This window comes from Dermochelys coriacea, chromosome 5, assembly GCF_009764565.3.
Source record: "Dermochelys coriacea isolate rDerCor1 chromosome 5, rDerCor1.pri.v4, whole genome shotgun sequence".
Classification (NCBI taxonomy): domain Eukaryota; kingdom Metazoa; phylum Chordata; order Testudines; family Dermochelyidae; genus Dermochelys; species Dermochelys coriacea.
The window spans coordinates 27,989,759-28,566,474 of NC_050072.1; the positions used below are offsets into that span (position 1 = coordinate 27,989,759).

At 41.6% G+C, this 576,716-nt stretch overlaps 5 protein-coding genes across 16 annotated transcripts; 1 reads left to right on the forward strand and 4 right to left on the reverse strand.

The window, feature by feature from the left end:
• Positions 1 to 28,937: 28,937 nt before the first annotated feature.
• Positions 28,938 to 100,786, forward strand: OSMR (oncostatin M receptor). 5 transcript variants are annotated; one of them, XM_038403993.2, is made up of 18 exons: positions 28,938 to 29,149; positions 47,534 to 47,620; positions 65,139 to 65,302; positions 75,100 to 75,268; positions 80,813 to 81,100; positions 82,775 to 82,904; positions 84,489 to 84,652; positions 86,108 to 86,253; positions 88,854 to 89,016; positions 89,896 to 89,972; positions 90,659 to 90,881; positions 91,639 to 91,839; positions 92,385 to 92,486; positions 92,996 to 93,175; positions 94,978 to 95,142; positions 97,142 to 97,220; positions 97,511 to 97,583; positions 99,190 to 100,786. In XM_038403993.2, the coding sequence occupies exons 2-18, from the start codon at positions 47,551 to 47,553 to the stop codon at positions 99,796 to 99,798; spliced, it is 3,003 nt and encodes a 1,000-aa protein (XP_038259921.1). In that variant the 5' UTR covers positions 28,938 to 29,149; positions 47,534 to 47,550; the 3' UTR covers positions 99,799 to 100,786. The 5 variants fall into 5 exon arrangements, with proteins under 5 accessions (XP_038259921.1, XP_043370900.1, XP_038259920.1 ...); XM_043514965.1 differs by having other exon boundaries at positions 28,946 to 29,041; XM_038403992.2 differs by lacking the exon at positions 28,938 to 29,149 and adding an exon at positions 39,387 to 39,626.
• Positions 100,787 to 111,783: 10,997 nt separating this feature from the next.
• RICTOR (RPTOR independent companion of MTOR complex 2) lies at positions 111,784 to 290,792 on the reverse strand. Of its 4 annotated transcripts, XM_038403987.2 has the most exons (39): positions 290,470 to 290,545; positions 290,313 to 290,360; positions 262,161 to 262,251; positions 252,034 to 252,131; positions 225,682 to 225,746; positions 217,690 to 217,821; positions 216,614 to 216,677; positions 192,799 to 192,925; positions 190,879 to 191,048; positions 189,909 to 189,976; positions 185,334 to 185,401; positions 179,715 to 179,797; positions 171,952 to 172,039; positions 169,998 to 170,088; positions 169,788 to 169,854; positions 169,605 to 169,685; positions 168,392 to 168,492; positions 165,273 to 165,435; positions 164,330 to 164,431; positions 162,380 to 162,426; positions 159,700 to 159,835; positions 158,878 to 159,077; positions 156,632 to 156,758; positions 153,807 to 153,971; positions 153,340 to 153,416; positions 153,145 to 153,223; positions 151,970 to 152,079; positions 151,774 to 151,861; positions 140,393 to 140,485; positions 138,650 to 138,756; positions 136,808 to 137,037; positions 134,386 to 135,415; positions 129,441 to 129,618; positions 127,079 to 127,163; positions 125,453 to 125,686; positions 120,512 to 120,670; positions 118,363 to 118,486; positions 117,262 to 117,400; positions 111,784 to 116,661 (listed from the first exon to the last, which is right to left on the reverse strand). In XM_038403987.2, exons 3-39 carry the CDS (start codon positions 262,225 to 262,227, stop codon positions 116,587 to 116,589), a joined length of 5,118 nt encoding a protein of 1,705 aa, XP_038259915.1. In that variant the 5' UTR covers positions 262,228 to 262,251; positions 290,313 to 290,360; positions 290,470 to 290,545; the 3' UTR covers positions 111,784 to 116,586. The 4 variants fall into 4 exon arrangements, with proteins under 4 accessions (XP_038259915.1, XP_038259914.1, XP_038259916.1 ...); XM_038403986.2 differs by lacking the exon at positions 262,161 to 262,251 and having other exon boundaries at positions 290,470 to 290,792; XM_038403988.2 differs by lacking the exons at positions 290,313 to 290,360; positions 290,470 to 290,545 and adding an exon at positions 262,735 to 262,855.
• Positions 290,793 to 306,656: 15,864 nt separating this feature from the next.
• FYB1 (FYN binding protein 1) lies at positions 306,657 to 432,156 on the reverse strand. Of its 3 annotated transcripts, none has more exons than XM_038403472.2 (19): positions 432,028 to 432,156; positions 382,932 to 384,099; positions 350,406 to 350,586; positions 348,909 to 348,958; positions 347,784 to 347,803; positions 346,833 to 346,879; positions 345,292 to 345,412; positions 343,441 to 343,600; positions 341,035 to 341,179; positions 335,534 to 335,559; positions 333,666 to 333,735; positions 332,413 to 332,553; positions 331,106 to 331,137; positions 328,756 to 328,825; positions 326,840 to 326,954; positions 322,151 to 322,313; positions 308,730 to 308,763; positions 307,494 to 307,525; positions 306,657 to 307,361 (listed from the first exon to the last, which is right to left on the reverse strand). In XM_038403472.2, exons 1-19 carry the CDS (start codon positions 432,028 to 432,030, stop codon positions 307,339 to 307,341), a joined length of 2,601 nt encoding a protein of 866 aa, XP_038259400.1. In that variant the 5' UTR covers positions 432,031 to 432,156; the 3' UTR covers positions 306,657 to 307,338. The 3 variants fall into 3 exon arrangements, with proteins under 3 accessions (XP_038259400.1, XP_043370276.1, XP_043370277.1); XM_043514341.1 differs by lacking the exon at positions 432,028 to 432,156 and adding an exon at positions 412,371 to 412,492; XM_043514342.1 differs by lacking the exon at positions 332,413 to 332,553.
• Positions 432,157 to 434,645: 2,489 nt separating this feature from the next.
• Positions 434,646 to 468,484, reverse strand: C9 (complement C9). Its single transcript, XM_043514343.1, has 12 exons — positions 467,847 to 468,484; positions 460,795 to 460,912; positions 456,149 to 456,296; positions 453,746 to 453,893; positions 450,181 to 450,319; positions 446,636 to 446,854; positions 442,218 to 442,458; positions 440,554 to 440,682; positions 439,681 to 439,859; positions 438,761 to 438,989; positions 436,679 to 436,862; positions 434,646 to 434,861 (listed from the first exon to the last, which is right to left on the reverse strand). The coding sequence occupies exons 1-11, from the start codon at positions 467,996 to 467,998 to the stop codon at positions 436,696 to 436,698; spliced, it is 1,869 nt and encodes a 622-aa protein (XP_043370278.1). The 5' UTR covers positions 467,999 to 468,484; the 3' UTR covers positions 434,646 to 434,861; positions 436,679 to 436,695.
• Positions 468,485 to 471,397: 2,913 nt separating this feature from the next.
• DAB2 (DAB adaptor protein 2) lies at positions 471,398 to 514,094 on the reverse strand. Of its 3 annotated transcripts, XM_038402982.2 has the most exons (15): positions 513,876 to 514,076; positions 493,151 to 493,338; positions 489,351 to 489,490; positions 488,200 to 488,298; positions 487,561 to 487,692; positions 484,415 to 484,498; positions 483,824 to 483,850; positions 483,472 to 483,516; positions 483,158 to 483,220; positions 481,203 to 481,838; positions 479,830 to 479,986; positions 476,084 to 476,716; positions 475,497 to 475,606; positions 474,587 to 474,657; positions 471,398 to 473,151 (listed from the first exon to the last, which is right to left on the reverse strand). In XM_038402982.2, the coding sequence occupies exons 2-14, from the start codon at positions 493,242 to 493,244 to the stop codon at positions 474,592 to 474,594; spliced, it is 2,286 nt and encodes a 761-aa protein (XP_038258910.1). In that variant the 5' UTR covers positions 493,245 to 493,338; positions 513,876 to 514,076; the 3' UTR covers positions 471,398 to 473,151; positions 474,587 to 474,591. The 3 variants fall into 3 exon arrangements, with proteins under 3 accessions (XP_038258910.1, XP_038258911.1, XP_043370279.1); XM_038402983.2 differs by lacking the exon at positions 483,824 to 483,850 and having other exon boundaries at positions 513,876 to 514,094; XM_043514344.1 differs by lacking the exon at positions 481,203 to 481,838.
• Between the last annotated feature and the right edge of the window lie 62,622 nt (positions 514,095 to 576,716).

The window sequence follows — 576,716 nt, forward strand, 5'->3', positions numbered from 1 at the left end:
GAGTTGGCCTCCCTGGCTTGCAGTGGTTCTGCCATCTATGCTTTGAGAAGTCAAATCTAAGATTCAAGATTGTGGTGGAAGTGCTGGTAATGGTAACCCCATTAAGGAGACAAAGTATGTACAACAAATTAGGAATCAGTTGGAGCTTGAGAAATATTATTTGAAATTATCTGAATTTTTAGCCCATGTTCCTTTAAAAGCTAGATTTGAAAGCTTCTCATTTACACTAAGGCTCCTTCTTCTTTACCTTCTGACACCCTATGAAATATGAGTTAATTTGCAGAGTACAGGAGAAAAATGCAAAAAAACCTCTCAAACCATTGGTTGGCTGCTGATTTACAGCTCTGTTATGCCTTGCTGGGTGAATAGCACTAGAAGTTGGGGTAAGTACCTAATCACTTCCCCAGCTTTCTGGTCATTCAGCTCAGACTTTCTCGAAGGGATCCGTATTGAGAGATAGAAGAGATTGTTTATGGATCTACGCTGATGTATCTAGCTTTCATTGTTTCTTTCTCCTTCACTTGTGCTTTTATATTACCTTTTGTGAAGATGGACAGAACTGCTTTTCCTTGAAATTAGCCCTACTTGCATAGATATTAGTATACTCTCAGAGTGCTTATGAAAGGTTATTTTACCAAGAAGCTACGTATAGATTGCATTTTTATTAAATCACTTACAGTAATTTTGTTCCAAAATCCTGACTGTCACAAAAGATCTTGAAGCAACTTAAAAGAAACTGAAGCATATCAGTTTTGCTCACGTCTAAATGAGTTGCTGATGCAAGTCCTCTCTGAATGTAAGATTAAAGGGTTTTATAAGTATTAGGTAAAGGTTTTGCTATTTTCATAGGAGGCAGATGACCAGCTCTGGCCACAAAGAACAGCTACATTTCTTTTTGTATTAAAGTTCACAACTTGGAAAGTCTACCGCCTTCTACCAAGTGGTCAAGAAAAATCAGGAAATATGCTACCATGTGAAAAAGTTTGTACAGATCTAGCTTACTGTAAAGCAAAAAGCGCAAGCATAAAATGGCAAGATTGTCAGCAGCAAGTAGTTCCATTAAGGATGGACTTTTTTTGTTTATCTTCTGCCACGTGGAACCAGCAGCAACGAGGGCCAAGTTCAATACCTAGGGGTTCCTTTCCATTGATACAACACAGAACCGGCTTGAACCCTGACCCAGTAATCTCGGAAATTTACGCACCACCCCTGGGCATCTCTGAGAGGCAATACTTCCCCACTCACAAGTACAGAGTCTGAGTGTAGAAAATAAGCTTTTAATAAAAGGAGGGAAATAACTGGGTGTTATTTTGGGAAAACACAACAGAGTTCATAAACATAAACCATGAGTAAAAGATCCACCCCCCCAAGTAGGTTGGGCAGTGTTCCTTTCCCCTCAGGTTCTTAAGTCCAGCAACCCAAAAGTCCCTTTCACCTATCTGACCCTTCTCTGCACCCCACTCACAGTTGCTGTCCTGAGTCAGTGCAGACCCAGAGCTCAGAAGTGTATTTGCAGAGTTCACCTCTCCCCTGGGTGGGGTAGAGAGGTTCCTTATGCACTTACTCACTCACTGCCCCTCTCCAGCCATCCTACTGGCCGCTCCTACTCGCTACTTCCACCGGCCACTTGCTCACCGCTCTCGCCACGCCTCTCCACCAGCCGCTCTGCTGGTCACATGTCACGGCTCTCCACCGCTTCAGTCACTTGTTCATCAGCTGACTATCAGTCGCGTTCTGCTGCAACCTGCCTCTTTGCTGTGACCTCTGCACATCAGTCTGTCAGTAATTTTCAGTTCTTTGCAGGCTGGGCAGAAACACTGCCCCATCTCAAGTGATTTCAGCTCTCAGTGATTTTTCAGCTCTGGACAGAAACACAGTCCCCCCACCACCAGGTGATTTCAACTCTGATTGGACAATTTAAAAAACAAAAGAGGCTCCTAATGAAGCCTATTTAGCTCTATTCTTTGAACAGTGTGTGTATGTGTGTGTGGGGGGGGGGGGGGTAAACCAGCCTAGGGAGGACCCTTGAAGGGGTACAGCCTCCTGACTTCTATTCCTGCCCCCACACCTCTTACTTTCACAGGGCTCTGACATTCAAGCCCCTGCTTAATGAGGTTCTTTCAACTGAGAGTGACCCCCCTCACTTGAGAGAGGTTAAGCACAGTCCTGCTTTCTTGTATTCCTACAATAATTACAACATTGGTAACCATATTTCACTACCCTTGCATTCAGTACTAAGGTCATTTGTACCCAACACCAGCCAAAGTTGATTGTTTAACGCATCTGATAAATATGTAAACTAAGTAGGAGCAAACTGTATTTACATAAACACACCCATAGTCTCTTTCCCTCTCAGATAGCTGTCACGGAAGCATTTATTCAGACTCTATTTACACAAGTAAGCTGGGGAAATGTGGAGTAGTGCTGCATTGCCAAAACAAATAGCACCGTTGTAGAAGTATTGTGTTGTATTGTGCTTGATGGTTCTGCAAGAGACGTCAACCACTATGAGACATGTTAACCCTGGTTCTCCTCAGAAAAGAGACCATGTGGTCTTTTGGTATGAGGAAAGGCCTGGAAACAGGGAGAATGCTAGCTGAGCAACCAGTTCTCTAATCTCTGGGAAGCCCCTTAATGTTTCTATTCCAGTTAACCTGACTTGAAAAGTTGAATAAAAGAACTTCCAAATTCAGAATATTTCTGAAAACCAGTGCTACAGTGTAGTTGAGCTGAGGTTTCCTAGACATAAGCTGAATGTTAGTTTGCAAATTGTTGGGTTTTTTGATTCAAACAAATGAGTCATGAGCAAAAGGGTATTCATCAAGGCAAAATAAACATTCCCTATGTTGAGAAGGGCATGATTAAATCTTCATGCCTCACAGAAAAAGACTGTGGGAATAAATACTATTTAAATTTAGCTTGCCTATATAGCTATTTATTACCAGATCAGTCAGATTTGAGCTAAACACTTACTTGCAGGTCTACAACCAGCCTTACATTCCAGATTCATCAGACACCTGGTATTCTTACTAACAGTAGTATATTATACTCTGAAGACACTAACTGAGATCAGGGTTCCTCTGTCGGTTAGGAATAAATGTAACAGTATTAGACTTGTCAAGGGATGGCCTGGGAACTAGGAGACCACACAGTGTCTGTGCAAGATTCTGAATTTGAGGACAAAGCAATGGAGGAGCAGGAATGATTTGTTAATAGTGGTGCATCAGGAGTTCTCCAGACAATCAGAAAAACGTGTGGAGTTGAAGGAGAAGCAAAAGATGAATGGGAAGGAGGCTGAGGAGAAGAGAAGGAAGGAAGAGAAGGAGCTGTTGGCGGAGTATGTCTGCCATGATTGTGAGATGAGGGAGTGAGACATGGAGTTTCTCTCAAACATGAAGGACAAGTTTGAGAGTCTATTCAAGGTCATGAGCCAGAGGGACGAGCCCCCATGAATCATGGAGCCCCATGGAATTGCCTTAAAGTTACTATATAGTACAAAATATGCAGAACAATTCCTGAGAGAGACAGACACTGAGCCACAGACCACTACACCATCAGCAGTATCAAATTCACTCCACAACTGATCCTGTGTGCCAGAAAGAGAAGATTTCAGAGTAGCAGCCGTGTTAGTCTGTATTCGCAAAAAGAAAAGGAGTACCCGTGGCACCTTAGAGACTAACAAATTTATTAGAGCATAAGCTTTCGTGAGCTACAGCTCACTTCATCGGATGCATTGAAGTGAGCTGTAGCTCACGAAAGCTTATGCTCTAATAAATTTGTTAGTCTCTAAGGTGCCACGGGTACTCCTTTTCTTTTTAGAAAGAGAAGAGATACACTAGTGAGCCCACAGTTCTTATGAGTGACAAGGTTTTGTCTAGAGTCTTATGTTTGCACATACTTTCACCAAGCTAGGGCTGCTGATATGCCCATTTTTTAGTCTCAAGTGAATTTCAATAAATATAGATCCCTTTCTTTTCTCTTGTATTTAATGCCTGAAGAAACACATTTGAATACCAGTCAAGAGCATCAGTGTACCATAAAACAACCCCAGTGTGTCAAGCAACCCCATTATTTAGCCCCAGTGTACTTGTCATGCAGTTCCAATATATTATCACAAATGAAATGGCATCCCATACAGCCTTTCCTTTAGCAGATCCTATGGCGGTAAAAAGCTAATTTATTAGTTATCTGTAACTGCACCCCAATTCATAATTGTGAATTCATACCATCCCAAAGTATTCCCTGTGATCCTCACATATACAAAATACGCCCCAGTCACATGTATGGCATTAAAGATGCTATAATCCAACCGAATTAGTAAGCAATGCCATCTTGTCTTTAGTTAACTAAAGGCACATTCCCCCACCATCCTGCACTTGCTCAGTCTGTAGCTGAACTGTCTTTTATCCTGTTGGTGCAGATCATGATAAGACTTTATCATCCAAGGCAGTGTGGAAACTGGTCACCTACAATGACAGCTGGCCCAGACACCCCGCTGATGATGACTGAGTTGTTAGGGAGGAACAATGTACCATCTTGCCCACACTGAAACAGGCCAGATCGCCACAGCATCCTTGCATCATGCACCCTGCCAGTGCATACAATATAGATGTCCATGAATATGCCATTGTTGTCCACAAGGGCCTGCTTAAAGAGGGAATATGATCCTTTCTTGATAATGTACTTGCTTGCTTGAAATGGCAGGCATAGGATAGGTGTATGCGTCCCATCAGTTGCACTTGTGCAATTCAGGAACCCATCTGTTCAAATCCCTCAAATATTACAGTATTACAATATTTCTAGTTTTTACAATCCTGGGGGACAGCACAGCATTAGTTGTCTTGCAAACCCCCGTGTGCCAGCCATAGATTTGCCAACCCCAAATTGATGGCCAAGATCCATAGCAGTCTAGGGTTCCAAATTTCCTCAAGGTGATAGCATCATGCTTTTGGACCATTGTTGGCTCTCTCTCATCTGGGTGCTCTGCCACTCAAGTGCTGGGGCAAGCTCCGCACACAGGTCCATGTATGGGCCCACTGCTGGTCATCCCATGTTTCCATCACAATGTGTGGCCTTGGCCCAGAAGCAACAGTCTACACAGAGGTAATCTGCCATTAAAAACAGCATCAGCTTGGTCCATGCCAAAAATTTCTAAAAGATAAATAGAAGAGGGAATTGGATTTTTCTTGTTTTCCATCACTGAGTGAATGCTAATGGCCTTATCCTGCCAGTTGCTAAGAACCTCCTGAAAGGAAATGAGTTCCTTCAGTTCCAATTATTTTAATGTAATTTGGATTCACTCAGTGCCTCACTGAGGCTGGCACTCAACACCTCACAGAAATAGATGCTAAATTAACTGTCAGGATTAAACCCACCTATTCCCCAGCTGAGGTATTTAAAATTTCTCAGCTGCAACAATTTTCGTACATGCAGCTGCCTGAGTAATGATAACTTCTGTGTGGTGATCTCTTCTAGAGAATATAAATAAATTATTAGTTGCCATACTGTTATCTCCTGCACATAACGATATATGGGATGCACTCTTATATTTGGCCTCATGTAAACTTAACAAAATCATGTCTTTGACTGACAAATTGGCTTCACGCAAAATGCTAATTTAGTAATAAAGATGTGCTAGATCTAATCTTAGTTCATGAAGCTTTGCAAAACTATCCATTTTGGTTTTGTGATTTTTCCTCATTTAAAAATAGCAGCTTTTCACCTCCAGAAATCAACTCCTGTTTTCATGGAAAAAAGCAAAATATTTATAAGAAACCATAATTGTACATTTTGGCGTACTCTATAAACCTGAGATTTTCCCTAAAAAGCTAGTAGTGAGGCCTAATTAACTAATGTTTGCTAAGTACTTGGGGAACATTCTAACAAAGTTGATGCAAAGGTGTGTTATTGTTATGTCATGAGAGTCTGCACATGGCTTTTCTAAGTGGACTTTAATTTAACAACCAGTATGAAAAGTTCCCATTCATTAAAGCCACAAGGAGGAGTGTGCTGCTTCCATATTTATTAATGCTTCGCTGTGTCAATAAACATGTGACTCTGTGGAAATTTACAGGATTTTAGGGATTAAATTTTTCTGGATATTTTATAATGTATTAATCTACTGCGCCACCTAGCGGCCACTAGTGGGTATTTTCTCTTAGGCCTTGTCTACACAGGAAAGGTTTCAGAGTAGCAGCCGTGTTAGTCTGTATTCGCAAAAAGAAAAGGAGTACTTGTGGCACCTTAGCATCCGATGAAGTGAGCTGTAGCTCACGAAAGCTTATGCTCTAATAAATTTGTTAGTCTCTAAGGTGCCACAAGTACTCCTTTTCTTTTTACACAGGAAAGGTATTCGTACAAGTCAGTGGTTCCCAAACTGGGCTTCGCAGAATGTTACAGGGGGTTCGCCAGAAAAATTTCACTAATGGCGGACAGAGGACCCCAGGCATTGGAGGCAGCAGGTGGGACCCGGTTGCAGGGCAGACAGCCTGAGCCCAAGGAAGAGTTGGGGCTGGCAGCCCAAGCCCTGCCCGTCAGTGGGGGAGCCAGCAGCCCGAACCCCAGTGCTCCACGGAGGGCTGACAACCCGAGCCCCAGCAAAAGCAGGGCTGGGTACTTTGGGCTGGCAGCCCGAGCCCTGCCTCATCAGTGGGGGAGCCGGTAGCCCAAACCCCAGCGCTCCGTGTAGGGCTGGCAGCCCGAGCCTCAGGGAGAGTGGGGCTGGGCAGCTGGGGCTGGCAGCCCGAGCCCTGGTGGTCAGCTGGACTTGCAGCCCAAGCTCAGTGGAGCTCAGTTGACCGGGGAGGTCAACGGGGTCCAGCAGCAGGAACCCCACAGTGTGCAGAGCCGGGAGCCTAGACCCTGGTGCAGGCCAGTAGTCTGAGTCCTGTGGTGGGCAGGGAGGAAGCTGAGACCTCAGGCTTGCAGGTTGCAGCTCGGACCCCTGTCCTTGTCAGAAAGGGGAAGTTGGCATCGAGGGCAGAGTGAGCAGGGGCCACACTGTACATGGGGGGGTGGTCCAAGCTAATTTGTCCCTCGCAGGGCACCTCATAGGGATAGACCTTGTGGCCAAAGAAAAGTTGTTTACGACCCAAACCAGCTGGAAGCATGTTGTAGCCAGTGTAGCAGTGTTAAGGTGCCTCAGTAATTGTCATTCTCTCTGGAGTGTTGTTTTGCTTCAGTGAGACTTGAGTGAATATTCTCATTTTCTAGTTTGTTGGTTGTTAGCAGTCTCTCTGTTATTTTTATTAGAACTTTTGTACTCAAGTTCAATGGATAAGTGGCTGAAAAAGGAAAATGTAAAGACACAAGGATCAGCTAGTGTTTCCTCAAGTCCACACTGGAAAATCTAAGTCTAATGATCATGATGGACCTGGAAAGTCACTTACAAAGAAAAGAAAATATGACGATGATTATATAAAATATGGCTTTACATGCATTGCTGATCAAGAACGTCCAAATCACTGTGTGTGATTTGTGGTGATGTTCTAGCAAACAGCAGCCTCAAACCTTCTCTACTTTGGCGCCATTTAGAAACTAGGCATCCTGCACAACTCGACAAGCTTGTTGATTTTTTCAATTGAAAATCAGCTGAGAGGAAAAGTGACATTACCAGTTTTATATCCAAAGCAAGTACTGATAATGAAAATGCACTTGAAGGGTCATCCCACATGAGCTACCGAGTAGCGAAACATCAGAAGCCCATACCATAGCAGAGAACTTGATTGATTCATGTATAAAAGACGTAGTTCATATGCTTGGAGAAAAGGCTGCAAAAAGGACTGACATGGTACCTTTGTCCAATAATATGTTGTCACGAAGAATTAATGACATGTCAAATAATGTAAAGTCCACAATTGTAAATAGAATGAAAAATAGTTCATATTATGCTATACAGTTGAATCAACTGACTTAGCTAATCTAGCTATTTTGCTACTATTTGTACGTTATGTGAATGAAGGTATGGTTGAAGAATACTTGTGGTTTTGCCGACCATTGGAAGAATGTACAACTGGAGAAGATATCTTCAATCTGACTAATGCATATTTTCAAGAAAAGGAAATAGATTGTTTTTGTTGCCTAGGCATTTGCACTAATGGGGCCACATCAATGATGGGGAAGTATACTGGATTTGTAGCTCGAACAAAAGAGGTTGCATCAAAAGCCTCTTGGACTCATTGCAGCATCCATAGACAAGCCTTTGCAATGAAATGCATGGCTGAGGGACTGAAGGAAGTGCTGGACAATGCAGTGAAAATGGTGAATTTCATAAAATCATGGCCAACAAATTTCAGAATACTTCACGTACTTTGTGAAGAAATGGGTAGTATACACAATTGTCTGTTGACCCATACTGAAGTTAGATGGCTCTCACAGGGCAAAATCCTTGTGCGCTTGTTTGAGCTTAAAATGGAAATCCTAGTTTTTTTCAACAGCCACCTTTTCCACCTTGCCAGCTGTATGTAAAATAATGTCTGGCTCCAGAGCCTAGCTTATTTAGCAGATATTTTCTCAAGAATTAATTACCTAAATTTATCTCTTCAAGGCCTCAGTATAACAGTTTTCAATGTACAAGAGCAAGTTGAATCCATGATAAAGAAGTTGCAGTTCTGGGAAAGTTGTTTGAAAAACAGTTAAACTGAGCATTTCAGTACTCTTCATGACTTCCTGGCAGAACATAAACTTCAGTTGGATGAGTGCACTAAAACCAATATAATTGTATGCCTAAAAGGACTTTGCACAACTTTCAGGGAATACTTTCCAGCTATGTCAGGCAATAATGACTGGATTCACAACCCTTTTGATGATACCACTATCTCAACACAGATATTGAATACTGAGTAAAAAGAGAAATTGATTGAGATCTCCTGTGATTACAAACTGAAAAGGAGTTTCAGAAATCTGTCATTGATCAACTTTTGGCTGAGTTTAAGAAATGAGTACCCCCTTCTGGCAGAAAAAGCTGCTGCAGTTTTGTTACCATTTTCGACAACATACTTATGTGAGAAAGTGTTTTCCTCGTATGGACATCTGAAAACCAAATACAGGAACAGACTTGATGCCGAACCAGACCTGAGACAATCTTTCTCCAGTGGTTCTGGAATTTCAAGAGCTATGCAGAGCAAAAAAAGTGCATCCATCTCACTGAGGAAATTTAAACTTAAATCCCTGGAAATATTCATTTTTAGAAGGGGGTTCACGAGATTTCTCAATTTAGTGAAAGGGGTTTGCAAGCTGTTAAAGTTTGGGAACCATTGGTATAAGTGAAGGTGTGAAATTAAACAGATATAGTTATATCAATATACCTCCCCGTATGAAAAAAAATAACATCCCTAACTAACACGGCCAGCAAAAATATCCCTTTGCCGACATAGCTCATTTCGCTTTGTGAACTGGCATAAGCTATCTGGGAAAAAGAGTTCTTTCATCTCCATTATGGGTGTTTGTTAGTATAGCTCTAATGGTACATCTATGACAGCAAACCCTTTTAAGTGTAGACAAGGCCTACAAGCATACACACACGGAGTTATCACTGCATTGGTTTAACTCTACCATTATGATTGGTAAAACGCGTTCCCTGGTAGACAAGCCTTTAATTTTTGTGACTGTGTAACAGTGTGGCCTAGTCTACACTTAAAAATTTGATCAACCTACCTTGCCTGAAGCCAATTTGTGAAACACTGAAGGGGGGAGGGGGTAAAATGGGGCCCAGGTGGGGCTACCCCTCCCTCCCCAGCATGTTCCCCCTGGAACCTGAAACTGTGCAGGGGAGACATCCCCCTCCCCCAGGGAAACAAGATGACATCTCCCCACCCCCTACTACAGAGAGGAACTACCAGAGACTCCAGGCAGTAAGAGCAGCTGCAGAAGTAGCCTCAGACATTCAGAGAACTATCTACAGTTTTGACAGGACGTTCTCTGCCCTGTGCTGATTGACTGTTTGCTCCAATCCTCTTGCCCTACTTCCTTCAGTCTCTTCACCTCAGCTTCACTCTACACCTGCCCCCTTATCTTCCTCTCCCCTAACCTGTCCCTCTCACTTCCCTTCCATGTTCCCATCCCTTCACCTTTCTTTCCATTTAGCTGATCTCCCTCTAAATAACACTCCCCCCCGCAAATCATGAAACTAATTAATCATGTTTGCTACCAACACATAGCTCACTCTGCTTGTTGTGTTCTATCCCCTTCCTGCACCCTGCGTCCGTCTCATCTGTTTACATTCTAAAGTCTTCAGGGCAAAGACCATCTACTACTCTGTCTTTGTACAGTGCCAACCATAAAGGGGCCCCATTCTTGGCTGATCTTTGGGCTCTACCATAATACTAATATTAATAAATAATAATAATGGTGGCTGTTTCTTCTTGCACCAGAGTGAATATACTTTCTTTATGAGATGTCTGCTGGAAGTTTTGAGTTGACAATTGGAAGTTTAGTTTTAAGTTATGTGGTTTGTAATGAAGAAATTACTGTTGCAGTGTTGCCAACTCTCAGTGAGGAGGGAAAGATGACAACAGAAAATGCAGAAATGGCTAAAGTGTTAAATGCCTCTTGTGTTTCAGTTTTCACCAAAAAGGTTAGCAGTGATCGGACAATGAACATAGTGAACATCAGTGTACATGGGTAGTATCTGGCAGCAACTTAAAGAAGTATGGGCTGGATGAATGGACTATAAGGTGGATAAAAAGGTGGCTAGATCATTGGGCTCAACAGGTAGTGATCAATGTCTCCATGTCTAGTTGGCAGCTGGTATCAAGCGGAGTGCTCTAAGGGTCGGTCCTGGGGCCGGTTTTGTTCAATATCTTCATTAATGATCTGGAGGATGGCATGGATTGCACCCTCAGCAAGTTTGCAGATGACACTAAACTGGGAGGAGTGGTAGATACTTTGGAAGGTAGGGATAGGATACAGAGGGACCTAGACAAATTAGAGGATTGGGCCAAAAGAAATCTGAGGAGCTTCAACAAGGACAAGTGCAGAGTCCTGCACTTAGGATGGAAGAATCCCATGCACTGCTACAGACTAGGGACTGAGTGGCTAGGCAACAGTTCTGCAGAAAAGGACCTCGGGGTTACACTGCACGAGAAGCTGGATATGAGTCAACAGTGTGCCCTTGTTGCCAAGAAGGCTAATGGCATTTTGGGCTGTATAAGTAGGAGCAGCATTGCCAGCAGATTGAGGGACATGACCATTCCCCTCTATTCGGAACTGATGAGGCCTCATCTAGAATACTGAGTCCAGTTTTGGGCCACACACAAAAAGAAGGATGTGGAAAAATTGGAAAGAGTCCAGCGAAGGGCAACAAGAATGATTAGGAGGCTGGAGCACATGATTTATGAGGAGTGGCTGAGGGAACTGGGATTATTTAGTCTGCAGAAGAGAAGAATGAGGGGGGATTTGATAGCTGCTTTCAACTATCTGAAAGGGGGTTCCAAAGAGGATGGATCTAGACTGTTCTCAGTGGTACCAGATGACAGAACGAGGAGTAATGGTCTCAAGTTGCAGTGGGGGAGGTTTAGGTTGGATATTAGGAAAAACTTTTTCACTAGGAGGGTGGTGAAGCTCTGGAATGGGTTACCTAGGGAAGTGGTGGAATCTCCTTCCTTAGAGGTTTTTATAGCCAGGCTTGACAAAGCCCTGGCTGGGATGATTTAATTGGGGATTAGACTACATGACCTCCTGAAATCCCTTCCAACCCTGGTAGTCTATGATTCTATGATCTGAGGCTAAAATAGGGAAAAAAGTTAAGAATTACTTAGACAAGTTAGATATCCTCAAGTTAGCATGGCCTGATAAAATACATCCTAGAACTCTTAAAGAACTGGCAGAAGAGACCTAAGCCGTTAGAAATTATCTTTGAAAACTCTTAGAGGACAGAAGAGATCCCAGAGAACTGGAAAAAGAGCAAATACAGTACCTATCTATAAAAAGAGGAATAAGGACAACCAAGGCAATTATAGACCAGTCATCTTAATTTGCTACTGGAAAGATAGTGGAGCAAATAAATCAAATAATCAATTTGTAAGCACCTAGGAGATAATAAGGTGATAAGCAACAGTCAACAAGGATTTGTCAAGAACAAATCATGCCAAACCAACATAATATCCTTCTTTGACAGGATAACAAGCTTTGTGAATGGGGGGAAGCAGTAGATGTGGTGTATCTTGACTGTAGTAAGTCTTTTGATATTGTGTCACATGACCTGCTCATAAGCAAACTAGGAAAATATAGCCTATGAGATGGATGTACAACTGGTTGGAAAGTTGTACTCAGAGTAGTTATCAATGGTCCACAGTCAAACTGGAAGGGCATAATAAGGGGGTCCAGCAGGAATCTATCCTAAGTCTGGTTCTATTAAATATTTTCATAAGTGATTTGTATAATGACAGAGAATACATTTATAAAGTTGATGGACAATAACAGGGTTGCAGGGAGGGTTGCAAGCTCTTTGGAGGACAGGATTAGAATTCAAGATGATCTTGACAAATTGAAGAAATGGTCTGAAATAAACAGAATGAAATTCAGTAAGGATAAATGCAAAGTACTATGCTTCGGAAGGAATAATCAATTGCACAAATACAAAATGAGAGATGATTGCCTAGGAAGGAGTACTGCAGAAAAGGATCTGGGGGTTATAGTGGATCACAAACTAAATATGAGTCAGCAATGTAACACTATTGCAAAAAGGGTGAACATCATGCTGGAATGTATCAGCAGGATTGTTGTAAGCAGGACACGAGAAGTAATTCTTTCACTCTACCCAGCACTGATAAGGCCTCAACTGGAGTATTGTGCCCAGCATAGGCAACTTGTAACTGCTGATAGTGGGTGGTTACAATGGCAGGCCACTTCCCCTCACCACCACAGTAATGGTCAACTTCCTGGTGACTGCCACGGCACTCTCCAGCAACATCCTCTTGACCACGGTGCCCCCCAGACCATGACAGGTGAATCTTGCCCATATGCTCAGCTGATCGCCATATTTGAGGTCGGGAAGGAATTTTCCTCCAGGGCAGATTGGAAGAGGCCCTGGAGGTTTTTCGCCTTCCTCTGTAGCATGGGGCCTGGGTCACTTGCTGGAGGATTCTCTGCTCCTTGAAGTTTTTAAACCACGATTTGAGGACTTCAATAGCTCAGACATAGGTGAGAGGTTTTTCACAGGAGTGGGTGGGTGAGATTCTGTGGCCTGCGTTGTGCAGGAGGTCAGACTAGATGATCATAATGGTCCCTTCTGACCTTAGTATCTATGAATCTATGACACACTGGGAGGTCACCCATATCGTCCACCCTTAAGGCTGGTCCTGCCAAGGTCAGCCTTAGGGAAAATGGTACCCTGGCCCCTACTGCCTCCCGGCTCCACTGGACTCCCACCTCTCCTCACTGCCTCCCTGGTCCCCCAATCCCCTCTGGCCCCCACTGCCTCCCTGGGCTTCCCTCCCCACTATCGCTCCTGGCCTCCACTGCCTCCCCTGAACACTGCCTATCCTGTGCGCCGAATGAGGCAGGGGTCCTCTGGAAAAGATAGGATGTGATCATGTAATTAAAGTATGTATCACAATGGATAGGTACAAGGGGGCTGAATTAGGTTTGTAATTTTAATTTGTCATTTCCTAACTTTTTAGTGCTTGACTTTGGAACCTGAAATTTTTTTAAAAAGTGTGTGTGTAATTGTTTTCCTTAAATAATGGCATATGACCCTGAGTATTTTTTCTGATAATGATCTTGTTACTGTTATTTATGGTATTAAATTTTCATTCTTGTACAAACCTAAGCATTCTCTTACATGTTATAATAAATGTAGTCATACTGAGCCAATCAGATATACGCTCTCTTGATATAACACTTTTCTGCATCACCATGCTACTATGTACTAAAGTTGTTACCCAATCAGTGATACAACTTATGAATTCAGACTTTTAAAGAAGAAATTGATGCCAGGGCAGTACAAGGCTGTGGTACAGTCAGCATATGCTCAGATATTTCTCTCGACAACTCTCCTCCTCGGCTACTGCAATAGTGAAGCTCATTTGTTCAGTAAATTTTATTTTTCTCAGGGGTTGGTCAAAGATTGAAACTCCCACAGGAACGAAGATCTGCCATAAACCTCGCCATCTTATGGTCCGAACAAATAGTACACTTTATCTTCCCAAACACCATCACATATCACGTCAGCTAACAACTAAAGTGGTTTCTCACTCCAATGCTGCACCTTTTATATGTACTAACTCCTTTTTAAAATCCATTTTGGTTAGAAATAAAATCTTGTGGGAGGAATCTGCCCACAGAGAAAGAAAAGGGTTGCTATTACTTTTTTGTCAACTGCTCCCATATATTATTTTCCATTTAAAAGGGCTTTAGATTTTTTTCATACAAGTTAGTTGGCTTTTAAAAGAGGCTCCACATATGGAGTGAGCTGCCCAGAGTATCCCATGGGATGCTCACAATGAATTCCTGAAGACTGTTTTCAAGAAACAACAGACAGTCATAAAATACAGAAAAAGATATTTCTTGATAATGTGTTACTGGAAGGTCTTCCATTGCCCTGGTCTTTTGTGAAACATTTCACAAGCCTGTTACTCTTATTCTGTGGAGTCTCTGAATCCGTGCCTGCCATATGCAGTTCTTTTTCATATATACTGTTTCCACCATGGATACTGTATATATTTTTCCCTTTTCTTTAGAAGAATCACTGTGAATGTAGGTAGCATTGTTCCAATGGCTTCATTCCATCCCAAACAATTGAAAAACCTGCAAGTTATTCATAAGGGGCATATTTACCACATTGTAAAAGTCAGTACTCAGTAAAAATAATTGGCATGCCAAAGTAAACAGAATACTTACTCTGTATTTAAAGAGAGATGAAAGAAAATGAGGGTAAAGCTGTAAGTGCTTTTGTGAAATATAGACCTTACCAGAAAAGAGCTGGGTTTAGATGCTCAGATGCTATCGTAATTGAGTTTAATGTGTAAATGTATACACATCATCTTCAGTTTTAAGTATAGATAGCGCAACAAAAGTGAAAGGTTTATTGTTCATATTAAGATCTATTAAAACATTAGATTTAAACTGACAAAAGTAAGGTTGATATTCAAATCTAAGGCTAAAATCAGCACCTGATTTATCATCTTATGTAGCTAGTTAATACACCTTTTCCATTTCCAGAAACATTATTTTATAGTGGTGCCTAAAAGCTCCAGCTGGGATTGGGGTCCTTTTGTGTTAGGTGTTGAACAGACAATAGAAAGAGACAATCCGTGCCCTGATGAATTTACAGTATACATGGACAAGACAGAAAGGAAGTATTATCCCCAATTCCCAGTTGGGGAACTGAGTCAGAAGAAGTTAAGTGACTTTCAAGGTTACATTTCAAGTCAGAAACTGAACCCAGATCTCCTGGTGTCCACCACAAGACAATCCTTCTGTAGATCTGATTCCTCTCTCTGTTTGAACAGATCACAATCATCTTGGATTTATTCATTGTTCAAAATGATGCAACCACATTTTCCCTAATTTGTTTATTCTACGGTTTTTTATTGAAAATTCAAAACATGGACTGTATTGCGAATTTGTGACTGTTCACATAAATCACATGATGCTGTTTCTGTTTCCTAATTGGAAACTCATTTAAAATTAGCATGAGCTCAAAAGTAATTTTCCTTGAGCATCCCTACTGGTAAAACTAATTTACATGAATATTTGCAGAAAGTGAATACAAAAGGGACACAAACGTAACTACATGAAATGCATGTAGCAGTCTAACAAATATTTGCAATAAGCTTTTCTATATTTATGTGTCTAGGTGCAACAGCAAGAATGACCCCAGCTGATCACAGCTGCCAGAAAGAGCTGCTCTCTCAAATAACATGCTCCCAGATCATGCAGTGTCATTTCAGACATAACCATACCTTGAATTCTACCAGTAGGCAGATAGGTAGCCAGTGCAGACCATAACGCTGTGGTGTATTCAAAGGATGAGCTGCTACATTCTGCATTAGCCAACTTACAGAGATTTTTGAAGGGTTGCTGCAAGCAGAGCTTCTTGTAGTTTGGAAAAGCTACATCAGAGAAGTCTCAGCCCCTATAAGCCAGCCACAAAATTTGGGAAAAAGCCATTTTCTGACCACCCAGGAGCAGAGATAAATGTAATGTGATCCAGAAACTATTAATACCTAGCTCCTACGCAGCACTTTTCATCAGCAGATCTCAAAGCGAAGGCAGTCAGGATCATTACTGGGGATGTATTAGCAGGAATGTTGAAAGCAAGACACGAGAAGTAATTCTTCCGCTCTACTCCATGCTGATTAGGTCTCAACTGGAGTATTGTGTCCAGTTCTGACCGCCACATTTCAGGAAAGATATGAACAAATTGTAGAAAGTTCGGAGAAGAGCAACAAAAACGATTAAAGATCTAGAAAACATGACCTATGAGGGAAGATCGAAAACACTGGGTATGTTTAGTCTGGAGAAGAGAAGACTGAGAGGGGACATGACAACACTTTTCAAGTACATAAAAGGTTGTCTAAAAGGAGGATGGCGAAAAATTGTTCTCCTTAACCTCTGAGGATAGTACAAGAAGCAATGGGGCTTAAATTGCAGCAAGAGCGGTGTACTTTGGACGTTAGTGAAAACTTTCCGTCAGGGTAGTTAAGCACTGGAATAAATTGCATAGGGAGATCGTGGAATCTCCATCACTGAAGATTTTTAAGAGCAGGTTAGGCAAACAGCTGTCTGGGATGGTCAAGAAAATAGTTAGTCCTGCCATGACTGCAGGGGACTGGACTAGATGGTGTCAAGGTCCCTTGCAGTCCTATGATTACCCTCATTTTAGAAATAGGGATACGAGTGAGGTGACTTACCAGGTCACCCAGCAGGCCAATGGCAGCACCAGAAACACACCCCAGATCTCCTGAATCCCCATCCAGTACTCCATGCACTAGTCTATAAGGACTTAACAGCACCTCCAATAGAACGTGCCCTCAACCTTCAAAGCAATCTTCTGCCTCCCTCCACCCCCACCCCCGGCTTATCAACTCCGCTTCCATTTTATCAGGGCTGAGCCTAAGCTAGGTGCTCCCAGCTGTGTCTATAGCTTTCTGACCCTGTGGGGAAAACAGAGTCTGCAGTAGGTGGGTCTCTTGATAAGTGCATTCCAGATATACATATCTTGTTCATGTATTACTTGATCAGTGCTACTAGCGTGCTCTGCCCTGCGCGAGTTTCTTCCTTGAGGAATTTATAATCCAAGGTCCCAGTCCTGCAACAGACAAGATGGGAATATTACTCCTGGGGGAATTCTGCACTACTGCGTTTGTGCAAGATTAATGAGCCATGCATCTTTTAATTTTTTTGCACAGAAAAAAGCTTCTGCTAACATGTTGCTACAGTTCCACCTTTTGCCCACCAGAGGGTGCTGTAGCATGAAAACTGCAGCAGCTCTCAGCCAGCTAGGGAAGAGAAAGAGCCAGCCTTTTTTGCAGCATCTGTCAGGCCAGGTCAGGAGATAGGGACTCTGGGGAGACAGACAGTGTGGAGTTGAGGGGGGGGGGTCAGGCAGAGACTCATAAGGGCTAGTGGGGGAGGACAGACTGGGGTAGGGGCTGAGTGTTTGTCTCTGTCTGAGAAGTTGGAGCAAATGCAGTTGTATCGTGGAGCTTGGCTGTAGACAATGGATCGTGTGGTGTGGTCTGGATGAAAGCTGGAGGCATGTAGGTAAGTATAGTGCTCAGTAGGTTTCTAATAAGCGATGAAGCTAATAAGCGATGGTCACATAAACACCACCCTATACCGGAAACCTTCTGACCGCTATGCCTACCTACATGCCTCCAGCTTTCATCCAGACCACACCACACGATCCATTGTCTACAGCCAAGCTCTACGATACAACCGCATTTGCTCCATCCCCTCAGACAGAGACAAACACCTAAAAGATCTCTATCAAGCGTTCTTACAACTACAATACCCACCTGCTGAAGTGAAGAAACAGATGGACAGAGCCAGACGAGTACCCAGAAATTACCTAGTACAGGACAGGCCCAACAAAGAAAATAATAGAATGCCACTAGCCCTCACCTTCAGCCCCCAACTAAAACCTCTCCAATGCATCATCAAGGATCTACAACCTATCCTGAAGGACGAGCCATCACCCTCACAGATAATGGGAGACCGACCAGTCCTTGCTTACAGACAGCCCGCCAACCTGAAGCTAATACTCACCAGCAACCACACACCACACAACGAAAACACTAACCCAGGAACCTATCCTTGCAACAAAGCCCGTTGCCAATTCTGTCCACATATCTATTCAGGGGATACCATCATAGGGCCTAATCACATCAGCCACACTATCAGAGGCTGGTTCACCTGCACATCTACCAATGTGATATATGCCATCATGTGCCAGCAATGCCCCTCTGCCATGTACATTGGCCAAACTGGACAGTCTCTACGTAAAAGAATAAATGGACAAAAATCAATTGTCAAGAATTATAACATTCAAAAACCAGTTGGAGAACACTTCAATCTCTTTGGTCACTTGATTACAGACCTAAAAGTTGCAATTCTTCAACAAAAAAACTTCCAAAACAGACTCCAACGAGAGACTGCTGAATTGGAATTAATTTGCAAACTGGATACAATTAAATGAGGCTTGAATAAAGACTGGGAATGGATGTGTCATTACACAAAGTAAAACTATTTCCCCTTGTTTATTTCCCCTCCTACTGTTCTTATAAAGTGCTGGAAATGGCCCACCTTGATTATCACTACAAAAGGTCCCCCCCGCCCATCCAGCTCTCCTGCTGGTAATAGCTCACCTTTCCTGATCACTCTTGTTACAGTCTGTAATGTAACACCCGTTGTTTCATGTTCTCTGTGTATATAAAATCTCCCCACTATATTTTCCACTGAATGCATCCGATGAAATGAGCTGTAGCTCACGAAAGCTTATGCTCTAATAAATCTGTTAGTCGCTAAGGTGCCACAAGTACTCCTTTTCTTTTTATGGATACAGACTAACATGGCTGCTACTCTGAAACCTATGCCTAGTAAGGAATCTATTTGTCTAAAAAAATCTCCTGAAATTTTTTTTGTTGTCTGTATTGTTACATGCATACTTGCTGACAGGTATTTTGAAATAAATGACCAAAAATAATTGAAAATTGATTATATTGTGTTATTTTGACACGTAAAATACACAAAATTTTCCTGAATTTTAAAATATTATGCTCAGAATTTTTGGCGCAGAATTCCCCCAGGAGTAGAATACACATGGAAAAAACGGTTACTTACTTTCTCGTAACTGTTGTTCTTTGAGATGTGTTGTTCATGTTCATTCCACATTAGGTGTGCACGTGCTGTGTGCACAAGTGTTGGAAACGTTTTCCCTTAGCGGCTCTCGTCGGGCTGGCAGGGGCCCCCTGAGTGGCGCCACTGCGCCGTGCATATATAGCCCTGCCGGCCTGACCCCCTCCAGTTCCTTCTTGCCGGCAACTCTGACGGATGGGTAGGAGGGTGGGTGGTGGAATGGATGTGAACAACACATCTCGAAGAACAGCAGTTACAGTAACCGTTTTTTCTTCTTCGAAGACATGCTTGTTCATGTCCATTCCACATTAGGTGAATTACAAGCTTACCTCTGGAGGAGGGTAGGAGTCACGAAACAACTGCTCGGAGGACCGCTCTGCCAACCGCCGCGTTCTCTCTGGCCTGCTGGTTGACCGCGTAGTGGGTCATGAAGGTGTGCACTGAGGACCAGGTGGCTGCTCTGCAGATCTCCTGGATTGGGACCTGTGCCAGGAATGCCATGGAAGTCACTTGCGCCCTGGTTGAGTAGGCCATGACCGTCGAGGCTGGAACACCTGCGAGCTCATAGCACGTCTGGATGCAGTTTGTAATCAAGACGAAATTTGCTGCGCCGACACCAGGAGGCCTTTCATTCTCTCAGCTACAGCCACAAACAGCTGCGCGGATTTGCAAAAGGGCTTGGTGCGCTCCAAATAGAACACCAGCGCTCGACACACACCCAGGGTGTGCAAGCTGCGGTGACTTGGGTCCATATGGGGTTTCGGAAAGAACAGCGGCAGAAAAATGTCCTGGCCCAAATGGAATTGGGAGACTACTTTAGGGAGGAACTTGGGGTGCGGTTGGAGCTGCACCTTGTCCTTGTGAAATACTGTATACGGTGGCTCAGAGGTGAAGGCCCTCAGTTTAGACACCCTTCTGGCTGAGGTAATGGCAACCAGAAATGCCACCTTCCAGGAAAGGTGGAGGAGAAAACAGGAAGTGAGGGAATCGAAAGGGGGTCCCATGAGTTTAGACTGGACCAGGTTAAGGTTCCAAGGAGGAACAGGGGTGGCGTGAGTATGGAAACACCCTCTCCAACCCTTTAAGGAACTGTCCCATTAGGTGGGAAAACACCAAGCCCCCCAAGAACCCCGGATGGAAGGTGGAGATGGCTGCCAGGTGTGCTCTGAGTGAGGACGGGCTAGCCCTTGCTGCTTGAGTTGCAGGAGGTACTCCAGTATGCCTGCCCCGGGGCCTGGCACGGCCACACCTGTCGGGGTTCACACCAACATGAGAACCTTTTCCACTTGGCCATATAGGTTGCCCTGGTAGAGGGCTTTCTACTGCCAAGCAGAATCTGCTGCATGGGAAGAGAGCACTGGCTCTCCAGGGTGTTTAGCCACAGAGCCTCCAAGTCGTCAGGTGCAGTGTCTGCAGGTCAGGGTGGAGAAGCCGCCCGCTGTCCTGCGAAATGAGGTCCCGGTGTAGGGGCAGGACTACTGGGGCCTCCACCGACAGCTCTAGGAGTGATATGTACCAGTACTGGCGTGCCCAGGCTGGGGCGATGAGGATCACCGCTGCCCTGTCCCTGAGTACCTTGAATAGGACCTTGTGTACCAAGGTGAGCGGGGGGAAGGCATACATCAAGCCCCCTCTTCACGGGATCGCTGCGGCCCTGGAATGAGCAGAACTGCGGGCACTGGGCGTTGGCCCTGGTGGCAAACAGGTTTACCTGGGGAAACCCCCATTTGTGGAAGAGCGAAAGCACGATGTCTGCCCTGAGCGTCCACTCGTGCATGCGGTACAACCTACTGAGGGAGTTCGCCAGCTCGTTTCATATCCCTGGGAGATAGGACTCCTTGAGGTGAATTGCATGAGCTATGCAAAGGTCCCAGAGGAGGAGAGCTTCGTGACAGAGTGGCAAGGAACAAGCCCTGCCCTGCTTGTTTATATAAAACATGGCAGTAGTGTTGTCCGTCAGAACTGTCATGCTATGACCACTCAAAGTGGCGTAAAAGTTCTGGTGAGAACTGCCCCGAGCTCCTTCACATTAATATGGAGCAACCGCTCTGCTCCGGACCACAACCTCTGCGTCATGTGGTCCCCCAGGTCAGTCCCCTGTCCATGGTCTGACGCGTCAGGTCCAGCTGTGGGGCGGTGAAGGGGATGCCTTCGCAGACCACGGGCTGGGACTGCCACCACCGCAGGGAGCCCCTTGGGGCTGTGACTACCAAATCCAGGCGGTCCCTGCCTGGGCAGTACACCCGAGCGAGCCATGCCTGCAGAGTCCTGAGTCTCAGTCTGGCATGCCTGACCACGTGCGTGCATGGTGCCATGTGACCCAGCAGCCACAGGCAGCACCTGGCCGTTGTCATTGGAGACTGGTGTGGGGAGGTGACCGCTTGCTGGATAGCCTGGAATCGGGATACCGGAAGGCTTGCTCTGGCCTGCACCGCGTCCAGGACCACCCCTATGAATTCCACTCTCTGCGTAGGTATGAGCGTGGACTTGGGGACGTTGACCAGGAACCCCCAGCTCGTGGAACAAACTTAGGGCCACCTCCACATGGACCCGCACTTCCACCTCGGATTGACCCCCCAGGAGCCACTCATTGAGGTATGGGAACACCCGGATTCTCTGCCTCCGTAAGAAGGCTGCCACCACCACCGTGCACTTCGTGAACACCCATGGGGCCGCGGCTAGACCGAATGGGAGAACTGCAAACTGGTAATGTTCTTGGCCCATGGTGAAGCACAGGAACCACCGATGTGCTGGATATGAAAGTACGCATCCTTTATGTCGAGGGCAGCGGAACCAGCTCCCCGGATCCAGGGAAGGGATGATGGTGCCCAGAGAGACCATGTGGAACCAGGCCTTGATCAGGAACTCGTTGAGCTCGCGCAGGTCTAGGATGGGGCAAAGGCCCCCCTTTGGCTTTGAGGATGAGGAAGTACCAGCAGTAGAACCCTTTCCCCTTTAGGCTGTACGGCATCGCCGCTACCACCCCCGCCTCTAGCAGTGAGCAGGAGGAGATGCTCATGAGAGGAATCCCTGAAGAAGGACAGGGAAGGGGGGTGGGAGGAGAACTGCAGAGAGTACCCGTTCCACACCGTGCGTAAGACCCAACGGTCTGATGTAATGTTGAACCACACACAGGAGAAACGGGACAGACAGTTCAGGAAACAAGGGACGGATCGGTGACTGGTCTGGTATGCTGTCCTCGAGCGCACCTGGCTTAGTGCCCGGCTGGGGTTTGTGCTGGCCTTGGTTCTGGCCTGGCGCATTATTGTTACTGTTGTTGTTGCGCCGTCGTCTGGTATCCCTGCCTCACCTACGCTAAGGCTCATGCCTATTGCGAGGCTGGTACTGGCGTTGAGGGGGAAGCTGCTGCTTAAAGGACTTCCTCTGGATGCCGGGGTGTGCATACCCAGTGACTTAAGCGTAGCCTGCGAGTCCTTAAGATGTGCAGCCTTGTTTCTGTCTGGTCCGAGAAAGGTCCGGATCCTTCGAAGGGGAGGTCCTGGAGTGTATTCTGGAACTCGGGCAGCAGGCCTGACTCCTGGAGCCATGCCGAGTGCCTCATGACCACCCCTGATGCGATTGTTCTAGCTGCCACGTCTGCTGAATCCAGGGAGGCCTGGAGAGAGGTCTTGGCTACTGCCTTGCCGTGAACTCCTGTTGGGAACCTTACGGGAGGTTGTCCTTAAACTTCCCCACTGCCGACCAGGAGTTGAAATTATGCCTGTTGAGGATGGCCTGCTGGTTTGCAATCCTCAACTGAAGGCCCCCAGATGAGTACACCTTTCTGCCAAAAAGGTCCAGGCGTTTTGCCTCCTTGGCCTTAGGGGCCGGGGCCTGCTGTCCATGGTGCTCCCTTTCGTTTACCGCTGAAACCACTAGGGAGCATTGACTTGGGTGGCAGAACAGGAACTCATAGCCCTTAGATGGGGCAAAGTATTTATGCTCCACTCCTTTGGCCGTTGGAGCGCTGGAGGCCGGGGTCTGCCATATAGTCTTATAGTTGGACTGAATGGTCTTAATGAGCGAGAGTGTTATTCTGGATGGACCTTCGGTACTCAAAATGTCCACCATGGGGTCCTCCTGCTCAACCGTCTCTTCAGCCTGCAACCCCAAGTTCTGGACAACCCTGTGCAGCAACTCCTGATGGGCTCTATGGTCTATCAGTGGAGGGCTGGACACCGCTGTACCCGCCACCGCCTCTTCCAGGGATGACGAGGAGGTTAGCTGCTGCTCGATCCCCTCTGGCTGGTCCTCCTGCTCTCCTTCTCCCGTGGGAGGGGCCTCCAGCTTGGGCTGGGGTGGGAGTCCATGGGACGGCACCGGACTCGGTGCCGGTCTCTCCAGTTTATCCTGAGGGGATGCTGGAGGCCTGGATACTGTAGCCTCCGGCACTGTCTGGCATCGGTGCGGGGACCAGGAGTAACTTGCCCTGAACGGGGCCCCTTGGTGCTCCTAATAGGCCCAGAGGGTCCAGAAGGGCCAATGGCCTGGCAGCCCCCATTGTGGTTGCCAGCCCACTTGAGGGTCCCTGCTGTCCGGGGCCCAGTCCGGGTAGCTATAGCGGCTGGAGTTGGCGTCAGACTGCGGCGATGATGATCGCGAAGGCCACGGTGGTGCCTATGATCTGCGTCGGTGGGAGAATGAGCAGCTCCTGACTGAGCGGGAGCAGTACTGGTATCCCCAGGACCGGGACCAGGACCTGGACCAGGACTGGTGCCAGTGTTCCCTGGACCGGGACCGTCTGCGGGAGTCCTCTGGCGAGAGCTGTCTCAACCCCTCCCGGTGCCAGTCTCTGGGTGGTGCCGGAGAGCAATGTACCCTTTCCGGTGCTTCCTCACACCGACCCATTCTTTCTGGGCCGCTGGTAACTGTGAGTCCGAAGAGTTGGAGCTCAACCGGGACCAACTCCGGGAGTGGTGCCCACGTGGCACACCATTGCCAGCTTACCCCTCGAAGCACCCATGGCATGGGTCCTGGAGGATTCTTCCTATGCTGGAGGGGGCTCGCTGCTGATAGCTCGATGAGGTCCTTTGCAGCCTCAAACGTACCAGACCTGGAGGGCTGACCCGTTATGCCTTCGAGCTCATTGTCCACACTGAGCTCATTTAGGTCTGGGCTCGGTGCGGCTTGTGCTGCCGGGACCGCCTGTGTCAGTGCCAGTACCACGGCCTTCCCGCTCTTATCGGTGCTTGGGGCCTTGGGAGGCGCCGGCCTTCTCTGTGGGGAACGACCGCGCCTTCCTTTCGGCTGCATTGCACCGGAGAGGAACAGCAGTGCTGGGGCCTAGTCTGGCACTTTGGGTCTGACAGTTTACGGTGCTTAGCCGGTGCCGGGTCTCTCGATGGCTCCGGGACACTGTGCACTGAGGAAGCCTGAGCTGCGTCAGGCGCTCCAGGCCAGGTGGCTGCAATGCAGCCTCTATCAACAGCTGCTTTAAAAGAAAGTCTCTTTCTTTCCTTGTTCTTGGCTTAAACACCTTGCAAATCCTACACTGCTCAGTTTGATGTCCGTCCCACAGGCAATGTAGACTCGAGTCGTGGGGGTCACTAACTGCCATAGGTTTGCGACACATGGCGCAAGCCTTGAAGCCGTGGGCCTGCCGCATGCCCTGCGGCCTGGGGCGGGTGCTGGAAGCCTCCAAGCACCAAATCACTTAAGTGTCCACAATAAAGATATGTTAACTAACTGATAACAGCTACTCTGAAAAGGCTAGGACTGCTCTTCTGAGAGAGAGAGAGAGAGAGAGGTTGTTCCAGCGCCGCCATGGACGGTAAGAAGGAACTGGAGGGGTCTGGCCAACGGGGATATTTTTGCACAGCACAGTGGTGCCACTCGGGGGGGGGGCACCGGCCCAACGGGAGCCGCTATGGGAAAAAGTTTCCGACTCTCGTGCATGCGGTGAGTGCACACCTAATGTGGAACGGACGTGAACAAGCACTCGAAGAAGAAGAACCCTATTTAGGGGCGGCAGGGTTGTAGAAATTTTAGTGGTGCCCAAACTCTGGCCCCCCCAAACTTCACTCCCGACCTGCCCAAGGCTCTGGGAGGGAGTTTGGGTGGAGGGAGGAAGTCTGGGGTACAGGCCCTGGGCTGGGGCAGGGGATTGCAGTGCAGGCTCTGGGAGGGAGTTTGGGTGCAGAAGGGGTGAGAGGTTGTGCTCTGGGAGGGAATTTGGGTGGGGGAGGGGGTCTGGAGTGCAGGCTCTAGGATGGAGTTTGTGTGCTGGGTGCAGGCTCCAGGTTGGGGCAGCAGGTGGGAGTGCAGGAGGAGATGAGGGGTGCAGGCTCTGGGAGAGAGTTTGGGTGCAGGCTCCGGGCTGGGGCAGGGGGTGGGGGGGCAGGAAGGGGTGAGAGGTGCAGGCTCTGGGATGGAGTTTGGGTGCAGGCTTGGGGTGAGGAGGTCAGGCTCTGGGAGGGAGTTTGGGGATGGGAGGAGGTGCGGAGGGAGGGGGTGCAGGCTCTGGGAGGGAGTTCGGGAACGGGAGGAGGTGCAGAGGGAGGGGTGCAGGCTCTGGGCTGGGGCAGGGGTGCAGGAGCGGGTGGGGGTACAGACTTTGGGACAGAGTTTGGGTGCAGGCTCTAGGGTGGGGGTTCAGGCTTTGTAAGGGAGTTTGGGGGCGGGAGGGGGGTGTGGGAAAGGGGTGGGGGTGCAGGCTATGGGAGGAGGTGGGGGGTATGGACCTAACTGGGGGCTCCTAGGCAGGGCAGACTGGGGGGGCCTCCATGTGCTGCTAACCCCTGGCACTGCCCCCACAGCATCCTATTGGCCGCAGAGGCGCTTGGGGCGAGAGCAGCGTGGGTAGACACAGACCCGCCCTCCCCAGGGGCTGCAGGGAGGGGCCAGCTGCCATGTGTAGCAAGCTGGCAGGAAGCTGCTCAGCTCCGCTGCGCTGCCCGGTGATGGGTGGGGGCCCTGGGCTGTTTTAAATCGCCCGGGGGACACGCGGTGGGGGGAGCACCAAGGGGCGGAAAGGGGGGCCGAGGGAGAGACCCGGCCGCAAACATTGCTAGAGCTGGGCCCCGGGCCAGGAATATCCCTGGTGCTGAGGCACCAGGTGCTCATAGAACTCGCCATCCATGACCCTATTGATTTCAGCAATGTGGATGTAATTGCAGAAGCAGGGCCTAAAAGACAAATATTCAAATACAGACTAGGAAACTCAGAAGATGGACTTGGCTTCATATTGTGTCTTTAAAATAAGACCTCCACAACACTTTACATTAAGAAGATATTAAGGTTGCAAAGTCTCACTCAAAAGTTAGGAAATGCCAGAAGTAAGGTTGCCTGTGCAAACTTAATTCAGCCCCCTCGTTACATGCATTATGATACAGTCTTTAATTACTTGATCACACACTATTTTTCCAAGAGGAAAAATATACTCCGTGCCACGTTTATTATTCAAGCCATGCTCTGAACACAGAATAATTCATTTCCTCATAGGCTTTTCTGTGTTGCTCATCACAATGGTATCTGAAAAAAGAAAAGGAGTACTTGTGGCACCTTAGAGACTAACAAATTTATTAGAGCATAAGCTTTCGTGAGCTACAGCTCACTTCATCGAATGCATCCGATGAAGTGAGCTGTAGCTCACGAAAGCTTATGCTCTAATAAATTTGTTAGTCTCTAAGGTGCCACAAGTACTCCTTTTCTTTTTGCGAATACAGACTAACACGGCTGCTACTCTGAAACCAATGGTATCTGAGTGATTCATAAACATTAACTGATTTATTTTCATAGTATCCCTGTGAGGTGGGAGGGAACTGAGGCACAGAGAGATTAAAATCAAGTGTCCACTAATTTTGGTTGCCTAGGATCTGATTTTCAAGGTACTTAGCATTATATAGGATTGTACTGATTCAAAGCAGCACTCCCATCGACTTCAGTTGCAGCTGTGACTGCTGAGCCCCAGGGTTGCAAGTAGAGCCCTCAAAAAATGAGGAACATACAATGGCCATCTGAGAAAAGTTTGCTTTAAGTGACTCACCCAGAAACTTTGTGGAAGAGGCAGCAATGTAATCCACTTCTCCACGGCAGCATTCAACTGGCTTAACCATGAAACCACCCTTGCTCTACCTGCAATCCCCTACTTCAGTACATTCATTCACTACACACCTTCCAGCTTTTGCCCAAAATGAGACAGGGCACTTACAGACAACAGTCTCCTTCGCTACCCAACCCTGATTCAGTCACAGAACTTGGTCCATCCTGTGTACTGAATAAAGCAGGATTCTGTGGAAAAATAGCATGGGATCACATAATTAAAGACTGTCATAATGCATATGCAGAGGTAGCCTTAATACTGGTATTTCCTAATTTTTAACTGCTTGACTTTTCAATCTAGCATTCGTTTAACATAGCGTGTGTATAATATGTAATTTCCTAGGTTTCTCAAAAAAACCCAGACTTTAAAAACAGCATTTCAGTCATGCAGAATCATACTGGGTCATTAATAGGATTGGAACCTTTAGATCCACTGCACAGACCCCTTCCACTTCAGCTACCTGAGTAACAGATAACAGTACTTTGGTCCTCATCCACTATACTAGACAGAGGGAGATTTGAGATTCAGGGATGTTTGCGAAGAGCACAGGAACGGTGATGAGACTCAGGAGTCTTGGGTTCCGTTCCAGGTTTTGGAGGGAGCGTGTTCTAGTGATCAGCCTCTTCTGCTTCTTCGCCCTCTTCCCCCAGCCCCAGGTCGGCCCCTTTCTGTCCCCGCACCAACTCCTCCTTATACCCCCACAACAACTGCTCCTCCTCGTGTCGTGAGACCTGTCTCTTTGCTGTGTCCGTGCCCAGTCTCGCCCTGGAGGCTCCGCATTCAACCTCCAGTCTCCACCGCCCGCCCCGATCTCCTCACACCCCTACTCCGGCTGCACTTTGCCCCGGTCCTGTCCCTCTAGCAGTTGCAGTCGGACTCGCTCCGCCCCTCCCGCTCCCCTTCTCTCCCGCCCTGGGCCGTTCCCAGGGAGGTGCGGGGCCGAAAGGGCCCCGCCACACAATACCGGGGTTTTCTTTACGTAGGAAAAGCGGTCGAGTTGAGGCTGGGCTTAGGCCACGCTCTGGCTGGGTCACAGCCTGGAGGCAGGAGCCCAGAACACGACCGGCTACGGCCAGCGCGCGCAGGTCGGGGGTAGCTAACACGTGTTAGCGACCCCGGTGCTAGACTCAACGCCGGCCCCTCTCCGCACGCGGGACACCAGCAGCGCTCTCGGCCCCTCGCCTGCTTGTCGGACTAGCTCCCTGCACCCCGCCCTTGGCCTCAATTCAATCCTCCTCCTCCTCGGCCTGCCTCCCCAGCGGGCCCCGGGGGCGGGGGAAACGGGCCACGATAAAGCAAGTTCCAGCCTCCTCCGCCTGGGAAAACGGAGCCTCCAGCCCGCTGAACTGATTCAACTTCCCCGAGCTGGAGCAGCCGGCAGGGAAATTCCCACCGCATCATCGCGGCGGCCCGACGAGGAATGCGCTGGCTGCCCGCCCTGGCGGGGGTGAAGCGCCCGGCCCCCGCCTCTGGCACAGCGGCAGCTGCGCGGCCCCCCCCCCCCCCCGCGCCGCCATTCCCGACAGGGAGGCGGCCCAGCGCAGCCCCCTTCCCGCTCCAAGCCGCCGTTCCCGTACAGCCCGCTAGGGGCGGCTGGTTCATCGCGGGGGCAGCTGGCGAGCACGGAGTCGGGCCAGCCCCCCGCTGACCCCCACTGCCGCCCGGCCCAGCTGCTAAAACTCCCAGTTTCCCAATCCCCTGGTGGGCGAGCGGGGAAGGGGGGGCTCTGCATGCCGGTGCCTTCCCCTCGCCAGGCTGGACGCCTTCGTAGCGAGCCCGCGGCCACCCCGTCACAGACAGCCCCAGGCAGTGAGTACCCCGCTCCCCCACCCCCTCCTGCCAGCGCCCCTCCCCCGCTCTCTTTACCCCGTTTGTTTTCCAGGGGAGGACGATTCCTGGGCCCCCAACATGGGTGGTGATTTGAGGGACGGTGGTGTTCAAATTTAGCTCCCCCCCCCACACACACCATCCGTGGCCAACAAAAGCCCTCGTGGTTCCGCTGGTGGCGTTTGAACGTGGCCTTTTCTAGCACTAGCAAGTATTTATTGCAAAGGTCTCCTCTTTGAATTTCAAACCTCCTAGTGCTTGGTAAGGGTCTAATTAATTAACGCAGCCTGCAGTTTTGTTCTCCGACTCCTCTTGCAGTGACCCAGAGAGGAATGACGATTTAGTTAGATGGGCCAAAGAGGTTAACTGTAACCCAGGCACGGGCCAGCATTAATCAAGGTCCGGGTTTGATACGCGCAGAGCAAGCTTCCTTAAAAATCTTTTAACCCTTTTATTAAAGATACAGATAGAAGGAACAGTTGCAGCATTTGCAATGTAAAATATTAAGTAAGGCTTTCATTTTAACAACACCCTTTGTTCCCTTTAGCTGGAGGGAGATTTTAAAAAGGAAAAGATACCCTTATTTGACAGGTTTCAGAGTAGCAGCCCTGTTAGTCTGTATTCCCAAAAAGAAAAGGAGGACTTGTGGCCCCTTAGAGACTAACAAATTTATTTGAGCATAAGCTTGCATGAGCTACAGCTCACTTCATTGGCTGCATTCAGTGGAAAATACAGGGGGGAGATTTATATACACACACAGAGAGAACATGAAACAATGGGTTTTATCATACACACTGTAAGGAGAGTGATCACTTAAGATGAGCTATTACCAGCAGGAAGAGGGGGGAGGAAGAAAACCTTTTGTGGTGATAATCAAGATGGGCCATTTCCAGCAGTTGACAAAAACGTCTGAGGAACAGTGGGAGGTATGGGAGGGGGGAATAACATGGGGAAATAGTTCTACTTTGTGTAATGACCCGTCCACTCCCAGTCTCTATTCAAGCCTAAGTTAATTGTATCCAGTTTGCAAATTAATTCCAATTCAGCAGTCTCTGGTTGGAGTCTGTTTTTGAAGGTTTTGGTTGAAGAATAGCCACTCTCAGGTCTGTAATCAAGTGACCAGAGAGATTGAAGTGTTCTCCAACTGGTTTTTGAATGTTATAATTCCTGATGTCTGATTTGTGTCCATATATTCTTTTACATAGAGACTGTCCAGTTTGACCAATGTACACGGCAGAGGGGCATTGCTGGCACATGATGGCATATATCACATTAGTAGATGCAGAGATGAACGAGCCTCTGATAGTGTGGCTGATGTGATTAGGCCCTATGATGGTGTCCCCTGAATAGATATGTGGACAGAGTTGGCAACGGGCTTTGTTGCAAGGATAGGTTCCTGGGTTAGTGGTTCTGTTGTGTGGTTGCTGGTGAGTATTTGCTTCAGGTTGGGGAGCAGTCTGTAAGCAAGGACTGGCCTGTTTCCCAAGATCTGTGAATGATGGGTGATCCTTCAGAATAGGTTATAAATCCTTAGTCTCTTGGATAGTAATGACTGTCCTTTTAGGGAAAGGGAAGAAGTTCGTTAAGATGGACTGGAGCTGTTGTTGCTTCTACTTTAGTTAAAGCCCTGTCCCGTTCCATCCCAGATGGTGTTAGGGATTCAGCTGGAGCCAATAGAGGTGGCAATGTTTTTTGGGTCCCCCTCTCTGGCCTGATCAGGACATTTTAGGATTAGGATGAAGGAGATCTCAGGAGATGATGGGGATGGTAGCCATGGTGCTGAAACTTGCTTCAGTAGCCTGTCTGTTCTTTAAGGACCCAAAAAGGGAGTGATAGGAATAATAGCCTATCCTCATTATTTTGCCCACAAATTAGGCCTAATTAGGGCTGTCAAACAATTAAAAAAATTAACTGTGATTAATTGCACTGTTAAAGAATGATAGAATACCATTTATTTAAACATCTGTGGAAGTTTTCTACATTTTCAAATATATTGATTTCAATTATCTCACAGAATACAAAATGACCAGTGCTCACTTTATATTATTTTTATTACAAATATTTGTAAAAAACAAGAAATAGTATTTTTCAATTCACCTAATACAAATAATGTAGTGCAATCTCTATCATGAAAATTGAATTTACGAATGTAGAATTATGTACAAAAAATAACTGCATTCAACAATGTAAAACTTTAGAGCCTATAAGTCCACTCAGTCCTACTTCTTGTTCAGCCAGTCACTCAAACAAGTTAGTTTACATTTGCAGGAGATAATGCTGCTTGCTTCTTGTTTACAATGTCCACCTGAAAGTGAGAACAGGCGTTCGCATGGTGCTGTTGTAGTTGGCGTCACAAGATATTTACGTGCCAGATGCATCCATGCCGATGACATGTTCTGCTCGATTACTATGCAAAGCAGTGCATGTTCATTTTCAACATCTGAGTCTGATGTCACCAGCAGAAGGTTGATTTTCTTTTTTGGTGGTTCAGTTCTGTAGTTTCCGCATTGGAGTGTTGCTCTTTTAGACTTCTGAAAGCATGCTCCACACTTCATCCCTCTCAGATTTTGGAAGAGGCTTCAGATTCTTAAATGTTGGGTCGAGTGTAGCTATCTTTAGAAATCTTACATTGGTACCTTCTTTTGTCAAATCTGCAGCGAAAGTGTTCTTAAAACGAACAACACGTGCTGGTCATCATCCAAGATTCCAATTCTCCCCAAGGAGTTCAGTCACAAATTTAATTAATGCATTTTTTTTAACGAGCGTCATCAGCATGGAAGCATGTCCTCTGGAATGGTGGCTGAAGCATGAAGGGCATACTAATGTTTAGCATATCTGGCACGTGACTACCTTGCAATGCTGGCTACAAAAGTGCCATGCAAATGCCTTTTCTCACCTTCAGGTGACATTGTAAATAAGAAACAGGCAGCATTATCTCCCGTAAATGTAAACAAACATGTTTGACTGGCTGAACAAGAAGTAGGACTGAGTGGACTTGTAGGCGCTAAAGTTTTACATTGTTTTGTTTTTGGGTGCAGTTATTTTTTTTGTACATAATTCTACATTTTGTAAATTGAACTTTCATGATAAAGAGATTGCACTTCAGTACTTGTATTAGGTGAATTGAAAAATACTATTTCTTTGTTTATCATTTTTATAGTGCAAATGTTTGTAATAAAAAATAAAGTGAGCGCTGCACACTTTGTATTGTGTTGTAACAGAAATCAATATATTTGAAAATGTAGAAAAACATCCAAAAATATTTAATAAATTTCAATTGGTATTCAATTTTTTAACAGTGTGATTAAAAGTGCGATTAATTTTTTTGAGTTAATCTCATGAGTTAACTGTGATTAATTGACAGACCTAGGCCTATTATCTGACACAACAACTTTGGTTCATTTATCTTCCATTTTTACCAAGCATAGTCCTTAGTCATATCAGCATGGCCTTTACTGTTTGGAGTAATGTAGTCTCACTGTCTGGTTCTCTTGCACCTGTTTATAACATTTATTACTGAAAGCAAATTAACCTACTTTCCACCAACATTTTTTATTATACATTATATGAAAGTTCACAAGATGTAACAATACTTTTTACAAATGAGGTTACAACTAGGGTAAATTTGTAGCCTCAAATATTCCAACCGTGACCATAAAGTGGCTGGTATGTTGACTCTAGACACATTTGCCATAGAACTTAGAAAGAATGTTGGGAGGGGGAGTTAAAATCTGGATCCTGACACTCCTTGGTCTCAGTGCAACAATTTCTATTTCAGAAATAGAGATCAAATATCAATGCTCCTCTTCAGACACCCTGACCCTGATGCATCCTGGCCCAGCAATACAGTCAAATACCACATCTAGTATCTGCTGGAGCAACTAATACTTGGCCCCAATACTTTGTTTCATTGTTTAAATACATTGCTCCAACAACAACAACAAAAAGGTGAACACATCCCAACAACAATGCTGCAAATCCCGCTGCTAGATCCTGCCAGATTTTGGCTCCAGTTTCCAAGATGCCGCTACTTAAGAGAACATGTTTACCTGCTCCTAGTGCATCTCAGAAATCCAGACCTGGACGCATCTGATCACAATAGCACTGCAAAAACTCGGCTTTCTCATCTGGATCCTGTCAAATCATACCAAATTTTGGTCACAAATGCAAGTGTAAGTCAAAACAGAGGAAAGTAGTACTGTATTGCTTCCACTGTCTCTCTCTCCTCCTTCCCCTCCCCCACACTTAGTTCAGCAAACCTCGACTATCTGGGTGGACGCAAGCAGCAAAAACTTCAATAGATCACCTGTATCCTGCTGGATCAGGCTAATTTTTGGTTGCATGCCTCCCCCCCACCCCCTCCCCGCAACCCACATTGCCCCCCTTTTACCACCCTAATTTAGGGGATATGCAACTTCCCCTAGTCCAGAGTAAACCAAATCCCAACATCAGTGCACATAGCTGATGCCTGAAGTAGATCATGATACTAGCCCTCTTATTGCTGCAGAATCCCTTACTGATGGAATCAGTAGCCCAACGTATCAGTCACAGACCTGGACCCTGGCACTTTACAGACTGTGATATAGCACGTCTTCCTTGAGAGGTATGGGGAGTGCAAGGACTTCACATATTTAAAGAGACACATGAGCATGTAATGCTCTCTTTTTGGGGCGGGGGGGCGAGAATAAAAGCCTTCACAGGAGACTATTATTAATTACATAGTATCTTCCCTGTTTGGGTAATAATGCATGGGATTAGATTTCTAAAGAGCTTTGTATTTATCAGAGAAACAAGAGTAAGTAATGACTTAAGTACAACTTTATATGTCTAGCAGACCTGAATGGTATCCGTTCATTTCTTACATATGCATTTTTTTAGAAGCCTGTTATTTACCCATGAATCACAATAGCTCATGAGATGCTTTCTGTCTCTCTCTCATGAAGATATATATATTCAGAAAAAGACTGCATATGTACAAGAGATTGATACTTTGTAGAATTCAGCTATGTATTTTTTCAAAATACTAAGAGTTAGCAGGTCATATTATGGACTAGTCAATGCCATATTTAATTTCTTAAGGGGTCTATTCGGTCCCAGGCTGCCTCAGTGGATGCTACTCCTCAGAATCTCTGTGAGCCTCCAAATACGAATTAAGAACAAACAAAAGGAGTACTTGTGGCACCTTAGAGACTAACACATTTATTTGAGCATAAGCTTTCGTGAGCTAGAACTCACTTCATCGGATGCATTCAGTGGAAAATCCAGTGGGGAGATTTGTATACATAGAGAACATGAAACAATGGGTGTTACCATACACACTGTAACACGAGTGATCACTTAAGGTGAGCTATTACCAGCAGGAGAGTGGGGGGGGGGGCCTTTTGTAGTGATAATCAACGTGGGCCATTTCCAGCAGTTGACAAGAACTTCTGAGGAACAGTGGGGTGGCGGGGGGAGAGTAACATGAGGAAATAGTTTTACTTTGTGTAATGACCCATCCACTCCCAGTCTCTATTCAAGCCTAAGTTAATTGTATCCAGTTTGCAAATTAATTCCAATTCAGCAGTCTCTCGTTGGAGTCTGTTTTTGAAGCTTTTTGTTGAAGAATTGCAACTTTTAGGTCTGTAATCGAGTGACCAGAAAGATTGAAGTGTTCTCCGACTTGTTTTTGAATGTTATTATCCTTGACGTCTGATTTGCGTCCATTTATTCTTTTACGTAGAAACTGTCCAGTTTGACCAATGTACATGGCAGAGGGGCATTGCTGGCACATGATGTCATATATCACATTGGTAGATGTGCAGGTGAACGAGCCTCTGATAGTGTGCCTGATGTGATTAGGCCCTATGATGGTATCCCCTGAATAGATATGTGGACACAGTTGGCAACGGGTTTTGTTACAAGGATAAGTTCCTGGGTTAGTGGTTCTATTATGTGGTTGCTGGTGAGTATTTGCTTCAGGTTGGGGGGCTGTCTGTAAGCAAGGACTGTCCTGTCTCCCAAGATCTGTGAGAGTGATGGGTCATCCTTTAGGATAGGTTGTAGATCCTTGATGATGCGTTGGAGTAGTTTTAGTTGGGGGTTGAAAGTGATGGCTAGTGGCGGTCTGTTAGTTTCTTTGTTGGGGCTGTCCTGTAGTAGATGACTTCTGGGTACTCTTCTGGCTCTGTCAATCTGTTTCTTCACTTCAGCAGGTGGGTATTGTAGTTGTAGAGATCTTATAGGTGTTTGTCTCTGTCTGAGGGGTTGGAGCAAATATGGTTGTATTGTAGAGCTTGGCTGTAGACAGCTGATCATGTGGTGTGGTCTAGATGAAAGCTGGAGGCATGTAGGTAGGAATAGCGGACAGTAGGTTTCCGGTATAGGATGGTGTTTATGTGACCATTGCTTATTAGCACCGTAGTGTCCAGGAAGAGGATCTCTTGTGTGGACTGGTCCAGACTGATGTTGATGTTGGGATGGAAATTGTTGAAATCATGGTGGAATTCCTCAAGGGCTTCTTTTCCATGGGTCCAGATGATGAAGATGTCATCAATGTAGTGCAAGTAGAGAAGGGGCATTAGGGGATGAGAGCTGAGGAAGCGTTGTTCTAAGTGAGCCATAAAAACGTTGGCATACTGTGGGGCCATGCGGGTACCCATTGCAGTGCCGCTGATTTGAAAGTATACGTTGTCCCCAAATGTGAAATAGTTATGGGTGAGGACAAAGTCACGAAGTTCAGTTACCAGGTTTGCTGTGACATTATCGGGGATACTGTTCCTGATGGCTTGTAGTCCATCTTTGTGTGGAATGTTAGTGTAGCGGGCTTCTACATCCATAGTGTCTAGGAGGGTGTTTTCAGGAAGATCACCGATGGATTGTAGTTTCCTCAGGAAGTCAGTGGTGTCTCGAAGATACCTGGAAGTGCTGGTAGCATAGGGACTGAGGAGGGAGTCTACATAGACAATCCCGCTGTCAGGGTGCCAGTGCCTGAGATGATGGGGCATCCAGGATTTCCAGGTTTATGGATCTTGGGTAGCAGACAGAATACCCCAGGTTGGAGTTCCAGAGGTGTGTCTGTGCGGATTTGTTCTTGTGCTTTTTCAGGGAATTTCTTGAGCAAATGGTGTAGTTTCTTTTGGTAACCCTCATTGGGATCAGAGGGTAATGGCTTGTAGAAAGTGGTATTGGAGAACTGCCTAGTAGCCTCTTGTTCGTATTCCGACCTATTCATGATGACGACAGCACCTCCTTTGTCAGCCTTTTTGATTATGATGTCAGAGTTGTTTCTGAGGCTGTGGATGGCATTGTGTTCTGCACGGCTGAGGTTATGGGGCAAGTGATGCTGCTTTTCCACAATTTCAGTCCGTGCATGTTGGCAGAAGCACTCTATGTAGAAGTCCAGTCTGTTGTTTCGACCTTCAGGAGGAGTCCACCCAGAATCCTTCTTTTTGTAGTCTTGGTAGGAAGGTCTCTGTGGGTTAGTATGTTGTTCAGAGGTGTGTTGGAAATATTATTTGAGTGGGGGATGTCGAAAATAGGATTCTAGGTAACCACAGAACTGTATCGTGTTCATGGGGGTGCAGGGACAGAAGGAGAGGCCCCGAGATAGGACAGATTCTTCTGCTGGGCTAAGAGTATAGCTGGATAGATTAACAATATTGCTGGGTGGGTTAAGGGAACCACTGTTATGGCCCCTTGTGGCATGTAGTAGTTTAGATAGTTTAGTGTCCTTTTTCTTTTGTAGAGAAGCAAAGTGTGTGTTGTAAATGGCTTGTCACGTTTTTGTGTGGAAGGTTGTTTTTTTATGAGAGTATCCAGTTTTGAGAGCTCATTCTTTATCTTTCCCTGTTTGCTGTAGAGGATGTTGATCAGGTAGTTCCACAGTTTCTTTGAGAGTGTGTGGCACAAGCTGTCAGTATGGTATGTAGATTGTAATGTAATGGATTTCTTACCTTCAGTCCTTTTGGTATGAAGTCCATCTGTCTGCATTTGGAAAGGAAGATGATGTCTGTCTGTATCTGTACGAGTTTTTTCATGAAGTTGATAGATTTCCACTCCATACGGCTAAATTCAATGCCTTGCATAATGACAGGTTTCAGAGTAGCAGCTGTGTTAGTCTGAATCCGCAAAAAGAAAAGGAGTACTTGTGACACCTTAGAGACTAACAAATTTATTTGAGCATAATGAGATTCATGACAAAATCATGGGAGATGGCAACACTGCATTGGCTCCCTGCCAACCATTGCCGTCCTTAGGCATATGCATTATACGCAGCTGCGTTGGGCACCTGAAAATTTGGGGCACTACTGGGTTTTAGTAGCCACCCTCCCAGCTCTTCCTATCCCTGTTCTGACCCTTCCTACAGGCTCCCCTAGCTAGATGCTACAGCCTGGTGACTCTTACTTCAGAGGCGATCTAGTAACTTAAAAGTGAGAAAGACTTCCAGCCTGCCAGACCTATTAGCACAACATAGTAATGCATCCGATGAAGTGAGCTGTAGCTCACGAAAGCTTATGCTCTAATAAATTTGTTAGTCTCTAAGGTGCCACAAGTACTCCTTTTCTTTTAGCACAACATTGAAACTGTTAAAGAGTCATACAAGTGATAATTAAACCATTTAACAAGCATTTGCCAAACCCCAGGTATATTCCTGTCAATTTCTGAATTTACTGACAAAAGCAGGTGTGCATTACTGTAATATTTACTCAGAACATGTTAGTCTACCAGACCTTAGTTTAAAATTTGCTTTAAAAATATTTCATTAGTGAGTAGGTGAAGATTATAAAATCACATCTCTTAAAAAATCCTTGCACAGATTTTAGATGCACAATCATCTTTAGCCTTAAATGCTTGGATCTTCAGACGTACAGTTTTTTAAATAAATCCTTCAAAAGACCACCCTTATCTAAAATACACATTTTAATTTTAACTACTATAGTAAAAAAAAAAACTTGCTTCAAAAATCTTCCTGTCCTTTCAGTCCATCCCTTTCTCCCCCCTGCCCTGGATGAAGAGAGCTCTTAAAGGGACAACACCCCTATCCTTCCAGATAGCTGGACAAAGAGTTTCCCTTTCTTTACTTCTGACTATCTGATGAACTAGTTTTAAAAGAACCCTCCAGCAAAACTAGTACCTAGTAAGATATAAAATCCTTTATGCCATGCCTAAAATCCTTGGAAACTTATTTTTTAAAGTTGGTGAAATTTCATAAACATGTCTATTGTTATGGAGATCACACAAAGTAAAATAGTGTTCCCTTTTTCTAAGGGCAATGAACATTGTTATGAACACACAATCTCTGTGACTGATTATTTTAAAATAATGTCTTTGTTTCAGTGTGTTAAATATGTAGTGATCTGGAACGATTACTTTATGAAGGCTTAAGAGTACATTTAAAATATAAAATCAGCTTAGAAATACTGATTAAGAAAATGTAAAACAGAGAAGAGCTGCATCATGTATTCCATAATATTTAATGTTGAATTCAGCAAGACAGCTGACTCACCCTTACTACAAAGTTTTTGGAAATAAATCTGACAAACTTCAGGGCATATCAAAAAACCTGTGACTGACATTTTTTATTCACAAGTTTAGTGCTTTTAATTGGTACCTTCTGTATGTCCAGTCTTCACCATATGGCATGCAGTGGAAAACATGCTACATTTTCTTTAGAAAGAAATTGCAGAAGTGTGTTTTTTTCAAATGTCATTTGCTTCATTTGGGTTCATGGATTTGGCTGGAAGGAGGTGAGCAGGGTGAGGGAGGGAAGAGAGGAGGGAGACAGTGGGGAGGGGTGGGACCTGGGCAGAGTGGGGGCGAGGCCTGGGGCAGAGCAAGGGTCGAGTCTATGCGGGGCCACAGGCAGAAGAGGTGGGCTGGGGAGCTAGCCCCCGAAGTGGCAGCTTCACCCACTGCCCATGACAGCAGGGAAGAATGCGTTAGCTCCTGCACACCCAGCGCGCACTGCAGTCTCCTTAGGCAGGGGCCGTATTCACAAAGCCGAATACGTTGGCACCGCGCATTCTGTGTGAGGGAGAGGGTACGGGGGTTTCAGCGGGTATGGAGATGAGGCAGGCCAGGCGTCTTGGTATCCTTTGCTGCCTTCCTCCCTCCCCCCCCCCCAGGCTGCCGTCGGGGATAGGGGCACCAGTTTCATAATACTGCATAGGGCATGCTCCTGGTGGCAACATTCCATGTGATTCTCCCAACCCTCGCAACCCCTCTCACTGCACAGAGCAAAACCTACGTTGTCACAGAGCAGCATTAGATTACGGGAGTTTCCTTTGGCTGCTCTTCACGCATTTTCATGAGGAAAGAGAGTGAGAAGAGGAAAACAGGAAATAAGTGCAGTGTTGAGAGAGAGAGAGAGAGAGCGCGCAGAGTAAGCCAGGGAAAGGGAGAAAGGAATTAAAGTGGGACTGAAGGACAAGAAAATTGCAGAAGAAAGTCCTACAGGGAAAAACTCAGCTGAAACCTGGTAGGTATTCATGTTAGCATGTTGTTTTTAACAGTTTTCTTTGATTTGTTTTGAAAAGGACAGGCCTTTTAGAATAATATCCCGTACTTTGGACACTCTTTGTTATCATTTATCTTTTCTTTTTTTCCTCTTCAGCTGCAGTTGCTTTATTTCTGTAATCATCTGTCTCCCACGGTTGTTTTTTGTTTTTGTTTTTAATTCCTTCATTATCACACTCACTTTCATGCTTGACAGTTCTCAAGCCAGACCTGAAAAGGGATGGGAAGGATTGGTATAAGCAGTGTTGCTGTTAAAGGGCTCTTCCCACAGCCATTGCGGGGAAAGGGAAAGGTAACATGTTTGTCAGGACAGTTCTTGAAGGAATAAGATTGGTGGATAGCTAGGTGTGCCTGACATCAACTATCCGATGAAGTGAGCTGTAGCTCATGAAAGCTTATGCTCAAATAAATTTGTTAGTTAATTTCTAAGGTTCCACAAGTCCTCCTTTGACTTTTTATCTCCTCTACGAATCAAACCCGATCCTGCAAACCTTTCTTCATAAGCTGACCTCAGACACATGAATTGAGTTTGCATTATCAGGTTTTAAAAGTCACAAACTCAGGGTCCTTAAACTTAAGGAAACAGGCCAAACAGAGAGCAAACATTTTAAAGAATAGTGGAAACTTTGGATCCTTAGCTCGTGTAAAATGGCATACCTGTACTGCAACCAATTGAGCCACACTGATTTACACCAAATGAGGATCTGACTCAGGGTGTTGAAATGTCCAGAAGAAAAATGTACATTACTAAAGATAAGGGGAAAAAAATAGTTGGAAAGTAATCAGTTAGCCTTATGTGTATTTCTGATTTTAGTGCAGATGTGAAAAATACTTTTATACAAGCATGCAAATTCCACTGTTTATTGTACTATGGAAAATATTTTTTTAAAACCCACAATTTAGTAAAATAGTTTATTTATGGAATTAATTCCTTACTGGTAAAATTTAGGTATACAGGCATCTTTGCAGACACAAAATTAGCCAATAAATGTAATTTGAAACAGCACATTTTCTCTTCAAGCTAATGAAACTTGTAAATAAATCTAAAATTCGCAGTAAACTGTAAAATAAAAGACTTTGGAAACAAGGCCTGATTATAATTTATAGTCAAGGTATTTTATAGCACTCTGGCAATGGGTCTTAAAGTGGGTTTCATTTAACGTCCATTTAAAGTCCCATTATATTACTAGAGTGGTGTAAAGCGGTTTAGTGTAAATAAATCTACTCATATATAGCCTATTAAATCTACACATGTACAGCCTGGTCCTGTTGTGCCATACTCTAATATGGGACTGTATGTGCAGTTAGCACTACTCTGCATGAGTAAGGGTCACAGAATCCATCCCAAAATATGATGCCATCTTTTTAATCTAATCACTGAGTGATACTGGTATAAAATATTTGGTTGAACCATTGTAGTCAACTACCAAAGATTTGCTATTTCAAAATATGGAATTATTTTGATGACTCAAGTAAATGGCAAGGAAAAAGTATGAAAATTCCATGTCTACCTTATTTCGGCTACTTGAGTGAGAGTAAATCTTAAAATGACTATTCAAGAATTATGTTTTATTGAAATTTAATTTGCATTTTATTCCAAGGTTGCAATTCTTTTTGTCCTCATGATGATAGCTGTGCATGTGTGTTGCCTTCCAGTGTGTTGCTTCCTGATCCCTGTTCCTGTTCATTTTCTGACTCTCTAAACTCACTGTTCCAGTTCCTATTCCTGTGTATGTACATAGCATTGGGTATGTGGAGTTACCCAGGGCCTGCTGCTACAAATCTGCCATTTGGACTGTTATGTTTTGTTCACACTGTTGCTGACTTGCGTGGTTCATGGTTATTATATGTTTTGGTTTGATTGACCCCTTACTTGCTTGTCTTGCTTTGATTTCCTTGTGTTTTGGGATAACTGTTCTGGGGTTGACCAGAGAGTAACATTATGGTAACAAGTGCTTCTATTCTGCAACATATGCTGCCTGCACATCCTTTGGCTGTTGATTGGCAATACTTTATTTGGAATTTTCTGAACTATGTGCAGATTCTGAACTTTCTGATGCTGCTAGATTACCCTCGCTACAGAACTGCTTAGCCCATGATGCCATTGATATTTATGATGGACTCCCAGAGCCCAAGTCCTCCTTTGATGTGGCTGTGCAGCGCCTCAGTGACTATTTTGGGACTGGAGATTCTGTTTCGTTGGGAGGGAGGGTGAGGAGCGGGGACAGGCCAACAAAACCATATTCGAGTTTGCGTGTCATTTGTGGTGGTTGGCCCAAGACTGTGAATTTGGGAACATTATGATGACCATGCTTAGGGATATTTTTGTGACTAGCATAGCCAAGGACTGCCTGGGTGAACAGTTACTGGCTGAAGATGTTAGAGCTCTAACTTTTGATGTTTCAGTTGATGAGGCATTTGAGAGGGCTTGGGTTGAAAGGGGTCTGTGTCTCAGACTGCTGCTGTCTTTGTGTCTACCCTTAAACCATTAGCTGCTCCTACTTCCACCACCCAAAGAAAGTCATACAATGCTACCTACTCCTGCTCCACACCCTCACAGGAAAAGTTGCCAGCTTCTCACTGTTTCTGCTAAAAGAAAAGGAGTACTGGTGGCACCTTAGAGACTAACAAATTTATTAGAGCATAAGCTTTCGTGAGCTACAGCTCACTTTTATGCTCTAATAAATTTGTTAGTCTCTAAGGTGCCACCAGTACTCCTTTTCTTTTTGCGAATACAGACTAACACGGCTGCTACTCTGAAAACTGTTTCTGCTGTGGTAGTACGAGTCACTTGGTCAACTTTCCTGCCTGCCTGTATAGAACTGCTGTGTGCTGGGCTCGTGGGAGTGAAGAACACTTTAAAATACAGTACTGTTGTATACTGGTTCGCAATGATGGGAGGCCTGAAATGCATGCTGTAAACATGGAGCCATATGAGACCACTTTTATCAGGGACTCTGATGTTTCCTTTCATACGGCAAGGCACTGGGCACTGGTATCCCATATCAGATAAATTAATGATATACCTCTAAATGCATGGTGGATACAGGTGCTGAAGCTAACATTCTCCCCTCTGGATTAGTTCATAGTCTGGAAATTTGCCTGAATACAATGGTTATAAAAGGTTGGAATTTGTACGCTTTGCAGACAGTGGGTGAAGCTATATGCTCTGAACTCTACAAAGGCATAGCCTTGACTGCAATGTTTTATACTGTTAAAGACACTCTGTGAATGCTGCTCTGTTGCACCGTTTATAATGATTATTTTTATGAAATAAGTGATTGACAGTAATTGGTATTAATCATGGGGTAGTTTGTTTACTACAGATATTTGCAATTTGAAGCTTTTGTATAAATGAAGATTGAATGTTTATGGCTCTGTGGAAGACACTTGAGTCAAAGCATTAGCCATAACTATATATTTTACATATTAAGAATTCTGTTTCTTACCTAATTCCTAACCAAATGTTAGTTATTTAAATGTTTAATACATACTTTTTGGTTTTTACTGGGCTGTTATAGCCTTTCTCCTTGTTGTTTGGTTTAATTAACTACAATCACACACAAATATGATCAAAATATAGCATTATATTAGATCAGTGGTTATCAAACTTTAGCAACCCGAGGACCCCCATTTTGGTTTAACGTTCTTCACAGACCCCCAAACCCCCCACTTAGCCCCAGGCCCCACCCCACCTCTTCCCACTCCACTCCTGCTCCTTCTCGTCCCTGCCTCTTTCTGCCTTCTCTTCACCTCTGCCGCTCCTCTTCCTGCCCCCTCCCCTAGCATGCCCCGTCCCCGCTCCTCACCTTCCCTCCCGCATGCCGCTGAACAGCTGTTCCTCGGTGTGCAGGAGGCACTGGGAAGGAGGGGGAGGAGTTGAGCAGTGAGGTTGACAGACGCCCTGGAGTACCCTCGCAGATCCCAGTTTGAGAAATGTTAATTAGATCATTATAGTGTTGAATAGTGCTGCAGCTAGCTCAGGAATATATGTGATGCATAGAAAGGAATATAATATTGTACCAGCCATTCTTAATGTATAATAAGTAACAATACAATATCATAAATGAAATGCACTAAATCAATTGATGCTGCACATGGATGGAGTTAGGTAGTCACATTTGTATTCATTTTTAGAAAGTAGTTTAAAATTTTAGTTTAGATCAAACTTTTTTTTTTTTTAAATGAAAGTAGTTTAGGCAAAAGATCTGATGTTGCAGTTCTTACTCAGTCAAAATTCCCAATGAATTTAGAATCATAGAACCATAGGGTTAGAAGGGACCGCAAGGGTCATCTTGTCTAATCCCCTCCCAAGATGCAGGATTTGTTGTGTGTATACCATACAAGACAGATTGCTATCCAGCCTCTTTTTGAAAACCTCTAGTGAAAGAGATTCCATGACTTCCCTAGCAGTTTATTCCATTGTCCTACCATACTTACATAGTTAGGAAGTTTTTCTTAGCTGGTTACGTCTATGACATCAAAGTCAAAGAACAGAAGTGCACGCAAATGCAGATGGGCTCTCTCGCCTGCCCATGCTAGTTGAAAGTCGACCTGTAATAGAGACAGAATTTATCAGATTTGTCAACTTTTTTCACGTTAGGTGTGCCCCAGTGACTTGTTTAATGGAAAGTTAGCTTGCATGAGGATTACAGGATTGACCCCCCGGTTAGAGATAAAGACCAGATAATTTCTGCTTTCTCATTTCATTGTGTGTGTGTGTGTCGTGAGTGAGCTTGATCTTATAAATTGCTGAGTATGCTAGCGCCAATCTAGAACAGCACTTGCGTACGTATTTAATTTTAAGTTGCTAGGACTGCTGATGTGCTTAAAGTTAAACATGTACGTAAATGCTGTGCATAATGAGGGCCAGGGTATTCAGCATTTCACAATATCAAGCCCATAATGAGCAACAAATCAGAAAAAATAATTTGGGCTAAATCCTGCAAAACACTACAAGACATGACTCCTTTTGGGCTTAATTATCTCAAACTGATACTGGTGTAAACAGGGAATAATGCATCTGAAATAAACAGAGTTATACTGGCATGAAATTGGTGCAAGTGCAAACAGACTTAGCACCATTGACTTTAAATGATTTTTCTCCTAAATAAGGAGAGAAAGAGCTGTGTCCCTGTACTCCTTTGGTATAATTAATCGTAGGAGTGGGTGGGTGAGATTCTGTGGCCTGCGTTGTGCAGGAGGTCGGACTAGATGATCAGAATGGTCCCTTCTGTCCTTAGTATCTATGAATCTATGAATTGAAATAAAATCCATTAACTAGAATGTTGTCTGAGGTTTAATGTTACTTACTTTGAAATGATTCTGCTTAGTTGCATATTGCACTTACGCAGCAGAGACCATCCATTAGTCTTTCGGAAAGGGAAATTTAATGAAAAATTATTCATATGAGTTTTGCACAATCTCTCTTAAATTAGATCAGCTAAAAAAAAATTTCTAAACTTTTAACAGTGCAAATAACTGGTTTGCTATAGCTAGCTCTTGAAGCGGTCCTTTGATTATATGTAAATTCACTGAATATGAACATACTATATGTTATAAGTAGGGAGATCATGTATTTGGCCAAACAGTATAAAAATTCACTCCACATGACAAATTAATATATCCCTGAATCGGTAATATTTTAAACAAATAAAGTAGATATTTCCATTCTTTTGACCCCTCTTAACTGGCAGTCTCATATAACTAGATTCTGTGTTCACTTACTTCAGCATAAATGCAGGGAAACTCATTGAAGTCAGCGCTCATAGTACAGTACGTAAAATAATTGATGTTCAAGTTTGGGAGAGTCCACTGAATATGTTTGTACTTGTAAGAATTTTTTTACAGTGGGTAGGGGAGTGGTTTTTCTTGCTTCCCTAGCATAAGAAATTAAACCAAAATTGCTTCTGCTTGTGTCTTTAGAAAAGGAAAGATTGCGTAGTACTGTTCAAAGAGGGTCGAGAATAACCTGAATATCCTAATCAGCATTCTCTCTCTCAGTAAAACAAGTTCTAATGTCCAGCACTCTGTGGCCTATTGTAAGCATGCACTAGTTCCTCTCTTTGTCTACATTCAGTTATTACTGTAATTTATTATTTTGTAAAGTAACCCACATGGTTTCACATAGCGCTTTTCAGATTCTGTTCTACCTGCAAAGTGAGCCTGACAAAGCTATAGTTATCAGTTCCTTGAGTCTTGGACAGACATGAGAACAGTGGATTTATGTTGCGTGCATCCAGAAAGACATCTTATTAGCTTTCTTTAATCTTATAATATATGTATGTTAGAGTTTTTAGAGAAGTTTTCCATGCTGGCTATAATAGATCTATACACAGTATGGTTTAAACACAGATTTTACTTTTAAAGCCTTGTGCTAATACAGAAACAAATGTGGCTGCATTCTGTTTGCCTTTTGCCTTGAATGAAACAAGCAGCAGCATCAAATTAGATGAGCAACAGTTCAACTCCTGCTACTACGTGCAGCGCTTTGGGGCAGGGGTTCTGTGCTTCAACTTTGCCTAAACAGTAACATGAGATTGGAATGCCATAGCTGATTCATGCTTTGGGTATTTCCATTCCTCTAATCAGCATTTCTTTTACCATCAGGAATTGTCCTTTTCTTGTACTAGGTTAAGATTAACACCACAATTGTTTATTTCTCATGAGATGAGTAAACCCAGCTCCACCACAAATATCTTATAGTTGGCAGTTTTAGTTAGTGATAAATTGAGGAGATTTTGTCCTGGTTTTTGTAGTATGTATGTGTCAGATGATAGATTAAAACATCATTGACACAAAGAACAGATGGCACAAAAAACATCAACACCATGATTATCACAGGAACATGAGCATCAGCTCGTATTTCATGCTTTAAACAATTTTGAAGAAAGCAGAATGCAAATGGGAAGATCCTCTTGACTGAGTGGAAAAGAAAAACTTCAAAAGAGGAGGTTCGATTTTGCAAGTTTCTGAGCGCCCATTAAGCAATTCAAAGAGTCCTCAAGTAGAGTTGACTTAAATCAGGTCCATTAAGCATGGAGTACTTTTCACAACTGCCCAGGGATACTAAGTTGGAATAACTGTTTCCTGTGGAAAATATCTTCTGCAGCGACAGGGCAAGGTGTTGAGACTTTGATAGGAATTGAGGGTGCTATGTATCTCACAACATCAGACAATCAAACCATTAGGTTCCAATGTTGCAAGTCAAAGCAGAATTCCTACCTATTGCAATGTGAGTTCCAGAGAGCAACTCAGCCTGTAAATGGTTTAAACAAGGCTGTGGGTAATTTCCAGAAAGGCAGAGAACTGTACATTTATGTCACATTAAAGCAAAGTGCGAAAACAAAATGTTTTCATTTAATTTCAAGGAGCTGCTAAGGGTTTGATCCAAAGCACATTGATGTTCATGGGAGTCTTTCCATTGACTTCAGAGAGTTTTGGCTCAGAACCTGTGTAAGGCAGATTTTGGTCTTAGAGCCACACGGTATTTTACAATTTTGTTGTTATTCTCTCCTTGCTGAGGGGAATCTCTCTTTCACTTACATGGCAGACCCTTAGGATATGTGGAACTGAGGGCAAATATTCATGTTTATTGTTCAATTTAGTAAGATTTATTCCTTGAAAGGAAAACCCTCACAGCATTTTAAAGACTGATTGTTTTGTTAAATTAGCTTAATTTAATCTTTGATGGGATTTGTGGATGTTTCCACATAGTGTAACCAGATCCAAAAAGATAACTGTAATTTCTCTTTATGTCCTGTTTTCCTTTGTTCATGCTTCCTATATTTAAGTGATAGGAGGTTCAGTTTTCTAGCATGAAATTCAAACTAAAAGAAAGTTTATTCTTTCACAATTTGTCCTTTTCAGGAGAAGGTGGATAACTGATGGATAATTTTGTGCTTTGGACAATACTCCTCTACACGGCGTTGTGCTTCAATATATACCAAGGTCAAGGTAGAGATCTGAATGCATGCTTTTTACTTTGAAATGCATATACAACAAACAGAAATTTCTCTGAAGAAATTAGGGCTGACTCATTTCCAGCTCTGCTGTTATTAGGTAACCTATCATGCTAATAAATCAGTCTGTCTTCATTACAAAGCATGAGGGAGGGTCAAAAGCACCACAGTTCACCTTGTAAAATTACCTTTTGTTAAATCGATAACTCGCGTTGATATGAAATCAGACACATTTATCTATCTATCTATCTACTACTACTTTTCTCAGCCATTTTTGACCTGTATTTTTTTCTCTGGATTATTCATTTCCAATTTGCCCAGTTTTGTACTCCCCCAAGACTCCCTCATGTGACACAGAGGCCCATTGCTGCCAGCTTGCAAAGGGTTCATTGTTCTGTAACAGCAAATCCAAACAGACCTCACAAACTCATTACACCTAGTGCATCACTTTTAGAGTATTTATCCAAAAAGGAAAAGAGTACGTGTGGCACCAGTGGCAACTGAATGCAGCCCATGAAGTGAGCTGTAGCTCACGAAAGCTTATGCTCAAATAAATTAGTTAGTCTCTAAGGTGCCACAAGTACTCCTTTTCTTTTTGCGAATACAGACTAACACGGCTGCTACTCTGAAACCTATCCAGAAAGGGTTATTGAAGTCTCTAATCAGGCATTCTGATCCTCATAATTGTTGAGATGTATGTTCAGATAATATTAAGAATTTGTGTATATGTACTGAAAATATGCTTTAGGGCTATGTCTCAGGCAGGGTTGACATACAGATTTTGGCCAGACAAAGGATGTAGTCACATGTGTACTCTATTCATATGTTAAAAGAGCACTGAAGCCAACACAATGGAATCTGGTTTGCATACAATGTCAACATGAAGATGCAAGTCAACATGAAGCCAGCACACCAGGGAGTAAACCGCATGGGGTCATCCTGACTCTGGGGAGAAAACAATGACTTTGGGAAGTATAAGGAGAAGGCAGAAAGATATCCTTCATCCCTCACTGAAAAAACAAAAAGGACAGCAGTTTTTGCATTTATGAAAGGGGGATACACATCGTGTTGGTTGGAGATGCTGAGAGAGAAACTCTCTCACCTAAAATAAATTTAGACAACAGTTTAGCCTGTTAAAGTTAAGTTTAGATTGTAGAAAGCATGTTATACTTTTTGTTTTATATGTAATCATTTCTGTTTACACCATTATCCTTATTTACTATTTCTTAAATCTTAGCCTTTGATAATAAACTTACGATTGTTTTCACTGTAAATATATCTCAGTGCTGTGATGTTATATTGCATCTGATCCTCAGTTGAACCAAACAAGCTGATGTTTGTACTGTTCCTTTGGGGATAGCTTATCTGGTAATTTCTGGGAGTGTCCAGTGGTTAAGGGCTGGACACTACAGGGAAGTGCTTCAAGGGGATTCAGGGGTTGGGATGCACCTATTGCAAAGTAAGGGCTGGCAGAGCCCTGAGGAGATTATTTGTGTAGCCAACAAATGGGTGACGTCAGGGAGCTGACGCTCACTTAAACACAAGCAAGTCTCTCTCTCTCTCACTGAGGCAGGGGGATAACAAGGTGACTCACAGTTCTGGGCATCCCAAGGAAGCATCACACTTGTTGCATTTGTCTTGATTGTCTCATCCATGTAAATGTCAGGATTGATCCTCTGCCTTCTAGTCACACTTATCCAAATCTTAGGACTAAAGCCTCAAAATTTTGCACCAGAAATGCAGGTGCTATTTCCAGACACGAGCACATATGCATCTGCTTAGATGGCAAGGGAAATTGTATGGACACCTTTCACTAGACCTGTGTATATTTAAATGAACATGGCTTGTAACAATAGCTTTGGAACCATGCGCATGAATCCATAATTAAAGCATTGCCTAGGTTATTGTGTTACTGTATTTTCAGTGTTTATCATGAAAAGATAGCGGTTACCAAGGGCTGGTCTACACTAGAAAAGTTATACTGGTTTGACTATATTAGTTTGGTGGCTGGTTTTTTGCATAGTTATATACTCCTGGGGAAATTCTGCACCTAAAAATTCTGCGCACAATATTTTAAAAGTCTGCATATTTTATTTGTCAAAATAATGCAGTATAATCACTCTGGTTTCAACTATTTTGGCAATTTATTTAAACTACAATACAATGGATGGAGATTGGAAATGGAGAGCATTGGAGGAAATCCCCAAATCTCCTTGCTCAGTAGTAATGTAGATAGGTTTCACCCTTTATTTCTAGTTATTAGTCAACAAATATATGCAGCCATATGCTCAGTGTTAGATCATGGGCAACTGAAGAGCAAGTGAGGACTGGGCAATTAAATTCATAATTTATATTGGCTACTGACCATCTCCAGAAAAGGAAGTAGCAAACAGTTCATGGAGCACATTTCGATAGGAAATTTTTTCTGTCCAAAAAGTTAGATCAGTTCTAATTGCTAAAGCAACATATGCATTTATAAGGCCATACTGTCCTTTACACCGCTCTGGCAATGTAAAGGAGACTTAAAATTTTTACACCTGTTTTATGCTCCTGGGGGAATTCACAAAGACAATGGGAAAAATTCACTAAGCAGACAGGCTGCTATATTCTGCTCTCCTGAGGAGACAGAGCCTGTCCCACACCTACCTCCTCAGGAACACCCCGAAGCCCTGCCCCTCCACACCAGGCATGCTGCAATAGCGAGCGAGGGGGACAGAGTATCTCTTTCTCTAAGACAAATGACTTCCTAACCCCCTCCCTCCCCTCATCACTTCCAGTGATTTACATCTTTACTGGCTGCTCTGGGCACCTGAACCAACCTGTCTGCACTGCTGGGGAGGGGCATGTGACCGCTCTTGCAGCTTTCCTTTGCTTCCCCGTCAGAAGTCATTTTTCTGTAGGGAAGCAAAGAAATCTGTGGGGGACATCAATTCTGCGCATGTACAGTGATGCAGAATTCTCCCCTGAGTAAACAGTTATATCAGTATTAGCTCTAGTGTGGATGCAGTTATACTGGGAGAAGGGTGCTTATACAAGATCAGTATAATTAAAGCAGAAAAACATTCTAATGTAGACAAGCCATTATCTGAGATACCACAGTTATTTCCCTTTTCTAAAAATCTCCATCACAGAAGTGTGGTAGCTATTGGCAAATGATGATTTCTTAAAGGAATTTACTCTGTATGTGTAAGTGTAAATTAAAGGAGGAAAGCTTTTAATCCACTCATTGTAACTCAAATGTCTGTAGAGTCTTGAACTAGAAGATGAGCCCTTACGAGCACAAGAGTAGTGCTCAAAAATGCAGGCTGCAGCAGACCCATTAAGATCAGAAAACTGTGAGTGATCTGCAAGGTTTCTTGAAACATGCAAAGTTTGACCATGTTTTTGATGAACAATCCACAGATGTCAGAGTAGCAGCCGTGTTAGTCTGTATTCGCAAAAAGAAAAAGGTACTTGTGGCACCTTAGAGACTAACAAATTTATTAGAGCATAAGCTTTCGTGAGCTACAGCTCATTTGTTAGTCTCTAAGGTGCCACAAGTACTCCTTTTCTTTTTGCGAATCCACAGATGGTTCTGCAACTTGCACTTCTGAGCTTTTCTTAGTTAGCGAGGATGTTGATTTGGGTTTGTCAGACTTGTTGAATGTCCGAGTGTCTGATTCCAGCATGGAGTTTAGTGCTGAATTGTTGGGACCCAGAGTGTCTGATTCTGGGACAGAAAGTTGTCCATTAGTTGCTAGTGCAACTGTTATGGGCATGGATGCTGAAAGAGGTTCAACTAGTGAAAGCATGGGGCAGAATTTTGACTTTGACCAGGCAGATCTGGCTACTTGGCCACAGAAGATGAATTTTGTTCACTATTTTTTCATAGAAAACAGTCCTGTTGCTAATTTAGAACAAGACTTTTTGCCTAGCAAATGCAAATGAAGGCAAGTATTAAAATCATGGTTCTCAAAAGTTCTAATGGGAAGTTACACCAGTAATCTTGGTTGATGTACAGTCGGACTTTGCTTTGTTTGCTTTTCCAGCCACATTCTTCATCTTCTTTTGCGCACTGTCAAATTGGGTTCACTCTCTTTTTTCCATCTTAGTGAGCATGTATGCCAACATGAGCATTCAAAGGAACACATTGAGGCAATTGCTTATTGGATGGATCTGGTTGGAAAAGGGTCTCACAAAAGGCATGCAAACCTGCTGAAAGTTGTAGAAGGACGCGTGGAGCATTATTTTGCATCATCTCATAGGTATTTTGCTACACTTAATTGAGAGGTGTTTATCTTTGAGCGGTGCAGATGAGAAATTATACAAGCCTCATAATGGCAGTGTCATAAATATAAAGGGAAATACCTTTCTGTATACAGAACTATAAAATCCCTCCTGGCTAGAGGCAAAACCCTTTCAGCTATAAAGGGTTAAGAAGCTAAGATAACCTCTCTGGCACCTGACCCAAAATGACCAATGAGGAGACAAGATACTTTCAAAGCTGGAGGAGGGGAAAAGAAAGGGTCTGTCTGTGTGATGCTTTTGCCGGGAACAGATCAGGAATGCTCTTCATAACTCCTTAAGTTAGTAAGTAATCTAGCTAGAAATGCGTTAGATTTCCTTTTGTTTAATGGTTGATAAAATAGTTGTGCTGAATGGAATGTATATTCCTGTTTTCGTGTCTTTTTGTAACTTAAGGTTTTGCCTAGAGGGATTCTCTATGTTTTGAATCTGATTTACCATCCTGATTTTACAGAGGTAATTTTACTTTTTCTTTAATTAAAATTTTTCTTTTAAGATCCTGATTGCTTTTTCATTGTTCTTAAGATCCAAGGGTTTGGGTCTGTATTCACCTATGCAAATTGGTGAGGATTTTTATCAAGCCTTCCCCAGGAAAGGGGGTGTATGTCTTGGGGGGATATTTTGGGGGGGAAGAGGTCTCCAAGTGGGCTCTTTCCCTGTTCTTTGTTTAACACTCTTAACACACCTGACGTGGTGGCAGCATCAGGTTCAAGGACAAGACAAAGTTTGTACCTTGAGGAAGTTTTTAACCTGAGCTGGTAAGAATAAGCTTAGCAGGTCCCCACATCTGTACCCTAGAGTTCAGAATGGGGAAGGAACCTTGACAGGCAGTTTTTGGGTTTACTTGAATTGCTTGCAAGTTATGATAGTGTGTTGTAAGTGCTATGAAAGCGCCTATTGATCTCCTTAGCTACATTCACAAAAGGCCTTTAGCTGGGAGCTCCCAAATACAGAAACATCAGCACTGTGTATTTTTTTTGCTGTCTTTGTGTAACTGCAGATGCTTATGAAAGGTGTTTTAGCAATGTAAAATTAATTATGACTTAAGAACATAAATGATACAGAAAAGGTTAAGCGATCTCACAGTTTTTCTATAGAGAACTCAGAAACAAAGCGGATAGATTCAGAATATCTAATTACTGAGATTGCTTCAGGGAAGGCTAGGAAGGTTCCTTTGTAAAAGAACTTGATGGTGATAGCATTTTTGTGGGGTGGGAGGGCGATGGAAGGGCAGGATTTGAGTTTTCAGACTAGCACCAGAACACTCTTGGCCTGGCACTACAAGGAAGTCTAGCAAATCCCTACCAAACTCCATGTTCTTATAATTAAAAAAAATGAAGTAACCAGAAATTGGGTCTCTGTGACATTACCCAGGGTACAATCTGGACATCTGAACAGCAGTGTCCCCTCAACTCTCCAACCTGGGGTGCCTTTTACATTGTTTTGCTGTGAGAACAATCACTCCTGGCCTATTCACACACAGCCTCTTGCGTGCAAAATCACTCCCAGCTGGATTATATGAGTGCTCTAGCCAGTAACTCCTGAATTAATTGCAGAGCGACACCAGCAAATTCTCAGTCCTAGAATTCTTGTCCCCAGAAATGTGCTTCTTGTATTGTCCAGCACCCTCCTGGACAATACAAGCTCATAGAAAGTCTGTCATTTCATTAATAGAAAATGATATGTACAAATGCTGTTATCTCAAATGGAGGTTCCCAAACACTTCAATCCATGGAAACCTCCAGCTGCTCCATTGCCAATATGTAAGGTTCTTGCAAACCCCCTTCTTCCTGCCAAAGAATGTCCACTTAACTAGGTGATGGTCCACTTGATTTTCTTGATACCTGGTTGAGGTGTTGGCTAGCATTTCTGGGGAACTGGTCTGAAGCTATTTTTCTAAACTTGGGACATGTCTTAGCAATTTTGTACAGTAGTATCTTATAACTTTACATACAATGTTGACACACATTTTACCAGGACAATAATGTTCCGCAGATTATGAGTTTTCAAATGATACCTCACAAGGCATAATTTGTACAAAATTTATCATGGTCTTGTAAAAAGGATGAACATGGGGTACGGACTGTCTCCATGCCATATGTTGTCCATGTGGTGAATATAGTTCTTCAATCTTTGGAATGTTATAGTTGTCGCATGCTGAATTCCTAGAATGTACAGTCTTCTAGCTACTTCTATCTTAGTCCACATAAATGGACTTTTACCCAAGTTAAACTGATACAGGGTGGCTTCCTGGTCTCCTGGAGAACAGCCTCCCTGAATACACACACACCACCACCCATAAAGTTCAGGACATCTCTAGTTATGTTCAGATTCCTTTTAGGGGTCCCAAATACTAAGGACTGCATATGTTTGCCTGCGGCTTTTAGAATCTTAATTAGCATGACCCATTTCTGTTCCTTTTCTACCTGCATTGCTTTACTGATATTCCGTACATGGAGGCATCCTTGTCTCTCTCTTTGGGATGAACCGCTTCATCTCAGTCCTGTTCCGGTTGGGGCTCTGCACTGCAGTTCCTCTGATCGGTGAAAGGGCCTTTTTCACCTTCTCCTTTTCTAATTCTACTTCCTCTGTGTTCACATCAGGGTAGCACTTATCTTCCTCCAGCAGATGTACCTTTGAGGAGCCAGCCTCTCTCTTTGCATATGTCCAGTTCCCTTTGCAAGGCAGCCACTTCAGCCTCTAGGCTTTCTAGCTTTTATTCATCTCAGAATCAGATTTCAATCCTCCCTTCCTTTGAGGGTACATCTGCACTGGAATACATGGTATGGCCATGGCTGGCCTGGGTCAGCTGACTTGGGCTCACAGGGGTAAAATTGCTGTGTAGATTTTCAGGCTTGGGCTGAAGGTTGGGCTTTAGAACCCTTCCCCCTTGTCTACACAGCAGTTTTATAGGTCTGCAGCCCAAGCCTCATGAGCCCAAGTCACCTGACTAGGGCCAGCTCTGGGTATTTATTTTGCTGTGTAGATGTACCCTGAGGTTGATTCTGGAGCTTAATCAGCTCCTTATGTAGCAGTAAACACTACTTTTCCCTGGTCCCCTTTGAGGCAGGTCAGCTCCTGCTCTTGCTGTGTAGCCTGCACTAAGAGCCTTTCATGTGAAGCACTTGTCTCTTCCAGCTCCTGCAGGTATTTAGCAATGTGCGTCTGTTGTCCCATCAGCGGTAGCAGTCTTCTCTTCCAGCTTTCTCCAGTCCATTATTGTATGGGTATACTAGGTAACTGAGGGATCTATTGCAATTATCACAACTTCTGTTTTATGCCATCCTCAATGTTTGTGCCACAGAATACACAGTCCTTTGATGAACAACTAATTATCCTTTTTGGAAAGGCTTTCTGGAGGAGTGATGTCAGTCAGCTTCTCTGTATCAACACAGGCCTCCTGGTAATCCCCTCACATGCTCCAGCATCTTATCACACAACTTACCAACATTTCAATGCCTCAGCCCTGCATTTCTATGTAGTGCTGGTCCAGCTTTCTTGGCAACACAGCTTCTTCTGCCAGGGTGTGCAGTGCTACTGTTTCATTGACCAGTTCCTGGAGCTATCTGGTCTTAGTCTTCGGCTCCTTTTTCATCTAGTTCTCCAGGGAACACTTGACCTTCTCTAGCTCCAGCCTTTGTTTCAGAGCTTACTCCTCTGTTGAAGGAGAAGTTTGCTGTCTTGTGTTCCTGTACACTTCTATTTCCGTATGTTCCCACCTTTCAACAAGCAAGTCTTCTAACTTTTTCTGTCAGGACTTTATATTGGAAACTGCTTTTTTATGGTTCCTATTTATCTCTGCTTGTTCAGTTAGCTGCTTCTTCAGTCTTTCGTCTAAGCCTCCATCTGTTTCCTCTGTCCATCCACTCAAAGTCAAAAATATTAGCTGGACAACATCTATGTGCCCCAGGACCCCACAACTTGAACAGCTTGTCTCTGGATTCTCATCCTTCTTTGCCCCAAGTTGGGTCTTCACAGTCCTCTGTGGAGGCTTTGCAGTAGCTTGAGCTCCAGCACCTTTAAAGGCAGGGTACCTTTAACAGCCCAGTGTTCTATTCAATATATTTTATATAGTCATTGTCCATATGGGGCAAACCCATCTTACATGCCCCACTTGTGCACACAAATGGCCAAGCCTCTCACCGTTTTCCTTGTCATTATCCATGGCAGCTGAATTCTCCTGGTAATTGGACCTCTTTGACATGCTGCTGCTGCTGCTGGGGCTCTTCAAAACACTGGAGCTGACACTCCCATGGTTGTTGCTCCCCCTCTGTATGCCACCTGGGGTGGGGGAACATCTGCCTGCCAAAGAAGGTGTCCATGCTCTATCACTCAGTCATTCTTTCTTTATGGGAGGGCATTTTGGATCCTGTCAACTCACCAGTTGTGGATGGGTGCCGTCTCAGGGAACCCTCTCTTGTCTACCCCTGCAGGCATCCTGCCCTCAGTTTCATCTTAGTTCTTTATAATGACTTGCTCTCAGGTCAGAGTACTTAAACAAGGTTCCCCCCATGCAGTCTTATTTAGTTAGTCTTCTCCCAAAAACACAGCTCAGTGTCCACCCTTCTTCATTTAGGACTCCTACAACTCCTCAGGGGCCGCGTCTGTTCTGTTAGGCTTGCTGCAGCCTTATAACTAGCTTCTCCCCACCTGGCCTCCCTTTGTAATTTCTGGGCAGAGAGGGGTCAGGTTCCAAACTCTTAAAGATACAGTAACCTGGGTCTTCTCCAAGTATTCATCTGGGATAACCTTCCTCTCTCTTAACACCTGCCTCTGCCCTTCCCTAGGTCTTCATCACCTCCAGTAATCCCAAAGACCTTAAAGAGACATACCACAGAACAAGGGTTGACTGACATCTAGTCCCTACTACCTTTAAGGGTACAGTTACCCTGTTACAGGCAGCATGGGAAAAAGTACGAAGGTGCTTGTTTAACAAGTGGATGATGAAGACTGGCAGTATTGGCAGAGTGAAGGTTTGTGCCAACATTGTGATAGTGTGTGAGAGATAAGTAGCACTGGGAATAGGCCATGAAGGAGCTTGAATGCGAAGGCAAGTAGTTTGTGCTTGATGCTATGGAGTAGGGGGAGCCAGTGAAGGGATACAAAAGAGGGGTGACATGATTAAAGTGACAAGCTAAGATATAAGTGGGCCAAGACTGCATTTGTGAAGGCCAGAGAACAGGATGTTTCAGTAACTAAGATACAAGATAATGAGGGCCTGAATGAGAGGTCTAACTGTGTGGATGGATAGGAGAGGCCAGATCTTAGAGATATTATGCAGGAAGAATAAGCAAGATTTAGACATGGCCTGGATGTTAGGCTTTAGAGTGAGATCTGAGTTGAAGAGAGTGTCCAGGTTAGCAATGTTCCCTCTCATTTTTTCCATCCATGTATGGAATAAATTTTGTTATGTGCACCGAGCTATGTGAGGATGTGCGCCACCAGTAGAAACAAAAAACCTAGATATAATATATATTTTAAAAAAGTTAAATAGGGATAAGTACTCCAGTCAGTTAAGCATTTTAGAACTCACTACTCAAAGAATTAAATTTAAGTGTAAGAGAAATAAAAAATTATAAAATGCCTAGAGCAGTCAAAATACTAAAACAACACATTTTGAAAGAATTAAATTACAGAGAATATATGTGCATTGCAGGAAGTACCAAGAAGTAACAACAACAATAATACAAGTATGTGTTGGGAGGTGAGTGTGACACAGAGATTGATTGTGTGTGTGTGTGTGTGTGTGTGTGTGTGTGTGTGTGTGTGTGTGTGTGAGAGAGAGAGAGATGGTGTTTTTGTGTGTTTGACACAGTATGTCTGTGTGCATGATGGTGTGTGAGAGACACTGACACAGAGAGAGCATGTGTGACAGTGTGACACAGTGTATGACAGAGTTTGACTGTTACAATGTGTGTGACACAGTGTGTGACACGTGTGACGGATTGTGTATGTGTGACAGTGTGTGTGTTTGACAGAGACAGTGTGTGACACAGTGTGTGCATGTCACAGAGACAGCGTGTGTGCTGGCTGCTGGGAAAGTTTCTGAGAGACACGCTGCGCTGTCTCTTTAAGACACTCACTGAAAGCTCTCCTGCTCTGCCCTGAGCCGTGTTGTCTCCTCTCCCCTGCTCTGCAGAGATGGGGTACATAGGGAGGGAGAGAGAGAGACTGTGTGAGTGGCTGCTGGGGAAATCTCAGAAACAGTGTACTGTTTAAGAAAGGCACTCAGCCACTCAACCCTTCCCTGCAGCAGCTCTGAGTCCCAAGTCAAGCTGTCTCCCCTGCTCTGTGGAGATGAGGTGGGGGCGAGGGGGGGCACCCTGACATCAGCACCCTCCACCCCGCACAGCCAGGGGAGCAGCTGCAGGATGGAGCAACCTGGGGGGAGGGGTACCTGAACAGTGCTGCCAGCTGTGGGGGCTCTCCTAATCAGCTGGGTGGCACTTAAATCTCTCCTGGGCAGCCGCTCAAGTGCGCAGCTTACCGGGAGCACAGGCTGAGTGACAGAGAGGATGGTAACAAGGAGTCTGGTGGCACCTTAAAGACTAACAGATTTATTTGAGCATAAACTTTTGTAGATAAAAACCTCACTTCTTCAGATGCATCCAGAGAGGATGGTGGCACTGACCACAGTGACTGAGAAATGAGGTTAGAGGAGAAAGTATGGAAAGGGAGGGATTAAAAGCTCTGGTTTGGTCATGGTGGGCTTAGACATCCATGAGGAGATGTCAGACAGACAAGCTGAGATTTTTAGCTTGGACAGAAAAAGATAGATCTACCTCTGTGCTCCAAACCTGGGAGTCATTGGTTGAATTTGTGTTTGCAAATAATACTGCCCAGAGACAAGATGCAGAGGAAGAAGAGATGGGGGGAATAAGGATGATTCTTTATATGAAAAAACCTGAAGGAGAAAGTAGTGAGGTAGGAAACCTAACAAACTCAGCACTTTCTAGTCATTTAGAACTCTTTACAACCAGTCAGTACTAATATACTAATTGCTGGGCTGAAATACAGTGGCAATTCCCTCTCAGCTTTCACAGAGAATAAATGTTAGATAGATGCAATGACGCTTATAGATCATCCCCGTCTGTGGAGTTATTGTTTTTATTATGATAGTGCCTAAATGTCACAGGGTGCCACTGGCCCTTTATGAGGGAAGAAGCCAATGCACCTGTGTGGGGCCTGCTGACTCCTAATTAGGCTTAAAAGAGGGCACTTCCGTGACTTCAGGGGTTGGGCTATCTGTGTACCTCCCCTCCCCCCAGGTGGGTGGCAGGGCTCGGGCTCTCAGCCCTCCCATCCCAGGTAGGTGGTGGGGCTTGGGCTGTCAGTGCCCCCCTCTCAGGCGGGGATCGGGCTTCCATGAATTCTTGTTTATTGCCCATGATCTATCTGTGACTTTTACTAAAAATAACCATGACAAAAATCTTAAACTTATTCATTATCCACCTTCATATCTCTCCTTAAAAGTCTTCTGCCATGAAGCCTACGGAAAAACCTTAACAATTAGGTTTCTGGTGTGCTAAAACTATTGTCTGCCATGCTGAGCAATATTGTCACATTGTTTTCTTGTACTCCCCCATTGATGTCCTCCGTATCCATCTGCTGTCTCTTGTCTTATACTTTGAACAGAAGTTCTTTAGGAGGGGGACTGTCTATTTGTTTTGTGTTTGTACAGTACGTATTAGGCACAGGGTGGAGGAAAGAGATAGAACATCAGCATGAACAAACACTATGGTATCCAACAGCATTCTAGTTTCACATTTGTTTTTAAATTTATTATTTGCTGTTGCCCTGAAAGGAGGAGAACATCCGCATGCTTGAGGTTCAAGGGCTGTGAGGGGAGATGTGGCTGGGCCCAGGGATAGTCAATTAGATTAAAAGAGGGGTATGCTCTGAGGAGCTTGGTCGAGCTGCTAGGAGGAGTCAGACTTTCCATATGAGAAGGAAATCTTGGCTCAGTTTTGTCTTCATAAAGCTGTCCTTTTAAGTTCATTTTGAAATCAGGCTAAAGGAAGCTTTTTGAACTCCAGCTGTGGGAAGTGTTTTCACTTGTTGTGACTATTGCTCAGTTACGCAAGCTTGTTGGACTTGCCTGAGTTCTCACAATAAACAGATTATGGCATTTTGGATGTCCTGGTAGGAACAAATAGAAAGTTTAATATAGAAGTTGTACTTTGCCTGTAAATGGTGCAAGTTAAATCAACCATATCCATTTTAATGAAACTTGCACTGTGTCAAGATTTATAGATGCCATTTTAAGGAACAGCAGCCCAGTATATTTTTCTTTTTGAAAGATCAATAATATCAACGGCATGCTTTATTTAAGGGTAAAGCCTTGAAAATATCCATCAGTTGCAGGAGCTATAAAGACCAGCATTTCAAACGTGGTGCCTCAAGTCTGGGATCAAAAAACATATTTAGGAACCTGAGTAAGTGGGCTGGTTTTCAGAGCTGCTGAGCCTCTGCAGATGCGCTGAAATATCTGACTGCTTCTTCAGGTGCCTAAATATAAATTAGATGCCCAACAAAAGGCTCCCAAGCCTGAACATTTTGGCCATAGCTTTAACTCATAACTAGCTAAATATCTGGCATAAGCATTTAATACCTTAAAAACATCAGACAGCACATGATGGTAAAATGTCCTAGTTGGTAAGTACTGATCTAGCGATATCCCTAATATCAATCAGCCAAAATCTGCTTATTGTGGAGCCATCTGAAGGCACAATACCAGGACATCGGTTGTAAGAAAATTGATGTTTTGTTGGTATTTTATTTGTTTATATGTTAAACAAACATGTAATGGGGCACCCACAAGGTCCCACACTGTGTTGTTATCTAATGACGTGGCTTACTGCAGAATAGATTTTGGTTCTCAGCCTCTACCTAGCTATGCATCCAGGCATGTCTTATGTTTAACTATCTCTCTTGGGCATTTTCTGTGAACACTGTTCAGTTTCTGTTTCATTGACTGTCAAGGTCCAGGGTTTCTAATCTGTGCAGTACAGTTTTTAAAACAACGGAGTTCGAGGCTTTCATTTTTGCTGTACATTACCTCCGGTTAATCGCACAAAACTGTGTGGAGATTTAGCATGACCCTGATCTTGCAAACATTTGCTTTCCTACTGAGGACCTCACTCTTATCTTTCCTATGCTTGCCATTGAGGGATGCAGGAGGCCTCCACATAGATGGTCCTGGTATCCTGTGGATCTACAGGGATTGGGCTCATTTCATAAGGGCAAACAATTTTCTCCCCCCTTAATGGAGCCATTTGGAGCTGTACCCAACCCCGTGTTCCCAGCTGTGCTGGTGAAGTACACCCACATGGCACCATTCACATGCCTGTGATCTCTCGAGCACTAGTTATTGATGATCAGATCCTGCTTCTGTTGTTTTGATAGTCATAGTCGGTAAAATGTAATCCTTGACTGTGCTGAAAAGGCAGGGAGAGAAGGTGCTGGCTTGTCATGTCTTCATCAGTCTCTAAAATCTCAAGATCCTATAGTTAATTTTATGGCTCATTTCACTGGCTCAGACATTTGTTCCCTGTCATATCATCTTTGGTAATGAAGCTAACAATCATGCTAGTTTCACTTCCAGAAAGACCTAAAAATTGCTGCTCCCTCTCTCCATTTGGACAGGGAAGTTCACGCCCAGGCTTTACACCAGATAATTCTCTTGTAAACATGAAACATTTATAACTTGCCCTGGGTTTCTTTCACAGCAGCACAAAATTGATGGTCATTATTCTCATTATTCTTGAGTAGTTCCAAAATCATGGACAGGGTCCAGGCTGCTACGTTATAAAGGGTATGTTGTGGCCATGACTAGTGCAGACTTTTTTTCTTCTACAAAATCAATCATATTCACCACTTTCATTATAGGGACATTGTATACTCCTGTGTTACATAATCCCAGTTTTCTTCTCACACGTCAGTCTTGAATTTCAACATCTTGCTTTTCTTTGCCCGAGAGAGATTATGCGTGCATGTAAATATTTTTCTCCAAAACCTTTTACGTACCAGCAACCATTGCTGATACTGACTGTCCAGAGAAAGTCAGCCTGAATGCTCCCTGAAATACTTGCATCTTGAAAGCAGGCGTGCAAGAGCCCTTCATAAGGTAGCACCAAGCTTTCTTTTAATAAAACCTGGCTTCAGCAAATCCTTTTGCAGCAGTTTTCATGTTACTCACCCTTACAGAACCCTTTAAAAAAAAACGAAAAACCCCGAACAGTTTCTAGCAGAGTCACTGAAAGACATATTCTAGAAGACGTGATTGGTTCTAAATGATTGGTGCAAGTATGGAAATCCTCTTTCCATATTTACCTCCCTACAGGTTGGATCCTATGCCCCACCAGAATTGTTAATAAAAATCCCAGATGATCTAATACCTAAATCCTCATAAACTAAACTCATAATTGATATCTTCATCTGTAAAATATTCTTTGCCAGGAATCATCATAAGTGGTTCTTGCCTTTAGCCTTTAATTTCTCACAGCTAAGGTAATGGTCTCAATGCAGCCGTGCATAGAAGTTATTGCAAAACTAGGGACTAAGGCTGTTACCTGAGTGGGTTTATTACTCTAAAACAGATACCACATTTCAAACTTATCAGTGAAGCTAGATAGACTATGTCTATTCAGCAGCTTGCTTAACTTATCATAGAATCTCAGGGTTGGAAGGGACCTCAGCAGGTCATCTAGTCCAATCCCCTGCTCAAAGCAGGACCAATCCCCAACTAAATCATCCCAGCCAGGGCTTTGTCAAGCCTGACCTTAAAAACTTCTAAGGAAGGAGATTCCACCACTTCCCTAGGTAACGCGTTCCAGTGTTTCTTCACCCTCCTAGTGAAAAAGTTTTTCCTTATATCCAACCTAAACCTCCCCCACTGCAACCTGAGACCATTACTCCTTGTTCTGTCATCTGCTACCACTGAGAACAGTCTAGATCCATCCTCTTTGGAATCCCCTTTCAGGTAGTTGAAAGCAGCTATCAAATCCCCCCCTCATTCTTCTCTTCTGCAGACTAAATAATTCCAGTTCCCTCAGCCTCTCCTCATAAGTCATGTGTTCCAGTCCCCTAATCATTTTTGTTGCCCTCCGCTGGACTTTTTCCAATTTTTCCACATTCTTCTTGTAGTGCGGGGCCCAAAACTGAACATAGTACTCCAGATGAGGCCTCACCAATGTTGAATAGAGGGGAACGATTACGTCCCTCAATCTGCTGGCAATGCCCCTACTTATACATCCCAAAATGCCATTGGCCTTCTTGGCTACAAGGGCACACTGTTCACTCATATCCAGCTGCTCGTCCACTGTAACCCCTAGGTCCTTTTCTGCAGAACTGCTGCCTAGCCATTCGGTCCCTAGTCTGTAGCGGTGCATGGGATTTTTCCGTCCTAAGTGCAGGATTCTGCACTTGTCCTTGTTGAACCTCCTCAGATTTCCTTTGGCCCAGTCCTCTAATTTGTCTAGGTCTCTCTGTATCCTATCCCTACCCTCCAGCGTATTTACCTCTCCTCCCAGTTTAGTGTCATCTGCAAACTTGCTGAGGGTGCAGTCCACACCATCCTCCAGATCGTTTATGAAGATATTGAACAAAACTGGCCCGAGGACTGACCCTTTGGGCACTCCACTTCATACTGGCTGCCAACTAGACATGGAGCTATTGATCACTATCCGTTGAGCCCGACAATCGAGCCAACTTTCTATCCACCTTATAGTCCATTCATCCAGCCCATACTTCTTTAACTTGCTGGCAAGAATACTGTGGGAGACCATGTCAAAAGCTTTGCTAAAGTCAAGGAACAACATGTCCACTGCTTTCCCCTCATCCACAGAGCCATCTCTGTTCTGTAGCCAGAATGAAATTGCTTGAGAGCACCTTTCTATTTACTGTGCTACCCTAAGGATCTATTGTCACAAGGAGAGAGTAGAGTGCTGAGAAAATGGTCTTCAATGCTTCCAAGCCAAAACCAAATCTGGCCATAGGCCAGGCCTGAAAATTTTCAGGTGCTTTCTGTAAATATCCACCAAATCCTAACGTCCCTGTGGTAACAGAGCATTAAAAGTCCATCAAAATATCTACAAAGTCCTTCCAGAACTTTAAGTCTCCTTTTAACTCTGGTTTCCCTAGTGTAACGATGCTGGGTTTTTTTCATCATACAGGTACTGAGTGCTCTTTCACTTAGGGTAGAGTGCTTGGTCTGGCCCTATGAAACTGAGCTGACTTAAAAATGCTTTATCTGTCAGAATGCAACTTTGTTCCTCTGCAGTGCCTCCTTGAGCTGAGTGAGGTAAAGCATACTGAATTCTAGCAGTGAATTGCGCTCTCTCTACCCCTGGAAGTGCTGGGGTGCAAACGGGCCACCTTCTTTATCAGAGTCTAGTCAGTAGCAACGTGTATGACCCTTAATTTAAAATAAACAGTTGTGGCATGTGATGAAATTTCAAAACTGTCAGTTTTTGTTGTCAGTATTTGGGCTTTTTCGATATTCCTCCCCTAATAAAATAAACAATCAACAAAAAACAAAAACCTGGGGCTGGTTGTTAGTCAGACAGTGCCCTGCTTGACCAGAGACTTGGGTCTTCCTAAGATAAGCAGTTAGGGGAAACATTCTACCATAATGTAATTCAAAAGGTGGTCTGTAGCTTCCAGCAAGCTTGGTGCCAGACTGCCTATGAACCTGTCCTTTGCTAAACAGCAAAAGTGATAAATCTGCATTATGGATTGCCTGAAGAATTTAATTTCTTTAAAAAAAACATGTTTTTTAAATATGCCTGTATTTTGCACATTAAAGCATCTGAACCCTACACAAACATTAATTTTTACAACATCCCTCTGTGATAAGCAAACAGTACAAGTGGGATTTTCGATAGCGCTTAGGTTGGGCCCAACTTTCCTGCCATTCATGGTAGTGGGGATGGACTTAATGTGTCATTAAGTCCCTTTGAAAATCCCAGCTTTAGCAGGCTGTATTATCGCCTTTCTTAAGGGAAGCAAAGGTTACATGACTGTGTGCGCACAACGAGTCAGTGTCAGAGCTGGCAGAATAATTCAGTAGTTCCTGAAAGCCAGCTACCCACTCTCAGGTTTGTGATGAAAATGTTGACAGGCCATTTCTCTAGTGGCCCCAGTATTACAGCCTGTCCTGGCTCAAACAAATTTGATGGAGTTAAACAGGCATCAGTGTTAATATTTTTAAACCATATTTATTCTTCCAGAAATCCAGGAATTTCCACCTACATTCCTTAAAGTTTCCAAGAATTTGCCTCTGCAGCGTTTGTTGGTGGAATGGGATGTTAGTGACTCAGCCCACAAGTTTGAACTAGAAATGGTTTTTGACATTCAAGTTAGTCAAACTGAAGAAATGAATGTTGTCTGGACAGTAAGTATCTTTTAAAAAATATACATTTCAAATGTCTTCATGTATCAATATGATCAAAATCAAACATTCTGATATGTAGAGGTAGCTTTGTCACATGGACATGTCCAAGGCTTCATAAGAAAGGTCTACATCAGGGATTGGCAACCTTTGGCATGCAGCCTGTCAGGGAAAGCAGCTGGCGGGCCAGGACGGTTTGTTTACCTGCAGCGTCTGCAGGTTCGGCCGATCGCGGCTTCCATTGGCTGTGGTTCGCCGTTCCAGGACAATGGGGGTACAGGAAGTGGCGTGGGACGAGGGATGTGCTGGCCGCCGCTTCCTGCAGCCCCCATTGGCCTGGAATGGCAAACCGCGGGCAGTAGGAGCTGTGATCGGCCGAACCTGCGGACGCTGCAGGTAAACAAACTATCCCTGCCCACCAGCAGATTTCCCCGACGGGCCATGTGCCAAAGGTTGCTGATCCCTGGTCTATATATTTTACTAGCGCTACACTCAGTTTAACATAGAAACGTTGTCTGATCATGGAAACAGAATATATTAAGATGGATCATTGAGTTCTAAGTCCATTACTAAGGTTCCCCCAAGTGCATGAGGTGCCTTGAGGACTCCTCCACACTGCTCTAAACGCCATACTAAGGGTCCCTTATTAGAACCTCTATCCTTCTCGCTGAGGAAGATAAGACATAATTTCCATTAGAGTTTCTTGTAGCTTCCCTCAAGAAACATGAGTCTAGTATGGGGAAACAAGCTTTGGTCTCCTGTTGTGTGAGCACACTACAGCTAGGTCATCAAGCCTGACTACTGATTTGTGAATTTTATTCCTGTTTTCTTCTACTCACCTACCTTAGATGGCTATTGCCCTTCTTGTTTTCCATGCCGAGGAAAGAGCAAGCATAGGCCTTAGCAGTTGAGCCACTGCTGCCTCTGAGGCATTACCTACCAGAATCCAGTGCATTGCATTGTTTGTATATTTTTCTGTGCCTTCCTGAGAATCAACACACACTGGGAATACATTTGTGATGGGATCCCCGGGATGCAGCCTAGCACTGTGGGACTGCTGTGCCCCCTTAACTCTCCAGTCTGGGCTGTCTCTCACAATGCTTTGCTAGTGACAAGCAGCAAACTCCTCCAGGCACTGTGATCACTCAGCACAACAGCATGTGGAGCTCCACACTCAGCTAGATTGCATGAATGCCCCCAGAGCCACTCATGAATCACATAGAGAAAGGCACCAGCCAAACCCCGCCAGCTCCCAGCCTTGTACCTCAGGAATATATTGTCTTGCACTGCTCAAGATGAGTTGTGCAAATTTATTAATTGGTTCACCACTTCATCAATGAAAAGTGGATACACATCAGCCTTTGTAAACCTGAGCAAACACCCTTACCAAACACTTCAGGCAAACTCATTTAACTGATTTAATTGATAAAACAGTTAAATAAATGTATTAACTACAAAAGATAGATTTTAAGTGAATATAAAAGTGATAAGCAAAAAGTCAGTTAGTTACCAAAATAAAATAAAACATAAGCACACAGTCTAAACTGTCAACCCTATTAGAGTGGGCAACATCCAAATTAAGCAGTTTTTCTCACCCCACTGGATATTGCAGTCCTTAATATACAGGTTTGTCCCTTAAACCTGGGCCAGTCTCCCCTGTTGGAGTCTTCAGTCTTCTGAGTGCCCTTGTTGCTTGCAGCATAGGTGGAGGAAGGGGAAAGGTGAAGCATGGGCCCCCTGTGTTCTATTTTATACCCTGCGTCCATGTGCTTGGAGAACACAAGTCCAGGCATGTCTGATGGGCATTACCGAGTAACAAGGTGAAGCAATCCCTGGGTGTGTCTCCTGTAAGAATTGAATTGTAATTCCTCTGCTGGACAATGGCTGGTGATGTCTGTTCAGCACTTACCCAGGCATTGGTTACCTCTTCCCTTTTCATTGTTTCTGGAGAGCTAGTATCTGGGCACTTCCCAAACCCACAACCATACAACACATTCTCATAACTTCATATGCATTAATGATATACACATTTAGATAAAAAAATAAGTTTCAGCAGATCATAACCTTTTCCTGATACCTCACATGGCCCGCTTTATATGCAATAGCACAATTATATACAGATGAGGAATATGGGGGTTACAGGACTCTCCCCCAAGGTATAGAATGTCACAACATAATCAAGAGGGAATCACCTAAAATTGCTGCTAAACTTATGCTCCAAGTCACTAAGTTAAATCGCCTAGTAAGCTGATGTGAAACAAATATGCTCCAGAAGTGCTTTAACAAAAGTAAAGGAGTACTTGTGGCACCTTAGAGACTAACAAATTTATTTGAGCAGAAACAACTCTGACATCATAATCAAAAAGGCTGACAAAGGGGGTGCTGTCATCATCATGAATAGCTCGGAATCTGAACAAGAGGCTGCTAGGCAGCTCTCCAACACCACTTTCTACAAGCCATTACCCTCTGATCCCAATGAGGGTTACCAAAAGAAACTACACCATCTGCTCTAGAAACTCCCTGAAAAAGCACAAGAACAAATCCGCACAGACACACCCGTAGAACCCCAACCTGAGGTATTTTATCTGCTACCCAAGATCCATAAACCTGGAAATCCTGGACGCCCCATCATCTCAGGCATTGGCACCCTGACAGCAGGATTGTCTGGCTATGTAGACTCCCTCCTCAGGCCCTATGCTATCAGCGCTCCCAGCTGTCTTCGACACACCACTGACTTCCTGAGGAAACTACAATCCATCGGTGATCTTCCTGAAAACACCATCCTGGCCACTATGGATATAGAAGCCCTCTACATCAACATTCCACACAAAGATGGACTACAAACCGTCAGGAACAGTATCCCCGATAATGTCACGGCAAACCTGGTAGCTGAACTTCGTGACTTTGTCCTCACCCATAACTATTTCACATTTGGGGACAATGTAGACCTTCAAATCAGTGGCACTGCTATGGATACCCGCATGGCCCCACAGTATGTCAACATTTTTATGGCTGACTTAGAACAATGCTTCCTCAGCTCTTGTCCCCTAATGCCCCTACTGTACTTGCACTACATAGATGACATCATCTGGACCCATGGAAAAGAAGCCCTTGAGGAATTCCACCAGGATTTCAACAATTTCCATCCCACCATCAACCTCAGCCTGGACCAGTCCACACAAGAGATCCACTTCCTGGACACTACGGTGCTAATACGTGATGGTCACATAAACACCACCCTATACCGGAAACCTACTGTCTACTATTCCTACCTACATGCCTCCAGTTTTCATCCAGACCACACCACACGATCCATTGTCTACAGCCAAACTCTACGATACAACCGCATTTGCTCCAACCCCTCAGACAGAGACAAACACCTAAAAGATCTCTATCAAGCGTTCTTACAACTACAATAACCACCTGCTGAAGTGAAGAAACAGATTGACAGAGCCAGAAGAGTACCCAGAAGTCACCTCAGCTTCCTCAGGACAGGCCCAACAAAGAAAATAACAGAATGCCACTAGCCATCACCTTCAGCCCCCAACTAAAACCTCTCCAACGCATCATCAAGGATCTACAAACTATCCTGAAGGACAACCCATCACTCTCACAGATCTTGGGAGACAGGACAGGTCCGGTCACTCGATTACAGACTTAAAAGTTGCAATTCTTCAACAAAAAAATCTTCCAAAACAGACTCCAACAAGAGAATGCTGAATTGGAATTAATTTGCAAATTGGATACAATTAACTTAGGCTTGAATAGAGACTGGGAATGGATGGGTCATTACACAAAGTAAAACTATTTCCCCATGTTATTTCTCACCCCACCCCACCCCCCACTGTTCCTCAGACGTTCTTGTTAACTGCTGGAAAAGGCCCACCTTGATTATCACTACAAAATGTTCCCCCCCGCTGCTCTCCTGCTGGTAATAGCTCACCTTAAGTGATCACTCTCCTTACAGTGGCACCTTAGAGACTAACAAATTTGTTAGTCTCTAAGGTGCCATAAGTATTCCTTTTCTTTTTGCGAATACAGACTAACACGGCTGCTACTCTGAAACCTCTCCTTACAGTGTGTATGGTAACACCATTGTTTCATGTTTTCTACGTATATAAATCTCCTCACTGTATTTTCCACTGAATGCATCCGATGAAGTGAGCTGTAGCTCATGAAAGCTTATGCTCAAATAAATTTGTTAGTCTCTAAGGTGATACAAGTACTCCTTTTCTTTTTGCAAATACAGACCTACACGGCTGCTACTCTGAAACCTTTAACCAAAGTGATATTTTTGAAATCTGCATTTGTAGGGCTTTTAAATATTTTTTTAAACCATCTGTTGATTGACATGTGGGAGAATATTAACCACAGATGTTAAAACCTAGAAAAATCTGAGGAATGTTCTAATTCTCAAGGCCAGTTTATTATACAAGAAAGCCACTACCCAGGGGAATAGACCGAAAGGATAGGATTTTTAGATCCATTCAATGTTGATTGAACTCTGCTTCTGTTGAAGTCAATGGGAGCAGAATTAGAACTTATGCTGAATACTTTTGAAAATCCCATCTGCTAGGACATCAAGAATGCAACATATAGAATCATGCCTGTTAAAAACTAGACTATACTAGAGGAAGGGAGGGTCCACACAGCTGAAAGCAAGAATTGCAAAACTCCCAGGAACTTCAATAGGGCCAGGATTTTGCCCGTTGTGTTTTAAGGAAGCAAAATGCCTCACAGGCTGAGTATGGTTCACAGTAAATTGCCATTTACACCTCTCTAATTTGTGTATGCAGCACAGAGGATGCTCCTTCCCAATGGAATGCTATCACTCTCATACGTAACACAAGCTAAACTGATGTTTGGGCCTTTTGTATCTAAGGGCATGGCTTCACTTGCAGATGTAGAGCGCCAGGAGTTAAACCATCCCTCGGGAGACAGCAGCAGGGAAAGTGCTGCCATGTGATTACACTGTCAGCTGCAAGCGCAGTAGCGCGGCCACATTAGCAGTTCTGCAACGCCATAGAGAGCAGTGCGTTGTGGTAGCTATCCCAGTGTGCAAGTGGCTGCAGTGTGCTTTTCAAATGGGGGTGGTGGTGGAGTGTGACAAGGAGTGTGTTGTGTGTATGGCGGGGGAGAGACTTTTGGAGGGCAGAGAGTATGTCAGCATGTTGTCTTGTAAGTTCAGACAGCAGCAGGGGGAAACCCCGCCATCAGCCCCCCCACCCCCACATACCTGCCTCAGCAGCAGCAGCAGCATTCCACAGTAATGGTTTGCTTTGTCCTGGAGCAGATAAGCAGGTCGGCTGTCAGACACGGAGCTTTGAAAGGGGATATCTGCATGCCTGCAGCCGGAGTTCAAAACAATGACAAGAGTGGCCACTTGACTTCAAGGGATTATGGGATGTTTCTGAAGGCCAGTCACAGCGCAGTAATGGAACACATCATCCACACTGGCACCCGGGCGTTTCAGCTGGGTCGCAGCAAGCTTTATGCTTCTTGTGGAGGTGGATTACCAGGAGCGCTCCAGCTGCAGAGTCCAGGCGCTCTAAGTGCCTTGCCAGTGTGGACACTTCAGGAGTTAGGGTTCCCAGGGTTGATTTAATGCGCTCTAACTTGCAAGTATAGCCAAGGCCTTAGGAAGAGAGAGTTTTGGCTTTAGATCCATTTTGGAAAAAAAAATGTGATTAATGCCTAGAGGACAAATAGGCTTGATTAAGAGAATAGCTAGTGATGGGAAACAGACATGGCGTCCCATTAGTCTAGCAATAAAGCTAATGTTTCAGTATAAAATAAATGGCCATTTGTGGCACCCTTACTTAGAGTAATAGACTCATTATAGTTATTTAGATTTATTTACCATTTAGGGAAGAATATGAGAGCTCATTAGTATTATCACTTCCCATAGAAATTGAAGTGATGGATTCAAAATCAACATGGTGTATGCTTGATTTGTCTTCCACTGAAAGACAGACAGTCTTGTAAATCCCAAGTCAGTAGGCTGAATTTATATGACTAGTATCCAATGCATAGGGTGAAAGCTTAACATACAAACTCCGTTTGGTCAGTTGTTGTGTGTCAGTACCAGCAGCTTATGTTCTTACTACTATTTTATTGTAAAGAATAAAGTACCATAATAATACAATGGATGAGTGATATAATTCATGTTGAAGCAAGTACAGTTTGCATACTATTCAGAACAGAAGCTAAAGGGTTCCCCTGTAATTAAAAAATAACATTAAATCATAAAATACCAGTGAAATCAATTGTAAAAGTCTGGGAGCAAAGCCGTTGAAGAAAGGCCAGGTGTTATGTTATGAACAGAGGTAGGTGAATTCTAATCCTAGTCAGAGCTGTCAGTGGAGCTATGCTGATTTACAGCAGCTGAGGATTGGACCCAGTTTCTTGTTTTTAAAAAGTAAGAAGCATTCTGGGCTGTACACTTGCAGCAGGCAATTCAATTACGAGTGTGTGTGTGTGGGGCGGGGGGTTGTTTTGTCGTGGCCTTGAACCATGCTCCTGCACTGGGGCTGTGCAGACTTGCAGCATGCTAAGAAAAATGCACTCCCTGCCCCTTCAGAAAACAGAGCAAGGTTTGCCTGCATGGCTAGTCTGGTCCTTGAATCAGTTTGAGTCATGACCACCAGGGGCTATTCCTGTGCACTATGTGCACTGGCAGGGATAGCCCCACATGGTCTCTGTGCTCAGGAGGGTGTCGGGAGCGAGATTGCAAGGAATCTTCCACCAGGCAGGAACCAGCCTCTGTCCGGCCCTTCATTAATTTTGCTAGTATGTTATCATTCCCTTTTATATATCATTCCCTTTTATCCCTTTTAACTATTGACTTGCTGTATAAATGATTTCCTAAGACCTCTTTGCTATCATCAATGTCTTTTCCATTGTATATTTTAGACAGTCACTATCCTCCTGGCTTTCATAGACAGATAAAAAGAAAAGGAGTACTAGGAAAAGGCACCTTAGAGACTAACAAATTTATTTGAGCATAAGCTTTCGTGAACTACAGCTCACTTCATCGGATGCATTTAGTGGAAAATATAGTGGGGAGACTTACATACATAGAGAACATGAAACAATGGGTGTTACCATACACACTGTAAGGAGAGTGATCACTTAAGGTGAGCTATTACCAGCAGGAGAGCGGGGGAGGAAAAACCTTTTGTAGTGATAATCAAGGTGGGCAATTTCCAGCAGTTGACAAGAACATCCCCTGAATAGATATGTGAACACAGTTGGCAACGGGCTTTGTTGCAAGGATAGGTTCCTGGGTTAGTGGTTCTGTTGTGTGGTATGTGGTTGCTGGTGAGTATTTGCTTCAGGTTGGGGGGCTGTCTGTAAGCAAGGACTGTCCTGTCTCCCAAGATCTGTGAGAGTGATGGGTCGTCCTTCAGGATAGGTTGTAGATCCTTCCACTAACCCAGGAACCTATCCTTGCAACAAAGCCCGTTGCCAAATGTGTCCACATATCTATTCAGGGGACACCATCATAGGGCCTAATCGCATCAGCCACACTATCAGAGGCTCGTTCACTTGCACATCTACCAATGTGATATATGCCATCATGTGCCAGCAATGCCCCTCTGCCATGTACATTGGTCAAACTGGACAGTCTCTACGTAAAAGAATAAATGGATACAAATCAGATGTCAAGAATTATAACATTCAAAAACCAGTCGGAGAACACTTCAGTCTCTTTGGTCATTCGATTACAGACCTAAAAGTGGCAATTCTTCAACAAAAAAAACTTCCAAAACAGACTCCAACGAGAGACTGCTGAATTGGAATTAATTTGCAAACTGGATACAATTAACTTTAGGCTTGAATAAAGATGGAATGGATGGGTCATTACACAAAGTAAAACTATTTCCCCATATTTATTCCCCCCCCCATTCCTCAGATGTTCTTGTCAACTGCTAGAAATGGCCCACCTTGATTATCACTACAAAAGGTTACCTTCCCGCCCCCCCCCCCGGCTCTCCTGCTGGTAATAACTCTTCTTAAGTGATCACTCTCCTTACAGTATGTATGGTAACACCCATTGTTTCATGTTCTCTATGTATATAAATCTCCCCACTGTATTTTCCACTGAATGAATGCAATGAAGTAGCTGTAGCTCCCGAAAGCTTATGCTCAAATAAATTTGTTAGTCTTCAAGGTGCCACTAGTACTCCTTTTCTTTTTGCGAATACAGACTAACACTGTTGCTACTCTGAAACCTGTCATAGATAAGTATTCCTTCAACAGTAGTATATTTTAAAATTATTTTTTGCAGATTACAAAGCCCCACCATATCTTTTAAACCAATTTCTACCATGCCTTTTGTTCCCCATCCCATTGTAGGACTTTCAGCTCTCTTTCAGCCTGAGGACTACAGTCAACTATAAAATTAATTCTCCACCAATACAGATTTATACAGTAGCAGTGTAGAGTGACGATGTACATTAGCCTCCAGATGATCAGAAAACTATCAAGTGTGTAGCTGTGCGTTGAATGGTGTGTGTGCAAATGAGCATAACTGCAAGCACAGTCAATCTGTTGGTCACCTGAAAGTGAAATTACTGCTTTTGAACATACAGGGCCTGATCCACCATTGCATGATTCTGATTTTATGCGGACATAGCTTAATTGATTTCAGTAGAATTGCACCAGCATAGAGTGGAAACAATATGATTGTGAATCAAGCCTGTAATCAAGCTAACTGCATGTGTAAATGAGGTCCATAGTTACACACAAATTTTTCTGAAAATCTGAGATGCAGGATTACAACTGGGATTTTCAAGGAGCTTTAGGGAGTTACACCACCAATGTTACCTGGGGTTTTCAGAACCCAAAAGAGTGGTGACTTACCTTTTTTTTCAGGCTGTATCAGAAATAAATTAATCGGAACACAGTGCTTCTGTCTGATAAATGATATAGGGAAGCATGCTCTTATTTAAAACTACTATTTATTAGATATTAAGCGCACACACACACACGGTTTAGGAAATTCCAGATATAGTTACCTACAATCTAAGATGGTTTTGAGTGATAAACAGCTGGGTTTCCAGGGCCCTTTTTCTATACAGCTGATGGGTAGTTTAGCTGTCAGCTCCTTGCCCGAAGAAAAGCTCCCTCAGACTGCTCTGAGCTATTTACTTTTGCCTAATTTTTATGGCAAACTTTAACAAAGCACATAACCTATAGTGACTCCTAGTCGGTTAGCATAACAACCTCTACTGGGTTACCAATTTTTAAAATTTTAATAAACTTATTTTAAATTTTTTTAAATATTTTTAGCTAACAACAACATGTCAGGGGCATCCAATGAAGTGAGCTGTAACTCACAAAGGCTTATGCTCAAATAAATTTGTTAGTCTCTAAGGTGCCACAAGTACTCCTTTTCTTTTTTGCGAATACAGACTAACAAGGCTGCTATTCTGAAACCTTCTAAACCCAGGTTGCGATTGACATACTTTTAATAATTTTTGTCCTATTTTATTATTCTGATTAACAAACTACAAGCATGCAGCTGTCTGACCTTGTGTCACAAAGGCCTAAGATTATTCCTAGCTATGTGATGTTTGGTTTTCAGCTGGCAGTGGCAGAACATACAAAAAGGCTGACTGTCGTACTGTGAAGTTCTGGGACACATGCAGGAATGTCAATTCCAGGGTAACAGCAACTCCAGCCGAGCCTATCTTATGTCGTAACAGCTAAACCTAATTCCAAACCAAGCATTCTACATGTGTCTTTGTTCACCATACTCCGCCTTAATAGCATGCTTACCTATTGTTTGTTTTTAGGAGTATTATAACACAACTCTCAGTAAATTGAAAAAAACTCTGCACTGGAGTTGGGATTCAGAATTACCTTTGGAATGCATGTCCCACTCTGTCAGAATCAGGAGCATGGTGAATGATGAAAGATTCTCTAAACTCTGGAGTCGTTGGAGTCAGTGGGAGACTGTGCTGGGTAAGCAAAGCAAGACTTTGGACTATTTCCTTGCTGATTTAATGCTGTGGTTTAATTTGCTAGTGTAAAGCCAGTAAAATATTGGAGTTCATGTCAGCAATGGCTATACAACATCAATGGACCATTTTAGAATATACTGCTAATACAGCAGAACCCCGTTTATCTGATCTAATTGGGACAGGTGGGCTAGATGAGAGAAGCAAAAATCCGGATAAACCAGAGAATGGGAAAATGTGATGCTGCAGCGCCTTCTAGTGGCCACAGGAGAGATCACCCGCTTCTGGCCTTGGCGTCCTGGTTTTTCGGTAAATGCAGTGAGCCAGTTAAGGGAGGGTCAGATAAATGGTGTTCTACTGTACTTATCTGTACGGTTTCATAGAACCATAGAAATGTGGGACTGGAAGGGCCCTCATGAGGTCTCTAGTCCTTCTCCGCCTTCCCTCTTGCCCCACCCCTCAGCACTGTGCTGGGGCAGGATTAAGTATATCAGCACATCCATGTAAAATGTTTGTCTAACCTGTTCTTAAAATCTCCATTGGCAAGGATTCCACAGCCTCCCTTGGTAACGTGTTCCAGTGCTTAACTATCCTTATAGTTTTGGTCTCACAATCAACATCAAGAAGACAGAAGTGCTGTACCAGCCTGTACCAAGAAAGCCTTATGTAGAGCCTATTATTACAGTGCATGGCCAAACCCTCCAGTCATTGGACAAGTTCACCTACCTCGGCAGTACACTGTCACATGCAGTTCACATTGATAATGAAACCAACACCAGAATTGCCAAAGCTAGTGTGGCCTATGTGCAAATGTGTGGGAGTGCACAGGGATTAGTCAGTCAACTAACAAAACTGAAAGTCTACAAAGCTATCATGTTTCCAACTTTGATATATGCATGCAAAACCTAGACGCCATGTTATGAAGCTGAATCACATGGGCTGTCTGAGGAAACTGATGAGGATAAGATGGCAAGACAAGGTTCCAGAGAGGGAGATTCTCATATGGGCAGGTATTCCAAGCATCCATACTCTGTTGATAAAATCACAGTTGAGATGGGTAGGCCATGTCACCAGAATGTCAGATGGGTGACTACCAAAGATCTTTTATGGTGAGCTAAAGCAGAGAAAGTGCTGTCAGGGACACCAGAAGAAATGTTTCAAAGACTCCCTGAAGTTGTCCTTGAGGCATTTCAACAGAGTTTTGGGAAGATCTTGCTCATGATCATTCTACCTGGTGAAGTCTCATCCATACTGGAGCACCAGTCTGAGCAGAGGAGAACTACTGAGGCAGAACAGAAGTGCCAGCAGCATAAATCTCACAACAGCAGCATGTCCACTGTTAATCAAGTAACCCATAGTGGCATCTCTTGTTCAGTATGCTACAGACAGTTCAAAGCTCAAATTGGCCTGATCAGACAATCGTGTGTTCACAGAAACCAAGTCAATCAGTAATGTCATGGTCATCTTCAAACTCGAAGGATGAACAACAACAACATCCTTATAGTTAGAAAGTTTTTCCTAATATCTAGCCTAAATCTTCCTTGTTACAAACTAGAATGTTTACTTCTTGTCCTTCCTTCAATGGATGTGGAGAACAATTGATCACTGTCCTCTTTATGACAGATTTGAAACCAGATATCAGGTTTCCCCTCAGCCTTCTCGTCACTAGAATAAACATGATCAGTTTTCAATTTTTCCTCATACATTTTCCAGCCCTTTTTCCATTTTTGTGGATGCACTCCAGTTTGACCGCATCTTTCTGAAAATGGTGCCCAGTACTGGACACAATACTGACCAGTGCTGGGACAGTTACCTCCTGTGCCTTACATTTGACACACTTGTATTCAATTTGTGATCCACTATCACCCCCAGATCCTTTTCCTCCTAAGTGAAGTATTTCACACTTGTCTTCATGGAATTTCATCTTGTTGATTTCAGACAATTCTTCAGTTTATCAAGATCATTTTGAATTCTAATCCTGTCTTCCGAAGTGCTTGCAACCCCTTCCATCTTGGTGCATCTGAACATTTTGTAAATATACTCTCTACTTCATTATCCAAATCATTAATGAAAATACTAAATGGCACTGGCCCCAGAACAGACCTTTGCAGGACCCCTCTTGATACATCCTCCCAGCTTAACAGCAAACCATTTCGAACTACTCTTTGAGTATATTTTTTCAGCTAGTTGTGCACACACTTTATAGTAATTTAATCTAGACCACCGTTCCTAGTTTGCTTCTGACAATGTCATGTAGGACTGTGCCAAAAACCTTCCTGAAATCCTGATATATTGTATCTATTGCTTCCCTGCTATTGAATAGGCCATAAACCTGTCAAAGAAGGAAATTAGATTGGTTTGGAATGATTTGTTTTTGACAAATTCACATTAGCTATTACTTATCACCCAAGTTTCCTCTAGGTTTGAACAATTGTTTCATTTAGTGCATTTTTTAAAATGTTTTTAATGTCCTAGAAAAATGATAGAACTTCCAAGTATTGTTTAATCTCATTAGAAAAACTGTAGTCAGCAAATTAAAACAACAGATAAGAGTATTACTGTATAAAAGCAGAGAAGAAAGATAGCTGCTGGGTAGAGCCAGGAACTCTTGCTTCTTTTCCTAGCTCTGTCACTGATTTGCTATGTGACCTTGGACAAATTGCTTCACCTTCCTGTGCTTCCCTTTACCCAGCTGTAGGATAGATAGAAGAAGGCTCAATTTCCTTATAGGAGATAATGAGGATTGATTACATTTTGTATAGTGCTTCGAGATCCTCAGATGAAAACTACAGTATAACTGCAAAGTATAAAGTATGAGACAGCCTGCTCACTAATACCAATTGTTGCATAAAAGTAGTAAAATTGTGAAAAGTAGTATAGATCTCATTAACTTTATTTAGAAAACAAACGTGTGTGCATGGAATTTCCTCTAAAGGGCTCAATCTTGCAGCCTTTGTCCACTGGGACTAGTCATATGCATAAGATCAGTGGGATTCTGATCACAATAAATGGAGTTAAATTTAAAATGGACTTTTATACGTTTTGAGTGTGTGGTTTTTATTATCAAAGAACAAAAGATTATAGGAGACGACAGTGTTATGTTTTTGGCACCTGGTTGAATGGCAGATTTCTTACCTGCATTCTTAATTTAAAGGTTTCTACTAAAGGAAATGAGAAATGTAAGTATTGAATTAGTTAATTAGCATGCTATATGATGTTTTTATTTTATAGGAAACTTTTAATGCTGTTAATCCAGATTATATTAAATCATGTATTTAAAATATGTTCAGTTTTAGTTTCAGTAAAGTTATATAAATTAAATTTTATATCTGGCTAGAAGGCAATTGAGTTGTACAACCCCAGGATCTCTTAGGCTACATCTACACTGCGTGCCTTACAGTGGCACAGCTGTGCCATTGTACGCGGTAGCCACTCTTTGTCTCCAGGAGAGAGCTCTTCTGATGACAAAATAAAACCACCCCCCAACGAGGGGAACTGTAGCTTTGTTGGTGGGAGAGCATCTTCCACTGATGAAGTGCTGTCCACACTGGCGCTTTACATCGTTAAAACTTTTGTCACTCAGAGGAGTAATTTTTTTCACACCCTTGAGCAAGAAAAGTTTTAACGATGAAAGTACAGTAATATCCTTACCACTGAAGTCTGACTTGTTCCTTTGATTAGGGCTCTTCTAGGAAGGCAATGTCTCTTCGGAAGCTGTTGCATAATAATTCTTGGACTCAGTGCAGAATCACTTCAACAATTTCAACTTTGTAACAGCATCATGTGTTCTGTGAATGTGGGGCATAAAATAACCACCTGCGATTCTTGCTTCACTGTCATCAGGCTGTAGTATTCATATAAACTAATACTGAGAACCAAGAATTATTAATGTTTCTCTGAAGTTTATATTTTACGCTTCTTTTTTCTAATGCAAGATTTTTGATTTGGCTCTGCATTCATGTACTAGTTTAATATGAATACACAGAAGTCTCTCTGTAGCTAAGGTTATAACAAGGTTTCAATTACAAGTCCTCTGGGACTTAGATCCACAATGGCTTAGGCTCCCTTGGTGAACTCTTGGCCACATGGCAGTCAATGGTAGAACTCCCATCTGCTTCACTAGGGCCAGGATTTCACCCCTTAATTCTGTATTTCAATATTTCCACATTTTTGAAAAAATGTAATTTTAATTTCGAATTTCTAGACATTTTTATAATTTAATTAGTGTGTGTGGGGGGGATGGGGAAGGGATGAGGTTGGGGTTAGGATTTCAACTACAGCTCTCTAGTAAGTTGTTTTTTCTTTTTTTTTTTTTCTTTTTTCTTTTTTCATGTTTTGATACAGACTTATAACCTTAACTAGTTTCTCACAGGTTTATGTCTGGCAATCATAATTAATATTAAGGACAAGAGACACTAGTAGTAAACCAACTACTTACGTCACTTCTGAATAAACTTCTGTGAACTGTATTTATAGAACCCAGGAAAAATTGGCTGAATACAAGGCAGCAATTAGCTCTTTCAGACTGACTGGAACAGCATTGTTCATGGTGAACTTAGATGATTTTTAAAAATGTGTTTTGAAACTAAACATTTCTTCCTTAATGACCAGGAAATGGTGTGTTTGATCCCTGTCCAATGTTAATTCATAAATGGATCCCTTATGGCTTCAGTCTAACAAGAATAAAAAGATTTCATCCATTAAAAGGTGAGTTTGAAAAGCTTGTTATTTGCTAAGTTTAGTTATCCGCACTGGTTCAGGTTTGCACAGGTTGTGCTTGGATTTAGATACTAGAAATGTTACCAAATGTAGCAGGGGAAGCACAGAGCCCTTAACTTGAGTCTTGGCAGATAACAAGCTTTTCAAACTCACCTTTTAATGGATGAAATATTTTTATTCTTGTTAATCTGAAGCCATAAGGGATCCATTTATGAATTAACATTGGACAGGAATCGAACACACCATTTCCTGGTCATTAAGGAAGAAATGTTCACACCTATCATCCCAGTTTGTCTTTGCAAAATCATGTATACAAATCCTGCGTTAGAGGCCAGATGTAAACCTCATTAAAGTTAATGGGGCAAAGAGTCCTGTGGCACCTTATAGACTAACAAACGTATTGGAGCATAAGCTTTCGTGGATGAATACCCACTTCGTTGGATGCATGCCAAGTTAATGAGAGTCTTTCCATTGACTTCGTTGGGTTCTGGATCAGGTCCTAGGGGGTGAAATTCACCACTGTACAAAGGCTCATGCACCACTTAAGTTTTATATCTTACGTGTTTAAGTAGGACTGAAGTGGGAGAACATCACAGGAGGGTATATAAATGGATGTTTGCATGTTGATAGTTGAGGTACAATTACCAGATGTGTGCAAATGCCCAGTTATGCATTCAAAGTCACAATCACCTATCTTGAGCACCCTTTGGAAAACTTGTCCGTAGTGCTTTCTCAGCTATCTAGTCATGGAGTAGACTGTTCACAAGAGACTCCACAGTGTAAAGAAAGAACATTCAAATTAAAAGATTTATTCTTTTGTATCTTGCAGGCCTAGATACTTCAGATGACAACACACCATACATCTTCCCAGAAGATAAAGTTGTAGAGGAAGGTTCAAATGTCACTTTTTGCTGCATTGGAGGCAAAGATAGCAGAATTGAGTATTTTTTGTTTAATTACACTGATTATTATTACCCAGACTCAAACACCAGCCAGCGAAACATGGTGATTACTATGAAGAAGGTGTTGCATGCAGAAGTGCCTGGCATTCCTGTCTTTTGTAAAATCTCTGGTAAAGAAAACAAAAAATACAGTGCAACGCTTCTCTTTGTGGGCAGTAAGTACACACTTTGCTTTGGGTCTCTTTTTCTGTTACTGAGGAGCGTGGGAGGGATTGCGCTCTACAAAAATCACTTGTAAAGTTCAAGGGGTCGGTTCTGAGTGGCTATAAATTGGCATTGCTCTGGTGGCCTCAGTGGAGCTATGCCTATTTACACCAGCTGAGGAACTGGCTCCAACAGCATGTCCTTACATTACGCATTCCAGAGAAGAAAAGTTTGTTTTCAAGTGTAAAGAGTACAAGTAGATTTTGACTAAAAGAGGTTCATGGATGAATCCCAAGACCTACTAATGCTTTAGCAAACAGATAAACGTGGGAGCTTAAATTAATAACTTTGGTAGATACTAAAAATCATGGACTGAATAAAGACACTGGATTTGTGGCGTATTACAGCAATCTACAACCCATTAACAACCCTCCCCTTTCCCCCCTGCAGCTGCCTTCCTTCCCCAACTGGAGGGGTGTTAACAGGCTACTTCACCTTGTACAGTCCCTTGAAATGTGCGTTAACTACTTAGCTAAACAATCTGTTCTACTTTGTTTTTCGCTGTGACATTCTGAATACATTTCCCAAGCTATGTCTCTACTACAAATTACTTCGGTAAAAGTTGCATCTCTCAGGGGTGTAAATAATCCACACCTGAGTGACGAAAGTTATACTGATCTAAACTCCGGTGTGGTCATACTTTGTCGGACATAGCTATCGCCTCTCGCTAAAGCAGGAGTTAAGCCGACAGAAGAGAGCTCTCTTGGTGCTGCATCAAAGCAGCTGCGCTGCTGTAGTGTAGACATACACATAGCTCTTCTTCAGGTCTGAGGCTAAGCTCAAAAGCTTGTCTCTCTCACCAACAGAAGTTGGTCCAGTAAAAGATTCATAGATACTAAGGTCAGAAGGGACCATTCTGATCATCTAGTCCGACCTCCTGCACAATGCAGGCCACAGAATCTCACCAACCTGCTCCTATGAAAAACCTCACCTATGTCTGAGCTATTGAAGTCCTCAAATCATGGTTTAAAGACTTCAAGGAGCAGAGAATCCTCCCTCAAGTGACCCGTGCCCCATGCTACAGAGGAAGGTGAAAAGCCTCCAGGGCCTCTTCCAATCTGCCCTGGAAGAAAATTCCTTCCAGACCCCAAATATGGCAATAAGCTAAACCCTGAGCATATGGGCAAGATTCACCAGCCAGATACTACAGAAAATTCAGATACCTCACCCACCTTGTCTCTCTAATATCCTGGGACTGACGCAGCTACAACAACACTGAATTAACAACCACAGAGAAGCTGGGTGAGGATCTTTTATTGAACAAGATTGGAGAGAGAGGGAGATTTCGAGCTTACACAGCTCTTCTTCTGGTCAAACACGGTCACCTAAGAATTCAGCCTGAATATGCATAATACTAGCATAGCATAAAATGTTTCCCCTCCAAGTATAGACTTAAGTTTTAAGTTGGGTGACACCCTAAACATTGGATAGATCTTTATTTTACATAAACAACATGTTTGGAGTGCAGTGATCTTTCAGAGTACAGTACATATTAGTTTGCTTTCTTCTCTGAGGCTGTCTTTGTATGAGTGCAATTGAAATAATAATGTCTGTAGTCAACCAGGCTTTGTACATGTTAATCGTTCGTTTGTCATGTTGCTCTTCTCCTTGGTTTTAATTACAAGAACCACCTCATGAGCCTGAAGATTTTTCCTGTGAAACTCGGGATATTATGACATTAACTTGTACTTGGAATACAGGAAAAAATACCTATCTTTATGGGGCTCATTCAACAAAATACCACTTGTTTGAAAGGTAAGTTTTCTCAACTGATTAAATTAGTTCTATGGCCTGTATTATACAGGAGGTCAGAGGAGATGATCTAATGGTCCCTTCTGCCCTTGGAATCTATTAATTACAATCTATTAAAGTATTTTTCTCTGTATGCTATAAGAAGTTGCACCCTTTTCCAGATCATTAAGCAATACAGTCAAACAACAAAGGTTTAACAGCCCAGGACTTTGGAGCACCCACCATTAACACTTTCTTATGTTGAAAACTGACCAACTAGCCTTACTCTTCATTTGGTCTCCTCACCAGTTTCTGATCCATCACACTAATAAATTACCTCTTTAACCAGGACTGACTAATTTTCTTTAATAGGTTCTTGTGAGAGCCTTTGTCAAAGCTTTTTGAGTGTCCAAGTGAGTCCTCGAAATATATTCTTCGTTACTCACTATTTTGTTGTCAAAAGGGCTGGATGGCTCATTCTGTTCCCACCACCTTGTGGTGGTCAGAGACAGCCCAGAAGCCCAGCTCTCTTCTCAGAGTGAGCCACGCTCATTTTCTCACTTCTAGCCCTGCCTAAGATTAGGCATTGCTAATGAATTTTTGTTAAGAGACTACACACATTTACTTGCACAAATTCATCCCAGCCCCTTTCCCCCCCACATCCCATCCCCACCATCCCCATAGGTATAGTTTGGGCAGCATTTCCCCCCAAACAGAGGTGAGGCATGTGGGGGCACCCAGGGTCACATGCAGCAGATGGTGCTCCCCCATTAAGCCGGTCCTTATCCCCCCCCAGCAATGGCAGCCCAGGTACCACTGCAGATGGGGGAAGAGCCAGTGAACCAGGGGAACTGGCTTCCGTGTGCACGTCGTACCTCCCCCACAAAATAGCAGTCAAACTATGCCTATGCCGTGCCCTCCTCCCCCCACCCTCCCACACACAGTTGTTGGACAGTCTGGAAAGCACCAGTGTTCTATGGCCTGGATCCTACAAACAGTTATAGACATGAGTAACTTCGTGCATGTGAGTTCAATCCATTCAATATAACAGCTTAACCTCTGCTGAAAAGCCAACAGTTCTGAAAATACTTATGGGCTGTACTGAACCATCTTGCACAAGGCCATTTTGGAATTGAATTGGTCAGTATTTTAGTATTTAACTCCCATGGAAGTTTTCTGTGGTCAACAGCAAGAACATGGGGAATTCATCCAATTCTCTATCCCCACAGTTCTCCTGCAGAATACTGAGTGGCATGAACAGTCAGCCCATGAAACAAGATAGAAGTATTAGATCACCCAAACAACCTCATTAGATAATCAGCCACAGTTACTTACCAACTTCTGAAAGCCTTTTGCTTTTCAAATAAATCATTCCTGGGTACCCTCCTCCTTTATACCACAGTTCTTTTAAAATATAGTAGAAATTACTATTTCTGTTACATTTTTTGATAGAGAATTATGCACATACATCAACTGTATTTTTATTTAAGTTTTAGTTCTGTTCTAGGTAGGCATCACAGTTTCTGAATCCATTATTGTGCTTCTGTAGCATCTATGATTTTAAACCAAAGAAAAGTAAACCAATGACTTTTTCCTCTCTCTTGAAAGGTTTTCCCAAAAAACATTTTGCTACCAAGAAACGGCACATTATCTAGAACCCATCCATTGTTCTTGGGCTATAGACCAGCAGACGATATACAACCTAACACTGACTGCCCAAAACCCTCTTGGAAAGAGAAGTGCTAATTTTGTCCTTGATGTAGCTCACAGAGGTAAGTGTTTTTCTGCTCCTTGTTGATGTTTTAAAGGGTCTTTTGGGTAGGCTAAAGATCACCACTATGAAACATTCTGGGGCCACCTGTCCTATTTCTCTATGAGGCAGTATTGTCTGAAAACCTCTCAGATTTAAAGAGAAATATGTTTGTTCCTTCCCAACTTGCCCTGATTCTCTGTGCCCACACTTGCCTGCTCCCTCTTCAGTTTCAGTTTTGCAGCTGCTGTTACTGATGATGAACACAGTCCGATCTCCAAGTTGAGAGGTAAGTGATCAAAATGATCCCTTTTGTGGCCTCAGAATCTGCCAACTGTCCAAATGAGGGGAGTGATGTGCAACAAAGGGCCTAAATGAGAGGCACAAAAAAAGGAGTCACTCAGGAAACGAAGTGCTGTGGGATCATTCCTTTGTCATACAGAACTTTGACACCACAGTTTCACAATTGCATGTTTCTGATGTAAATCTTCAAAAACCAAAAGAGAGAGGACACCAAATTTGTATGAGATGGACATAATTTTGGGACTAGAATGAATGATTCCCTCATAATGATTGGCATTTGAGTAGTAAACACATTATTACAGAGCCTGAGGGAGTGGGCACATGCCCCCCAGGAGCAGTGGATGATAGGAGTACCATCGTGCTAGTGCTTGAGACAAGAAGAGCAATTTACGTGAAGCAGAAAAATTGACTATACACAAAATGCTTTCAAATGCATAAAGGAAACACTGAAAACACAAGAAAATGAGTTTCTTTCTCCAACTGCTTTCAGTTCTAGGAATTGTGCGCGCTTCTTGTAACAATACTAGATGTCTCTTTCTGATAATATAGAGCTTGAGTGCTCTTCTAACCAGTCTTTTTAGGCAAGTCCTGCCATTTTTCTATTGCTACAGATATTTGCTGTAGATTTTTTGCTGATTTAAAAAACGTTAGCAAATAAAGCAAAACAAAATTTACACCCTATATTTCCAGCTCTGCAGTATCAATAATGGAAGCATTCAAGAGTCAGATCTGGACACCATCTAGCCTAATACTACTTATAGAGCACATATCATCTGAGGATCTCAAAGATTTTAACAAGGGAAGATGAATAGAAGTAGGCCCTTTTTATTGATGCAGAAGCTGAGTCACAGAAAGTTTAATTGATCTGCTCATATTCGGTCAATAGAAGAGTGGTGAATAGAACTGCAGGTCTTTGGTTCCAAGTCCAGTGAACTACTTCTGGGACGCAGAGCTCCAGTAGAGAAGTAGATTAAACAATAAAAGACTCAATTTCTAAAAGCATCACTTATTTTTACTAATACATATGTCTCTCTCCCTGGAATCCCACTGGGAGAGAATATAATGAGAAAATCCTAGACTAAGCCTTGTATTCACTTTCATTGCTCAATGAAGACATTTTGAAAGTGCTTGAATTCAAGTTTTTCAGAATCTAACTCATCTTTCCCTTTGGCAGTTCATCCATCTCCCCCCTCTGACCTTTCTGTAGAACATATGAAAGCCACAGAAGTCAGTTTATACTGGCGTATGCAGCCCAAGTACAAAGCAATTAAGCTGCTATGTCAGATTGAAAATCACCACCCGAGTGGGCAAGTGGAACTGGTAAGAAACTTAAGTTTCAGTCTAAACAAGCAACTGGTGTTTTGGGGTATGGAGTATAGTATATTTGTTTCATGGTTTTTAATACCATCCGTAGTGGGGGGTGAATCACTGGCCCTTAGTAGGTGGAATGCCAAAGTACACAAATGTGTGTGATCGAATCACATTATAGGAGAAATGTTCAGGTCTTTGAGGCTGCCAGTGTTTCATAGATACTAAGGTCAGAAGGGACCATTATGATAATCTAGTTTGACCTCCTGCACCAGTGTTGGTGGAGACCAGGTGAGAGACAAAGCTATTGTGAGAAGCAAGGTGGGTGAGATCATATATTTTATTAGATCAGCTTCTGTTGGTGGAAGGGACAAGTTTTCAGGCTTCACAGAGCTCTTCCTCGTGTCTAGAGAAGATAACCAGAGTATCACAGCACCAATAGATGTTACCTCCCCTGCCTTGTTTGTCTCATATCCTGCCACCAACATGGCTACACCACCACTGCAAAGGCCACTGAGAACATACAAATTATTGAGTCTCTGTGGGAGCAGCAAAAGAGATCTGACGAGAGATGAAATTCAAGAGCTAGGTTGGGACAGAGCCAATGGAGAGACTTTAGTAGTGAGTGATGTGGTCTGATCAGGTGAGGAAGGGAATCGTAGCAGTTGCATAAATTAATAGATATTTAAAGTCAAAATGGACCGCTGTTGTCATCTAGTCTGACCTTGTGCATAACACAGGCCATAGAATTTCACCCAATGATTTCTGCATCTAGCCCAACATGGTTAAACAAGAACAAAATTTGTAGAAAGACATCAGCGGGCAAGCTGTCCCAGTTGTTAATAATCCTCACTTAAAAATGGGCATTTGTTTCCAATTTGAACTTTCACTTTCTAGTCACTGTAAATCTTGGGAGAAGCAATAATCGAGGCTTCAGGTGAGGAAGGTGTATGTGTCTCGGTGGTGGGAAGGGAATCGGGTCATGGACAAGTGTTTTTAAAATGTTGTGGAAGAAATAGCAACAAGATTTAATGATAACCTGGTTGGATGAGGAGCAGGAAAGGAAGAAATCATAGATGCCCTCTAGCTTGTGACCCTGAGACACAGGAAAAAATTGGCTGTGTGAATAGCAATGGTGAAAGGAGAGAATGCAAAAAGCTTAGGAAGGAAAATAAATTGCTTAGGCTTGGCCATGTGAAAGCTTGAGGAGCTGAAAACCATCAGGATATGTCAGAGTCAGAGTCAACTCCATCAGAGTACTGCTGATGACTGTGATGTCACTGTGACCAAAGAACTGTTGCCGTTGGCATTAAGACTTCCCAGATATATTATGCAGACTATTCTGCATATACATTACTGCCTTCTATTGGATAGAATGCTAGACTTGCTGCAGTGTGTAAGAGCTTGCTACCATGTACTGGCAGGAGGCCTTATATAAGCTCTAATATTACTGGAGCTAATGGAGATTTCAGCTTCAGTTCCAGTGGTAGAGGCTATGTGCAGGGGGCAGAATGTCCTGAATTACAGCTTGGTGTCTGTGCAGCTGCAGCACGTAGTATAGCTGATGCCCGTAAAGACCTGTGTGAACATATAGCCTCCTGGAGGGGGAGGAAGGTTGCAGCAGAGTCCATAACCTTGTTCCACATACTTTAGTGAGAGTTCAGCTTGCCTGTTCCTCACAAGTTGATCTAGATTTCCCTGTGGTCCAGTCCACACGGGGCAGCTCAGCTTTAGAGTATTAAAGGACAAGTAAAGCTTGAAAGCTTGTCTCTCTCACCAAAGAGAAGTTGGTCCAATAAAAAAATATTACCTCACCCACCTTGCCTCTCTAAGTAAAGCACAAGCAGGAGTGCTACACTTTTGTAGGAAGTGTAGATGGACAGGCCTCCCTGGAGACCTCCTAGTGGATGTTCTGCCTCAAGTGTGCCAGCTGCAGGAGATCATCACAGATGATCGTTTGGGGGGGACTATACAAAACATGGGGTCACTACTACATATCCACTTTATCTTGGGCAGAGTTCATCCTAATCCTTTTGAGGGTGGTAGCAAGTTGTGGGGACACCCAAAGGGAGGGTCCAGTGTGGAACATTGGTATCCTAATATCCCAATGGTATGTACATGTCCAGAACAGCATCCTATTTACCTGATCCTAGTAAGGAGGTCCATATTTTAAATATTTTAAATTTAAGTTTTAGATACTTTAAATATATGATAAAAGAAAGGGGCATATGGACAACAATAGAAGCACCACAGGCAGAAGTGGGAGAAATAGGCCCACTAATTACACCTTTTTCAATCTACATAGATAAAAAATTAAGTAGCAATTTTGGCAGACCAACATGAAGGGATCCTATCAACAGCATTGGCCAAAGGGGTTAATAGAGTTGTCTGTGAGCCTCCCATATGTCCATGTATTTTGACCTACTCTGACTTTTCCAGCATGATTCCACATAATTTTCTGCATTGGGTCAAACTTGACAAGGCAGATGTAATAAACATGCTGTTGGTTGAAGCAGGGGACAGAATGACTTTCCGAATCTCAGTCAAAAACCTCTTTCTCATGAAAGATGTCTGAACCCTAACCACGTCACATTTCTCCTTTGCTTTTGCAGCACAATAGTTCAGCTGTTCAGTCAAATTCATATCCACACTTCACGCTAGGCGGCTTGCAGCCTTTCACCAATTATGCCGTTAGAATGCGCTGTGGTGCAGCTAGCCACTTCTGGAAATGGAGTGAATGGAGCAAAACCCTCAGAGTCAGAACAAATGAAGCAGGTGAGTGGGAAATGGGGGGGGGGAGGGAAGGAGGGGTTTGAGGCTGAAACTTGCTCTTCAAGTTGTTGTTTGCCATCTGCCAGACTGATGTCTGGAAATACCGGAAAGCTCCTTGTCTTTGGTGTATGGGGCTGCAAGCCTAAGAGCTGCAGATATTGGGTCAATACCATTTTAAAATATGTGCATACATGTGCACAGAACAGACTGATCGGTGAAACTCGAGCTTCGGGTGAAACCAGATAAGGTTTCAGAACTCCAGGTGCATTATCTGAACCTTGTGCCAAACTCAATCCCATCATTTTTTTCCCCTGATCAGTGAAGTGTGCTGGCCGGCTCTTCCTCTTCCCTCTGCCATTCCCAGCATATCTTCAGCTATCTTCTATGGTACCTCTGCCTTGAATTATACCATTGGCTCCCTCCTCCCTGAAATCCCCTCTTCCTATGCCTCCCCAGACTGTTGGCATGGAATCTATCACCCTCCTAGGTCTCCACCACTTTAAATCTGAAGTTCTGGTGCTTGATAGAGCCCAGAATGCATCAGATGAATCAGAATTGGTGAGATATGAAGTGGGTGCAGCTGGACCACTAAACGGGCATAGTAGTTGCTATGTGTTTTGGGTGTGGAGGCATCATTCAGTGGTGGGAACATCCATGTGTGTTGGGGAGGGAGGGGTCGTGGGGCTTGGCATGGAATGAGCCAGGAGTAGTTTTTGTAGTTTCAAGGGAGCTCCAGTTTTTGGTATGGAGGCACAGGGTCGGTGAGTTTTGGGGTCTAGCTGAGTTGCAGGTGGGATGGTCTCCTTAACAAATATTAGCAAAGGTTTGGACAGTTCACCCTTCCCAATATACAGCAGCTCTGTTTTATGTGATTGATCGTAGCTCCCTCAGGGAAACTTGATGTCTGGAGAGAAGTTACCCCAGTTTTGGGAGGACGGAATGTGACCTTATTCTGGAAGGTGAGTCTGGGCACAGAAATGGTTAAGAAAGTTTACAGAAATGACCGGCACAGTATCTGAGGTATTTTTCCTGGCAGGATGCAAGATCTCTCATATTTTAGTTTTCCTAAATGATAGTTTTCCTAAATTTCCCACATGATGATGTGCTGCTCTTGTGACAATGGAAACCATAATCATCACACTGTTTACACTGTGCTGAGAGAGTCTGGATTTTTGTTCAAGCCGTGGATTTGGACCATATGTTTTTTTTTGTTTTGTTTTGTTTTTTTTTTTAGTGGAACCCCCATTTCTCCCCAAGAAAATGTAGTTATGTTATGTTTGTGTGCCAAAATGATTTTTTTTAAAAGTGAATGGAAAGCCTATTTTTTTTAAATTGTCCATTCAGTAAGCACAAATAGGAAACAACATACACAAAACCTTCAGGTTGCCATATTTCAAAACTCCCAGTAATTTAAAAAAATATTTCTATATACCTATGGGTTAAGTAGAAATAATTCTGTCATTTGTTTAATGTCATCCATCAAGTGAAAACCAATTTTTTTTCTGTAAAATAGAATATCACAAGTACAGTATCCTTCATACCCTTAAAAGCTTCTACTATAAGAATCATGCAAATACAATTTGTAGTAGTGTAAATTTAGCTGCAGATTAAATAGGTCTTGAAATATTTTCCATTTTTTCCCCAGCCATTACCAGACTTTAGAGCTAATGGTGGAGATATTTCATTTGAGATAACCTGGGAAAAGTTAAAGAAAGCCTCTGAGCCTGAGCACATCTCCATTTCTGCATTACAAAACAGTACAACAATTTCCATCGATAACCATTCCTACAAAATCAGCGTGGCAGCAAGGAACAATATTAATTTTTCACTTCCTTCAGTGATGATCATCTCCCGAGTAACAGATAATGGTTTGTGTATCTTCAATCCAATTAAAATAACTTTTGTGGGTGCTTATCTTGTATAGTTATTTTACAGTCAGTAATATTTTATTTATCATCCCGGAATAATTAATCTAGTCTTGGAATTAAAATGACTGTTTGCCACTGATGTGTTTGAAAACTATTTCCTTCTATCAATGGAGATCACTTAGCTTGTAAGATAATAGCAGTATACATATCTTTATATATTCCCCATTCTCCACCCACCTGGATTTTTTCACAAATATAATATGGTACATTCATGGGGGTATCCGAGTGAGCAAAATACATATAGCTTTAACCAACAAGGTCCTCTATCCTGCATTTGCATATGGATGCAAGGATCCCACTCACATAGAACTCATTGCAGAATCAGGGTCTAGTGACCTACTGTTTCAGGCTCCAGTTTTGTGAGCCTGCAGTTCAGTTCCTGATGTTACAAATTTTAATGCAGTTAGCCAACTAGAAGGTATTTGAGGGATTAACCTCTTAGTGGTAGGGATCAACTTTCAGAGTCTTTTCCCTTTTGGGGATGAGTATTTCATAATGATGAAACATTATTGAAAAGACAAAATCTGCAGTTTTACCGGTATCCAGTCATCAGGTACAGTAATGGCAATACTAGCATAGTAATTCTACCAATCTTAATTAGACCTAAAGTATAGGTCTTCCTCCTAGAAAACATATATATTATAGATAGACGATAAATATACTATTTTGTGAAGTGCTTTAGTCCATTCTTTCCAAGGTGCTGAAGAAAAGGTTGATCGCACTGACCGTGAAGAAGAAAGAGTTAATGGCACAGTTGATGGCATTTATATTTCTTGGAAGGCCACAAATGCATTTGATGGATACATTGTCGATTGGTGCAACTTTCCGAGGTCCCAGCATTGTGACTTTCAGTGGAAGAGATTCGATTTCAACACCTCCAGTTGTCTTATCAACTCAGGTGAAAGGAGAACAATTCTTCATTAAGATGTTTATGCTGCAACTCTTTGTTAGGGCATTGGGTGGCATGCACCTGAATTTTAGGAAACAGATTCTGGGAACTCAATTATTAAAGTCTAACAACTGCCCAGTGTGTCAGTTTTCTTTCACAGAATCATAGACAGGTAGGGTTGGGCAAAGGACCTTGAGAGGTCATAAAGTCCAGCCCCCTGCACTGAGGCAGGACCAAGTAAAGACCATCGTTGACAGGGGTTTGCCCATCAGGACCATCTGTGGTATTGTTTTGTTTACTATTTTGATCAAACACCAGGAACAGACGGTCAACATTACTAGAGTTAGCTGGGATTCGGTTTCAACACCTCCAGTTGTCTTACCAGCACTAAGTAAGAGCTGTGTTTTCTAGGGCCTCCTTTTGGTAACTTCAGTGGTGCAAGATCAGGATTTTTAATGAATTATAGAGCTCCATATAAATCAAATGTGGTTCTGTTTTATTACCTAAAACTACTGAAGCTTAATCTTTTTAAAAACGGCTTTATTATTTTCTAGCTGCTTTCATGCCTGGGGTCAGATACAACTTGAGGGTTTATGGATCTCTAGCTAATGAAGATTTTTTCCTGGGGAAGAAGGTTGGGTACACCAAAGAACTGGGTAAGTTGAAAATATTTTACATGTGTACATATTTGCTAAATGGGACTCATGAAAATAGAGGGGAGTTCTGTAGCTGTACTGTCTTTTCTCTGCCTCCTTGTACTAACTACAAGCAATGTTTGACATACACAATGTTGCTTCCCCCATTCCCATTGCATATATTTAATAAAACACTACAAAATGGCCTCTGGTGACTGCTATGAGGCAGTTTGATTAGTACAGATGTCAGGAAAACAAGAGTCCACATCAGTCAGGGAAACTGAGCTTATAACTACATTAGCAATAACTATGATTAAACAGTTGTTTCTATGCATGATGTAGATGGGTCCACAGATGTTTTGTGGTACCAGGAGGCTTTCAGGAAGAACAGGCTTAGTTCAGTTTTTATTTGAAAATCAGTGATGTTCAGTTTATAAACAACGCAAATTTAACAAGACACAAATTTCACAAGATGGGAATTCAGGAGCAATGCCAAGTTAGGACATCTTTGTCAATTTCCTTCCTTCCAGCTCCTAGACTTAACCCTCAAGGGGAAATAGCTGAGATGACTTCCCATACTGTGACCGTAACTTGGGATTCTTATCCCGTAAATGAGTCACAGCCTGGATTCATAAGAGGTTATCATGTTTATGTGAAAACCATGGAAGAAGAATGCAGTTTGAAGGGATCCACAAAACATGCTCTTTCAGGTAATTGATTCTTTGAACCCAAAAATGTGTGAAAAGCTGTGGATTTTTTGCTCAGGAGATCAATAAATTGGAACCTCCTGAATAGTTCCTCACACGTACATGTTAGGCAGATAAATCAACACACTGGGGAAAAAATGGAATGATGTTGACCTCTAAAGTGAAGTAACTGTTTCCTTCTTTCCAAGGACTGAGTGTAGAGTGCTTTTAATTGACAGAAGCAGGACTCTACCAATATACAGAGGATTATTTAGGGCCCCATTTTGTAGGCCATTATGCAGGGAGCTTCCATTGACTTCAAAGTGCACTTCACAGGTGGAATGGCTGCAGTATCAGCTCCCTGTGCGGCATTGAGTTTCCATCTCTGATGAAATGAGCTCTAGCAGAGTTTTCAAAATTCCCACTCATTTTGTTTTTGGAAGACAGATAAAGAAGCTGCTATCAGTTTTATTATGACAGTGGGGATTTTTAGAGGTAGTTGGGTCCGATTTGTGTGCTGATGTTTTCATAACTTTAGGGTTGTGGCTCTGTGGAAATTCTCCGTTTATTCCATTAAATGAAGATGTGTGTAGCTCTGCTGTACACAGCCTGTTCGTCTAGTGGTGAAGCTGACCTGGGGACTGTGTTAAGCATTTGTGGCACGGAGCTACTTGGCATATCATCTCTGATTTTCCTGTCCCACATCTACTCGGGCTGACAAAATTTCAGTGCAGCCAAATTCTCAGACCCTCCCCCTGAATGCAAAAAAAATTGTTTATTCTTACCTGTTGATTTGTCTTCTCCAACATGGACTGTGTCCTGATTCACCACCAGTAGGTCCATTCCCCTCTTCTGAGGGGACTGGTGTCAGGTAAAGCTGTGTGTCTGTGAGAGCCTGGGCTGTCAGGGGCCTGTCAGAATAAGATTAACTGTGGAACAGTTGGCACTACTGTAACTGTACATACCTGCAAATATTCCCACGCAGGAAGGGTGTAAGAGCAAAGCCCAACCACCTCCCCATCTGAGATACTGATTGGGGGTGGGGCAGGGGGTTATCTCAGGCAGAACTGGTGCCGAGGCTGGAAAGGATGAAGGATGTGGCTAAGAAACACTTGAAGTGGGAACAGATTGCTAGCCCTAGTTTCTCAGTGTTCCTTGTAGTGAAGGCATCTCTGCCTCTCAGCTATCAGTAAAGTGTTGCGGGGTGGGGGATGGAGGGTGCAGAGAGAAGAAAGGGACAGAGGCAGACCAAGGAAACAAAACCTGCTGGAAAGCTACTAGCAAAAGGTAAGTGAATTGTGGAAGTGGAAACAGAGCTTGTAGCTTGGCAGAAGCAGAGACTTCTGACAGGAAGTTGGTGGCTGGTCCCCTACTGGATTGGCTCTCTGAGACACACTGCTGCTGCTATCTCCAGTCCAATCAGAAGAGGCACCACTCAACCCAGCAGTAATGAGTTAGAGCAGAGATTCTCAAAGGAATGTATTCTGTGGGGGCATGAGAAGCTGCTCTGCCTTCAAGCTGGGAGGCTTCCAGGGAGCAATGTGCCACCCTTACTTAGCACTGCCGCGAGCAGCAGCAGAGGCCTTCAGAGTTGTGTGCCTGGCCAGCAGCTACCACTCTCTGCTCTGCCTTCAGAGCTGGGCGGCAGCATGTGTACTTGTGTGGCAGGAGCTGGGAGGACATAAAGGACTACAGACACAAAGAAGGGGGACGCAATCAAATAAATCTGAGAACCACTGAGCTAAAGCACATCCCCCTTCCTGAAAGGCAATGCATATTAAAAAACAATTGAGAGTAATGGTTTGTAACATCTCCTTTGATTATAGATGGTTCAGTCCTATGTAAATACACTATAGAAAACCCAGAAGAAAAGAGATATGTGGTGAAACACCTGATGCCAGAAACAACATATGCACTGGCAGTTAAAGCTTACACTGGAGGAGGAGAGACCCCCATTGATGCCTATATAAACGTAGATACACTACATGACTGTGAGTTTAGAAAATGAAAATATGATTTGGAGGAGCCGGCAGAGGAGGGGGGCAAGAGGGGAAATTAGCACCTATCACTGCTGGCTTCTTTTCTAAAAAGAAAAAAAAAGTTTATTAGATTAGGTAGAGATGAATGGATTTGAGAAAGTTCCCAGTTAGAAGATTTATTAATGGATGCAGTCAAATAATACTAATTGCCAAATTAAATGTTTTAGTACTTGAATAGCTCCATTCACCCTAGAAACATTGATGCATATTTAAAGCATTTTACCATGTTATTTAAACCTCATAAGCCCCCTTATAAGCTACCTTATAAGGTAGCTAAGCAAATTTATACCCACTTTGCAGAAAGCAACACTGAGGCACGTTTACAGAATTAAACCAGTGACAGAGTTGAAACGAGAACCAGGAATACTGACTCCTGGTCCTCTTCTCCAAATATTAGAAAGGAATTTTATTTAGTTCCAGCTAATTTTATAAACTATAGAAGAATATAAAACTTTTCATATATTGGCTGTTGCTTTCATGACCAAGTAGCTAATTTATGTGCAAATAGGAGCTCTAGACTTCCTAACACTGGTTTGTATGAAAAACTGCTTACAAATTCACCAACTCTTGCATTCCATGCTAGATGTGACCAAAGAAGGGTTACTGCATTAGAATCATGCTCACTAACTGTGGCCATATTAGACATCCAGAAAAAAAAAAAGTAATTACTTACCTGTAATTCTGTTTGCTTGAAGATATCACACCAGAATCTCACTCCTGGGACTTGTGTTCCCAAGCTGAAACTCCCCAGCTTTGTCCTTAGAAGAAGTAGAGTGTTGATTAGTGCATGAAAGTCGTACATTTTACACTGAGCAGCATGCACTACCACTACACCTCAGTGCCTAGACCCTCCCAGACAGCTAGTGAATTGTATGTGAAACCAGTGAGAAGTAAAATAAAAATCCATAAACTAACACTTAATGTCCCAAGAGAAGCCATCCCTTCTGCCCCCCCCCCCCGGTTAATTTAATATCAAAACTCAATTTCCTTCTTTGTTACACCACTGCATGACTCCGTTGGTAACTGTTGTGGACACTTAAGCCCTGGGGACTCACTTCAGTTTGGTGCTGAGCTCCCTCAACTCCCTTGCTTTGGCACTTGGAACACTGTAGTATTGGGGCCTTTGGCCCCCATTAAGCAAAGCATTTAAGCATGTCCTTACGTCCTATTTACAGCAATTCTTTCTTGCACAGGGATAGATGGACTAGAGATGTTTAAGTGCTTTGCTAAGTAAGTGTCTTCAGTGCAACCCACCCCCCCACCCAAAAATGTATTTTTTACATTGATGTAACCATTTCAATGTAGCACCCTAGGGGAGACAGGGCACAGGTGGGTTTTGCTTTAGTGTAGCTGCTTGAGGTAACTCCCAGAGGGACATCGGGACTGAACTGGAGCAGTTACATTGAGGTCAGAACTACCCATGCTTTGTCTCTCTCTGCACTTTTTTTGGGGTTTTACTGCAAGATAGCAATCTCAGCATAAAAAAACACACCTTTTTTTTTGCTGTGAAGACATACCCAACGGGAGGGTATTTATTTACATAGCTACTCCTTGAAATCTTTGATACATTCATTTAAGTTAGCAAATCAACTCAGGTAAAATGATGGTGTCTGTAAGTAAAAGGCAATTAAAAAAAAAAAGGACTGGTAAAGCTGAAGTTTTGGCAATAAAAATAAATGCCAAAAAATACATGTGTTCGCTTATAGATTTGCAGGCCAGAAGGGACCATTATGATAATCTAGTATGACTTTCTGCATAACACCAGGCACAGAATTTCCAAGTGATTCCATTATCAACGCTAGTGACAGGTAGTTGATGTAGAGCAGATCTTTTAGAAAGAGATCCATGCTTGATTTAAAGATAATCTTTTATCCCAGAAACTCTAATTGTATTGATTCAAACAAAGGAAAGTTAGAAAACTGTTTTTTGAAATACTATTTTTCTTTCATAGCAAAGATTTACCTTCCAGTTCTGCTAGTGATCATTCCTTTTGTAGTAATAACTGCTGTGTGCTTCTGGAAAATCAAATGGTAAGTTCATTGCAATACATTTTCCTTCTGTAAATAGAGAAATGGTCTGTTTTAATTCAAAATGGAGCTGTAGTTTGTCCATTTAACCCCCCTTCATAATACCTCCTTCATTTCTCTCTTTGAGCGTCTTAGTAAGTGGATGCCCTGAATACTTGGCTTGCTGTGGTATATTGTACATGGCATCTCCATTTATTTCTATAAGAATCTTAGCCCTGCTGTACAGGTGAAGTGAGAATGAATGTTGACAAATGAAGAAAACAAAGTTTACTTGTTTGTCTGTGTTTTTCTAGGGTGAAGGATTGCTGTTATCCTGAAATTCCCAATCCTAACAAGAGCCAAGTCCTCTCATTTAATGGATTAAAGGTGAAGTAATTAGACAAATGCAATAATTTTAATTTTTCTACTCTCAAACTAAGGTCCAGCAAAACGTATTAGAAGAATTTTCTTTCTGTATTGACAATTATTATTTTTAATAATGATGCTCTTTTACAAATGAGCTTGTCTGATTAACTTTACTTTTGGTTGAAAAAAAGTCTCCATTTTTCCATCGACATGACTCTGTAGTGATTAGTTTACGCTTTGAAGTCTGTCTTTGCAAGGATAGGCTCTAGATAGTTACTTCAAAAGTTATAAAAGCTCTTTCCACACTCTCAGACCTGTCAGAGCAAAGTCCTTCATTAAGATGTTTATGCTGCAACTCTTTGATATCTTAGCTTTCAAAATTAGAGCTTAAATTTGACTATTCCTCTTTGAGACATGCACTACATCTTGACTATGGGAGTCCTGTAAACTATCCCTGATTGCTGCTCCCTCTCCTGATGTTTGCTACAGCAAGAAGTTAGACTTCTGGGAGAACTTAACCTGCCAATGTTTATGCTCCTTGTGGATTTTTAGCAGGACAAGCCCCCCAAACAGATTTAATACAGTCAGGATATGTCTACACTTAGAGTTTTTGCGCTGTAAGTTTCACCAGTGATAGGGAACTGGTGAAAGTAAAGCGCTGGTTTGTGTACTCACTCAATTCCTCAGGTGTCAGAGAGTAGTGCACTATCAGCACTTCCATCGCCAATGAGAGCAGCGCTGAAGGGCAGCTATCCCATAGTGCAGCTCTCTCAATAGGTCTTGTCGGAAGTGGGGTGGGGGGTGTGAACGGAAGGCATTCTGGGTCCCGTGCTGCCCTGCTTCATGTCCCAGCAGCCCCATTACTTGTTTCTTCCGTGGCATTTTTTAAAAAACCTCCTGCTGTCTGGCTGCTTTCTCCGCCACATCTACAAACTAAGGGAAAGGGAGCTTCAAACTTCCCAGGGCTTACAGGGGAAGGGGCAGATGTCTGTGTGTCAGAGCAGTGGAGATGCTGAACAGAATGGTCGCTTTTGGAACTGTGGGATATCTTTCGGAGGTCAAAAGGGGTTTACAATGGTAGAACATGTCTTCACTTTCACAGCAGTGCAAAAAGAACAGTGATAAGAGCTGTATGCCTCTCGTGAAGGTGGTTTTGTTTTTGCTGTGAAACTTCTGAGTTTCAACACAAAAAGTCATTAAGTGTAGATGCTCCTGCGGTTTTAGCGCAAAAAAAGGACTTTTTGCGCTTTAAATGGTAAGTGTAGACATACCCTCAGTTACAGTCTTAATTATGGTTTGCTGTGTTACATGATGGAAACTAATTTAAGAACTTGTACATCTGTTCGAAGGGGCATGGTCTCTCATTGCTCAGCAAATTTCCTCTGTTGAAATTACAAAAAGAGCTCTCCAAAACTGTCTTGTAATTAGATCCAGCTGCAGATCAAACTTCCAGTGAACTAGAATGATGTGTATGCCCTCCCCCTCTGATCCTATACATCTTGTAAAAATTCTGACTATATAGAATTTACTCTACATTTGTAAAAATGCTTAAAATAATCATTCCCTTTTCATCTAGTCAGTGTATTTTTCATTGTTCTAAAGTAACTGTCTTCTCATTGCTCTGCAGCTTAATTCTGAAGCAGTACTGAAGCTAAGTGACTGCATTCCTGATACTGTAGTATTGGAGAATACATCAGAAGCCAATACACTACAGCTGTCGAGCCATGGGACTATTTTAGAAAGTGAAAACAAAGTTATCAATCCTTCCTGGGTGTATTTTGTTCAAAATGAAGTGGGAGATTTGCTGTGCACACAGTCAGCTGTAGAAGCTTGCACTTCATTTGAAAACTTAGCCTATTCTTCCCAGACTGCACTTGGTTCCAGCCTCTATCAGAACCTGTGGATATCAGAAAAGAGTGAGTCACAATTGTCTATATTGTTGTACAAGCCACAGCATTACATTGAAATTCTGAGTAAAGACACTGTCACCTCATTAAGAGAAATCACTGAGAGAGAAGGTAGTTTGAGATATATTTCACAAATGGAAGTACCTTGTTCTGAGGCTAAGTTAAGTGATTTGCCCCATTCCACTGAGCCCATGGAACATTCAAGTTACAAAACACAAACAGTCTTGGGTTCAGAGCTGGTCACATCTACATCTGATGAAGGCATTCAGAGTCAGGACAGCTCTACTTCTAGCAACTCAAGTGTTATTGCTTCCAGGCCGGCATTATAAACTGACTGGCACATTTAAACAATCCGTATGCTGCAGTTCAATCAGAAATTAAGGGCATTAAGCAGAAATTACAGGGTGAGGTGGTATGGCCTGTAGTACGTACACATTTAGATCACAGCTGTTTCTTCTGGCCCTAAAATCTATGAATGCAAGAGATAAAATGCACCATGATTTGTGCAAGGTCACTAAACTACAACAGAGAACATTTTCATTCTCTGATCACAGTCAAGGGACACGCTTCACATGTATTATCCAGCAGGGACTTATTGCATTGCTGACGTTAACATAGAAGGCATGTATTGTGAAGCTCAGCATGGAACATTACTCCTAACTTTGAACTCCCTGGCTTTGGTTGGTTGGGGTCAGAATGTTAGTTAACTGTGTTTTTTATTTAATTTTCTACATAACAGTAATAAAAAAAATTGCCATGAAAGATCAGCTGAAGCCTTAATTCTGGGGGCTAAGTCCTTAAAGGAATTTATTGTGGTACACAGCACTAGCTGCACCTTTGACCCTTCTCTGGGCTCTCTGACTGCACCCCTTCTGGTGCTAGGCCCCAGGCCTTCACCACCTGCCTCTAGGGGGGAATCCCACGATTCTCTCATTCTAAGATTGAATCTCAGGCAACAGCCTTCCTTCCATGTACCAACCCTGATTGCCCAACTGGGCTCAGCCTTGCAAACCCTGCAGCAACTCGCATCAGAGGTGAATATCAGGACCCAGAATGGCCTTTTCAGAAACAAAAGATTGTTTCATTTCAACAGTCGAAACAAAGCATAACGAGCAAGGGTGTTTTAACACAAGAATTACATACATCTCAATCTTACCTAAGCTTAGGGCCCAGGCACCCTCACTTCTGACTGCTGCGTTCAGTCTGCAGCCCAGCCCTGGTCTACATTACGAGTTTAGGTCGAATTTAGCAGCGTTAGATCGATTTAACCCTGCACCCGTCCACACAACAAAGCCATTTTTGTCAACTTAATGGGCTCTTAAAGTCTATTTCTGTACTCCTCCCCGACGAGGGGATTAGCGCTGAAATTGACATCACCGAGTCAAATTTGGGGTAGTGTGGACGCAAGTCGACAGTATTGGCCTCCGGGAGTGCTCCATTGTGACCGCTCTGGACAGCACTTTCAACTCTGCTGCACTGGCCAGGTAGACAGGAAATGCCCTGCAAACTTTTGAATTTCATTTCCTGTTTGGCCACCATGGCAAGCTGAGCAGCAGAGGTGACCATGGAGTCCCAGAATCCCAAAAGAGCTCCAGCATGGACCAAACGTAGCAGAGCTATTGGATCTGATCTCTGTATGGGGAGACGAATCTGGGCTATCAGAACTCCATTCCAAAAGACGAAATGCCAAAATATTTTCAAAAATCGCCAAGGGCATGAAGGACAGTGGCTTTAACAAGGACCCGCAGCAGTGCCATGTGAAACTTAAGGAGCTCAGGCAAGCCTACCAAAAAATCAAAGAAGCAAACGCCCACTCGGGGTCAGAGCCCCAGACATGCTGCTTCTATGATGAGCTGCATTCAATTCTAGGGGGTGCCCCTACAACCACCCCACACCTGCAAGGGAGTCTCATGCAACAGGGATGAGGATTTTGGGGATGAGGAGGGGGAGGTTGAGGATAGCGCACACCAGGCAAGCGGAGAAACAGTTCTCCCCGACAGCCAGGAACTGTTTATCACCCTGGAGCCAATACCCTCCCAACCTGGGCTCCCGGACCTTGAAGGCAGAGAAGGCACCTCTGGTGAGTTTACCTTTGTAAATATAATACACTGTTTAAAAGCAAGCATGTTTAATGATTAATTTGCCCTGAAGACTTGGAATGCATTCACGGCCAGTACAGCTACTGGAAAAGTCTGTTAACGTGTCTGGGGATGGAGCCCCATCCTCCAGGGACATCTCAATGAAGCTCTCCTGGAGGTATTCCCAAAGCCTTTGCAAAAGGTTTCTTGGGAGAGCAGCCTTATTGCGTCCTCCATGGTAGGACATTTTACCATGCCAGGCCAGTAGCACGTTGACTGGAATCATTGCAGGACAAAGCCTGGCAGCGTGTGGTCCCGGTGTTTGCTGGCATTCAAGCAACATCCGTTCTTTATCTCTCTGCGTTATCCTCAGGAGAGTGATATCATTCATGGTCACCTGGTTGCAACAGGGGAATTTTATTAAGGGAACATTCAGAGGTGGCTGCTCCTGCTGGGCTGTTTGCCTGAAAAAAAATCATCCCCACTGTTAGCCATGTGGTGGGAGGAGGGGTGAAGTGATCATCCCAGAAAGTTGGGTGTGGGGAGGGTTTAGTTGAGTTTGTGCTGCACGTTAACCCGAAAACATCAGCTCCTCCTTTTAAATGGCCAATGTGTCTTTTTCAATTTTACTCTCCCCTTTTTTTCCTCCCACAGCTGCATCTCCGTCCCAGAGGCTAGTGCAGATAAGAAGCCAAAAAAAAATGTGCTCGCAACTAAATGTTCTGAGCTCATGCAGTCCTCCCGCACTGAAAGAGCCCCGCAGAATCTGTGGAGGCAGACAGTGGCAGAATCCAGGAAAGCACAAAATGAACATAAGGACAGGAGGGACACGCAAAAAGACAGATGGCTGGAGCAACAGGAGAGATGGCAGCAGCGTGATGAGAGGAGGCAGGATGCAATGCTGAGGCTACTGGGGATCAAACTGATATGCTCCGGTGTCTGGTTGAACTGCAGGAAAGGCAGCAGGAGCACAGACTGCCACTGCAGCCCCTGTGTAATCAACCGCCCTCCTCCCCCAGACATTCAAGAATGCAGTGGAGGGGGGCGCCCTCCAAGCAACAGAACGCTGGCATTCAATAAGTTTTGAAGTGCAGTGTGGCCTTGCCCTTCCCTCCTCCCTCAACCCACCCGGTGCTTCCCTCCTCCCCCTCCCTTCCCAGGCTACCTTGGCAGTTATCCCCCTTTTTGTGTGACGAATTAATAAAGAATGCATGAATTTGAAACAATGACTTTATTACCGCTGCAAGCGGTGATCAAAGGGGGGAGGGATGGGCGGTTGGCTTACAGGGAAGTAAAGTGAACCAAGGGGGTGGGTTTTCATCAAGGAGAAACAAACAGAACTGTCACACTGTAGCCTGGTCAGCGATGAAACTAGTTTTCAAAGCTTCTCTGATGTGCAGCACGCCCTGCTGTGCTCTTCTAATTGCCCTGGTGTCCAGCTGTGCGGACAGTGGCCAGGTGATTTGCTTCAACTTCCCACCCTGCCATAAACTTCTCCCCCTTACTCTCACAGATATTGTGGAGCACACAGCAAGCAGTAATAACAGTGGGAATATTGGTTTCACTGAGGTCTAACTGAGTCAAACTGTGCTAGCGCGCTTTTAAACATCCAAATGCATATTCTACCACCATTCTGCACTTGCTCAGTTTATAGTTGAACAGCTCCTGATCACTGTCCAGGGTGCCTGTGTATGGCTTCATGAGCCATGGCATTAAGGGGTAGGCTGGGTTCCCAAGAATAACTATAGGCATTTCAACATCCCCAATGGTTATTTTCTGGTCTGGAAAGTAAGTCCCTTGCTGCAGTTGTTCATACAGACCAGAGTTCCTGAAGATGTGAGCGTCATGTACCTTTCCTGGCCATCCCACGTTGATGTTGGTGAAATGTCCCTTGTGATCCACCAGTGCTTGCAGCATCATTGAAAAGTACCCCTTTCAGTTTATGTACTGGCTACCTTAGCTGGTGCTCTGGTCCCAAGATAGGCATCTGTGTTCCGTCTATCGCCCCACCAGTTAGGGAATCCCATTGCAGCAAAGCCATCCACTATGACCTGCACATTTCCCAGAGTCACTATCGTTGATAGCAGCAGCTCAGTGATTGTGTTGGCTACTTGGATCACAGCAGCCCCCACAGTAGATTTGCCCACTCCAAATTGATTCCCGACTGATTGGTAGCTGTCTGGCATTGCAAACTTCCAGAGGGCTATTGCCACTCGCTTGTGAACTGTGAGGGCTGCTCTCATCTTGATATTCTTGCACTTCAGGACAGGAGAAAGCAAGTCACAAAGTTCCATGAAAGTGCCCTTACACATGCAAAAGTTTCGCAGCCACTGGGAATCATTCCAGACCTGCAACACTATGCAGTCCCACCAGTCTGTGCTTGTTTCCCAGGCCCAGAATTGGCATTCCATGGCATGAGCCTGCCCTATTGCCACCAGGATGGCCAAATTGCTGGGGCCCATGCTTTGAGAGAAGTCTGTGTCCATGTCCTCATCACTCTCGTCACCACACTGCTGTTGCCTCCTCGCCTGCTTTTGCAGGTTCTGGTTCTGCATCTACTGCATGATAATGCATGAGGTGTTTACAATGCTCATACCTGCCATGGTGATCTGAGTGGGCTCCATGCTTGCCATGGTATGGCGCCTGCAGGAGAGCAGAGTGCAGGGGAAGCGGTGGTTGGATGACCAGTTTTGCAGACCTACTGCACCGTCTGCTGCCAGGACACAACAGCTGAATGGGCTGCACGCTTGCCGTGGTATGGCGAGACGAGCAGCCAAGCAGAGTTGTAGCGGAAGCAGCAGATGACAATCGTCATATAGAGGACCTGCGAGACCACCAGGAGAGCAGAGTGGCAGCAGAAGCGGTCGTTCAATGATGACGGTTTGCAGCCCTATTGCACCGTCTGCTGAAAGCAGTATGGCACCCACACAGAAGAAAGATGTGAAACGATTGTCTGCCCTTGCTTTCACTTAGGAAGGGGTGGTTGACGAAATGTACCCAAAACCACCCACGACAATGTTTTTGCCCCATCAGGCACTGGGAACTCAACCCAGAATTCCAATGGGCGGCGGAGACTGCTGGAACTGTGGGATTGCTACCAAAAGTGCAACGCTCCGAAAGTCGACACTAGCCCTGGTACTGTGGACACACTCCGCCAACTTAATGCGCTTAGTGGAGGGGACACATAATTGACTGTATAAAATCAATTTTTAAAAAATTGACTTCTATAAATTCGACCTAATTTCGTAGGGTAGACGGTGCTTGGTTAGAGACCTTCGTCAAAGCCTTCTTGGAGAAATTGAAGATAAGCCCTAGAAATCCAGGAATTCTGGCTGCTTCATGTTCTGCAAAACTTGGTCCAGACAGAGTATGCTTTCAAGGTCGATAGTCTTCTAGATGAAATAAGTGATCTGATGACTTTGGATGACAGACCCAACAGTTTTCAGAGTAGCAGCCATGTTGGTTTGTATTCGCAAAAAGAAAAGGAGTAGTTGTGGCACCTTAGAGACTAACAAATTTATTAGAGCATAAGCTTTCGTGAGCTACAGCTCACTTCATCGGTCCGATGAAGTGAGCTGTAGCTCACGAAAGCTTATGCTCTAGTAAATTTGTTAGTCTCTAAGGTGCCACAAGTACTCCTTTTCTTTAGACCCAACAGTACTAGTGCTTGCCTTTCAAATAGGAAGGCTGTTAGATGCAGCCAGTTTGGTCTGAATGAAGCAGACGACCTTGTGAGAGAAAGTCCTGCCTGTTTGGAAGCTGTAGTGGCAGTCCTATTTCAGCTCTAGTCCAAAAACCAAGGTCTCCTTGGACAATGTGGGGTTACCAATATTACTGTCACCTGTTCTCATTTTATTTTCTGGGCCACCTTCCCTAATAATGGGAAGGATGGAATTGCATAGAGGGGCCCTGTGGCCGTCTGTGTGATAGTGCATCTGTCTCCATGGATCTGGGGTCCATTCCTCTGGTGAAGTACCTTGATCTTGTCACATTCATGTGGTTTGTGAATAGGTCAGTTGAGGGTAAGCTGAAAAATTGGACAATTAACTCGAAGACTTCCTGATACAGGCACAACTCAGAATTGCTCACCTTCGGCCTGCTGAGCCAATTCACCTTCTGGTTCAGGTCTCCCTTTACCTGAACTGCCCTCAGAGAGAGAGAGAGAGAGAGAGAGAGAGAGAGAGAGGAGAGAATGCTCTGCCCATTACATGATTTCCATTGCTCTGGCATGTAGCCCTGATTATCTTGTTCTCCTGTGGTTGGTCACATATGTGATGGTGGTCATGTTATCTGACTGGTTCCTCTCCAGGCTGGAATGAACCTTGGGTAAGCTCCAGCTTGACTGCATAGTTCTATGAGCTATATGCTCTGGGTCCTTTCCTCCATGTTGTAAATGTCTTGAGCTGTTCGGGATGTCAGGTGTGTTCCCTTGCCCTCCACACCTGTCATCAGTTGTCAGGATCAGGGGATCTGGAAGGCATATGTGCATTTTCTGGCAGGCATTGCCCTGGGCTGACCTCTGATTTAAGGAGTTGATCACCTATGCCGGAATCCTTACTTGATCTTTCATGCATTCTGGGAAGTGGGTTCCATACCTTTAAGATGAAGCCTTGAAGGCACCTGATGTGTGATTATGCCCAGGCCTGTCCCATGGAGTGATCCCTACACACAATACTAGAAGGCCTAGCAATTGAATTTTCACTGCAATAGTGGGCCCTCCTGCAGTTCCAAAACAATGTGAGGTCTTCTTGAACCTTCTGGAACCTCTCTAGAAGAGGGATATATCCTTGCTATCAAGGTATCTATGTCTACTCCCAAGTGAGTTATTTGGGTGGACAGAATCAAGGCGCTTTTCTCGAGGTAGATAATAAAGCCATTCGCCTATAGGAGATTCAAGGTTAGGGATGTAACAGTGTGTGCTGTTTCTGATTAAGATGTCACACAGGAACAAGTACAGATGGTTCCCCTGAAACCCGAGTCTGGCTAGGATTATCACTACCACCTTTGTAAAAACATGTGGGGCTCAAGACAGGCTGAATGGGAAGCATCGGATATTGAGATTGCTTCTTGCTGTAGGAAAACCCTAGGAACCTGTGATGGCACAGTCTGCCAGGGATGTGACTATATGCATCTGCCAGGTCCACTGAAGTCAGAAAGGTTTCAGAGGGGTAGCCATGTTAGTCTGCATCAATAAAAACAACCAGGAATCCTTGTGGCACCTTAGAGACTAAAATGTATTCATTCGTAAGCTTCCATGGGTTATAGCCCACTTCATCATATACATGGTGTGGAAAATACAGTAAGCAGGTATAAATATACAGCGCATGGAAAGATGGGAGTTACCTAACCAAGTGGGGAATCAGTGCTAATGAGGCCAATTCAATTAGGGTGGATGTGGCCCATTCCAAACAATTGACAAGAAGGGATGAATATCAACAGAGGGAAAATAATTTTTTGTAATGACTCAGCCACTCCCAGTCTTTTTTCAGGCCTAATTTGATGGTGTCAAATTTTCAAATTAATTCCAGTTCTGCAGTTTCTTGTTGGAGTCTATTTTTGAAGTTTTTTTTGTTGAAGAATGGCAACTTAAGTCTGCTATTGAGAGCCCAGTGAAATGGAAGTGCTCTCCTACTGGTTTTTGAATGTTACAATTCTTGATGTCCGATTTGTGTCCATTTATTCTTTTGCATAGAGACTTGGCCAGCGTACATGGCAGAGGGGAATTGCTGGCACATGATGGCATATATCAGATTGGTAGATGTGCAGGTGAACGAGCCCTTGATGGTGTGGCTGATGTGGTTGGGTCTTATGATGGTATCCCTTGAATAGATATGCGGACAGAGTTGGCAATGGGGTTTGTTGCAGGGGTTGGTTCCTTGGTTACTGTTTCTGTTGTGTGGTGTGTAGTTGCTGGTATTTGCTTCAGGTTGGGGGGCTATCTGTAAGTGAGGACTGGCCTGTCGCCCAAGATCTGTGAGAGTGAGGGATCGTCCTTCAGGATAGGTTGTAGATCCTTGATGATGCGTTGGAGAGATTTTAGTTGGGGGCTGTAGGTGATGGCTAGTGGTGTTTGTTACTTTGTTGGGCCTGTCGTGTAGTAGGTGACTTCTAGATACCCGTCTCGCTCTGTCAATCTGTTTCCTCACTTCGCCAGGTGGGTACTGTAGTTTTAAGAATGTCTGATAGAGATCCTGTAGGTGTTTGTCTCTGAAGGATTGGAGCAAATGCGGTTGTATCTGAGGGCTTGGCTGTAGACAATGGATCGTGTGATGTGATGTGATCTGGATGAAAGCTGGAAGCATGTAGGTAAGTATAGAGGTCAGTAGGTTTCTTGTGTAGGGTGATGTTTATGTGACCATCACTTATTTGTACTGTAGTGTCCTGAAAGTGGATCTCTTGTGTGGACTGGTCCAGGCTGAGGTTGACGGTGGAGTGGAAATTGTTGAAATCTAGGTGGAATTCCTCAAGGGTCTCCTTTCCATGGGTCCATATGATGAAGATGTCATCAATGTAGCGCAAGTAGAGTAGGAGCATCTGAAGAAGTGGGTTATATCCCACAAAAGCTTATGCCCAAATAAATTTGTTAGTCTCATAGGTGCCACAAGGACTCCTCGTTGCTTTTACTAAAGTCAGAAAATCACCCTGGGACAGGGATGACACCATAGAGATTAAGGTCTCCATTCGGAACTTAAATTTTCTTCATCTACTTTATGAGCCTCTTAGATTCATAGATACTAAGGTCAGAAGGGACCATTCTGATCATCTAGTCCGACCTCCTGCACAGCGCAGGCCACAGAATCTCACCCACCCACTCCTACGAAAAACCTCACCTATGTCTGAGCTATTGAAGTCCTTAAATCATGGTTTAAAGACTTTAAGGAGCAGAGAAGCCTCCCTCAAGTCACCCATGCCCCATGCTACAGAGGAAGGCGAAAAGCCTCCGGGGCCTCTCCAATCTGCCCTGGAGGAAAATTCCTTCCTGACCCCCAAAATGGCAATCAGCTAAACCCTGAGCATATGGGCAAGATTCACCAGCCAGATACTACAGAAAATTCTTTCCTGGGTAACTCAGATCCCATCCCTCTAATATCCCATCTCAGGGGATTAGTCCTATTTACCCTGAATATTTAAAGATCAATTACTTACCAAAATCCCATTATCCCATCATACCATCTCCTCCATAAACTTATTAAGTAAAATCTTAAAACCAGATAGGTCTTTTGCCCCCACTGCTTCCCTTGGAAGGCTATTCCAAAACTTCACTCCTCTGATGGTTAAAAACCTTCGTCTGATTTCAAGTCTAAACTTCCTCTTGAGATCTAGAATGGATTGGATTCCCCCCAACACTTCTGAATGATAAATATGGAGTGGAACACAGTTGTTGTAGCCAGACAAGGTACTAACAAACTTCAACAGGACTTTATTTTTAAAGTGGAAACCTCTTTTCCAAGCTGCTGCTGCACCCTCAGTAGCTCTCTCTCAGCCTCTTCAACTCCTCCCCCTCCTTCCTGTTTCCTGTCCTTTCAGACTCCCAAAAGCCTGCTCCCAATTCTAAAAATTACAAGCAACATCTAAGCACCACAAACACTGCGATTCTTCTGAGGGAATGGTCCCTATTACTCCCATATCCAGGAGGTGAAAATTTTTGTTCTGGACTAGACCTTGCTTTAAAGGGTCATGGGGGGGGCAGGCTGAATGAAAAACAGATGGGGTGGAGCCTATAACTCAAGGGACTATCCCTGGCTCTCTGATCTATTTCCCCCAGAAATGGGAAATCCTGCCCCTAGGCTTCAGCTCCTAGTGGAAACCTATGCAGTCTTTGTCATAAAGAGGCTTTGGGAGCAGCAGAATTCCCTCAGGCCTTGGCTTTCTTCCCAAACCAAGATTCTACAGCTTTTTCTGGAGAACCTACTGTCTCTTTGTTGATATTTCTGTGAGGATGAAGGCCAAAAGGAACACTTTCATCTGAAGACTGGTCTGTACTCTCTCTCAAAGGCATGGTGTGGTGTCAGGAGGGCTTCTCTAGATTTTGCAGCATTGTCTGCCACTGCCTTGTCTAACTTTTTTCCAAAAAGCAGGGCTCCTGTGAATTTGGCAGAGCACAGCACCAGCTTTGAGTGTCTATCCATCTTCTACAAGGACTGAGCCATACGTGATGCCTGGTCACTGAACTGGTGGCCATAGCTTTGGTTGAGATTCATTGTGTCCAATGAGGGGAAACTTTCTTTAAAATAGATCCAGGGTGACCTCTAGCCTTGAGGGCTCAAGAGATCTTTCAGCCAGGAAAAAGATATCTAAGAAAGCGAGTAGCTGTCAGGGATTCTCTGAGGGAGACCTCAAAGCCTTTTTTGAGAGTAGCCTCCATTTTTCTATCCATGGGATCCTTCGGATAGAACTGTATCTTGAGAGGGGGATGCTACAGCAGGGTCAACCTTTGGTATCTCAGTAACTGGAACTTTCATTCCCAGATCCTATAGAACCCAAGATCCTTTCTGTTAACATGCTTGCCCTTGTTTGGCTTACCCCACTCATCCCAGATTACTTCCTTGAAGGAGGAAGGTAGGGGAATCACGGCCTCAGGGGAGTATTTTGAGGGGAGAAATTGGCTCAGAGGCTTACTCTTGGGGATTTTTTTTTAGGTTGAATCTGAATAGTAGATACAACCTTGTTGATATATGGCCTTGAATTTCTCATGGTGGGGGGAGACAGGGGAAGGCTTTCCCCAATCCTGATCAGAGTCAGAGCCTGACAATTCACCATTCTCTGTGGAGGGGGAAAAAGAAGAGGACTCATATCACCTAGATCTTTTTACACTTTCTTCCCCGTTTTTTGTGTCCTTTGATTTTTTTTTTTTTTTTTTTTTTTTTTTAGTTTACCTAGAGCGCGTATGAGCTGTTGTGGCTTTGGTGAAGACTTTTGCAGCTAGCATTGCCGAGAGCCTGATCTCAGAAGGTCTCCTCCTGAGTCTTCCCCTGCTGTGTCCCATTCCTCCAGGGATGTGGAAGAGAAAAAGCTTCTAGAGTCCTCCCGGCCAAATTGGGAAGTGCTTATGAGCCCTGCTTCTTTCCCCAGTATGCTCAGGACCTATTTTGGGACTTGGGGGTCAGGGGAAGGAGGAGGAGGGAGGGATGTGTTACCCTGCGAAGTCTGCCCTCTCTGTTTTCCAGGGGCCCCTTGGGACTTACTTCTTGAGTCAGCTGGCTGGGGTCCTCCTTGTCCTTGGAGCCTCTCTCTGCTCTGCCCATTGAACCTGGTTCATTTTACCCATGTTGAAGTCACAGCAACTCTAGTGAGTAGCGGATCCCACATGCCTGCCCAACTCATAGCCCTTGGACCTAACAGAGTTAGATTTAGAAGGCTGGGTGCAACCTGGGAATAACTCACTGTCTTCCAAGCCTCAGGAGGGCAGTCTGACAGATGAAGCACTGTATGGATTTCAGTTGGTGCTTTTTAGGCTACTCTCCCAGACCTGGAAGTTGCAGAGAAGCAAGCAGGGAGGCACTGCAACTGCAGCTCTCAGGAGTTCCAACACCCAGCTAAAAAACTGGTCAGGGAGGAGGAGGGGCTGAGAGGGAGATCACCACTGCCCCAAATTTTGACAAAGAAGTCCCCCACGCCTCCCAGGCAGATGTGAAGGTGGGAGCTGTCTGCATGCTGCCACAGAGGCAGACAAATTGGAAACAAGTGGGAGTATGGCCAGATGATGCAACTCCAGAACTCTGATCCTTTTTCATCAGCAGCAGAGAGAGAGTAGCCTAGATGTCAAAAACTGACACACACGCTGGGCTGCAGAACAACTGGGAAAGCTTCACTGTTTGCCAAGAGGAGGTTTGAAAATCCCTCATCAAGACTGGTTATCACTTACCTCAGAAATGAAGAGAACCCACCCACTAGTCCAGACCAGTGGCAGCCACATCACATAAATTGTACTTCAAAATAAGATACGATATGAAAACAGTCCAGCATTAGTAAGCCGATATCCAAGCAAGGATAATCCTTTATGTGTTATTTTCTAATGACATATTAGTCAAAGAACAGTGGGAACACTGTAATAAAGTTGATTCATCAATTTATAAAAATAGATTAAAATATTTTTCGGAAAATGGGAATTTTTCCTCAATGGGCATTTCTGCTCAATTTTCATTTGAAAATTCAGTAACTCAAATACACTGTATAATAAGAAATTCCAACTCATTTCTAGTGCTTAGAGGTAGTTAAGACACCAGGACAAATGTAAGTAGTTTAAGCATTTTATTAACAATGCATCCCTTTGATAAGAGTATACTTCAGGAGGCTTTTAATGCCCATGAACATGAACTGTACGCACTATACAAAAACCAAAAAACACAAAAAAAGATCAAGGTGGGCAAAGCCATGATGAGACAAGCCTCTCTTTAAATTATACACAGCTCAATGAAATATTCTTAAGGAAAATATATAAATACTTTTTCTTTCTATGTTACAGGTATACAATATAAATCAGATTTCAATGTCTGTTCAGTGACCTACAAACACTAGAACCTCCAAATATGTAGCAGCGTATTACTAAATAATAATAACAATAAAAGTAAAGAAACCACATGGGGCAGGGAAACTAAGTCTTGAGATTTTAAACAATCCCTTCCCTCTTCAAAAAGACTAATTTACATCATCTCTTATAATGCAGTTTTAGGGATACTGACAGCCAATATTGGAACATTTTTTCAACTACATCTACAAAATGTCTGCCTTTTCCCCCTAAGACATTGCATTTTGTGCTAAAACAACCTATTCAGTGGCAAAATGGCAAGTTACACTTTTTTGGCATAAATTACATTTCTCAAATTAAATAGTGTATTTTACAAAGCAAGTCAAGCAAAATGTGCAATTTCTGCATGCTGTGGCATTGCTATCCGCCTATTTTACAAAAACAGTCCAAAGAAAATCCACATTCTTTAATGAACATAAAAATCTGTTGTGAACAAAAATATCTAGGAAATCAGAACATGGAGCTAATAAACAAACTGAAGAAACAAAAGGCTAACCTTTCCCACTTCCTACCAAGGGGAAAACTAACACGTTTTCTAACACATTCCCAAAGGTCTTTCATAAATTTAGGATTTTACTTTCACTACTAGTATACCTTTAAATAAGCAGAGTGGTATAAGTGAATGTAACCGAAAAAGATTACAGAATCTTTTCAGCTGCCTCCACAGCAAAGCACAACTTGTTAGAATTTTCTGTGTAAGAGCAGAAAGGGTATGAGTAGACGGCTATAGGAGACATTTCCAAACTTAATCTAAACTTCTTCCACGAAGAAGGATTCCTCATTATGAATGTACATTCACTTTACAATGTTACATAAATTTGCCCAAATCTAGAAAAGCAACTGTGGATTACAGTGCAGACTGAAATGGAAGCATCTGAAAATTTCACCGCTCATTACTCATTCTCTAAATGTTTTAGAACTATTTCTAGAATAATTATTTCTCTTCTTTATACTACTATCATAGTTACTATTACTGTTTTTTGTTCAACTCCCTCTCACCATAAATTAGATTCACATTCAAAATCACTGCATATGTTTCTAAGAATAATGATAAAATACATGAATGATTTGTCACTGCTGCCTGGTACATAGTTTAAGATGTATATAAATGCAACTTCCTTCTGAGTGTTTCAACCCAACCCTCAAGTCACTCCCACCTCCAAAATCTCTAGACAAGTAAGCTGTTATGGTGTAAACTATTGAATACTTTATCACTTTAGTGTGTCATAAAAAAAAATCAGAAGACATCTGTAGGTAAATATTTAAGGTCAGATTAAACAGTAAAATTCTTTGATGAGCACTATTCTGTTTCTCACATACTTTATGTCCAATGGCCAAAATTACTGAATGTACGCACCTAGGCACAGGTAAGTGATGAACTACTGCAACTTTCCTTGAAATTACAGAGCTAGGAGTGTTCAACACCTTTGAAAATTGGACCTCTAATCTAGATGCCTAAATATGGCTTTAAGGTGTTTAACTTCAGGGACCCTCCTCTGAACATTATAGCTATACTGTAATATTGATTCATTCATGAATTCTATGTCACAGCAAATGCAACTCTTGTGAGTATACTTAAAACGCAAATACTGTAACTGAATGCTATAGGCTTTAGCAGATGTTCAACAGCATTACAAATTTTTAGGTTTGGAAAGATACAGAGTGGGTAGAGTCTGTCAGCTTCTCGTCTCCTTCTAAAACGGGGGAGGGGAATTAAGCATAAGGATTTTCAATTAGGTCTAAAATAAGCTGCATTTTACAATTCTTATTTTTCTCTTTATGTAAATATACCTAAATGATATTAAAGGAGCAGAATAAATGCTCTTAAATTAGGAACTTTGCAAAAGGATATTTTGAAAATTCACTCTAAAATTCAAAATTCACAGCTTATAACTAATGCAAAATGTCACAAATTACTCCAAATCATACAGTACCCCTTCATTTGTCAATTAATATTAAAAATTAGTGTGAACTAAATGTAAGTTAGTTCTAGAAATGCCGTATCTATGAAGCTTACAGAACTGACATTACATCTATTATGCATATTTTGTTGAGATCTAACAACATTGATACAGATATTTGAAAAATTAATGTTCTGCTCCCATTGAGATCAACCCTTAAGTTTTTAGCAATGTTTTCATTCATTAACTTCTTGGTGTAATGATTCCCCACATAATTGAGTACTTCAGAATACATAAGAATCCAAGGGTGGAGATCCAGACCTGGCGGTGAACAGAGGAGTTAACAGAGTATCATCCATCTTTTAGAAGTATACTGAAATCTTCATTTGCTCACTTTTTGTTTATTGAGAGACTTTCTAATGTTCTATCTATACAGTAGATAAAAACATGGACAAAGTTTTGTTTTTTTTAAATAAAGGTGGATAAATGGTTTACATTGCCTTAACTGCAGAAAAATAAACAGATTTATTTGATTTAATACCATCTAGAGTTCTTAAAACAGAGTTCATACTCTATCCTAACTGAGGTAGTGTTGGAAACTACTGTATAACATATGCTAATCCCATTTTTGATGGGAATACTACATTATTTGCTTTGGAGTTTATATCACTATTTCTTATATTGTGGTTATTTTGGTTTTGCAGAAATGTTTATTCCTTAAGACCAGAGAAGTCCAAACAACTACTGTTGGGTAATGTTTTCCATTATTGAATATATTTCATAGACACGTTATACTGTTATTGGTGTCATTGATGGTAAGAGTTAAGGTGGTTTCCTTCTGCTCTTTCCGTCAATGGGATCTCATAAAAAGATGAAAAACTCAGGGAACTAAATTTTACTGTGAGAGAAGCAGTCTGTAGCCCTTCAACTGCTTTGCTGTCAGGTGTTGGATGCAGTGACATGCAGTGCACTCAGTGAAATTAATTCTCCAAAGCAATGTTAGGCAACAAGATGAAATTGCTTTGTCCCCATAATGAATTTCCAATATGACAAAATTAATTCTACATGTCATTAGGAACTGTGTTTTGCTCTTATTAGCTCACAGGGCTATGGAAATATCCAATAGCACATTAATTAATAAGGTAACATGAGGGTTATGAAATATTGGGATAAATTTAACCTATCTTCATCTAAACTATCTAATCTGACACTTTAATTATAAAAAAGGTAAAAGTGAATGGGTTAAAAAGGTGTTCTATCCAATACAGTCCAGCTGAATGATTCACATACCAAAATCAGGCTTTCTAATAAAGGTGGCCAAGTTACTGTATATACAAATTTGCATATATTCGTATTTAATTCTTGTAAAGGCGTCCAAATCTCTTTAGATACATAAAAGATTGGTTTTTTTTTTTAGGTTGCACTCAATTTATCAACCTTACTAATAACATAATGAAGGCAGTTATTGTACCCATTTATCGGTCATTGTATCAAGTAAATTGTGCAAAAGATCCTAAAGAACACCAATATAAAATTAAAGTACTGCTCTTTCAAAATTTGGTACTTAAGGCTTTTCACTACAATTATTAGCATTATCTGGTGATCAGTCAGACATGAAAATGAAAGCAAACATTTGTTTTAGAAAAATGTTTCCCATGGAATGTGGAAATTACCTATACTATGTATTTTACCAAAAAAGCAACAATGATCAAATGTTTTCTAGTTTAGTTGATACAGTATTCACCCCATCCGATATAAATCATGCTTGTTAAAGATTTTCATTTAAGAATAAGACCAATGTTCTCAATACACGAGCATGAATATAGAAATCCCAAACACAACATGCATAATGTACAGGGAAAACAATCAAATTTCAGTTGATTTAAAAAACAAGTCCCTTTTTTTTTTTTTTTAAATCAGAAACTGTAGTGAAAATCCTTAACCAATTTAGATAACATGTTGTATGTAACTGCCACAAAACTGGAGAGAGTGCTAATAAAATAAGAAATCTTGCAACTATAGTAACATTAAAATAACTTATAAGAAAACTCCAGATTCAGGGAGGCTTTTCTTTCTATCTGAGGTTATGAACCCCTCAAGTAGTGTTACAAACATTAAGAAAACTAACAGAAGGGCCAACATTAGACCCTTGGTGTCCATGGTTACAGTATGCCCCACTGTTGGCAATGGGATATACTCTGATGTACCCGGACTTCTGGCGTCCAGGGGTTAATAAGCAAGGCATCATTCTGTTTATCAGGAACAGAATTTGAAGTCAACCATTTAAAAGAGGTGTCTGCACACTGTCGTATATTGTTTAACTGTCGTATTAAAAATGAAATGAAAACCTGTGCAGGAGTTCAGTGCTTGTTTCTTGCATATGTTGGTAACTACTATTATTAAAACTATGGTAATGAGTCACAATTCCCCAAGGGCTCAGAGGGCTGGGGCAGTGATTTTTGTTGAGAAAAGTTTCCAATTCACTCTTCATGTACCAGTAATTTCTGGAACTGTCTAGGAGATGGTGCTCCTCTCTTCGCTGTGCAGTCAATCACAAGTTGTCTGAGACTTTCAGCAAGTCCATATACCATGCACCGTACAAAACTGAGGTCAGGATTCAGCGGATGTGTCAATTACAGGTTGTTTTGGTGGTGTTGCTAGAACAGCCTCTGCTTCTTCATGCATCTAAAGGGCAAAGAGGATGCAGTATTAACTTATAGGTGTTCTACCACGAACACATCATAGAACCACAAAATTGGCATGAGTGCTCACTTCAGTTAGAGCACGATGAAACCAGAATCCAATTGGTGCATCTTTTGAAATTAATACGGTCAAGAACTGGGAAATACTTGTTTTTTATGAACATTGTGCATGCCTCTGTGTGTTGATGGGTTACTTACCATGGAGGGAATGCCAAATATAGGTAAGACACTATAAGAATAGGTGTCTGTTTAAATCCCTGTCTCAGAGTGCCGTGCACCTTCTGGCAAGTAAATCATACTTTGTTTTAAAGAAACTGCTCCTGAGTTACTGCATACTAAACAAAGGCTCCCGAAAGGAAACCCTTGCCCAAGACCACTGGGGCTTATTAAGTATCATGGTTGGAAACCTGGGGATGTAACTCAAAGACCCAGTCACAAAGTAGCTGGATCACAGGGTCTTACCGAAAGAGAAGTAGAGGCCTGGACCTATCACTTGAAAAGAGTACACATGGGATGACAAAAGGGTCTCGGAAAGGGCAGCTTACCCAAAGATCATGACAAATAAATCTTCACTTCTACTTACTTGTAAAAACTGTACATCTTGAAATAGCTCCTGAATGAACCTTCGAGATGGCAGTCGAAATGTGCAGTGTGCTAGCAAGTAGGACACCTCAGAGTAAAGGCATATGTCATCAAATGCTTGGGGGAATTTCTCTTTAATGCTAATTATTTAGGAAAAGGAAGCAATTTTAATATTATCTCACATGTAAGCATCATAATATATTTGTTAAAAAATTGTTCAGCTAAATGTTGGTCATAATGGTTAACAAAAATTTATCTCTTCAGCGACAGAAGTTGAGAATTTTGAATTTGATGAGCCAAAACTATCAACTCATGTAAGAAGAGAAGCACCTAATTCAAATGATCTACAGGGATTATTATTATTATACTGCTTGAGTTACATTAGCTAATATTTTGTATCCAATCAGGGAAAATTTAGATTAAATGAAGTTCTATACAAGTATAGAAATAAAAATCTCAAATTGGAAAGCACTATTCAAATCCTTAGGCTAGATTTTATTTTAAAGCGAACAGCACAGCATAGTAGTTTATAACCAAATAGTACAGTATATAATTAAAAGCAACAGGCACTCATTGTATGTAGTGAAGCATTAAGAAAATTCATACAATAAGGACTTTAATCGGTCAAACTTTTTTTAAATGTACAAAACCACTGCATATCAGATGCACAAAGTATCATAATGGTCAAAGGACTATTATGAAAGAAAACGAGACAGAGAAAACAAGTAGATATTAATTTAAGGTTTAATAATAAATCATAAAAGGCAAGTCCTTAAAGTCTGTCATCCCTCAACCTGTCCTTAACTCCCACCCGTATACATAGGCATGACAGAGTTCCTACAAAATTGTCCAACCATACCTAAACAAATACGTGCAGTGCTTAGCACTGCACTTATTAAGCAAAAACTGAGCCATAATTTTGGATTCACTTAGTTGAGACATCATGCCAACCCATCTCTACAGACTTGTGATGAAATCAGTTTTGATGCTTTTTAAAGCCAGGAGAAAAAAAAATGAAAAAAAATATTACAGTTATGATTTTACAAAATATCTACACTGAATGCTGGTAAAAACTATAGTTTGAAGGACACGTTTTACTTACGTTAGGAGTCCAGTTTCATGGCCTTTTGTTCCTACTGAACTACTCAAATTGATTACTAAGCGTAAGACTTCTTTTCGCAGCAGTATTCGGCACACTGGTGTATCATCTGGGATTGACTTTACTCCTTAGGAAAATAAATTCCACAGTATTAATTTCAGTCAGGACACTGTTTCATTGTGTTAAATGGAAGTGTCATGTACTATATACAGCTGAACTGTGCTAATTCACAAAAATTGCTGCATTTTGTGAATTACCAACACACACACACACGTGCGCGCGCGCGCTAAAAAATACAAAACTAACAAAAATCACTCAATATACTTTGTTCATTTATTTTCACACAACAGTAATTTAGTTTTAACTAGTTAGATTACAGTTTCTTAAGTATACTAGTAAATATTGTGCAATATATTTTACAACAACAAGGTCTTAAAGATGCAACATCTGACTATACTTCTGTCTCTGCTGTGGCACTGGCAGACCAGGTACCAGTCTAGACACAGCTTTAGGCCTCAGCCAAGCACTGACAAATTCATTGCTGGAAACCAGTCTGTTTCACCCGTATGTTAGTATGGATAAGAGGGTACTGGACTTATATCAAAGTGTTTAGCCTTTGTGAAAAACTTAAATAGCATGTGATAAAGGTATTGTAAGTGAGATTGCTGCATGCAATAATCTCATTTATACCTTTATCACATGCTATAAAAGTAATATTTAAGTTTTTGCTTTGTAACCACAAAAATATGCATGCTCTGACACTAACATCTCCTCCCCATCAAGAAAGGCCATCCAAACTAAATGGGCCATTGTGGAACATCAGTATAGAAAGATTTTGTTAATTGCCCCCTCACACCATGAAGCAGCTACATGAAAAAGGGCTCAAGCTGAGGGGATGAATTCTGGAAGAAGGAAATAAAAATAGCTGTCAAGAACATTTTTCATCTCTTTTGCTATTTGGACTCTCACAGGGCCAGAGCCATGAAACAGAAGCAGACATCCACAGGGTCAACCTAGGATAGCCCTAAAAGACATTCAGAGCTGTCATTACTACAGCTCGGTCACCTACCGGAACCACACACTAACTCATTTGTGTATGTATGCTTGCCTGCTTTAACCTTGTAATAGCTCTCTCATTTCTTTTTCCTTAATAAATCTTTAGTTTATTACTGGAGTGGCTGCAAGTGTTGTCTTTGGTGAGAGATTTAAGGTACAGATTGACCAGGGGTAAGTGACTAGTCTCTTGGGACTGGAGGCAATCTGAATCTTGTGTGACTTTTGATGCACAGCAACCAACTATCATAAAATCCAGCTTGCTGGGGTGGCAAGAAAGACAGGAATACCCAAGTGGACTATGCAACTCTAGGAGTTCACATTTGTTACTGGGTTGGTGAATTCCAATTATAGAACATACAACCAGTCTGGGATCTCTGCCCTGGTGCTTGACAGTATGCTCTGAGGTTGGCATTTGTGGTCATGAACCATTCCACACAGCATGACACTTCCCACTACATTTTTGCTCAGAATTAGGTGGGAGATCTGCCTTTGTATGTGAATTATACGCTGTTTGGGTTAGAAAGGTTCTACTTTATATGTAAAGTAATTACAATAATTCAAATTATTACAAACCAACAAGGAATTATACTCAAAGATAAAATGTCTTCCCTAATATTTTAAAAGAAATCCAAAGTATAAAAAGCTCAACATTTATCAGTTTATAATTGTGTTTAAATATGGTCCCCTATTCTATTTTAAAAGGTCCAAAATATGGAATAGAATATTCTTAAGAGTCCTATACAAACAATTTTAAAGATAATTTTCAGTCTGCTAACACTAGGCTGGAAAAATATGATGATTAATTTGATTTAAACTGAGGTTCAGAGAAGTTTAACTGACCTGCCAAAAGGCCACACTGAGTAAATGGTAGAGCCAGAAATAGAACTCAGCTCTCCTGACACCCAGTTTTGGTGCTCTATTCATGCTATCTTCCTGATACTGACAGGAAAGCACTTAAATCATTTAAAAAAAACTACTGCTGCTCTATTACAGTAAATGCAAACAAAATTGTCTTAAAATAAGTAAGTATAAGAAAAGAAAATACTTTAAAATATGAATTAATACTTTTCTAATACTAGCAAGGTTGCATGCTTACCTAGTACAAGATCTGTACTCTTGGTACTACTAGCTGAACCATGGGATACTGCATCACTACATCCTGAAATCCCAGAAAACTTTGAGGAATGAGAAACCACATCTAAGTGATTATGTATGGTCTGCCCGCACCAATCAGAATATGGAATGTCAGGAAAATCTGGAAAAAAAAATTGCCTATTTCAATTAACAAAAAGTACTGAAAACATACAAGTATGCATTTGAAGGGAGAAGAAAGCAAATTGCAATGTTTAGTCCACAATATGTTGATGCATTAGAAATGGTAATTGTCGGTAAGTGTAAACAAGTCCTCAGATTTCAGAGTAGCAGCCCTGTTAGTCTGTATTCGCAAAAAGAAAAGGAGTACTTGTGGCACCTTAGAGACTAACAAATTTCTTTGAGCATAAGCTTTCGTGAGCTACAGCTAACTTCATTGGATGCATTCAGTGGAAAATACAGTGGGGAGATTTATATACATAGTGACAGGTTTCAGGGTAGCAGCTATGTTAGTTTGTATTCGCAAAAAGAAAAGGAGTATTTGTTAGTCTCTAAGGTGCCACAAATACTCCTTTTCTTTATATACACAGAGAACATGAAACAGTGGGTGTTACCCTACACACTGTAACAAGAGTGATCACTTAAGGTGAGCTATTACCAGCAGGAGAGCGGGGGGGGGGGTGGAGGGGACCTTTTGTAGTGATAATCAAGGTGGGTCATTTCCAGCAGTTGACAAGAATGTCTGAGGTACAGTGGGTGGTGGGGAATAATTACTTTGTGTAATTACCCATCCACTCCCAGTCTCTATTCAAGCCTAAGTTAATTGTATCCAGTTTGCAAATTAATTCCAATTCAGCAGTCTCTCCTTGGAGTCTGTTTTGGAAGTTTTTTTTGTTGAAGAATTGTAACTTTTAGGTCTGTAATCGAGTGACCAAAGAGATTGAAGTGTTCTCAGACTGGTTTTTGAATGTTGTAATTCTTGACGTCTGATTTGTGTCCATTTATTCTTTTACGCAGAGACTGTCCAGTGTGACCAATGTACATGACCGAGGGGCACTGCTGGCACATGATGGCATATATCACATTGTTAGATGTGCAGGTGAACCAGCCTCTGATAGTGTGGCTGATGTGATTAGGCCCTATGATGGTGTCCCTTCAATAGATACGTGGTCACAGTTGGCAACGGGCTTTGTTGCAAGGATAGGTTCCTGGGTTAGTGGTTCTGTTGTGTGGTGTGATTGTTGGTATTGGCTTCAGGTTGGCGGGCTGTCTGTAAGCAAGGACTATCCTGTCTCCCAAGATCTGTGAGAGTGATGGGTCGTCCTTCAGGATGGGTTGTAGATCCTTAATGATGCATTGGAGAGGTTTTAGTTGGGGGCTGAAGGTGATGACTAGTGGCATTCTGTTATTTTCTTTGTTGGGCCTGTCCTGTAGTAGGTGACTTCTGGGTACTCTTCTGGCTCTGTCAATCTGTTTCTTCACTTCAGCAGGCTGGTATTGTAGTTGTAAGAATGCTTGATAGAGATCTCGTAGGTGTTTGTCTCTGTCTGAGGGGTTGGAGCAAATGCGGTTGTATCAGACTCATCCTGAAAATTTGATAGCGACCAATAAACAGGTTTGGATTAACAGGCAGAATGGTGTGACCAATGGCTCCAAAGGCTGGTGCTTTCAGCACCTGCAGTCGGTCCCACTTAGGAAAGGCTGGTCTGACCACAAATCTAGCCACTCTGACTGCTCTGAGAAATCTGGATACTTGAAGATTCTTTGACAAGGAACCTGCATGTAAGATGCTACTTATGGCCAACACCTGGCATGATATGGTGTTGGGCTCAAGTCCCTTGCCCACACTGTCCTCAAGAAAGTCAGAATAGCTGGGATACCAGGGTACACAGGATTTTTATTGATTTTAAGACACTATGCGCTAAACATCAGCTTGGAAAAGAGGAGACTAAAGGAGGATATGATAGAGGTATATAAAATTATGAGTGGTGTGAAGAAAGTGAATAAGGAAATGTTATTTACTTGTTCCCATAATGTAAGAACTAGGGACCACCAAATGAAATTAATGGGTAGCAGGCGTAAAAGAAATAAAAGGAAGTTCTTCTTCACTCAGCACACAGTGGAACTCCTTGCCTGAGGAGGTTGTGAAGGCTAGGACTATAAACAGGGTTTAAAAGAGAACTGGATAAATTCATGGAGGTTAAGTCCATTAATGGCTATTAGCCAGGATGCAAAAGGAATGGTGTCCCTAGCCTCTGTTTGTCAGAGGGTGGAGATGGACGGCAGGAGAGAGATCACTAGATCATTACCTGTTAGGTTCACTCATTCTGGGGCACCTGGCATTGACCACTGTCGGTAGACAGGATACTGGGCTGGATGGACCTTTGGTCTGACACAGTATGGCCATTCTTATGTTCTTGTCCAGATGGAGGAATAAGCATTTAGCACTAAAGCCAATTCCGAGGAGATTAGAGTCCCAATCACTATGGAGGATGGAGAGTGTTTAAAGCTTCCTTGTCAACAGCCAAGCTGTCAGTTGTAGATGGTCTGGGTCTAGATTGAGGAGAGGACCTTGGTGAAGGATATCTGGTCTCACTGGTACATACAATGCAGCTTTCAGGCCAAGTCTGCCATATCTAAACACTCTACTCAGCCAGTGTGAAGCCGAGCTATCACTTTTGCTGCTTCTTGCCTTATCTTCTGAATCACCTTCCCTAAAAATTGGAAAGGTGTGAATGCATAAAGCAGGCCTTGTGGCCATCTGTGTCAAAAAGCATCCACTTTGAGGGACCTGCTTCTCTGGTATAGTACTTCGGCAACTTTCTGTTCTTGTGACCGGCAAACAAGGTCAACTGCTGGAGGCCATATTTCTGTGAAATCAGGCTGAAGACTTCCTAATTCAGATATAATTCTGAGTTGATTGCACATCAAACCAGCTAGTTTACCTTCTGGTTCAGTTCTCCCTTTGTTTGCTTGCATTGTATATGTACTGCTCTCGTGGAAAAGAAGTTCTTTTCATCCCATTCCATTATCTCTATTGCTTCTGCATGTAGAGTTGAGCTCCAAGTTCTCCCATGGCTGTTGATACATGTGACAGTGGTAGTGCTCTCCAACTCAAAGTCCCCCCAACAGCTCACTGGGCTGACACAGCTAAGGCATGTGCATACCTGCTTATGGCTTACCCTTGTTAGGGAATTCACATTTCTCCCTGATTACACCTTCAAAGAATGGGTACAGTAGGATTGCTGTCTCAGACAAAGATTTGGAAGGCAGGTATTTGCCCTGAGATTTTTCCTCACATATCTGCTCCTGTTGCATCACATGGTCTCAAATTTGAACAGAGGAAAATACCTTTACTGCATTTCTTCCATGCCCTACTCAGAGCCTGAATACAAGAGCTCTCCTTCCTTACCACAAAGGGTGGTGATTTAAGTCAGGGCACAAACACCTCTTAGATTTCTACGTTTTTTCCTCATTTTTATTCTTTTTTGGTTTTTAAAAACTTTTTCCCACCCGCTTTGAAAGAGTTACCACCCAGACCAGAGCAGGCCAGAGCAGGATCTCTTGCAGCTCTTCTATCTTAAGCGATCTGAATAGATCTCCCTCTCTGTTCTCCAGCTCCGGGTTCTGTTCCCTCTTCCTGGAGGATGGGGTCTCATTGCTAGAATCCCCAGACTTGTGTTGAGAAGAAGGGGAGCTGCATATGGTCTTACTTCTTTCCCCAGAGACCTTAGGACTCACTTTAGCATCTGATGGGGAACAGAAGAATAGGTCATGGTGCTGCTTAATGGTTTCTTCTTCTGACCTCGGTATGCCCTAAGATTTACCCCTTGGGCTGGCCAGATAAGAGAGAATCAAAGGATGGGGAGGACACTAAATATGCTCTGAGACTCCTGATCAGGCTTTTCTGCATTTAAATCATGGCTCCTTGCGGTAATGAGGGACCCAATAAGACTGACTGACTAAATCCCAGGCCTTGGCAGCGTGAGGGTCAGCTGGCTGTGAACAGGCCCTCTGAAGAGCCTGTAAATGATGCCTCACACTGATTTAGCTTGATGTTCGCAGGAGCACTCCGTCATGCCTGTACCGTCAAGGTAATGGCCAGATCCTGGTGGCTGATACCAGCTTTTTACCTGATCAGAGGAGGAAGGAGAGTAAAAGCTCACAACTACCCGAAAAATGATTAAAATTAAAGCTGGCAAAGAAATGGTTGAGAGCAAAGTGAATTGCCTATGAACTGCTGCTGTGGAGGCAGAAGATCTGCACCAAGCTAGAAAACAGGATGTGAGCAGTAGGGGCTGTGTTACAGCACTGAACTGCCTCTGGAAACGGAAGGCAGGAGGCAAACAGCCCATATGTATCAGAATTGTGGAAGAGGCTGGACTGCAGAAAAAGGAAGCGTTAAGCTATTTTAACAGATGGAGAACTTGGGCATTACTCCAGTTTTACATCAGTATAATTCCACTGGACTTCTGTTCACTGCATCTCTTCTCAGAAAGACTCTCCAAGCATAAACTAGTTATTTCCATTTTAACATACATATTGTCTGACATGGAAAAAGTATTTTTTTTTCCAGTAGGTTTGAAAGTGAGTCTCAGTTTTCTGCATGCTGATCTATGTGCAGGCTTGAATTAGATTTCAGATTTTCACATTTTAAATAATGTTCTTCTTTGGTAAGCTTTTTAAAAAAAAATTAGAAAAAGAATGTATGCACACAGTTGCATGAACACCAACAGAAGATGCAGAAAATTGGGAAATTACAATCTAGAAATATCACTGCTGATTGCACAAGATTTTAGTGCTATACAAAGACAGCAAAGCCATTAAAAAGGATGTATTATTTTTGTTCATCTTCACAACAGACTATATTAGTATTTTTATTCAGCATTTCTATAAATCTGATTGAATCATAAGCAAAAGCAGACAGTAATGGAGGCAAACTAACCTGTATGACTATATGCAGGGTTCACTCTGTTATTATGCTGGTATCCCAGCATCTGGATACAGACACAATAAAGGCAGTTATCATCTGTGTGCTCCTGTAACCCAGTGTCTTCTGTGTTTTCCAAAAACTGCGAGGCATCTGAACGACTTGTATTCATTATCTCTGTGAGGCTAATCTGCTGTCTAAGCATTTGGAAGGGACTTTTGACAACATCCGCAGTCCCAGATGGATGGCCTGTAGACACACAATTAGGAATCAAAAAAAGCAAGATCAAAGTTAAGATTACATTCTTTTAATTAAATTCCTTTTAAAATTAGCCAAAAAACCCCAAATATTTTTAATTGGGAAGTGGCGTATCTCCAAGAAGAGTTGTTAGTATTAAAACTCTGATTTCCTTTCTGTAATAAATCTCAACATCCCATACAACCTCAATTTCTTTATGAGTAAGACAGTCAAAATATTGGAAAATTACTACATCCATAAATTCAATTGCACATTCAAACTGAAGAAAATATACACAGCCAATAATTAATCTATTTCAAAATATACATAATAAATACTGACCCTCTTTCAAAATAAAAGAATGAAACTTTGGTATAAATTCAATATACAAAAATAGAAGCAAGTATTTGACCTTCTCTTTTGTGGGTGCAACAAACTGATGTATGCAATCAAAATGTTTTGTATAATAGTTTTTGTATGTGACAAGTTAGACAACCACGAAACTTACCAAGACACTGCAAGTGCTGCTGACATACAGTTAAAATTGCAACTAAAAAGAAAAGCAACCCCATAACATTAAATAACCAGGAAGCCCAAAAATAAACAAAATCCCCCACTTTCTCTTTACATTGCCATTAACAATATTTCTTTCTTCAGTAGCTCTTTAAAAAACACGTGTCTTGCAGTGAGTCCTGAAGGTCAGTGGATTCTGACTATTTTGGACTAAGAGGAAAACACATTCCCAAAGAAAACATGATATCCACCACCTTTTACATCAAAAGAACACCATCTTTTACACCATACTGAGTAGGGAGGGGTGTCCAGCTCAAGCGCCCCTGCTGATTTCAATTGTTGCAATATGTCACAAGGAGAGAGGTGGTATTTCACTAGAAAAATCACAAGCAGTAAGGCTTTGTAGGTCAACACCACCAGGAAATATAAAAGTCAGAGAAGATCATGAAACAGTGGTTGAATATGCTTATGGCAAGAAAGTCAGGTTACCAAGCAGGCAAAGATGATCATCCAGAGGAAACGGGAATCTAACCAATCTTCCAGGTTATAAACAGTGAGCAACAATTGGCGGAGACATACCTTACTATCAATGCGAGAGAGAATTTCTGTCCTGGTTTACAGTTAGTTTGCTTTCTCTAATTCATCATGATCAGTTGTTTCTCATTTGGGCTCTAGTTCATTTCCCTGGTCTGTTATCTTGCTTCCAAGCAAGACCAGTACACCTTGAAAGCAAGATCTGATAAGGGGCCGATGCACCGTTATCCTGAAAAATCTAAATTCAGTCCTCAAAACTGAACAGCTAAGAATAACTTTTTCAAGAAGGGTAAGGAAAAAAAATATGGTAAAATCAAGCTATATAGTTAAATGGTATTGAAAAGAAAAAACAACTACCTCCTACACCAGATGCAAAGACTCTAGTTCCACGGTCATCAAATGGAGGCATGGTTTTCTTTTGGAAATAAGGAGTCTCCTTAACCTGAAACATTTTAAATGAAAGTTATGCAGAAGTGTTTCAAGAAAGTCAATAGAGGATCTTTGAACTAATATGCAGAAATTTTTTTAGATTTTATTGAACAGCTGGAAACTGAAGCTTACAAAACAAGATGATCACAATTAGTTACGTTTTTATAATCTATATAGCCAATAGACAAAGTGCACACAATAACCTGAAGATTATATCATTTGCTGCACCTACAAATATTTCTACAATATCATACATGTGAAAGGTGCTTTAAAGATAGATCTCTGCTCAATGGAGTTTAAGACGCAAGTAAGGGCTTGATTACATGGGGAAGTAAGTGTGCAGAAAGCCCAGAGAGTGTCCACGTGGGAAGTGAGTGTAGCATATCTACTCCACATTAACAGCTACTGTAGGCTTCCCCCTCTCCCCGCCCATGTAGACAAGCCCTTATGTATAGCAAAACAATTAATGATAGAGGGTTAAAGGAAATGTTGGAAGGAGGATTACAACATTAAAAATTAAGGAATAAATTACTGGATGTAGTTACATATCTTATTAGTTCTTTGTTTATTCCTCTACTGTGTACATAGTTTTTAGATATTAGATATTAATATATTATATGATAAATTTGATGGAATTAGGCAATATTGGTGAGAGATCAGTACTGAAAGTCTAACCAAAGTGACTCATGAGCAGGAATTTGAAGGAGGAATAAAACTGCATCACACAGGATCAGAGGATATTCTATATTCCCCTAGGAATAGTTAGGTGCGCTGAGCTGGAAGTCAGGATCGGGAAGGAAGAACTAGGCACAAGCAGTGGTATCTGCAGCCAAGAAGATGAGAATGAGTGAGTTTAAATATGATGAAAAATGATCAGAAAAGAGTACAGAAATGCAAAGAGTGAAGGACATTCAAGGAAAGTTATTTTATGCTGGATAAGAGAGTAATATAGCCCTGGCATCAACCAGGTTTTTTAGCACTAGTGGTGTAGAAGATGGGTCACATTTTGAAGATAAATTATTCATTACTTAGATTACAGTAGCACTTACAGAACTCAATCAGGATAAGGACCCCATCATGCTAGATACTGTACAAATAGCATGAAAGAATTGGCAGGATTTATCAAGTCTGAATGTGACCTCTGCAGACTACAGTAAAAAAAATTCCATCCAGTTTGTGAAGCAGGGTAACAGGGAAGTTGGTGCAATTATTAAAAGAAACGAGGAAGAGGGCTTTGGGGATGAACAGAGTTCCACACTGCACTATAGTTGTTTTGAGCTGGCAGCTTGATGTTCATATATGTATGTTATCATCTGTACAGCTATTTAGGTATGTGTATGGGTAGAGAAAGTTGCAGAACATTACTGAAGGGATACAAAGTTAGATTTGGGAATCACCAGCAGAGAGATGGCAGGCCTTAAAAGAAAAAGTTTACCTAGGAAAAGAGTGTAGTAAGAGGAGGGGGCCAAGGACAAAACCACCAACAAAGAGGAGGTAAAGCCAATGAGGAAAATTCTGCTGAAGGAGAGTTTGATGAGAAAGGCAGAGAAACAGTCAAGTGAATGTTAAAAAAAAGGGGAAGTGATAGGCTATCAGTAGATCAAAGAAGATAAGGATATGGAAGAGCCTCTTTAAGTTGGTCAGTAGTGAAAACAACTAAGTGGAGCAGAGGAGAAATGAAATCGCAGAGGACTTGCAAAGGATTAGAGAAGAGAAAACAGGCGAGAGAGCATGTAGAGGAGAAGAGAAATGAAGTAGCAGTTATTTAATGAGGGGAGTGCACTGGGAGTGGCAGAAAGAGGGAAGATCAAGTGCAGATGTAACGGGTGCAAAATGATCAATTATGCCAATTTTAGTATAAAACAATGTCAACAGGAAGCCCTATTGTAATGAACTACAAAGTAATATCACATACATAGCTGTTAGCGAGTGCTGAGATTTCAACCTCAAGAAGCACAGGTTTTCTACTTTAATTCACTAGCTTTTTGTCTAAGAACAGTTAATTTAAATGAAAAACACCCTTCCAAAACCATGTCACTACAACTGATTAGAACTTTTTTGTAAACAACAATGGTAGGAAAGTGTCCCCAGTTCAGAAATGTGTCCAATTCAGAAATTTCAGTATCCTGCTATTCCTACATATGTAGATCTCCTCATTGAAGTAGATGAGAATTTCACACATCCTAACAAAATACTGATTAAGTGGGGAAAGTTTTGCCATTACTCATGAAAATAAATGCAAACTCATTTTTATTCTGTACATCAGTTAAACACATTGCTGTGTACATACCTGAAATATTTCATTGATATCCACTGGGAGAGCAAGGCCAATGTAATCATCAGTACTACCATACGTAGCATTGGACACCATGGACCGAACAGAGGAGGAACGCTGCAGTGTGTTTTGGTTAATAGGGCTTAATAAATCTTCTTTATCTAGCGAGGCATAACTTAAAGCTTTCATGAACCTGTAACATAATTAAAAGAACAAATGACAAACTTCTGACAATCACTCCTTTTTAGATTCTGCATCTATAGGTGGGGGCTGTTAAGGTTGCCAAACACATCCCAATATATGACCCCATTTCCTGTTACTTATGACTTGGCCAAACTTTAAGCACTTGGGCTTAACTTTTCCATGCTAGGTGTCTGCTTCAGGTTGAAATTTTCCAAAAGGAATTTCAGCCAGAATAGTGTATCTATTTCCAAGAACAAAGTCAAGGATATATAGATTTTGCCAATGTTAAAAAATTTCTGACCTTTATTTTGGAAACTAGCATCCCCATGATTTGGAGAAAGGACTTGAAATTTGGCAAGAGGTTGCCTCTGTGCCAAGGATGTGACTTTTGATATCTGTTCAAATTTGCCAACTTACAAGCCTCAGGATGGAAAAAAAATCACATTTCACATATGGTCAATAGAGATTTTAGATTTCAGTGGCTAAATCAGGGCAAACTACTGCCCAGGGGATTGCCACCTCCGTGGTGCCACAGGCTCCACAGTTCCCATTGGCCAGGAACGGGGAATCGCGGCCAATAGGAGCTTCGGGCAGCACGCAGAGCCCTCTGTCCCCCTCCCCCAGGGGCTGCAGGGACGTGGTGCTAGCTGTTTCCGGGAGTGGCACAGGGCCAGGGCAAGCAGGGAACCTGCCCTGGCCCCGGTGCACGCCGCTGCCACCCCGGAGCCGCTCCAGGTATGCGGTGCCGGGCTGGAGCCCGCACCCTAAACGCTTCCTGCACCCCAACCCCCTGCCCTGAGCCCCCTTGTACACACCACACCCAACCCCTTGCCCTGAGCCCCTTCCTGTACACAGCACCCCCTCCCCCGCACTCCCACTCCCTGCCCCAGCCCTACATTCATGACCCTGCATGCAAATTCCCCACCCGGATGTGGCCCTCGGGCCAAAAAGTTTGCACACCCCTGGGCTAAATTCTCCAAAGATTCTGTCTTCACTGGGCATGTTCCTGGTGCTGAGCAGATCTCTTCCTACAATTGCAGCTCTGGGTTGCTGCAGGCCATTCCAGGTCTGGGCACTAGAACTGAGAGCAGAGACTCTTTCTCCTACGTGCTTAATGATTTCCCTACCCTGATGGGCTCAGATAGAGTGGAGGAAAAAAACACCTGAACTGAATGCAGAGGGGACAAGATCTGTACCAAGGATGGAGAATGGAAGAAATGGGGACAAGGAACCTGGGAGGGTGGATTGGCATTGGTGAGAGGAGGAGAGGGAAACTGGGACGGGGAAGTCTGGAACTGGCTACGCAAAAGACTGGGACTGAAAGCCAGTGGGGTGGGAGAAAAGATGGGAGACAGATCTGATAAAAAGCCAGGGTGCAGGGCAAAAACTGGTACTGGCTGGTAAAAAAACAGACAGGAGCTGGGGGTGAAGGGCACAATGAGATGAGATGAACCAATGCGGGGCCTGGGACTGGGAGCCAGTGATGATGATGAATGAAGGAGGTGGGACTGGGTGAGTGGGGAGAAAGAAATCAGATGATGTGCCAAGCAGCAGAGAATGGGACTGACTGATCAATGGGATGAGAGTTTTGAGGAATGGAGACTGGGAGTGGCTATGGAAGAACAGGAGGACTGGGAGGGGTGGGGAAGAGACAAGAACATGTTGGAGGGGATGGGGCAGAAGAGGTCATGCTTTGGGGGAATGTGAAGAAGAGTCTGTGCCCACTAGAGCACTCCCCCTACAGATATTGGAACAGAACCCAAGATTCTGGAGTCTCTCCATCCCTCTGCTGTCAGCAAATATCTGGCAAACTGTCTCTCTCACTCCCCTTTAGTACTGGTCCACATGGAGGACAACCTACTAACACCTATCAGTTACTCTGTTAGCTCAAGTGGCAGAGTATGTGGTGAATCTAAAGGTCTCAACCCTACCAATGACCCATGGGGGGGTCAATATTATGCCATATAATTAAATTTCTTTCTTTCCCCTTTCCCATTTGCTTTTTAAAAACATAGGAAATTAAATACAAAAACTACGTTAAAAGAACATTGTTTGCCAAGTCAAGCACTCAGAGCTTAGGAAATAGGACAATTAAGATTACCTGTGCAATCTTAATTCGGTCCCCTTGTGTGCATACTCGATAATCTTTAATTACATGATCAATTATTACTTTTTCCACAGGATCCCTGGCACATTCAGTATACATGAATCAGGGTTGTGTAGTGAAGGAGATCATCTGTAGGACCACTGCTTCATTTGCTGGTCTCATGGTTAAAGCAGGTAGGAGAACTGGACTTTATTCTTGATATCTTATTCTAATATCTCGGTGTACCAGCACTAATTAGAATGGCAACTGATGCAGAAAAAAATTCATGCCATTAATCTAGACCTAGACAACTACTTATTACAATGAGTGAACACCACAAAACAGCCATACCACTTTAAGTGTTCTAATGACACCTATTTGCCACTATTTTCCTCATTTCCAACTGCAGAGTTAGGAATTTAATATTAACCTATGAACTTAGTTATTTTTCTCAGGGAAAGAGCAGAAGAAAAAACACTAGTGTAGGTAAAGAATGAGAACATTTTCCTGAGATCTAGTCAGTAATAATGTCGGATCATATTAAAGAAGTTCTGTATTAAAATAACAAATGAATTTGATTCCCCATAGTTTAAATTCCAGGGTTTTACTAATTAAGAGGTCTCTTGGTTTTTGGTACTGTTTCTCTCCCTCTCTGTGTGAAACTTGCAAGGTGCTAATTGTGTTAGTACATTCTAAGACAGAGTCTGTTCTCAGAGCAATACTTTGTAACAACAGAAACAGCCACAGAGACTCCCCGCCCTTTTGTTGCATTTATCTCGCTTTGTTAACAATTGTGATTAAAACAGAGATAGAAGATGTATGTGGATGGATGCTTGGTGTGGATAATAAATGAATGATCAGAGAGGTGCCAGCCTAAGAATCCAGTGTCCATCCGCTGAAGAAGGCGTCAAGTGGAAACAACCAGAGGACCCCCGGAGGGCAGACTGGAATCCACCCAACAGCTTCAAGGATGGGAGAACCTGAACAAGATAACATCTGCCAGCACGTATCCATCAGCAATGTGCCATCTGCTGATTGATTCAGCAACAGCATGATGAAGCAATTCCCATAGACTGGCATAGGAACTTTGGGGTCTGATTCTGCAAACCAACTTCCAGGAGCATCAGATGAGCATCTGACAAGGCCCTGCTCCCTCCTCGTGTCCAGGCCACCTGGCCAGTGGCTTGGCATGAGCAACTCTAAGGCTGGTAACTATGATAACAACCTTGCAGAACCTGTGTGTGTGTGTATGAATGAATGTGTGAATAAATATGAAACTGAATGGAATGTTATAGCTATAACTGCTTACTATGATTCTTTCTGTATTCACAACAAATGTGGCATTTTGCCTTTTCCCCTTTAATAAGATCCTGCTGGTTTTTATTTTATTGGCATAACAATAAAACAGGTGAGAGCTTATATGATGATTTGGGGAATGACCAGAAAGATGCTCAGTAATTATAACTTAAAGGGAAATTGCAGGCACTAAGCACCTCTCAAATTACATTTGACTAAAAAAGAATCATATCCTATCATAAGATCAAGATTTTCAAAACTGTGCACTTAAATTTAGAACATATGAGAAAGTCAAATATGTCCTATTTCATGCTGCTGCTTGAGAAAACAATGAGCAACAGAGACAGGCAGTAGAATTATTCATGGGAGACAGGGCAGACATGTGCAGTAGCCAGGAAGCTCCAGAGAAGAAACAACTATGGTAGCCTCTCCTCTTTCTTTCACATCAACCAGTATGCTGTTGGAAGGATGTGTGTGTTGGAGGGAGAGGGGGGAGATGGACCAAAAAACAGCTAGAAAACTCCTTCTCCCTGCCAGGAGAAGTCTCAAATTTGAGACAACAGTAGTCAAAGACTAATGCAAAAGACAAAACTCTGGAAACAGAGTCCAGGGACAGTGACCTGATAAAAAGGGGCATGTGCTGGGACTTCAGCAGCTGGTGGTTTCTCTCTAGCAAAGGCAAGACTGTCAATGGTATGAGACAATCATTTTATGTAATGGTTTGTAATGTAATCATTGCTTCAGTATGTCTTACATCACACACTCATATAAAGGAGACATTGACTCTCTCTAAAAATGGGTCCCACGGATGAAATTCTGGACCCAATGAAGTCAATGACAAAATTCCCATCGACTTCAGTGGGGCAAGAATTTCACCTAGTGACTTCCTGTGCTGGACTTAATCCAGGTCTAATCCAGAGGTAGTTCTCTCAGTTTAAAACCTCAGGAAGTGACACTGGGAGAAACTCAAGAAAATAAAACACTGTTTGCTCTCCTTGCATGAGCCCAGGGAGATCAGTCTGAATCATCATTATTTCAGCTTCAGTAATATTAGTATTTATTTAAAAAAAAAAACCTACCAAAAAAGTTAAAAGGGAAAAAACAGCAAGATAAATAAGAAAATAATTGGTCCTGTGCCTGGTCTACCTGGCAGAGAGGAAATGAAGGCAGTTATGTGTGCTGGGCCTTTTAGAACAGCAATTAGGAAGTTCAGATCCCCTAGTTGATTAATTATTCCTTAACACAGCTACACTGCTTCCAATGGACTTGCGGATCATTAGGCATTGAATGTTACCTATCATTAGCAGAAAATTGAAGAAGTAATTTTCATGAGAAAAAAAATTAATTTGCAGATATGCTTGTGAAATAATAAAAGTTAGCATGGATGCCTCTTACCTGCTTGGCGTTAGCCGAGAATCCAAGCTCCCAGACTTCATGGTAATAGCATCAGTAAACAGCACATCCTTTGCTGGAGATGCTAAGGCCTCTGAATGCGACAGTGAAGGATGCATCCTTTGCTGCTGTAAGCGTTTCAGTGTAGCGTAGCCGAAGGCATCTCGAGAACTTGTATAACTAAAGTTGTAGTCAGCAAGACTCTTTATGGTAGCAAGAGAAGGAGCTTTAAGAGACTGTGCTCTTCGAGGAAGTGTATGAGAAGACCCTGGCGGCACCAGGGATACAGAAATTGATTTTGAAAGAGGCAGGTGGTTAGATTGTGGAGTTGAACAGTGGCTTGTCTTAACTGTTTTTGTACTTACCACAGTACTCAAACTTCCACAGTCAGTGTCTACATTTGTAGTGTCCACACCCATCGTCTCCCTTGACGGACTTGAGCTCATAGAGCTTATGCCACTTGTTGTGGTATCCGTATTAAAACTTAAGCTACGACTCTTGAAATGTGTTTGTGTAGAACCATCTCCTATTAGTCTCTCTCTGCTTGTGTTTTCCCTGTGATTTTCATTTCCAAGACCTTTTGGCAGCTTTAGGTCATTTTCTCCAATACTTGGGGTACTACCTGTATCTTCCATGTGCTTGCTCCCAACAAAAGAAGTTTCTAAGCGTAAAGTATGGATTTTAGGAACTCTAAAACCAGGAGTGAATACATCCCCAGGAGTAAAGTCTATACTACTGGATGGCTCTGTTACTGTACGATTTCGCCTCAAGCCTGACTTACTGTCTGATGATGACAGTTTGCCTCCTTTAGGATCGCTGCTACTTCTATGTTTTTTATTAGGCAGAGTAAGTGAATTTAGGATGCGATTCTTCACAAGTCTGCTAGAAGCAAAAAAGGGAAAAGGACTACGATCCTTATCCTTTAAGGGTCCAGGTTTGTCATAAAATGTTTGTTCTGCATCCTCATTGATATCTAGGAAAAATGTGCTAGTGGAAGTACTGCCAAACCGGTCATCCTCCATGATAAACATACCTGAAATTAAATAAGGATTCTTATTGCTGAATGCTGATATTTCTAGAAAGTGTAGGAACTAAACTGTAAAAAACCTATTGAAAAATTACTGGAACTTGATACACAGTAAGATCAGGTAAATACATTTAATAATTCTAAAACAAAAAGAAGTACACATGTATGTTATGATGCACAAGTCACATTTTAAATTAGCATTTGTTTCCTGCTTAGAAAACAATCCCCTTCCCTTGCCCTTTCTTATTTTTGTGTTTTGGAAAAGATGGCTGTTAACTCCACCTAGAGCTGACGCTAAGAAATCTCCATGAAAACAAATTGTAGTTACATTCTTTGTTAATAGAAGCTACATCAAACTTAAAATATGAATCACACAGCTTGATTTCACCTTTACAATTCATTTGAATTTTGTTCATTTCATCATATGACATTTTTAAAATGTGGATGCCTAAATCGTTTGTACAAATATGAGTTTTGAGCATAAGCCACCTGCACCAGAAATTTCAGCCTTCATAAAAGGGGAACTCAAACAAAAACCAAAAAACCAACCAGCTATTTCAAGGGTTTTGAAAGGTGTTTTCTCTGCATGTATGCATCTAGCTAACACATTGAGAATTACATTTTTGTGATCTCCCTACCTACACTGTTTGTTTATTCCTGATGACCATAATTATTGAATCTTATGATATACAGAACAATTGCTTAAAAAGAGCTGCCTATCACAAATTTTCTAGGATATCCTTTCTCCTGTCAATATGTACAATTTCTTTAAAAAAAAAAAAAAAAAAAAGTAAGGCAAGTAACCCGACAACTGAAGGCGAGTAAACATCTAAAGGATTTAGGCACACAAGTCTCACTGAAATGCAATGGGACTTGTGTTACTAAATTCCTCACAGGCTATTGAAAATAATCATTTCCTTTGGTGTTTACAATGACAATAGCTATAAGTATTACTATGCTTTTGTTTCAATTTCTGCAACATGCAGTACTTGCATATACTAGTTTCTGTACCCATCAGAAAAGGAAAACATCTCTTCAAATCCTGGTTTGTCAGGTTACTTATCTTTTACGAAATCCTTTATATGTTAAAGATTTCATTGTTTCAAACACATAGCTACATTATTGTATTTAATACTTAACCTCAGACTAACCTTCAATCAGCAATGCTGCATTCTTTAGAGCTATTTAAATATATTATGTTTAGCAGCAGATTTAAATTCCCAATATTGGTCACAAAACGAATGTATTATTATTATTATTATTATTATTAAACCTAGAAAGTTTACACCAAGGTTATAGGTATAACAATACTGTACATACAAAAACACTTTTAGATGTTGTTTTGAAAACTTACTAGGAAATATTTACCACTGTATCATTAATTCTAGTTATGCTTACTTGATGGTGCAGATTCACTTTCACTGTTATGCCTAGAACTGGTGGACCCCGAGTTTAAGCTAAGAGTGCTGGGTATAGAAGAGAGTTCATTGCAGAGTTGCTCCATGTCATCGGGGACTACTGGCCACGGCTGTCTACGACTGTGCCTCACTGCATCCCAACTGTGCTGCTTCAGAATGTCACAACCTTGTTTAGTTTTGGCTATTAAACCAAGCACGTAGACACAGGTTCTGTATTTAATAAAAACAGTAACAATATAGTGTGATTTAATCAATAGATCTGAGTTACTCAAACATACATTTGATTTTTAAGAGGAAACAAAGCTGCAAGATAATCCAATATAGATAGACCTTGCAAACCAGTTGAGTAGCTTTCTATGTTCTATCTAATGGAAAAACAAATCAGAGCAGGTGTTGTACAGGTAACAACTACACATTAAATTTATAAAATGGAGGAAAAAAACCTTGTGTAGCACAATGTTAATGTTCCACAGTTTTAAAAAGTTAATCAGGAAAGGCTAAAGTTAAGGTTCCTACAGCAATGTTAACCAGTTCATACTTCCTGTTTGTTTTACGGTACAGAACTAAACAAAAGGTAAGAAACTGTCTATGTAACAAGAAATACAGTAATAGAAAATTACTGAACTGGTAGCCTAACATTTTCCATTATAAGACCCCTTTTTCAGTTATTTATAACTATGACAAACTAACTGTTAGGGCTGAAATTTTCTGTGTTGAGTATCTGCTCAGACTGCTGCTTGTGGTGGGTTGTTTTCTGTTTTTGTTTTTTTGGTGGGTGTGTGGTTTCTTTTCCTGAAGTTTCAGATAATATTCCAAAAACAAGTTTAGGGGAAAATGTCATTTGCCAATGTTAAAAAATTACCATTTTAAACAGAAGCTATAGCATGTCCATGCTTTGGCACAGGAACATGAAATTAGGCAAAGAGATGCACTGATGCCAGGGATATGCCTTTTGCTGTCCCTGTAAAAATTCAGCCAACTTTGGCCAAGTTATAAGCCTTCTAAAATTCTCAGTTCACACAAGCTCAATAGAAATTTATTATGGCTGCAGGGGACTGAGCATAACTGCACCTGTTCTTCCTGCCAAATGGGGGCTAATCTGGTGCCACACACAGGAATTGAGAGAAGGGAGACATCTCTCCTGTCCTCTCAATGTTCCTCATGCTGGCAGCTAGGTAATATGGAGAAACAGAAGCAGTGGCCTGATTCAAATGCAGAAGGGTGAAGAATGGAATGGGGTGGAAGGGAAAAGAGAGAAAATAAGAGTAGAGGAGGAGACAAGGTTGCAGAAACCAGAGTGGGTGGGTGGAGTAGAGGGGGACAAGGGAACAAAATGGTCTAAAACCACTAGCATGCACTCTGCTGACACAAAATTCCTATGGGATCCACTTAACCCAACATATTAACTGTGTTTTTCTCATTTCCTATTACATTCAAACAATCATGGGGTAATGTGATAATAGGCTTTTGAAGACCAAATACATTTTATCTGTTTCCTCCTAAAATCTTGTGCAAATATTACCGAATAAAAATCAAAAAGAATAGTGATAGAGATTTAAAGAACTTCTAATAATTTTACTTGTTTCTTTAAAAAAAAATAAATTAATGCCTTCCATGATGGCCTTTTCCTAACCTAGTTTCCATGACACTTCCTGCAAATAAACTTTTGACCTATTTAGAGGACCTGGAAAATTTCTCAAACTTTGTCAATAATGTTTAATAAAGGACATCCAGTGTAAGCAAAAGTAGAAATCTTTATACATCTTAGGCTTGTCAGCAAATGCTATTTTCAGATTTTAATTTTAAAATTAGATATACATACCCCCTAATGGACAGAACTTCACAGTGCTGGGCAAGTGCCATTATGTCAGGAATCACATTCTCTTCTTGAAGCAAGTTAAGGCCCCAATTTGATGATCCGATATTTCCCTGGAATGAAGTTATTATTTGCCATCAAATATAATTAACTGCTGATGTCATTTGTAGTGGTGCCCACAAAACTCTTGGCATGCTAATAAGGTGAAATGCCACCTGGCCACAATTTTAGTACAACTTCAAAACCTTTAACTTTTAAGATCAGATAGCCAAACCTTCTGGTATTTTTCACCTATGAGCAATGGAAGGACTCAGGGCACCATATGTCACCTTGGGCTCTGGGATAACAGAACAAGGATAATCCTACATTTCCCCTTGTCATACAGGCACTTTACTTGTCCCCATCAATAGTCAACTTGGATTGGGGCACAGAGAACAAACATTGGGGAGGGAGGGAAGACAGACCCATGATATATGATCAAACTAATGTCCAGTTTTGTTCCTACTCCACCCCAAAAGGATTTCAGACTTCCCTTCTATCTCCCCCCAGTGGGCCAACTGAACCAGGTAGGTTCAAACCCACCAGTTGATGTCTCCCCTCAAATATTTTGGGAAAATGATGGTGATACCAAGCAGGTCACAGCAAGTCATATCCCCTGAAGATTAGCCACACATATTACCATACATGCTACATTATGGCAGTCCATTCTTTTGCTTTGTAAAAAAGTGAAGAGTAATAATGATTTTTTAAAAATATCAGGAGTACTTGTGGCACCTTAGAGACTAACAAATTTATTTGAGCACAAGCTTTCGTGGACTACAGCTCACTTCATCGGATGCATAGAATGGAACATATAGTAAGAAGATATGAACATATACATATGTACTGAGAACGTGAAAAAGTGGAGTAAGAGGCTAATTAATTAAGATGAGCTAATATCAGCAGAAGAAAAAAATTTTTTGTAGAGATAATCAAGATGGCCCATTTAGACAGCTGACAAGAAGGTGTGAGGATACTTAACATGGGGAAATAGATTCAAGATGTGTAATGACCCAACCATGCCCAGTCTCTATTCAAACCCAAGTTAATGGTATCTAGTTTGCATATTAATTCAAGCTCAGTAGTTTCTTGTTGGAGTCTGTTTTTGAAGCTCTTCTGTTGCAAAATTGCCACCCTTAAATCTTTTACTGAGTGGCCAGAAAGGCTGAAGTGTTCTCCTACCGGTTTTTGAATGTTATGATTCCTGAATTCAGATTTGTGTCCATTTATTCTTTTCTGTAGAGTTTTTTTCTCCTTCTGATAATAGCTCATCTTAATTAATTAGCCTCTTCCTCCACTTTTTCATGTTCTCTGTATGTGTGTGTATCTATCTATCTATCTATATTCTTACTATATGTTCCATTCCATGCATCTGATGAAGTGGGCTGTAGCCCACAAAATAAATATGCTCAAATAAATGCTAAATAATAAAATGCTCAAATAAATTTGTTAGTCTCTAACGTGCCACAAGTACTTCTGTTCTTTTTGCGGATGCAGAGTAACACGGCTGCTACTCTGAAACCAATGATTTTTTAAAGAGCCACATGCAATGCATAGTATTTCATCGGCAAGACCAGCTAGGATACCAGAAGAGTAAGTCCTGTGAACTGCTTTTACTTTAAACTAATTCCTTAATTATTTCAGTATGTACAGCAGTACAGCAGAAATAAGAGGAAAGAAAAGCAATAGATAGATATTTCTATTACTAACCAAGGCCCAAAGGGCTGCTTTCAGATGTTTAATTCCTTCCCACTTATCCAACATCGGGGAACGAACAGTGTAACTTAAATCTGGGACAACACTCTAGAGGAGGAGAACAAAACAAACTCAGTTCAAAGTGACTAAATATTGAAAGTTTTAATACATCAGGTTTTCCTAAAGCTTTTTTAACAAATCTTTACATACACACACTTTAAACTGGACAGTTCCAGCATATAAAAACTTGGACTAATTAACACCAAAAATGCCGAAGGAAAATTATAAACTTACCACCACCTCATCTTCCAAAGAGGAAGAAATAATACTTACTTTTACACCACTGGAAAGCCTTCTTATTGCAGTTTTACAATTCAAAGGGTAAAGAGATTCCTAGTATATTCTTTTTCCATTCCCTCATATCCAAATGATTTACAAATCATAGATTAATAGCATGATTAACTTGATTTAGGGGTGGCATTATGTAATCTCCCCTGCAGAGCTCAATCCAGCATACTTCAAACCTAATCACAATCCCCCTGTTGTTTGGGATACCAAAAGGAGAATAGGAGACACTTGATATGGATTTTAATCAGGCTACAACTATATTATATAGATGTCTGGGACTACCCGGCAGATAAAGCGTACAGTTTAGGCAAACCCATGTTTATTCAAATCATTACCTGGGACTTCCACCAGCCACCCTTTATTTTCCATCCAGGTTCCCACAGCCAACCCATGGCTTGGAGCTTACCATCCACCCGACTTGTAGAGGGTTAAGGTTGGCTATAAGAATGGGGGGCAAGGGAATCTGGCTCCCTGCCATACCAATCATAGGAGTCTCCAAGCCCCTGCCCCCATCCTGTTCCTTTTCCAGCACGTCCTTTTTAGTCCTTTACCAGGTCATTTATCTGGTAAGTGGATGCCTTCCCCCTAGAGTACATGCACTGGACATCCGCCCCACACTTACAAAATAAGTTGCGACATAAGGCCTGTCATAAATATAAAGGGAAGGGTAAACACCTTTAAAATCCCTCCTGGCCAGAGGAAAAACCCTTTCACCTGTAAAAGGTTAAGAAGCTAGGATAACCTCACTAGCACCTGACCAAAATGACCAATGAGGAGACAAGATACTTTCAAAGCTGGAGGAGGGGGAAGAAACAAAGGGTATGGGTCTGTCTGTGTGTTGCTTTTGCCGGGGATAGAACAAGAATGGAGTATTAGAACTTAGTAAGTAATCTAGCTAGATATGCGTTAGATTCTGATTTCTTTAAATGGCTGAGAAAATAAGCTGTGCTGAATGGAATGGATATTCCTGTCTTTGTGTCTTTTTGTAACTTAAGGTTTTGCCTAGAGGGATTCTCCATGTTTTGAATTTAACTACCCTGTAAGGTATTTACCATCCTGATTTTATAGAGGTGATTCTTTTTACCTTTTTTTTTTATTAAAATTCTTCTTGTAAGAAACTGAATTTTTTTTCCATTGTTCTTAAGATCCAAGGGTTTGGGTCTGTGGTCATCTATGCAAATTGGTGAGGATTTTTATCAAGCCTTTCCCAGGAAGGGGGGTGCAAGGTTTTGGTGAGGATTTTGGGGGGAAATACGTTTCCAAACGACTCTTGCCCAATAATAAACCCGGTTAGATGTTTGGTGGTGGCAGCAAAAGTCCAAGGGCAAAAGGTAAAATAGTTTGTACTTTGGGGAAGTTTTAACCTAAGCTGGTAAAAGTAAGCTTAGGAGGTTTTCATGCAGGTCCCCTCATCGGTACCCTAGAGTTCAGAGTGGGGAAGGAACCTTGACAAGGCCTACCACGCTTTCTTCTTACCAGGAAAGGTCCCCCTAACACCTGTTGTGGGGAAGGCAAAAAATCCTCACTCCACCAAGGTCAATCTGGTGGTGCAGGAAAAATTACTTCCCAGCCTTCCTTAAAAAGGAGCAACCAGCACAATGCCCACAACAGGTCCTAGACCAACCTGATATTTGCCACCTCTTGGGGAGGGAGAGAGGGTGCTGCCTTGCCTGCTGTGTGGAAAAAGGGGCTTACAATGCCCAGATCTTGCACCTTTATAGCCTTCCGACCTCACATTCCCAGGGGGTGAGAGAGTGCCGCAAAGCTGACCACTGTTCACCTTTTGCAGCAGTTTCTGACCTCATTTCCCTCCCTCCCCGCAGCCACAAAGCACAGCTGCCTTCCCTCGGCAAGCTGAGACAATGCCCCCCCCCCGCCCCGCTTTTGATGCGGTGCTGTCACTATCTGAGTTTCAGGCCTCTTTTGTACAAAGACGGTCAACCATTTCATATTCTGTCCAACTGTGCGATGGTTTTAATTATATGAACAGATAGATGCTCACCAGCAGCTTGAGTGAAAGCATCAAATATAATTGTTAGTGAATTATCCAAGTTTAATTCAGGTCTCAAAAGGGGACAGATTCATTGAATTAACTAAATGCATTATTTGGCCCTCCACTTGAAGTTATTTTATTTAAATAATTCTATAAAACTCACTCTAAGCTAAGTTTACAAGTTAATTTTTAAAAATGAAAAGAGACTAATTTATTTCTCTCTCCATTTTCAAGGACCTAAAATACACATTGGTTTTAACAAAAATTCTCAATCCATATTCTCTATATGCATAAAGCAAAAGCATAGCTTTACTAATCATTGCTTATAGTGTTCATTCAGCTAAAATATACTCTCCATAAAGCATTTCTTATTGGTGATGTGTTTGCCTTTCCTATTTCAGTCCTGACCATTCAGAATGATCAGTTGTAAGAAGCAGATTGAAAGATATTTCTCTGATGTTTTCAACAACAGGGAAGAATTTCACATGATGCTAGAATGTAGATTCTAAATTCTAAAGATTATCCTTGCAAGATATAACTTCTTTGACATTTGGAAAGTCCCTAGTTTTATGCATCTTCATTTAATGACTGTTCAAATGACGATCAAAATAGAGGTTATCCAAGTCAGTTATTCTAGAAGGGTTACATTACACTTGAAAAGTTGTTTTTACTTTTAATTCGGCTGCCAAGTAATTAAAAAAAAATTAACAGCGATTATATGTACTGTTAAACAATAGAATATCATTTAAATATTTTTGGATGTTTTCTACATTTTCAAGTATATTGATTTCAATTACAACACAGAATACAAAGTGTACAGTGCTCACTCTACATTATTTTTGATTACGAATATTTGCACTGAAAAAATGATGAACAAAAGAAATAGTATTTTTCAATTCACCTAATACAAGTACTGTAGTGCAATCTCTATCACAAAAGTTGAACTTACAAATGTAAGATTATGTACCAAAAAATAACTGCATTCAAAAAAAGACTGTTACCTGTTCCGTAACTGGTGTTCTTGGAGATGTGTTACTTATGTCTATTCCACAGTGGGTGTGCGTGCATGTGCACCGGTGCCAGAAGTTTTTCCCTTAGCAGTACCCATGGCGGGGGGAGCACCGCTGCAACCCCTGGAGTGGTGCCTCTATATCGCGCTATAGGGGGAGCTGTGAGTTCCCCTCACCCTCGGTTCCTTCTTGCCGGACAACTCTGACAGACGGGAAGCAGGGCAGGATGTAGAATAGACATGATCAACACATCTCGAAGAACACCAGTTACGGAAAAGGTAACTGTCTTTTCTTCTTCAAGTGCTTGCTCATATGTATTCCACAGTAGGTGATTCCAAGCTATATCTGTTGGAGGTGGGTAGGAGTTCACGAGTTCCTGGGACACAGTACTGCTCTGCCGAACCCGGCATCATCCCTAGTTTGGGAGACGATCGCATAGTGTGCAGTGAACGTGTGAACTGAAGACTAGGTGGCAGCCCTTCAGATGTCCTGTATAAGGACATGGGCTACATAGGCAGACAACAAGGCCTGAGCCCTCGTTGAGTGCGCCCTGACGATCGGTGGTGCAGGAACCTCTGCCAGATCATAGCACGTGCGTATGCATGAGGTAATCCAGCGAGAAAGGCGCTGGGTGGAAATAGGCTACCCCTTCATATGCTCAGCCGAGACAACGAAGAATTGCAAGGATTTATGGAACAGTTTAGTCCGATCCAGGTAGAAGGCCAGTGCCCTGCACATGTTGAGCGTGTGGAGGCGGCGTTCCTCAATGGAGGAATGGGGCTTGGGAGAGAGCACGGGAAGGAAGATGTCCTGTTCCATAGGAAGGCGGAGACCACCTTTGGGAGGAATGCAGGGGGTGGGTGAAGTTGGACCTTATCCTTGTGGAAGATCGTATATGGAGGTTCCGAGGTCAAGGCCCTGATCTCTGAGACACGTCGGGCCAACGTGATTGCTACAAGGAAAGCTACCTTCCAGGAGAGGCGAGACCGGGAACATGTGGCCAAGGGTTCAAAGGGAGGCCCCGTGAGGCGGGACAACACCAGGTTTCGGTCCCATTGCAGTACAGGGGATCTACCATATGGGAATGAATGGTCAAGGCCTCTCAGGAAGCAGGAGGTCATAGTATGGGAGAAGACCGAGTGCCCTTGCACTGACGGGTGGAAGGCCAATATGGCCGCCAAGTGTACTCTGACACAGGCAGGTGCCACTCAAGCACACGCTGGAGTGGTGCGGACTATGGGGAAACTCCCCGCTTCCCCACCCACCTGGAAAATCTGGATCACTTTGCCAGGTACATCCGGCATGTGGACAGCTTCCTACTTTCCAGGAGGACCCGCCTGACTTCCTCAGAACACCTCCTCATCTGGCCACTGAGAAGCCACGCTGTCAGATGGAGAGCAGCCAGATTGGGATGAAGGAGGTGGCCCCCGTTCTGGGAGAGGAGGTCTGGGTGAAGCGGCAACCTCCTCGGAGGGGCCGCCAACAGGTCCAGTAGGGTCCTGTACCAATGTTGACGGGGCCAGGCTGGGGCGATAAGGATGATACGTGCCTTGTCTGTTTTCACTTTTTCTAGAACTTTGCCTATAAGGAGAAAACAGTGGAAAAGCATAGAAAAGCTGGTCCAACCACTGCAGGAGGAAGGCATCTGAGATTGCGTCCCTTCCCAACCCCCACCTTGGAACAAAACCGGGGGAAACGCCGGTTCTGGCAGGGCGCAAACAGATCCACGTGGGGAATTCCCCAATCTTGGAAGAGCCAGTGAGTGACCTCCATGGGGAGTGACCACTCGTAATGGGGGGAAAAAACCCTGCTGAGGCAATCGGCTTGTGTATTGCGGGTGTCTGGTAGGTGGAAAGTCCTCAGGGAGATGTCATGGGCTATACAGAACTCCCATAGGCTCAGAGCTTCAGGGAAGAGGGCCGAGGACCATGTCCTACCTTGCCTGTTGATGTAGAACATTCGGCGGTGTTGTCCATAAGGACTCTGACCACCTTGCCATGAAACTGCGTGATGAAAGCCACACATGCCAACCAGGCTATTTACCTGGAGTCAAAAGAGAACATTAAGATCAGCTGTGTGATCAGCTCTGTAGGAGCCAACGAGATGATTTTTGGTGCACAGTCAACCTGTTAAAATTGGATTATGATATACTCTAGTCCTCTGTTGATTTTCTCCTGGCTACCTTCAGTGACCATTCCTTCCACAAATAACTGCAGAATGAAAAGTTTATTGACTGAGCTCCCTGACATTTATATGGAAGGACACGTCCAAGGTTGACCACATCCCTTGGGTTTGCATGTTCCCTTTATGGGCTCCCCAGCCCAAGTCCGACGCATCAGACACCAGGTCTATTGACGGGGCCGTCTCCCAGAAAGGAACCCCTTGGAGCATGTTGCCTGGGGATAACCACCATTCTAGGGAGGCAATTAACAGGGTCAGTACCATGAGGACCTTGTCCAGGCCGTCCCATGCCTGGGAGAAGTGGGAGGCTAGCCATAGCTGGAGGGGCCTCATTCGGAGCCTGGCGTGGTGGACCACATACGTGCACGCCACCATGTGTCCCAGAATCTGAAGGCACGCCCTTGCTGTTGTCACCGGAAAAGCCGTGATTGAGGCGATGAGACCTTTGAGGGTTTCGAACCTGCCCACTGGGAGAGAGGCTGTGGCCCTTAAGGAGTCCAGTTGTGTCCCTATGAATTCTATGCGCTGCACCGGGACCATTGATTTGGTCTCGTTTACCAACAGGCCGAGATTGGCGCATGTAGACAGAAGCAGATCCACACGGGCCCTCATTTGAGACCCTAAGTTTCCCTTGAGAAGCCAATCATCCAGATATGGGAACATCTGGACCCCTTCTCGTCTGAGTTAGGCTGCCACCACCGCCATACACTTTGTGAATACCCTGGGCACCGTGCATAGGACAAACGGGAGAACCGTGAACTGGTAGTGACTGGGTCCCACCAGGAAAAGGAGGAAGTGCCTGTGCCCTTCGAAAATATGGATGTGGAAATATGCGTCCTGAAGGTCCAGGGCAGAGTAACAGTCCCCTGGTCCAGGGAGGGGATAACCGAAGTCAGGGATACCATGCAGAACTAAGAGTGGACCATAAACCAATTGAGATTCTGCAGATCTAGGATTGGCCTGAGACCCCCTTTCACCTTGGGGATCAGGAAATAATCGGGAATAGAAGCCCCTGCCCTGGAATTCTACTGGCACTCTCTCCACCGCCCCCAGGCGTAGTAGTCGTCCCACCTCCTGACCTAGAAGGTGAACGTGCTCTGGGTCCCCTGAGCCCACCAGGGACAGACATGGTTGGGCAGGGGTGAACTCAACTGCAACATGTAGCCCTTGGAAATGGTGTTGAGGACCCAGTGGTCCGAAATTATTTGTGATCATTCGCCACGGAAGGCAGACAATCGGCTGCTGAACACAAACTTTATTAGTAGGGGGGTTTCCATGGCAACTACCCTGGTGCCCCCCTGCAAATAATCAAAACCACCTCTGTCCCTGCCTCTTGACCTAAGAGGGCCCAGGCTGTGGAGCAGAGCAGGACTGTCATTGAGGCCGGCGATTTCGGTCTCTCGACTTCTTGTAAGGGGGCTCATATCTGCTCTCTGCAGGGTGAGCAGACGTCTGCAGTTTGACCTTATCCTTAGCTGGAGGGACGTATAGGCCCAAGGTCTGCAGGTTGATGCGAGTGTCTTTCATCCTATGCAGCCTGACGTCCGTCTGTTCGGCGAACAGGGCTTTCCCGTTGAATGGCAGGTCCTGCATGAGGGGCTGGACCTCCCCCGAAAGCCCGGATAGGAGGAGCCATGACTCCCTGCGCATGGAGATTGCAGAGGCCATCGAGCAAGCCGCCGTATCCACCGCGTCTGACACTGCCTGCAGGGCACCTCTGGCTGCTGTCGCCCCCTCATCCACCAATGCCTTAAAGTCCTTCCTATCCCGCTCTGGGAGAAGTGGCTTGAACTTTGGCAGGGACTCCCATATATTAAAATCATATCGGCTCAGTAAGGTTTGATGGTTGGCCACCCAGAGCTGGAAACTCGAAGAGAAGTAAAGTTTTCAACCAAAAGAGTCTAGTCTCCTGGCCTCTTTATTCTTGGGGGTGGGCGAGGGCTGGCCCTGCTGCTCCCAGTGGTTCACAGATTCCACCACCAGAGTGTTAGGTGCCAGGTGAGAGAAGAGGTATGGTTCTTGGCCAGCACAAAATACTTCCTCTCAGCTTTCTTGGAAATCGGGGCCAGAGAGGCAGGAGTTAGCCAAAAGGCATTAGAGATGTTGGCTACTCCTTGGTGAAGGGGTAAAGCCACATGGCCCGGCACCGAGGGGGACAGTACATTAAAGAAGGAATCCGACGGGCCCTCTATCTCCTCCGCCTGCAGCTGGAGGCTCAATGCCACCTGCTTTAGCAGGTCTTGATGAGCCCTGAAGTCTTCCTGTGGAGCAGAGGGCGGCGGTGCCATGATGGTGTCGTCTGGTGCAGCAGAGGAGGCCAGCAGAGGGCTGTGGGCCTCAGCCAGTGCCGGGGAATCAACCCCCAGGTCGGAGTCCGGGCACAGAGCCGACGACTTATGACCTGTCAACTTGTCCCTCTGCCTAGATAGGTCACATAAACTCCACCCTATATCGGAAACCTACTGACTGCTATTCCTACCTCCATGCCTCTAGCTTTCATCCAGATCATACCACTCGATCCATTGTCTACAGCCAAGCTCTGTGATATAACCGCATTTGCTCCAACCCCTCAGACAGAAAAACACCTACAAGATCTCTATCATGCATTCCTACAACTACAATACCCACCTGCTGAAGTGAAGAAACAGATTGACAGAGCCAGAAGAGTACCCAGAAGTCACCTACTACAGGACAGGCCCAACAAAGAAAATAACAGAATGCCACTAGTCATCACCTTCAGCCCCCAACTAAAACCTCTCCAATGCATCATTAAGGAGATACAACCCATCCTGAAGGACGACCCATCACTCTCACAGATCTTGGGAGACAGGATAGTCTTACAGACAGCCCGCCAACCTGAAGCCAATACCAACAATCACACCACACAACAGAACCACTAACCCAGGAACCTATCCTTGCAACAAAGCCCGTTGCCAACTCTGTCCATATATCTATTCAGGGGATACCATCATAGGGCCTAATCACATCAGCCACACTATCAGAGGCTCGTTCACCTGTGCATCTACCCATGTGATATATGCCATCATGTGCCAGCAATGCCCCTCTGCCATGTACATTGGCCAAACTGGACAGTCTCTACGTAAAAGAATGAATGGACACAAATCAGACATCAAGAATTATAACATTCAAAAACCAGTTGGAGAACACTTCAATCTCTCTGGTCACTCGATCACAGACCTAAGAGTGGCTATCCTTCAACAAAAAAGCTTCAAAAACAGACTCCAACGAGAGACTGCTGAATTGGAATTAATTTGCAAACTGGATACAATTAACTTAGGCTTGAATAGAGACTGGGAACGGATGAGTCATTACACAAAGTAAAACTATTTCCCCATGGTATTTCTCCCCCTCACCCCACCCCCCACGGTTCCTCAGATATTCTTGTTAACTGCTGGAATTAGCCTACCTTGCTTGTCACCATGAAAGGTTTTCCTCCTCCCCCCCCCCCGCTGCTGGTGATGGCTTATCTTAAGTGATCACTCTCCTTACAGTGTGTATGATAAACCCATTGTTTCATGTTCTCTGTGTGTGTATATAAATCTCCCCTCTGTTTTTTCCACCAAATGCATCCGATGAAGTGAGCTGTAGCTCACGAAAGCTTATGCTCTAATAAATTTGTTAGTCTCTAAGGTGCCACAAGTACTCCTTTTCTTTTTGCAAATACAGACTAACATGGCTGCTACTCTGAAACCTGCCTAGATAGTGAGGCTGACGATGCCTCAGACGCCCCGGCCACCGAGCGGGTTCCAGCCTGGGTGGGCATCGGTGGCCACGGTGCCCATTGACACCATTGTCCTTGCCCTGGGGCCCCTTGCCTCTATCCATGCTGCAGGCCCGGTGGCGCTAATGGTCAGGCGGTTTGGCCCAGCGAGGGGTGGCTGGGTGCCAAGGCCGAGGTCACCACCGACTGAACGGTACCATAGGAGCAGTGGGAGCAGCAGTGCCTATGATGCCGTCTTCCATGGGACTGAGACCTCAACGTCGAGGACAGGTACCTGCTGGAAGTACTGTCCCAAGACTCGCTTCAGCGCCTGGACTTGCAGGGCCGATGATGTGCAGCAGGAGCCCTGTGTGCGATGCCTGACAGAACAGGAGCATTGGTCGCGCAGAGACCTGCTACGATAGCTGCGTCGTGAAGAAGAGCGCCTTTGACGCCTATCTCGGTGCCTGCGTCCGCTGCTGCGTGGCATGGAGGGACCCAGGGACTCCTGCCCGGATGGAACCCTGGTTGGCGTCGAGGGTGGTGGACACGAGCTGCGAGTGGACCAATTGCTGTGTACTGAACGAGGCAGAGAGCGGTCTTCAGGGTGAGAGCTGTGCCATTCTGGGGAGGCCTGTCGAGTGCTGAGAGGCGGTTTGCCTAGGGACCGAGGGCCCGCCACTGGCGGTGCCCCATGCACCGGCAAGCTCAGAATGTCTCATGGGGCCTATAGAACCTCTGGCGTTGATGGCTTCCTGACCGCGGGAGAAGTGCGTGTCAACGCTGCCAGGCTACTCTGCTCAGCACGAGTCAGAGGTTTCGAGCTCGGGCGGAACCAAGGGCTGCCCAACGTGGGACCAGCCTCTCACCCTTCCTTTTCCTTTGTTTCTTGGAAGGGGAACGGTGCCAACTGGTGGAGGGGGCTTCGCTGCGCACCAACGATGTGGCGCCCGGTGCAGAGTCCGCACGGTGTACTGGAGTTGGAGCGAGCGCCAATTCCATGAGGAGAGCGTGAAGCCCGATGGGTCTCTCCTCCTTAGTTCGCGGCTTGAAAGACCTGCAGATTTTACAGCATTCACTCACGTGAGTTTCGCCAAACAGCGGAGACACTCAGCGTGCGGATCACTCCTTGGCACGGAACGGGGATACGAGTCGCACGACTTGAAGCCTGGGGCACAGGGCATGCCGTGGGCCCACTCTAACAACTGAGAAACTACTTTCTACGAGCTACTAACACTAGCTAAAGGTACCACTAAGATCAACTGGAAAGGCTGCGGCAACGCTGCAGCAAGGAGTTCTGACGCACCTTCACTGGCGGCAAGAAGGAACTGAGGGTGGGGGGAGCTCACGGCTCCCTTTATAGCGCGACATAGAGGCGCCACTCCAGGGGTTGCAGTGGTGCTCCCCCACATGGGTACTGCTAAGGGAAAAACTTCCGGCACTGGTGCACATGGCACGCATGCACACCTACTGTAGAATATACATGAGCAAGCACTCCAAGAAGAATAAAACAATGTAAAACTTTAGAGCCTATAAGACCACTCAGTCTGTTTCTTTCTGGAATGGTGGTTGAAGCATGAAGTGGCATACGAATGTTTAGCATACCTTGTGATGCCAGCTGCAAAACACTTACCGGTGATATTGTAAATAATAAGAAGTGGGCAGCATTATCTCCCATAAACGTAAACAAACTTGTTTGTCTTAGCAATTGACTGAGCAAGAAGCAGGACTGAGTGGACTTGTAGGCTCAAGTTTTTTTTTTTTTTTGAGTGCAATTATGGAGCAAAAAAAAAAAAATCTACAGTTGTAAGTTACACTTTCACAACAAAGAAATTGCCCCATAGTACTTGTCTGAGGTGAACTGAAAAATACGATTTATCATTTTTTCAGTGCAAATATTTGTAATAAAAAACAGAGTGAGCAGTGTACACTTTGTATCCTGTGTTGTAACTGAAATCAATACATTTTAAAATGTAGAAAAACATCCAAAAATATTTAATACATTTCAATTGGTATTCTATTGTTTAACAATGCGATTAAAACTGCGATTAATTGCGATTACTTTTTTTTGAGTTAATCGTGTGAGTTATCTGGAATTAATTGACAGCCCTACTTTTAATTTATCTATAGTCAATGTCCTCACCTGAACTTCCAACAAATGACAGCCTGTTTTGTGGTGCACCAGTTGGCCATAAAGGTGAATTGGCAGGTAGACATGTGGCCGCTGTAATCTGATAGAAAGAGAGATGATCTGTTTACATGGCAATAATTATGACATTTTAAAAAGCTATCACAATTCATGTCTTTCTTAAAACAAGTTTATATGTAAGAGGAGTTACCTTTGGTTGCTCCGACGAACATAGTTATCGCCATCAATAGGTTTACGGTAAGTGGTAAGTGCTTCATTAAGTTGTTCTTCAATTAATTCAACATATTTTAAATTGTACTCCTAAAAAGGAAAATTAAAATATAGAGCCTATCACCTTGTTGATAATATGACGGGCAACAAATGTTTCTAGTATTTACAATATACTACTGTATTACGGAGAAACTATTTCTGACTATAATTAAGGTTGAGTTTTTTAGCTAGTGCAGTAATTACAGTACTGAGAGTATAGAATGAATTTTCTGAAAATTTACAATGAATCTGCCCAACTATTTTAGGGGATAAAATTAATTAAAAAATGGATGCTAAGAACATTAGCACCTGATATAGCACTTTTTTTCCTCAAATAATCCTAAAAGAACAAGAAATAATTCAAGCTTTTAGTTTAAACACTGAAATCTTGTGTGTAGGCTATATCTGAATATTTTTGTAGGATTAATGAAGAGACTTATTTTAATAACTAATCTTCTCCATCAACAGAGGCTGAAAAATTATGGACCTACTATAGAGAATTCCAAGAACTGCCCTCTTTCAAAATGACTGCCATCTCCAATGGCTCTCCGTGTACTGAAGCAAGAAGCTGCCCTCGGGTACCTATCTCCCCATTGTCAGTGGGTCTGAGTGTTCCTGTTCACTTTCTAACAGAATAGCGTGTGAACATCTTCATTAGATCACCTAACCTTCACTTTCTTTGGGAACCATTAGAGCCAGTAGCCATCTGGAAAAAAGGCAATTCTTTGTGAAAGAAATTCTCTCTCCCAGAGAAGGTATTATGCACCATCTTCTGCTGACAACTCAGAAGACCCACCACTCTTCTAAAGCATCTAATCAGTCATGTAGTTGTGTACATTTGGGGAAAAGGGAATTGTTACCAAAGGTTGGAGGGTTTTTTTTTGTTAATTTTTTATCATCAAAAATCTCATCAACATGCTCTTGCTAAGACAAGGAAGTATTCACACTATGGAGTAAAGAGTCCCTAATAACAGGATGTTTTAGAAAGACTCACAAACCCTTAATCATTGAAGCAACAGAACGTCCTGACATTAATATTGTACAACTGTGAATTCCTTCCAAGCTTCTAAATGACTATATTCACATCATCCCTCCTTTAAAAATAATTAGAATTACCTTTTGCCATTTCTCCATTTGTTTTGTTACATAACCTCTCTCATTTAGATAGGAAAATCCCTTTGGAATGGACAGAAATCTGTAAAGTAACAACAGACACTGAATAGTCCATCTCTAACAAACCACTTTGTTATGTCCATTTAAGGTGTATGAACATAAGTTTTTCTGAAATGAAAAGATACATGTAACACTTACCTTAAAAGCAAAAGCAACCCTTTGTCTCCAAGATGGGAGAGAGCAGGTTTCATCTGGATAAGGGCGTGAAGATTGGCCTAAAAAAGAGAAGAAGAAAAACTTATTTTAAAATCCTGAATTTATGTAAGCCATTTAAATTAAAAAGACAACTATTTATTTAGAATAAGAAATATCTATTATAGAAGCTCTGAGCACCTTTAAGAATGAATATTACAATATCAGTGATAACCACCCAGAAGCATGTGAAATTGAAAGTATACGACAGAGTAATCAACATCACAAAAATGTCCTACAATATATGCTATTATAGTTCACTAATTTTCATTATATAGGCACTCTGTAGTAGGCAACTTAAAACACTCTGCAAAGTAGAATTATCAAAAAAGGTAATCTGATTTAATTTTTTAAAGAAAGAAAACAATTTTCCTACATATATTAAGTTATTGCTGTAGACTAATGATGCTCACCTTATCTTCACATGCCTCATCTAAGATATCAAGTGCTTCAGAAGATATGGTTTTATTTTTATCATGCAGCTGGGTCACCAGTAATTCAATCCCCCAGTTACTAAAGAATTCTACATTGGCCCTCAACAATACTCGTAAATGTTTTGTTGCATATAACCTGCAGCTCTGCAAAAGGAAAAAAAAATATTTGCAAGAGAGAATATACAGTAGTTAAATATTAAACGGATTTTTCATATTCAAAAGCAGTGCATTTCCATCATAATGTTACATAGCAAATAAGTGCAGTTTACACATTGTTTTGTATGTGTTACTAGAATTACAACTGTCTACATGTTTTTCTCTTACAAAAAGTGTGATGTAACTATTTTTTCATGACCACAATTTATCTGGTGGTCAGGACAAGTCTCACCTGTCTCATCTGAAAGCGAATACCATCTAACAGTCCACTGTCCTTGGCACTGTGTAGAAAATTGTCAGTACAGTTATAAGTGCTGCCTTGTGAATTGCCAGCACTATTTCATACAGGACAGTTTCTATGCTCTACCTGCAGCAATGATTTGAAAAATCTACTTTTCTCTGATGAGTGGGAAAGCTGGCCCTGGTACCTGAAGGGATTTATACTATCAATTTTTGAAGAATTTAAGATCTCTTACAATATGTAGCTTAAGTTGTGAAGATAACCTTCTAAATGTGAACAAATTCAGTGGTGTTTTCCCAAGCCAGACAACTCCAATACTTATGTTGCTACTTGCAGCTTTCCTAAGCAGCAGAGTGAAATGAACAACACATTGGTCCATTGCTGCTACAGTAGAACCTCAGAGTTATGAACTGACTGATCAACCACACGCTTCATTTGGAACCGGAAATACACAACCAGACAACAGCAGAGACCAAAAAAAGCAAATACAGTACAGTACTGTGTGAAACGTAAATTACTAAAAAAAATAAAGGGAAAATTTTTAAAAAAAGATTTGACAAGATAAGGAAAGTTTCTGTGCTTGTTTCATTTAAATTAAGATGGTTAAAAGCAGCATTTTTCTTCTACATATTAAAGTTTCCAAGCTGTATTGAGTCAATGTTCAATAGAAAACTTTTGAAAGAACAACCATAATGTTTTGTTGAGTTATGAACAACCTCCATTCCCAAGGTGTTCGTAACTGAGATTCTATTGTACTCAGAACCCTGTGGGTAGCAATGAAAACTGGCAACTATGAAGTCAATTTCACTATTGCTACTCGGGAAAGCTCTGAGGAAAAGTGGAGGCAGGTAGGCTAAAACATTTGTTATTTAGCTTAAGCTTATCCCTAGGAGAGTTGCGGACTAACTTTTACATGCATTAAATAGCTAGTTAACTGGCAATCAATTAATTTGAGATAAGAAGTCTAGTGAAGACAAGCCAAATGATGGTGTAGGATGAGGGTTCTGGGGAGAGCAAAAGCGGAACTAGAAAAATTCCTTGATTATCTGGCTTTGCTCAACACAAGTCTCCCCCTCCTCCCACACCGCAAACTTAGACCTCATGGAGTTCCTCCCTACCTCATGGGAGGAAGCATGAAATCCAAGAGTTTCTATCATCACGATTTCTTTAAAGAATATGAATTCCAGTCCAAGGTCTTACTGTCTACTTTCAAGCTGTCTTCTTGACACAACCTTTCTAATCCCTAATCTCAACCACCCACCTCCCTTACCCTCAACCTCTTATCTTCACATACAGAAATCCTCCAATATTTGCCAGCCTCAAAGAAATACAGGGCATTTATAGTAACTGTCTGACTTCCCCTCCCCTAACTCCCTCTTGGCACTGAATTTTGTCCTCTCCAGTCTACAGAAGAGCTGCTCTCACCAAGGTACATCACTGAGACACAAGGTGGGTGAAGTAATATCTTTTATTGGACCAACTTCTGTTGGGGAAAGAGACAAGCTTTCAAGTTGCACACAGCTTTTTTGAAGAACAGCTCAAAAGTTTTTATCTTTTACCAACAGAAGTGGATCCAATGAAAGATATTACCTCACCCACCTTGTCTCGCTAACATCCTGGGACCAACATGGCTACAATGACTTTCTTGGGCAAGTCTCAACTTTATTTATCCTTTTTGACATCACTCAAATTGAATCCCTCCATTGGTCCCTACTTGTCTACTATATCAAACCTAAACTTCTTGCTCTTTTCTTAAAGATCCAGTACGCTTCTTTCCTTAGCCTATATAATCCCACTCACCTCCTTCATTCCAGCAGCTCCAGCGTCAATGCCAATTTTTGTATCCTTCTCTCACTCTGCAATCATGCCTTCCCCTATGCATCTTTCTAAGATTTACTTCAATCAGCTAATGTGTTAAAACTTGTTTTCACTAGGATTTTAACATGTGTTAGCTAACATTAAAAATCCAACTTTCTCCTAGTGAAGAGAAGCCCTTCCGGTTATTCCTCAAGAAGATAACCTGGCATTGGTTTATATTTGGGTAAAGCATTTAAGAAGATTTTCCCTCCACCATCAGCTCCCTCAAACCTGAGGGCTAGAAACTATTAAATAAAAGCTTAAATTCTCGAGTCCAATTAGATGGCAAGGAATGGATTCTATGGCAAGTTATGCAGTTTACAGTATCACAGAATACATGCGGTCCACGTTATATTTTAAGAAGTTTTCTGTGGTATGCTAGGAGAGTGTGTGTTACATAAGAAAGAAAAATGAAAGCCTGTTTTAATGAATGAATGAATATATGACATTTTAAATTAACCAGTTTTAGCTTACTAAATTAAACAACAAACGAAATAAAATGTTTAATAATAAATATTGACAAGCAGTGTGCTTGATTAATTGCACTTACATCAGTAGATGCAGTTAAAATTTTGGAAAGGATAACTCTTGCTAACCCATCTCTGCTGTAATCCAAACTAGATACTGTCAGTTTTAGTAAGTGATCTTGGTTCTTCAAGGAGCAGAGATTAAGAAGACTGAAAAAAGTTGAAAGAAAGTATTAGTTGGGATCCACTTTAAACTTTAGTATTTTATGCATGTACAAATAATATATACACCACCTTGCTAATTTATTATTTTTACCATTCAACATAATATGTTGAGTCCAAATTAAGGTAAGGACAAATGTTAATCTGATACTGGCTGCTTAGGAAACATTAGCATGATATTTGACAATACACGCTGCCTGCCTTTTTCTCGTATTTCTAATGTGTAGATAGGTTTCAGAGTGGTCTGGATGAAAGCTGGAGGCATGTAGGTAAGTATAGCGGTCAGTAGGTTTCCGGTATAGGGTGGTGTTTATGTGACCGTCGCTTATTAGCACTGTAGTGTCTAGGAAGTGGACCTCTTGTGTGGACTGGTCCAGGCTGAGGTTGATGGTGGGGTGGAAATCATTGAAATCTTGGTGGAATTCCTCAAGGGCCTCCTTCCCATGGGTACAGATGATGAAGATGTCATCAATGTAGTGCAAGTAAAGTAGGGGGGGCAAGGTGATGAGGGCTGAGGAAGCATTGTTCTAAGTCAGCCATAATAATGTTGGCATACTTAGGGGCCATGAGGGTAACCGGAAACCTACTGACCGCTATACTTAGCTACATGCCTCCAGCTTTCATCCAGACCACATCACATGATCCATTGTCTATAGCCAAGCTCTAAGATACAACCGCATTTGCCCCAATCCCTCAGACAGAGACAAACGCCTACAGAATCTCTATCAAGCATTCTTAAAACTGCAATACCCACCTGCTGAAATGAAGAAACAGACTGACAGAGCCAGAAGGGTACCGAGAAATCACCTACTACAAGACAGGCCCAACAAAGAAAGTAACAGAACACCACTAATCACCACCTACAGTCCCCAACTAAAACCTCTCCAGCGCATCATCAAGGATCTACAACCTATCCTGAAGGACGATCCCTCACTCTCACAGACCTTGGGATATAGGCCAGTCCTCGCTTACAGACAGCTCCCCAACCTGAAGCAAATACTCACCAGCAACTACACACCACACAACAAAAACACCAACCCAGGAACGAAACCCTGCTACAAACCCTGGTGCCAACATATCTATTTCACATATCTATCCTGTCCACATATCTATTTCACATATCTATCCTGTCCACATATCTATTCAAGGGACACCATCATAGGACCTAACCACATCGGCCACACCATCAACAGCTCATTCACCTTCACATCTACCAATGTGATATATGTGCCATCATGTGCCAGCAATGCCTCTCTGCCATGTACATTGGCCAAACCGGACAATCTCCACGCAAAAGAATAAATGGACACAAATCCGACATCAGGAATCATAACGTTCAAAAACCAGTAGGAGAACACTTCAATCTCTCTCGTCACTCAGTAACAGACCTAAAAGTGACAATTCTTCAACAAAAAAACTTCAAAAAACAGACTCCAATATGAAGCTGCAGAACTGGAATTAAGTTGCAAACTGGATACCATCAGATTAGGCCTGAATAGAGACTGGGAGTGGTTGGGTCATTACAAAACCTAAATTTAATTTCCCCAATACTAATTTCTCCCTACTGTTACTCACACATTCTTGTCAACTGTCTGTAATGGGCCACTCTCATACCACTTCAAAAGTTATTTTTCCTCCCTTGGTATCCTGCTGTTAATCGATTTATCTCGTTAGACTGACCTCACACCTGGTAAAGCAACCCCCATCCTTTCATGTATTTATACCTGCTCCTGTATTTTCACTCCATGCACCTGATGAAGTGGGTTCTAACCCATGAAAACTTATGCCAAAATAAATGTTAGTCTCTAAGGTGCCACAAGGACTCCTCGTTATTTTTAGTGTGTAGATGGAAACAAATCTCCCTGATGCAGTCACCAAGATGTTTTTGTCAGTCAGACATGCATGGAAAAAAAAGGCCATTCTACAAAATCCACCTGTATTACAGGGCTTTTTCCAAAGAGGTTGGAGAACCCAGTGAGATTTGGGGGGTTTTTAGTTTTGTTGGACATAGATCTTTATTTACTATTTGCAGGTTTTATACTGATTGTACATGTTACCCACAGCATATTACAAACTGAAGTAAATACAAGTAAATACGAACACTCACCACTGAAACACATTGCATTTTTCAAGCATTTTCACTCCATGAGGGTGACAGGAGAGTGTACCAAAAAACAGAAAGTAGTGCTGACTAAGGGTGCTTAGTAATCCATTGTTCTGAAGACTGCGTTCTGGTTTCATTCCAGAGGAAGAGTTGAGCCAATGCACAATATCTTTTACCAATTCCTCCAGATAGCCTTGTCCATCCTACCCAAAAGAAGTAAAAATATATTTTCATTTATTACTGGTAATGAACAGCTTTAATTGGTTTGTGTTTACTAATATGTATTGATTTAAATTTCTTAGAATGCACATACATCAAGATGATAAAATAAAAATGTTAACTAGCGCAAACAGTTTAACTATGTGAAAAAAGCTAAAGGCAAATACAAAAAGACTGTTTGGTTTCAGGGGGAGCTCTGTATCAATTTTGACATATGAAGTATGACAGTTATGAAAAGTCCCCTGAATAAAGGAAAGTAAAATATTTTAGTATAGTTGAAGGAAAGGAATTTGAGCATGATAATAGGGATACAGCTCTGGTATTGAACAAGAGGCCAGGGAACATACCACAAAACCCATTTCTTCTTTAAAAAACAACAAAAAACCCACTCCTTTTTAATAAACAAATCCCCACAGTACTGAGGCACTTCTATATCTGCTGGCCAGGGCACCACAGGATTCTAATTAGACTTGCCAAGATGGTCTTTTTAAATTTTAAAACCCTGAAATTTTCTTGCAAAGCTCATTACTAAAATTAAGATTTTGCTTGTCTAGCACAGAGAAATGTCATTTTTTCTTACATCTTATAGCTGAAATCATTTCTTACCTCTTCAGATTCAAGAAGAAATTCAGTAAACTGGCAACCCACAACAGTGAGTTGCTTAGACTTGGCATAATCCAGATCCAGGTTGGCATACAACTTACTGCTAGGCTTGTAAAAATACAGCAGTCGTCGGACAAACCTAATTAAGAGTAAAATTAGAAGAATTAGTTGATTACCCTAAACAATTCTTACTGTGCTGCAAGAAATAATTTATATGAACATATGGGCATGAAAGGGATATTTTGTATGTGAGGAATTAGGGTGAGGGATACCAAGTAGATTTATTCCCAAATTACTAAAATTGTAGTCTGCAGAAACAAAGATCAGGCAGCCCAAACAACAATTATATCAAGAGAACAATTTCAGAGATGTGACCATGTGAAGAGTCACAAAAGTTCTTTCTATGCCTTTTGGGAATGCCACAATATAAGAAACAAAAAATGCAAGTTATCAAGAGGAACTTTTTTTTTTTTCTTCAACAGCTAACAAAAGCAGGCAATAAAACAAGTTAATTCAGTTATAATCTCTTCTGTAATATTTCTCCTGTGGAAAATTCAGAGATTACTCCCATCTGTCTGTCTATAAGAGTGACCCATTTCCTGTATTAAACTACTCTTCTCTTGGCAAATTTTTTAAAAAATTAATGTGTCCTGGTATTTGTTATGCATTCTTAAGAGAAGTCAGACCACATAGTGGCTAGTATGTGTTTGTCTTCAAGAAAAATACATGCTTTCTATGAATGTCACCCCATATTTTCCCAAAGTGATACTTCTTGTTTTGACAGTTTAAACAGATCTTGGGCATTACTAATGATCAAATATGAAGCCCTATAAGTGTCTCAGTGCAGAGCTACACTGATTCAAGTGGAATCAATTCAGGATTGCAGCAGTAGGGCCCTAAGTTTGTAATTAAAATATATATTAATATTTTCCATAAATCATTAGTCATATTTAGTATAAGAGAACACAGAATGCTTTTTAAGGGGTATCTATGACTCTCTACAAACACTGATTTTTTTTTTTTATTGTTGTTACAGCAGGAATGAGAGAACAGGCCTCTGTCCAAGTCTGACTGACAAAACACAGGGCAGAGAAATTCTTGAGGAGTCCTCTCTAGGCTGTTTTATATTTTCACAAAACAACCAACCTATAATAAGAGCATGTGAGCAAACATAAATCATAATTAAACATTCTTATGGATTATGCTTCTGTGCATCTCTCAAAGATTAAGTAAGGCTAGCAATAACTTGAACACCACAATTATGATTTAATCATTTTTAAGAGCCATTTTGATGATTTTAATACTACAGTGATAAGATTTTCACAACATACATTAGACTAAATGCACTAACAGCACAAGTTGTGTATTTATACAATGGAGAACATAAAGCCTGGAAAAAAAAAAAGGGGGTTTTGGTGTCAACAATTTTTGAGAATGATCCAGTTAACAGTTCATAGCTCTAAGTCATCCAAGACTACAGAGGTTTCTTTTTTTTTTTTTTTAAATCTATGTTAATTTCAACAAGAGTTAGAGTAAAAGCATGCAGATAGCTGTTTGCAATTCTGCAAGTGCAGAAATAAGTTTTATAGTAAAAAAGTGTCCTCGCTTTTCACAACTTATTGAGTATTAAAAAAATCACTCATCCACTGAACAATGCCTGAATACAGTAAAATGTAGGAAACAGTTACACAGAATAGTAGACATTCCTTTGAAAAGAGTATTATTACAAATTACAGAATCTGGAAAATACTCCTGTATCACGTATTACCAGTTAACAATTATTTTTGTATTGTGTGTGTATGAAAGAATCACGAGGAAAGAGGAATACAGTTAGATTGAGGCCATTATGATTATCACGACACCACCACTCACGTTTAGGACAGAATGGAAAGGGTAGCAATCCATTTTTATATTTACGTTACAAAGTAGTCTGATTATTTTTACTAAAAGAAATTAAGACGTCAAGGTGAGTCCTTAAGGTTGTATCTTAGCAGAAGGTTTTCCTCATAAGTCTACAGAAAAATATCTTGTCATGGCACCAAAATGAGGAAAACTAAAAGATTTTTTTTTTTTTCAGATCAATGTCTAAGGTCTACATTATGAGTGACATCCCAAAGATATTTACTAACCCTTGAAGCTGGGAGTAGAAGTGACAAAGAAAAATGCCCTTGTTCCAAAGATTATAAATGCAGATGAAAAGCACTGCACTTAGTGTTAGAGTTTTTAGTTCTTAAAAAACACCTACATTTGATTTCAAATTGTTCCTTTTTTTTTTTTTTTTTAAATCTTCACCCTTTTGTTTTATATTTTGGTACCAGCTGGTAGAGTGACCAGGTTTGCTTTACTCAGGAACATTTCTCAAAATGTTGCCACCAAACACTAAATTGAAGAAATAATGAAAATATAATCTTTTGAGGTTTAAAATGTAATGAAGAGTGTTTGGCTATTTGATATCCTCCTGTTTTAGGGGATAAATATATTAAATATATTTGCACAGAAAATAACTCTTAGCACACATAAATGGCTCATTATATTTAAGCTTTACAACTTAATTGCCTAAATTTCATTTTCACAGCTCATATACAGAGTAGAATTTAGAAATGTTGCATTTCCAAGGAATAGCTGATTGAAATATTTCAAATTTCTCCCCCCCCCCCAGGAAGTCTAAATAAGTTTTACATACCTGTGCAACTGTTCATCTTTATAGTTCCTTAGATTTACATTTGGCCACTAGAAAAAGAGCAGATATGGCATTATGTAAGACTTGTACATCACTCTTGGGTTATTCAGTAAAATTTCTTCACTTCTATATTGACACAGATGCTTCAGTTACTATTTAAAAATTTCTCATTAGTTATTCTGTTTGTGTGTGAAAGAATCTAAAGAAACCTCTGAAGAATGCTTTCATTCCAGTAACAATTATAGTGTCATCACATCTTTATTTTCTTTCAATTAGCTGCACAGTTGAACTGTTACTCACACATGGTTCTGGCTGTTTGTAAATATAAAACTAATGGTTATCAAGTCTGGAAACATTTTTTTAAAAATTTATATATTTATTCATTTTTTTTTTTTATAGAAAAGCCCATTTTCTCTTTGGTGAGGAGTTGGGGTTGAGAGGAGTGGGCCATTTGTGTCTGTGTACAAAATTCCAGTGAATAAAATTTCAAAATATTGAAAACCAAGTCCGCTTATTTTTCTTATCTATAAATAAACAGCAACTTTAAAAACAGGCATTTTAGAGGAACACGGTTGACGTAAATTGTTTATATTAATCAAAAATTAATAAGTTTGAACAAATTCAATATTTTGATACTGCACCTATTAAACAGTATTTTAATAAGAGTATTTCTGTTCCCCAGTTGATCTTTTGGCCAGGCCCATGATCACCAGAAAGCATGCCTGAGCCCACCCCCTCCTTCAACCACCACTTCCCCTTTGTGCTCATTCTTTCCTGTTGTCTCTTCACTGTCATCTGTACGTTTATTGTTACAAATAAACACCCTCTTGCAAGGTCTTCGGGGGGAAAAAAAAAAACAAAAACACACACATGAACATTGTCCCTCCTGCCTAGGCAAGGCATGAGAGCAATATCATCATGCTAATACACGAGAAGTAGGGCAACAGATTATGTAGTCAGCATCACTTTTCATTAAGTTTGAACAGCACAAAGTTAACAGCTAAGAAAAAAAATTATAATCTTTCAGTTATAGCAATCCTAAGAATGATTTGTAATACTAGCAGTAAAAAATTATCAGATAAATGTGATTTTTAAAGTCAACAGTGCATAGCTATCTATTCTATTTCCCTGTCACTCCCTCCTATTTAGCATTAAATAGAATTTAACATTACTGTTAAGGAGAATACTTTATTTTAGCAAAGCATTTCATGGTGCTGCATGATCATTTAAAATATTTGAATAGTTCTGAATACGAGCAATGTCACTGACAGAAATATCTAAGACCCTTCGCCTAAGGGTAATGGATAATTGACAATATGAATTTGAAGAATGGTATTTAGGTGGAGAGTTGCAGGAATATGTGCTAAATTGGGTTTTTGTTAACAATCTAAAATGGGTAAATACCAAATAATTCATATTTGAGGTACTAAATTAAAAACACCAGTGAATACAGAGAGATAATAAAAAGGCATCTAAACAGGTTAAAATACAAGCAGAAAACAAAATGGGATTTCATTTTTGGAGGATCTGAAGCTTCATCCTTTGAAATATTTAAAATTTAGTTTGACAAAGCACTAAAAATATATTGTATGGAAAATCCTCCATTGGCAGGAAAATTAACCAGATGGCTTTGTAGTTTCTTATTATCTAATTTTTCCAATTTTATGAGGAGAAACCTTAGTGGTCTACCAAATGCAATTCTTGTTTTTCAATTCAGAACAAGACAATTGAATAGAAAAACTAGAAGACATTTTGAAAAGCAGAAATACCAGAGTATACAAACACTCCTGGTGAAAAAAACCAAACAGGAACCTACTTTTATTAGAAGATTTCAGAAGTATCTTCTTATAGCTTTCTTCTAATACTACAAACTTTTAGCTCACATAAGAAATAAGCCAAATTATTTTTTCAATGTATTTCATAAAACCACTATTATGAATTTTCTTTGCTCACCTTCAGTATGGTCCCTATCAGATTCCAATTCCACTCAAGGTTCTCTTTATGATGAAGTACTTGACTATCTCTAAGATTCATTACAAGTGCTTCCTCTGTATCCTAGAATATTAGAAAAGAAGTGAAAATAGGAAGTTTCTTTCCTGCAAATTACCCCAACATAAAAATGCTTATGATCAAATCTACAATCGTTTAATGAACTGTTGTTGATTATATTGCAACTGTACTAATGCTTGACAAACAGCATTCTACATCAAACAAGGTTAGGCTATCAGCAGTGAAATAAGCATTATAAAGTATAAACCTCAAATTAATTTATACTACATTTTTGAAACTGAAGATAAATTCCAATGAAAAAAGCATTTCCTCCTTTTTTGCAAAAACCTATCGTGTGTATACAACTCAAACTGCAGAATTCTGGTGCTGCAATGACAGTCTAAAAGTGAAACGACTAAAAACTAGTCTTGAAATTAAATAAAACTAGTTAGTTTCATTACTTTTTTTCTAAACTTTGGCAGTCTGTTGCATCTTAGCCGTAGGTTTGCAAAGTAGCAGTAAAATGCAAAGTAGCAGACAGCATAAAAAGCGAAGAGTAAATTAGATTTTCAGAATGCCTGCTAGTTCTGAAAGTCAAATATGTTCATTTTTATTAAAAAGTTAAAAATTTCATTTGTGAAAGAGGCAATTACATTTATTTTATTAAAGTTAGAAGCAAATCTCACAATATCCCTTAAATGGTCTGGCTGCTGAAGAGAAAGTGCATAAAGGATCATGGGTTTAAAACAAAACAAAACAAAAAAAACCAAACAGAAATCGTGATATTTAAAAAAAAAAAATCAGCATTTCTGGAGAATGGTTTAAAAAAATCACAACATAAATTAACGTCAGAGTCTCTGAAATTTAACATTAAGCTTACTAATAGTTAAATGGTTAATCAAAATACCTTTAAAACAAAGATATCTTTCTGCACACGGTACTGATCCCTTTTTTGGTGTGTAGAAATTGCCTTCTGAACAATATGATCTAAATGGAGGCTGTAAGGTTTAGGTCCTCGTTTCTTCATCTCATGAAAGCGTTTTAAGCAATTTAGCGCTGCGCTGGCTCGTCTAGTAGGGAAAAATATTGATATTTATCACTGTTTAACTGATTTTATTACAATAAAACACAGGCCACCATTGCTAAGTCTTGTATTAAATAAGCCTGGGTCAACCAAGACGTTGTCAATGAAAAAAATCACATTCTGAATTCAAAATGGATGAGTAAAATTACTGTCGTCTTATAATTCTAGAAAGAGCAAGTCCCAACAGATTTATACTCTCCAATTTTGTACCTTCAGTGAGAAATTAGTTTTGAGAATCTTAGCGATAGGAAACAAGGGGAAACCAGGACATAGGCCATTCAGGAGTTAATCAAACTAGCATCAGACATCAAATAGCTTATGAAAACAAATATTCATCATAAACTTTAATACTGAACTATAGAGACATACCACTTGCCTAGAGATAAGACCTATTGGTCTGCATTAATTACAAGTTTTACAAATGCTTGAAAAGGATGGTTTGGGAGCTTTTGTGTGTGTGTGTGTGTGTGTGTGTGTGTGTGTGTGTGTGTGTGTGTGTGTGTGTGTGTGTGTGTGTGTGTGTGTGTGTGTGTGTGTGTGTGTGTGTTTAAAAAGTACAGCAATCCTACGAATACCAGCACTTGTAGATATGATTGCAATACTTGGATATACACTGTTCCCTACTTGGAAGATATTTTCATCTACTTTTTTTAAAAAAAAAACCCAACTTTTAATACACGTGTTATTTGATGGATAACTACACTCACAACTTGTAACTTTGGAACTCCTAGATCAAGACAATGCAGACAGGGTCAGGGTCCCCAGATATAACAGATGTGATATCAGTAAGACTACATTTCTTCAGTAGAGACAGGTAGGGAGAAATGGAGTTAAGTGGCTAAGGACTCCTTCGACCCTCTGAATTATTTTCAGAGGGGCCAAGAAGCAGAAAAATTGTAAGTGAAAGATAAGTCAAATCTGTGTGGAGGGAGGAGTGCCATTTCTACTATTTATTTCCTTTCCTCACCCACTGTCCTAACCAAGTGTGAAAGTTACCAGTTACTGCTACAGTTCTTCTATTCCTTCCCTGGCATCCACTTAAGTCCAACGTTAACAGATTAAAATTAGAATTTCACCACTTCTTTTAATATGCCAACATTTAGATTAAAACCATTTTGTGGATTTTTTTTTTAAACTTTCAGAAGAATTTTTAGACATGTAATTCTTTCACAAATGTGTCACCACTAAGACTTTCTATGGCTTTCTTCATACTAACTACTCTAGCAATGCAAAAGAAATATAGGCAGAATTATAACCACATAAAAAAAGAATCCCCCACTCACCCCCAGTATGTACAACTTAGTTAAGAGTTAACATTCTTTCCAGATTGTACTCAAACCTTTCAATAACACCTTGGAAATACACCTCTACCCCAATATAATGCAACCCAATATAACAGTGGTTCGCATACAATGCAGTAAAGCTCTGACACGCTGCTCTGAGCAGCATGTTAAGGGTGCCGGGCCAGGCCTGAGGAGTTGGATAAGGGGCGGAGGGTCTCAGGGGCAGTCAGGGGCTTCCCCCCCCGCAGGGTCTGGGAGGCAGGAGCTGTGGAGGGGGGCACTTTTGAGGGCCCCACAGTCCCAGAGTGCCCTGGGGCATTAGCCAGGGACTGGGAGCAGCCAGCTCCGCTTCCCTCGCCCTGGCCCCAACCTTGTCACTCAGAAGAGGGGCCTTAGGGGAAGGAAGCCAGATCCAAAAATAATACTGAGAATAACCTGAGCCATCGGAAATAATGACAACAATATTTTGCATAATATAGGGAAAGGGATCCCTCCCGCACTCACCAGCAGTGGTGAAAGCGGATTAGCCTGGCCCCAGCCTGCTCCGCTCCACTTTCCGCTGCAGGGGACCTTTCCCCAAATCCCCTCAGCGACACGGCTGGGGCTGGGGCAAGGAAAGCAGAGAGGGCTGGGGCCGCGTCTCTCTGCTTCCTGCCGCAGGTGAGTGCGGGGGGTGGGAGGGGTGTCCTTTCCCCAAAAAAGTGAAATTTCAGTAAAAAATCATAAACATTTAATTAATTTTCTTCTTTCATATTTACTGTGAGGAGTAAATGGCTTTTATAGAAATTTAGTTTTAGTCAGTATTGCAGGTATATAGCTCTCATTTCATTATTGTGACAGTGCCAGAAAAAAAACCTATGACTGGTGTGTAAGTACTAGCAAATACAGTATGTCTGCTCCATCAAATGCAGTGGTAATTGTTTGAAGCTTCTGCTTTGCTTGCACCTCATGTTTAAAACAGATCTATAGTATAAGAAACATTTTGAAAATTAGTGGAAACCTCAAACAAAAGAAGCTGTAGCAGAACATAGAAGCTATTTCTCTAGGTTTTTTAAATCACAGTCTCTTGGACAGTCCATCTTTCTGAGACTGAGCATTTTCATTTCTAGTTCCTGAGTTTTCTGACAGAAAGTCTAACATTGCTCTTCAGTTTTCCTATTAATGCTTCATAAATTTGACTAATTACTAATTAATATAGCTAGAGTTAAAGGAGACAAAATTCAGAACACACCTCAAGTAATGTGGTTCATACTGTTTGGTCAGATATTAATTTACATTATTATTATTACTAATTAAGATCTCTTCTTAGTAATATGAACTGCCTCATAAAAATAATTCTTTTAATACCTGATGCAAAGTAATTTTGATATGACAAACTTGCTCATATCAAAATCTTTCTTCCAATTCTGTCTGAATTTCAGAATTAATTACAGTCACTATATTGCAACTTGGAACTCATACACTGTACACTGAAACAATATTTACCTGTACTGCATATATGTACTAACCATTAATAACTACAGACATAAATCCAGTAAGGGTCAAAACGCATTTATGTATGCACACTTTTTAAAAAAACAGCAGTTTTTACTGTAATAAATATATATTGTATACATGTTCACACATTCTCAGTATCTTAGTACAATGTAATATGCTTACAGTCTTTTCTCCTTCAGGATATCAAATGATGCTGCCATATTCATTAGCGTTGGTAAGCAGTGCAAGTGATGGCTATGTGAATGAGGAAGGATTGTGTTTGCCTGAAAGAGATATATTTGTTATTAAAAACTAGGTCCAGCTATTCATCATTATTATACTTTTTGGCCATATTCCACAAGCAATCAGCACACAAAAATTCCATGGACTTTAACAGAACTTTCCTATGCAAAACAATGATACAATATGGCTCCATTTACTCTTTTCATACAACACAGCTCTATGTTAGAACACTTTCTTATACATGATTACAGATTCCTATTACAATAATCCTTTTTTACTAAAAAGACAACTTTGAAATATACCACATTTGTTAAAAGGCATTTAAAATAGAGACTGCACTTGCCTCTGAAGTCTCCTGTTTACTTTGATTGTAAAACCACAAGTTAACAGTGAAAATGATAATACAAAATGTTGTCAAATACCCAAAGTAAACAAACTGAAAGATAGCAAAAAATATTCCTTTCAACTGTAGTAGTCCATGATGATATTTGTTACAATACTCAGGAAAAAATATGAAACAGAGTTGAGGGGTTTTCAGTTGCTAGTGACCCTTTGGAATACTCTAAACATTTGGCTGCCAAAAATGTTGTTGCAGATGCCACAACTATAAAAGTGCACAAAAATATTTCTTCAGGTGTTGAAATAAGGATCAAAACCCTATTGTTCAGAATGGTAAAGAATTTAATACAGTCAGAATAAATTTTAAAGGCCTACACACAAAAATCTATGTCATAAGAACATTATTAAGATTCAAAGTCAAGCACCAAAATATCAAAAAATACTAGAATGCAGGGTTACCTATCAAACCATAATTAACTTACTCCCCCTTCTCTCTCACACACACACCCACCCACCCCACTGCCTGCACTCACCATGGGTGTATGCATTATGACAAAGTCTTTAATTACATACTATTTTTCCATAGGGCCATTGCCTCACACAGGATGGACCTGCTCTGAGATGAAAAATGTTGCATAATGAAGATTTCTCTATAGAACTCCTCCCTCCCCCTTTATTTGTTGCAGAAGTTGTAAGGTATGTAGAGAATGAAACAAAAGACTGCAGGAAGAGAAAAGCTGGTCTCATGGTTAAGGCAACCTTAACAATGTGTGACACTACCAATTCTATCTATAATGAATAAGCCCTGACTTACCATGTGCAAAAGTTCTCCTAACAGGATTGTTGCTCTTACAGACACATGGTCATCACTGCTTGTAATTACCTCAACCAGACCCTTAAAGAAAAGTAAAAATTTATTGAAATAGCTGCATTTAATGTATACATATTTAATATTATTTTGAGGAAATGATAATTCTAACTTAAACTCTGCACTTACTTCTAAAAGACCATTAGTAATAAAAGCCGAAAGCACCAAAGCCAAATAATTATCCATGAGGTCAGGTCTAAAAAAAACAAAAACATGCACACAATGTAAAATGTGTAGTTTCTTCTTCTGTTTTTATTTCTCATTACAAAAGTTAGAAAACAATACGGCTTGTGTCACAAACACCACAACAATCATCCAGTTTCAGTTACAAAATGCTACCTTGATCTGGCTCGATGGGGTAATATAGTTTTTGATTCAGCTGCTACAAAACCATCAGAAAGTCTCCAACAGTCCTGAAACCGACTTGGATCTAGAGCAAGAAAAATGTGGACACCAGTAATTGTAACATTTAACTTTAAAGGGTCATTTTAATATCTGCAGTTGCATTTATTAGAATAAATTATTCATTACATTAGCAACAAGTGGCTTTGTTTATTTCTTCTAATCTCAAGTGTAGACCAAAACAGTACAAATACGATTTTCACATTCTTCACTTTAATATAGCACTGAACTTGCTATTAGCAAATATCATAATTTAGATTAACTAAAACTTAATACAAGACACACAAGGTGGCTGAGGTAATATCTTTTACTGGATCAACTGAAAGACTTAAAACTTAGAATGTACATTACATGAATACCAGTTCTTAGATGGCAGAGAAGTAGTATTGCTAACTATACGAGTATGATTTGTTCTACTATACACTGACTGCTAAACAGTGTTCAGCCCCCATGTTCATACAATAGAATTCTGTAATTTAGAACAAGCTTTAGTTAGCAACTCTGCCCAAGATTTAACTTCGGAGGCTGGGAAAACTGCACGCTACTGCAGGGTAGAAGGGAGAGGCTGTCCTCTATCCTTCCTCCGGGTCCATACTCCTGCAGTGAAAAACGAAGGAGAGGCTGCTTCTACAGAGTTGCAGGAGAGCGTGGCTTCTACTGACATAAAACTAGCATCACTCAGTGAAAGGGCATCTGACGCTGCAGCTTCACACATCCACCTCAAGGGGATTATGGAAAATCTGCAGTACGGATGAGAGTTCCTATATAATAATAAACAAACCTTTGTTAATTATGTACTACTAGTAATCAAAGGCAGACATATTGGGTATTTAGAAATTAAACATTAATGATAAGTGCTAAATTTATAAATATTAAAATTAGAACTCTCAATTTATTACTTAATAAAAGCACTTCTATGTTACTATGGTAGTTAAGCGCAGTAGGTGGTGTAACAATCACAACATAGGAAAGTGAGTTCTGATGTTTGTAGTCTGCCTGGCTGTTGGTAGGGAAGTATATTTGTAAAGGCGCTGGAAAGTCTATTTGCTGTGTGGAAAAAATGCAACAAAAAGAAAACTATTGAAAGTCAGATGTTTAAAATAATCTTTGATTTTTCTAAAACGCTGTTTTAACAGTTAAAATGCTAGCCACAGGTTGTCACGGATAATAGTACCTTTAAATAATATTAGCAGCAATGATGCATTTCAGAGGTGATGTTCTTTGAAACTATATAATTAGCCTACTAAAACTTAGCTCATCTAGAATTCTTGTGTACTGCTGAAATGTATCCTTTCCCTCCAATGCATCTTAGATGAAAAAAGTCTACACAGCAACATTATTATTTAGATTTGACAAATGAATCTAAAAAAATGTACTAATTTTAATTAGACTTTATTTGAAATATGTTTAAGTGAAAGTTACCACTGGTAGCAGCAAGGATTCACATTATTAAAGATGAATTCTCTTATGCAATAGGATGTAATATGACAACATTCCCCACCTTCCCAATAATAGATATCAACTATAGATTTCTGTAACTAACTTTTGATAACTCCTTCTCTACAGTCAAAGTATCCTGTTAACCTACAGCAATACAGTTACTGGTGTCCTTTAAGATTAATTGCCCCCCAGTAAATCTCCTGTACTACTTTTACAGATGATGTAGTAATAAAATCAACAAAAGCCTGAATATGGGAAATACATTTGAAAGTAATCAACAGCTGAAAACAAGCCAATTTTTAAACAAGTATTTTTTAAAAAACAAATTAAATGATGAAATAATCAATATTGACATGATTTACTGTGGCACGGAAAACCCCAAAGGACTCAAATTTTAGAAGAAATAAATAAGTAGGATAACCTGTACTGTGCATTGATTCTTAATACCTACCTACACTCAGAAGTGCTTCTATGAATTCTTCTGTCACAACAGGGACAGGAAGGCGAAATATATCATAAAGAACCTCAAGTAGACCTCGCTACAAATACAAAAGGAAAACACTTATTTTCACAAGCTATTAGAAACCAGAACTTCACTTTAAAATTAGTAGAAAAAGTCACTGTCTTGAAAGTTAGAAAATTATCCATAATGAAAAATACATTGAAATGTAACTATTTGAAGCAGTTTGAAGCAGACTAGCAGCAAAAACTCCATTTGTCTTGACTTTTTTATTATTTTTAAACTTTATCTTTACTGTTTTTATGTAAAGAAAGCATATAATGAAAACAAAACACATATACAAGGAGGAACTAGCATTTAAAGTTCAATGTTCATAATTTGCTAAACCCGCTAAAAAAAATTAAACGCCAAAACAAAAAACTCAAAAAGGTCATGCAGGACTAAATAGATAAATAAGTGAGAACACTGTCTACGAATATTAGCATCTAATATGTACTAAACTTCAAGGGTATGCAATATTTTCATGTGTGACTAGACATCCTCATATTTTTTCCAAGTGTTTCTATTAGATAGAGTCATTTTTTTCCCCCCCATGAATGCAATAGTAGAGAGCTCACTCAGCCAGCCTGTGTATGAAGTGGAAATTGCAGATTTTCTAATAGTTACTACAAACCATTTCTTAATGTTAACTAATAGTTCCAACTCATCCAGCACTCCTAAAATACACAAGCTTGGAGAAGGGAAAATAGTGACAATGTTTTTGAGAGAACACTATATATAATAATCCGTAACATGTGTTTGAGGGGTTTAGAGGATGTGCGAAACGTTGGTATGGTCTCCAACACTCACTCTGCATTGCTAATCTAGCCTTAAAGAGTCTGGAGTCCAGTAGCACCTGTTTAATATCTTGCTCTGGAAGAATGGCAGGGACTTGAAGTATCTTTCACATTAAGCCAGGTATCTTTCCAGATTTCTGTTGAGATAGTAAGGCTAATTTCTTTTTCCAATTTTCTTCGAGACTGAGAGGATACTGCAAAATATTAAGCCATCTAGAAGTAATTTCTACACAGTTACTTGTTTCCGTATTTCTTAACTTGTTCACCTAGAGGAGAGAGAGTTAAACAGACCAATTGTTCCCTATCAGTGTATAAATCCTTGAGCATAGTCACTGAAAGAAGGAACTGAGAAACAGCAGTGGCTAGTATTTGTTACACATGTAATAGAAAATCAGTTGATCATCTTCAATTTTTGTTAATTCTTTTTCTATCCAAATGGTCTTAAGCATGGAGTTGGCCCTGATCCTGAGGTGCGGGTTATCCTATAGTGATACAGAGGATAAGTAAGATTGGATGCTGTAACGTATTGCAGTATGCCCCACGTAGAAGCAAAGATTGGATTTTTCCTTAAGGATAGGTTTCAGAGTAGCAGCCGTGTTAGTCTGTATTCGCAAAAAGAAAAGGAGTACTTGTGGCACCTTAGAGACTAACAAATTTATTAGAGCATAAGCTTTCGTGAGCTACAGCTCACTTCATCGGATGCATTCCTTAAGGATAGACTCCAAATGGCATAAGCCACCACTGGATCTGAACCACCTTACAATAGAACACATTTGGAATGCTGGATAATATAAATACAAATCTGGCAATACCATACCTCCAGTTGTCCAGGATTTCACGGTCTTGTGACACCCAAGAGGCAATTTTTTATCCCATTTAAACTTCATAATAAACCTATTTTTATTTGAACAAAGGGCATGGGAAAGATTTTGAAAGGCAAGAGGCTAATCACATAAGTCAATCCTGGGAAAACATTCATTTTGGCTACTTCTATTCTCCCCAGTAAAGATGACAGGACAAGACACCATCTCGCTACAACTTTGGAAGTTTAACTATATAGTGCATACTCACAGAAACAATTTTCAGAAGATCAGGACAAATCTTAACACATTAGTAAGTGATTTCCATGTATATTTGAAATTGAGAAGGGTCTAATCTTTTGGATATACCCATTGCTTGTGATTCATTCCAATTAATGAGAAAACAAGAGATCTCTCCAAAAATGTCAACTACATCAATTATGGGCACAAATGAGGATGGATTCTTCAAAAGTACAAAAATGTCATCAGCATATAAACTGATTTTGTTCTTCTCAGTTCATATCTTCAATTGCGGAGAACAGATTACGTTCACAGCAGTGTTTCAAGAGAGATTAAAAAAGGAGAGAAGACGGAGGACAACTCTGTTGTCCTATTTTCTAGTTGAAATCATGGAGAAAAAAATCCATTAGTTGACAAGGGAGAACTATATAATACACTAATCCAGTTCAGGAATATTGGACCAAATTCAATTTATTTTTATTTTTATTATTTTTTTTTTTAAAAGAACAGCCATTGGATAAATCCATTCAACACTGTCAAACACCTTCTCAGCATCCAGCGATAAAGCTATAGAGGAAATTTCTAACATATGAGCTTGCTGGATTGAGTAATTTTTCTCTTACTATCACCAGTCAATCTTCCTTTAATGAAACCAGCCCGATGGGATGATGATGTTCAGTTATTTAGCAAAAATTTTTAGTTATTTCACAATCTGTATTCGACAGATATGGGCAGAAGCTGATACAGTTGCAACTGTCTTTGATCTTCTTCAGTATTAAAATAAATAAAGCAGTTGTCATTTCACTAGATATAGCTTCTTTTTGGACTGTTCCAGTGAAGATCTTTGAAAGAATAGAAGATAACGGATTACAATGTGTTTTGTAATTTACAAAAATTATCATGTTTCATCCATTCCTGGAGCCTTGCCAGAATTAATTTTTTTATAGCATGTTCAATCTCTTGTATTGCGAAATCTTTGTCAAAAAACATTTGTTCTGAAGTTAGGATATTAAAAGGCAAGTCTTCAACAAAATGATCAAATGTTAGTGTCAAACTGGTTGTCTGATTTATATAAAAGCTTGACAAAATTGCTTTAAGTGATTATTTACATCTATTAGTTCAAAGATGACATTCCCATCTCCTTGTAATATGGAAGAAATATTGTTACCGGATAGTTCCATCTTAAGTTTTCTGGCAAGTAGTTTACCTCCTTTATCTTCCCCATTCATAAATGTCTTTGTTTGGCCGTCAAGTGTAAATTCAATTTGGCTGGATAAGCATTTATTAGATTATATTTGGAGCGGATTAGGGAACATAGGAGTTATTCACTATTTGGGTCAGTCTTGTGCATTCTCTCCAAATCATCTATTTCCTTGGCCAGAGTCTAGTAACTTGAGTCTTTCTCCTTTTGGGAGGTATACTTTAGCATCCACCCAGTAGCTTTGCAGTAGCTTTCAGAGCCTCTCAAAAGATGGTAACTCAGGCAACCGAGTCCTTATTTTCTCATATGAAGTTATAGTTGACTGAATCAACTATGCAACAAATTTTTGCATCTTTTAGTAGCAGAGTATTCAGCTTCCCACCTAGAAGACTTTAATGAAGTGTAACCAGCAACTATGGTGAATATAATTGGCATATGATACAAAATTAGCATATCATCAATACCTATTCTAGGCATGCTAGAATCAGATAGGAAAGAAAAGTCAATTCTAGGAGTAAGATGAACGTAGTATACAGAAATAAGTATAGCCATGCTCCTCGGCGTGTTTCAGTCTCCATATAGCTTTTAAATAAAATTCATTAATTAATGATGATGGCTGGCCTATTGTGTTTTGAAGCTGAGTCTTAAGTAATTGGATTTGTCCAGATGTCTTTCTAGGATAGCATTTCAATCGCTTTAGTACAAGACTATCTTTTATATTACAAGGATGTTGGCAGTGTCTTTGAAAAATTTAGAATGACCTCCACTTGGATCGTAAAGGCTTCCTAGAATTAACCTTTTTGAGTCAAAACCAGGATCATCCTTTAAGAAGGATCATCTTCCCTCAGGATCAGACCAACACTGTATAAACTAAGACAGATGTGCTTCTGCTCTTAGAATTCTATAATGAATGATATACTACACCTTCTTGATTCTGTTGGCATCTATTTGTCAGGCTTGACAAAGCCCTGGCTGGAATGATTTAGTTGAGGATTGGTCCTGCTTTGAGCAGGGGGTTGGACTACATGACCTCCTAAGGTCCCCTCCAATCCCGATATTCTATGATTTCTGCTAGATTAATTTCCTGCAATAAAGCTACTTGACATTTATTTTAAAATCTGAGATGTCTCAAGATTTTTAATTATTTTGGAAGATTTATTGAGTCCCCTCATGTTCCGGGATCATACCCTAAGATAATTCATGGCAAAGTTTTAAAAAAGATATATTAAGATGTATAACTTGATTGTAAAGATATGTATATCTAGTTAATATTGTCAAACCACATCTCTAAAATATGGTGTGTATTTATACACGTTCAATACTGGTTAGTTTTCAATGAATTTATGCCTTCAATTTGGCCTCTAAGGTTTCAGGTATACAAAAAGATCTATAGTTAAATATCCAAAGAATAAATAGTTGTATTCCAAAGTATATTTGTAACGGGGGCAGTGGAAGTCATTTAAAATAAGCCACTGTGAGCATGTTCAGATCCCTGATGGCATCTGTTTCATTCCCTCTTCCCCTCCCATGTTATCTAATGTTATTCTAATCATCACTAAATGCAAACACATTTTCTAAGAACATGTATAATAAATATATGCATATACACACATGGAGTCATCACATAAATTTCCAACTGATTTGGTCAATGAATTACTAATCTGAGTAAGTACAAAATATTCATATTCATAATATGAAAATGTCCTGCACAAACTGAGTAACTAGTGTTATTTATGGTTTAGGTTTGAAGTACTTTTCATATCTGAAATATTGACTGATCCAAAGGACTTGTGGTTAACATAACATGATCTATCAGAAGAAGAACTAGTGAAGAGACTGTTTAGAATGCAAGTTGTGATGACTGGGATTGATAATACTTCCTTGAGTACATGGTGCTATATCCCCCAGCATAGCATTAAACTGTTACTCCATGCATTGCAGTGTTTGTACTCAGCTCCAAAGTGGGTAAACTGAAGAGTTCAGCCTAACTGCTAGATTATATAGGTGATTATTATAGCAGCATATCTACAAGGATACATAAGAAAAATGGATTTTTCAGCATGTGGAAGTATGCTCTTTATGGTGAACCATTATGGTTTTTTTGGTAAAATCTGGCTGCAATATTAAGCATCTTACAAATTTTGCAGGAAGTTCTGCAAAACCTTGTGAAGCCTGCTAAATCCATAGTGAAAGTATATGGGACTTGATGCTGTATCTGATATTGGTCCCCTGGGATTTGCTTTATGTCACTGAATGCAGTCCTCTTTTTGTTAAGCTCAGCTGAGAAGTCAGGTCAAAGAAATTTTGTGCCCTTTGTACATAAGGGTTTTGGCTTTTCTGGCAGCATTCATTAACATTACTTTATCACTGAACTTCAGCAACTTGAAGATAAGTCTGGACTTGTCAGATTCCAACTTTCTAGCATCAGGAATTCAATGGATCTTTCAATATATTGGGGGGCGGGCAACAAGGAGTCCAATTTAAATGTCAGGGAGCAGCTTCTGGAGAAAGCGGATAATATTCTTTTCCTTTAGACCTTCAGCAATACCCAAGATGTGAAGATTGTTTCTTTGAGATCTGTTTTCCAAATAATCCTGTTTTTCTTCCAATTCGTTTAGTCTAAGTTTTAAGGAGGCAGTTTCTTCTTTAAATTTTACTTGTTTCAATGGCAGCCTATTGTGGCTCATTTTCCAAGTAACCAATTCTCGATTTTACATATACTTCTTGAGAGAGGCCACAAATATCTTTTGAGATTAAATCCACTTGGTCCTGAGGAATTCCTTCAATGCCATGCATCCGACAAAGTGGGTATTCACCCACAAAAGCTTATGCTCCAATTCATCTGTCAGTCTATAAGGTGCCACAGGACTCTCTGCCGCTTTTTCAGTGCCACGATATCCTGAGGTAGGTTCTGCTATGGCCCTTCTCCCCCAGCTCTTTAGGTGATTCAGGCTTAGGTCTTGGATTGCCCCTCATTTTTTCCCACTGGAATCCATGTTCAACAGTTTGAAGTTTATCCACGGAATTTAGAGCTTTAGGACAGAAACTTAATCAAATTTGCTAGAAAAGTAATAATTAAATTAATATATGGGGTGACAGGAGCTCTAGGACTAGGCAGTCATCTTTCTCACAGAAACCTTCAAGGTGAGAGTCATGTAGTATCCAACTGTAGATTTTTTTTAAAAAAATGATTCTAGCTATATCAAAATTTGGCTACAATAAAGTAGAAAATTACTGTCAACTGTTATATTACATTTTGTATTGTGTTTTGTATAAAGACACTACAATGTTAATTAAATGAGAAAAGGGGGGAATTTATGGGTTGCCACTCCATTCTTAATTAGCAAGCAATGTACAAGCCTTGCAGTGTGTCCAAAATATAGCTACTAAATGATACACAAATAAATACAAAAGTCAAATTAATGTAGTATTATGTATTAAAAACAATAAAATATTTCTGTGTTGACAAAGTAATAAAATGAAGGAATTTAAATATGAAAAACACTTATCAACTAGCTCATCTCTCTGTCAATAAAGGATTGTTTCCAAGTACACATTTTCTAGTGTTAAGTCAGTCTCCAACTACACGCGTTTTTTCCTACTTCACACAAAGAGACATGAATGATCAATTGCATTTAAAAAAAAAAAATTTCGCTGGAGGCAATTGCACTTTGGCTTCTCTCTTTCTTACCAGGATCATGGACAATTGCTGCGGCAAAAATTGCCTCAATCTCAGAAAGAAAGTTCTTTTCAGCGCCAATTAATCACAGTGTAAGTCCATATAATGGAGTCTTGATATACATAGGAACAACATACAGATAACATGCAAATAAAACTTATGTACTCTTCTAGTTACTGTATCTATATATCTTAAGTATTTTAAAGAAAACTTAGCAGAATTCAATTTTTATATTTTATAATTTCAACTGATTTTTAAGCTTTAGATCTTTACTGATTTAAATTTTCACCATTGCACAAATTTATGGGTTTTAAAATTTTCTTTCATAAATTTTAATTTTCACAGTTGTTGGAAATCATGGGAGGTCTGAATTATTAACAACAAACATTGAGATTAAAAAAGTTAAAGATTTTTAATCCTTAAAACACACATTGTCAACATCATGTCAAAATATGCAAAGTAAATATCCCTAAATCAAACTCTAATACATTTTCAAGCAGCATTTTTCTTACTTTGCCTATCTGTAAATTTTAACAGTGATGTAATATTTTTGGATGATGTGTGTGCACACGCGTGTACGTACACACACAGTAAGAAAATCTGTTTACCAACTTTTACAAATAAAATCTAATCCTTCCAAGGCTCTTTACAAGGCCCTGATTACTGTAGTATACAACTGCCACATGATCTTTCATGTATTTATCCCCACAACACCCTTGTGAAGCAGAGCACTGCTATTATCTTTATTTTACAGAAGGGGAATTGAGATACAGAGAGGCTAAGTGATCTATCCAAGATCACACAGGAAATCTGTGGAGGACTTGGATCCAGCTCTTTCATGTCCTAAGCAAGCAACCTAATCACTCTACCAATCTTCCTACCATTAATGTTAAAATTAAGGGTTAAAAATACAGAAGAAACACACACGAAATACCTCCTAGAAATGCACACAGTTTTAGAATACTATTCCCTCTGTAATTATCTGATTTATTGCCTACCCGTATTTCCATATTTGGTATACAAAGTACCCCAATAAGAGACTGGATCCCAGAGTTGCCAGGCTTGCATAAACTGATAATACCTAGAACATACAAAATATATAATTAGTGTCTCAATCAAACCAACAAATGCTTTAAAAAACACTGCTTGAAATACTAATAAAAATAACTAAACAATTGTCTCATAGGATTATGAAGTTACTAAATCACTAAATTACATAGGATTATGCAATTACTAAATCATAACTGCAGTTTTCCCTCTAGTTATTCAATCCCCAGAAACAGGCCATGTGTGCTTTGCATATTCACTAGTTATTTCTCAATAAATTATGGTCTCTATGCAGCTCCTTGTATTCTGACTGATAATTGTGTAATTATTAAATTAAAATGTAATAGATTGCTCTGCCTCCTGTATACAGAAATTTCAATTTGTTTGCAAGCAATAAGCCTGAGCTTTAGCTGTAAATTAATTTTAAATGAAGGAAAAGCAATACAAGGCAAACAAAATGAGGTTGTCCAACTTTATTTTTGTACTTGTTTCTCCATTTTCTCTTCTCCTTTCTACAAGATAGTTATTATGGACACAAGTGCATTGCTATCTTATCCCAGACACTCCCTCTCAATTCTGGGGGTTAATGGAGATTTTCTTACATTGAGCTAAAGACATAATTCCTCGAAAAAAGGAAGAACCATTTGAGTGGATGACAGTACTGCTTTGTAAAATCAGCCCTTGAATAAGTTGTCACGGTACGGGAAGCCTAAAATCACTTCCCGAAGAAAGCAAGTGATCGCCGTCGCTAGGAGCCTTGAGGACACCCTTGGCACTGAGGGGAGGCTGAAGGAAAGTACTTTGTATTGAAAATGTTCCTGGCCTGTATTTAAGCATAGTTATTTTCTGTAAGATGGGTGTATCACTACATGGAAATAGAGATCTTGTAGGCTGAGGGCCGAAAACCAATCTGCTTCTAGTGAAGTGATTTATAGTTGCCGGTCATCATCCTGAACTTTTGAGACTAAGAATGTATTTAGTACTCTAAGATCAAAAAAATCAGTGTCCACCCTCTGTCCTCCTTTGGCACAAGGAAATACCTCTTTAGAACCCCTTTCCTTTGTGAGGAGCTGAAATCAGATCTAGGGATCCTAATCAAAGGAGAGAGTCAATTTCTGGTCTCAGTAAAAGCTCATGAGAAGGGTCCCTGCACAGGGATGGGGAATAAGGGTAGTGGGATGGTGTAGCCCAATGCTATAATTTCTACGACCTACTTGGCTGTACAGATCCACCTCCAGGCATGATGGAAATGGCAAAGGCAGTCCTCCAAAAGGGGATATGTGGGCAAAGCATTGCACCTGCTGAACTAGAAGTGTGAGAGGATTCAAACACTTGACTGATCCAACAAAAATGTTGTTTTGATAGTGACTGGGTACTTGCTGAAAAAGGAAGAGCACCCCTCTTTCTTTGGAACTTATGTCTTTCTGTGCAGTTCAGTGGATCTGTGAAACCCAGAGATCTGACCAAGGCAAGATCTCTGGGAAGTCTGTGACCTACTAAATCATCTTTTATTTGCAGGAGTATATATAGCCAGAGATTTTAATGTGGCGCGGGAGTCTTTAGCGTGTGAAGAGAGTCATCTGTGGTTTCTGAGAACTTTCGACCACTAAAGAGGAGGTTCTCAGTTTTCTGAACCACTCTCACGATCCCAAGAATTGGAGCCATGACACCCTGCATATAACTACTGCCATAGAGATAGACCTGGCAGCAGCGTGTGCGACATCCAAGGATGCTTGAAAAGACTTCCTGGCTAATAACTGACCCTCCGTGACAGTAGCCTGCAATTATTCTGTGTTCCTGTGGAATATGATCAATGAAGGCCACATATTTATTATACTTTGTGAAATTATATTTTACCACAACTGGCTGATAGTTTGCAGTCTGAAATTGTAGTGTTGCAGATGAACAGGATTTCCAACCAAAGTGGTCTAAGCACTTTTGGTCTTTGTTATATAGGGTACACTTGGAGCAGTGTTTGCTTAATGAGCTCATTCACTCAGAGAATTAGGGGAGGGGTGGAGCAACAAAAATTCAGCGTTCTTGGAGGGGACATAATATTTTTGTATCCACTCATTTGCAAGTTGGTAGAACAGTTGCAGGTGTTGCCAAACAGTTTTTGCTGAGTCCAGGAGTGCCTCATTAAAGAGTAACATTCCTCCAGTGGTTTTGCTGATTGTAAAACATCAAGCAATTTGTGATGCTAATCCTTCATCTCCTTGAGTGGTATTTGAAGATCACCAGCTACCCCCTTTATAAGGTCTTGAACCTGCTGGAAATCATTGGTCACAGATGGTGGTGGAGGCATGATCACATCAGCTGCAGAAAATGAGATAGGAGTTTGAGGGATGGCTTCTTTATCTGCTCTCGCCTCCTTTTCCTCAAACGTCTCCTTGTGTTGGGGTCCCAGTTAAGGAGGAGAAGACTGAGCATCTCTAGCCTCCCAATTCTTCGGAGCTGGTGGCCTGGCAAATTGCTGTCCGTATGCAGCCCTGGCATCCCAGTACGGCCACTGCAGGGGCCCATATAGGAGAAGGGGCGGCATTCAGGGTTGGAACCACCACCTTTGGTGTTGTGCACCAAAGGTCTTCCCTATGGGTGTCAAAGAACTGGTTTCTGTATGGATGGCTATGAGAACCCTGCAGTGACATGGAAGAGACTGAATAGAGGTCTCCCTCACCTTCTTGATATCCTCCAATGGGTAAGGGGGCACCAGCAGAAAAGGGTGGAGAGCCTGGCAGTACCAGAGAGCGACAGTAGTCCAGAGACCAAGGTGTCAGTATTGAGAGGCATTCAGTAACCATGAGCAGTGGAGATTCTGATTCATCTGCCACTGATAAATCTTTTAGGTATCTAAATTCCTGTGGTACCAAGTGGAGGATTGGTGCTGATGCGGTAGCATGCTTGGCAATTGAAGCAGAGTGTACCAGAGATTTAAAGTGTAACAAAATAGGCATCGATGATGTCTAATGCTTTAGTTTTGCATGGTACCGAGGTTCCCAATTGGGGAGGTATCAATGACAGAGTTGTACTTGATGGTACCAATCTAGAGGAGTGCTTGTCCTTGCCCTCCTTGTACTTTGTAGATGGTACTGGGGTTCTGTCGGAGCACTGTTTCTCCTTAGAGCTCAGGGACTTGCCAGTACCAGAGAAAGTCTTTCACCTCTAAGGCACTGAACTAAGAGGTCGAAGCTTCTGATACCATGGACCATGGTCGAAGCTTCCGATACCAAGGTTTTTGGGAGCAGCCTCCTTATGATGAGAGCGAGAGCTCTGCTTCTGGGAATCACTGGGATCTCAAGAGTCTTTCTTAGGGGAAGATCTGCACCAAAGTCAATTGGTGCCTAGACACAGATGTTCAGGGAGGGTCTCATAACCTGATTCGGAAGCAGATAAAAGGGAGTGCTTCAATCAGCATCACTAGCCGCAACTTGGTCTCCTGGTTCTTCCTTGCTCTAGATCCAAGGGCCAGGCAGAAGTTACACATCTGGGATATGCGTAACTGTCCCAGGCAGGTAATGGTCTCAAGTTGCAGTGGGGGATGTTTAGGTTGGATATTAGGAAAAGCTTTTTCACTAGGAGGGTGGTGAAGCACTGCGTTACCTAGGCAGGTGGTGGAATCTCCTTCCTTTGAGGCTTTTAAGGTCAGGCTTGACAAAGCCCTGGCTGGGATGATTTAGTTGGGGATTTGTCCTGCTTTGAGCAGGGGTTGGACTAGATGACCTCCTGAAGTCCCTTCCAACCCTGATATTCTATGATCAGGCAGCAAACACATTTAGAGGGGCTGTCACTAACAACAGAGGCAACTTTTGAATCCTAGAGAGCTGGGCATGCCCTGCCAGGAGAGTAAGGGTCTCCAGAGGGAGAAAGCGGAATAAAGTTAATCCTCTCATTATGTATCTACTAACTACCTAAAAACTACCACCTAATACTAAACTATAAACAAACAGTTAACTGAAGCATGCTCAAGGCAGACAAGCTAGGCCTCAGTCTCAGGCTGAGACGGTTGAGAAGAAATTGAGGGTGATTCACCTGTGCAGTCCCATATAGCTATACACGAGCAGGCCAAATGGACACTGCTATTGAAAAATCTCGAGTCAAGGGCTCACAAAGAACTTGAAGTGAAGCACCTACGTGGACACTACTTGAAGAAGAATACACTATCCCAGGATATGTTTATCATATTGGAAAGTGGAAGCATCCTTAAGTTATCACTGTATTATAAAATAACCTAACAGAGAAATTAGGTATGGAACAGCCCAACAGGACGAGCCCATAACTACCAAAAAACATGCATGCTCTGTCTTAAATGCAATCTCCAATGAACAAAAATTTGGGCTTCTGACCTTTTTAGTTCTTTGATTTACAAAAAAAGCCTGAAGTTTATGTATTTGTTTTAAAAAGGTATTTTCCATTTGAGACTGGAAAACTACGGATGACTAGGAAAACTACTGAAATGGTGACATCACGAAAGCTAAAAGTGAAAGTTAAGCAAGTGAGAAGGAAAGGGATTTTTAGACAAACTTTAAAAATTAAATGTATTTACTTCTGTAAATATTTCGATGACTAATTTTTTGGATAGAAGGAAGGTTTTATCCAAACACCCTTATACCACAGCTCACAATATGCACTTCTGAGCCCTCCCAATTCTACATTCCTGATATTTATAAAAGGTAAAAAACACAAGTAGGAAAATGTTAGCTTTTTATTTGTTTTAAAATATTTAAAGCCACCTTTATGTATGAAAGCAGCAAAAGAGGGCACAACCCCTTTTTAAAAATCCTTTAAAAGTACACCTTAAAAACTAAAATTATGGGAGGGGGAAACCAAAGGGGCAGAAAAAGGGACAAATAATAAGGAAAATGTCAAGGGAAGTGGCATATTTCAAGCCCACTGTTCCTTCAGTCTTCCAAAGGGCCTTTCAGGTAACTCCCAGTGCATGGGTGAGGGAGGTTGTACAAGAGGCAACCAGGGAAATGGTTTGTTAGATGTTTCTAATCAGTCATCTGCCTGAAGAGTTTGCACCAGTGTAGCCTCACCAATGACTGGCCACTGATTGCTGTAATTGGGGCAAATCCCTCAAAAACCTTAGGTGATGTCTAAATTGGGGATTTGCCCCAGTTACAGCAATCAGTGGCCAGTCATTGGTGAGGCTACACTGGTGCAAACTCTTCAGGCAGACGAACAGTGGCGTTATTTGCACTGGTTAGTGAATAGGGCAGATCTCCAGTGTAGATGAAACTTTAGACTATGGTGATCATCAGCCTCACCCATCAAATATCAGGAAACACAGCTAAAGTAAACAGATATCGGATACGGAATTCCCAAATTGGCAACAAGAGTTGCATATCTTGGTGAGGAATGACAATCAGAGCACACCACATAGTGGAACCCCATCTGATGTGACACATCAAAACACATTAATATCACTGAAGACAAGGTACTGATGAAGACGATACAAAGTAGACTCATAGGAACAGATTCTATACTTAAACGAGCCACTCTCTCACTCTTTAAACTCCCTTCTCTACACACAAATAGGGGGTGGGGAGAAAAAAACAAAAACCACTTACCTGCCCATGACCGAAATGCTGCCACTATTCCCATTTTGCTAGCTAGGAAGCGTGCTTCTCTGTCCTCTCTGTTATAAAAACAACAAATGCCAGACAGATATACTACCATTACGTTACTGTTAAATCTAGAGTGGTACTTTGTTTACTAGCTACTTCAAACAAGAGTACAACTAACTATTAGAAGCTCTTTGACAGGGAATGGGATCCAACATAAAAAATTCAGGTTCTATATTTATAATATAAAGGTTACAGAATCAGAGTTTTAATTCCATGACTTTTTTCTTGTAAAATTGAAGAACCCAATCTCCCTAGCGAGTTACCTTGCTAGCCATGGAATGCTTCTCTAATCTACAAATGAAAAAGCCAATTATAAACAAGCTTTTTTTTTTTAAATTTTAAAGGTAGTGGAGGGGATAAAAGATCAGGTTTTAAAAATATTTAGAAAGTGATTCATACAGAGGTGTCATTGTTATTTGTCAAATTTTTTACTATGGTTAACAATGAACTTTTATACTACTGTGATAGGCAACAACCCCCAAGATAAAACATTCAGGCCTTTTCTGTTGAAAAATGTATTTCTGAGAAGATGTAAATTCTGATTTAGACCACTACCATCATAGACCAAAATAAAATCCCACAATAATTTTATAAAGAAGTCACATAACTTTATAAGCATTTGGATAGCAGATTTTTCTTCAGTTGGCATAATATTTTCAGAAAGATGCATCTTGGCATTTTTGACCATCAAGCCAAGAGAAGTTATTGTGATAGTAAATGTTATAGATAGATATTCCCCAGTCAACTACACAAAACTACGCAGCTTCACAGAATTCACAGAAAGGGATTCTCCTCCCCATAGACCAACCCCTGAATGCAGCTGTAGCAGCATAAAGTGATCATGAAGCCATTTCACTGGCTGGGACAAAATTCTCCAAACACAAACACTACATAATGTTGCCATAGCAGCCTTAGACACAATCTCTTGTGAGGCCCAGCATAGAGGGTGCAGGGTAGGGCCAGAGCATATCACTGTGAATATTTTGGGCAGCACTGCCAAAAATTATGCTAGGACCACTCCAACCTCCAGAACAGCCCAGAATCAGGAAGGCAAAAAAGGCATCTTAAAGCCACTAAGATCCCATCTACCATGGACTGTACCCCCTCTAATTTTCTGGTAGTATAACACACAACCATACCCATAGATTTTTAAGGCCAAAAGGGGTCTATAGTCTGACCTCCATAACGCACATCACAATTTTATACAGTAATTCCTGCATCAAGCCTACAATTTCTGATTGAGTTAGAGAATCTATTAGAAAGCCATCCACTTTTGATTTAAAAAAATTAAGCAATGGAGACTGACAACCCTGGTAAGATGATACAATGAGTAATTATTAAACTCACTGGTAAAAATGTGCACTTTTTTTCTAATTTGAATGTGTCTAGCTTCAACCTGAAGCCACTGGATCTTGATTTGCCTATATTATATTAAAGCCCCTTTACTCTCAGTAATACTCTGCCCATACAAGTATCTTTAGACCATGATGAAGTTGCCCCTAACTTCTCTGATAAGTTCAATCTATTTAGCTTGTCTTTTACTGTAAGGTAGGTTTTCCATACTTCAAAAAGATTTGTAGATCTTTCTAAACCCTTTCCAATTTTTTCCAACATCTTAAGTATGGACACCAGAACTGCACTTAGGATTTCAACAACAGCCTCACATAGGTGGTATACAAAGTGATGCCAGTTCCATCTTGCTATGTGATATTTCTGTGTTTGTACAGCCAAGGATTTCATTAGCCTTCTTAGCCACATCATTGTGCTGACAACATATATTCAGTTACTTATGATATCTGTGTCTTTTTCAGAGTCGCTGCTTTCTAGGATGCAATTCGCAATCCTTTACATAAACATCACCACTATATTTTGTTCCTAGATGTAGGTCTCTGCATTAGATATTAAAAGACATGCTGTTTAATGAGCCCATTTTACCAAGCAATCCGGATCATTCAGTATAAATTACCTGTTCTCATTACTTACCCAGTCTGTGTCATGAACATTTTACCAACAATTTTACATTTTCTTCCAGCTCACTGATAGAGGCACAGAATAGGAATGAGCCAAGAACAGAGCCTTATGGGACCACACCAGAAACACCCACATTTGATTATGATTCCCCATTAATAATTACTTTGAGATCTGCAAGTTAGCCAGTGATTATTTCCTTTAATATGTGTTATATTGATTTTATATAGAACTAATTTTGTAATCAGAATATTGTTCAGTACTGGTTCAAATGTTATAAATAAATAGCATATTGTCAGTTTCCATCAATCAAACCTGTAATCTGACCACAAAACAATACCAAGTTTGACAAGATGTATTTCCAAAAAAACATGTTGACTGTCATTAGTTATGCTTCAAATCTCTTAATTCTTTACTGATTGCATCCCATATCATTCATTCCATTATTATTCTGCTCTGGATTAATGTCACACTAACAGGCCAATAGATGCCCAGGTTAACCAATTTACATTTTTGAAATACGAGCACGATATTAGTTTTTTCCCCTCAGTCCTGTTGAACTTCCTCAGTTTTCCAATAATTATTTAAAAAAATAAAACCAACGTCAGTGGTTCAGAGAACTCCTTGAACAATTTAAAAAAAAAAAAAAAACTCTAGGGTGCCAGTTAAATGGTCTTGCAGACTTAATGTTTTACTTTAATTGGTGCTATGTAACAACAACTTACTGCTCAATACAAACTGTTCCTTTACTAATAATATATGAATTCATCATCCAACTTCTTTTCAAATACAGTCAGAAATATTTATTGAATCTTTTGCCTTTTCAGTATCATAACTGAATTCTAATTCTACCTTCTCCATCTAGAAATGAACCTATGTCATTGCTAGGATTTATTCTTTTCCTGAATTTAATAAAATTTTAAAATTCTCATTCTCTTTAGCTTCCTTTTTCAAACCTCTGTACTTCATAATTTATAGTCATTGCTGTTAACTTTTTTCCATGTTTATATACTGTATTTTGTCACTATTTTCACTTCGCTTATTAGGCAGGATGTTTTGAGAGGTTTTTTTTTTTAAACCCTAAATAGTCACCTTAACTGATTACAGACTTGTTCCGGTTTAATTATCTAGAAACATTATTAAACAATTCCCAATTAAATTTTTTCCTTCATATCAATTTTGCTGTAATTTTTCAGCTTTGGGAAATTGGCATTGTAAAGTGCCAAATACGTTACATTTTGTGATTATATTCTGTTTGAATCTAACAAATGTACTCAGATTGTGATTACTGGCATGTAGGCAACCACTAATTTTTAGTTGAGCAATCAACTGTTTTATGTCAAAAAAAAGATATGTAATACTAAATTACCCAAAGTTGAGTACAATACTTGGTTAGAAAATTATCTATAATTTAGAAGAGAAAATTAGATCTTACCTATAAGGTTCTTATTACACTCTGGTCCAACATTGCTCCCTGCCCAGGAATGGAGGCAGAAAACTCTGGAGAACTTTAGTATGGTATGGGCCTAGCCTCTGTATGCAGACAAATCTATTGTTTTGTCTCCCTGCTTCAGGGACATGGAAACACCCCATAGTTCAGAGTGTTGTGCACAGAGATGCCATAAACTCCAAAGATGGTTTACTACTGGCAGAATGAGACCTTGAGCATATGTCCTCCAGGCTGAAAACCTACAAGATAATGACGTTTTCCCTCTATCTATATATTATAGACAGAAGCTTTATGGAATTGTTTCTCCTGTTTTCTAGTCTGATATGATGGTCTACACTAGACCTCTACTAATCCCCCTCTCTTTGCTTTATTGGTTAGAAAATGATCTAAGAACATTCCAGGTCCTATGCTTCTAAGCTGTCAATTTACATCAAAGATACCATTACCTGGTTTAGAATAGCATTTCTGCAAACTCTATCCTTCCTAAATTGAGTGTATGCAGAAATTTTAACATTCTATTCATGTGATTTCTACCACATTTCAGTAATACCAGTTTCTTCTGATGAATGAGCACTTAACTTTTGTTTATTTCTCAGGCTTCTAGCATTGATATACAGGCAATTATTTTTTTTCTCTTTTTGTCCCTTCATTAAGGGTTATATGCTTGAGCATTAGCATTATGTTTAGCCCCTTTCCTTTTGTTGTTAGGTTAGTCCAGGAGGGTATTATACTAACTCGACTGTCACCCTTAAGTCTGATTTGCCTACTACTGAAATGACACAAAAGGGGTCCAATGTTCCTTGACACCAAAACTCTCTACTTCACACAACGTTTATAACTCCATTTCTAATTCATGCCTTTGATAATTTAAAGAGAACTATGTTTATAACCCATTTAGTTTTTAAGTGTTTAAGTTCTAAGTAACTCAACAAGCTACACAGTTTACACTTTTAATTTTACCTAGGCTACTATAACTCTTTATTCTTTCACTTTTGTGAACTATAGTATATTTAAATCTCTTAGAATGGAAAAAAATGTTCAGTTATAATACTGCAACTTTACCACAACCCGTGACACAAGAAATAGTACTAAGTACTTACTTCAGCTGTCCTTCTGCTGTGTCCGGATTGTGCCTGTAGTGAAAGTCTGTGTATGGAGCTAAAATTCGCTAAGCAGACAGAAACACACACATAAGTGTATCCTCTTGACAAATTAAAGATCTTTGTTCCTTCCCCACCCCCACCTCTCAAGTCTCCAATTTATGATTTTATTTATTCATTTAAAGATTTTAACGTGTTTAAAAATGAACTTAAAAATGAACACTTTTATAGTGAGTACAGAATAAAATTTGAAGTGAACAGTAAATTATTATGATTTAATTATTCATGTCACTGATTAGTAACAAAATAACCAAAACAAACTTTTACCCCTCCCCACCTTCAGGAAGAAAGAAATTATTAGCCTAAATGGCACTGTTTTCCCACTTGTCAGAGACAGCTTTCAGTTACTAGCAAGAGTTGCAGTAAATTCTACACTGTGTTCACAAAAAGGACCCATTAGTCAAGACAGAATAAACAGCTATATCCATGAGCACGAAGTATCTGCCTAATTCTCATTTCAAAACTCAACGATGCTCAATTCTATTAACATTCGTGATACAAATCAGCATCTGATTTATCAATTTATTCTTGTACAGCTAGATATATTCCTCTCCTTGTCCAGAGAAGCAAACCAGAAGGCTCATGTAGTAATGTGAACTAGCACATATTTTGAAGTTGTAAAGTAAATCCAAAACCTTATTAATTTCTCTCATATACAGCGCAAACAGTTCTTTTCCTAGAAGCTGGAACAACTGATTACAGGTTTGAGTCAAGCTTATTCTCAAAAGTGAAACCCTCAGTTACTATACAATAAGTTATACCAGCTACTATGGTCCACTTCCATTTTTTTCCTATTTTGAAATGGTACTGCATCTTGCATGTGACACGTCACCCACATTTCAGGATTTCAAAATAAATAATATAAATTTAACAACATATTTAAGACTGGAAAAGAAAATGAAATTACTACCTCTAATTCAACATCTGCTCGCACATATTGTCGAGTCTTTGGATGATTAAGGAGGTGCAAAACTGTAGTTATGAGAGCCTCATTTATTCGGCTTAATTGACAATCAATCACATTTTTCAAGATGGTACTTAGTCCACCCCGAAGAGCTACCACCTCTGGATTTTGAAGTGCTAAAATAGGAGAAAAACGTCAATTTAACAACTCAAACGAAAGTAAAAATTTTAAGTGCCTCCAATATAGTAAATGCCATACTGGATCAGAACCTTGATCCATCTAGTTCAGTACCTTGTCTCCAACAGTGACCACCCCACAGATGCTTCAGAGGAAAGTGCAAGAAACCCTACAATAGGCAGATGTGGGGTAATCGGTTGCCCATGAAGGTTTCATCCTAATCCCTAATAGTTAGAGATTGGATTAAATCCTGAAGCAAAAAGTTTTAGCTCCCTTCCAATACTCTTTGTTAGAATTAACTTATTTAAACCCTGGATATTCTTATCCACATAAACCTCTGAAGCCTCTTTGAATCTTGCTAACTATGGCTAATACTGGAATATGTAATGGGACTATTTATAAACTTGCAGCAAGGAATCAGGAGTACAACCCATTATATTTGAGATTAATTTATCAAAGATTTGTTTATAAACTTTTTTCCTGTGAATGCTGTCAGGTGGTGGTGGTCATAAAAAGCTTTAATGGAGTCAAGTTATGTTGTTGATACCCCCATCAGCTGCCGACATATTGTAATAATATTTCATCAATATAAATACTGGCAAGAGTCAGTCATTACACGGTGTTTCTTGACAAAGACAAATATGCTTGCTTCAAAGCACACGCACAATAGTACATGGACATTTCATTATAGGTATATTGTTTTTGGAATAGAATGAATTTGTACTGCGGTATAAAATGTTGTATATATGGCAAAGATAGTTCAGTTTCTACTTTTTTAAATCTAAAATTTAAATCCTGAAAACAGCAGTTACACTTATTTCCCATCAGTTGATACTAGCATGTAATGATCTCAATGAAACTAATTCTACAAATCATGGTGGATGCAATAAAGGTCACATTGTCTAAATGATCTCTGTGAAAACAGACTTATTATTTTGTTGTCAGTGGATATTATCAATTTTAAAACTTTTCATGCAAATTAAATGTTACAGTTTAATATCTAATTGGAATGCATATTAACATGAGTAATAAATGTGGGGATTAAAATATTAAAAAGATATGCTCAACTTAAATACTTCCAATTTTCTCTGAAACTGTTGCCACCTATTATTACACGTAATGGTCACCATTACTATAACTGAAAAGTACTTGAGAAAAACATTTTGCAGCTTCATTTGCACATTTGACAGTGCCTAGTAATTTTCAAAAAAAGAAAAGGAGTACTTATGGCACCTTCGAGACTGACAACTAACTCTAAGGTGCCACAAGTACTCCTTTTCTTTTTGCGAATACAGACTAACACGGCTGCTACTCTGAAACCTAGTAATTTTCAGTTTCCCCTCCCCACAAAGACAATTATTGCTAGTTTGTGTGCGTCTTTTACACAGCAGCTGACATGGGGTGGGGACGGGGGACTTTTTTTTATAGCAAAGGTTAATTGTAGAAACCACAACAAAATGGCAAAGAGCTCAGGGCAACGGTAAAACTGTCAATTTCTTTGGGTTTTGGGTGTGCTTTTTTTTTTTTTTTTTTAAACTGAATAGATTTCAGATTGACTGACTTTTTTGACAACTAAAAAAATTCACTAGATTTGTGACAATTATCTGCTTTACAAACTACCTACTATAATATATTCAATTACTTGGGGGGAAAAGCACTTTAGTAAAAACCTACAAAAGAAAGGATCGTTTAAAGATTTGATGAGTTGATGCTTTGTATTGAATTTGATAATTGTTTCAACATTCTCACCTAGTTCACAGATAATGGCAATACAAGCTCGAACCATTCTGTCTCTCTCCTGAAGGCCATCATTTCCAACTGCTATCAAGGAATTAGTAATAGAGCTAGGGAACAAGGAAGCATTCACAGTGATCATCTGCCAAAAGAACAAAAACCAAAAAAGGATGAGCAATTTCTAGGTTGCCACATTCACACCCACTTCCAGAATCATGTGTATAATATGATGTAGCCAAACATATAGCCCCTTATATTACCTGCTTATATCACAAATCCTCTAAACCACTGCCTTCTGCTCTTGAGCTTCTTGGCTGACCATTTTGCTTCTCTCTCTTATTCCTCCGTTTGTAATTTAACTTCTGCACATGGGCATTAAGAAAATGGAAGGGGAGATTGTTCCAAAGGGTAAAGCAGCAATGAAAAAAGCAATTACTAGCCTACTCAGAACTTCTGCAGGAGCCTCTGTTAAATTTTACTGAGAGAGAGAGAGAGAGAGAGAGAGAGAGAGAGAGAGAGAGAGAGAGAGAGGTGGACTGCAGTATCTTAGGCCTTGTCTACACTAGACAGTTTTTTCAACAAAAGTCGGGTTTCATCAACAAAACAGTGGAGGTATACAAACTGCAATGCTCCTTCTACCGACAAAATGCTCCTGCTTTGCCAACAAAATAGTATCACCTCGACGAAAGACGTAGAGACTTTTGTGGCAAAGTTATATTGACAAAGTGTCAGTGTAGACACAATGCTTGATTATATCGCTCTAAATAGCCTCCAGGAGGTGTCTCACAATGCCCATCCTAACAGCTTTGGGCAGTGGTTCAAACTCCGCTGTCCTACACCATGTACACCGGCATCCACCCCTCCCCCTTTAAAAGCATGGAAATTACTGAAATTCCACTTTGTTTGCTGGGTGTGGACAGCTCACATCGCATCTTCTCAGCTGACCACGGTGGCTCCATGCAGCAAACGCTCTCCTGCTTTGAGCACACCCGAGCTGCTTGATCTGCTGGCACTGTGGAGAGAACCGGCTGCTCAGTCCCAGCTCTGCTCTAGCAATAGGAACTTTGATACTGATTGTCAGATTTCTCATGGCTTGTTAGATACAGACTATGTATGGGACATGCATCAGTGCCGTGTGAAGACAAAGGAGCTAAGGCAGGCATACAAGGGAAACAAACCGTCGCTCTGGTGCTGAATACCTGATGCTTCTATAAGGAGCTGGACGCCATCCTTGATGGCAATCCCACCTCCACCGCCAAAAGCCCTGGAGATACTTCAAACGGGGCTGGAAGTGGCGGACAGTGGACTGACCCCGAAGACGAAGTCATGGACAAGGAGGTTGAGTTGGAGGACGATGTGGCGCACACGTCAGGGTTGTCCAGTGGCGCACCAAGTCAGGACCTCTTTTCCACATTAGAGGGGTCTACCCAGTCGCATCAGTCCGTCTCTGGTACGCATGACACAGGAGAGGAGAGCCCTGGTAAGTGAACTCTTTGAATTGATGCTCCTCGATTATATGAGGTAGAGCTGTCCTTTGCTCTGTATATTCAAGAAGTGGGTGAGGAATAGAAACATACAAGACTAGCGGTGTTTGAGTGTGCTCCACATTTCCTTCTGCAGCTAAGCAGTACAGCAGAACAGTGTGTTAAGGCGCACCAAGATTTCATGGGACTCCTACAGAGAGATTTCAGGGAAACTTTCCTAGGAGGTACTCACGAATCCTCTGCAAAGGTTCCTTCCTCCACTTTCCCGCACCAATTGGCAATCACTTGTGCAGGGACCAAAGTAACACAAAGGCGAGCAGCATAGGGACTGGGTCTGAAGCAGCACACATGCAGAAGATGCACCCTTGCATCTTTGTTTACCCTCAGAAGTGAGAGATTGGCTTCAATGACCCGATGTGTAAAATGGTGACAGAATTTACAATATTGGCCCTAATCCATGCAGACTGTTACTTATTACAGTATCATCTTCTACATGTTTGCAAACTGATTGCTTAATTATTTGCTCCGTTATTTTTCTGGGTACAGAAGTTAAGCTGACTGGTCTGTAATTTCCTGGGTTGTCCTTATTTCCATTTTTATAGATGGGCACTATCTTTGCTCTTTTCTAGTCTTCTGGAATCTCTCCCATCTTCCACGACTTCTCAAAGATAATCGCTAATGGCTAAGATATCTCCTCAGTCAGCTCCTTGTGTATTCTAGGATTTCATCAGGCCCTGGTGACTTGAAGACATCTAATTTATCCAAATAATTTTTAACTTGTTCTTTCCCTATTTTGTAATGGACTACATCAGTAGAAAGGGGTACTTCTGAATGGTATTACAGGCTCTTGTGGATCACTGAGTGTTTCACTGACATGAACACAGGGTGGTCCAGGAAGGAGCATGACGTATGCATCTTCAGTAACACTGGCCTGTACAGAAAGCTCCAAGTAGGAGCTTCATTTCCAGATCAGAAGATTCCATTGGGGAATGTTGAAATGCCCCATAGTGATCCTGGGAGACCCAGCATATCCCTTACTCCTATGGCTCTTGAAGCCTTACATGGGAAACCTGGACAGCAGCAAGGAGTGCTTCAACAATAGGCTGAGCAGGTGCACAATGATCATAGAACGTGCCTTTGGCAGATTAAAAGTACGCTGATGCTGCCTTTACGGCAGGTTAGACATAAGTGACCAAAATATTCCTGTGGTCATAGCAGCCTGCTGTGCACTCCATAATATTTCCGAAGCTAAGGGTAAAAAGTTCCCCCCAGGTGGGGCGTGAAGGTGGATCGCCTGGCAGCTGAATCTGCGCAGCCAGATACCAGGGCTATTGGAGGTGCCCAACTGGGGGGCTATTCAAATCACGGAGGTTTTGAGGCAACATTTTGACAATCAGCATGAATAATGTGGTTTTTCTATACTGCACTCTGCCATGCTTTGTTAACTTGCCATCTTGCATAAAAATTGTGATGATTCCTGACTGGGATTTGTAGTCAGCAAATGATTAGACTGCCACTATATATTACTACCAGCAGCAACCACCGTCTGTAGGAGACAAAGATTGGTTATCTTTCAGAGAGTTTGTTTTAAATACTAATTAACAACACCCACAAGACTTGGTGGGAAGGGAGATAAGAGTGCAGGGCAGTGAAGGCGCTAATAGCCGTGTGTAAGTCCAGCTATCATTTCAGAAGCTGTACGAAAGGGTGGAGTGAATGGGGTACCAAGACGTTCTGGGAGAGTGCAAAGAATGTGTGGGAGGAGTTTGGAGAAGGCATGGAAAGCAGTTCTGTATCAGCTGCAGAGAGGGGCAAGTATGCACATGTTCTGCCAGGAGAATGATGCAATCCCACCACTCTGCGCTCTTTTCCTGAGCCCAAAAGTGACGGTACCCTGTGTGCAGCTGTTCTGTGAATGCCAAAAGTTATCTGGTATTGTTTCTTTTCATGGCACACAGCAGGTCAGGCAACTCTGATTCCTGTTCAGATTGGGAGCTCATGATATATTGCATGATCATCCACGATGTATTCGTAACAGTGACCACAACAGTAGAGAGCAGTGCAGGATCCATCCTTTCACACAGAGATGGCATGCACATAGTAAACAGGAGCCATTGAAAAATGTCACAAAACGCAGTCGGAAGCCCATGGAATGCTGGGACGGAAATAACCGCATCATGAGACATTGAGCCCCCACCCACGCTGCACTCGATTCACTCTGCCTTGCCACAACTCCTAGCTGCAGAAGGTGGCAAGCAGAAGAGTGGGATAGCTACCCACAGTGCACTGCTCTCACTGTTGATGCTAGAGCACCGACTGTAAACGCACTCAGCCAACAGAAGGAGCGTTGTATTAACATGCACAAGCGATATAATTACACCAGTTTTTAACCTGTCGGCTTAACTTGCGTTGACGAAACTCTGTAGTATAGACAAGGCCTTTCAAGCTACTTCCTTCCTTGAGGGCTTAGGAGCTCTGTGTGGCAGCCACGTGACAGCTACTCAGCTGCTGAACTGCAGGAATGGGCCTCCCATCTTGCGGAGCTATAAGGCCCATAGGAAGAGAGACGGTGTTGCAGACTGGAGTAGAAAGAGCAGCCAGCAGCAGAAGGGACTACAGTACTCCTGGGGTTAGACGGAGGTGGCTGCCATGTGAAGCTCATAAATCCTGCTTTAATGAAGCTGTTCTCCCAAATATTACAACACAATTCAACTCTGCTATATAATCTGTGGGGCTGTGCCACAAACTTTAGGTCTAACACACGACATAAGTACACAGGGCCTTTTAAATACATATACAGCACTACATGGCAAGTAGGGATAGTTAATTAAAGTTAGGCAAACTTAAGCTAAGAAAATATCTGCTTTATGGTTTGAGGCAAGTACAGAAAAGGCCTCAGTCAGCAAGTAAAAGGTCAAGAGAAGAATAAGCATATTGCTTACAGTGTGGGAAAGATGTATGGTTCAAAAGTAACTGACAACATGAAAAGCTGCAGAAACAAGACAAAGGAAAACTGTCTTAAAAGAAACAAGCATAAACCCTCCCACTGTTTTACTGGTAAGCAAAAGGGCTGTGGAGAAAGGAAGGACTTGGAAGAAGGAAAGTAGCAAGAATGAACTGCTTCAAACTGAGTTTTTGCAAAAGCTAGCTGAGGTGTATAAAAAAAGAGCTATGAATTTGAAGGTTCTTTGTCAGTCTCTACCTGATCATGCTAGGGCATGTCTGAATAAGATGATCATCCCTCAGTGTGGCCAGTTTGTAAGTGTACTGCTCATATGCTTATAAATACTTTGTTACTGTATTGGATATAGTGACTGCTTGTTTTCAGGCAGATAGATACGTTTACTGCAATTGTATAAATACCACATGGCCTTTGGGCCATAAATTACTTTATTAAATCCAATTAGCGTTGTGGCAATACCTTTCATAAATAATAATTCTAACATTCTGACAACCATGAAGGGACTTCCACCAACATTAATTTCAGTTGCTCTAAAACCCCAGGGTAAAGTGTAGTGACTTATCCTCTGGAGCCATTATAATTTCTCTCCTAAAGTAAAAATCACTAACAAAAGAGAAATGGAAAGTACCTTGGATACCTATGCAGAAAGCTTCTTGGCAAAACATGGCAGAGGTCCATTGAATACCACTGAAATTTTAAAGAGTAAGACCAGAGGAGACCAATATTAATACTGCCTTCTTAAACAATCCCAAGGTAAAGAAAGCATAGACAAAGGCAGCTGTGTTACAGGGATTGTACTTGGCTAAGGGCGTGTCTACACTACAAAATTAAGTCTACTTAATTTAGGTCAACCTACAGCCATCACAGTCATTTCAATCAGCTGTTGGTGTCCACACTACCCTCCTTCTGCTGATGGAGCATATCCTCACCAGAGGTGCTTGCAGTGACTAAAGTGGGGCATTGTGGAAAAATGACAGCCATGCGGGGCTCCCAACTGGAGCCCCTCCATTCACATGAGGGTGACAGCCCCAGCTGTGAGCCCCAGCCAGGCTCAATTTTATGCTGCTATTGTCTCCCCTCAGAGCAGCTGCACTGTGGGGAGCTGGGAGGCCCGGCCCTCAGCACCCGGCTGCTGTGTTCAGAGCGGGGAGCCCAGGCAGCAGCCTGGCTGGGAGCGGGGAAACCGGGGGAAAGCAGGGCTCCCTGCTGGGAGTGGGGAGCCTGGGCAGCAGGCCATTGGGAACAGGTAGCTGGGAGCCCAGGGGGCAGCTGGGCTCTAGTTGGAGCCCCCCACCCACCCAAGGGTGACAGCCTGATCTGTGAGCCAGGGATGGAGCCGTGAAAATGAAAAGAAATGTAGTCAACAACCCATGTTAAGTAACACAATGTCTACATGGACACTGCGCTGCCCTAACTACATCGACAAATGCCCTACGCTTTTTGTGGAGCAAGACTGTAGTGTAGACGGACACACTTAGGGCAACGTAAGCTGCCTTACACTGACCTAACTCTCTAGTGCAGATCAAGCTAGTCTTTGCAAGCAAAGTGCACCATCTTGAAGAATGAGTACAAAAAGCACAGAAATAAGCTCAGAGCTGCTGAGAGAAATCATATGATGAATGTGTCATTTTGGGAGATAAACAAGTGATTTTTAAGGAGAGAGAGAGAGAGAGTTAAAAAAGTAGCTTTTGCACAAATTAATGCTGCAAATTTTAGAGGGAACTGAATAGTTGAGGTTTGCAGAAGTGTTAACAATAGAAACAGAACTGTTAATGAGGATGTTAAAGTGTTAAAAGGTTGGCTTAATAATGAAACTAATTTATGGCAATTCAATACAATTCTAGTAGTCACGCCCAATGGAAAACAGGTAGTCAAATCACGCAAAGGGCTGGTCAGGTGGTGAGACTACCCCCACTACACTTTTGCCCCAGTAGCCTTTACAGATCCTCTGAAGGAAAATGGGCTCTTTTCCCAAAGGAATGATATGTAAATAATCAGTTGTAAATGACTGCTGCATGCATAGACACATCATCATTTGACTATGGATGATTTAGTCAAAAATCACTGAAAATGAAATAGGGACTTCTACACGGCTTGAGTACTTCCATATGTACAAATGGGGACATAATCTATGTACAGTTGTGCAGAAAGATTATTAAGAGCAACACAAAGGATGCTGATCAGCTAAAACAGACTGCAAGAAAAAAAAGGGGACAAACACCTAGTAAATTAAAACAGAAATACTGCCCGTCAGAAAAAGAAAAAATGTAAGTGTAAATGAGCTTACTAAAGTTGCAGATAGCTGAGACACTGAGGAAAATAAGGGAGTGAAAACAGCAGTTAAAAAAAAAAACATTACTAGGATTCAGCAATTAGCAGAGCCTAGGCCCAAAAAGTTATCTTGCCTGTGAAAATTTATCCAAAGCATAAATATAAAAACACAATGGCAGTTTAGAAATGTGAGGAACTTAAAAGTATCATATACTCATAAACTGCAATTTGCAAAGGTAACCATTTTAGGAAAGAAGGTTCAAAGGCTCAGTGGCAAGGGTAAACTGAGCAAGTTTAAAGTATTTATTTGGTCTTTCATAATAATCTGTTTACAGTACAGCAATGGACCTCAGAATTTAAAAAAAACAAAAGATCTAAAAAGAAAATGTAAAATGTGTGAAATAAATTGGCTTTTAAAAAAATTCCACTAATCATCTATCCAAATCTTTCATTCAAAGTTGCAAAGTGGATAGAGATGTTTTGCCAAAACACAGATATCTAGTGTCATGTGGTTTTGTTATTTAGCATTTATAAAAGCACTGAGGTACCAAGAGGGTTAAAATTCAATATCTTCTTAAATAAGAGCCAGAGGATATGGTCAGAACTGTGGCAGGGCCAGCCAGAACCAGGATAATGGGGAGAGATCCTTTTTCAGTAATAAAAAGCATCTAAAAGCATTGCAGGAAAAGAATGAAAAAGTAAAGACGGTGCACCTCTTAAGAAACAGCGGGGGAGGGGAGGGAGGAAGTGCACAAGAGACACCATATTAGGAACATTGATAAGGATACATGGAAACTCTTTAAGCACCAGAACAGTTTACACTTCATGTGGAAATCGATATGGCTAATATAATGCAATAGCAAATAAAAAGTGGAAATTAAACTATAAGAGTTCTGATTAATTGTGAAGTAAATGTTATTAGGGAGTAAAAATCTATATGGTGATGTTTTGTAAGTGGAAAAGATTAACAGTATAAAAACTAAGAAATTGTTTAATAGATTGAAATGCCCCAGATTGAAAACAAATCCTACTAATGGCTTAGGGCTAAACTTAAGAAAATGCTGTGCAATATGTAGATGATATTCTGGTGCATACTTCTGATAGGGAAAACCATTTAAAATGTACTGGAAACCTGTTTGCAGGAGGTTTCCTTCCTGGAACTAACCCTGCATCCTGGCCAGCAAGCTCCAGAAAAACAAAAGGTTGAAGTGATTTTGGAGCTGCCCTTCCCTAACACAGAAACAGTGCTGCTATCTCACTGGGCAGAACAGGATTTTGGCAGGATTTCTTCCCTGACTACACAGCAAATGCTGCATCTCTCTACCAACTCCTGCAGAAAACGGTAGAATGGGAATGGACATCCCCCCGTAGCATACAAGTTAAAAGAGGCTTTAACGAAAGCTCCAGTTCTTAGCACTCAAAGTTATACAAAACCTTTTGGATTGTTTGTTGCAAACAGGGACACAGCCATTTCAGCTGTGTTAATTCAGGACTATCATGACAGAAAAAAACCTATTGCTTATGCTTCCAGGATACTGAATGGAGCTGGAAAGTAGTATACCTGATGTGAAAAACATTTATCGACTGTTTGGTGAGCTTGATACATTTAAGATGTCTGATGGGCACACAAAACTGTACACTGCTCATACTCCTTTAAAGTATCTTTTGACACTATACCATCTCTGATTTTACCAGACTAGTCCTATTTGACACTGTGGTCCTTGCTGCTGGAAGAGCACCAAATTGAAGTCTGTCATCTTAAACAACCATCATCTTTGCCTGCGAGACTGTTAATTGTGGTACTCCAAGCAAGTATCCTAGAAAAGGGGCCTCTAACCATTTTATCCCATGTGCAGTACATATTTTAAATTCTTAATGGCTTCACCCTGAGAGTCTGACAATATATGTTGATGAGTTGTCTTATCACCAAAAATAAGATGTATAGTTTGGGTGCCTTCGGTTCAGGTTGAACATGTGCAGTACAGGTGTAGTACACACTCAACCCACTATGCTGAAGTGGCTGCTGTAGGAGAGGCATCATCACTCTGTAATAAAGGACAAGCACCGGCAAGTATAACACGTTCAGACTCTCAGTGCATCTGTGATGCTCTGACAACATATCTCCCTTGGTGGAGTATGAATTTATTTTGCAGTACAGATCAAAAGCCTTTACACTATTAAGCCCTTTTGTCCTGTGTATGGGAGCTAGCAAACAAATTTGGTACTCAGTGGGTATGTGTGCTTAAGGTAAAAGCTCATTCCACACATGGGGAAGTGAGCAAGAAAAACAATAGGGTGGATGAAGCTGAAGCTAGTGGAGCTCCAGTATAGGTCCCACTCATGATTATCCAGTCCTTGGTGTTACCACTTGAGCACAAGCAGAAAACACTGATTTAACAACATTACAAGAATCTGATCCAGAAGTATCTGCTCTTAAACAAAAAGTATTACATGGGGGAGTTAAATCAGTTAAATGGCAAATTGCTCCTTGTGAGGGAAAATTTGTTGCTCACTGAAGGGGATGATTTACCTTACCTGGTCTGAATTCTCCCACAGCCCCTTAAAAGGGAAATGTTAAGATCTGTGCATGATGTACCATTGGGAGCCCAACAAAATACTGATGCCACTTATCAGTGACAGATTAAAGTGGCCTGATTATAAAAAAAAAAAAAAAAAAAAGTTAAATAGATCATGTTAACAATTGTGTTATTTGGTGCTAAAAGCTATTCACCAGGGAAAACAAAATGTGGATTTACTCAGGTAGAGCACCTCAGGGTTCCTTGAGAAAGACTGCAGATTAACCATGCTGGGAAGTTATTGCACACAAGAGGCAGCAAACCAATATCTACTTGTAATTGTTGATGTCTTTACTAAATGGATAAAAGCCTTGTCTACTGGAAAAGCCACCTGCTCCTGTTACAGCAAAACTATCACTACAAAATGTCTTTTCCAGATGGGGAATGCTCCAGAGACAGAGACCAGGGAACAACGTTCACAGTGAAAGTGATGGAAATGCTTGCATTACGCTGGGACTAGAGCAAAAATTTCACATTACTTTTCAGTCACACGCTTCTGGCTTGGTAGAAAGTACAAACAGAACAGTCAAAACAATGCTAAAGAAGATAGTGTGTGAATCAGGCAAAGATGAAAAAATGCCTATGACTCTTCTGACTTTAATGGGAACCCAAAATAAAACTGGTGTGTCTCCTTTTACTGCTTTAACAGGCAGAGAAATCAGACTCCCAGAGCAGAAGGGTTGGCCACAAAACAATGGATAAGACAGATAGGGAAAAATTATAATTTATGTGTCTAGTGCACAGCAGGATCATGCCAAAAACGAGGACATGCTTTAACTGACAAGCCCAAAATGCAGACTGGTAAGTAGGGGACAGAGTGCTGGTACAGATAACCTTGGGAAAAAAAACATTTCCAGCTCCTAGATGAGGAGGCCCCTAGTATAGAATACAAAAAAGCCAGCACTGCAGTTTATCTGGCACACTACCTTGAATTTTTCATGTGTATGTTAGACATGAGGGGCATTATACGTGCTTTGTGTTTCCTGTAAATTTTACTCAAATAAGGTCTCATGAATATGTACCTTTTTGAGAATCAAGAGCAGCAGAAATAAGTGTGGCACAAATACCATACAATAATAATAATAATAATAATAATAAAAAAAGAATTCCCCAAGGTGGAGGTAGAACTCAGTAATAGATTGGTATTATAGTCCCTTAAAGAAGTGCTGTACAGTGATGTTCAACTGATACATGTACCTATGTTGTTCAGCTTGACTTCACTGCATTTGCCAAAAGGATTATGTCCACTAGAGCTTGACCAATTGTATGGCAAATGATAAAGGACTATTGTAAAGACTTTGTTGATAGAAATGTAGAGGTAAAGGCACCCGAATCAATTCAAAAGAGATGCCAACAGAGCCCTATCTGCCAGTGATTTAGCAGGGTGGTTTAGAACAGGAGCATCAATCTGAAACCTGGACTTGGTGAACATTAAGATCCTGTGGGAACATGACTGAGCATCCCAACACAAGCTGGCTGCGGACATACTAAGCCCAATGAATGAGCAAAGCAAAGAACTCGTTAATCAGGAACTTCTGAATGTATATACTATGTACAGTATAGTGAATTTATTTATTTCATTTACTTTATGCTGTACTTCCTTAATCAACCAAACCAGTGAGGACCATCAAAGCAGGACAACAGCCAGGCCATAACATACCCTCCATACACAGGGTATGCACTAGACAAAATCAGCCTCTCTCATTGATACATAAGGTAAACTGCCATCTTTATCAACAGAGAAATTGAAAACTTGGTATGGCAGAGATCATATTGATTGGGATAAGGAGCCCTACCGCCTTTCCACAATTAACCCCCATGATATTGGGCCCTTGAGAGGGTTGGGTGGTTTGTTTTTGTTTTTTTGCGCAGTTTTCTCTTTGGTGGGTGGGGGGGGTTGTTTTACACCATTTATACTATCCATATCAGTAACTACAAAATACCACCAGTAGGAGTACTAAAAGACAATGAAGCCGATAAGGTTTGAGAAGTTTGTTCTCCTCAAATACTGTGGCAAGATAACAGGTTCTGGAAAACCCTGGACTTGTCCTGTTGCTTGCACCTAGGGGACACCCATATGTGCAGGTACAACATTTTACAGCGTTGCCAGAATGTGGGTTCTCTCTGGGGGAGAATCTCCAAACTTCACAGTACTTTTGAGACACTGGGAAACTGGTGAAGTGTAAACCACTTATGCTGGGAATGGTAAATATTGCATGGTGGCTGGAAATCATCACTTTTGGTATGAATCCAAAGATTATTCTGATTGGTCAATGTTTTGTTTCCACACCAAAATTCACTATGGGGATAAATGGAAAGACCTTACAGTATGAAAAATGGGCATGGAATGTAACTGAATTACAGGCTGAAGTCAAATTGCGGTAGAACGCTTGAAAAGCAGTACCCAAGTTTGGGCATCCTTGAGCTTGGAAAAGACAGTTGTAACTGTCTTTTCTTCTTTGAGTGATTGCTCATGTGTATTCCACAATAGGCGATTCCAGGCTACATCTGTTGGAAGTGGGTACGAGTTCACAAGTTCCCAGGTCAGAGGACAGCCCTGCTAAACCCAGCATCATCCCTGGTTTGGAGGATGATCGCATAGTGCGAGGTGAATGTGTGAACCAAAGACCACCTGGCGGCTCTATAAATGTCCTGGATAGGGCCACGGGCCACAAAGGCAGCTGACGAAGTCTGTGCCTGAATCAAGTGTGCCCTCACAGTGGGTGGCAGGGGGACACCCACCAGCTCATAACAGGAATGGATGCATGAAATGATCCAATCGGAAAGCCACTGAGTGGAAAATCGGCTGGTTCCTTGCACGCTCAGCCGAGGCAATGAACAGTTGCGAGGACTTTCTGAATGGCTTGTTCTGCTCGAGGTAGAAAGCCAGAGCCTGCCTCACTTCGAGTGTGTGGAGACGACAGTCCTCATTGGAGGCATGAGGTCTGGGGCAGTGGACCGGTAGAAAAATGTCCTAACCCATGTCATAGGCAGAGAGCACCTTCGGGAGGTTAGGGCCCTGAGCTCTGAGACTCGCCTGGCCGACATGACTGCAACCAGGAAGGCCACCTTCCGTAAGAGGCGAGACCAGGAGCACATGGCCAATGGTTCAAAAGGGAGCCCCGTGAAACAAGCCAACACCAGGTTTAGGTCCCACTCCGGGACCGGGGGGGAAGGGGGGAGGAGGAAGAGGGCTAGAATACGGAAAAAGACTGTCCAAACCCTTAAGGAACTGGCCAGTCTTGGCATGGGAAAATACCAAGTGCCCTTGCACCGGTGGATGGGAGGCCGATATGGCTGCCAGATGCGCCTTGACTGACGAGGGCGCCAGGCCCTGGGCCCTCAGGTGGAGGAGGTAATCGAGGATAAGCTGAATCAGGGCAGCCACAGGAGACACCTGGTCCACTGCCCACCTAGAAAACAGAGACCACTTCGCCAAATAAGTGCAGCGAGTGGAGGGCTATCTACTTTTGAGGAGACTGCACTGAACCTGTTCTGAGTATGTCCTTTCCTCTCCACCTAACCACTGAGCAGCCACCCATGAGGTGAAGAGCTGCTAGGTTGGGATGGAGGCGGCGGCCCTGGTCCTGAGAGAGCAGGTCCGGGCGGAGCGGCAACGGCCACAGCAGAGCTACCGCCAGGCCCGTGAGGGTCCCGTACCAAAGCTGCTTGGGCCACGCTGGGGCAATCAGGAGGACCCCGGTCTTGACCGTCTTTATCTTCTCCAGGACCCTGCTGATTAGAGGGAACAGGGGAAAGGCGTAGAGAAGCCGGCCTGACCAGGACAGGATAAAGGCATTGGAGATAGCGCCCCTCCCCAGGCCCTCCTGGAGCAGATCCGGGGTCATCGACGGTTCTGCCAAGTTGCAAATAGGTCCACCTGGGGAGTTCCCCAACTTCGGAAGACCCAGTGGTCCTTCCGGGTGGAGGGACCACTCGTGTTGTAAGGAAAAGTTCCTGCTCAAGTGATCCACCCTCTCGTTCCAGGTGCCCGGTAGTGGAAGGCCTTCGGGTGGCTGTCATAGGCTATACAGAAGTCTCACAGCCTGAGGGCTTTGTGGCAGAGGGCAAAGGAACATGCCCCGCCTTGCCTGTTGATACAGAATATAGAGGCCGTGTTGTCCGTGAGGACCCTGACTACCTTGCCCTCCAGGTGTGAGCGGAAAGTCATATACGCCAGCCACACCGCCCTGAGCTCCTTGACATTTATATGTAGGGCCAGGTGTTGAGCTGTCCACCAGCCTTGGGTCTGAGAGTTCCCTACATAGGCCCCCCAACCCAGGTCCTACACATCGGATACCAGATCCAACGACAGGGCCCTGTCCCTGAACGGGACCCTTTGGAGATTGTTGTCTGGGGCAGACCACCACCGTAGGGAGGTGATCGCAGTGTCTGACATGGTGAGGACCTTGTCTATCCTGTTAGTGGCCTGCGAGAACTTCGAGGCCAACCAGAGCTGGAGCAGCCTCATCCTGAGTCTGGCGTGATGGACCACGTACGTGCATACCAACATGTGACCCAAGAGCTGCAGGCAAACTCTGGCTGTTGTCACCGGGAACCTTGTGATCGAGTCAACGAGACCTTTCAGAGTCTCGAATCTATCTGGCAAGAGAGAGGCCTTGGCCGACACTACGTCCAGGAGTGCCCCGATAAACCCTATGCGTTGGACTGGGACTAACATGGACTTGGTGGCGTTTACCAACAGGCCCAAGCTGTGCACGTGGACAGGAGGAGTACCACATGATCCCTCACCTGCGACCAGGAAGTGCCCTTGACAAGCCAATCGTCCAGATAGGGAAATATCTGGACCCCCTGCCATCTGGGTAGGCCGCTACCACCTACATGCATTTTGTAAACACCTTGGGGGCAGTGGACAGACCAAATGGAAGGAGCATGAATTGGTAATGATTCTGCCCCAACACAAAACGGAGAAAGCACCTGTGCCCCTCAAATATGTGGATGTGGAATTACTCATCCTGTAGATCAAGGGCAGCGTACCAGTCCCCAGGACCCAAGGAGGGAATGATGAAAGCCAGGGAAACCACATGGAACTTGAGTTTCACCATGTACTGGTTCAGACCTCGCAGGTCCAGGATGGGCCTGAGCTCCCTCGGCCTTTGGGATAAGGAAATAAACAGGATTAATACTTCTTGCCCATGAACTCCTCGGGCACCGCCTCTATCACTCCTAGTCCTAGGAGCCGCCCCACCTCCTGCTCGAGCAGAACTTCATGCAAGGAATCCCCCAAGAAGGGACGGGGGGTGATTGGGCAGAGAAGAAGTAAACTGGAGGGTGTAACCCTGGGAGATGGTGTTGAAGACCCATCGGTCCGAGGTTAGCTGCGACCATTCTGGGAGGAAAGCACACAACTGGCTGGAGAAAGGGAGCTTTACTGGGGTGGATCCCTGATGAGGACTGGCGGGGTGCCTCCAAGCATCCCATCAAAAGCGCCTTTTCCCCACCTGCTTGCCCTTGGAGGACCCAGGCTGGGGGGCAGGCCAAAACTGCCTCTGAGGGCATCTCTTATAGTCCCTCTGCTTCTTATGGGCGGCCTCATACTTCGGTAGGGCAGCCTGGGCGGGAGTCATAGATTCATAGATACTAAGGTCAGAAGGGACCACTCTGATCATCTAGTCCGACCTCCTGCACAGCGCAGGCCACAGAATGTCACCCACCACTCCTATGAAAAACCTCACCCATGTCTGAGCTATTGAAGTCCTCAAATCATGGTTCAAAACTTCAAGGAGCAGAGAAGCCTCCCTCCAGTCAACCATGCCCCATGCTACAGAGGAAGGCGAAAAACCTCCAGGGCCTCTCCAATCTGCCCTGGAGGAAAATTCCTTCCCGACCCCAAATATGGCAATCAGCTAAACCCTGAGCATATGGGCAAGATTCACCAGCCAGATACCCAGGAAAGAATTTTCTATAGTAACTCAGATCCCATCTCAGGGGATTTGGCCTATTTACCCTGAATATTTAAAGATCAGTTACTTACCAAAATCCCATTATCCCATCATACCATCTCCTCCATAAACTTATCGAGTAGAATCTTAAAACCAGATAGATCTTTTGCCCCCACTGCTTCCCTTGGAAGGCTATTCCAAAACTTCACTCCTCTGATGGTTAAAAACCTTCGTCTGATTTCAAGTCTAAAACTTCCTGGTGGCCAGATTATACCCTTTTGTTCTTGTGTCCACATTGGTGCTGAGCTTAAATAATTCCTCTCCCTCTCCTATATTTATCCCTCTGATATATTTATAGAGAGCAATCATATCTCCCCTCAACCTTCTTTTAGTTAGGCTAAACAAGCCAAGCTCCTTAAGTCTCCTTTCATAAGACAAGTTTTCCATTCCTCAGATCATCCTAGTAGCCCTTCTCTGTACCTGCTCCAGTTTGAATTCATCCTTTTTAAACATGGGAGACCAGAACTGCACACAGTATTCTAGGTGAGGTCTCACCAGTGCCTTGTATAACGGTACTAAAACCTCCTTATCCCTACTGGAAATGCCTCTCCTGATGCATCCCAAAACCGCATTAGCTTTTTTCACAGCCATATCACATTGGCAGCTCATAGTCATCCTATGATCAACCAATACTCCAAGGTATTGGAGTCTGCTGTGGTTTGAACTTAGGTTTTGCCAGAGCCGGGACAGAAGCCCAGAGTCTGGAGGATTGTGAGGGAGTCTTTCATGCCATGCAGCCTTGCATCTGTTTCTGCTGCAAACAGAGCTTCCCCATCAAACAGGAGATCCTGCATGGAAGACTGCGCCTCGCTGGACAGCCCAGAGAGAGGGAGCCATGATGCCTGGTCTCATGGACACCGCAGAGGCCATGGATTGTGGGGCTGTGTCCACAGCATCCGAGGCTGCCTGCAGGGATGCCCGAGCAGCCGATGCCCCTTCCTCCACTAGTGCCTTGAACTCCTTCCTATCACGCTCCTGGAGGGAGTCCTTAAACTTGGGCAGGGAGCCCCACAGATTGAATTTGTACTGGCCCAGGAGAGCCTGATTGTTTGCCACTCAAAACTGGAAGCTCAAAGAAGAATAAATTTTCCTTCCGAAAGAGTCCAAGTTTCCTCCGAGAGTCTTTGTTCTTTGGGGTCGGGGCTGGCTGACCCTGATGTTCCCTGTGGTTGACCGACTCGATCGCCAGGGAGTTGGGCGCTCGGTGGGTATACAAGTACTCATGCCCCTTAGTGGGTACAAAGTACTTGCTTTCCGCCTTCTTAGAGATGGGGCTGGTGTTTGCCACAAGGCATTAGAAATTTTAGCCACCCTTTCATGGGAGGGGCAAGGCCACCCTACCCGGTGCCGATGGGGACAGCACATTAAACAGGGAGTCCGAGGGCTCTTCCCTCTCCTCTGCCTAGAGGCAAAGGCTTGCTGCCACCCTCTAAGAGTTCTTGATGGGCCCTGAAGTCCTCCTGTGGGGCAGAGGGGGAGAGGGGCAGCAATCACCTCCTCCAGATGGGGCAAGGAGGCCGGTACAATGCTCTGGGTATCGGCCAGCACTGGAGGGTCCACCACCTGGTCGGATTCCGGGCATGGTGCCAAGGACTTACGTCCCACCGACTTCTTTCTCGGGGGTCTGGAGAGGGAGGCCGACAGTGCTTCCAAAGCTCTGGCCACCAAGCAAGCTCCTGCTGGGGGCCACGGTGCCCACTGGGCTGGCCACAATGTTCAGTGCCAATGCACCTGCTGTGGCACCGGCAGGGCCAGCTGTTTGGGTTGGCTGGCCTGGCCCACTGAAGGACGGCTATGAGTGGAGGCCAGGCTGGCATAAAATCTGCTGTCTCTGAACCAGGAGGAGTGGCATTGCCGGGATCTATGTCAGCCATGGGACTGCAATCTTGACGTGGAGGACTGGTACTGACGGCAACAGCTGCTCTGTGAACGGCCTCGATGGGCAGACCCGCAACGGCAATCAACGCCCAGGGCTGCAATGTCTTGGCAGAGACTTGGAGCAGGAGTCCGAGCAGGAACAGCATCAACGACTGTGCCATGACTGACTGCGGTACATCCTCCGAGACAAGGACCGTTGGCGACGCCTGCCGTGGTCCCGTCGATATTTGCTCCTTGAGGACAAGCGGTGCCGAGAGTCCCGGCTGGCCGGAACCCAGCCAGACAGTCTGGTCGGCGTCGAGGGCAATCCATGTGGACTCTGCCCTGAACGGTTGCTGGGTGGTGAATGGCATCGGGAACGTTCCCTTGACCGAGACCGGTACCAGGCTGAAGGCGACTGAGAAGATCCCAGCAGCAGCTTGCCTCTGGAGCGTGGGGCCGACATTGGCAGCACTCCAGGCACTGGCATAGATATAGCATCCTGGGCTGCCTGGAGGGCTTCAGGCGTGGATGGCATCTGGACAGGCCTGTTCCAAAGGGGCCAGGCCACTCTGCTCAATGTGAGTCAGAGGCCTGGGACCTGGTGGAGATCAAGGACTACCCGACATGGGCCTAGCATCTTTCCCAGACTTCCCTCGGTGCCGCTGCGAAGAGGGAGTCTTTCTGGCCCTCTTGGCATGCCTCATGGATGGGGAGTTGTGCCGACTGGTCGATGGTACCGGAGGATCGTAGCGTACCGATGCTGCGGTGCTGGGTACCGGTTCAGAGCTGCATGCTGGAGTCAGGGTCAGTGCCGACTCCATCAGGATGGCCCAGAGCCTAATGTCCCTTTTTCTTTTGGTCCGAAGCTTAAACAACTTGCAAATCTTGCACCTTTTGCCGATATGGGTTTCACCCAAACAGCGCAAACAGTCTGCGTGCAGGTCACTTCTTGGCACAGAACGCCTACAAGAGCAGAACGACTTAAACCCCGGGGCGTGGGACATGCCTCGGCCGGGTCAGACTGACTGACTAAACTAACTACACAGCTAATTAACTACAGGTATTAACACTGAATGAACAAACAGTTCTGGGGACGAGCTACAGCAAAGCTGGAGCAGAGTAGTTCCGACGCATCTTCACTGGTGGCAAGAAGGAACTGAGGGTGGGGGAGCGCACAGCTCCCCTTATACCACACCAGGCAGGCGACACTCCAGCTCCCCCTGCCCCGGGTACTGCTAGGGGAAAAACATCTGGCACCAGTGCACACGGCGAGCACACACACACACACACACACACACACCTATTGTGGAATACACATGAGCAATCACTCGAAGAAGAACTAAAAATTGTAAATAGGCAGGAACAGGGAATTTGGTAGTTAACTAGTCCTTCCTGGTCGGAACACTTACAAAGTAGGATTACATCCATGGTGAAGATGGTCATTCAAAGCTTTGGCAGTTGTCAATGTGACTGTGGTAACTTATTTTGAGGTTGTATTTGTCAAGTTTATTAGTTGTGCAAAATGTTGCAAAATAAAAAGAAATGTTTGAAATGCTTAAATGTAGTAAAACCCACATGGTATGTATGGTTTTCAGGTGGGTATCGTAGGGAGAGTTAATTAAAGTTAGTGTAAGTTTGCTTAAAAAAAAAAAAATAGTATCTTTATGATTTGTGGCTAGTAAGGAAAAAATCCCAATCAGCAAGTAAAAGAAGATCATGAGAATAAGTACTATTGCTTACAGAGTGGGAAAGATATATGATCAAAAAGTAACTGATAAAGTAAAAAGCTGCATTAATAAGACAAAGGAAAACTGTCTTAAAAGAAACAAGCATAAACATTCTCACTGTTCTAATAGAAAGCAGGGGTTGAGGAGTGGGGAAGAATAGGAAAGGAAGGCCTTAGAGAAAGAAAAGTAGCAAGGATGAACTGCTTCAAAGTAGGTTTTTGCCAGCACTAGCAAGTTAGCTGAAGAGTTTTGAATTTGAAGGTTCTTTGTCAGACTCTACCTGATCATGCTGAGCCATGCCAGAATGAGACTGTCATCCCTAGGTCTGGCTTATTTGTAAGTAAACTGATCGCATGCTTATGAATACTTTATTACTGTGTTGGATGTAGGGACTGCTTATTTTTAGGCTGTTAGACATGTTTATATCAATTGTAAATACCATTTGGCCTTTGGATTTAATAAAGGAATTTATGAGTAAATTAGTGTCATGGTAATACTCTACATAAATAATAATAATTCCAACACTGCCCCCCAAAGTAGACTATTCAGGACCCCACGTTACAGAAGGACATACTTTATAGAGAAGTGCAGTGATGCAACAAGAGAGTCTTAAATAACTGTCTAGCCATCACATTTAGGTCAGATTAAAAAAACAAAACCAGCTAGCAATAAAATTTAGACAATCTCAGCACAGTTCTGTTCAGCTGATATTAATTCAAAAGAGTATGGCAAGGAAGTAAGTACATATAAAGTACTCTACAGGGAGCTCGACAGGCTGTTTCATTTTGCCTCCTGCTCTTGAGCTTTCCCCCAGTTTTGCAATGTACTTTGACATTAAAGGAAACTATCACTAATACATTCAATAAACAGCACAAACAGGGAACAGCATCTTTTTTGTTTGCACTACTATATTAGGCAAAAAGTTAGCACATTTGTTATTACTACATGTATTTTCTATGGTGCCTCTCTATGTAATATCTTGGCCTTATTTACACGAGTTGGAATTTACATGGACAGGATGAAGTTAGCTTCCACAGAGAACCCTTAGGCGTGGAATTTCCTCTGCCGAATATCAGACAGATCATGAATCTGGCCAATTTTTATACAATTGTATGAGACTCATCTTTCTACTAGTCTAAGAATTTCATCTGAAGAACAGCCGCTTGCTGTGAGCTCTGAGGAAAACAGAGACCTGGTTTTGCCTCAAGATAGCTGATCTCCTTGGGACAGAGTACAAATTTTGTTTCTCTTCTTTGAGGAGCTTATATGTAAATACAGTGTAATATGTTCCCAGGAGTCTTTCCCATCAAACAGATGAGTTATGTAGTGAACCAGTTCTATAAAGATACACCATCTTTAAATAGAAAACGCTTCCAATATACATTCAGGAACTTTCGACAATTCTTCCCTTAAACCCCATACAGACCAGGCTTGGTATTCTTGATAGTTCTAAAATTTAAAAAGACAAACAGAACCCCTTTTCTCAACTTTTATTTGGTTTACACACATTTCAGGCCTTCTTTATGTTTCACATAAAGCAGCAAAAAAAATGAACGAGCCTAGTTTGCTTCCTTTGCAGGTCACTATTAAATGAGAAGTCATTAATGCTACACTGACAGATTTAAACATACAAAACAAGTTTATTTTTATAAGATGTTTTTAAGAAACTACTGCTTGTCATACCATGATGCTCTTACCCACAAAACAGGAAGCTCTTTAAAACCGGACTTTAGAGAAAAACCCCAAATTCCTCACCCACCCACATACATACTGAGCCTTTCATTTACTATAATGGTAAAAAATAAATTAATTAGCAATAGTGGGTGGGACTAATCACTTTTACAAAATATCCCCTCCTGGTCTTGAACTGACGGGATAAACGTTATTACACTCATCACGTTGGGAGAGTGCAAACAATCTCTTAGGCTGCTTTGCTTCTCAGGTTTCTTTCTGTTTTTAGAATATGGGAAGGAAAAGATCTTCTGTTAAATAATCAAATTCCTAATGTTTTATTACAGTAAATGTCAGCTGAACTCTGCCTTTATTTTAATGCAGATTTACATAAATTTGGGCCTCTGAAAGATCAGTGATAGGTAAATGAGCTTCTTGGAGGCAACCAGGAGGTTTTGTCAAGAAGAAAGCCAAATGTAGAGTCTTAAAAAAAACGCATCTCTCCTTTAAAGAGTAAGGGGTCACATTGAAATTACCACATCTCTGTCTGTAAGGTCTGAAATAGAACAGTCTCCTTTTTGAATTATCCAGGCGAGAGAATGATCCAGGATTCCTTCAGATATGGAGAAGTGTTTTACGGAGCTACTCTGCAATGCTTTCTTCAGAGTCCCAACACTGAAGACAGCTTCTACAAGAGCTTCAAAGTTCCCAGTAGGAAACTGGCTGCCAGATCTGTTTGGAGATGGCAAGTATCTAGCATGAATGACCTCCAAAGGGTACAGGCACAAGAGAAAAAGAACGCTTGTGCTAAGGCCCTCCATGAAGCTAAAAGTGAGGATAAAAAGGAGAGTTTATAATGGTCCACAATGAAGATGTTTTTCTTTCCGTCTCCTATTTTATTTTGGATTTTATACCAATCCCGTCACTGAGATCTGAGTACCTTCCAGAAGCACATAAAGCAATAGAGTTATCATTATACGTATGTGAAGTTTTATTTTATATCTGTAGTACTATGATATTTTGTATGGTTATTGAAGGCAAGGTTGAAGAAGTGAACCTCGAACTTGGAGCAGAAAGTGGTGAATTCTTTGGTGGTTCTGAAATCCAGAGGGAACCCACTCCAGTGTCTGACTGGCTCCAAAGAAAGCAAGGTCTCTTACACAAACAAGATTTACACATGCAACAAACAACTTCACTGTGGAGAAGCATAGCTATGGTCCTTGTCTTGGAGCTTTAGACAATTTTTTAGGTATCCTGAACTCAAAACACTGAATACTTTGAAGAGAAGGACTGAGACATTGAATTTGACTGTAGGATGCTAGCGTACTTCACAGAGGACAGGTCTGATATATCGTATGCTGCAAAGGAGATCTGTTGCAATGTTCTTTACTAGCTGGAGTTTCCTAAGGGCTGACTTCTTCATGCCCAGATATATTGCACTGCTGTAGTCGAGTCAGGAGATGACCACAGTGTGTATTACTGAGGCCAGGTCATTTTCCTCCCAGGATAGGACACAGTATCCTTGTCAGCCAAAGATGTTAGGAAACATTGCTCACCAGTGTTGCTATATGAGGGCATAGCATCACAGAGGAATCCAGTGGCACTCAGACTAGGGACTGAATTGACTAATTGCGGTTGTGTATCTTCAACCAAAGGAGACTATATCAAGTCTACACATTCCTCAAAGACATTTCCTCTGCATCCATCTTACTGAGGTTCATCTTCAACTAGCTGTCCTTCTGTGTCCTGATCTTGACCAAACATCGCACAAACTTGGGTGACTGCTTTGTTATATGTTGTGACCCAGAAGGTAAAAAGCTGTGCCTTATCTATGTCCCATTGGCATGCAAGTCCATGATAATTCACCAGATCTAGTAGTTGCATATAGATGTTAAACAGGACTGAAGGAGAATAGTACTTGTGTGACTATGCAAGTGTAAGTTTTAGTAGTGAAAGGAGTAATTTTCTATCACTATCCTTTGGGTGCATTGTAGGATGGACTAAAGCAATTTGAGTGTTCCTCTGCACTCCAGTGGCATTCCTTGATCTACTATGAAATGAGGGAGAGAGGTCAAGGAATATGAGAATGGATGCGTGCCCTCCAGCCATCAACAAGAAACTATATCTATCAGCATTATTAATAGTATCCATTCCATGTATTGATCTGAAACCAGACTATACTTGTCTAGATTATGGAAGGTCTCCATTTAGCTGGATTGTGACTTTTGTCCATATCAGAGAATCCAGTGAAGGAAAACGTCACTATTACCTTAAGGGAGTTTGCTTTTTTCCCCCCTCATTCTTCGAGGCAAAGCTGTTTTACCCAAGAACATAAGGCTTGTGTGTAAGAGCTATGAATGCCACAACTGAGATACATGTGAACAACAAAGGTTTTCTTAAAATGGACTCTAAATTTTGGTGTCACAGATATTTTCAAACAACTACATAAACACAGGAAAAGCAGTCATTCTGAACTCACTGTTCCTGTGGAAACCACCCTTTGGAACTGCTCCAAACCTCAACCGAGTCTTTAGGTAAACCTTTGTTCTGTTTCTGTGATGTTGATGCTGCCTAGAGGAGTAGGAGCTGAATGCAGAACACTCAGGTCCAGTCAAAGGCAGAGTACCTTATGCCAGAATAAAGATATCATCTGTAACTAATCTACAAGTGTCAAGTACTCGGGAAGGAATTACAGGTGCTAGCTACAGCCCTACAAATCTCATGCATTTGAGCTCAGGACTGACCAGCATAGTAGCTAGCTCAGATTGACTAGGTCCTCTTGCAGCCCTGAGAAAGGTACCAAATAAAGCTGTGGAATAATCCTCAGAGTCAGAGGATTCTAAAGAAGGGGGCCATCATTCTTACAGGGCAGAGACACAAGCTCCTCTATCCATGACTGTCCATCTAGAAAAGTAACACAGGAAGGCCTAAACCAGCAAACCAGACTTGCATTGTTGTTCCCAGGCTGTCTTACCCTCTGAAGAGGACTGGGCCTCTTTAGGGTGATATCAAGAGAGCCAAAGCTCCTGCCAAAACTCTATCCAAAATAGGTGTATTCAGTGGGATTCCCTTTCCTCACTCAGGGGAAAGTTGCCAATGGCAAAAGATGAAAAAATCGAGCCAGGTCTCATCTAGTACCTTTCCTTTTTTCTTTAGAGATAGCAGCCAAGATACCTGCTGCCAGCATAAAGTGAGATAGGGAACCAGAGGCTGTCCAAAGATGGACTGTTGATGGGACAGTTCTGGAGCCAATATGACTGACTGGCTTGGCTACTGGTGTAGCCAACATGAGAACAGTACACAGTTAAATTTTTACCTTTCTCACTAATCGAAGAGCTTGTGTTCTCTCTACTTCATTACTCTGCTGTATGTCAATGCACCTAAAATAAAACAAAAAAGTTAAATAAAAAATGTGGTTTGTAGATAGGAATAGGGGTAACTATTAACAACTTGGTGCTACTATTTAAGAGATTGAATGAATACTATAACAAAACTTACTATCCAGAAATTCTAATTTTCAGAGAGCACATGGATCATGACTGATTACAGAACTTTAGTTTGAGGTTTTCCGTCAATAATAATCTTTATTATAGAAGAAGGATCATTAAAACAATTTCTTGTATACACGCATTTACATAATGCTGTGGTGAGATATAAAAGATCTTAACAGTAGTTTTGAGCTGCCTGCAAAACTGCTAGTCATTTCAGAGGAGTACCAATAACATTTATAATATACCATATCATCAATCTCATCTTTCCAGACAAAAGAAACTAAATTAAATGGCATTAGGATTGAGAGTAACTATCCCCAAAACAGAAAAGGAGTACTTGTGGCACCTTAGAAACTAAGAAATTTATTTGAGCATAAGCTTTCGTGAGCTACAGCTCACTTCATCGGATGCATTCGGTGGAAAAATACAGTGGGAAGATCCCCAAAACAAACATGGAAATTCAGAGTTACAATTAAACTGTAAAGAAATCAAAACATGTTAAGGTATGGAAATACAGTTAAGGTATCAAATTTTATTTCTGGACTTGTAGTCATGTCATACAATTACAATTACAATTAATTCAGAGTTCAGGATCACATTCAACTGATTTTTAGAGACAAGTTTATTTCCCCCCATGCATATACTTTTGTTTCCTCATGGTATCATTTCACATGACAGCATTTTCTTTGAATTTGTATTTCTTTTGATTTGGTTGGCATTCTTGTATAATATTTTATTTAAAAAGGAAGTTTCCCAAAAGAAAATAAAAAAATACCTTAGAATACCAAGAATCAACATTTACAGAGAATATTAACAGTCATTTTCACATATACCCCACGATCAGTCAAAGATGAGAAAATTAAATAAGTTATTGTAATATAATAAAATCTAGGAAAATTACCTAGCTATCAAGTAATCCACTTTCAATTTTAGCACCTTTTGTAGAACACTGGAGTCTCGGATGAGATAGCGAAGGGCTCGCAACCCTGCTGCTCGCACCTCTTTTGCTTCATTCAGTAAAGCTAATCGCAAACTACAATGGAAAAAAAAATAAGTGGGAAAACAAATTACACAGCAACAAACAGAGCTCCCCATTTGAGGGATAGACACTGTTTACTTACATGAAAATAAGTTAACACTTAAAGGGAAAATTTTCTTTACCTTATTAATTTTCTTCCTTTGAGATCTACGCCAGTCCAGTCACTTGGGTAAAGCACCTTTCAGCCAGCAGATATAGACAGTACATTGAGATTTTTGGTTCTGTCACTCCCCCCATACACAGAGGTTTGAAGGCTCCCAGACTTAAGATGAATCTTTGAAAGCAGGTCATATAATATTATTTGCTAAGTGAAATATATCAGAGAACTGATACTTTGTTCTCTCATGTATGACTTGCTACTTGGGAGAAAAAAATCAAGAGGAGATAATACTGGTCTTCAAAAGAAGGTGTTCTGCACTGTCAATATTATAAAGAAAATGGTTAGGAAAATTTCCCTCTCCAGTAGACCATGTCAGTTCATACATATGGAACTTCAAAGCAGCGTCCTGCGTAGAATAAGGAAAGAGTAGTGCCTGATTGCCTACACTACTCACTAAGTCACATAGTGGCCACTTCCTGAACATTAATTTGAAGTACTTAGAGAAAGTAAACAAGGGAAAATATGTAATCTGGGTGGCTGCTTACATATCACTAGTAATGATGCAGCTCATAATATAGATAACTTTCTAGTCAGGTAGACTGAAGGAAAAAAAAAAAAAAGTCTTATCTGCACTGTAGCCAGTTTCCCTACCTAAAACTTTATCCATTTAAGGATACTGATGCCGCACACTTTTTTTTTTTTTTTAACCCCTTCTCTTTCCTTGTAAGGTAAGGTGCTTGTGCACGATAAGCAGCTATTCCAAAAACCCAATCTGTTGCACCTTTTTGAAGATTAACCTTTGTAAGATTTAGATGCTAGGACCTGGTTTCTTTGCTATTTCTAGACTTAAAGCAGAAAAACAGCAAATCTGATCATATATCATCCAAAATCGGCTCATATACCACCTTCAGCATTAAGAGTTTCACCATTAAGGAAATATTCTAAGAATTGCCTCCTCTCGGTGAAAAAAATCAAGTACGTCTCTTTATAGGACAGGGCCCCACAAGTTTTTCTTCTGCTAGCTGAATTGGTGGCAAACAAACAGTGGCTGGCTAAGAGATATTCTTCCTCTAACAAGGTTCAAATGCAGGAATGGAAATGAACTGGATATCAGATTTAAGTTCCAAGTAAGTCTGGGTGGGCATGACTACTAGCTTCTTAAGAGTGTTTAGTAAGGATAATGTTCTTATGAATTTTGGCTGTGTCACCTGACAAGTACTCTAACATTTTATACTAGGAAGCCTAAAGGATGGATCCAGATTACTTAACAACTCTTTTCAATATAGTAGCCTTTATTTTCCTGTTCTGGGTCCTTAAGGGTGCCAAGGAGTAGTTTGTTTGGCTACTCAGGACACATCAATCCAAGGGTTTTCAGTTAGGACACCTAATTTCTTCCTTCTCACCTGGAGCATCCCCGACAGTCAATTATATTTCTGCCATGAGAGTGCACAAACAAAGCTTTTGGAACCTTGTACTAGCTCAAGAGACTAGAATTTCCTGGTATTAAAAATACTGGATGTTTCCTCTCCAAATTTAAAGTAGGGGCTACTTTTATAATTAAGAACAGATCCTTCTTGAATGACAAAAGGACAAAGTTTAGGGAAACAATTTTTAATAGTTCAAGTGACTTGGACTAGTTCTACAGCTAGTTCTAGAGCTCAAAAGAGGATAAGATATTTCTTGACTTAGTCTTAAGTTACACACAAGAGCTAATTCAAGAACTGACAATAGTTTAGCAACTAATGGTGACCACATTATATTTAGGGTTAAGGCTCAAGGGGGAGGCAGGGTACCAAAAGTAACTGACACTAAACTTTAGAAAGGGAGATTTTAAATAAACCCCTAAAGTTACAAGCAAAGAAGAAAAATCCACAAGTAAAATCCATGGTATAGATGCTACTTTTTTAAAAAATAGAGTCTTAGAAGACATGCATATTGCTAAACAAAAAGTGACCCCAAAAGACCAGGAATAAATCAAAATGACTGAATGGCAAGGTTTGAGAGGCTATTCAAACACACAGACTGTTACTGCCTTTCAGGAGTCGTCCCATAATGCTCCACACTGACAATACAATCGATACAAGCACTCCTGGTGAGAATGTGCACTACTGACAAGTGTAGTGTGGACACACACAAGCGATGTGTGTGTCTTAGAGGAGAGGAAAGTGATCAGGAACAGTGATCAGGAACAGTCAGCATGGATTCACCAAGGGAAGGTCATGCCTGACTAATCTAATCGCCTTTTATGATAAGATTACTGGTTCTGTGGATGAAGGGAAAGCAGTGGATGTATTGTTTCTTGACTTTAGCAAAGCTTTTGACACGGTCTCCCACAGCATTCTTGTCAGCAAGTTAAGGAAGTATGGGCTGGATGAATGCACTATAAGGTGGGTAGAAAGCTGGCTAGATTGTCGGGCTCAACGGGTAGTGATCAATGGCTCCATGTCTAGTTGGCAGCCGGTGTCAAGTGGAGTGCCCCAGGGGTCGGTCCTGGGGCCCGTTTTGTTCAATATCTTCATAAATGATCTGGAGGATGGTGTGGATTGCACTCTCAGCAAATTTGCGGATGATACTAAACTGGGAGGAGTGGTAGATACGCTGGAGGGGAGGGATAGGATACAGAAGGACCTAGACAAATTGGAAGATTGGGCCAAAAGAAATCTAATGAGGTTCAATAAGGATAAGTGCAGGGTCCTGCACTTAGGATGGAAGAATCCAATGCACCGCTACAGACTAGGGACCGAATGGCTCGGCAGCAGTTCTGCGGAAAAGGACCTAGGGGTGACAGTGGACGAGAAGCTGGATATGAGTCAGCAGTGTGCCCTTGTTGCCAAGAAGGCCAATGGCATTTTGGGATGTATAAGTAGGGGCATAGCGAGCAGATCGAGGGACGTGATCGTTCCCCTCTATTCGACACTGGTGAGGCCTCATCTGGAGTACTGTGTCCAGTTTTGGGCCCCACACTACAAGAAGGATGTGGATAAATTGGAAAGAGTCCAGCGAAGGGCAACAAAAATGATTAGGGGTCTAGAGCACATGACTTATGAGGAGAGGCTGAGGGAGCTGGGATTGTTTAGTCTGCAGAAGAGAAGAATGAGGGGGGATTTGATAGCTGCTTTCAACTACCTGAAAGGGGGTTTCAAAGAGGATGGCTCTAGACTGTTCTCAATGGTAGCAGATGACAGAACGAGGAGTAATGGTCTCAAGTTGCAATGGGGGAGGTTTAGATTGGATATTAGGAAAAACTTTTTCACTAGGAGGTGGTGAAACACTGGAATGCATTACCTAGGGAGGTGGTAGAATCTCCTTCCTTAGAGGTTTTTAAGGTCAGGCTTGACAAAGCCCTGGCTAGGATGATTTAACTGGGACTTGGTCCTGCTTTGAGCAGGGGGTTGGACTAGATGACCTTCTGGGGTCCCTTCCAACCCTGATATTCTATGATTCTATGATGTAATACCTTCAGCTACTGTATGCTGATATGACTTAGGTCAGATCGAAACGGTATTTCCAAGAGTTCTGAAGGAACTTATGAAGTAGATGAGCTGCAAATAAAAATATGCTATCATTAAAAACAGCCACTGTCCAAGAAAATTCAAATGTAGCAAAAGTAAGTATATTTTAAAAAAGCTTGTAGGAGTGATCCAAGCAATTACAGAGGAGTGAGCCTTATATACGCACCTGGAAAACTGGTTGAAATGTTAGTTAAAATAGAACAAAACTCTTATAAGATCATATGACAGAATGTGACCAGCACCGTTTGTGAACTGGAAAACTGTGTCTCACTAATCTCTTAGAATTCTTTGGACATATCAATAAAGCGGTGGATAAAGGAGAACCAACTGGCATATTACTTCCAAAAGATCTCTGATAAAAGTTCTGCAGAAGAGGCTATTAAAGAAGCTAAATAGCCATGAGGTGAGAGGAAAAGTATTGTCATCGATCACAAACTAATCCTATTCTTTATTTTGTCTTCTATGTAAATAGTTAATTTTCATCATGACAAAAGATGAACAGCATGGTCCCTCAAGGATCCCTAGTTGGTTCCTTGGTGTGTGGATCACATTTATTGTGATCTGGAAAGGGAGATGAGGTAGCAAACCTTGAAAGAAGAAGGGTTTAAGTTAATCAGGATCAGAGAGAACTATGAGGAACTTCAGAGAAACAAACATGCTAGGTGAATGGGCAATTTGATGGCATAAGAAATTCAATATTGATAAATGTAAAGTAATGCACAGTGATGGGGAAAAAGTTATACTATCCATATTTATTACAGGATTCTAAATTAACTGATCAGCTCAAGGAAGGGCCTTGGGTATTACTACATACGAATCAATGTGAAGCTGTGATTAAAAAAAAAGCTAACAAGCTGTTAGGATGCATAAGGAATAGGATGGTGACTAATACAAATACTTTCATATAAATCAATATAGTGCAGCCTCATCTGGAATATTGTGTATAGTACTGGTCACCCCACCTCAAAAAGGACACTTTAGAACTAGAAGGGAGTTCAAAGAAGAAAGACTAGAATGATCAAGGTCAGAGAGACCTAATGTGAGGGTCTGAGGCAGTAGGGCTATTCCTATGAATATCTTGAATTTTCCCTCTCAACTGTGGAGGGAGGGAAGGGGGAGGAAAAAAAAAAATCAGACATTTCCAAGTTGCCCTCATCGCTGTGGCTCTCCTTTCTGAAGAGGATTTTTGTTCCCTAGTGATTACCTCTTATAAACAGGGTATCTGAAGGACTTCAAGTCACCAGTCTTGACAAAGCACTGGTCCCCATGGTGGGTATCAGGAAGAGAGAGAAGATATTTGATCCTAGAGGAGATTAAATATTCCCTCTTATGCTTACCCTGGCCACTCTGACTACCCCAAGGTGAAATGACATTCCTGTGTACCTTTTTTACTTCGTAGTCCTTGAGCTTGGGTAGAGGGGGGCATGAACCCCATGTATGGATCTGCTTTGTGTGTGTGAAAGCCTGGCACTTCTTGGAATTTTTGTAGGAGTCAGTTATGCTATGAGGACTAAATCACTGCACGTGGGATAGAGCCCACAGACTGACAGCTACTCCAGGACAGGGCTAAGAACCTCAAAGACTTCTGAGGCCCAAAAGTACTCCACTCTCTCCTTTGCTCAGGAGTTTCTTTCACCTGTCAATGACACAGACTCCATCTGTTGGAGAAAAAACAACGGAGCTCTGTGAGCTGTCAAGATCCTTCTATGCAGGAAATGATGTCAAAATCTGTCAGTGTACTGTCTCCATATGTTGGCAGGAAGAAATTATAATCAAGCACATGGACTAGCAAAAAGGACCAAAGAACAAATTCTAACAATTGCATTTATTCTTGGATAAAAATCTAGCAAATATACAAGTGGTCTTTAGTTTGCTTAAATATTCCATTGTAATAATAGGTTAAATTAGCAACCTTATACACCTCTACCCCGATATAACGCGGTCCTTGAGAGCCAAAAAAATCTTACCGCGTTATAGGTGAAACCGCATTATATCAAACTTGCTTTGATCCATCGGAGCGTGCAGCCCCGCCCCCCCCGGAGCGCTGCTTTACCGCATTATATCTGAATTCGTGTTATATCGGATCGCATTATATTGGAGTAGAGGTGTATGACCAATTCTTAACCTCATGGTTCAAGAATGCACAAACATTTTTGTAGAATACTTCCTGTGTCTCCAGCAAAACAAATGTATTCTTTAAAATAAATTAAAAACAAAAAGCAAGTTCTTTAAACAGGCTTCTATCTGAACACTAAGCATTCTGACATAGGTATTTTTGAAAATGTTAGCCTAAATGACTTCGGAGTCAAAGTCTTATTTTCAGAAGTGACTCAATCACTTAGTCTCCACTCCTACTGACTTCAATTAAACTCAAGTTCCCAAGGCATTTTTGAAAATGGAATATAGGCATTTTTGACATTTTTACCCCATAGTTAAATACAAGAAATCAAAGAAGAAAATAGCAACACTATACACTTAAGGATCCAGCCAGAACAAAAAAAGACCAATTCTTTATTCTTCTTTTAAAAGATCAGCCTCAACAATACTGGCTTCAACAGCAAGCATTGTTTTAAAAATGAGCATTTCTATATAAAGTTCTTTATCCTACAATGACATTTTCAAAAGATCACAAATGACACAACCAAGGCTGACTGTTCATCTCTGAAGACTTAGTCACCTTCTATACCCATCTGATCACTGCTATGGCAGAATAAACTGCATATATAAATGCATGAAGGTACTGAATAAATTATTTCAGTGCCTTTTTAAAGACAGACTCTCATGCAGATCCTTGAGCAAAGCATTTTCCATGAAAAGGGTCATCCTCTTTTGCACATCTGCCTATGGATTTTCAGAAAATATTGTCATTCTTCCTAGAGAGAACTTATAGATTTTTTTATGAGTCTGCTGGGTGTGAAATTTATATCTAAAAATGTTTATTCTTCCTTAGTCATGTCCTGGACTAGGAGGACTTCCTGACTTGGAATTGGAGTACTTGTGGCATCTTAGAGACTAACAAATTTGAGCATAAGCCTTCGTGGGCTCTATGCTCAAATAAATTTGTTAGTCTCTAAGGTGCCACAAGTACTCCTTTTCTTTTTGCGGATACAGACTAACACGGCTTCTACTCTGAAATATGACTTGGAATTGTATAACAAAATGCATTAGACAGGCACCTCTTGAGACCTATATTAAAATTTGATTTGGTAAAGAAATGAAACTTAATTTGGACATTACAGTCTCCACATCACAAAGCAAGCAAACAATCTGACATGATTCTAATATACTCAGAAAGAGGAAAATGAAAGTGTTATAATTCACAACAAAAAGGAGTATTAACAGAAAGGAACTCAGTAGCACTGACTGAAGCATTCAGTTCCATCTGAGAAAACTCATCATTTGTGAAAAGAAAGTTGCAACATGGTCAGTTTTTCTGAAAGAAACTGAACAAAATCCCCACAAAATTTAAGGCAATGTTTTCCGATTTGATTTGATTTTTCATTGGAGTTCTCAATATCAGAAGTTCACCTACACTGAATGGCAAAACAATTAGGCTGACTGGAAGAGCCAGCCGCATTTTTGTTATTTCCGCTACCCAGGCTGAATCCATAGCAAGTTAGCAATGTCTGTGCAGAAAAGAAGGGATTTAATAAATATAAACAAAAATATTTTTATTCTAAAGACATGGTGATAAGATCGAGGCAGATTCCTTTAAAAAGTTTATCTAAAAGTTGCCTTAGTTGCCAAGAGGATGATACTGCAAAAAAATTGTAAGGCTCTCTTCAGGGAATATAGTAAACTATTATAGAAACTTACAGGTGAAATCCTGGCCCCACTTATATGAAAGGAAGTTTTGCCATTGACTTCAGTAGGGGCAAAATTCCATCCCAAGAGTTTCTGCAAGCCTTTATAAGAGCTACATTTCAAAATATTCTTATTTTATTTTACATTTGTGATTAGTGCAGCATAAGTTCTGTGCCTTACCTAGAAATGATGTTCTAGTTTATTATTTGCTGAGTTTCTCTTTCCTATTTCCATAAAACTGTTTTATACTTGTATGATTTTACATAGTGTGTGTTATGGAATATTAAAATATTAAAAAATAAGAACTACAAAATACTTGAATTGGGTTTTAAAACTACTTAAGGCTGTTTTCTTTCATTTAATTCAAAACAGCTACTTTAAATGCATATTGTTTAAAGTGTCCAAATATTGCTCAGAAATAATTTACAGAATACTTACCATATTATGATGTCATCATAGGTAAAACCTAATTTTTCTTCAGTGTGGCCAGTATTACAAAGAAGCTGCAAGCAAAATAAAATATTCATGTTTGACAATGCTTTAAAACTCTGATTTATTCTTTAATGCTTAAAAATATTGCCTGAGATTTTCAAAGAAATCTGGAGGATTTAGCACTTCTTCCATGAAATTAACAGATTATGTGTCAATCTCAGAGTGATTTAAAAATCTCAACCATTACTTTTATATAGAATATTTCATTCATTTAACAGTGGACATACCCAGTCCTTCTGCAAAGCTGTACAGAAACAGTGTAGCGTGAGAGTCAACAGAATTGCCTCCCAGTCAATTATTGGACTACTCAGTCGTACAAGCACTACTTCTGAAGCGGTTTCCCCCGTCTTCTTGAAACACTGATCAGATGATCCACTGCATGCACTAGTTGGGTGACTGTTCAAGAAGCCTGAAGATGGCTAAGATGGACTACAGTCAAAGCACTTTCTTTTAAAGATCTGCACTCAGAGGGTTCTTTAAGCAAAGAGAAACAGACAGTCCATTTTCATGTTTTGTAACAGCAGCACAGACTTTCGGACCAAAATTTTCAGAAGCAGCCACTGATTTTGGGTGTCCAATGTAATCTTTGGCTTGATATTCAGAGGTGCTGAACTCCCATAGCTCTTCAGAATCAATATCAAATGAGGCCCACGGTGTCAAGTCGAGTACCCAAAAAGGGAGGCAATCTTTAATTAGCGTCCTCTTTTGAATGGTTTGGTTTTATCTATGACTTTCCAGCAACAGATTGATAAGTACAGTTACCATACCATATCTGGGCCTAAAACTAGACAGAGGTGTCAAGAAAAAGGTCCAGAAAGTGCTAGTGTTACTTCTCCACAATCTTCCCTAAAGAAGGAAGACTGGAAATAAGATAACTGATAAAAACCTCAACATCTAGTTTTGGCTTCTTGAGTGGGACCTGACAATTCCTTTTAAAAAGGTGCTCACTTTTTGCCTTTCCACTAACAAACTCCTCTAATAATGGCCTCATCACCCCATGATTCAATTAGACTATTTGAGTACAATACATCAGACTGGAGCTCAACCTTTTTCCAAGCACTTCCAGAACCACAGTGAGTAACACTGGTTGAAACAGAACAGACTTTGCATATGCCCCCTCTGTCCTGTCTGACATTAGAGGCTGACAGAATCTAAATCAGAATGATCTTACTAATGTACACTAAAACCCCTCACAATGAGAAACTCAACAGGAAAGGGGTATACCAACCTCAAAATAGCAATCTTTAATATTTGCCTAAGATTCTTACTATATTTCTGGCTCAGTATTCACAGTGTGTGTTTAGTGCCATCAATAATACACAAATTCATAATAAAATGTAATATTTAAAATTTAGTATCCAATATACTTACTGTTCAATGTACTAAGCCAAAATATTTAATGTGTATTCTGTATTCTCCCTACCTCTGTCACTCAGACTCCTGTAACCAGTGGAGTGCAAATCATTTATATAGGATTCTATTTTTAATAACCAGATTTTGCTGACGATAAACTAGATTTAAATGATTTTTTAGGTATACTTCCTGCAAAAAGTGTGACCCTTCTAGGTTTTATGTTGGGGCTCTTAGTCCTTTCAATGTTGAGGCCATTTAAATTTAAAAACCACTTCACAAATGCATGTAATTAGATGCAAGTACGTCTTGCTTAATGAATTTTTTTCTATATTGTGAGAAAACAAAAAAAACTAACAGTTGTATGTTGAACTCCAACACAATTAAAAAGGAGCAGACCAGATAGTAAAAACTTGATCTAGAATGGCTATATTTTGCTTCAAAAACTATTCTGAAATATTTGGGATTATGTATTCGTCTTAAAAATAAGTACACACATTGTTACAAGGTAATTTCAATAAATTTACAAATATAAAGGCCTAATTTTTCTCCTTGTTTCCAAATTGCAGTGAGCTCAACACCAGACATCTGCATGCATTAACTGGTTATGACAGTGTGTCACATCCTGGTGTTAATCTATTTTTGTGACACCACTAATGTTGAATTGCCTATGGTCACTTTAGCATTTCTACTGACGTCTTATGAAGTATAAAAATTGGTTGACAAAACAGTGTGAGAAATACTTGCTAAAAGTGTTTTTTTGTTGTATTCCAGACAAGTGAGTCAATACTTGTTTAGACACATCATTTTAGGAAAAATTATTCACACCCTCTCCCCCCGAATGTAAATATCTGTGAAACAAGAAAGTAACGCTATCATAGAAATTTCTTCAGGATCCTTAACAAGCATTTTCAGTCTTTGAAAAATCTGAGTGATAATTTAAGTATGAAAAAAACATCTTTCCAAAGAGCAAAAATATTCCCTACTGAGTAGAGAGATTTCTTTTTTTCCTGTATAAGAAGGTGTGAGAACTAGAAAACAATTTCAGACAACAGTAGTACTGGCAGGTCTCAAAGCATGGGTAATTCTGCAAAGGGTAAGAGAAAGATGAGTTTTTTCAGTATCATGCACCAGGATTACGATTACACCACTGGCCTGGAAATTACTTTAAAATGGGATTAGTTATAAATTACAAAGTAATATCTCTTTGAAGAAGGGAAGCTGGAAGACTGTCCACCATGTCAAAGTTGGTGAATCATAAAATAATTTTAGATACATCAGATATCTGCAAGATTCCTCTCTACTGTATATTCTTAGTGCTTTGTACTGTCCATTCTCCAATAAAGTTCCTTTGAGAAAATATTCAAATTCAAATTTATAAAACTTAATCTGATTACACACGTGGTTCCATAATTCTGTTTCTATCCTAATAGTTTTAATGTGAATTGGAGAGGAGAAAAAAAAAAAAAAAAAAAAAAGATATATACAGATACAGAATTCACACTAATATAAGAGCCAGCCGTTAACTATAACTAGTGGGTATATGCCATCTAATATGCTACAGAAGTAAAATGTAACATTGGAATTTTCTCTCATCAAACCAACAGACAGCATTCTATTGTTTTTAAAAACTGGTCAAAAAAGAAACCTGGTTTGACTGCAATGGTTTCAGTTTTCCATCAGTGTAGAAGAATACATGCCTTCCAGCACTCCCAAACCCCACTAGTCCTCACTGAGTTCCCTCTGTTCCCACTATTGCAATAATGGAAACAACTCTCCAGGGATCTGAGAACAATCTTTTAAAGACTTCATCTCCATGGACAATAGGAGCATCAAAACCATACTATCTCAGCCTACAATACCCTGACAACATCATCAGAGTTCTTCACTGTTCTCATCAAGTCTTCTCACTTCTTCTGTAAGGTCTCCAGACAACTTCTCAGTTAAAAATACATTAAATAATTTCCTAATACTATTTTCCATGCAAGCCATTGCCATTAACTGGGCCATCTGCATTGTTATTAGATTTAGTTCACTAACTCCCTGTTGCCAAGCCTATTTAATGATGTCACCTGTACTTATGATTTTGTCCCTTATTTCTCTTCCCTTTGATCACTGTTACCCCTTCATCTTTGACTTTGCCGTATATCTCCTCCTCTCACTATTTTTCTACTTTCATTACTCTAGTTACTTCATTTCCGCAACACAACTGCATTATGGAGGGGGAAGAAATGGAGGAGAAGGGAAATTAAAACAATGGTCTAGAACAGTGGTGAGTAACCTGCGGCCCACCAGGGTAATCCACTGGTGGGCTGTGAGACAGTGTTTACATTGACCATCCACAGGCACGGCTTCCCACAGCTCCCATTGGCCGGGAATGGCAAACCGCAGCCACTGAGAGCTGCGGGCAGCCATGCCTGCAGATGGGCTACTTCCTATTGAACCACCAAGATGGACTCATAGCCACAATGATCTTATTGATGAAACCTTCACCCTTCCTCTCTTCATCTCCGCCCTACCATTTTCTGTCATGTTTAAAATCAGATTTTAAGAAATTCAAAGCAAGGTCTTGGTCTTTTTATTTGTCCTGTAAAGTGCCAGGCACTCTTACAAATAGGAATATGAAAAATTATGCTTGCTATAAGGAAGGCAAGGTAAAGATCTTAATGTAAAAAAAAAAAAAAAAAAAGACAAGATAAGGAGGAAGTAAGATGGATTGCATATGTGAGGGAGAAAAAATTTAAGGTATTTGATATTACAAGCATTTTGTTCACTTTCCATAAGACATCGTTTCTGAAGATCAACATTACTCAACAAAATAAGCCATTTGTAAATGTTTCTAATCTGGTTCATTAAAAAAATACTTGCAGAATATTGTCTTCAACTAAATAAGAGAATAAGTGTCTTTACAATGCCTCCCTTCCCATCCCCAATTACTTAAACGAAGAATGAAGTTCATATCTGGAATAATTTAAATGGTATGTTATGCAAAGCACATTAAAAATATTTTTACGTTCATTCTTCTTCTCCCCCTTCAACGCCCCCCTCAAGTTGGAATGTTGAGGAAGGAGTGATACAGGGGGAAAGAACATGCTGTAAAATTTCCAATAATAAAAAGGATAAACCTTTAGATTTTTTACTTCAGTTCAACTATTGTTCAAATACAAAATTATTTCTATTGAGAGAGACTGGAGTCTAGTAAACATTTTTCTATCACCAACGCTTAGTGAACTTCATTAATATAAGTTACAATAAAATGTAAAAATCAATAAAGATTATAAATACAAATAAATGCCTCTGCATAACAAGCATTCTTGACAGCAATTTCACCAAGACCAAAGACCACAGAGGTTTGGGGAATAAGCTATCATTTTACCCTCTACTGGTGGTTCTGTCTCATCAGGCATGAAAATGTAGACTATTACACTGACTCGTCATGTATCTTAATGGTTTCTCAAACTTTTGTTCACAGAACATGTGTCCTTTTTGGTCCAGAGAACAGCATAAGAACCCAAGCGTAGGGAAATGGGAAGTTGCTAGGAGGAGGTCTCTCTTCATGAATGATCAAAATGGTCCCTTCTGGTCTTGGGATCTGAAAGTGATGGTAAGCCACTCTTGAATCTCTTAGGACATGTCTAAACTTCCAAAATAAAAACAAAGCCACACGCACACATGGCAGAGCATCTCAAAGCCCATGTCAAGTGACTTGGCTTTGCAGGGCTCAGACTATGAAACTAAAAATAGTGATGTAGACATTCCTGCTCAGGCTGTGGATAGGTGAGGTTCTGTAGCCTGATATGTGCAGACTACAATCAGGTCAGACTAGAATCGTTATGGTTCCTTCTGGCCTTAAAAAAAATCTATGACTCTGTGCTGTTATATTAAGCCCCGTGGTGTGAGCCCTGCAAGCCCAAACTCAGTTGACCCAGGCTCTGAGACTCTGCTGTGGATTTTTTTTTTAAAAAAACACACAGTGTAGACATACTCAGAGAGGGCTTAAGATTACAAGTCTTCATAAATTTGGCACCTTTCACTAATGCTAGTTTACATATTTCAAAAGCCCACAAAGTAAGACTGAAGAAATTCAGTCCTTCACAAATTAACACAGCTGTTCTCCAGTTATGGTCCACAGAACACTGGTGATCCATGAAGCACTTGCTGATCACATGGTTGTGGTTCCTCTATGTTTGCTGATGCTAAATTGTGTAAAAATCAGTTAAAAATACATTAGTTTTCCAATATTACTTTTTCATGCAAGCAATCACTACAGTTGCCACACGTGTTATGGAATCAAATAAGGAGGGAAGTGCTCCACACAATCACAAATGGGAGGGGCAGATGGTCCACAAGATTCTCAGTATTAAAGCCCATATATCTATAAATATAAAAAACATTTGGTAACTTTTGTACATCTGTACTCCTATTGTATATAATGGAGAAGAGGTTGCAATTTAATCCGAAAGTTTTATTAGTAAATGAAACCCTCTTAATTACATTAAGTTTTAGAACAAATCTACAATCTATTAATTTGCCAATTTCTTCTCATTTCACCTTCATATGCCTTAAGTAGATCAATCTATTTGTACAGAATGCTAAAAACTCTTGTTAAGAATAGATACACTGATCACAAGGACTTTTGACCTCCACATTTAACAATCAACATGCGCTTCATTTTATATATCTATAAGTTCAAACATTACCAGAATACAAAAAACTGTCCTCTACATTCCAATATTTGGCTTAGATACACATGTAACTTACTAAAATGGAAATGGGCTAGTATAGCTTTTAAATTCCTGGAATTAATACAAGCATACCAAAAGAATTAGTTTTTAAGTTTTAACATGAATACACCTTTTCTACCCATCACTCATTTTTATTTACTGGCTATAATTCAGCTCTGAAATTCACATATTTCAATACAACAGCAAATCAAAAAGAAAAATAGAACAGATTCCTGGAATGGTTAATTTAATATTAGCACAAAAATGTTACACTAGGCCACATACTGGCTTTTTATCCCACATATTTCAATGAAGATCTTTTTGTGCTTACTGTCACCCATGAGTTGTTCATGTTACTGGGATGAGTCATAGTAATTCTAGCACCACAGAAGCATGACTTAGAAACAGCAGCTCAAAACAGCAAAACCACAGAAGGTCCACAGCACATACAAAACTGAATATAGTCTATTAAACTGTAATGAATAGGTAATACATTAATGAGATACAGAATAACATAGAATTAAATAATAATGAAAGGCCTTGTGACATGCCCTAAAGATGGCCACAGAATCTAGATTTGAACTAGTCTATTCTGAAAGTTTGTTACACAGCTGGATCTCTTTGACAGAAAGTCATTGCGGGCTCTTTCATGTTTCATCATAGGCTTTCTGAACCACTTTGTACCACAGTAACGTAACTGTCATGGTGGGTCACGCAGTCAGTCATTGATGAATGCAAGTGTTAACACAACAACTTGAAAAGGCAAAGTTGGCAGACTAGGAGCCAATGCAAGGACAAAAGGTACAGCCTATCCTGTTGAGCTGTCAGGTTACTATGTATTGCACGAACTGAAGGTTCTGCCTTACAACTTCCCCATTCTGCCCTTGCTACAGTGAATGTCAGCAAATATATGGACCACTGTAGCTGGATTCTCATCTATCAGGAAGGGGGCAAAGTTTTTAGTAAATTGGAAGTCAGCAATATGGAAGGGAAGGGGAAAACAGCTTTGACAACATTTCACCAAAAAGAACCCCCACAACTTTCCTGACTTGCTTACAATCTCTTTTCATTCTCTTCCAGAACAAAATGTTGCAGTCAAAGTCATTTCTGCTCCTATTTCTTTCTACTCTCTCACGCCATTCATTCACCAAATTCTCATGCCTTCTTCCTTTTTCACCTCAAAGCTTGCAACAGCTTTCCTTGTGCAATCAGACCTCTCCACATTAAAATCCCTACAGCAAACACGCTTCTGTTAAGCCCTAAGATGATGTTCACTGCTCTACTTTAAACACATCCAACTGCTACTGGCACAGCACATAAATTTTCATCTGAATTAGTTCACAACATCCTTAGTACAAGGAGCATGTCATCTTTACATATAAAATTCCAAAGTTAGTACTCAAAATTAGTAGTAATTATGATCTTTACAGAACAGAAGAAATGCACAGAACAAGAAAAATGAAGTGTCTTTTCTGTTACACAAGCCTAGTGAACTGCTTCATTAAAAAGCCAGTTTGAATTTTTGCTAGAATTAAAATGCTGCTAATAGGCTTGAAAAAAAATTTTTTCTTCATAAGAGCACATGATGGTGGCAAAAATTACAGAGCCTGCAAAACTAATTCTTTATACCGGCAAACTCTCATTCTCAAGAGAACTGGACTTGTAACGCTTATAATAAGCTATCTGAAAAAAGTCAGAGCCAATATTCTAAATAGCTATTGGACAAATATATTTAACTGCAGCACACGAGTCTTTAAATTAAAATAAAATCCTCAGATTTGGCAGAAATATTACCCACTTTTACTAAACCTACATTTGGTAAAACTGAACTAAGGGATCTTTGTTCATGCAGAAGTCAGATAAATTAATTTGGACTTTTCCTGGCAGAACTCATGTCTGATGTTATGATTTCTAGCCATTCTGGGACATTTGAATGTGTTAGCTTCAGATTTATTTTCTTTAAAAAGGAATGGTTTTTGAACAGAATTTATTGCAAAAAATATATCTACTTTTTTTTTTTTTTTTAAAGAACGTATGTATTTACATTCCAGGAATTTTCAAATAAACTCCTTTAGGATTTTTTTGGTCTGGAGTAGCTATACTCATTACTTTATCTACTGAAGTGATATCAGAAGGTAGGCATGATTGTAACACATGCACATGCTTAAGAGATCATATCACCAGTTCCCTCTGCCCTCACCTTAAAAGGAGCTTTTAACTCTTAGGATATAGTCCTCACTAAATAATGGCATTTCAATCATCACATCAGCAAGTGTTACCACAGAAAACATATCTATAAATAGGATAATTCTGAAAATGTTACATTTTTTCATGACATACTTAATTTTACCTAATGCTGCTGACTAGCAACCCACAAAAACAATGCTTATATACTGCTGGCCCTCTGACTGAACATTTGCTTGTTTTCCCATTATTAAGGCTACAGTTTTGTCACCGAGGTTGCGGAAGTCACAGAACCTATGACTTCCAAAGACCTCCATGACTTCAGCCCCGGCGGCTGGGCGCTGCAAGGTCCCATCACCTCCTGCACCGGCAGGGCGCTGTGAGGTACCCCTGCTGCCTGAAGCAGCAGGCCCCCAAGCTCTGAGCCTCATGGGCAACAGAGGTACCCCAAAGCCCCCCAGCTGCAGCAGCAGCAGGGGGACCTCCGCAAGCCCCTGGCTGCCACTGAGGGGGACCCCGCACAGCTCCCCACTGCAGCAGCAGCAGGGATCCCTGCAGCTCCCCATCACCAGAGAGGGGTAGGGGGACCCTGCAACTCCCCACCATCATGGGGTTTGGGGGGGACTCTGGACCCTCAGAAATGATGGGAGCGCCGGAGCACCCTACAGTTGCCCAACCCATTCCCATTTTATCATGGATATTTTTAGTAGAAGTCAGGGATAGGTCATGGGCTTCCATGATTTTTTCTTTATTGCTCATGACCAGTCCGTGATTTTTACTAAAAATATTCATGACAAAAAATCTTAGCCTTACCCATTATCAAATCTAAAGAGGACCCACCCATCTTTGATCCCTTCTGTGATCACAGAAGGTCTGTAAGGTTCCCAGCTTCTCGCTGGTTAATATTAAAACCATGTTAAACCTTTTTTTAATGAATTTCCTTGGGTTTCTCCCCACCCCAATGGTATTTGGGAAGGAAATGACAAGTGGTTTATATACCAGCATTTGCTCTACTTTTGCAATTGTAATCCAGTGGAAAATATCCACTGGATTCCAAGTATATAATTCAGAAGCCATTTATAGAAGCCTAAATTATAAAAATTGTAAAAAAGTTCATGTGAATAAATTTAATCTCATATTTGCCTAGTGTGAGGTTTCTTGCCCCTTTCAAACCTAAGAGTAGAATATAAATAATGAACAGCAAAAAAAAATCTTTCACAGGATATTATAAAAACCTCTTTCCAAGAGACAGAGGTTTATTTAAAAAACAAAAATTAAAAAAAACACGTTGATTTCCACTTGCATTTCCTATCAAACCACTCACTAAGGAAAATCACCTATCCAGCTTACAAACATTACAGTCTAGATCAATCTAATATCTTAACTCCAAAACATAATACTCAAACACATTCAGACTCCTTAGGTCCGTAACAAACTCCTTTTCAATACCAGCACACAACCATCAACAGCTCATACATCTTTTAATTCCTCAAAAATCACAGAGATGTAAAATCTTATCTTTGTCATCAGCAAGATTAAGAATCATGCTTGTGGCAGAAAAAAAATCTATAAGGTATTTATCGAGAAAGAAATATAAAGGTCAGAGTTAAGTTGTGCAAGAAACTTTTTATGAGGATTTGGAGGGTACATCTTAAGTGAAATCTGCCTACAAGTCTAATCTTTCCCTTTCCCATTTTACTCTCCTTTGTGCCTCCATTACTACCAATACTGGGGGATGGGCAGCCTTGCAGGCAAATTTGCCTAACACGTACAGCTTGCGTCTCCTAGCCCCCTCCCTCCAACCTTTTTCCAACTCTTATGGTATGTCTACACTTAAAATGCTACAGCAGCGCAGCTGTACCATTTCAATGTAGACACTACCTATGGTGATGGGAGAAATTCTCCCATCAGCGTAGGTAATCCACCTCTCTGAGAGCTTGTCTACACTGGCAAGTTTTGTCACCAAAAACTGCCTTTTGGCGACAAAACAGCAAGACCATACGCATTACAATGGGACTTTTGTCGTGAAAAAAGCCCAGTTTTGGCGACAAAAAACTTCCACCCCTATGAGAGACTTTAGTCTTTTCCCCTCCCTTTATTGACAACAAAGAGCCAGTGTAGACACTGCTGATTGTTTTGTCGACAGAACTGGCTTCTGCCAGTATCTCACAATGCCTGCCCCGATTGCTTTGCTCAGTGTTTTGATCTCTGCTGCCCTGCAGGCATGCGCCCAGCCCCTTTCAAAGCTCTGAGAAGTATCTGTGTGCTGCTCAGTTTGCAAATCATTGGAATGCTCCTGTTCTGCCCAGCACTAGGAACACAGCAGCAGGCAGACTGCTGCTGCAAGGGGAGGGGGACAGACTGCTGTGCTGCTTTGCCATTCCTCAGCATGGAGAGCTCACAGAGCTACTCATGATGCTGCTCTTAGCAGCTGAGGGGGCTGTGGGAGGACTCTGAGAAGAAAGGCATCTAGGACAATACCATGTCTCTATCAATAGCCTGCAGTTAGAATGACAGCCTGGCATAAAACTGTAGAAGGGAACAGGGCTGGCTTGGGAGTAGAGTAGAGTAGAGATGTTTATGAGAGAAGTGGTGCTGTGGAGCTGGGAAAGTTGAGCAGTAGCATCATGAAAAAAAGTGGTTGACAACATGTACGACAACGGAAAGTACACGATGGACACTGGGACATCTGTAAGCTCTTGATCACTAAGGCTTTGTCTACACTGGAAACTGAATGACAGTTTAGGTTGCCTGGTGGTATCTCGTGTACCTCCAAAAAGTCAAGTTCAGCAAAACTCAAAACTTCTAAAACCAAGAAATACAGAATTGAGGTAAAGGCCAATGCAACCTTACTTTTGACTTCCTTGAGCTATAGGAATAATCTCCGTGCACTTCAGCTGCTCTCACTGTATAAGCAGTAGCTGTGTTGAATGATGCAGGAATTAGATGGAGCAATTCGGCTGAGTTCTGATTGTTATATAAGGTGATGGGGGGATATGACTCCACCCCTCACCTCACCCCCGTGAATGATTAAAGGAAAGAGATGCATGGGTTCTTTCAAAGATCTAGTATGCCTCCTTCCAGAACTGTGTTGCGTAGGTTGCATTGGTAGCAGGGCTTCTTCTTGCCATGGAGCTTCCCAACAGTTAGTTAGAATATGAGTGTGGACTATGGGCTTAATGAAAAGTAAGTGAAATTTAGCAATAAGTGGTATTGCGTGCGTAAGGTGAAGGGGTTGCAAAATTTAAACGGATGTGAGGGTTTTTTCTGAGTAGGGCTAAGCACTTGAGTGTTGAGCAGGTGGAAGTAGCTCCTGTTCAGTACAGTGCAAAGGCAGAGTGCAGGTATGTGCGTTATGGGCATACTAGGCCATCTTTCAAACAGAGCAGAGTTAAGATTATGTGGAACTGTACTTTAGCTCTATTTCATAGTTTTCAGCCTTTAAGATTTGCTGAACTCAACTTTCTGGAAGAGCATGAGATAACACAGAATTAATGTAACAGAGTTAATGTTGTCCATTGGTAATCAAGTATGTCAGTGAATTTCCTTCTTTTGTCAACTGGCTCCTACAAAGAGTGCCATATATAGCTAGGGTAAATGTCCAGGGACTGAAACAATTTTGGCTGGGGACAGGAGAAGGGTGTTGGCAGAATGTGTCAATCTTAAAAATAAATAATTCCCCCCCCCCCATCTCCAGGGGGCTTTATCTCAGAAATCCCTTGGTAAAATGACCCCAAATGGGGACCACCAATCCTACCCTGCATACCACATTTCAAAGATATTCTGAGAAGCCATGTGGATTTCAGAGCACTTAGAAGAGTCTAAGCTTTAAAACAAAGTTAATTTTAACCTTTTATAACTGGAGATCTGCAATAATCACAGAATCGTAGAACTGGAAAGGACCTCAAGAGGTCATCTAGTCCAGTCCCCTGCACTCAAGGCAGGACTAAGTTATCATCTAGACCATCCCAGACAGGTGTTTGCCTAACCTGCTCTTAAATATCTCCAATGACAGAGTCTAGAACCTTCCTAGACAATTTATTCCAGTGCTTAACCACCCTGACAGTTAGGAAGCTTTTCCAACCTAAACAACCATTGCTGCAATTTAAGTTCATTGCTTCTTAGCCTATCCTCAGAAGTTAAGGAGAACATTTTTTCTCCTTGCTTCTTGTAACAATCTTTTAAGTACTTGAAAACCATTATCCACATTTAATTCTCCACATTAAACAAACCCACTTTAAAAAAAAAAAAAAACTTTCCTCCATCATCATGTTTTTCAGACCTTTAATAATTTTTATTGCTCTTCTCTGGACTTTCTTCGATTTGTCCACATCTTTCCGGATATATGGTTCCCTGAACTGGACACAATATGTCACTAGATGCCTACTCTGCGCAGAGTAGAGAGGAAGGATTACTTCTTGCATCTTGCTTATAACACTCCGGCTAATGCTTCCCAGAATGATGTTTGATTTTTTTGCAACAATGTTACACTGTTGATTCATATTTAGCTTGTGATCCACTAGGATCCCTGGATCCTTTTCCACAGTACTCCTTCCTGGGCAGTCATTTCCCATATTGTATGCGTGCAACTGATTTTTCCTTCCTAAGTGGGGTACTTTGTATTTGTCCTTATTGAATTTCACCCTATTTCAGACCATTTCTCCAATTTGTCCAGATCATTTTGAATTTTAATCCTATGCTTCAAAGTACTTGTAATCTCTCCCAGTTTGGTATCGTCTGCAAACTTTATAAAAGTGTACTCTCTTTGTCGTTATCTAAATCATTAAGATATTGAACAGAAGTGGACCCACAACTGATCCCCGCAGGACCCCACTCGATATGCTCTTCCAGCTGGACCGTGAACCACAGCTAACTACTCTCTAGGAATAGTTTTCCAACCACTTATGCACCCACCTAACAGTAGCTTCATCTAGGTTGTATTTCCCTCGTTTGTTTATAAGAAGACCATGTGAGACAGTATCAAAAAGTCTTACTATAGTCAAGATATACCACATCTACCACTTTCCCCCCTCCCTATCCACAAGGCTTGTTGCCCTGTCAGAGAAAGCTATTATTTTTGGTGGACACTATTTGTAATGAAGACTTGTGCCAAACAAGATTTTTTTCCCCATTTTAAAATTTCAACAGAATTCTGTGTTCAAAGCACCATGATAATGCAGAGTGAGTGAGTGTAGTTTTGATTTGCAGTAACTGTGGTGGTTTAAACTAAAAGATGCTAAACACACATACAAAAACACCCTTTCGGGGCTAAAGTTCAAAACAGATTGATTTGTTTTTCCTAGAAGAATTAAACTATTTCATTCAAAATGTTTCAGAAAATTCAGTTGTCCTCTCAACAGTACTTGTGGTAAACTAACACTGGAGTCACTACTAATTTCATAATATTGACACACTATGGATCAAATGACTGATTGTCCTGCACACTTACACATGGCTTTAGCGTCCAGCCAATCAAATTAGAAATTTGGCACATTTTCTTAACTGTGAGGGTGACTCATTAGAACAACCCACAAATAGATTTGTCAGAATCCGAATCTCTTGGATGTCTTAAAATCAAGACTGAATGCCTTCCTGGAATAAATGTTTTAGCCAAACTCAAGTTATGGAGCTCAGTACAGGGTAACTGGGTGAAATGTAAGGCTTGGAATATAGAGGCCATACTAGATGATATAATCGCAAAAAGAAAAGGAGTACTTGTGGCACCTTAGAGACTAAAATTATTTGAGCATGAGCTTTCGTGAGCTACAGCTCACTTCATCGGATGAAGGTGCCACAAGTACTCCTTTTCTTTTTGCGAATACAGACTAACACGGCTGCTACTCTGAAAGATGATATAATGGTCCCCTTCTGGCCTTAAACTTTATGAATCTATGAATTATCAGTTGCCTAAAGAAATAAGCATCTCCTGTGAAGAAGAATATGAAAACATACTTTGGCTACAGAATTAAGCATGTACATACTTTGTTTGTGCTTTGTTAGACTCATTTGGGATATCCTCATGAGGATGACATGACCTTTCATAGTATAATCCACAAGTATTTATTTCTCCTGAGGGCATTCTGTGCCTAAAATATTCTCTACACGATATTTTAAAATTCTGCAAATTTTATTTGTCAAAACAACACTATATAATCATGCCAGTTTCAATTATTTTGGTAATTTATTTCAAAATACCTGTCAGCAAGTATGTCTGTAACAATACAGAGACACACAAAAATTACCCCAGGAGGAGAGAGTTAAAGAAACCCCTATGACAACCCAGTTCCTATTTCTCTGCCCCCTTTCTCCTCTCCCTGAGCCAAGCTGCGGGCCCCCCCAACCAATAGCTTTTCAGGTCCTTCTAAATACAGGTCCTTCTTTATTTTGTGCTATACCGATTATATGAATTGGCTGCACTTCTGTACAGTGTGCCAAGTACATACTTATATAAGATTTAGTTCTGCAAACATGCACAAAGTTTCATAATTTAAAATAATTTTTAAGTTCCTTTGGAGAAGTTACTTTGTATAATGGATTCCAAATTATGTTTACTCTTGAAAATACATCTGATTTTCCTTAGCATGGAAGTGTCAAAAGAGCTTATGAAAATCAAGTTCACTTGCTTCTGCTTCATGTACTGCCTCTAACCCACAGAAAATATTTTCTTAATGTAGAATCATTATGAGGAGAAATGATGGCTGTAAGTTGAAGGAAACCAAAAAGTCTCTTATGGGTAAATCCATATATATATTCTAGAGTAGAAGCAACTTTTTAACCCGAAAGCTATGTAAAGATGCAAGACCGTGTGCTCTTCAATTTAGACACACTGATCTAAACAAGAACCGCTCCGCATCCAAAAAAAAAAAGGGGGGGGGGACATTAACCTAAGATGCCAACAGCACTCTGGACTCACTTTAAAATGTTCCAATTTTTCCACAAAGCAAAGAGACTTTCCGAATCTGGCAGTCCGCTTTTGAATCTAAAAAATGGGTATCTAGAGGAAAACTTAGAAGCAGTTACTGGATCAGCAACTACTGATCTAATTACTACTACTTACTGCTAACTACTAATTACTGAAACAAACGGTTGTATTTAGACTAGGTTTCTACATTCTTGGCTTAAGGTCATACGCATAAAACATAGTATCTATCTTTTAGGACAGGGATAGGCAAACTTTTTAGCCCGAGGGCCACATCGGCATTGCGAAACTGTATGGAGGGCCGGGTAGGGAAGGCTGTGCCTCCCCAAACAGCCTGGCCCCCGCCCCCTATCCAACCCCCCTACTCCCCATCCCCTTACACACACACCCCAGAACCTCCACCCCATCCAACCTCTCCCTGCTTCCTGTCCCCTGACTGCCCCAACCCTATCCATACCCCCACCCCCAACTGCCCCCCTGGGACCTCACCCCCTATCCAACCCCCCTGCTCCCTGTCCCCTGACTGCCCTCAGGACCCCCTGTTCCTTATCCAAACCCTCTCCCTCCCCCCACCACCGCATTTCCATGCTGCTCAGAGCAGCAGGAGCTCGCAGCCCCACTGCCCAGCAGAAGTGCGCTCCCCGGTAGGAGTGGCAGTCCAGAGTGCTGGTGGCATGGCACGCTGAGGCTGAGGGGGAAGGGCCAGGGACTAACCTCTGCAGCTGGGAGCTCATTGGCCGGGCAGGACGGTCGGCTGTAGTTTGCCCACCTCTGTTTTAGGAGATATGTTGAATGTTGTACTATTGATGCAGCAGAAGTAAATGCAATACATTCTAGAGCATAGGACATAATTTAGGGAAAGCAAACAGAGGGAAGACAAGATGGTGGGAGCACTTCCATTTACATTAGTTTACTTAAATAAAGAATCCAATTGTATCTGAAATGCCTGCTTAAATTAAAAAGCAATTTAAATCCTGTCTTCCTACTTGTATCAAATTCCACCACTGTTTCATAGAGAGTTCATATTCAATTAGTCATATGTATTCCTGTCTCTTTCTGAAATACAGCTGAACAGAGGAGAAATTTAGCCAAAAAGTAACTGTGTGATGGCATTCACAAGGAAACTGTAAAAGGAATATATAAACAGAAACAAAACAGGAAAAAATACTGATTCCCTGTTTTGGAAATAAAGATAAGCCTCATCTCATCCTATTCACTGACTCTGAACATAAAATGATCAATATGACCAGAAGTCGCCCGTTCCAGGAAGAGATAATGAAGTATTAAAATTGAAAATAATTTTTACTGTACATCTAGAATATACCACATTTACTCCTTCATTTTTCCTTAAAGAAAAATGAAAAATAAAACCCGAAGATAGGAAAGCATAATGAATTAAAGAGTAAACAACTAGTATCTCTAAATATCCTGGGACCAACAATAACACCGCCTATGAGTAAGAAACTGGCAGTTGGTATCTGGGTCAGTATGTTTCCTAGGGTCACATAACTGAGGCTCTGCCTAGGGTTCTAAATTCTTGGCTTGTTACTCAGCTCTGTCAGTCATATGCTGCAGACTGTGTCAAGTGTGGGAATCTATAAGATTCACCTTAGCAGTAAACTATTTCTTCAAAATATTCCACATATACACTCATATCTTCAAAAAAATGAAAAAAAACATTAGATAACTCAAAACTGTTTTTTGAAGAGGAAAAGTATGCACTTTGTAAAAGTCAGTCTTAGGAATACCAAACTGACACAAAAACCAGAAATATTTAGACTATTTGCAGTTGGTTGGAATTCTATAATCACTTTAAAAACTCTAATCTTTTGCAAGACACTGAAAACCTGAGTACCTAACCCCAATTATGTCATTCATCTTATTTCAAAGTTTCAAGACATTGTTTCTAGCTTGATGCAAAATATGATATTTTCAATAAATATACAATATACTCTGCAAAGAGGTAGATATTTCATATATATTTGTCAAGGGAAAAAAAGTTTGTCAATGTACAAAACTGTGTTAGAAGTTGGTCTACTCTTAGTTCTGCCACTAATCTGTTTTTCCTAATCTTCCTAGCCACTAGATTTTTCACAGAATTCTGAACTAGGTGAAAGGAAACTGCCTCTGTCCTCCAGGCCTCTGGATGATAGTGTCTTCAGTTGAACAGATAACAGTATATTTGGATGCTTCACTCCTCAAATTTTGAGACCATAATTATTGCTAGGTTTGCTAACCACAGCATCAAAGATGATGAAAGAGACTGCACGACATGGCTACAAAGTATTGGTCCTCAAGTGCAATTCTCAAGAACCATAGTTGGCATGGGAATTGGGATGTGAAGATAACACAGTGGAGTTGCATCTTACACAGGGGTTAGGTTCTCAAGTCAGCACGTAAGGCGAAAATCGCTTTATAGTCAAAATTACCCTTGAAAATCCCTTAAATTGCCCATAAAGTACAGTATACTGTACAGGGTTGTGTACACAACCCTGTACAGTAATATGCATAAATGTATAACGCATACAGCAAAGAGTACATATGCAAAATATAATTTTACAGTACTGTATTTTTAATTACAGGGGATAATTACAGGGGGTCTCAGGGCTTGATGTCGATCCAGGAGACGGAGATGACAGAGCTTGGGTGATGGAAAGCGAGTCGTAGATGAAGTGGTTGGCTCTGGTTCAGCTCGAGAAGTTGATTGCGTAGGCTCATCTGCTGTTGGTTGTTTATCCTTGAAAAACATGGTGGTGATTAGCATCTGTCGCTATTGTCTCTTGAGGTGCTCAAACATTTATTGATATGGTCTCAAATCATCTGTAATACGACCTGTGATTTTGTGGCTTCATTCCATGGAGGGATCATATTCAGAAATTAAATCATTCAAGTGTTTCGCTGCTTGGAACACTTCAGCAAATGTATGAAGATTCCAACTTGCTGGCTCTTCCTGTTAGTCGTCATCATCTTAGTCTTCTTTAGACCAGTGCTACTCAAAGCAGTGGTCTGCGGACTGGTGCCGGTCTGCAAGCCATCGACTGCCGCTCTGCACACACATTGGAAAAAAAATTGCCGGTCCCCCACATCAGATAACTTGAGAAGCATTGTTGTAGACGATTTCATCAGTTCCTCTAACTCTTCGTTAGTCAATGTTTCTCTATGGCTCTCAATTAATTCTTCAATTTCTTCCTCAAGGATGTCGACGAAGCCATCACCACCCACTTGCCTGGCCACCTGAACAATGCGTTTCACTTCTTTGTCAATAGTCAGGAAACCCTTAAAATCATTCACGCAGTCTTTCGATAGGTTTCGCCAACATGCATTGACTGTTTCAGGCTTGATTGCATCCATTGCCTGTTTAATATAAGTGATACAATTGGCAATATTGAAGGACTTCCAACACTCCATCACAAAGATTGGGATCAGCATCCATAGCGCTACATATCTGTGAGAATATAAGCATTGCGTACGTGGCCTTGAAACAGCGAATCACGTCTTGGTCGAGAGGTTGGAGGATGGAGCTGGTATCGGAGGGAGAAAGATTACTTCAAGTCGTTATGCGCAAACCAGAGTGCCACAGGGTGGCCAGGAGCACTGTCTATGATCAGCAATACTTTAAAGTCAAGTCGTTTCTCTTCAAGGTACCGCTTGACCTCCAAAACGAAACAAACACTTGTGGAACGAATCCAGAAATAATGCTGCCATCACCCAAGCCTTTTTATTTGATTGCCAGAACACAGGCAGGAGATTTCTGTTCTTGCCTTTTAGGGCACGGGGATTTGCAGCCCTGTAGAGCAAGCCCGGCTTTATTAAATGCCCAGCCACATTGCCACAAAACAACACAGACACACTGTCTAACTGCTTTGAAGCCAGGGGCTTGTCTTTCTGATCTTGAAGTGTGGTTGGGCTTTTTTTTCCCCCCAGAAGAGCCCAGTCTCGTCAGCTTTAAAAACTTGTTCCGGAAGATAGCCCTTTTCTTTTATGATTTTCTTTAATTGTTCGGGGTAGGCTTTTGCTGCCTCTTCATTGGCAGATGCAGCTTCACCAGTAGTCTGCATGTTTTTGAGGTTGAAGTGGTTCCTAAAACTGTTAAGCGAACCTTAGCTGGCTTTGAATTCCTTCTCATCAGAAGGCTGTCCCTCTTCGGCGGGAGCTTTGAACAGCGCATAGAGGCTAAAAGCCTTCTCTTCCAACGTGTTGCCATCGATAGGCACAGGTTTATGATTCATGTCTTCCAGCCATAAATTTAATGCCTTTTCAGTCTTCACTGAAGTTTTATCACGCACCTGGCTCATCACTGTAGCAGTTATTGGAGCACTTGATGCCACGGCTTGACGAATTTCTCACTCTCGAATCTTGACAGGATGGATGCTAGATTCGTTGCGGCCATATTTATGCGCCACGTTGGAGACTGACATACCATCTCTCAGTAAGTCCATCACAGCCAGTTTTTCCTCCAGCATTGGAACAGATCATCTGGTGCTCAACCGAAAAAACAGTGAAGTAGTTGACTTGCATTTAGGGGCCATGTTGTATGAAAATACGTACAGTATCTTTAAACACTAGAATCCCACTCAGCACAGCGAGATGCTCACACTATGAGAGGCACGCGAGAACTGAGAGTGAATGAGGGAACAGCAGATTCCTCTCTCCCATCTCACGCTTACTCTGAGGCATATGCTCAAGTGGAATGGTGGGCAGAAGCGCCCGGACTATTTACAGATATCTTGTTGTTTTGTTTTTGTTTTTTTTTGCCAAGCACGTATAGCTGAATTCGCTCAAGTTAAATGCGCATATGATGTACTCACCTGTAGCTCTAAAGGAAGCCAAACTATATCCTGATGAGTATCAAGATGGTTAGTGTCTCTATGGGAAATCTCACTTTCATGTCAAAGTTAAACAAAATTTAAAATAAGCCTATGAAACTGAGGTAAGGCTTCTTATCTACCTGTAAAACTCTATGCATACTTTAAAATGTTAAATATGAAATGGCCCTGCTCCCATTTGTGTGCAAAAGACTCAATGTATAATATCTAGATGTCTGAGCATCATAATCATTTTTGCAAATGCTTTTTATGACATAAGGAATAGACTGAGGCAGTTAACAGTATAATATAAATGACATAATTGGTCCAGTGGACATTGCACTGCACTCAGACTCATGAGATTTGATCCTGTTCCTGGCTCTGCCACTAACCTCACTGGGTGACCATGGGCAAGTCATCTCCCCTCTCCATACCTCTGTTTCCCTCCCACTCTGTCTTCTCCATGTAGACTGTGAACATATCAGATAAAAACATATAGTAAGAAACAGTCTATCGTGCCCATATAATGAATTTATATTTGAAAGATCAGGACTGGTCACAAGTCCCACTCTTTTTTGATACTTGAAAAAAATTTAAAGTAGAAATCTATGCTTTTTTTCCCCCGATAGGGACAGTAATGATGGATCCAATGTCTACCAGGGTGTACGTCACTAACATTTGTAATTAGATGGGAGAAGAAGAAAGATTAAAATTTATTTTTCATTTAGAATTGAAGTTGGGGCCTGGCCTTCAATCACAAAATATTAGGGTTGGAAGAGACCTCAGGAGGTCATCTAGTCCAATCCCCTGCTTAAAGCAGGACCAAAACAGCAACTAAATTATCCCAGCCAAGGTTTTGTCAAGCTAGGCCTTAAAACCTCTAAGGATGGAGATTCCACTACCTCCCTAAGTAACCCATTCCAGTGCTTCACCACCCTCCTAGAGAAATAGTGTTTCCTAATATCCAGACCTCCCCCACTGCAACTTGAGACCATTGCTTCTTGTTCTCTCATCTGCCACCACTCAGAACAGCCTAGCTCTATCCTCTTTGGAACCCCCCTTCAGGTAACTGAAGGCTGCCATCAAATCCCCCCTCACTCTTCTCTTCTGCAGACTAAATAACCCCAGTTCGCTCAGCCTCTCCTCATAAGTCATGTGCCCCAACTCCCTAATCATTTTTGTTGCCCTCTGCTGGACTCTCTCCAATTTGTCCACATCCCTTCTGTGGGGGGGGGGGACGACCAAAACTGGATGCAATACACCAGGTGTGGCCTCATCAGTGCCAAATAGAAGGGAATAATCACTTCCCTCAATTTGCTGGCAATGCTCCTACTAATACAGCCCAATATGCCATTGGCCTTTTTGGCAACAAGGGCACACTGCTGACTCTCATGCAGCTTCTCATCCACTGTAATCCCCAGGTCCTTTTCTGCAGAACTGCTCTTTAGCCAGTCGGTCCCCAGCCTCTAGCGGTGCAGAACTTCCTTCCTAAGTGCAGAACTCTGCACGTGTTCTTGTTGAACCTCATTAGATTTCTTTTGGCCCAATCCTTCAATTTGTCTAGGTCACTCTGGACCCTATCCCTACCCTCCAGCTTTTCTACCTCTCCCCCAAGTTTAATGTCATCTGCGAACTTGCTGAGGGTGCAATTAATCCCATCATCCAGACCATTAATAAGTATGTTGAACAAAACTGGCCCCAGGACCAACCCTTGGGGCACTCCACTTGATACCGGCTGCCAACTAGACATCGAGCCGTTGATCACGACAATCTAGCCAGCTTTCTATCCACCTTATAGTCCGTTCATCAAGCCTTACTTCTTTAACTTGCTGGCAAGAATACTGTGGGAGACCATACCAAAAGCTTTGCTAAAGTCAAGATGCATCACATCCACCACCTTCCCCATATCCACAGAGTCCATTATCTCATCACAGAAGGCAATTAGATTGGTCAGGCATGATTTGCTCTTGGTGAATCCATATTGACTGTTCCTGATCACCTTCTTCTCCAAGAGCTTCAAAATGGATTCCTTGAGGACCTGCTCCATGATTTTACCAGAAACTGAAGTGAGGCTGACTGGTCTGTAGTTCCCCAGAGTCTTTATTCCCTTTTTTAAAATATGGGCACTATATTTGCCTTTTTCCAATCGTCCGGGACCTCCCCCGCTCACCACGAGTTTTCAAAGATAATGGTCAATGGCTCTGCACATCAGCCAACTCCCTCAGCACCCTTGGACCCATGGACTTGTGCACATCCAGCTTTTCTAAATAGTCCTTAACCTGTTCTTTCACCACTGAGGGCTGCTCACCTAATCCCCATACCGTGTTGCCCAGTGCAGCAGTCTGGGAGCTGACCTTGTTTGTGAAGACCAAGGCAAAAAAAGCACCGAGTACTTCAGCTTTTTCCACATCATCTGTCACTATGTTGCCTCCCCCATTCAGTAACGGTCCCACACTTCCCCTAACCGTCTTGTTGCTAATATATCTGTAGAAACCCTTCTTGTTACCCTTCACATCCCTTGCTAGATGCAATTCCAATTGTGCCTTGGTCTTCCTGATTATACCCTGCATGCTCTAGCAATATTTCTATACGCCTCCCTAGTCATCTGTCCAAATTTCCACTTCTTGTAAGCTTCCTTTTTGAGTTTAGGCTCACCAAAGATTTCACTATTAAGCCAAGTTGGTCGCCTGCCATGTTTGCTATTCTTTCTGCACATCAGGATGGTTTGTTCCTGTGCCCTCAATGAGGCTTCTTTAAAATACAGCCAGCTTTCCTGGACTCCTTTCCTCCTCATATTAGCCTCCCGGGGTATCCTGCCCATCAGTTTCCTAAGTCTGCTTTTCTGAAGTCCAGGGTCCGTATTTTGCTACTCTCCTTCCTTCCTTTTTTCAGGATCCTGAACTCGACCATTTCATGGTCACTGCTGCCTAGGCTGCCACCCACTTCTACTTCCCTTACCAATTCTTCCGTTTGTAAGCAGCAGGTCAAAAGGAGCACGGCCCCATATCAGTTCCTCCAGCACTTGTACCAGGAAGTTGTCCCCAACACTCTCCAAAAACCCCAATCAGGAAACCCAGATTCACAGTGCACTTCAATTGCTCTGAGCCACAAGTTGCAACAGCCACTTTTCTTACACTAAAAGAGTATGGTATGAATTTGATGGCATCAAAAGCTGTGTCAGAGGGAAGTCTGTTTTTATACCTCTTGGGAGTTTTTGAACCCTTCCATTCATCTGCTACCCTTCTTTTTGGTGTCGAGCAGTGGTTCTCAAACTAGGGCCGCCGCTTGTTCAGGGAAAGCCCCTAGTGGGCCACGCATGTACATGTAGTTTACCTGCCACGTCCGCAGGTTTGGCTGATCACTGCTTCCACTGGCTGCAGTTCACCACTCCAGGCCAATAGGGGCTGCAGAAAGCGGTACGGGCCAAGGAATGTGCTGGCCATCCTTCCTGCAGCCCCCATTGGCCTGGAGTGGTGAACCATGGCCAGTGGGAGCTGCAATCAGCCGAACCTGTGGACACGGCAGGTAAATAAACCAGACCGGCCCGCCAGGGGCTTTCCCTGAACAAGCGGCAGCATCAGTTTAAGAACCACTGGTGTAGAGGGAGCATTTGTGAGCTTGTAATCACTGAAACTACAGATTCTTAATCCAGTAGATAAGAACTCAAAACCCTGTTTGAATGATTTTTATCTTTTTATTCACATATTTCTTTAGTGGCACCCACTCTGTCCACAGACATCAGGATTTTCTGTGCTTGATGGTGGCTCTGCCAGAGGGTGAAAAAAAAAATCTATTTTTAGGACAGAAACGAACTTCCTGTTCTTATCAAACTCAAAAAAATGAGTTTCTTTCTTGTTTATGTAGCATGTACACTTGGATCATTCTAATCTCCCAGATATTAGAGAATAGGAAAAACATAACCATTCTGGTTTTGAATTGAGAGAATCCCACTTGATTTGGGGTAATTATAATTCTTCAATCCCCACTATAGTGGAGATCAATTCACTGCACATTATAGACCACTGGCATTAAATAGCCTCCCTTAAACTGTCCCAGATTCTTCTGAAGGGAGGGAGGAAACTCTGCCCTTTTATGAGAGAGAAGTTGCAATTGTTTGTGGAATGCCACAATAAGAGTTTTTTTCTGAATTCTGATGAGCTAGAAGGGTGTTATTTGGCTCTTTTGTTTAGCTGACTGATAAAATTAGTGTAAAGTATTTCAAATAAAAAAACTTTTTATGAACTCTGGATGGGACTGCTGGTCCAGGACAAATTTCTGAAAAGGAAGTCTGGACAAGAATGGTCGAGAATTATCTAAAGGGACAAAAATCTCACTACACTCTGCAAACTCTCCAAATTCTCTGTAAAGGCTAAGCCTGCATGAAGCAGGTGTCAAGAGGTTCAGAGCCGGCCTGGAAGGGAGAGATTTGTCAGTGGTACTGAGGACGACCAGCTCTCATTTAGGACCTTCTGTGCTTAGTACAATGTCAGATGTAACTTCACTTGTGGTATGAAGAGCTCTTGCTGTAGTGAAGGGAACCATGGGTGAAGCTGATCTGCTTGTCTGCATCGACGCAGACAGCACTGATGCATAGCTCAGGCACTTGGAGGAACTCAATTCAAGTTTCAACTTCAAGGATGCACACTTTAAAGACTTCGGATTGGCTTCTGGACAGGTTTCAAGGAGTCTGTTGTCTAACCGCTCTGCATGAGAATGAAGCAGATTTGACAACCTTCACTGTTGTTGGAACCAGTGGCATGCACAGGTATAAAAAATTGGCCACTTTTGGAGGGGCACTTTGTATCCCTGCAACCAGAGGAGCTGTCTTTCCATCCCCCCACTCCCACTCCTGCATCCAGAGGAGCTGCCTCTCCCCGCCACGGCCCGGTGGAGTTGGCTCTCCCTCCCTTCCCCATGGCCCTGGGACTAGAGGAGCTGTCATCTCCTGCCCTGGACCAGCACTGAGGAGCTGGCTCTCCCCACTACAGGAGGTGGAACTGGCTCTCCTCCTCTCCCTCCCTCCACAGCCCAAGGGCCAAACTGTTCACTCTACCTGCCCCGGTGGAGTTCTGTGCCCAGGCTGTTTTGTGGGGAAACTGTGCCCCTGCTTGCCCTCCCTTGCGCACACCCTTGGTTGGAACTTAATAAAAATTAGTTGATGTACATGTAGTAATAGAATCCAGATCATTTTCTTAACTATGTTGGTTTTACAGTGACAGGAATAAGTATTTTAGTCACTAAAGATAGCAGATATAACTCAAATATACATAATGTGAAATACAAAAAAGTGTCATAATTCCTATTCATTTCCTTTTATCAGAGTTTTTTGGTATTTAACACAAAACAACTTAAGTACCTGTATCACCTTTTCCATCACAGATTTCTGAATGAAATTTCAGTCAGGTTTTTCCTTCCCCAACACCACTCACTGAAAGGAGTGAGGAGACTATATTTTCAAGCCCATATAATCACCCCCTTAAAGACGGAGTTTTGAAGTATGAGTAAGTATGGAATAAATGTAACTGGAAAGGGATTAGCTTGATCAAAAGAGACACTAAATACATTTTTAAAAACATTAGTCAATTTCCATACAAAAATCAGGATCTAATATACTACCAAGGCATTTATATACCGTTCGCTATTTTGGTGTTTGCACACTAGTCACCTGGACTGAAGTGACAAAACTATAAATCATACCACCGTGAATCAACAGTAAATATAAGTAGGAAAAAAAAAAGGCCTCTTACCTAACCCTCTCTGTTCTGTCTACCCAAATTCTGCTTTTGAAATATTTCTTGCCTCCTGTTAAGGTCAAGCTACAACTCTTCTCTCTGAACTGCTCTACTGGCTATCTATTGCTCTGTGTACTTCTGCCTTACATTAAAAGGTACATTTCTACTTATAACTGAATTAATCTCCTTTCACTTTCCCCAGATCTCTGGAAACACTCCCTCTATCTCCTTCCCCTCTCCCCCCCCCCCCAAACATCTCCATTCCTTTTTCCATGCAACTCCATTCCCCTCTCAAACCTATTCCAGTTTTGCTCACGTCATTCAAATTTCCACTAAAACTCACTTCTGTCACAAAACCCACGAGTGAATTAAACAAACAAAAATTCAGCCACCGAGAGGTAAGTGAACTAACGCATGATCTTGTTTGTTCTCTCTCGCCATGGTGTCACATCTAAATTCTGAATCAAATTCTTCGAAGCAGGGACTACTGTGAAGCTCCTAACAAACATCTGGCATAGTAAAAAAAATAAAATAATCATTAAAAGATATGACCACTAAACAAGCTATACCAGTTAAGTTCTTACCTTAGTAAAATTATTCAAGTGGCCTAGTTTTCTCATATTTGAAACACCTTGTAATTTGGCCACATTTTGGAGAATCTCCCTCAAGTTATCATAGGGTTCTGCAAAAGAAACAGATTATTGGTAGATATGATTCAGAAAAAACAAGCATTCACCACATTTTCCCAAACATAATAATAGGTACCCTGTTTATTTTTCCTGCTTTTGGTTAAGGATCTAGCCTGCTTTTCTTCAAAGAGTTCTGATTTGGCTTATACCTAGAACTGCAATATGCGTATTTGTGTTCCCAGAGTAAGTGGCACAAGCCCAAGAAGTGGACACACACATATTTCAAAGGAAAATTTTAGCAATACCCTGTTATTAAACAAACTTTAGCAAATTGTAAATCTAGATATTTATATATTCTCCAACACTACAATACCTGAGTACATCATAAATCTTAATGAATTTATCCTCAGCACCTCTGAGAGTTAGGGAAGTATTATTTCCTTTTTACAGACTGTGAGTTAAAGCACAAAGAGTGAGCAATTTGTTCAGCGTCACTCAGGAATTTTGTGGTCAAATTAGGAAGTGACCCTGATCTCCCAAATATTAGTGCAGTGCCTTAGCCAGAGGCTATTCTTCCATGATACCAAATTGTAGGCATGCATTGTTTAACAGCAGCTGTACAACATTCAATAAAATATTTACCTTCTTAACTTTTCTGATATTAATATCTTATATTTCCCAACCAACCACTACCCCAGGCCATACCACAGCCGGAGAGGGACCCGCTAGGAAGCAGCGGCAAAAAGGAGTTTGCCTGGAGGTGGATCTATTGTAATCTGAACACTCGGAACTGCTTTTCTAAAGCAGCCAGGACCAGTTACAACTGAGAACATGGGACATTAGACCTTTCAAGTAATCCTATCACAGCCTGGAAAAGCATTATTAGTGAAATATGTAATGCATTTTCTCCCGTCTTAGTGAAACTTGCAGCTGGAAAGAAAGGACAGCAAGCACCTTCTGACCAGCCAGCTCTGTGCAAACCAGTTTGAAAATGACTGCTCTAATCACAGAAAGCGCTATCCCCCATAACTCCACAAACACGTTAGTGGTCTCTGTCATTCAAAAAGAAATGTATTGCAGATCACAAAATCTGAATAAATGGACAAGTCTCTACTCAAGACATATCCTGAACTGATGTAGAAGAACAGGGCAGGAGCCTGCTCTACCATTAGGAGATGCAATCTTTACTCCAACAAAATTTACTCCAGTCTAACCTTCAACTGAACAGCCAGTAAGCACCATCAATCAGGTATCTGGTCAAACACATACAGGATAGCTTGAGGAGGGAGTGTATGGTAGAATGTTATGCATCAGGGTTAAACCAAATAAAACCCACTAAACAAACTGAGGTTGATATAAAACTTTTCTACACATATATTTGGATACCACATCAAAAGCATTTGCTTTTGAGAGGATCATACAATTTAAAGATGGAAGAGATTCTATTGGCAGGTCCATCATGATCCAAGTTCAGGATTGTTCTGTATAGTTTATTTTCCTAGCATTTTATCCAGTTTTAGATGCTTCAAGCTGTCAAAGCCATAACAAAGGAAAATTAAAGAGGATGATGCTACGGTATAGTTATGGTACTGCTTTCAGTTTAGGTCATAACCCCTAATTTCAGGGCTTATAACCAAAGGGGAAAACTACCTCCCTGTTATTTGTCTTCTCTGAAAATATAATTTAACTGACTCCTATTCTTTTTGGTTTTGCTTTTAGCATGGCATAGGTGGGAATTTCCCTAGCTCACAAAAGCTTTTGGACCTGTAACACACAGCTGCCAATACCGCCGAGCCTTCTAAAATGTTCAGCTTCAGTTCTCTGATAAACGGGAAGCAAAGAATGCCGTAAATTATCAGACTTGAGCTGATAAAGTTTAAACTTTGAGAGGAAGGCAGGTGGACAAATAGGAATTTAGTTACATCTTCTGAGAGGCTGAATTATAGGCAAGTACGTTTCTCTAATGATTCAGTCAGTCATTCTTATTCATACAGACTACAAAGCTTGAGAGAAATCTTGCTAAACTAATTTTCTAGCTTACAGAGGGGCCAGAAAGTATCCCAAGCTTTTCATGCAACTCAGAGTCCTGGATACTTTCCAAAACCCCTACCATCAAAACAGGAAAGAAAAAAAAAAATAAAAAAGAAGACACCACACACACACACACACACACACACACACACACACACACACCAAACAAAAAACAAACAAACACACACACACACACACACCAATCCCCCAGTAAGATCTCATTGCAGCACGATCTTGCTGTCCTGGAGAAGGGACTCTAGTATACAAGCTACAATATAAGCAGGACATTGAGAGAACAAGAGGTCTTTTCTATTACTAAACTACAAAGATGAGTAGAACAATTTGGTCCATTATGATCTGTTTATACCAGCAATATACAACTGCAGAAGGACCAGGCTGATAAAGAATTACAGATTCCACCTCAGAATACACTAGTTCAGGAGAGAAGTATGAAGTAGTCAGCATGTAGGTCAAGCACCATCAACTCAAACCTTAGTTCCAATCAATACTCACAGGGAACGGATTCCAACTAGGTAAAAGGGGTATGGCTCATTTTCATATCATTACCAGAAATAAACCTGAATAAAAGGGTGTAAGATGAGAGAAATACCAGTGGGAGGGGTGGGGTAAAACAACACAGAGTGAACAGAGTTTAAGGAAAGTAATCTGGCTCAGCCTGGCTACAGCCATTCTTTTCCTACCTGCAACTGAGATATATATCCTCACCCTAACCAGATCTGAGGTTCTGCAGCTAACTGGATTCCCCTTGAATCAAAGATCCAAGATTCAGTGCAGAACTTTCTCCTGGACATCCCTGGAAATTCTTATATTATGGCAGCAGGGGGAAGTCCAGAACTGGTGTGTGTATATATTTGCAGAACAATGGATTGAAATTTCCTATAAATAGTAGGAAAAGGTAGGAAGATATGATTGGCAGTGTTGCCATCTCTCAGAATTTTATCATGATTCTCACCATGTTTAGTTTTCCTGAAACACTAGCTCCTAGAATCAATCTTTCATTTAAAAAAAAGTTTTTTAGACCTTCTGGTTATGGAGAAAAGCTTCAAAATATGATAATCATGGACTTTAAAGGTCAGAAGGGACCATTACGATCATCTAGTCTGACCTCCTGCACAACGCAGGCCACAGAATCTCACCCACACACTCCTGTAACAAAACTCTGACCTATGTCTGAGATACTGAAGTCCTCAAATTGTGGTCCTTCAAGGTGCAGAGAATCCTCCAGCACATACGCTAAAAATGCAAAATCACAAAGCAAGAAGAATCCATATTTTACAAAATTCTCATGACTTTTAAGCACTTGAGGATGGAGATACATTATGATTCTGGTGGAGTAAATGCAGTGAGTCAGAGAGTCTATTCCCTAGCATGTTCAAGATATCACCAAAGAGCTCTACTTCAGAAAGCAGCCAGTGAAGGGATGGACCACAAGCTGTAATCACCACACTAGCACCAGTGACACAACCTTCCCCTAGCAGATTTGGCAGCATTGTCTGACCACATGTAAAAATAAATGTTCCAACCACTGTTCCTGTTAAGCATATACTGACAGAACAAACAGGAAGCATGGTAGATTTCCACAAAAATGTTAATGACTCTATAAATGAGTTAATTGATTAATGTGTAATTTCACACACATCCCTCCTGAGATGCTTGATCAGTAGTTAATACAATAACGAGTGCATGTATTGTGAGTATATTTACAGTAGAAACAGCAGGCTGAAGCACCAGCCAATGTCATTTCTATCAGAGGATCCTACAAAAGTAATCTAAAGCAGAACTATCCAAACTTCCCCTTCTACACTGGAGTCTCATAACAGCCCCCCTGCTAACCCACTCCCATCTACTGCAGAAAGTGACTCACCCAAGAGGAGCACAGTGGTGGCAGCATTTAGTTGGCTCCACCCCTAGAGGAGCCCATGGCAGAGTGGCATTGAATGGACAGGGGGTTCTTGCCTTCCCTCCCCCTTGCCAGGGGCTCTCACTCCCACAGACTCAGGACAGTTTAAAAATACCCAGGGCTGTTGACCAGTGGGCATCCAGGACTGGGCAGCAGCAGGAAGAGCATTCAAGGAGTCCCCAGAAATCACGGAGGGGAGAGCAGCAGGCAGCTGCTGCCTGGGGAGGGCTGGAAAGGGCCATGCTCTCCCAATCTCCTTTACCACCTCTGGTAAAGGAGGGGTCCTTGTCCTGTCTTGGACCGGACACTTGGCTGGCTGCAGCCCTGTGGAAACCTCACTTCCTGACCCCTGATAACCTCACTGAACCCTGCCCAGGGGCGAAAATGCCTGACAGTTTGAAAAAAAATGGTCTGTTTAGGCTCACTTTTAGCACTTTAGAAGCTTCCCTAAAGTCTTCTCTCAAGTAACTAAAACTAAAAGTCAGGAACTCCTTTCACCTCACAACATTTCATTTAGAGACATAAAATGGGTGAGGGCATATCTTTTATTGGACAACCTTGTGTCTCTAATATCCTGGGACTAATTTACAACTACAATGCATGCATAAGTTCATTTAACAATTCCGACTAAAAATTATATACAATTTTTTTTCCCTCTCACTTTAAGAGGACCACAGAATTAATAAACAGCCGCAGACAACCACTGTGTTATACTTGAATCACATGAAGATTACACAAAGTATTTAGATGCAATGGAGTTGTTTGCAAACAAGCCTCTGAGAGCAGCCTTCCAAACTCGATGCTGTCCACAGGAATTAAGCAGAGATAAGGAATAATTTGATTAGAAACATTCAATGGAATTAAATCTATCACTGGTCAGAGTTAAGTAGATAGATGTAAATTATTTTTTGAAAATGAAAGTTCTTTACAAGTACTCAGTTTATCAAGGTCTTCATGCAAGTTTGGAAGATCGTCACATAGGCTCATTAAGAAGTCAATAAACAATGTTTTATCAGTAAACAACGCAATCTGAGGCACTGCATGTGAATGAAGGCATAACCTTCACTATCAGTGTATTGAGGTAATGCCTGGAGGGAAATCAATTATTCACAATGACAATAAGCACTCTGAATTCACACTCACATGCATGTGAAGTCCAGAATTCAGAAACTACTCCAAAAATTTCAGTTCCTTCACTCAAGTAGGCAATGCATCTGACTTCCAAGAATCATAGGCATTGTTCTCAAAGACACACCATGCTGCCCTTTTCATAGATGTGAATAGATTAAGGATTATTTGTTCTTTGTCCCCAATCAAGGATCAGGTTTCAGAGTAGCAGCCGTGTTAGTCTGTATTCGCAAAAAGAAAAGGAGTACTTGTGGCACCTTAGAGACTAACAAATTTATTTGAGCATAAGCTTTCGTGAGCTACAGCTCACTTCATCGGATGCATTTGGTGGAAAAAACAGAGGGGAGATTTATACACACACACACACACACACACACACACAGAGAACATGAAACAATGGATTTTATCATACACACTGTAAGGAGAGTGATCACTTAAGATAAGCCATCACCAGCAGCGGGGGGAGGGGGGAAGGAGGAAAACCTTTCATGGTGACAAGCAAGGTAGGCTAATTCCAGCAGTTAACAAGAATATCAGAGGAACAGTGGGGGGTGGGGTGGGAGGGAGAAATACCATGGGGAAATAGTTTTACTTTGTGTAATGACTCATCCATTCCCAGTCTCTATTCAAGCCTAAGTTAATTGTATCCAGTTTGCAAATTAATCAAGGATCAGAATCCAATTGTGCTAGATACTGTACACACAATTAAAAGAATCTCTGAAGACTTTACACTGAGTATATGATTCCCATACATAAGAGAGCATGCATCAGTAATTTAAGAGTAAAAAAATTAAAGGGATGCAATTACCACAAAAAAAAAAATACCGTAACTCTACATTTCCTGGGTTTAAGATTACACTTAAAAGAAATCCAAGTATGTTAAAAATACACAGTTAATGACTCAAACTCACTTAACTCTGCCCTGCAGTGACAATGACTGCACCACAAGTAAGGTGGGGCAGAGTTTGTCTGGGGCTCTGCTTTATTGGGGGAGGAGGGAAGGGGGAAGAGAATGGAGGTCAGAAACTGCTGTAAAAAAGATGCTTGGTGGACAGCTTTGCAGCAATGACTCCCCCACCTCCCAGGAATGTAAGGCCCAAAGGGCATAAAGGTACGAAACTTGGGTGCGGCAAGTGTGTCTGTTCCACGCAGCGAGGAAGCCAGTACCCACCCTCCCTCTCTCCCCTAGTGGAGGCAAATGGCAGGCTGGGTTAGGACCTGTTGTGAGTACTACACTAGTCGCTCCTTTTAAAGGGGGGGGGCTAGAAAGGAATTTTTCCCACACCACCTGAATTTAACTTTAGTGGAGTGAGGTTTTTTCACCTTCTCCACAGAGGGTGTGAGAGGACCTTTTCTGATGAGAAGAAAAAGTGGTAGGCCATGTGTCACAATTTAGAACTTGGCTACACTTGTGAGTTAGAGCGCATTAAAGCAGCCCCGGGCACACTAGCTCACTACTGTCCACATTGGCAAGGCACGTAGAGCGCTCTGACGCCACGGCTAGAGCGCTCCTGGTACGCCATCTCGGCGAGAAGATTAACGCTTGGCGCGCCTTGGCTGAAATGCCCAGGCATCAGTGTGAATGAGGTGTTGCATTACTGCCTTCTGATCAGCCTCTGGAAATGTCCCATAATACCCTTAAATCAACTGGCCACTCTTGTCATTGTTTTGGAATCACTGCAGGAATGCAGATATGCCCTTTGAAAGCTCTGTTTCTGACAGCTGGCATGCTTATCTGCTCCGAGACAAAGCAAACCATTACTGTGGAATGCTGTGTGTGTGCGTGCACGCACGAGGGGGGGGGCACGGTGGGAAGGGGAGAGGAGGGGGGTCTGCTGCTGTCTGAACTTACAAGACAGCACGCTGACATGCTCTCAGCCCCCCAAAGCCAACTCCCCCCCACATACACACAACACACTCCCTGTCACACTCCACCCCATTTGAAAAGCGCGTTGCAGCCACTTGCATGCTGGGATAGCTACCACTATGCACTGCTCTCTGTGGCTGTTGCAAGAGCTGCTAATGTGGCCACAGCAGTGCGCTTGCAGCTGTCAGTGTGGACAGACTGCAGCGCTTTCCCTACTGCACTCTATGAAGGCTGGTTTAACTCAAAGCGCTCTACATCTGCAAGTGTGGTCATGCCCTTATTTTTAAGGTTGGGCGGATGTCTAATGCAGGTACTCCATAGGGAAGGCAGCCAGTGACCAGATAAATGGCCTGGTAAAGGACTTAAAAGGAGGTAATGGATATAGGAACAGAACGGGGGAGGGGGTTGGGGACTTCTCTAATTGGTATGGCAGGGAACCAACCTCCCCTCCATTCTAATAGCCCACCTTAACCCTCTTATGAGGGTGGTGGATGGTAAGGTACAAGCCAAGGATTAGCTGGGGGACCTGGATGGAAACAAAGGGGGGCTGGTAGAAATCCCGGAGAATTGATTTGAATAATCATGGATTTGCCTGCACTGTACGATTCATCTGCCGGGTAGTCCCAGACATCTATATAATAAAGTTGCAGCCTGATTATGATCCATAACAAGTGTCTCATGTCCTCCTTGCGTTGTACCCAGGCAATGAGATAACTATAGGATTAGGATTAAGGTATCTTAATGTTTGTGGTCACCGACTAGACTAAACTGATTTTTAAATACTGGATTTTTCTTCATATACTCCCCCCTCACGCAAATGTGATGGAGCAGTAAAAAGCTCTCAAAGCTCACTGGTGAATCTGGATTTTAAATTGCAGTTAATATATTTAGTTTAGAGAGCAATACTATTAAAATGAGCATTATGTGAAATGGAGGTACTTCTATTAGATAATTGGGACAAAGAAAAAGATTAACAGGTGAATCACTTTAAATCAAGGCAATTTAAATCATGAAGTGGAAAGCCTCAATTTAAATAAGCTTTTCCATTTGTACTTCAGATATTTTCTAAAAAAGGCACACACTCTCATTGACAGATACAACGATTAAATCATGTTGATTTACAATTAAGTAGAATCTTTATACTAGATCTGATACATCTTTTTGTGACTAGAAGGACACACTATCACATTTACTTAAGCAATTATATGAATTAATATTTGCATATTCTTACTAATTGTACATTTTTAGTATGTTAGAAAATGAATAATTAACTTCTCTCTCATTTGTGTCGAGCATTAGGACGGTAATTGGAATTTAATTAAAGACACAAAACTGCATATAAAATGTATTTTTATTAAACAAAATAACCGTAAGTGTTATGGATACATAACCATCTTTTATCAAAATATGTTTCACAATTCCAACTAAATGATTTATTAAACAGAGAGATTAATTGTACTCATTGTATTAAACTGATTATTTCAGGGCAGCCTGGGAAACTTTTCAAATACATCTAAGAAAAAGTAATGGGAATACAAGTTCCTACTTGCCCAAGTCTCTTGAAAATGAGCAAACAGTCTCCTAAATTACTTAGGCTGTCCTTCAGACTTTTAAAAATAGTCTATTTCTAAACCTTCTCCCTCCTTGTTTTTATTCATAGACTGAATGAGAAAAAAAAAAAGTTTGTCAGCTTTTTCAACTCCCAATAGATTTTCCAACTTAAAATATTTTTTCATTTGAACTAATTCAATCTGCGCTGCTGAAGAGACTACTACCGTCTAAAGCTGGTTTAGCACTTCAACAAACTCTGCGTAGATGTTTAGCTCATGACATCTACCAGTCCAATGGTGTAACTTTTTTTTTAAAAACATTAGCAAAACCTGTGCTGCTTAAATAGCTCACCGCCAGCCCTGAAATTTATTACAATTGGCATGACTGATGGGCATTTAATTGTCACCAATGCCATAGCTGCATCATCTTCTCTAGGAGCTAGGCATCTACCCTAGTACTCTGGGTTGAAAATATTGGCAAGAAAAGGAGGAGTAAGTGCTTGATCCATCTGCTTCTTTACAGCCTGCAACAGAACTTTGTTGTTGGGTTTTTCCTTTCTTCAGTGTCTCTTGAAGTTTTCAAAATTGCAGCAGCAATCTTTCTGCAATTTATCCAAAGCTATGAAAATATGTTTCAGTATAGTCAGGATATCTTCGACATTTCTTTTTAGTCTGATGTTGACTACTGTGGTGTGATAGTTCCATCTACGTTGTCATGATTTTCTTCACAAATTGTCATCAGAATAGGCCAGTTCTTCATAAATAGCTCAAAAGTCAATCATTGAATTCCACTGTACATCTTGGGGGAGAATTAATTTGGATCTTCTGGCTCTCTCCAGTGAAGCTGAAGCAAAGTGGTTGTTACCAGAGTATTCTGCAATTTCAACATTTTCCTTTTTTCTGGAGTTGTACTTAAGATTTTGGCTTAAAAGATTTACCAAAGAAGCTCCGCATCCATATATTATAAAAATTGCAGGTTCCCTTCATTATCTTCTTCTAGATTTCTTCATAGATTTGCAACATTGTCATGACAAAACTATGCACTTGACACTTTTTTTGTTCACAGTTTATTACAGCTTTTACTGCTATTTCTTTTAAGTATTATATCAGGAAATGCTCACACAGCATATCAATTGTTTCTGTAAAATAGATAACTCCATCTTCTGTTATCACACAATCACCTAGGACTGGATCGTTGTGTACACACTGCTCCACCCATCAAAACTCAGATTAATGAGTATCCTGTCAATATTTTTTTTCCACACTGTTCAATTTCCCTCTCCTAGACTGCATCAACCCACCTTCAACTGACGTCTGCTCTTTCGGATGGCACATAGCCTGGTCGCAATGATTGAACCATGTCAATGAAACGTTTCTTCTGCAGATGATGAAAAGGAGAATTTGTTGCATAAATGAACCAAGCAATCTTTTCATCTATGCAGTCTTGATCGAATTTGCTGATCCTGATTACAAACTCATCCGTGGTTATACTGGATGGCGAAGTCTTTTTTTTCTTGGGGGAGCGGGGGGGGAGGGAGAGGGAAAAAGAGGAATACAGGTAGTTTACCTTCTGATGTATGCTTACTTGCAACGCTGCTGGTGGTACCAGTAGATGACTCCAGCAGTAGACATGACAGATGATGGGCATTCATAACCTCTTATGTCTAAGATGGACCCTGAAACAAAAATGGTTAAAAAAATAATGAAAGATTCCCCCTACTGCAGATGTTTGTACCACTGTTTAAATGATAGAATTTAATCTAAAAGTATTATAGGGAAATAGATAAATAAATCATAAGGATTATCTAAGTCTATTTAAACCCTTATCTCTAGCAACATCCCAAACAGTTTGAAAGAACATTTAAAATGTTAATATTCATAAACTGCCTAAGAAATACTTTTACTTTTAAACAGGAAAGCTTCATCTAGGATATTTGATTATATTGAGCAATAAAAAAAAATCTGAAAAGTACAGCCGTAAGAGCAAAAATGCTAATTGATAAGTACTCCACAAACATACCAATTATAATTTGAACAAACTTTTGAAATTCATAAGTAATCCACCCAAAACACAAATTTCTGACAATAATCTAAACTATCATTTATCATAGTAAAATATGGTAGGCAGTCGATAATAATGCAAAAATAATTTTACTAACCAGTTGACCCAGACTGTTCAGAGATGCACTTCATCTTCAAAGTCATTGCCTTCTGAAGAGCATTTTTCATAATGTTGTTTCATTCTGACAGCCAAGTCTTGCATCTCTTTGTTGCACTGTTTACATTTGGCATATGTTCCTTTTTACTTAGAGGTACAGGTATTTTCTTGAAAACATTCCCTACAGAATCTTTTTAGGACCTGCGGGCGTGACAGGTTTTTTTCCCCTCCCAGTCTCCAGATGTTAAAATCAACACTAGAGGCTGCTCTCTGAAGAATGTTGTCCTTTCTTCCCATAGTATCCTGATTTGACACCAGTGCTGCTTCTTTCTGGTTGTACACTCTGCTCCTTCTCCCCTTGTTACATAACTTCCCTGCCACACCCAACCATTACCCCCAGAAAAACAAAACAAAAACACTAACAATACAAGACTTCTGCTCATGTAACCCACATACCTTTTGCACTGCAGTATTTTATTTGCCTATAGGCCATTGAGATATTAATGCATGCCTGTTTGTTTGTATCTTTGTGTACTCATGCAAGGAGACAGAGACTTCAAGAAACCATCCAGAAGCAAGGGGTGGTAGTTACTGGGCAGACCATTGGTCTTCCATGAGTTGGAGAGCAAATTTTCATGGTGGGTAGAGACATAATTTGAGAATTAAGAAAATCAGAGCTCAGGTAGGGAAAAGCTATAAAATAGGGGTCTCAAAGTCCCGGCCCACAGGCCATCTGCAGCCTGAGAACCTCCCCAATATGGTCTGTGGGGCTCCAGCAATTTTTGGGCCAGGTCTGTCCCTTGGCCCTGCCTGCTGCCCCCAGGCACTCTCCCTCTCCCTCCCCCGTCCAGTGCACGATTTAAAATGGCCCGGGGCCCCGCCCACCAGCAGCAGAACAGCGGAGCTGAGCGGCTTCCTGCATGCTTGTTCCAAGTGGCTGCTGGCCCCTCCCTGCAGCCATGGAGCGGGGCTGTGCCTCCACATGCTGCCCCTGCCCTGAGCACCCCTGTGGCCAATGGGAAGCTGCGGGGTCGGTGCCTGGGGACAGCAGCACGCAGAGGCCCCCCAGCCTGCCCTGCCTTGAAGCCCCAGGTAAGCGCTGAACCCCCCCAACCCCCTCCCAGAGCCTTCACCCTCACCCCATCCCCACACACCCCTTCCCACCCTCAAACTCCCTCCCAGAGCCTGCAATCCCACCCCCTCCTCCTGCACCCTCACCCCTGCCCCAGCCCAGAGCCTGCACCCAAACTCCATTCCTGAGCCTGCACCCCAGATGCCTTCCCCCACCAAAACTCCCTCCCAGAGCCCAGCTTTTTAAAATTGGGAAAGAAGCTTTCCCTTTGTCTATTGTTCTCTGGCTGCAGGGACACAAAGCAGCAATGCTATAAGTAGGAATGCTGTATAAACATTGAACCAGGTATGAAAAAGTATCTTCCATACCCAGAAGAAATTATTTGGATAGGGAATGTTTAGACAGACACAATAAGCTTTATTTCTTATTTTGGCTTGTGGATCTGCTCTGTGCCGATGCTCGTTTGCTTACAAAAACTTGAAGCTGAACCCCCCAAAAAAAGCTAGTTTGGGTGCTTAATTTTTGGAATTACTCTTAAAAATCTAGCAAAAGTCTAAATTCCAGATTTTTTCCCCTTTTTCCTTTAATAAAATTTACCTTTTTTTTAAGAATAGGGATTGGATTTTGTTGTCCTAAGAGGTTTGTGCATGTTGTTTGATTAGATGGTAGCAACAGCTAATTTCCTTTGTTCTCTTTCTCAACTCTTCCCCAGAGGGAGGGGTGAAAGGGCTTGAGGAGGAATTCCCAAGTGTTCCTTCTGGGTTCAAAGGGCTTTTTTTTGCATTTGGGTGGTGGCAGCGTTTTCTAAGCCAAGGTCAGAGAAAAGCTGTAAACTTGGGAGTTTAATACAAGCCTGGAGTGGCAAGTATTAATTTTTAGAATCCTTACAAGTCCCCACCTTCTGTACTCAAAGTGACAGAGCAGGGATTCAGCCTTGACATGAGCATCCAAGTAAGGCCCAGGGATGATTGTAAATGTCCCAGCAACAAAGGATGGTGGACTGTCTCAGGACCTCCCCTACAGGCCTCCCCTGCTGTCATCTTTTATAGCAAACTCTGACTAGCAGGCTTAAGTCTTCTTGTCAATAGGTATCCAAGTAAAGTTTTCCAAATCTTGGGTCTACTGTATAAATAAATATACATTTAGAAGAGATAAATCACTCCTACATGAGACACTATAAATTTAAAAATAAGTTGTAAAACTTATTGGGCATGGATAACTAAAATCTGTATGAAAAATATATCATATGCAGTAGCCCATTTAAAATGACAATAATTGTTATCTTTGTGTCTTTTAAAATATACCCAATCTCTTGCCAGATTACTTTCTTCCTTTTTATTTTTTAAAACTTTTTATTTTGTTTTAAATCTAAGTTACATGTGTATACAAGGCACCCTAAGCTAGTCATTTCTTTTCCTTTAAGTGTTCTCAGATTGGAACCTTGTATGCCAAATTCATAAGAAATCCAGAGAATTATTAGGTTTTTTTTTTTTTGTTTTTACAGTTAAGTTATAAAGTCCTTAAAAAAAAAAAAAAAAACACACACCCCAGATTTTATAATGGAAATGGTGACACAACTTTATATCAACTATAGCTACGTATTTACCTTGAACAGAAGCACAGAGAAAAGCCAGAAGATCTGTTGTTCACGCAATCTCAGGCTGCCACATAGTTAACATTCAAAATACTTTTATATTTTGGAGAAGAGAAGGGGAAAATTGAAGCAAGGCCATTCCTGAGCAGGTAAAAGGACATCCCTAATGGCTGAAACAAATGCTGAACTTCAGGAACTAAACTAGCTCAAAAGTCAATCACTGAATTCCACTGTACATCTTGGGGGAGAATTAATTTGGATCTTCCGGCTTTAAACTAGGCTATAATTTTATTGTAATAACTCAGAATAATAATCTCCTCCCCCTTCACCAACTCTAGTAAGAAAATTCAAGCTCGTCCAACCATATCGGAAAAATGTTTAACGCTAACTTGACAATACATACTTCCCTTCAGTTAATATGAATAGTCATTGTATCTGATCTACCAGAGAAGCCTTTCAAAAATACGTAAAAGAAAAAAGAAAAAAAAACAATAACTATAGGCCCTTCATAGTAGATATTAATTTTTGAAAAGTATTTATTTTTCAAATGTCAACATGGAATATCAATTGATATCAAATAATTTAATAATGTTAAATAAAACATACATGTTCTTATTAAACCATTAAGCCAGACAAACCTAAGTTCAATTTTCTTATTAAGCTTCTTAAGTATTTTTGTAGTTAGCAAATAAAAAATAGATTGGAACCACAGGCCAACAGGTACTCTGCAGTTCATCAGAACAATTGTAAAATCAAACGTACGGGGTGTGCCGAGTGTGCCCAGGCACACCCTAATGCAGGGGTGGGCAAGCTTGTCCTGCCCACCTGAGCTTTCAGCAGGGAGGCTCCCCCTGGCCCCGCCCCGGACAGCGCTGCAGCAGCGTGACTCCAACGGGACCTGAGCTCTTGCTGCTCGGAGCCGCGTGGTAAGGGGGGTGGGGCTGCGAGCTCCGGCAGGCCGCTCCTGGATGCTGCGCGCTGAGGGTCCAGGAGAGGGGGGAGGTGGGGATAAGCGGGCCAGGGGCATTGGATCCCAGGGACAGTCAGGGACAGGGGATTGGATCGTGGGAGTTCTGGGGGTCTATCAGGAGGTGGGGTAGGGGTGGATAGGGGTCGGGGCAGTCAGGGGACAGGGAGCAGGGGGAGTTGGTGGGGAGGAGGTCCTGGGGTGGTGGTCTGGGAACAAGGAGCAGGGATTTTGAGGGGGGCAGGAAGTGGGTGGAGGTCAGATAGGGGGCAAGGGCACGCTGTTTGGGGAGGCACAGCCTTCCCTACCTGGCCCTTCATACAATTTTGGAACCTCGATGTGGCCTTTTAATTTAATCACGATACGCTCTATATAGAAAGCCCACATTCGCTCGCAGCTTGCGCCCCCACTACTGCAGCACCACGTTACCATTAGTCCTCCCCTTCCCTGTGACTACTATTCTAGAAAATTCTTTGACCTATATAAGCAGCCGTGTCAGGCATGCGCAGCACAGTATCTACAGTGTCTGTCATTTTTATCATGTGTACTCTACCGAAATAGCATATCAAGCCTGTGGCTTTACGTTTTAATTCAATCGTATGATACCCCCTTTTAATTTTAAAATCTGGATCAGTTCATTGTTAAGATGAGAAAAGGAATGGACAAGCTGTTCATGTGAAAGAGCCTTTTTGAAACTAGCACATGTAAAAAACAAACTAAGAAGTACAATGTCCCAACAGCACCTCGACTCACTCATGATTTTGTACATTGAATGAGAATTGGCTCAGTCAGTTAATTACAATGATGTGATTGAGGAATTTAAGTCTATAGCACTTCATTCTCTAGGACAGGAAGATGAAGAAACCTTAATCTGTTTTGATCAATTTGGGTTAGCTCATTATCTGGTTAAAGATAAAGATCATGAAAATTGACTGTATCTTTGTATACACCTGGTTATCACTACAGCAAACATTTGGTATTTTGTGTCTCATTTAAGTAAAGTTTAGTTTTTAATTTAAAAAAATTAAGTTTTAGTTTCTTTATTTTTATTCAAACAAACTAATGTTCTTTATGATTGAATATTCAATAAATGTTTGCCTTTAAAAAAAGTTCCCTGGGTGCACACCCTAATGAAGTGTGCTGCACATGCCTATGAAATCAAATCAAAAACATCCATGTAAGACAGACGAGTTAACCTCAATAGTTGCAAATTCCATTCTTACTCAGATAAAATTAAAACAGAAAAAACACAAATCTGTGGTACATATAGACAAGCTCTAAGTCTGACTCCGACTTGCACTTTTCAGCTATTCAAAAATGAACATTAAACTGAAACAGATTCAAAGAGATCTGAAGTGTTGACAGAAGGAAAAAGGACTTCTAAAGAAATATACAGCTTGAGCCCAATCCTATGAGGTACTGAGCACCTCAACTCCCATAACGTCACTCAGGACTTTGCAGGGCCCAACCAAAGATTGGAAGCCATAACCATATTAGCCATTTTAAACACTACCAATTACTTCACTCTCTCTGCAATAAGCTTATCTTTGTACTTAACGTTTAAGGGTATGTCTATACTGCAATTAAAAACCAATGCTGGTCTGGGCCAGCTGATTCACGCTCATGGGACGCAGGCAAAGGGGTTGTTTAATTGTGGTGTAGACATTCGGGCTCAGATTGGTGCCCAGGCTCTAGGATCCCACAAGGTGGGAGGGTCCCATAGCTCAGGTCTGAGCACAAATGTCTACACCGCAATTAAACAGACTCGTAGCCCAAACCCCACAAGCCCGAGTCAGCTAGCACAGGCCAGCCGTGGGTGTCTAACTGTAGCGTACATAGGCACCAACTCTGTGGGTGATCCAAGGCTGGAGCACCCATGGGGGAGGAGGGGAGGAAAATGGTGGGTGCTGAGCACCCACTGGCAGCCTCCCTCCCCCATCAGCTCCCCCAACCCTCCCAGCACCTCCCGGTGAGCCCTGCAGATCAGCCCTTCCCCCTCCCTCCCCACAGCAGGCAGGAGGCTGGAAGGGAGGGGGGAGGGGACAGAACTCGGCAGGAAGAGGTGTGGTGGGGTGGAGCAGGGGCCTAAAGAGGTGTGGCAGGGATGGGACCTTGGGGGAAGGGGTGGAGTGGGGGCAGGGCCTGAGGTGAAGCGGGGGGATTGAGAATTTCCTGGCATTTTAGAAAATCAGCACCTGTGGTAATGCAGACCTAGCCTAAGTTTCTCATGTTTACCATGTCAGGCTATATTTGGGCATCACACTGAAAAAGTGGGATGAAATGAATTCATAGCAATGACTCATCACTAAGGCAAAATTATTTTTATTTGGAAAATCCTCTGTAAGTAATTTACAGAGTGTGTATAATGTATATGGGTATTTTAAAATTTTATTACAAAATAATTTCAAATATGAAGTAAGGTTCAGTGATATGAGAAGCAGAAAAAGAAATCTAAAGGTGGCAAACACGATCAGGTCTATTTGTTTTCTTAATGAACGTTCCTATCGTTCCCTGCATTTTTTCCCTTTGTTTAGAAATTAACAGTTTTCCTTCTGAACATGGCCCTTACTAATAACTTAAAAGGTGGTAACTCTACCTCTGAAGATGAAGCAATCACTATCATAAAACCAGAAATAAGCCCTAGCATATGACGAATTCTCAGCATCAGCAGTAGGTAACGGAGCAAACAACCAGTCTGCTCCTCATGGTAAAAGTACCCCTACAGCACAAGACCCTCTACAGCTGGCAATTGCCAGAGAACCAGAGCACCTCCAAAATCCTGCATTAAATTTAGGCATGTGAGACACAAACCAGAAACTATCCAGATGCAAACAGCTGTCCATAGATGGAGAAGCAACTGGGTCAAGAAAACCCCTAGATCAGGGGTCTCAAAGTTCTGGCCCACGGACCATCTGTGGCCTAAGAACCACCCCATCGTGGCCGGAGGAAAAGAGAACATGCAGCGACGTTGCTGGCTCTGTCAGCTGCAGGCACCGCACCCCACAGCTCCCATTGGCTGGAAGAGAGGGACAGAGATACCATCACTAGTCGCTGGGCAGAGTCAGCCATGGAGGCAGCATCACTTTTTTCCACAAATATATATAAATAAGTCAAAATACCGAACACAAAACTATCTGATGCACACCTTCCTGCAATCCTGAAGGTTTCAACTGTTCAGTCATGGAGGCCAAACGTCAACAAACTGACAGAACTGAAGCGTTGCCAAGTGTCTGGCAAACACTAAAAACTCTCTGGCAGGCGAAGAATTAATTGTATAAAGTTGTAAGACAGTTTTATTTCTAAGAAATTAGAAATAAAAAAGACAATATAAACGTTTTCTTTTCTGAACACCATCTTCAGTGACATTATTGGCCCGCTGGGAGAATTTGAGGACTGGTACTGGCCCTAAGGTAAATTGAGTTTGAGACCCGTGCCCTAGATTATGGTGGACCTACTGTATACTAGCACCACCTCCTCAAGTGCACTCAAAGAAATGGACTGCCTGGGCTCCGATTCATCCTTCTGCAGACAAGACAGGCCTGGTTTCTCCTTGGCTCAACACTGAAGCATCACCAGACACAGGAAGAATTGTGACTGTCCAGTCCCATTTCTGCCTGCTAAACTGGTCTCCCACGTCAGAGAAAAAGGAATAACAATCTCCTGCTTTGATAGGAATTGGGACAGAGGATAAGAGAAGAGAAAACAGATCCAATCTACACCCCTTCTTCCCCTCCTCCCTCCACACCAATGGAACTTCAAAACAGTTACCCACAGCATCAAGGAGAAGTAAAGGCTACTATTTCACTGGAGAAAAATAGAAGAAACTGAAGTCCAGGTGACCTGTTTGGAGAAATAACTAACCCTTTATAAAGTATCACTTATACTTTGAAGTCATGTGTTAATTAGTTCTCTTGGGATAGTCTTTCTGACTTACTCCATTTAAAGTTTACTAGCATTGCTTTCCTGGACCTAATCCTGCAAGCCCTTACTCCCATAAATCATTTCTAATAATAATTTCAATGAGTCTGTCATGAGTAAGGATTAGTTTTGTGACAAGACCCCCCTCCCCATCCTGCAAACACTTTGTATGTGCATAACTCTACAGACCAAAACAACAACAACAAAAAAATAATACACCAAAAACCTGGAATCGTCCTTGTGGAACCTTAGAGACTAACACATTTATTTTGTTAACAAAGCTTTTGTGATCTAAAACCCACTTCATCAGATGCATGGAGTGAAAAACACAGTAAGCAGTATAGGTCTTTTCATGTGCTGCAATACACACACACACACACACACACTGCTTATTGTATTTTTCACTCCATGCATCTGATGAAGTGGATTTCAGCCCAGCTTCTAACTTTCCAACATCTTGGGTACTCACTGCTCGACTGCAACTGCTCAACCCCCTGCTCTGCTGAAGTGGGGGCACCGCAACCACACAAGGCACATTCAAGCGCTGCCGCGGCAGTGCTTTAGCGTTGCCCAGTGTAGACTAGCTCTAAGAAAGGGCCGGGCAGTGGGAGGGGGAGAAGAGGAATAAAAAGACAGACAGACATGGTTATTTTATCTATACCAGAGGCTAAGAAAGCCAGTAGGATAGACAAAGGGAGTAAAATTCTTGAAAGTTCCTGCAGCAAAGAGAAAAGGACAGGAAGATGCAATAGCAGACAACTGAACTGATGAGGAAACACCAAGTTGCTTGAGGGTATAAATACCAAAGTAAACTACATCTCACCTCCTGAACAGTCATTTCCTGACAAATACCTTGCACTGAAGCAAACAGAGAACACAAAGTACTGGGGACGCCCTTTCACCCACTTCCCCTCAGAACAAGGGCCTCCATCCACGGATCTACACCACAGGGCAGCAGCAAACAACTTTTAAAAAGTGTTATGCATAACTGTCCAACATGTCTATGCATACACAGTTAAGGATTAGATTCTTTGCACTTCTGTCTACTTTGGTAATGATGGATGAATGAATGGCTGGGTTCTGCCTTTTCTTGTTAATATTTTTTCTAATTATTAAAGTTATATTCGTTTTCAAAATATGAAAGGTAGGGTTTATTAAGCAGATAGTCATATCAGTGTTAAAAGTAATCTTAAAAAAAATCATAGTTTCATCAATACAATTGAAAATCTAGCCTAAAGCACAAAGTTATACATACTGTATCATGGAAATATTAGCAATATTATAGAATCATTGAAATGTAGGACTGAAATGGCCCTTGACAGGTCATCTAGTCCAGTCCCCTCCACCGGGGAAGGACTAAGTATTATATCAATGGTTCACAATCAGGCATCAAAGGCCCCGTAGGGGGCCGCAAGCAGATTTCAGGGGGTCCACCAAGCAGGGCCAGCATTAGACTCATTGGGCTCAGGGCAGAAAGCCGAACCCACGCCACCCTGAGCCCTGTCAACCGGGGGTAAAGCCCAAGCCTGAGAAGCTTTGCTTCACGGGGACATGGGGAACTGACCTACTTGCTACCCCCTAATACCAGCCCTGGCTTTTATATGCAGAAAAACAGTTGTTGTGCCACAGATGGGCCCATTAGTTTTTATATCATGTTCAAGGGGCCTCAGAAAGAAAAAGGGTGAGAACCCCTGATCTACACCATCCCTGATAGGTGTTTTATCTAACCTGTTCTTAAAAACCTCCAATGACAGCAATTCCAAAACCTCCCTAAGTAATTTGTCCAGCACCTAACTAACCTTACAGTTAGGGAGTTTTTTCCAATGTCTAACTTAAATCTCTGTTGTTGCAATTTAAGCCCATTACTTCTTGTCTTGTCCTCATTGGTTAAGGAGACCAATTTATCACCTTCCTCTTTATAACACCTTTTACGTATTGAAGACTGCTTTATCCCCCTCAGACTTCTCTTCTCCACACTAAACAAACCCATTAAACAAACAAAAAAAACCACCACGTTCCTCCTACACCACGTTTTCAAGATGCTTCATCATTTTTGTTGCTCTCCTTGGACTTTCTCCAAATCTCTAAGCGCAATGCCCAGAATTGGACACAATACTCTAGCCGAGGCCTTATCAGTGCTGAATAGAGTGGAAGAATTACATTTTTTGTGTCTTGCTTACAACACTCCTGTTAATACATCTCAGAATGATTATTGCTTTTTTGCAACAGTATTACATTGTTGACTCATTTCATTTGTGACCCACTTGGTCCTGCTTTGAGCAGGGGGTTGGACTAGATGACCTTCTGGGGTCCCTTCCAACCCTGATATTCTATGATTCTATGATTCTATGATAACACTCATATTGATTGCGTAGGAAGGAGTACTGCAGAGGACATTTCCCAATATATTTCACGTTACTGTACAATAGCAAGGTAAATTTCACAGTTAAGCTGAATCTATGCCCTGATTCTCAAAGTACATGCATAGAGCATTCCAGGGCCTGGCACCCCTGCTATCAGCAACCTTGTCAATAGGTCCTCCTCCTATATGTTGCTCAAAGTCACAGAGAGCCACAAGTAATAACTTCCCCTTTGAGCTCATAAGTGTTGGGCAAAACACAATATGCAGAGATAATACAGTGGAGATATTTCTACTATCAAGCTAGGAGAGACATCTTCACTTGCCTTTCAACCTATCAAATGGGCTCTCCATATACAAAACTAAAGCTATTTGTAGTTAAATAGTTCTTACTCCCATTAAGACTTCTAGTATATGGTTTCATAAATAAGGAAAGTAGAGAGTAGCCTGGATCACCCAGCACAGTTGATCCATGCACCCCATTAATGTCTAAAGTACTATTGGGCAAAAAAAGTTCCCTGTTGCAATCTTGCAAACAGTTGAATATTTGAGTATCTTGGCATCATGGACTTTTCCTGACCAAGCAAAATTAATCTTGACAAACCTGTGACTGATCCACCAAGAGCAGAAGAATTATAACGAAGCACCCCTTTTACCTGATAAACTGAGGCTTTGGCATGGGACAATACCACAAATTTAGCACATGGGATTTAGCATATGGGTCACTTCAATAGCCCCAGCACAACTAGGAAACCCTAATTTTCATTTTCATCAGTCATCTCCTGCATGCTTCCTTCCATGATCACATGATGCAGCAGCACATACTGAAAAATTTTACCATACCTTCATAAATCAAATTGTGGATTTCCCAGCGATGAATTTGCCCCCAGTCACCAGTGGCAACTGCAGAGTTCCAAAGGGTAGTTGCCACTCACTTCTCCTCAGTGAGGGGCGCTTTCATCTAAGCATTCTGGTGTTGCTCAGCCCAGGACTCCAGGAAAGCGCTTTCCCCATCCTAAAGGCCTGATGCTACTTCTAGTCATCCAAAGTCTGCAAAACTATCCAGTCCCATCACTCCACATTTGCTGGCTTGGCCCAGGAGTGGTTCTCCAACAAATACATATATCACAGAAAAACATCCATGTGGATGCCATCTGTGAGTCCACAAGGAATTCTAAAAACTCCCACCATCTCTGTGCTGCTGCCACTGATGCCTTGCAGCAGGTGCTCTTATATAACAGGATTTATTTTTTAAAGCACAATAGTGAACAAGCACACAACATTCCTCCGTGCCTCCTCCAGACAGCATGCTGGAAATGGTGTGGATGCCAGTCCACCAAGTGAGCTCTGGGACACAATTCTGCCAACTTCCTGAAGATCTCACCATCTATCATAAAAGTTATCCAGAATTGTCATGAGCGAAGCAGCAGCAAATGCAATACTTACCCACACTGCAGGGCACTGCAACTGATGCAGCACAGTGCTGTATGGACACATGGATTGAAATGTAACCTGTCTTGTACTGCTGCAAAGGCAAACAGTGTGAACACAGTTTAGTTACACAGATATAAGCTAAGTAAAATAGCATACTTCTTTCAGCATTTTTAAGTTGAGAGTGTCCCTTTAATGTTAATTCAGTCTTGCTGTCCATGTATTTTGGTTCATGTTTCCCTTTAAATGTGTAGATTAATATATTTTATACTGTTATAGGTCTACAATAAGACCATACAAGATGTATGATGTAGACAAGTTAATATGGGAAATGCTGTAATTCCCTTTATCTTCCATTCTCCCCAAATATTAATTTTGTTGTATCTTTGTGTGTAGTCATTGCATGAAGAGACTGTATGAATGTGCATGCATATGTTTTCTGCAATTTAGAAGAGTCTGTGGTGAACAAAGATAGGTTGTTTTACTGATTTTTGTTTGCTTGTTTCACTTTTAACTATATGTATTGGGGTGAGAATTGTCTGTGAGGAAGGCAAAAAGAAAAGAGAGAAAGGGTTTCCATCAGCCACTTCTATGCCCATTTTCTTAAGTTGCTTTACACACAGGAAGAGAAGCGAGAGTTCCCATAGTCACTTTGTTCTTGTTGTCTCATGTTGCAGACAGAAGACAGCTAGTTTGCGAAGTCATGGGAATTAAGAATTAGCTGGGCAAGAGAGTTGGTAAATAGAATCATCTTCAAATTCACTTTAATCTGTGATGTGCTTTTAATTCTCAATGGTGCATAGGGCCCAAGATCAACACTTATTCATTGGTTATAAATAAAATTAGAGTTAGCAGTTTTTGCTCCCCCCAAAACCAGAACATAAGGAAGTTGTCCAGATGTAAAAATCAAAGCCAAACTACTCCGAATCACTCACAATCAACAGTCATTGTGCTCCTTTCTTCCCCATAATCTTGAGGAAAGATATTGGCTTTGAAGTATGTTCAAGTACAACAAATTCAGGCCATTACGAAACGTAAATAGGATGAGAAGAATTATAAGATGATGGTTCCTCAAAGAAAATGTCCTCTTTTATAAGAATGGGGTTCTTGTGCCATTGTTGACTACATCTGTGGCTAGAGTAGATAAAAATCTAGGCTTTTTTAAAAAAAAATTTAAAAACCCCAATTTTTCAATTTAAAAATCAGACTTTTTAATTCAATTAAATTTGCAATTGACAACTTATGTTAAGGCTTACATTTTAATCTATTAAAATCATTTAAATAAAAAAATATTATGCAGTACATATTCGCCGACAAGTTTTAAATAAAGTCAAAGCACTGGTGGAAGTCACTGGCTAAAGTCTGGAACAAGAGTTTGTTGAGGTGCTAACCCAGATTTTGACAGCAGTAGCCTTTTCTGCAGGTGAACAGAGAGTATTTTCTTCATTGTGATTTACTCAACCACTTCAGTTCAATTACTAGTTTATTCAGAGCCGAGAAACCAATAGGGAGTTGAAACCAAAGAAAGAGTAGGAAAGCTTGTTTTCCTCTTCCAATCTATGAATTAAAAGTAAATGTGCAAGGGTGAGATCTACTGGCTCAAAAACCTTAAAGGACACGGTGACCAGAAATAATCAGTTCTGTTCACTAACTATAGATAGGTTTCAGAGTAGCAGCCAGTGGGGGATAGGGAAGAAACATGGGAAAATAGTTTTACTTTAACTGGACAGTCTCTATGTCAAAGAATATCACTACAAAAGGTCCCCCCACTCTCCTACTGATAATAGCTTACCTTAAGTGATCATTCTCCTTACAGGTTTCAGAGTACAGCTGTGTTAGTCTGTATTCGCAAAAAGAAAAGGAGTACTTGTGGCACCTTAGAGACTAACAAATTTATTTGAGCATAAGCTTTCGTGAGCTACAGCTCACTTCATTGGATGCACGAAAGCTTAAGCTCAAATAAATTTGTTAGTCTCTAAGGTGCCACAAGTACTCCTTTTCTTTTTGTGAATACAGACCATCACGGCTGCTACTCTGAAACCTATACTTGCCAATGACTTTTTGCGGTGAAACTCAGAAGCTTCACCGCAAAAAGAAAACCACCTCCACAAGAGGCGTACAGCTCTTACTGGTGATGCTTTTGCGGCGATGTGCAAGTGAAGACACGTTCTTCCTGTTTACAGAGCTTTTAGTCTCTGCAGGTTATCCCACAGTGCTTAGGTGACCACTCTGGCCAGCAGCTCTACTGCTCGGTAAACAGACACCCACCCCCCATGCTGTAAAGTTCCCTGGGAACTTTGAAACTCCCCTTCCAGTTTTCTTTGCAAGTGCTCACTTATCTGGCCAGGTGACAATGCCTGCTCCTAGGAGCAAACGATCCTCTGCTCGGAGCAATGCTCAGCTCCAGTAGCTCATCAGTGTTTAGAGAGAGGAGGCGGCTGTGCTGGACCCCAGGATGCCCCGCAATCACCGTCCCCCCGCCTTGCCCTTCCCACAACACCCATCGTCAAAATGGAGAGAGCTGTACTGTGGAATAGCTGCCCTCAGTGCGCTGCTGTCATAAGCAATGAAAGTACTGCAAATGTAAACACTCTCTGATGCCTGTGGAAGTAAGTGAGTACATAAACCAGCGCTCTTCTTTCACCAATTCATCATCACTGTTGAAACTGACAGCGCAAAAACTCTGCAAGTGTAGACATAGCCTAAGAAGCAGCCAATGCAGATCACAGAGCACAGGTGTCGTGTCGCCAACTGAAATACATCACATTGTAAGAGAGCTGCCACATTCTCCCAAAAAACTCAGTTTCCATTCCAGGTAGATTTAGGTACAACTCCAAGCAGAGTGCCTTGTTACAGTCTAATCTTGATGCAACTAAGGTATAGGTTACAGCAGCCTATTAATAATTCTAATGGATAAGCGTTGAGGATGGTAGGAAGTGCCTTGGTTTTAGGCTTCTTCTGCAATTCACTTTGGCATCTCTTGTAAAATATGCAAAATTTCAATGTGGTTTTACCCTGAATGTTAAAAAAAAACTCCCACAAGCTGACCACATTGCAGATCATACAATGCAGCTATTGGATTCGAAGCAAGAATTAAAATTCATGGAAGTCCTATGATTTTTGTTATACAGGAGCGTAAGACTAGATGACCACAACAAACCCTTCTGGCCTTAAAACTCTATGGGCTTGATTTGGGTGTTCCAACCATTATCTCCAATTTCAATGCAGGCGCTACTCTACATATAGATCAGCTATCTAGTTTGGAATTTAATCCCTATTGACTTTTATAGTCATCTGAATGGCATCAGCATTCAATAGTGACCTCTCTTTCCAATCAGGGTTCCATGTAACTCACAAAATGCTATCATCCACTATTAGAAAAGATTCTTGAATTCTCAAACCCCTTCTCACATTCTAGTGGTTTCTTCTGCCTGGAGGCCACCAGGGTTCAAGAATGAGCTCTGACAGGGTGGAGTTGGCAGTGGCAGGAAGCCCCCTGAAGTCTGCAAGTCAATACAATCATTTTATGCTGAAATACAAAACTATGGTTGAGGTCAACATCTGTTACTTGTTCTTAGCCAGAAACAGAGGAGAAACTGGTCACCCTGAACTCTTTCGGGGGGGGGGGGGGGGGATGCAGACTAATTAACATAGTATGCCTCACCCTATTAGTTCCTTCAAGTGATGACTCGAGCCCATTAGCCCTGACTTGCACCATTCTGAGTAAGCAGTGTAGCACAAATAGCCAAAGCCTGTTTCCTTTGATCCTGTCCACTCTCCAACTTTTAACTTTGATTTTGTAACCAGATAGAGGCATGTTCACCTACTAGTTACAAGTAAACACAAACTTACATCTACACTGCAGCTTTTCTACCATCCCAGCATCCAAGTTGCTGTCTAAACATGTTTGTATCGGTGTGTAACTGATAATTTTCCCCCTTAAAACACTCAAACCTCTGGCAAGTGTTAGTCCTCTTACCTCTTTCCTGGTAAAATTAAGGTAAACTCACTGAAGAAGATGGCTCATTACTGCATCCAGATACAAGAGGAGAGGAGCTAGGATGAGCATTCCTGACGTAGGGAAAATAGGACCAACCAAGCCTCTGGCTGGATGTAAACTTTATGTTTCTTTGTTAACATAAGCCAAAATCCAAAGAGGGGGTTTTTTGACTTGCACCACGTGGGGACTTTGGGAGGATGTTGGGTAAAAATCCTGATCATAAAGTGCATTACTATGACTTATTATTTGTTGTGAAGTAGCTCTCAAGAGCCCCAGTCAGATTGTAACAAAATTGCATTAGGCAGTGTAAAACCATAATAAAAGAAAATCTTTTGCATTTTGGGAATGCTGAGCAGCTCTTGCATAGCGTCTCAGCAAGGGACAGTACCCAGAGGATATGCACAGAAAGCTACACCAGCTTCAGGTGAAGCAATGCACTCTGGAATGTCTTACCACACAGATAGCTGGGAGGAAGGAAGACCAGCCAAAGTGATGACAGACATGGTTGGGTGCCCTGCCTGCTTTATAAACACTGGTTCAAAGTTAGTTACTCAAAGACAACCGGGTGCCAGCCTAGGCCTCTTGCGGGGCAAAGCACAGTTAACTGCCATGTGTTTAACCATATGTTTGAGAGCCATTTTAGCCAAGTAATTGTATGTTAAAACTTGTTCTAAAACAGGTTGTTACTGATTAAACATATTATAAATAATGAGACCCCTTGGAAATAGAAGTGGATAATGATTAAGAAAAAGAAATCAGATATTTCAGGTTATTTCAACAGATTTTTAAAAAATATTTAGATCTCTCAATGATAAAAAAATTTTTTAAAAAAGACCATCAAAACAAATATTTTAAATAATTTAAATATCTCTTGTAGCAAATATAGATACATCCTTCAAAATAAGAGTGAACCAAAAATATATTTAAAAAAACAAACTTATTTCTGATTGAAAATATCATTAAGTATACACTAATGCATTGTTTAGTGGGTCATGAGATTAGGAGTTTGGAGTTCTAACATCTTTCTGGGATGTCCTTGTTGATTTAGCCTCTCTATGCCTTTGTTTTCCTTTTAGTAGATTGGCGGAAAACACATGCTAGACTTAGTGTGTGTAAAAGCAGTACTTTTCCCAGATGAAGACACACGGTTGGTAATACTAAGGGCAAGTCTACACTAGAATCTATGCAGCGGCACAGCTGCATCAGTGGAGCTGCGCCGCTGGTAGTGTAGACGTTCTATGCTGATGGGAGAAAGCTCTCCCATCTGCATAACAAATCCATCTCTGTGAGCGGTAGCTATGTCATTGGGAGAAGCTCTCCAGCTGACATAGCGCTGTATGCACCAGTGCTTAGGTTGGTGTAATTTACACCACAAGAGGGGTGGCTTTTTCATACCCCTGAGCAATGTAAGTTATGCCGATCTAAGTGCTAGTGTGTACAAGCCCTAAAGGTAGTGAGCCAGCTGATGCATCTTCTGTCTTATTGCTATTAAGTTTGGGGGACAAAAAGGATCACACTTCTGTGCTTGGAACTTGCCATCATGTTTGTTAGGACTCTGGGCTAGTTTACTGAGTTTGAAATCAAAGCTTGGTTGGTGACTGCCTGTAGTAAGGTGCCCAGCAATTAGACCTGCTCTACACTTAAAAATTAAAATCTACCTAGCTACGTTGCTCACAGCTGTGAAAAATTTCACATCATGAGCTCTGTAGTTAGGTCGACCTAGCCATTGTACAGGTCGACCTAACTACAAAGCTCATGATGGGTGAGTTCAACAGATGAATTCTTCAGTCAATTTAGCTACCACTCTCAGAGAGGTGGATTAACTACATTGTCGGAGAGACTCCTTCCATTGATTTTAAGTATCTATGCTATGGTGCTGGAGCTGCAGCAGCAGTACACATGACCTCACATGAATTAGCATCTGATTTATAGCATGGCTCTGAAATGAAAATAGTGCAGATTTTCTGAACAGGTCAGTAATTGAAGGCAGCTGAGTTAGAGGGGGCAAGTCACACATTCCAGCTGAGGATGGGACCCAGGCTTTTAAAAAAAAAAAAAAAAAAGCATTCAGGCTCCCAGGATATAGCTACACTGCATTTTAAAACCCACAGCAGCAAGCCTCACAGCACTGGTCTACAGACTTAGGATAACATTATGACACTAAAAACAGCTGTGCAGATGTTGTGGCTCAGGCTGGAACTTGGGCTCTGATGCCTGGGGATGGGGGAGGGCTTCAGAGCCTGAGCTGCACTATTTACACAGCTGTTAAACCATAATGTGATCCTGAGTCTGCAGACCCAGGCTCAGCCCTGGTCTACACTACAAACTATGGAGTAACTATGTCTCTCGGGAGTGTGGAAAGTCCACACCCCTGAGCAACACAGATATACCAACCTAACCCCCGGCATAGATAGGAGGCTTCTCTCATCGACATAGCTACTTCTCGGGGAGGTGGAGTACCTATGTTATCAGGAGAAGTTCTCCGATCGGTGCTGCTGCCGAGCTGTAAGCGTAGACAAGCCCTTAGACTCGCAGTTCCAGGTAATAAAATTGTATAAATGTACCCTTAGCGGCTGGTAAGATGAAAGCAGCTAGGAAACAAAGGCTATGTTTACACAAGGATAAAAAACCCACGGCATGACTGTGGCTGGCCCAGGTCAGCTTAAAAAAAAAAAAAAATAATCAGTGTAGACGTTCGGGCTCAGACTGGAGCATCAGCTCCAGGAATCCTTCACCCTTGCAAGATCCCAGAGCTCGGGCTCTAGTCTGAGCCCAGACATCTACATAGCGGATTTTTTGATCCCCCAAGCCCGAGCCCTGCAAGCCCAAGTCAGCTGAGCCAGACCAACAGTGACCATGCCTCAGGTCTTTTATTTGTATGTAAACATACCCTAAAGGAGTTAGCCAGCTGAGTAAGGCAAGGATTTCTCTCCTCCCCCTTAATTTGCAGGTACTCTACAAGGAAGAGCTCACACTGGGAAGAAAATGGTGTATCAGCAGCATCACTGCTAACTCTTCCTCAGCCTGCACATGTGGGGGTCCTAGCCAAACAAGGCATCCTGACCCTGGAGGCTTCTACCCAGGTCCTCGTCTTGACTTGCAGGGAATGCAGCTGCATGTCCCTGCCAAGAAAAGTAAGGCAAGGGGAACCACCCAGCATGAGAGATGTCTGTTGGTGGAGTTACTCAGGAAGCAGGTATGAGGGCTACAGGAGGAGGTGGGTCATCTATGTCACATCTGGGAGCTACATCAATGGAATGAATACAGAAATGCCCAGGTTGGTGGATGCTAGCCAATTAAAGAAGACTATAGTTGCATCAGAGAAGGAAGGAGAACGAGCTGCTCTACTGGGGGGGTGACTGCCATCTCGGGCAGTAGATAGCGTTTCATCCCTCATCCAACACCCCATCCAAGTCAAGAACTAATATGCTGTACTGGCAACAGGAGGAGAGGATCAGATCTTAATGGGTGAGGAAGAGGAGTCACCTTAAGGTTGGGAGACTCACAACCACCACACCCAAGAGCAGATATAGGGTGACAGTGACCAGGGACTCGCTTCTCAGGAGGACCGGGACATCCATCTGCAGATCTGATGGCCCAGGGTCCTGCGTGCCTAGAATCTGCATCTAAGACATCACAGAAAGGTTGCAGAGGCTCAGCTGTCCCATTGACTGCTACCCCACACTGCTCATCCATGTGGGCATTAATGATATTGACAGATCTGCAGTGACTCCAAGGCTCTGGAAGCGAAGATGAAGGAGTCAGGGGTGCAGGTGGTATTCTCAGCCATCCTCCTGGACGAAGGTAAGGGCCCCTGCCGGGACACATACATCCTAGAGATGAATGCCTGGTTACACAGCTTGTGTTGATGGGAGGGCTTTGGCTTCCTTGACCACGGGGATGTTGTTATGGGGAAGAGGATTGCTGGGGAAGAGACGGAGTCCACCTGACAAAGTGGAAGAGCATCTTTGGTCACCGACTTGCCAATCTAGCAAGGAGGGATTTAAACTATGGGCTTGTCTACACAAACTGCTGCAGCAGCACAGTGAAGACACTAGCTACAATGACGGGAGAGTTTCTCTCACTGGCATAGGTAATCCTTCTCCCTGAGGAGCTACTCTGAGGGTTAAGACAGTTTAACTGCTTCACTCAGCATGTGGATTTTTCATACCTCTGAGTGACATAGTTCTACTGACCCGATTTCCTAGTGTAGGCCAGGCCTAAGTAAAAAGGAGATAGGGGCAAAAGCCCACAGGCAGGTATATATTTTTTTAGCAAAAGGTAACCTTTACAGAAGGCTAGATGTTGGGGGTTGGAGGGAATGGAAATTACAATACACAGTCACAGGAACAAGAGTGAAAATGGTGGGGAAAGTCTGCTCAATTTCTTCAACGTCTATATACAAATGCAAGCAGTATGGAAGAACTGGAAGTATTAGTACATAAGCTAAATTATGAATTATGACACCATTGAGACTTGGTGGGTTAAATCTCATGTCTGGAATTATTGGTATAGAGGGACATAACTTGTTCACAAAGGAAAGGCAGGAGAAAAAGGGAGGTGGTGTTGCATGGTACATCACACGGGTGCCAACTTTCCAATGTGCCAGAAGGGTATTCAACCCCCGGCTCAGCCCCAGGCCCCACCCCCTCCCCCACTGCACCCCTTCCTCCAAGGCCTGCCCCATTCCACCCCTCCCCCCGCACGCCACACTCTAGCTCCTCCCTCTCCCTCCCACAGCCTCCTGCATGCCATGAAACAGCTGAGTGTGTGTGGCAGGAGGGAGGCGCAGATTAGTGGGGCCTACTGGTGGGTGGCTGCTGGTGGGTGCTGAGCACCCACCATTTTTTCCCCATGGGTGCTCCACCCCAGAGCATCCACGGAGTCGGCACTTTTGGTACATCATACTCATGTTCTGAGGTCCAGAAGGAAGCGAGAGGCAGACCAGATGAAAGATAAAAGGGAAAACACAGATGAAATCATGGCAGCAGTCTATTACAGACCCCAAATCAGGAGGAGGTGGTGGATGAGACATTTTTAGAACAAACAAACATCCAAACACACTTAGTCCCCCATTACTACCAGGCTAACTACCCACATATCTGTTAGAAAAGTAATACAGCAAAACACAAGATGTCCAATAAGTTCTTGGAATGTATTGGGATATCTTTTTGTTTCACAAAAAGAAAAGGAGTACTTGTGGCACAAGTGGAGGAAGTAACCAGGGGGGCAGTCATTTTAGATACCATTATGACTACAAGAGAGGAATTGGTTGTAAAACTGAGGGTTGAAGGCAATTCAACAATCTAATGAAGGCAATTTAAGGAAAAGAAGGAGTGAGCAGCAGAACAAAGACAATGGACTTAAAAAAAACCCAGACTTTAACAAACTTAGAACATGTAAGTAAGGTCCCATGGGAAGAAAAACTAGGGGGAAAAAGGAGAGCATGTGGGGCCAAAAATCAGAAAGGCTAGCAATAAGAAGTTCTATAAATACATTAGGAAAAGGAGAAAGATGAAACAAAGTGTAGGTTTACTACTTTAGTAGGAAGGAGAGCTAATAACAGATGACATCCAGAAAGCTGAGGTGTTTAATGCTTATTTAATGCTTCAGCCTTCACTAAAAAGATTGTGACCAGATATTTAAAAGAAAAACAACAAGGGGAAGGAACACAAACCAGAATAAGGAAATTACAGGTTAAAGAATATTTAAATAAGGTAGATGTATCCAAGCCAGCAGGATCTGATTAAATTCATCCTCGGGTACTTAAAATAACCGCAGCAATATCAGACTCATTAGAGATTATATTCCAGAGGATAGGTGAGGTCCCAGATGACTAGAGAAGGGCAAACATAGTACCTATTTTTAGAAAGGGGACAAAGATGACCTGGGAAACTACAGACTAACTTTGATAACTTGTTCCAGGGTCTTTCAGGGTATCAAGCTATCCGTTTGCAAGCACCTAGAGGACAACACAATTGTAAGGAATAGCCAGCATGGATTTGTCAAGAACAAATCATGCCAAACCAACCCAATTTCCTTCTTTGACAAGGTTACTGACCTAGTGGACAGGGGAGGAGGAGTTTCTAGACAGGATATCTTGATTTTAGTAATGCTCTGACATGGTCCCACATGACAGTCTTGTTAGCAAACTAGAGAAATGTTGTCTAGATGAAATTTCTATAAAGCAGTTGCATAACTGGTTGCAAGATCACTCAAGGAGTAGTTACCAATGGTTCACTGTACAAATGGGAGGACATATCTAATGGGGTCCCAGAGAGATCACTCTAGGTCTGGAACTGTATATATTTTTTCCATTAATGACTAGGACAATGGGGGGCAAAGTATACCTACAAAAATCAGCAGATGTCCCCAAATTGAGAGGGACTGCAAAAAACTTTGAAGGCCCAGGATCAGAATTCAAAATGACCTTGATAAAGTGGAGAACCGGTCTGAAATCAAAAGATTAAATCCAATAAGATAAGCACTTAAAAAGGAAAAAATGCACTACTATAAAATGGGAAATAACTGGCTAGACAGTATACTGCTGAAAAAGATCTAGACGTTATAGTGCATCACAAATGGACTGTAAGCCAACACTGTGATGCAGTTGCAAAAAAGGTTATCATTCTGGAGTGCACTAACAGGAACTGCACATCTAAGACACTGAGGTAATTTTCCCCACCCTATTTGGCACTGGGGTAAGGCCTTAGCCGGAGTACTGTATCCAGTGTCCACTTTAGAAAAGATATGGACAAACTGGAGAGAGTCCAGAGGAGAACAATAAATATGATAAAAGGTTTAGAAACCCAATCTATGAGGACAGGTTAAAAAAAAAAAAATCAAGCATTTGTAATTTTAAGAAAAGGAGACCGAGGGGAGACCTGGTCAGTGTCTTCAAACATGTTAAGGGCTGTTATAAAGAGGGCAGTGATCAACTGTTCTTCACGTCCTCTGAAGGCAAGACAAAAATTGATCGGCTTAGTTTAGAGGAACGGAGATTCAGGGTAGATATCAGGAAAATCCTTTCTAGCTATAAGGATAGTTAATCACTGGGAATAAACTTCCAAGGGAGGTTGTGGAATTGCCATCTTTGAAGGTTAAAGAACAGGTTAGGCAAACACCTGTCAGGACGGTCTAGATACACTTGGTCCTGCGTCATGGGCTGGATTAGATAACCTTTCAAGGTTCCTTCCAGCCCTACATTTCTATTACTCTATGAAGGACCTACAGAAGAGTCAAATATGGTTGAATTTTTAGTGCAAGAAAACATCTTTGACAAGGAACACAGAATGGTTTTCACAGTGGTCCCATACGAAGCTGCAATCATAAAACTAAAACACCTACAGAAGTAAAAATTGTCAAAGCACAAGGCATTTCCCCCCATTCTATTAATATCAGACATTCAGTTGCACACACAGCCAGAATGCCTCACTGTTCCAATGGCCCAGAATGGGAAGTGGTGGCCTCAGCTCATTTCCAAATAGGATTGCTACCTTACTTGGATCATGTCTGTGAGTCTTCCTAGTCAATACGAACGAATCAGTTAAAATTCTATTACTAAGTTCTCCTGGATATGTTATATTAACTTTTTGCCAGGTTGTTTCACAGCATCCTCAGCCAATGGCAACTTTATATTGGGTTTTTTGTAATGCATTTCAAACAAAGTTTATACAAGGATTAACAGAAGTGTTAAGATCTAATGTACAGTTTTACTGAAATCAATTAGATTTTGTATGTTCTCTCTATTAAGTGCATGTACAACATTTGAAACCTGAATGTACAAAGTCAAAAGGCGTTACTGGCCATATGAAGCAATCATGCAAATGTTTTACTTTATCCACAAGTAGCCCCATTGACTTCAGCAGTACCAATCATTAATGCGTTTGCAGCATTAGGAACTTAGTGGCTCATTTTGTTTAAAGAACTCACCCACTTCAGTTTTAAAGACCACCACATTAGCAACAATCTACATTGTATTTGTGGTAACCAGCGTTAAAAACAATATACCACAAAACCACTTTTTAATTTTTTATTTTTATTAGACTGGTGCAAAAAAGTATCAGAAACTTTGTTTTTCCAGAACTAAACAAATAATTGATCTTGGTGACATTTTATTTTGTAAGTAAATTGTGTATGGCCTGAGACATGGTATGTCAAGTTCCAGCCTAAAGGTAAGTAGAATTGCTTTATTAATAACTTCTCAAAACAGGGCTCATACCAAAAAATTACCCTTTTTTTAATTACTCTGTAAACCTGGAGCTAGTCTGTTTCTCTAATACAATTACACATGAAATGGAAAACCTTACAGCTTGTTGCTATAATTCCTGAAATATTTTTCTAACTAGTATCCTATTTCCATTATAATGCATAGATTATTTTGACATTCAGCTTCCATCACTTCCCCATCACCCTACCTCCTTGTGACGATGCATCTAGTCACAGCACCAACATTAAGACCGTCCGAAGCAAAACACATATTACAGGCATCAACTCAGCACAACCAGGTTTATATACAAAATGCAACCCTCATTCTCTTCCACGGATCAAGAACTTTAGATAAGAACATTTCTGCCTTTAAACTTGGAGGGAAATATCAATGCTGCCAGCAGGGCAATTTGTTTTCCAACAGAGTCGGAGAAAAACTCCAAAAAAATAGTTAAAACATATACATTAGTCCTCAACAATCATGTTAGCTAGGCAGTGGTTTTGTATTTGCCTAGCACATGGCCGATTAATGTTACTCCTGGGGGAATTCTGAGCCACTGAGTGTGCATAGAATTCATGTCCCCTGCAGATTTCTTTGCTTCCCTGAACAAAAATGACTTCCCTGCCAGAAACCTGCAAGAGCAGTCACACACCACTCCCTAGCTGCCCAGGAACATCGTTTCAGGCACCCAGAGCAGCCAGCGGAGAGCTAAATCACAGCAGGGCTGGGGATGCCCCACCCATTGGTTCCTACCCTGAGCCGGGGCCAGCTGCTAGTCCCAGCTGGGCTGGAGGCAGGAGAGGATGAGACTTCCTCTTCCCCTGCAAGACTTATCCCACCCCCAGAAACCTCCCCCAGCTGCAGGAAGCTCAGCATCTTCCCCTGCTTCCCACCCCCATCACTCCTCAGCTATGGGGGGGGTGTCACTGTACAGGGAGCTGCTCCCCCATCTGCTCAACCCCCCATATCCAGACCTCCCATTCCCAGACACCCTCACCAAGCCTCCCCCCATACACCCAGAACCTCCCTAGCCCTCCTACCCAAACCTCACCCCATTGATCCTCAACGCCTGCATCTAGAGTCCCCTGCACCCAGAAGCCCTGCCTCTGGACCCCAACCCCTGCACCCAGACCACCCTGCACTCAGACCGTCACCCTGATGAGTCCTACCCCCCTGCACCCATACACGACTGACCCCCAATTAGCTTCACCCAGACCCCCATCCCACCAAGCCCCACTCTCCCAGCACCCAGACCCCTCCGCTGAGCCCCAACCACTTTCACCTGGAAACCCCTGCAGAGTCCCATTGCCCCTGCCCCTGGAACTCCGCCCCCAACAATCCTCTGTGCATCCAGATCCCCTGTACACCTAGATCCCCCACTGAGCTGCCTGTACACAGATTGTCCCACAGAATCCTCTCACCCCACACCAGAATCCCCCACACTGAGCCCCTCCATACTTGCAGTCTGCCTGTTTGAGCCTGCATGCTCCACATGTGGTGCGCCTGGCACAGAGGGGCAGGGCCCCAGCTTGTTTCTGGGGTATACCCAGGCCTTGTTCCGTGTCAGGGTCAGGAGCAGCCTCACCACTGAGTCCAGGGTGCCGGGTGAGGAGGCTGCAGGGTGATCTCCCATCTTCATGCAGCCAGTGGCCTGTGCTCCCCACTACCATGCTGGAGCCTCTGCATTTGTTAATTGACAAATAAAACTTGCAGAATTTAAAAATATCGTGCACAGAATTTTTAACGTTTTGGCACAACATTTTTATTTTTTTGGCACAGAATGCCTTCAGGAGTATTAATGTGCAGAAAGTGTCTTTATAGTATCGTAATATTTTGCACAGAAAAGGATGTATATCAAGAGCCAGTCAAACTTTGAAACAAACACGTATAATAATTACGAGATGAAGTGTTTTTTTAAGCTATAACATGGTAACAGGAAGTCCCGAATAAATATGTCTTAAGTAGGGCTGTCAAACGATAAAAAAAATTGCGATTAATCACGAGATTAAAAATATTGTCATGATTAATCACGATTTTAATTGCACCATTTAATAATAATAGAACACCATATATTTAAATATTTTGGTTGGAGAGGGAGGGAGAGAATGTGTGTGTATTTTGGGGGGGCACTGTCTCTTTAAGCAGAGTATTCAGGAGCCTGAACACTTTTTCAACCAGCAGCAGTTGCTATCTGCAGCACTCACTCCTGAGCCAGCAGCAGACAGGTTCCCCCTGTTCCCCAACCCCAGCTCAGCGCAGCACACAGGAAGCAGGCTCCCGGTCTGGAGCAGCTTGGCCAGGGATGGCTCCATGGGGCGCGGGGGAGGGGGAGGTAGGAGCAAGGCAGCAGGAGGAGGGGCACTCATGCCCCGGAGACATGCAGCAGCACCCCCTGAGCACCGCACCCTGGTGTGTGATTAATGCTGGTTAAAAAAATATGTTAATGTGTTCTGACTTATTCACATGCAAAACTGCAATTGACAGCCCTAATTATTTTTATTACAAATATTTGAATTTTAAAAAAGATCATGCTTCTACTTGAAGATTGCACTAAGGGGCATAAAGACGTTTAGCATATCTGGCACATAATTACCTTGCAATGCCGACTACAACAGTGCCAAGAGGACACCTGTTCTCACTTTCAGGTGATGTAAATAAAAAGCTGGCAACGAACTTGTCTGTCTTAGCAATTGGCTGAACAAGTAGCAGGACTGAGTGGACTTGTAAGCTCCAACTTTTTATATTGTTTTGTTTTTGAGTGCAGTTATGTAAAAAAAAAATTTGTAAATTGCACTTTCATGATAAAGAGACTGAACTACAGTACTTCTGAGGTGAACTGAAAAATATTATTTCTTTTACTTTTACATTGCAAATATTTGTAATAAAATATAAAATAAGCACAGTTCACTTTGTGTTCTGTGTTGTAATTGAAATCAACATATTTGAAAACGTAAAAAAATCCCAAAATATTTATAATAAATTTAAATTGGTATTCTATTATTGTTTAACAGTGCTATTAAAACTGTGATTAATGATGATTAATTCCTTTAATCTAGTTTGTTTGTTTTTCATTCATTACTTGAGTGAACTATAATTGACAGCCCTAGTCTTAAGCACCACAACTGATCATACTAGAACAAACCAGGTACATATGGGAAGAGACGGCTATACGATCTATCACAGCCAGAAATTCATTCATTAAAAAATGCCGAAGCGATGCCAAGCACAATCTGATACACAACACTGCCAAAATGAGGTGGAGCTGCACGTTGATTTAGGGCGAGATTTGGGCTGGATGGAGTAACCAGGGAGCCTCTGGAAAGGCAACTGGAGTTTAGAGTACTGGCTAAATTAATAGAACTGTCCAAACCCCAAAAGGTGTAAACAGCCCCATCTGCAGCCAGCAAATAATGACCCTGAAGCGTCTCTCAAAAACAACTCCAGAGGACGTAAACGTACATTAGATGTAAACGTACATCTAACAATAACCCATCGCCCGCACGCACGCACACACGCGCACACACACACAGAGGTGGGGGAGAAGAGCTCTACATACCTAGCAATACCCCCTCCCCGGACCCCACCCCTTCACTGCAACAGCTGTCCAGACGAGGACCGAAAATAGCATCCCTACTGCAGTTTGGTGACACACCGACGCACAAACCGATCCCCCGACTAGAAGTCTAGCCCCCCACGACAGTCCATAATCGCCATCGGCACCAGCCAGGACAGCGGACTAGCCGGAGCTCCGCTCTCACCTGGGACGCCATCACCCTGGCAAGGCCCCTCCTTCCCACAGAGCAGTCACCTCCCACGGCTCTGGCGGATCCCGGGGAGGCACCCAAGCCCCTCGCCCGGGGGAGGGCCTGGACATGCCTCCCCCGGCCCAGGCCCCTCTCCCCTGGCCGCGCCTTAGAGGCAGGGTTTCACCCACCTCCCATGGGGCAGGGGTGGGGCTGGACTCCTAGGGCACCAGCGATCCCCCAGCCCGGCCTCCTCAGGGCCCGGCCCACCCCCGGCCCCGCTTACCTCGGCCGAGATCAAGGGGGACGTTCTCCTCGCCGCTATCGTTCCGACCTGTGTGGGGGGGGAGAAGCGGAGAGCCCGTTAACCTGGGCGGGGAGGGAGTGATGGGGCCGGGGGAGCAGCAGCGGCGCCTCCCGCCGGGCCTAGCCGGGCTCCTTACCTCGGATGCGGAGGTGCCTCAGCGAGCGGGCGCGGAGGTTCACCGCCATGTTTACGGGCCCGCAGTCACAACACCGGAAACCTCGCCCGCTCTCGCGAGGAGACCGAGCCGCCGCCGCCGCCGCCGCCGACTCCCGCGGCCCCCAGCGGCCTGTCGCGAGGGGGCGCGGGAACGCGCGGCGGCGAGCGCGAGGAGCGGGGCGCTCGCTGGGGCCTGGCGCCGACGAACGATCCCGGCGTGCCAGAGGGGAACTGGCGGAGCTCAGCGAGGCCCCTGCCTGGGCTCCCCCGCCTTTAGAGAGGAGGCCGGCCGGACACCCACACACACATGGCCCCGCCCCGGCTAGGGGGCTTTCCCTGGGCACCCTCCAGGGGGCGTTTCCCTCCATTCGCTGGCCCCTTTTCCCACTAGGGCAGGGGGTGTCTCTTCACCCCCTGCGCATTCGTATGATTTATGACTCCACCATGGGGGCAGCCGCCTTCAGTGGCATGGGGGGGGGGGGTCCCCTGGCCCCACAGCTTTACCAGCAGGGTTGGGGGCCTCTTCGTAGCGCCTAGCTCGCTCCCAACCCTTTGTGTGCTGTCTGCTCCCCCCCCTCGAGTCTTTCACAATATTGCAAACGCCCAGCATTCAAAAATCCCGAGTTTCGACTTAAAATTGATATATATAAGGGGGTGGGGGTTAAAGTGCTTCCAGGGGTCATTGTTTACTGGGTACGCTTGAAACTCGTGTTCACCCTCCTCTGTAACCCTGAGGGCTGGGGGCTTTTTTTCTTTTTCTTTCTTTTTTTAAATTAGGAGCTGGAATTCTCACTGCATTCCAGGAGCTAGGGCTTTAAAAGCACCTACTGTCCCCAGACTCTTAACAAAAATCACAATTGGTAAAAGTCAGTGTTGCCAACAAGTCACTAGACCAGATTGCTGCTGTTTAAAATACTTTTGCAGCCTTGTGACAGACTTCTCCAGCAGCTTTACCTCTGACCTGCTAAGTGGTGAAAATGAAAGTGTTGATGAAAAGGCCTAAAATGGCAGATGCAAAGAAACATTTTAAAACACTCCAGACTGCCCCGTCAACTTACCCTGTTGTTTCAGAGTAGCAGCCGTGTTAGTCTGTATTCTCAAAAAGAAAAGGAGTACTTGTGGCACCTTAGAGACTAACAAATTTATTAGAGCATCTCTATGCTCTAATAAATTTGTTAGTCTCTAAGGTGCCACAAGTACTCCTTTTCTTTTTACCCTGTTGTGCTGCCTTCAATCTAGTTCTACACCTTTGTAGAAAATGTGGCAAAATGCCTTCTTTTCCAGGAGAGCTTGCAGTGCTGGAAGCTGACTTCCTACAAAATTGTTTCAGCTACCACAACTAAAGATGGTGGTTGGGCGTCATGTGACGTTACTTTTTTGACTCCCATCACAAAAACGCCACACCTATAAGTTTCAGAGTAGCAGCCGTGTTAGTCTGTATTCGCAAAAAGAAAAGGAGTACTTGTGGCACCTTAGAGACTGCCCTATTCAGACAAAAGCCTAAATAAGCAGAAGTGATCTACAACGTGCTGAAGGTCAGGAAACTCTGCTTCTGAAGGACCACAGATGAAGCAATTTCTCAGTGGATGGCTCTACACATAAGGACATCAGTGTCCTGATATTTCAATCTCCATTACCTCGAATATCTCAAGTAGGGTTGCCAGTTTTGGTTGGATGTATTCCTGGAGGTTTCATCACATGACATAAACTTTAATTAAAGATTAATATTTAATTCCTGGAGAGTCCAGGACAATCCTGGAGGGTTAGCAACCCTAGTCTCAAGTGATTTTAATTGCTCAGGTCACTAATGGGAAGAAAGGTGTTTTCTCACACAGCCAGGATAGAAAACCATATGGAGTTGTATAGATCAAGGTGAACACCTTGAATTGCATCTGCAAGCAAATAAGAAGTTAGGATAACAGTTTTGTGCCCTGCAGCTGATACTACTAAGCAGATTATTAGCCATTCTCCTCTCTCTGAAGTCTACCCGGCAGCCCTGGGACAACTGGAAGGCTAGAGGTATCCTGAATTCTGAACTTTGGCAAATGATGGTTATACTCCTTCAATATCAGGAGAGTCACTAGCTTGTCCACCATCTCACCATGATTCCTCTCATCCTAGCCCTTTTTCCCACTTTACACCTAGAAATCAAAAGACCACTGGACCAGGGGGATGAGGTGGACGAGGCTTTCTTCCAGCAACTAATGGAAGTTACTAGATCACAGGCTCTGGTTCTTATGGGAGACTTCAGTCACCATGATATCTGCTGGGAGAGCAATATAGCAGTGCACAGACAATCCAGGAAGTTTTTGGAAAGTGTAGGGGACAATTTCCTGGTGCAAGTGCTGGAGGAACCAACTAGGGGCAGAGCTCTTCTTGACCTGCTGCTCACAAACCGGGAAGAATTAGTAGGGGAAGCAAAAGTGGATGGGAACCTGGGAGGCAGTGACCATGAGATGACCGAGTTCAGGATCCTGACACAGGGTAGAAAGGAGAGCAGCAGAATGCAGACCCTGGACTTCAGAAAAGCAGATGTTGAGAACCTCAGGGAACTGATGGGCAGGATCCCCTGGGAGAATAACATGAGGGGGAAAGAAGTCCAGGAGAGCTGGCTATATTTTAAAGAATCCTTATTGAGGTTACAGGGACAAACCATCCCGATGTGTAGAAAGAATAGTAAATATGGCAGGCGACCAGCTTCACTTAACAGTGAAATCCTTGCTGATCTTAAACACAAAAAAGAAGCTTACAAAAAGTGGAAGATTGGACAAATGACCAGGGAAAAGTATAAAAATATTGCTCGGTCATTCAGGAGTGAAATCAGGAAGGCCAAATCACACCTGGAGTTGCAGCTAGCAAGAGATGTTATGGGTAACAAGAAGGGTTTCTTCAGGTATGTTAGCAACAAGAAGAAAGTCAAGGAAAGTGTGTGCCCCTTACTGAATGAGGGAGGCAACCTAGTGACAGAGGATGTGGAAAAAGCTAATGTACTCAGTGCTTTTTTTGCCTCTGTCTTCACAAACAAGATCAGCTCCCAGACTACTGCACTGGGCAACACAGCATGGGGAGGAGGTGACTAGCCCCCTGTGAAGAAAGAAGTGGTTCAGGACTATTTAGAAAAGCAGGACGAGCACAAGTCCCTGGGGCCGGATGCACTGCATCCGAGAGTGCTAAAGAAGTTGGCGGATGTGATTGCAGAGCCATTGGTCATTATCTTTGAAAACTCCTGGCAAACGGGGGAGGTCCCGGACGACTGGAAAAAGGCTAATGTAGTGCCCATCTTTAAAAAAGGGAAGACGAAGGATCCTGGGAACTACAGGCCAGTCAGCCTCACCTCAGTCCCTGGAAAAATCATGGAGCAGGTCCTCAAGGAATCAATTCTGAAGCACTTAGAGGAGAGGAAAGTGATCAGAAACAGTCAGCATGGATTCACCAAGGTCAAGTCATGCCTGACTAATCTAATTGCCTTCTATGACGAGATAACTGGCTCTGTGGATGAGGGGAAAGCAGTGGATGTGTTGTTCCTTGACTTTAGCAAAGCTTTTGACATGGTCTCCCACAGTATTCTTGCCAGCAAGTTAAAGAAGTATGAGCTGGATGAATGGACTATAAGGTGGATAGAAAGCTGGCTAGATTGTCGGGCTCAACGGGTAGGGATCAATGGCTCCATGTCTAGTTGGCAGCCGGTATCAAGTGGAATACCCCAAAGGTTGGTCCTCGGTCTGGTTTTGTTCAATATCTTCATTAATGATCTGGAGGATGGTGTGGATTGCACCCTCAGCAAGTTTGCAAATGATATTAAACTGGGAGGAGAGGTAGACATGCTGGAGGGTAGGGATAGGATACAGAGGGACCTAGACAAATTAGAGGATTGGACCAAAAGAAATCTGATGAGGTTCAACAAGGACAAGTGCAGAGTCCTGCACTTAGGTCGGAAGAATCCCATGCACCGCTACAGACTAGGGACCGAATGGCTAGGCAGCAGTTCTGCAGAAAAGGACCTAGGGGTTACAGTGGATGAGAAGCTGGATATGAGTCAACAGTGTGCCCTTGTAGCCAAGAAGGCCAATGGCATTTTGGGATGTATAAGTAGGGGCATTGCCAGCAGATCGAGGGATGTGATTGTTCCGCTCTATTCGACATTGGTGAGGCCTCATCTGGAGTACTGTGTGCAGTTTTGGGCCCCACACTACAAGAAGGATGTGGAAAAATTGGGAAACGTCCAGCGGAGGGCAACAAAAATTATTAGGGGACTAGAACACATGACTTATGAGGAGAGGTTGAGGGAACTGGGATTGTTTAGTCTGCGGAAGAGAAGAATGAGAGGGGATTTGATAGCTGCTTTCAACTACCTGAAAGGGGGTTCCAAAGAGGATGGATCCAGACAGTTCTCAGTGGTAGCGGATGACAGAACGAGAAATAATGGTCTCAAGTTGCAGTGGGGGAGGTTTAGGTTGGATATTAGGAAAAACTTTTTCATTAGGAGGGTGGTGAAACACTGGAATGCATTACATAGGGACTCTTCTTCCTTAAAAGTCTTTAAGATCAGGCTTGACAAAGCCCTGGCTGAATGATTTAGTTGGGTCCTGTTTTGAGCAGGGGGTTGGACTAGATGACCTCCTGAGGTCCCTTCCAACCCTGATATTCAATGATTCTATGAAAAGAGGCTATCATCCAGGTTTGACAAAAAGTAGACAAGGTGCATATCAATAGCATTGCAACATAAAACTTTTCATAATTTACCCTAGTGACAATGCAACTTTGGACAGCCCTAAGATAGAGATCTCTTGCGTCAATAGACAAAGTTCCAATACCTCCCTTTGAGATCACACAGAGAAGAATGAAATCATTCAAGCAATCTCATCTACCCAAGGCAGCGTCTTCCAATGATTCAACAGAGCTTTGGTGTCCATACCAAAGACACTTAAGATTTATCTAAATCTCCAGAGTCCATCAGTCTCTATCAGTGGACTAAGGACATGACTTGTTCCTGTGAATTTTTTTTTTAATTGACTAATCTCATCCAACAGCAGAGCCTGATCCAAAGCTTATTGAAGTCAATGAATGCTCACATGGATTTCAGTAGGCTTTGGGTGGGGCCCATAAGGCTTGGAAAGATTTAATTTAATTTCATATATAAATTTTGTGGGCCCAAGCTAAAAACTGTATTTGTAAGTGATTCTTCTACCACTTTTGCAGGGAGTGTAGCAAGATAATGCAATTATTAAAAAAATAATGTCAAGTAGTTTACATCCACAATTTCACTTACCATAACATTTATAGTCTGGTAGAAAATATCCTCCATATTTTAAACATTTGACTTTTAAATTCACCCATTTGTGAAAAATAGCTGTTTATTAAGCAAAAGAAGAGTTTAAAAGACTTAGCACACAGGCCACGACATTAAACTATGAACACACAAATTTAAAATAATAGCATGAGTCTCCTCAGGTGAGCTCTGCACTTCTCAAAGTGCAGTTTTACTCTGAAAAGCATCTATATAAAAATGACACCTTCTTACTCAACAGATCATCATCCTCTCTCTATTTTTTTAATCAGATCTTTAGCCAGTACTGGTATCTCCTCCTACTAACTTTAGTGACTAAAATGAGTTTTGACTACTGTTTGCAGAGCCAACCCAGCAAAAATTGAATGAGCTACAGATTGTATTCTACTCATACATCATCAACATAATTATTTACTGAATTTCAGTCAGTTACACACCTCTGCAAATCAATTGAAGGCAACAGATGGCACAGATGTAACTGAAGGCCTAATTTAACTTTCAGTACCTTTATTATTGGTAATGGTATGAGCTTGCTTGACAAGCAGATCTTTAAAAAAAAATCCCTGAAAATCGTCTTGTCTTTACAAAAAGAAAAGGAGCAGGGATTCTAGCAAGCATGTTTGATAAAAAAAAATATGACTATACCATTAAAATTGACTTCCATGTTCTTTATTAACTTTTAAAAATTAACTTAATTCTTCTGAAAGCCATAAAAAGAAAAGGAGTACCGGTGGCACCTTAGAGACTAACAAATTTATTAGAGCATAAGCTTTCGTGAGCTACCTGTAGCTCACGAAAGCTTATGCTCTAATAAATTTGTTAGTCTCTAAGGTGCTACCGGTACTCCTTTTCTTTTTGCGAATACAGACTAACACGGCTGCTACTCTGAAATCTGAAAGCCATGGGATTGAGAGCTCTGGTATCTCAAAGTCTGATCTATCCATAGAACTGGGGCAATGTAGTTCTCACTTCCTCATACAGCTTTGTCAATAAGAAAAGGAGTACTTGTGGCACCTTAGAGACTAAGGTGCCACAAGTACTCCTTTTCTTTTTGCGCATACAGACTAACACGGCTGCTACTCTGAAGCTTTGTCAATATACCTCACACTTTAGCCTGTAAATGTGAGAGAAGGTGTGAGGGTTACAGTGTCAAGTCCCTCTTGAGTGCACGCCTGAGAGAACTGGGCTACAACACCTCACTATGATACACTACAACCACTCTTAAACTGGCTGTCTTGGCTGCAGCCCCTTGGTTTCCAACCATATTAACAACATAAGCCCAACTTGATTTTAGCACCTGTTTTCCTCCAGAAGCCTGTGGCAGTATAACTTTGCAGCTACAAAGAAATAGCATCTTCAAAACAACGCATTACTTATTCATTCCTCAAAGCTATAAAACACAGAGCAAAAGGTAAAACCAATAAAAAGCCCACACATATGGGTCTTTTTTATATCTTTGATCTTAGGTTCAGTCTGAGGAAGGGGGTAATCCATTCTAGCATGGATGGAGCCAAACAAGGGATATTCCTCCTTAGTTCTCCGCTCCTTTGTTTCCTCAAGGAGCTTTATCTTTGCCATTGTTTTGGTTCTTGTTAGGGCTGTCAAGTGATTAAAAAGATTAATCCCGATTAATTGCACTGCTAAACAATAATAGAATACCATTTATTTAAATATTTTTAGATGTTTTTACATTTTCAAATACGTTGATTTCAATTACAAGACAGAATACAAAGTGTACAGTGCTCACTTTATATTTATTTTTATTACAAATATTTGCACTGTAAAAAACAAAAAAAAATATTTTTCAATTCACCTAATACAAGTACTACAGTGCAATCTCTTTATCATGAAAGTTGAACTTACAAATGTAGAATTAAGTATAAAAAATAACTGCATTAAAAAATAAAACAATGTAAAACTTTAGAGTTTACATATCCACTCAGTCCTACTTCAACCAGTCACTCAGACAAACAAGTTTAGTTACAATTTGCAGACAATATTGCTGCCTGCTTCTTGTTTACAATGTCATCTGAAAGTGAGAAAAGATGTTTGCACAGCACTGTTTGTTGCCAGCATTGCAAGATGCGCTATGCAGATGCACTAAAGATTCATATGTCCTTTCAGGCTTCAACTATCATTCCTGAGGACATGCATCCATGCTAATGACGGGTTCTGCTTGATAACAATCCAAAGCAGAGTGAACCGACGCGTGTTCATTTTCATCATCAGAGTCAGATGCCACCAGCAGAAGGCAGATTTTCTTTTTTGGTGGTTTGGGTTCTAAAGTTTCTGCATCTTAGTATTGCTCTTTTAAGACTTCTGAAACCATGCTTCACACCTTGTCCCTCTCAGATTTCGGACAACACTTCAGATTCTTAAATCTTGAATGGAGACTGCTGTCACTATTTTTAGAAATCGCACATTGGTACTTTCTTTGCGTTTTGTCTAATCTGCTGTGAAAATATTCTTAAAACGAACATGTGCTGGGTCATTATCCAAACATAACATGAAATATATGGCAGAATGTGGGTAAAATAGAGCAGGAGACATACAATTCTCCCCCAAAAAGTTCAGTCACACATTTTATTAACTTTTTTCTTTTAACGAGCATCATCAGCATGGATGCATGACCTCTGCAATGGTGATCGAAGCAGGAAGGGGCATACAAATGTTTAGCATATCAGGCACGTAAATACCTTGCAACGCTGGCTACAAAAGTGCCATGTGAACACCTGTTCTCACTTTCAGGTGACATTCTAAATAAGAAGTGGGCAGCATTATCTCCCGTAAATGTAAACAAACTTGTTTGTCTTAGTGATTGGCTGAACAAGAAGTAGGACTGAGCGGACTTGTAGGCTCTAAAGTTTTACATTGTTTTGTTTTTGAGTGCAGTTATGCAACAAAAAAAATCTACATTTGTAAGTTACACTTTCACTATAAAGAGATTGTACTACAGTACTTGTATGAGGTGAACTGAAAAATACTATTACTTTTGTTTATAATTTTACAGTGCAAATATTTGTAATAAAAAATAATAATATAAAGTGAGCTTTGTACACTTTGTATTCTGTGTTGGGTAATAGAAATCAATATATTTGAAAATGTAGAAAAACATCTGAAAATATTTAATAAATTTCGATTGGTGTTCTATTGTTTAACAGTGCAATTAATTTATTTAAGTTAATTGCACGAGTTAACTGTGATTAATTGACAGCCCTAGTTCTTGTGGTTTCCCCTTTTGTCCTCCTTTGATTTAACTGGTGGCCTACAGGCAAGTTAATATCAAACAGATAACCTGCGGGGTATATGCTATTTATAAAAAATACTACACATAACTTCCTCGCTCTCCAAATATGGTAATTTCTATTTCCATATCCAGCCAATCCTGAAAATGGCATAAAAGAGGGCAATTACGATCATGGTTTCATGATATGGAATTGTGTTCACTAGGAAATGTACCAGGATTAATTCATTTCACACAGGCCACTAAAATGCCATGTAATGGCATTTAGTCACTACTAACCTCTGGTCTGTATTTAAACCCAGGTGTGCTGAAACTCGGGGCTCTAGGGGTTGGTAACAACCAAATACAAGGTTTTTGCTTTCAGCACTCCCATTATAAAAATTGTTCCAGCGCCCTTGTTTGAACCTGTGAGCTACAAATTATAAACTATTAATCCCATTACCAGTGCCATACAGACACTCATTCACTGTGTTAAAAAAAACTCCACCACTATTTTCCCCAAAAATAGGGCTAGTTACAAAAAAGTAACTATTTAATTGTCGGATAATGTTTTGCTTTGTTGTTGCAGAACAAGTCAGTCAGCCAGCAGAGGGAACACAGTTTAACCAATGAACTCCATCCCACCGCTCTGCTAACAAAAACAGAACTTGCCTATGATGATGACACATAAAGCAGTGTCATAACCAATGGGAGCCATATTAATTTCCACTCCATCGAAGACAAGGGGAAAATCAATGTTTGCAACATTAAAAAAAGGTTGAGGTTTTATTTTTAAGCTTCAATTATTACAAAGAGAGTAAATAATGAAAAGTACAGTAGCTTTAACTTGCATATTTGCCAGGTCTCCACAGAAGCATGCTGCAGAATGAGTCTGCTTTCCAATCCAGTGACTGGTGAAGCTCATGCCCTGGAAAGAGCTGCCTTCTCAGGATTGGGAACAGCACAACTTGTATCCTTCTCTACTGCCCACTCTCCTCTTGTTTAACAGGTAATGCAGAAGAAAAAATGATGACATTGATCTGAGAGGTCATGTATATGAGAAAGCTTTACCTGCTAAACAAGAAGAAAAGGAGTACTTGTGGCACCTTAGAGATTAACAAATTTATTAGAGCATAAGCTTTTGTGAGCTACAGCTCACTTCATCGGATGCATTTGGTGGAAAAAACATGCATCGAAATGCATCCGATGAAATGAGCTGTAGCTCACAAAAGCTTATGCTCAAATAAATTTGTTAGTCTCTAAGGTGCCACAAGTACTCCTTTTCTTTTTGTGGATACAGACTAACACGGCTCCTACTCTGAAACCTATACCAAAATAGTTAAACTGCTATTGTTATACAGGTGTAATGCTCCATGTGGACACTCTTATTCCAGAATAAGAATGGTGCTTTTTTTTTTGTTTAGTTTAAACCCCTTTCAAAGATACATGCCTCAGATTTAGCAAAACAGCATGACCTAATTGGATGTGATACCAACACAGCACTTTAAGTTTGTCATTCTTTAAAATAGGAACAATATACAGTCCTAACTGATTGCAACCAGGTAAAATATACCGTAACTATTCCTTTACTGTCTAGTTATGGAGAAAAAATAATTTAAAAAATGCACATAACCATGCAGTATAAAATATAAAAACTCTGACAGCTTAAAGCTTTTCAAGTGATACAACAGGTCTTGCTAACTTATTATATATACTATGTGGTTTGGTTAACTGTTGCTTAATGCAATCATGCACTTAAGGGTCCATTTATGTAAAGTTATTCATGGCATTGTGCACCACATAAACTCTGAAAAGCTGCAGATATTGAGTCTGCCTGTTCTTGACAATTAATTAATTGAGCATATTGAAATTTGCCTGAGGCAAAAGACTTTAAGAAACAAAACTATTATATTGCTCGAGATTTAAGGTGTTGCCACAGAGAGGAGGATGTATATAAATGAGGCTCTTCACCGACCCAAATTGGAAATCACCTGATTCAAAACTTTAGTGACTGCAGAGACAATTTTCTTTTAAATTTTGAATCTATTCTGAAAGTTGCAATCACATCTGCAGAAACCTTTGACTATGTGCTTGGATAGTGACTGGCAAAATGCTAATAACATATTTATACCAATATTCTTTTACATTCATATAACTGTATGGAAATGGATGAACTCCCTGAGAATGCTTACTGGACTCAGTGTACAGCATGAGAACTGGCTACCTTCATACATTCAGTACGAAATGGCTTATTGTGACCATCCATTCTAGTAATGAAAGGGGTAGAAAAAAGGGATGGGATACAAAAGAAAATAACTGATACTTTTTATTGTTTTTCAGCTGGCCCCAGTGAGACATGTGGTAATGGCTTACAGCCTCCCTGTTTGAACTCTGAAGGAAGTTCCCTGGGTGATAGTGAGAGAAGGAAAGTGCATTTGGCCTAATTTCAGATTCTACTGCATAAGTTGAATGAAACTCAAAATACCAGAATCATAGTCCTCTTTAGTGGTTGCTGAATCACTGAGCCTCTGCTACTGTCACCCACTGAGTTAAGAATCTTGCACAAAAAGAGTCTTTAAACAGCAGAGCCATAAAAAAAATATGAACGTGCGGGGGCCAGGGACACAGGAGCAGGTGAGCAGTGAAGAGGGATCAAGAAAGCAAGGGACAAAGAAGCAGAAGAGCAGGGGACAGAGCATCATGGTCAAAGAACAGGGGACAGTGGAACAATTAATAGTGATAGAAATTTAGGAAAGCACAGAATAGGGACAGGGAGAGGAATAGGACAGAGAAGCCTACAGCATGGGGCAGCGCTCCTGACAGGGAAAGGAGTACGGTGCCAAAGAGATAGCACCTCTTCAAATCAACACAGAGACAGGAGACTGCAAAAGACTTGGAAATAGTGTCCAGAATAGAAGAGTGAGCTGGGGAGAGTGCCCAAAGTGCCTGGAGAGCTGGCAGAACAGGGAACTAGGGAATGTGGCCCTTCCATCCATCAGGAGGAAAAGGAGACAGGACTCTCAGTTTGTGTGTGTGCACATTTTGGAAATAGTTCCCACCTAAAATGCATGCATACAAATGGGAGAAGCAGGGAGCTTTTCCTGCTAAGAGTTTGAAAATCAGAAGTCAGGCCAAAAACGAATTAGAAAAAATAGCCAGGTTTAAGGGTTGTTGGGTTTTTTTATTGCCTCATAATGCTTGTGCTTACCGAGTTGGCAATATTGCTGCTCTCAGGTTGGTGCTTTATCTAAGGGACATTGTAAATGTCCTATTCAAACAGCAGCAAAATCCAGAAAAACAAACAAACCCTATGTTGATATCAGGGCCCGGGGGAAGTAGATAATACAATTTTAGAATTTTCCCCTATTTTTTTGCTGCATTCCACAATATCCTGTAAATTCTAAGATTTTGTTTAAATACAATTGTTTTATAAGGTTGCAGCCACCCAAGCATAAACAGATATGCTGTGCAACTGGTTTGCATAAAACTGACCCCAATTCGGTGAAACACTTCAGCATGTGATTACCTTATATTTAACATTGAAGTCATTTGGACATCCAAAATTAGTGAACACTTTTGACAATCTTGGCCTTCCTCTGTCGATATCTCTTTTGCTCATCTCAGAAATAGGAATTATAATATTTTCCTATCTCACAAGAGAATTGTAAAGATAAGTTAATTAATATTCATGAGTATCTCAGATTTTATTATGATGAGAGCCATAAAGAAACCCAGAGGAAATAAATAATTCTGTATTCAATGCAGAGTTTGGAAAGTGTGCTGTAAAAGATTCAGGGGCCACTAACTGAATGATGAGGATTGAACAGTTCCCTTAGTTTCACCTTTGCACTGAATGAGGCAGGGATTCTGTGGAAAAAAATAGTATGTCATGTAATGCACAATTAAAGACAATAAGATACATATTCACAAGAGGGCAGAATTAAAAGTTGCACAGACAAGCTGTCATAAATATAAAGGGAAGGGTAAACACCTTTAAATCTCTCCTGGCCAGAGGAAAAACCCTTTCACCTGTAAAGGGTTTAGAAGCTAGGATAACCTCGCTGGCACCTGACCAAAATGACCAGTGAGGAGACAAGATACTTTCAAAGCTGGAGGGGGGGAGAAACAAAGAGTTCTCTCGGTCTGTGTGTTTTTTTGCCGGGACCAGAGCAGGAATGCAGTTCAGAACTCCTGTAAAGGGCTAATAAGCAATCTAATTAGATATGCGTTAGATTCTGTTTTGTTTAAATGGCTGATAAAATAAGTTGTGCTGATTGAAATGTATATTCCTGGTTTTGGGTCTTGTTGTAACTTAAGGTTTTGCCTAGAGGGATTCTCTATGTTTTGAATCTGATTACCCTGTAAGGTATTTACCATCCTGATTTTACAGCGGTAATTCTTTTACTTTTTCTTCAATTAAAATTCTTCTTTTAAGAACCTAATTGCTTTTTCATTGTTCTTAGGATCCAAGGGTTTGGATCTGTGTTCACCTATGCAAATTGGTGAGGATTTTTATCAAGCCTTCCCCAGGAAAGGGGGTGTGGGGTTTGGAAGGATTTTGGGGAGAAAGATGTTTCCAAGCGGGCTCTTTCCCTGTTATATATTTGTTAGATCCTTGGTGGTGGCAGCAATAAAGTCCAGGGGCAAAAGGTAAAATAGTTTGTACCTTGGGGAAAGTTTAACCTAAGCTGGTAAAAATAAGCTTAGGGGGTTTTTCATGCAGGTCCCAACATCTGTACCCTAGAGTTCAAAGTGGGGAAGGAACCTTGACACAAGCTTAATTCTGGCATTTCCTAACTTTAATGATTTTCTTGTAAGGCACAGTTTTTGTGGTGCAGGTTGGAGCTACAATGTACATGTATTAGGGGTTGGATTAGGTTACTATAGAAAGGCCACACCCTTCTCCTGGTCCCATCAGCGCCTTCAGAATCTAAATTTTCATTTACAATTTTTTTTAAGTTTGTACCTCTTTGATTGCAAATATATCCATCTGAACATGAACATACACAGTGCTCATGTGTGCAGACAGACTGAAGCTATAGCTCCCAAGAGTAAATTTGCCTCACCTCCACCAAAAGCCCTAAAAGCACTCGGATCTATGGGATTGATGGTGGGAAGGGTTGTGCAATAGGACTCCCCAGAGAGATGTGGTTTATTAATACAGTGTGGGGAGTAGCCAGAGGAGCTGCAGTTATATGCATTAAAAAATAACCCTCCGTTCAGGAATGCACAGAGAATCAATTGCTACCGTACAATCCATAGCCTGAAGTAAAAGCAGAGAAATGGCTCCAAAACCACTGAGTTGGAAGGAGAATTCCTTCTCTCTCAGCACTCCTTGATACTCAGCCCTTTTCCCTGGACATGGCACAGGCAGCAACATTTGCTTCTAAGATAGATGCAAGCAAACTGATCCTATTTGACACAACTGTTTTTTTTTTAAAGTTGACGTTTAATTACCTGCTTTTTAATGTCAACTTTGTTAACTATTTCATTGTTGAATACTTTAGCAGACATATTCAGCTACTCCAGGATTGTGGATGGAGTTTGGGATTATGAGGGTAGGAATGTTAGCAGTCTACCAGCAACTTTCACCTTCCCTTGGGAAGTTTTAAAGATGGCAGAATAAACTACATAAGAGGAAAGACCAAGATACAGTCTTTATTATGCGGTTCCATACTTCGTGTTTTTCAATAATATAGGCATAGACTTTTCCATCTGAAAGTTTTCCTGCTTACATTTCACATTTTAAAAAGTTATTACTAACAAAGTTATGTCACATCTGTAGTAGTACGCTGTCATATCAAGTGTAACATTGACTTACATATTGTTTGCTGCTCAGTGGCAATTTTGGCAGAAGGCAGTGCACCCACATTTCTCACTGGAAGTGCACACTTTCATTTAGAGAAAGAAAAAAGATTGGTTCCAGAGAATGGCATTGGTAAAATAAAAATAAGTTACTCCAGTGATTTGCTAGTATATTATGACACTTTTAATCAGTCTGAATGGGCCATGTTACATTATGATCTATAAAGTTATATACTATCTATATCTGGTATATATGATATGATTATTTGGAAAGTGGAAGAAATATTCAAAATGTATTGCTAAAAGCCTCACTACTCACAAAGGGTGAAATTCACACCTGTACAGGGGGACAACAAGAGGTCTATGTACCACTCAAGTCCTACTTAAGCCCTTGTACTTGTCCTCTGCACAGGGGTAAATTGTACACAATGATTGGGGTCTGATTCCATTCTCACTGAAGTCATGTCATTGACTGAAAAAGGAACAAGACTGGACATTTACATAGGAAATCAACACACATTTTTTGTCAGTAATTAAGGGTGGCTAGGTATGAAAATATTTTTCCACTAGCTGGCAGGTAGCCCTACATTTCAGTGTCTGAATTCCAGATGAGACTTCTTCACATCCCTATTTTGATATACTGTCGTCAGTGCCTTTGAAAAATAAAACAGATTGCAGCTGCTAAATAGTTTAAAACATTAATGGTACTTAAGAGAGGCCAGATTTCTAATTTGGATGTAACAATGGTGCTTAAATGCCTAAAATAGGTATTTGTGTGCCTATGTGCTGATGTGAACATTCAGATGCAGAACTCGAGGCTCTAATTCAGTGCAAAACTTCAAAACTGGCTCCAGATTATAAAAATCTGTGATTTTAAAATATTATTTAGACTATGGTTTACAGGTGGTTATCTTATGTTAAATCATGTTTGCTACTAAACATCGTAAAAAATGTGTTCTGTTTCATTTTATACTTGATATCCTTCTATGCTGTGACTACAGAGGAGATTTATTAGGGACAATAACTGCTGTAGCTAACCTAGTGCAAGCCCTAGGGTGAAATCCTGGCTCTACTGAAATCAATGGCAAAACTCCCACTGAGCCAAGATTTCACCCTGGTGTATGCAGGCTTAACTGCTATAAGCAGTAACTTTTACTTACTTTGGTTTCAAGCATGGGTAAGATGCACTATTGCAAGTAATAGTTTATAGCAGTTGTGCCTGTCTTCATTAGGGCTTTGCACTAATCCTACTACACTGGTGTTAGCTGGTTACTGATGGCCAAAATTCCCAATGTAGACAAGACCTGAGAAGCTTCAAATAAAATCTCATTTTCTAAACATTTTGTTTTTCTGTGTTTGGGATTCATTGTTAATATTATTGTATTTTCAATGGACCCTGATACAAATAAGTGCAAAGTAATATTAATAATTTATTACATAACTTATTTTACTATAAAGACTTGCTTATTTGTATAATAGCATCATCAATGAAGCTGGCAGTTTTAGAAATAGGTTTAGTTAGTTAAGTTATGACCTTCATTTAACTGACTCTAGTGTAAAAAGCAATATTTAAAAGAAAAATCTCAGCATCAGAATGTTGCAATTTGAGATGATGTATATACATTAAATCGAGAGGCTATTTCCCCACCAGATTATACAATTATAAGAAGTAGATTTTCATGCCTAAACTAGAATAATGACTTGGCAAATTCCCTTTAAACTAAACAGAGAGTAAAGCCTTAAGCTAAACAACCTGAAAATCTGCTGAATAACAATGATATGCTATATAGTTAAGGAGAGCCTTCCATGGCTAGTATCTCAGAGTTCTGTACATAAAACACATAAACCCCCCCCCGATAAATTATGTTTATTATTGTGTAATTATTATGTATTCAAAAATAACATATGAAACATTTAATGATCATTTTAGAGAACTACAGTCTGTTACTGGTACAGTATAAACTTTAGCAGTGGAGGCACATGGCCATGTTTATCACATTAATCCTGACTATTAAAATTGGAATATTGAGTCAATGATATATTGGCTTTTCTGCCACCCACTTCTATTTTCTGCTTTCACAACAATGATGCCTACCATTGGTAGTTATATTTCTTTTCATGATGCTGTCCTCCACAAAGTGGGCAGTCCATGCTACCAGGGCCTACTGGCCCACATATCCTTTGTAGCCATGAATTGGCATTGGGTGAAGTTGTCTGATGAATTATTTTTATATGGACCAGTCGACTGTGGCAGAGGCAGAAAGGACACATGTGATGAAAACTTTAATTTCAATTCAGATTACCCAAATTTTAGTTGTGCTGATACATGACAAAGAGGAAATGCCATTCAAAGCAATAAATCCAAAAGATCTAACGTTCGACATAGGTTAACCAAAACTTGGTACATGTAGAAGAGTAATCACTGATGATAGCCATAACTTGTGACTAATCAGCTTTGGTGATGTTTTATGCCAATTGAAAATCCAGAGGAGATAGTACCCACAATGAAGTTCACACTTTAACAATATTCAAGATTAATCATTATCATAGATGCAACCTGAATGGGAAAGAAAATGCAAAAATATTAGTATTGTATAATAATTTACTACTAACATAGATTTTAAAAAGTGATCTATTTCAGCTACATTACATGTAACAATTACTATATTGTTTGAAATGTGCAACGTACCATCAGCAATATCATCATAGATATCTCCATCACTGTAAATTTAGAAAGAGAAAAATATATTTGATCTTAAAAAAACCTCACATAGTATATATTATCATTTGCAAGTAAATACAAAATCAGGTATCATGGTTTAGACACATATCAAGTAATTAAACACGGTTAAGGAAATACCATATTTATACATAGACTTCAGATATTTCTATATTTGGAAGGAACATTCTGAAATCAAGACAGGTGGAGAGGACAGCATGCTCAAGGAACTTGAAAGTAAAGAATAGACATGGATAACATTTTTAAAAACAATGCAAGAAAAATGATGACTTTAAAAAAATCATCATTTTTGTGAGTACTTTTACAAAATGTTCATTTAAAATGAAATGGTCATTGATTTTTATTTTATCTTTTTAACCAATAAATGAAAACAGTAGTAGAGGGAATCATCATATCCTTAAGCTTTCTCAAAAGATGCTCAGCAATATAATAATGGGACTGGAGAAAGTAAATGCTAGACAACACATTCAGCTATTGTCCATCTACAAATAGTACATGCTCTCCAAAGAGTATATTTTCAAAACAAGTTATTTACTTATGCACTTATTTATGTAATTGAATAGTCCCATTGGCTTTAACAGGACAACTCATATGTTTAAAGTTAAGTGCGTGTATAAGTGTGTGCAGGCCAAACCTGTCCTCTAATTTGGTGTTTAAGGGCCTGATCCAAACCCCACTGAAGTCAGTGGAAAGACTCCCATTTACTTTTATGGGCTTTGGATCAGGCCCTAAATGCTGAAGCCAGTGCACCTAGACTGAGTATTAGAAGCATAAATACTGAGCCACATTCTGCTTTGGATTATACCTGTGCAGCCCCACTGGAATTACACAGGAGAAAATTAGAGAAGAAATTGGTCTAATATATTTAACCATTTGAAATTACCATCATTTTAAGTAATGTGCAGTTAAATAATGGTTATTATAATATTCAAATTATAGATTAAGTCGTGTTTTGTATAATTTTTCAATGCTGAGTCCTGAATTTTTCAATGCTCAGTCAATAATACAGGAGTGGTTCCACAGATAATTTCAAACACAAATGTGGGAAGGTTAAACTTCATAAACAATTTAGCAATAAACTCGTATAATAAAATATTTTATTTTTACTTTTAGATGCACAATAAGTAGTTAACAGCAAAACTGAATATTTTATGACAAGTTTCCAGAAGATCATTTTGTACTTACTTCTCCATTAAACTGCTTCTCAGGACATAGCCATCTGTAAAATTAAATATACATATATATATATATATTTAATTTCAATTTACATTATATTTCCTGTGTACCCAGAGAAAGCCATTTGAAATGCATAGCGCATTTTTTAATACATAAAATAGAAATATATATACCTACGGTACAGTAGAAAGGAAGAGGTGGTAATCACAGAGAATATACACACATAATACTGAAATGAATTTAAAGTGATTAGTTCATCATTAATTATTATTGTTATGAGAAGTAGCAGTAGAAGTAGTAATATTATGGTAGCACCTACAGGTCCCAATCAGAGATCAGGGATCCATTGTGGTAGACACCGTACATGCACATAAGCAGTAATTTTTCATGTCATTGTAATGAATTTCCATTGCTCAGACAGGTTTCAGAGTAGCAGCCGTGTTAGTCTGTATTCACAAAAAAGCAAGGAGTACTTGTGGCACCTTAGAGACTAACAAATTTATTTGAGCATAAGCTTTCGTGAGCTACAGCTCACTTCATCGGATGAAGCTTATGCTCAAATAAATTTTTAGTCTCTAAGGTGCCACAAGTACTCCTTTTCTTTATTTCTCAGACACCTAGTGCTATGGGGAACACGGGAATTCAAGATGTACAGGATCAGATTTTATTTCTTATTTTAATTTCTTGGTTACTTAGCAGATATGTGAAACAATGCTAGATTGCACATGTTTTAACAGAATTTACAAAATGTGTCGTGTAACCAAATAACATTTTCTCTTACCAGATGTTTCAAAAAGACTGACTACCTGCAGCGCTGGCTGCAAAACTACCCATTAATCCACAAAAGGTGACTCAGACTCATCAGGAGGTACACTTAGAGCCAGAGTGTGACCCCCATACTCCCACTCACAAGAGTAGCCTCATTAAGGTAATTTAATGGTGTTTAATAGGAGCTTACCTAATAATTAAGAGATATCTGTTCAGTACAGTGTAAAACTACATGATTAAATGAGGCTCCTTTTCTTGATTGCTCCAATAACCTGAATTTAGTCTCAGTATTCATTAATTTTTATAGGGCTGCCAAGCAATTAAATTAATCGTGATTAATCACGCAGTTAACCAATAATAGAATACCATTTATTTAAATATTTTTGGATGTTTTCTACATTTTCAAATATATTGATTTCAGTTACAACACAGAATACAAAGTGTACAGTGCTCACTTTATATTTATTTTTGATTACAAATATTTGCACTGTAAAAAACAAAAGAAATAGTATTTTTCAATTCTCCTAATACAAGTACTGTAGTGCAATCTCTTTATCATGAAAGTTGACCTTGCAAATGTAGAATTATGTACAAAAAATAACTGCATTCAAAAATAAAACATTGTAAGCCTTAGAGCCTACACGTCCACTCAGTCCTATTTCTTGTTCAGCCAATCGCTCAGACAAAAAAGTTTGTTTACATTTGCAGGCGATAATGCTGCCTGCTTCTTGTTTACAATGTCACGTGAAAGTGAGGACAGGCATTTCCATGGCACCTTTGTAGCTGGTGTTGCAAGATATTTACATGCCAGATGTTCTAAAGATTCCTATGACCCTTCATGCTTCATCCATCATTCCAGAGGACATGTGTCCATGCTGATGATGGATTCTGCACAGTAAATGATCCAAAGCAGTGTGGACTAACTCATGTTCATTTTCATCATCTGAGTCAGATGCCACCAGCAGAAAGTTGATTTTCTTTTTCGGTGATTCAAGTTCTATAGCTTTTGCATCAGAGTGTTGCTCTTTTAAGACTTGTGAAAGCATACTCCATAACTTGTCCCTCTCAGATTTTGGCAGGCACTTCAGATTCTTAAACCTTGGTTGAGTGCTATCTTTAGATATTTCACATCAGTACCTTTTTAGTGTTTTGTCAAATCTACAGTGAAAGTGTTCTTAAAACGAACAACACATGATGGGTTATCATCCGAGACTGCTATAACATGAAATATATGGAGACATACAATTCTCCCCCAACGAGTTCAGTCACAAATTTAATTAATTCATTATTTTTTTAACAAGTGTCATCAGCACGGAAGCATGTCCTCTGGCATGGTGGCTGAAGCATGAAGGGGCATACAAATGTTTAGCATATCTGGCACGTAAATACCTTGTAATGCCAGCTACAAAAGTGTCATGTGAATGCCTGTTTTCACTTGCAGGTGACATTGTAAATAAGAAGCGGGCAGCATTATCTCCCATATAAATGTAAACAAACTTGTTTGTCTTAAAAAGAAAAGGAGTACTTGTGGCACCTTAGAGACTAACAAATTTATTAGAGCATAAGCTTTCGTGAGCTACAGCTCACTTCATCGGATGCATTTGGTGGAAAAAACAGAGGAGAGATTTATATACACACACACAGAGAACATGAAACAATGGGTTTATCATACACACTGTAAGGAGAGTGATCACTTAAGATAAGCCATCACGCACAGCAGGGGGGGGGAAAGGAGGAAAACCTTCCATGGTGACAAGCAGGTAGGCTAATTCCAGCAGTTAACAAGAATATCAGAGGAACAGTGGGGGGTGGGGTGGGGGGGAGAAATACCATGGGGAAATAGTTTTACTTTGTGTAATGACTCATCCATTCCCAGTCTCTATTCAAGCCTAAGTTAATTGTATCCAGTTTGCAAATTAATTCCAATTCAGCAGTCTCTCGTTGGAGTCTGTTTTTGAAGCTTTTTTGTTGAAGTATAGCCACTCTTAGGTCTGTGATCGAGTGACCAGAGAGATTGAAGTGTTCTCCAACTGGTTTTTGAATGTTATAATTCTTGACGTCTGATTTGTGTCCATTCATTCTTTTACGTAGAGACTGTCCAGTTTGGCCAATGTACATGGCAGAGGGGCATTGCTGGCACATGATGGCATATATCACATTGGTAGATGCGCAGGTGAACGAGCCTCTGATAGTGTGGCTGATGTGATTAGGCCCTATGATGGTATCCCCTGAATAGATATGTGGACAGAGTTGGCAACGGGCTTTGTTGCAAGGATAGGTTCCTGGGTTAGTGGTTCTGTTGTGTGGTGTGTGGTTGCTGGTGAGTATTTGCTTCAGATTGGGGGGCTGTCTGTAAGCAAGGACTGGTCTATCTCCCAAGATCTGAGAGAGCGATGGCTCGTCCTTCAGGATAGGTTGTAGATCCTTGATGATGCGTTGGAGAGGTTTTAGTTGGGGGCTGAAGGTGATGGCTAGTGGCGTTCTGTTGTTTTCTTTGTTGGGCCTGTCCTGTAGTAGGTGACTTCTGGGTACTCTTCTGGCTCTGTCAATCTGTTTCTTCACTTCAGCAGGTGGGTATTGTAGTTGTAGGAATGCATGATAGAGATCTTGTAGGTGTTTGTCTCTGTCTGAGGGGTTGGAGCAAATGCGGTTATATCGTAGCGCTTGGCTGTAGACAATGGATCGAGTGGTATGATCTGGATGAAAGCTAGAGGCATGTAGGTAGGAATAGCGGTCAGTAGGTTTCCGATATAGGGTGGTGTTTATGTGACCATCGCTTATTAGCACCGTAGTGTCCAGGAAGTGGATCTCTTGTGTGGACTGGTCCAGGCTGAGGTTGATGGTGGGATGGAAATTGTTGAAATCATGGTGGAATTCCTCAAGAGCTTCTTTTCCATGGGTCCAGATGATGAAGATGTCATCAATGTAGCGCAAGTAGAGTAGGGGCATTAGGGGACGAGAGCTGAGGAAGCGTTGTTCTAAGTCAGCCATAAAAATGTTGGCATACTGTGGGGCCATGCGGGTACCCATCGCAGTGCCGCTGATTTGAAGGTATACATTGTCACCAAATGTGAAATAGTTATGGGTCAGGACAAAGTCACAAAGTTCTGCCACCAGGTTAGCCGTGACAGTATCGGGGATACTGTTCCTGACGGCTTGTAGTCCATCTTTGTGTGGAATGTTGGTGTAGAGGGCTTCTACATCCATAGTGGCTAGGATGGTGTTTTTAGGAAGATCACCAATGGACTGTAGTTTCCTCAGGAAATCGGTGGTGTCTCGAAGATAGCTGGGAGTGCTGGTAACGAAGGGCCTGAGGAGGGAGTCTACATACAGACCAGTCCACACAAGAGATCCACTTCCTGGACACTACGGTGCTAATAAGCGATGGTCACATAAACACCACCCTATATCGGAAACCTACTGACCGCTATTCCTACCTACATGCCTCTAGCTTTCATCCAGATCATACCACTCGATCCATTGTCTACAGCCAAGCGCTACGATATAACCGCATTTGCTCCAACCCCTCAGACAGAGACAAACACCTACAAGATCTCTATCATGCATTCCTACAACTACAATACCCACCTGCTGAAGTGAAGAAACAGATTGACAGAGCCAGAAGAGTACCCAGAAGTCACCTACTACAGGACAGGCCCAACAAAGAAAACAACAGAACGCCACTAGCCATCACCTTCAGCCCCCAACTAAAACCTCTCCAACGCATCATCAAGGATCTACAACCTATCCTGAAGGACGAGCCATCGCTCTCTCAGATCTTGGGAGATAGACCAGTCCTTGCTTACAGACAGCCCCCCAATCTGAAGCAAATACTCACCAGCAACCACACACCACACAACAGAACCACTAACCCAGGAACCTATCCTTGCAACAAAGCCCGTTGCCAACTCTGTCCACATATCTATTCAGGGGATACCATCATAGGGCCTAATCACATCAGCCACACTATCAGAGGCTCGTTCACCTGCGCATCTACCAATGTGATATATGCCATCATGTGCCAGCAATGCCCCTCTGCCATGTACATTGGCCAAACTGGACAGTCTCTACGTAAAAGAATGAATGGACACAAATCAGACGTCAAGAATTATAACATTCAAAAACCAGTTGGAGAACACTTCAATCTCTCTGGTCACTCGATCACAGACCTAAGAGTGGCTATACTTCAACAAAAAAGCTTCAAAAACAGACTCCAACGAGAGACTGCTGAATTGGAATTAATTTGCAAACTGGATACAATTAACTTAGGCTTGAATAGAGACTGGGAATGGATGAGTCATTACACAAAGTAAAACTATTTCCCCATGGTATTTCTCGCCCCCACCCCACCCCCCACTGTTCCTCTGATATTCTTGTTAACTGCTGGAATTAGCCTACCTGCTTGTCACCATGGAAGGTTTTCCTCCTTTCCCCCCCCCTGCTGTGGGTGATGGCTTATCTTAAGTGATCACTCTCCTTACAGTGTGTATGATAAACCCATTGTTTCATGTTCTCTGTGTGTGTGTATATAAATCTCTCCTCTGTTTTTTCCACCAAATGCATCCGATGAAGTGAGCTGTAGCTCACGAAAGCTTATGCTCTAATAAATTTGTTAGTCTCTAAGGTGCCACAAGTACTCCTTTTCTTTTTGCGAATACAGACTAACACGGCTGCTACTCTGAAACTTGTTTGTCTTAGTGATTGGCTGAACAAGAAGTAGGATTGAGTGGACTTGCAGTCTTTAAAGTTTTACATTGTTTTGTTTTTGAGTGCAGTTATCTAACAAAAAAAATCTACATTGGTAAGTTGCACTTTCATGATAAAGAAATTTCACTACAAAGGTGTGTGAGGTGAATTGAAAAATACTATTTCTTTTGTTTACCATTTTACACTGCAAAAATTTGTAATAAAAAAATAAAATTATTGAAATCAATATATTTGAAATGCAGAAAAACATCCAAAATATTTAATAAATTTCAATTGGTATTCTATTGTTTAACAGTGCGAGTAAAACTATGATTAATTGCAATTAATTTTTTCGACATCCCTAATTGACAATGCTAATTTTTTATTTTCAAAGTATTGTTAAGACAAATTGGTTTTTATATATACGTACAGAGAGATGGACACACTCATATTGTGGTGAATGATAACAGAAATTACTGGTTTCAGAGTAGCAGTCGTGTTAGTCTGTATTCGCAAAAAGAAAAGGAGTACTTGTGGCACCTTAGAGACTAACAAATTTATTAGAGCATAAGCTTTCGTGAGCTACAGCTCACTTCATCGGATGCATCCGATGAAGTGAGCTGTAGCTCACGAAAGCTTATGCTCTAATAAATTTGTTAGTCTCTAAGGTGCCACAAGTACTCCTTTTCTTTTTGAGAAATTACTGGGACTGCCGTACCAGACCAGAAAATAAAAATGGCACTTTTAAAAATGTATTTGTTAGGCCTAAGTAACAGGAATGTAGCTTGTTCCTGGGACTGAAATATTCTTGGAGTTGTGTGGAAAAGTTAATTTATTGGGTGACTATAATTGTTTAAACTTTGTTAAAAGACAAGATTAATAAAAAACTGAAAATATAAGAATATAAAAGAAACTGAGAAGAGCTCTTCATCAATGAATAAAAATAACATTTTCTTCTATTATTGCTGGATCAGGAGACAACTACACACAGGATATTTTAATCCCTTTGAAAAAAATGTCTTGCTGACTTTGGAGTCTCCATCTTAACTATAGCAGAGCTGTCATTTTACTATAGTGAAGAAATTTTGTCAATGCAAAATCAAATCTTAGAGAACCATATACACCTAAAGATATTGTTGAACTAGGAAGAGAGACACTCAATGGAAAAATCTTTTAAAAGTAATTAGTCAATTAGATTATGAAATAACAGAGAATTAGTATTTTCGGAGCTGCTCTAAATTGTGATGAGGTGGCCATGAGAGTAAAGAAACATTCAGCAATATTGTATCCATAGTCTGAAACCTCTCAATCAGGGATGTCCACTACCCACTGTCTGGTAAGGATCCGGCCCCCCTGATGTATTTGTCTGGCCAACAAGTCATATTCAGATTCTGCAGAATTACAGCTTCTATTAAAGAAGGAAGTTTGAAGCTTTCATTGTTGTAAAGAAAACCTTCCAAATGTGAACCAAGTGTAGCTGACAGCGTGATGTCTGCCTGAGTCTGCAGACAACCTAAGCGAATAGCTCTGAATGGTGCATACTCCTAAAGCTATATTCTACCCTTAATTTTTGTGCAAACCACCCATTGACATCAGTGGGAGCCCTGCAGTGGAATGAAGGAAACATGTAGTCTTAAATGTATACCTTAATTAAAATGGAATTCAGCACGTTCTGCTGAACAAGTTTGGCACTGCTATGTTAGATACTCCCCCATCCCCCCATCCCTTTATTGTTCAATTACAACTCAAATAGCAAATATTACAAAGGCAACAATTGAAGACCTGATCTTAATGCTCTCCTGGGGCCTTTGAAACCAGAATTCCTGTAATTCATTTCATGTTAGCATGCTTCCCTCTTAAATTAGGGAAAATATCACCAATTACCATAATTCCCAAGGGGAAATGAGCTTCTCTCTGGCATATACCACACTGCTTTCCTGTCTCATGTTACTGTAATGTAAATTTTGCAATTAGCAGACTTTGTAGAACAAATTATTGATTTTTATGTGTCACAGCCACAATAAATAAATCATGTAAAATTGTTTAGAGAGAATTTATATCTAAGGTCAGAGTTGAAAATTCCTTTAAAGATAATCTACATTAATTTAATATAATAAAGTAATTATTTGGATGCTATTCAGATTTCTGAGATCTGCTTTAGCCTTAATTTCTTACTGTTAATAGTTAAATTAACACAATCACATTTAAAAATAATCTTCTTTAATTAAATAATTATGTCCAAAGTTAACAGCTACAGGTTAGTGACACTGTTCTAAACTAATTATCAAACGACAGCTTCTCAGTAAAGAAGTTAGCAACCAAATTATCAGTTCTTTTATTTTAAATATGAGTTCCGAAAGCTTCTGAACTAAAGTTAGAACAGGAATGCTTTGAGAAAGGCACATGAAATCTTGTTGTCATTAATATGACTCATTTTCCTGCACCTTTAATATTTGATTAAAAATATATTAGGGAAAATATTTATGCTCTTGCCTGTATTAATCTTGCCTGTATTAATATAATGAGAATCATGAAGAGTGGCTATTTAAATAACCTCTACCATAACTTGTTCATTCAAATATTTGACTACAGCTGTCTTGCTAATGGGCTGAAGGACCCAATCTTGCACATTTTTACTCATGCGACTGACTAAATGACACTGACTCCAATTACAAGAAGTTCTATCTATTTAGAATTTTACCATTTCTCTTTCCTCAGCTTTCATTACTAGGGATGTCACTGGCATAAAAACAGGAGTTCTTTTAAACACTTTGTCTGCTCTTGACTCTAGCTGATTAGAAACTAAGGGCTTGTCTACACTACAGAATTAAGTTGACTTAAGTCAATGTACAGCCACAACAGTAATTAAAGCAGTGGTTTATAACCACACTGGCTCCTTCTGTTGGTAGTGCATGTCCTCACCAGGAGCACTTCCAACTACTGAAGTGCGGTATTGTGGGACACTGGCACCTTCAGTCCTCACCCAGGGCCCGACTGACAGCTCGGGCTGTCAGCGCCGGGGCTGGGTGGAGGGCTCTAGCTGTCAGACCCACATGGGCTGATAGCCAACAACTGAGGTAAGTAATGCAGTGTCGACAAGGACACTGTGTCTCCCTAACTACATTGACATAAGCACTACGCCTCTCATGGAGGTGGAGTTATTATGTTGGTGTAGCGGGCCACTATCTTCAACAGGAGCAGCATTGTAGAGTAGACCCTGACATAATTGGGTCAATGTAAGCTGCCTTACGTTAACCAAATCCATAGTGTAGACCACGTCTAACATTTTGCAGGACTGGCCCAACAACCTGCTGATATCTCATGGAGAACTCTGAGAAATATTCCATTTAAAAACCATTCTGTCTGTCTCATTTCTGCTTTTTATTCTTTCTTTCTTTATTAGGCACATTCACAAGAGAGCAGGATTGCTGTTTCTCAAATGACAGGTTTCAGAGTAGCAGCCGTGTTAGTCTGTATTCGCAAAAAGAAAAGGAGTACTTGTGGCACCTTAGAGACTAAATAATTCATAGGCTCCAGCAACTTTTCCCCTTCCTGAAGTCACAGGGTTGTGCTACTATTGCTGGAGGCTGGACTCATGAGACAGGAGCTAGGATTTCTTGCAGCTCTCTGGTCTCTGAGTTTGTTTGACACTGCTCCAGCCTATATTGCATTTCTTTCTTTGTGGGAAAATGTGGCCCAAAAGCTATGTATCAAAACGTTCCAGGTTTTAAAACTACTTTGTTTCCTTTTGTGTATTTTACGTGATATGCGAATGTAGGTGCCTGTGGGTAAAACTCTGCTCTCGTTTATCTGGTAAAAATGGAGGGCCTGATTCTTATTTACTCCAAGGGCCCTTTAAAACACTGTGGCAGTGTAAAGAGGCCTTAATGTGGACATAAATTACATTTACAAACACTTTAAGGTCCCTTTAGGCTGCCATTTATTCTACTGAAGTGAATGGAAAGTCTGCCATGGACTTTGAATCTGGCCCAGAGAGCAGTGTTTTTGAAAATTTGATCCTTAGTACTTCTTATAACTTCAGTGTGGTTATTCTACATTTATACCAAATAACTGAGAGAAGAATCTGTCCCTGTAATCGTCATTCCTTGTGCATCAAGATGAGAATATGTGTTGATCTACGTAGGCATGTATGTAGGTAGTATATAAGTAAGTATGTAGGTACATTAGCAGTTGAGCAAGTTAAAAATTAAATGGGGGAAATCAGTGTGCAAAGAGAAAAAGTGACAAGAAAAGTCCTTAATTGCTGAGTTTTGCTTCCATGGATTTCACAGATGTTTTATGGTAGTATGTTTGTTATAATTTTATTTTTGTTGGGAGAAATACTAACTGTATTGCTTTAGAATTCTTGTCAGTACTGGCTATATTTAAGGCTAAGATTTTGTCATGGATATTTCTAGTAAAAATCATGGATAGGTCACGGGCAATAAAGAAAAATTCATGGAAGCCCATGATCTGTCCATGACTTTTACTAAAAATATCCAAAATGGGGAGTTAGGTGCAGGGTCCCCACATTGCCCGGGGAAGCTGTGCAGCTGCGGAGGCTCCATTCTGAACTCTGGGGATTCCCACTGCCTGTGAGGATTCAGAGCTCCAGGGTCCCCCATCGCCTGCAGCAGCTCGGAGGTCTGGGATCCCCCGCCGCCCAGAGAGGCTGTGAGCTCTAGGGTCCCCCTGCCACCTGCAGAGGCCAGGATCTCTGGGGTCCCCTCATTGCCCACGGTGGCTGGGAGCTCTGGGATACCCCCGCTGTCCGTGGCGACGCGGAGCTCCAGGCAGCCCATGGCAGCTAGGAGCTGTGGGATCCCCCTGCCACCTGTGGTAGTTGGGAGCTGCGGGGTTCCCTCCTGAGCAGCTCCTGACCACTGAGGCAAATTCATGGAAGACCTCTGTGAAAAAATCATAGCCTTAGCTATATTCAAATTTGATTTCATAAAATCTTTTTGACCCTATATGTATGCATGTATCATAATGCCCTTAGCTGGGGTGAATTCACTAACAAGGAAATTATAAAAATCAAGTTGAATTTTCAAATATCTAGAAAATTAGCAGAGTCTTAAAATCTTAAAATAAAGATTCACAAATGAACCCCATCTAGCATAATCATATAATATTAGAAGAAGTGATTGGATCATAGTATGTGCTACTTTACAACCTCTGCAATTCCAATGAAGTCAATAGAATTAACACAGAATTTGGACTGCTCTACCCATTGCCTTAAAGCATAATTATTCTTTAAAGGGCATGAAGCTATTCCCACTAAAGTCAATGACAGATGTGCAATAGACTTCAATGCGCTAGGTTCTGGCCTTTCATCCACTTATTAATGTGGAAGTTGACAAGGATTTGTTCAGGGGTTTTCAGTGAAGATGCTTTTGTTTGTTTGTTTTCACTTCTTTGTGCATAGCAGAGTAGCAGCTTCTGTCATTATTCAAATGATCAAAGGACTTTGAAGAAATCCATAGGGAAAACTGACACCACAAACTATTTTCTGTTTTGTTGTTGATGATCTATTTAGAAAAACGCTACAATGAAAGTCACCCATTGGGGAAGGGCCCAGGCCAGGGGCCTGTCCACACTTTGGAAAACTCACATGCAGCCATGCCGGGAGCCCTCCACACCCTCCAGGTGCCCTGGGGAGAAGACTCTGCTCCCAATTAGAACAGACTGGTACATGGGGAACAGAGTAGACGTGACAGAAGAAAGGTCCATGCTTATGTAGATCCAGTGACCAGCATTCCCCACATAGGAGATATGAAAGGATAAAAGTCGCTGTTTTAGCCCATGGCAAGGGCTGAGAGAGTGGAAGAGGAGGGCAGCTGGAAGAGCAGTGTTGTATCCCTGCAGCCTATTCATCCATCTTTTTATATACAACATGGATTTCTACCGATTTGGGAATTTTATAAAGTAGGGAATTAAATATCTCTGGAGGATTCAAAACCATCAGTACATGGCCCAAATTTATGTAAGGGACCAGCTTCTGCTAGACAGAGAGAAGAAGCCAAGACATTTTTCCAGGATGTCTAGCTGCAGCTGCTTTATGAACCCCTAATAACAGGCAGCACTGGCCAGGGAGGACATGTGATTAAGATCTGCTGAGTGAAGAACTCCTGGTGGTGCTCCCATAGAGCCTCCTGCAAGGATTAAATTCCCTCCCTCACAATAGAAATCTAGCATGAGGGCAAGTGGGACCACCATCACTAGTCCTCCTATGGGTGAATTGTACGAAAGCTGACACTGGAGGTACAGGGAGGGTGAATTTGGCCCCTACTGCTTCATTAAATTCTATCTGAAATTTTAGTTGTACTCTATATGATGTATAGAGAGATCTGAGCAGCAGACAAAACCTGTTAATCTTGGGAAATGCAAACTAATATTTAATTAAATAATAATGCTGCCTGTTAGGATATAGATATTCAGGCCGGTCTGTAAAGGCCTATACTCTAAGAATTTAGGTGTATTCTTATCACTTGGCTAGTTATAGAGGTATAAAAGAAAGAATCAAAATCACTGTCTGCCGGTGTAAGAGTCTTCTCTTACTGTGACAGTCTGAGGCCCTGTGCTTAGGCTAAGGCCTTTGGCTAAGCAACAGAGGCAGCCATAAGCTGGGAAGCGACCAGTCACATCCTCACATTCCAACCTAGTCACATTGAAATAAGGTGCTATTGGGCTGTTAGGAATACAATCCTGTCCTGATAATGCCTATCGCCTCCAGAGAAAGGGAGGAGCCTAGAAGATGTAAAAGGAAACGTAGTTTGATAGCATCCTGTCTTGCAAGAACTCACTTATCAATAGCTGGGATGTGAAATCCTCATTTCTGTTGTTTGTTCTGTCACTGTAGTCCCCATTTCCCCATTGTTTGTCTGTATAATCTCTGTCTGGTTCTGTGATTGTTTCTGTCTGCTGTGTAATTAATTTTGCTGGGTGTAAACTAATTACAGTGGTGGGATATAATTGGTTAAATAATCATGTTACAATAGGTTAGGATTGGTTAGTTAAATTTCAGGAAAATGATTGGTTAAGGTATAGCTAAGAACTCAAGTTTTACTATATAGTCTGCAAAAAGAAAAGGAGTACTTGTGGCACCTTAGAGACTAACAAATTTATTTGAGCATAAGCTTTCGTGAGCTACAGCTCACTTCATCAGATGCATTGATGATGCATTGATTGAGCTGTAGCTCACGAAAGCTTATGCTCAAATAAATTTGTTAGTCTCTAAGGTGCCACAAGTACTCCTTTTCTTTTTGCGAATACGGACTAACACGACTGCTACTCTGAAACCTGTCATTATATAGTCTGCAGTCAATCAGGAAGTGGGGTGTGTGGGTGGGGAAATGGGAACAGGGAATGGGGGTGGGGAAATTGGAATCATGTTTTGCTAAATGGGGAAATGGGAACAGGGAATGGGGGTGGGGAAACTGGAATCATGTTTGGCTAAGGGAAGGAATGGGAACAGAGACATGTGGTGTAAGGCTCTGTGGCGTCAGAGCTGGGAAGGGGGACACTAAGGAAGGAAACTGGAATCATGCTTGCTGGAAGTTCACCCAATAAACATCGAATTGTTTGCACCTTTGGACTTCGGGTATTGTTGCTCTCTGTTCTTGCGAGAAGGACCTGGGAAGCAAGTGGGTGAAGGAATAAGCCCCCTAACACTGCCTTTTTCTCACCCTGATCTGTCTTGTCTATTTAGCTGGTAAGCTTTTTGGGACAAGCACAGTCTCTTATCATGCATTTGTGTAGGCACTACTGTAAGTAATAACAAAATAATAACAACAAATAATCTATATGCTGTCAGACATAAAGCAAACAGAAAAAGCGATCATCAGTCAATGCTTGATCATAACAAGGTTGTGGTTCTTCTAGTTTCATGAGTGATGTTATGCAATAAATTATTATTCTCTACTTGCCAGTTTGTTCCTTAATATGTGTCATGTTGTACCATGTGTTATATAACTTACATTTCCCTTCTTTGTTCCTACACAGGACCTTGGCATCATCTATGATTTGTATAACTTCAACTGACTCCCCTGGTTTCACTGGTAAGTCTTTTGCTCCCCATTTTTTAGACGGCAGATCTGCGATAATCATAGTGGAATAAAGAACTCTAATTTCACCTTCAAACTGCAAAAACAAAATAAAGAGATGCAAGATGCAAACATTATACAAGCTTTATAGTTTCTTATACATTGTGTTACAGTTTCTTAACACTTATGGTCTGTTTTTCAGAAACTTAGGCAAGTAATTGTGTGTGCTATTATGGTATCTATACTTCTGACTGCACATCTCTTATGCCTCTTTATTCCATGCAGAACATAGGGCCTTTCATCTTTGCTGATCTCCTGCTGCTGCAGTCTTAGCTTCTTCCCATATTATTTTGATGGCTTTCAGTTCTGTTTCTGTTGTGTGTTTCTATGTTATTCTGGGTCTCCCTCATTGCTTGTTGCCCTGGGTCCGTTCCAGACCTATGTCTATCTTACGTTATTCAGGTCTTTCCTCCACGTATGTCCAAGCTATCTCCATTTTTCTTCCATAATTTCTTGTCCTATCGGTTTCTGTTTTGTCCACCTGAGTTCTTCATTTGTGTTTTTTTACTGGCCATCTGATATTGAGGATTTGTCTAAGGCAGCTGTTTATGAAAACTTAGAGTTTAGATAGGAAGGTCTTAATAAGTCTCCAAGTTTCAGTGCCATATAGTAATATTGACTTGACAATAGTGTTAAATATTTGAAATTTAATCTGGAGGGCAAAATTTATGTTTCTCCAGATCAACTTTAGCACTACAAAGGCATGTCTGTCTTTTGATATTCTGGCTTTAATGTCTGTTATACCTGTGACATTTACAATCCTGACAAAATATTGGATCTTTTTTATGTCAGTCCCAGAAAAGGTTATTGGTGTTTCTTGTTGTGGGTTAATTCTCATGGTTTTAGTTTTCTTGGTGCTGATTTTTAATCCTACTAATCTGGATCATTTGATTTTGGCTTGCGCGTCTCTATGGGTATGGGATAGCAAATTGATGTCATCTGCAACGCCATTTGCTATGCAAGTACCCAATTTCCTGGTACAAATAGAGAATGCAACTGCATTTCAAAGTGTTTGAAAGTCAGCCCTTGGTGTGAATGAATGAAATGCTGTATATTTTATTCCAGTAATAAACTTATCATACATTATACACAAGATGTATTATAGACAGAACTACCAAAAGAGAAAATTGGCCATGTCAGTCAAAAAATCACAAATGACAAACTCTTATTGGCATGAGACATTCATAATAAAATCACTTCTTTCCCTATAGGCTACTCCTTTCACACAATTATTCAGCTGCATTTGAATAATTTTACTGATTTCTAAAATTTGGTAGAGAAATTTTGGTGTTAGCGAATGTTGCTGAACTGGCATAGGTGGAGAGTGAAACCATCTTTCCATCAAACAAACAGGTACAGCACAGGCAGTGGCAATGCAGACTTCCCTCACTGTTTTCCAATATGCTCCAGCTCTGAGCTGGATAATCACTCTAAAAGTCAGAGAACAGATTGTTCAGTCCTTGGCCACTGTGTTGAGACTCAACAAAAGCACCACTTTTATTCAGTTTGTATCCATGTCCCAAGTGTATGAAACACTGGATCTATTGAGACAGAGGAAACAAAGCACTTTCAAACTGTCACAAGGGAGGCAAACATTATTCTATGGTTTATAGCTAATACAATGCTGATTTTTTTTAAAGGCTCCAGAGGCAATCCTGGCAATTACAGGTCAGTAAGTCTCACTTCAGTACCAGACAAATTGATTGAAACTATGGTAAAGAACAGAATTATAAGATGCATAGATGAACACAATATGTTGGGGAAGAGTCAACACGGATTTTGTAAAGGGAAATCATGCCTCATCAATTTGTAGAATTCTTTGCTGGATCAACAAACATGTGGACAAGGGTGATCCAGTGGACACAGTGCACTTGGACTTTCAGAAAGTCTTTGACAAGCTCCCTCACAAAGACTGTTAAGCAAAGTAAGCAGACATGCGATAAGAGGGAAGGTCCTCTCATGGATCAGTAACTGGTTAAAAGACAGGAAACAAAGAGTCGGAATAAATGGTCAGTTTTCACAGTGGAGAGAGGTAAATAGTGGGGTCCCCACTGGGACCAGTGCTGTTCATCATATTCATGAAAGATCTGGAAAAAGGGGTAAACTCAGGTTTCAAAGTTTGCAGATGACAGAAAATTACTCAAGATTGTTAAATCCAAAGCTGACTGTGAAGAGTTACAAATGGATCTCACAAACTGGGAGACAGGGCAAGAAATTGGCAGAGGAAATTCTTTATTGATAAATGCATAGTAATGCACACTGGAAATCATAATCCCAACTATACCATACAAAATGATAGGGTCTAAATTAGCTGTTATCTGACAAGAAAGAGATCTTGGAGTCATTGTAGATTGTTCTCTGAAAACATTTCTTCCAGGTGCAGAGGCAGTCAAAAAAGCTAACAGAGTGTTAGGAACCATTAGGAAAGGGATAGATAATAAGACAGAAAATGTCATAATGTCACTATATAAACCCATGTTACGCCCACATCTTGAATACTGCATGCAGTCGGTTGCCATATCTCAAAAAAGATATATTAGAACTGGAAAAGGTACAGAAAGGGCAACAAAAATGTTTCTGGGTATGGAACAGCTTCCATATGAGGAGAGATGAAGAAAGACTGGGACTGTTCAATTTATACATAGATGACGAAGGGAGGAGATGAGAGACATTTATAAAATCATGACTGGTGTGCAGAAAGTGAATAAGGAAGTGTTATTTACTCCTTCACATTAGACAAGAACCAGGGGTCATCCAATGAAATTAATAGGCAGCAAGTTTAAAACAAACATAAGGAAGTACTTCTTCACATAATGCACAGTCAGCCCATGGAATTCATTGCCAGGGGATATTGTGAAGGCCAAAAGTAAGACTGGGTTCAAAAAAGAATTAGATAAATTCGTGGAGGATAGGCCCATCAATGGCTATTAGCCAAGATGGTCAGTGAGGCAACTCTATGCTCTGGGTGTCCCTAAAGCTCTGACTGCCAGAAGCTGGGACTGGACAACAGGGGATGGAGCATTCGATAACTGCCCTGTTCTATTCATTCCCTCTGAAGCATCTAGCACTGGTTGCTGTCGGAAGACAGGTTTCAGGGCTAGATGGACGATTGGTCTGACCCAATATAGCCATTCTTGTGCTTTTATTGTGCAAGAGGAATGATCTTTATTACTTTGCAGCTTACCGGCATCATAAAGTTTTTGAGATTGATTAAATGCCTAAATCCTATTTCAGTTATTAATTGCAGCATTAATTGTTTAATGTTTTGTGTACCACAAAGCAAAAAAAATCCTTTAATTAAAATGATACAATAAATGATGAGTCTGTGTGAATTGTACTGTTATTACTAATTTGTGCCTACTGTGGTAGTGTCAGACATAAGGCCAAAACAACAAGAAGTCCAGTGGCACCTTAAAGACTAACAGATTTACTTGGGCATACGCTTTCGTGGGTAAAAACCCCACTTCTTCAGATGCATCATTTTGTGGATACTGACTAACATGGCTACCTCCTGATACTAGACATAAGGCAGAAGCCCTCACAATGTAAATTAATCTTGTACAAATTACTATACTTCTAAGGTGCTGAGCATTGGCCTAAGTTTGCCATTGATTTCAAATGGCAGCAGGACAGGGTTAAGCACCATTGAAAATTGCTGCCTTTATCCAGTGGGTCTGAATATAAACAAGTCTACATCAATGCACTAACTTTTGTTCCTAAACTGTCATTTGAAAGAGCTAAAGTTGCCATAGGAACACACAACTAAAAGATATATAGATTTTATGTTAATATAACATCTTCAGTTTAATTTAACTTTACCAAAAAGAGTGTCAGATGGATGAAGGCCAAAGTCTGAAGCAGATCAATTCCTTGACTGAAGAGTTGGCTACAGAATCTCCTGAGTTTTAATCTGAGTTTTCACATTGATTTGGACAAGTCACTTATGAGTTCTAGGGTGCTGAGTGCCCATAACCCCTGATTAATTCAGGAAAACTGAGGATCTCAGCACCTCTGAATTCACCTCTGTGTGTCAGTTCCATCATCTAAAGAAGTGGGGATAGTAATATTTTGCTACTTCAAAAGGTGGTTGTGAGGATCAACTATCTAACTTTGTTCAGCACTCTGAAGATGTAAATTGTCAATTATTACAAGCACTCACTGACTCTATGTGCAACTCACTCAAAACTGCTTTGATTTTATTTATTTTTATTTCATTGTTAATCTAGTATTGACTTAACTGAGATAAGCCTTGTCCTTGAAACCTTTGTTCATGCAGAATATACTTACTTGCTGTAGTATTTCCATTTAAATTGATAGATTTCTTATGTAAAGCTTTGCAAGATCGACATTTGGGGGAGAAATCAATGCTGATGATTGGAATTTTTAAAGCTATGTTTAAAATATTGAGTGGAGTAAATATTATTCCATTAAAGCTGATCACGTGATCTCCAAAAATGAGTACTTTACCTTTCAGTGGCAGAAGAAATCAATGGATAATTTACAAATTAGAGAATAAATTATGCAAGTATTTTCATTTTTAGACTGTATTCAAATAAGACTTACTTTAAACTTTTTTCTGAACTCTTTCTCCTCTTTTTCCATCTTTTTAAGCTTTCGTGTGTCTTTCTCATCTGATTTACCCCTTCCGAGGCTCAGAGATTTCATAATTAATGATGATCTAAAACACCAGATTAGAGACAAAACACAATTAGTAACATGTGATAGGATGTGATACACGTTCAGACACTTCAGTAAACTTGCATTTACACTTCATTTGTTGTTGATCAATTTCTTTTACACCTACTGTGCTAATATGGATAATCATTACACACGATGAGTTGGATTTTTAAAAGCATAGAAAAGTAGGAATATTTTCTTTTCTATGTTTTATTAGGTGTATGTGAGTTCTGACTGTTATTTATCTACAGTACTACCCCCACAAAATAAGAAAACTATTAAAAAAATACCTCTCACCTGCATACTATAGATTAGATAAATGACACCATTTTAGAACCCTTTGCAGGATGTGGTTTTCTGGGGAACATGTATGCTTGTTGTGCAACAGGTTGAGTAATCTAGATGAATTGTGGAGCTGCCTGGATGGTTCTAGCCTCTCACAGAGTAGCAGCCTTAAGCCTATGTGACCATACATGGCCTCACTATTCCAGCGAATTTGCACCACACAAATATACACAAGGTCCACCTAGAGTGCCATTGTTATTTCCATGTTTGTGATGCTGTCAGACTGTCTGTGGCAGAGACTGAATTCCTTTGCCACCCTCCATCCCTCCACTTCTGGAAAGTTGAGCTTTGACTGCACCTCCTGTCTTTCTGATCTTTCTAGGGCTGAAAACCACAGAACCTTTCACACGGGGAGGCTGTTGAAATAGGCTGGAAATGGTGGGTCAGGTCCTTCCTTTGTATGTGGATGTTGCTAATGTTCTGTGTCTTTGTCACCTCCAGACTGGGTTACTGACATGCTTTCTACTGGGGCTGTACTGAAGTCTATGATGAAAAGTCAGCAAGAGAAGTGTATGACAGTCTGTTTAGTTACTGATCCTCTTAGCAAGTAGCGTAATACATCTTTGATCCAGGTGTATAATATTACATAAAAATACATAATATTAGTATAATACATCTCTGCCAGTTCATCTCCAGGTACAAAACCAGGTGTTAATGTAACACGTAAGTCTCTAAGTGGTTTGGGTCCTGGATACATTAGCGATGTAACTTTAGAGGTTTTTAAGGCCTGGCTTGACAAAGCCCTGGCTGGGACGATTTTGTTGAGGTTGGTCCTGCTTTGAGTGGGGAGTTGGACTAGATGAACTCCTGAGGTCTCTTCCAACCTTAATCTTCTATGATTGCCTTCTCTCTTCACATGATACTGGAGCAGCTGAGATCAACCATAGCACACAAGGTAACAGTCCCTAGGTTTCAGAGTAGCAGCCGTGTTAGTCTGTATTTGCAAAAAGAAAAGGAGTACTTGTGGCACCTTAGAGACTAACAAATTTATTAGAGCATAAGCTTTCCACCAAATGCATCCGATGAAGTGAGCTGTAGCTCACGAAAGCTTATGCTCTAATAAATTTGTTAGTCTCTAAGGTGCCACAAGTACTCCTTTTCTTTTTAGGTTTAAATAGAGGGACTAAAGGCAGGGCATTTACAGCAGGAAGTCCTTGACTCTGGAATTCATTTCTCCCTTTGGGCCAACAGAGCCTGAATTTGTTGAAATTCAGGGCATGTTGCAAAGCCTATTTACTCTAGCAGCCTAATTCCATTGTTGTTTTAACCACAAATACAGGATTTGAACTTTTAATTTACAGTGTCAACACCCAGGCAACGAGAACTACAGTACCTGGCAACAGCAAACAAGATACACAAGCTGAGTAATGTAACGATTTGCCATTAGCAAATATTTTGAAAATGTGTCACACCATATATAATCTTTTCCCACAAGTATACCTTTTATTTTCACTTACCCAATTTCTATTGGTGGAGGAGGGAATTCGGATGATTCTACATCATCATAAACATCATTGTCTCTTGCATCTGAAACAGCAGGGTTCAAAACAATGAAAGATTAGTATGCAGTCCTTGGGTAGTGGATACAGTCCCAGGCTGTAACAAAATGTATGTTCAAGAGGACAATAAATTGAAGCATGAAGTGTATCCATATATTTTATGGTTAACAGGCAGCTTTTCATTGTGGATTGTCTCACCATGCAGGACAAATTTACACTAAAATCAGCCAGTCTTTTCAGAATAAAACTATTAATAATAAACAATGAGTATTCACTGACATTTTAATCTTTTTAAGATTAAACAAGTTTTAGCACACGTTGTTTAACACGTTGTAGATACGCTGGAGGGGAGGGATAGGATACAGAAGGACCTAGACAAATTGGAGGATTGGGCCAAAAGAAATCTAATGAGGTTCAATAAGGATAAGTGCAGGGTCCTGCACTTAGGATGGAAGAATCCAATGCACCGCTACAGACTAGGGACCGAATGGCTCGGCAGCAGTTCTGCGGAAAAGGACCTAGGGGTGACAGTGGACGAGAAGCTGGATATGAGTCAGCAGTGTGCCCTTGTTGCCAAGAAGGCCAATGGCATTTTGGGATGTATAAGTAGGGGCATAGCGAGCAGATCGAGGGACGTGATCGTTCCCCTCTATTCGACACTGGTGAGGCCTCATCTGGAGTACTGTGTCCAGTTTTGGGCCCCACACTACAGGAAGGATGTGGATAAATTGGAAAGAGTACAACGAAGGGCAACGAAAATGATTAGGGGTCTAGAGCACATGACTTATGAGGAGAGGCTGAGGGAGCTGGGATTGTTTAGTCTGCAGAAGAGAAGAATGAGGGGGGATTTGATAGCTGCTTTCAACTACCTGAAAGGGGGTTTCAAAGAGGATGGCTCTAGACTGTTCTCAATGGTAGCAGATGACAGAACGAGGAGTAATGGTCTCAAGTTGCAATGGGGGAGGTTTAGATTGGATATTAGGAAAAACTTTTTCACTAAGAGGGTGGTGAAACACTGGAATGCGTTACCTAGGGAGGTGGTAGAATCTCCTTCCTTAGAGGTTTTTAAGGTCAGGCTTGACAAAGCCCTGGCTGGGATGATTTAACTGGGACTTGGTCCTGCTTTGAGCAGGGGGTTGGACTAGATGACCTTCTGGGGTCCCTTCCAACCCTGATATTCTATGATTCTATGATTCTAATGCAGTGGCCTTTAATCTTCAATTTAATTAGGTCATTTCCTACTGCGCTACCTCAAAGTATGTATTTTCGGCTTGATTTTCATTCACACTAAGGCCATTTTACACCACTCTGGTAACATAAAGATGCCTTATACTGGGTATGAATCAATTTTATGTTATCTTTATGACTACTTTATATTTTACACAGCTAGAGCAGTGGGAAGAGGCCATAGCATAAGTGAGAATCAGGCCCCAAAATTATATTTTGAAGATGAACCTCTATGTTTGCAGAAAGGCATTAATTGTTGATCAACACATCAAGTCAATCAGTGTCTAAAAAAAGTGATTACAGGAAATGTAGGCTTAAGTTCTGGTTTTAGGCAGCAGCTGCAAGAATCTTAAGAATTTGCTTAATATTCTATAGCTGGGTTGATATTTACCATTGTTTGTGGCCTTAACAAGAGAGTGCATTATTTAAAAACAAAACAAAACTGTTCATCACTTCTGTGTAATTGCACATTTTTAAAACCATGCATTCAATATTTCTTTCTAACTACAACTGTTTATACTATATGATGAATGAAATAAGACATGCGGAAGAGAAAAATTGTTCTCTTTAACCTCTGAAGATAGGACCAGACGCAATGGGCTTAAATTGCAGTAAGAGCAGTTTAGGTTGGACATTACAAAAAACACTTGAATAAATTGGCTCGGGAGGTTGCAGAATCTCCATCATTGGAGAATTTTAAGAGTAGGTTAGACAAACACCTGTCAGGGATGGGCTAGATAATACATAGTCCTGTCTTGAGTGCAGGGGACTGAACTAGATGACCTCTTGAGGTCCCTTCCTGTCCTACTCTTCAATGATTCTATGATTCATAAGCAAAAAAGCATGACAATTTATTAAAGGTACACTGCCTTTTACAGACCCAAACCTTACATTTGTAGGTCAGCTAAGGTATTTCAAAATTTAATCAATGGGAAATCCTGATTCTTATTTTTGATATTTTTTTTCTGAGAATAACATAATTCAGAACAATATATGCAGCAGTGTTGGTGTTAACTACATTATGCTGCAAGAATTAATATAAAAATAAAACAGTGAAAAATTACATTAGGTTATTGCTTACCTTTCCCAAACATCTTTATTGGAGGATTCATGCTGAAAAAAATGCAATCTTCATTAAATAATTATATTCAAATGAACAGACTTTCTCCTTATTTAAACCCCTGATAGCCAATTCACAACACTGGTGCTGCACATTATCTATTGTTAAATTTGTGCCACTCCACCAACACTAGAAACGGGCATGTGGTTTTTACCAGTGTATCAGGTAAACGTGTTCAGAACTGGAGTACTCTATTTCTACTCTATTTCTCCATCACTGGTAACACTGGAGGAGATGCACCAGTCGTATGACAACTGTGGGAGATAACCCAGAAACTGTAATTGTTGACAAAGCCAATGGGAGCAGGATTGGACCAAATAAAGGGGTTCTGCTGTGATTTTTTTTTAATGTTTCTTCATATTTCATAGTCTTCTTTTAGACAGAGAGCATGTGATTTGAGGCTCCATTGAGTGTTTGGAATCAGAAATGATGGAGAACTGCTTGTGAGAATTGGAGAGGTTTTTTGAATAGGAGGAGGATCCGGTAAGAGGAGAAGACCATCTTTGCCATCATTCTGTTTTGCATATTATCCATATTTTGGGCTCATAGAGCCAGATTCACCAGTATACAGCAGCTGGTTAGTGCCATGCTGTGATGCAAATAAAAGTAACCTCTGCTGAGTTTATAACAAAGTTGTGTCACCAGAAAGGCACAAAGTAGCTAGGATGTTCTGATGAATAAAGCCCTGTTTTTCACAGCAAAAATAATATTTTAATTTAGTGATTGAGTTCTTTGGGCAAATAAAAACATTTTGTTAACACAGAATGCTTATATTATACAATTGAAAATATGTCCTCTAGACATTTCTAAGACCATCTTATAGGAAGATTTCATGTTATAAGCTTGCAGAAATCAATTAGTAAGCATTTTGGACCCAGTTCAGCAGTCCATCCCTATTCATCAAAGGACTTAAGCATATGCTTCACTTTAAGCACATGCTGAAGTCCTATTGAAATCAATGTTTTACTGAATAGAGAAGAACTTAAGAATGTGTGTACATGCTGTGCTGGATTGGGACATCTATTCTCTTTGAATCTGAAGTCAAATGTATGCACCTCATACATTCCATCATTAATAAAGATAGCATAGCATGGGAAAGGACATGCTGCAGTAGGTAATGGAGAGCAATATTATTTCAAAGTCTGTTTATCTGTGTGCAGTTTGATTCGTGACTGATTAAGTTGCTATGAGAACATGTTAGTAGCACATGATCAACACTAAGTTAGCATTAGTTGTAGTGCACTGTGGTTTTCATGGCAGACTCTTACAAGGAACCTCTGTTATCTTCTGCCTCATTGACTTTGGTTGTTTTCTCTCGTACACTTTTCTTTTTGTCATCTTTTCCCTTTAACATCTTCAAAAGTCCCCGGGACCGGGAGTCATTCTTATCTTCATCCTGTGATATAGACCTTTGGAGTATGCATGCAATTATCACAATGCAGAATGGGACATTCTCTCTCAAATTGGTTTGAGAGTAGCAGCTGTGTTAATCTGTATTCGCAAAAAGAAAAGGAGGACTTGTGGCACCTTAGAGACTAACAAATTTATTTGAGCATACGCTTTCGTGAGCTACAGCTCACTTCATCATGAAGTGAGCTGTAGCTCATGAAAGTTTATGCTCAAATAAATTTGTTAGTCTCTAAGGTGCCACAAGTCCTCCTTTTCTTTCTTCTCTCAAATTGGCCATTTTCAGCTCTTGGTTGATGCATGTAATTCTCCTTAGAGAGAACTAGGGGCATACCATGATGTGAGAATAGACACCTATTAACTTATTTTCTAAAATGTTCGTACTTAATAAATATAGAATTAAAAATGCTATTAGAACAACAGGGTGCAAAAACCAGTGGCTAACTAAGGCCCAGATCCTGGAAATACATAACCACATGCCTAACTCTTGCATAGTCTTATGCAGCTCAATAAGAGTAGACATATGAGTATAGTTAGGCGTGTGCTGTAGGATCAGCATCTAAGGCCCCAATCCTGTAATTGGCTCAGTGCAGTTGTATATGTATATGAGATGGAAGGTGGAAGGAGTCAGAAAGTATCCCGTTTTAGGCATTTATAATAAGTAACATCCTGGACTGGAAGAAAATGATCCATCTCTTTTAGGTCATTCACATTTAATGTTTGTATGATTGTAAGCTAGCATCTGTACCTTTCTTCCCTTTTCTTTAAGGATCATTGTGTTCAGTTGGGTTTTGGATGCAGCTTCTTTTGCCGCCTTTATTAATCCATTCCACATATTAATTATCCTATTGTTTAAAAAAAAATTCTCCAGAAGTACCATAGAGCTCAGTTCTTATCTTCAGTTCATACCTTCTTATTTTTGAGTCTGTTCACTGCTGGAATAGTTTGGTGCCATTCAAGTTCTGTGTATCTTTTTGAAGTCAATGGAACCATTCATGTTTACACCAACTGAAGAGCTAGCCAAATACTTGTTAATGATGATCCCAAATTTAAAATAAAAAGCTATGGGACTGAGTTCAAATGGGTAACGATCATAAATGATATAAACACTTACCTAGCATTAACATCTTCATCATCAATTCCATCATAAATTTCTTCATCAGGGAGAGGAGGTGGGAACATCACTTTAATAGATTGAAAAGTGAAATAATCCATGAATACTCCGATTCTGTTACAGTAGGACATTAACCAGTAGTTTGCTATAGGCTGCTACTTCTCTGAGGCAATTGTAATGTTAAATGTACTGGGCTAGGTCCTCAACTGGTGTAAATTAGCAGAGCTCCTTTTGTCAATGAAGCTCTTCTGATTTATACCAGCTTGAGACTGGCCGGTAGTAAGTAAATAAAATAATGCCAATAATAATAAGTTGAACATTGAAAACAAATAAGTAATTGATGAAAACTGGAGAGCTATTATGCGTTTGACCAACTCAGTAACAGGATTTGTAACTTTTTAATTTTATTTTTGTGTGTGACTTTAGTACAGGTGAAAGGTGCCAGGTAAACATAAAGGTGCCAGACTGACATTCTTAAAGATTGACATCCTCTATTCATGTACAGAAGATGTGAATCAGAGGTAGCAGCAATGCAAGCCTCCCCATATTGGTGTTGTTCCCCCCCCCCATGCCTCAATCCTGATCTATGAACACCACCTGATGGCGTGAAAGGGTAGTTCAGTCTTCCTGTCCAGTCAGGTTTCAGTGTGACAGCCCGCAACTAAAACCTCTCCAGTGCATCATCAAAGATTTACAACCTTTCCTGAAAAATGATCCCTCACTCTCACAGATCTTGGGAGACAGACCAGTCCTTGCTTACAGACAACCCCCCAACCTGAAGCAAATATTCTCCAGCAACCACACACCACACAACAAAAACACTAACCCAGGAACCTATCCTTGCAACAAAGCCCGATGCCAACTTTGCCCACATATTTATTCAAGTGACACCATCATAGGACCTAATCACATTAGCCATGGCATCAGGGGCTCGTTCACCTGCACATCTATCAATGTGATATATGCCATCATGTACCAGCAATGCCCCTCTGCCATGTACATTGGCCAAACCGGACAGTCTCTACACAAAAGAATAAATGGACACAAATCTGACATTCAAATCATAACATTCAAAAACCGGTAGAAGAACACTTCAACCTCTCTGGCCACTCAGTAAAAGATTTAAGGGTGGCAATTTTGCAACAGAAAGGCTTCAAAAACAGACTCCAACGAGAAACTGCTGAGCTTGAATTCATATGCACACTAGATACCATTTACTTGTGTTTGAATAGAGACTGGGAGTGGCTGGGTCATTACACATATTGAATCTATTTCCCTAAAGTTAAGTATCCTCACACCTTCTTGTCAACGGTCTAAATGGGTCATCTTGATTATCACTACAAAAGTTTTTTTTCTCCTGCTGATAATAGCTCATCTTAACTAATTATCCTCTCACAGTTTGTATGGCAACTTCCAACTTATCGTATGTATATATATTTCTTATTACTATATGTTCCATTCTATGCATCCGATGAAGTGGGCTGTAGCCCACGAAAGCTTATGTTCTAATAAATTTGTTAATCTCTAAGGTGCCATAAGTACTCCTGTTCTTTTAGTCAGTCTCTGACCTCTCTGCTCAGACTGTCAACTGAGAACAATACTTAGTTGGGTGGGATCTTCCTTCTGTGTTGCTGGGGGTGGGGAGAAGAGACTGAGAAAGGGGTTGTATCTGATTCATCCAAGTTTCCACAGGTGAAAGACAACTGCATTAAACCCCATTGTGCCTCATAGTTTACCACTTGCTAAATAACATTTGCATATTTGTGGGTAATTACCCCATTATCTGGAAATCACAAAGGTCTGCATCTGTAGGTAAGCACTAAATAAAACACAAACCAAAAAATAGATGTGATAAAAATAAAACTCACCTCCAGATCCACTTCGACCACTTTGGCTGGAAGAACAAAAGTTAAAGAACTTTTCATTCATTGTAAAAAGAAAACAACAAACACTCACACTTTTTCTTGACATATGCTCTAAAAGTAGCATACTTTAAAACACATGGATCCATCCAAATACTACATCCAAATCTAGATGCTCAGATGGGCACTCAGGAAAGTAAATGTCCATTTTGCGTGCCTAAATACTGACCTTCTAAATGCCTAAATGTACCAATTCTTTCTCTCTTTCTGTCTTTCTTCACCACACTCATCACTATGATAGATGAGTGCCCATTAGGCACCCAAAATCAGAAATTGGTTTCTCTCTCACTGATGCACAAGAAAGCTCCTCATCCCATTCATGAATGAATAGGCTCTTATATGAAGAGAGATGAATCCTAATGATTTGAATATGTCAAATATTTTCTGGTAACCTAGTATTTTACTCCAACAATTCCTGCCTCTACCCACTTCCTCTGGAATAGTTCATCCCAAAGAAAGAGGCACCCAAGACTATTATAAAGTAGCATTCCAGAAGAAATATGGTACAATTATCTATAGCTCTGTATTTAATGTAAAAACAAATAAGGGGACTCGATCTCGTAATAAAAGTTAGGACCCAAATTCTGTGTGTATATAAACTGGTACAGATTCACTGAAGACAATAGAGTTGTGCCAATTTACGTGAGCAGAAAATTTGCTCCTTGTTCTTTAAAACAGTTCTTTAGCAATTTCCAACAAAGCATCATTTTCATTTGATTTCAGAAAGAAGTGCTACTATTTATTTATATTTGTAGGTATTTCTATGGCACTCATCACTGTATTTAATTTTAGATGTACTTTATGTTCCTGTTGATATCAATGAGACTATTAATGGACTAATGTACTACTTATTGTAAGTAAGGGTGGCATAACCTAACCCCAAAACTTTAATTCAGTGTATATATAGATAAGATTCTAACCCCGATCATGCCATTTTCATAAGACATAAAGGTAAATAAATGAAATTATGACAATACACCTTAACTAGATCTAATCAAATGATGCCTTAATTTTCTAAATTTCATGTTCCTAGAGTATTCCAAGTGCTATCTAAATTGGTATGAGCTCATTTTTCTAATTGTGATTCAATGCAACCAATAGCAGGGTTATAGCAACTTAAGCATTCCTACTTTCAAATCAAAACCATACCTAACATTTTTTCTTTAAAATGCCTCATGCCATCAAATTTCAGTATATCATGAACTTCAGCAGTCTTAGGCTTTTATTAAAAATTGGAGTCATTACCAATGACACATTACCAGTTACAAAAAGAAAAGGAGTACTTGTGGCACCTTAGAGACTAACAAATTTATTAGAGCATAAGCTTTCGTGAGCTACAGCTCACTTCATCGGATGCATTTGGTGGAAAAAACAGAGGAGAGATTTATATACACACACACAGAGAACATGAAACAATGGGTTTATCATACACACTGTAAGGAGAGGTTTCAGAGTAGCAGCCGTGTTAGTCTGTATTCGCAAAAAGAAAAGGAGTACTTGTGGCACCTTAGAGACTAACTAATTTATTAGAGCATAAGCTTTCGTGAGCTACAGCATCCGATGAAGTGAGCTGTAGCTCACGAAAGCTTATGCTCTAATAAATTTGTTAGTCTCTAAGGTGCCACAAGTACTCCTTTTCTTTTTACTGTAAGGAGAGTGATCACTTAAGATAAGCCATCACCCACAGCAGGGGGGGGAAAGGAGGAAAACCTTCCATGGTGACAAGCAGGTAGGCTAATTCCAGCAGTTAACAAGAATATCAGAGGAACAGTGGGGGGTGGGGTGGGGGGGGAGAAATACCATGGGGAAATAGTTTTACTTTGTGTAATGACTCATCCATTCCCAGTCTCTATTCAAGCCTAAGTTAATTGTATCCAGTTTGCAAATTAATTCCAATTCAGCAGTCTCTCGTTGGAGTCTGTTTTTGAAGCTTTTTTGTTGAAGTTGGCTGATGTGATTAGGCCCTATGATGGTATCCCCTGAATAGATATGTGGACAGAGTTGGCAACAGGCTTTGTTGCAAGGATAGGTTCCTGGGTTAGTGGTTCTGTTGTGTGGTGTGTGGTTGCTGGTGAGTATTTGCTTCAGATTGGGGGGCTGTCTGTAAGCAAGGACTGGTCTATCTCCCAAGATCTGAGAGAGCGATGGCTCGTCCTTCAGGATAGGTTGTAGATCCTTGATGATGCGTTGGAGAGGTTTTAGTTGGGGGCTGAAGGTGATGGCTAGTGGCGTTCTGTTACCCAGAAGTCACCTTCTACAGGACAGGCCCAACAAAGAAAATAACAGAACGCCACTAGCCATCACCTTCAGCCCCCAACTAAAACCTCTCCAACGCATCATCAAGGATCTACAACCTATCCTGAAGGACGAGCCATCGCTCTCTCAGATCTTGGGAGATAGACCAGCCCTTGCTTACAGACAGCCCCCCAATCTGAAGCAAATACTCACCAGCAACCACACACCACACAACAGAACCACTAACCCAGGAACCTATCCTTGCAACAAAGCCCGTTGCCAACTCTGTCCACATATCTATTCAGGGGATACCATCATAGGGCCTAATCACATCAGCCACACTATCAGAGGCTCGTTCACCTGCGCATCTACCAATGTGATATATGCCATCATGTGCCAGCAATGCCCCTCTGCCATGTACATTGGCCAAACTGGACAGTCTCTACGTAAAAGAATGAATGGACACAAATCAGACGTCAAGAATTATAACATTCAAAAACCAGTTGGAGAACACTTCAATCTCTCTGGTCACTCGATCACAGACCTAAGAGTGGCTATACTTCAACAAAAAAGCTTCAAAAACAGACTCCAACGAGAGACTGCTGAATTGGAATTAATTTGCAAACTGGATACAATTAACTTAGGCTTGAATAGAGACTGGGAATGGATGAGTCATTACACAAAGTAAAACTATTTCCCCATGGTATTTCTCCCCCCCACCCCACCCCCCACTGTTCCTCTGATATTCTTGTTAACTGCTGGAATTAGCCTACCTGCTTGTCACCATGGAAGGTTTTCCTCCTTTCCCCCCCCTGCTGTGGGTGATGGCTTATCTTAAGTGATCACTCTCCTTACAGTGTGTATGATAAACCCATTGTTTCATGTTCTCTGTGTGTGTGTATATAAATCTCTCCTCTGTTTTTTCCACCAAATGCATCCGATGAAGTGAGCTGTAGCTCACGAAAGCTTATGCTCTAATAAATTTGTTAGTCTCTAAGGTGCCACAAGTACTCCTTTTCTTTTTGCTATTACCAGTTACAATAAGTTTTGGACAATGAATTTTTTATTATGGGGATGTTTTTATTATGGGGATCTTATGTCAAAACATATTGGTGCATGTGTCAGATATTTTGATATATGCAGGATAATTCAAGCTCATGAACTGAATACAAGGCTATAAATCACTAGAGAAGATAAAAATGCCAGAATATAACTTGAAGGGTTTAATGAATTACAGGGCCTAAAAGCAAGTTCCATCCCTGTATGCACTATACAGCCTTTTACTATTATTAGTAATACACAAAAGTATAAGGAATCATCCTTAAACCCACATATATAGTCTACTATTTTCTAAATAATCCAGTTTAATAAATAAATATGCATCCATCCTGATTAGCTGTTGAAAACACAGCACATCTAAATTCCTTGAATTGAGATGAATGATTGTAAAATCCATCATGAAAAGGAGAGGTCTAAAAATGCTTCTGCAGTGAGATAAGTAACATTGGAATTGACTCTGACCTGGACTAGTGAGTGTAGCTTGATTCTCCGGTATGGCTAAACTGCGCTTGGCATAATCCAATGCGCAGCAGAGGAAGGTAGCGTTAAGCAACCTCTCTGCTCCCAGCTCCAGGGAAGCACCAGTTGCTCATTTGGGCCCCTCTTAAAATAGGGAGAAAATACTATCCTGTTATTTTATGTCCAGCTGCTCAGAGCACCCAGGGGATGTTTTGGCAGCTGAGGAAAAGCTGCGTGCAGCCGCAACCCAGCCACCTCCCCTTTATTCCAGCCACACTTGTATGTCAAGAGATGGGGAGTATCCTAAATACTAATAGGAGGGCTGCATGGCACTGGAGAATTCTCCTCCACACGGGAAATCCTCCACAGCCTGAATATGGCATTTATTGAGGCTGGGAGGTTAACTATGTTAGCCACGGATCCCTCCCAAGGCCTATCCCAGTCATGCCTCCAAACATCCCTCCACATTTGCGTAAAGAGACACAGAAGGCCCAAGGCTTATGGGCTGAGGGAATGAATGGGGGTGAGGATACACCTGTGCAGTTGCAATGCTTCCTTCGCTTTTAGGGCCTTTTGTACCTGTGGACTAGAAAGGGCATCATGCAACTTTAAGAGAGAAGGAGAGATCTGTGTTGTTTGTTCTGTGATCTGTTTTGTTCTTCATGGATGGGAGTTCTGCAGTTCATCTCATTGCTCTCTATGGAGTTCTGCTAGTATTTCTATACTTCCACTGTTATTATCCTCTATTATGCATAAATGCTTCTAGATGCTGGATTCCTTCTTTCATTCTTACTTCTCTTACTACTTCATTCTTTTTAGGCCAGTTACATTTTTCTCATATGATTAGCTGTTTTTCATTTGCTACAAGAGTCTGTTTTATATTTGCAAAAAGTTGAGCAGTGTCATAAATTGTGGTAAATAGAGAACAGCCACTCTGCTCACAGCCTAGCATGCATCTCATTGGTCCAAATCCTGAAGTCCTTGTGAAGTCAGTGGAGGTTTTACCTAAACAAAGGCAGTGTAACTATTGAAAAAGAATTTATGGATTTCATCCAGAGTTTGCAGTTCAAAGTCATTTTCTTCTCACAGAGAATGTAATTAGCTAAACAAGTCTTCTTTCATACATCTCAACTCTTTATGGGAGATCTGACAGTACATTTTATGTCACCCAGTATTGTTTTGATTGTATTGACAGTTTAATGTTCTGAACCTAGAGCTGAAATGAATTATGAAATGATTTGGATGCTTGATTAAACAACCAAGATGGCTTCTGAAGCTGAAAATATTGACTAAGACAGGCATATTGAACAGATTGGCTTAGATACTGTAACTTAAAGTTACAGATTGCCTGGAAAGAAGTCCCACAATGCCTCCAACTCATACAGTGGGTATCATTAAACAAGCAGCATTTAATGTGCCATGGTAGTGAACTTCACCATGGAATTTGTAGTATTTCCCATTCTAAGTGCAGGAAATATTATGGTAAAACTCAAATGCCTCAGACCAGCATATACTGTTTTTTAACTCATACTCACTGTAATTTCCGGTATTTTAAAATCTGATGTTTTGTGTCAGTAAGAATATATGCTTTTTTAAATTAAAAAAATGCTTTGTTTCTGTGTTGTAGTTTGGGTGGGTTGGATTAATCTATCAAATTGGATTAAATCAACTTCCTTTACTGGGTTCACACATACCTGCTGATACTGTCCTGCTCTCCAACATCATCATACACTTCTTGGTCATTGTCTACACGTCTCAGGGAAGCACTCATGGAAGGTCTTTGTTTCCTTTTTAAGGAATCATAGTCAATCTCCACCACAATTGTTTTAATGTATCCATCTAAAACAATGAAAGCTTATGATCAAGCAGCAACAATTTTCATTTCACAACAGCTAAGGAAGGACTTTAATAGAAGGTTGAGAACTCAAATGATTACAGCTGTATTGTGTGGCTGAATAACTCTATAGAAATTTCTGAATCTAAGCATATTGGGCCTTAGTCTCCTCCACTTACAAATCACGTGTAACGTCGTGGAATTCAATGGATTTAGACACACTTGGGTCATAGGAGAATCAGGCCCCTTGTCTATATAATCACTACTGTGATATCCACTAGAGACCCTGGGTCGAATACTCAGCTGTAGCAGAGGAGTGTGCAGTGCAGCTGGTGGGGAGTGGGGCAAGTGGCAAAGTTGCTTTAAGACACCTTTTCTCAGTTAATCCTGGGGTTACTGTGCAAATGGCCAGTCCTCCAGCGTAACTTAGAGCAGTCTATGGTCCAAACAGGCTAGTAGATAGAGCACTGAGATGCAGGGACATTATAGCCACACTCCTTATGCTGTGAGCTCAGAGAGAAGTACATAGAAGTTACTATGCCGGCCCTTTGCCACTGCAGATTCAGCCTACACGGGGGTGATCCTCTTGCTACCTGATATCCTGGCTGGAGGAGCAGTACAAAGCAGCTTAGCTCATCTGAGGATTGGAACCTCCACCTTTATCACTTACACTTGACTTTACTATGTAGATGTCGCTGGCAAAAAATCTATTATAATAAGATGGATTTAAACACTGTATATGCTAGGCGATCAAATGATGGGCATGCTGACTACACAGACTGTATTTGACAATAAGCATGAATATGTTCTTTCAAAAATGAGAAAAGCACATAGGAATGAGGACAGAAAACCTTCTTCCTCTCCTGTTGCAGCAGTCCAATTTCTAATGCATTTCCCTCTAACCTACATGTGAATTCCACATGAAAATTAAATAACTGGAAAAAAGAAAACATATGATGGAAATTTGGAAAGTAAATTACAAACAAAGCCATTGTTCCTTATTTCATGTGAATTATAAATACCATTTTTATACCATCTGATACTCTCATTCCCTTTTCAAGCCCTCCCCTTCCTTATTAGTTTGTAAGCTTTTAAGTAGGCAGATTCCGGTTGAAACATTGATGAACTACACTGAGTTGTACCTTTAACCTTCACCATTGGGAAGGCTGGTACAACTTCTGCTTTTGCTGAAATAAAAATCAGTTTATGACAAGCCAAAATAAGTGAAACTAATTAGCTTGCAACAACTGCACAAGAACCATAACTCCCCTACAGAGATTTTTTTTCTGTGTGTATAAAACCTCCTGAACAGAACATATTTTTAAAAATGAAAGGTTCTTTTAAAGTATAAATTAGCATGCCCATTCTCATAAAGCACTTATGCCCTGATCCAGCAAAGCATTTAAACATGCAAGTAGTCCCATAAAAGTCAATGAAACTACTAATATTCTTGAAGTTAAGCCTGTGCTTAAATGCTTTACTGGATCAAGACCCTTATGCCCTGGTCTCTGTAAATTAGAGACCAGATCCTCAGTTGGTGTAAATGAGCATAGTTCCACTTATTTCACTGATTTATACCAGCTGATGTTCTGGCCCTAGCTGCATATGTGTGGAAGGGGCTGGGGCTAAGGGTAGGGGAAAAAGAAAAGATACATTTTTGATTTCAAAAACAAATGTTGATGTTAGGAATCAATATTCAGATAAAAAGTTGGAATGTTCCCATTTTTTCTTGAGACTGGTAGGAAGTTCTAAAGGCTTCTTCTCTTCTTACTTACACTCCTCTCACTTACACCAGTCCTACATCTGTGTAACTACAGTGACTGTAAATGAGAGGGAAATCGGGCCCTTTAGTCTTTTGAATGCAACATTTTATCTAATCTAATCTCTCTCTCTTTTTTAACAGCTCTTAAAATACTTCCACAGAGGCAAGCTCCAGTGCTGACTCTAAGGCAGACACACTGAGCCACATCCTCAGTGGGTGTAAACTGATGTAGCTCCAGTGAGAATCTGGCCCATTGTCCTTAACTAATCCCAGAATCTCTAAGTTTGACACTCTATTGTACGTACGTTTACTGTACGAGCTGTGCCCCATGTCCGATAAGCACAGCAGTATGAGCTTTGGCAATTTATGCTATATGTTCTTGCCCATTTTGGGTGGGGACCCAGCCTAGCTAATATTACTCTCCCATGTAATGCTGTGTGTACTCAGGCAGTCAGTGTTTGACAGGGCAAACATTCAGGGGTAAAGTGGAGAATCAAAACGTACAATATCCTTTTGTTGTCCTGCCCAGCCACTTCCCTTCAGGGTTGTCTGTAATACGGATGATTTCAATATTATCACCCTGTTTGACAGTCAGCTCATTCTTCCCTCCCTTATAGTCCATGCAAACTCGTGCCTGATGAATGACTTGGATGGGTCCTGATAACTGCACAGAAAAAGCAATAAAAGAAGTCACACACACATACAAACATACGGAGGATGTGGTGATTGCTTTGACAAAAATTCAGATGAAACACAAAACAATAATAATTTGTTTTCAGTTCCATCCACATCAGCTAGGCACTTTGCGAACAAACACAAAGGCACAGGCCCTGCTCCAAACAGCTTACACTTTAAAGACAAACTAAAAAGCAAAGGGTGTAGGGGAGGGATACAGCATATAATTAAAGCAAGTTGAGATAGTAATTAGCCACATCTTGATAATACAATGGATTAATAACATAGGGCTAGATTATGTAACCCGTGTTCACATAGGTGAACATTCATTTACTCACAGGAGCAGTTCCATGTACTTCAATAGGACTGTTCGTATGAGTAAGTGCTGACCAACACATAATGATCTTTTTTTCAAGATATGCTGTACAGATGATCCCCAAGTATCCAGAAGCTGGCCACAATCAGCCAGTTTTCTGAATTCAGGCATCATGAAAAAAGTGTCTTGTAGGACATTGGGTAGTGACCATGGGACCATGAGATTGGGTAGTGACCATGTGGAGCAGTGCAGAAAGGATGTCTGTGCATTAGGAGCAACAAAAGAGAAGATATCTGTTTAGCTGAATACACCAATGTGTTTGTTTGCTTGTTTGCATTTATGGATAATGATACATTTTAGCCTCCATGGTAGGATGGTCTATAGCCTAAAAACAATGAGGAGGTTAATGCTTATACTCCAGCCAAGAATTCGGTGTGAGAAAATTTGGGTCCAGATCCCTGAAAAACACACATGTAGATACATTGCTATTGTGTCCACTATTTACTATCCCAAGTGCCAAATTTTCTCAGCCTTTCCACAGTGGTGGGATACTCTAGACACAGAGGAATCACTGTGGTTTCTTTGGTTTCTTTGCAGAAACATGACAGGGAGTTGTGGGCAGGCAACAAGGCTGGTGGAGAATGACTAGTGGGTTTGCAGACTGCATGGGTCCATTGGTTACAAACTATGCATAAAGGGCTTTGGGGCACAATGAACTTGGCTCACTACTACACACCAGGGGCTTTAGCAGTGGCTGTGGCTCAGCTGCACAGGTGCCTCATTCCCAACCTCTCTATTGAACTGGGAGATTTCATACTTCTGTCCCAAGCGTTGCTCCTCCAGGCAAAGGTAATTTACAGGTTCAATCCTGGAAGGTGCTCCAGCCCCAGTTAAGCAAAGCATGTGTTTAACTTTAAGCATGTGAACACTGTGAACCTAATTCTCCTTTTCACTAAGGCCCCTCTACGCTACCTTAGCAGTGTAAAGGGGCTGCAAACTGTAAAGTACAGTTATATATATGTTAAGGCCCTTTTATACTACCAGTGCACGTACAGGAGACTTTATGGAAATGAGAATCAGGCCCTGCAAGCATTGAAATACTTGCGACTTCAATGGGAAATTTCACATGCTTAAATTCAAGTGTGTGTTTAAGTTCTTTTGGGGCCAGCTGGATCGAGGATCGAGCCGTTCCTGAGGCTTTGTCCAGGGGACAAACCTTCACCCCAAATGCCAAACGAGCTGGCATCACCATGCAGCTTTGCAGCCAAACTGTGTCCTTGCACTGTAATGTATGTTTTAAAATGCACAAGGCTAAATAATGACTGCTGCTCTTCTGTGTGTAGCCTGCTAGAAAGGGACCTTACTTTGAACCTCTTTCTGATTTCTTGCTCTTTCTTTTCTTTTTCCCTTTGTTCTTTCTTCTCTTGTTCTAATTTTTTCTTTTCTTCTTTCTCTCTCTTCTTTTCTTGTTCTTTTGATGTGGCTCTGAACAATGAAAACAGATTATTTCACAGGTAAGGGGATGAATGTAGAGGCGAGTGGGCAGAAGGGGGTAGGCACTCACTAGAGCTTTCTCTTCCAAGAGCAGCAAGAGCAGTTAGGAGGAGCATGGATGAGCTACATATGGGAAAGGGTATTTGGAGACCCTTTCCATGCAACCATAATTTAGCTGGCTATGCTGGAAAGGCCCAACGTAACTGTTTGAGTGTATGTCTACACTGTAATTAGACACCCATAGCTGGCCCATGCCAGCTGACTTGGGCTCGTGGGGTTTGGGCTAAGGGGCTGCTTAATTGCAGTGTAGGCATTCAGGTTCAGGCTGCAGCCCAAGCTTTGAGACTCTCCCACCTCGCAGGGTCCTAGAACCCAGGCTCCAGCCTGAGCCTGAACCCAAATGTCTATACCACAATTAAATAGCCCCTTAGCCTGAGCTCCAGGAGCCTGTATCAGCTGGCACAGGCCACCCACGACTTTTTAATTGCAGTGTAGGACAGGTCTGAGAGGCATGGCCCTGCTCCTGTATGCTGGACAGCACCTGGGGTGGAATAGGGAGGACTGGCTATAGCGTTGGAATGCATAGCAAGACTTGTTACTCCCCTGCACCCTGGAAGCATTGTCCCTAATGATGTTCTTCCCCACTTCACAGCAATGAGTCTCACAGGTATAATGTAGCCCCTCTTTTTTGTGTGCTTCTGCTGAACTGAGGTGAATGGGCCCAGAGGTTGAACTACAGCATTACCCTGCATACAACTCAAATGCACCTCATTGTGAGAGACATCACTCATTTCAGTCTCAACATCACCTGTGTTCTCTGTCACAGGTTGCTTCCCACATGTGGGCTTTAGGAGGTTGTGAGGTAGGCTGCTGGTCCCTTCGGATGAGAGGCACTGCAGAGGCACTGGGAGGGAAGCTTGCATTTCTGCTGTCTGTACTGTCCCTGCTCTGTGGACACACAGTGGGTTTCAGACCCATGGGGATGTCAATCCAACAGTTTCATGAGCTCTATTAAAATTCACTTTGAGAACAACAACATTAACAAAATAATTCAACTAGTATTGGGTTGGTTGTGTTATATTTTGTTCCCATTTCAGGCAGTAACTCTGTGCAGCAGCTCAGTCATATTCCAAAGAGCTGAAGAGCATACTCTTTTGCTACCCAGTTCAAAATAGTCACAGGACTTCATTTGAGGAAGCATCTCCACCTGCATGCTACATCTAGTTTTAGGAGGGAGTTAACTTGTAAACTGATATGCTTTCTTTAGGGAAGATGATTAAGGTGGATGGAGCTCAAGATTGCAGTGCAGTCATGCTTCTGGGCCAGATTAAGTATATTTCCTAGCATATTTCCTAGTGATCTGTTTCTTCATTCAGTAACAAAGACACAACGGATAAGTTAGATTTGATACCTGATGTCATTGATATCTTCATACGTCTCTCCATCACTCTCTTGACCCTGTAAGAAAAATAAATCATGATTCAGTCTCCAATGGCCCAAATACACTGGAGTTCAATTTTATAGCTAGATACAGACAGACATAAATTAAAGCAGAAAAATAATCAATTGAAAATGCATTTAATGTTTCCAAGCACAAATTACTAAATTGTTCAAATTTCTTTGGTTCTGACCTTGGTTGTTATAATCTATCTATAGCTATATAGATAGATATAGATATAAAATAAAACCCAGCCTCCTTCCCATCACACACACATACATACATACACACACACACACACACACACACACACACACACTGATTGTTTATTCTGAAGTGAGTCTCTGTGCTGCAACTTTGATTACACTGCATCTGAAAGATGGCATGGCTTGAAAGGACTACAGGGTTAAAAACTAATTATGGGAGATGATGCATTGAGGGGGGCAAAGCTATTGAAGGTATTGGAATAGGGTTCAGATTAGAGTTCCGTTCCTGACTCTGCCAGAGACTTATTGTGTAAACTTGGGCAAGCCACTGAGGCCCTGATTCAGTGAGGTACTTAATCACATGCCTAATTTTAAGCACACGAGTAGTCCCGCTGAAATCAACAGGGATACTCACGTGCTTAAAATTAGGCACACGATTGAATACCTTGATGTAGGCCTATATCTCTGGAAAATTTCAGTGAAACTGAAATGTCAGTGGAAAGTGGAAATGGAAGATTTTGTGAACTTTTTGGTTTCCGGCCAGCTTTATAATTAGTGCCACTTTTGTTCTGGGTTCAACCAATTTCATTGTTGCCCTCTACATTTCTGCAATTTATCAGCAATATACTGGATCTATTCTGCAACAAACTGGCTTTTCTAATGCAGTGATGTATTGGAAAGAATATGTTTTCAGTGTGTTATAAAGGATAATACTTACCCCATCTGTATTTCCATGACCTGAATGACCAAAAATACAAACAGACTATTATTTTCTTTTGTAGAGAAAGTGCCTCATGCTGATGCTAACTATATGGACAAATACACAGCTGTACCTTAACTAGTGCCAAATATAGATTTATAATGATCTTATCTGTTTTAATAAGGATAAGAATGCAAACTAATTGGGATGAACAGAGCTTCCTACTGTTGTACTTTGTAAACTTCTAGCAGTAACTGATTTAAGGACTTTCACTTCATCTGCCATAGTGTGTATTATATCACATACACCCCAAATCAGAACATTCACTTTAAAGCTTCCTCAGAGACAACAGTGTCCTTGCCTATCATATCAGTTTACAAAAATCCAGTCACTTACAAGCAAGGAAGTGAACAGTTAAGAACATAACATTTTACACTGGTCACATAGGGCTAGTGCACCACCAGGCCTCCACAGCCATGGCAGAGAGTATGGAGTACCTGTACTCTCCTGTGCATGCTAGCTATACTATGGCCTGCAGCAAAGGAAAAGAAGGCGAGGCAGAGCTGCTGATTTCCCTGCGCTGTGCAAGGGGTAGCAGGCTTCATCTCCACCTCACTACATGCTGTGCTGGCCAGCATACCGGGTGAGGTACACTGTGGCTGGTATAGCCCTGGCACAGTTTACTTTCTTCCTAGGAGAGACCAGGAGAGAGAGTCATAATCTGCTTCTTGGGCTACTCCTGTACAACACATCTATGTCCTGGCCCTTGCTCAGGGCAGATGACAAAGTGATGATCATACCTAACAAACAGATTACTTTTATCCAGTATAAAAGCAATGCATTTTCATGAGAACACAATAACTAACTCTGAAAAAAGAGTATTCGTTCCAGATCAGTGTTGAAAGTTATTAGGCTCAGTAAATCTTCCAAGCCGAAGTTACGCGGGTGCTAAAACAAGGCTTTCCAAGAGAAGGTGCCTGCCATGTTGACTGTGGAGTGGTTACTGCTGTTATAGAACTTACACCACTCCAAAATATGACTTGCAGTTCACTAACACCATAAATATTTACGCCAGTCACTTATATTATAAATACAACATACTTAATTCTTAAATAGTTGCTATTAGTTAAAATGTATTCTTACCATCTGAACCAAATTCAACATCATCGTAACTTTGTTCATTGTCTGGATTTCTGTGAATATGAAAAGAAAATGTGAAATCTGAGAAGATAGTTCCTATAATTACATCTTCATTTAGCTATGTTCTGCTGTACGTGCCAAGTATTTGGGACATTGACTGGATAATCTGTTCACTTTCAGCCCTAAACATTACAGAGTTTAGATCTGTGTTTAAGTACAGATGAGATTCCCATAATGGATTAAGCGTGATTTGGTTTTTACATGGTGGCATCTTGACTCTGAACATAAAAACAGAAAATAAATGAGCCAAAGGCATTCATATCCAAGTGTGGTATAAACACTGTAATTTGGTAGACTGACAGACAGACAGAATAGTCAGAAATCTGTTTGAGAGTTTTGGAACACTAATAATCTCTGCATATGCATAAGCATAGTAACATATATTTGCATGTTGTATAGGTCCTTGCAGGGAAAGAAAAGAAGCTTGGATCTTAAGCAGACAGGAAGGAGAATGTACAGGAATGCTTTTTATAGAGGCTACAGGACCTGCTGTGGTTTAGCTGCTCTCTGGCCACTAGATGGAGCACTTAATGTACTTCATACTCAGTAATATATTCATTGGGTTTATGAGAATTTTCTATCTGAAAATGTTTCTCAAGTTCAAGAACAGCAGCATCTTTAGACGGTGTGCTTTCACATCATCAGTAGCAACATACAGTGTGCGGTGTGGTAAGACAGAAACCTCTTACGTCTGATAGACACTCTATGTGTGCAATAAGTTGTTTACCGCAAAATTGCTTATTTTGACTACTGAACCTGCTTCCATTTGCTTTTCACTTTAGAAGCATATGCCTTTAACACTTTGGCTGCCAGCAGGTGCCGACTTGGCAAGCCAAATTTGAGAAGAGCATGAAAATAGCACCACAATAGGTAATAGAGGTTCTGAAATGTAAAACTATGAGCCAAGTTCTTCTCTCACGTGTGCAGTCTCACCGACTATCCCCCAGCCCTATTGTCCTGTATGCACCGACTGGTGCCCATTGATGTCTGTGTCTCTTCCCTCCTCTGCCATTGGCCCAGAGTGCTGGAGTAAGGTTCTTAGTTGCTGCTGCTGACTGGACTACTTACTCCCTACACATAAGGAAGAGGACAGAGCACCTGCCCTTATACCTTTGTGATACAGGACATGGAAGGAGTTTTCTCCCACCATCACCTGTAGAGTGGGAGGGTGGGATTTGATAGTATATTTCCAGGGGCTGGCAGCAATCAGCTAAGCAGAAGGTCTCATCAGCTAGGGCCCAATCCAAGTTCCATTATAGTCCATGTAAAGACTTTCAGTCACTTTAATAGCAGACTCAATGTGACATGGGAGCTTGGGTCTCCAGGCACCTGAGAGCTGGCCTTAAACTGACACTGCCTGAGCATGTTGGTTTCCCATGATAGACATGAGCTGGAAAGTAACAGCAAAATATAAGCAAAACAGATTTCATGTTCACTTACAAGGGATCAGAGCTGGGTTTGATGTTTCTGGGAGGTAGGCTAGGAACTGGTGGTGCTTGTGTTGATGGGTGAGAAGCTGAGGGAGGAGGTGGTGGTATCTGTGTAGCAGAATGTGAGGGTGGAAGTAAAGGTAAGGAGAGCACTGAGTGGGAGATCTGTTTAACAGCGTCTTTGTTAGAACCTAAAACCAAAAAAACAAACACAATTTATCTAGTTAACAATTCAAGATGATCCAAAGACAAAACATTGCTTGTTTAGATAAACTCTAGATATAACATATTAATAGGATACATACCCAGAAATTAACATGTTATTTAAATATTGTAGATATGCATGGTGCCTTATAATACATATAGAAACAGATATTATTTGTATTATCGCAGAATCTAGGAGTCCCAGCCATGGACCCCATTGTGCCAGGCAGTACAAACCCAGAACAAAAAGATGGTCCCTGCTTCAAACAATTTACAATCTAAGTGTAAGATAAGAGACAACAGATAGATACCGTGTGACTCTCTGTGCCTTGGGGGAACACCCTACACCCCCATGTTCATCTTTATAAAATGATTGTGTGGTGTTCAATGAAAAGTTTGTCAAGTTGGGTGTCTTCGGAAGGCTCATGATGCACTGAGCATGGTTGTTATAATGATGTTATAAAAACAATAAGGAGTCTGGTGGCTTAAAAATCTTAAAAACTAACTGATTTATTTGAGCATAAGCTTTCGTGGGTAAAACTCCACTTCTTCAGATGCATGGAGTGAAAATTACAGATGCAGGCATTACATAATGACACATGAAGAGAAGGAAGTTACCTCACAAGTGGAGAACCAGTGTTGACAGGGCCAATTCAATCAGGGTGGATGTAGTCCACTCCCAACAATAGATGAGGAGGTGTCAATTCCAGGAGAGGCAAAACTGCTTTTGTAATGAGCCAGCCACTCCCAATCCCTATTCAAGCCCAAACTAATGGAGTTAAATTTGCAAATGAATTTTAGTTCTGCTGTTTCTCTTTGAAGTCTGTTTCTGCAGTTTTTTTGTTCAAGTATAGCTACTTACAAATCTGTTATAGAATGTCCAGGAAGATTGAAATGTTCTCCCACTGGCTTTTGTGTGTTACCATTCCTGATGTCCGATTTGTGTCCATTTATTCTTTTACGTAGGGACTGTCCAGTTTGGCCAATGTACATGGCAGAGAGGCATTGCTGGCACATGATGGCATATACAACATTAGTAGACATGCAGGTGAATGAGCCTCTGATGGTGTGACTGATGTGGTTGGGTACTCTGATGGTGTCGCTAGAGTAGATATGGGACAGAGCAGGCAACGATTTTGCAACAAGGATTGGCTCATGGGTTAGTGTTTCTGTGGTGTGGTGTGTAGTTGCTGGTGAATACTGGCTTCAGGTTGGGTGGCTGTCTGTAAGTAAGGACTGGCCTGCCTACCAAGGTCTGTGAGAGTGGGGGATCATTTTCCAGGATAGGTTGTAGATTGTTGATAATGTGCTGGAGAGGGTTTTAGTTGTGGGCTGTACGAGATGGCCAGTGGTGTTCTGTTATTTTCCTTGTTGGGCCTGTCCTGTAGTAGGTGATTTCTGGGTACCAGTCTCGCTCTGTCAATCTGTTTCCTCACTTCCCCAGGTGGGTATTATAGTTTTAAGAATGCTTGATAAAGATCTTGTTGTTTGTCTCTGTCTGAGGGATTGGAGCAAATTCGGTTGTATCTTAGGGATTGGCTGTAGACAATGGATCATGTGATGTGTCCTGGATGGAAGCTGGAGTCATGTAGGTAAGTATAGCAGTCAGTAGGTTTCCAGTATTGGGTGGTGTTTATGTGACCATCACTTATTGGCACTCTAGTGTCCAGGAAGTGGATCTCTTGTGTGGACTGGTCCAGGCTGAGGTTGAGGTTGAAATTGTTGAAATCCAGGTGGAATTCTTCAAGGGTCTCTTTCCGTGGGTCCATATGATGAAGATGTCATCAATGTAGTGCAAGTAGAGGAGGGGTGCTAGGGGACGAGAGCTGAGGAAGCATTGTTCTAAGTCAGCCATAAAAATGTTGGCATACTGTGGGGCCATGCAAGTACCCATATCAATGCCGCTGACTTGAAGGTATAAGTCGTCCCCAAATCTGAAATGGTTGTGGGTGAGGACAAAGTCACAAAGCTCAGTCACCAGGTGTGCCATGGCCTCAACAGGGATACTGTTTTTGACAGCTTGTAGTCCATCCTCATATGGAATATTGGTGTAAAGAGCTTCTACATCCATAGTGGCCAGAGTGGTGTTTTCAGGAAGATCACCAATGCATTGTAATTTCCTCAGGAAGTTGGTGATGTCTCGAAGATAGCTAGGAGTGCTAGTAGCATAGGGTCTGAGGAGAGAGTCCAAATAGCCAGATAATCCTATATAAACTATAAGAGTGCTGATGCCTGAGATGATATGTTATATATATATATATATATATAAAATATAATGATGTTATAGTAATTGTTACAGTATTGTTATAGTAATGTTATAGGTTATAATTTCATATATATAGTTATGAGGCTGAAAATGTATCCTCATGGCTTAAAGCAAGCTCAGGCAAAATCTCTCTAAGAACAGAGAGGAAGTTCACACCTCATCAGGGCATGTATGGGACAATACCAGCCCAGCCTCACAGGAACAAAGGACGCTGGCCTAGCCAGCAACAAAAGAATCTGTTAGACTCTCAAGGGAATCAATCCCCCTTCCTTTGGTCAATTTGGAACTGCAATGAGGTAATGCTCACCTGACTCTGAAGGGTGGGGGAGGGGCAGCAAGAGGGAAGAAAGGACATTATAAAAGGGAGAGACATTTGCCATGCTCTCTCTCTCTCTTCCACCTACATCTACAGACACCACACCAAGCGATTGAAGCACGGATCAAACGGGAGAGCCTGGCTGAAGAGCAACCAGCCTGCCTGTGGTGAGAAGCATCTAAGTTTGTTGGGGCACTGAAAGTGTTAAGATCATCTTAGAATGCGTTTTGCTTTTATTTCATTTGACCAAACTTGACTTGTTATGTTTTGACTTATAATCACTTAAAATCGATCTTTGTAGTTAATACATTTGCTTGTTTATTCTACCTGAGGCAGTGCATTTGGTTTGAAGTGTGTCAGAGGCTCCCCTTGGGATAACAAGCCTGACACATATCAATTTCTTTGTTAAATTGACAAACTCATATAAGCTTTCAGTGTCCAGCGAGCATAACTGGACACTGCAGGATGGAGATTCCTAGGGTTGGGTCTGGGACTGGAGATATTGGCTAGTGTCATTCAGGTGCACAATCCAAGGAGTAGCTTACTTGCTAGAGGCTGTGTGTGAACAGCCCAGGAGTAGGGGTTCTCACAGCAAAGCAAGGTAAGGCTGGCTCCCAGAGTCAAGGATTGGGGTGACCTAGCAGATGACCAGTCCAGATACCACCAGAGGGGAATGTCACAGTGGTGCAGTCAGTGGGGTGTACGTACAGCTTATTATTCCAAGTGAAGTTCACACTTTAAGCACTGATATTTGTTATTTGAAGTGAGTCTTAAGTGCAGTGGCTAAGAACAGTCAGGAGGAGGTCAGTTTTGTTATTTTCTGCTTGTTTATTTCGTGTGAGGGAAATAAGCACAAGAAAGCAGAAAAATGACTATCAGTGAGGCAGCTACAAAACTAGAGCTGGCCAGACTGTAAGCTGCAGAGAAGGAAAAGGACTGCGAGTTTCAAATATGGCAGGCAGAAATGAGGCTCAAAGAAGAGGAGGCTGCACACAGAAGGGCTCTGGAAGAAAAAGAAAAAGAGAGAAGAAAAAGTAAGAGAGTGGGAAGAAAGAGAGAGAGTGAGCGAAAACAACAACTGGACCTGCTAGAGCAGCAGAACCAGAACCCCCCGACCCCAACGACTTCCATCACTCCAAAAATCCACAAATGGGAACACTTATGTCCCGCAGTGGAGAGGATGATATTGCTGAATATCTGACTACCTTCGAAAGGCTGTGTGTAATACATGAAATCCCTGATAAGAGAGTTCCTACCCTGATTGTGAAATTTACTGGTAAATCTTGAAATGTATTCAATGGAATGCCTATTGAAGATGCTTTAGGGCATGGCTACCCTTGCAGATGTAGAGTGCTGGGAGTTAAACCAGCCTTTGGAGACCGCAGCAGGGAAAACGCTGCCATGTGTTTACACTGTCAGATTCAAGAGCACTGGCATGGCCACATTAGCAGCTCTTGCAATGCCACAAAGAACAGTGCATTGTGGTAGCTATCACAGCATTCAAGTGGCTGTAACGTGCTTTTCAAAGGGGGGGTGGAGTGTGACAGGAAGTGTGTTGTAGTTATGTGGTGGGAGAGAGAGTGGGTTTTTGGGCGGCTGAGAGCATATCAGCATGCTGTCTTGTAAATTCAGACAGCAGCAGACCCACCCCTCCCCCATACTCACAACAGCAGCAACATTCCACAGTAATGGCTTGCTTTGCCCTGGAGCAGATAAGCATGCCGGCTGTCAGAAACAGAGCTTTGAAAGGGGATAGCCGCATTGCTACAGCCAATTCAAAAACAATGAGAAGAGTGGCCACTGGACTTCAGGGGATTATGGGACGTTTCTGAAAGCCAATCACAGAGCAGTAATGCAACACCTCGTTCACACTGATACCCAGGCATTTCAGCCGGGGCGCAGCAAGCTTTATGCTTCTCATGGAGGTGGATTACCAGGAGCGCTCCAGCTGCAGAGTCAGGGCGCTCTGCATGCCTTGCCAGTGAGAATGCGTTGGGAGTTAGGGCGCCTGCAGCTGCTTTAATGCACTCTAACTTGGAAGTGTTGCCAAGCCCTTAGACTATTGTAAATTTAAAGATACTGTTTTACGAAGTTTTCAGATTACCCCTGAAACATATCGAATTAAATTTAGGAATCTTAAGAGGGATATTGGTATGAGTAATGGGGAATATGTAAACAAAATGAAAGATTTGTTGGGAAAATGGGTGAGGGGCAAAGAGGTGGCAAGTTTTGAGGGAATGTTGGATCTTGTTGCTAAAGAGCATTTCCTAGGCATGTGATGTAAAGCAGTGTCGATTGGACAAAGATGTAAAGTCTGTGGATGAGATGGCTTTTTTAGCTGATGCCTTCAAACAGAATCAGGCGTCTATTGAGGGCAGACCACAGAAAGAGGGGTTTAAAACTGGTGGGAAGCGAGGATCCCATTTTTCCCCTGGGAAGAGAGAAGGGGGTTGGGAGCCTAAACATTCTCTTACTCAAAAACAATCCTCTAACCCTCATCCCAAATCTCCTGTAAAAGCAGAAGAGCGCAAAAGGTGCTATCAATTGCTATGTAATTCCACTGATCACCTGAGGAATAAATGCCCTGTGCTAGGAGGTAGCAGGCAAACAATAGCTCATGTTAGTTCTGCTGTCCCCAATGCAGAAACCCTCCGAAGCAATTGAGACCTATCATATTGGTTCTGTGAGGTTAGCCTCTGTAGAACCAGATATGGAGCATGTTAAGGCTGTCCAAATTAATGGCAGGGAGTACTTGGGGCGGAAGGATAAAGGGACCCAGATCTCTCTGGTTAAGCAGAGTGTGATCCCAAAGGCCAATATGTTGCCTGGCCCAATGGCAGAGATCATGGGGGTGGGTGAAAGCAGATTCCTCGTACCAGTAGCTAAAATCCAGGTGGTTTGGAAAGTGTTTTGACTGTGGGTTTAATGGAACACCTCCTATTCTACCTGCTCCTTGGTAATTATTTTCTCTCTGCAGCTCAGGTTAAAGTATTTGCCTGAGCAGAAGGGAGTTTTATGCTGGGACCCCCGAAGGAAAAGGTAAGGGCTCAGGAACTGCTGAGAGCATGGGAGAGATTCTTCTGCAGCAGGGAGAAACAACATGCTTCCAGGTGGGAGGGTGGTTGAAACCAACTCCTGCACTGCAGCTGGAGGCAACACCACATCAGGAAGGGATGGGGGTGTAATGTTTGCCAGGGAGAGAATTGTGCCGGATGTTAGTTGCCAGCAGGTCGCAGCTGAACCAGAGACAAACCTGGCTCTAGGAAGCGGAGAGAAATGTGTCCCAAAGGAGAGGCCGGAGAAGGGGCAGTGAATCTCAGAAACCACTGAGGTGGGTGAGGATTCCTGTGACTGTGTAACACAGGGAAGCAGCATGTTTCCAGGTATGGGCTGAGGGGGTGGGGCTAAGACTAGCTCCTTTCCAGCAGAAGGCAACATGCCCTCAGACTCAGGGGCAGGAGAGATGCTGTCAGTGATTAAGGAAACTGTCCCAGTTGTTATATGGCAGAGTTTTGCAGTTGAACAAGGGATAGAATCCTTCCCAGGGAGCACAGAGAAATGTGTCTTAGGAGGGGGCCCAGAGGAGGAAACTGGGGAAGGAATAGTGGGGTACAGGAATGTCTCCTCACTAGTCACTTGAAGCAGGATGCCCAGGACACTAGGAGGATGGCTGGATCAGCATCAGTGCACCCAGGCATTCAGCCTGTGACCCAGGTTTTGAGAAGGAACTGTGTAACGGATGTCCTGGAAGGGAGCAGTCACACAGCTGACTTCTCAGGGACAGAGAAAGGGGTGGCAGTGGGTACCCCAATCCAGGTCCCAGTTTTTCTGGATGTTATTTCTGTAAGTTTTAGGAAAGTAACTGTGTCTCTTTAAATCAAGATGCAGTTCCAATGCCTGTGATAACAGAGGAGTTGGGACCAGGAAATTGCCAGGTGATAGTTTGCCAGAATAGAAATGATGCAACGGACAGAGAAGGGGGTGTTTTCCCCCAGGCTGGTGAGACACAGAGCAGTTATAGGACAGCTGCTGGGAAAAGGTGAATCAGATCAAAGGATAAACACACCTCGCCCAGAGAGCACAGATCACACCCCGCTATGGGGCAGGGAAGGACTCAGTGTTGGGAAGGGGAAACACAGGGTAACTCCAAAAGGCGAGATGGATTTTCTGCATCTGTATAATCCTGGGGTTGGGATACCACTCCCCAAAGGGCCAGCCAATGTGCAGGATCCTCCTGAACACTTATCATTTCAGACCCTGAGGCACCAAAATTCCAAAAACATGATTAAATTAAGAGCCAACACAAAGGGAAACACTGGAGGGAAAGAAAAGACAGTGACTGATTACATGAGAGAGAGTCAAAGGATACCATGGGTAATAAAAAAAAAACCTCAAACTACACTATCTAAACAGAAGGTATGGTATCATAAAGATACTTGTAAACACCCATCTGTGATAAAAATTTTGGTATTAATGTTAAGTTTTGGGGATAAGAATTTTGACATGGATGTTAAACCTTATGATAATGCTACTTTTGAATTAATACCTGTAAACAGGTTTAAAGCTTATCACAACAGAGATACCATAAAAAACCTGGTTTGCTGTGTGTGAATGGAGAAACTGAGGCATGCTGCCTCATGACTTTAGTGGCTGGACGCCAAGAGAACTATAACACAAACTGCCTTCAAGCTAATCAGTGACTAACCCTCTTGCAGTAAACTAAGAAGGGAGGTGTGACACTCTATACCTCGGGGGAATACCCTACACCCCCATGTTCATCTTTATAAAATGATTGTATGGTATCCAATGCACAGTTTGTCATGTTGGGTGTCTTTGGAAGGCTCATGATGCACTGAGCATGGTTGTTATAGTGATGTTATAGTAATTGTTTCAGTAATGTTATAGGTTATAATTTCATATATGTAGTTATGATGCTGAAAATGTATCCTCAGGGCTTAAAGCAAGCACAGGCAAAAACTCTACAAGAACAGAGAGGTAGTTCACACTTCATCAGGGCATATATGGGACAATACCAGCCCAGCCTCAGAGGAACAAATGGTGCTGGCCTAGGCAGCAACAAAAGAATCTGTTAGACTCTCGAGGGAGTCACCCCACTTCCTTTGGTCAGTTTGGAACTGCGATGAGATAATGCTCACCTGACTCTGAAGGGATGGTGGGGGGCGCAAAGCCAAGAGGGAAGAAAGGACATGATAAAAGGGAGAGAAATTTGCCATGCTCTCTCTCTCTTCCACCTACATCTACAGACACCACACCAAGCAACTGAAGTGCTGATCAAAGGGGAGAACCTGGCTAAAGAGCAACCGGCGAGCTTGTGGTGAGAACCATCTAAGTCTGTAAGGCACTGAAAGTGTTAAGATCAGTTTAGGATTTGTTTTGCTTTTATTTCATTTGACCAAATCTGACTTGTTACGTTTTGACTTATAATCATTTAAAATCTATCTTTATAGTTAATAAATCTGTTTACTTATTCTACCTGTATCAGTACTTTTGGTTTGAAGTGTGTCAGAGGCTCCCCTTGGGATAACAAGCCTGACACGTATCAATTTCTTTGTTAAACTGACAAACTCATATAAGCTTGCAGTGACCAGTGAGCATAACTGGACACTGCAAGACGGAGGTTCCTAAGGTTGGGTCTGGAACTGGAGATATTGGCTAGTGTCATTTGGATGCACAATCCAAGGAGTAGCTTACTTGCTAGAGGCTGTGTGTGAACAGCCCAGGAGTAGGGGTTCTCACAGTAAAGCAAAGTAAGGCTGGCTCCCAGAGTCAAGGATTGGGATGACCTAGCAGTTCACTGGTTCAGATACCACCAGAGGGGAACATCACATACAACAGTGGGGATAGTACAAGGAAACAATTAGGAAATACTGGTCAGCATGATAAGTTGTAGTATCAGCACACCAACCAACATGAAAAAATTATAATAGGTGATGCTGATAGTGAAGCCCAAAATTAACGCTGCCAATTTTTTTTTCTATTTTAAGACCCGGTTTTCAGTTGTGTACAACTTTTCCAAACTTTAAACATGGGCTGAAATTTCCCATGCTAGGCATCTGCCTTACACTGAATTTTTAGAGGGTTTTAACAACAATGGTTCATCTGTATCTGTGAATAAAATTAGGGAAAATACATTGTTTTGTTCATGATAAGAAAATCTTATAATTGTTTCATTGAGAAGCTCTGCCACTATCTTTCATTGGAGCAGAGACTTCAAATTTGGAAGTGGGGTGGAATTGTGTGTTGCTCTAGTGTTAGGGATGTATTCTTTGCTGTCCCTGTGAAAATCCACCTAAATCTGGCCAAGTTATAAATCTCTGAGAATAATCCCAGTTCACACATGCTAACAGTCTTGATCTGAAGACATCAAGAGATCGAGAATTCACCACTTTCCTTGGTAGTTTGTTCCAATGGTTAATTCCCTCATAGTTAAAAAACTTTGATTAATTTCTAATCTGAATTTGTCTGGCTCCAGCTTCTAGTCATTGGTTCTTGTTATGCTTTTCTCTGCTACATTAGAGAGCTTTTCAGTACCCAACTTTTTCTCCCTGTGCTTTGTTAATATTGTATAGTGCTATTTTTTTAACCAGAATGTCATGCAGTATTAAACCAAACTCCTTACAATAGTCTAAGTATATTACATCTATGGAATTACCTTTGTCAACCAAACTTGTAATCTCATCAATGAATGAATCAGTTTTGTTTGACAAGTCCTATTTTCAGTAGAATCACATTAACTGGCATTATTTATAGCCCTATCCTTTAGTTCTTTATTAATTGAATCCCATATCAGCTTTTTCGTTATTTTACCCTGTGCAACCTTAATCCTCCCCTCTTGTGCAGTCTTTAATTACACAATCACATTTCCTCCTCCCCCCCCCACTTCTCTATTGGCCCTACATGCTCAGCATAGAGACTAAGAGCTATAAAATCTGGTTCTTCATGATTTGTATTAGCACACTGTTGGCACTTAACATATACTAAATAATTATATTCATACTCAAAATGTTTCTTTTTTCTTTTGTCTCTGTAGGCCTCATTATCTCCTGTGTTGCACCTTCTGTAGTCACCCACCCTTGTGCAAACTGAAACCAATCTGGGTGCAAAATACTTCCATTCTAGTGTTGAAATTAATGTGACTATTTGTGAAGGAAAATACCACTCCGTGAAAATAGTGCTGGCAGAATCAGGTCCACAATGATAGCAGATTAAGCCATAATGATGTTTCAATATTGCTTCTTTTCTGCTTTAATTGGATGTTTTGAATTAACCTTAGTTCCATATTTGTCTGTTTCTGCAAGTCTTAATACACAGCATGGAAAGGAGCTATATTAGTGATGGAATTGGAGTCAGCTGAGAACACTCAGGTAAAACAGAAAGAGAAGCAATAATGAAATATCATTGTGGTTGTACATGTAAATCAATACCATTCAAAGACCTGGTGAATCATTATCATTGTGCACTAGCCTCAACCACTGGCACACCAAAAGACTCCTTCCTCTCCATTACAGATCTCTTTGGCTTTCAGACACCTTGCACCAGAACCAGACAGAGGGGTGGAAAGCCGAGCACCGATGGCAGAAAATTAAAGCTGAATCAGACAGAATGAATAACAAATTCCTTGAAGCCTGTGCTGAGGCTGTATGACAGGTCAAGAGAACCTTCCTTTCAGCCTCCATTGAAGCTGCCCAGAGCATAAATTGCTTCAGCAATCCTGAGTGTCTATAACCTGGATCAGAGCTAAGTACCAAGCGCTGTGAAGAATTATCATTAGGAAGCCTCCTCAAACAGCATGGATCCGCTCCACCTGCACCCACCAACCAACAGCCCAGCTGCATTCCCACAGGTCAGTACACTCACTCATCAAGAAGTTCTGGACACATCTAAAGGAGTCCCAACTCTAGACTTGTGAAATTGCACCACCACCACTAGACCCCTCATTTGTGGAGTCCCACAAGGAACAGTTCTCTCTCCAGTTTTTTGCAACATTCAGCCATTAGGTGTACGGGTCATACAACATGGGCTCAGGTGCCAGAACTATGCAGAAGATAAATAGCTCCACCTATCCTTCACCACAGATGACCATACCACTACCAGCAAGATGGCCCAGTGCTTAAATAAGATCAACTCATGGATGAAGAACAGCTGGCTGAAACTGAACCTGAGCAAGACTGAGGTGATGCTGAAGGGCAGAAGATAATACTTTGAAAAGTTTTCCATCACGAAGCCATCACCTTTGATTGAAGATACACACCCACAATTGGTCATTTCAGTCCATACTTTTGGAGTGCTCTTTGATTTCACATTGATGCTGAGCTCTCACATAGCATCATCCATGAGTAATGCTTTCTATCATCTCCAGTTGTCTAGGAGGCTCTGTCCCATCTTGATAGAAGGTGACCTGGCTTCAGTTATTCATGCCTTTGTCACCACTTGGCTAGATTGCAGCAATGTGATATACCTGGAATGAAGCCTTCAGCGCTTAGGGGATTTCCACTGGTACAGAACACTGCAGCACATCTCAGTAACACAAGCTACCGTGAGCACATCAGTCTTCTGTTCTCTACACTGACTTCCCATAGAATTTTTAATCAAATTCTAGGTGTGGTCCTTATCTTGAAGGCGCCCCAATGCCTGGGCCCAGGATATTTAAAAGACAACCTAAAGCCCTGGGATGAAGACCCTGGTTGACAATTACCCCTTCCCCTGGTACAATGGTACTTTCTATTGCAAAGATAGAGCTTGTCTGTGTGAGAGTGAGAATAATCTCGGGGGCTGGTCTGATACTGTAAAATGAACTCTTCTAGGAACTCATCACCTTCTTCTCCTAATGCAGGGTGCACTTCTTTGACCTTGCCTTCTCTAACATAAGTACATAGAAATATGTGTAACAACACAAAACAAAATATCTACCACAACAAGACCCTCCACTGCACACGGATCTCCTCTGGGGAGAGGATGAAAGAAAAAACAACATGTGACAGCTGTGTAGTCACATTACTGAATGCACTACTGGAAGGCACTCAGATACTATGGTGATGAGTGCAATATGAGAACCTATATACATAAGAATGGCCATACCAGGTCAGACCAGTGGTCCATCTAGCGCAGTATCCTGGCTTTTGACAGTAGTCAGTTCCAGATGCTTTAGAGGGAATGAACAGAAAAGGTTAATTTCAAGCAATCCATCCCCTATCATCCATTCCCAGCTTCTGGTACTTGGACGTTTAGGGACACCTGGAGCATGGCCAATAATAGCCAAGTCTTCCCTGAACTCATCTAATTCTTATATTGAATCGAATCACTAGGGCCTAATTCTGTCACATTTACATTGATGGTTCTTTCCTATGCAAGTAGTTGAATTTGCTTCAATGGGACTTCTTATTAAGCATTGTGAGTATGCTTTCAGAATCAGACTCTGAAATAAAAATGAAATTTGGACCAGATACATGAGAGCACTTAAGCTTACGCTTAATTTTAATTTTATTTCTATGCTTAAGTTCCATTGACTTCAATGTGACTTTTGTTTTCCTGAGTCACGGGAGAAATAAAAAGTGATCAGTAAAATAAGAGTAAAGATGATTTTCATTTACATTATGAACCTCTGCTTTTCAGGTATAAATCATGGCTGAAGGTGGTCTCAAAAAGTCATATATGGCCTGCTAGACTATTTTCCATAAACACTGTGGCTATTTTTCACAAAAATTGCATAAAACTCATCGGTTTGAACACTTTTAGTTACAGGACACCTCAAACGTAGATTGTAAATATTTGAAAGATAAGTATGCATCTTTCTAATTCAAAAACAAGTTTGTTTTTAGCGAATGCAGGCCATTAGTCATCGATGTCTGGGGAGCAGTCACTTTCCATTATTTTTTCTTTTCTTTCTATCGTAGAATGTTAGATGCCTGACAGAAAACAGAAGAGAGTTATTCCATAATAAAGAATTCTTTAACATATTGACCACTTCCTAGAAATATAAGTCCTATAGGACCTTTAACTGTGATTGTTCTTTTCTTTCCTGTTTTCTGTCAAGATCCTTAGGGTTCAGTTCTCCACTGCTGAAGATGCAAGGGTGCAGGGTGAGTGCAGGGAGTCAGTTATGGTTCCCAGATCTAGCACTGTCACTCTGACTTATATCACCTGAATAAGTGATGTTATATCCAGTGAAGGTCTCTAATGGATGTAACAGATGTAAGATGTAAGAGAATCTAGCTTTTCATATTGTTTTAACAGAGCCTTTTGGAAGGGTGGTGAAGGGAAGATGAATATAATTTACTTAGCTATTTTAAAAGGTCACCAGCAACTCACATACAACCGAACACCAGTACACATCTCTCCAAATCCTCTGCTTCCTACTGTTCTGGAACAAAACCACCCAACATCATGTAAGCAATCACTACAATTCAAAATGCAGCTCCCAACTCCTGTATTACTCCTGGGGGAATTCTGAACCACTGCACGACACAGAATTTTGCAGAAATTAACGTTGTGTGTGCAGAATTTCCTTTCCCCCACAGAAATGGGCTGCAGTGCTGCTAGCTGCCTCTAAGGGCCACTGGATCTGGCAGAGCCCAGCTTGCACATAGAAGACACTGCTGGAGGGAGGGAGAGGACACTAGAGAGTTCCTGGAAGCTGCAGTTCCCAGCATGCCCTGAGGGAAAGAGAGTGTGGTGCGCAGGAAACTCCATGCAAGCCTGGGACTAAGGATCAGACTGTTTCTCCCTCTGGTTCCCTGAGCTCTGGAGGGGGGAGAGGGGAGGATGTCTGGGATGGGGGCCATGGCTGGGCTCTGGGGGGGAGGGGGTGCAGGTATCTGGCTGGGGGGGAAGGGGGCTTGGCTGGGCTCTGTGGAGGAGGGGTTCAGATGTATTGGCTGGAGGAAGTCCTGTGGCTGGGCTCTGTGCGGGAAGGGGTGGTGGGTGTCTGGCTCCCCAGCTGTGCTCTGGGGCCCGGAAAGGGGCAGAGAAACAGGGTTTCATAGGGGTTTCTTTAACTCTACTCTTGAGGGAATTTTTGTGTGTGTTTGTATTGTTACAGACATACTTGCTGACAGGTATTTTCAAATACATTACCAAAATAATTGAAACTGGCATGATTATGTAGTGTTATTTTGACAAATAAAATTTGCAGAATTTTGTAGAATTTTACAATATTGTGTGCAGGATTTTAATTATTTTTGGCACAGAATTTTAATTTTTTTGGTGCAGGATGCCCCCAAGAGTACTGTACCTTCCATGGGGTAGATTGTGCCTGGCCCTTATTCCATGTTTACATAGGGAGTGCTTGCACAGAGAGGCCAAGAAGAACGGCAACCCCCTGTGTAACAATAGCCACTGCAATCAGTGGACATTGACCTTCTGTAACCCCTGATCTATATCAGGTGATGGGGATTACTAAATAAAAACTAGTTTTTTACCAGCATGTGTATGACACCTTATTACTGTGCACTCCAGGGATTGTAGGGGATGTTCTGTGCCTGTTCCTCCACAGATGATCCATGGCACCTCAAAGGGCAGAGAGGAAGCAGGACCATGGGTCAGCCCATTATACACCAGCCAATGGAACTCCCCTACCATACCAAGTGATAGTTTCCTGCATCCCACACCGTGATGTAGGAGAAGTGGCACAGCCTAAATGACACAATCAAGTTCTATGCAGTTTTGTTGTATCCATCTCGGTCCCAGGATATTAGAGAGACAAGGTGGGTGAGGTAATATCTTTTATTGGACCAACTTCTATTGGTGAGAGAGACAAGCTTTCAAACTCATCAACAGAAGCAAGCTCCCCTCAGACCAGGAAACACCAACTCAAAGTGGCACGAGACCCCCATGCCAGAACAACAAAGGCAAAATCTGAAGACATGTTTCCACTGCTACAATGATCAACATCCTCCACAACACACCTTTCAAGAGCCATGAGTCCTACACATGCCTATCACATCATGTGGTGTACCTCATCCAGTGCACTAAATGCCTTAATAAGAACTGGTTTCAGAGTAGCAGCCGTGTTAGTCTGTATTCGCAAAAAGAAAAGGAGTACCCGTGGCACCTTAGTCTCTAAGGTGCCACGGGTACTCCTTTTCTTTTTGCTAATAAGAACTATATGGGTGAAACCAATCACTATACTCTCAAATGAACTCACACAGGAAAATTATAAAAGACAGACAACATATCACCTGTGGGAGAACATTTTTCACAGAACAATCACTCTATATCTGACCTATCAGTCCTCATCCTCAAAGGAAACCTGCACAACACTTCCAAAAGATGAGCCTGGGAGCTTAAATTCATAACTTTGCTAGACATAAAAAATCATGGTCTTAATAAAGACACAGGATGTATGGCTTATTACAACAATCTGTAACCCATGAATTCTCTTTTTTGTCCTATGACTACAGGGGTGTTAATGAGCCACTTCACATTGAATGGTCACCCATAATAGTACACCTATTATGTACTAACTACTTATGCTAAACTATCAGTTCTATCTTGTATTTAGCTGTGAAGCTCTTAGTACCTTTCTCAGACCTGAAGAAGGGCTCTGTGTAGCTTGACAGCTTGTCCTTCTCAGCAACAGAAGTTGGTCCAATGAAATATATTGCTTCACCACCTTGTCTCTTGAACAATCAAGGCCAGCATTTTATCCCTACTTCACTGATTTCAGAAGCCTCCTCATTAGTTGCACTAATCTCATCCTAATTTTACTAATTTCCAACATCTTCCTGTCCTCCCTACAGTTCTAGTAAAAATTGTTCCTTCACTTTGCACACACCACAATGGAGACCTCCATGGACACCTCAATGAAATATTAACTTGACCTTCCTCACACGAGGCCTGAGCCAGTGGGATGAGGAACACTCCTGATCGGTACTGAATGCTTTCTACTTTCACCGGTGTCAAGAACAGATGAAGATGATCAACACCTCCAACGAGGCACCAACCAACTCACAGCAGAACTGGTTGATTTCAAAATTTGAGAAGTTGGGGACAATTTTTATGACACGTTCTCAAAAAACATTTTCATTCCCCTCCCCCCAACCATTTATACTGCTGGTCAAAAGGTTTTGTATTTTGAAATTACGTTTTTTTTTTTTAAAAAGAGGAAACATTTTCAAACAGTTTTACTGCAGAGGCAAAATGTAGTCGGGGATGCGGAGTCAAATGCCTCCCCCAGATTGGCCTGCCGGGGGAGGAGAGAAAGAGGGGCTCTGTCCTCCTCTCCCTGCCCTTCCCCATCAGCATGTTCTACTGCTTCTGTATGAGAGAGACTGGCTGGGAGGCAGCAGCAGCCTACTCCCTGCCTGGGCTTGGCTGCTGGGGACAGAGGACCAGCATGCTTGGGCAGAAGGGCGGGCTCTTGCTCGCTGGGCCCCTGTTCCTGGCAGCCAAACCTGGGCAGGGAGCGGGTCCCCACTGCCTCCTAGCGAGATTCTCTCAGGCAGAAGTGGCTCCATCCCACTCTCCATCTAGTTGTCAGGGAGAGCAGCTGCAGGAGGGAGGCTCAGGGAGAAAAAGCCAGAGCCCCCCTCTCCTCACAGGTAACATGGGGTGGGAAGAGCGTGGTGTCCCTAGCCTGGGCATAGGGAGGTGTGGGAGACACTGGGCAGAGGAGACGTGGGGCAGTCACGTGTCCTCCCCTTTAGATTGTGCCCCCCCAGCATGGGGAGGCATGAGTCATTTATGCCTAGTGCACAGTGTTATGTCTCCATCCACTGTTTCTTCAACCTCACTTTCGATCCTTCTAGAGACACAAATGCTTTACAGTCAAACTCTTTCATTTCCTCAAATCTACATACAACAAATGTATTATCCAGGAATACATGGAAGAGCTAGAGACTACCGTCATGAGAACATGAGAAAAAGACAGACAGATGCACAGAGGCTGGATGTCACCAACTTGTTGATGAGGTAGCAAAGAAATACAGGTTGGAAAATCAGTGGCAGTTGTCATGAATTTCCCAAAGTGTTTATACGCCTCCTCTTTCAACAAAGGAGAAACACATTTCACTGTTTTTTGGGAGTTTTTTTTGGCAGAGACAGTGCATTCAAGCTCACTGATTCTAATTCTGTAAATTTCAATAATAATTACAAAATATTTGCTGTCTGAAAATTGTATATACTTTCACAGATTTTTAAAAATATTTTGTATTAAATTTTGCAAATTTCTTGAGATTTTTTTCAGTTTTAGTAGTGAAACATTTGAAAAAGCAAAAGCAATCACATTTAGCCACTTCTATCTGAGAGCCTGGGGAGGTTTATTGGTTTTAAAAAGAACTTGCTTGCAGCTCTGGCTGTAAAACAAAGAAGCTGCAACAGTGCTTGTTACAGCCGAGCACCCACTTCCTACTTTATTTATGTTTTGCAGAAAACTGTTCTCAGCTCAGCTTCCCTATCTTGCATGCTATTTTAGCAACAGACCAATTAGTCTAGGTTTCCCACTAATATTATTTTAGAGTTGCCCAAAATAAACAACCATGCTCATAGCATTATTGAAACTGAAATCTTTTTAATAAGTATCACACTACTATAATTTATGTTACTGTGATAGAGGCACAAAGATGCTACTTATTGCCGGTACTGGGAATGCCTACTAAAGTGAAGTTTACATAAAGTTTTAGTTATGGCTACCTGTTTTTGCATGCCCATGACTTTTCAAAAAAATTTCTTTCTGTGAAGAAATTTTACATGTGAGGGCCTTGATCCTGCATTGAGAACTGTGTAGCACTGTCACTCTCCTCCCTTCTTCTTTGACATGCTGTTCTCCCCCATATCCCTCCCCATCCTGCACAACCCCTGATGCAACCCCTCCCTACCTTGCCTCCTCTTACTCCAGTTAGGTGATGGAGCTTCCTCTGCCTACTTTGTAGCAAAAGAAGTTGCCCCTCCTCAGGGAATTCTCCAATACAAATCTCCAGCTGCTTGAAGTCGACTTTGTGCCATGTAAGGGTCACAAAAGAAACATAGCAAACTGGAGAATCTGGCCCTCAGTTTTTAAAGCAGAACTTCACACTGGTGACACAATCTAATGCACAGTTATTAAAATACTTAGCTCCTACTTAATGCCTTAATTTTCAAAACACTGTACAAACACTTATTAATCCTCATTCCTGTTTTTGAACTGTGGTAACAGAGACATGGAGTGTTTAAGGGCAATGTGCTCAAACTTAAGTGTTTAAATTCAGCACCTAAATCCATAATTAGAGCCTGAGATCCTTAAGAAAATAAAAACAAAAACCAACCATCTTCAGCACATGGGTAAATTTACTAACCCAAGTAAACCCACAGACTTCAATGGGGCTATTCTGGTGAATAAAGTTATTCAATGTGTGTTTGCAGGACTGAGCCCTTTGGCATCTAGATAAGTGGTCAGATATTCAGAAGTGTTAAAGATATGCAGCACTCATTGATGTCAGTGAAGTTGCTTCAAATTTACATTGATGCAACTGAGAGCAGAAATCTGGCCCCTTTTATGGAGGTATCAGAGATTTAATTAATGCCAAACTGTCAGACCAAACTCCTGATTATTTGAAAGAAATCCTTATTAACTGATATTGAAGTATTTACAGATACTAGCCAATTAATTTTCATGCTAGAAGAGTTTATTTCTATAGTTTTTGCCAACAAAAATAAATCCTAATTTAAATTATTCAGACATAGAATATGTATGTTCTAATAAAATGCTGATAATTTAAAATAAATCATTAATAAACCGTTGATTCAGTTCAGAAAGGGCAGGGAAAGGAAAAGGGTGGGGGGGCAGCAGGGGAGATTTATTAGAAAGGGCACAAATTCATCTAAACATGACAATTTGGTGTCTCCTCTGTTTCCCAAATCAGCAAATTGGAGGCACTTTGATGAAACATCCATCATTCAATTTTAAAAACATTCAGATCTTTTTATATGGCACGTAATAGTAATAACAGTTGATAGAAGACAAGTGGTATTTTAGTTAAAAATTAATTATAAGGTTATATCCATTGGTGAGCTATGCAAAGCTTCACTCAGAGAAGCTATCCCACACAAAACATGGCTTTGCATTCAAATGGTGCTTCTTTGCATATTTTCCATTCAAGAGCAGCACACAAGATGCATCATTGTTCCAAAAAGTATCACTTTACAGTAGCCATCACCTTCAGCCCCCAACTAAAACCTCTCCAACGTATCATCAAGGATCTACAACCTATCCTGAAGGATGACCCATCACTCTCACAGATCTTGGGAGACAGACCAGTCCTTGCTTACAGACAGCCCCCCAATCTGAAGCAAATACTCACCAGCAACCACACACCACACAACAGAACCACTAACCCAGGAACCTATCCTTGCAACAAAGCCCGTTGCCAACTCTGTCCACATATCTATTCAGGGGATACCATCATAGGGCCTAATCACATCAGCCACACTATCAGAGGCTCGTTCACCTGCGCATCTACCAATGTGATATATGCCATCATGTGCCAGCAATGCCCCTCTGCCATGTACATTGGCCAAACTGGACAGTCTCTACGTAAAAGAATGAATGGACACAAATCAGACGTCAAGAATTATAACATTCAAAAACCAGTTGGAGAACACTTCAATCTCTCTGGTCACTCGATCACAGACCTAAGAGTGGCTATACTTCAACAAAAAAGCTTCAAAAACAGACTCCAACGAGAGACTGCTGAATTGGAATTAATTTGCAAACTGGATACAATTAACTTAGGCTTGAATAGAGACTGGGAATGGATGAGTCATTACACAAAGTAAAACTATTTCCCCATGGTATTTCTCCCTCCCACCCCACTCCCCACTGTTCCTCTGATATTCTTGTTAACTGCTGGAATTAGCCTACCTTGCTTGTCACCATGAAAGGTTTTCCTCCTTTCCCCCCCCTGCTGCTGGTGATGGCTTATCTTAAGTGATCACTCTCCTTACAGTTTTCAGAGTAGCAGCTGTGTTAGTCTGTATTCGCAAAAAGAAAAGGAGTACTTGTGGCACCTTAGAGACTAACTAACTAACTAGCTGTAGCTCACGAAAGCTTATGCTCTAATAAATTTGTTAGTCTCTAAGGTGCCACAAGTACTCCTTTTCTTTCTCCTTACAGTGTGTATGATAAACCCATTGTTTCATGTTCTCTGTGTGTGTGTGTATATAAATCTCTCCTCTGTTTTTTCCACCAAATGCATCCGATGAAGTGAGCTGTAGCTCACGAAAGCTTATGCTCTAATAAATTTGTTAGTCTCTAAGGTGCCACAAGTACTCCTTTTCTTTTTGCGAATACAGACTAACACGGCTGCTACTCTGAAACCTGTCACTTTACAGTATGTATGTTTGGTCAAAAACTAGAAATAGTCACAAATTTTCAACTTACAAAAATAATATTGTAGAATAAAATATTTTTCCAAATCATTAATAGGAAGTTTGGCATATGACTATTTTGTCTGCTAAGTTCCTTATTATCTTTACCATAAAATGACTGAATCTTTTCTTATTTTATTTTATTTTGGCTGCTGTTACATTTATTTAGTAATTAAGGCCAGGGATTTCAAAAATGACTAATGATTTTTCATGTTGAAATTTTTCGGTGCCCAACGTGCAATACCTTAAAGGGTCCTGATTCTCCAAATGTGGGTTCTCAGCACACTTTGAAAATAAGGCCCCTTTAAGGTAACCCCCGTGGGAGCCTGGTCTGCATAACTGAGGACAGAAACTATTCCCAGTTGATCTTCTGTTTATTATTTCCATGTAAATGTATATTCCCCAGAGTATGCCAGAAGAATGTATGCACTGAGTTTTTATTTTAAATTTGGAACTGCTTTTTTCTGTGGTAATTTTTTGCTGGAGTTTTTGTATTTTATGCCCTTGAGATGGACAGTCAATACAAATAAAATATTGAACATTATTTGTTTGGCAAACTGTGGGCATACCTATGGCCCAGTGTAAATAAGAAATAATAATAGTAACACTGAATATTTGGAGACTCTCAGAAGAAATCATGGACAGCAGTTAGGGCTACCCCCTGCGGCTCTGACCTGGCCTTTCCAGGAGGGTAATACTAATTACCCTCCTGGAATACTAATGGGCCCCTACTAATAAAGACTGAGAATGGTAATCTATCGCCCACCCTAAAACATACAGTAGGACAACCAATACTAAAGCAACCGTCACTTGATGCTAGAGACCTTGCAAACTACTGTCTGAATTTGACAGTTGAACAGTTTGCAAAAAACAGTCTCTGCCACCATCTGTGAGTGGTTAGTGTAACGGACCCCCTGAGTCAGGCTTCAGGACAGAGAATGGTACAAAGTCAGCATTTCTTGCCCTGGCAGAAGACCTCCTCATGACCATAGACAAGAGATGTTCTTCCAGACCCCTCCTGCAGGACCTCTCTGTGGCATTTGATACCACTGATCAGCAATACTCCTGCTGCAGGGATGAACAGAAATGCCCTGAAATGGCTCAGTTCCTCCCCCTGAGACTGATCACTGAGGGTCCTTATGAGCAATTGTTCCTCCACCTCTAGAGACCGCACCAGCGCAGTCCCACGAGGCCCAATCCTCTCCCCCACATTATTCAACATCTATATGGAGCGACAGAGAGCTGGCGAGACAACACAGGCTGAAGTGCCAGAAGTACGCAGACTACTCCCAGCTTTATAAATGTAAACCATTTTGTCAACCTGCTTTCCTGGCTTCTCATTGCTTAGCTGACATCAGACCAGCGGGAAGATAAGCAGGCCTAAGCTAAACCCAGGCAAGACTGAGATGATGCTGGTAGGAAGAGATATATGTTAAGCAATTGCCTTCTCTATGAAGGACATCTACCCTCAAATTGCTGAGTTGCTCCTTTTCCAGTCCTTGTTGCTATTGGATGGCTAAATAGCTATGACAGCAAAACACTTTCACTTACATTTGCAACTCGCCAGAGGTTTGCACCTTAACTTATTTAACACAGAGCAGGCCACGCTGAGGCATTCACAATCTCCAGGTTTAGTCACTGCAGTTCATGTCTAAGAATGAAACTAGACACCCTGAAAAAGCTTCAACTTTTACAAAATGCAGCAATCTGTCCGTTTAGCAGTATGGATCACTGTGAATCTATCATCTTAGTGCTCCGCTCCCTGCACTGGCTCCCCAGTGAATTCTGAGTCCAGTGCAAGGTCTCTGACCTGATATTTAAAGACCTCCATGGGATTGCTTGGAAATACCTGAAAGATCACATCTCCCCCTCGTGCATGACTGCATATTGTATTTGGATTAAGGATTATTTCCCTGGAACAATGGATTGATCAATCATTGGGGAGGCTTGTGACTGTGGGAGACAAAGCTTTCACAGGAAATGGATATATGCTGTGGAACAAACTCTTGCAAGAGACAGAAATGACTGTGGACTTTATTACTTTTAGAACTAAATGCAAAATTCATTTCTTCAATTTAGTTTTCCTTCAACAAGTTCTTCACACATGCATGTGGACACCTGCATACTCAAAAAGCCACTCATTCACTCTGATACAGACACCCCCCAACCAAAATTAACAATAGCCATAAACTAATCAAGCTGGTTCTCCAACAGAGAAAAGAAAAGGAGATGTGATTATCTGTATTGTTAAATACTCAGGGGCGCTCAGGAAATACAGTGAGTCAGGCCATAAAAGCACATAGAGAAATAAATAGGTGAACAACCAGATAGATGCATAGGAATCAGACCCACACCATACCAGAGATGTTCAAATAGAAAGGACATTTTTCTTTTTTGAAAAATTTCCAAGAAAGAATTCAAAATTAACCTGAACCCAAAAGGAGCTGCAAGTGCTCAGCAGCTCTAAAAAAATCACGTACTTAGGTATTTAACTTTCTTCTTTTTATGTGGCATCTCCATTACTGGAGATTTGCAATCTAGGCAGCCCATTCCGTATGATCCACTGCTAATATCTTTTCAGAGGAATAGCCCTTTTCATCTACTCAATGCCCAGCTGAGATCTTCTTTTTTTGGCTTCATGTTCTTCAGCCATCAACTTTTCCTTTCAGTGCCTGTAAATATGCATGATTGCCCACTGAACCCCTTAAAATGTGCCTTTCAAATTGAATCTTTCTTTTCATAAGATCTAGGACTAGCATTTGCTGAGTTCCAATCGTCTCCAATACTTTTTAATTGGGTACGCAGTCTGTCCATGATATTTTCAGAATTCTTCTATACCACCATATTCTGAAGGATTGTAATTCCTTTATTATGAATTGGTTGAATGTCCGTTTTGCACCGCTGTAATTTAACACAGGCCAAATGTAAGTTTTTAAGAGTCAGAATTTAGTTTTCAGACTTATGTCTCCTGTCATCGGATGTTTATTCTTCCAGAACGTTTCTTTGCTCTTGCTGTTCTGCTGATGACTTTGGTGTCTGATCTTCCATTTTCTGTAATGATGCTTCCTAAGTAGCAATAATTTCTCACTTGCTGTATGGCTGTCTTTCACTGGAATTCTCCTAAACTTAGGCATCTAAATATGAACATTCTGTCCCTAGTGTTATATAGTAATTTCATATATACATTTTGTACATCGTGTGTAGGTTTTTATGTATGCAATACATTGAATTGTTATTATTATTATTATTAAATGTTATTAAACATTATTTTAAAAGTATAAAGTGTATAGAAATATAGGCCCCAGTTCTGCAAGGTGCTTCAACAAATGTCAAACTTTAAGTGTAGTCACATTAACGTGAATTGGGGCCAAAATGGCTTATCTAATAAAATAAACAGTAAGAAAAAGTTTTATTCATTACAGTGAAAACATGGATGCCTTGTCTATATGAATAAGTTGAATCTCTTCTAGTTACTGGCTCTATATTGAGGTTGTGCACTCCTTTGGGGCCTGAGATAATATTAGCCATTGTATGCTAAATTTTCACAATTTTGTGAAGAGTGCAGGCCCAACATTTGTGAACACAGAATTACAGGCGTGTTTGAAGTCAACTGAAAAGTAGGTCATTACAGTGCAAGACACATATTGGTATCATTGTATTAATAACCAAAGTCTTGTGTAAGCAAAGTTTTGTTTCTTTGGTATTTTTCCATTGCTGGAGAAAGAAGAAGTATTGCTGTCATAGGCATAGGGTCTGATGTGAGGTTTTGGGTTTAACATCACAGGCTATTGCTATAACTGGTTACAAAACAGATTTTCAGAAAAAGATGTACTGAGAGTTTAAAAACTGAGCACATCTGACAAATGCACAGCATTCTTCTCAGGGTCTATCAACTGGCTTGAAATTGTGTCAATATTAATGGCGTTCATATTATTTTCTTGTGGAAGGGCACCAATAATGATGTAGTTTATGACACAGGTGGCAATTTAGATTTTGAACAGAACTTGGGTAGCTGTGTGATGAGCATTATTTCCCATTGGCCCAGGCCAAAAGATCCCAGGAAATAATAAGTACAATTTTAAAACCGAAAGAAAAAACATCCTTTTTGGTAAGCCCTTGGTTTTACTGTAGTTTTCTCTCTAATAAAGTGTCGTCTTATCTCCCTTTTGTGAATCCTTACTGACCTTTCAGAATTAAATCAAATGGTTCTTATAATTTCATTGTTACTTCCCCTTTCTGACTAGTGTTTTCAATACTGTCTCTAATGTAAATAGAATGAGGAGTACTTGTGGCACCATAGAGACTAACAAATTTATTAGGGCATATGCTTTCGTGGGCTAAAACCCACTTCATCGGATGCATGCAGTAGAAAATACAGTAGGAAGATTTATATACACAGAGAACATGAAAAAATGGGTGTTACCATACCAACTCTAATGAGACTCATCAATTAAGGTGGGATGGCAACACCCATTTTTTCACATTCTCTGTGTATATATATATATATATATCTTCCTACTGTATTTTCCACTGCATGCATCTGATGAAGTGGGTTTTAGCCCACAAAAGCTTATGCCCTAATAAATGTGTTAGTCTATAAGGTGCCACAAGTACTCATCGTTCTTTTTTCTGATACAGATTAACACGGCTACCACTCTGAAACCTAATGTAAATGTAATCCAATCCCAACCCCACTGTCTGTGCTGACCTACTCATAGCCAGCACAGTTTCCATTTGTTAGTATACATATGGGCTGATTCAGCAAAACTCATGCAAAACTCCATCCCTACTCAGCAAAATACTTAAGCACGTGCTTAACTTTAATTTGCTATCACATTCATAGAAAACAAACACCAAAGAAGCACTAATACAATTGAAACAAACACAGGTGAAGTGAATTCATTTTGAAATTCAAATAGGTACTTGAAGTATTTTTATTTTATAATATTTGTTCAGCTCTGCTGAACAGCATTGACAGCTATATTTATACTATTTTTTGGGTCTAATCCTGAAGTCCTAACTCAGGAAAAATTCAGATTGATTTAATGTAAGTTTCTGTAACCAGGACTTCAGGACTGAGCCCTAAAACCTACACATAAATTGTAACCTCATATCTCAATAATGTTGTAATAATTTAGGACTTATTTTTATAACCCATATCTTGGGCTTTTTCTCTCAATGACCAGCTCGTATGGAAGGGAAAGGGTGTCCCTATATTTGATAGTAAAGGAGGAATAAGAATGTGGAGATATTCCTGGGAAGATCCTCAGCTGGTGTGAATTGCCAACTGATGGAGTTACAATTCACACCAGTTGAGGACTGCCCTTCAGTATATTTTTATGGATAATTTTTCTCATCTTAAAAAAACATTTCCCCCCCAAAAATATTGCAGAGCACACAGCAAAGGAAGTAATTGGTAGAGTGCATGTGTATAAATACAGATTTGCAACATTTTTGCATTGTAGCAATCTTTGTGGCATTTTTGCTTCCTCTTAAATATTTAAAACAGTGGCATACAGTATCTTACACAACTTTCTGATGGGAAATACTGGAATTTACTTTCTTCCAGTAGATATTCTTTCTGTGCAGTTAAGTAGATTTACTTATTTTAAAAATATATCAATCTCCTGCCTGTCTTTCTAATCTCCCTGTCTAATTGGGTGTTTTTATCTCAAAGCTGTAATGATTTTGCTTACTACGCACTGCAGCACCGATCCTTAGCTAGTATAAATTGGAGTCACACTCTTGATTTCAGTGGAGTTTTGCCAGCTTACACAAGTGGAAGAGCTGGCTGGCCTTGAATCTTTAAACACCTTGGTTGAAAAGGCAACAGTCAGACAGAGCGGATACACAGGGTAAAATCTGGTGCCCCATGAAGTCCACGGCAAGCCTCCTGTTTACTTCAGGGGGCCAGGATTTCATCAGTAATATTAAGCGACGATACACTATGTTCTCTGTCATGGAGACTTTCTTCCTTAATCTAAAATAAAAAAAATCTCTCAGACTGAAAGCATATGGCTGCTCTCTTAACTATGTGATCTATCATCACTGTGAATTGAGTTCTTACTCTGGGACGAACAAAAAGCAGAAAGGATTTGGAGAAGAGGAGTTGTTCAGTTGGTCCGCAACACAAACATTTGGCTTATGAAAGTTGCCCGGAGCACTTATGCTGCAATTGTGGAAGAAGTCAACACTATCTCTAACAAATCTTGAAACAGACATTATATTGATCCGGTGCTGTCAAACAACAATTTGGGACCAGATCATCAGATGGTATAAGTTAGTGTAGCTCCACTGAATTCAACAGAGCTCACAACAATTTACATCAGCTGTGAATCTGGTTCAGAACTGCTAAAATTATTGGCCCAGCTTTCTCTTGAATAGGTTCACAATTTTTCTTCTATTGCAAAAATTGGTAGTCTATTGCACATATTTATTTATTTATTTATTCATTTATCTTTTCTGTAAAGTAATTTCTTCTTGCTTCCTCTATCATGAATGAATCTAAATGTACCTGAGTGACCACCATAGTTCTGATATCAGAGATGTCCCTAATCAGTTCTTCCAGGATTTCATTTGGCACCAAATTTATCCCAAGAGCACAGACCTCATCACTTTAATATTTCTATTTTAGGTACACCAGGTACATTAACGTTGTCGTGCTTTTATGTGGCAATATAATCATGGTTAGAGAGTTTGGAACTAAAAAGTTATGAGTTTGTGACCCTTCACCAAAATTCCAACTCAAGCAATCATAAACTTCTGGTTTGATGATTTCAGGCACGTCTAGATGACCAATCTCCTCCTCCCTGCAGGTAATATTGAAAACTTTATATGGACTGATTTTCTCAGAAAGTAACTAAGTAATGGCATAGCAAGTCCACCACTTTCTATTCTAATTACTTAAGGGACTACAGCTTTCCATTGCACCAGATACACTGTATCCCATCACACACTTTACATTATGATGGTTTTCATGGTAATTTTATAATATGGCTTTGAAATGAGTCATATTTTGCCAGGAGCTTTAAAATCTGATTCTCCTGGTCCTTAGAGATATAAAATGTTATAGTCCAATACACATTTGGAAGCAGAAGCCTTTGGGCTCTTTTATTCACTAACATAACCGACAACTTGCTTTCCACTAGGAGTCACGCATAATAACAAAGGGACAAATTCTTCTCTCAATTAAACCACTGTAAATCAAAAGTAACTCAGGTGACTGAAGTAACAGTAGTATATACATAGTAATGTGGACAAATATTAGATTTATTAGTACATCTGTGAGGCAAAAATTTCAGCTCAAATCTTAATTTTCACTTCCACACTTTACATTTATGGATAATAAATAAATAATAATAAATAATAATAAAATGATGATGATGATGATGATGATGAACTTAAAATCATGGAATCTAGAGATGGAAAAGACCTTCAGATCACTTAGGTCAAACCCCTGCCAATGTCAACTGGCCCAATGAGCCATGTATATTTCATGAATATTTTTAAATGTATGGCAGGATATTTTATCTATCTGAAATGACGATGTAACCAAGATTGAGGCAGTCTGTGATGCTTGTTGCTACAGCACTGTTGGTCTGAGAACTCTTTCAGCCAAGACTTTGTGGCATGTTGCATGACAGATATGGTCTCTTCCATTAGATACTAGAAACAAAACTATGGTCTCTGCTAAAATGCCTGTTGGAGTTTTTGCTTTTTTTTTTTTTTAGCTTGAATTGTTTTAGAAACTGATATTTCTGTCTCAAGTGAAACTTCTTTTCTTACCATATATTTTTGTTCTATTTATACCTGTGCTATTATATATATTTTCCCTTTCTAGCAGTGAGGTAACAAAAACAAAGACCTACCAATCAAACAAACAAAACCCCCGGCAGTAATCCCTTAGGTCTTGATCCTGGAAACATACATGCACATGAGTAAGTTTGTTCCATTGAATTCAGTTTGTGAAATTGATTCACATTTTCATGGATTACCTGATCATTATCTGAATACTCACAAATAATGAATTACTTGAAGAAGAATAGGGCACCTAACTTGATGCTTTTATGTATAAAAATATTCACAAATCAGATTTTAAGACTTTTGACCAACTCTAGTATGTTCTATTTTTTTAAACAAAGTTGCTATTTTAATAGTGACCTATTTTAAATAAACTAAAATAAAAAAAACAGTACAACTTTGCAAGTCACTGTTTTGTTTTGAACTCGAACCAGAACTGCATTCCTTTTGCTCCAATGTATTGTGCATCAGACAGTTAAGATAGTGTTATATTATTTGATTATCTTATTTGATTGTTAATAATTTAATTTGCCAATCTGTGATTTTGGGCAAAGGACTTCACCTCTCTGTGCCTTCCTCCCCTCCCATTTCCACTTTTTGTCTCTTGTATCCATTTAGGGTTTGTCCACACAGTAGCTGAGGGGTGTAATTCTGAGCTAGGGTAGATGTACACATGCTAGCATGGGTGACAGCATGGGTGACAGCATGTGCTAGCCCCCCAACTATGCACCCAGGGAATCTGGGGGGATTGTTCTTTGGCGACTAGCCTGAGCTGCCACACCATACTGCTATTTTCATTGTGTTAGCTCAAGCAGAGCTAACACATCTGTCGACTCGAGCTGGGAATCTCACTTTCCAATTGATGTGTAGACATACCCTTAGACCGTAAGTTCTTCAGGGCAGAGACTGTCTCTTACTATGTGTTTGTACAGCACCTAACACAATGAGGTCTCAATATTGACTGGGCCTATAACAAAAATATTCATGATTATGATTATGGCTGTTTTTTAGTTATTTATTCCCACCTGCAGTTAAATGCAGTGATCACAACAACTTTTATAACATTTCCTTTATCCTTCTTTTCTTCTCAGGTAATTTGCTTCAGAAAGCGTCATCTCTGTGAAGTAATTTTTCTTTAAATTAAAAGGAGAAATAGTAGAGATACCCTAAATGCCCTCCCTCCTAACTGATTCAGACTCATTGCCTTTCAGTTCTGCAACTAATGTTCAAAAGCACAAATGCTCTTCATTCACAGGGTAGAGAAAAGTAAGGTCTTTGAGGTATTTAGGATCTTATCCTGTGACTGATTTCACATGGGTGAACATCTCTACCTACATGAAGCCACAGGTGCAGGACTTCCTCTGTGCAATCAGTTGCAGGGTTGAAGACCTAGGCTGTCAATTGTTTGGGGGAAAGGACCGTGTTTTTACTTGTTTTTGTGAAGTCCTTGCACACTTTTGGGCATTCACTAATAATTATTGTTGTTATTATTATCATCTGAATATGGAAAGCCAATAGAGTGCCTATGATTTAGGACTGAACTGATAATAGACTGTGCTGTATTTCACCCTAAGTGGGAATGGCATTAGTGGATAATACCACAGTGGTTTGCCAGCAAGTTTGCTCGTTCTCCGCTTACTCAGCACCCAGAATCACAGAAATAAATCCCAGAGCAAAAAGGTGCCAATGGGATGCAGAAAGTAAAAATGATGACACAGTTGCAAAGCTACTATCCCAGGAAGTCCAACAGCCATGAATGATCTGTTTACTTGAAAACTAATTTTTCCAGGAGTTATTTTAATTTAAGCTACCTAAGAACTCACCCATCCATCCTCAAGTACAAGGTATGTTGAGCAACCTACAAGGATATTAGTGGTACCTATTGGAAGCCAGTAATTTTGCTTCAACATGGTTTTATTACTATTATTATTACAGCATATTTGAGGCACTTGATAGCACTAGTACGATCACATGGACTCTTCACCAAAGAGTCTACAAATGAAGTCCCTGATCATTCAAGCTGGTATGCATGGCTGAACCTTTGCACTCACATGGAGCCACGTGCAGGATCAAAACCCAAATCATTTATTAAAAATTAGATTTCTAGCCCCTGTGGTTGAAGAGGAAAGCTTGAAAATATGACCTGAGAGCACCCTCACAGCTCAGAAAACAGAGACAAATATGAGATGAACCTCATATTTATTATGCTTTTAAAATCCCTTGATCTTTTTGGAGCCTGATTCCTAATTTTTTTGTAACACTGGTTAGTAATTCTGCTGTTGTTTTTGATTGATCTCTCTGAGTGCATTTCACAATTTATAGAGTCTCTAAATTAAACACTGTTCTCTACACTGTCACATAGATGAAGATTTGGCCCATACAATGAATTAATGAAAACACTTAAAAAATACAGTTACACAGGAAAACCAGAATGTAGCGACTGATAAGACTGTGCACTTTAATTAGCCAGGCTTCAGCACAAACTTAGCACTGAAGGAATTAATATCTGGATATAATGTTGCACCCATACTCCATGTTCATAACATGGCTTTTATCATCAGTGTGACTCACCTCACCACTCTGAACTCTTTTTTCTATGGAGTCTTCATCTGGGCATAACATTTTGTTTATGTCCATTCAGCGGTATGTAAAACAAATACCAAAAAAAGCATGCAATGCAGTGTTCTAAATACAAAAGTAACAAAGACAATGGGGCTTGTAGACCTGTGTTTACAATGGGCCTTTTTGCACGATCATAATTACATTGATGTAGCTGCACCAGTGCAAACCATTAGTGTAAAATGTGACTTACACTCATACAGCTTAACCATCTCACACAGAGCTTTACCTGTTTGTGAAATGAGTTGAGGTCTTCAGCCAAAGAATGCTAGAGAAATTCAAAGTATTATTGTAATATTAATCTGTGTGACATAACCCAAAAACTCACTGTGCCAATATTACTAACAACAAGCATTCAAAATTCATAAAACAAACCCAGAAAGATCATAAGATTGAATTAAAATGTCATATTTTAAAAAATAATAATAAATTTGGTGTTTTTTATTTATCTTCCTAAGCCCTCAGAGTACACTTGGGTCAAGTTTTGCAGCTTTTCTCTTAAACCTCTCTTAAAAGGAGGGAGAGAAACTTTCTTTTTTAAAAATGGAAGCTGAGATTCTTGACTAATCACTTGACTCCAGGAGCTCAGGCTTTAAGAGAAACATCAATTATTGCAAAATTTGCAATAAATTGTGAGAGTTGACAACACTGAGATGCACAGGATTAGTTCAGAGAAAGTGCTTACAGTAACTATATAGAAAGATACTTTAAACCAACAGTTTCAAACCTGGGTGACTTCCATGGAAACTAAGGGTGTTCAATACATTTGAAAATCTGACAGCTTCTGCTTATATGGATTTAGGAGCCTAACTTTTAGGAGCCTAACATATTTTGAATGTTTGGCCTTAGTGGATGACATATTTTCCAGAGTCTCAGAAAATCCAACCTGCAGCAATGGCAGGCACACCTGTTTTGGTATGCAAAACTGTATCTGAAAAAGAACAATTTATTTGCACCTGCCCAGTGTGCAAAAAGCATTTGCAACTGCATCAGTGAGAGGGAAGGGGTCTATCCATGCAGAGCTCCTTGAACAACCAGGGCCAACATTACTTATTTTGCACAAGACAATGATTGCATGCACACAACTCTGTATTTTAGACAGTGACAGGCTCACAAATACTGTTTGCAGAGGCCCTCTGTATAAAGCTGTCTTGGTATTTATGTATAAGTGATCACAAGCCTCGAAATTCAGATTGGGATTACAACTGCCACAAAGTTCAGAGGTTCTTGCTTCTTCATAAAAAAGTGAGCCAGATCCTTAGCTGATATAAATAAGTATAGCTCCATTGAAGCCAGTAGTGACACAATGATTTACACCAGCAGATGATCTAGTCTAAAAGCTGTTTGCAAAATCTGTATCCAGATCTGGAACTGAATTTCAAACAGCTCCAAATTTGGAGGACACTTGATTCTGAGGTTTTGCTAAAGGCCCATCTTTATAGATACATTTTAAAAAGGTGCTCTCAGATTCACGCATTGACCTTAGGTAACCACACAAACATTTGGACATTTAAAATGACAAACCACAGTGTATCTAACACATGTAGCTATTTAGCTCCCCATCTCCACCAGGAAATTGCTTTGTGAAAAAGGACATTTTACATTAACGCCTCATTTTAAGCAAACAGAAAATAAAAGCCTCATAGAAGAAATATTTGATTCAAGTTATAATCACATCTAAGCAATTTTCAGAAACAAATACACAAATTAAAGAAGATGCCCCTTCTCTACTGGGTAATAGAGAATAGGTAATAGTTGGAAGAATCAAATGATTTTTATTTTGCAACTATTTTTCTCTTGCTTTCAGTAGGTTTTGACCTGTGCAGGGGACAACACTTACAAACGAAAGGCTTAAGTGGGATTGGCATGATGCACAGGCCTTACACTGTCCCTGAACACCATGGGAAATTTTACCCTGAATTAGTTAAGTAGTAAATCAATACATAAAATAAGATAAAAAAAGGACTCACTGTCTCTTGCACTATTTTTTCGGAATCTTTCCAGCTCCACAGTTGGGGGTCTGCTGGGCTTTTGGGGAGGCTGGCCCAATTTAAATAATGGAGGTAATGCTTTGCGCTTGGGAGTTGTAGAATTCTTGTCTCCCTCTTGTCTCTCGCAGAAGCCGCCCGATGGTCCTCCTGCAGCAAGCTTGGCAGTTGGCTTGAGGAATTTAGGCGGAGTTGGACCAGAATCTTCCTGATTAATTTTACTGAGGAAAATATTCTTGGCGACCCCCGATCTATTATCTTCAGTCTTTTCCTCAATGTTTTTTGGGACCTGTCCTGCATAAGCAAGAGAGCTTGGGGTGCTCCGATTACCAATAGATTTCAGAGTCACAGCAGGAAAATGACCATCTGGGGAATCGGTTCCATTACTGCTGTTTTCTGCTGTTTCCTTTGGTAATTTAAATGAATGTATTTTTGGTCTTGGGCCTAGAGAGCCTGAAGATCCCTTAGTCAGAAAAGCATGTCTATTGGAAATATCTTCGTGGTGGGAGACATCAGGATTTAGAGAAGGTTTTTGCCCAATGGGTGGTTTAGGGAAAGGAGGCTTGAGGTCATTTTCTTGTGATGCAGCAATGAACTTTTCTTTAACCCCAGCTAGTTTAGGGAATGCTGGTTTTGGCTCACTGTCTTGTGGTGCAGAATTAAAATTGGGCTTAGGTCCTGGCGGCTTTATGTCATTCTCCTGGGCAGTAGAGCTAAGGAACTTGTTTACAGAAGGTTTTGGAAACACAGGCTTGGGTTCTTCTTTTGACAGTTCAGTGGCTTTAGGACCCAGATATTTAGGGACTCCAGCTTTTCCATCAGCTTCTCTGTTAGCTGCATTAACCGGAGACCCGAACTTGTGTGCCACAGGGTTATGTTTCAAATAGGGAGGTTTTGGATCCCTTTCTGTTTTATCTTCAATAGAACGTTTTACTCCAAATGACGGTTTAGGAGATGCAGACTTGTGAAAGGTATTGGGACCTGAAGGAGGACTGGTAAATTTCTCAAGTGCAGATTTCCTTGCCTGTAGTCCTGAAGATGAAGGTTGTCCTGGGATTTTGAAGGGTTGATTGCTAACCGAAAAGTCCTCTGATGGGTTGTTACCCGTGTTAAATTTCGCCATGAGGGACTTCACATCTGCCTTGCCATTCTACAGCCAGAAAGAACAAAAAAAGAAAGAGCAGCAAGTGAGAAGTCTTAGTTGCAATGTTCACATATACTGTACTTTAAAGGGTTTCCTGGTCTGAGGCTTGCAGCACTACTGATTGGTTGGGGAGATATTGTGACATATCTTCCTGTATGGCTAAAGAAGTTTAGTGTTTTGTTATATCTTTGCCGTGGTTAAACATTTTTTCAGAGTTTTCAGTTCAGACATTTTTTTTTGCTGACTGGTTCTGTAGCTACTGTGTTGTTATTGTAATCTCTGTTCTTCTTTTCTTTTTATTTGCAGAAACTGGAAGTGCCACATTATACATAAACCTCTCCTTAATTTTGTAAATAACATTGCTAAATAAAAATTAGGCTCATCAGTCAGATTAAGCTGGTTTAGGGCCCAGATGGTACACATAGTGTTATCTTGCCAACTATTTTGTGTTAACTGGAACTCTCTGGGATTTTGTTTTTTCAGTTTTCCTTCCCCCTCCTTTTTTCTCCCCTCCCCTCCCCTTCCTCTATTTTTTATTTTCTATATTGCCACTGAAAAAGGGGGACGGATGAGGTGGGGAGGAAGCTGAGGGACAAAATGGGGGGGAGGGGTTGAAATATTGTACACCCCAAACTGGGTTTTTTTCCTCCTGCTTTCTTGAAAAAAATTAGAAAGAAAAAGCAAACCAAACCCCCATGCACACCAAAAACATTTTGCTTTGGTGAAGATTTCTGATTGTTAAAAAGCCCAGGTTTTGTTTATTTATTTTATCAACTCTGCTCAGCACCTTGCAGGATCAAGTCCCAAATGTGAAATGAGCGTAAATGCATGACACACATAGGCCATACTATACTGAAGGTTCTATGTAATTCTGGAAAAGGGGGAAGCAATGAGTGAACTGCCTTATCTCACACCCCTTCTCCTACCCCAGATCCTGGCATTGGAGGTAAGATTCAGTCTCCGAGAAGTCTATATCAAGGATACCCTTGGAAAGAATGGCTCATGAGAGACTAAAAAAAAGAAAAGTAGTACTCGTGGCACCTTAGAGACTAACAAATTTATTTGAGCATAAGCTTTCATGAGCTACAGCTCACTTCATCGGATCCACCGAATGCATCTGATGAAGTGAGCTGTAGCTCACGAAAGCTTATGCTCAAATAAATTTGTTAGTCTCTAAGGTGCCACAAGTCCTCCTTTTCTTTTTTGCGAATACAGACTAACATGGCTGCTACTCTGAAATCATGAGAGACTGTCTCCTAAAACATACTTGCTACAGCAAATATGGGGGCATATGCTACCAGATGTGCAGATTATTTGAAATGGGAACTGTTTTGTCTGCGCATTCAGTTATCACCATTTATTAGCCTAAAACTTAAAGTGCAGAGTTTATCATTCTAAAATGTGGGGTGACGTGTGAGTTGTCTGCAAACAAAGGAATATCACTGCACAGAACAATACAGCATAACTCCATACCGAGGCAAAGGGCTTAACAAAACTCAGAATTTTTGAACGAGATAGAAGTTACCTATGTGCAGTTTGTTCTTTCACCCTCAATAACACTGGGCAGTAGAACAGTTTTCTTTAGATTCACACTGTGCTAGTTATGTTTAATTCTGATAATAAATTAACCTACATGCACAGCACATACTGAATCAGGGTTATCCACTGCTTTTGCTACCATGTTATTGCAATGAATTAGATGAACAGTTTATGAATCATTCTAGCTAGGTATTTCTGGATTTATTTTTTCTGCATTTCTCCCTCATCCTTTTAAATGTCTGATGCCATTAGTCATTCCACACAGTTTAAATACTGTACTGTGCAGTCACTTAAATAATACAGAAAGTGAACTAATGTGGGTTTTGTTTAAGAATATAGATAGACAAACTTCAGCCTTAAAGCACCCCATTGTTATCTCTGTCCAGCTCTCTTGCTTATGCAGGAAAGGGAGGAAGTTCACATTCCCTAGAGATACTATCTGATTTAAACTAACTACTATGAACATGCGTGTAGTTACCAGACTAAAAGCTTCAACGGACACTGATTTGCTAAATGGAAAGAGAAAAATAATATCAGAGCCACAAATAGAACCCAGGAGTTCTGGCTCCCAGGTCTCTGCCCTCACTACACTTTTTAATATTGCCCTATTTATATCACAGTACACAAATTTTAAAAACTTTGCAATAGAATCCTAGCAATCAGAGATGTTCAAAATCTCCCCTTCAGTGTGTTTGAATGCTTCAGGAACATATTCCTTCCATCCACTGCTTAGTAGTTTCATCAATTCACATGTGGTCATTTTAACTGATCCCTGTAATCATACCGCGTTAAATGATAGTAACATGAAGCTCACAGATACGAACCTGTCACAAAATCTTACCATAGCTCTTTCCAACAGGTGTTGGAAATCTGGCTGCTAATAAAAAAGCTTTTTCTGTTGAAATCGGAGGTCTTGATGAAATAACATTTCTGGAGCATTTTTTATTAAAAAGACAAACCATATCGAAAAAAAATTCCAAATCCTACCAAACTGAGGCCGAGATGAATTGCTGCAAATAAACTCCTTGTAAATCAAAGATAAGAATGTAAGAATGGCTATACTGGGTCAGACCAATGGTCCATCTAGCTCAGTATTCTGTATTCGGACAATGGCCAATGCCAGGTGCTTCAGAGGGAAGATACAATACTCTGCCTTCCATAGAACACCTTCAGTGGAAGGATGTTTTCAATGGCAGGATAACAGTATTTGCCATATTCCATGTGATTTAAATTATACAGATTATTTTTGTTTGCATTATTCATGGTAATTTGTTCTCATATTAGTTGGGCACAGTGCTTTGCTAATTCCCTTTGTGAACCTTCTGGGTCTTTGCAATAGGCAGCACTTACTACATTTATATATGCTTTCAAAATGTAATAAATCATTTACCTAACAGAATCAAAGGACTGGAAGGGACCTTGGGAGGTCATCTAGTCCAGTCCCCTGCACTCATGGCAGGACTAAGTGTTATCAACACCATTCCTGACAGGTGTTTGTCTAACCTGCCTCTTAAAAATTTCCAATGATGGAGATTACACAACCTCGCTAGGCAATTTATTCCAGTGCTTAACTGACAGTTAGGAAGTGTTTCCTGAAGTCCAACCTAACCTCCTTTTCTGCAATTTATGCCCATTGCTTCTTGTCCTATCCTCAGAGGTTCAGAAGAACATTTTTTCTCCCTCCTCCTTGTAACAACCTTTTATGTACTTGAAAACTTTTATCATGTCCTCTCTCAGTCTTCTCTTTTCCAGACTAAACAAACCCAATTTTTTCAATCTTCTTTCATAGGTCATGTTTTCTAGACCTTTAATCATTTTTGTTGCTCTTCTCTGTCCACATCTTTCCTGAAATGTGGTGCCCAGAACTGGGTACAATACAATAGTCCAGTTGAGGCCTAATCAGAGCAGAGCGAAAGAATTACTTCTCATATCTTGCTTACCACGCTCCTGCTAATACCTCCCAGAATGATGTTAGCTTTTTTTGCAACAGTGTTACACTGTTGACTCATATTTAGTTTATAGTCCGCTATAACCCCCAGATCCCTTTCTGCAGTACTCCTTCCTAGGCCGTCATTTCCCATTTTGTATGTGTGCAACTGAATGTTCCTTGATAAGGGGAGTACTTTGTGTTTGTCCTTATTTCATCCTATTTACTTCAGACTATTTCTCCAGTTTGTCCAGATCATTTGGAATTTTAATCATGCAACCCCTCCCAGTTTGGTATTGTCTGCAAACTTTGTAAGTATACTCTCTATACCATTGTCTAAATCATTGATGAAGATATTGAATAGAACTGGACATAGAACTGATCCCTGTAGGACCGCACTCATGATGCCCTTCCAACGTGACTGTGAACCACTGATAACTACTCTCTGGGAATGGTTTTCCAACCAGTTTTGCACCCACCTTATAGTAACTCCCTCTAGGTTGCATTTTCTTAGTTCGTTTATGAGAAGGTCATGTGAGACAGTATCAAAAGCTTTACGAAAGTTGAGATACACCACCTCTACCACTTCCCCCCATCCACAAGGCTTGTTATCCTGTCAAAGAAAGTTATCAGGTTGGTTTGACATGATTTGTTCTTGATAAATCCATTCAGACTGTTACTTATCACCTTATTATCTTCTAGATGTTTGCAAATTGATTGCTTAATTATTTTCTCCATTATCTTTCCAGGAACAGAAGGTAAGCCAAGTTAACATAGCCCATTGGAATCAGAGAGTCTTTTCATGGATTTCACTGAGCTTTTGATCAATTTCAACGTTTTCATAACCTCATGTATCATTTTTAATCTCACATTATCAAAGCTAAAAGAACCCAAATCAGCAAATCAGATTCAGTATCCAATACATCGAGAACAAATAAATGTAATAGAATAGTACGTGTTTGCTCTGTGGGAAACCAAAGCTTTCTCTTTATACATGCATTAGAAAATTAGGTATTCAGCTGTGTCCTCATTCCAACTCTGAAACACAATGGCTATCAATTGACAAATGGAAGGGAATATCCTGAAACCCTTTCAATAATTTAACTAAATACACTATGGGCCTGTGAAATGCTGAGCTCCTCCCCTAAGATGTTGGGTGCTCCTGCCTCCTGCTGAATTCATTAGAGATTGGGGGAATTTAGCACCTTGCATAATAGGTCCTTCCATCTGTAATCTCTACCCTGGAGTTCTATTGTGCTTTGAACCAACAACCACACTTACCCTCTTCATACATGAATGCAAACTCTGCAAAGAGAAGAGAGAGTGGTGACTGAGCATGTGCAGCAAGGAGACACAATTAACCATGTGTCCTTTCTTACTTGTTTTTTTTTAGTAGTCAGGGTAACAGAACAAGAATCTTTTTCTCTTTGATTTTTTATTGTGATTTCAAGTTGTGGAGGCCTTGCTTGTTATTCCTACCTGGGCTGTCAAGAGATTAAAAAAATTAATCACGATTAATTGTGTGATTAATCGCGCTGTTAAAAGACAATAGAATACCATTTATTTTAAATATTATGAGATGTTTACTACATTTTCAAATATATTCATTTCAATTACAATGCAGAATAGAAAGTGTACAGAGCTCACTTTATATTTATTTTTGATTACAAATATTTGCCCTGTAAAAAATAAAAAAATTGTATTTTTCAATTCACCTCATACAAGTACTGTAGTGCAATCTCCTTACCATGAAAGATGAACTTACAAATGTAGAATTATGTGAAAAAAAACTGCATTCAAAAATAAAACAATGTAAAACTTTAGCACCTACAATTCCACTCAGTCCTACTTCTTGCTCAGCCAATCACTCAGACAACAATGTTGGTTACAATTTGCAGGAGATAATGCTGCCTGCTTCCTGTTTACAGTGTCACTTGAAAGCAAGAACAGGCATTCACATGGCACTGTTGTAGCTGGCATTGCAAGGTATTTATATGCCAGATATGCTAAACATTCGTATGCCCCTTCATGCTTCAGCCACCACTCCAGATGACATGCTTCCATGTTGATGATGCTCGTTAAAAAAAAATGCGTCAATTAAATTTGTGACTGAACTTCTTGCAGGGGAGAATTGTATGTCTCCTGCTGTGTTTTCCCCACATTCTGCATATATTTCATGTTATAGCAGTCTCAGATGATGACCTAGCATATGTTCATTTTAAGAACACTTTCACAGCAGATTTGACAAAACACAAAGAAGGTACCAATGTGAGATTTCTAAAAATTGTTACAGCACTCAACCCAAGGCTTAAGAATCTGAAGTGCCGTCAAAAATCTGAGAGGGACGAGGTACGGAGCATGCTTTTAGAAGTCTTAAAAGAGCAACATTCTGATGCGGAATCTACAGAACCCAAATCACCAAAAAAGAAAATCAACCTTCTGCTGGTGGCATCTGACTCAGATGATGAAAATAAATATGTGTCGGTCCACACTGCTTTGGATCATTATCAAGTAGAACCCATCATCAGCATGGAAGGATGTTCTCTGGAATGGTGGTTGAAGCATGAAGGGATATATAAATCTTTAGTGCATCTGGCACGTAATATCTTGCAACGCCAGCTAAAACAGTGCTGTGCAAATGCCGGTTCTCATTTTCAGGTGATATTGTAAATAAGAAGCAGGCAACAGTATCTCCTGTCAATGTAAACAAACTTGTTTGTCTTAGCGATTGGCAGAATAAGAAGTAGGACTGAGTGGCCTTGTAGGTTCTAAGGTTTTACACTGTTTTGTTTTTGAGTGCAGTTATGTAACCAAAAAAAATCTGCATTTGTAAGTTACACTTTCACGAAAAAGAGATTGCACTTCAGTACTTGTATGAAAGTACAAGGTGAATTGAAAAATATTATTTCTTTTATCATTTTTCAAGTGCATATATTTGTAATAAAAATAATATAAAGTGAGCACTGTGCACTTTGTATTCTGTGTTGTAATTGAAATCAATATTGAAAATATAGAAAAACATTCAAAAATATTTAATAAATTGCAATTGGTATTCTATTGTTAGAAGTGTGATTAATTATGATTAATTATTTTTAATCATGATTAATTTTTTGAGTTAATCGCGTGAGTTAACTGTGATTAATTAACAGCCCTAATTTCTACCTTGAGGGTCAAATTCTGGCCCCTTGTGCACTCCTTGACAGGCCAGGTGGTGCATTGGCATCTCTATGTGAACTGGGCCAAATACAGAATCTTCTTCATTTTTCCCCGGCCATGGAGTAGTCACCATATCTAGTGTGCTTCTTTCTCCAAAGGGGACAATGGCAACCTATTCTGGTGACCACATGTTGGTGCAGAAAGTTGCAAACAGTATGTTGCAGTTAGTGAAATGGGCTGGAAAAGACTCTGAGATTAGATTCAGTTTGAATAAATACCCAGCTGTTTGGGTGCCTCATATTCAAACCTGTTGGAGACACGGTCTTGTGTGACCAGAATTTAGGCTACTGTCTGCACTTCCTGTTTACAATCTAGCAGGAAATACAATGAGAAGTATTTTGGCCTTTCAGCCTCCACTCCCAGTCAGAAACAGTAAAATAGTGAGGGGAAAAACATACCCATGGTTTTCTAACTTCAGAAAAGATTTGATGTGAATGTGCTGAGAATAGGTAGCAACTGTGATTTTATCCAGACTATATGGTCCAATCCTAGCTGCATTTCTCACATAGCCCTGTCTCTGGCTCCCACGGTCTTGATGCTCCAAGGAGCTTTGCATGGGCAAAACCCTATACCAGCTGTGACGGAACAAGGCCAGATGGCTATGGAAGAGTAGTGGGAGATAGATATATTAGCTCCAGGCTAAACAAATCCCAAATGATAAGTGAAATGGCAGCTGCTCCAAGTCAGTTAAGACACCTGGGGCCAATTAAGAACTTTCCAGAAGGCAGGGAGAAGGCTAGATTGATTGGGACACCTGAAGCCAATCAGGGGCTGGCTGAAACTAGTTAAAAGCCTCCCAGTCAGTCAGGTGGGAGTGTATGTCAGGAGCTGTGGGAAGAAGTTGTGCGGTTGGAGAGGCTGAGTAGTACACACCATATCAGACACAAGGAAGGAGGCCCTGAGGTAAGGGTGAAGTGGAGCTTGAGAAAGTGAGGGCTGCTGTGGGGGAAGTAGCCCAGGGAATTGTACATGTCATGTTTCTAAAAGGTCAGCTACCACAGCTGATACTATTAGGGTCCCTGGGCTGGAGCCTGGAGTAGAGGGTGGGCCTGGGCTCCCCCCCCCACCTTTGCCCCTGATTAATCACTGAGACTGGGAGACAACAGAGACTGTGCAAGGAAGGATAACTTCTCCTCACCTCCCTCACTGGCTTATGATGAAAATGGCTCAGCAGACTGTGACCCTTGACTCTAGAGAGAGAAGGGTTATGTGGAGGTCACAGTGGGCCTCTGAGGCTAGCGAAATCTGCCAGGAAACGTGGGACCCACGGAGGCAAGGACAGAGCTTTGTCACACAGCACAGACTCCTATTTTATTCAACAGGGCTCCACACCAGCTTTGGGGCCCACTTTCCTGGAGTGCCTTATAGGACCAGGGCTAAATTTAATCTTGGTATAAGCAGGTGCAATTTGCTATTAAATTTAGTATAAGTGTGCCACGTTACATCAGGCCAGAATACAGCCCAAAGGCAACAAAGCTAATGGGCCCAATTCCAATCTCATTGAAATTATTAGGAACTGTGCAATTGTACTTAAGTGGGAGCATGGTTTGGCCCTGAGAAATGATTTGTGCTCCATATACACATCACATATACTCCATATACACTCACACTTTCCACTCTCTTTAACGCAAAGAGATCATTTCATTTTAACTTCCTCTTGTGGGTGTTCTTTTTCAAGCAAACTGCAGCACTGGATCAATCAACAAAGGAACAAAGTAATTTTGCTCCGAGCAAACGAGCACACACATGGGCATGCCCCCTTCCCTCAAGAGAGATACCGATCTTTACACAAAGCATAAGAAACACCCAGTTCTTATGAAAAATACATACAAACCTGACTTATAAAGGCAAAGCCATTTCCTCATTCTGGATACATTTTCCACCAGTGACAGCTTCTCTTCCACCTGCCATGTCTCTGTAACAGCTGGGGGAAGTTAGGGGCCATAATCAGAGCTTCTAAGAAAATCGAAACTCTGCAAAGGACTGAGATCTGGTTGAGTTTGCAGAAGGCTTCATCAGTTGGATTTATGAGAAAACAATAATGGCATCAATTATAGGAGAAAAGCAATGTACTTCAGCATGTATCCTTACTTAATGAAATAACTGCAGCAGCTGCTAGCCACTGAGGGAAGTGAGACAGGTCAAATAAGGAACTGGATAGTAACAGTCCAGGAAAACTGGCATTGAAAGTGATAGAAAAATATAGATCTGAAAATTATTTTGCAAAATAAAGGCTTGATCCCTGGGAGGTCCTGGTGTCTTTTGCCTCCATTGAAATCAAAGGGAGTGGAGAATGTTCAGTCACTTGCTGAATGTGCCAGTACTTTTCAGGGTGGCTGAGTGACCGTTTTCTTCTCCTAGCTATCACTCTCCCAACATAGGGCTGCAAGATTGCCACCATGCAGTGTTCTCCTTTCAGAGGAAATAACTATCATCTCTCTTTCCTTTCCCTTGGGCACTGTTGTAATAACCGGGCTCTAGTGGGCCTCCCAAATTGTAAACTCAACAGTTGGAGAGTGGAAGAAAGTCCATAAAATGTTGCAATAACCTGTAATAATAAATGTTGATGGAAAAGGTATAAAAGGATAGATTTCATCCATTCAAAAAGGGCTACTGATACAACCTAAGCACTGTGTGTAAGATCATTATTGGTAAACAAGATTGGAATAAAAAATTAATGGAGCAAAATTGAAAGAGTTGGAAATAATGCCTAATTGGTGAACAAAATAATGAGAGGATGGGCTATTCCAGTCACCAATCTGCTCCTTTGGGGTCCTCAGAGAAGCAGGCTCTAGGGATCAGAGTGGAATAGAATTGTGGGGGAATCCTTGGGGATAGCCCAACAGACCTCTGTTTTGCCCCAGAAGCTCTGTCCTCCATCGGTGAGCCTCAAATATCAGTATGTCTAGATCAGCACATGGCTGAGGATGCCAGACCATTATCTCTGTATCAGTGAGGATTCCAGCCTGACACATGAGAGACCCTGCTCTGACTTCCCTTTTCTCTTGTGTCCCTTTTTGTTACTACCATCTGCTTCCGGTCCTCTTTCACTAACTTTTGGCTTTTCACCCGATTCACTATGGCATGGCACCAGCGTGACTGGATGAAATGACCCATCCAGTTTGCCCAGACTCAGAAGGACCAGTGAAGGAGAGGGACCTAATCAGATCAGCCAGTCTCTTCACCTCAGTTTCACTCCAGATCTGTCCCTCTTATCCTCTTTACCTTGGTCACCCACCTCCTTCCCTTCCCTTTTCTTTTCTTTCCATTTAGCTGATTCTCTCCTAAGTAACATCCTTCTCCCACAAAAAAGAAAGTGGAACTAACATGCCACTGGTTATCATCATATTGTTCATTCTGCTTGTGCTTCTCTCACCCTGTGTCTGTCTTGTCTATTTGGATTGTAAATGGGTCCCCATTCTCAGTTGGCCCTTACATACTACTCTAATAAACTTGATTATTAATAAACTAATAAAAATAGATGACATCCCAGACCAGGGAAACGAGCCAGGGTCAACAGCAGCAACTGTCATGGCCAACCTGCCAGCCTACAATGTCCATCCATCACTGAACAGCAACCTTGTATCCTAAGATCAACAACAAAAGCTGTATTCTGCCCCCTCCATCTCTCCTTTTTTGTGCCTGCTAGTTTTGTCAAAAGCAGGAAGAGTAACTACTATTTACAGCTGCCAACTCAAAATTCAACAGCTTTCATCTCCACTTAGAACACGGGTTCTCAAACTGCGGGTTGGGACCCCTCAGGGGATCGCAAGGCTATTACATGGGGAGTCGTGAGCGGTCAGCCTCCAATCCAAATCCCGCTTTGCCTCCAGCATTTATAATGGTGAAAAATATATAAGCAAGTGTTTTTAATTTATAAGGGGGGTTGCACTCAGAGGCTTGCTGTGTGAAAGGGGTCACCAGTACAATAGTTTGAGAACCACTAATTTAGAAGGATCAGCTGAGAAAATAAGAGTCTCTAACTGATCTCTCTCTCTCTCTCTCTCTCTCTCTCAAAAAGTGGTTTTGATTAAGTTTATTTTATATAATCAATCAATTTCAAAAAGCTTTTTAAAAAATTCTTCTTTTTCTTTCGCGTGTATCCTAATCAATATTTTTTGCAAATTTTGGCATGAATTTTCTAGTGTGTTTGCCATGGGACTAAGCAGGTCAAAATCTCTGTACTCAAAACCCGAAATTATGTTTGACTGGTTAGTGTTGTAGTTATACGGCTTGTTATGTACGACTGGTTAGTGCTGTAGTTATACGGCTTCGACTTTCTGGAGCTATCTATTCCATCAGAATTAACACAACAGCCCTGTCTTCCCAAACACTGAAGGCTATGGCCCCCCCACCATTACTTTCAAAGGATTTTATGCTAGCAAGCAAGATCCTATGTATTTTCAAGGAGATTTAGTTCGAGTTTTGGTCCAATTCATAATAGTACCATTTTTATTCATAATAAATCACCACAAAGTCACTTCCTTGGCCAGTTACAAACAGGGAAGATACTTAAACTGATACCTCATTCCAGGCTACCATAAAAAAAACCCAACTAAAAAAAACCACAACACAACACACACAAGAAAACCCAACCAAACACAAAGAATGCTTAAGAAAATGCTAGGAAAGAAATCACTGGTCACAACCATAACATACCACTTGAGGTCACTATTTCAGTTAATCTTCAAGATGTAAGGTTTTTTTGAATCAGGGTGACTTTTAGTAAAGTCAGGAAATTACACAATGTGCATTTTTCAGAGAGAGAAGGGGCAATTTTGTGGTTCTTAAGTCTTGTGGTAGGTCTGCTTTGAGGTCTGTAAACAACGTATCATATTGTGCCGTGATCTATTCTGCTCTCCATCTAGCTCAATTAACGCTCCCAAGAATAAGAGATTTTATTGAGGCAACTGGTATCGAATGTGCCTTTCTTCTCCTGGAATTCTGTAAAGTCATTTATAAAATAAACATACATGACATTTACATGCATTCCATTCTGCAATAATTTGGCAAAGACAGAAAAACTGGCAGTCTTCGTGCTCTCTCAGTGCTGCTAAATCACAGGTTCACCTCCATTGTGGCCTTGCTATCTCTGTCTGTGAGCTCAGGAATCCATGCACAGAAGCGCTGAACCTGGCAGAAGGTTGCAGAATAAAACCTACTGGGGATTCCGTTAGCTCAACATTCCAATCAACAAAGAAACCTTCTCTCTCTAATACTTACAGAATATTGGGCAAGAAGTGTAGGAGAAAAGGAACTAAGATTTATTCAGACTTCTGCTGCTGCCATCGGCAATATTCTCCATATGATATCCGAAAGAAAGTGAGGTTTCAGAGTAGCAGCCGTGTTAGTCTGTATTCGCAAAAAGAAAAGGAGTACCGGTGGCACCTTAGAGACTAACAAATTTATTAGAGCATAAGCTTTCGTGAGCTACAGCTCACTTCATCGGATGCATGTGAGTGACAGTTATACATTTAGCTCAGGTATCAGAAACAGAGCCTGCACCCCAGGAAGTCAGGGTGCATTTTACAGGATCTGGCCCTTCCCATGCCATGATTAATGAAACACAGGTGGAAATTTTTCTCTCTTTTTCTTTCTTTCTTTCACTTTTGTTTTAAAAGATTAATTTTTAAAACTAAGTGTTTTACATGTGCCGGCAGCTCTGAGTCCAGCTCTGTGGCACTGGGAGTATTTTATAAATCAAAAAGTAGGTAAATAGAATAAAGAGGGACAAATTGGTATTGATAAAATCATAATGAACCTTAATCCAGCTCTTGAACTGAACAAACTTGCACTCCACAGGCTGCAAACACCAGAGTGGTTTCAGGGGGACCAGAATCTCCCTGACTCCTCTCAAGAGACTGTGGGGAGGGAAAGCCAAAAGCCAACAGAGAAGCACGAAGACCTTCTTGGGCTTCAGAAGATCTACTGGATTTGCAGACCAAACCCTCAGCTTATTCTATGTGGAGTAAACGCCTGAGAAAATGATACTGGGGAAATTTCACTAAGATAGCTCCCTTGAGTTTCTAATTCTCATACATGGGTAATCCACAAGTAGAGAACAATGTGTCACTAACCTCACATCGGTATTTCCAGTGCATCTTGTCTTCTCTCTTTCTGCTTTTTAAATCCTAAAACCTTAAAATAGCTAAGATCCAACACTGGCTGAGCATATGAGCTAGTATTAAGGTGAAGATATTTGCTGCTAGAGGGCCATGTTATCTCTGTCATGTGTATGTGTGTGTAAACAACCACCTGTGTGTGTGCATGTGTGTGTGTGTGAAAACAACCACCACCAGTTGGGTGACACAGTTGACTTTTTTGACCTAGTTGCAAAATTAAGTTGCAAGATTAAATAAAGAGATGTACACTTGAATTATCTAAATATCCAGTTTGGGACAAGACCTACAAGATAAAGAGGATCTAAAGCATGAAGGTTCATCCCCATCTTCTTTCCTTTCATTTAATTGAATTATATGTGCTGTTCATTATCTTTTTTTTTACGCACTAGTTTTCATTTATACAATTCCTGTTGTTGGTGAGAATGAGCAGTCAGCACTAAATGCTAAGCAGGATTACACTCATTGGCTGTTGGTAGTCTAGTTTTTGATCTGCATGCCTGTTTGACAGCTAAAACAGCAGAATTATTTTGCTACTGGTAAACATTGCTGCCAGAATTTGCATACAGTATCAGCACTAAGCAAATCATGGGATGATCAAAGAAAGAACTGCTCTTTGCAACTCTGATAAGACTGTTTTTGGTTTTCATCTTTGTCACACAGTTCAGAAGAGTAGAGTAAAACCAGCCCTGATTGCTATAATGCTGTTGAGAGAGTATACCTTATAACCAAAGAATGCCATTCAGTCGGAATCACAGTCTATACAGTGAACTTGCTGGGAAGTTGCCCACTTTCAGCGTTTGCAACAGATCACTAGATTATCTACAATCAAAAATGGTGTTCAAATGCTTCAGGGGGACATTTTACAACTGCCACAGCCTTCCAGTTCTTGTGGCTTTCCACTCAGTTCTCTGGTGTCACTGTGGTATTTACTGGTGAGTGATTTTGGGCACTTTTAGCAGGCACGTGAGACCTGCAGCTTTGAAAAGATTCTAGAGATCTTTTTTCTTTTGCTTTCCAGCACTCTCAACAGTGCAAGGAAACTTCTCCACAACCAAAATACCCACACAAAATCATTCAGGCTTCCAGTAAAACAGACATATCACTCCAGACACAATAATGCCTGTTTGTGCCAGCCCGGCCTCTGTATATATATTGGCTCATTTGTGTGCCTGCCTGTTACACATTGACAAGTTGATTTAATGTATCACATACTGACTTCCTATCCCCAGTGTAATGGTTTGTTAATATTCCTGTACACATCAGCCACCTCTACAACATGAGGTATATTCTGTGTTTCCAAGCATTTACTCAGTTGATCACCTTCCTGTACCTTGGAAAAAAAATTTTAAAAAGAAAAATAAACAAGTCAGCAGTAAAAAGGTAAAAACCCCAAGAAAAATAGTAAGTTCCCTCACAGAGCTTCCATAGGATGGGTGGTGGCCTGGCCTGCTTATCTGCCCTTTCATTTGCTCACATCAAACATCACAGACAATTGTCCCCTGGTCTTATTGTATTTTGAGGGTTGGACATTCTCAGTAGAGGGAATTCCTTTAGCTTTGGAATTCACTCCTAACAGAGCCCCACCAGAGTTGGGATCTTGTCACTTTTAGGGCACAATGAAGCACAAATCTCCTTGCTCCTGTTTATTCCTAACAGTTGGTGACATCCGGTCTCCTGGCTGGTTATCCCTTAACTTGGTCCCTCAGCAAGTGGCTATAAGTTGAGAGGGGGCAAGGAGGGGAGCACTGTGCCTTAATTTGGGAAGTATTGCACTGTATGTAACCAGTATCATGAAGCTATGGTGATGGATACCTGTAAATAATCAATAAATAACCAGTAGGAGAATGCATAAAGTGTCTAAGCAAGAGCAAAGTCCCCTTAATACAGATTTCTCCTGAAGTTCTCTTGCTCGTTCTGACTACTATGGTAGTATTTGGCTCTCCTAGTCCTAGGCCAAGGACCAAAGATGAGATGTCAGGTACCCTGTCAGGCAGCCAAATAGCTCCTGCCCGCCCTCTGAGATTTAATGCCATTTGCAGATGTAGTGCTTCCAAAAGTTTGAATGTCTATAAATTACAGTACAAAGATGGTGAGTTAACATACCAACAACAACCAGCCCTGTTACGCTGCTCCTGGAAGGCAAAAATTCTGGGAATGATTTCTCATCTATCCCCATTCTCCCAGGACAGGTAATGGCTAAGATATCCCAATACCAATCCTATTAGGGAATCATTTTAGGAAATACCAAAATCTTCAGTGTGTACTTGCAGCTTCTGAGTACAGACAAGCTTCTCCTTGTGTTTACCAGCACAATACAAAAGGAGAACAAGGCATCAGCCAACATTTCCTTCAGCGATCATGCACCTTATCTTTGCCTCCACAGACGGGAATAGATTTCCTGAATAACATGCTATTAAAGCTCCATTCCGCTGCCATTTTAAAGTGCTTTGAGTAGTGTAATTCTGAATTGATAATTAGCACATTAAATTATTATGGAAGAACTGAGCAAAGCTCTGGTGTCTACAGGTAGAACTGGGCCATAGGTATCGTATTGTTATGAGCGGGATTAAATCTTGTTATGGGTCAAGTTAAAACCTTGTTGACACTGATGTGTGAGCATGCCCTTTATTTAATATTGCTGTAAGAGACCGTACTTAAGAGACCACAGCTAAAACAAGGTCTAATAGGCCTGGTCTACACTAATGAGGTAAGTCGATCTAAGTTACTCTAGTTAAATTACGCAAATTACATAATTTAAATTGATGTAGCTTAAATCGATTTACAGCAGTGTCTACACTAGGCTATGTCAACAGGAGATGCTCTCCCATTAATGTAGCTTATGCCTCTCAGGGAAGTGGAGTACTGAAGTCAACGGGAGAGCACTCTACCATTGATTTATCGCGTCTTCACCAGACCCACTCTGCAACAATTGCAGCAGTGCTGATTTAGCTAGTAGTAAAGACAAGCCCAGAGTCAGCACAGAAACTAGCACCACATGGGCAGAGGGTTCCACTGGGCATTGTTCTGACCAGGTGGACCTGGGTGTGGGGGGCAGATAAGAAAGAGAAAGACACAGAGAGACTCAGAGGCAGAGAAAGAAGCCAAAGAGGAACCTATGAGCACAATATGATCTTGGGAGAAGCCTAGAGAGATATTTTGGTTTGGTGCTGTCTAAAGAGGCTGGGGGCTGTAAGCAAAAAAGGCAGACTACACCGCTGGACTGTTTCTTCAGTGGAGGCGAGGCCTGTGCAAAGGATGAAGTGGGCCATTTTGGTAAATGGCCCACTACCATCAAAGTTGTTGTAAATTTGTTGGACTTTGGTAATGCTACAATGAATTCTACAGTGATGACCACCCAGGATCGAGAGGGGGTGTCCATGGGCTGGAGACTGCAGGGCTTGTGCCATGGTGTCTTGACATGGGCACAAAAATCACAGGAGGCAATGAATAACTGTATTGCTGGTTGTATTTGGGGCTGACAAAAGGAGCAGGATGTTATTTGTTGGGTCTTGAAGCATCCCAAGTGTCCTGCTAGGGGGAAAGTGTGGTATAATTGCAGGACTGCAACTCTTGTGGGTTAAGAGGGAACATATATGTGGTCTTTTGTGTATGTGATCCCTGCCTGGGAGTCGTGCAGTTTCTTGTGGATAATAGCTTGTTCATCAGGTGGAATTCCTGAGACAGAGGGTGAGCATATCAATCTAATATATCCTGGTGATGAGCTGCACTGAGAAAGTTATGGGATTTGAGAATGTGGGTTAGTACCATATCAGACAGGGTGTTGGATCAGGGGCAGTATGTAATAATGAAATTGCATTGTGAGTAGAACAGGGTCCACCAATGCTGCTGTTGTTTTAAGGCTTTTGTCCTACATAGCTATTCCAGATTTTTTTGATTAGTGAGTACCTGCACCAGGTAGCCAGCTCTTTCCAGGTAGAGCAGCCATTCTGCAAAGGCAGTTTTTATCACCAGGAGTTCCTTATCAAGTATTTCATAGTTTAGTTCTGTAGGAGTGAGTTTCCTTGCATAATAAGCACACAGTGTATCACTTGCTTGGGACCAAGTCTCTGGGAGAGGACACCCCCAATTGCCATACTGGAGTCATCAGCTTCTACAGTGAAGGCTTCTGTGACATCTGGATGAGCCAATATGGGTGCTGTAGTACAGGCAAATTTCAAGTTTCAGGCCAATGGAATTGGGTATTTTTCCATGTGAAGAGTGGTGACAGGCTCGATTTGTTTTGAAAAATGCAGGATAAATCATCAATAAAAATTGAAACCCAGGAAGCATTACAGGTCATGTACCATGTGGGGAATCAGCCAAACTTGGATGGCTCAGGCCTTGCATGTGTTCACCTGGATCCCTTCTGGGGATAAGATGAAGCCCAAGAACTCCAGAAGGCCTGATCAAAGGTACACTTCTTGAGCTTGGTGAAAAGGCCATGCTGCCATAAGTGTTCCAGGACCACCCAGATGGGAGCAATATGCTGTTCGGGGTACTCAGAGACGATCAATATGTTGTCCAGGTAGACTACTACATAGTACACTACTACATAGTGGTCCAAGATATCATGGAACACATCATTCATAAAATGTTGGAAGTTGGCCAGGAAGTTGGTCAACCAGAAGAGAATTACGAGATATTCTTAATGGGGCCATAGTGGGTTTGGAAGGCAATTTTCCACTCGTCCCTTTCTCTGATTTGCACAAGGTTGTATGCACCCCTCAGGTCCAATTTAGTGAATATATGGGCAGCTACCACACAATCTAGCAACTCAGGAATCAGAGGTAGTAGATAACAATTCCTGATAGTTATCTGATTCAGTGCATAGTAATTAATGCAGAGTCCGAGACTGCAGTCTTTCTTCATAGATTCATAGATACTAAGGTCAGAAGGGACCATTCTGATCATCTAGTCCAACCTACTGCACAGCACAGGCCACAGAATCTCACCCACCCACTCCTACGAAAAACCTCACCTATGTCTGAACTATTGAAGTCCTCAAATCATGGTTTAAAGACTTCAAGGAGCAGAGAAGCCTCCCTCAAGTCAACCATGCCCCATGCTACAGAGGAAGGCGAAAAACCTCCAGGGCCTCTCCAATCTGCCCTGGAGGAAAATTCCTTCCCGACCCCAAATATGGCGATCAGCTAAACCCTGAGCATATGGGCAAGATTCAACAGCCAGATACTACAGAAAATTCTTTCCTGGGTAACTCAGATCCCATCCATCTAATATCCCATCTCAGGGGATTAGTCCTATTTACCCTGAATATTTAAAGATCAATTACTTACCAAAATTCCATTATCCCATCATACCATCTCCTCCATAAACTTATCGAGTAGAATCTTAAAACCAGATAGATCTTTTGCCCCCACTGCTTCCCTTGGAAGGCTATTCCAAAACTTCACTCCTCTGATGGTTAAAAACCTTCGTCTGATTTCAAGTCTAAACTTCCTGGTGGCCACTTTATACCCATTTGTTCTTGTGTCCACATTGGTGCTGAGCTGAAATAATTCCTCTCCCTCTCCTGTATTTATCCCTCTGATATATTTATAGAGAGCAATCATATCTCCCCTCAACCTTCTTTTAGTTAGGCTAAACAAGCCAAGCTCCTTAAGTCTCCTTTCCTAAGACAAGTTTTCCATTCCTCGGATCATCCTAGTAGCCCTTCTCTGTTCCTGCTCCAGTTTGAATTCATCCTTTTTAAACATGGGAGACCAGAACTGCACACAGTATTCTAGGTGAGGTCTCACCAGTGCCTTGTATAATGGTACTAAAACCTCCTTATCCCTACTGGAAATGCCTCTCCTGATGCATCCCAAAACCGCATTAGCTTTTTTCACAGCCATATCACATTGGCAGCTCATAGTCATCCTATGATCAACCAATACTCCAAGGTCCTTCTCCTCATCTGTTACTTCTAATTGATGCGTCCCCAACTTATAACTAAAATTCTTGTTATTAATCCCTAAATGTATAACCTTACACTTCTCAGTATTATCTGAGATTATCTGATCTGGTCATCCAGATCTTCCTGTATAATATCCCGATCCTTCTCTGAATTGGCAATACCTCCCAGCTTTGTATCATCTGCAAACTTTATTAGCACACTCCCACTTTTTGTGCCAAGGTCAGTAATAAAAAGATTAAATAAGATTGGTCCCAAAACCGATCCCTGAGGAACTCCACTGGTAACCTCCCTCCAGCCTGACAGTTCGCCTTTCAGTAGGACCCGTTGCAGTCTCCCCTTTAACCAATTCCTTATCTACCTTTTGATGTTCATATTGATACCCATCTTCTCCAATTTAACTAATAATTCCCCATGTGGCACGGTATCAAATGCCTTACTGAAATCTAGGTAAATTAGATCCACTGCGTTTCCTTTATCTAAAAAATCTGTTACTTCATGACAAAAAGAATGGTGTGCCAGCTGAAGAGTTCTACTTGCAGATTACCAGGAGAACCTGGCCTGAGGGTATTTCTCAGAGCACAGTCAGTTCAGGTTCTGCAATGGTGTAAATTCCCCCAAATGATATTTTTGTACCTGGCTGCAGCTCTGTTGTAGTCCTGATGCAGAGGGAGAGTTTCCACATTCTTCTTTTCAAAAATATCAGTGTAGTCTTGGACTTTTGAGGGGAGTTCAGATGTGGCATCAGTGGAAAGTTCTGCCTGGATAGCCACCCCCCAATCTGGGCCTCTCAAGTTTCGGATGCTGGGACAGGAGCTACTGGTTCCCAACAGTGCTGCTGACAAAACTCTGATAGAAAACAGACTTCCTGTGCTTGCCACCAAATGAGTGGTTATGGAGAGCCTGCCAGGAAACACTGAGGATCAGGGGAAAGTGTGGAGCATGGACCATTCCAAATTGTAACGTTTCTTGTGCCTTTGAATCACAGCCTCCACGGGGGCTCTTTTCTCTATCACTGAAGCAGAAGACAAAGGGGAACCATAAATACCCTCTATAGCAGGGGTTCTCAAACTGGGGGTCCACTCCAAACCCTGCTTTTCATCCAACATTTATAATGGTGTTAAATATATAAAAAAGTATTTTTAATTTATAAGGGGGGGTCACACTCAGAGGCTTGCTATTTGAAAGGGATCACCAGCACAAAACTTTGAGAACCACTGCTCTACAAGGTCAGGAGTGATCTTGTGTTGCAGGGGAATCTACAGGATCTGGGCTGCTGCTGCGGCTATGAAGCAGTCTGTTGCACCTGAGTCGATGAAGGCTAGTAGGATGAGATTTTGCAGGGTTGACGCAGGTATGTGCACCTGGATAGGCACCAGAAAGTGAAGAGTCCTCAGGCGGGGCTCTGGATGTGTTCCAGTCAGGACTGAAGTGTAGGGGAGCTCTTTCCCCTGATGCCTGGCAGTTCATATGGGGCAGGACGAGATGGAGTGATCTGACTTACTGCAGGGATGGTACAGGCAGCTTCATTCCTTTCTTATGGGGGTGAGCTGTTGACAGCCCACATCCATCTGCATTGGCTTGGCGGGAGGCAGGGGTGAAAATGTCACAGTACCTGGACTGGAGGGTTTCAAGACCCCCATTTTTCCTCCCTTCATTCCCATACCCGATTAACTATATGGATGGTGAGATCCATGTAGGCATCTCTATCTGGGCTAATTCATCTTTAATTTCTTCTTGCAGGCCCCACCAGATCTGGTAGGCCTGTGCCACCTTTTTCTGGTCTGTATCAGCTGTGAGGCAGTGGAATTGCACAGCATAGGAGGCTATGGTGCCCTGCCCCTGTCAGAGCTTCCTTAGAGCGGCCTCTGCCATTTGGATTCGGTGTGGATCATCAAATAGTACTGACATGGCTGGGAGGAAGACCTCCCAGTTCAATAGGGCTGAGCTGTCACACACCAAGGAGGGAGAGGCCTAGTCCCCAGACAGCAGGCTGATGACTGGGCTCACCTTGAGATGATCACTACTACTCTGAAACTGATCACTACTACTCTATTATAGGACTGAGGTTGCATCATGCACAGGCCGTGGCACTGGTTTATAGAAGTCTGGAATCGCTGGTGATTACCATCAAACCATTCCAGCAGTGGTATCGGGGAACAGGGCTATGCGAGCCATGTCTGGAGAGTGGCATTTTCCAGAGACAAATGAGTGATTTGCTTCTGCAAGAGCTGGTTCTCTGAGGTTAGCTGGATGACCCAGGTCTGCAGGGGTTGCTGTCTGCCTGAAGGCAGGCAGCCCACTTGAGCATGTCTCATGCACCCAAAGGGATAGCCAGGTCTATTCTGCTGGTACTAGGCCCACTCCTGTGGCCTAAGTGGTACATGCAAGCTGTCATGACCAAGATGTGGGTGATCTGACCTAGTGGCTGGAGCAGGAGTTAGGCAGGGTCAGGTTACCAGGAGATCAGAGTCTGAGACAGGCCAGTGGGCAAACCAGAAGTCATGTGTCAGGCAGGGTCAGGTTACCAGGAAATCAGCAGCAGACTCAAGGACCAGGTATTGCAGGGGAAGCAGTCCTGAGCAGGGAGAACTCAGTTGCATAGACAGCTTCTTGTTCCTATGTTGAGGTTAAATAGAGGCCAGGGACCAATCAGGAACCCCAGTGTTCCACCAATCACATCCCAGGACTGGCTTTATTCTATTCTAGCAGCTGTTAGCAAGTCAGGAGGTGGCAGGTTAAGAGCCCTGTGGACCTACATTCAAGACTTGTGGCCCCTACCAGATCTTCAGCACAGCTGAGGCTAGCCTGGGTCATCCGACTTGGGCTCAGGCTGCAGGGCTAAATATTGCTGTGTAGATTCTTAGGCTAGAACTGCAATCTGTAGCCCTGTGAGCCTGAGTCAGTTGACCCAGGCCAGCTGTGGGTGTTTAATGGGTACATCTATACTTGCAAAAAACACCTGTGGCAGTGAGTCTCAGAACCTGGGTCAACTGATTTAGGTTTGCAGGGCTTATATTACAGTGTAGATGTTCCTGCTCTGGCTAGAGCCCAGACTCTGAAACCCAGTGAGGCGGTCTCGAGGGCTATGCTAATTGTTTTCGGCTATTTCTGCTATGTCAGTTGACCCAGGTTCTGAGACTCGCTTGGTGGGATTTTGGGGGGAGTGTAGGTGCACCTTAGGCCCCCAATCCCACAATGTAGTGTGCATGGACAGCACACAGTGTCTACACAGCCTATCGATAATGAGTAATCATAGTACAGCATAGGCGCCTACGCCGGGGTGGGGGCTTGGGGTGGAGTGGAGGTTTGAGCATGTCTGGGGCCCAGAGGAAGCTGGTGCCTGTGCAGCACAGGGGTCTGCCTGGGCATATCCCATGGCAGGAACTGGATCAGACACTGTGAGTCATTCCAGCACTTAAGCTCTCTGCTTTTTAAAAGTATCAGTTATTTTATTTTAAGCCCTAAAAGGTGACAAAGGCCACCTGAACATATGGAACCTACCATGGCTACAAGTGACTCTTTAAGCTATTGCAGCTGAAAGATTAGAGAGAAATGCACATTTTCTGTATTATTATTATTTTTTTTGCAGTTTATTTACATTGACCCCGATCCACAAAAGGACTTGGGCACCTAACACCCTACTTTAGGGGCCTACGTCCAAAATGTAGGTGCTGCTGAGATCTTCAAAACCCCTGCTTGGCTGTCACCTAACCTTATAGGCATCTAAAATCCCTCAGCCCCTACATTTGTACCCTAAAAGTCCGCTAGCTGCCTCAGTTTCTGGTCATGCATGCTGGAGGTCTTCCTCTAGGCATCCAGATGCCAATCACATACCCAACCCTCAGTGGCATCCTCCAGCCAGGGGAAGATGGGCGTTTCCTTGCCGATTTGGCCTGCAGGGCCCAATCCAGAACGCATGCTCAGAGAACGCCTATCAGATTGGCTCCAGACAAAATTTGGCCAGAGAACAAATCCCTTATAACTTTTAGCCTAGTGGCTAGAGCATTTAGCTGAGATGTGGGAGACCTACTTTCAATTCCTCCACACCTGCATGATGGGGAGAAAGGATCTGAAAGGGGTGGGTGGGGAGAGGGTCTCCCAGCTCTCAGCTGAATGCCCTAGGCTCTGAGGTCCAGGATATTCTGATGTGGGTCATTCTCAATCTCTCCTGTTGAAGCATGTCCACTTTGGCTAAATAATTCAACAGCCATTAGAACCAGGGCGATGGACTGGACCCTGGCTCTCCCAGGCAAATGCCCAAGCTACCAGGCTATAGAGTCATTCTCATTCTCTCTCTCTAATGGGGATCTTTCCATCAAGCACAATGAATTTCAGACCAGGCCCTTTGTGCACACTCAATTTTGCCGTTTTGTGGCCGTCCACTGATCTTCGCCAGCCTCTGCCAGATTGTCTTTACCAGCAGCAGTGAAGCTGAAACTGATGAGGTAGCAGGCTGGAGTCTGGACAGAGAGAAATGGGGGTTGGAGATGTGGGGGGGTGTGTGTCCCCATCCTTGGGCCCGCCCAAGAGATCATCTACGGGAGCAGAAAACCTTTTTTAAAATTCAGGCTCTACTGTTTAAACTGTGCTCAGAAACCTGAACTGAAAACCCCAGCGTTTCCAAAACTGAAAGCTGACAGTGTCCCTGTCTCTTTACTTGAAGCCCTTGGGCAGCTTTTCCTAGGATAGCATAATTACTTCCATTCATGCTGGACATGTGTCGCTGCCAGGACATAAAAATTACTCGGCATGTGCCTTCAGCACAGCTGCCACGTCTTGTGCCGCGCCATGTGTGACACTTTAATGCAAAGTATTAAATGAGATCATTTGCATATTTGCATGTAATTTGCATGTAACCATAATATTCAGTTTTATGGTCAGCAAACCCTGCCCCAGCAATGGAGAGGGGAGGACATGGAGTGTCATGAAGCTTGGCCTCTTCAGCTATGGGAGATGGCTGGAAGGTATCTGGGGTTGCTCGAGGTGGCTGAGGTGTTGAGGGTAGCTGGATGCTGGGGCGAGGTGTCGGGGAGGTAGCTAATGACTGTCCAGGGAGTAGCAGGGTGGGAAGGTTGTGTCATCTGAGGTGACAAGAGTGGCTGAAGCTCAGTGGGTGCATGTGGGATCAGTGATATTTGAGCATGCAGTTGCTGAGGAAGGTGGGTGTTTGCTAGTTGCCTGGAGCTGCTGGTGAGGAAGTCTGAGACCTTGCCTTCCTGATTCTGCGGTTCCCATTGCCTCCTGAAGCCTCCACTGCCACTGCCTCTGTCTGATTGCTCTGCCGGGCTAGATCCAGCAGGGGGAGCACCTATAGAGAAGGCACTGGGCGATCTGCTCAGCTGGTGCCACAGTGGCCCCTGCTGGCAGAAAGGCAAAACCAAAGGCCTACAGCCTTCCCACAGCAAACTGCGTGGCTGAGGACCCAGCCCAGCTGTAGAAAGAATTGACAGGAAGGTCAGGTGAGTGAGATGAGGGAGGATCATGTACCAGGCATCTATGACCTTTACATGAATGCAAATATTTTCCATTCTAAATTTGTTTATTTAGATAATTTCAGAAACTGCTTGGTCAGGAATAACCTCAGACATAGAATCATAGAATCATAGAATATCAGGGTTGGAAGGGACCCCAGAAGGTCATCTAGTCCAACCCCCTGCTCAAAGCAGGACCAAGTCCCAGTTAAATCATCCTAGCCAGGGCTTTGTCAAGCCTGACCTTAAAAACCTCTAAGGAAGGAGATTCTACCACCTCCCTAGGTAACGCATTCCAGTGTTTCACCACCCTCTTAGTGAAAAAGTTTTTCCTAATATCCAATCTAAACCTCCCCCATTGCAACTTGAGACCATTACTCCTCGTTCTGTCATCTGCTACCATTGAGAACAGTCTAGAGCCATCCTCTTTGAAACCCCCTTTCAGGTAGTTGAAAGCAGCTATCAAATCCCCCCTCATTCTTCTCTTCTGCAGACTAAACAATCCCAGCTCCCTCAGCCTCTCCTCGTAAGTCATGTGCTCTAGACCCCTAATCATTTTTGTTGCCCTTCGCTGTACTCTTTCCAATTTATCCACATCCTTCTTGTAGTGTGGGGCCCAAAACTGGACACAGTACTCCAGATGAGGCCTCACCAGTGTCGAATAGAGGGGAACGATCACGTCCCTCGATCTGCTCGCTATGCCCCTACTTATACATCCCAAAATGCCATTGGCCTTCTTGGCAACAAGGGCACACTGCTGACTCATATCCAGCTTCTCGTCCACTGTCACCCCTAGGTCCTTTTCCGCAGAACTGCTGCCGAGCCATTCGGTCCCTAGTCTGTAGCGGTGCATTGGATTCTTCCATCCTAAGTGCAGGACCCTGCACTTATCCTTATTGAACCTCATTAGATTTCTTTTGGCCCAATCTTCCAATTTGTCTAGGTCCTTCTGTATCCTATCCCTCCCCTCCAGCGTATCTACCACTCCTCCCAGTTTAGTATCATCCGCAAATTTGCTGAGAGTGCAATCCACACCATCCTCCAGATCATTTATGAAGATATTGAACAAAACGGGCCCCAGGACCGACCCCTGGGGCACTCCACTTGACACCGGCTGCCAACTAGACATGGAGCCATTGATCACTACCCGTTGAGCCCGACAATCTAGCCAGCTTTCTACCCACCTTATAGTGCATTCATCCAGCCCATACTTCCTTAACTTGCTGACAAGAATGCTGTGGGAGACCGTGTCAAAAGCTTTGCTAAAGTCAAGGAACAATACATCCACTGCTTTCCCTTCATCCACAGAACCAGTAATCTCATCATAAAAGGCGATTAGATTAGTCAGGCATGACCTTCCCTTGGTGAATCCATGCTGACTGTTCCTGATCACTTTCCTCTCCTCTAAGTGCTTCAGGATTGATTCTTTGAGGACCTGCTCCATGATTTTTCCAGGGACTGAGGTGAGGCTGACCGGCCTGTAGTTCCCAGGATCCTCCTTCTTCCCTTTTTTAAAGATGGGCACTACATTAGCCTTTTTCCAGTCATCCGGGACTTCCCCCGTTCGCCACGAGTTTTCAAAGATAATGGCCAAGGGCTCTGCAATCACAGCCGCCAATTCCCTCAGCACTCTCGGATGCAATTCGTCCGGCCCCATGGACTTGTGCACGTCCAGCTTTTCTAAATAGTCCCTAACCACCTCTATCTCTACAGAGGGCTGGCCATCTCTTCCCCATTTTGTGATGCCCAGCACAGCAGTCTGGGAGCTGACCTTGTTAGTGAAAACAGAGGCAAAAAAAGCATTGAGTACATTAGCTTTTTCCACATCCTCTGTCACTAGCTTGCCTCCCTCATTCAGTAAGGGGCCCACACTTTCCTTGGCTTTCTTCTTGTTGCCAACATACCTGAAGAAACCCTTCTTGTTACTCTTGACATCTCTTGCTAGCTGCAGCTCCAGGTGCGATTTGGCCCTCCTGATATCTTTCCTACATGCCCGAGCAATATTTTTATACTCTTCCCTGGTCATATGTCCAACCTTCCACTTCTTGTAAGCTTCTTTTTTATGTTTAAGATCCGCTAAGATTTCACCATTAAGCCAAGCTGGTCGCCTGCCATATTTACTATTCTTTCGACTCATCGGGATGGTTTGTCCCTGTAACCTCAACAGGGATTCCTTGAAATACAGCCAGCTCTCCTGGACTCCCTTCCCTTTCATGTTAGTCCCCCAGGGGATCCTGGCCATCTGTTCCCTGAGGGAGTCAAAGTCTGCTTTCCTGAAGTCCAGGGTCCGTATCCTGCTGCTTACCTTTCTTCCCTGCGTCAGGATCCTGAACTCAACCAACTCATGGTCACTGCCTCCCAGATTCCCATCCACTTTTGCTTCCCCCACTAATTCTACCCGGTTTGTGAGCAGCAGGTCAAGAAAAGCGCTCCCCCTAGTTGGCTCCCCTAGCACTTGCACCAGGAAATTGTCCCCTACGCTTTCCAAAAACTTCCTGGATTGTCTATGCACCGCTGTATTGCTCTCCCAGCAGATATCAGGAAAATTAAAGTCACCCATGAGAATCAGGGCATGCGATCTAGAATTAAAGTCACCCATGAGAATCAGGGCATGCGATCTAGACAAGCAGAAGAGAAGTGGGGAAAACTATAAATGGGGATTATCAGATTTCTCTGACCAAGGAGAAGTTGCTTCAATTTTTTCTCTGCTGCTATGCACTTCGTTAATGGCCCTGCACTCAACCAGGAATTTCTTACATTGATTTGTTTCCGCTCAGCATCCCCAAACAGCTGATTTCTCAGTGAGGAGGGAGAAGGGGAAAGGAAAGAGGAACTGATAGAAGTAGCAAACACAGTGGACTTCCCCTTCTCATCTATAATGTATCCTCCCCACTTTCTGCCTGAAAATAAAAATGTGCAAGAATGTGCAAATCTGTTGCCAGAAGTTGTGCAAATGATGTGATGTAAGACAAGGACCTGACTTAAAGGGTCTTAGTGAATTCCCGCTCATAACTTTGCACCCTTCTTTGGTACCATACTATATTTTATATCTCTAATAGGCTCTGAATCTAATTTTGCTAACTGCCCTTTCTGTATCCTTCAAAAAATGCCACATGATGCTCTTGTCCTGTGAAGCATTCAAGCTCCAGGAAGCATTCCATCTTCTGTTTGTTCTTTTGTGTATTTTAGCATTTGTCTCACCTGTGCCTTCAGAACAGGTAGGTGAAATTACTCAAGGTACATACCACAGTTAGGAGCTCAATTACCATTAGCTTTCAACATAAGCTGGCCAACATAATTCCCCTAGCTGCCTTTTGTGCCCTTAAAAGCACATTGAAGAAGGGACTCACCACTTCAGTAATACTGAATTTAGCTTTAGCCATTTATGTCTATTTCTTTCCATGTTTTTTCAAACCCTTGCCTTTGCACTGAGAAAGCAGTTGACTAATATTGGTGATCGCAACAGCCACACTGAGTTTAGGACAGTGACAAACATTTCCCTAGATTTAGTCCTGTATTAAGTTTTAATCAGAAGTGCTCTGCTTAAAAAGTTTACAAGAGGTGACAGCCTGGCCTCTCTTTCTACTCCAAACCCTCCCTCTTTGCCAATCAGTCATGAGTCACCCTGAGATGAAACTTCAGCTTTTGTGTCTTTGTGCAGAGTATGCCACTCCGGTTCCAAACCACCAACTTCCCCTCATCAGTGAAGAATTCACAATAGAAGGGAAAATAGGCCACTCCTATGCCAATGGAACTGATAGTGTAGAGTCACTTTGAAAAACAGTTTGTTAGCTGTAAAGCCCTTTCTTGGAGCACTGGCACAGTGCATTGAGTTACGGCACAGTTATGCTTTTATACAATTTGCAAAACAGTTGAGTTTGCTACAGATGTAAGCCAGCAGGCTAGATAACCATTCCAGGAAGGAGCAATGCCACGCCACAGTCTGCTTCAGGCCCTTCCCTCAGGGAACAGAATAGAGTTTAACAGAAACTTAGGCAAAATAAAGTAATTCCTCTACCCACAAGGGCTACAGCCCCCAAAGGCTTTCCTTCACCCCTCTTATGCAGCACCCTGACCCAGACACTCACAAGAGCCTTTCTACTCCCTACAGTTCTCATTCTCATTCCTAGCTGGAAGTCAGCTAATAACTGGATTCTTTCTCCTTACCCAGGTCCTGCTAGAAGCACCTAACTACTCTCTACACAGCTCCAGCTCAAATGAGCACTTGCTGCTTTTTATAAAGAGGAGTTGCTGTTCAGGCTGTTGCATGACCTTAGCTCCATACCATCATTTGGTAAGTACCTGATTAGCCACACATGGGGCTGGGGCTGTTTCCCCTCAAAGGAGCCAGTTACGCAGTGACACATCTGACACCCCCGCCCCACACACACACACACACACACACACACACACACACACACACACACACACACACACACACACACCCCCCACATAGGTGAAGGAAAGGAAAGTTAAGCCAATTACCAGTGCACAGTGTTCCTCCTTCACTACACAGTAGCTGATGTCAGGGTCCTGCATGTCAGTTTCCTGTTTGGAGCAGAAACCAGCAATGTAGAATCAGTGCAACTTGCTCTTTAGAAAATGTACTTGAGTCCCATTCCCTGCAGCAGGGATGGTAAGACATAGTACACAGCCAATTCCCCTTAGCATAAACTCAGGTCACCTCTGCTCTATTCCCAGAGACAGCTGTTTTGAACTTCTATGTCTTTCCAGGGCCTCACACAAGTTTCTCTGCTTAAAAAACTCTGTCCGTTTTTATTCCTCAGGCCCTGCACTTTCTACATGGGAAACATTGTTCAAGGCAGGGACTGGCCAAGTGGGCCTGGGAGCCCACCTTCCTTTAGTGCAGCTGCTTTTCAACAAGAAAGATCTTCAGGTTTTAATGCACACAATACCCGTAATCACTCAGTGGGGGCACTGGATGCATGACATCTCAATTCTATGAGGAGTTTCAGCCTGGGTGTGTATACCTCAATCATCCCTGATGCACAGGTCATTAGCATCTTTTGCTAATCTATAGCAATACCCTGGCTGTACTCCTCCACAAGTACTATGCACCGTGCAGCATACCCTTAACTCTACCCTCAAGGGATGCCAGTCTTCCAGCACCCCAGTTACAAGCCCACCCTTTCAGGCCAATTCCTCTGTTTGTGAGTAGAGTGCACACAGGGCCACCGCTGTGCTGCGTTTGCAGCTGCTGCTGAGCAGTGCCCCCTCATGGCCACCTGCTGCCTTACTGCATAGCGAGAGGAGCTGTAGCTGCACACTTAGCCTCACCCAGGGCAAGGTGCGGAGACTGATCTATTCTGTTCCCCTTGCGGTGGTGGTAAACTCCCCAGAGAGCCTGCACGGGAATAAGAGAGATGATCTGTTGGCTCTATTGGCGTGAGCTTATGACAGGGCAGAGCCCAGCACAGAAGGGCTTCACACAGTCATACCTTCCAGAGCAGCCACAGGAGAAAGATGCCTCCTCATAACGGAGGAGCTGCAGGAGGGATGGGTGGATCAGCTTCTGGGGCAGGCCTGGGTGAAGGATCCCCTTGCCCGGAGTGTGTGGGGAACAGAGGCTGAACTGGTTGGAGCAAGTGACAGGGAGAAGCAGCGACTGCAGAGATTGCACTGATTGCTGATCAGAGGATGCATTGAGTGTATGGGAGTAGGGGAACTGCAGAGATGGACTGGGTAGAAGGGTGACTAGGAGAGGTATGGAGGGTGCGCTGGGTGGGTGGGTGGCAAGGAGGGACAAGTGCAGAGTGTGCTTCTCTTCTGATGAATAAGTGCTAGGACTTCCTTGTTGTTTTCATCCAACCAATCCTGATGGTGATGAGTGGAATATCCAATCAATTGAGCACGTTCCTTGTGAATAATGATCTTGAACTCCTCCCAATGTATTTGGATATCACTGATGTTGTCAGGTAGACCAGAGACCCCTCAAAGAGACGTTGGTGAACGGTCTTACAACGAGCATGATTTTGAAAGACCCTGATGTTAAATCTCTTCTGCATTCCTTTCGGTTTTTATGGTGTTGTGGTACAAGCTGCATGTTCATGATTGATCTGAACAAACGATGGTCCGTCCAGCAGTAATCTGTACCGCTCATAGCTCATGTAATATGGACATCAGTGTGATCACGGGAGCTGATGATGACATGGTCCAGAAGATGCCAATGTCTGGAAAAGGGGTGTTTCCAAGTGGTCTTATATTTGTCCCTCTGTCTAAAGATGGTCTTTGTGATAAGCAACGCATGCTCCACACATTTTCTGAGGAGGAGAATGCTATTAGAGTTGACTTTCCCCACCCCTTCTTTCCCAATGGTGCCTAAGACCCCACTGGTGGAATAGGTATATTCAAGGACCTGTCAGTTCTCTGCGACTGTGAAAGCAGATGAGGGATGCAGCAGGATGGAGGCCTCTGGCTGTCTCAGGCTTCCCTGCCACCAGGTCCAGGGCTCCTTCCAGTCAAGTTTTGTGAGGTTGCCGCCTGTGCACCAGCTCCCCCACATTAAAAGATTTTCCATGCAGGTCTCTGCCAAGGGTGGGTTAACATCTCCCACTAACAAGGTCCTGCAGTGATGGATAAGTGGGGGTGGGGACAGGAGCAATGATCTCTGGGAGTCCCTAGTCACAAATCTGCACGCAGGCGGCAGCCACGTGTGGCTCGTCTTGCACTTGGACTTGTGAGACAGAAGTGCAACTTGGCCGCGGCGACTGCGACTGAGCAGTCCTTTTCAGGATTCCCTCTGCTCATCATGAGTGGGGAAGGAGCTAGAAAAAATTCCCTAAGCATAGGCTGTCTCGGCAGCCCCTGCCCCCCCACCTGGATGGCTGTGTCCAGTGGAATCACTCTACCTACGGTTAGAACGTACGAAGCAAAGTAATGAAGTTCGCCACTTGGAATGTCACATTCCCTGAGCAGGGACTGTCCTGAAAGAACTGCCATAATAGCTAGAGAGCCGCAAGATATGACATCAATATTGCTGCCCTAAATGAGACACACTGAGCAGATTAAAGCCAACAGAAAGAAGGTGGAAGTGGCTATACTTTCTGTTGGAAAGGAAAGTCATCTGAAGAGAGGCATACTCATTGGATTGGTTTTGTCATCAAAATCAAGATTGCGAACCAGCGTTTAGCGTTCCCTATGGATATTAACGAACGTCTCGTGACTCTTTTCCTTAAGCTTAGTAACAATCAGGATGCCATGGTCATCAGTGCATATTCCACATTTGACAATAACAAAGACAACAAGGAGCAGATTTACCATGCTTTTGTGCAGTCCTGAAGGCTGCAGCCACGGAAGACAAGCATATCCTCAAGGGTGACTTCAGTGCAAAAGCTGGTGACACCCAGAACTCTGGATAGGCAACACTAAAAAAATAAATCTGTACTTGCAGACATCTTTATGGGATGTTTCCCTAAATCCTGCTAAGTGACATGCACAGTGTAAATTATCACAGGAGAAAGGAGCTGAGTAACAATGGGGTCTCTATAGTAATGTATAATATTCTAATGAGAGGCTGTTACCTACTCCCCCATAAGACAAACAACCCCCACAAAAACCCAATAAACACAGGTGATGGTAATCCCATCATTGGGTGGGTGAATGAGCTTGTATTAGAAGATAATATCTTTAACCAGCAAAGACAAATACAACATTTCAAGTATATGTCAAATGAGTGAAAAAATTACTAATGGAAACAAATGATGTGCTGTGATGCCTCAGGCTTGTGTTTGCTTAGACAAGCCCTAGCCAACTTTGTGCAGCTGGAGCCTGGATCCTTTGAGAGTTCACTGGGCCTCTGCAAGGGTACAGAGGTCAGCTTTCATGGAGCACCTTGCAGGATCTGTGCACGTTGCTAATTTTGCAGTGAAACATGAGGGATACAAAGTACATAGCACACTCTGATGAAATGAGGAAAGATTGGCTTTATAATGAAACATTGCTAATTGCCTTGTTTAGTTTCTTCCACTTCTCAGTAATAAGCCACAAATACCTGGTGAGCCAGGACTAGATTCCTAGTACTATGGGTCCTAACCCTCTACCACTGGAGCTAAAGAATGAGCTGGTAGTTGTCACCATTAGAAGGTCTTTTTCTTTTTTAGGTTGCAACCAGCCACCAGGTGCAACATGCTAACCCAGACATATAGACCCTGATTCAATAAAACACATGCTGCATATTAAGCACCTGAGAAATCCCACCGGCTACTCATGTGCTTCATGTTAGGCAGGTATTTAATTAGCTTGCTAACTGAGGGCTATTCTACCTAATCCTGCCCCTCCTGAAGTTAATGGCAGAAGATTCCCGCTTAAATTAATTGGAGAAGAACTGGGCCCCAAATCACCCACAACAAAAATCATTAATAATTTCTGATCTATTACCCTGTAATGTAGCACATGAGCTTTCAGAGATCAATAGATTCTAAGGCCAGAAGGGATTGTTGTGATAACCTGTTCTGATCTCCTGTCTAGCACAGGCCATAGCATGTCCCCAAAATAATTCCTGGAGCAGATCTTTTAGAAAAAGATCTAATGTTGACTTCAAAATTGTCAGTGATGGAGAATCCACTGCAACCCTCGGTAAATTGTTCCAATGGTTAAGTACTCTCACCGTTCAATATTTGTCTTATTTCCAGTCTGAATGTGTCTAGAGTCAACTTCCAGCCATTGGATCATGTTTTACATTTCTCTGCTAGATTGAAGAGCCCATTATTAAACAGTTGTTCCCCATGTAGGTACTTATGGACTGTAATCAACTCACCTCTTAACCTTCTCTTTGTTGAACTAAATAGGTTGAGCACCTTAAATCTATTACAATGGGGCATATTTTCTGGTCCTTTAACCATTCTAGTGGCTCTTCTCTGAACCTTTTCCAATTTATCAACATCCTTCTTGAACTGTGGGCACCAGAACAAGACACAATATTCCAGCAGCGGTCACTCCAGTGCCAAATACAGAGGTAAAATAACCTTTCTACTCCTACTCAAGATTCCTCTGCTTATGTGTCCCAGGATCATAGGCACTGACTCGGAGGGTGCTCCGGGGCTGGAGCACCCATGGAAAAAATTGGTGGGTGCTCTGCACCCACTGCCAGCTCCCTGAACTGCTCCCCTCCCCAGCTCACCTCCACCTCTGTTCCACCTCCTCCCCCGAGTGCACCGCTGCATCCTGCTTCTCCCCCTTCCCTCCCAGCACTTGCACCATGAAACAGCTGTTTCACACAGCAAGTGCTGGAAGGGGGGAGGAGGAGGAGGAATGTGGCATGCTCGGGGAAGAGGTGGGGCCATGGTGGGTATTTGGGGAGGGATCCAATACAGGCACGGAGAGGTGGAGTTGGGGTGGGGCCAGGGCCGGGGAGGGGGGTGCACGAGCACCCACTGGTGCCAGTGAAAGTTGGCACCTGTGCCCAGGATTGCATTAGCTCTTTTGGCCACAGTGTCACAAGGGAGCTCATGTTCAGTTGATTATCCTCCACAGCACCCAAATCTTTTTCAGACACTGCTTCACAGGACAGGGTCCCCCATCCTTGAAGTATGGCCTACATTCTTTGTTCCCAGAGGTATACATTTACAGTTATCTCTATTAAAAGGCATATTGTTTGCTTGCCCCCAGTTTACCAACCGATCTAGATCTCACTGAATCAGTGACCTGTCCTCTTCATTATTTTCCACTCCCCCAATTTCTGTGTTATCTGCAAACTTTATCAGTGATAGTTTAATGTTTTTTTTCAGGTCATTGATAAACCTACTAAATAGAGTAAGGCCAAGAACCAGTCCCTGTGGGGCACCACTGGAAACAGATCCACTCAATATGGAGTCCCCATTTACAATAACACTTTGAGACCTATCAGCTAGCCAGTTTTAAGTCCATTTAATGAGTGCCATGTTAATTTAATATCAGTCTAGTTTTCTAATCAAAATGTCATATGGAATCAAGTCAAAAACCTTACAGAAGTCTAAATATATTACATCAACATTGTTACATTTATCAAGCAAACTTGTACGCTCATCAAAAAAGATATCAATGTAATTTGACATGATCTATTTTCCATAAACCCATGTTGATTTTCGTTACTTACATTATCCACCTTTAATTCTTTATTAAAGAATTAATTGCTTCATCATCTTACTTGGGATTGATGTTATGCTGACAGGCCTATAATTACCTGGTCATCCCATATACCCTTTTTAGATAGTGGCAAAACATTAACTTTTTTCAGTTTTCTGGTACTTTCCTAGTGCTCCAAGACTTATTGAAATGAACATTAATAGTCCAGTAAGATCCTTAGTGAGCTCTTTTAAAATGCTTGGATGTAAGTTATCTGGATGTACTGATTTAAAAATATTCAACTTTAGTAGCTTCCGTTTAACATCCTTTAGTGGTAGAATGGAATGAATGTTATCTCTACATGATGAAGCTGTGTCATCTGTTTTTTTCCCCAAATGAAGAAAAGAAATATTTATTGTGCACATCTGCCTTTTCTATCTTAGAATGATCAATTAATACCACTTCCATCTAGTAATGGACCAAAACCATTGTCAGGATTCTTTTTTCCTAATATATTAAAAAACCCACATTCGTATTGTCCTTAACTGTGCTGGCCATAGAGGTTTCTGTCTGTCTCTTAGCTTCCCTTATCAATTTTCTACAATTCCTAACTTCTGATTTATATTCATTATTATAAACTCCCCCTTTCATCCATTTGCTTATATGATAATAATAATAATTTTTTTTACAATGATCTTCTCTTCCCCTCTAAACCAAGTTGTTTTTTAAAACCAGCACAGCCTTCTTCCTCAATTGTGGGATTGTGGATTCTTGGGTATCTAGTCAGGTGCTCTTAAATGATTCCCAATTATCATTCACATTTTTCTGATTAAATTCTTCCTCACAGCTGATTTGGCTCAATTTTTTTCAGCTTTGTGAAACTGGCCCTATTAAAGCACCATATGTATATGTGTATATATATATGTGTGTGTGTGTGTGTATATATTGTGACAAAGTTCCTGCTCTACTTTGGTGGGTCTTGTGCTTATTGGCAGATTTGCTCGCCTTGGAGCTTCACAGCAGCCCTCAGCTTGGCCGTTTTTCTGAATTCACAGTCCAGGTCGACTCCTGTGTCTGACCAGGAGTTGGGGAGGATTTGTGGGGAACCCGGGCCCACCCTCTACTCCGAGTCCCAGCCCAGGGCCCTGTGGAATGTAGCTGTCTAGAGTGCCTCCTGGAACAGCTGTGTGACAGCTACAGCTCCCTGGGCTACTTCCCCATGGCCTCCTTCCAACACCTTCTTTATCCTCACTGTAGGACCATCCTCCTGGTGTCTGATAATGCTTGTACACCTCAGTCCTCCAACAGTCTGCGTTCTCACTCTCAGCTCCTAGTGCCTCTTGCTCCCAGCTCCTCACACGCACATCACAAACTGAAGTGAGCTCCTTTTTAAACCCAGTTGCCCTGATTAGCCTGCCTTAATTGATTCTAGCAGCTTCTTGATTGGCTGCAGGTGTTCTAATCAGCCTGTCTTAATTGTCTCCAGGAGGTTCCTGATTGTTCTGGAACCTTCCCTGTTACCTTACCCAGGGAAAAGGGACCTACTTAGCCTGGGGCTAATATATCTGTCTTCTGTTACTCTCCTATAGCCATCTGGCTCAACCCTGTCACAATATATACATATATGTGTGTGTGTGGACATTAGTCATCTTGCACATTATAAATATGATCAAGTTATGATCACTTGTATTAAGCTACCATTAAATTTTAGTTCTGTGATCAGTTCCTCTTTATCTGTTAGGACTAGGTCTAATATAGAATTCCTCCATGTTGGCTGCAACGTGTTTTGAGTTAGGAAATTGTCATCTATAATGTTTAAAAATTCCAAGGATGTTTTCATACTGGCAACATGTGACCTCTGGCATACATCACTCAAATTAAGATCCCCCATATCTCATAATTTTTTCCCCTATACATTATAAACTGGTGCATAAAGTGATAGCCATCCTGTTCCTTAGTGAGATTTGGTGGTCTGTAGCAGACACCAGCTATTACCCCATCTTGTGCTTTATCTATTATGATAATCCAAAAGCTTTTAAGATCATTTTTATTTTGAGTTATCATTGACACAGAAACAATTAGTGCCATTTTTGACTAAGTCTCACTCCTCCTCCTCTTTTGTTCATTCAGTCCCTTGTAAATTGACATTAACATTGACATTAACATTCCAGTAGTGTGAATCATCCCACCAGATTTCAGTCATACCAACTAGGTTGAATTTAGACTCATAAATGAGCAATTCCAGTTCCTCTGGTTTGTTATCCAGGCTCCTAGCATTGGTGTATAGGCAATTCAAAAATTTCTTCTCTTTATGTCCTTTGATTAATTCTATTGTCAACATCCTTGCTCATAGACTTCAGAAGCCTATCCAGTCTTATAGTGACATCTCATGTCTTGGCTTTGGGAAGACAGCACATTGTCCCTGTTGTCTGCCTGTCCCATTTAGAATGTTCCTTTGAGTCTTCTGAGAATCGAATCTCCAACAAGGTGCATCTGGCTTCCTTGATCCAAGGTTTGTGGGTAAGCTTGATTTTCTTACAAGTTGTGCTGAGCTGTCATCCATATATGTGTCCTGTACATCTCTCCATCCCCTTGGACCTGCTGGAACTTGATAGGTATCTTCCATAGTTTCAATGCTGAGGACTGGTATCAATTTGAAACCTCTAGCTGTATGGAACTCTCTCTGGTGGCAATAGTCTGCCTATCCTCATTGGTCTCCAGAAATATAGAATGCTGCCATGACCTCTTGCCTCTGATGGTTATGAACTGCCAGGCCTCCTCTCTGACTTCTCTCACTGATTCCTTTGTGGCCATCTCCATTCTTCCTTGAACTTGGGGTACTAGTGTTTCCTAAATATGGCTGTCCAGGAACTCGGCTTCTCAGCAGCATCTCAGCTTGCCCCTCCAATTTTTCTCTAGCATAGCCACAAACTTGCGCTTCATAGGAATCCCTTCTGTCTGAGAATGTGGCACATCCATTGCAGGTCATTACCACTCTTCCATTGCTGGGCATCTTGATATCACATATGGTGCTGAACCTGGAAGGAAAGCCTCACACACTCCCTCTCTCAACTCTGTCAAAAACTGTCCTGTTAGCTGCCTCTGTCCGTGTCTCTTGAGTTCACCTAGTAAGAGACTTTTTATTTCAAGTTATCTATGCTTTCAAGCAGATTTAACTAACACCCACATATGCTCTTACTGTTATGTTGTTCCCATTTGGGAGTGCTATAGCCAGGGCTACACAGAGATTTTCAGAGGCCCAGGGCAAAACCTGAAATGGGACCTTCCTTCTAAATATATTACCACTGACAGGAGGTCCTGGGGTGGAGGTGGGGTGGTTTGGAGCGCGAGCCGCACAGCAGAAACTTGGCTCCTGTCCCACAGGCCTGGGCCCTGTGCCCAGTTCCCTGCTCTGGGCATTGTGACCTGGTGCATGGGGTCATAGCACCACTTAGGTTTGGCTTGGTCACCCTTCCGTCATGACAGAGGGACCAGTTTTGGTGAGTGGCATTGTGACTCTGTGCATCAGGTAATGAAGTCACTTGGTTTGGGGACCCTCTCAGATAGGGGCCTTGGACAAACTCCTCCTTCCCTCAGGCAGCCCTGGTTATAGCACTTGTATTCCAGGCACCCTATTGTGCCTCAGTGCATCTAGTTTAAAATCAATGAAGAGGTCAATGTAAGTGATGTGTGTAAGGGACTCCAGTAATGTTCTTTTAGCATGAACTCTATTCCCCTCAGACCATTTCTTAAATTAAAAAAAAATCTATTTGTACATGTGTAGGGGATGCAGGAACAGTGACATAGGCAAAGGCAGTGACAAAGACATAGCAGATGACAGAACGAGGAGTAATGGTCTCAAGTTGCAATGGGGGAGGTTTAGATTGGATATTAGGAAAAACTTTTTCACTAAGAGGGTGGTGAAACACTGGAATGCGTTACCTAGGGAGGTGGTAGAATCTCCTTCCTTAGAGGTTTTTAAGGTCAGGCTTGACAAAGCCCTGGCTGGGATGATTTAACTGGGACTTGGTCCTGCTTTGAGCAGGGGGTTGGACTAGATGACCTTCTGGGGTCCCTTCCAACCCTGATATTCTATGATTCTATGATTCTATGAAAGGGTGTTTAATCCAGACTGTGTAACCCTTATGCTGGGCTGAGTCAGCAGCAAGAAGGGCCGGGTTCAATATGTAGGGGGTTCATCTTAATAGTACCAAACAGAACAAGCGCGAGCCCCCACCCAGTAGGCTGTGAAAATTTAACACCATTCCGGTTGCCTCTAAGAAGCAATACTTCCCCACTCGCAAGCACTGAGTGTGTGTAGAACAAAAGAGCATTTCTATGAAAAGGGAGAGGGAACTCAGCGTTAATTTGAGAAAACACCACCACCGCAGTTTAAAAGCATATAACCATCAGTTAACAAACACCCATCCTACAGTAGTCTGGGCAGTGTCCTTCGCCTCAGTTTCTCACCTTGTGTTGTGAGAATACAACGAATGAATGTCCCTTTAGCACACCTCTCCCCTTTCCCTCTGCTGCATTCCACTCACAATGGGTTGTCCTTGGTGAGAGAAGACTCAGAGTTCAGAAGTGTGTTCATATGGGTTCACCCCCACCCCAAAAAGGAGGAGGGTGTCAAGCAATGTCTCCACTCTTGCCACCACCTCTGCAACTGGCTCGCTGCTGCTGCTGTTGTCTCTGCCACCACTTGCCGCTGTGCTCTGCCATTGTTGGCTGCTTGCTGCTCACTGCCACTTCCGTGATGCCGTGGTCTCCATTTCCACCACTTAGCCCAGCTCTTACTGCTGCCGCCTCTTCATTGTCTTTCACTGCCATACTGCCCTCCCCCCCCCGCCAACCAGGTCCAAGGCTTAGCCCCAGGTCTGCTCACCAGTGACTTCAGTTCTAGCAATCACTGACCAGAAACAAGGATGCTCACTTGAGTCCAATCAGCTCTGTCTTTAAACACTGGAAAGGGGAGGTCAAATGGAGTCTAGGACTCTCTAGGCAGAGTCCATACCATCCGGTAGGAATCCCCTACCCTCTTTCCTTTTCCTGGGAATTTGGCATCCCCACCTCCTGCTTACCAAGTGAGGTTCTGTTTAGGGTGACCCGCTTAGCAGGGCATGCTAAGTATAGTTCTGCTGCCCTTTACTCATATACTAAGGATAACATTTTATTACCTCTGCATCCAAAGTGATTTGTAACCCAAAACCAGTCAAAATTGATCACTTTGGCAAAACAACTCTGTCTGCTGAGCACATGGGCAGAGTTAGTGTGTCAATGCACATATGGGCTGCACCTGAAGTCTTTCTCTTCAGCTCATTACTCGATGCCAGGGTCTGAATGAGCCCTTGCCTGCTTACATTTAGAATGGCATGATATATAGAGGTTGGCATTTTAATCTGTATGGGCAAAAATATCTTGTGCCCTGTACTTAGAATCATACAATATTAGGGTTGGAAGAGACCTCAGGACGTCATCTAGGCCAATCCACTGCTCAAAGCAGGACACTACCAACTAAATCATCCAGCCAAGGCTTTGTCAAGCCGGGCCTTAAAAACCTCTAAGGATGGAGACTCCACCACCTCCCTAGGTAACCCATTCCAGTGCTTTCACCACTCTCCTAGTGAAATAGTTTTTCCTAATATCCAACCTAGACCTCCCCCACTGCAACTTGAGACCATTGCTTCTTGTTCTGTCATCTGCCACCACTGAGAACAGCCGAGCTCCATCCTCTTTGGAACCCCACTTCAGGTAGTTGAAGGCTGCTATCAAATCCCCCACCTCTATACTCTTCTCTTCTGCAGACTAAATAACCTCAGTTCCCTCAGCCTCTCCTGGTAAGTCATGTGCCTTAGCCCCCTGATCATTTTTGTTGCCCTCCGCTGGACTCTCTTCAATTTGTCCTGGACATAATACTCCAGGTGTGGCCTCACCAGTGCCGAATAGAGGGGAATAATCACTTCCCTTGATCTGCTGGCAAAGCTTTTACTAATACAGCCCAATATGCCATTGGTCTTCTTGGTAAGGAGGGCACACTGCTGACTCATATCCAGCTGCTCATCCACTGTAATCCCCAGATCCTTTTCTGCAGAACTGCTGCTTAGCTAGTTGGTCCCCAGTCTGTAGCCGTGCATGGGATTCTTCCGTCCTAAGTGCAGGACTCTGCACTTGTCCTTGTTGAACCTCATCAGATTTTTTTTTCCAATCCTCCAATTTGTCTAGGTCATGCTGGACTCTATCCCTACCCTCCAGCGTATCTACCTCTCCTCCCAGCTTAGTATCATCTGCAAATTTGCTGAGGGTGCAATTACTTAGGAGGACGTTCCATGCAGCGGAGAGATCGGCACTTACATGCACAAGATTATTTGCATACTTCCTTATTACAGAAGTATGTTATGGGGAAATGAGACATGCAGAAAGGAATAAGGGATAGAATTGTTAGTGTGAATCCATGCATGTAATTGTATAACTTTTGTAAAGTTTTAATTCTTTTAGCTACTAATAGCAGGTGGTAAACAACAAGGAAAGAACAATCCATGAAAACACAACTGCCTTTCTTTCTGGGATCTGTTGAGGCTTTGCAGTGTATTCTCACCTCCATGGGCCAGTCATCCCACTATGTAAGGGGACGTCCCTAGCCATTTTGGTGCCCTATGCAGCCCCCCTGTGGGGTGTGTGTGTGGGTGGCTCTGGGCCTCCGTGGGGAGGGGGCAGGAACAGGCTTGGAGGGAAACACGAGCCGGCAGAGCGGAGTGGATTGGGGCCGGGTCACTCCACTTCCTGCCGCTTGGTGAGTGCAGGGCAGGCCTGACCCCTGCTGCAGTCCTCAGGGAAAAGGGTGAAGTGGGGGGCGGGGCTGGGGCGGGGCAGAGCAGGGGCGGGACGAGGCAGGGTGGGGGCGAAGCAGTGCAGGGGCTTTGGAGAAGGGCTGGAGTGGGGGCGGGGCAGGGGCAGGGGCCATGGGGAAGAGATGGAGCAGGGGCTGGAGCAGCATGCAGCTGCTTAGGGCACCAGGAAATTTGGTGCCCTAAATTTTGTAGGGACAGCCCTGCTTGGGGAAACCTCTTTACTACTCACGTGTAGACCTGGAACACACACAACTTCAGCTATCAAAATGGGATCTGTTTCCCCACAAATCCGGTATTGTGCAGTGGGGGTACATAGGACTGGCCTGCGCAGAGACATATCCTGGCTTCCACATAACCCATCAGTTACCAGGTGGCTCTTTCAGCTCTGATCCCAGCCCACCTGCAGCATCATTATACACCAACCTCGTGTTGATCTCCCCTCTGGGATTCATTGCAAGGGCTCCACAATTTAGGGTACCATATCTGGCCACTGCCCCACGTTCCTCAAACATATAGGGCAGGGTCTGAACACACAGAAACAACCTGCCACAAGCTTGGTAAAATGAAAAACAATTCTACAGCCACCATTAGCAGCTTCCCAAGTGACTTGCATATGCAACCTAGGAGTTCACCTAATCTCTGATCTGACATGGATCACTGTCCTCACATAGAATCAATAGGACTCCTTGTGGGCTCAGGCATCTGCTCCAACTGCATTGCAGGACTTAGTTCAGGTGGCAACAATGTATTAAAACATTCAATAATGGGTCCTATACCCTTTGCACAGTGGCACAGGGATCGCAAATTGCTCTCCCCCCGGTGTCAGTGTGGTAGCTATTTTGATGGAGGCATTCATGTTGTAGGGAAAGGCAAACAGAGGGTAGGAGAGGGTAGCTCTAAATTCCAACCAGGGCTCCATGGAAGACCTGCCAGCAATGAGAAATGTGCCAAATCAGCGTGTCTCTAGGCCAGCCCTGCCCGTCCCCTCCCGCTCCTTTTGGGCCATCTCCAGTCGCTTTGCAGTTGTGATAGCTGGCTCTGGGTGCCCAGCAGAGAAGGGGTGCAAATAGCTTTTGCCTGTGCACCACTCTCCCCATAACCCACTTCTCCCACACAATTTCACACTGCCATGTGCCTGAGGTTCCAATTATACACCACGAATCCAAATGTGAGCTTAATGCTTGTGTGTGACATGCTGAAATAAGACTATAGGCCAAACCTTCAGCTGATTTAAATTGGCATAACTCTATTGACTTCCATAGAGATATCATGAGATTTGCATCAATCTGAGGCCCTATACCTCAGAATATCACTTTCGCCCTTCATCAGGGCAAAGAGCAGAATGTGTTGTGCCATGTACATTGGTCAAACTGGACAGTCTCTATGTAAAAGAATAAATGGACACAAAGCAGACGTCAAGAATTATAACATTCAAAAACCAGTCGGAGAACACTTCAGTCTCTCCGGTCATATGTTTACAGACCTGAGAGTGGCTATCCTTCAACAAAAAAACTTCAAAAACAGACTCCAACGAGCGACTGCTGAATTGGAATTAATTTGCAAACTGGATACACTTAACTTAGGCTTGAATAGAGACTGGGAGTGGATGAGTCATTACATAAAGTAAAACTATTTCCCCATGTTATTTCTCCCCCCCACCCCACCCCCCTCTGTTCCTCAGACATTCTTTTTAACTGCTGGAAATGGCCCACCTTGATTATCACCACAAAAGGTTTTCTTCCTCCACCCTCTTCCTGCTGGTAATAGCTCATCTTAAGTGATCACTCTCCTTACAGTATGTATGATAAAACCCATTGTTTCATGTTCTCTCTGTGTGTATATAAATCTCCCCCCTGTATTTTCCACTGAATGCAGCCAATGAAGTGAGCTGTAGCTCACGCAAGCTTATGCTCAAATAAATTTGTTAGTCTCTAAGGTGCCACAAGTACTCCTTTTCTTGTTTGCGAATACAGGCTAACATGGCTGCTACTCTGAAATCTGACCCCTGCAGTGACACAATGACCAGTGAATGGTTGTGCTACCAGCTCATTGAAATGAAGAATTAAAAAAGAAAGATGCTGACCGTGTATGAACAGTAACTGCATTTGCCATAATGTTTTATCCCACAACCCTCTCCCCTCTACTCTTTCTTCCTCTGCTTCCAAAGAAAGGCCTGGGGGAACAAATGGACGTGGTGGTCAACAAACTAAGGCATAGGTGAACCGATGAGTGAAATCAGTTCCTCTGTCCAGGACCCTTCACTAAAAATATCCTATCTGTTCTCCCTTAAACAAGGGGGACTAAGTTGAGAAGTGAGGCTATTAGGTCCCCATCCATAATAAAAGACTCCAGAGAGTAAACTTCAGTATCTTCAGTTGCATCCAGAGATGATCTTGAAGCCAGTGCAGATGATGGAGCACATAAAGCATTTTCTGAGCACAGAACAGTTATGCTCACTTGTTGGCAGGTGCAACTAAAAAGGATCACTAAATCTGTAGCCCTTTATATGGGAAAATGATCCCCCCAATGGAAGGGCTTTCAAACTCTGAGCATCAAAACAAATTACATTTAGGAAAAAATATGTACATGCAACACCTGTTGTGCAAAATCTGTTACGCAGGCATCTTATAGTTCAGATCAATGGGGAACTAAAAAGTACAATTTTTTGGTAGTCTATTGGAGTAAGTAGGCAACTATGTTTTAAATGGGTCAGTGATAGCCCATGTGTGGCTCATTTCTGACTGAATATAAATAGTTTGTGGATTTCAGCCAATACTGAAAATAATCCTCTATTATTTATGTCGATTCACAGTCACAAATGTGTCTTGATTCAATATGTGACAGATTGCCAAGTCCTGTCTTTCTCTGACACCACAGAGCATAGTGGACACTAACAATAGCAACAAAGAAACCACCATCCACTTAGTATCTTTTACATCACCTAGTTTCTCAGCAACATTAACCCTAGTTGGCTAAAACTCATGTAGTAAAATAATTACATCAACGAGCTTGCTTCTCCCAAAATGGAGAAGAAAACTAAATTTGTTTGCTGTGTAGACTCTTTGCATGTGCCTTTGTTTTTGTAGTTAACAGTTTATTTCTTCAACAAAATTGAATTTGACACATCATCTCTTTTTAGGTTGTTTGTTGTTTCAGTGTTTGCACTTTTAAAATCACAGTAGGGGAAGTTTTCTAAGCAACCAGATCAAGAAGGAATTTGCTAGAATTAGAAAATCTAAGCAGAATCATTCAAAAACTTGGGAGACAGCATGCCTGTGTGGAGGAGAAGCATTGAAGGCTGAAACAATGGTGCATAAAATATCCCAGTAGGCCGTCTTTCAGGCAGTCTTCGCAGAGAGCTCAAGAAATGAACAGCCCCAGACTCTGAACTACCCTTCTACCATTAGAAATGTTCCTTCACCCTCAAAGGCATCCCCATGGGTAATGCTTTAGTCATATTGGCTGGGTGACATGGGATAGCTTGCACTGCATTGGAGAAACAGATTACTTCATTGTTCAACACTGTCTATCCTGTACCTTTCACAAGCATTATGTGCCCTTTTAAAAAGTGCTGTAGATGAGTGTTGCAAATAGATTTATTTCAGCAAACTCACTCGCTTGATAGGATTTGTCCTAGAGTCTGCTAAAACACACCTAGCATTCTTCTTTCTAACCCTACTTCAAAGCTGTTACCATTCCTTCACTATCAATTAACGAGTTCACTATTTTTCAAAACATTTACTAAATTCATATTTTTCATGCTGCTAGTCTGAAGTTGGTCTCTGAAAATAAGATGCTCAGGGTTTTGTCCTACTTAAAAGATGGTTTGGAAAAAACAACCAACCTCCCAGTTCATGGCCCTACATATGTGCATAACTTTTAATATATGAGTAGTCCCATGCTTAAAGTTATGCATGTGCTTAAGTAACTTGCTGAATTGGTGTCTTAGATTGTAAAGCCTTTGAGGCAGGGATTATCATTTATTATATTTTTATATAGTGCCTAATGTGGGACCCTGACCTGGTTGGGAACTTTAGGCACTACCATAGATAAATATTTAATAATAATATTAAGAAAACAATCTAAATAGCCCCCAAATTGAAATATATTTAAAATCTGGATTTGGGATTGCATTTTCATCTTGAACCCTGTTCAGTGAGAATAGTAAAGAATTAGAGAAAAAAGTTGATTTCTTCTCAAGACTGAAAAAGGGACTTTATTGGAATAATGAACAGTATAAATCCTAAAGCTACACTTGCTCTCTGCTTCATGGTAGAGCTTCTCTCTAGAGCCTTCCCCACCTATAGATTGAAAAACAATACACACACCTCCCCCTGCTTTTTCTGTACAGTCTTCAACAAATTAACAACAAATTCTAGATCCAAATGAGTCACAATGAGTCACCAATTTCATCATTCATCTTGATCTGGATTCTCAGGTCTCAAATGTTCTCCTGTTTCATGCAGTCGGTTTAAGACTCTTATCAATAGGATTATCCTACTTCAGGAAGGCTGGGGTCTAAGAACTATTTCTAACAGCATTACACAGCTGGATTTGAAATCATCAGAAAATGGTATCTATTTCTCCTTCAGCCATGTAGTAACTTGGGTTCAGTTATATCCATTAACAGCAACTAGTATTTTTCTCATCCAGTGCTATCAGACTGGGCTTTGGTTTAAGGTTGGATAAGCTTACAGCCGCATTATGGCAGTAAGGTGAAACCTCAGATATAGCATCCCTTAGTCTCAAACACTTTAGACAGGGTCACTTAGGAGAAAACCCCTAGAAAAAAGTTTTGCATGCTTCTAGACCATGGCTACCGGTGTATGCTGAAACATCATCAAATGCCAGTATTGGGTCATGGTCATTAGATTATAAAGTGGACTCCTGGATCTATCAGTCTCATGCCTTAGTTCATTTCCACTTCCTGCTGCTTTGCAGAATATTGCTTATTTGCCGTTGAGAGATTTCTGGGACGCTTGTGATGCTCAGCAGAAGAGAAGAAAACCGTATCTTTGAAACAGTATTATAAAAGTGTCAGTTTAAGATAAATCTAGCATAAAAATGCACACAGTTATTTTATATTACTTTGAATGGTCAGTGAAATCTGGATTGAGACTAAGTAACTTGGAAAATTTTTTTTAATTTTAAAGAAAATAGTGGCACTGTTATTTGTTCTTTATTTTCAAACTATATTGGAGCACAGAACAACCAGTTTATTCCACATACTTGCATATATACTCCCTACACTGAAACAACCCCATTTGGGTAAGCAACCAGAAATTTGAATTGTGCCAATAGAGCAGCTCTGTGCCAGCCATACATATTTAAATATAGAGGTTTGCAAGTGCTATGAGTACATGCAAATTTGGATATTTGGATATTAGATAGTAACTATCATGAATACTAGTAATTAAAATCAAAGTAAATTAGTGATGAATAAGAAATGCCATTTTTACATATCCCAAATTTTACTCTAAGCCTTTGAAGCCATTTCTCAGACTCATGAAAGATTTCATCATTAGAGAAGGGCTTAACCAAAAGCCCAGATCCATAAATTCAAAACTTTGTGTGTGGTGGTGCAGAATAAATCTGGATCTGGATCTGAACATTTACACATTGTCTTTCTCTTTATGATGACCTGAACCAAATCCGCCTGAATTTTGGGGTGTTCAGAATCTGGAGCCAGATCAGAATTTTTCAGATTGTGTTAATCTTTGTTTACAAGTTTCACACAATTGCACTGACATGGAAGTGTTCAAATGAAGAATCTATCTTACAAAATCACCGTGAATGAAAGATTGCTTTGTTTGAATACATATACCATGTTGAAAATATACAGATACTCACAGTACTTCTACATCATCCCCAGAGGAAAAGGTAGCCCATACTAAATGCTATTCTCATTCAGACTTCATCTTGTTCACCCCCTATCCACCATCTCCTGTCTCCAATCACTGATCAGGATTTCCTAATAAAATAGCTAAAAAATGTAAACTTTATAGTATTATACAGAAGCCTTGTATTCTATTGAAGTTTTATTTTTAAGGAAACAAATCTAACAGATTACTAAAATGTGCAGGTCTGTTGTATAGTCACATAAAAAGCTTTACGTTTCTTAGCTACAATGTTCTTACATTTCAGATTAGGACACTGGAAAGGCTTTCTGGAAGTCTAATTAAAGTGCTTGACTCATTCCCGTTTCCAATGTGTGGCTGTTGCTATACACTCACATTGGCATCAGATTCCCTAAGATACACCACATTTCCCCCCCCCCCCCCGTTTACTCTTGAAGGAAACAATTGTTTTCTCTTTCTTAATGTCAAATGCTAGAATCAGTAAAATACATCCTTTCCTGTACAGATCACTTGGGCCATATCTACATTACAGCAGCACTGCGATGGTGCTGCAGGTGTACCACCATTACGCTATAATGTAGATGCTTCCTACCTCAACGGAAGGTAGTTAATTCCACTGATGTAGTTAATCCACTTCTCTGAGAGGCTGCAGCTAGGTTGATGGAAGTGTTCTTCCACTGACCTAGCTGCATCTACACCTAACTACAGCACTTAGGGCACAAATCTTTTCAGACCTCTGAGTGATGATCAGGTTGCTCCAATTTTTAAGTGTACAGCAGGCCTTGGGAAAAGACAGTAAAAAAATGTAAAAGTGTCATCATTTGCTAAACAGCAGGAAGTTCAACTGCAGGGAACTGAAATGAAAATTGCTGGGAGCAGACAGCAACTTTTACAGTCATGTCCATTTTAGTTGTAATCCTAAATTATACACATGCGTGTATGAAAAGTAAACGAATAGAAAGTTCTGTACTTACCATAGTGTCAGCAACTCCGTGTCTGAAAGTCTGGTAAAGAGCATGTATTGCAATATTGTGAGGCAAAAATGTTCTGTCCTTCAGAGTGCACTTCCTTTTTTGAAAGCCTGTGTGGTCTGTCCAGCCTTTACAGGAAGCCATAACAGCAAAATCCTTGTTTTGCATATTATCAGAGGCCTAACAATACTTATAGTATGTTATTGTATGTATTTTCTTGGGATACAATGTAGTACTGAGAAGGACAAGTGAAAGTGAATTAACATATGTTCATTATATAATCTCTAAAAGGATGATAAACAGGTATTTTCTCACTAGTTCTTGGTTGAGTTCAAAATCCTATATTGACTCCTTTCTTTTTAAAAGCCTTTCATGCTTGTTTTCCAGCAACATTCAAATGTCCAGGCTTTAGTAACACCCTCCTTAATCCATCACCTTCCGGGTCTAACATTGAGGGGTGTTTGGAATTTGAATCCAGAACCCTGACTATAATGGGTGGAGCAATAACCCTATATTCAAATACCCCTGAATGTTGGCTGTTCAAAATTCCACTCTAAATCGGAACAGAAAGGAATGATGGTTCAGTACATGTTCCTGCTCTAGCACACGCGGAATGTGGTCAAGTTAGTTTCTCTATGCCTCAATTCCCCTCTGTAAAAAACGGGAATAATAGTACTTCCCTATTTCACGGGGTGTTGTGAGGATCACTACATTACAATATTGTGAGGTATGTAGATACTCCTTCAATGCGAACCTATAAGGACTTAAGATAGGCCCACGTGACAAAAGTCTATTCTCTCTTGAATTAACCCCTCCCTGCCAAACCATTTGCTTAGATAAGATGCAATACCAGGCAAAAATCAGAAGTAGGGGGAGTGATGGTGCTATTTCTGGTGTTCTTATCTTTTGTCAGTGATGCCTCCCTGAAAGCGTTTCTGTAAAATCCTTCAGTGATTCAGAGCCTAAGGCAGATGTAGGGCAGGCTGGGTTGGCTCACATTTCTTGTGAAATCAATAAGGGCCTTTTCATGCAGAATAATCACTCTGGCATGCTTTTTAAGCAGCATGCACATAGCATAACCAATTTTACTATGTGTGCTATTCCTTCCCCCTTCCTCCCCCGAGTTTAACAATGGGTGTGAAAGCTTTAAATATAGATTTAGAAACCTCTGTCATGAGCAGCAGAAACAATAGCTCTGGCAAGAGTCCGTCTCTTGGTGCTATGTTCATTTGTTCTCCCACACAGCAGTTCTCAAATGTTACCTCTCCTGACCCCCCACAAAGAATTCATAATAAACCAAAATATTAGTTCCATGAATATTCAGAGCTTTAAAAACTAGGGGAAACATCCAAATAGTTTCTAAACATTTTATTGACTAAGAATGTGGATCTAACTCAGAATATGGATCTAACTATCAGCAGGAAGATGAAACAGGATGTGTGGTGAAGAGCAGGAGATGAGATAGTAATTAAATTAGATGAAGGTTTTTTAAAAAAATTGGATGTCACAATAATGGGATTCCACCGAAACCAGTAACTCTTCACCCAGCTCATCATATACAAAGTCTGACATGTCATTGTGAGGATCCCAAAAACATCCCCCAAATCCAAAGCCATTTAAATGTTACTCTTCCTATCTACAACTACTACTGCCTAGTTTTTATACAGTGCTTTTCATCAGCAGATCTCAAAGTGCTTTACCATGGAGGCAAGTACAATTATCCCCATTTTACAGAGGGGAAAACTGAGGCAAGATAGGTGAAGTGACATGCCCAAGATCACCCAGTTCCAGAGTCAGAAATAGAACCCAGTCCCAATGCAGTGTTCCATCCACTAGGCCACCCTCTTTCCTACATTAAGTACTGAGAGTTATCATCTGGGGCACTTCCTCATGGCTGATGTATGCAAAAATATGCCGCGCAATATTCTCATTTGCTCTCTCAGTGTACAGGGAGCCTTAGTATAAATATGAATCAAGCCCATTAATTTTTGTGTTGCAGCTATAACCAACAACAAACAAACAGATGAAAGGTAGGTTAGATTTTGGTCGATGAGAAAATGATTTGATTGTCATACGCACGGTTTTTTTTCCAATGTTATGCCTCACTCTGCTAGCTGGGGACAGAACCTGTGTTTGAAGAGAGCAAGGAAGAAAGCTAGAACAGAGGGAGAAGAAAGTTAGGAAGCCAGTAAAGCTGGGAAGTTGGGGAGGGTCCAAGTTGTCAGGTTGTCTGGAAAGTTGCAAGGGGGCCTGAGGAAGAGGTTATGGGGAGTGGCTAAAGCTTGGTATCTGTCATGTCAAGGAGAGGAAGTGGGAACCTGTCATTGCCTACCCAAATCTTCTGAGATTTGACCATCACTAATTCCAGGCAGGACACTGCCAGTCCTGCAGCCCCTGACTACCCAGTTGCAGATCATGCCCCTGCTAGCTGAGCAACACAGAACTGGGAAACAATAAGTCAAGAGAAACAAAAGATTTAAATGATTTACATCAATATTTCTCCCTTTTTTTTTTTGGCCAATAATGACAAATTATTTTTTCTTGGAGACATTGGGTAGCATGTATCCCAGTGCTAAAAATAAGTAAATAAAAATGCACATTGAACACCAATCACACCAGCTAATCTCCTTAAACGTTTATTTTTATCGTATTTTGTTTTTGATTAGGCTGTAGGCACTCTGTCAGTTCTGTCACAACTGTTTAAGCTGTAGGCACTCATGAAGCATACAATTCCATTGGGCTGATCTCTCTTCTGCCAACAGGAAGCTTGAGCAGTAGAATAATTGCAGAGTTCATGCATGTCTTTGAAGGCTGTATTGCTTTCATAAGAATCACCTGCCAAAAGAAAGAATATTAGGGAATTCACATAGAGAGTAGCTATCATGTCAATCAGATAGTTTGCCTTATTTTAAGTAGTGAATGTCACAGCTTACTGGGAACATGATCTTAGTGTCTCTCTAATATGGTTCTAATCTAGACTGAACAAGTCAAAGAAGACCTGATTTTTCAGAAGTGCTCAGCACCTATAACTCTGATTGACGTCAGCTGGAGTTATGGGCGTTTAGCACTTCTGAAAACCAGGACCTCAATGTATTTTAATTTGGTAAGGTGATTTGATTGTGCAATAAAGTAGGAAACATACTTGGATACGTAGGCTCGGTGTACATTATTATGACATTTACCTTCCGGACTGTGTTATAAACAGGGCCAGTTGTGAACTGCAGGAGTAAAATAAAGCAGCTCCTGTGATTTTAAGGACTTCACAGTTAGTTGGAATGGAGAGGAGGTGCTAGAGATGTGGCTCCCTTGTTGAGGGATGCATGGCCCCCCCCCCACAAGCTCTAACTTAAACCAGGAGCATGAATGCCCTAAGGGTGTTACACTTTTAGAAGACAACATGGCTGAGCTGCATTCCAGCATGCCGGTTCTGTTCCCTGTTTTGCCTACACCCTGAAAGCAACATGTCCCTCCTTCCCCTGACACTGAGTGAGAGAGAGCTGGCACAGGGAGCAGTGCAGCTGCCTCTACCAACAGAGAGTTCCCCATGTGCTGGGGGACTTCTCCAGTGGCTGGTCCCTATTGGCTTAAAGCCACTTTGCACCGGAAAAACCTTACAGGCCTTTCCTACGTATTTGCTGTTTTTTGCAGGGTTTTTCCCCAAAAATTAAACAAAAAAACAGTTTTCATCATTTTCAAGGTGAAAGACTTAAACCTGCTGTTAAAGTAATACTAGGAGGTCTTATTAAACTCATCAAATAAAAAAATTCAGGGTTATGAACTTTCAACTCCATTGTTTGCCTCCCAGTTTATGTCTGCCTGTCTGTCTCTCTCTCTCTATGAGATGTAGAGTCTGACTGGAATTTCAGGGCTCAATTTTCAGCCTGGACTTAGCCAAGATCCCCATTCTTGTGCCTGCAATTTTGTGAGCACAACATGGGTCATCGAGATGCCCAGCTACCCAATTTGCAGGTGCACCATAACTGAGCACACAATTATTTGCATCCAAAAATTGCAGACACAAGATGGAAGGTGAGCTTTTAAACGGTCTCAGAACATGGATCTAAATCAGATATTTAACAGGGTTTATTAATTTCAAATGGATGATGCACATATAATATTTTCATTGGGGTTGCTTTGGGAGGGATACAGGTCAGGATGCAGCAAAATCTTTTCATTTAAATACACTTGCTATGTTGGAAGGTGTTAATGGCTGCTACCAAGCAGGTCTGATCTAGAGACACCCAGACTTTGTTAAAGTCATAGGGGTGCTAGCCACCCTCCCTTCAGGCAAAATGGAAGGAACAACTAAATGCCTCTTTATGCAGCAATAGCTGGAAACAATAGAAATTCACTACCCAAGTCAGTGTTCCACATGGCAACGCGGACCAGAGATTAAACTGTGTGGGTTGAGAGATTTCCCTGCAAACACAGCAGCTAATGGCTGGCTTAGCAAGCCATTTGTGTGAGAGAGGCAGAAAGCAGAAAAAGCCAGCTGAAAGGGAGAAAGCAGATGTAAACAAACAGGATTGTACCAAAGAATATCTGACACAGCTCATCAATTTCTCCTTCTACTGGAAACAAACCTGTAAGGCACCAAATACTGTTTGTGCCAAGGGGCAACAATACATTACCATCACAATGAGGTGTTACTCACTTTTTAGACTTGTATAATTATTTTGCCTGAGAACAGTGGCTTTTTTCGATGCTGTCACCTTGGCATGGCCTGCCCCCTGGTCCTGGAGTAGGATTATTACACTGACGAGTTCGAGTGCGTTCTCCTTGCATGCAGTGGGACCAAGCAGTCCAACAGCTCCAGCCCCCATCGGTGACCTTTTTATCTGTATTGGGCCAAACCAGCATTAGTCCAGCAACCTGCTGCCTTAGGTGTAGTGGCACTGGTGAACTATTTGAAATTCAGGAAGTAACTATTTTGAAGGAGCACAAGATGGAACAGAATTCAGCCCACACTCAACTATGGTGGCTCTAGAAACCCAAAGCAGTAAAACTAATTTTCATCACAAAGAACCAACAGATTGGATGCTGAAAACACATAGGGCCAATGGCACTGCTGGGTGCTCAGCAGTTTTGGAAATCCAGCTATATATGTAACTGTCTAAAAATCAAATGCATAGCCTCATTTTGGACACCCATTTTGACACAAGGAATAAATCTATTGCATAGGAAGGGGCCATTTCTACAGAGTCACTTTTCAGGGCAGAACTGCGTTAAAAATAGCCATTTTTCTTCAGGCCTTGTCTATGCTGGGAACTGGGATTATTTAGACTGCAGAAGAGAAGAACAAGGGGGGATTTGATAGCTGCTTTCAATTACCTGAAAGGGGGTTCCAAAGAGGCTGGATCTAGACTGTTCTCAGTGGTACCAGATGACAGAACAAGGAGTAATGGTCTCAAGTTGCAGTAGGGGAGGTTTAGGTTGGATATTAGGAAAAACATTTTCACTAGGAGAGTGATGAAGCACTGGAATGGGTTACCTAGGGAGGTGGTGGAATCTCCTTCCCTAGAGGTTTTTAAGGTCAGGCTTGACAAAGCCCTGGGTGGGATGATTTAGTTGGGGATTGGTCCTGCTTTGAGCAGGAGGTTGGACTAGATGACCCCTGAGGTCCCTTCCAACCCTGATATTCTGTTCTATACGATACACTGGGGGCCAGATTTTTAGCTGGTGTAAACTGGTGCAGTGCCATTGAAGTCATGGAGTTATGAGGATTTACACCAGCTGACAATTTTTAATTCACTATTGTAGACACAATTTACACTGGTGTAGCTAACCATCCATTACATATAACTGGATAAAATGCCCTGGTGCAAATTGTACCACATCAGTGCAAATTGTGTCTACACTAGAGGGTTGCATTGGTTCAGCTCCACCAGTGGCTAGAAACCCAGTGTAGATGATGTAGACTATGCCTTATATAAATAGCTACGATTACCTCAGTGTTTGTATTGTTCCTTACACTTACTACATTATAGCGAATACTGAGTAATGTTTTTTAGTTATCAAAGGCCTTGGGCAAATTGTGAAGGATGAGCACTACAGGGCAGAGAGTGTTACAGGCCAGGTAGAATGTCAAAAGAAGATTGCTTTCCCCTCCATTGTCCTGTGTGTTAATAGGTAGCAGGAAACAGTTGGTAGCAGGGCTGGAGCACAAGAGAGACTTTGTGACATAGAGATGGCACTTGAAATATTAGGCTGCCTGCTTATTGGCACCTACAATATACTGGACCAATTTAGCTGTAAGCCTGCATTATGTGATCATGCAACATGAGGCATACATTTGTAAGCACTGGGCTTTTGCAGAAAACCTGAGGAAACCCAGCTAGGAAAATGGAAATGGCTCTCTTGCCTGAACCTGATTCTCTGCTTTGGTTCCATGCCATTGCCAATCAACATTCCATCTCAGTTAATTTTCTTTTTTGTGAGAGTTTTTGGATGTCTTTACAAGGCACAATAATGGACAGGTGATAGAGAGATGAATCTCTTCTCCACTTAACACTTCACAGAAATACTTCACAGGCTAAAAACTAACTTCCATCCCTCATGCCCAGCTGAATAGGTCAGCAGAGTGTGTAATTCTGTTCTTAGATATAAGAATATACAGATAGTGTTTAATTCTGTCTGGATAAAGACCATATTTTCAAAGTATGCTCCAACATACATGCTGACAACATGTTAATTTATGTCTGCTTAGAACATAGACAGTGCATGAATATCTACTAACCTTCATCTACTCTTGATTTGGGGATTTGGCAGGCATCTCCCTTAAAATAGCTGGAGCATAGACATATGCACTCTCCATCCACCAGCAACAAGGTACCACCATTTTTGCAGGGTTTGCATTTGCATACATTGTACTCTGTAATGTATTCCTCAATGGCTCTTTCCAAATTCTGTTTCTTTATATGTGCATCTTTCATTTTTACTGGAACAAGAGTATGTATTGGAGATGGCTGTAAAGGAAAAAAACATACATTATAGACATTATTTCCCCTATAATCATGTCTAAATCCTTTCCTTATACAAATCTTTAGAAAAAGTTATTTTAAACAAATCCTTTCTTCTGATAACATGAAGTCTCCTTACTTATAGTTTGCACCATGTATCTGGTATAATGGTTGGATGTGTGTTATTTTAATCCTGCAGCAATGGCATGCAGACCAGATAGCTCAAGATTCAGATCCCCATAGTTGCACCCAAAATACATTACAGAGCCCACTGACATAGTCTTCATCCAAAGAATGGGTTGGAAAATGATATTGACTATAACATTCTTATATAAATAAATCAACAGTGGACCCATCGCCTGGAATGCTCTCTTCATTTCTGGTCACCTTATCTCAAACATGTTTATCTAAAAGATACATTCTAGTTCAAACAAGAATTATTTCAGGGCAGTTCTATGGCCTGTTATGCAGGAAGTCTGACTAGATGAGCACAGTGGTCCCTTCTGGCCTTGGAATCTATTAATCCATTAAGAAAGACCAAAGCTGCTAAGATTCACTAAGATGAAGAAACTAACTAACAGTTAATGGTAAGCAAAGTCATTCTTGATATTTTCCTCACCATAGGAAAGGGAACTTTCACAGGTAATTATGATATATGAATTTGTAACATACTCAGCCTAGAAGAAACTCTCCTTACCCTCTGCTGTATCACCACTGGAGCATCAATCAGTGAGTTAGCCCACTGTATATAATCCTCTACATCAACCACTTTGGCATTCCTCAGTAGCATTTCTTTTATTTTCACAGAAAAATCAATCTTCCCTCCCTCAACCAAAGAAATGATGTCATCAATAACTGCATCATCATCATGATTGTCTGCAGAAAGAGAGAGAGAGAGAGAGAGAGAGAGAGAGAGAGAGAATGACTGGAAGTTTAATGGCCACAGATTCTAGCACAAATCAGCTGATATCTCCCCAAAGTGACTAGAAAGAAGATTCCATCCTAGCATGGCATGGATGGACAGGTGGGTAAACCAGATGTCACAGAAATGGATGTAAAAAGAAAAGGAGTACTTGTGGCACCTTAGAGACTAACAAATTTATTAGAGCATAAGCTTTCGTGAACTACAGCATCCAATGAAATGAGCTGTAGCTCACGAAAGCTTATGCTCTAATAAATTTGTTAGTCTCTAAGGTGCCACAAGTACTCCTTTTCTTTTTGCGAATACAGACTAACACGGCTGCTACTCTGAAACCTGTCAAATGGATGTAGTACACATTGTTTAATGAGTGCCATGGTATCACCTGAGCTGCACTAGGAAAGGACAAAGGTTAGACTGGCCTGGATAGCACAGCTAAAAATTGATTTGCATGAACAGAGCAGTGCAGGGAAGCTTGCAACATGTGCCTGTCCTGTGCTTGGTATTAAATCCTTCTCCCTCAGCCTTTTGTGAACACTATATTAGCTTAGACATTTAACTGGTTTTAAAAGAGGGAAGAAATCAACATCCTCTCTCTTTAAGCAAAAGAGTTTGCAGTTTTGATCACACATAAACTAAAGATATACTTACAATCTGATTTCCTGTTGATGCTTTCACATTTACCACCTTTTAAACCACCTTGGAAATCCAGCTCTTTATTTACTAGACTGACATCTAAATGATAACCGAGACATTCCTTTACATCTTCTAACTTGATTTCTGCAAATGCAATTAATTTGGAGATCATTAGGGGAAAATGCATATTTGGTTTTAAAAACAAGAAAATAAGAAAAAATGAATATGATTTTATATTTCTTGGGAGCTAAGTTTCAGGACTGTTGAAAAAATGTGTTGCCTTCATTCTTCCACTATCTTTCGCCCCCTCTCCCTCTACCAAGTTATGAATTCAATGCAGTTTGCCTCTGGAGTTTTGACCTATTGGTGGGCTGCCCAGTGATTAGGAAAACTCTAGGAACACTCCCTCTACTCGCAACTCCTTAAAAAGTAACATTTTCCTGTTCTCCAAGGCTGCCCTTCCTTGAGGGATAATTCTTCCCCTCTTTTCTCTGGGGATTGTGTCTTCCTCTGTTGCTTCTCATTTCTTTTTTATGTCTGTTGTATCACTGAATCCTCTCAATCTTTTCCTCCCCCATCACCCAGGCTTACCGAAACTGTTTCCTGGATATTCCCCTCTTTTTACCATAAAGTTAATGTAACTTTATTAATCTGTTCCATGTCCTCCCACCCCATCACGACCACTCTTATTCTACCCTTTCTCTCCTACGGCTGCTGTTTTCTATCTATTGATCTTAAATAATTGAACAAATAATCTTGTTCTACCACTGCAGTCAATGGGAGTTTTCCCTCAAGACAGTGCCTCAGAGAGCACCTATCACCATTGTATCTAGCTGATGAACATAAGAATATAAGTGTGTATAAAGGACTTCTCTGTCCCACTCCTTGCTTATTGCCTGTGCTGATAAGGAATTTTAATGCCATAAGAGGCATGTTTTATTTGTTTAGCTTCAGAATTTGCATGAGAATTATTACTTTTTTATTTTAGAATGATCACTTCAATCTACCACAAAAGCCATACACTGCATGTGAGGAAGGATTAAGTCACTGCTTTCTTATCTCAACCAGAGAAAAATTCCAATATTAACATTAAAGGCTGTAAAAAAGTTCCAACACAGCCAAATGCAGCATCTGCAGTCAGTGAGGTTCTCGATTTTACTACCAATTTAGATGTACAAAGAGATCAAATGACAAGTTACCTATGATCACAAATTGAATTTTGTAGCTCAGCTAGCATTAGGATTTGGGGTCCTCTATGAACCAGACCACATGGTCACCAGTCACTAGCAGTATTTGAATACTGTAGTTTTTAAATAAAAGATTTTCATGGATGACAGATTTCCATTAAGATTGTTATAAAAAGATAGCCTTAAAGTGAATGAGCCAGATTCTGATCTTATTTACACTGGTAAAATTCCCGAGTGACTCCATTGATGCCAATAAAGTAACTGAGGTGTAACTGAGATTAATGTTTGGCTCAGGATTTTAATTCTGAAAACTAATGACCAAGGCTCCTATCCTACAATGAGGTACACAACATGGTCATTCCCTTGCACCTGCATGGAGTCTCACTGACTTCAGTCAGGCTCTGCACAAGGTTCTGTCTCCACATATCTCATTGCAGGATTGGGGCCTATTTGTTGATCTATTGGCTATAGGCAGAGCAATAAAATGCATACCTTTTAACCTCATGGCATAATTATCCAACACATACAGAAGTTCGTATTTTCCTCCCACAGTCCCAGAGACAGCATAATGTGTTCCATACATTTCTAGAAATCTAAAATATTCCCCCTTGTCATATTCAGTGGGCAGATACTTCACATCTTCAAGGAAAGCATCTGTTAGCTGTATACCACGACTTCGCATTTGGAATCTTCCCAGTTGTATTTTTCCTTTGACATGCAGAAAGGTTTGTTTCTATACAAAAGGCACAATCAGACATGTTTTACTCAAAAGACAATGCAGAACTTTCAAATATTGTATGGGATACTCTAGCATTTTGGGACAAGGACAAACTTGTTTAGACAGAATAAGAAGTTCCCTAAAACTTCACCTAAAACTTAATCTGAAGAAGTAGCAAGAAGTTTGGATAATTTTAGGGTTTTTTTCCGTTTTTGCACAACTCTCCACTTCCCAATTTCAGTAAATCAGACTCGTCGTGTTCTACTGTTTTCAGATATCACGTGTGTAGGTTTGTTTTTTTTAAACCAGACTCTCTATAAAATACTTGCCTGACTTAATTTTTGTGACATACAAAAATAGTTCAAGCCAGTTTACCAGATAATGGGCCCCGTTCCTCCACCCACAGAAGTCAATGGGAGATTTGCCATTGCCTACAATGGGAAAAGGATTAGGATCTTTCTTTTTTGGAAGTGCCCTGCTACTCTTAAACTGTCAGAATGAAGGGTGTAGATCCATTTTCAAAAACACAAATCATGAAATCAAATCCAGCAGATTTCCTACTATGCAAAACAGTGTAAGTCATATGAGTGCCACACTCTACTCTAACTAGCTGTAATACTACATACAAATCATCATTATGACTCATACATGGCCAACAGAAAAGCTCATATCGCAGCCCAGATTAAGATTGGGGTATTGAATATTTCATATGCCTAAAGATAGGAGCATAAAACATGAAACAGTCTCACTTAATGGTGCAAACAAATGCATAAATCCAAAGCCTCAAGTCAACATTAAGTGAAACAAATCTACACAAAGGACAAGACTTTCTAAAATAGGAACCTAAAGTTAGGCTTCCCACTTATGGAGAATGTTTTCAAATGTAGGCATCAGGCTCCCAAGACCCATTTCTATCTAACTATGGTTCTTATATTGTCCTCATTAAAGTAGAGCCTAAATATCTCAGAATCTTCAATGTTTTTGAAACCAATACCATTACCCTCATTTTACAGGTTTCAGAGTAGCAGCCGTGTTAGTCTGTATCTGCAAAAAGAACAGGAGTACTTGAGGCAACTTAGAGACTAACAAATTTATTTGAGCATAAGCTTTCGTGAACTACAGCTCACTTCATTGGATGTATGCAGTAGAAAATACAGTGGGGAGATTTTATATACACAGAGAACATGAAATACACGCTGTAATGAGAGTGATCAGGTAAGGTGAGCTATTACCAGCAGGAGAGAAAAAAAACCTTTTGTAGTGATAATCAAGGTGGCCCATTTCCAGCAGTTGACAAGAACATGTTAGGAACAGTTGGAGGGGTGGCAGGAAATAAACATAGGGAAATAGTTTTACTTTGTGTAATGACACATCCACTCCCAGTCTTTATTCAAGCCTAAGTTAATTGTGTCCAGTTTGCAAATTAATTCCAATTCAGCAGTCTCTCGTTGGAGTCTGTTTTGGAAGATTTTTTGTTGAAGAATTGCCACTTTTAGGTCTGTAATCGAGTGACCAGAGAGATTGAAGTGTTCTCCGACTTTTACAGAGGACAACAAGAAAGAGAGAAGCTAAATGATGCAGGAAGTCTGTAGCAGAGAAGGGAACTGAACCCAGGTCTCTGGCTAGTGCCCTATCTACTAGACAATCTATTCTCTTATATATAAACTAACCTCTATGCCACTAAATAATAGGCTTCATTTTCAAACATTTAGCTGCCAGGAAGTTGTCAATGGGAATTTGCTGGTTGCTTAGAACTTTTGAAAAGCTGGCTACATATTTACGAACCCAAATATGAAGTTGGGTGCTGAATTTTAGGCTCTGATTTTTGGAAATCTTGGCCAAGCTCCACTTTACCAAACTGTATGACTGACTATGGTGCTACTTCCACCGTTGCACTAGAATGTAGATCTGACTGCCAACATGTGATATTGGGAGTAGAACTTCACTGCTCGTGAAGTACTTGGAATAAAAAGATTCTTGTCATTAGCATTCAGTAGTGTTAAGGCTTAAATATACTCCATGAGCCAACCATTAGTGACAAATGTAAGTCATGAGACATTTGCAGATCTCATCCAAGGGAGGGCAGTGGTACACAAACACATCAATTGATAGATTACAGTGAAATACTAAGAAACGTAGCCCACTAACAGCTGAACTTACTGTCAAAAACAATGCTTAAATAGCCAAATACCTTGCAGCTTTAGAGATCCTTAATTAGCTGTTCCTTTTCCAGTCACCACCCAGCTTTCCAATCTGTATCCCATTGCCAATCCCTTTTAAAAAGTCAAGCTCTCTTTCCCCATTGACCTATTACTGCTTTTTCTCAGTGGTATATTATTATTTTACATTATTCACTTATTCCTGGGTAAGATGAAGAAAGCAAATAAAGGTTAATTTATAAAAAGAATTTACACCTAAGTGATAGGACAGTCTCATCCACTTGTGCCCCCATCATAACACAGTGAGGCTTGTTGTCCCCCGTCTCATTCCTAGACCACCTAGAGGTTTATGAGTCTGCTACAGTCTATCAGTTAGGGGCGTTGTTCATGCTTTTAGATCTTGAGCTCCTGGGTTCAGTCCCTGACTGAGGCATCATTACACAATGGCTTGTGTAATGCCTGACTGAAGCATAGATTCATAGATACCAAGGTCAGAAGGGACCATTCTGATCATGTAGTCCGACCTCCTGCACAGCGCAGGCCACAGAATCTCACCCACCCACTCCTATGAAAAACCTCACCTATGTCTGAGCTATTGAAGTCCTCAAATCATGGTTTAAAGACTTCAAGGAGCAGAGAAGCCTCCCTCAAATCAACCATGCCCCATGCTACAGAGGAAGGCAAAAAACCTCCAGGGCCTCTCCAATCTGCCCTGGAGGAAAATTCCTTCTCGACCCCAAATATGGCAATCAGCTAAATCCTGAGCATATGGGCAAGATTCACCAGCCAGATACTACAGAAAATTCTTTCCTGGGTAACTCAGATCCCATCCATCTAATATCCCATCTCAGGGGATTAGTCCTATTTACCCTGAATATTTAAAGATCAATTACTTACCAAAATCCCATTATCCTGTCATACCATCTCCTCCATAAACTTATCGAGTAGAATCTTAAAACCAGATAGATCTTTTGCCCCCACTGCTTCCCTTGGAAGGCATCATTACACAATCATTACACAATGGCTTCTCTTAATGGTACACCTTGCCTTTTAGTATTATTTTCATAGTGGGTCTAATCTTTTGCAAAATGTGTAGTAGCCCTGCGTCTTCCATTACCTTCTTGTAATTTACTGGTTAGAAAGGGTATTTTAGACTGAAACTTCATCCAGATTAAAATGGGTCTCACATTTATTTCTTGATATGAAATTCAAGCAGAAACAAACAGGGCCAAATCTTGTGATCAGATCCTCAGCCCCATTAACTCCACTTTGTAGCACTTTGGCAGCGCAAAGCAGACTTAAAGCAAGCATAAGAAGCCATGTGCTATAGACAGAGCAATAAAATGCATAAAAGCAATCAAGCCTTTGGTGGCTTGCGTAATGCTCTGGTGGCATAAAACTGATATACCTGCCACCCATCCCCATCACAGGCCTTGGCATAGTGTGTGGCCAAGGAAAAGGTGGCTTGCTGGATTGCTCTTGGACTCTTGTGATCCTCAACTGCTGGAATGGACTCTTAGGAGCCGTGGCAATTGGTGCAACTTAGAAAAGTCCTTTGTGACCTGTTTCCCTCTGAGATGTGCTGTGCAACAAATGGCTGGTCCTGAAGATCTGACCCTTGGGATATTAACCTACATGCTCCATCAAGAGCACCCAAGCTTTGCCTGCCTGAGTCTTCACTGCAATTTGTTAATTAAAGACTGAGTCTAATTTGCACACGGTGGAATAGATCACAACTGTTCGCTGATAAAGATGGATCATTGCACGCTGATATCTTTGATTTCTGGCAACATCAATCCATATTAAAAGCCAAGGTGGTGAAATAGGCTGCATTTGACCCACATTTTGGCTACTCCTGAAGTAAACTTTAATCTTTACATTGCCAGCATTTTGACAGTCCCCTCTATATCGTGTGAGGAAAGCAACAGGCATCCTGAACAGTTTGGAAGATTAATACTTGTATAGCCCAACAGTATGCTAATTTCAGGTCCTATGAAATTACTACATATAATGTTTTATGCCATTGAGCTTACCCTTTCTTTGGAGTACCGCAAGATATAATTTAGAGTTTCATTCTTTGAAAACTGGTAGCCAAGAGAGCTGTTTACAGATATGGCCTGATTGTTTTCAGTAGGTGTGTATTTTATTGACATGGAAACCGAAAAATATTCTTGTTTTTCACGGTAAATCTCTTTTATCATGGTCACACGATCATGGTAGAACTCAGTTGTGAATCTTTTGTCAGCTTTTGTCTTAGGAAAAAAGAGAACAACAGATAAAAACATGTATAATCTATTTAACAAAACCACAAAGCTTGAAACTTATGTAATGAACAAATACTAAAACTGCATCTTTTATTCTCATGTCATCACAAATGGTATGATAAAACAAACAATCTATATAAAACAGGTGCTGAGGGACACGTAGTAGATGAGGGTCTAGGGACTGACAGGTATAATACTGAGTCAGTTTCGATAGGATTTGGACCCAACCTTCAAGAAATAGAACAGCATTAAGTCCATGGAAAACAGAAAAGTTTGTTTACATGGTTGCACTGTCATTTAAAACAAGTAAAATATTAATGAGGGCTGGTCAAAAAAGATATCCATTGAAACTGTTTTGAGATGGAAAATTGGGTTTTTGACAAAACAAAGTTTGGTTGGTTTGTTTGTTTTGCAAAAAGTCTCTTTTCCATGGAAACTTTACATTTTTTGTTGAAAAAATAAATGTCTGAAACCAAAAATATATGCATTTGGTTGTCGTGCTATGGTGCCTCATGGAAGCTGTAGTTTGGTTCTCCTCTATGGGCTAGGCTCCCTACTCTGGCCACATCTCCTATGATTAGGGTTGGTAGAATTTGATTTTTTAAAAAATAATTTTGATGGATAATATCAATGTTTATTTTTAACCATTTTTCTTATTTTTATCCACTTAAATTTCACAGTTACAAAAAATTATGGGTTTTCATCAATTTTTATCCATTTAAATTTTCAGATTTGTGGGAAATTACTGTGGTGAAATGGACATTTACCAACTTTTATTGGTAAAAAATCAAACCCTTCAAGTCTACCTATGATGCACCATGGCCAGAGACCCCCATGATGAAACAGTCTCTCCTCATCATGAGGGGAGACTATGGTGCATCATGGGAGTTGTAGTCTAATCAGGTAGTCTGGCCTATGTAGGAAAATGGGAGCATGAGGCACGTGAACCACAACTCACATGGGGCACTCTGCCAGCATTTCCAAATGGAAAAAAATTGGTTTTCAGTTGAAAAATATGTCAAAATGTTCTGTGGAAAATTTTGATGAAAACAAAATTTTCTGTCTAATGAAAGCCCATTTTCTGACCAGCTTTAATTAGTATGTGAAACAACTATTGCTGCACTTTGGTCTTGATTTCTCTATAGAACAAGAAGAAAACTGGAGATTAGATGCTTTCAGAATATAAAGGTGAATATTTTCAAAAGTGACTAGTGATTTTGGGTGTCAATATAAGGTGCTCAATACAGTTTGAAACACTTTAAAGCAGCCTGTCTTTTAGAAAATGCTATATAGCTCATCCATGAAAATCATACTCCTTTAAGAGGTGTCAAGTTGGCAACCCAATCAGTAATCACTTGAAAACTTGGCCAAAGACTGCTGTATGGAGGGTATAATTTGGATTTTACTTTGACAACACAAGAATCTCACAGAGCTTTCATGGAGAAACCAAAATCATTTGCAGAAATATCATGACAAGTTTCACACCATTGCTTCAGAATTTACCATTGTGTTACATGGTTGGCATGTTTTTTTTAATCTTTGCTTGCAGTCACTGAAAATGCCTTTTATATGTGACAAATGCTTGTCAAACTGTGACCATTTTGTACATTCAACTATGACATGCATAATTTCATTTCATTTGGCAATTTTAATTATTTTTGCCTTTGCAGGGTATGTGTAAAAGGCAAAATTATCCAGTTTCACATGTGGCACGAATGTATCATAAAACTCTAAAAAAATCAAAACAAATGGAACTCCTTCTCCCCGCCCCCAACATCTGGATCAGCTCAGCTGTTCATAAGTAAGCAAAGTTGCAGTGACTTTTCCCCCCTTTTTTCTTTTTGCTTCAGTTGGTGTAAAGTCTTCACTATGTAAAACTGGGAAAGTGCCATTACATTTAAGGGATTATAATCTTCAATTTCCTATTAGAATGTAGAATGTAGATAGGAATCTTGTAGATAGGAATGTAGAATGTACATGTAGAATGTAGATAGGAATCTTTATGGAGTCTCAACCTCAGAAATGAAGCAGAATTGCCATTTTACCTTCTTTTATCTTTGGTACCTATCTATGACTAATTCCAAATACCTGCTTTGAATGTTAAATAAAAATACTAATATCATCATATTTTTTGTATTAGCAGAATATACAGGTTTGGTAACAAAGAAATGCTACCATCATCAAAAATAAATATACATGCTGCATGGCAAGGCTTTATGGGTCAGATTTAGCTACCCTTACTTGTATTGGCACAGAACCTTAGCTGCTATGAAGTCAATTGAATACAGAAGTTATAACTGCTCAAGTACAGAAGTATTTCTCCAGGAAAAAAGTTTAACTAAAAAGTAGCTTTTAATATTTTTCAGGAATTTCTTCTTGAAGCACCCTTAGATTGCCACCAAGTGACTTCTTGCTTATGTAGACACAGAAAACTAGGTAGCTATAGAATAGTAGTTATTTTTAGCTATAAACTGAACTGAGGCTGAGCCACCAAAGGGATTTTAATATTAATGTGAATTAGCATCCAAATCTCCTAGAAAGCTTTGAAAATCTTCATCTGAATCTGCAAAGGAAATGTGATCTAGTGGTTATGGGACTCAACTGGGGCTCAGGAGAGCTAGACTCTTTGGGAAAGTTACTTAATTTCTGTGTGCCTCAACTCCCCATCTGTAAAATGGAGATAATAATGCTTCCTTCTTCCCACCTGTTATCTCTGTCTTGATTATTTAGAGTGTAAACTCGTTGGGGAAAGGACTGTCTCTTACTATGGACTGAGTGAGCACATTAAACTTAACAGGTAAATAGGCTACATCTACACTTGGAGCTGGAGGTGTGATTCCCAGCTCACATACACACACTCGCTCTAGCTCTCATTGAGGTAGTGTATTAAAATAGTAGCATAACTGTGGTAACCTAGGTAGTGGTGAGTAGAAGCACGGGGTAGCTGCCCCATGCACAAACCCATCCAGGCCCTGTGGTACGTAGTCAGGAAGGCTAGCCCATTCTGCTGCTCGCTACAGCCCAGGCTGCTCCAGTTACACTACTGTTTTAGTGCACTACCTCAATGACAGCTAGAGCAAATGTGTGTGCGGGAGCTGGGAATCACACCTCCAGCTCCAAGTGTAGAAGCCACCTTAGTCGAGATCCCTAGAAATTACCATTAATACAAATAATAAATTCTCTTCTCTTCTGGATTCTGCCAAAATCTTACTACAGAAGTATTTTTAATGCCTGATTTAAGAGAGAGTTTTGACATCCTGTTGGAAAACTTGAATCTCAGTCAACCTTCTCCTAATTTTTACACAGAGACGTACATCGTAGTTGAGAACAGCAACGTTCCATGGCTTGCGGTAATAAGTCCTGGTATTCCCATCACGCACTCTATCACAAATACCATTAAAATACTCATTTTCAAATGGGCTTGCCATTGGCTGCATCCCTAGAATGTTGATTCTACAAGGAAAATAAAGTAACATGTTACACTTCAAAAAGATGGTGTTAGCACCTTTAGCCTGTAGACAGCGGTATTATGACCTAGAAAAGCCAAACAACATAAACATTTCATATGACAACTGACAAAAAACTGAATCCTGCTGGAATTTAAAAGCTGGAGTTCCTGTTGTTCAGCAATGATATTAAAGATCCCATGAGACTTTTCACAAGAGTGAAGGTTTGCCATATTATTTTGCCCTGAGCCAATGTATTGCCGTAGTTCATCTCAAAAGTTACTGGATTCAATGGTGCTACAAGTGTACCATGCATTTTGCATGTTACATTTGTTTATAAAGATTGTTAAGGGTGCCCAGGAGCTTGGGATGGAAATTCCGATAGTGTAAATCAAAGGACTAAGTATGAAGCAGTATGTCCTAATGGATAGGGCATTGCATTACGACTCAGGAGAGTAGCTAGGATGCTCAGTGACACTAGGCAAGTCACCTCTTGGAGCCTTAGTTTTCCCATCTGTAAAATGGGGGATAAATGATATGTCCTTTGTAAAGCACTTTGAGGTCTGTGGATGAAAAGTGGAGGAATGAAAAAGTGATTGGTATTATTAATAAAAATGAAACACGATAGGATCCTTTGAATGAAAGAAATCCTATAATAAAGTTCTATTTCTTCTCAAATAGCTATTCATAGCTAGCAATCTTTATGGGATCAAAATAAGAATATATTTTCCAAATACACTTTTCTCAGATTGTTTCTAATACTCAATATTATGTTGTATATTACTATATTTTGCAATATCAAATATGTACAGAAGCCACCCAGCCTTCAGGAAGAATACACACCTAATTTTATCCTAGGCTCTGCTCAGGAAGAACAGCAAGGAGTCCTTGTGGCACCTTAGAGACTAACGAATTTATTTGGGCATAAGCTTTCATGGGCTAGAACCCACTTCACCACCCCTAGCCCACGAAAGCTTATGCCCATATAAATTTGTTAATCTCTAAGGTGCCACAAGGACTCCTCGCTGTTTTTGCTGATACAGACTAACACGGCTACCATGCTGAAACCTGCTCAGGAAGAATTAGAGCTAAGGGAACTACAATGGCCTGGATCAGAAGAAAGGCAATTAAAATAATAGCAAACACAGGAAAGTTAACAGATTCATCTTCCAGTTTCATAGATCTGGTGAGAATGTGAGATAACAACAAGTGTACAAAGAAGATACACCTAAAATCACTCCTTCCTGTGCGTTCCCATACTCGGATTTGCCTTTCCTTGTCTGTCTTCTAGCTTGTAAGCTCTGGAGCAGAGGCTGTCACAATATTTGTGTCCTGTACAGCACCATGCACACTGTTGACCTTAGCAAATAGCTATCATTCAACAAAACAATGAACATTGCTATTATACATCTAAACAATATTTTCCTTATAGGAAAGCTAACTAATTATAATAACACTAAAAGATTTCAAAGAGCCTAGCACATTTATGGGAACTTCAAAAATAACGTTTGCTTATTTTTCTGTTATAAAGGTCTTCATTTATCCATTTTAGACTGTCTTAGATAGAGATGATGTGGAAAGGCTATAATTTTCAGTTGAACACTAGGTGGAGCTGCAACATGCTGATATTTTTGTCTGTTCCAGTTTATGCTGCTGATTTCCAATTCGATTTGTAGATAAATTACAGGCCCTTCCCCACCTGTCCATGAAACCCCAAAACAAAAGAGAACAACTCCCCAAACCAATAACCAAACCTAACAAGCCAACAAACCTCCTGGAGGATGGGAAAGGAAAGGTAAATATATGCAAAGAAAAGAAGATGAAAAAGGCTGCTGTAACCAATGAAGCTCTGGGGATTCTGTGGTTCATAGGATGTTAAAAAACAAAACAAAACAAAACAAACTATAAACATGTTCCTTATATCCCCTGTCTGTGAGGTAGTAACAATAGTAATGGAGGGTATGATTGCTATAGATGCAGATTTTTGATGAAAAAATATCTGGATATATTTTCTCATTTTTCAGATATTTCTTTAGTATGATGATGATGGGGAAAGATCGTTTGAGAAGCTGCTCTAAGTACAATAGTGAACTAAACCTCCTCCTTTCCCCCCCCCCACCACCAATGCAGCTACCTATATATAAAGATTTGAGAAATGTAATTATGGACACCTTGCTAAACTCCAGCCATTTCTAGATTGGGCAGGTGGGGAGGGCTGGAGAGGCGGAGTCTCAACATGGTAACCATCCCCCTCAGGCAACCTCCTGGGCACTACTCCTACAGATCTGGTTACAGAACCCAGTACCAGCGGCATTGCCATTTTGTAAGGTCCATAATGACCAAACCTTACATGCCTTGGAAAACACTGCATAATATAGGGCAGGGATAGTCAATTATTTTTTTGTCAAGGTCCAAATTTCTTGGTCAAGATATAGTTAAGGCTCAGACTCCAGAGAAAACAATAAAAAAAAAAGATAAGTACACGGGCGGTGTGGGCATCCCCTGCGTGGGGAAGCTAGCCCCCTGCCCTGCCTCTTCCATCCTAGGCCCCACCCAAACCCTTCCAATCCCCCTGCTCTTGCTGGCTGGTCCACAGACGCAGCCCTGAACCCTGACCTGCCAGCGTCCGGAGGAGCCCTGGCCAGCCCACTTGTGCCTGGAGGAGCCTGGAGGAGCCCTGGCCAGCCCTCTGGGGCTGAGCTGTGAGCCTGGGCCACCCAGAGGTGCTCTGAATGCTTCGCAGAGGCTGCTGCGGGAATCATTAGCAGAGGTTTGAGGAGCTCAGTCTCCATTACCCACCGCCCACAAATATAGAAATAAAAAGATTTTGGGGTCCATTTTGGGGTCTGATGGTCCAGATATGGCCCACGGTCTGCCTATCAACTACCCCGGTATAGAGCTTGTGCTTGGAGGAATATAGCCACAGCAGTGGGGCTTAGTCAAGAGGTTGCTGGAAGGTGGTGGCCACCTGCTGGAGTGGGGATGGGAAAGAGGAGATTCTCTCATCATTCTCCAGGAAGAGCTGCCCAAATCTGATGATGTTGGTGCCTCCTTTTGTAAGTCATATTTAAAATACCTTCAGCTGCCTTCCCTGAAACAAAGGTGGGTTAATATAACAGCAGCAACAACTGGCACTTATAGTGCTTTTTGCCTGATCTCAAGGCGATATTAAGCATTATTAACCTCAGATGAGTAAAAGGAAACAGAGTTTAAGCATTTTGCCCAAGGTCACAGAACAGGCTAGTAGATCGTGAATAGAATCTTGGGGCCTGATCATCTGGCCCATGTCTCCTAACTTTGTGTATATATACACACACACGCACACACACACACACACACACATACATACATAAATACATACATATATATACATACATACACACACACACTGAATCAGGGTGTCTCCCTTTAACTATAGCTTTTCATTGAATACCCTTGTCCAGCAGTCCTTCCAATCTCTGACACTTCAATGTCCGGGTCACGACATGGTGATTTTGGATCTTTCTCACAGTCACTTTCATCAGAAAAGTCTCCACAGTCATTGTCCACATTGCATACAAGCATCCTCTTTATACAACGACCTAAGCAAAGAATAAAGAACTGAATATTTCTAATCTTTTTTAACATTGGGTTTTCATAAGAAAAACAAATATTCGTTACTGGAATCTTCCTCTTAGAAGGTGTATTTTCATTTTAGCCAGAGAGAGGTAAAAACCTAATCCCTTACTTCTCTAAGTGAGAAAAAAAAACTTTAAATTTTCCAATTATTTTTAATGGAATGGCACAGAAAATTAAATGGCAGAAGAATTTCTGACATTCATAGAGAATAATCATGGTTTGATTTATTTTTAGATTATTCTTTAATGTCTAGATTTGGGGTATTTTTCTGTGAAGTATAAGAGTGTGGGAAAACATTAGTTCATATAGGCTAGTGTCAGGAAAGTCATATTTTTGAGTTGCTTTAATGGTCAAGGTATCATAGAACCATAGAATATCAGGGTTGGAAGGGACCTCAGGAGGTCATCTAGTCCAACCCCCTGCTCAAAGCAGGACCAATCCCCAACTAAATCATCCCAGCCAGGACTTTGTCAAGGCTGACCTTGAAAACCTCTAAGGAAGGAGATTCCACCACCTCCCTAGGTAACCCATTCCAGTGCTTCATCAACCTCCTAGTGAAAAAGCTGTTTCTAACATGCAATCTAAACCTCCCCCACTGCAACTTGAGACTATTACACCTCATTCTGTCATCTGGTACCACTGAGAACAGTCTAGATCCATCCTCTTTGGAACCCCCTTTCAGCTGGGTTGAAAGCAGCTATCAAATCCCCTCTCATTCTTCTCTTCTGCAGACTAAACAATCCCAGTTCCCTCATGCTCTCCTCATAAGTCATGTGTTCCAGTCCCCTAACCATTTTTGTTGCCCTCCGCTGCACTCTTTCCAATTTTTCCACATCCTTCCTGTAGTGTGGGGCCCAAAACTGGACACAGTACTCCAGATGATGCCTCACCAATGTCGAATACAGGGGAATGATCACGTCCCTTGATCTGCTGGCAATGCCCCTACTTATACAGCCCAAAATGCCATTAGCCTTCTTGGCAACAAGGGCACACTGTTGACTCATATCCAGCTTCGCATCCAGTGTAACCCCTAGGTCCTTTTCTGCAGAACTGCTGCCTAGCCATTCGGTTCCTAGTCTATAGAAGTCCATGGGATTCTTCCATCTTAAGTGCAGGACTCTGCACTTGTCCTTGTTGAACCTCATCAGATTTCTTTTGGCCCAATCCTCTAATTTGTCTAGGTCCCTCTGTATCCTATCCCTATCCTCCAGCATATTTACCACTCCTCCCAGTTTAGTGTTATCTGCAAACTAGTGTTATCCACGCCATCCTCCAGATCATTAATGAAGATATTGAACAAAACCGGCCCCAGGACCGACCCTTGGGGCACTGTGCTTGATACTGGCTGCCAACTAGACATGGAGCCATTGATCACTACCTGTTGAGACTAACAATCTAGCCAGCTTTCTATCCACCTTATAGTCCACTTTATAGTCCTTATGTCTGGGAGGATGTAGCATATACTCAAAATAATCTGTGTTTTTATTGTGACATATAAACAAGGAGAGAAATCCTGACCCCCATTAAAGTCATTGGGAGTTTTGCCATTAACGTCAATGAAGTCAATGAGATTTCACCTCAGTGGTTTTGTGAAGATTAATTGTTTCTACACAATTTAAAGATTTTAAATTCAGCCCTGACATAAGAAGATGCAGTCTATTGATGTCAATTAGCTGGCCTGTAAAGTGCTAGCTAATGTCTATATAGTATTACTATATGCCTTAGGATATGCCTTGGGTGGATTGATGTGTCAAATCCCCTATGCAAAATAAAGTCATAGAGTTTTGTAATTTTACCTGTATTCTAAAAGGGTTTGAACCTAGATCTCCAGAGATAGACTGAACTGCTGAAGTCACCTGAACTTCCCCACTTAAATGTCTCGTTTCCCACCGATTTTTCATAAAGCATAAACAAAAAAGATTCACTCAGCTCCATTTGGAATGAATACAACATAAGAAAGGAAACTTGAGGAACTGGCAACTTTTCAGCATCAAATAGAAAGAACAGTTCAGGAATTTAAACCTAAATATATAGCCCCTGATTCAGCAAACTATCAATATTCAGCAAAGTACTTAAGCATGTGTTTAACTTTAAGCATGTATTTAAATCTATTGACTTTAAATGTGATTTGAACATGTGCTTAAAATTAAGTAGATGCTTCCATGCTTTGCTGAACTGAAGCCATAATTAATTAGCCTGGTGTGAAAGTAACACCTACCTGAATCACATCTAAAGTCAGCTCCACAATCGATTTCTTGCTCTTCTGGACAGGCTGTGCTGGTTTTACAGCTTTGTGTGTCTCCCAGTGGTTCCAGGCACTGTTTCCCACGAAACTGTCCAAATTGCTGAACACTTCTAGAGCGAAACTACAAAGATATATAATAATAATTAGATCTTCTTAAAGAAAAGCAAGACAAAATTCCCAATATAATTAGAAATTTCCCCCTCAAAATTTCATCCAAGTTAGAAATTTTTTCACAAGCTGATTCGTTGAAAACCAGGAAAAATATTTGGAAATTTTATCAATATGTTTCCCTTTTTGTCCCTTCATCTCGAAGTTGGAAATGTTGTCAACATTTAGAAATTGAAAACATTTTGATTAGCCCTAATAATAATAAAATGAACAATAATAATATTTTGCACGTGTGCAGCATTTTTGCAGCATCTCAAAACAGGGTACAAATCACATCTTAGCAGTGCCCCACCCTCTTTTTTTTTTTAAAGCACAGAAATGGACATTGAGGAACAGATAGGAATGACTTTCCTAATATCACACAGCAAGTTGTTCACAGAGACAGAACAGAACTCAGGTCTCCTCGTTAGAGATGGATGAAATTTTTCAGACTAAACTTTTTTTTTTGACAAAAAAAATGCAGATTTGGGTTGACTGAAACATTTTGCTAATTTGTGTTAATTTTAAAAAAGAGTAAAACAAAAATGGAATTTTTTTTGACAAACCAAACTAGTCTGTCAAAAAACTCAAATAAAAAAAACCAAAACCCCTCAAAAAAAAGAAGATTTTGGGTCGACCCGAACCACAATTTTTTGTTTTAGCCAGAAAACGGAAAACTATATTATTCACATAGATCTACTCTTGATTCTCATTCTTCTGTTTCTCTACTAAATAATGCTTTCTCTCATTTATATTCATAGGTTACACTGAGAACAGTCTAAGTAGTACATTTTATTAAAATAATATTTCAAATTATGGCCAGATACTCAGCTAATGCCAATCAGCATAACTTCATTAACTTCAGTGAAGCTATGGTGATTTACATTACTGAGGATTGGGAAGACTGCGGATACTTTTGTGGGAATTTTTCATGAATACCAAATTCTGAGGAACAGCTTGATGTAGCTCAAAATCTTGTAGCTTCCACCAACAGAAATTCATCCAATAAAAGATATTACCTCCCTTATTTTGTCTCTCTCAAATGCTTATGAAGCAAGTAAAAATTCATATTTTATTTGCATTTTAGTCTTCATACTGAACTGGCCTCATAGTTAGTATTTTATTTACTTGGAAACCAGGTTTTTTCGACAAAGAAAGTCCCCAAATTATACACAAACACAAGACGATGTTTAGGAGAACTTACCTTTTGTTCATTAATTCCAGACTTTCAGCCCTCTCATATTGTGACGGCAAATAAATTAGCAAAGATTCTATGTCTGAAGGTCTTTGTTAAGAGCTGGATGCAGAAAGTCACTTGCCATGCATAAGAAAAGTACCTTTATGGAACCTACTGCTTATGCACAATATCACACATTCCTATGTGCCAGTAGGTGGCACTCGTTGTAGCTAATTCTTCACATGCATATATAAACAGATATATAGCTGGTTTCAGAGTAGCAGCCGTGTTAGTCTGTATTCGCAAAAAGAAAAGGAGTACTTGTGGCACCTTAGAGACTAACAAATTTATTAGAGCATAAGCTTTCGTGAGCTACAGCTCACTTCATCGGATGCATTTGGTGGAAAAAACAGAGGAGAGATTTATATACACACACACACAGAGAACATGAAACAATGGGTTTATCATACACACTGTAAGGAGAGTGATCACTTAAGATAAGCCATCACCAGCAGCAGGGGGGGGAAAGGAGGAAAACCTTTCATGGTGACAAGCAAGGTAGGCTAATTCCAGCAGTTAACAAGAATATCAGAGGAACAGTGGGGGGTGGAAATAACATGGGGAAATAGTTTTACTTTGTGTAATGACTCATCCATTCCCAGTCTCTATTCAAGCCTAAGTTAATTGTATCCAGTTTGCAAATTAATTCCAATTCAGCAGTCTCTCGTTGGAGTCTGTTTTTGAAGCTTTTTTGTTGAAGGATAGCCACTCTTAGGTCTGTGATCGAGTGACCAGAGAGATTGAAGTGTTCTCCAACTGGTTTTTGAATGTTATAATTCTTGACGTCTGATTTGTGTCCATTTATTCTTTTACGTAGCGACTGTCCAGTTTGGCCAATGTACATGGCAGAGGGGCATTGCTGGCACATGATGGCATATATCACATTGGTAGATGCGCAGGTGAACGAGCCTCTGTTAGTGTGGCTGATGTGATTAGGCCCTATGATGGTATCCCCTGAATAGATATGTGGACAGAGTTGGCAACAGGCTTTGTTGCAAGGATAGGTTCCTGGGTTAGTGGTTCTGTTGTGTGGTGTGTGGTTGCTGGTGAGTATTTGCTTCAGATTGGGGGGCTGTCTGTAAGCAAGGACTGGTCTGTCTCCCAAGATCTGTGAGAGTGATGGCTCGTCCTTCAGGATAGGTTGTAGATCCTTGATGATGCGTTGGAGAGGTTTTAGTTGGGGGCTGAAGGTGATGGCTAGTGGCGTTCTGTTGTTTTCTTTGTTGGACCTGTCCTGTAGTAGGTGACTTCTGGGTACTCTTCTGGCTCTGTCAATCTGTTTCTTCACTTCAGCAGGTGGGTATTGTAGTTGTAGGAATGCATGATAGAGATCTTGTAGGTGTTTCTCTGTCTGAGGGGTTGGAGCAAATGCGGTTATATCGTAGCGCTTGGCTGTAGACAATGGATCGAGTGGTATGATCTGGATGAAAGCTAGAGGCATGTAGGTAGGAATAGTGGTCAGTAGGTTTCCGATATAGGGTGGTGTTTATGTGACCATCGCTTATTAGCACCGTAGTGTCCAGGAAGTGGCTCTCTTGTGTGGACTGGTCCAGGCTGAGGTTGATGGTGGGATGGAAATTGTTGAAATCATGGTGGAATTCCTCAAGAGCTTCTTTTCCATGGGTCCAGATGATGAAGATGTCATCAATGTAGCGCAAGTAGAGTAGGGGCATTAGGGGACGAGAGCTGAGGAAGCGTTGTTCTAAGTCAGCCATAAAAATGTTGGCATACTGTGGGGCCATGCGAGTACCCATCGCAGTGCCGCTGATTTGAAGGTATACATTGTCACCAAATGTGAAATAGTTGTGGGTCAGGACAAAGTCACAAAGTTCAGCCACCAGGTTAGCCGTGACAGTATCGGGGATACTGTTCCTGACGGCTTGTAGTCCATCTTTGTGTGGAATGTTGGTGTAGAGGGCTTCTACATCCATAGTGGCTAGGATGGTGTTTTTAGGAAGATCACCAATGGACTGTAGTTTCCTCAGGAAATCGGTGGTGTCTCGAAGATAGCTGGGAGTGCTGGTAACGAAGGGCCTGAGGAGGGAGTCTACATAGCCAGACAATCCTGCTGTCAGGGTGCCAATGCCTGAGATGATGGGGCGTCCAGGATTTTCATGGCTGACTTAGAACAACGCTTCATTCACCTGCGCATTTACCAGTGTGATATATGCCATCATGTGCCAGCAATGCCCCTCTGCCATGTACATTGGCCAAACTGGACAGTCTCTACGTAAAAGAATGAATGGACACAAATCAGACGTCAAGAATTATAACATTCAAAAACCAGTTGGAGAACACTTCAATCTCTCTGGTCACTCGATCACAGACCTAAGAGTGGCTATCCTTCAACAAAAAAGCTTCAAAAACAGACTCCAACGAGAGACTGCTGAATTGGAATTAATTTGCAAACTGGATACAATTAACTTAGGCTTGAATAGAGACTGGGAATGGATGAGTCATTACACAAAGTAAAACTATTTCCCCATGTTATTTCCACCCCCCACTGTTCCTCTGATATTCTTGTTAACTGCTGGAATTAGCCTACCTTGCTTGTCACCATGAAAGGTTTTCCTCCTTTCCCCCCCCCTGCTGCTGGTGATGGCTTATCTTAAGTGATCACTCTCCTTACAGTGTGTATGATAAACCCATTGTTTCATGTTCTCTGTGTGTGTGTGTATATAAATCTCTCCTCTGTTTTTTCCACCAAATGCATCCGATGAAGTGAGCTGTAGCTCACGAAAGCTTATGCTCTAATAAATTTGTTAGTCTCTAAGGTGCCACAAGTACTCCTTTTCTTAGATCTATAGCTGTGGCACTAGTCATAAAAGGCTTATGTGGTATTTTTTGTTACCATGAAAAATGACAAAAACTAAAAAGTTTTCATATAAAAAATCTTCATTTTTTAAAAACTTTCTTCAAAAAATGAAAACGGAAAAGCCTGGCTATCAGTAAATTTTGGGTTTTTGTGTGTGTGTGTGTTTTTGATGAAAACCGAAAAAAAAAAAAAAGTCAATCAAACTTTGATGTTTCCTGCAAAAATTTCTGTTTTGCCAACAAAGCCCTTTTACAGAGCAGTCCGCTCTTGGGTATAAAACAGTTGAGGATACCTGTGAATCATAACATCAGAATATAGAGGAGGAGTTTAGCACTCCTCACTATAATGGAGGACTTTTAAGAGTAAATGTCAGTAATACCTGTGTCATTTTAAAATAAAAACACTACACCGAGAGCTTACCCTTAGATTTGAGCATGGGTCACATGGTCCCCATTCACTCCAGTGGGTCAGTTTACAGTCTATTGGAGATTGAGCATTAGGTTCTCTTGTCCTCCTATGCAAAACTTTCTTTGAAGAGCTATCAAACAAAACATTTCAAAAACAATATCGGATGGCTAAAATCAAGTACAAGTTTTAAAACATTGGTTAACAGTTTAAAAACAAATGTCCTTTAGCTACATCCTGGTTCACTTGCACAGCAGTTGTTGGCATTTGGCTATACAAACAGCCTCATTCTCAAACTCTTCACCAGGTTAAAAGGGGAAAGTAGAGGACACTTTACTTTTTACAAATATTTAAAGTCAAAGAACAGTTAATGAACCAACATTTTTTTTTCTTTCCTGTAAGCATCAAGATTTAGTCTTTGTGTAGGTCATGATAAGCTGCAAGTCAGGTAAGGTAGTGAAATAACAGCTCACAACCAGCCCTAGGATTGTGTATAAACTCCAAGATTTGGTAAAATCAGAATTAAAGGCCTACGTGTTCAAATGTGACTGGTGATTTTGGTGCCCAGCTTGAAATACCATAAAAGTACCTAGTGTTCAGGGCGTGGGTGCTCAACAATTTCTGAAAAATCAGGCTCCTCCAAGGTGTCTCAAGTTTGACACAAAAAATGGATGTACCCAGAATCACTAGTCACTTTTCAAAATTTGGACCAATATTTTTAAGATTACCTTAACCTGGCTTACTATCAACTCTTACTTCATCTTTCTAGTTCTCATCCATTATAGCAGTGTTTCCCAAACTTGGGACGCCACTTGTTCAGGGACTTGTCCAGTATGTCCCTCGGCCCGCGTCGCTTCCCGCAGCCCCCACTGGCTGGGCACAGCGAACCGCGGCTAGTGGGAGCCGTGTTCAGCTGAACCTGCAGATGCGGCAGGTAAACAAACAGGCCCGGCCCGCCAGGGGCTTTCCCTGAACAAGTGGAGTCCCAAGTTTGGGAAACACTGCATTATATGGTCAGTCTACAGATACAGAAAGTGAACACTATTTTACAAATATTTGCGGCTTAAATTGACCTGACAGTAACTCTTCAACCTTTAATCCTAAACAGTTCTGGGATGCAATGTAAACCTTTGGATGGCCAACTCACCTTGGCTGGCTCTGGAGATGCTTCCAGTTCCCTGTCATCAAACCAGTGTACAGCTCTTCTCCTGGGTGTGAGACCCCACAGGCCTAAAACCCATGCCTACAGAGCTACCAAGCAGCTGGCATCTCCAGGCTACCACCCAGTAGCAGCTGTAACCAGCCTGTGTGCCACTTACTGTGACCTGCTATGGACAGAGACTATGGGAAGTTCCATCTCAAGGGTTTGACAGGCAGCGGCGTCCTGGTTCCTGATTGGCTCCCTGCCCTGTATAAACTCACAGGGTATTCCAGGAAGCATCCAGGCAACAGTATGGATCTTCTTTAGCTGCCTCAACCATTCCTGCTTTCTTGTTTCTGACTTTCTGGCTTTGACCTCAGCTTGATTTGGACTTTGCCTCTTGACCCTTGGTATTGACCCTCACCTGGAACTTGACTACGAGTTCCTCTGCTACTCCTAACCTCAGGTTTGCCCCAGCTCTGACCTTTGTCCCTGACTGCCCTTGTTGGGATCCTGACACTGGGTCAGCCATGATCAAAATGTATGCCAGCCAGCCAGCTGCTCCCCTGCCTCCCTCTTCAAAATGATTTTCATCCCAAAACCTCTGGGTCCCAAACTTGGGTCTACTGGTAAATAGATCTTTGGCTGAGGCAGAGAATGATTTAAATAGGCGGGACTCTAGAATAATTTGAAAGCTGAAAGCAGCTATGTGCACACAGATGTAATACAATGAAGTTTTCTCTACGTCAAGCTCTGCTTGTGGCCATGGAGTTGGGGACAGGGAGACAGTTACACCACCCTGATTCTGCACCCCAGTTCCAGCATGCACTATCATGCACTGCAGGCATACAGTCCTTAAAGGGGCACATTTTTGTGTAGTATTGGTGTAGAGACAGAGCTCCACCATGCCCTCTATGCTGGGTGTTGGGGACAGCAAACAGCAGATGGCTTTGAGGAGTTCACCTCTTCCAGGAAAGTTCTCTACTGGTGAGTTACAGCCAGAATCTATCCCTGTTGCTATTTGTATTTCTACAGTGTTTTTCATCCCAAAGTACTCTACAAACTGATATACAAAGTATGTGTATATCTCTCACTGATGGATGGGACTGGGCAGTTGATATGACTTCAGGCTAAGGATATGATATTTATTTTTAAAGTTACTGAGCAATCTCAAGAGATGATCCTGTCATACATACCTTGTGCTACAGCTACCATCCTTTCCAATGTTCCTGATGCCTAGTTACCTTTAGTTTTCTCCTACTGTAAACATTATAGGAAAGCCCAATCCACTAGAGCATCGTAATAAGCAATAAACATAATAAGCAATGGATTTTTTTCTCTTCCCTCACATTCATCATTTTTGCAGGTGACTGGTTGGCCTGCTTACTCCTTCCTGGACCTCCAGAGGTAACTTCTTGGCCTGCTCCTCCTGCCTGACACACTTATGGAGATCTCCATTTTCTAGAGTGTAGGGATCATTGTACTTATTTGGCACTGGGCATGATTTGGAAAAGGAGAGTCCCTAAAGAGAGGGGAGTGGGCCAGCTGTCCTCAGAGATACTAGTATCAGGGCACTAGGGGCCAGATTTCCAAAAGTGGTTTAGGTACCTACAGATGCAGATAGAAGCCTAATAAGATTTTTTCAAAAGCATCTAGATGCCTGACTCCTATTGATTTCAAATTCCACTAAGTGACTGGCTGCTTCTTTAGTCATATAAATACCTTTGGGAATCTGCCCCCAAAGATACTGAAAAGGGTATCTGCTGCTACAGTGATCAACACTTCTCCTCCACAACACCTTTCAAGATCCATGGCTCTACGTATGCCTAGCACAACATATGGTGTACTTCATCCAGTGCATCAAATGCCCTAACAACAACAACAACAACAACATGGGTAAAACTAGACCATCACCAGGCTCTTGAATGAACTCACACAGAAAAATGATAAGATAAAGACACCCTATTACTTGTGGACAAACTCTTTTCACAAAGTGGTCACTCCATAGCTGACCTCTTAGTCCTCGTACTCAAAGGACACCGGCAAAACACTACAGAAGACAAGCCTGGGAGCTTAAATTCATAACCCTGCTAGACACGAAAAATCATGGACTCAATGGACTAGAGACACTGGTTTTACATTTCAATCTGTAACCCAAATCTACTTTGTCCTATGAGTGCAGAGGTGTTAATTGCCCACTTCATTTTGAACAGTTTCTTGAAACTCTTTGTGCTATAACAGTCTATTCCACCTTGTATTTAGCTGGTGCTTACCTTTCCCAGCCCCGAAGAAGAGCTCCAAATCTTATCTCATTCACCAACAGAAGTTGGCCCAATAAAATGCATTACTTCACCCGCCTTGTGTCTCTTTTATTGTCTGTCTGAGTTAGATACTCTACCCCATCATCATGTAGCATAGAGTTCCCATGGTTTGCTAGAAACTTGTTCTGACAAATGTAGGAATTTTGGTAATAATTTAATAATTCCTGTGCATATGTCAGTTTTCCTCTGTACTTTGCATTCCTATGTACTGAGTGTGTAAACGGTAGGGATGAGGTATTTGATTCATATAAATAGCCTCGTTAGAAACCAGAGTCATTAACAAGCTGACTAGAATCTACACATGTGAGTGGAAGATCCAGATTAGACAATGGAAACTCCAATGGTCAGGACATTCACACCTAGCAACTAACAGCTCAGAGATTCCCCCACCTGTCTGCAGGGAAACAGAGCAAAGGCCCCAGATTGGAGAACAAAGGAAAAAGGTGTCAGGTGGCTGTGTTAAGAACTGAGCTCATAAAGACACAGGGCTGTCACTGAGAGACAAATGCATCCGATGAAGTGAGCTGTAGCTCACGAAAGCTTATGCTCAAATAAATTTGTTAGTTTCTAAGGTGCCACAAGTCCTCCTTTTCTTTTTTTAAAAGGGACAGAGGCAGAGAAAGGAAGCAAAGAGATTCTGTAGCAGTTGCGTCTTTATGCCAACCTAAGGACTTCCAGATGCTGCATGCCAGGTGACTAATAAATTGAAAAGGTGGCCTGGTGTCACTGCAAATACTTACAGAGAATATTGTATGCTGAAGAGATATCATACAAGCCTCTCACAGGAGTCTGGTTTAGCTGGATTAAGTGCAGGGAGTCACAGAGAGCGACAGGGATTGTTGGTGCCCAAAAGTCCCATTTCACATCCTTGCCGCTGAGGAATTGTGTGGTTCCTCAGGATCCAGTATACTAAAGGAGTCATTTTACAGGGACTAGTTACAGGCCGGGGCATAGATCAGACACTGATGCCTTGAGTTTTCAGATGTATGTGTGAACTTAAATATAAAGAATTTGTTGCAAATGATCTCAGGACCTCTAAAGCACCAGTGCTTGGTTTGCAGCCGTTGTCTCTATATGCAGGAGAGTTATTAGCTTGTTCTTTGCTACATCTTAAAGAATGATGGCTTCAAAAGAAGACTGACCCATGTTCCATGTCCTTCTGATAGGCCTGAGTGACAGCTGTGTGAAAAGTGTTTTAAATTAAGTCATTTAAAATGGAGGAGATTAGGAAAAATGACATGCTTGTCATCTCACTATTAAACTCAGGGAAATAGTTCTACTTACTAAACACAAACAGAGCTGAGTCAGGAGATTTAGTGCACCTAGTTTGAACAGGAAGGAGCTAAAAGCAGCTCAGCCATCAAGAATGCTGCTGAGTATGACAGCAGGGAGCAAGGACTTCAAAGACAAATGCTGAATTCAGTATTCCCTATAATTTCTGCTCAGAAGAGAGCACCCAGCTGGCTGCTTCATTCTCCAAAATGAGTTTTGTACTTTGAAAAAGTGGCTCACATGAATGTGCCCAAACCCCTGAAACTCAGAACATCCCTGAACCCTGGAGGAGTTGGGCTCCACATCAAAGCATTGCCTCTGAGGCCCATGAACGGATATACCAAGATCAGTGTATCTGTTAATCAAGGATCTTGCATATTGAGCTGTCCCTGAATGAAGAAATAGAAAAACAGAGAGCCTTGGCTAGCTGACAGTAAACTATTGACATTTCAGCAGTCTGGGGGGAGAGGAGAGTGCTCTTGGGAGAATTTCACAATCTACACAGAAACTTGATTGCACTTTTGCTGTGGTTTTGTTGCAGAAACACTGGCCAAACTCACATTGATGTGTGAGAAACACACCTAGTTTATTTGTCAACACCATAATTTATTAAATCATAAGATGGGGCCATTTTAATAAATAGTTATGAAATTGATGAATTCAAGCAAGGGAGTTGGCTTGATGGTTGAGTTAGAGCAAGCTGCAGGCACCCAGAGGATCTGAGTTTGAGATCCAAGAAGGCTTCTCATCTGTGTACAGTACTGGTAATCTCACCTCTCAATGGATAATGTCAGCATTTCTAGAGAAGAGCAACAAAAATGATGAAGAGCCTCAAAAACTTATAGGGAAAGAGAGAAGATTCGGATTGTTCATGATAGGAAGGTGACAAATAAGATGGGATATGATAAAAATTTAAACAAGGTAGATAAGAAGAGGACTGAAATTGAAAAGGTGGGAAATTCAAAGCCAATAAGAGAACATACATTTTCATACCACACATAACTAAATCATAGAACTCATGAGGCCAACCTCTCTCCCACTTTACCTGTGTCTTCCATCCCTTTGAAACTTAAGAATATCCAGAGTTATTGTTCATAAACTTTTTAAAAGGGATGTTAAACCTCATATTTCAGGATTTAAGCCTCTTTTAGGAAGTCAGGATGAAAGCTACTATGGGGACAAATTATCCCTAGAACTGAGCAAATGACAACTTCTTCACTTCGGGGCCAAAACAAAAACAAAAACAAAAAAAAAATCCAGTTAGATTTGAACCAAGACAATTTTCAAACATTTTTTTCTGATGACTAACCCCTCCCCACCAAAAAAACCCCTAAAAATAGTTTGCTTCAAGTTGACCAAAATGTTTGTCTACTCTAAATTAGACTTTTTCCATTTCAGTTCATCCATTTCAGGAGTTACACCCTGGGTGTGTGCGCTTTATTTTTTAATTGGCCAAATTTGAAATCAAAACATTGACTCAATGTTTTGTTTAGACTTTTCAGGTCAAAACAATTTTTTTCCTGTCAACTGAAACTATTCAGGTCAAGTTCACCTCAGTTTCTGACTGCCTCCCCCTCTCCCCCCAAAAAAGCCTTTTTGTGGGGGGGAGGGGCAAAAACACTTAATAAAAAATAAAAAGTTTCCCCAGCTTTACTTATCCCATTTCTGCCTACCTCAGGGTTCTTATACCTTCCTCCAAAGCATCTGGTATTCACCATTGTCAAAGACAAGGTACTGGACTAGATGGCTCTTGGATCTGATCCCGTTTGGTAATTCCTACAATATCACTTTAGGAGCACTGAGCTGGCAGGACTCTGCTGCTGGAGTTGAAATGTGCCTTTTTGCATATCTTTATGGAGACACCATATAACTAGCACAATCTTAAGAGAGTTGGTCACTATTACATGGTACTGATGCACTATTAATAAAGTATGGCTTGAGAGAATGGAGTATAGACTAGGAGCTTTGAAATGTCAGTAATCTGTATTGCCATCACTAGAAAAGTGAATGAATCTGACAGGCAGAAATGTGTCAGGCAAAACAAGCAACAGTCCAGATTATACTTTAGTACTGTATTTATCATAAACAGCTAAAATAATGGTCTCCATACAGTATATAATCACTACTGTCTTTAGCCATATATGCTTGATCATGCCCTACAGATGCAATATAAAATCCAAGGAATCTGAAACTGATACTGCCAGGTGGCATTTAAAAAAAGGGTTACAAGAACAAGACAGCCCTGTAGATGAATGCACTTTTACTGTTTGTTCTGGGTAAAACAAAATCTAGTACAAAGCTGCTGATACAAAGAAAAAAATGAAAGGAATTACCTTCTCATCTCTCCTGAAACCAAGGTGGTTGCTTCTAAAATGCATAACGCACATGTAAGTTGCAGGATAGCATGCATGCTTCTAGCTTTTTTAGCTGGATGGAAGAAACGACCGGGACTGAATCTGGAGTCTTTATTTGTTCCCTGTGTCATTTCTTACCAGAAGCACAAAGGCAACGCCCACAGAGTATGCCAATGATAGGCCATAGCTAATGTTGACTTATGGTACATGCTCTAGAGTTCACTGCAAGCATGGTGGGAAAGTAAATCTGTATGAATGTTCAAGTTGTCTTTTGTTGCATTATTTCCCCACCAGAGATTGAGATTCTTCCCCTTTTGACCAACCAGGTAGGGAATAGAGCCCTTCTATTGAACTAGAAGACACTTAAATGCATATAACTCCACTGGAGAATACCGCAAAAGGAATACAGATAATTCAGAAATTGTCTATGTTTAGGGAATCATTATGTGGAGGCTTGGAGGGGTGGGATAGGGAGAGATTTTTTTGCAAGCCTAAAGGATTTATACCTACTCAGACTTTAAGGGAAGCAGGGACCATTGTGATCATCCAGCGTGAATTCCTGCACATTGCAGGGCAGAGTACCTTACCTACCCACTCCTGTAACAGAGCTCTAACCTCTGGCTGGGTTACTGAAGTCTTCAAATCTTGGTTTAAAGACTTCACCATTTACACTAGTTTAGTAATTCAGTAGCACAATAAGGTTTAGTCAGCTGTTCTGGCCTTCAGTCCTCCTGTCATGAAGGACCTGTTGTTTATCTAAAGGATAGAGACTCAAAACATCAGATGAGGCCCTAGGACCCTGTGCCATCAGACCTCACAATTACATAGAGATAGCACCAGGTTCTGGATTCTGCAAGAATCATGTTACTCTCTGCTACTTGTGGTGCATCAGTAGCTATTTCCAAGATCACTACCTTTGCCAAAGTTTCATTGTGGAAAAGCTGCCTACCCATAGTATTGTAGGTATCATGGGCCATTATACAGGCTGAGGGCTTTGAGCCCAAGAACAATATATTACATTGAATGCACTGCCCTATTTTCCAGGGATGACTAGAGCATGTAACCTTTTGGCTGTTTCCTTTATGGATTTCCCTGTAGTTAGGAATTTCTCTTCATTTTGGGATTGGCCCACTAGCTTATTTAAGTGCCCAAAAATCAGGGTTAATTTTCTCTGGTAGGAAAGATTTCAGGCTATGGACATTCTGTACTAGGAACATTAGTACCAAGTAGTTGAGACATGTACTGCTAAGTGGGCTGTGTCCATTTGCTCACCCAGACCAGTCACCCCTGGTTATAACCATGTTTACCATTTCAGCAGTGTGAAGCAATAACTACATATCAGGAAGATAAAACCTTGTACAGCAGAGTAGCTATAAGTTTGCACTGGATGTAGCAAACTTGCTCTTGTCCAATGTTAGTTTTCTCCATTGGAGATCCAGTGTGTAGGGTTATTTTGTTTATAGGCTAAAATGATTTTTCCTGTCTTTACAATTCTACCAGACTAATCTTTGACTTTCAAAGCCAAGTCAATCTTAGAAAAGTGGAATTAAGTTAAGTAGTTTAGACAGATTTCCACTGTTATGGCAATGGAAGTTAGTTTGAAAGGGGAAAAAAAAACTCAGTCCAGATTTAACCTGTCTCACTGTAGCCTTGGCAAAGTCTCTACAAAAAAAGAGACGGCAGGTCTACACATATAGTGCTACATTGGTGCTTGGGGCAGGGTGTGTGTGTGTGTGTGGGGGGGGGGGGGGTAAGAGCTGTGTGGAGCTGCTTTCAGACCTCCACCTAGGAGCCAGACCTGCTAGTGGCTGCTTCTGGAGCACAGTGCAGTCTGTGGTGCCAGGACAAGCAGGAAGCCTGCCTCAGCACCCCTGTTTTGCTGCTGACCAGGATCTGCCCAAGGTAAATCTGTGCCCCAGTCCCCTGCCCCAGCCTTGAGCCCCCCATACCTAGAGCTCTTCCCTGTACCCTAAACCCTTCATCCTGGCACTCCCCAGAGCCTTCACCCAAAGCCCTTCCTGCACCTCAAGCTCCTGCCCAGAGCCCCCTCCCACAGAATGGATCACTCATTCCCAAGCCCACCCCACAGCCCTCACTCCTGCACCCTGACTTGCCTCCCACACCCCAAACCCCTCAGCTCTGCTAGGCCATGGGCATTAACAATTTTCTTCAACTGGGTCACCAGAAAAAAGTTTTAAAACCATTACTGTACCTGAGGGGTTAGGTTGGTATAATTATGTTCCTCAGCTGTGGATTTTTCATGCCCGAGAGGCATTTTATATACTATAAGTTTGTAATGTAGAGCTGGCCTGAGACCATTCCTTAGGCTAGAGTTGCATGGTAACCTTTAATGCTGTGCAGTAATGGATGGAGGGTTATTTGTTACGGCAGTACATGTAAAAGAGGAGTTGCCAGATTTGTTTTGAAACACCACTAAGCACTGACTGTTCCTCAACTTGCAAGCCATTAACTACTGAACAAGAATAGTGCTAGGTATTGGGACTAATGGGAAAGTCTTGGGTCACAACTGTTCCTGGTACACTGTTTAAATAAAAACTAGATTTCATCTTTGTTCCTTAATCAGTATATGGTAGTACAGGATTTACCATTTCAGGAGGCAAGTCATTCCCAGCAGAAAGCATGGACAGTTGACTCTTTAGCAATCAAAGTCCAATAGTCAGGTTTAAATAAATATTTAACATTCACTTTCAGCATTTGTCTAACAGAACTTTGACTGTTGACCAGCTGTGTATTTGCTACTTTAATACTACCAGTCCAATGGCTTACATTTGGGCTATTCCCATAAATGAGCCTTTTTCCTGTTAGACACAGGAGTGGAATGTGTTCACTATTTAGAGTGGTTTCACATCACATATTTTGTGTACTTTGACACCTGACAAAAAACATGGTAGAGTTTAGCCCAAGCCTCGGAGCAGATAAAGAGGGACATTACTTACCCTCCATCAGCTCATTCTACCATGATGAAAATAAGAGGTTCCTTGCAATACACTTCCATCTATGTAGTTGAATCATCCTGTTAGGAAGGCTATCCTAACCTCTCCCAGAAAGTGCCATTGCTATGCCTGAAGCATCTTTAGGTTAAGATAGTGAGGGATTGTTCTAAAAGTAAAGCAGTTGCTGTGGTACAGGGCTGATGAGTCAATGCTTACTCTCCAGTAAGAGATCCAAATGGTATTGAAGTTCTACAGCTATGGAGGAAAAACTGGTCCAAAAATGGCTACTTGAAATTGATAGATATAAAATAAAAGAAGGCTGCTCTCAAGTTAAACTTCTCTGAAAAGCCACTGAACAGAAAGTATTCTAACTGGAAAGCATAGAAAATGCTATGATTCCTTTGATGAAGTTTATCAGTTTGGCTAGAAACAGCCATAAAATTGGAAGTTCTAAATAGTGATCAACTCCTAGGATGTTGAGTTCTTGTTCCAGAAGAAACAGAAATATGCTGCATGGCATGTTAGTTTGCCTTGACATACTGCTCTTTCAGAAAAGAGGCAACCTGCACTCATTAAATATGAAGAGCTGCATCTTTTTAATGTCATTAGAAAACTTTACTAGTTGTGCGACTACAGTTTATATAAAATAGTAACATCTGTAAGTTTCTACATTTCCAGTTTGAGACAAGTACTTATAAATCCATAACTTTTAATTGCATTGTAAGAAAGTGCACAAGAGAAAGGTTATATACAGAACAAGTTGCATGACTGGCTGAATTTATCACTAAAGTTGCCTTCAAATTGATTTTCCAGAAGTAATTCTCTGTTTAGCATTTGTTTAGGTATCCAATTCAACATTAAAGACAAGATTGTATTTCAAGTTTACACTTATAAATGGTTGAGTAAGAAACTAACCACCAACAGAATGGCAAGAGCTGATTAGGCCTGTGTCCAAAAAGCAAAGTAATCCTAACAGTTTAGTTTATAAAGTGACTGATTTAGATACAGGTCAGTTAGTACAGGAGGTTCACAAAGAAAGGCACTACCTCCTTTGAGAGGTGGATAGCTACCTCAAATTGTATTAGGTGCACTGAAATTCACAAAATACTAAGGCATCAATACAAGATTGCCATTTGCCCTTCCAACACATACTGGAACTGACTTACACCATGTCTGTGACAAAACAAGCGATCTGAGTTCAGATCATTATGGACATTCACTGAAGTTTAGCAAGTGATTCAAGAAACCCATCTGCTTATTCCATTTTCTTTAGCCATCTGCCAAGCTTTCTTGCTTGAAGCAAGAAAAATCCAGCACCCTATTTGATTCCCCCTGACCCACAACCCTTAGCAGATTTAAAAACCACAGGGCATTAGACACAAGTTGAAGTTTGGATGAGGTGTTTGTTTCAACTTTAGGTCCAAGGTCAGATTCCAGAACTTTAGCATAGACAATTTGTCAGTTAGAAACAGTGTTGGAGTTTGTTCTCTATAACCACTGCTTTTCCAGATTCTGCAACTATGTTGTAGTTAGGGACTAATTACAATCAGATGGAGGGCATTTTGCCATTTTCAATACAAGTTAGCAAGCACTGGATTTTTCTTGTCTACTTTGGTTTTTGTTTTCCCACTATTTAGAAATCAGAAGGAAAGCCATAAGTTATCACCTATTGCACAGTCATCATAAACACAAGACAAACTATTGTCCATTGAAAAATGGAGGTTTAAGAAAAAGCTTTAAATGGCTGCCATTTTGGAGTGAGACAGCCATCAGTGGAATCCAGATGTGAGGGAAAAAAAGAAGTTTGTCATTTCAAACCGTGTTGCAGAATTTGCAAGATTCTAAATCCACAATTCCCTTTCCCTATGTGGAGGAGAATGCATAGTTTCTTCCTCAAAATGGGTGCTCAACTCATTACAACTATTACAGTAAGTGCTGCAAGGATTAAGTGTAGGTGACCATGTTTAAAAACACTACAGTAAGACTGGGAAGTCAGTGTTTCCACAAGACTTACATATGCAGTCCTTAAATTAGAAGAAACTGAAGAGGTTACAGAAAAAAAAATTCACTTCCACCAACTTAAATCTGGGCCTCCAGCATGAAAGTCTGGATATTTTCCTTGGCTTCATCTTGAATTATGTTAACAGCAGGTTCTCTTTGAGGGCTCATGTTTCAGTCCACACATACAGTTTTTAGATCACAGCAGACATTAACAACAATCAGAATAGGCATCAAGGATGAAGGCAGACAAAAATAAGATTAGTAGAAAATGGTGACAAGGAGGGGTCATCTTGTTATGCCATTTGTCCTTTGCTGGTTACACCTGGTTTCTGGCAAAGAGAGAAAGTGGTTAGGAATTGTGATAACAGTTCACCCAATCACCACATAAAACTAGTAGAGATGTTGCCAAAAAAAGCCAAAAAACCAACAAAAAAAGCAAAAGCAAAAAGGTGCATGTGTGTGTATGTGTATCTATATATCAATTCTCAACATCCTATTATTCTAAAGGCTTACCAGATAAAAATATTGTGTAGACTAGAACCTCTATACTTAAGGTTACCAGCTTCTTGTTGAAGATTTTACTAGGACCTCCAGTAAAATGTGGAAATATAGTAATACTGTCTGCTCATTGCAAGGTTGAGACAATTGAGAAGGGGAAGAGGGGAACTAAGATTTGTTTAACTTGTAGGATCTCTAAGTGTAGCCTTTTATGCAAAGTTCTGCTGAGTGCATTTGTTGCATTAGAAATGGTTATCCACCCAAAGTCTGGAAGAGCTGGCTAATTTCTAAGTAATCCTGCCTATTGTAGTTTAAGTGTGGAGTTTTCCCTAAAGTGGAGTCCATTTTCAGCTTTGAGCACCTTGCAGAAGGGACTAAGTCAGCTTTCTGCTTGTCAAATCTTATTGGCTATAATGAAAACATTCCTTTTCCAATGCATGAAGTTATTTTAAGCTTTACTACAGGAAACAATGAAATCAAAGTAGAACAACATTTATACTTTGCTATTAGGATTTCTCAGTCTGCTGTGACATCTACAGAATCAATATATTTCATATGATGAGTCAGTTACATTTCACTGTGGTTCAGGCTGCCCTTATCTACATTAAATCCTGCTTCCATATTTGACCCAGATGTATACATGCCAACTACCATTCTGCTACAAAGAAACAGCTGTAAACAAAGGGATTATACTAGAGAGCATAGCTAAACTAATCTCAGGAGAGGGGTATTCTCATTTTAATGAGTAGTAGCTGGTTTTAAGTCACCTGACATCTGATCCTGGAAACAAAATTAAAGGTAGACCACATGTAGTGAAACCTGGTTCTATAATTTGGTACTGAAACCTACCCTGCAGCAATTATGGGCATGGACATTAACCAATGTGAGTGGGTAATCTTGGACTCTGAGATTCTCTAAGCTTTTAGGAGAAGAGCTAGCTCTTCCACTGCTTGCAGTTAGTGAATTCAGACTGAGGCCACCCTAATTTCTAAACTGGAAGAAATAGGTCAGTTATTTGCATTGCTCCAAGTTTTAACATACTTGCTTTTAAAGAGACAGTCTTGGTCTCCTCCCTTCCCCAGCCACTGGGCAAGCTAATAATTTTGCTAGTCAATTGTATTAGCCACAATGCCAGACTTCAGCACAGACCATCTTCCCATGCCAGTCACATGGGGAAAAGTGGTCAGTAGACAAGCTTTCAAATTCTTTGGTAGTTTCTCCATAAAGACATACCGAGAAACATGTGAGTTACACAAAGCCACTTACCAAAATTATGCAAATGGATTTCCAAAAGGATCACCAAATAGATCAGAAGATGGTGATGGCTGAGATGCAACCTAAAATAGAAGATTGTTTGGTTATAAACAATGGGCTACTAAACTGGTAAACTCTGCACACCATGAAAGGAGGGAGGGAGAGATGTTGGGCAAGTGGTTTTAAACAACCCACATTTCAGGCATTCTGGAAAGATTTACAGTAGAAGTGTTAGCCAACTGTTTAAATTAACAATAAATGTATATTTTTAGGGCTGGGTTAGAATTAAAGTCTATTTAACTTTTGACTCATACTTATCTATAGGAAGACCATGTGTATTTATATTCATATGGGATTCAGCCAATAAATTTAATTTTTAGACTAAAATGAAACAAAATAAAAAGTCAGCATTTTGGAGAAGTTCCAGAGTTTCCATAAAAGGCTTCAAGTCTCACGTTCCAAATGCAGAATGTGGTTAGGCTACTTCCTTCCCTGTAGCATACCCAGGATGGAGGCCTCCATTCTTTGGCCAAAACAGAGAATCTACACATTTCATGCTCCTTGCCCCCTACCCTGCAAAGAGGGGAAGGCCTAAGCTAGTTGGAAAGAATTGTTCTGTCAGACCAATATGGCTGACAAAGCACAACTGCCTCATACCACAAAACTAAAAGGCATCTTCACCCTGGGAGTTAGTAACTATCCAGAATTTGGCTTAGGTTCACAAGTAGTATTTTCCCCCTTGCCCCTGAAGGGGCATTTGAAGTCAAATATGGGAATACATGGAATTTGCTGACCCTGCTAGGGAATTGTTTTGTCACCAAATGGGAAGTGCCCCATCTGTGGACAAACCCCACAGATTTGTGCAGTGTTGATAGGAGACTTCAGAGAACTACTGGGTAGATAAACAGTGCTCAGTACTTACAGAGGGTTGTAAGGAGGTGCTGAAAGGATCTGTTTGAAAGGGGTTTTCAAACAGGGCATCAGGCTTGGTAGCTGGCAGAGTGCTTTGTCTGGGAGCAGGCTTTGGTGGTTCTATGTGAAAGAGTTTAAACAAGTTACTTTCCTTGTGGAGAGCTCAGATCTAGGCAAGCCTTGATTTCTGAATATATACAGTAGGATTTCCTCTAGAACCTGAAGGATTAGTTGTGTGATTTTCAAGCTAGAATCAAACTTTGTGCAGACCTACTTATGAAGAGTCACCTTAGTTATTTCTAATAAATATGCCAATTAGCTTAAATAATTCATACGGGAAAGTTTCCAGTTTTGAAAGTGAGTGGTTTAGAGAACATATGAATGCTAGAGGGCAGTATTGAGCAGCAATAAATTAAGGATGACCCTCAGACTATACTTTAATATAGATTAGCCAACAAGCAGCATCTTGACAAGAGAAGATGCTAGCCTAGCCATCTAAAGGCCACTTAATGTTTAAAATTAGCTTCCTTGCAAGGGAAGGTCTTTGTTTATTCTTCCCCCAATGGCTTGATGAAGCATTAAGAAAAGGGAATTTACCACTGATTTTAGTAGACAATTGATTAGCTGCCAAGTCATGATCAGAGTCGTCTTGAAGAATGCCCACTTTGCTATTAAAGTAACAAGTGAAAGCTCCAGAAGCACCAAGACGACTTTGCTGCTGTTCTCCCCTCCTTGCTGGTACTGCAGGTGGCTTTGTCAGCTGGAAGTCTTTAAACATTTCTTTTACATCCTTTTTCTCTTTATCCCCAAGTGGGTCTAATGCAGTGAAGGCATCACTTTCCTTCTTAGATGGCTCCTTTGGAGGTGCAGTTCTGGGTGGTGGCTGAGGAGGGCTAGTTGCAGAGACAGAAGACAACATAGCAGGGGGCTGTGTAGTAGATGGAAACATGCTGGTCTGGAAAGGATTTCCAATGGCAGCTGGTTGTGCCCAAGGAGTAGGAGAGACATGTGCTGGCTGACCCCAGAGACCAGCAGACTGAGATGGTGATGGGGCTCCAAAGGATGCAGGCTGACCCCATCCTGAGACTGCTTGAGGGGCACTGAAGGCAAGTGGTTGAGTAAAGCCTGTAGGTTGAGCACCCATAATGGATCCAGGAAATATTGCTGTGGCAGGATTGAAAACTGAGGACTGTTGACTCCATGGTGTTGGAGATGTTCCTGGCAAGCCACCTAAGAAAGATTATATGCAAGACTTGTAAATAGGGTATATAGTGAGGCATCTCTGTAGGTGTGCTGTATGAATACTTGTGCTCCTTGCTTCAGTTTTTCCACAGTAAAAAAAAGCCTATGCATCAGCAAGATGTTAGACTTCAATGCCTGTGAAGGTTCCCTCACAAGAGCTCTGTAGCACAAAGGCTTGTCTTTTACCACTGGAAGCTGGTCCAATAAGAGATATTATGTCACCCTATTGAGTGGATAGGGTACTTAGACAAGCCATTTTAATTTGGGGGCTCTAAAAACCTTGTTCTTAGATTTGATTTTATTCTGTCAGAAAGTGTTGAGGGTCTGCTCCAGACCCCACTGATATACTGTATGTTAAACCAAGGTAATACAAAATGCCCTTTGATGTCAGTTAACCCTGACTAGCTCCATGTCCAGAATAAGTTTTGCTAGCAAGTAGGAATCTGTATCATACAGATGTATTCAGTGTAATATGCCTATACAGCACATCACGAGGAGAGTTTCAAACAAAGATGACAAGCTAAACAAGTTTCCTTCATTGTGTCATGCTGACCTGAACCTGGCTGAGTGCAGAGGGTTTGTATAGACGTGTGACGGTCTGATGCCTCCCTTGAGGTAGGCAAGCTTGTCCTAAGGCGACTAGTGTGTGGCTAGTCCCATTTTCAAAAAAAAAGTTATTCTAAACTCAGTTTTAAATGGTTTAAGGAGACAGGTTTGAACAGGTTTGTTAGCGACTCAAGGTCTTACTCTAGCTTTAAGCATATTGTGAGAAAGATTTCAGTGCAAGATTGAGGCCATTGCCTCTTGCAGGGAAAGAGCTTAGAACTCTATATTCTCAGCAGTGTGAGAGTGTGTTACCAATGCATTCCATTACGACTCTTAAAATGGAGGTTTATTAATGCTGAATGTAAACGTCTTCAGCCATTTCAGTCCTTCCTCTGCATCCTATTAGGTACAGGAGCAGCTTGCCTCACCACCACCACCACATTTAACTCCCCTAGCTCCCTCTGCCCCAAGCCTCATTGGTTAGTAAGCCTAATGGATCTCTTCCAGAGATCCAAGGCTCTATGCATCAGAATATTCTGCTCCTGCTCTTACCTTAAGTGGCAAGTTTCCCTACAGTTGTCTGACCCCAACCCAGTCAGAATTTTATTGCCTTCCTCCCCTAAGTCATTTTGGAGACCAGCATTCAAAGTTGAGGACATTGATCTGCTGAGTAAGATGCAACTAGGTTACACGTTGCTTTTGTATACAATACTTTAAGATACTGCATGTTAGAGAGTTAGTGGCACTGCATGGACTGTTCAGCTAGCTACATACATTATATATAGCCCCAGAGCTGTCTGATATTGTTGCCTAGCTAATATTTTCAAGCAAAAATTTGGCATGAGGTCTCCAGAAGTTGAAAATCTTTGTTTTTTAAGACTGGGTTCCCTCCCACCCCCAGCCCAAGCCTTACATGTGATTATATGAATATTCCACTTAGTATTAATTCAAACTAAGATTAAGAGCAATGGATTATAAGGTGCTAGAGTGACACTAATTGAATTTAGCTAGTTACATATTAGTCTTGTGAATTAAAAGAAACATTTCTGTTCAACTCTATCTTGTATGGACATGGGGGACCCACACATGTTTACTGCTTATTTTCTCAGTATTTTAGAGAAGTAGGATTGGAAGGATCATTAACATTTTGCTCTCCTGAATCTGGTTTAGAGTCCAGTGTTCAGAATCAGAGAACTCTGCTTTCCACTCCTACATACTCTCTGCAGGAGACAACAACTTGGCTGGGTGCCTAACTTGGATCCATAGTCTTAGTTTGGTTGTGCATCGTTTGTCATGGACAGAAGCCAAAGCTGTAAAGTTCAGTTCATATCCACACTCCCCCCCTCCTCCCATGAAGATTCTGTATTCAATTGTTCACATAAAGGCCTTCACAGGGCATTGAGCCAAGATACTGAACATATAACAATGTATGTCTAACAATGAATTTGAGGGTCTGACTGTATTTGGTCTACTTAAATATATTTAAGGTATGGAGTTATAGCTGTCCCAATTATCTATATAGCAAGGACAACTAGGAAAGTTTGGGCTAGTTCTCAGCACTGCTGGATTTTGGTAGAGTTATTAAACTTGTAGTGCTGAAAGCACAATTCTGAGTTAGTGTATTAGAAATCTAAAGGAACACATGTAACAGTAATGGAATAAAGATGCCAGCTATGGACAAAGTCTGCCAGCAGTTGGTCTGGCTACCAGATAACTATTGACTTACAGAGCTCCACAATCCAATACATGTACAGTTTAACACAAGAAACACTCCATGTTTTAGAAGTGGTAGTCACCTGGGTAGGGTGCCAGACTGGGCAGGAGACCTGGGTCTATCCTTTGACAATGACCTGTTGTGATCTTGGTCAGGTCACTTCAACTCTGCAGGCATTTAACTTTGAATGCCTTACAAAGTCCCCCAGTCCCTGTTGGTCATTACAATTTGTATTGCAGTAGCAGACCTTTTCTTGGGGTATGTGCTTCCCAGCAAAGGTAGACAGACATATGCTTGAGCTAATGTGCTAAAAATATTGTATCCATAGAGGCATGCTCCCAGCTGCTGTGTAGACTTGTCAGTGGTAATTTTTCTAGCTGTGATTAGAAAAGCAACTTTTGCCAATACTCTGAACTGGAGATTCAATGTGTCAATCTCCAGACTGCTCTCTTCCTGTACTATTTTAACATTTGGTACCATGTTTACATTTACTGGTATCTTGTGGTGTATGTGAAGAGTCTCTTTATTGCATGATAAAAACCAATCTGGTTGCCTACTATATAGTCTGTTCATACCACAAGCTAAAAGAGCAAGCACTCAGTTAAGTCTCTCAGAGGATGGAGTCTAAGCATCAATGAAATGTGACCTAATGAGATGCTATCAGGCTGAGGAAGAAAGTAGAGAAAATGCTACATATGAGAGGCCAGAAGGAAAAAAGGGAACTCCAGCACACTCTTGTCAAGAGAACATTTAAATTTAAGTCTGACTTATTAAAAGTAAGAGACCATAAGTTGAAGTAGCTGATAAGGTTGATTCTGTCACTTTAAAGTAATGAACTAACCTAGACCAGCCAGGGGTCCTATGGTAGGACTGGTTTGGAAGAGGTCCAGTGGGTTGGTTTGCACCAATGTAGGTTGTGCTGCAGGAGAAGTCAGGCCTGGGGCCTCTGAAGCAGTAGACGCAAAGAGGTCTGAGCCAAACAAATCATTTGCTGCAGTCTGGAAACGAGGTGGGGAGGGGAGAAGAGGAGAAAAAAAACCACAGTTTTACTGGGATACAGTTACCAAAAGGATACCAACTCCAGTTTCTGGGCCTTGTTTTCAGAAAAGTTCTGATACTACCAAGACAGGCAAAGTCGTGTATCTGCTACTAAGCAAGCTAGAGCTCTCAGATAAAAACTATTTTAGTTCTGGAACCAGGAGACATGGGATCCAGGTTTTACACTAAAGGACTAGTAGGCTGCAAAGTTTGAGTTCTAATCTTAGACTAGATGCTTCCTCTGTCTAAGCCAGCTGTGGAGGTATTTAAATGGGTGTGTTTTAGAATGCCATGCATATAATGAAGTCATTTACTTATGCCAAGACTAGAAGACTATCCTGGCTTGAACACTATTTAAATATTGTCCATTGGTTGTGTGCTTCAGGTACATTGTTCTTGGAGGCAAGCACTGGCAAGATAAATCATACTGACTTACTGCAGTATGTGAACAGCAAGTTAAATTGTAGCTTAACTATAACATAACCCCTTAATTCTGTTGCAGCATATTTGATAGCTGGAGTAGCACTATTTGAGATTCCAGGGTTCTAAAGGCTTTCACATCATATAGCCAAAAAGTTAGTGAAACAACTTCACAATAGAAGTAACCTTATGGCAGTTTTAGTCATCTACAAATAGGTAGGAGAACTTGTATAGACCAATCAGAAGGCACTATGAAAGATTGCCTTGAGCTTGCTGCAGAGTGTAGTGTTCTCTAAAGTCTTCTAGAATAAATATGTACTGTATGGACTTAAGAAAAGGTATTCTTTTGACTATTGTCTGTTGGAGGGTGAATGAATTTACTGCTGAGTTTCAGAATTCTACATTATTCTAACAGGCACCTTTATGATAGTTGATTTAAATACTAAATACATTTACAAGTACTACATACATTTCAGATCAAAAATACTTACCAGAGTTAGTGAAGTATGGCAGCATTGAAAAGAAAAAAGTGCATATTTAGTGATAACCATTATGAATGTACACATGAAATCAGAAAACATGGATTGTAGAGGGAACATGGTGGGTGGAATAGAATTGAAGAAAAAAAAAGGTGTTGTAGAGTAGCAGGAATAGTTTAGCCAGTATTACCATATTTTGGTAAGAAAAAGGAAAGCTTCCTTCACCCAGCCCATCTAATAGCATGCATGTCACCATTAAATATTTGAAGATTTTCACCTGAACAGTCCTCCTTCCTCTTCCTGGCTTGGTACTTTGTGGAGGTGGGCTAATTGTTATGGAGTCATGTGACATGAGCTGGACATTGCTGTCAGAGTCCAGCTTTACTCCATTTTGCAGAGATAATCCTTTGGAAGGGCTTTCCACAAATAGATTTGATGAGGATTTGGTCAGAAAACCATTCTGTTCTCTTTCTGGTACCCCATTTTGGGTCCTTGCTGCTAGCTGCTTTGCCTTACTCTCAAAAGGCCACTGGCTTGTCTGTATTTCCTGTTTGCCAGTTCTGTTAGAAATCTGGTCAAACTCTTTACCAAAGTAGTCAATATCACCATTTACTGCACCGTTACCCAAGAAGCTCAGACTTTCCTTCTTCTGAAGTGGAGATTTTAAAGAATCAAATGAAGGTTGTGCAGATTGGTCTGGTTGTGTGAAAGGATCATCACTGAAAGGATCTGGATTGGGAATGGGAAAGAAGCTGAGACTGGTAGTGAGAGAACTTTCAGGCAAGAAAGGGGTCTGTGACTTTGGTCGTGGAAGAGAGGAAGTGATGCCATTCAAGAAGGGACTCTCTTTTACACAAGTCTGATTGTTCTCGATTTCAGAGTTTAGATCCACTAACAGGATATCTTTACTCTCCTATTAGTTTGGAAAGAAAAAAGTAAAGTTAGTTGAAGACTGAAAAAGATGCAAGCCATGTAATGTGTTCAATCTTTACTGTGCAGAAAATAAAAAACCTGAACTGGTATCTAACACTTCATGTTCATTACCAGGAAATCTGGTGATCTCAATTTTGTTTTACAATTAGCAAAAAGCTTGATAGGCTTAGGAGCCAGATATACACACACCTCTGACTTTGCACTTGTGATTTTACACTTTCATTACAACAGCCTTCTGATGCTATTAGAATAAGAGGGCTCCCATCTGGATAGCTGCTTTCATAGTACTTTCAGGACAGATGAAGCACTGCCCTGTAGGTACAAGCTATGCATGGCTCAAACCCTGCAAATCTCCTCTCCATAGGTCAGGAAGTTATAGCCATTTACAGTTTGCTTTATATAGTGACTCTTAAACTTAAAATATGAAGATTCTGATAAGGCAGTGTATTGCCTCCAGAAGATCATATGAAACTCAAGTGTAGTATTTATGCAGCTCAGTAGCAGTCTGCCTACACAGGGCCATTTTTCTGTTACAGACTATGCTTGCATGAGTGATTAGGAGGGCACCTTAAGGGAGGCACCAGCCACTCTCTGAATCAATAGGGTATTTGCAATGTAACTTGCATTGCAGTATGCCATTAACACTGTAGGTTGTGCTTGAGTAAGCTTAGCAGAGGGTTTATTTTGGTAGTGTTCTTTAATTTCACATCAGTAATAAGTGACGCCTGTGGATTATGAAGTCATTGTGGGTGAGGGGGTAGTACAGCAAGTTTGAAGAGCCCCACCTCTCCTGTAGAGCAGCAGCATCTGACAGATTCTAGAGGCCCACAGAGCCTATTCTGGGCAAGGGACCTGAGATTTGTTCAATTCTTTTGCCAGCATCTTAAGTGTAGCACTTAGTCATTGCATAGATAAGTTATAAAATGCCAAGTTTAGTGTGAATATCATAAAAGTGTTGAAAATTGTGTGGTATGGTAAGTCTGCCTGCCATTTATAGCTACTGAACTTCAGTAGCTGACATCACCAGAGGCAGACATGGATGAAGATGGTTATGCAATGATAGAGGGAATGAACTAGAGCCACAATGGAGATTTTATAATAGGAACAAGTTTCCTATGAGCTCTAGTGTAAGATGAAGAAATTTGAGTTTTTACTCCTTCCAGTTAGTGGCAAAGCTACTTTTGCACCAGTTGTCTTTATTTCTAGTTGTGAGGTTATCTGAAGTCTCACCTTGAGTAATTTGTGTCACAAAATAGACTAGCAAGCAACTATTATACTGCAAGAAAGGTCTTTACTTACCGTAGGACTGTTCAGGTCAGGAGGAGTGGACATATCACCAAACAAATCCATCTGGTCAACACCCTTAAAAAGAGTTAAATATTTGGAAGAGGTTCATATTCTGTGTAAGGCAATGATTTCACCACACTGATTAAGCTTTTAAGACCAGCAGAATACAAACATTAAGTCAAAGTAAGATATTCCACTTTTAACTCAAGGAGGTAGTTTACTATAGTGAGAGTTTCATACACGTGCACCCTTAGAAGCTGCTAAGATCTGCTATGTAGTGTAAGGAAGCTACATATAGTACTCAAGTGAGCATTGTGTCAACATACCAGTTTTATTTTGTCAACTTGATCAGTCAATGCATCACCACCATTCTGGAAATGAAAAATAAAGACAACGTTACTGCTAAGACAAGTTTGAAACAAACATCTTATTCTAGTGATCATTCAGGTTGACTGATTTATGAATTGCCACAGAGGGAGAGGATGGACTAGGTCTAGGCTGTTAGTGCTGTGAAGAGGTAAGACCCTTTGTATTGCTCTATAGTACTAATTGCATGTTCTGAAGTTGTTGCTTCCAACTTTACTTGCTAGGTAGACAGTATATGAAGGAGAAGGCAGAGTTAGAATCTCACTTGTTCAGAGTGCATGTATTACTCAGATTGAAAGAGTAAAGTTTTACCTCAACTGTCTTATTGGCTTCTTCATTCTAAGATTGAAAAATAGATAGTATACATTAGCATCTGGCCATTACTTGATTGGCAGAAGGTCAGATTCCTTTCTGTAAAGAACTCTATAGCTTTTGAAACTGTTAGGAGGAATTTGAACATGCTCAGCTAGACTGCTCTGGTAGTAAAGCAAATGTTGCCAAAAGCTAAGGATAATTATAAATGTTGACATGAAACATCTAAAATAAAACTAACACTGAAGTACTAGCCTCTCCAACCTAGTTGGCACATTTACTAATCTAGTCAAATAGAGTTTTATTTAGAACCCGAGAATCTTGGATCACTGCATCCTAACTACTTGTATGTTTATTTAAATTTAATCTTGACATGTATGCAATAGTCCTATGCACAAAGCTAGGAGGGTGGAGATTCAGTGCTACTACAAGTTATATTGCAGTCAGTTTAGCTACTGGGCAATACTGGAGTTGAAATATGGTAATGCTGAACACAAAGGTAGTTGCTTATCAAAATAACTATTTGCCTACCTAAGGTAGGCTAGAGTCTGCCTACCTAAAGGATCTCCTACTAACACAGAAATTACTTGCCTTTTTCTTATCCTCTTCTTCCTTTTTCTTGATGTTATAAATTACTTGGAAGAGGTCCTTAAGATCAACTACTAGAGGTTCAGCCTGAAAGGGAAAGTTTCATACTTTAGGTTTCTGCAGAGAAGGTTTTCTAATTGGTGGTTTGCCCTTATTTATGAACTGTATTTGCTGAGTTAGTAGTCCACTATAGGAATGGTATCAATTTCCAGGCTAACTGCTTTATCATGAAGCTTACTGAAAGGTGTTTGAATACACTGAAACCAAGTCTCACTTGCATTCATCTCCCCTTTAGTCAAACCCTTTTATTAAATGCAATAGTAAGCAAAGAGGACTTGTGGCACCTTAGAGACAAACAAATTTGAGCATAAGCTTTTGTGAGCTACAGCTCACTTCATTGAATGAAGTGAGCTGTAGCTCACAAAAGCTTATGCTCAAATTTGTTTGTCTCTAAGGTGCCACAAGTCTTCTCTCTTTTTGCTGATACAGACTAACAGGTGCTACTCTGAAACCTGCAATAGTAAGGGAAGCCAAGAGACCATTATATGTTGTCTTACTGTTCTCGAAGAGGACTTCACCTTTAGTGTACAAACAGGAAGCAGCATTTCTGTGCTTAGTCCAAGGGCAATGGTGCATGACCTGTATCCCTTGCAAACTGTGCCTTCCTTGGTACATTGCTAGGAATAGGTACACCTTGTTTTCAGCAAAAAGATGGTGCTAATGCAGGCTTTTTATTAAGAGATGCTGATAATCATGGGTGAAGCCTGCAGGTGGGAAAAAGGTACCCCTTTCTCAGACACTTACTGCTGCACCCAGCTTTTGCCAGCTGATCCATTTTTGCTGTCCTCTGTTTTCTACCAGAGGCTAAAGTAGAACTGGCTGGTCCATGCTCAGTTTTAGGATTTGAGCCGTTTTCCCTTTACATGCTCCTCCCTTCTTGAGGGCTTTCCAATTTTATTCATTTAGAATTTGCTGGCTGCATATGTCTACCTGGAACAGATGATGCCCATTTGCCCTCAATTCATGGGTAAGAGACTAAAGGAGCAGGCTTGCTATGTTTTGTTCATTTTAGCTAGAAAATCTCCTCAAAGGGGTTGCAGGAAAGTAGATTCTAAAGCCATTTGTTCCTCCAAGCCTCCCCCCCCCATTGCCCTCCACTTCAAGACTGCAGACGGTGTTCAGGAGACAAAGTGTTGCATTTAAAGCTAAACCATATTCTTCAAAGAATCACAAAATCCTTGAAGAACATTAAGGCCTGATCTTCACCTACAAGTTAAATTGACCTAGCTAAATCTCAGAGTCATGAAAAATGTGTGCTATGTAGTTTGGCTGACAAATTTGCTTCCAACTTGCAGTTGAGGTTAGGCTGACCAATGTATTGCCTCCCATGTAGATAATCTACCTCTGTGAAAGCTGTTTTTCCCATTGGTTTAGGGCAGATCTATACTACAGCAGCAGAGCCACAGTTGTGCCACTATAGTGTGGCCATAGCTTCACATGCCAAGTCAAACCTTCAAAGTTAAGAAATGCCAGAATTAGGGTTGCCTCTGAAATCTTAAGGCATATGCAGAAAGGTGCTAAGTGATAGAGGCTTGATTACATTGTATGGTATCTGTGCTGCTGCCACACATGACCCTGGGAAGGTCTGACTCTTGTTCCTTCTATATGTAGGTTAGGAAGCTTCCTGCACACTGCCTGGGGCATAAGGGTGGGTAGGGGATGAAAAGCCCAGAGATACAGACACCTGAATGAGAGCCTGGACTCAGCCTATAGTAGCTCAGAACTACAGTTGCAGAAAAGTCCTAGAGAATGACCAGTCTGCACAGAAATCTTTGGGGGAGTACTTGCACAAGCTCAGATAAGCTCGTCAAAAAAAACCCCCCTAGTTAAATGTGGCTAATTTTGCTCAGATTTTCAGACAGCGACAAGGCCTCTCCCTGCCAAATTTTGGGTCCTTGCTCCAAAGGTCACCAGAATTTAAGGACAAAATAGATTTCTTCCCATTCATTCCTCTCCTCCCTGCCTTGTTCTTGGCAACTGAGGAACAGCATGGGCTGAAGTTTTCCAAAACTCAGCCTTAGACACCCAGGATGTACAATTTCAGTCCAAGTGGTTAAATCTGGCAAAGCTATAAGGAACTGAAAGTGGCCTTATAATGGGTAGTGCTGGGAAACATTAGCCAGTGTTACCAGCTGCACCTATAACACAAGAGTCAGTGATTAAGCCAACATTTAAGCAGGCATTAGCAAATGAGCTTGCCCCAAGGATGCTGAGACAGTAGGTGGAGAGCCCAGACAAGCCATCACTCTTGACAATTGCACAAGTCTTTCAAAAGGATACTCTGCGTCTGGGAAAGATCACACCAGGTCCTATCACCTGTTTATTCTGGGTTTTTTTTTTTTTTTTTTTTTTTTTTGCAGTGGAGGGGTGGGGTGGGAGGAGAAAAAGCAGTTCTAATCAGTGCCCCATGAACCAGACATGAAACTGAGAAACTGGAGATATGGCTTGTCATTAGTAGCAGTTGTGTTAGACAGGAACAGCAAAGTCAGAACTAGTCAAACTTGCAGGATTAACATATCCACAAGTCTGCACTTGAGCTCAGACACTGCCATTTGTGCTGGTCTTTTAACAATTCTTTATTCCCCACTTTTAAGAGTGCAGACCAGAGCTCCTGGCCATGAATACAAAATGTGTGCGCACATGTTTAAGTTGCTCTCCATTGAGAGGAGAGGGGCTCCTTTGCCCTGCAGCAGAACTTTGTATGCTAAAATGCAAGAAACAACCCAGTGTTCTTAGTGCCCAAAGCATGCTCAGGCCACTTCAGTAACTTGTATCTCAGTGGTGGGTTAAACACCATGTCATGCTGCAGTGAGAAATTCTTAAGTCAGCAAGACATGGAATGTTATTCCTCAACTGATACTCCATTTCTAATTTTGAGAGACAGCCTGCTGAATAGGCTTCTTGTTTCTTCAAACTGGTTTATAAAAGCTGACTCAGCTCTGTTTGGAGTTGTCTATAGGCTTCATAAAAAACAGTTTGGGATAGGATTGATTTATTGAGATGTAGAAAAGCATAAGTAATATGCCCAAAAGTTGGCCTGCAGGTCACACAGGATGACCTTAATGCCCAACAGATCCCTTAATTCATACCTGTTGTGCTGTTTTTATGGCAAAAAACTGATGCTGTCCTTCTCCTCCGCAAACATATCCAAATGCTCGGTTGTCAGTGACATCCCGAGCAATAAAGGAGATTTTGTTCACTGGATGCTCATGTTCTATGACCTAGAATTGAAAGCAATTAGTTCCAGTCTTTTGGAAGAGTGACAAAGCCAAAGTTTGATGAACAGAACTAGAGTACACAGAGAAAACTATGGGATGGCAGTGACTTTATTCAAGTGCTTATGTACAATAAAGACTTAAGTGAGCTCAGATTATCAAATCTGTAAAAAGTGGACAGGGCAATATCCAAGGGGTTTGCAAGCATTAAAGTTTGGCATGCTCTGTATCCCTAGAAACATGATAGGCACTAATAGCCTGGCACCATTCTAAAGAAGTCAGACAGGATCCAACTCCCTCCCTCTAGAGGAGGGGGAAAGAAAAAAAAAAGCCACAGATTAGCTCCTACTTTCCCCATAGAAGAGAGTCCTCACAGAGGTGTTCTACATGGTAGAAAGCTTTCCTGGTCTTTAAATTTTAGGTGAAGCAGTTGCTAAGTTAGTTTCTTCTCTTCTCCAGTGAGCACAGCTGCAGTCTTAATGGTCATGCACATAGCCAGTTTTGAATTCTTACCCCAGTTTTCTCATCAATTATCTTGATACCAGAAAGGGAGATGTTCACCCAGATCTTCTGTTTGTGCTGTCCCTGGGAGCGAGCAGCTACTGCCATTCCCTAAATGAATGGGAGTGTTATTAGTATGAGATATATGGAATTCAAACTTGCCAAGTACCATTGTAGTCAGCTTGAGTCAAATTTGTTCCCAGATACTCCAAGCATAAAAGTTGTGCCTCAGTTTAGATCTGTGTAACCTATAGACCTCAGTGAAGTGGCAATTCAGCTGAATTTGGCTACCTGTCTACACCAGAGATGAAGTTTTATTATGCACCCATGTTAGTAGACAATGCTGGAGTTTTAGGTTCAAGATTGTTCCCCCACCTGCACTAGTTTAAGCTTGAAAGCAGACTTCATTTATGTAGCTCCTTTTGACAGAGGTGCTATCGGGGCAATATCTTTACTAGGCCAAGTCCATTCCTGGTTTAAAGGAAACAGGACACTGAGATCAGTTGCCTATCCATGCTGCCCAATAAGAGTGACCAAGTTATTAGTACTGAAGAGGTTGATATGACCAGAGGCAATTAATTCTGAACATGCTTAATGTTGCTGACTAGTTCACTCTGCTTCACCTGCATTATTCTCCAGACTTTGTTGCTATAGATCATAAGACTTAAGGTTTTATTGAGCATTTTTGAATTTCTAGAAGAACATGCATCCACTACTACCTTAGCTAAAATAAATGCATGTTTTTACTAATCCAATTTGGAGTCTTCACAACTGCTATGGAAATTCTCCCTGCTACCTTCACTCCCTTCCAGGGAGTTTAAATTCCCCAAGTTTTGAATTTGATTTTGGCTCACCAACCTGCATCTGAACTGGAAGATGCTAAGAGCTATATGGATTACAAAATATTTGCAGAGCAATTTTCAGATTAAACAGTTCATTGTAGTTTTGGGCTGCTTCCTTCCCTTCATTAGCTCTGCTAATCTTGGAGTGGCACCTTTCCTCCAGCTAGGATTTGTGCACCTGTATCACACTGAAGTGTGGTCATTGCTTGATGTTACTTTTGATATGCAGTGGGAGTTGTGGCATGGTGTGCATTTGACCACTCTATCCTGTCTACTGACTAGCATGCATGTCTGCTTAAAAGGTCAAATTCAGGCCTTTACCTTCAGCTTCATCATTGAATCCTGGCTCATTTTGTCCCCTCTTGCTTCTGGAACATCATCAATGCCAATCAGCTTGGCTTTGTATCTTACACCATCTCCTTTGAATCTGGCCAAAAGAAATTCATCTGTTTTCTCTGATCCTGAAAGATAGATAAGAAGCTTTTAAATGACGGTGTCCAGAGCTTAAGTGTCTAGTCTCTGAGGAGAGTGCTTTGTCATTCATTTTCTAATCCATTCTAGTCTGCTGCTAACATATGGCTCATGTAAATATTGCTTTTAAGATATTGGTTAACTGGGAGCGTCCAATACTTTTACTGTTGGGTCCCATTGTTTATTAGATGGCGATTTAGAATTGTGGGGAAGCAATGAGACATCTGTTTAAGGCTAGTTAAATTTACTCTAACCTAAGTTGCTTCTGCCCATCAGTTGCAGTTTTAGTCTTCTGAAGGTAAACAAGGTTATACTACAGATTTTCTAGATCAGGGTTGACCACCTTTCAGAAATGGTATGCAGAGTCTTAGTTTATTCACTTGAATTTAAGGTTTTGTGTGCTAGTAATAAATCTATATGATCCATGCTGAGCTGTGCCCCCTCTTGGCCCTGTCTGCAATCCTCACTGCCCCAGGCTGGGGCCAGAGGGCCACAGCAGAACTCTGGGCAGAGGCCAGCAGCAGAGGCCCTGGACTGGTGGCCAGGACCTGGGTCTGGCAGCAGGTTGAGGGGGCTGGTAGCTGGTACTGCAGGCCAGCAGTGGGGCCCTGAGTACTGGGACCTGGAGCTGGCAGATGGTACCCTGGCTGGCAGAGGGCTGGTGGATGGAATCCCAGGCCAGCAGCAGAGCCCCTGGGACTGGTGGCCAGGATTGAGGCAGTGAGTGCCACTAAAAAAAAAAAAACAACCCAAACAAATGCTTGCATGCTGCCTTTTGCATGCATGCCATAGGTTGCCTACCCTGTTCTAGATCTTGAAATAGGCATATTACCTTGGGTCAGGGGTGAAAGTGATCTGGTACAGGTGGGTATGGGCCTGTATGCAGCCCATGCTTTAACACCCCTGCCCCTTTTGCCTCCCCTGGTGAGAGCCCTGCTGGTAGGGTCTGTACTGGCAGGGCTGCTGATGGGGAGGTGTGGGGCAAGCAATGTTAAAAGTGCTGCTGTGGCAAAGGACCCTCTAAGTGCTGTTGTGGCAGTGCTTCCATGTCTTGGTGGCCCTGCTGATATGGGCCCTACTGGCAGGGCTGCTGATGGGGGAGGCAAAAGGGGCACTGACATTAAAGTGCTGTGGCAGCACTAATGTTATTGCCTCCCCAGGCTGCCAATGAGAGGGGCCAAAGAGCAGCTGCCCTGGGGCTGGCCATTTAAAAATGGCCTGGGGCTCCTGCTGCTGCAGCAGTGGCTGGAGCCCCAGGCCCTTTTAAATTGCTACTGGAGCCCTGGATGGTGGGGGCCAGGAAGTGCAGATGGGCTGGCTGGGGGAGGCTGACCTCCAGCCCTATCCCTTCCAGAGCTGTCCCCGTACTGGTAGGAATTTATTATTCCTTTCACCCCTGCCTTAGGTCTTAGCATCTATTAAGTCAGTGACAAGGCAGGAATTCCCCCCTGCCCTCCCCTCTCCCTAATGGATACAGCATCACTGGTTCTGTATCAGAAATCCTGTTTGATACCAAGCTCTGACACTGCATAAAAATCTCTTGGTCTACAATCAATTAGATTACTCTTCTATTCTACAGTGAAGATGTTCATACATTAACTATTAGTGACAAGAAGTGTTGTGTACAAGATTTATAGATCATATTTCAAGTGATTAATAAAGGTATACAGAAACAGATTTCAGTCCTGCTAGAGTTCATATACAGCAACTTTGTTGTGCTTCAGACTATGAAAGTCAAGTATTTGGACACTATAAACAAAGGCTAATATTTGATTCTGGCTGCTTAAGGTAACCTACAGCAGGTATTAGCACCTCTGAAATTCAGAGGAGACTGTTATGCACCAACAAAAAAAAACCACACCAAAAACAGGTTTGGCCACTCTGTATGTGGAATGATGTGCAGACATGAATTTGACTGCATCATCCAGATTACCAGAATCTGAACTGGAGAATGTTTCCAGTTCTAAATTAAGAGTTTGATTTTTAAACCACTGTTCTGGAACAGTGAGCTATTCCTCTGAAGACAGCTGCAGGTTTAGGAGTAACTGATATTTAAGATCTTGCAGTCAGTCAAGTTGCTTCCTCCCTACCACCTTAGAATTATTTTAGGTTTTATGGACTCTAGAAAGTTAGGGGAGAGTATCAGTTCAGTATTGAAGGTTTGCTAGAATCTCTTGCACTGCCATGAAAGTTGAGTAGAGTAAACGAGTTCTGACAGGTCCTTCTATAGGATCCAGTAGTGATCATTTGGTCAAGCTATTGCTGTGTATATAACCCAATCTCCTAGTCTACCCTACCCATGCATGCTGGAATATAGACTGGACATTTGTCAAGCATAATGAAACTATACTGCTCTATCTTCAGCTATGTTCTGGACTTGATGTTACTTCTGCAAGTCAGCCATCTCCAGTAATGCAGTTTTATTCCATTGTACTACTTTGTGTTGGCTCCTTCACCTAGAGGAAGGTCACATGACTCATCCTCTAACCAACTCTTTGCATAGGGACAAGACCAAACAGCTTTTCCAGTTTTCTAGCTTTCATGCTTACCTGATTAAGATAGTTATCCATGAGAACATGGAAGCTGTTTAAACCAATATTTTGGAGGACCATTAAAAGGGTGTAATTAAAAGTGGTACAAGCAGTCAAGAGGTTCACTGGCACCTGGATGACACAGAATAGTGAAGGAGGCCCTTCGATCTATGCTAGGCTGATGTAAGGGAGTGGTAAGAAGCCAAAAACTCTAACCATGTTATAATCTGAGGAAGCGTAAGCTTGCATCTACAGGGTGCCAGACGATGGACTGTTTTAGCAGATTGGTCTACAGCACTGACTCAAATTACTGACAGACCCCTAAAGGAACTGCCAGTGGAGTTAAGTAAGGCAAAATTGGTGCTGTGGCTTGGGTGTATGCTCACTTAATGCAAGACCTTTCCTTGCCCCCATAATACAGATGCTCTCCACTGTTACCCAGAGGTGGTGGTGCATGTGGCCAGTATGTGAACAGAGATTCTATTCTGAACTAGCAAGAGTTAGCAATAAACTTCTGAGCCAGTCAATTCTAGGGATCACTTTTCAGATATGTTGGTCTCAATTCCTATAAAAAAAAAATCTACACACCACTTTGGTCATTCAGAGTTTGTTTTGTAGTTGGGAGCACACTATTTAAAAACCCTTACAGGTGAAAGGGCAGAGGATTTAAATCTGTTGCTGGAGTCAGCTTCCTAGAACTGAGGCTATCTAGCTGATCATGATTTAAGCTTCTGGGATTTGGCAGAAGTTTTGTAAGCAATGGGGTTTAAGTCTGGTATTAGATGCAGCAGTCTTTTCAGAAGGAAAGGGTTATGGGCAAGTGTCAATCGCTTCTGGGAGATTAAGCCATCAGTGGCAATGGTTAGATGCTCAGCACTATGGAAGTGAACCACTTGCATTAAGGATTCAGACATCTTGGCTAGTATTTATTACCTACTCCCCAAAACAAAAAACTGCCAGTCCCTTGAGGGGTTATGCTAAGCTTCTGGAGATGCATTCAGAGCAGTTGCTATTTGAAAGCATGCCCTCAAGTAATATTTTGAAGAACTATAGAGGGACACTAAGAAAGTCACAGGTGGCATATGAGGTAACTTAGTATTGGAAAGATGAATTGCTTACCCTTCTTTTTTTCCTTCTTTGATGCAGGAGCTTTTGGTGTTGCCTGCTGCTCAGGCTGGTTGTTGATACTAGTTGTTTCTACTTCGTTAGACATTGTGAAATGGAGGCCAGCCTCAACTCCAGAATGTTATACTTGCTGTGTTGTTGGATGTCCAAACAGTGATCAACAGGTAGGCATAATACTTCACCTTCAGGAAGGAGGAGATTAAACTTTAGTTAAACTGCCAATATTCCATTCAGTTATTTAAAATGTCACCATATTAAGACTATTAAAAGTGTACATGCCATAGCCCCACTATATACAAGCCAGTAAAGAAGTTAGATATATGAGGAGTTGTTCGAGCTGTAGACCTTCCAGGAAAGACATTTTAATGTATCCCATTAAGGGACACAGATTCACATTATATGTTAGTAGCCTAAGTGCTTAGTTACAGGACATGGATCAAGATCTAGCCACTATTAACTTGGTGTGCCAAGGAGGTCAAGATGGCAATTTTATACAATTGCCTTCCTGAGCTGTTTTTGCTTCATCTGCTATGTAGATGTTGGTTCCTAGTCTAGCTAGACTGCCATTTTGATCAATTTCACTTGGACTAACTATTGCTAAATAAGTGAGCATTTTGCAATTGCACAATAGTGAGGGGAAGAAGACAGCTACTGGTAAGTGCTTCAGATTCCACATAGGTGGATAAGTACAGCACTTGAAGTTTTGGCAACAAGTTATTTGTTGCCTGAAGTTGATGGTATTCTCTCCTTGCTGAGATTTAAGCTTACCCACTTTCTCTCCTCCTCCAGATTAATGCTCTAATACCTGTTTTTCTGCATGGATTTGTCCTTCTGGAGGACTTGAATTCCTATCTGGACAACCAATAATGCAATAGACTAGACAGATCTGTCAAGACTTTAGGTATGACATGTAGGGACTAATATTCAGTGCAGAAATGCTCCACATTCCTTCCATTTCAGAGCCTCTCATGCCATCTGATGCCTGTTCACTAATGCAGAAATACCAGACAAGTATTGTTTTCTCAAGGGGATTATACAATTAGGCCCATAATTTGTGGTCCTGTGCTAGTTGGGCCAACAAGAATGTTATGTCATGGGCAGAGGCATCATTTGGCCAGAGTGTAGAGGGCATGTGCCCTTCCCATAAATCACCTCAAAGCATCCCTTGTCCTTGAATGGCTTTTTGCCCACCCACCCAGCAAAAGTTCAGTAGGAGAGTCCTGTGCAGTAGGAAGTTCTACAAGTTTTGTTTTAATTATTCTCAAGGGTAGTTCTGCTTTACAAATATGAGCAAGCTGAAAGACTATTGTAGTATTTCCTACTAAACCCCATATGTTTGACAGTAATCCAAGTTACCTAGGCAAATCATTTGTGCACCATTAGAAAGCGATTATTCAGAAATTGTTCCCTACTTCTAGTTGTCTTACAGCCTAAAGATCCCTGGTTCTCAAAACTCAATCCAAGTAAAGCCAGAATGTTTTACAGTAGCATCCCCTTCAAACTGTCTGAGGGTGTTGGAACAATTTGTATAGTGGGGGTGCTGAGAGTCATTGAACCAAAAAACTGTAAACACTGTATATGATGGAAACCACTTCAAGCTAGGGACTGAGGCAGCACCCCCAGTTCTGTCTCATTTGATTAAGAAGCAATGAAGTAGTTACAGAGGATCTTCAAACTCTGTAGTCCTGATCAGGCTCTAAATGTTTTCCTAATTTAGTTTGAAAGAGGCATAGAAAGTAACTGTTTAGCAACAATGTATTTTAGCATCCCAGTTCAGGGATAGTCAATTGTGTCCTGCAGGCCAAATCTGGACCAGAGGCTTTTGAACAGACCCCCACCCCCCCAAAAAAAATCTTAATTTTCTCTGGAGTCTGGACCTTGACTATACCTTGCCCAAGAAATTTGGATCTTGACAAAAAAATTGACTGCCTGTGCTAAATCTGGAAATACTAGATCAGGGTAAAGCATCAGATAAATGCAACTAGTACTTTAACTGGCAAAACTGGATTTCAAAATATGCAAGACATCCACAATGAGACAGTATTTAAAGAATTAAAGAAAAAGAAAAAAGTCGGCCATCTGAAGGAAGCTGAAGCAGTCAGGAAATAGAAATAGGCTTCCAGGGGAAAATAAAGCAGAGACTTAAAAGTAAGGATCTAGAGCCAATTTAGAAAGCTACATTGTCACACTGGATTACATTAGTCAACAAGTGTTACAATTACAAGCCAATATGCCTTAGCATCAGGTTTCTTATGAAAAAGTTTAAAAGGTTCTGTATGAGTCATTAATTTAGTTTACCCTATAGCACTGAAGATGAGCTACACCAACTCCAATGCCTTCCCTATCACAGAAAGGGAATCAAGACTAGCATAATAAAAGTTAAAGTCTTCTGAATAATTTGATAGCTGTTGACATTGGACTTTCAGTGCAGATGGGGTGGGATGAATATGTAGCTCTTTGGTTTCTATTTCTTGAATGTCAAATGGCAGAAAATTCATTCTTAATTGTGAAATTCCTAAAGCAAAGTCATTCAAGTGGCTCTTTGGAGTAGGTTGCCTGTAGCCAATAAGGGTCTCCTCTACTTACTGGCACTCTTGGGAAATACACATGTTCAGGATTTCCTATTACTGCCCTCAGATACAGCTGTTCTGCTGGGTAATATTTCAACATCTTCTAGGAAAGTAGAAGATTTTCTTTAGTTATCTAGAGAAGTGGAAGCTGCAGTGTTGGTTGTAGTATTGCACTAAAACCAAGGCTATTGAAAGACTGGAGCAAAGTTATCCATAGACCAGATTGGAAGAGAATTTCCATGAAAAGCTGCTGTTGCCTTCCTTGCTCTAGTCAGTGTTTGGGCCATCCTCCTCCACCTAATTAAGTCAGTCCCTGAAGAGGGGTAATAAAGCATCTCTTGCATAGGATCACTCAAACCAGTTACTGGAGATAAGGAAGTAAGGCTGAAAACTAAAAATCTCATCTGCCTTCACTGAAGACAGGTAGAGTCAGTGATAGTGCAGAGTCAGACACTATTAGCCGCTATCAAAGCTGACCAAGGCAGAAGTCTTATGTAGTCTGCTCCCCCTGCTTCCGAGATGACTTCTTGTGGGAAAATGGTAGCTGTTGGCAAAAAATTCCAAAAGTATCCAGTTTTGAGTCTAGAAAATTTAGTTTGTTACAGTACAAAAAGAAATTCTGGTTCAGAGCTTTGATACCCCAAAAGCAACATGAAGTTCTGCTGCTTATTAGTCTTGCACTTAGTCATCAGCTGTTGAAGTACACAAATTTGTGTAGGAAGTTCAACTGCAGTTAAGGGAGGACCCAGAATGTTGTTCACTTGGCTTCCAATAAGCTGCCTGGAACATGTTCCAAAGTGATCAAGCCATAGACAAGACCAGGAGTCCTAAATCTTGCATTAATACCCAGGTGTTTAGTCATGACTAGGCATGGCATTTGTAATCAGTAGTGAGCAAGATTTTGGAGTGCTCAGGAGTTTTGGACATTTATGCTGGATGTTACCCTAGGGGTGGGGTGGGGGGAAGAGAGAACATCTTGAACCAAACACTGCTGGGCTTTTGGTTTGCCAGATATTTTCCTTAGCTAGATTAATTGGATGGTCCTGTTGCCTTTTCAATTTAGTTTCCCACCCCTATATAAAAACACTTTATACTTGTGGCCATATAGGTGAGATCATTGCAACAGTTTGACTATGACTAAGGCCAAAAGGGACCCATCATGATCTAGCCTGACCTCCTCCACATCAGAGGCCACAGAACCTCACCCACCCACTCCTATAATAGACAGCCTCTGGTTGTGTAACTGAAATCCTCAACTCATGATTTAACTCCTTCAAGTTATAGAAAAAAACCATTCACTAGTTTAAACCCACAAGTCCTCTGCAGCATGGGGCACAGTTGAAAGTGAAAACCTGAAGGTCTTTGCCTGTCTGATCCAGGGGGAACCCCAAGTAGAGTCTATACCAAAAAGTTGACTCCAGATGAAGTCTAGGGTCAATTACAACACTTAAATCTTGGTGACCAATATGTATTAATCTCATCCCACTTAGAGATTTACACTAGAGGCATCTGCTTTAAATCAAAAAAGGAAGAGTAACATGGTATGTATATGTAATAAGCATATTATGATCCAAGAAAGCTATGCATAAGTATTCTAGTTTTAGCTTCACAATCTCTTCCATCACTAATTTTGACTAACCCAGATTCACCAGTTGCATTAAGTTGATCCTATAGTTTACAGGCTAGAGCAAAAAGCTGGGTTATAACCTCCCTAACTTTGAGCACTAGTAGCTGTATCTTAGTCCTAGTCAGTAGATCAGCTAGGCTTATGATAAGTACTTGTCCATCAGAAAGATTTCTGAAAGTCTTGATTCACATGTACAGCTATGTGAAACTTCAAGTTTCTTTTCTAATGAAAAGGTTTCAGCTCTTTGTAGATGCCTTAAAGTGAATTCTTTATGACTATTGGCATCACCATTACAAGCAGTGGAGTTTAAACAGTCTTTGAGCCCAGAGAATCTTTGCAGGCCCAGGGAGAAGTAGTCTCACCATTCCTCCATTAGCACAGCATGATAATTTTCCTGACTATGGTGTCCCACCATCTAGTCACAGGTCTGCCTCTAGGTCAACCTGACTTTGATTGTGCTTGCATTTTCTTTGCCATTTTATCCATGTGTCTTCTACAAAAATCTCACTATTGGCTACAACTGGAAAAATTACAATCCTATATCCTGATTTCACTCCTTACTCTAAATTCATTGGTCTTCAATTCTATTTTATACCTGCCATCTTTCAAAGAACTCCACTTTATTTCATTCAGCCTTCTAATGTTTTTCATTTAATGCAACTACTTCCAGACCTCTGTATAATACTGTTGGTACATTGGGTTGATAAATGTCTTTCAGTTCATCATTTTGTCAAAGTCATATCTCCCTTTAACTTCATTCTTGGCACCATCAGCACAGATGAAGCTGTCTAGAAACAAAATTCTACTTGTTCTAGTACTTCGCTGCTGCATTTGAACACTTGTCCCTTTCCCCAAGATAAATGCCAAGATGACAAAGTGGTTACAAGTTCCAGTTTGACTGCACTGGTTTTCCTAAGCTAGCAAGAAGTGTGCATGCCCATTGTAATAGGTCATCTGCATAAGCCCCTTATCTTAACTCTACAGTTAATATAGAACTCTCCAACAAGGGCTCATTCATTTGGAGCTCTTTTGTACTTTTCTTCTAGTCCTTGGGGGGGGGGGGGAAAGTATTGCAGTACTGAATCCCCTCCCTAGTCCTAGTTAATGCTCACCTGTTCATACATTCAAGGTCCTGCTATCCTCCCTTCAACATGAGCTCCCAGTATAGCAATGAGTTACTAATCCTTTATTAGTCTCTCCCCCATCCTTATGGAAGTCCCTGTCCAGTAGGTATGGGGACCATTCCTTGACGTAGGACTTTGCATTTTAATACAACCAAATGCATTGCGTGGTAAAGCCATGTTACAGGTGATCTAGATTGTAGATGCCAGGGCATTCTGACCACCTTTGTTTTCTTCAACTTTTATATTTACTGCTAGATCTATCTAAAGATTGATCATTAAGTCCAGTAGTGATCCCTGTGGATGCCCACTAGGTACACACCTGATTATTAGGATTCCCTACTGAAGGGCTTTAAGAGGTCAGTTAACTAGTTCTTAATGTAAATTGGGCTTATATTAACTATTCTCAAATAATTAGGTTGGAGTCAGGGAGGCAGCAACCAAAGTACTATTTTGATGAGCAAAGACAACTGCACTCCTTGGGAAGCCAAGATATGCCAGAGTGGTCCACTAAAGGCAACTGATTACTTTCTGAAGCTGTTTTTACACAGCTTTTCTACCCAAGGATTGAAGCTGCCTTCTCACTCAGACCTTTTCTTGTCCTTGCAGGTATGTGCTCCCTAGTGATAGAAGTGTGCATTTCCCCATCCTTTTTGGAAGTTTATGCACCAGTTTAGGTTCTAAGGAGTTTCTTTAAAGTATTCCTAAAGGTTTAGATGGAAAAGATCGGACCCATTTTCACTGTGGAAGTCTGAGGTGTTCTCTCCTGCAGAGGGATTGTCCAGTTTCTAACCAAACTGTTTGTCCAAAGCCATAGGAAGTGTGCTGTACAAAGATTCCTCTGAAGGACCAGATTATGACTCTGGAATGAGCAAGGTTTGCAGGTTGCACTTTGAGCCAGGTTTGAAATAGGCCTCTATGTGTTTAAGTCTGTTGGCTTGTTGTATCCCAGACCTGGAACAGATGTTTGAAAACTATGGTTTGCCAGCATTTTACTCCAGAATGTGGTCCTTCATTTGTGTGTAAGCAATACATTTGATGCAGTTTGGAAATCGTTTACCATGTCATGGGAAGCACTCTCACTCAGCTAGCTGGGAGACTCAGTCATTTTTCCTGCTGAGCCAGATGTTCAGGAATGTGCAAAGGTTATACTATTGCAAAGTTAATGTTTCAGTGAGTTGGGCTTCTTTACTCTTTAGATGAGCCTCAAGACTAGCTCAAAAGAACACCATATTTAGTTTAAAGAATTTCACTAAACAATTCTAGATAATGGTCTGAGAAGACCTTGTGCTGTACGAGTACTCCTAGATTACTTCACCTAACCATGTTAGAGCTAATGCAATGAACAAGTGGATGCTTCCAGCAGTAAGGGGTATTTTAAGTAGAGTATCAGCTGTGTTAGTCTGTATTTGCAAAAGGAAAAGGAGTACTTGTGGCACCTTAGAGACTAAAATTTGAGTATAAGCTTTCATGCATCCAATGAAGTGAGCTGTAGCTCACAAAAGCTTATGTTCAAATAAATTAGTCTAAGTGCCACAAGTACTCCTTTTCTTTTAAGTGACCACCTTTTCAGAAGTGGGATCATGCTGGTTTCCCCTCCAAGGCCCTGCCTAGGCCAGAGCTTCTCAGGGAGCCCTGGCTGCTGTGGGGAGCCCTGGACCCTCCACCTGCCCAGGGCAGGGTGCCAGAGAGCAGCCCCACCATGTATTACCCCCTTCCCTCAAGGCATACCACCCAGGGCAGGTGGAAGGTGTGGGGCTCCCTGAGCAGCAGTTACCATGGCCCAGCTCTGGTTCTGATCTGGTCAGGTGGGTGGGGGTGGCTAAGGCTTACCTCAGTCCCTCCCTCCCCCAGAAGAGGCTGGCCCCACCTGAGCCTCAGACAGGTGCAAATCAGAGCTGTAGAGAATCCAGGACAAATGCTGCCCTGGAGTTATTCAGCCCAGGACTCTAACTCTGCATTTTGGGACTCTCCTGCCCAATTTGGGACAGGTGGTCACCTTAATTTTAGTTTATGTTTTTTTAATGGCAAGGGTGCTTGCCATTTTCAGAAGCAGCTAGTTCAGAAGCTTCCTATTTCTGGCTAGGCATGTATAGGAGTTCCTCTATCTGCATCTTTGTCTTTATGTGCAGCACACTACCCTTCCCCTCTTCATACTCCTCTTGGGGGGTGGGGGGAGAAGAGGGTAGCAGTGTCTGCTGTTCAAGTCCCTGCACTCTTAACAGCAGCTGAGGACTTACTGGGTAATCCAGTCAGGTGTGATCAGTTGGGCCAGTGAGTGCTTCTTGTGTTCCCAGAGTATTCTCTAGCCCAGGAGAGAACAATGTTGTTCATTAAGATCAGCAGGTGAGCTGCACCGTTTTACTACTGTTGTGCAGGACACTTATTCTCAACCTAGTTCTCTCTTGAAAGTCCTCTCCAGTTTGAAGCCAAGTCAGACCAGTGAGAACCTAGACAGACCAAGACTAAGTAGAAGTTAGAAAAAAAATCAAATAGCAACAGCTATTTTAGTTTGTTGGCAACCAGTTTATATATAACTAAGTCTTTTGTGGTACTGGTTCTGATGAAGTGCAACAGTGCAGCAACCAAAGCAGTATTCACAGGTGACCACTATCCAAAAAGCTCTTTGCCATGGAATAGATGAGATTCCATTAGTTCAATGAAGTAAATGCATCCACTAGTGATGGGTCTGGATAAGTCAGCAGCTAGGGCACTGCAAGTCATTCAAGCCAAGAAAGAGAAAGTATTCCCAGAGCTGTAACCAATTGGCAGTTTGGTTATGAGAGGCAAATAACTTTTCAGATGGGTCTGAAGCTTTCAGATAAAGATAAACAGGCTTTGGAAGAAGCCAGTGCTTAAGACTTGGGGATGAAGTGATCAAGATTAATCCCATTTAATTGGCTGTTGATCACCTGTCTATCATGACCACCTTACTATAAGTACAACATGAAGTCCACCTTGTGGCCATTCTAGGCCTATTGCTTATAAAGCCACCTGATTTGTGCACAGCTTTCAGTGCTAGGTGCATTGTACTGTTGATGCTAGAGTCTTCCACAATGCAAGTGGAACACCTGGAAACAGTTTTTAACTGATGATGGTGGAAACTAGGCCACTCTGTATTTTGGCCTTAGACTACACAGCAGCTAACACTTTGAAAGCCAAGACCAGATCATCACTCAAACAAAACAGGGCAGGCACACAGACATGGCAACTTCACATACTGTATTGTGTATGCCATCTAATCCAGGAGCATGATTGGATCTGGGAAGAAACTCAAAATGTGCACCTTCAGCATGTGTATACAGAACATATTCATTGCCAGCCCTTTATGAAACCTGTCAACAGTAGCACTGGAAAGAGGGCCACATTTATATACAAGTTTCCTCTTCTGCCCCCATTCCTTTAGCTATTGGAATCTGAAGCCCTTAAAATGTGACTTCTAGTCCTTTAATTTTATTCTTTGATTTTAAGGAAGGATTATTTCAGGGAAAGGGTATTTGTATTATTTATTGTGCTAGTTTGTCATGCTTTTCAATTAAAAGCATAAGAATACTAATTGAAAGAGGAAGCAAGTAATTCAGCTGAGTTATTGGAGAGTTAGGAAGAGTTCCAATACACTAGCCCTCAGACACTTGAAAAATTTGGCCTTCATACTCCTAAGTTGAAAGTAAGGGTAGAGTTTGGCAGCTATGGTCAGAAGTTGTTCCACTAGGTGGAACATCCAGATTTATAAGGTATGGTCAACAGAAGAGACTATTGTGTTAAAAACCAAACCACCCACTATTAGTCTGTTTAGGATTCTCTAGAAAGCTTAAAGTGTATTACTTTGAGGTTCCTATCTTGATGCCTCTACTTCTAGTAGAATATTGAGATCAGTCTCAGTTAATACCACTACTGATTCCATTTCAGAACTTGCCTAACACTGTCAGGACCCAGTGGGGTGAAATGTATTTAGTGCTTGACCATGCATAAAGAGTGAGAGCATTCAGCATGCACATATAGCACTGGTGGTAGTGGGGGCAGCAGAGCACCTCACATAGCAGGCATGTTTGTTGATAAGAAACCTCATGGTAAGACATGTTCCATGCAGCCACCTACCTCAAGGCAGGAAATCCTGCTGAGATTCCAGAGTGGTTCCAGGAAGTCTAGGTATTTCAGACTATTAAATATAACCCTGCCCCCAACCTCGTATGGGTCTTATATGCCTATGGGAGGCTGTCTTAACTCAAGCATTTTAGAGCAGCTCATCTACCTGATAGTTATGATTAGTTTTACCATGCACTTCATAGAAATCAGACCTGTAACAAAGCAGGCTGACTTCTCAAAAGGCTAAGATATTCCAAGAATTGATTAAGAAATACACAGATGGTTAAGAACCATTTAAAAGGGTTTCCTCATAAGTTTCTAGGCTCTTTGGACAGCAGCTTTAACAGTTTATTTTAGGATTGTTGCCAATAAGCTACAGTACTATTACTCTAGAACAGCATTCCTCTCCCTCCACCCCCAAAAAGTTGGGTAGTTAGAGATTTTGAAAACCCCAATTATGGTCATAGCAGCACAAGCTATCAAGATGGATGCTGTTATTTGGAAACTGAGGTAATGAGACCACCATGTTAAGCAGAGAACTCACCTGCCATTTATAGAAATGGAAATAATTGTATTTCTGGCCCTGCAGCAAGGATCATGCGAGTTAAATTGTGTGGAGAAAGGAAAAAAGAGGGGGAATTATGGAAAGGCTAGAGGGGGAAAAAAAAAACTGACAGTAAAGTAAAAGTCTCTGCTAGACTGCCTAGTACTTTGTCCTCCTCACAACATGTGCTTCTTCATTGTCCCTTGGTACTGCAAGGGCTTGATATAGCCAAAAGAGTTATTGCATGTAAATATTAACCTTGAATTAGAATCCAGGAGGCCAAGAGAGGACAGGAAAACAAGGCTTTATTGCCGACTCCAACATATCCTGTTGGGAATAAGGGAAGTTGCCAGAACTGCTGCAATAATTTAAGTAGTACTAACATAGTTTTGTAAGGCAATGTTTTCTCCTAAACAGTTAGTCATTTGAATTCCTAATAGTTTAGAAAGCTTGTATTTTGTACTTCTGCTTCAGCTCTTACTAAATTAGTCTGGAGAAGACAGGCATGACAACCCAATAGTCAGGAACTCTATTAACAGCAGCTGCATAAAGATACCATTAAATCCATTTGCCAAAAGGACATCTTTAGTCTATTACACAGCTATTGGATGATATGGTCAGTTTCCAGTGGCACATGTGATGCAATCTATTTTTAAGAGAAGCTTGGCAGCTCTTCAGTTTAAAAAAACAAAACAAATGCATTCTACCTACAAGTGGGTTAATTTAACAAAAAAAAGTTAGTGGAATAAGCTGAAACAGGGTAGAGAGAAACATGCTGCTCTCATGAGAGAATCTGAAATCATCAATGATGCTAACACAACACATTAATACTTGAGGCAGCTTCTGCTATACAATAGCACATTCATGTATGTCCCTGTGTGGCTTGAACAACAATGACAATTATGCACATAAATCTCTGGACTGGATGCTAATGTTGCACATTTTACTGTTTAAACACTGTTGCATTGGCAATGAACTGAGTAACCTTGAAAGGCATTGTGCAAGCGTTATTCATTTTTCTAATTCACTGCATTATTTCAGACACATCTGCCTTTTGATCAGGGTCTTTTGGGCACATCTGGAAAGTTGAAGTGCTAGACTGGAAACGTTTTGCCTCATTATTAAAGCACCCAAAATGCTAGAGCACTGTGTGCTTTGAGTGGTCAAGGGCATTGAGTTTACACTTAAATTGAATGAACCTACTGTAGTGCAACAGCTTGGATTGTGACATGACCTGCTGAATAAGAATGGAATTTACCCCCTTACGATTGGAAAGTGGTACCATAGTCAGCCAGAAAGCAGTCCAACAGACATGGGCGTAGAGCCTAATCTGAGACCCTAGTGGGGTTAGCCTCCTCATGGGCCTCACTACAGATCATAGTTCTCATTTCCTTAAGTGAAGTTTGGGGGAGGAGGGAGAATTACCAATTTACCTTTTGGCTCATTTCAGAGAAATAAATGAATTCACATTCTGAATTTAGTGTCCCAATGACATCATGGGGGTATCAGAGTGCAAATACCACAGGCTTCAGAAGAAGCCTGCTTATGCAGCATTTCCCTTTTATTAAGGGGAATACTTTACACCACACTGCATTTTTAGCAATATGGTTGTCTCCTGCTGCCTACATCTAGGAACAAAGAGGCAGTTTGCATGAGACTGATCTAGAGTTTTAAGAGCAGGAATAAACCGTTTTTCCACATCCAAGTCTAGCAGGATATATAGAAAGACTCAAGCAACCAAAATCCAGATGCAAATGGAGTCTTGATGGCTGCCAATGGGCACCTTGCCTTTAAAGCAAGTTTTTTTTATTAAAGCTAATGTTTAACTTAAATACACAGGTTGAGAAAAATGTCTTCACATCTGGGTATAGTGTTTATATTATCCATAAATACAAAGTCTGTTTAAAAACTCATAAGATACATACTACAGTTATTTCAGTTCACTGGTCTTATCAAACTGTCAAATCACTTATTAGAATAATTTTTGGTATGCAGTTTACTACCAGTCATGCTTTCCACACCAGCTATAAATGCTTGGCTCCCCTCCCCACCAGCCACTAAGAGTCCTTCCTCTTTCCAAGAGACTGGAGGTTTGTTTTTGTTTTTTTTAAAAAAAGGAGCCATAATCCAAGTTAATGTTGATGGCAAGCTCATCCCAGTGTTGCTACAATCAGTTTTAGTCTAGCTACTGTCAGACATTTGGTGACCTTTCACTAATATCAACTTTTGCTTTGAGGTCTAAGCAGCAATCACAACACGGCTGGTCAAAGCTATTTCTTAGCTAGTTTACAAGAGTCAAGTTCACAACACTAAAGATAAGTACAATTGGCTCAAATGACTTTCTAGGAACAGTTTTGTCTGTCATTTAAATGAGCTACTTTAGTCAGTTGGGGTCAGGGTTCATGCCTTTCACCAAGGTGTATCCTTATGACAAGGGTCACAGGCCTGCTTCTGTAGGCTATTCTCTTTGTCAAGAACTATAGTTCCCATGGTTTAATGCATTTTAGAAGGTACTGGGTAGTCCCCTCCCCTGCCACTGTGCTGGACTCCAGTACTGCCAACACTGGAAGCAATATTTAATTGCTATGAAGAGGTAGTGATGGGGAGCCTATTCCCTGGCTACCTGCCTTTAAGTCTTATATTACTGAAGTTTTTGGTTGCTAAACTTAAAAAAAAAAAAGGCTGTGAAGCCAGTGACCAAATCATGGTTGCCACAGGGATTGGTTTGTGATAGCTCCATGTACTCCAAGGTCTTAGTACAGGCAACAAGGAGTCATTCCAGTGATCCACCATCCAAATGCCTTTCCCATATCAGCTTAGTTTACTAGCTGTTGCTCCATCAACTGATCAGGACAGTCTGTTCTCATGATATCATCCCACCAGTTTTTGGTCTTTACTTAGCATTTGATTTTGTTAAGAATCCAGGAAGTATAAGAACATGGCTTAGTCAGCATTTACATAATTTTCTCAGGTTGTTTTTAAATTAAGCCAGGCATCTGTTGCCTACTCATCTAACAATTCTCAAAATGAACTGGCTGTTCAGCAGTTTAAAGGATTTTAACATATTACAAATCTGTTCTCAAACCTGAGACATTCTAAAGAATTTGTACATATTTAGGAGAGCTGGTTGGAAGAGATTCAATAGCCAGCTTTCTATGGGAACGGTTTTGGCCAGATTCTAATATTGGTTTATTACTCCATGAATACAAGTACACCCAAATCTTTGGGCTAGTTCCCACAGAGCTGGTCACCAAGCTCTAGGAAATACAGCATCTATAAATTGGAACATCATTCTGCTTAAGGGCAGTTTACTTCGTTCTAGCAGCACACAGGATTTTATTGCAAGTGTCTATATCAATGCATTATTCATATTTGCATTGGTTTCAATTTGCCAGCTTCTGCCCCATGCTTATCTGTGCAACCCCCTTATCCCATCTGAAGCTAGTTGGGTAGAGGGCAAAAATGGCCTTGTGGCTATTGCAGTTCTGGGTCATTTAGGTGACAAAAGTAGATTTTTCAGTTTGTACTGAGCAGCTTTAGACAAATTTGTTGATCACTGCAAGGCAAGAGTTTGTTAAGATCCAGAAGTTGGAAGCTAGAGTTTCTCCTCAGTATGGATCTCTTCTGTCCTATAAGCAGCTTTTAAGATGTAGTTTCAGTGGTCCTAAAAAGTATCAAAAGACTAGGTAATTTCTGAAGTGTAGAGATACATTGGTTGCTTTAAACCTCGACTTTCAGTCCTTCCAGTTCTATTTCGCCATTTGTTGTGGCTCCTCACTACTTTAGTGTTGCTTAGTTAAGTCCATTTGACTCAGACCAAGAGCATTATAACTCATGTAATGAAAGAATTTTAACAAGGGAATAGCTCAGAGCCATTTCACCTCCACCTGGAATTGTTAGCTATAGAGTATGCCTCTCGAGCTAAAGATCCTCACCACTGGGAGTAAATTCTCTTTAAGAACTCTCCCAATAAAGTTGGGACTTTCCCCTACATTGAAGTAGTTAGTGTTATTTCAGTTTCATGTAAAATCTGCCACCATTGGGATATCCCTCTTTGCAGTTTGAACATGTGACTATTTCATTAGACCAGAGGTAGGACTATTGCCTATCTTCTGCACAGCCTGCCATGGTGTACTATGCAGATGTTGCAACTATCCATTACAAAGTTGTAAGAAAATAGGATTTACTCCATCACCCTTGTGGTGTTTAAGAGTAGTGTGATCTAAATTAATAGTTAAGATCTGTTGGGCTAGGATTTGATTGAGAACTTGTATTATGCTCAGGATCCAAGCATGGAATGGATTATTCAGCAAGTGCTTAGAATTTGGCCTACAGAAGTGTTTCTATAGAGAAGAAAAAAGGTACTTCATGAAAGCTAAGAATGGTCAATCAGGAAAAGCAAATTTAAAATCAAGTCCACTTCAATACAGATGTTAACTATCCACTATGGGTATGTTTACACAGGAATAAGATACCCACAGCTGGCTCAGGTCAACTGAGTCAGGCTTCAACTCTGGGATGGGGTGAGGAGGGAAGGGGAGAAGCCATGTACATTCAGGCTCAAGCTGCAGCCCAAGCTCTGGGACCCTCCACACTTTCAGGGTCCCAGAGCTTGGGCTGCAGCTTGAGCATCTACATAGCAATTTCCCCTCCCCTGCTTCCAGCTCCAGAGTCCAAGTCAGCTGACCTAGGCCAGCCACGGCTTTTATCCTTCTGTAGATGTACCCTTGGTCAGTACAGATAAGAGTTAAGCAAACATCTCACTGCTTCATGTGTGTCACATGCTTGCTAATCCACTAGAAGATGGACAGATATTAGCAATGAGCACAGTAGTAGAGTCTAGTCTATATAGAGTAGTGTCTGAGGGAGATTTGGTAACTGCCAGTTTGAAAATATGAAATGCTCTGTCAGATACAAAGATGTCTCTAGGGGCCTGGGGAGTTGCATATCACTGATAGTCTAAGTGGGAATTTGTGGTGCCACTGCTGCCTTTGCCGAAGCTGAGTAACTGGAATCATTTGATTATACCTCCTTCTGTAACTATAGTTAAGACTAGTGTCTTATCTCTGCCTAAAAGATCTACAGGGGAGGTTCTCATCTGAACTATTCTCTGACTCAACATTTTTATGAGTTTCAGTGGGCTTCCCTAGGTGGTCATTCAACATTTTACAACTGCATATGGATTCCTCCATTAGACATTACTGGCAGACTGCAATATCTTCCTGGATGCACGATAGAGGGAATACATGTTCTAGAAAATTACATTAAGGAAGACTTACATTACGACAAAGCCTGGGTGTAGCTGTCAAGAACTCCAAGTTCTAATCCAGACTGACATAGGCTTCCTTTGTACCTTTTTGCAAGTCAGTCATCTCTAGAACCATCTTGTCCTGCATCACCCTTTGAAAAATGAGAATTTTAGCTACCTCATAAGCTATGTTCCCTCTAATTTTTGAGAGGCTGTGTGTGCAAAAAATTTCTTTGCAAATTGTTGTGTGCAGTTTTTCCATTATGTGCATGGGTTTTAGGATCTGTGCATGCATGCCCACATGTGAGCATTGTTCCCTCTAAGCTGCACAAATGCCTGGAGATGGGGCTCACCTCCTACTTGGGAGGAGGAGGTTAGGCACTAACTTTGAACCCTGCTCTGAAGCTCCATCTTGCAAGTCAACCTCAGTTTAACAAGTGATTGCAGTTCGAAGCCCTTATCTTCTGCTGCTAAGAACAAAGACTGCCTCCTCCAGTTTTTGCCTTTCAAGATAGGAGGTTCTTTGGCCTTTTGTACTATTCCTTTCTCTATTGGAGTTGTAAGGGTTGATCTAGGAATGATTACTGTACTATCAGATCTGAAATTTATAATGAATTACTTCTCATATTGCAATCCCTTCAGTGCTCTTATTCATCTTGTCCTGTGATAGGTAGGCAAGTCTTATTCTTGAGATCATGTGACAAAATTCCATAGTTTCAGATGTTATGATTCTACAAATCAGAATGTTTGCAGTTACATGAGGACTAAAGTGCCATGCATCAAGGTAAAAATTGCCACCTAGTATCTTGTTCCCTGCTCTGCAAGAGCTGTACAAGTGTCCAGTCAGTGTCTTTTTAAAGCTTCCTGAATGGTGTACAGTCACTGACCCTTGTTATTTTAATAAGAGACTCCCCATCCTACAAGAATCTAATATGAACTAGTAGAGAGGGAGGAAATTCAGTCAAGGCCAGTGTGCTATCCTTAACTGGTCCCATTTAACTGAAAGTGTTATGATTAAGAGGACACGTATTATCTGTGTTTGTTACTTTGGAGACAATTAGAGGCAGTGAAGGCCTGTTGTCAGGAGTTTTATCAAGTCTTTAACCCTAGAGCATTTTGCAGTGGTCAGGGATGCTGGTGGTTCTTCACTTATATTTGGTCACACACACATCTTGTCAGCAATGTGTCATTCTGAGGGGTTCTCTATGCCAAGGGAAAACCTGGGTCAGTGGGATTAGTGTGTAGAAAGTTAAGTATTGGAAGGAACAGGCCAAGTTAAGTGTTGAACAAAGCTAAGGACTTGCCTACACAAGAAAGTAGAGCCGGTTTAGTTACACTGATGCAGTACAATAGGCCTTGCCTATACACAAGCTGTATTAGCAATATTATATCTACATTTCAAGATGTCTGCATCTAGTTTGTTTTGGGTCCCAAGACTATGACGTTCTGGCAGTCAACTCATTACCAGGCATTCCTTAGCCACCACCCTCCCGCCTCACCTCCAGCTAGTGTTCCCTCTTCACTAAAATGCCCTTAGTGGGAGGAAGGTGCCTCTACAGAGGTTTACATCAGCGTTTGTACAGACAAAAAGGAGAGGTGTGACAAGATGGCCTCTGCAGTAACCTGGCTAGCCTCAGCATTCACTCTTGCAAAGGACTTGAGTTCAAGGATGTCAAGTTGATTGGTATGTTGTTAGCCATGATTCCTTTCTATTATACCTTTTCCAAAAGGACAGTCTAGGATTGCTAGCTCTGTTCATGTGTTATTCCCACTGGGAGTAAGGGAAACAATGTCCAACCTCTGATCCTAAAATTCTTACTAGAAATCCAGTTTCTTCCACTGAAGTTTTCAGGATCCCTTATCTGAAGGATACTTAGGACACTAATCTAACTATGCACTGAAGGCTGTGGTTAGTTAAATTGGGTAGTAGATCTGGATCTCTTACTGATCGATAGGCACTAGTAAAGACAAAATATTGCCCTTATCCCTCCCCTAGCCTAAGGGAGCTTACTTCCACTGACTGAGAATAGATCCCTAAAGTATTCTGATGGCCAATAAATGAGTCTGCTGCTTTGAGTGCTCTCATAAAGGAGAGTAATGTCATCCTAATTGCTGAATGCAGTCCACATGCATCCCAGAGTGCTGGGTCAGCCCAAAAGACCACCCAAGTGTCTTAGAAGCACGTAGCTCATCAAAAAAAGATAGGAAGCCTGTAGGCCTGGCAACAGTACTCTAAGATTACAGCATGGTTTCAGACTACCCTATTTCATCTCTGGAAATCCACATCTTCTCTTTCCATCTCTCAGCAGCCTGCCTAGCTGGGAAACCACAATCCCCCTCCTTGAAACCAAGTATTATTGACTTAGGTTCCCACAGAGCCCAGGGATAGATGTCTTTTCTGCCTGCTTCCTGCTGCATTCAATGTGTCCCACATCCAGTTGTCTTATTCCTGTATTCAGGATATTAGTACTCTTCCTTCACAGAGGTAAACATTCATAAGGCGGTGCTCAGTGACCATCAACTAAAGGTCTACAGACAGCTCTCTTCTCCAAGTAGATCTTGACTGACAAAGCTCTGGCTCCTCCCTCCCCCCCCACCTTAGAGTTCTAAACACTGAAGACAGCTGCAAGGACATTTATAAGAAATGCTTGCTATGTTCCTGCTGTGTCTCCAGGCCATCCAATGGCTATTGGACCTGCCATTCTTCCCTCTAGGAAGCTTCCTATGAAGCGTTAGGGAGACATTACCACTGTAAAAGTGAGGATTTTATGGCAGTCACAACTGATTAAGTTCTCTGGGGTTAGGCCCACATCTTCCGGTTCATAGCATACTGGACAGACAACTGGTGCTTAATATAGTTTGTTTCAATTGACACTAAAAAAAAGCAATGAGGAGACAGATAGCAAGTCATGCTGTAGCAAAGTCCAATACCAGTTACCAGAAAGGATGAGTGAAGATGGTAAAAGGTATTCAGAGTCACCTGAAGTTTTGGAGTTGAGTGGATCTGAATTCCAAGAAGTCTTAAATTTGGTCCATTCAGGAGTAAAGGTCAAGGAGTAAATGGGGCCTAGAGTAAAGGTCCTAGTGACTTGGGAATGCTCTCCTATTTACACCAACCTTTTCCTCAGTCTTACTGATCTTTTGCCAATTAATGCTTTATTCCTGTGGCTCACCTATCTTTTATACCTTTTTGGGGGTTCTCCGTTTACAGCAGAGGTTGGTTCTATTTCAAAGTTAGGTTTAAAGCATGAATGACATTCCTAAGACATTGGGCAATTTCAGAAGTTTTCCCAAAGGAAAAGATCCATTTTGGTTTGGCAGAACAGGAAGAGCCTGTATACACCATGATTCCCAAGATAGAGTACTGTTATGAACTGATTTTGCACATGGGAAGGATAGGGCAGAATGATCTTCTATTGCCCTAGGAACCCTATTTTGAAGGGCATTTTTGAGGAATCTTCTAGTATATTTCTTTTCCAGATGGTTATGAATTTGCTCCAGAACTGAGTCTGGAATCAAATCTTTAGCTTCTGTGAATGAATTAACCATTTGCCCCATCCCAATTTTTATTACTAATTGGAACATTTAAGTTAGAAATTGAAGGGGGAGGGTGAACATGCATTTATTGGGTTAACACAAGTGCTACTTGCCATCAGAAGGCTAATTAAAAGGCACCAATGCCTAATCTAAGAGTTTTAATAACCAATGAAGGGAAATGTTCCCTTCTATGGTATCCCTGCCCATCCCCGAAGGGATATTTCAGCCACATGCACATCTCTGCTGAAGAGATGAAGATACCTTGCTAGATTCAGCTTAGGCCTTTGGTATTTGTACAGTTTTCTTGGTCTAGTTATTTAGGCTTCTAGAAGAGTGTCCCAATTTCAGGTATTTTATCCTGTATTAAAACCACTTTTCCTTACCTAGTTAACTATGGAAGCCACAGCAACATTGAAGGGGATAAGAGGAAATATTTGTGGCTTTTTAAAGGGAAGGTGGCCAGTCTCTGCAAGGCACATGCCATTATATGTTTTGCTCTTGCTAGGCCACCCAGCTATACAATCATCCTGTCTCATTAGAGGACAATCTATCATTTCCTAGCTTGTTTAGCTAATTAAATGTGCTGCTCTGTTTTTTAAAGCAGTGGAGAGAATGGTTACACCAAGCCTCTAAATAAATTCTACTGTAGGCAAACAATAGATTTAGGACACCAACCAACTACTGGTCAGAACAAGGACATTGCCTTGAACAGTCAGATAGGCCCCCAATGAGTGTCATCATGATATCCTGATTAGTGAGGGCATACATTTGTCTTGTAACCCATTTCTGTTTATTTCATCCTTAAAAGGGGGAGCTCCCTTTCACTAGGCAGGGTTTGTTTGTTTTTTTCCTACAAGATCTGTCACATTCGCCTGTAGAGTTTACCCATCACTACTGAGATGTCACCTACTTGCCCTAAGTGCAGACATTAGAAAGCCAAACAAACAAGATGCTCAGACCAAAATGCTTAGTTATGTTCTCACCCTTTTCTCTCCCCCACCGGCAGTGAGTGACTGGATTCTTTCATCCACACTATTTCTAGAACAGCAGGTTTCTACCAGCTATATTTCTCTCTATAAATATAGCTTGTCTTAATCCCCTCCTAGCTGCAGAAAATGCTTGTTTATTTTGCTTGGAGTTCCTGGGCTTCTTTAGGAGATGGGCCCTTTTAGACGCCTGAAAGCAGGATGCAGACGTTTCCACCCAATTTTAGCTAGAGCCTTGTTTTGGGAGTAACGCCATGCTACTGCCTAGCATTAATATTCCCCCATATCGATTTAAAAAAAAAAAACACCCCACACACTAGTCCTAGGCTAGGAAAGCCATCAGTCACAGCTGGCTCCAGAGATTTAACCCAGTCTCTCGCGTCCCCTCCCCCAGCCCAGCTAGTATTGTCCGTTTCAGCGCTTTAAAGGCGCTAGCCCCAGTGGGGTCTCGGTCTTCGCAGAGCCTTTGCTTAGGGGCGTTGCCACAATAAAACCCGAGTTCGTGATCACTTAGCCCCCAGGAAGAGGTCCCCCCCCCCAGTGATAGAAATCAGAGACTTGGTGAGGGAAAAGCCCAGACCAGCTGGTGGGCGATTAATCGGCTCCCGCTCGAGGGGTCGCCTTCTCTTGGCTGCCTGGAGCCCGTTTCACAGGCTCGCCCCAGGGGGAGCTCGGAGCCCCCCGGCCGGGGGGCAGAGCCCCGCAGGGGGAGGCTCAGAGCCCTGGCAGCAGGCGCCCCGGGCACTCCGAGGGCGGCTTGCCCTAGCCGAGCCGGCGGCGTCCGGCTCGCAGCCGCCACCCCAGCGAGCGAGCGAGTCAATTTCACACTCGAGAACAGGCTGGGGGCTGCTTCCTTAAGTCCGGATTCTTAGCGCCCCCTCCACCCCTGTACTAGGGGCGGTCTGTCCTGGAGCCCCCAGGAGCCCCCGATCGACCCCCCCCCAAAAAAAAAGGGCAGGAGGAAGAAGCAGCAGCAGCCCCCTCCTGAAGAGCTACTTACAGACTAGCTCCGCGCTATTCGGTGCATACTCCTCGGGCTACAGCCGGTAGAGTAGCTGACACCGTGGGCCCGGTTAAATATTCAGTTGTATTCCAGCCTTTAGCGTAGTTAGCCACTCACAGCCAGAGATATGGTTTTAATCAGATGCTGGCAGCTGAGGACTACCCAGGAATGTGCTGTGATGATTTTGCTGCTTGGGCTTGGCTACTCCCCCTCAACGTGTCGGTGCTTCAAACTTAACTCTTTGCAATCCAGGACTGAAGGGAACCAGGGCTGTTACGTAATAACGAGGACTACGGCAGAGAGGAGAAAATGACTTGGGTTGATTTAAACCCACAGCAGGAAATTCGGAGGTTTTAAAATTAGTTGTGTGCGTTTGTAAGGATCGGAGGGAATTCACAAGTAACGGGTGGAAGGTCTGTAGCTCACAAATTCTGCAGGTGTTATCATTCAGAAAGACAGGTTTCAGAGTAGCAGCCGTGTTAGTCTGTATTCGCAAAAAGAAAAGGAGGACGCGTGGCACCTTAGAGACTAACACATTTATTAGAGCATAAGCTTTCGTGAGCTACAGCTCACTTCATCGGATGCATGCACCAAATGCATCCGATGAAGTGAGCTGTAGCTCACGAAAGCTTATGCTCTAATAAATGTGTTAGTCTCTAAGGTGCCACACATCCTTCTTTTCTTCATTCATAAAGAGAAGCCCGAAATGCATTTTTAGAAAGCACTTCCAAACTCTCTCTGTGTAGAGGGGATCCAAAGCCTGGTCTCAATGTGTATATGATTATATTTATTTGTGGAGATGGTGTTTAAAAATCCATACCCAGATGCAGATATGAATTTGGGTACTTTATAACTGGCTGAACAAAAAGCCTGGATAAGGCATCTTCAAACTTTGGGTCCTAGGCAGGTTGTATCCAGATCTGACTTTGGTAGCTTACACCAATCTTTACTCAAAGCACTTATATTGTTTTTGTTCCCCAGTATTGGATCCTGTCATCTCTCCCTTCCCCCAACCCAGTTACAATATATATTAGGAAATGTGGGGTGGGGAAAGGTGTGTTTTATGCGAAAGTCATGCAATGTCCTTAATTTCATCACTGGACACTTGGGGGGGGGGGGTGTGGTGGTTAAATATGTCATGTGCTGTATATTTTATGGTCTCCATCTAACCCTGCATACAAAACCACCAGCGTAAGTGACAGACTGCTGAGAAGAGGCCCAAGCCTGGAATAACAAGGGTGCTGGATATCTGGTGATGACACAGGTGCATTAACACAGCTGTGCCTGCACTATGCTTGATTCTCAGTAGTGCTCTCAGTCCTTCACTTCAGAAGCACAAAATTCTCCCATAAGGAAAAAAAAAACATTTTATACCCCAGCCTTGCAGACACTTAAGGAAGTGCATGCTACTTATGTGCGTAAAGTTACTTGCTACAAATAACAAGCTTCTTGTTACACATGTCTATATAAATGTTTGCAGGATTGGGACGTCCATTATGTTTTACACTGTTACAACTGAGATTAATAATATTTTATTTGTTCAGCACCTACCACTAAGGAGCTCTAATCATAATCAGGATCAGGGTTTCTGGGTGCTATTGCAATATGTGTTTTAAATAATAACTGTCTCAAAGTACTCTAGAAGATGTAGGTAACTGGTCCTCTTAATATAGGCACTTGTGAGGTAGGTTTTGTCCCTAGTAAATCGGGAGATGCTAACAAGTGACTTGCATTAAATAGCCCACCACACACAGGATTAGAACTCTTAGAATCATAGAATATCAGGGTTGGAAGGGACCTCAGGAGGTCATCTAGTCCAACCCCCTGCTCAAAACAGGACCAGTCCCCAACTAAATCATCCCACCCAGGGCTTTGTCAAGTCAGGACTTAAAAACCTCTAAGGATGGAGATTCCACCACCTTCCTAGGTAACTCATTCCAGTGCTTCACCATCCTTCTAGTGAAATAGTTTTTCCTAATAGCCAACCTAGACCTCCCCCACTGCAACTTGAGACCATTACTCCTTGTTCTGTCATCTGCTACCACTGAGAACAGCCTACATCCATCCTCTTTGGAACTCCCCCTTCAGGTAATTAAAGTCTGCTATCAAATCCCCCCTCGCTCTTCTCTTCTGCAGACTAAATAAGCCCAGTTCCCTCAGTCTCTCCTTGTAAGTCATGTGCCCCAGCTCCCAGCAACTCATGCCCTTGCCCACCCACAACACAGTCCTCTCTCCAACACAGTTTATTTGTAAATTTCATATGCACTATTTATTGTAGTACTGAAAGAGACCCCAGTACATATATGATGTTTTACCAAAGGCACTGCACACTAGGGTTTAGTGTAGAAATGCCACAAGGCATTTAGTTTTACACCGGCACTCAAAGCGTCACTAATAATCTAATGGTAAAACTGCTTTGCAGCTAAATGCTTTATGGCTAACTGGAAAAAACTGCAGCTGACTTCAGAGAATAAAATGTCTTTAAAAGTCTTAACCTAGTGTACTATCATTTTTTTTTTCATTCAGCTCAAAATCAAAGCCGTAATGTTTCAAACTTTTGAGTTAAAAGCTAGAATTCAGAAATGTTACATTAAACATACCTAATGGGATTGTTTTTAAATATAGGAGGACTCGGGCAGCAACCCCAACTGGAATACAATTATTATATCTGTATGCAATCTAGGATTTTGATAGCAGGCTTCATATTTTATAAAAAGAAGAAAGTTTTATTTCAAGGTGGATTTGTACAAAAATATGAATTAGACAAAGCCTGTTGCAACTTTAAACCTGCCTATTAAAGTGTTTATAGGTGAGCGAGTGCTGGGTTTTGCAGGATGGTGATTTTTAAAATATTTGTTGTGTCTGATATTACAACTGTTGGCATAGGTTCAGTGCCCTACCCAAGATGCTGGATTTTTAAGTTAACCCTTTGTTGTGCAGAACAACATCAGTCTAGGTGCCTCACAGATGCAAGTCATTTTTCAGCAGGTCTAAAATTATCTTGCAGTTACAGCTGGAAAGCCTCACCACTGCTAGTTTTTCCATTGCTTTTCTGGATATTAACTCTGTCTAAGCCACAGCCTGTTCTTCTTGTTGGGATTTCAATTTAGATGGGAGAGAGGGAAGCAAGATTAAATAAAAACATTGAAAAGTAGATTCCTTTGCAAGACACCAATATTAGCTTTGGAAACATGAATGCCTTGAAAATGGTGTCCGTAACAGTTTGCAAAAAATCTGCTTACAGCGAGGCAAAGTGGTAGCTAATCCCGCAATGGCTTGCTCAAGAATGCATAGTTTATTATAAAAGTAATCTTTTAAGATTTTATTGGAATGTGCTTCCACAGCGGTGTTGCTGCCTTTGTGGGCTTTACTATGTGTGTCATCTCGTCCATAATTAAACTTTTCACTCACAGATCTGGGACTTTTTTTTAGTAAACCTCCCACTTTGAGTGCTGGAATTTCATTTGAACTTTAAATAGTGCCTTGGAATTTGCCATAAGGTAAACTGTCTGCTCCTGGATTCCTCACTTCTCCACTACAGATGTTATGGCCATGTAATAAAAGGCTGAGCTCTACAGAATCAGCAAATTCCTTATATCTCCCCTAATGTCATGACCATTGAAGGGAATTAAATTATTAATCAGATGCTGTGGTTATCACCATAGAATTTTCACTTTGGTGAACGATGGAATAGGAATCAGCAGAAATCTGGCTTAAGAGATGCCTTTCAGTGGAAACTTCACCAATGCGAACTGAGAGAAGGCAGAGTATGTCAAAGGAAATAGAAAGGAAGAATTTGTACTTCAACCTTTGGACGGCTCAGCATTGTTCCTCATGTGGCTTCGGCCTGCTATTTTAAAAAAAAATATAAATTCAGTTAGTTAAAGATAAAATATCAATCCGTTTTCTGAAACAATCAGCATCCTTCTTAAATTAAAATCACCTTGTTTTTCTCTCAGGCCAGTTCAGTGCTGGTGGAAAGTTCTGTCTAGAAACCCCTGGGGAATGAAGTCTTCTGTCTTCAGAACAGATAGAGCAGCATCTTAACTTATACCAACACTAGCCCATCAGTGAATCTCAGACCGGGCCTGAAAATATTACATCTAGAACCATTCAATTCTGGGCCTGTTAGCCAGTTAATGATAAAGGTGGTGGTAGTTTATGCCAGTTCATTTAAAACTGGACTGGACCCACTTCCACCTTAAACCACCCACTAGTGACCTGGGCTGGATTTGTGGTTCCCAAATTCAGGGCAAATTCTGCTGTCACTAACATGGATGGGTTTAAACCCAATTGATGCAAACTGGAGTGCACTCATATGAGTGAGAGTAGAATTTGGCCCTCAGAGATGGAAGACTTGTGGTGAAACCTATTATCTGAGCCTTCCCTTCTGCCACCTGCAGTTTGTCCCAAATTTTAATGTGCTTGTTTTATATATCATTTGCTTCCAGAACTCTCATCATAAAGGTGTAACTAGCTTAGGGTATATCTACAGTATGAAATTAGGTCGAATTTATAGAAGTCGTTTTTTTAGAAATCGTTTTTATATAGTCAATTGTGTGTGTCCCCACACAAAATGCTCTAAGTGCATTAACTTGGTGGAGTGCTTCCACAGTACCGAGGCTAGCATCGACTTCCAGAGCATTGCACTGTGGGTAGCTATCCCACAGTTCCTGCAGTTTCTGCTGCCCATTAGAATTCTGGGTTGAGATCCCAATGCCTAATGGGGCAAAACCATTGTCACGGGTGGTTCTGGGTCGTCAGGCCCTCCCTCCTTCCATGAAAGCAATGGCAGACAATTGTTTTGTGCCTTTTTTCCTGGGTTACCTGTGCAGATGCCATACCACAGCAAGCATGGAGCCTGCTCAGCTCACTGTCACCCTACATCTCCTGGGTGCTGGCAGACGTGGCACTGCATTGCTACACAGAAGCAGCTCATTGACTTGTGCAGCAGATGGTGCAATAGGCCTGATAACCATCATCATCATGTCCTAGGTGCTCTTGGGCGCGTTAGTGAGGTCGGTCAGGAGCGCCTGGGCAGACATGGGCGCAGAGACATAAATAGGAGTGACTCGACCAGGTCATTCTCTTTAGTCCTGCCGGCAGTTGTATTGTACCATTTTCTGGCAAGCAGCCAGGAGATGAGGATGGCTAGCAGTCCTACTGCACCGTCTGCTGCCAGCCTAAGATGTAAAAGATAGATGGAGTGGATCAAAACAAGAAATAGACCAGATTTGTTTCAGAGTAGCAGCCGTGTTAGTCTGTATTCGCAAAAAGAAAAGGAGTACTTGTGGCACCTTAGAGACTAACAAATTTATTAGAGCATAAGCTTTCGTGAGCTACAGCTCACTTCATCGGATGCATCCGATGAAGTGAGCTGTAGCTCACGAAAGCTTATGCTCTAATAAATTTGTTAGTCTCTAAGGTGCCACAAGTACTCCTTTTCTTTTTGCAGATTTGTTTTGTATTCATTTGCTCCCTTCTCCCTCCCTCCCTTACTCCCTCCGTGAAATCAACAGCTGACAATCGTTTTGGTCTGTCAGGGGCACCTTGAAAAGTTTAATGGAGATGCAGTCCTGGCTGAAATGCTAGGGGAAAGGATAGCTCAGTGGGTTAAGCATTCGCCTGGTAAACCTAGGGTTTTGAGTTCAATCCTTGAGGGGACCATTCTGTATGACACTTGTTTTTGTTTCTCCTTGACGTAAAGCCACCCTCTTTGTTGATTTTAATTCCCTGTAAGCGAACCCTGTAAGCCATGTCGTCAGTCGCCCCTCCCTCCGTCAGAGGAATGGCAGACAATCATTTCACGCCTTTTTTCCATGCAGACGCCATACCACAGCAAGCATGGAGCCCGCTCAGATCAATTTGGCAATTATGAGCACATTAAACACCACGCGCATTATCCAGCAGTATATGCAGCACCAGAACCTGGCAAAGCGAAACCGGGCGAGTAGGCGACATCAGCGCGGTGATGAGAGTGATGAGGACATGGCACAGACTTCTCTCAAAGCACAGACCCTGGCAATGTGGGTATTATGGTGCTAATGGGGCAGGTTCATGCGGTAGAACGCTGATTCTGGGCCCGGGACACAAGCACAGACTGGTGGGACCACATAGTGTTGCAGCACTGGGACGTTTCCCAGTGGCTGCGAAACTTTCGCATGCGTAAGGGCACTTTCATGGAATTTTGTGACTTGCTTTCCCCTGCCCTGAAGTGCCAGAATACCAAGATGAGTGCATCCCTCACAGTTCACAAGGGAGTGGCAATAGCCCTGTGGAAGCTTGCAACACCAGACAGCTACCGGTCAGTCGGGAATCAATTTGGAATGGGCAAATCTACTGTGGGGACTGCTGTGATGCAAATAGCCACCACAATCAAAGATTGGCTGATATCAAGGGTAGTGACTCTGGGAAATGTGCAGGTCATAGTGGATGACTTTGCTGCAATGGGATTCCCTAAATGTGGTGGGGCGATAGATGGAACTCATATCCCAATCTTGGCACTGGAGCACCAAGCCAGTGAGTAGATAAACCACAAGGGGTACTTTTCAATGGTGCTGCAAGCACTGGTGGATCACAAGGGACGTTTCACCAACATCAACGTGGGATGGCCGGAAAAGGTACATGATGTTCGCATCTTCAGGAACTCTGGTCTGTTTCAAAAGCTGCAGGAAGGGACTTTCTTCCCAGACCAGAAAATAACCGTTGGGGCTGTTGAAATGCCTGCAGTTATCCTTGGGGATCCAGCCTACCCCTTAATGCCACGGCTCATGAAGCCATACATAGGCAGCCTGGACAATAGTCAGGAGCTGTTCAACTACAGGCTGAGCAAGTGCAGAATGGTGGTAGAGTGTGCATTTGGACGTTTAAAAGTGCGCTGCCGCAGTTTACTGACTCGTTTAGACCTCAGCAAAACCAATATTCCCATTGTTATTACTGCTTGCTGTGCGCTCCACAATATCTGTGAGAGTAAGGGGGAAATGTTTATGGTGGGGTGGGAGGTTGAGGCAAATTTTCTGGCCACTGGTTACACGCAGCCAGACACCAGGGCGGTTAGAAGAGCACAGGAGGGCGTGCTGCGCATCAGAGAAGCTTTGAAAACCAGTTTCATGACTGGCCAGGCTATGGTGTGAAAGTTCTGTTTGTTCCTCCTTGATGAAACACCCCACCCCTTGGTTTACTCTGCTTCCCTGTAAGCTAATCACCCTCCCCTCCCCCCTTCAATCACTGCTTGCAGAGGCAATAAAGTCATTGTTGCTTCACATTCATGCATTCTTTATTAATTCATCACACAAATAGGGGGATAATTGCCAAGGATGGGAGGAGGGAAGGACAAGGCCACACTGCACTTTAAAACTTAAAAAAATTAAAACTTATTGAATGCCAGCCTTCTATTGCTTGGGCAATCTTCTGGGGTGGAGTGGCTGGGTGGCCGGAGGCCCCCCCACTGCGTTCTTGGATGTCTGGGTGAGGAGGCTATGGAACTTGGGGAGGAGGACGGTTGGTTACACAGGGGCTGTAGCGGCGGTCTGTGCTCCAGCTGCCTTTCCTGCAGCTCAACCATATGCTGGAGCATATTAGTTTGATCCTCCAGCAGCCTCCGCGTTGAATCCTGCCTCCTGTCATCACACTGCCTCCACCTATCATCTTCAGTCCTCTCTTCAGCCCGCCACTTACTCTCTTCAGCCTGCCACCTTTCCTTGTGTTCATGTTGTGCTTTCCTGCACTCTGACATTGTCTGCTTCCACGCATTCGTCTGTGCTCTGTCAGTGTGGGAGGACAGCATGAGGTCAGAGAACATTTCATCGCGACTGCGTTTTTTTTGCCTTCTAATCTTCGCTAGCCTCTGGGAAGGAGAAAATACTGTGATCCTTGAAACACATGCAGCTGGTGGAGAAAATAAAAGGGACAGTGGTATTTAAAAAGACATTTTATAGAACAATGGGTACACTCTTTCACGGTAAACTTTGCTGTTAATATTACATACATAGCACATGTGCTTTTGTTACAAGATCGCATTTTGCCTCCCCCCACCACGTGGCTAACCCCTGCCCCCACCGCGGGGAACATTTCTGTTCAGCTACAGGCAAACAGCCCAGCAGGAACAGGCACCTCTGAATGTCCCCTTAAGAAAAGCACCCTATTTCAACCAGGTGACTATGAATGATTTCACTCTCCTGAGGATAACACAGAGAGAGAAAGAACGGATGTTGTTTGAACGCCAGCAAACATACGTTGCAATGCTTTGTTCTGCAATGATTCCTAATTATGTGCTACTGGCCTGCCGTGGTAAAGTGTCCTACCATGGTGGACGGAATAAGGCTGCCCCTTCCCAGAAACCTTTTGCACAGGCTTTGGGAGTACATCCTGGAGACCTCTATGGAGATGTCCCTGGAGGATTTCCACTCCATCCCCAGACACATTAACAGACTTTTCCAGTAGCTGTACTGGCCACGAATGTCAGGGCAAATGAATCATTAATCATTTTAAACCATGTATACTATTTAAAAAGCTACACTCACCAGAAGTCCCTTCTCCACCTGGCAGGTCCGGGAGGCAGCCTTGGGTGGGTTCAGGAGGTACTGGCTCCAGGTCCATGGTGAGAAACAGTTCCTGGCTGTTGGGGAAACTGGTTTCTCTGCTTGCTTGCTGTGAGCTATTTTCAACCTCCTCTTCATCATCTTCCTCATCCCCAAAACCTGCTTCCATGTTGCCTCCCACTCCATTGATGGAGTCAAAGCACAGGGTTGGGGTAGTGGTGGCTGAACCCCCTAAAATGACATGCAGCTCCTCATAGAAGCGGCATGTTTGGGGATCTGACCCAGAGCGGCTGTTCGCCTCTCTGGTTTTCTGGTAGGCTTGCCTCAGCTCCTTAAGTTTAACGCAGCACTGCTTCGGGTCCCTGTTATGGCCTCTGTCCTTCATGCCCTAGGAGATTTTGACAAATGTTTTGGCATTTCGAAAACTGTAACAGAGTTCTGAAAGCACGGATTCGTCTCCCCATACCTCCCGTTTGGTCCATGCTGGAGATCTTTTGCAATTCTGGGGCTCCATCATGGTCACCTCTGCTGATGAGCTCTGCATTCACCTGCAGCTTGCCACGCTGGCCAAACAGGAAATGAGATTCAAAAGTTTGCGGGCCTTTTCCTGTCTAGCTGGCCAGTGCATCTGAGTTGAGAGTGCTATCCAGAGCGGTCACAATGGAGCACTCTGGGATAGCTCCTGGAGACCAATACCGTCTAATTGCATCCACACTACTCCCAAATTCGACCCAGCAAGGCCGATTGCAGCGCTAATCCCCTGGTCGGGGTGGAGTAAAGAAATCGATTTTAAGAGCCCTTTAAATAAAAAAAAAGGGCTTCATTCTGTGGACAGGTGCAGGGTTAAATCAATTTAACGCTGCTAAATTCGACCTCAACTCCTAGGATAGACGAGGCCATTGACTCCATTAGAGTCCCTTAGACCTACTTATTACTACTGCTGAAATCAAAGTGAATATTAGGCATGGTAGTGTATGTTGCTCTAACTTACACACTGATGAGCTGGAAGGAGTGTAAATTCTAGGAAGGGTGACTATTTTAACTAATACTTTCTTACATCCTTTTGTAGTTGCTTTGCTTACTATGGGCCAGATTTACAAAGATATTTAGGTGTCTAAATATGAAGATAAGCATTTCTGTAAATCCCATTAGATGTCTAAGTGAGTTAGGAACCTAAGTCTCATTGTTTTTCAATGGAAGTTAGCCACCTAATCTGCTTAGGTGCTCTTGAAGATCCCACTAGGCACCTATCTGTTCCTTTAGGCACCTAAATATCTTTGTAAAGCTAACCTTACACCTTTTCTTGTAGTACCTGGGACTGTGAGTTACATTGACAAAACTCGCTTAGGACAAGTCTACACTGCCCCAAAGTTCGTATTATGGGAGTGTGAATAACAGGGTGCACCAAAGTGCTGAGCTGTAACTTCTTATGTGGATGCTGTGGGCATGAACTAAAAGGTTCCTAGTTCACATTTTCACAGACCTCTTTAAATAGGTGTGCATTAATGTGAAATAGGAACCTTCTTGTTTGCTGCCTCAGTGTCCATAGGCACTCTGGTTCACACTGCTATTCACACCACCATAGTCTGAACTGCGTGGCAGTGTAGACATGCCCTTAGATTCAGTTAGCTGACTTCAGAGATGATGTGTAAAGGGGAATATGCATAAACTGGTAGAGAGGACTTGATTCTAAGCAATTCTAGAGGGACTCAAGAATCCAGAAGGAATCTTATGTGGTGTGATATGCTTAGAATCACACACAGCTTGACTCAGTGGGGCACATTCAGAGGCTTTGTTTAAGATGGTGTAAGTTGGGCATCCTTACCCTAAATTGGACTCTATTACACATTGAAAGAGTGTTCTAAGGTAGTTCACATAGCTAGTTCTAAGGGATTCTAACTGAATGTTTCCCATGTTACCTTTCATGCCTAGGTGACACTTCCCAGAAGCATCCACAAAGGTGCCTCATTTTCCACCTTCAGATTCCTCATTAAAACTCTCCTTTGCTGTGATGCCAAACACAGAACTTGACAACAGTTAGGTTGCTGGTGTGCTGAGACCACTGCCTATTGCAATATCTCCTTGTACTCCCCTGTCTGTAGGAGGGTAGGTAGGGATCGTCTTTTTGTTCCTTGTTTGCACAGCACTTAGCAAAATGGAGTCCTGGTTAATGATTAGGACTCCTAGGTGCTAGGGTCTTCTTCTGGCATAAGGCTTCTGATGGCACAAACAATGAATTAGATGTTGGGTAAGTGAAGTAGCCACTGTATCATGGCAACATCATCTGGAGACATGAAGCACCTCCATCCACCATCAGAATGGTCAAGAGAGCAATTCATAACCTGAGGGAATGCTCTTTCATCTTAAGCTCCACAGGGTCAGGATGGGGATCTCAAGAAGCCCCAATGGTAAATATGTGAATTAAAGCGCCCGTGACCACAATGTATCCTGTTGTAACGAAGAAGGATCTTTCATTTGTGTCGTTGTTCTGAGGGGCATGTATGAGCTGATCTGGAGACAATAGGGGGTGCAGATCTGAGTTGTCTATTTGCTAAAAAATGAGTCATTGATCCAAAATATAGTCCCGCACGACCTGTTGCTGCTGTTCCTTAGAAAGGTCATGTCTGATGTACAGTTTGAGACCCTCTCAGACAGGGGGTAGGGTAAGAAAAATTAATAAATAGTAATGAATGACAGTACATTAAAAATCCCCTCTGAATTTGTCCTGGTAAAGGGAATCGAAATGAGTCTAAATTAGTGTGTAGCCCAGAAGAAGGTATAAATTACACCTGTTTGGAATTCTTACATCAGATCTGTAATTAGCTCAAAGTCTTCAAAGGCAGAAAACAATACCCTTGTGGTCAATCATCCTGAGGAAGAAATATGCACGGGTCTGTGCTACACCTTCCTATATTCTATAAACAAGCATGCTTTGGTTACATCCATTCTGTACGCATGCACTTTGATGCATCCTGAGATGGCACCTTGTGTTCGGCATGCCGCTTATGTAAACTCATCCTTACCCAGCAAGGATTCACCCATCCTGTGAAGGGGCAATCCCAAAATTTCAGGTGTGTGAAAATTGTTCAGAGTGAAGCATGCATAAAGCCCCAAAAGCCGTTTCGGTTTGAACACTTGCACTTTTTACTTTCATGGGAATTTTGATTAAACTGTTGGAGGTCTTGTTCCTTCACTTCTAACCAAGCCCAAAGCATTATGGTTTAGTGCAACACACACACGGCTGATCTCTTTGTGGGTCTAGTACCCCTCTGTCTTAATAGTACTTTACACAGCACTTCGACCATATATGGAGTTGTCCCACAAAACCTCTCAGAGGTATGTGGCTTTTATTGCTGTTTTAGAGAAGGAGAAACTAAGGTTCAGAGATGTGCTCGCTGTCACAGAGCAAATCCACACAAGATCTAGCGCTCTTAACTACACATCCTATGCCCAATCCACCAGACCAGGGGCTTTCATGCTTTTGTTTCATATGGACCATATACTACTAGAGAGATCAACTTGTGAGCAACCTTCCTTCCCACTCACAATCCCATTAATACCCCGGTGGTAGCTAAGGCAATGGCTTACATGGAAAATTAATATTAGGAAATATTCAATGTTTTGTAACTGTCTTTTGTTGCTCTTTATTTAATCTCTCCCTACCACCTGTGCTTATCTCTGCTGCTCCCCGGAACACATTTTCCTGCTTCTTACCCTCTTTTCCCTTAAACCGACACATGCTGCCCACTTGCCTGATTCTTTTCCACCCTACTTCTCCGGAATTTCCTGTCCTGCTAAAGGCTCTTCATCGAGCTGGCAGCTATAACCCCGCTGGTAGATTTGACCCCTGAGGGCAGTTCCTGTTACCCTTCTTCCTTCTCTTTAGCAGCAGACCCTACTGGAGGCAGCTAAATTGGATCCTTCTTTTGGCTTCTACAGTCTCTGGCCTATCCTGGCAGCTGTACAGGCTGCTGAGAACAAGTGGAAGAAGAACCAGCTTTCTGTATCCTGACAGCTCCCCACAGGCCAGCAATGGTGAGTATACAGTTGGAGAACTGCTGCAGTGGACCACTATATCCCCCTAGATGTGTGATTTCACTTTCCTTACTCTAAATTCTGAAATTTGTAACATCAGGTTGATAATATGGCATTTACCAAATTACCTGTCCTTACTGACAACTTGTATATTTTCATATTTCACCCATAGCAAATGTCTTTGCCCCCATTTTATAGAAGAGGACACCAATAGGCATCATTAGAACTATGACTATAGAACTTTTACTTCCTGAACTATATCCACAAGCCCACCGGGCCCTCAAGCAAGACAATGGACCTCTTCATGTTTAAATTTCCTCACCTATAAAGTGTAGGGTAATGAGGAGGATGATTATTCTTATGTTAATTTAACATTTATATTACAGTAGCACCCAGAGGCCCCAGTCAAGATCAAGATCCTATTGTGCTGAGCATCGTAAATATATATAGTGAGAAACAGTCCCAGTTTATGCTGTATGGATGAGATCCACAGAATATGCAGGAATAAAATCTACACAGCTGCATGTTAGTAGATCACATCATTTAATCTCATTTTATAGTTGACTAACCTGAGACATAGAGATGGTGATTTCATGGGGGCATTGTGCTTTAGTGGAATAGACAAGAACCTCAGATTTAATTTAGGAGCCCTGTGTTCTTATTAGGTTCTGACACTGACTTGCTCTGTGGCTTTGGACATGTCATTTAACTTTCATCAGCAGGAAAAATGGAACAGAGGCACGTGGTGAGATATAACTAAATAAAGTTTGTAAAGTGTTATTAAGACCAGACAGTGGCAGGATGTGATTCCTGCTTCTCAGTCTGTGCTTATTCCTCTAGGATTACTGTTTTTTAACATTTTTCCCTTTTAAAAATCTTCCTCCTGCAGCTTTTCATTTTTTTAAAACAGAAGTGGCTTTTATACTTTTTTCAAACCTCTAGACACTGAAAAACATTTGATATAAAAATTATCCCAAAAAATTGCAGCATCATAAAATGACTACAATTTCACAAATCTGAGAATAGGCAGATTTTTGTCAATTCTCTCCAGATAGCAGTCTGAAAGATAAGCGGCATTGTATAAGAAAGAATACATCGATGTTGCTTTTACAGGCTGGACTGTTTATGAAGTGAGGACTTGGTTTTCCTAGTAAACCAAAGTTACAAATTTTTTCCCTTTGTAAAATATATCCTGATCTTATAATGGAAACTGAAAGCATTAGGCAAATATGGATCAAATTCAGTTTTACACATCTGAATATAAAAATTGTATTAGGCTTACATGACTGTTTATGCATGGGGCAAAGGGAATGCCTTATACACCTTAGCTCATATCTGGGATTCCTAGCCCGTAGAATTTTCCAGCAATTAACACACTTTACAGTGTACTCCAGTAAATAATCTAAGGATAGTTTTCTTTTCGCTAACTTGACTTAAAGGTAAATGCAAAGTTTTGGGTAGACTTATTTATGGCGTTAATAGCCAGTGAATTCCTCACAAAATGCTGGCAAGAAACCTCCCTTTTCCCATATTCTCAATCTGAGTTGACAGAGTTTATATTTCTAAAAGTTTGCTTCTTTCTGACTTCTGTTATCTTCCATCATCCAACACTGTATAAAATTGATTTGCTAGAATTGGAGATCATTTTTTTCCTTTAAGGCATCTTTAAAAAAAAAAAGAAAAAAAAAGGTAACCAAGCGATAATCACCATGTGAAGATTTTTCTGTAAAAATACCACAATTTGCTTTCCTTACAATCTGGTTTGTGAAAGAATGTTCCTTTAAGAGTTACTATAGCAATGCAAGCTGCTATTGAGACTGTAAACATTAATGATGTCTAAGAAGCTGACACCCTGCAAAAACATTTCAGTCATTCTGCATACGGCTTCCAACAACACTGCTATAATATGCAACTCATACTGAGAACAGCAGGATTCAGACAGTTTTTTAGAAAATAGCATACTACATAGCAAAACTAAAGTGGAAGGAAAATCATATAGTCTAATTTTGCAACAGACCAAAGTTCCTATTTCAGCATATTCTGCTGCCACTTTCTTATATTTTGCAAGGTCTGTTAGGGCAGTATTTTAAAGGAGTATGTGCCTGCCAAGTACAAAATAATTCTACATCTCCCTGGAACCAAACTTTCTTTTTATTTTTTCCTTTTTTTTTTTGCTTTTCTTTTACAAATGAAGTAACAATACACTCTAGGTTGTGTCTGACCATGGATATCATTTATGGCGTAGGAAGCACACAAACAAACCAACTGCCAACCCAACCAACTGTTCACATGATACTTTGGAAGGGCAAAACCATCTTCATTCCAAAACTCTGAGTTTTAAAATAGAAAAGGAAAATCACAGGCTAATGTCTCAGCCAGACATTTTTTTATCATTTATTTCTACAAATAAAGCATGCATTTAAGTGCTCTGCCTTCAGTGGCAATTTATGAGAAAGGCTTCGTAAATGTGATGGATGATTTAATGGGTTAACTCTTTTGCAATAACATTGATTGCCTTCATCAGTCACAAAATATGCAACTTTTACTGAGAACAGCAGGCGTCAGAGGTTGTATTTTTTTTTAAATAGTCTATATACTAGATAGCAAAGTTGAAGTGAAAGCAAAATAGTCCCAGAACCATAGGATTATTTAATTTTTCTTCTTTCTGATGGTATGTAAGAGGGGGGATAATTTTTGCACTTGAAGTTGATCGATTGCAAGCCAAGGTGGATTTAAAAGGCAATGTAATCCAGTGGGTAGGGTAGCCCAGCCCAGAGCATCCTCCTGCACCCCAAACCCTTCATTCCCAGCCCCACCCCAGAGCCCGCATCCCCACCTTGAGCCTGCACCCCTTCCCTCACCCCAACCCCCTGCCCCAGCTCTGATGCCCCTCCCGCCCTCCGAACCCCTTGATCCCAGCCTGGAACACCCTCCTGCACCCCAAACTCCTCATCCCCAGCCTCACCCCAGAGCCTGCACCCCCAGCTGGAGCCCTCACCGGCCCCCCCCCCCCCCCGCACTCCACTCCCCTGCCTGAGCCCGGAGCCTCCTTCCGCACCCTGAGTGCCTTATTTCTGGTCCCACCTCAGAGCCCACATGCCCAACCAGAGCCCTGCCCCACTCCGGCATCCCACCCCCAATTTTGTGAGCATTCATGGCCCACCATACAATTTCTATTCCCAGATGTGGCCTTCGGGTCAAAAATTTTGCCCACCCCTGGACTAGATATATAAACATGAGTATGGATGGAATGCTATCTCTTTTTTGTATTTTGTATTTTCTAAACAAGATCAGGGTGCCATTATGCTAGGTGCTGTACACACACTTATAGAGTCATAGAGTCAATAGAATTTAAGGTCAGAAGGGACCACCACATTATCTAATTTGACCTCTTGAATCTGACTTTCTAATTTGACTTGGCACAGTCCCTGCCCCAACAAATTTTGCCATCTATTTTAGGGTTTTCCTCATTCATCAACATATTACATCAACAACACAATATAACAGAATGCAACTTATTTTGCATAGTAGCTCACAGATATCTCAAAACACAGAACTAAATAGTACCAGACTGTGGAGAGTATGTGGTATAAATTATGGAAAACAATGAGGTACAAATATTGTATAGGAACAAAAGAAAACATCCAGTCATCATAAGGGCAATAGCAGGGGGAGAGAGAAATTAAGAAGCCCGGGCAAAAGTGAAAAGCTAAATGTTAAGGTGAGATTTGAAAAGAGGTGGAAAGTTGATGAGATAGAGTGAAACAGGAAGTCCATTGTAGGAACCGTAGCGAAGAAGGTTCTCATTCTGCCAGTGCAAAAGTATTTAGGAACAGGCTGAGTTCATATTATTGGATGGGAGAATGATCTTAACACCGTCTTAACACAGGCTGTATGGTTTGATGTATCTGATAATTCCTAAGCGTGAAGAGCTAATGCCTTCACCTCCTCAGTCTGCTAAGAACGCAACTGCCAATTTACTCTGGAGTAAGCAGCACACTGGATCTTCAGAAGTCACTTTGAGACAAATCAATCTTAAAAGCTGTAATTACTTATGCCTATTAGGAGTTCACAAAACATTCTGGCCAGTAATTTCAAATATGATTTTGGTTGCCCAACTAGAGACATCTTAAAGGGGAATGCTTTTCAGAGAGTGCTAAATCCCCCCTGTAAGTAGCTGGTGCTCTGAAAGGGTCAGGGGCCCAGATTACCTCTGATGGGCTCCACAAGGGGGAATGATGCTGCTCAGATTTACCTGGGAGTAGTTAACTCACTGAGTAACTGGGAAACACTTAATTAGATAGGAAAGCAGCTGGGTATGATGAAAGGTTAAGGACCTCAATTATAAAGAGAAACTCCTGAGGAGAAAGATGGTACACTAGGCAAGGAAGTTCATAAACTTTGAAATGCATGAACAGCTAAGTGACGGAAGCTTGAAGGTGATACTAAAATTATATAATAGCATACAGAGAAAAAGTGAAATACTTAAGGACTGGAAACATGCAATTATTGTCCCAGTGAGGAAAGCCGGTAATTTGTGCTCACGACCTGAAGCATACTGATCAATTGGCTTCACAGCTTGTTTAAGTAAAGTCCTGGAAAGAATGGCAGTGGAGAGACTAGTAGCACACCTAGAAAGAAATAGGTTCATAGATGGAACAGAGAGTGGGTTCAGAAGAGGTAGGAGTGTGATTGACCACTTTGTAAAGATAGAGACAGAAGCACAAAAAAAGCATGAGATCCAAAGAATGCATGGTAGTAACCTTCCTGGATATAGAAAAAGGCTATGATGTGTTATGGAGAAAGGGACTACTTCATAAAGTGGCCTCCATGGGTATTATAGGAAGATGTACAGATGGACAAGGGACTTTTTAAGCAAAAGAACTATACAAATCTGAATAGGAAAGCTCTTTCCAATGTATATTAAATTGCAAATGGAACTCTGCAAGGGTGTGTAACTAGCCAAACTCTCCTTAACATCATGATAAATGACCTCCGTGAGGAGATGAGTACGGGAACAGGGATCATATTATTTGCTGACGACTGTGCCATATCGACCAAAAGAAGTAACCTTAGAGCTCCTGTTAGGGTTTCCTCCCAACTCTGAACTCTAGAGTACAGATGTGGGGACCCTTATGAAAGATCCCCTAAGCTTATTTTTACCAGCTTAGGTTAAAAACTCCCCAGGCACAAATTTTCCCTTGTACCTTGGGTTTAAGTAATGCTGCCACCACCAAGTGATTTAACAAAGAACCAGGGAAAAGGACCATTTGGAGTTTCTCTACCCCCAGCAATCCCCCACCAAGCCCTTACACCCCCTTTCCTGGGGAGGCTTGAGAATAATATTCTAAACAATTGGTTACATAATGATTAAAGACCCAAACCCTTGGGTCTTGGAACAATGGAAAAATCAGTCAGGTTTTTAAAAGAAGGATTTTATTTAAAAAAAAAGAAAGGTAAAAATCATCTCTGTAAAATCAGGATGGAAAATACTTTACAGGGTATTCAGATTCAAAACACAGAGGATTTCCCTCTGGGCAAAACCTTAAAGTTACAGAAAACAGGAATAAACCTCCCTCTTAACACAGGGAAAATTCACAAGGATACAAAAGATAAACTAATCCACCTTGCCTGGCTTACCTATACTGGTTGCAATATTGGAGATTTGGATTGGGATGGGTTGGAGATGATAGATTTCTGTCTGGCCCCTCTCAGTCCCAAGAGAGAACCCCCCCCCCACAAAACAAAGAGCACAAACAAAACCTTCCCCCCTCCCAAGATTCAAAAGTATTTTCTTTTCCCATTGGTCCTGTTGGTCAGGTGCCAACCAGGCTATCTGAGCTTCTTAACCCCTTACAGGTAAGGAGGAATTCTAGGCTACCCTTAGCCGTATGTTTATGACACGCCCCCCAAGTCATAGACAGCACTGCACAGCCTGCTCCACACTGGCTGTGATTTCTTCCTGGAGTTCTAGGAGAAAACAGAATTAATAAGACACATGCCCCTTTAGATATACTACTGATTATATAAAAACTAACAATGTTTTTCCCATTTTAAGGTCAATTTTAAGCAGTTGATTTTGGGAAACTTTTATGGGAGACAGCATTAGCCACTTTGTTAGAAGCTCCTGAAATGTGTTGTATTTTAAAATCAAAATCTTGGAGAGCTAAACTCCACCGAAGAAGTTTTTTTGTTATTGTCCTTGACAGCATGAAGCCACTTCAGCGCAGCATGTTTGGTTTGCAGGTGGAAACGCTGTCCCCAAACCTCTGGGCGTAGCTTTTCCTGCGCGTAGACAATGGCATAGCATTTTTTTTTGCTGATTGACCAGTGGCTTTTCCTCTCAGACAGCTTCTTGCTGAGAAATACGACAGGGTGGAATTCTTGATTCAGTCCTTTCTGCATTAAAACTGCCCCCACACCACGCTCCGATGCATCTGTGGTTACTAGGAACAGTTTGTTAAAGTCTGGGGCCTTGAGCACAGGATCCGACATGAGTGTAGCTTTAAGATGGTTAAAGGCCTTTTGACACTTATCAGTCCACTGAATGGCACTTGGCTGGTTCTTTCTGGTTAGGTCTGTCAGTGGGGCAGTGATTTGGCTGTAGTGTGGTACAAATTGCCTGTAATATTCGGCCGAGCCTAAGAAGGATTGGACCTGTTTCTTTGACTTTGGGACAGGCCACTTTTGGATTGCAGTTACTTTGGCCTGTCGGGGATTGATAGTTTCTTGACCCACCTAGTGTCCAAGGTAAGTAACTGTTTAGGCCTATTTGACACTTTTTAGCCTTAACAGTTAGTCCTGCCTCTCGTATGCACTCAAAGACCTTCTGGAGATGCTCCAGGTGTTCTGCCCATGAGTCAGAAAATACGGCCACATTGTCAAGACAGGCAACTGCAGATTTTCCCAATCCTGCTAGGAGACAATTTACAAGTTTCTGGAATGTGGCGGGTGCATTCCACAGCCTGAAAGGGAGTACATTAAATTCATACAACCCTCTATGGGTGGTGAAGGCTGATCTTTCCTTAGCGGATTTATCTAGCGGTACTCGCCAGTATCCCTTGATTAAGTCTAAGGTAGAGATGAACTGGGCACATCCCAGTTTCTCCAATAGCTCATTTGTGCGAGGCATTGGATAGTTGTCTGGGCAAGTCACAGCATTTAGCTTATGGTAGTTCACGCAAAAGTGTATTTCCCCATCCGGTTTGGGGACTAGAACCACTGCAGATGCCCATGCACTGTTAGAGGGGCGGATTACACCCATCTGTAGCATGTCCTGGATTTCCCGTTCTATAGCAGTTTTGGCATGAGGAGCCACCTGGTAAGGTTGGGCTATAACTGGGCGAGCATTACGTGTGTCAATGAAGTGGTATGCCTGTTCGGTTCGTCCTGGGGTGGCTGAGAACATCGGTGCGAAGCTAGTGCACAGCTCCTTGATTTGTTGACGCTGCATATGTTCAAGGGTCATTGAGAGGTTTACCTCCTCCACACCACCCTCACTTTTTCCTTCCTAGTTCACCTTCAGGCCACTCAACGTTATTTCCAACCTGGGCTGTAAACTGACAAACCTTAAATTTTCTGGAATAGAAGGGTTTTAGAGAATTAACATGGTACACTTTAGGCTTGAGGGTTGAGTGGGGGATGCAATGAAATAGTTGACAGCTCCCAGGCGCTCTTGGACTGTAAATGGCCCTTCCCATGACGCTTCCATCTTATGGGTCTGAAGCGCCTTCAAGACCATGACCTGGTTCCTTACTTTAAAGGCCTTTTGCTCTTCTTGAGCATTTTTTAGGTTTTTTTTTAGCAAGGGCTAAAGAGATTCAGAGGGTGTTTTGTAGGCTGTTTACAAGGTCCAGAATGTTAGTTCTTGGAGAAGGCATAAACCCCTCCCATTGCTGTTTCACTAACTGTAATGGCCCCTTAACCTCGTGGCCATACACGACTTCAAATGGTGAAAACCCTAAACTGGGATGTAGTACAGCTCTGTAGGCAAAGAGGAACTGCTGTAACACTAGGTTCCAATCATTGGAGTGCTCATTTACAAATTTACATATCATGGTCCTCAAAGTTCCATTAAACTTCTTCACCGGGCCATTAGTTTGATGGTGATAAGGGGTGGCAACCAAGTGGTTCACCCCATGAGCTTCCCAAAGGCTTTTCATGGTCCCTGCCAGGAAATTAGTTCCCAAATCAGTAAGGATGTTGGAGGGCCAATCTACCCTGGCAAAAATGTCTGTTAATGCCTGGCACACACTTTTAGCCCTGGTGTCGCTTAGAGCTACTGCTTTTGGCCATCGGGTGGCAAAATCCATGAAAGTCAGTATGTACTGCTTCCCTCTGGGTGTCTTTTTTGGGAAAGGACCCAGAATATCCACAGCTACTCACTGAAATAGAACCTCAATGATGGGGAGTGCCTGGAGAGCAGCTTTGACCTGGTTTTGGGGGTTTCCCACCCTTTGACACACCCCACAAGACCAGACATAGGTAGAAACATTCTTGCTCATTTCCTCTCAGTGGAATGATCTCCCCAAACGGTCTTTGGTTCTGTTCACCGCAGCATGGCTACTAGGATGATCATGGGTTAAGCTCAAGAGCTTTACCCAGTACTTAGTTGGAACTACAAACTGTCTCTGAGGATGCCAGTCTTCCTGGTGCCCACCAGAAAAAGTTTTCTTGTATAAAAGTCCTTTTTCTAAAACAAACCGGGATCGATTGGAAGAGCTGAGAGGTGGTGGGTTGCTTTGTGCTGCCGTCCAAGCTTCCTGGAGGCTTTCATTTGCTTTTCGTTCAGCTGGAATTGTTCCCTTGATGCTGGAGACATCAGTTCCTTACTGGATTGTGGACCTGGGCTTGGTCCCTCTGGAAGTGATGCAGGTGATGGGGCTGTTTTTGTTGACTGTGAACCGCTCTCTGCTGGTGCACGATGTGATATTTAAGGGTCTGGCTGAGCCTCTTGTACAGGGTTATCTGCTGCTGTTGCCAGTGCAGGCTCAGTGGTTCCCTCTGGTTTTGGAGCATCAGACAGGGTTGCAAGTGCTGGACTCAGTGATGGCAATGGTTCTGGTGCTGGTTGCTTTGCCAGTTCTGGTTCTGGGACTGGCTTTGGTTGGGTTTCTGCGACTGGATGCACTATGGCTGTTTCAGACGTTGGCACGGAATCTGGTTTCACCACCTCCATCTGAGTCTTTGGTAACACAGACGGGGCCCTGGTGGAAGGTTCAGGAACAGGGATAGTGTGAAAGCTTGCTTAATCTGGCTGCGGGTGACCATTTCCAACCTCTTGGCCAGCTTTACACGGTTGGCCAAGTCTTCCTCCAGCAGCATGGGAAAGGGATAATCATCATAGACTGCAAAAGTCCATATTCCTGACCAGTCCTTGTATTGGACAGGCAACTCGGCTGTAGGCAAATCAAAAGAGTTGGACTTGAAGGGTTGAATCATCACTTGGGCCTCTGGGTTGATTAAGTTGGGGTCCACTAAGGATTGGTGGATAGCTGACACCTGCACTCCAGTGTCCCTCCATGCTGTAATCTTCTTCCCGCCCACACTCTCAGTATCCCTTCACTTTGAGGGTATCTGGGAGGCATCTGGACCGGAGGACTTTTGGTGTGACCCCGGTGCAATGAACTGTAATTTGTTGGGGTTCTTGGGGCAGTTGGCCTTTACATGCCCTAGCTCATTACATTTAAAACATCGTCCAGCTTACTGGTCATTGGGGCGAGATGGGTTGCTGGAGAATGGTGTGGTGGGATGATAAGGGGCCTGGGGTTTTCCTTGGGGTGTAATTGGGGCCTTGGGCTGCCCCCGGTGGTAGGTTGTGGTCTGAGGGTGTCCCTTCTGGTATCCCCCCAAACTGCGACCAGGGTTGTTCCTCTCTGCTACCTCCACTCATTTGGTTCCAATTTTTCTCGCCTCTCTGGTGGTCTGGGACTGCTCGTATTGATCAGCACAAGAAGCAAGACTCTCTGCTGAGTCCATTTTCTTATTCCATAAACACTGTTTTACATCATCATTGGTCATAGTCAGGAACTGCTCCTGTATCATCAAATCACCCATTGCTTCAAAGCTAGTTATACCTCTTCCTTTGACCCATCTATCAAACAGATCCTTCATCTGGTTTACATAAGCCACATTACTTAGTCCAGCCCCTCTCTTAAGGGCTTTACATTTTACTCTGTAGGTTTCAGGTGTAACCTGAAACTGTTTCAAAACCAAGTCCTTAAATTTATCATAGTTTGAAGCATCATCAATGGGCATCTTATTGAATATGTCCAGAGCTCTGCCAGTCAATTTTGCTACCAATGTGGTCATCTTGTGATCATCAGGAATTGCATGGAGTATGCATAATCTCTCAAAGGTGAGGAAATATTCAGCAATATCACTGGATTCATCATACTATGGACATAGTCACTCCCATTTGTGGATTTTTGGGGAAGTGGAGCCAGCAGCTGAAGGATTTTATCTTTTCAACTCCATAACAGCCAGTTTATGCTTCTTGTCCTCCATAGCTCTCTTGAGGGCAGCCTCTTCTCTGGCTCTTTCTACCTCCATAGCTCTCTTGTGGGCAGCCTCCTGTGCATTTATTTCTAGTTGTTTTAATTCCATTAGTCTCTTATGTTCATTTTCTTTCTCTTGTGCTTCCAGTCTAGCCAGCTCTGGTTTATTAGCTTCTTTACTGTTAGTCATTTTTCTGCTTTCTTGTGCTTAACTCTAGCTATACCCGAGAGTTAGGAAAAAAAAAAACTTGTGAATTTCCCTGCAGGAGGTTAACTACCCTGCCTTTAGACAGAGAAGAACTCCAGCTGCTCTCAGCTCAAAACCTTTCTCTGCTTCCAAGCAGCCAAAAGGAGAGAGAGAGAGAGAGAGAGAGAGAAGTTTTGTTTAAAACTTCTGTGCTTCTGGTTCAAAATGATCCCACCACTCTGCCACCATGTCAAGGTTCCCTCCCCACTCTGAACTCTAGGTCAGTGGTTCTCAAAGCCGATCTGCTGCTTGTTCAGGGAAAACCCCTGGCAGGCCGGACCAGTTTGTTTACATGCCACGTCTGCACCTTTGGCCAATCGCGGCTCCCACTGGCTGCGGTTCGCCGCTCCAGGCCAATGGGGGCTGCAGGAAGTGGGGCCAGCACATCTCTTGGCCTGCGCCACTTTCCGTAGCCCCCATTGGCCTGGAGTGGTGAACCGCGGCCAGTGGGAGCTGCAATCGACCAAACCTGCAGACGCGGCAGGTAAACAAACTGGTCCAGCCCTCCAAAGGCTTTCCCTGAACAAGCGGCAGACCAGCTTTGAGAACCACTGCTCTAGGGTACAGACGTGGGGACCCGCATGAAAGACCCCCTAAGTTTATTTCTACCAGCTTAGGTTAAAAACTCCCCAGGCACAAATTCTCCCTTGCACCTTGGGTTTAAGTAATGCTGCTACCACCAAGTGATTTAACAAAGAACCAGGGGAAAGGACCACTTGGAGTTCCTCTTCCCCCAGCAATCCCCCCAAGCCCTTACACCCTCTTTCTTGGGGAGGCTTGAGAATAATATCCTAACCAGTTGGTTACAAAATGATCAAAGACCCAAACTCCTAGGTCTTGGAACAATGGAAAAATTAGTCAGGTTCTTAAAAGAAGGATTTTATTTAAAAAAAAAAGAAAGAAAGGTAAAAATCATTTCTGTAAAATCAGGATGGAAAATACTTTACAGGGTATTCAGATTCAAAACACAGAGGATTTCCCTCTGGGAAAAACCTTAAAGTTACAGAAAACAGGAATAAACCTCCCTCTTAACACAGGGAAAATTCACAAGAAAACAAAAGATAAATTAATCCGCCTTGCCTGGCTTACTTATACTGGTTGCAATATTGGATACTTGGATTGGGATGGGTTGGAGAAGATGGATTTTTGTCTGGCCCCAAGAGAGAACCCCCCACACAAAACAAAGAGCACAAATAAAACCTTCCCCCCTCCCAAGTTTTGAAAGTATTTTCTTTCCCCATTGGTTCTGTTGGTCAGGTGCCAACCAGGCTATTTGAGCTTCTTAATCCCTTACAGGTAAGGACGAATTCTAGGCTACCCTTAGCTGTATGTTTATGATAGCTCTATGAAAAGAATCAAAGATGCACTTAAAAGATGTGCAGAATGGGGAAACAGCTGGGGCTTCAAATTCTCCATCGACAAAACTAAGTGAATGATCTGCAAAACAAGGAAAATTTAAAAAGATGTAAACTTCTATCTGTAAACCCAACAGATAAGTATAGTGAAAAATGTGGTTTGACATGTGATAACAAGCTCACTTGGAGGGAGTATATGGAAGATATTAAAGATAGATGCAAAGGCAGAATGAACTTACTTAAAAGTATCTCTGGAGCATGCTGGGGAGTGGATAAGAAAATGGTGGTAGTGCTATACAGAGTGCTAATTAGACCAATTACTGAATATGGATGTCAGGCGTTTGGTCAGCAGCAAACACAAATCTGAGAAAACTAAACTATATCTGAGCACAAGTACTGCATATCATATGTGATGCCTTCATTACTACTCCTCTGTGTGACTGCATATAGCAGCTGGTGAAATGCCTACCACTTAGAATGAAGCTCCTAGATGTAACCATTTGGGGCAAATACTAGGTAATAGCGAAGATGGATAAAGTATCTTAATGAAAAGAAAGGATTAGATGAGACCCAAATCTATAGCTATCAGAAAATACTCTGTCACTGGAAAACCTTTTGTCCTAGGATAGATATGGAATTAAATAATGAAATAAATAAAAGGAGAAGAATGCTAAATATACAAGATATAACAAATCAGTAAATTGGTAATAAGTGGGGACACGATTGCCAAATCTATATAAATGGCTCTAAAGAGGAAGGAATAAGAAGAGTGTTGTGACGGGGCAAGGCCAGAGGGCTATAGAAAAGTAGTGGGAGATAGATATATTAGCTTCAGGCTAAACAAATCCCTGGTACCAGGTTAAGTGAAATGAAAGCTGCTCCAGGTCAATTAAGACACCTGGGGCCAATTAAGAACTTTCCAGAAGGCAGGGAGAAAGCTATGTTGATTGGGACATCTGAAGCCAATCAGGGGCTGGCTGAAACTAGTCAAAAGCCTCCCAGCCAGTCAGGTGGGTGTGCATGTCAGGAGCTGTGGGAAGAAGTTGCGCAGTTGGAGAGGCTGAGTAGTACACACCATATCAGACACAAGGAAGGAGGCCCTGAGGTAAGGGTGGAGTGGAGCTTGAGGAATTGAGGGCTGCTGTGGGGGAAGTAGCCCAGGGAATTGTATATGTCATGTTTCTAAAAGGTCAGCTACCATAGCTATTACTATTAGGGTCCCTGGGCTGGAGCCCAGAGTAGAGGGTGGGCCTGGGCTCCCCCCTCCACCTTTGCCCCCTGTTTAATCACTGAGACTGGGAGACAACAGAGACTGTTCAAAGATGGATAACTTCTCCTCACCTCCCTCACTGGCTTATGATGAAAATGGCTCAGTAGACTGTGACCCTTGTCTCTAGAGAAAGAAGGGTGACATGGAGGGTCACAGTGAGCCTCTGAGGCTAGCAAAATCCACCAGGAAATGTGGGACCCACGGAGGCAAGGACAGAGCTTTGTCACAGTGTCAACAGTTTTCTGCATGCCCTCACTCAGACTCAAGAAAGCTATAAGCTCAACTAACTTTATATCCGTCTTTACAGCTGAGTTAACAGGGATTATGCTAGCACTAAACTGGGCTTTATATGTGTGGCCAGCTGCCATGGCCATCCTGTTTAATTCCTTATCAGGGCTGCAGGAAATTTTAAATGGTAAGTCTGACAACAGAAATGACATTCTTAATGAAATATCACTGCTAACAACCAAAGTGGCGCAATTGGATATAACAATAGTAATGGCATGGATCCCAGCACATGTAGGGATAGCAGTGAACTGGCAGACAAACAGGGGAAAAGTGCTATTAATCATGAACAAGTTGACCCAGGGATCCCCTTAAGCAAACTGGAATTTAAGCACCTAATCAAAAATGAGCTAAGGAAAGAATGGCAAGAACTGTGGCAAATGAAATGAAGGGAAAAAAATTCCTAGAAGTGTGCCCAACATTTGACAATGCTGATATAATCCAAGGCCCTGAGAGAGAGAGAGAGTGAAGTGGCTGTATTTAAAATTCTAACAGCATTGTGGATTAAATAGTATTTTGTATCTAATTAGCAAGCATAAAGGTGGACTATGCATGGCCTGTAAGGAAATGACAGATAATATCCTTTAGGATTGTAAAAACTGTACTTGTGAAAGAAGGTGTTTATATAGAAAACTCAGAAGCCTTAAAGTAACAAAATTTTCCTTGCAACACCTATCAAGAATACGAGGAACATGGGGCCCAATAAAAAAAACCCCTACTGCAATTCTTTAAGAATACTGAGAAAGGTGCAAGATTTTACATCATGAAGAAGATATGAAGTACAGTGCATGGCAGTCATAGATTGCTATGGCACAATCCCAAGAAGAAGAAGAAGAAGAAAGGAGGCTGCCAGAGAGACAGCACATTTGCAGGAAGAGGGTCCCTCCAGCAGGCTGACGCGAAGGTGCCAGACACAACCAACACTTCAAAAAGGGAGAAACAGGGCCTGAGGCTGGGGAAGGCTACAGGAAGGTAGGAAATGGCCCAGAGAACAGCAAGGGACTGGTTTTGGCTGTCCCAAACAGGGGCCCTGAGCTGGAAACCAGTGGAGTTGGTGGGCCTGGGTCCCCCTACCTACCCATCCACAGACTTTTAGAAAAGAAGCTCCTAAACCCAGGAGACCTAGGTCTGAGTAGGCCCTACTAAAGGCACACCCCACCTGCTAGGGGGTGCTCAGGAGCAATGGTGCCCCATCTACATCCACCCTCTAAGAAATAAATTATTTTCAAGTGTTTCAAGTTGGGCACCCAAAAATAAAAACACAACAAATCTGTTTTTGCTCTTGAAAATCTTGACCTTTCTTTTGTTGTTGGAGGGAACTACTAAAAAGGACCTAAGGCAATTTAAGCACATACCTGATTTTAAGATGTAAGTTCCATTTTAAGTCCCATTGATTTCTGTGGAGCTACTCATGTGCTTGAAGTTTGGTGCACACAGTAGCACCTTGCTGAATCAGGGCCTACTTTGAAACATGAACTTGTATCCTTAATGTCTTGGATAGCAACAGATGATCCACAGCAGGAAGCATTTAGTGCAGCCTGTTCAATTCTGTGCTTGGCATACTGGTGGCTCAGGAGTGAGTTACGTGCCATTAAAAATAAATGGATTACAATGGGTACCATCTTTTATTAACAAGGTTCTAATTGTATCCCTGGAGTTTTATGAGATAGATTGCAATTATTGTTTTCACTTTAAGTAGCCTGGCTTGTAAAATAAGAATGGGAATTTTCTTGCACAGCCAGAATATGTTTATTTTTAAAAATTATTAATATATTTAAAATAATATATGTATTCCTCTTTAATTTTTCCTGAAGTGATTTAGTTATGTATGGGGGGAAATTAATTAACAAATTATCTGAAAAACAAATTTTGCGAACTGAGCTAAGATACTTGATGGTATACTTGATAGAAGAGTCTTATTCTGACACTTTTGACATCTAATTTAAACAATAGGCAATTTGGGATAATAATATTGCACCTGATTGCACTGTTGCACAGAAGTAGCCACAGAAGGGGTTAAAGGGAGAGCAATCTCTATTTCTTCACTGGTCTCCTTGTAGAGTTTTGTTCCTTTATTTTTCCATTTGCTTTCTTTCCTATGGATCCTCTGGACTCTTCATGGCTGTTGGGGATCAGTGGGAGGCCAGCTATATCTGCCAGAAGGCTCTGGAGCTATCCACTACCTACAGAGGCAACACATGGGGGGCAGGGCATGAAGGGCCATGTCCCCCCCAGATTTTTTGGTTGCACCTTCGCAACCCAGAGAGGATAGGTGGCTTGCTGAGGTGAGTCAGAGGTGGAAGTGACACTCTGTCCCCAAGCCCCACCGCATGGGGCAGGCATGACCGAGCCTTGCCATGCAGGACTGGCCCAAGCTGCCTGGCGTCACGGCTCACCCCTCCGAATGTTCCTCTGTGCCCCAACAGACGGACATGCCTCACAATTTGAAAACCTCTGTAGGTCAGTCATGTACCCACCCTGAACCTTTAAATTTTGCTGCCCCCCATTCCATGAAGCTCAAACTACCAGGCTTCAATCTGGGTTGCCAACCCTCCAGGATTGTCCTGGAGTATCCAGAGTTTAAAGATTAATCTTTAATTAAGGATTGTGCCATGTGATGAAACCTCCAGGAATATGTCCAATCAAAATTGGCAACTCTAGCTTCAATGGAAATTAGTGGGTGAACAATGTGTGTGTCCCTTTGGACCTACCTCCCAGCCTGCCCATTCCTCATATAGTAGCAGCACTGAAGAGGGATTGTAGGGGGCAAAGGAAGCTTTCTGCTCTCTTTGTCCCTCCCTAATTTTTACTTCTCCAAGAGCTGGTGGTGCCCCAAGCATAAGTTAGAACAGTCTCAGGAATGCTCTAACTTCCAGCTGTCTATGTACCACAGTCTCAGGAGCTGCTCTGTAGTCCAGAATTTCTGGAGTATAGAAATCTCTCCCATGGAGTCTCCCATATCTGGCTCCAGTCCCAACACATCCCTCTGCTGGAGGCTACACAGGGAGGTTGCGTAAGGCTGCATACGCCTCTGAGTCACCATGTGGTCCCTGATCTGCTCCTGGGACAATGCGGCTTTACCCTAAAGCATGTCAATAGTGTTCAGGGATTTCACACAATGAAACACTTGGGGTTGAAATCCTGGCCCTACTGAAATTAATGGGAATTTTGACTTTTTCATAGATACTAAGGTCAGAAGGGACCATTCTGATCATCTAGTCCAACCTACTGCACAACGCAGGCCACAGAATCTCACCCACCCACTCCTACGAAAAACCTCACCTATGTCTGAGCTATTGAAGTCCTCAAATCGTGGTTTAAAGACTTCAAGGAGCAGAGAATCCTCCCTCAAGTGACCTGTGCCCCATGCTACAGAGGAAGGCGAAAAACCTCCAGGGCCTCTCCAATCTGCCCTGGAGGAAAATTCCTTCCTGACCCCAAATATGGCGATCAGCTGAACCCTGAGCATATGGGCAAGATTCACCAGCCAGATACTACAGAAAATTCTTTCCTGGGTAACTCAGATCCCATCCATCTAATATCCCATCTCAGGGGATTAGTCCTATTTACCCTGAATATTTAAAGATCAATTAATTACCAAAATCACATTATCCCATCATACCATCTCTTCCATAAACTTATCGAGTAGAATCTTAAAACCAGATAGATCTTTTGCCCCCACTGCTTCCCTTGGAAGGCTATTCCAAAACTTCACTCCTCTGATGGTTAGAAACCTTCATCTAATTTCAAGTCTAAACTTCCTGGTGGCCAGTTTATACCCATTTGTTCTTGTGTCCACATTGGTGCTGAGCTGAAATAATTCCTCTCCCTCTCCTGTATTTATCCCTCTGATATATTTATAGAGAGCAAACCCAACTTTGATGGGGCCAGGACTTCAACCTTGTGTTCTTTGTGGAAAAAACTTGTTTCTGTTCCAGATTTACACTCTTCCTGATAGCCTGGCCTAGAAGAACTAGCAGAGCCAGTCACTACTGGGTTCTAATACTGGTTCTCTCTTTGGGCTTAAGCAAGTTGCATTATTCGTTTGCCCTTGTGTAAAATGGGGATAATAATACTCATAGGGATGGTGTGATGATTAATTGATTGAACTGAAAAGTATTATTTTTATTCATGGAATAAACCAAAACAGTAGCAAAAACCAACCAAGCAAAACCTCTTTGACTCACGTGTATTGTCATTGTGGTGGGTACAGGTCTCTGTACTTTCCTTTTTGGGTGGACCTCAAAGGAGGACCCCAAAGTGGCTCTCAAAGGGATAATGCAGAGGAGATGCATGGGGAGGTTAATTATTTGCAAAGCTAATGCCCAGCACAAATGCCAGTGCATAGCAAAGGCTGCAGGAAGAATACTCAGATAAAGGACCAGATCCTGCTTCCCTTGGAGACAGCTGGGCAATGATTGGGCCCAAATCTTGTCTCCTTTTATATACTATACTTGAGAGTGATATTTCTGCCATTTTAGTTTTAGTAGTGACTAAAAGTCATTTATATATGATAGCTGTTCAGTTTCATGTGAAATAAGATGGGTGGACTAGTCCAGTTCCTAGGATCCACATCACAAAAATCACCATGCCAATTAGCAATAACAGGGCCCTCTAACTGGTCATCTCAAAAGAGACTCCATGGGTTGAATGGCCTTACAGACAGAACTCTTCTGTGCAGGCAGTCCCTCCAGCCTGGGGTGAAGCCTGTTAGCAGAGTGTGGTGAGGAAACATGAAACATCTGCTCTAAGGATAAAGAAATCTTGGTCTGCTGCTATCAATTTGGCACCTCCTGGCAGCACTAAATCCAAACTTTAAAGAAAAGTTTTTAAAAACATGTTGGAAAACTCCAGTTTTATTTGTTGCCTTCTCACATAACTCAGGGAACTGCACCAATTCCATTCAAACTTTCTGAAAGAAATGTCCAAGTTTAGTGCAGTAAATTTCTTGGAGTCAAGTCACCAGCCTCTGAAAATGAGATTTTAACTGAAATGGCAACAGAAATTGAAAGTAACTATAACAATGGGTCCTGCATGTCTATATTGTATTCTTGATAAGTGTTGCAAGGAAAAATTTGTTACTTTAAGGCTTCTGAGTTTTCTATATAAAAAACCATGTATATTTATACACCACAACCTCTAGACATACTCATATACAGTGAGAGTGTGTTAGTTACTGAGGGATAGATTCAAGGGCTAAAGTTACAATCTGCCTTGAACGAGGGGTGCTGCGTAGCTGCACCGCCCCAGGGACAGGCCAGAGAATCAATTGTGACTCCCAGCTTCCCTTTTGCCTCAGTGATAGGGTGGGGGAAGCAAATTACTTCACCTCATGAAGCAGCTTATGCTCTCCAGCTATTCTAGCCAATGCGGGGTAGGGAAATAGTAGGAACAGAGTCAGGGATCCTCCCATTTCCCACACTCTTCCTGTCTACTTGCTTGTAGGAGGAGCCTGAGGGAAGCAGCCTGGCTCTTCTTCCATGGTTGCAGTCGTCATAGGTACTCCACTTCTCTGAGAGACAGTAGAAGCCCTCCTAATTGACACAGTGCTGTCTAAACCAGGGATTAGGTTGGCATAATTATGTCGCTCAAGGGTGTGGATTTTCCAGCTCCTTGGGCGACGTCGTTATACTGACATAAGTCTGTCGTTTAGATCAAGCTTTAGAGTCAGAATTTCATACTTTTACTCATATTGAGTAGCACTTTAATCTGCAAATTGATGTCAAAATTACCACTCGTGCAATAAACTTCTACTCAAAGTACATGCGTGACTATGCATAGTTTCTCTGTATTGCGCGTGATGGATTGCTAGCAGGATGAAGGGCCAAATGGATACAATTTATGATGGGATAGTAGTGGAGCTTAATGTATATAGCTCAGAGTGAGGTGTTAAGTGTGTGCATGCAGGGGGGATAATACAAATAATCAAGAAGAATTAATACAGGAATAGAGAGATTCCCACCCTGCCCCCAAATAACTAAGAGCATTAAAATGAAGAATAATAATTTAAAAATGGAAAACATAATAGGAAAACAATTATTCGTAAGTGGAATTATTGATTGAAACAAAATGCCTAGTGAAATGAAGTAGATGAATCACTTTCATGGGAAACTAAGACCTGTTTTAATTAGTCTGTCTCATTTTAAACTCATTGGTAGTTGTACTTATGATTTTGAATTTGGTATTTTATACTAATCTGTAAACTAAGAACTGCATTGTTTATCCCACATCAGGCCTCCTAGAGTGACCTTTTAATGTGTATGGCAGTAAAGGTGTAATCTGAGTTTATTTAGCAATGCTGAAGAAGAAACAATTGAAAATTCTGCAAGGAGATCCTGTTTAAATCTGACATGGGTTAATAAACAATAGTTGCATAAATTAAATGATGGTGATCAATTGTTCTCCATGCCCACTGAAGGTAGAGCAAGAAATAATGAACTTAATCTTTAGCAAGAGGGATTTAGGTTAAACATTAGGAAAAACATTCTAACTGTAAGAGTTGTTAAGCTCTGGAATAGGCTTCCAAGAAGCTATGAAATCTCCATCGCTGGAAGTTTTTAAGACCAGGTTAGACACATGCCTGTCAGGGTTGGTCTAGGTTTACCTGTTCCTGCCTGAGCACAGCGGGCTGGACTAGGTGACTTCTTAAGGTTCCTTCCAGCCCCACATCTCTATCATTTTGTAAAGAGGCTGCATGTGGTTATGAATCAAGCACTTCAAGAAAAAGTAAACGATGGACCAATTAAAAATGAATGGGGTTGTCAAAGGGAGGAGAATTTGGCCCCATCAAGGAAGATTGGCCTACACTTGGGGGAGAATTTAAACTAACCAACAGGATGAGCCTGACTTATCCAGTGCTTGCATACACTAGCCTTGTCCCCCCCGCAGTAAGAGCTATCCCATTAAGAACTTTCAATACAAATCAGCACCAATTTAAAGTTAATCCATCCTTTGATAGTAATCAGCCAATGTAAAGAACCCCGGGGTGGTCAGAATGAGACCACAACGGCTCAAACAGGCTGCTGCCTGCTGAACAAACTGCTCCTGATGGAAAAGTCCTGCTAGGAGGGAAATACAAAAATCAACCCATGGGGTCACAAGGGTATGCTTGGCTGTTGTGATGTCGTCACAAGTAACATAAGGGTACAGCCTTGACAAATTGCACCAATGGAAAAGACACTTTCACTTCATGAACATCTCATGGGCAGATAACACACCAAACAGCAAAAGGATTGACTCCAGGAGAATTGTTTACCTTTCATGCTAAGCAGCAGGGAAATTGCCAACAGAAGGCTTAGAGAATACAATGGAGAAGAAAAGGGAGAGGCACATACATTTCATAAAGTAGAGAGACATTAGAAAGCATTGTAAGCATTTTTAAATGCCTTTTTCATTACTGGGAAAAACTCTGGGTCTACAGAGTACAGAACAGATAAATATGGACTTGTCTTTTCATTTTATTTTTCTCCATTTGTCACCGTTTTCCATCAGTCTTCTCTCATTTTTCCACCCTGTTATTTTTAACAGTAGTATTTCAATGACAAGCACAAAGCTGCACAGCAGAAGCAGAGACCACGTCTCTGTCACTTTGCCTTGTCTAGACAGCAGTGTTGATGGACATTTAATCATGTATGCACTGTAGGAAGCCAGTGATATGTTTCCATCTTAATTTAAAATGAGGAGAAAATTACAGCTTTGCAAAATATTTGTAAGACATGAAAAACAACTTGAAATTGAAGGTCTTTTTATCAGTTCAGATATGGAATCATTTTGACAAACCATTCTGCTTGCATGAAACAGATTTTACTTTCCAGTAAAATGAGCCTATTTTATAGCTAAAATGTGCAAAAATGTATGGTTTCCTGGTTTTTATGTGAAACATCCTTTTTGTGATGATTCTACAAAACAAGTGAAATTTGGGGTTGTATAAAATTGGACAAATAGAAACAGAAATATTTTCCATGTCAGGTTTTGCAAAACATACACTGAATTTCGCACAGCTCTACATCAAATCCATCAGTCTCACTACTGGGAAAAATTGGCCCAAAATTGTTTTTAGAGTGTGTAAATCTAGTGTAACGCTGAATGCCCCAAACCTGCAAACACTCCCTCCTGATTTCAGTGGGACTAGTCACAGGAATAAAGTACAGGAACTGTGAGGGACAGGGGCCTCTGATTAAAATGGTATTACTATACTCCAGATTCACAACTGCAACACTGTGCTGTAACCACAGCTTATCAAGCTGACCAGCAGTGGTGCTGGAACAATTTTTATAGTGGGGGTGCTGAAGGCAGAAACCATGTTTTTGGGTTATTACTACTACTTCAAGCCAGGAAGTGCACCAGTACTCCCAGACCCCTAGTTCCATGGTGACCAGTATCATCATGCTGTTTCCTTTTGCTTCCCTGTCTGTCTCTGTGATTGTCTATGATGCAGTCAGAGGTGTGACAGCAGCAAATGTAGAAATACTTGAGTTAGCTTGTGAACCCAGGGCAGCACAGGTAGCAGCTCAGGCTCGCTGCTTGAGAATAAATTGAGGCTCCTGGGTGCAGTTGTACATCCTGTGCCACCACAGCTTCGCTTTTATTGTTACTTGAGCGAGCTGGATTAAAGCTAGTTTGGGTATGTCGACCTGTACTGTCGCCACATCTCTGCCTGCACTGGAGACACACCTTGTGTAATATCCACCTGTCTCCAAGTGGGGGGTCAGGGTATGGCAACTCCCATCTTTTCATGTACTGTGTATATGTACTTGCCTACTGTTTTCTTCCACTCCCCATGTATCTGATGAAGTGGGTTTTAACCCACGAAAGCTTATGCCCAAATAAATTTGTTAGCCTCTAAGGTGCCACAAGTACTCCTTGTTGTTTTTGCTGATACAGACTAACACGGCTGCCATGCTGAAACTTAGATTGTAGACACTTCATGGCTGGGATTGGCTCTTTGTTAAATGTTTCTTCAGTACCCAGCACAACGAGTGTAAATAGCAAGTGAAAGCGAGAACAGGCTCTGGCCTGCAATTGCTCATCATTTAAATATTTTGAGAAAATACATTTTGCTTAAAATAAAGAAGATTATCATAGGCTCTGATTCTGCAAATACCTAAGCACATGCATAACTTTATACACACGATTAAGCCCATTGACTTCAATTAAGCATGTGTGCCAGGGTTTGTGGGTTTGGACCATCATTCATAGCTTGGGGTACGCCTTTTGAGGCTTTTTAAAAAACTCATGGCCCCCACGAATGGACCACTTCCATTTGAAGAGAAAGGGCTTTCTTTTGCTAGCAAAACGTACTGTACAAATATTCTGGGTTCCATTGTTCGAAGATTCTCTTAAAGATTGTAAACTCTTTAGTGCAGATAATGCATGTCAACTAATCTCTCTCTCTCTCTCTCTCTCTCTCTCTCTCTTTCTCTCTCTGTCTGTCTCTCTCTCTTAGGTTTTGTGTAGTACCCACCACTGTAGTATCACAGCACATCACAAGCATATCAGATCTGCATGGCAAAGTGGGCTTCAGATGGCTTTTGCTCTTTCCCTTCCCCTGATAGAGGATGCTCTGCTTGAGAAATACATATTTGTTTGTTTTTTCTTTCCTTCTCCACTTTATATAATCTGGCTATGATGGTGAAGCTTAGTCATAGACAAGGGTTTTGCAAGATGCCCTGAAGTTAGCCAGACTATGAGTTTGTCTGACTTCTAGAAGATCATTCCACCAATGATTCTCTTAGATTGAAAATGGTTTGTCTCACATTCTCATCCATCTGTGATGTTATAGTTCTCCAAACAGGGCTGGTTTTAAGGGTGGGCGACATGGACGACTGCCCAGGATGCAATAGTTGTGTGTGTGTGTTGTGGTGACAAGGCAAGGGTCTTGGCTTCCCCTCACTGCCTGTGAGATGCGGCCCAGTAGGCAGGAATGCCCATCTCCCTGCTCCTGAGCAGAAGCCCCCTGTTCTCTGCTCTACCTGGTTTCCCAGCCCAGCTCCTAATCCCACCTCTGCAATCTGTGAGCCAGTGGGCTCTTCTCCCCAACCGGTGGGATTGTCCCCGCTCAGACCATTCCTCCTTTCATGGGAGGCCTGAATGAAAGCAATGCCACCCAATGGAAGGCGAGCGTGGCATCTCGGCTGGCCAATGGAAGTTGCCAGCCTCCACGGGTGGCTCTAGCAATTTTGCCGCCCCAAGCAGTCGCCGCCGAATTTCCGCCGTGCCTGGAAGAGCAGCAGAACAGCCGCCTAAAAGCCATCGTGGTGGGAAGAGTAGTGGAGCTGCTGTCAAATTGCCTCCATGGGACACGGACTGCCGCCCCACTCTGAATGCCGCCCCAGGTACCTGATTGGAAAGCTGGTGCCTGGAGCTGGCCCTGCCAGCCTCTTCTGGGTTTGGAGGGGAAGGGAGCTGAAACTGCAGAGAAAGAGATGACTAAGTCTGCGGGAGTCCTGACCCCACACGCCAGCTCCCAGAAGTCCCTCCATAGACTGCCAAGTCCCAGCCCCCCCTCCATGCCCACCCAGCTCCCAGAGACCCCTCCCCCTTCCCCCCAGGTCCCTGCCTCCCAGTTTTCAGGGCTCTTCCCAGTCTCCCCAATTCTCAGGGAGTCCCCCAGATCTTTGAGGTCCCCCTCACGCATGCCACACTCTGATCCCCTAGTTCCCCATATTCCCCAACTCTCAGCATCTCTCCCTTTTTCTTTCTCATCCCAAAGGGAGGTGTCAGTGCAGGGGGCTGCGGATATTTTGGTAGTGAAACTTCCACCATCAGCACCTACCCTAGCTACCTCCAGTGTACTGGAGCATTTGTATTTAAATCTCCCCCAGTAACCCACCTTCCCTGGGATTGGGGAGGAGGACTTGAATATTGGGGATGCTTCGTACTGGGGTGTGGGGAGAGGTCTGTCCTTCTGGAGTGCCCACGTCTCTGCTCTCCTCCCCTGCATCCCCACTCCAGTGAGACTCGATCTGTACTCCTCTGGTTCCCTCCCCCTCTCTGGGGCTCTCAGGTCACCATGCCCCTTTGCCACCACAGCCCTCTGGTGCCCCTATAGCTGCACAACTCCTTGGACTGCTGACCCTTCATGAGGAGTCCAGAGAGGCAGTGGGGGCTGGGGCGATGAGGGTGGTTGGGGATCTCAGGGAGGCAGCAAGGGCCAGGAGCATCAAAATACAAGTTCACCCAGGGTACTATTTTTTGAGCCCTGGAAATCTGCGGATAGCCACAGACCATGTTTGCAGATCATATGTGGACACAAATTTTGTATCCGCACAGGGCTCTAGCTATTTTCCCTAAGGCTGGCCCTACCTCCAATCATACATTTATTTTATATAATAATTAAAATCAATACTTGTATTCTGCCACTTCTTGCCTCCTCTTTAAAACAGCATTCCCCAAATAGGAAATGGATACAAAGTGCCAAGTCATTATCTTAACACACATTTATTGCACACATGCAGAGATGGAAAGGGAAGAATACATTGAAGTCATCCAAGAATAGCTTGCCCAATATCAGAGGAAGATGATAACGTAAGACAGATTTCTCACATTTCCTTATTTACCATTGTGCAAAAATAACCAAGTATGATAGCCCATTTTGTACTGACCCCAAACGAAAACCCTTTAAAAAAAAAAGAGACTTCCATTCACTCTTTGTTCCACGTAGTGTGTGGATGGCAGACAGATTTGTTTGGAGGAGACATCTTTGTGTTGCGTTCAAGTAGCCGTCACCTGTTATTTAATAAAATGTTATTTTCTGAGACAGTATGCCATGTGGGCAATTATAGCATGAAGTAATTATTTGAAATATAGAAGCATTCTATTGAAAGTCAAGTTTAGCTTCATGAGGTAAACATTAAAAAGAAAATGAGTCTTAATTCAGGGTCACATTAGGTAAATATACCCAATGGGCAAAGTTCTCTGCTGAATTACATACTCCATGCCACAGTTAAACCATTTATACAAGCTAGGATAAAAACTACAGTGGATACCAATCCTCAGGCAGAGATTTGACTCATTGTAGAGTCTTGCATGATAAGGAGTTTTATGGGGGCTTGTTCTTTCCTATGAATAAGTAGCCATAGCCAGACAGAAGGTACTAGACTTAATGGACCATTGGTTTGTTCCAGAATGTTAGTCCTTATGTTCCCCTTTTGCAACTATTTCACTAAATTCTTATGCTTTGTTATAATTTAGTTTTGTTTTTAAACATAAAACAACTTTATACTTTTTTTGTATTTGGAATAAAACAAATAAAACAAAATATTGGTTTGGAGACCACAGTAGAGAGGTTTACAGCCAACACTATGATCCATAAAAATTGGCATAAAGACTCTTTCTTTCTGCCTTCTATGCCATGGAATTGAAAGGAAATAGTTTAATAGCAGCTGCAAACAATTACCATATATTTTAATGGAACTCTGAAATATTATGAATTCGATCCGTTGCTTCGAAAGAGCAGATTTTTATTCTTTGTGAAATGGTCCCTCGACTCTTCTTATATGTAAATCCTGTGTCCTTGGCAAAGCTCAAGGGCCAGACTCACACTGAAGGCAATAACTGTTTCTTTCATGTAATGCTGCAAAGTTTTCAGAATCCAATTTTGCATTTAGATTTTTGTCTTAGAAGTAAGAAAATGATCTTCTCATATGTTTTAGCTTCTGCTATCCAGAACGCAATTCCTAATTTGTCTTTCTGCTTCAGTGTTCATCATTTCATGCAGTGGAAACTGGCTGCTAAAGAGAGGCACAGTTTAGTTGTGTATTTTCACTAGGAAAAATTCATTTTAGACCCAGCAATGTGGTCCCTTCCAAATGATTGGGAAACACTGTCTCTATGAGCTGTCCTTATTACTGATCTGGGGAATCCATGACTGGGACTGAGTTAGCTGAAACCACTTAACTCCTTACAACAAGATATGAATCCTAAAGTTTGGGAAACAGACCAGGTGACAACAAACCAAAATAAAATAGAAGGAGTCAGCATACACTAGCTGCAAAGGAGATAAAACTGCTGGTGGATGAGCCGGAGCAGTTGCAGTCTGACTCCTAACGGGGCCATTAATGACTCTAAGTAAGAGAGGACAGTAACTCACTGCATTCCAGACGTGTCTGTAAATATTACACCAGTCTATTTATTACTCAGTGGCCTAAAGTCACATTATATAGACTATTGAAGGTCAGCAATTAGAGAGACTCCTAGGCACTCGTTAACCATTTGCTTTCATGGCTTAGGTGAAAGAGTAACTTAAGACTATTGATTAAACACAATATACAAGGGTCAGATAGACCAGAAATGAGAACATCAACAGTGGATTGCAAAATGCAGGAGGGTTAAAGAGTGGGGGAAGGGAGAATATGGAAGCAGTTTAACAACTGCTTTCCCTTCCTCTCCTCCTAAGCTCAAACAGCCAAACTGAAAATATACCCATCTTCAGGAATCCTAAAAAATCCTCTTTATCAGAAGGCAGGGTGCAAACCTGATGACTGGCATGCAAAAAGGATAATAGAATGAAACTGAAAGTTATGAAATTTTGTCTGACAGGCAATATCAATAGGATTTTTTCCCCCGCATAGGTCATAAACAAGAAACCAAGAATCTGGTCATTTGGCAGACATCACCCTATGCTATGTCCTGTTGAAGCTGATCTCACTTGCACACTGCTCCTAACTGAGAAACCAAGATGATAAATTAGGGATAAATGAAAACATAAATTTCAGGACTTTTCAAACATTTATGTTGATGCAGTGGTTGTGTAAAGAGCCCCCTTGACAGCCTTAGATACTGGCGTCTTCTTGATCAGTTAAGGATTGTAGCAGCTCAAGCTTTCCCCACTGTATATCTCAACAGTGAACAGGAGAGAGGATAGATCATGATGTTTCAGTCCGTTGTCTCTCTGTTGAGACAGCCAAGAAAGGCTCCAATTAGTTTTAATTGTGCTGCTAGCTTTTAGTAAAGTTGAGAGCAGTAATACATATACTTGGTGCTTTCATAGGGCCAATTTCACAAAGTTGAAAACTATTATGACCCAAAAAGAAAAGGAGTACTTGTGGCACCTTAGCGACTAACAAATTTATTAGAGCATAAGCTTTCGTGAAGTGAGCTGTAGCTCACAAAGCTTATGCTCTAATAAATTTGTTAGTCTCTAAGGTGCCACAAGTACTCCTTTTCTTTTTGCGAATACAGACTAACACGGCTGCTACTCTGAAACCTGTTATTATGACCCAAACTTGCTGGGAGGAAAAAATTTGAATGATAAAATAAATTTTTAATAAAAAAATTTGAATGATAATTAGTAATCATTTAAGAACACCTTACTAGATGCTCTAAAAGCCACAATTAAGGAAGAAGACTGTGCTGGTTAAAAAAGACAACCTTGTTTTGAGGGGAAGTAAAGGCAGCTATAAAAAATAATATATAACAATTGGAAGAAAGGAGAAGTTATAGTAATGAGTATGGTTTCAGAGTAGCAGCCGTGTTAGTCTGTATTCGCAAAAAGAAAAGGAGTACTTGTGGCACCTTAGAGACTAACAAATTTATTAGAGCATAAGCTTTCGTGAGCTACAGCTCACTTCATCGGATGCATTTGGTGGAAAAAACAGAGGAGAGATTTATATACACACACACAGAGAACATGAAACAATGGGTTTATCATACACACTGTAAGGAGAGTGATCACTTAAGATAAGCCATCACCAACAGCAGGGGGGGGAAGGAGGAAAACCTTTCATGGTGACAAGCAGGTAGGCTAATTCCAGCAGTTAACAAGAATATCAGAGGAACAGTGGGGGGTGGGGTGGGAGGGAGAAATACCATGGGGAAATAGTTTTACTTTGTGTAATGACTCATCCATTCCCAGTCTCTATTCAAGCCTAAGTTAATTGTATCCAGTTTGCAAATTAATTCCAATTCAGCAGTCTCTCGTTGGAGTCTGTTTTTGAAGCTTTTTTGTTGAAGTATAGCCACTCTTAGGTCTGTGATCGAGTGACCAGAGAGATTGAAGTGTTCTCCAACTGGTTTTTGAATGTTATAATTCTTGACGTCTGATTTGTGTCCATTCATTCGTTTACGTAGAGACTGTCCAGTTTGGCCAATGTACATGGCAGAGGGGCATTGCTGGCACATGATGGCATATATCACATTGGTAGATGCGCAGGTGAACGAGCCTCTGATAGTGTGGCTGATGTGATTAGGCCCTATGATGGTATCCCCTGAATAGATATGTGGACAGAGTTGGCAACGGGCTTTGTTGCAAGGATAGGTTCCTGGGTTAGTGGTTCTGTTGTGTGGTGTGTGGTTGCTGGTGAGTATTTGCTTCAGATTGGGGGGCTGTCTGTAAGCAAGGACTGGCCTGTCTCCCAAGATATGAGAGAGCGATGGCTCGTCCTTCAGGATAGGTTGTAGATCCTTGATGATGCGTTGGAGGGGTTTTAGTTGGGGGCTGAAGGTGATGGCTAGTGGCGTTCTGTTGTTTTCTTTGTTGGGCCTGTCCTGTAGTAGGTGACTTCTGGGTACTCTTCTGGCTCTGTCAATCTGAGTATTGAGTATAAATCAGAAGTTAGGAATTGTGGAACGCTGAAAAGGAAAGCCAAAGGACACAAGGAGAATTCTATGACCAGCAAAGTGAAGGACAATACAAAGGAGTTTTTCATAGAATCATAGAACAGTTGGGTTAAAAGGGATTGCAAGGGTCATCTAGTCTAATCACCTGCCAAGATGCAGGATTTGTTGTGTCTAATCCAGGCAAGACAGATGGCTACCCAGCCTCATTTTGAAAACCTCCAGTGAAGGAGCTTCCACAACCTGCCTAGGCAGTCTGTTCAATTGTCCTTCTGTTCTTACAGTTAGGAATTTTTTCTTGAGATTTAATCTAAATCTGTTTTGCTGTAGTTTGAACCCATTGCCTCTTGTCCTGCCCTCTGTGTCAAGAGAGAACTTTTCTCCATCTTTTTTATGGCAGCCTTTCAAATGTTTGAAGACCACTATCATATCTCCCCCTTAATCTTCTACCTTTCAGACTAAATATACTCAGTTCCTTCAGCCTTTGCTCATATGGATTGCATTCCCTCCCTTTGATCATCTTTGTCATTCCCTCTGGATCCTATCTATACATTGGTGACCAAAATTTGACACAGTATTCTAGCAGAGGCGAAAATAGTGCTGAGTAGAGTGGTACTATCACTTCCCATGATTTGCATGCTTGGCCTCTGATAACGCAACCAAAAATTGCATTTGCTTTTTTTTTTGCAACAGCATTGCATTATTGATCCATCACAACTCCCAGATCCTTCTCAACTGTGCTGCCACCAAGCCAGTTATTCCACATTCTGTATTTGTTCATTTATTTTTTCTTCCCTAAGTGTAGCACCTTACATTTGTCTTTGTTGAGTTTCAATTTGTTGTTTATCAGGAAGGTTTCTCAGGTTCAGCATATGATAGCAGCAGCTATATAATATATAATAAGCTATATAATAATCCTGTAATAAATAATATTGTATCCCATGGGCATCCTCTTAATTTTCCTTTACAATATTCACAGAATGTGTGTTATTTGTAACTATTTATGTGACAAAAACTTAAAAGCAAAGAAGAAAAGAAATCCAAAAGCGCTTTTTATTTCCTCCAGTATAAGAACTAGTTTGCATTATGAATACTTTTCAAAATATCTATTCACTTTTCTTGAATATACAGCAAGAAAAAATAGATTTTTGGGTCTGAGTCTCATTTACACAGGACCCCCTTATGCTACTCTGATTACATGTACACTCACTAGCACAGCCATAGTGATGTACAGAGGTCTTGCCCCCAGTCTACACATAGGAATCCCCCATGTGTGAATGCTTAAAAAGGTTTCAGACTCACTAAGGTAAACTGATATTAGCCACTCTAAAAGCAATTTATCCATATGGGTCCATTTAAGGAGATGGCATCAACTTAACAAAAGTTGATTTAGATATGCATCTAGTTCAATAGGTGCAATTTCTCTGTATACATAAAGATTCACTGTAGCTGAGAATTAGGCCCTGAGAGTACAAAAACAAACTAAACGGATGTAATATTTAGTGGGGTGGTCCAGTGGCTAAAGTATGAAACTGGGAGTTAGGACCTCTGGGTCGTAGTGACCTACAGTATGTCTACATTGCAGCTAGGAGTGGGCCTCCCAGTTCAGAGACAGACTCTTGTCAGCGGGTCTCAAGCTAGTGTGCTAAAACTAGCAGTGTGGACACTGTGGCTTGGGCTGGACCTGGGATCTCAGTCTGAGAGCCCAGGCTCCAGCCTGAGCTGCAATGTTCACATTGTTATTTTTAATGTGCTAGCTTGAGCCCTGCTAGTGTGAATCTGTCTATCCAGGCTTGGAGGCTCACTCTTAGCTGCAGTGTAGATATACCCTTAGGGCATTACTTTCAGAGGGGGTGGTGCCTTCAGCTGTCTTTGATTTTTTAGTGCTCAGCACCGCTGAATAATCAGGCCCATGAGTTCTTTGTGCTGCAGTTTACCAGTCTGCAAAAGGACTATTTTATTAGTGACTTCGCAGCTTGCAAGGGTTAATTAAGATAGATAAAGCTCATTATGGATGAAAAGTGGTCTATTGGTACAAATAGAAAAGGAGTACTTGTGGCACCTTAGAGACTAACAAATTTATTAGAGCATAAGCTTTCGTGAGCTACAGCTCACTTCATCGGATGAAGTGAGCTGTAGCTCACGAAAGCTTATGCTCTAATAAATTTGTTAGTCTCTAAGGTGCCACAAGTACTCCTTTTCTTTTTGCGAATACAGACTAACACGGCTGCTACTCTGAAACTATTGGTACAAATGTTTCTGTTTGTATTTTGAGGATTGTTTAAGGGGATGCCAGCTATCTTTCTCTTCGGGTAATCAAAAAAACCCTGTTCAACTGGTATGGGAATTGTACTACTTCATGAACTGACAATTTTTCATTGGTAAAACAGTTGTGAGTTCAGTGCTAAATTCCATGCCATTTCTCCTTCTAATTATTCCGTAGACAGACCTACTACAGAGATATTAAGGATTGGTTACTAGATTTGTTATACTATTTGAAGGGCCAGAGTTAGAATGTGCTGTGATGTAGTTCATTCTTTTTAGGTAGGATTGTCTTTACAAGAACACGATTCATTTACTTTGGGACAAATTCTGTGGTCCTTCACGGAAGCAAATTCCCACTGAAAATAAAAAAGCAGCTTGGAATATTTCAGTTCCATTGTTCTCTTAGGAAGACTAAGTATTAATTTAAGGTTACATGAAGGGACATGCCAAACTGCATGACCCTTTATTAGTAATACAAGCTGTTCCAACTTTCAAGACTTAAAACCACTTTATTGCAGTATCCCTATTGTGTGCTTCTCTGAAGCAATTGCTCCTGATTCAGCAAAAAGAAATGCTGACAAATGGTCAGATCAGTAAACAACTCACTTACATTGGGCAGCTTATATTTGCAGAAAATGCCTAATGAGAATGGTTCCAAGAGGCCTAGAAAATGTATTTGGCAAAAAGGAAACAGCTCCTGTATTTCTCTGCAATTCAGCAGTACTCATGGCCAACACTAACATCATATACTTGCTTATTTTTACACCGTGGATTTTGAGGTTACATCAGGCAAGTCAGTTTCGTATCAAAGTCCTATATACACGTTGATGTTGTGAATTTGGACAGTTGTTCTTCCTCATTAGTGCTTGGAAAAACAATTGCAAAATCTTTATCTATCTAGCTATCTGCCTGACATAAAGGAAGGGGACATGATAACCTCTCCCCCTCCTTTTTTTTGTCTTTTCAGTAGTTAGGGATAACCCCATGACATTCCAAGTGGTGGTGTGATCAGAGTTAGAAATAATTTAGACATGGCGTTTGCTGATATCTGACAATAAATTGCTTCTTCCAGATGTGTGATGTTTGCTGTGTTTAGAACATATTTTGAAATACTCTTAAAAAAGCCAAGGATGGATTTTTTTTTCCATGTTGAAATAATCCTCAGTGGCTGCCCTTTGCACTTAATCCTGATGAATTATTGATTACTAGAAAGCCTTAATTCTGAGAAAGTCTCAGGGGGACATCCAATGCCTCTGGTTTGTCAAATACAATAGTCTATTATTAGGCTGTGGAAACAAAGACATTTGGCATAAAAGTGAGATTCATAGAAATGGAGTGCCTTATTGACCACAGTGTTACTTCAGGTTTATGCTAGTGTCACCACTGAAGTCACCAGTGTAAAATTAGAATAATGCAGTAAGGAATCAGACCAGCCATTCATAAAAAATCAGAGTTTTCCTGTATTATATGCAAGAAAAAAAATCTGTCGTTTGATTGATGAGATAGTAAAGGGCAGATTGTGAACCCCTTATTCCCATTTGGTGAGTATTTTCACAAGTATTCTTATTGACTTCAGTGGGACTGCTCATGGGAGTAACTGCTCATCAATGACCGTAAGGGTTTCAAATTTGGCCCAGAGTTTCTACTCTATATCTCCATAGAGGCCGTTGATTTTGAATGTCTGGAAGTACTGTTATGATGATCGTTCCAATCATATATGAACTTATGAGATGACAGGAAGAGTGCAACAAATCAACAATAATTTCCCCAGAATTAATTCTTCAGGGCAGTCACAACACATATTCATAGCTCTGCTTCTTTATTAGTGCTCACCAGTAGCGCTAAGGACCTTTAAATTTTACATTTTTTTAAAGCTACCCTTAAATTCATGGTCATAATAGAGAGATTTCAATATATTGCTTCTGAGGACAAAGACAAAATATGTAAAATTACATAGATTGTGCCTAATTCCACTCTCATATGTACCTGTTTAAAACTTAGGTAGCTCTACTGATTTCAATGGAGTTAAAAATTTACACCAATGTAAGTGAAATGATAATCAGGGTCCCCTGATTGACTTCAGGTTTTGTTGACCATCAAAATTCATTGTCCCTAGAGGAAAATATTGACCTTGGCTTCACTGTCTGTCAATATTTACCTCTCAAGTCAATACACTTTGCTGTTTAATCACCTCAGTTGAAGACAATGTCTGCTTAATATGTCATATATGTCATTATTGCTAAGAGGAAATTTTAAATCTCTTTCTTGTAATACTGTGGTCTGAGAGCTTTCAATGATGTTAAATATTTGAAGAGGTTATTCACTGTTGCAGTCCAAATACACATACCAACGTCACTGTTGCTTTAGAGTGAGGCTTTGTATGTGTGTGTGGTTTCTCTTTTACGGAAGTTGGGGGAAAATGATGTACTGATAGACACTATAGGATTTTTTGTTTTGGTTGGAGGATGGTATATTTAGTAATTGTAGCTGATGCCAGAATGCTACAGTGTATTGTATTCTTAATTTCTGGCAAAACCTACACACAATGTGCTAGGCACCGTACAGTGGTACAGTTCTTGTATCCAATTACTTAGCATGTAAGACCCCAGGCCTGAAAGCACTTACACACATGCATAACTGCACGTATGTGATCAGTCCCATTCAACCATGTTTCAAGGCACCCTTCTATACGCAGTACAAACAGATAATAATAAGAAAGTCCCTGTCCCAGAGATTTATGATAAGATACAACAGGTGGATGAAGCAGACAAATTGGGAATGTGGATATAATGTAAATGTAGCAGAAAATTGGGCTTGGAGTTGCATGGAAATATAAATATAAACTAACCCTTAAAGTTCATTCTACTTTAACTTACTCTCTCCCTTGGGACATATTTACCATTATATAAATGATGGGGAAAAGAAAACAGCTAGATTCCATCAATTTTTCATTTTATAAAAAAAGGGCTTCTGAGAGGGGGGAGGGATAGCTTAGTGGTTTGAGCATTAGCTTGCTAAGCCCAGGATTGTGAGTTCAATCCTTGAGGGGGCCATTTAGGGATTTGGGGCAAAAATTGGGGATTGGTCCTGCTTTGAGCAGGGGGTTAGACTAGATGATCGCCTGAGGTCCCTTCCAACCCTGATATTCTATGATTCTATGAATCAGTGTTGCACAGATAGAAAAGAAAAAGCAGTCCATTTATTTTAACACTTTCAGTAGGACAACATACTGTATACACAATGACTATTTGTTTAAGCACTTACTGGACTGGAATTGGATTTACTTTATTTTGGACAGTACAGAGGAAAATTCATGGAGCCAAATCAGCTTAGCTCCATTTATCAGTTTAGAATCTGGCCCACTGATTTTAATCAGGTTGCTGGGTAGGCAGCTCTTTTGAAAATCAGGCATCTTATTTCGACAGGAGGGGTGAAATCCCATCCCCATTGAAGGGGCAAAACTCTCATTAACTTCAGTGGGGCCAGATTTTACCAAAGGAACCTAACTGCACCTAGTATTTAAAATCTTGACATCAAATATGAAAGAAATACCAATATAGTAAGTGCCGTAAACTGACAGAATAAGGAGGATGTAAACAAAGGGGAAAATGGGTTTCTTAATATTGACAGAGAGATCTAATATATATGATGGGAAGATTTGGAAAGCTACTTTGAAAGTATCTATTGTGTACATACATATCTTTCCCCAGACCTGAAGAAGTTCTGTACCTTCACCAACACAAGTTAGTCCAATAAAAGACGTGACCTTACCTACCTTGTCTCTCTATTATGTACAAATCATTTGAACATTCAACACCACATATGCAATGTGTTCTACAAAACTATGCCAAAGTTGTTGAACTGGAAACAAATCGACACTGGTTCGTATTACATCCCCCAGATCATAGGTTTGGCAATGCACCCCCAACAAATGCAGAAAATATGGGACTTTACACCCAATGTCGAAGGGCTAGATTCATTCCTGGAGTTATACCAGAGACGAATTTGGCCCAGTCTATCTGTCAGTTGTAAATAATCTTCTGAAGTAAAAGCAGACTATTTTCTGAGATTTCTCTTGAGCACAACCCATGTATTCATTGCTGGTGCCTGGCACAATCTATATGCTCCTAACATGGATGCAGGGTCTAATAAAATCTGGGATGACCTAGTGAGGGAAAAATGTAGACATCTGACAATAAATGCATTACAATAAAACATGAGCTATTTTTAACAATTATGCAGAATCCAATGAAAGTGCAAATAAATTAATAACTTCAGGGCTGTTTTTTTAAAATCTTCTATTAATTGTTTTAATTGGGGAATTCTTAATTTGTTTATTATAATTATTTGCTCTGGGTTACTGGGATGAGCAATCTGTGGATTATATTATCACCTCCGATGCATCCGATGAAGTGAGCTGTAGCTCACGAAAGCTTATGCTCTAATAAATTTGTTAGTCTCTAAGGTGCCACAATTTTTGCGAATACAGACTAACACGGCTGCTATTATGAAAATTATCACCTCTGTAATTTTATAAATATACCCTTGTATCAGTCATAGGTTTGCCAATTACATAGCCTATCATCACCAGGTCCCCCCCCAGGCACCCCTTTTTAATGTTTGTATAAAGACTATAAAGAACAATTGAAAGAAAAATGACCAAATATATGAAAATAGGAAAGGATCTCTTAATCTCTGGGCTTCCCAGTATTGCATTGCAGAGGTACTACTTGAGTCAGGATACCCAGAGCTATTTTAGCATTGTCACCACTGAGCACCAGTGTAACCTCTGAATCGTCACTTATACTTGCACCCTACAGCTCACCATCTGATGTGGAGAATCACTATGGTATAATGCATGAGAGTATTCAACTATAATGTTACAGAACACTACAGACTACCGCAGGGATTCTGATGTGGTTTGGGCTATTGAATTTTAAAGAGAATGTAGAAAAGTGGGCTGTAGATACCATTGTATGTTTTTTATATATAGTGGTGGAAAGACAGGGTAAATTCTTGATTCCAAGTACTAGGGAAACCGACAGTGTGATGCTAAGATTCAGAAAACATGGAAGAACAAGTCCCAGTTGAGGGGGTCATTGGTTTCTGTTGGAAGGATTCAAATAAAACTCCTCAAGCTAAACCTCCAGGAGCTTCCATGCCCATATATGGGATTTTTCTATATAGGAGAGAATGAGGCCCTCCTACCACTTCCAGTTATTATTCCTCTATCTTGAAACACAAAGATTTCTACTGAAAATGGCCTTTTATTTATTTATTTAAATGACAACAAACTTTTGAACAATGGAGCTAAAAGCATTATTAGATGTTTATGAAGCGCCACTTTCTTTTCATGGCCAAATCCTGGTTTCCCTCCTCACATGAGGAGCCATATTGGTCTCAGTAGGACTATCTGAGTAAGTGAAGAAAACAGGGTTTAATTCTAATAGGGTAATTCAGTAATTGTCACTGGAACTATGTGACTGCTTCTAAGTACAATGACCCCAGCAGCTTCCCAGCAACACGCCAGCCACACTGGCTTTGGTTACTACTTGCAGGGTGACCCCAACACACTCCCACTTCCGAATTTTTCTCTAAAACATGTGTTCTGCATTGTCCAGCCCTCTCTTGAGCAGTCCATATATAATAGGACCATTGCCCCTGTAAGGGGTTAATATCCAACAGTTTGCTACTTTAACTGGAGTTACCCAAACAGTTCCGTTGAACCACAACACTGGGATAGTTTAGATCTATAAAATAAGTTTATTTAACTACAAAGAGAGAGATTTTAAGTGAATACAAGAATAAGGTATTAAAAGTCAGAAATGGTTATGAGAGAAATGAAGATAAAACACTTTCTAGTAGCTAAAACGTAACAAACTAGACTTGGTTCAATCTAAAACCTTACCACATGCTCCCAGCAACATTACTGACCAAATTTCAAGTCAGGATGCTCCCCCAAAGTCAAAGGGCTGGCTCCTTTGTCTTCTTATGTGGAAGAGAGGGAGACAGACCCTGGGGTGTTTTTGCCTCTCACTTTTATAGTCCAGGCACCCTTTGAAATGCATCTTCCTGAGGGTTCCCCTAGATAAAGTTCCTTCCTGCTGTGAGGATGGAGACATGGAGCCTCATTGTGAAAGAGGTTCCATGTTGTTGTTTGCTAAAATGCACATCAATCTGTTCCTGCCCCTTCATTGCCAAAGAATGGCCATTTGACAGGAGATTGCCAATTAACTTTGATGGCACTTGGCTAGAGGCATCAGCTTGTCCTTTGTCTTTGAGAAACTGGTTCCCTCCCTTTCCTCCCCCCAATTTGTCTGGTAAAAACATTTCAGTTATATTTTCAGCTTATGGTCATAATGTTACATATAATATTGCTATGGACATTTCACCATGGTATTATTGACCAGTGACTAATTTTCAAATGATACCTCACAAGGTATATTTTGTACAAAGACTATTACAATAGTGTGTAGGGTGTGAATATAGGGGTGCATTTTGTCACAATAGTACTTTTCATCTATAGACCCCCCCAATATGTTTTATAAAAGTGGATGAACCTTATAATCCTCATTTTACAGATGGGGAAACTGAAGTGCAGGGCAGTGAAGTGGCTTGCTCAAAGTTTCACAGCAAGTTGATGGCAGAGTCTTTCAACTACTAGGAACGGACTCCCCAGGCTACCAGTACCTATCCACGCCTCCTCACTGTAGTTGTTGTTAATTGAGAGTTCAGACTCATTTCTAAGCTCTTTGAGTAGCTTCTCTAATAATTTATAATTGTTAATATCCAGATCTGGGGGTGGGAGATTTGTGTCACAATGGCTCACAGACTGTCTATTTTACTATCAAGTTGGTGAAAAATATTTTAAAATGAAAAGCAGACTTTCTGCCTTTGAAGAATCTGAGAAGCAGCCAGGGTTTTCTTGCAGCAGGCCAATATAGGTGCAGCTGTTAAAAATAATACAAGATTTGTTTTTTTAAGTATTCAGAGAGGAATTTGTTCCAGTAGACAGGAGTGCCCATCCTGCCAGCCCTGCTAGGACATTGCTTATTATTTTCAGCAGCCTGCATGATAATGTGCTTGAATAACATTAAGTGAAATTAGATAAATATTGCTAACCTGGAGGGCTCTTGGCTAAGCCAGAGAATTCTTCCCAAGACCTGAAAAGCATTTTAAAATTGTTTTTAGTATTTCAAAACAATCTGGGAAGCAGGTGATTATTACTATTAATTGACTCTAATTGTGCCATCTTATCATTCTTTAAGTGCTCAATTTGAGAAGCTGGAAAGAGAGCTAATTTCTGATATCAAGTTGAAAAAAATGTTATGAAAACAACAATGCCTAAACTCCCATTTTCAAGGAATGACTAAAGAAGCGTGCATGTAAAGGCGTTTTAATTTTAGATGCTATGATAGCTTTCTTTCTTTGAAAAATCCATGGACCCGATTTTGATCTTGCATTGGTTTTATTCCAGTATGACTCCACTAATTTCAGTGGATTACTCCATTTATGTGAGCAAAATCAAAACCTGTGATATTTTTTTAAAACACTTTTGAGTCCAGATTCCCTTTTCACCAACACATCAATTTTATGCAGATCATACCTCCAGTGATTTATATGCAGTTAATCCTAATTTAAGCACTGATTGAGCAAGTATTAAACTTAAACCCTTAACCAATCCCATTGACTTCAGTGCTTAACACTTTGCTGAATTGGGGCCTTATAGTGTGAGAGCAATCATTCTTGGGGAATGTTTTCATCACATCTTTATCAGGAGATAAGAACAATAGAACATTATCCTTTTCCTATGAGAAAGCACTGTGAATCTGATCGGGGCTGACTAGCAGGACTGCTATCTGTTATTATAGGAAGCTCGTCCAATTATTGAGCTGCTTTCACTCTTCGCACTGTGGACAGGAAATGAAAGTAACTCATTGTCATATTCCATGGGCTACCTCAGAGTCTTTTTCTGACCATTACAAAAGGCAGAAAACTCCTTCTCCTCTGGAAAGTGGACTCCCTTATTTGAATGTCACACTGCCATTTTGATTAAGCATTACATTACCAGGGATTGTTTGTTTGTTTAATGCACCAGCTTTCATGGATCCTTTGATATGACATAGCACTGTCACCAAAACACATCCAGCTACAATTTTTGTTATGTTAAAATGATCCAAAACTCCATTATAATGAACAGTGCTGAAAAATGAGAGAGTACATGGGAGAATGGTCAACAAGACTATATCAAACAAAATACCCTCTGTGAATTAAATCATTTGGGATTTTTCTCCTGAATCTCAGTAGTATGCAAGATGCAGAGTCTCTGAGCTCACTGATTACAATGACTGCAATTGTTCCTGGTTCTTGGGTAGAAGACTCATGTGCCCTCCTAACAAGGGCTATGGAGAACCTGATCCTCAATCTATTTTCTGTCCTCAAGAAGGTTGTCATTTCATATATCATGTTGTGTGTCCAGTCCTGCACCTTGCCAACATGTTTCCACAAGCTAATAGTATGTAATGACCCTCAACCTCTGAAATTTCAGACCTATAGTAATGAAAAGAGGAAAGCTGACCACAGACCCTTATAAGGATCCTACTCTTATGGGGCCTGACTGCAGCCAATGGAAGAATTCCCATTGATTTCAGAGGCAGGAGATTTGGGCCTATAGTTTCTTGTTCTTCTGGTTCATTACCTGAACCTGTATTCAGACAAGCACGCTTCCACTACTTGTGCTGATGATGATTCATATCCAATGCCACCAGAGTATCATCATTAGAAACCATCCTCAACATGGGATAGAGTCAGTACCTGCTGCCATCTTAAGGACCCAGTCATACCACTGACTAGCACCAATCCTGGAACTTGGAAGCCTGTTACTTTCTCTTCATCCTCAGCTTAGTGAATTGTTACAGTTCCAAGACCCTGGGCCGCTGTATTGGCAGCAGAACTTAGGACCTTGCATCTGGGTTACTGCCTTGCTGATAGTTGAATTCATAGTATTGTAGGACTGGAAGGCACCTCAAGAGATCTAGTCCAGTCCCCTGCACTCCTGGCAGGACTAAGTATTATCTAGACCATCCCTGACAGGTGTTCATCCAACTCACTCTTAAAAATCTCCAATAATGGAGATTCCACAACCTCCCTAGGCAATTTATTCCAGCGCTTAACCACCCTGACAGGAAGTTTTTTCTAACGTCCAAACTAAATCACTTTTGCTGCAGTTTAAGCCCATTGTTTCTTGTCCTACCCTCAGCAGTTAAGGAGGCCAATTTTTCTCCCTCCTTGTAAGAAAGGCAACAACTCACCCAGCAGCACCTCCCTGCTGGCTGTCCAGGAATTAGCTCTCTTTTTACCAGCTCCAGCGCACCCTCTGCTGGTGTCTTGCCATTGCTGGCACCCATGTCCCTCCCAGACCCCAGTGCCCTTTTTCCTGGGGTGCTGCCCATCCATGCACAACCCCACAGATCTGGGTCTCCCCTCCCCAGGGAACCCCCCACACTCTATCCCTACCTTGCCTCAGCCTATTAGCTACTGCCAGTCACCATCTAGCCCCCTTTCACTGGGGCTGACTGCAGTCCATATAACCCAGTCATAGGCAAGGGGGGGTTTGGACCTGTTGCCTCCACCTACCCTTGGGTTGCCCTGTTGCAACCCAGTACTCTGTCTTAGGCCATCTGCCAGAGCTGCAGCTTGGGGCTTTTCCAGTCTAGAGCCTCCCAGCTCCTCTGGCCTTCCCCAGCCCTGCTTCACCTCAGGTACTCTGATACACTCCTCAGCAGCAAGGGGCATCTCCTGCCACAGCTAGAGGAGACTCTATGTATTCCTGGCCCACTGCCCTCTTATAAGGGCCAGCTAGGCCCTGATTAAGCCAACCGTGACCTGATTAGGGCATGGCCCCCAGCTGAGGCTGCTTCTCCCAATCAGTCCCGCTTTTCCTTTCCTGCCACAGCCCTCTCCCCGGGCTGTTTTAAGCCTTTTAAGGCAGGAGCAGGTGACTACCCTGCTACACTCCTCCTTGTAACAACCTTTTATGTACTTGAAAATTGTTATCATGTCCCCTCTCAGTCTTCTCCAGACTAAACAAACCCAATTTTTTCAATTTTCCCTCACGGATCATCTTTTCTAGACTTTTAATCAATTTTGTTGCTCTTCTCTGGACTTTCTCCAATTTGTCCACATCTTTCCTGAAATGTGGCACCCAGAACTGGACACAATAATCTGTTGAGGCCTAATCAGCATGAAGCAGAGTCAAAGAATTACTTCTTATGTCTTGCATAATCACAGGTTTCAGAGTAGCAGCCGTGTTAATCTGTATTCGCAAAAAGAAAAGGAGTACTTGTGGCACATTAGAGCAAATGTGGCACCATTTGCAAATGCATCCGATGAAGTGAGCTGTAGCTCACGAAAGCTTATGCTCTAATAAATTTGTTAGTCTCTAAGGTGCCACAAGTACTCCTTTTCTTCTTATGTCTTGTTTACAACACCCTTGCTAATACATTCCAAAATGGGGTTGTTTTTTTGCAACAGTGTTACACTGTTCACTCATATTTAGCTTGTGATCCACTATGACCCCCAGATCCCTTTCTACAGTACTCCTTCCTAGGCAATCATTTCCCATTTTGTATGTGTGCAACTGATTTTTCCTTCTAAGTGGAGTATTTTGCATTTGTCCTTATTGAATTTCATCCTATTTACTTCAGACAATTTTTCCAGTGTGTCCAGATCATTTTGAATTTTAATCCTATCCTCCAAAGCACTTGCAACCCCCTCCCACCTTGGTATCATCCTCAAACTTTATAAGTGTATTCTCTATGCCATTATCTAAATCATTGATGAAGATACTGAACAGAACTGGACCCAGAACTGACCCCTGGACCTCACTCAATATGGCCTCCTGCTTGACTGTGAACCACTGATAATTACTCTCTCTCTCTTTCTCCTACTCTGTACTATTTGTCAGCCACTAGTGGAGAAGGCTGAAGGATATTAGAGATTCAGAATCAGGGGATGGGATGAATGGTGGTAATGGTAGAGAATGAGTGTAATGACTTTGGCTCAAGCACCAGGTCTATTATGGAGATGAATTTTATTGTGTTGTAATTAGTGCCAGTGGGTTGGAATTGGACAGCATTCCCCTCCTTTGCAACATTTATGAGTTATTTCCAGGGCTCTTAGAATCCTGCAGCATGTCACTACCAATTTCTGTGGTATGTTAGCACATGTTAATGAGTGTCTCCAAAACAAACAAAGGAAGAGTCAAGGCAGGAAGGAGTGGGAAGGAAAGGGGAGGAAAGGACAGGCAGGAGAATCAGCTGACTATTACTGCCATTTAATAATAAAGCTCTGTGGCTTTTGCTGAGGGACAGTAGTAAACTAGGGGACTTAGCTATTATCACCCAAGAAATATGACTCCTGGATTGCTGCAGGGCAAATAGAAGCTCTGACACCTGTAAGATATACCAACAACTGTATTTTGTCACTGATGGATCATCTGCCAAAACATATTACATGTTAGTTGCTGGAATTAGAATAGGTTGTGGGGCATTAATTAGAGAGAGAGAGAGAGAAAAGCACCAACAAAGGGAGGAGCACACCCTATAAAGTTTGGGTCCATATTTGAGTTCAGGTGAAATGGAACCACAGCTGCATGACAACACTGTACTGCAATTGTATCATACTGCTATCCCAGCGGGTCCCGTGCACAGGCAAACAGCACCCTGCCCCTTCTTCCTGTGCTCTGGAATTCTGTGCACACAGCTTTTCTTGGCTGGATACATCTTTGTGAGGTTAGACCTCTTTCAGGCCACTTCTGCTCTGGGAATGCTTTCCTGGTGGCTGGCCTTTTCTTGGCTTGTGTCACAATGTGGTTATATCTTGATGTTGGTGTCAACATATGTATGACAGATATGTATTTGTCAACCCAAACCTGATACATTCATGTTAAGTTGGGTGGATATGAGCAGAGTTGTTCAGGATAGGCTCAGAACTTTTCCCGTGCCATCACCCAGCTCTGCTTTACAGCTTGGAAACCATTTTTCTCTTCTCGATTCTCTTCTAATTTTATTACCCTAGAATACTGTATCATTTCAAAAGACTTTACAGTATGCAGACAGCAGTGATGCTCAATGGTTACTTTGTGGTACTTAGCTACATCCCTGAGTATAGGAGGTATGGACTTATATTTCACCAGAGAGCTCCAGGAAGGATTGTGCTTTAGGAAGGCATGGCCTATTCCCTGCAGCATGACTAGCTATCTCTGTCAAACATCAGAGGAAAGCAACCCCTGCGCCTGCTGGAATCTGTAACTGACTGCCCCTTGTGCAGGGTGAGGAGGTAAGGTCCTTGCACCCAGCTCTCCTCCACACCCATGCTAAGGCTAGGGACAACAGAGTTGAATCCCACAAGCAAATTGAAAGCTCATGTCACAGAGCATGTAGGCAATCAGGGTGAAGTTAGACCAGTCTTCACTTACAGACAGCCCCCCAGCCTGAAGCAAATACTCTCCAGCAACCACACATCAAAAACACTAACCCAGGAACCTATCCTTGCAACAAAGCCCAATGCCAACTCTGTCCACATATTTATTCAAGTGACACCATCATAGGACCTAATCACATTAGCCACGCCATCAGGGGCTCGTTCACCTGCACATATACCAATGTGATATATGCCATCATGTGCCAGCAATACCCCTCTGCCATGTACATTGGCCAAACTGGACAGTCTCTACGCAAAAGAATAAATGGACACAAATAAATGGACACAAATCTGACATCAGGAATCATAACATTCAAAAACCGTTAGGAGAACACTTCAACCTCTCTGGCCACTCAATAAAAGATTTAAGGGCAACAATTTTGCAACAGGAAAGCTTCAAAAACAGACTCTAACGAGAAACTGCTGAGCTTGAATTAATATGCAAACTAGATACCATTAACTTGGGTTTGAATAGAGACTGGGAGTGGCTGGGTCATTACACATATTGAATCTATTCCCCTATGTTAAGTATCCTCACACCTTGTTGTCAACTGTCTAAATGGGCCATCTTGATTATCACTACAAAAGTTTTTTTCTCCTGCTGATAATAACTCATCTTAATTAACTAGCCTCTTACAGTTTGTATGGCATCTTCCACCTTCTCTGTATATATGTGTATATATATATATATATTCCATTCTATGCATCCAATGAAGTGGGCTGTAACCCACAAAAGCTTATGCTCTAATAAATTTGTTAGTCTCTAAGGTGCCACAAGTACTCCAGTTCTTTTTGCGGATACAGATTAACACGACTGCTACTCTAAACCTGTCTTTGTGTGGGAATCTTAGCAGGGGCGTAGTCACTCTTCTAATCAATGCTCTGACAGGGCCCCTCCACAGCTGCAATTCCAGCCAAAGTGGCTGCAAGAACTGCCACTACCTTTGCGTGCTGTACATATAAAGGTCTTGGACTGCTGGATCAGCATAGTTACTTCCATCCTGCCACCAAAATCCTCTTCTGGACCAGCCTATTTCTATTCCCTGCATGACCGTTCCAGTCATGGCTCCCCCTGCTGAGTCCAATTGGTAAGGCTTAAGACGTGACACATGCCTTGTACTGGCCTTCCACACTGGGGAAAATGGAGTCCTTCTTCTAACATCCACACACTGCAAATCAATATGCTCACGGGTGCAGTAGGTAACTGCATGTGCATCTTCTATTGCTGAGATAATCTCTAAGCCCAAAATGCTCAAGAAACAAACACTTCTATTATCTGCTTTGATGGACTGATGCTCCTGGGCGGTAACGTATGTATAATTTCTCTCCGTGACCTGATCACTTGGTCTCTCTTTCCCCCATTACTGCCGATTAAGCAGAAACATACTCAGAGCTGCCAGCAAGAGGAAGCCACCATTATTTACATTAAATTTTGACAAAGTGAACGCCCTGATAAAATAGGCCATGGAGGACACAGATCCTGTTTGGTTTCTCTTACATGCTCCATGCATTGTTGTAAAGGACATTGACAAATGTATTTTAAAGCTGGTCTTTCTGCAGAAAAGCCGACTTTACAAACCAAACAAGTACAAATAACATTTTTGTAATGAAAGGCCTTATTCTGCAAGGTGATGTCTGTCTGTTAGTACTGTGAGATGAGGGTGTTTATCTCCGCCCAGAACTAGGTGCTTTTATGAATGACTTGCTACCAGTGATAACAGAAACTACTGGCAAAGCATCTGGTGAAACTTAATTCCCAGAATGGCAAAGGCATTTGGCCGAGGAATAGCAGACAATATAGTGACAGAATTGTATCTTGCTGTATATTTTGCTACTGTAGTAAAGTAAACACTTTCCCCATCTCTTCCCCATCATTGGTCCATAAATATCCTGCTAACTTTAAAATGTTTCCTTCATTATATTTTTTTTTCCAATCTTGTATGTACTCAGTTAAAAAATAAAATCAAACCATCTTCCTTTCCTCCTCTTCAAGCATTCCAAGAAAGGCCCAGGTAACTCCATGGAGGACACTGAGGAGACCCACTTGCAGCTTTCTGATTCTGGAGCTGTTTCAAATCCAGAGTCATCTTAGATCAGAACAGCCTGGGAAACTGCTCTAATCTCTGCTGACTGGGCTTGCTATGGACCTGGAGAGGCCATCCACCAGCCAGGAATTACAGAAACAGGGTGAGTTTTAGCCATGGTGTTGTCTAGCCCCATAGATGCGGATTGAATGAGGTAGCATAGAAGATGGCTATGCCCATTCTCTGCTTTCTAGGAACATTCCCCTGGTGAGGGAATTTCCAGCTAGGGAGATCTGCTCCTTTCTGGCTCTTTTGCACTGGCCAGATCACAGTAAAACATCCTGCCTATCATTTTTGAAAAGTGGGGTATGGAGTTTTAACCACCCACCCAGCTTTAAATGAAAGCTCAGCTAAAACAGTGAGTTGTGGGTTGAAAAGTGAGGATTGTGTGTGCCCTGCCTGTGTTCATAAACCCAGGGAAAGGAAAGTTCCCTGAATCTTCTCTGTACTTTAGATGTGTGTTACATTAGTTTGGTCTTCTGCCCTAAGCAGTTGTCTGTATGTCAAAGGACGTTCTGAAAGGCTCTTATTGTTGCACATGTCTGAGTACAAAGTGGGGCTAAAAGAATAGGTAGGTAAGGAGGTTACTTCTGTCCTTCAGATACTGTAGCAGTAAAATTAATAGTGCCATTGTATTAGAATAACTGCATGGGTGAAAACCATACATTTACTTTACCTGCCACTCTTAGTGTGAATGTACTTCCCTTTGTTTTGACAAACAATTTCTTATTGTGGTCCATGTGTATCTGGGATGCATTTTTAAGTAGCATATAGTATGAATAGGTTAGCTCAAGATGGTTCCATTGCTAATAAACCAGTACAGTATAATACTCTTCTTTCTTTTCCTAGTTAAAAAATGCTGTGGGCAACATTTGACTTAAATAGAGATGAACAGTATGAGAGCAGAATTTACCTCCACATTGTTTCACTGATCATACCTTTCTCAGTTCATTCAGGTCTCTTGGCTGGTTCAATCTCTGCTTGTCTTTGACTTGCAAAGGAAATAGAATTATACCTGCTCTCCAGAATACCTGACCTGGGACTACAGCTTGCATGTAACTGAACAAATCCATACAAAAGAAATTGGATGGAAAAGCAAGGCAGGTGATGATGTCTTTTAAAAATATCTGACAATTTTTTTAACCAAAAATACATGGGGCATTTTCTTTTCAATCTCTGATGCACAGAACATATATAGCGACATTACAGGCACATTGTTTTTGTTGCAGACCTCTTAAATATGCATTGTGCTCAGAATTAACTGCCTGATTCCACAAGTTGCTGGTTGCCTCCTTGGATAGCGCTGGGCACACTTAATGCCTTTTGAACTCAATTGGGTAAGGGGCTTAATTCTCAGGTGGTGTTTAGCATCCTGTCACACGGGGGCCTAAATTAAAGCTGTAGATGAAGTGTTTGAGCTGCTTTAAAAAGATGTTTCTGGTTTTTACACAAAGCTTTCTTTCCTTCAGTCCAGTTAGGTGCCAGTCCAATTCCCACAAACTTCAGACACCAATGTTCAAATTCCAAATATGCTTTAGTGCAGTACAATGGTTAAGAATTCTCTCCTTTTTTTTTCCCTTTTTTTTTTTTTGTTAAAGCTAGTTAGTGCAGTATTAGGTAGGTCAGTCTGGCCACATTCCCAGAATTTAACAGTGGGGGCCTTGTGAAGTGCTAAATGATGTGTATAACAGTATTCAGGCTCTCTGTGAGCCAATCCGTCAAAACATTTGCTGCTTTGAAAACGTGTTCTTTAAAAAAAAATGGGCATATGGAACTTATTAGTCTGTTTGGTGGAGTTCAGGCAGCTGAGCCCAAAATAAGCATAAAACCATTCAAGGACACAGTTAAGGTAACAGAATCTCTAAAACTGTCCTTTTGCGATCAAAATACAAAATACTTGCGAGAAACATCGCATGAGTGGATGCTTGTCTTTCAGAACACAGTCAGAAAAACTGACATATGGAACACACAGTAGGATTAAAAAAGGAGAATTTCAACCCTAACAACGGCTGAAACATTTGGCCCTTCGCTGCAACATTCCCCTGGTTAAGTGCATTGATCCTGCACTTTAGTGGCATACATTCAAGTTGTATCTAGGAGCTACAACTCAGTTTCAGTGCAGTGCGTTTCTGTATCTCTGGTGCATTGACAGTGAGGATCAATTAGTCTCCTTGGAGATGAAAAAGACAGTTGCAACAGAAGAGAGTCACAACTGAGCTGCAGTTATCCAGCACCTGCTTGTACCTTCTTCCAATTGAGTCCTACTTCATATAGCACTGAGGACACAGAACTATGGCACACCAAATTTATCCTCCTTTTGCACACTTAAATAACAAGGAACGTGTGAAATTTGAATGGGAAATTGTAAAAATTACTTGGTTTTGGCTAAATTGTGACTTTGTCAGAAGTCCTTAGGAAGGGACTGCAGAGTTATGCTGCCCCTGGAGAAGACAAGGAGCCAGAATGTGACTTTGAGTCATTCTTTGGGGTAAGGGTTGCAGGAAAGTAACCTGTGCCAACCCTGTACCTGGCTCCACCTACCCTCAACCCCTGCCTTCCCACTGACCACACAGCAGTGAGCCCATGGAGACTGTCCTCCATTTCATGCTGCTACCTGCGACATGGATAGCCAGCAATAGGGGATAAAATGGCTGCTTTTTGCCCCTTGTTTGGGCACATTCACCAGATAATAAAAGGGATGCAGATAATGTTAATAACTACATCAACAAGACAGAAGACCACAGTTAATACTCTTTCCAGAAATAATGATGTGTTTTTAAAATTTACAGATATTTGACCAGTTTTATCAGTTACTTAAAAATATCTACAACTAAGATTACAGGTTTTATTCTGTTCTCATGTCCACAGGTGTATGTCAGGAGTAACTCCATTGCAGTGTGATTGCAGAGTATGTGGGACAGGAATTGGGCTTGAAGTCCTCAGGATAAAAAGGCTTACAAATTTACTGTTAACTTTTTATGCATAAATAACATACACCGTGAACTCACTGGAATAATTAGCAATGTAAGGTGGTACTATTACCTGTAATTTTACAACTTCTTTTTGCTAATGTGTGAGCAAGTTTTTAATCTGAAGAAATGCTATATTGTTGCTAGTTTTGTTAGGTGGTGGTCCTTTGACAGAAGCTGTAACAGATTGCAGAAAGTTTGTGGCCTATTCTTTGTATTTGGAGGCCATTCTCAGGACAGAATAACTTCCTGGGAACTGGGCATTGTGTGTGCTGGGGTTGCTGGAAGAGGAAATTCCTATGTTGTTTGTGACTGCCTCAGTTCCAGGATTAAGATAGATGTGTAAATAAAGTAATACTTAGGTATACCCAAACTCCATATCATTGAGTCTGGTGTTCAACCAGGGGCACTAGTATTTACCTATAACTCAATCAACTGAAAAAGTAGTCACAAAATTCTGAAGATGGGACTTTCAAAAGGGATCAATTGGCCTAATTCTGTTATTGAAGTCAATGATAAAAGCCTCATTGACTTCAAAGGGAACTGTAATAGGCCAAAGCTGAGTACTTTTGTAAGTCCCGCCTGCAGTTTAATCCCATATTTGTGTTTATTAAGATGGAGGGCTTTGGCACTGCTAAGCGGTGTGATCCATAAACTCTAGGTCTGACCCCATTGATTCCGCAAGTTGGATGTTTCTCTTCATGCTGCTCCTTGTGCCCCATTTCTCTTCGATGGTCCCTGGTAGCACATCACACTAAAGGGCTGTGATGCCATTGGCTCCCTACATGTGCCAGCTTCTTCTAGTTTGAGAGTATGTGGGGTAACAGGTGTAAGATAAGCAGCATTAACACCCAACAGCTTTGCCAGCTGTATTTTCACTGGGTTTGGAGGGCAGCATTTCATATAAGAACATAAGAGTGGCCATTCTCACTCAGACTAGAGGTCCATATAGCCCAGTATCCTGTCTTCCAAAAGTGGCCAATGCCAGGTGCCCTAGAGGGAATGAACAGAACAGGTAATCAAGTGATCAATCCCCTTTTGTCCATTCCCAGCTTCTGGCAAGGGATGTGATCTACCATGCACCTCCAAACCTATATAGCCTCAGGCTCTGCAGTGGTGACATGAATGAGCCCATGGAAGGGTGAATCATGCACTATTGTCTCTGCTCTCCTTTTCTGTGGCTTACGGACCCAGCTCCTCCTTGTGTTTCTCTTTTGCTCCTCCTCTCCATGCAGAGTGGACCATTGAACTCAA

Coding starts and splice junctions, on each gene's coding strand:
- FYB1 (XM_043514341.1), bottom strand. CDS start 412,406: ATGAGAATGAGAACTGTAGGGAGTAGAAAGGCTCTT. Junction 345,413..346,832: donor GAAGATATCAATGACATCAG/GTATCAAATCTA, acceptor TTCATTGTTCAG/AGCCACATCAAAAGAACAAG. Junction 341,180..343,440: donor CAGGACAACAAAAGGATATT/GTACGTTTTGAT, acceptor TCATTGTTTTAG/ATGGATACATTAAAACAATT.
- C9 (XM_043514343.1), bottom strand. CDS start 467,998: ATGACACAGGGAACAAATAAAGACTCCAGATTCAGTCCCGGTCGTTTC. Junction 446,855..450,180: donor TTGCTGTTCTCAACTACGAT/GTACGTCTCTGT, acceptor TTTTTTCCTAAG/ACAAAAGCTGACAAAAGATT. Junction 440,683..442,217: donor TTATGCCATGAGGTTAAAAG/GTATGCATTTTA, acceptor TTGCATTTGCAG/AAATCAAGTTAGAAGATGTA.
- RICTOR (XM_038403986.2), bottom strand. CDS start 290,518: ATGGCGGTGAACCTCCGCGCCCGCTCGCTGAGGCACCTCCGCATCCGA. Junction 216,678..217,689: donor GTGGATTACTTGATAGCTAG/GTAATTTTCCTA, acceptor GTTTTATTTTAG/GTGCATTGACATACAGCAGA. Junction 159,078..159,699: donor TTCTTCTTGAATCTGAAGAG/GTAAGAAATGAT, acceptor TCTTTTGGGTAG/GATGGACAAGGCTATCTGGA.
- OSMR (XM_038403993.2), top strand. CDS start 47,551: ATGGATAATTTTGTGCTTTGGACAATACTCCTCTACACGGCGTTGTGC. Junction 47,621..65,138: donor CAATATATACCAAGGTCAAG/GTAGAGATCTGA, acceptor TTATTCTTCCAG/AAATCCAGGAATTTCCACCT. Junction 82,905..84,488: donor AAATACCACTTGTTTGAAAG/GTAAGTTTTCTC, acceptor CTCTCTTGAAAG/GTTTTCCCAAAAAACATTTT.
- DAB2 (XM_038402982.2), bottom strand. CDS start 493,244: ATGTCTAACGAAGTAGAAACAACTAGTATCAACAACCAGCCTGAGCAG. Junction 479,987..481,202: donor GAGGAAGGAGGACTGTTCAG/GTGAAAATCTTC, acceptor CCTCGTTTCCAG/ACTGCAGCAAATGATTTGTT. Junction 474,658..475,496: donor GCACCTCCTTACAACCCTCT/GTAAGTACTGAG, acceptor CTTCTATTTTAG/GTTGCATCTCAGCCATCACC.